At 39.7% G+C, this 559,158-nt stretch overlaps 2 protein-coding genes, 5 long non-coding RNA genes and 1 other non-coding gene across 12 annotated transcripts; 4 read left to right on the forward strand and 4 right to left on the reverse strand.

Annotated features, from left to right (window-relative positions):
* Positions 1-12,736: 12,736 nt before the first annotated feature.
* On the reverse strand, positions 12,737-14,360 carry LOC127472493 (uncharacterized). The gene is made up of 2 exons (XR_007905027.1): positions 14,228-14,360; positions 12,737-13,540 (listed from the first exon to the last, which is right to left on the reverse strand). It is a non-coding gene; the product is annotated as an uncharacterized LOC127472493 (long non-coding RNA).
* A 32,060-nt stretch (positions 14,361-46,420) lies between these two features.
* On the forward strand, positions 46,421-48,829 carry LOC127472495 (uncharacterized). The gene is made up of 2 exons (XR_007905029.1): positions 46,421-47,260; positions 48,084-48,829. It is a non-coding gene; the product is annotated as an uncharacterized LOC127472495 (long non-coding RNA).
* Positions 48,830-66,598: 17,769 nt separating this feature from the next.
* On the forward strand, positions 66,599-68,948 carry LOC127472494 (uncharacterized). Its single transcript, XR_007905028.1, has 3 exons — positions 66,599-66,716; positions 67,076-67,215; positions 68,823-68,948. It is a non-coding gene; the product is annotated as an uncharacterized LOC127472494 (long non-coding RNA).
* Positions 68,949-102,205: 33,257 nt separating this feature from the next.
* On the forward strand, positions 102,206-110,263 carry LOC127472153 (uncharacterized). Its single transcript, XR_007904887.1, has 2 exons — positions 102,206-102,381; positions 109,859-110,263. It is a non-coding gene; the product is annotated as an uncharacterized LOC127472153 (long non-coding RNA).
* Positions 106,455-474,193, reverse strand: PPARGC1A (PPARG coactivator 1 alpha). 4 transcript variants are annotated; one of them, XM_051789837.1, is made up of 13 exons: positions 473,630-474,188; positions 170,875-171,054; positions 139,141-139,335; positions 138,068-138,190; positions 136,974-137,178; positions 132,949-132,994; positions 132,767-132,840; positions 124,096-125,008; positions 123,429-123,533; positions 122,897-123,017; positions 113,677-113,798; positions 113,173-113,324; positions 106,455-110,290 (listed from the first exon to the last, which is right to left on the reverse strand). In XM_051789837.1, exons 1-13 carry the CDS (start codon positions 473,714-473,716, stop codon positions 110,187-110,189), a joined length of 2,427 nt encoding a protein of 808 aa, XP_051645797.1. In that variant the 5' UTR covers positions 473,717-474,188; the 3' UTR covers positions 106,455-110,186. The 4 variants fall into 4 exon arrangements, 3 of the variants coding, with proteins under 3 accessions (XP_051645797.1, XP_051645799.1, XP_051645800.1); XM_051789839.1 differs by lacking the exon at positions 473,630-474,188 and adding an exon at positions 176,079-176,283; XM_051789840.1 differs by lacking the exons at positions 170,875-171,054; positions 473,630-474,188 and having other exon boundaries at positions 139,080-139,283.
* Positions 184,554-216,988, forward strand: LOC127472152 (uncharacterized). Of its 2 annotated transcripts, XR_007904885.1 has the most exons (4): positions 184,554-185,029; positions 185,165-185,264; positions 213,140-213,230; positions 215,380-216,988. It is a non-coding gene; the product is annotated as an uncharacterized LOC127472152 (long non-coding RNA). The 2 variants fall into 2 exon arrangements; XR_007904886.1 differs by lacking the exons at positions 213,140-213,230; positions 215,380-216,988 and adding an exon at positions 192,031-192,178.
* Positions 452,578-452,651, reverse strand: TRNAI-AAU (transfer RNA isoleucine (anticodon AAU)). The gene has a single exon. It is a non-coding gene; the product is annotated as a tRNA-Ile (tRNA).
* A 13,155-nt stretch (positions 474,194-487,348) lies between the features above and the next one.
* Positions 487,349-530,231, reverse strand: DHX15 (DEAH-box helicase 15). Its single transcript, XM_051789841.1, has 14 exons — positions 530,063-530,231; positions 523,927-524,275; positions 519,621-519,814; positions 518,378-518,537; positions 517,783-518,001; positions 507,022-507,189; positions 503,151-503,237; positions 501,455-501,604; positions 501,188-501,296; positions 499,892-500,083; positions 496,741-496,863; positions 494,344-494,534; positions 489,089-489,258; positions 487,349-487,914 (listed from the first exon to the last, which is right to left on the reverse strand). Exons 1-14 carry the CDS (start codon positions 530,128-530,130, stop codon positions 487,797-487,799), a joined length of 2,298 nt encoding a protein of 765 aa, XP_051645801.1. The 5' UTR covers positions 530,131-530,231; the 3' UTR covers positions 487,349-487,796.
* Between the last annotated feature and the right edge of the window lie 28,927 nt (positions 530,232-559,158).

Raw genomic sequence — 559,158 nt, forward strand, 5'->3', positions numbered from 1 at the left:
AATGCGATGATGGCATCACATATATCGCATACAGGCACCCGATTGAGCTGGCATTTCTGCTGCTGGCTGAAGGTGGAAGTTCGCATGTGAATTAATGATGCTACACAAATACTTTTGTTTTAATAAAATTGCTACAGCTGCATAGAGTGTTAGGATGAATTTTTGAAGAATATTCTAGATAAATTACAGTCTGTTATTAATAATTTGTTAGATGTACACTGTATGTAACTGTACACATAGACATTATATTCCTGATGAGCTTTGTATTTTATGACTCTGTTCTTATTGGTAAAATAATACATTTACTTTTCTGATCCTGTACCAAGAGTTTGAGAACTTGCTGGAACTTGCTGGAACTTGAGAGATTATTGAGAATAAGAGGTTTCTTTTTGCATTTGAGCACAAGTTTTCCCTTACATTATATTTTTAACTTTTAAGTGCCTTTTTTTTTTAATTCACTTTAGAAGATGAATTAGTTTCTGGCCAGGAAATATATTTACAGTTGCTAAGCATTTCCCTAACATGTGAAAAAAACCCCTGTTTTGGGTCCATTTAGCTGTCAGTAAGCTCTGATGCTGTCACCAGAATAATATTGATATACTTGTGATATTTATATATTTGAAAAGTATATGTTCTTTGGATTTTGTGGCTTTTTAAAATATGCTTCCCAAGATTAGTTAAGTGGTTTCTGTGATGATATATAATACAATTGATGCTATGAAGTACTTTACCAGGCCCTTTGGGGACTCACAAGGACTTTAAGCACCAGTATTTTCTGACCATGCACTACCTCTGGGCTCACTCCTCTTTTCAAATCAGAAGAGGGAAAACAACCCATACAGAACTTCATGTGCTGGGAATTACATTAAAGCCATGTTCATTGTACTCTTGGAGGCAGAGGTAAAATTTTGTTTGGTGCGTGCAGAGTTAGTTGCCAATTATTTATTTAAAACTTGTAATTAGTGCCAGAGAGGTTTAAGGTCTCAACTACATTCCCTGGCAAAGCAAACACATAAAACAAAATAAGTGTGATTTGAAGTATATTCAGTGCCTTGGAGGGAAATATGCCCTAGTTTAGTCCTCATCTTTGATTCCCAAAGCTGTTCAATTCCAAGAGGAACAGAAGATTGCCCACATATCAGGCTGTTAACTGTCCTTTAGGTATTCAAGTTATTTACTCATGAAAGAATTCATAAATTCCTCATTATTGCCAATATTTTAGGTCCTGTGTTAGATCTAACTCTCCACTGTGATGCAATGGCTTTGACCTGCTGGAAGCCAAATCAACTCCATCAGGTTTCTGGAGCAATGCACTGGAAGATTTGAATTGCTCACAAATATTTCTTTACCCAGAGAGAGTGACCCAAACTCAGCAGTACAGATTAGTTTCAAAAAAATACATACAGTACTTAATTGTTTACTTCTTAACATCCTCTTCATTTTTGTGCAGAGATAACTCAGACAAATCAGGGGTTTCACTAATATTTTCTTCATTCAAAAAACTTCAAGATGGGATTCAAAAAGCATTTTATTAGCTAAATTAGGCTTTGCCAGGGACACATTACTTACAGATTATTCTTCTGCACAGTCAATAATGGGACTTTTATTATGTTCCTTGGGAAACTTTATAACAGGTTAGTGAATTTTATCGTTAACAAACTTGTTCTGCTTGTCAAGATTACTTTTTTCTCTGCATAGCTTCACTCTGTTGCACTTAGTTGTATCTTCCTGCATTTTAGTAAACAATTTTTTCTATGCTTTATAAATATTTCTAAAAAATCACTTAGAAATCCTTTTCAAAATAGTTTAAAATATTTAAATAAAACACATGGGTCTCAAGCACTCATTTTCACATCTCTTAGCCATGTGTTTTCATAAAATTTTCTGTATTAAACAGATCTGCTACTCACTGAATATGTTCTATTCTCCTTTTTAAATTGCTTCATCTTTGCAGATAGAAGACACATTAATTTCAGTTCAGAGCAGTCATCAATAAAAAGTATTATTCTTATGAAGTTCCTTTTATCTGTGTATCCCAGAGTTTATGATAAATATTACACAATCAATTCCTTCTCTGCCTCACTGGCAAAGGTGTGTAATGTTTCACTGGTAAAGCTGGAAAATGAAGCATCCCTTAGGACTACAAGGTTCAGCTCTGACTTGAAGTTCCTCAATTCAAAACTCCTTCAAAATCAGGTCGCATGGTTTTCAAGCTGGATATTAAAAAAATGCAGGCCAAGGAAAAGAAATTTACAATTTAGTTGCATTTATCTTCTTTGATCCCACATATAAAATCAGGTAGGCACATGCTTACACTTAAAAAAGTTTTATAACCCCTTGACTTCAACAGGACATAATCACATAAACATATTCATGAAGTAAAAGTACATTAGAACCATAGAATCATTTAGATTGGAGATGAGCTCTAAGATCATGGAGTCCAGCCACTAAGCCAGCACTGCCAAGCCCCCAACTAAACCATGTCCCTAAGTGCCACATGTACACATCTTTTAAATACCTCCAGAAATGGTGACTCAACCAGCTCCTGATTGCATAGATACCTAGTGTCCTAACTGGGAACATACTTACCAAGTCACACATTACTGCCATTTGAATAAAATTATAACATTGCTAGTTCACAGAAATATTGGTGTCCCTTCTTTTCTGGTATTAGATAGGAATTGGAAGAGACCAAAAACAATGCCCAGAAGACCCATTACAAGTGTGTCTTTTCATTCATGACATCAGTGACCCAGAAGTCTGAAAACAAGCATTTAAAACAAAGTGGTCAAGGTTAACTACATCAATCCTTGGTGAATGACAAGCACTTATTTTAAGAGATATCCCTTAATTCATTTAGGTGTGGTAGGGGTATAACAAGGGCTAAGTAAGCAACATCTGCAAAACTTTGTGGGTGTTGTTTACTTTCACTGTAATTGACTTTTGACAATATAAATAAAAAACACAAAAATGACAAATCATTTTCCTAGTTGTCCTGAAGAATTAAACAACCAAAATGCAAAGTCCTGCCCTGAGCTCACAATTCCTGCAATTGATTCCCCATTCCAACAGAGCCCTGTCTGCAGGGGAGTGGCTAGAGGCCACCTCCTACGTGTTCATTCATTAGGTCACAGGCTCATATGTTGCATGGTTTTGACTGTGGGCCATCCTTAAGAAGCCTTAGCTACACTGTGATGATGACTTGTTCTGAGACATTTGTGACAGAGGCAGGGCTTTACAAGTGAATTCAAGTAACAGCAGTTATGCAGTACATTTAAAACCAGAAGACATTAGAAGATGTGTTTGCAGAAACAGTATAGATATGCTATCAGCTGCTACAGAAATGGAAGAAGACAATTTTGAGACACATTTCCAGAACAGCCGCTAGCATCCTGCACAGTAAACTATTTGTTATCTAAAGATTATTTTGTCCCATGGATTTATCACAGGCTGAATACTGGCTTTAAGGGTATTTAGTGTCTACTGGTCTGTTCCATATACATACAGAGTAGTCAGTGAGCATGTTCCTAAGCAGCATTTAAACATTGTTTATATGTTTTTGACTAAATTACAGCCTGAGTACATGGCTTACAGCCATGACAGCAATCTGAGGAAACAGTCCTTCAACAAATCAAAAAGCAACCTGCTAGCTATCTCATAAAGATAGGGCTACCTGCTCCTTTATTCATTTCATGCCTCTGAAGACACTATTAGAAAAACATTATTCCTCCCTTTTTGTAGATGTGCACAGCAGAAGTCAAACAAGACCTGAGCTAACTTTTTCATTCTTAAACCAACTGAAACACAGAAACAGGCAAAACCTGTTAACGGGCTGGTATCATAAAACCTTCAACTTGACAGGACAACACAAATAACAGGAACCAAAGATGCCGTCTTTAGAAAGCAGATGGAAAAGACTGTCTTTTAAATATGCCTTTACACTTTGTTCACTTCATCTCTTTGTTTTCCTAAATCATATCTGGACATGATTATTTGTTTGTATTATTTGTTCATTTTAATTCTGTATTAACATTGTTAAAATGATCCATTATTATTTTAATAGCTTAACCTTGCAGGTGTTTTAACACATATAACATATAACCTTATTTTTATTGTCTATTTCCTAATTAATAGAAAGTAAAATTACCCTTTCTGGGTAAAAATCTATGTGTACAGTCTTACTGACAATTCATTCCCTTCTGCCACGCAGCAAAACTTCTAATTAACCAGGCCTCTCAGGGGCCTGGTTAACTTCTACTTGCACAGCTATATTGCTGAAAACTGTAATATGGTCAACAACTCCCTAAAAAGAAGAGGCTTTGCACTTTCTAGAATGAGAGAAGAAATGGTTTTGCATGGATCAGTAAAGATAGCAATAATTGCCATAAGGCTTACTGCAATTTATGCAGAGGAAGTCTCTCAATTGCTCATAGTGGACTGTCAGATGTGAGACAGCATGCAAATGGAGCAGATCATAAAAATAATTTCTAGCCTGAATTCTTAGAACGAAAATCTTGAAACCTTCCTTTATTGCTAAGAAAAGTAGGAATAGAGAAAACAATGTGATTGCTGGAAATGTAACAGAAGTGCATATTGTATTATTCATACTCTTTTACAGAGCTACAACAAGCTAAATAATACAGTTTCCCAAGATTTATGCACAGCTATATCTTGGTAGAACAAAAGGTTCATAAATTGCCAGCAGTGTATTAGTCTTCTTTCAGTTTAGGAACAATTAAAGTCTTGGTTGAAAGGGTATATCTTTTCCTGTGGACACTGGTGCCTTAAGCCATGGAAATACAGAAAAGTGTCTGATAGTTTGTTGGGTACTATATAGTTAAAAACTAAATAAAGCATTGTCTGTTTGATTAATTTCAAGACAGCAATGAAAATATGTTAGGAATATTTGGAAAAGTAAAAAATATACTGAAATAATATAGTTTGAACTTTGACAGTTATGGTAGCTGCTATCATATCACTTTTGCAAAGCAGTGAATACTTGCTGACAGGTAATTGTGTAGCTCTTTTACTGTGCACCTCAGCAGAGTATGGTATATATGATATTTAATACAGCGTTTCAAACACTCTCAGTCATTTTGTGTCACCTTCCCAGTGGCATTCAGTTTTCCAAGACATGGTTCACTTAGGTAATTTTGAACAAGTAGAAGTACTGCAGCATATCTTCCCAAAATGGTTACCTCCTACTTGGCACTTGAAAAGATCTTAGAATGTTTTTTAACTACCAATAATTATCTATGTGCATTAGATGTAGGACTGATCTCACCTAAGTTAAATGGTATGAAATCATACAATTTCTGATCTAAACTAGTTAGCTTGTGCAAATATCTTAGGAAAACGTCATCTTTCAAAGAGCATTTCATCCCTCATGCTTAGAGAGTACCTAAAAATGGGTTTGAAGAGGAAAGAAAAACACTAAGGAGTAAGGATTGTGTTGGTGTGAAGTTCTAACATTTCCTGATATTGATCTGTGATAGTTTTACAGCATTTCTGAACATTTTCCTCAGCCACGTTATGAGCTTCTCAGAATCTTACTTAAGTCAAAACAAGAGCCTAATTTCTTTGTGAATGCAGCATAGTCTGCACTCACAAGTCTATAAACTCAGCATCTTGCTTAAGGACTCATGATTTTGAAATGTCAACAATATAAAGGCTGGATGGACCGACTGCAGATATTCTAGACATCTCTAGGAGGACCTCACTGAGATATCTAAACATGATGATAAAAGGCAGGTGTCTCCAGTTCCCCAGGTTCTTATAATGGTCTGCTATTGAGGGTGAATGAGAAAATGCTGACTGTAAAAAAAAAAGAGGAGATCCAAACTGTATACCTGCCAGTGACCTGTCTACCTTTTTTTTTTTAACCTACATTACTGAGTGATAGTAGACATCCCTCTTTCTTTTTTTCTTAGGAAAATACATTGCTGCTTCACCTGTTCCTCATCTTGTTTTACTTTACTTATCTTTAGGAATTATGTCTTGGAGGGATTTTCTGTGTTATTCAGTTCTTGACTGCTGAAGATCAGTGGCTTTAACATTTGCCTGTCAATGGCAGATGTTTTTGTAATCTCATGTTCCGTGCTCAGAGTGCTGGACGTTACAGTCTTGACATTTGGCCTGAGATTGAGGATTTACTATTAGTATTTCCCCAGGAAACTGACACTTGATGGGCAGGTTACATAATCCATGCTTGGATACGTTTCTTAGTGAATTGATCTCCATTTCAAATTGACATGGGCAAAGACACAAATGTAGTAGATCACCATCTATTCCTCACCCATGGTGTATTTTAATAAAATGCAACATGCATCACAGTGTAAGCTATGAAGCATATAAATCTACAACATGCAGTTTGAAACTTGCTTACAAAATACCATGAATGCCTTCCACATTTCCCTAGTGTTTGTTTACTTATGCAGAAAGTCTAGAAAAATATTTTGATGTATTGCATGCCATAATTTTTTACATTACTCAAAATGTTCCAAAAGACTTTTAGTGAAAGTTAACCCACATCAATCATGACCTTGGCATGAAAAATTACTGCCAACCTTTAAATAAAAAAAAAGAGAAGGAACAAGCATTCTAATAGTCCTGGCTGGCACTGAATTGTTGAAAACATTTAAAGTGTTATGCACATATTCTGTCTACACCGGAATAATATAAAAGGAAGCCAATCATTTATTACCTTGGCAAACATAATTAAAGATCTTTTATCTTTTCAACTTATAGGATGCCAGAATGTGCACTGTATATAGTAGAATTATATTTAGTAACCATTGTATTAGTAACTATAGTAACTCTTTCTACTTTAGATTAACATAGATTCCAATGAATTCCCAGGGAGTTTTTCAAAGTTAGTGAAAATATGCATTCAGTCTATGACTTTGCACCATATGTTGTCCCTTCCCTATTGTATTTCCCCTATTGTATTGTTATCCAAACAAAAGGTGATAGTAGACTAAGCAGGTTGACCTGATTTTCTGGTATTCTTCCTATGAAGGAACAACAAGGAACTACATGCCAAGATCTGGTTGTCTCACTGACTCTGAATACAGAAATCTTTTTATCGAGGAAGCACAAACAGCATTGTTTCCAGCTCTGTGCCAAAGATTCGATAGTGTGCCTACCAAAGTGGCATATGTCCTGTAACTTCTCCAAGAAAAGTAAACTTAATCAAAAGTCTAAGACTTACGTCATCGTGTCGAATTCCCTGTAGCTGTTGTTGCCTACAGATCCAGGGAGAAAAAACTCTCAACAGGCCAACTTATTATAGATAAGATAATAGAGAATCTCTTTTAATGAAGGCCTTGTGGCCATGGAATACAAAAGGTGTGTGCCCAAGTACAGAATTCTTACACTTTTATATCTTTACTAATTATCATATCTAATGGGGACATCCAGTCCTAAGACCCCCTTTTCCCTGGTACCACTCTCAGAACTGCCCCTCTGGAGTCCCTCCAGTGGTCTTGGGCCTTCTATCTTGTCTACCATATCTCTTGTTATTCTGGTCCAGGTGCACACCCCAATGGAATCCAACAGAATGTTCTTGCTAAATATCTATTGCCTTGAACAGACAGTTAAAAGATGGTTAAATCAAAGCTTCAGGAATGTGACACACAAACTGTGAGAAAGTCTAGTGGTCTAAAGTGAAGGAAAACTCCAGTAGCATTAAAATCTACAAAAAGCTAAAAATCTTAAAAATTCTAAGGCATCACTTTGGAGAGTTTTGGTCAATCTGATGTACTTGGACACAGAATTAAATATGATTCAAATGAGGAAATACTTCTTTTGTCTGTTATTATGGAAAACTTCAGCCTTGAAATATTTTAGCTGTATATTCTTCTAGACTGTATGCTTTATAAAACCTTGTTATTACAAATCCAGCTTATTTCTAAGCCTTGATCCACAAAGCCTCTTTATGTACAGATTCTGATGTTTTTTTGCAACACATCTAAATCATATAATCTAATTTATTCAAAGTTCTGACTGTGGTTTTCAGTCTCTTACAGCATTTCAACAAGTTGTGCAAACTACAAAATTTTATGAAAATATGGCATTTACCTGAGGATATGAAAACTGCTATTCTGCTCCATCTGACTTGTTATTCTACTCTTGCAATGGTCAGAGTCACCTATAAATGTTCTATCACACTTTTAAATCATGCAGTTCTGTATCTCATAGGAAAATAGATGAAGGCAATTTCCTTCTGCTCACAGTGGTAGCTTTATATGCCTAACTTGAACTCTTACTTTCAATGAACTAGAAGCATTTTAACTGAGCTAGTTAAAAAGCATAGAAATGGCCAGTATTCTTGAAATAGCTACCCCAGGGCAGGAATCAATTGTACTGTTAATTTGAGAAAATCAGTTTCCAGAAAATATGAACAATGATCACAAATAAGAAAATAAATGTAACCAAAAGCTAATGCAATTAATCAAAGAGTTCTTTTCTGTGATGTCTTCTTACTGCCTGAAACAGAAATGTAAATTTAGTATATGTCAGCTGTATTAATGAGAAGCCCAAGATGGAGTTTTTAACTATGAAACTTCAATACAACCAGCAAATTGAAAATGTTAAAGGAAAAAACCTTATAAAGGAGAAGAGGAGATCTGTGTGAACACACATTTCTCCTTGTTTTATTTCTCACCAGCAGTTGCTGGTTCAACTGAATAACAGCTCTTTCCCAGCATTTTAAGGAACTGGTCAGCCTCACAGCCCTATTTGCTGAAGGAAAAGAGAAGACTGGTAGCACAGACACTACCAGTTTTCACTCACTCTTAGGCTTGATCACCTTTGCTTTAAAGAACTTCAAAGCCGCTCATGAGTTTTAGTTTTTTTAATCTGTCTACTTTTTTGGAAGATGTTTGTGCTGGTTTTGATTGGGATTGATATTTTTCCTCATAGAAGCTGGTATGGGGATATGTTTTGCATTTGTACTGAAAACAGTGTTGATAACTCTATAATATATTATTTACATATATATAAAATCTATATCACATATAATATAGAGTTTATATAGGATTGGTTTTTTTTGCTCAGCATTGCTTACACAGACACAAAGCCTTTTTTGCCTCTCACCCCACTCCACCAGCAGGGGGGCTGGGGGAGAGCACAAGGAGCTGGGAGGGGACACAGCCAGAACAGCTGACTACAATTGACACAGGGCACATTCCATACCATAGGGCATCGTGATCTTCATAGAAAGCTGGGCAAAGAAGGAGGAAAGGGGGGACATTCAGAGTGGTGGCATTTCTCTTCTCCAGTCACTGTTCTGAGTGATGGAGCCCTGCTTTCCTGGGATGGCTGAACACCTGCCTGCCTGAGTGAAGGAGTGAATGAATTCCTTGTTTTGCTTTGCTTGTGTGCAGTTTTTGCTTTACCTATTTTCCTGTCCTTATGAGGACATGAGTTTTCTAGCTTTTGCCCTTCCAGTTCTCTCCTTGATCCCACTGGTGGCTGAAGGAGCGAGCAAGTTGGTTTTCAGCTGGGGTTTAACTACGACAGTACTGAAAGAATCTCTTCTCTTCTGCCTGTTTTCAATAATTGCTTTGTAATGGCAAGGAGCACTTCAGGAGAATCTATTGGCCATGTTAGATTATGTCTGACCACTAGACTGATGCTCTGAAGGCTTTAACTCATGGGATCCTGTGCCATAATTTTTCTTCCACTTCATTTACAATATTCTTATTTTTAGAATCAATGTGAGACAGACCCAATTATACTTGAAGTTCAGCAGCATATAATAGGTGTCTGAATTTGACTCTTGAGTTATTTTAATCATCATTTTCACAATTTGACATAATTTACACAATGCTATTTGGTTTTAAACACCTTGGGCTCAAAGTCCCATCTTTTAAAATCATGTATTTTCAAAAAAACCCAAACATAAATTACTTCATTTTATAGTCAAGTACCTCTAATATGTTTATCAAATACAGAGTAACATGTCAGATTGTATTTTTAGTAGCTGTATTATCCATTATTATTTTTTTCTGAATGCTAGGAACAATATTCCAGAGTGAACATGCATTCTTTATATTTGTGGAAATTTGAAAAAGCTGCTGTAAATTTGAGTTTTCCTTTCCTAACTGTATTTTACGTTAATTACTATCTGTGCTTCATTGCATCTCTCTTGGCTTCTGTCCTTCAAGAGTGATTTCCAGTCTCCTTGCAGATGTGCTCCACTTGACTGAGTCGACAACATTCAAATTGCAAATAAGTGGGGACCTGGAATCTTGGTGTTTTTCTGACAAGTTTTTTCATGTGACCTGTTAGCAATGAGTTTGAATTGTTACAGAATTATTTTGCAAACTCCAAGTACCTGTCTGAAACTCAGTCTCCTAAATCTACCAACCTTTGTCTGGGATTTACTAGAAAGAAGCACCTTCATGTATGCAGGGAAGTAAGTATGATGCCATTATAAGATAACTCTGATGGTTTGGACACTGGTTGGATTTATTTTATTGCATATGCATAAAACAGCTGTGCAGTGCAAATACAGTAGGTCTCTCAGAAATCTCTCAGAAATCTGCAGACACCTGGCCATGCTGCAAGCCTGAATGCTACTATGCACACACAGTGGAGCAAGCCAGGTTAGTGGATGTCAAAAATCCCAGATGTGGATTTGTTGACTGATAAGGAATTACAGGCAGACCACAGCCAGACTCGTGTTACTATGTGTGTTTAATAGCAAACAAACTTGCAATGTCATGATATCACATCATGATGTGACAGCATCACGAGTAAAAATAATCCTACAAAACAAAAAGCATATTTGCAGATGGGTTTTCATCTGGAAGAGGATATGTCCCACTCATATGGTAACTCTGTTTAAATAAATAATAAACACATAATTTCACCAACAAAAAGCCTCACCAAAGTATTGATACTTACGGTGAACTCTAGTTAGACAAGATACTGGGAGCTGGGATAACCCAGAGGAATGAAAATGGCCTTGCCAAGTCGTGCTTAACATAAGCCTTACAGGCACGTTTTACAAGAATGTCCATCCTAAAAATGTTTGTAGCTTAGAGCACCTTTGGATAGATGTAACTTTGAAGGTCTTAACTGAGTCATATCTAGAATTATGACTAAAAAGTCCTTCAAGAGACTAAAATTTCACTGCTTCTTTCAAGTACAGATGTGGGAAGGAAAACAACACCAATGTTATCATCACAGAATGTCATGGCAAATTTTGACTTGCATATGTGTATACAACTACTGTATACATATATCCCATTGATGTCAGGAGCATATCAGAGTTGAGACCTGCTGTGCATATCTGACAGGTATTTTTTTTTTTTTGCTGGAAAGATTACATAGTATCTAAAAGATAAAAAATAGGGATGAGATTTGGTCATTGTTCCCAGAGCTGTATAATTAGTCTTAAATGTTCTAGTTACAGTCTTGCTGTGGATTTGCATGTGTAACTCCTAGTGATTAAAGCAAAACATGAAGAGCAGAACTAAGCTTTTGCTCTGTGTGGGAAGCAATATATGAAACTGTGCCCACTGAAATCACTGGGAGTATTTTCTTTTCTTTGCTGGGTCAGGATTTTCTCCCATGTCTGGCTAAGTACTTGATAGATTCATTTTCAGAGACTCTATTCCCTCTCCCTTTTCTCCTGGTTAGATAAGATAAAGTATTTTCAAGAAAAAAGTAAAAAGAGAACTAACCCAAATAAATGCAAAACTTTGATATCCTACTTCTCCCTGGCATAAAAGGAGAAAGAGAGGGTTTATGTTCATACTGTAGTCTTGATTCTAAATCCAATGTAAATATAGAATGAAATGTAAATCCGTTGGTTTTTTGTGTGGTGAATTTTACAACATTTTTATTATTGATTCAGCTGTATGCTGGAAAGTGTCTTTCATTAAAAAATCCATAAGCAGTTGAGGAAGGAGTTGAGGTGATCTCTTTGTGTCTGCTAAAGTTTAAACCCCTCTTGTACATAGCCAGATTAAATCCAGGAGTGGAAAAAGTGACGTATACCATGTCCTTCTCTGATGTCCAAGATTTAATGACATGTTTGCCTTTACACTTGTAACTCCTTGGTTACAATTCAGTTGAGTTTTCTCTCACTGTGTCACTGTCTTAAGTATTTTTCACTTTTCTAATGTCAATAGCTCTTCTGTTGAGAGGACTCAACAGGAAGTGGATGCAGGGAGTATGAGCTCTGATGAGATCCTTTAATCCACCCCTAATCCCACTCAATTAAAACTCCATTGATGACAGAAAAATCATTAAGTGCTGAAGAACAGGAAAATGAGTGAAAACAACCCTGCATGAGAAATTAGATGCACAGCTTTTAACAGGGGTGTCCTGCTCCTTCCCCAGCACACCTCCTTTCTGTGCCATCCCTGGCAAACAAAGCCCTTAACTCTTACAGCTGAGCATGTAAAAATGTATAATGTAGTTGGCAGCTTAAGTAATGCAGCTCTCACTGTTCAGGGAGCGTTATGCATAGAATACATAACATCACACTTCCCGCTGCTGGGGGAGCTGAAGTGATCTGGAGGCTTATGTGAAGGGTTCATTCAGTGACTGGCCTCTTCTATAAACACATAGCCCTAGTAAACTGTGCATCCCTGTTCAACCGATGCACTGCTGCTTACCTGTGTATTTCTGTAATTAATTTTCAGGGATGCAGTTTGCAGAGATAGAAGGAAAACTACAAGCGAAAGTAAGGAGAAAAAAAAAAGAAAAACACCTTCCATCATTCTGTCTATAAATAAGTTTAATAGCATTATTTTCTATTTTCTAATGTAAAAAACAAAGGGTATTTTTTGTTGGATATTTTTACATTTAGCGTGTCCATTTTTCTGCTTTGCATCTTTTGTAATGAAGCAGGAGGAAAAATAAGCCAAGAATGCAACATTTGATGTTATCTTTTCCCTTTGCACAACCCTCTCCTCCAAAACCTTCAGGTGGTTTGTAGGTCGTAGTGAAAGAGGAAGCATAGCAGAGGATGTATGAAGAACTAAGGAGCAGCAGGTCTGAATGACATTTTCCACTGGAAAATCTGGGAACCATATGCTGTAAACCTTGAGTACAGTAATGTGGCTTGAAGCAGCATCAAATCCATTTACTATGCATGAGCCCCCTCTTCCCAGAGTACACGCATGGGTCATGGGGCCAAAAGCAGTACAACAACCAGCTGGACTTCGTTAAAGGTTCTGGTGGTGGCCAGGGGAAAGCCTTTGACAAGTCTTCCTGCAAGTCTATGCTGAGAACCTACAGCATTGCAGTCTTGATTTCTCACGGATTCCCAGTCTTTATTGTCTTCCTTTTTTGGCCTGAAATATCCCTATCTGGAATCTCAGATAATCTCACAGACGTAAGGAGTATATGAGGTAATTCGTAGAAACTTAAGACCCAAATAATTGTAGACTTCTCAGACTTATTTTGTTCCCCTGTGTGATTTTACACTGGAACGATATATGTAGACTTCCATCTTTCTTCATCGCTGCTTAAAAATGGAATGGCCTGGTACTTTTCCAGGCAATCTGTGTGCACCTATAAACTGAAATGCAGCTCATAAACATTAACCATGTTGAAACAATACACTCACTATTTGCAATCACATTATAAACAACTTAGATGTAAGACACAATTTGTAGACATCTGTAATGTCACTGCACAGGGAAACCCAACCTCCACACCTAAACCACAGAGTAATTAGCAGCACATATATATTTTGGCTTGCACATGAGCTTTCAAGTAATATATGTATCATCCCTATGACATTGTTTTTAATAATGTCATTTTCATGAAATAGTGGTGGCATTAAAACCTCTGACCACTTTTACAGTCCTTTAATGCCTCTTCTCCCTATTTCTTTGGCACACACTCTCTGCTGTCTACTTCAAACTGCAGATTGCCAGAACTTCTTTGCTACATGCTTAAGTGCCTTGTTCAACGCCTTGTATTCTGATTCCTATGTAGTGCCCCTAGGGGTTGCAGTAAAAACAATAACTCATGGGTCCTGACCCTTCAGATACTTTCTAGTACAAGTAATACCCACTAAGGCTGGTAAGCACGTCCAAGAGCAGGCTGATGATTTGTGCACTTGGCAAACAGAGGCTCAAGAGATTCTTGAGAGGTTTCATTTGATAAACAGGAGAATGTTGCCGTGCTTGCATTCCCTGACATTTATTTTGATATAACAAAAAGCTTTTGAAAGATAGGCAGTTTCCAAAGATTAAAGTACCTTGCAAGTTGCTTGTAGATCTCCCTTGGACAGCTCAGAGTCATCCCACTTGCTCCTCAGCCTCCAGACCTGTAGTCAGCTGCTGGTCATCAGCTTCAACTGCAAAACTACAGGATCTGCAAATCTTCCACAACTCCTCCAAGTTCTATTCATAGAAATATACTAGGATCTACACTCAGTGGGTCTGGTGCCAGAGATAATTTTAGAGCGGACTTGGCTGGTTTCTTCTGTCTCCTTTTTTGAACTGTTTTGATACAGGTAACATAAGGTCAGAGTCAAGACCTTGTGGAACAATTTCTCTATCATATTACACTGCAAACTTGTTGTTTTTAGCACTTACTCGGTGCTGTTGCAGAGCAGTCCACTAGCAGACACTCTGTGTCAGTTTATTTTGTGTATTGTGAAATAAATAAAAAAAGGCACCTCTGCTGGGTTTTTGCAGGAGAAAAGACTACATAATTTGATTAGCCTATGAATAATGTTCTAGACTCTGATTTATTTTCTTTAACTCAGACAGCAAATTTAGTTACACAGTCCTCCTCAGGAGTTAGAGAACACATATGAGGAACATGACACTCAAACGGGTGCCTGAGGTGTCAGTTCCTTTATCAGCTCTATTACAGATATCCTGGTTCCCCTCCTCTCAGTTTTCCCATCTGTTAGATATGGATGAAGTTCCTCATCAGTTGTATGAAGACACTGAGGTCTATGGGTAGTCAGGCTACTGTGGTCAGATAAACTGTGATCACACTTCACCCTGTAAAAGAGCCATTTGCCTGATGCATGAGGTTATTAGTGTTGATGTGTAGAACACCCACATAATCTACCTTTTGAGTAATACAAATCTAAGTACTCTTCTAGAGTAAGCCTAGATCTCTAAAATAAAATGTGTTCATCTATCCAATATCTGCTGTTCCTAGACACCAGGACCCATTCACTGATTACAGCTCCTTAACCCTGCGTTCCTCTAGGAACACAAATTGCAAATGATGCAGCCACATATGCTGACCATGGTTAAGGACCTCAAGCCTCTAAGCAACACCAAGAAAAACAGAATGGCCTACAGGTTCCTCAATGTCTTTGCCATATGTCATGTGTATGAAGCAAGGTGTTCAATATGCTGCACCAGGGAGCAGTCCAGCAGTGTCTGCAGCACAGGAAAGTTCCAGCCTGTGCCTGTCTGGTACTAAGGGATGCCACCACTACTGCCCAAAGCTGTGTCTCAGCAAGGCAAAAACAAGTTTTCTGTCCTCATTTCCTCACTCCACTAGCCTGCACAGAGAAAATCTTGGCTCTAAGCAGACACCATTTCCCACCAGCTATTGCAGTTGAGGAAAAAGGGATTTCAAAGTGCTTGACTGGGCATGCAGCATGATCCTCTATGTAGCCTTGTGTAATACAGGATAATGGATTGGTGTCTTTCTTCCTGTTGGTCGGGGTTTTTTTAAGCATAGTTTTGCCAGAGTCAGCATTAGTAGCATCAGGCATTTGTGTCCAGCCCAAGCTGGAAAAGCACCTACAAAACTGCTTGCCTGTGGAAAACATGAGTTAAGGGAGAAGAGGTGCACACTTGTGAGATGGGTTGTGCTTCTGAGATGGTAAACCAGTAGGCTGTAAGAAAGCCAGAACAGCAGATAGAAAAATAAAATATTAATCAGAAAGTCAAAATTCAGGTCCTGTCTGGTGATTCCATGGAAGCAAACAGCACCTATTCTGGAAACAGTTGATAAGGCACGTCTTGACTCTATTTGCTGAGCTAGGGAAGACAGCCCAGCACTTGTCACTGATGTGCAGCATAATGACAGGCTACAAAAGTCCCAGGTGCTTTTCTCCCTGTCACTGTAGATATAAGATTGGAAGTGATCTGGACAAAAATTGTGAGATACTACCATTCACATTCAGTGAAATTAAAATAGTTTAAACCATTCCTAAAATACACTCACCTGCTGAGAATAGAAATACTGGGTCACTTTTACCTCTGTTTTGTTCTCATTTCATGCCAAGTTAGCACCACAAAGCTCACAGGCACTGTGCTCACCGAGCAGTAAGGAAATGAATCCACAGCCTTGATCTAGCACTAGCATCATGAGTGAGATGTATTCCTTTATGCCTACCTTGGTTTCAAAACCTTGTTTAACTCAGGTGAAATACAGGACTGTACCAGCGCTCTACTTGTATTTGCTGATTTCCAGCAAAATGGTCTTGTGAAATTTAACTTGAGAAGAAAGCAGAAGCTTTGGAGAAAGGTTCAACTTAAAGTACTGGGAAAGATCTTATTTCTTCAGGTCTACTTGATGAAAAATAAATTCCATTGAAAGTGTGAGTGTTCCTAAGAACTTCTTATATAGAAAATAAATTAATGGATATCATTCAAGAGGTCACTGCCAAATGTCACTAGTCAATGCAAAAACATCCAGAGCAGTTTCTTAGAGACTGCTAGAGAGTTTTCATTCAAATTCCCAGCTCAGTTTTATAGAAAAAAAAAATCACTAAAAATAATTCTTCATTATTGTATAATATCATTATTTTAGAAATATTCATTTTGTTTGGACTTGAAATATCAGGGTTTGGTGACGTAAAAACAAAATACATCAAAGGGCTCTGGATACTCTCTTTGTATACTAATTTGGAAAAGTAATTTTCTTATTTCTTTTTTCTTCTGGAACTCACATTCTTCTGAGAAAACTAATACAAGTCAAAACTTTCTTGCCAAAAGAAACATTTTTTAAAGTATACTCTTAGAAAATAGAGTTTTCATTTTTTTTGAAAAATGTATTTGCTATCAATAGCATTTTAATTATGTCCAGCTATGAGGGGAAAAATTATAAGCATCTTTCCAATATGTAGTCAGATACAAAGACTAAAGGGGGGGAAATTACAAAACCATACATATAAAAAAATATTAAAAAAAAAAGACGAGCTGCATTATTTGTTCTTGTGGATTGTGCAACTTGCCTCTTTATGAGTTGTTGAATGACAACTTAATTTGCAAGTGTGAGAGCAAAGAGAATAATGTGATAATTTATCTCCAAATGAAGATAGAGCAATAGCATACACAAAATTAATCAGCCCTCTTCACAGACTAATTTTTAAAAGTCTTCCAGGAAAAAGTATTTTAGTATTTTTAAAAAAGCATTTGTAGCCATCTGAAAATAATTTCTTGTCCTCTTAACAACCTTCTTACATGGGAAACTAATGCACCACTTGTCACTTGATAGGGCAGTGTATGGGTGTGTTTAAGTTTGAGAGGAGAAGGGCGTGTTTTAATATGCAGGTCTAATGGTGCTATTGGGTTTTTAAGAATCAGAATGATCTAATTGCTTTCTAAAGCGCATCTAAATATCATGGTATTCAGAGACATGTTGTGTCTTGTTAAATTTTTTCAGTAATGTAGAACAAGAACACAATAGCTCCAGTAAATCAAACTGAAATGAGTGATTAAGTACCTGATTTAATACTGTGCATTCATTTTAGTTCAGATGATCCTTGCTTTGTTGTATAATACAATAGCATACAAGACTACATCATTTGCATGCTGCAGCAAGGTACATTATAAAAATGATCTTAAATTATCAAGACCTGAAAGGGAGCAATTGTTAGGAGACAGTGTCCATATATCAAAGACAAGTCTTTAGTGAGTGGGCTTCTCGATTCTTATTTAAGAGCATGTACTTCATTGCCTTAGTAATTCTTACGTTTTTCCTAAAAACCAGTAGCAATTGCATCTCTTCAGGTTTCTAGAGCCTTAGCCACTGCTCCCCCTGCAAACTGTCAGTAACCTCTTACTTAGCAAGTTTTAAATTTTCCTGTGTCTATCTCAAAACTACAGGTGTACTGTATCACATCTTTCCCAAGGATTCAGAGCTAAAAGGAGAATTTCATTCTAAATTACTGCTTTAAAGTACTGTAGATCTACCCATCTCTCTGCAGGGTCTTCCATATCCATTCAAGCCATTATTCCACCCCTCAGGCTTTTATCTTGGCTGGTAGTTGTTCATTGCTCCATCTGAAACCAGCAACTGGCTTTGGAAGCAAGACAAATAGTTCAGAGGAAAACCTAGAGTGTATTAGTTATGTTAAGTATAATTAAAACAAAAATGGCTGATTAGAAAGACAGCTGATGTAGTCTTTCTTAGTGCATTGTGATCATCTCACCATGTGTAGCTTATCCTGTGTTTCTGATCCTGCCTCCCTGTGATCCTGCTGCTACTGCACATGGCTAATATGAGCAAGGCATAACAGCAAAAACAGCAGCAATCAAGAAAAGTTTCAGCATTGTTGAAAGGCACCTGACCTGTGCTTTTTCTAAGCCATCTAAGGCCCTTATACTGTAGATTTCTTCAGCTGCTTCTTGCCTTTACCCAGTGCTGAAAAAGGCCAATGCATCAAAGTCTGTTTTCATTGAGAGTGGAAGGGCTCCTCCTGAAGCCTGAGGGTCCCATCAGTACCTCAAAGAACAGCCACTCAGGTAAGAACTGCTGCCCTTCACCTGCCATCTCAGCGTGATCCTTGAAATGCAACAGAGAGGCAAACGCATTGGGCTGTTAAGCTGAGAAAAGGAAGGGCTGTGCTGATCCAGCCTGAGTGCATGGACAAATAAGGTAGTACATATGTGCCTGTCTCTATGCACAGGAAAAAAAGTCTCAATGAGTGCCACTAATGGGCTATGGTGGCCAGTTGGTTGCAGTACAGGGCATAATATTATAAGCTGGAAATAATGGACAGTTGTGAGGGGTAGATAAACCATGAAAAAGTATTGCAAAGAAAGATATAGGGATATATTGTATGATGCTTATTAGGCTATGTAAATCTTAACTACTCAGTAACAGTTTTATTTAGAGTAGTAACAGATTAGGAGCAAATTCTTATTCATCATTCTCTGCTTATGATCATCCTATTCTCTGTCCTCTCAGTAAAGAAATATTCCAAGAGCATCACAGAAAGGAGAACAATGCTGCATTCACAGAAACATGTGTCATCACACTGGGGGAGAGCATTGCTTCATGCTCTTCATGGATCTGCTTTGTATGAACACAAGGACATTAACAGAAAAACAGTGATGACCTATTTCAACTGTTGACTGTATTATAATAGAGACAACAATCTATACTGACCTCCACAGATCCAACAACTTAAGTTCTAAAACATGAGGCTTCTTTACCCCTGTAACTCTTTAATAGTAAGGCTACAAAACTTATAATGTTATTACTGTTCATATGGATACCTAATCCCTTTTCAGTTCTCCCAGAGGGCTTACTTCAGCCATATCCATAGCAGTGATTTCAGCATTGGCTGAAATCTACACTCTACATAAAAGTACTTCCTCTTCTGTCTGAGTTTTCCAGCATTGATGTTCACTTGGTACCGACCAATTTAAAAATCAGAGGAGGTCTCTGATTTGTGGAGATCTCCAGGTCCTACTGTGTTCAATTGGAGCTATGGAGTGCTGAGCCTACCTGTAAATCAGCCTCTAAGTGTAATGTCCACTGATTGATAAAATATTAAAAGCCTGTAATTAGTGCATAAATTGTAGGAAGTGCTACATTTCCTCCAGTTAAACAACATAAACTTTTGGAATTTATCCATGACTATGCATATCTAGACATCCTTAGATGTTTCTTGCTCTTTATTTTTGTGTAATGAAAATTATTAAAGAAATAATATGTAGCAGTGGATACTATTGAGTCTATTTCATGGAAGCAGCTACATTCCTGCAAAGAAGCAGCCAATTTGGCTGATAGAAAGCTCTCTCATTAGCTTGTTTTCAGTACTTCTTGCTTGAGAAACTTCCTTTGTTCTCATCAATGTGACTTTGAAATGAGACTAAAGGGAAAGAAGCTGGCTGGAACAGAAACTTCTCTTACATACTACTCCAAGTCTTCATAGCAGATTCTTTAAAGAAGACTGCAGGCTTAGAAGTCAACCGTGTCGTTGAATGGTTCCCTATGATGCCAGGTGTCCAAAATATCATAAATTTAAAGATCAGACTTTAAAAATATTTAAGCCTCTAACCCCATTAAAACTGTGATGGATTTTGCCTTAAATTAAGGATTTTACTTCTTTTGTAAAACTTGTCCCATATGACTTTTGCCAAGCTGAGTCTTATTTTGCCACTTTTTAGCCTCTCGAGATTCCATTATCCTAATTTAATAAAACCTGTGAATGCAATCAGCAGGCTATTTTTCTGCACCCACATCTCTAATAAAAAATGTTGTATGAGTTTATATCCAACAAAGATCCTTGTACTACGCTTCTTGTAACCTCCTATATTGTTATCTTTCATAATTTCTCAGAAAAAGGCTGCATTCTTCTCTCTACTGTATATGGAGAACCAAATTGGAGATGCATATATGCCTTAACTGACCTACATTAGGGAGAGAAGTAACAAGAGAGCTAGAACTGGTTTCCTTCTTTTTCTGGCTTTTATAAATAAACCTGTTCTTATTTATATGTGTTTTCCAGCCCTCCTTTTCCTGCACTCAGTTTCCAGTAAACCCACTAGACATCCTTTAGAACCCATCTTTGTTTCTCCTGTTTATATATTAATCATTTTATATGACAATGGGAAATATCTGAGCAACAATAAAAGCTGATTGGAAAGCAGCTATAGTAAGCATAAAGGACCAAATTCTAATCCTGTTATATTAATGAGCTGTATACTCCTGTCCAGCAGGAGTCCCTTTTAACTTGGTATACTAGCTGTAGACTTTAGCAAGAGAATAAATTATGTGAAGTTTCCTCTTGGTTTATGTGAGCCTCTGTGAGTCTAAGTGCAAGCCACCTAGCAAGAGAGAATAATGTCAGAGAGAACTGGCAGCACCTCAAAAGTCTAATTTGAGGTGTGCCTGCTGAAGGCAGAGACAGGCTCCATATCCTATGACAGAACTCCTGGGAATTGAATGGCCCAGGCTAAAGCTGGACAACTCCTCCAACAGTCTCTAAGTAAAACTGAAGGCAACATGACCTGCCTTTCCAAGGACATAGCAGTCCCTGTGTGGAGCTAGGGATATGTCTGGTGGAAGAAAGTCACACCCCAGCAAGGGGTCTGCATCCTTTGTCCTAAACTGTAAGTTAAAACCCATCAGTCATTTTAAATGTGTTATACACATAGCCTACAGCATTAGAATAAACAGTATGATATTGGGGTTGTATTATTTTTCTTTCATCAATACTACAGTGATAGGCTCTGGATAATAACTTAAACTGAGGGAGTTATTCTTTAACCATATTGCAGTGTTTGTCCATACAATACTGCAGCAACATGGCATTTTACAGCAAAACATGAGGGAAAAAATGAACAAATATGGTTGTATCACATTAGAAACAATAGGCTAAATGCCAATCTTCGAGCATTTCTAAGTGATATCCTTGTGTTTATATTATTTGTTCAACCAACATTACTCTGCTTCGTACTAAAATAATAACAAGAACAGAACCGTTTGTTTAGCCCGACTGCTGGAAAAGGAAAATGACGTTGTATGTAGAACTGCAGGAAATTATGTTGACTGATAACAAATATAATTATTTCAGAATTATTATGATTGTGTCACAATCATTCCATGAATGCAAAAGATATTTTTTCTCCACTCCTCCTTTCCCCCCTACAGCACAACTCCTTATCTTCCTTCTTTGTTCCTACCTTCTGCAGCCGTTGCAACACTGGCACTCTGCCCCAGCATGTGAAAGCTATAGTATTGTAGATTATCAGAGTTTTTGCCTGGAATAAGATGGATGCAGAAACACTCTGTTTAACAGAGGTCCCACTTTATTTTTGCCCAGTCTTCTTCCCCCTGTTCTTTGTAGCTTCAGTAGGGTATATTGTGTCACAAGGCAGCATAAAGAGTAGCTGCTTTCTGAGAGGCTGCAGAAACAGTTTAGTTTTAAGAAAACCAACCCTAAAACGCTCATTCACGACAGTGCCACTGTAAAAAGCTTAATAATTTGGGGCTGAGGTCTTAGTTGGTAGGAATAAACAGTTCATAAAATGGATTCTAACAGGAACAGAGTAGAGTAAGGAACAATGATTGGAGAAGGTCCCCAAAGTAAGTGAGATTGGTGAAGACTGTAGCTGCTGATGTACATTATAGAGCAACTGAAGAGAAAGGAGATGGATTGTGAAAATTAGACATAGATGAGGAGCAAAGTAGTAAATTAGAATTGATTGAAAACAGCCTGTTAAATAATATTGGAAAAAGCTACCTAAAAGGAGGGAATAGTTCAGATGCTGAATTCTGGTTTTGCATGAACTAAACCATGGGATGAGAAGCTGTCATCACCTGAGACTGTTCCAGCTGTGTTGGTGGGAACAAAAAGGTGGCAGCCTCTGTTGTTAAAGCCTACAGGCAACTGTATGGAAAGCCTCCAGCCCAGAACATAACAAGATTTTAGCAGCACCTGGACGAACTACCAGAATCTAAGAAATACCCAAAGGTGAAGAAGTATCCAAAAAATACTGCTAAACTTTTGATACATTCATCTGCACTGGCTAAGCAGTAACACACAAGGTAGGTTTACAGAGAATAATTACAGAGTATGTTAAAGCATAGCACCAAATTCCGCATGGATAAGAACATTAGTCAGTGGCAGAGGCCAATGTCTCATGACATGACAGTTCTAGTAGTCCCCAGCCACCCTTTCGTTGGGCTACGAGCCATAGGGGCTGGAGGATAGGAGGTGAATTTGTTTATTCGATTGCTGAGCTGCAGAAGGCTGGCAGTGAGTGAGCTGCTGGCATGGCAGGGCGGTCACTCAGAGCCGTGAAAAGTCCCTCTGAAAAAGGCAGTCTTGACTGCCTCACACAATGTAACCAGTCACATCTCATCAGAGATGTCTAATGTCCTAATGATGTCTGCACTTCTTTTTGACTGTGCGCAAGTGAAAAGACTGTTTCAGACAAGGAGGCTTTGTCCCAGGCACTAACTCTGGACTGAGCCTACTCACACAGGGTTTAAACAAAGTCTGGATAATTGTAGCAAAAGATTGCTGTTTTGAAGAGGGCCGTGTTTATCCTGGGTGCTTGAGTATCACATCTGTGTCTTTTCTTTGGCTGCCAGGATCTGGAAACCCTGGATCATAGCAGCAACTCCTAATCAGGCTTTCCAACTTGGTGAATCTCTGTTTGAGCTAATTCTGTTTTAAGGAGAGTTTCAGACAGAGCATGAGGCACAAATCCGGCCACCACTTCTTTGAGACGCTGTTCTTCATGGAAAAATGCGAATTTCTGTATGTGCCCGGAATGTAGATTTTCTTGGTAATAACTAGCACAGAAGGGCATGTGCTACAAAACTCCCGTGTCTGACCCTTCAGGCTGTCACAGGGAAGGGAAGCAACCACTGTGTGATCCTTCCTTTCGTGCAGCAAACGGACTAGTAGAATACACAGACATCTCTATAGCTTTATTGTATGAATCGATTAGGTCTCTGACCAGGCTTCACATCCATTTCTCCATTTATAATGCTTCAGCTACAAATGTCCTGGCAACCTTCAGCTTTTGCTGTCTTCATAAAGATACATGGCAAATCTACTTTTTTTCTCCCCTGCCTTGGTAAGAGAGTGAAGTCCGCAGTATTGTCCCCACATTGCCCTGCTGCTTTGATTCCTTAGGCTGCATTTTAGAGTATAAATATCTTGCAGCACAGGAGATGAACATGGGATCTCCAGTATGTATAAGCTATCAGAAGTTAAAGAATATGAAACATTCTGAAACAAGTATAGCCTTTTGCTCCAGAAAGTGATGTATTAAAACTATCTTAGCTGCAACTTGACAGAGTAGAAATTGTCAAAGGGTCTTGTATAGGGAAACTGCTTGTAAGCAACATTAAAAGACATGGGTCACTAAATCTTCAAATAACAATGTCTTAAAATAATGAAAGTGGAAAAGAAGAAACTTGAGACATCCAAAACCTGCAAACTTATCTTGGCAGATAAACTACTGTTACTAGCTACCTATTAAGCCAGCTAATGTTTGATTTCACTAACCTTGAGTGAAGGCCTGTGTAAGAGGCACAATCAGACAATAGACATAAAGGAAGAGATAAGGAAAAATGTAGAAAGATTAGTAAGGAGAAAGGCTAGGAGGGGATTTTGTCTGCTAAGAAAAGAATTATGTTCTTAATGGGGACAATCAGACATAAAAGAAAGGACACAACACACTAAAAACAAGAGATCTGAGCTTTACATACTGGACTATGCAAAAGAATTCACTAATACATATTTAAGTACAAATATATATATATATGCATTTTGCAGAGATATGAAAAGCTTTATGCCTTGAATCACATTCTAATCATACTTTCCCTTTCTGAAATCTGCATGCTTTGATGTTGGCAATGGGATAAACTGTTTGTGTTCTATTTATCTATACTGCATAAAACCGTGTTAGATATATATTATGCTACAGCCAAGGCTTTGATACACACGAATATTTCCTCTTTTAAATTATTACCATTCCTTTTTACTCATCAGGAGCTTCATCACAGCTACCTGCCCCTGAGAGACCAGATTTATTCAAAACATCCTTATGCTTTATATTGATGTTCCAGGCAATTCAAAAGGGCTAAAGTGGGACATCTGTCTGTGAGCACCTGGTGATAGTTTGCTGAAAAGAGCAAAGAACATAAAGAACATTATTCTAGACCCCATAAGAAGAGCCAAGTACAGGAGTGGGAAGAGACTGGTTCAGGCTTCCTTTCTCAGCTGTAAAACACACAGAGTAGGCACCTACATCTACATTGCTGGCTAGTAATGAAAGCTGTGGGCTACTGAAGCAGGTTTTGGTGTATCAGCCATCTCTGAAGCAGATTGCAAGCTCAGGCTGTTTCTGGGCTCTTTACAGGAAGCCTAGAGTTAGTATTTCCCACTGCCTGGATATTTCTAAAGACCTAAGGATTTCACTTGTTAGTGGAAAACACCAGGTATTTTGAGTTTTCTGGAATTTTCAGCACCTGAATATGGTCCTATCTGATCAATCCCTGAAGTGCAGAAAGCATAGAGAAGAAAAGAGATAAAACAGTGAATATTTTGCTTGTCCGAATTGCATCAGCCATTGCTGAGACCAGAGAGCTAAAGGAACTACCGGGCCTAAGGACCACTTCATTATATTTCTACTTGTGCACACTGCTATTTTGTGCTACATGTAAAAAACATAAAGTGTTCTTCTGATCTTAGTACATATGTCTGTGTTTATATATTTCTATACATATGTAATATATTATATGCATTTTTTATAATGTATGTAGTAAATATGTAATGTATGCCACATAATAATGTTAGTGTGTGTAAAGACCAAGAACAGTGGTAGTGTTATTAGACTAAGTAGGGGTTGTGGGTTTTTTGTAAGTTTTAGACTAAAGGACTATATGAAGAAAAGACAACTATGAAGTGTCCTAAAGGAGCACACAGTATGTGGGATACTCAGACCAAGCATCATGAGCATAAGCATTTAAGCAGTTAAATTTGTTGGGTTGTTTGGGGGGTTTTTTACAGGTCTTTACAGTCCAAGTGAGTTTTAACCTGGACTGATCTGGTTGAAAACCTAGCATAAGCACCTTGTGTTGACAGAGAGGGAAGAGGGGGTATGGAGTGGGAATGAGCAGTCTAGAGAGGATCTCCTTCCACCAGCTTTGGTGGTTCAAACTGTGTGTGAAATTGCAGTCCCGACAGCAGCAGGCAGCATCTGGGAGTGCCATGCAGACAAGCTTTAAGAAACCACTCCTGTTATTATATTGCTGCATACAACTGAAGCCATATATGCATATCAGGGCGTTATAAATAATGCATTCTTTGAATCTTGTTACCAAAACAAACAGACCATTGTTAAAACACCCTGCCAGCATCTATCTCTTGTTTCCACTAAAAATATTCCTTGAACTTTCACGTTGCAACTGCCAGCCTCATAAAGCAAAAGGCAAAGGTCTCTGATAACTTGTTAAGGAAAAAATTTTAGTGGAAACTTCAGGGTAAAATGTGTTTTAAAATCTCACCTGTACAAATCATCCTTCTCTTGTATTTCAGGGTGTTTTGCTATTAGCCCACTGGCTAATAATAACTTCCTGCATGTTTATTGGAAGATGGATGTGTTTTATTTACCTGTTTAAGTCCCAGAAATCTGCCCTATTTGAACCACATATGAAGATAAAATATATTGGTTGATGAGGTATGAGCGGGTTGCAGCAAGGGCAGTTTGCTGGGATGAGACATTCATTCTTCCTGTAAAGGAATATATCCAGTACCTTCCAAGTTTCCACAGGTGCTTATGTTGTAATGAAGACAGATATTTCAATTTATCCAAGTTTTAAGGAGGGGAAAATAGAAGTATTATGGTTAAAGACCCTTTCTGGAATTTGTATATTAGTTTTGGTCAAAACCCTTAAGTCTTTGCTTAGGGTTAAATCATCATAAATGGATATGCCCATGGAGGAAAAAAAAATAAAAGCTCATTTAAATAGAACATTGGCCACAGAGGACACAGTGGAAAAGTGGGGATGAAGGTAAGAAGACTCATCATCTCTCTTTCCCTTGAAACACAACATGTAGTGAAGCCATGGGTATGGCCACCCAAATTACTGCTGACAGTATCCACTCTGTTGAGAATATTTGGGGATGACAGATGAGGAGTCTCCCCCTTTCTTTTTGCCACCTCTGCAGGTGTACAAGGTCTTCTCCTCTGGTGTGCATTGCTAGCTGCAATTTGAATATGTCCCTACATTACTCACAGGGCCAGAGTCCCCGGATCAGATTCCCCAGACCAGTCATGGCTGCTTTGTTACTGTTTGTTTATACTGCAGTATAAATAGTAGTGCCTCTCTGCTCGAGGTATTTATATGGTCCCTGTCATTGCTGCGCCCGAGTTCCTCCCAGTCTTAAACATGTTTATTCCCACAACAGCACTGTGAGGGCAGTGCTGTTACCCCATTTAGGAGGTAGGAAGTCGGGACAGAGGACAATTAAGGTCTGAATAAAGGCATGCAAACATCTGACTTCCACTGATTCCAGTAGCATTTACACATCTAACCAGAACTTCGTGTCCATGCCTAAACAGTCAGCCCACCACCCTTGGCAAGTGATGGAGCAGGGAATTCAAGTCAGCTCCCACTGTCTACCAGATGTCTTTCTTTTCCGTGAGGAATGTATCTGGTGAAACACGGGAATTACACTGCATAACAAAGACGTTACCTGCCCTGAGGGGTAAATACTGTGGTCCCTTATTGCTGTGTAGTTGATTTTCAGAGATGAAAGTGGAAGAACACTAAGGTAATGTAAAAAAGAAGTAATTGTGGAGTGAAAAGTTAATCACATTCTTCCCACAGTCTCACAAATGTCTTTCTAAAGTTACACCTCCTAGAGGCAACTTTTTCCCTGGAAGGGATCCTGGTAGGAGAGTCACATATGAGTGATGGAGTTTTCCTGCTGTGCTGTGGGGTTTTCTTGCTCAGGACAGTCTGCGGTTTTGAATTTTTCCTACCTAATGATTACAGGATTTGGTCCTTTAATTGGTTTCTGTGTATTAATTGCATCTGAAAAGCTAAGGTATTTATCTTTGTAAAGCAGTTCTGAATGCTGAATAACCAACTATTTTTCATAAGGAGTTTTACTATACAGCCTGAAAGGGAATGCAGATTTATACAATAAATACAACTGCTCCAAAAGAGATTATATTTATCTTCGCAACTGGCAAAGTCTCTCTAGGATTCATCTCCAGTCCCAGTCTATCAGTCAGTGTATCTTTCTTCTAAGGATTAAATGCAATAAAGCATACTCTTTTATAAATTACAAAACTTTTATTTTGTCAGAGACATGAGGAATTCCTTCAAGTGAGATTTTTTTATCCCTTAATGAATCACGTTAACAGTAGTAATATTAATAATTTACTTTATATCCTAATCAAGATCGTATCCAAATTATTAGGCATGTCCTTGAACATAAATAAACAAGGGCAGGGGCAGTTTAGGGTAACAAGGCTAGCACAGTCTCTAGACGCAAATAAATAAATAAATAAAAATCTTACCAAGAAACAGCAGAATCTTAACAATTGCCGAGCCAGCAGGATGGCTGGAATCGTCGGGAGTTCACCCTTTATGGCCCAGGAAAAATACATTGTTAAGCAATTTTGTTGTTCCTACCAGCAGACCTTGAAGTGGAAATTAACGAGTGGTGGTATTCTCTCACACCCAATCCCCTGTACATTTGCATTCATTTGCATATGAATGCCCAGCTAATTGTTTTGAAGTAACAATTAAGAGAACAATAGAGGAAAGAAAAGGGACTCCAGGCAGCAACTGACACCTGGGACTCTGTATTAAGAAAAGCTTTTACATATTTGAATTAAAAATAGACAAAGGAACAGAAACAGGCAGGCATAAAATTCATTACTGAAAGAAAAGTAGCACATCACATCCGTGCACGCTGCCACGCTCCAGAATATGTTTCACACTCATACAGTCAAGAGATGTACAATATACTGGATGGTAGAGGAGATTTTTCCTTCTTGTGTGCATTTTAGAAAAAGGTTGCTTTCTCACGTTCCCAGTGTGCCTAAACCAAAGAGTTTGAGTTCAGAAGGAAAGGAGGTTTTTGCCAATTTGGCGTCAATTTCAATGTGGATTAACCTTTCCTGCGAAGTTCGGATATGCACGGGTGCAGCAGTGCCTTTAAACCATTTGCCTGCGGTTAGACCTGGATCCACTGGAATATGATAGTAGAGGTTTAATTTTTGTTATAAGACCATCGGTGACATCTGAAATTATTACTCAGGCTGCATTTCCAGTAGGGATCCAATTACCCAATTGTTGGTACAATGTGTTTTGTTAGACTCACTCCTCCCTCCTGGTAATGATGATGTAGCTCTTTTTATCTGGAGCAATTGCTGTTCTTAACTGCATTACTGGCAAATGCTTAGGCTCGGCTGTCCCCTCCTGCAAAGAGAAGCGTGGGGTTGGGAAGTAGGCTAGGAATGGAGCTAGGCACAGTTTCGACCCGTAATAACCTCTGCTATTAAAGAGGTTTATTGACTCCAAATTACTGATCGCTAAAAGCACTTTTGTACCCAATAGGATCATCTGAGCCCTCCTGTAGAGAAAAATGCACACAGCAGAAGGAAAGGAAGTTTGAGGCCAGGAGGAAGGCCACATGGGCCAAAGAAGTGGGGAGCGATGGGGCTGGAGAATGGAACATAGCTCTGGGTAAAGAATTTCAGCAGTGGGTTTGCTGAGGGAGACAGACACAAGCAGAAACCTTAAAATTGCTGCAGCCCAGGGGTACTTACACAGGACAGTATTTTCTAACCTAAAACCCTTTTGAAAATATTTTCTTTCACACAGCAAAGGGAACGTAAAATATATACTTTGTACATTTCAGGAAATTAAAAAACAAAACAAAACGAAACAAAACCCCAACAAAACCAAAACCCAAACAGCCCCCTCCCCCCAAAACCAACAACAACAACAACAAGAAAAAAAAACAACCACCACACATAAGTTCAGGAGGAAATCCAAGCTCATAACCACCTATTCCTGATCCAGGTGAGACCATAGTCTGCAAAGGATGCCTAAGAAATACTCTTAGTGCAAAGGTGAAAACTGTAATATGACCATAAATTGCATTTCTTGAAATGCAAAATTACAAGCCCTGGGATAGTTGTCAGCTAATTGATATGCTGCAGGTAACAGCATCTTGGTCCTCTGGTGCTCGTGGGTGGCAAAATGCCCTGAATGTACCACGCCTTTTTAAGTGAAAGATCCTATTATGCAGAGCAATCAAAACTTACTCTCTTCCAATTAAAAAGTTAGTTTTAGATGGAAGGGACATATAATTACAGTAGCAGACTATCTATCTTTTTATTGTCCGTCCTTACATATCTGCAACTTCTGTTTTATTTTGATAAATATGATTGTGATTCAACGTATATTATACAGCTGTATATGTCACACCACACTGAAGTATGTGAATGTAGAGCATTATATTTGAAGATGATCCTAATCATGAAATTAAATATTCATAACATATCCTTCAGTATTGCCATATTCAAGTTGTCTGAATTGCTGGAAAATAAATGTCATATCTATATAGGACTGCAATGGCTTTTCTCTTACGTGATCACAACGATAAGTAAGATAGACCCATAGAAAGACTGATAGAACTTTCACTATAAAGAATTTGAAAATACAGAATAACCCATGTCTACGTTATTTTTTGAAATGCTCTGCAGTAAGGCATTTCTTTCTCTTCCTGTTTTTACTTTTCCTGTTTTCCCATTCTTTTCATGTACTTCCAATACATTAAATAGGATGTTATGGATTGAAAAATAAAGGTCTCTGTTATGGATGAATTATTTTTTTTCATCAAGTTGTCTGAAGGTTAGACAGTCAACACCTACAAATTACACAGATGTGTCATATTCCTAAATGAATTATATTATGCTGGCGCACCTATGAATACTAAAAGAGATCTGCCACAAATCTCAGTACAAAATGCACCCCTCTAATTCACCTGGGAGTATACAAGAACATTCTGCCACTCTAAAAAGCAACAACATGCTGTGGATGATGTTCTCTAGCAATTAGTTGTATTTAGGTTCCATTATTTATCTCTTTGTTGGACTAACAGCTCTCGTTCCAAATTTGCAAATAAAGGATTCATAATTAATTGGTGACATTATTACACTGCTTTCTTATTAAAAGCCATCCACATGTGTGCTGTATGAAGCAAGAAGTGAGGAAGGAACATACTAGCAAGAACAGGGGAGACTCCGCTGCCCAATTTGAAGGCAACTGTTGCCTGAAAATGTAGTGCTAGATGCATGCTTTTAAATGGTCCACCTTAAAATATCATCTATTCTCCTATCAATTTCTGTGAAAGATGAGGTGGGAAGGAGAGAAAGAGTTTCCATCTTATCAGAGCAGCAAATGATATCACATTGTGCAAGGGAACCAATTCTGGAACTGTTGATTGAGGAGCCAAGGCATGTGGCAGGGTGTTGATCGGCCAAGACTGCAATAGGGACATAGGGAAGAAAGTAGCTTAATAACTTCAACAACTATTTTCTTACAAGCCTGGTGAGAGCAGTGGTAGAAAGGGTTCCACCAACACCAAGGACATTGGCCATTGGGATCAATTTAGTGGAGAAAAGATGAGGAATGTTGAGATGTGTGAACTAGCGAGTACAGCACTAGGACACTTCTTCTGACATTATAGAAAGGTAAGATGAAGAACAGGTTGAAAATAAGATTTTAAGAGTATTTACTGGGACAGGTGGATAGTGGAACATTTGGAAGTGGTAGAGTTTTAAGGGTGTTTAGAGGAAGGATTTTGGAAACTGACCAAGACTGATGCTTAGGCAGGTCGGGAGGAATATAAATACAGGTAAAATAGTTATTCAGTGTCTAGCATAGCTGGACCCAAACCTTTAATTGTTACCCTAACATAAACAGTAAGTAGTAATAATAGCTTACCATAGAACTCATCATGCCATAAAATGTTAGTTTTAAACATGTGATGCCATTATAACTGAGGTTTCTTCTAATGCATAGTTATTTCAGAAGAACATAACTTAATTTCCTCATTTTATGTCATTTTAACTTGTTAATTTAGTATTCAGCATGCTACGAAGTGCCCTCCTATTTCATATTTATTTGTGAAAGCTAACCTAGGGTATCACAATTTGTAATTTTGTGGTGGACCCAGTGAAAAGTAGATTCCATTTTCAACATTAAGTTCCAATGGCAGTATGGTAGTAAAATAATTGGAATATATACATGAAAGCTGAAGTACAATGATACCCAGAGGGCCAGTGCTAATGCATATAGTAGTATAGTAGGAATACATAAAGAAAGATTATACACTAGGTAGTCCAAATAGATTCTAGCCAACCTACCATGAACAAGAATCATAATTGCCATAAACCATAGCAAAAAGTGCAGCTAGTCAGAGGTCACTTTGTAGCATGAAGAGGACAAAGATAATGAAATGTGGTCAAATCGTAGAACCCACCCCACAGGGCTTCGATTAGGGCACCTGCTAATTCTTTAATCTTTAATTGTGCATGTGTAAGGTGTATGCCCTGCCAAGACAATTCAAAGTTGCATTTTCTTCTGTGTGAATGTGTGAATCAATATTAGTGATTGAGTAAGACAAGCTCATCTGTTCACTCTGTCTTGAAACATGACTTATGTGGTGAGACTACATCTAGTGGGAGGGCAACTGAAGTGCTTATAGCCAAATGAGTGAGAGCTTGCCAAACAGGTTTTCTGATCTGTAACAAAAGCATCTGGACAAGTGCTAGTGCTAAAATTGTCATTTAGTTTGGGATCAAAGAGGTCTGCATTTACCATAGCTTCTGCTATTTTGTTTGCCTCAACTGAGTTGTTAAGTGAAAATCAGCTGTGTCCATATGTCTTGTTGTAGAGTCATGGAAGCAACAGTTTCGTGTTTTAAGAGAAAAATTTCCAGACACCTGTGGTTTGCTGCTTACACATTTTAAGGAGAAAGGAGGCTATAATGCAAGACTTTAAGAGAGTGGTTTTGTGCCCAAAGTTTATGAAGCTGGTATTTTCAGCTCTTGCTCAAACAGATTTCTGTTCAACACTGTTTATTCCAGCACTTTGTATTCCACAGACAAATATGCAACCATGCAGAGTAAAGGCTTAGCCAGCCTCTGGACTGATCTTGTAATGATTTCATGTTCTCAGATTTTTAAGAAGAAGAACATTTATTTCTTCTTTGCTGATGGATGCTGCTTTGCCAAATTATGCCCTGATTTACAGAGAGAGAACATAGTGGCATTGCCCCAAAACCAAAGAGAAAGGAAAGTTGGACTCAGAAAGTGAGAGTGTATAGACAAGACAAGAACTACAAAAATTCATTAAATATGGTAGGTTAAATGTTAACACAGCATATGAAACTCTCAGTCACTTTATATTTATTGTCAGTTATTTATCCATTCCATTTACATCTGTAAGACCATCCACTTGAATCATGGCACATGGAAGAATCTGTCCTCTGAAGGCATGCTTTCTACTACTGATACTAGTATGGTTTCTTTTTTTGCTTAGAAAAGAAGACATGACTGATGATTGTGAATTAAATGTAACCCAGTGAGTTGTCAGTGACAGATATGCATTACGTGCACTAGTACTAGTCCAGATGTCATTGCTACACTCTACTATTCTCCCTTTAGCAGCTTACAGCCCATAATTAAGGCTTAACTCTCTTTTTAACACTTTCAGATCCCAAAGACCCACATAATAAAGCGAGATATTTGTATAATAAAGTTAGTTATTTGAGAAGAAAGAGGGTGTAATGACACATGTTCATAAGTATGCAATAATTTTGAAAAAATACTATTTCTTAATAAATGGAAACAGTAGCTTTGATGAGTATAACAAAAAATGCCGCCTTCTAAGACATGATAGATTGTCATTTGTTTTCTTTTCAAAATGTTTATGTGGCAAAAATCTAAGAGTAATCTATAGCCACAAGCATTACTTTCTGGTTGCATCTACTTCTGCTCTAACAGATTCTTTTTCACCTTTTTTTTAACCTAGTTTCTTAATTCTATAGTATTTACCCCTATGTTTCCCAAACTGCACACAGCATTCTAACAACATGACTCCCACTGACTTTAATGAATCTTGATGCTGAAGATTATGTAGTTGACTGATGGCTGTAGTCTACATGTACGGTATGCAGTCACAGATCATTACACTGCCTTGTCTCTCTTGTGAGCTGTAAGCAGCAGCTATAGTCTCTAGGCAATCAGCTTAATTTGCAATGGGTTTAACACAAAATATCATGAAACTGAAAGGAAGCATTCTGCTTCCCCACCCCATGCTGCAAGGGGAAAACTTGATTTCATAGTATCTATCAGAACAAAACTACCTTCCCTCAAAAAAAATAGTACTTCTTGTTTGCTTTGATTTGACGAAAAGTGTTTTAGCCAACCCAGCTCCCCAGGTCCCAGTAAATTCCTCTTCCTGTGATTGCGTGTTTACATTTGTCAGGTTAAAAGTTTTCAGTTCCAGTCTAATCCATTGTTGAAGTGTAACGTCTTAAGAGAAAATCTATCAGAGTTGTATGGGTCCTGAAACTTTCCTATGAAAAATGAATAGGAAAGTGATGTCAAATGCTTTGTCTGCCTGCCCCCGCTATTACCTTGGAAGAATGGAAAAGCAACGGGTACATCTGGAAAACAACTCCACATTCTCACACACACAAAAAAAAGCCCAACACGTGGCTCTCCTGGGACTCCGGGATAGCACCATACTAAAGTGATGGTTCTTCCCTTTCTCCTTCATTTTTCTGGCCCAGGTTTTTTTTCTGCCATGTTTTGAAGAGAAAGTCTGGCTGGCAGCAATACTGTTCTCTTGTCTTCTTTGTTCTCCAAAGTAACAGCTCCTGAGAAGGAGAGGCAAAGTTGCAAGTAATGAACGAGAGCTGCGGTCATTTGGAGGGGGTGCATTAAGTGCATAGGATGAAACCAGAATAAGTGTCCTACTTGATTCTGACATGTTTGCCTTGACATGGCTTAGTTACTTCAGTCAAAACACCCAAAGATTTGTATCTTCATCACTAGCCCTTGTTCTCCTGGGGGACTTAAACTTACCAAATGTTTCTGGAAATACAATACAGCAGAGGAGACAGTCTAAGAGGTTCCTGAAGCATGTGGAAGACAACTTCCTGACACAGTTGGTGAGGGAGGAGACAAGGGGAACTGTTGTCCAGAACTGCTGTTTGTGAACAGAGAAGGACTGGTGGGTAATATGATGGTTGGAGACTTCCTTGGGCACAGTGACCACGAAATGATGAAGTTTTTGATTCTCAAATGAGGGAAGAATGGCTGCCTTGGACTTCTGGAGGGCAGACTTTGGCCTGTTTAGGAGCCTGGTCAAGACAATTCATTGAGGAGGCAATTCTGAAGGGCAAAGGGGTCCAGGAAGGCTGGACATTCTTTAAGAAGGAAATCTTGAAGGCACAGGACCAGGATGTCCTAATGTGCTGTTAGATGAGCCAGAGGGGAAAAAGACTGGCCTGGCTAAACAGAGAAATTTGACTGGAGCTTAGAATAAAAAGGAGAGTTTATGACCTTTGGAAGAAGGGGCAGTCAACTCAGGAGGATGAGAATGATGTCATGAGGCTGTGCAGTGAGAAAAATAGAAGGACCAGAGCCCAGCTGGAACTTAGTCTGGCTTTTGCCATAAAATAAAATACAAATTCCTTCTGTAAATACATCAGCAACAAAAGGAGGACTAAGAAGAATCTCCAACCTTTGATGGATGCAGAGGGAAACATGATGACAAAAGATGAGGAAAAGGCTGAGGTACTTAATACCTTCTTTGCCTCAGCCTTTAACAGAAAGATCAGTTGTTCTCTGGGTACCCAGTGCCCCAAGCTGGAAGACAAGGATAGGGAGAAGAACGGAGCCCCCATAATCCAAGGGGAAATGGTCAACAGCCTGCTACACAACTTAGACACACACAGGTCTATGGAGCTGGATGGGAACCATACAATAGTACTGAGGGAGCTGGTAGAAGTGCTCACAGATCCACTTTCCATCATTTATCAACAGTCCTGGTTAACTGGGGAAGTCCCAGTTGATTGGAAGTTAGCAAATGTGATGCCCATCTACAAGAAGGGCCATCGGGGGATCCAGGGAACTACAGGCCTGTCAACCTGACCTTGGTGCCAGGGAAGATTAGACTCAACGATCTAAAAGGACAACCTAATGACTCTGTGATTCTGTGTTTCTTTGGTGCTGTTATTTGAATAGAGAATCAAATTTTTTTAGTTCCCTTCTTTTTGTGCAACTCTTCTCAAATAATTAATCATCTCTTTTAAGATGGTAGTTGAAATCTTTTGCTTCCAATTCATTCTAGACTCACATTAGCTTCACTAGCAGGAATAAACTAGAAGTGTAATAAGAAGGATATTTTCCTTGCACAGCAATATTAACACTGTATGTAATTTTTAAATCAGTGTTCTAAAGAAGTAGGCAAATCAGTGCTATTATTGCTTCTAATGAATGATATGTGAGAAGTATATGTTTCTGTTGTATAAAACAGAAAGATCTGTAATTGGGACATCTTATGAAAGCATTGCAAGAAGGATGTAACTTTGGTTTCTGCCAGTCGAATAGAACCAAAATAATCCAAAATACATTAAAGTGGGTGTATGTGTTATTACTGGACATTAGACAGGAGTTTGCAGAAAAGGACTAATAAACTAATAAAATTCTATGCTGTTTGTAATTTAAAAGGGCAGGGTAGATACAAACATGGTTGTATCCCTTATGTACATAAAATTCTAATTCATCTGTTTTGTGTATAAATAATGACTAATGATCATAATATGCTGATAATGAGAATGTGATTAAACTTTGTTCCTGTGAAGAGTATTATGTAGTTAATCGGACATTATTTAAGCATTAGTGTCTAGGAATATTCACACAAAAAAGTTAATATCTGCAGGCATGTGTAGTTTTGGTGTAGATATGTCCAAGTTTATCACACTTCAGATCACTCTCGTCTTTAGAGTGCATCAGACAGCACTGGGATAGATAAGTGCAATTCCACACACATTACCCACTTTAAGAATGGGGCATGATGCACAGTGTAAGGAACTGGAATTCACATAGAAAGTCTGTGATAGAGTACTGAACTGAAAGCATCTCTCCTGGATCTTTGGCTGAAGCTCTAGTCTTTTTAAGATCCTTTCAGTCTGAGAAATGCCTAGAAATATTTATGAAATTATAACAGTTATAAATCTATATGAGTTTATATCTTGCACAGTGTAATTTTTTCAGCTGTTCTAAAAATTTTCTTGTTTATAGTGATTGAAGAAACATAAGAAGAAAATTCTTACCAATAAGCGAAAGTAGCTGTTAAGATTGATCATGGGCTTGTAAGAAATTGATTAGAAAATGAGTGAGACTGTTTTATCTGATATTCTGTATAATATAGAACTTCTCTGTATTGCCTTTAGGGAAATTATGATGATGATGACAAAGACAAAAACTTCAGCATTGTCTGGAAAGTCTTTCTGTTAAGTTGGTTTAAATGTGTGCTTGGTTCAACTTACCTGCCTTCTGGAGTTGCTTTTCTGGACACCATACCTTCTTCACCTTTTGCCTCTGCGCTCTCAGGGATGTGGTCCTGTCATTTTGTTTTCAGTATCGCCTTTCTATGGTGTTCTGTTGCATCTAGGCAAAAGTCTACCTTGTGCTCAAAAGAAACCTTTCACTGCAGGAAGCAGAGCCAGCACTTCCTTTCAAACCTGATGTATCACTTCCCTGTGTCTGTCACGGCTCTGTTACAGTGGGCTTTGCAAAAGGCCACTTTGCCTCCTCCTGAGGTATCATGTACCTCCAGCTGTTGCATAAATATCTTAGCACCTTAAAGCTGGTGCTTGTTTATAGTTTTATTTATTCTTTCAAATACTTCAGATTCTCCTACAAGACCCATGCTGTATCACTGTGGTGTGTTTTAAGGTTCCACAAGTATCTCAAAGGCATGTGCAGAATGTGAAAACTTAGTGAAACTTTCACAATTTCTCCTTCACATCTGCCAGCCTGGCCATTTTCTTATGTTTCACAGTTCTCACAATCCTGAAAAGGAATATCAGAGTATATGGGAAAAGAAATACGGTGCTCTTCTCACCTTAGTTTGTCTATTTGTTGTTTAATGTTCTGTTGTCAACATTTGTTTCAGTTTGACTTCATGGACCCAGATTGCCTCAACGACTTGAGGCAATCATATCATAAGCTATACTCTTTACATCTAAGAGTCAGTTTTCAGTCCACGTCAGGCCTAGCTTGGTACCTGTATGCCCAAAACAACTGCCAATAGTTGTGCCAAAGATTGTCAAGTAGCTCACTAGCATCAAGCTCACTAGCTTAACATGCCAGAACCCGTTCTTGAAGTTGCAAGCAGTTTAACAATGCATAAATCAGAGTAACATCTCCAATAAGTAGCATTTCTTCCAAGTGCTCTGCTCAGTGGTTTTGGCTCAGAGCACATTCTTGGTTTACCTGAAGTATTTCTAACTTTCTAGTTTTTGGCTGCAAATTCACTCTATGCTAGGTTCAATAAGCACAACAATACCTCTTGTCTGCAGCCTTGTCAGCTTTTCCTTCACTGGCCTCATCACAGCTAACGATACTCTGCATTTCAGTAGTTCTACCTTGACTTCGACCTGCATTTCAGTAGTTCTACCTTGACTTCGACCTCAGGGAGCCAGTCCTTGAAATATGTCCTTAGGTTTAAATTCTTCACAGACCCCAAGATGAACGTGCTGTATTTCTCTTTATTTTGTAAGTCTGTCCTGTGATGACACTATTATCTGTACTGTATCCACCATAGATGGGAAAAATACTATATATGGATAAACTTAATGTGCTCATTGGTCTGTGAACATGTTGACCCCAGAGATGTTACAAATCCACAGGATGTCCCTTAGTGCAGGATTTTGTACTTAGCCTTGTGAGTAGGCTGTAAAAGCAGAGGTAGAAGAACTCCTTTTGACTTTGCAATTGATGGGACTTGTGTGTATTATTCCTTTTAGCAGGTATGTGGGATCTGTTGCATTTTGGATGCACACACCTGATGTAGAATGTACTGAGAATGTGGCCCACCAGTTAAAATATCAGTTCCTTTTACTTCTGTGCTCTTTACCATAAACAGCTTTGTCAGCTGTAGCATTTTTAGTCAGATGAACTGGGCTGCAGATGAGCTCATATGAGATGATGCCAAGCCCCCAGCCCAGGGACAGATCCCAGTCTGGCCATGGGGAGGTGCAGCTCTCGTAGTCCTAAGGTGCTTTCTCATTAGTCTACCTTCTGCACTATTTCTCCTTCCTGACCCACCTCACACATCTCTTAGGGCAAACTGAAACTGAAGCAGAGGGGAATAAGCTCAGAAGGAGGTTTTTACTAAATATAACCAGTCCTTTGTCACATTTCTAAAGTCTGATATTAGCACTTAGATGTGGTGCTGGAGCTGTGCTGCAGTTGGCTCTACAATTCAGCTGTACTGTTGAACAGCAATAGGCTGGTGATTATTTAGTAATCCAACCAATATGGCAGCTATCAGTTGGCAGCCTTCTTCTGCAATGTATTTGTATATTTGAATCAGCATATAACTTGGAATTCGCCAAAGTCACTTTGCAGACAGCCTTCCCTGTATTGGAAATCATTGTTCTCAGTCACTGAGTGCACTGCCATTTTCATTTTCTTCAGTAACAGTGAGATTAAGACATGCTTTTTTTTTCCACTTCTCTTGAGTGACTGCTCATAAGGCTGAGCATTTTTATTTGTGTATTTTGAGTTGCTTCACAGACAATTTGTGCTGCTTTTAGACCACTACACGCTATATCCTTTCTCTTTTTTCTTTTTAAGGTTATTTGAACCTATATGCTTGTTCTGTGCAATCAGCTGTCACTGTTTTGAAGCTGGGCATTTCAGCAGTCCCTGCTTTTTGGAGAAAGTCCTCTAGGATTCAGAACTTATTCATCCACCACTGTGTCCCAAGGTCTCAGCCTGCAGCAGGAGGACCTTCCTTCAGAGAGAAGAGTAGCTCAGTCACAAGACCAGAGTTCTCAGCTCTGCTCTAAAAATGTTTGTCTTCCTTTAGGTCTCTCAGATTCAGGTAAAGGACTTCCTCTATAATGTCACTCCATATAGGAAATACATTACCTACCAAAATTTACCATTGATTTGTTTTTAATGTATTTTTCCAGTGTAACAGTGCTATTTCAACATGCTGGCATCTGGGTAGAGACTCAATTCCCATTTCCAATATTTTCATTCTTGTGCAAGGATTTTGTAGAAAGCAGTGATTTTATGGGAGGACGTTTCTGGTGCTACTTTCATACTGCTTCTTTGGTTTTGTGTTTAGCTCACATTGACCTGCACGCCAGACAGTTTCTTGCTGTGAGACTCAGTGGCCTGACTGTTGCCAACATGTCTCACATACTGCCTGCTGAGTCGAAACATGAGAGGCCTCCATGTTTCCTACCTCACCGTGATAAGTCGTGTCCACAGAGGTGCTGCAAACACAACCAACACTTCAGGCTGGGCTTCCTTGTGACACCCCTAAAATTCCTCACACCAGCTGCTTGAAGTCCTTCCTCCAAAGACTGTGACATTTACCACAGGCAGATGCTGACAAGCAGATTTGTCTGCAATGCTACTCCAAATATAATTATCTTAATCGGGAGATGAGTAACACAGAGCTATCTGACCAAAAAGATTTAGCAGTTTCAAAATGCAAGTACTGAAGTGGAGAAAGTAGAAATCTCTTTCACAACTCTAGCTTCTACAAATTCAGATGAAAAGAGATTTATTTTAGTCACACTCCAAGGAGGTCACAGAATGTGTATATTTGTGTCTATCAGTTTGTGTCTCTCTGCTAATAACTTTGTGACCTCATTAGTTGATTTCATCCAAATTTGACTGAAGGGTACCTTTACCCTTCATTATTGAAAATAATTAAATCTGCATTTTTAAATAATTAATTAATATAATTAGGTGATAATTAATGAAATAATAAATCTGTGAGTTTTATGAAATTGTGTAACCACACAAAGAAAAAAAGCCCATTCCAGCATTCCCCACATGATAAATAAAAATTGCCACATGAGCATGAATATCCTTTATGTACCTTAGACACTGACAAATCTACAAATGAGAAGTACAGTTAATAAATTATAAAGATTTTTTTAAATATATATAATTAATGCAAGATGAGAACTGGTGGGAAAACATGTTTATTGAGTTCCAAGACTCATGGGACTATTTTTTAACATTGTCCTCTTCCTTTCAGTGGACTTTCCAGGTTTGTCTATATGAGGGACTCGTGGACTGCTTGGACAAGTTAACATATTAGTGATCACACACAGCTGTGAATGATCTTGAAAAGACAAGTGCCACCAATAGAGCATGTAAAAACTAATTGCAGATACAGTTGAAGGACTGCTGTGTTATGTCCTGAATTTTCAGTCCACCTTAGAGCATCTGAAAATGGATTCATGTTGTCTGGTTGCCTGACAGAGAGTAGATGCAGTGACATGGGGTATCTTTTTCAGTGCTCTTATACTTCTATTCCCACTGACTGTAACTAACTGACACAAAATCAAAGGGACTTTGTTTATGCCAAAGACTTTTTGTCTACTCAGGCTGTTAAACCATGCTTAATGTCAGCGTACCTTCACTAATCTTTTAACATGATGCCATACTCAAAGGTTACCTTCCTATCAGTATTTACAATGGATAATAATCCTCAGTAACTCAACTCATCATAAAACTGGACTGGGAATGGAACATATTTTAAAACAAAAGTCCTTGCACCTCAAAGAATATTTGGTGATGAGATTCACACTGCCTATTTTGAAGAATGACACTTGGTCAAAACAACGACAAACATAGCCCGCTATTATATTTCTGCAGAACTGCTGGATTTGCTTTGATTTTCCATTCCTTGCCTAAGAATAACATACTGGAGTTTAACCTTCATTGTATGATTATGTCTGTACTTCTCATGGTAATTAAGTGACCTTCCAGAACAGTGAACAAAACTTTCAGGCTGAGAGATTAGTTCTGAGAGGTGTGAACTGTTCTGTTCATCCTTATCGATGTTAGCTCTGAAACCTTACAGATTTCAGTCTCATTAACTATTTAACTGCTGATCACTTTGCGTGAAAAGCTCATTAATGCAATTAAGCCCTAAAACTAGCTTCTCCCAAATGACTGAGTACCCCAGACCCACCAGTTCCCTCTTACCTACAGCATCTATAACATAGTATTTTGCTACCAGAACAGGAATCTGCAGTGTACTGAAGACCAAGACCAAAAATGTGGTCTTCACCAAAATGTGAGAAAAACACATAATAAATATAATTTCCTACTAAAATAAATAAAACTAGGGGCTCTGTCCTGAAATTATTATTCATACTTTCTCAAGTGTAAATGAAAGTATTGTGGAATTTCCAGGCTTACTCCACAGGAACAAAAGAGAAGCCAGATATACTCCAGCACAGCAGGGGTCCAGCTGGAAAAAGCACAGGTTGAGCCCTGATTTTAGCTAAGCAGATTAGCGCCAAGATACAGCCAAATCACTTTTACACTTTATTCTGATTTGCAACTATTCAGAAAAGTAAGATGGTGACTTTGTTCCCCATATTACTGGTGCTGAGCATGTTTAACTCTTGAAAATACTCAGCGCTTCATAGCAGTAGTCTCTGTTGCTTTTTATGCCTCATGTATAAGGGCTTGTCTCCGCTTGTAAATTATGCCAGGGTAAAGTCGAAGAGGAATGTGAAGCATCTGAAATAGCTCCTCATGTAACCCTTCTTGCTCAGTAACACTTTTGCACTGCAGATTAAACAACCGCCAGAGCTATTCCTCAGCTGTGCTGCAGTGTCCGCCTCTCACCCCTCTGATGCCTGAGCCACCCAAGTGCTGAGTGCCCTGGGGCAGATGCCTGCGACTGTCTGAAGTGTTTGGAGGTGCTCTGCCCACCGCCACCCCAGCCAGGAATTTAGGGGGTGTTTTCAGCGGAACAACTTGGCACTAAACACCCAAACATTCCTTCCAGGTTGAGAAGAGAGGGATGTTTCTGGCTGTGATAAGGTCAGGTTAACCAGTTGTCAGGTGGAAAGAACTGGACAGAGAGAACTTGCTGAAATCTAAGCACTGGCTTATGAAATTTCTGCTGGCGCTGCTGGAGCTAGTCAGCATTATATAGACCCTGGATCACCGGGGACTTTACGGTCTGTCTTAGTCTATTTGTGTGCAAACAATAACTTTAGCTGCTACTTTCATGAGCTCTGCTCTTTGCAGGAAACAGTAAACTGTGCCTGAAAATCAGTATGTAAAATCAGTACATTGTAAGGGAAGAGAATAAAAGATGGCCACAGGAAAAAAAAATGACAAAAGGCTGTAGAAGATTAATAAAACTTAACTGGCTTCCAAATAAAAAGAAATAAAATCATTAAAATAAAACTTAACTGAAATGAGTTTTTTAAAAATTTTCATATCTCAGATCTAGGAGGTTGTATTTGCTGACAAGTCTGTAGCTTGTTATTTTTACACTTTCAGGTTTCCATCTCTTTATATCAATCTCGTGAAAGCTTATTAAACCCTTATTTGAATTTTTGTATCTCTTTCTGCCTAAACCTTTACAATGACTCACATAAAAATAAAGTAATTTAAAAAAAATCCATATATAAAAGCTAGAATAGTAGCCCAAGTTTTAGCAATGTATTTTGATTTTATCAGGCCTTACTAAGCAAATGATTGGGAAATAAAGTGCTATTTCTCCCTTGAATATTTAGAGGAAGTCAATATATTTTGTGACTTCTTTGGAGGAAACAGGACTCTACTGACATTCTAGTCTGAGAAGTCTGCTTTGCACTTGGGTTCCTTTGGAGATAAGTTTTTCTAATTAACTATTCCTGCATAACTCAGCTGCTTGTCAAACTTTGTTCTTTTCCAGTCTTCTTCATCAAATCTCAGTGGAACAGATAGTTCATCATCCTTTATGTCCATATTTGTTGTGTTGCACTTAGAGTGAGTAAATGTATTAGCAGGTTTGGTGAAATATGAGTCTGTTCATTCTGTATTATCTGAATGAGGCATATCAGTTCAGCACAGGTAACTTGTTTTCATATGCACATTTTGTAATGAGGAAGGGCTTGAAGAAATTTGGCTTGTTTGCCGTAATAAGGTTGGCTTAGGCAAAGGCACCTCATTTTTTTTGTCCAGTTTTTTTTTTCAATCACTGAATAATTTAGTACTTCACCTGCTGAATGTGCCAAAATACTTCAGTGTTCCTGAGAATAAGACTAAGATTCCGTGGAACTGTTTCTCCATTAAAGAATGATTCCTTTTTTATTTTACTTTCTTTGTTAAAATCATAGCAATGTCAACACTCAGACTTTGTCACTTGTCTAGCAGCGATGGAATGATGCTGTGATATGGAAAAAATCACATTCTTTGGCATATTCTACCAATTCGTGAAAAGTCATCTAAGTTCCATTATCTTAAAGCCAGTTAGTTGGGATAGTAAAATGGGTGAGATGCCAATTGTTTGGGGTGGTCACTGCAGCAATATCCAGTAGCTTTTCTGCTTCCCAAGGATCTAAAAAGTTTTCAATACTAATAAGATTCATAGTTCATGGTGAAAATGCCTATCTCTACTTTTCTTCACAGTCCATCATAAACTCTGTAGGTTTACATTCAACTTTTCTTTGACATTTGGGCTGCTATTCGAACAGGTTTGCAAATTATTATTTGTCATGTCTGGCCACTGTTTCAAACAGCCTTTGCTTGTTCCATATTAGCTTCATAGCATTTTAGCTCTGGACCATCTGAAAACATGACATGGCTGCTTTTATGTGTGACATTATCTGGTGTCTTAAACAAATTAGTTACAGAGTGCTTCAAAGGCAAAGGGACTGTCCTTCCAAAAGGACATACATGAGCATCTGGTTTTGTGAATTTCTTACAAGTTGTCTAATATTTCATCACAGGTTCTTTTTAGCCCCTGCTCTTAAACTGGCATAGAAGTAGCTTGGTTGATGCCGGCTGTCATTTCTAAATTGCTATGAGGTCAAGATTCTCGTGTTCTCTGTCCTGTAAGGCTGTTCTGGATAGAAAATCTACTAACTACATATTGATCATTTTCTTCTAGTATTCATCTAAAATATAACAATGACGCTTCAACAGAAAAAAAACAGAGATGTCTAAAAGCTGTTAGCAGAATTGTGTAGAATAATGTACAGTGGGTATTTTCCACACAGTTTCCTATCTTTGGAAAACAGATTAAAATTTTCTCCATTTAAGAGCAATTGGAAGTAATTCCTTTTTCTATCAAATACATTTGCATGGGTCTGCTATTTGGTGTGACTGTCACAAATTTAGATGATGACAATTTTTACCAGAACACTTTGATTTTTGAAATATCCTGTGTGCACTAAATTACCAGATGATATTGCTTCTTAAGGTTTCTTTAAGATGTATTATTTAAAAAGTGGAAATGAAGATTTACATTTACATTGCTACATTTTCCAGAAATGTTCAATATTGAACCTGATTTTAAAAAATCACAGTTGACTGACATTGGGGTTTTATTGGTAAATTGTCCTTCCAGCTAAACATATTTGTCTGTTGTAGTGTCTCTTGTATTTGAAGTGCTATATTACTAAAAATTAATAATAATGCCTATAGTGATGAAGGAATTTAAGTACTTCTTAAATCACAGCTATTTCTGTCTCACAGCGTCATACAGAATCACATAGAATCACAGAATGGTTGAGGTGGGAAGGCACCTCTGGAGATTATCTAGTCCAACTCCCTGCTCAGACCAAGGTCAAACAGAGAAGGCTTATCAGGACTGTATCCAGTTGAGTTTTGAATATCTCTCTGTGCAACTTCTTTCAGTGTTTGACATTTCTTGCGGTAAAATGATTTCTCCTATGTTTCTCTGGACCCATCAGGGCCCATGGATGTGTGTATGTACAATTTGTTTAAATGCTCTCTTGAACTGAGCCTCCTACACTAAGGGTAAGACTTCCTTACTCCAGACATTCTCCCCAGTCTAATGGACCTGGAATTGCTCAAGGCCAGTCTTCCCAGAAAAGACAGAGGGAAGACAGAGTATCTCAGCCTCCCCTGCCCTGCTAAGTAGTAAGCCTACCTACTCTGCTATGCTCCTTTTGCAGCAGGCAGATCTGTAGAAACCCTTCTTATTACCCTTTGTATCCCTTACCAGATTCAGCTTTGAGTGGGCTTTTGTTTTTCTAACCTCATCCCTGCACACTTGAGCAGTGTGTGTATGTGCCTCTCCAGTGAATTCCCTCAAGGGAGCTGTAGTACATGGGCTGCATATGTATCCTTCTCTGAGACTTAACCAGTCTTTTAAAGTCTGGTTTCCTTGATACACTCAACTCTTGAGACTCCCAGGATATGTCATTTCCAATTACAAAGGAGAAATACTATGATTTCTTTTCAAAGGATGAAAAAGTATGTCTAAACTATTTGAGGGAGTGGGCCACCAAAAAAGTCAAGACATGCTGTGGAAGACAATGTGTCTTCCAGTAAGGTCCAGAGAAATCCACGGTTTCTGCTAAAAATGGTGAGAGCATGGAGAGGTTTATTTCCTTGGAAAATGTGATCACCTCATTCATAATGAAAAACAAGGAGTTTTGAAAAACTGAATTTATTGTGAATGTGATCCCCAGAAATTAAGGACACTAACTGACACCTTCAAGGGACTGGCAACAAAGTGCCATCCTTTCACAATGTTAAGTATAGCCCTTGGACAAGCTGCACTTCTACAGAATGTAAAAGAAGCCTCTTACAATATCTTACTTCTGAAGTCACTTGTTCTTTTCATCTGAAGATGCCACCCTATAAGCTTGGGAAATCCTGTGTCACAAAATAGCTGCGGGTTGGCCAGAGACTGTAAATCATGGTTTGGAATTTGGGATGTTATCCAATATGAATGATACCATTCCTTTTATATAAACAACTCTATTTTTTTCCTGTCCATTATGCTGGTGCTAAATATAACATACTAATGGACTCTGTAGGCTTGCAGTGGGTTTCCTCTTGAGGCTTGATATTTTTTGTATTAATTTATTTTCTGTGTGTTCTCACTCCTATTCCTAGCAGCACAGTATGTTTCCTCACTATAAGAAAGAAAGAAAGAAAGAAAGAAAGAAAGAAAGAAAGAAAGAAAGAAAGAAAGAAAGAAAGAAAGAAAAAGAAAGAAAGAAGGAAAGAAAGAAAGAGAGAAAGAAAGAAAGAAAGAAAGAAAGAAAGAAAGAAAGAAAGAAAGAAAGAAAGAAAGAAAGAGAAAGAAAGAAAAAGATTGAAACCCCCGATTTATCTTCTATTTGAAAAAAACATCTGCAGAACAAAATGAGCCTCTTGATGCCGGAATTGTCATCAATGATGACTTTGACAAAATGAGCAATACATAATTTGCTAGCTCCCTTGCGAAGCTGAAACAGATTGTCAAATAAAACACTGGAGGAGATGCATATGGGGTGAGTAGACCAGCTTTGAATATGAACACATGCAGGTGGTCATTTAGTAGTGGTTCTAAGAGGCAGGACATCCCTAATTTGGAGGGTCATTTGCATTTGGAAATGCTCAGTGATAAATAGTGATGTGTTCCCTATAGTAAAACAGGACTGATACTGCCAAAACTACAGTTATTTCTGTTCCAGGGTAACTTGAACAAACCAGACAGCCCAAGGCAAAGTAGAGAGTGGTTTACACTCCAACAAACCTGCCATTAGTGGTGGATTTGCAGAATACAGATTAGTAAGATTTGAAAAAGTGCTTTCTAAAAAGTAGAAAATTTTAATTTCTTCACTCTGTGGTAAGAAATTATGGATTTTTCATAATACAGGAACAACAGCTGTATGGGCTTAAATGTTGTGTAAAACAGGCAACCTTCAAAAATTTTTTATCACAACCTCTAATTTTGAGTAAAGCCACTACTCTAAATTCTCAAATTGCTCAGACCAGCATCAGCCACTTGACAGAAGATGCAACATGCAAATATATATGTTCCTGTATCTTACTCCTCTTCTTGACTATGTGTCTATGTATCCTGTTAGATCATGAAAGACTATTTTAAGAATATCTTTAAAGAAATTTTGGGCTTATTATGTGTAAATTTATGCTTGTTTGAAGGAGGGTAGCATATGATCATTTTGGCTTACATTCTATTCCATTCATAGTATTTGTCTGTGTCAGCCAAATTAATTGAAATATTTCATTAAGGAATTATTAATCTACCCATCCAGTTTCTCTGAGATGCTGTTCCTGCAAAAACCTTTTCTTTGTTTAAACCCCCACTAGATATTCTGATTGCCTTCAACACCAGTGAGATTAAATGACATTGTGAGCTTTTTGGGACCGAGGACATTCTTTGAGTTTGGACAGAAGATGACATCCGAAGGCCTTACTTCTGACTGGAACCTTCAGATATGAGTATGCTATAAATAACTAATGATGATGTCAGCTTGGGGGCACTTAGCAACGTGTAAGATCATGCAGCTCCTTCAGCAATAGTTCTGTAATCTCAGCCTTTTAGCATATTACCTCTAAAAGAACATAACTTCCTCTGGAAGCTTCATTTCCATTTAACTAACCTTGTCCCTTTTTCAGATGTACTCCTCTTGACATATGTAAAGGAAATACCCCAATGAAAACTTGTTCAGAATCATTAATTACTTTTGATCAGACTCCTTCCTCCATACCTTGGTTAATAGTGTAGATTGAAAAAAATAACAGCCGGATCTGTTATCCCAGCAATTATTGAGAAATGAAAGTGACAATTTGCTTACTTGCCTGAAAGATCAAACAGTAAAACCCTAATTTCAGTCACTTGGCACTGGATTTTATATATTGAAACTGGCAGGCACTTTATGCAATGTCCAAGCAGAAATGACCTCAGGCTTTCATGGACTACAGCACAATATTCTCAGAATCACTCTGCCTACTGACTGCCTGGCTTTTAGAGGACTCCTTTTTTTTTTTTTTTTTGAGTCTGTGTTAACCATACATACATGTGATCAGAAATAAAGTTTGAAACAAAAAAGTGACCTAATGAATCATACATTATACCAGTATAGTGTGCCTTGACACTGAGTGTTTAATAGCTCATCCTTAGAGACAGTGGAAAACTACAGTAATTGAAGAAGGAGGAGTATTTGACTCTTGAGTATGACTTTTTATGAACACTATATAGTTCATAGTACACTAGGGATCTTTTAAATGCAGACCATTGGTGTACAGTAAGTTTACCTCTTTGACAAATTATTATTTTACCACATACTCAGATAGGAAACTTTAACTACTGCATATGAACAAAGACAAAAAGCTTCAGAGCATTCTCATTCCCCTTTTTTGTGTTTCCCACTTTCTTGGATCTATTCTCCATGCTGTCTTTCAGGCCAAAAAAAAGCAAGAAAAAAAAATACTTGAGGACTGGTGCGAGTCAATTCGGTTTGCTAAGATCAGCATCATCAGATTTTCTTCAGTATAACAATGAGGTGGTTGCTTTAGAGATACCTGCCTTTCCTCTACTGATCTGCACTCTGAAGCTGAAACATGGACCACTCAATAGTAAATTAACTAAAGAATTCACTAACTTTATCTACCTATGGGAGAGGTTCTTGGTTTATTGAACCTACATAAATATTGAAACACTTTTGACTGCAGACATCTGTGCATGGCTGTATATGGCTAGCTAAATGCTAAAAATTAGAAATCTTTACCTCAGTAAAAAACAGAAACCTGAATGCATTAAAAAGGTCTTCTGCAGGAAAAGGATCATCATCAAATGCTTAAGTTTTGCACAACACAGCAAAGCTGCATTTTCTTTTAAAACCAAGTGATTCACAAGGCTATATATACACAACTAAAAAAGTTCTCTGAAGATTATATCATATGGAACTTGTAGTACACTCCATTAATTACCCTCTCTGATGAAAGGAAGGGTGAAATTTGTTATAGAATCAGACCACAAGATAGAAAGTCCCAGGCATCCATTATATAATTTAGTCCTGACATAGCACATTAAATTTTGAGAAAGGAAGACCATTTTACTGTAAAGTCAGCAAAATGCCACAGAACTAAAACTCTGCTGCCTGCATACCACTAACCATATCTACAGTGAATAACTACTCTAACGATCACATTGGTATTAATGCTATAAGAATTTTACAGTGGTTTGTGCTTTCACTTCAGCCTCACACAGGCGTTTCCGTTGCTCCAGCAGATATTTTAAGCTTTGACATTTTGGTGAAATATTAAACCTCCTATTTACACCGTTATGCCTTTTCAATCTGCCACCTTGTACACCAAAGGCACACCTATTAAACCAGTGTACCCTTCTGCTAACCATTCCCAAACATGTTTGCCAACCAGGGGAGCAAACACGCAGGGCTAGAGTTTCCAGTAGATGACTGGTGGTGAGGCTGTGGCTTTGAGCTCAGCCCTGAGCTAACAGCACTGCCTGGTCTGGGCAGCAGCCAGGACCTGGGGAGCAGCATGACTCCCGGATTTTAGAAGAGAGTAATTTCTAAACCCCAGAACCGACCACATGGCTTCAGTCAGAAAACAGAAGGGTGAAGCCAAAGTCCTGTCTTTTCCCTGCTTCCAGAGAGAAAAGAAGGGTGAAACTGGCTTGTCTCTAAATGCATGGCAGAACAACATCAAATTCCATATTTGTTACTTATTTCAATGAGAAATTAGGGAACTTTTTGGTTATAGTCCCTGGTGTCAAAGTCCTAGCGCTCAAAAATGGGATCACAAGAGGTGAAGACCTTCCCTGTCTCCTTGCGCAGTCCAAACTAAGGTGCAGCCTGGTGTCAGAAAGGGGAACAATATTTGATTCACTCTGTGCAATTAATTCATTTCTGCAGTGGCGTCTAGTGAGCAGCAGTGGAATGGATTTGATGATTTTTGCCGTGTTTATAAACTGCCCAAGAACGTGCTGGGTGCTTTGGTCACCCTTGAGTTTTAGGACTCACAGCCTTTGCTATCCTAAGGTTGTATTTTTTCCCCTCACAGCTGGCTGCACAGCATGGAGCAGCTCAAACAGGCAGCATTCAGCTGGGTATTTACTTAATTTACTTTTTCATACAACCTCTGATTTTAGTAAAATTATGAATAAATTAGAAAGCTACCACATGGCTTTCCCTCAAGGACAGCACACATTCTCCTACTGTTTCAAATCCAGTGATCTGTTTCTGTGCTAAGGTTCACACTGAGGCATCAGTATCTGACAACTGGTCAGCCCCAAGTTCAAAGATCAAAATGAGACCATGTGTGGGTCAGTTTTGAGAACAAATGCAGTACAGTAATGGGGACAGTATATCCTAAGACAACAAAGAGAATATTTGTTTTCAGTTTGCTATTTGCTGAGTAAGGTTTTATCCAAATCCATTAAAAAGCACAGCTAACAGCACTGCTGTGGCTATGAACACCCCTATGTGATTCTACTTCATTACATGTTAGCCCTAAGAGGCCTCAGTAGACTAAACAAGTACAGCTATACTGGGGGATGAAAGGATCAGAGATCAATTTACAGGAAAAACAAATTCTTGTACCTCCTCCCTCTCAGACGCAGGTGATTAGCCACTGCATGAGGCACTTCAGCTAACATCAGCATCCTGCTACACACCCCACGTAGTACATCCCACAGATTGTAATCTCAACAACTGAAGTTCATGATTTCCCAGCAGCAAAGGCTCCTCTTGCTTTGACTAGTAGATTGGTGATAAAAATATGTTATTTGTTCTGTATCACAGAAAGGTATGATTTGCATTAGCAAAACCCTCCTTAGCTCAAGCATCTACCCCAATAACATCTCAAAATTCACATCAGCCTTTATACAGCTTTCTTCTGCCTTAGTAGGAAGGGAGTCGGATGGCTCAGAACTGACCTTCTTATTCTCATAGAAAGGCACACACCTTAAACCTGTATCACAAGTTTGGAGAGTTTCCTGCTTTTTAAAGAGTTCAGTTTTTCAACATGTTTTTCAACAGACAATGTTTCTTTGTAGTGGCTTTCCTTGTTGTCTATCTAAAAAAGTTGATCTTTTCTGCTTCCACTTGATTTTTTTTTTAATTGTAGAGTCATCCTTGGCAAAAAAAGAAAAGAAAAGAAAGAGTCAGAAAAGAGAGAGATGCCAAATGCTAGTAAGCATTTAGCGGCAGCACTCTCTGCCAACAATAAGGGTATATTTTACTTAAGAGGTCTAGGAGAAAGTTATTTTTGAAATATCCTTTTACAGCACAACCTGCAGTCAAAGCCTTCTGAATTTATCACCTCAATTTTTTTTTTTTACAGAGTTGTTTCTACCTGAAATTCTTAAAAACAGCTGAGTAACAAGTTATCAAGGTTGTTCATGTTAACAACATCGATAAAATTTTTTGAATGGATACTTGCAAGAGATGTATTCAATTTAGCAACTTACATTCAATGTGGAAAAGGTCTATATTACAAACCAGAGTGTTACTTGCATCCTCTCCCCTCATCTGCTACCTTCAGAAGAATAAACTGTGAAAGTGTAAGAAAGGCATACCTTATGCTCAGAATAAATTAGTTCTTCCCTTGGTAATAATCAAGGCTGGTCAGAAGAATATGTCCTATCATCCTTCGATTTCTGGAACTTGCTCAAGAAAATAACCTCACATAATGGCTCCAAAAGCATTACACAAGATTCAGAGAAGTCTTATCAAAACCAGTTGAAGATGTTCTCATGAGGCTTAAAATCTTAGTGCTAGTCCTATTCATTCAAAATCTTGTAACGGAGTTGTCATTGCTTCATACTGGAAATTGAAGTGAGCTTTGGGGCATCTCCCTTAGTCAGTGAATGTGGACAGATTCACAATAGCTGACAGGCTGAAAAATCAGTGTTACTGGTGTATTCCATAAGCACCACACATAGTGGTGATTGACCTACTTCAGTGCTCCTGTGAATATGAATGAAGCATTCTCAAATCCTTAAAATGCTGCCAAACATATCTGTGACAGGATACATCCCTTTCATTCTGTGCCAGGATAGCAACTTCGATCCTCAGGACTCACAAAATAGCCTCTAAGACTTTTATATGCATCCCCATGAGTCAATTTAATCTTGTCTCAACCATTGTGTTTTATCAATATTAATAATTTTTATTTTAAAATATTTACATAATGTCTGGAAATAACAGTAATTACTTTTGAGGGACTACAAGAAATGGGTGAGTATTAAACAGGTTGCAGTGTTTACCTCTAAGTAAATATCCTTTAATAAACGAATGTTATGTTCTAAAACATGGCTACTCTGAAACTTGCTATGAAAATGTGTTAAAATCAGCAGCTTTCTTACATCTGTATCTCAGAGTTGCCCTTTGAAATCATTCCTCATGGGAAACTATTATGTTGTAGAAACCTTCCTGAAAGCTGCTCCCACACAAGCACAAAAGCTAAACACGTTGTGTAACACAACAGTGAAAAGCAGTGACTCCAGCACTCTCCTGTGTGTTGCAGCCCCCTTACGCTCTGTTCTGTGTCATGGTCAGTTACTTGTTGCTGGCATTTCTTGATCCCTTCCTGTTTTCAAGGGAAATACACTTGCAAAAACAACAAACAACCCTATGTGGGACAGCCTTGTTCACCACAGCTACAGCTAACATATCACTCATGTGGGCTGCCTAGCAAACAGGGCCTTGGCTCTGCCTTTGAACATTCAACTTGATCCCAGAAGCAAAGTTATCTTTCTGAAGCAACTATCTTTGCCAGTTTTGTTTGAAAACCTCTGCATGTAGCCTGTGAGACAGAGGGAAAGGGGTCTCGATGTGGGGAGGCTTTTACCATCATAATTCCCGCACTAAAATGCATTAAAAGATTTTTCTAATCAATGACTTATACTAAGCTTCATTTTTGTTTGTTGTCTACTGAAACACAAAAAGTAGAAATATATATTTTTAGTCAAAAAAGGAACTAATTGGCTGCTTTAATGCAAAATCAAACACCTTTTATAATTGCTTTATGTACACATAAAAGTTCCCTGCTGGCTGTGCCAGTAAAGCCTGTATTTTATCTGCATCATCTGCTTCTTTTGAGATCAGAGGATTTCTGACTCAAACCACATACTCTCTTTCTCAATATCTCTGTGTACGTATATTACTATTTCCTCTTTCATATAATCTAACAATCTTCTGAAGATGTTATAATTGTACCTTAAGCATCTACATTATCTGAATGGAAAAACCCTGTAAAAATGGGGGAGGGTGAAAATGTTTTATATTTCAAAACCATGTTTCACAAAGCTTAGTTAATTTATATCTCTGAAGGTTTCTTCTTTCTTGCCTTCCTATATAGGCATCTTACTCTATTTATCACTTGTGAAATAACACAGTGGGTTTCCAATATTGTCTAAATGCTTATTCTTGAACACCATTAGGAGTAAAGAAAGCCTTGCTGTGTATAATGCATTCCTATGACTAACATCTGGAAGGTGAATGCTGTGTGTCTTGCTTATTTGGTATAATCCTAGTTGTAAACATGCTAGATGTACACCTTTATATTTCCTTTCTTGGAAGCGTCAGCTTATGTTTCTTACAACTGAAGAACTGAAACATCATTTGACCCAAGCATCTGTGAAGAGCTGTTCAGACAAAGATTCACAACAAACAGTCATTCAGTACAGTTGAATGAATTATTTTTCCAATTAGACATTTTCTGTTTGACATAAGGAAAACAACAATTTGGCTCTACTTCCTGGTTTCTAGGCTACCATAAGAGCTTAAAATTTGGTGTTCTGTAGAGGATGGTTGTAAGGTGGCAGTGATCACAAGATGGCAGTCACTAAACTGATTTATGGAGTGGCTAGAGATGACTGGAGTTGATCCTAGCAAATGGTATTAGGAGGAAAAGGAGTTTTGCAGTGCACAGCATCAAGTCTTATTAGCTATCCAAGTCCTAGGATCTGTCACATGGAAGCAGGAGTTAGCAAGCTAGGTGGAATATCAAGGCATTGTCCAAGCCTGTAGGGAAGCAATTAGGAAGGCCAAAGCTCAGCTGAAGCTGAAGCTAGTAAGTGATCTGAAAGACAAGAAAGGAAGTTTCTACAGCTTATTATCATAAAAAAGTAAAGCAAAGGAAAACAGGAGCACACTGTGGGGCTGAGGCCTTAATGACAGCAAAAAAGATGAGACAGTGCTTTCTTTGCCTTAGCTTTTACTGATAAAGTGTGCACATACACCTCTTGGTTTTGAAAGCCTTGTGAGAGACCTCAGGAGTGAGGCATTACATGAAATAAAGAAGGGTAGATTTAGCCACCACTTAAGCAAATTGCACATTGATAGGATGGAATGCTGTGGGTGCCAGTGGTGCTGTGGAAGCTGATCAATGTCATTGTAATCTCCACCATCTTCAGAAGGTTGTGGTACTCAGAGGAAGTTCCTGATGTCTGGAATAAGGCCAACACTGCATATCTCTTTCACAAGGGCAGGGAGAATCTGAGGAACAAGGAAGTAGCCATCCTAGCCTCTGTTTCCAGGAAAGCAGTGGGAGCAAAATCTCCTGGAAGCAATATCCAAGCACAAAGAGGAACAGAGGGTGAGAGGGAACAGCCAGCCTGGATTTAGCAAGGGAGGTTCATGCCTGACCAACCCTAAAGGACTAAACGCCCTATATGCAATATTGTGCAGATATGGTCATACTGCTGTGTACTGAGGGTTGAAGCAGTTGACACCGTTTCAGGTAAATGGACAGTGCTCCAGGGTACAGTGTCTATAAAATAGGGAGTGCCCTAGACTTCCTTGACTTGTAGTCAAGTGGAACTCTGAAGGACAGTGATTCTGATCTGTATCTATGGCTAATTGTCTGGCAAACCCTATAAAACAGTGTCTAGAAAATGGTTTAAAATGGGGCTGGTACATGGCTGTGCTTAGTTTAAGTTGGTGTATTTTGTTTCAATAGGAATTGTAAATCGGTTCTCCATCTTTGGTAACTTTATTCCAGTTTTTGTAATGTGGTATGTCGAGGCAAAACAGCAACATCTAAGCACTTCACATATCCCTTCTATACTCAATATGGTTTCCAGTTGTCATCCCCATACGTTTTCAAATGTGTGCAGTAGGCTTCATATTCACAATTGGACTAATTGTTCTGCAGTGAACTTGAAGTGGCTAACCCCAGCCTTGTCATCTGGTGGTGCTACTCAAACAAAGGAGGAAATGTTACACTTTTAAGTAAAATAAAAGGGAAAGGCAGAGCTGGCTGTTCCTTCCCCTACAAAGACTTCCTTTGTTGGTCTTTTCGGCCTGGATGTCTTCAGCTGGTTCATATGCCTTAGCAGATACGCCTAGTTCCTCATTCATACCCTGTTGGTATGACCTGTTCCCCTACCGTCCTGCTGTTGTGAATATATGCTCTGTGAAGACGTACAGCTGTAGAGTTGCTGGAAAGCCTGGAAACACAGTTAGTTTCCACTGGCCTTCGGAAACTTTTTCTTTATTTAATGAAAGTTAAGTACTTTGGCATTTTCAGATTTTTATTCAATATTTTGTAAGTTTTCTTCTCAGTCACTTTCCAGATCTGTTATTGCAAATTTGTAGACCTTGGTTAATCTAAAATGCATTTAGAAAAATATTCAGACGTATCTCAAACAATTCCCAACTTATGAAATGGATTAACTCTATTACACAGTATGAAATCTAACACCTTTCTGGCTCTATAAATGATGAAACAAGAATGTTATTTTTAGTATTTTCATATGGCTGTGCCCAAAATATTCCTGTAGAAATTAGGGAATGGTTTGCAATAATATCAATACTGTAAATGCAATAATACATTATAATCTTCCATTTCTAGATCTTCCTACTTGCCCAGCATCCCACAGCAAATTACAATCGATATAAAGCTAAACTTAGCACTGTTATGTCTGCCAAGTGATGGCCAGATGCGGGGGCAGACCTATCCAATTTAGGGACTCTACAATCTAGTGATACAACTCTCTGTGTGTTCATCCTTTGCATTCCTGCAGGAGCAGCTCAAAACAGAGCTGTCTGCTGACTCAGCCCTGCTCTTGTTTGATGCCAAGAAGAGTTTTGTCACTGATTTCAGAGGAGACATGCTTGAAACTTAACATATGAGGGGAAAAAAAATTCAAGCTTGAGTTTTCTGAGAAACAGCAAAGAAAGTTCTATTCTCAACCCAGATCCAGGATCTTGTTATATGTTAGAAATCCTAGACCAAAAAACTACACAAAAACCACTTGAAATCATTAGGTATATAACCACAAATTCCAAAGGAGATGAAAAATAGGAAGAACTGGCCCCTCTCTGAAGGAATTCCTGTACCAGGATCCAATATGACTAATTTTGCTAATGTCAAGATCTCAGAGAGGTATTTTTCAGGTAACTTAGAAAAACCACTGCCAGTTCATGACCCAAACGAATAAAACCCTGGAAATTTGCTGTTTCCTAATGGATATGCCCTGCAGGCCCTGTCTGTACACTTAACTAGTGCAAATCAGTATAATATTTGAAGCCAATAAGGTCTATAATGATTTATACTAGCTAAGGATTAGGGGTATGATCAGTAGAACCTAAAAGGCATTCATTTTAAAAACGCTGAAAAAAAGATTTAACATTTTGAGTGACTGAAATGGCTTTTCCATTCTTGTGCAAAAGAACTTTAGAACATGGAGAGAGTAACTGGACCCTCCATTACAATATCCCTTACATGAGATTGCAGTGTCATTGTCTATCAGAGGTATCATTGCTACTCCGCTGAAGAAATTCAGGATTCATTCACCTTCAAAAACAACCCTTGCCCAGCAGGATACTTACACTACACTGTGTTTAACTAATTGATTTACTATACAGAAGAAACCAATGCAGTGATTATAAAAAGGGATGTTTTGTATGCTGAGCAGAGCTAGCAAAGGTAAGAAACATGCATTCCTAAATGTCTAAAGGCCCTGAAGAGCTTTATCAGTGAAATCAGTTAAAAAATGACATAGTATATAATTCCTGAAGATGTAAAGCATGCAGTTCTCTTTCCAAGTCAGGCTCATAAAGCATGGAACTGCTAAGTGATATTTCTTCACTGGTTAAAGGACAATGGCATGGGGCTCTCCTATCCTCAGAAGCAAAATAAGAATAGATGTGAGCATAGAAAAGGAGCAAAGCAACTCTCCTGTGTGTTGAACTGTGCCCCAAGCCTATTGACACTACCAGAGGACTACCAAGCACCTGAGCTTATGTGGGAAGGGCAGAGAAGAAGGCTCAGTTCTCAGCACTAAGATTTTGAATTCAGTGAAGAAAAAGGAGTTGGGGCTTATTTTCTCTATCCTGACTTCACAGGTGCATTTATGAACAAAGAGAGGGAAGTATGAAGACAAAATGCATAAATTAATTTAGTAGTGCTTCGAACCAGTTTTTTACAACTAGAAGGAATTTTGCAAAGTCCAATGCAATGACAGCAAACCACTAGAGTAGGACCATGATTTCTCTGTTGGAAAGGGTTGGTTGCCTTCTCATCAACAGATTCAACACCTTGCAATGTTCAGGTCCAGTGTTAACATGAATTGTGAATGAAAATATTGACTTAGCTCCAAAATATTTCCAGTTACATTGGAGAAGGATGTCTTATAGCCACCTGAAGAAATCCTGTGAGAACCAGGAAGCAGTTTTGATAAATTAGCAAAGTCAGTTTTCAGCATTTTTGTTTTAATTTGAAAAAGGTTTGCTGCCATATGCATTTGTACTTTGGCAATGCTTGGTGACAGAACAGAGGCTGTCTTGGCATATCATTTGTAGAAGCAAAATAGATTTGGCTGTCATTTCCATAATAAGCATAATTCATATTGCAGTGTCTAAAAAACATATGGAAAGGGAGAATGCCAATGTGAGATGAATATACCTTAAGAGAGCTTGTAGGAGCCTCCCAATTAAACAGGTACAGGGCCAAATGAAGTTATAATATGTACAACTGATTCCTTCCATTGTAATGACATTTGTTTTGTGTTCTACTAATGAATGGGTTAACTAAGTATGCTACTTTGAATATATAGGGCCCAGTTTATTACCCATGTAATGCAATTAACCTAAGCAATTCATATCAAAGACAGAGCTATAAAAATGAATAGCAGAGGCTTCTGTGCAGATAAGACTTTAGCTTTTATTTATTCCTAGTGTGTGCATGCAGTATTTTGGTTGGAACTCTTAGTGGTTACAGCAGATCTGTCCAGTAGCTATCACTGAGAAAACACCAAACCCAAGTTTATACAACCTGCTTATTAAGGGACCTGATTCTTTATATTACACAATTCAAGTTTGTACTACTTCTAGATAATATGGAGGAAGAATAAAGTGAACAATGTATGAAAGAGTTCTTACCTGCCCACAAAGTACCATGTAGAACAACTTTTGATATAAGCAAGTATATTGTCCCTTTATATTTTTATAGGGGCTTACAAAGAGCCTTAAGACCATCTCATGTCTGGCAGCAGCATGGAGCCAGACTCGTACAAGTTTAGAGTGAAGCAGAACTTATTGCAAAATTCTCTTACACATAGTAGAGAGCCATGTTTTTCTGCCAGTAGAAACAGAACAGTGTGCAAATGAGAATCAAGAAAACACATATAGATATACAATTTCTTCATTGTCTTTTAACTGTTTCTACTTTTTAATCTAACTGCTTTTGCAATGTAGAAGGATTTATAATATAAAGAAATGGGCACAGATGACATTTCATAGCACTGATGTCTGGTATACTAAGATTATTTCAATAAAACGGAATAGCTGGTTTTTGAAAAGCACAGGTAGATAAATAAAATGTGATCCCCATATCCCAATGTCAAAATGTTAGAAATGTTATTCAGCTTTTACATGCAGGCTAGAAATCAAACAAGTTGGACTTGTGCTATAACTGTGCTATAAATTCTTTCATTTTTAAGTTTATACATAGAGCATGATAAGTGTGAGAAATAGTTGAATAGCTGAGAAAAGAAATCACATTTCAAAAGTGTGTGAATTAGGAAACTTGGACCCACTTTCAGAAGTGAGTTAAGCTCTTGGACACTGAGCATCTACCTTCTGTGCAAGCTATTTATATCTTTAAGGGTCTTCAAGCTAGTGTTTCCATTGCTAAAGATACAAAGGAATACTTAGAAGAATATTTAAAATACCTTGGTATGAAAAGTCCTTAACATTGCCAATGTTTAAATGCCTTTAAAGATCTGATTCATGTTGCCCAAGGTCACTTCAGAAGTCATAACAAAACTTTCAGTTATGTAGGGCTTTGTCTATAACAGGTTTTGTAACCTCTAGTTTTCAGCTGTCAGTTCTAGGTTCCTTGTAAAATGTGAAGGAATAAATGCTATGCCAGACTTCTCAGTTTCCATCAGGCTGTCCAAGACTTAGTTTATGTCCAGAAGAAAGTAAAAGTTAAGGTCTAGCTACCTGAGTACCTCAATGTCTAATTCTAGGATGATGGGAGCTGATCATCTCCACTTCCAATCCTCAGATACAAGTCCTTTCTTTGGATTAAGTATCTAATTCCTTTCTACAAATGTAGAGCAACCAATTCAGAACTCTGCTACTAGTGCAAAGAGGCAACCTCACTGTTCTCTCGCTTTCTCTCTCTTACTTAATTAGTGCACCACAGCTGAATGAAACTTTAATAATGACAGTTACAGAAATGAAGAATGTCAGGATAGTCTAGCCAGGCAGAGATGAATAACATTAAAAGTTTTTCAAGACAGCATTATATTAGAAAAAGCAATTTGATTGAACTCAAATTTTCATTCTAAAGTGGAACTAAAATACTGTCCAAATTGTTGATATTTCTCTACAGCAGAAACTGTGGGTTTTGACGAGGATATTAAGACTTTATTTTTAATGTCTGTCCTCTACAAGAACTGTTATATTTTGCAAAAGCATTGTGTAGAAATTGAATAAGAACCAGTCATTGATTTAAAAAGTCACATTCATCCTACCACACCTTAATGGTATTTGAAGGTTTCCATTCAAACTCTGTAAAAACTTTAGTTTCCAGAGATATATTATTTTAGGTCAGAAAAAACAAACAAACCAAAATTCTATCAAATAAGAAAAATAGGTAACTTATTACTGTAACACTTAGAGAACTTATCTAAAAAAACCCAAACTGGATTCTCTAAATCCTTAAAAACAGAAGAACTAGAGAAATGAAAGTAAAGTTTTGAGGATAATACTTTGCAGCATGTTAGACCAAAGGAGCTTTCACTTTGCATAAATATAGTGAAACAGGAGGCCAGGCCCAAAAGAGTTAACTAAGAAATTTGGGCCTGCTAACAAGTTACCAACATCCAAAACGATCTGTGCTCGTTCTGTTCTACTTACTGGACCAAAGCTTAAGAGCATAGTACAAGAACATGTAATAGACTTAGAAGTAATAAATTAGAAATACAGCAGGATCAGGTAGACATTTGAATAGGAGAAATAGGTTTGGAGCCAGGGCCTTTTCCAAGCTTCAGTGAGTGGGTCAAGAACAATGGAAAAGAAGAAGGGTCAAGCTGAGGAAGATGAGTTAGAGACCCCTGCCCTATGGATGAAGATAGGAACGACCCCTCGAAATGGGGAGCCAAGAGAAGCACCGCCCCAAGCTCCGCCTATACTCCGCCTATTATTAATATGTATTGATAGATGTTGTAATAGTTTGAATATGCATTTAATCACATCTGAAAATTGTATAAAAGTACTGATTTTCTGAGGAGCCGGTGAGCAAGTTTGTCCAGCGCGAGCTGGCTTGCTCCCAACGTTGAATAAACAAATACCTTGCTGCTTAAAGATAAAAAGGTCTCTGAGCAGTTTCTTGGACCGGTTTTTCGGATTCAATAGAACACATAAATTTTATACTTGATGTTACAACATTCAGCAAAAGGATTACTCATCATAATCTTGACATAGAATAACAGTGGCAGAAAGAAATAATAAAAACTACCTAAAAGTTTGCTGCAAGTGGATATTCACTTCATAAATGCCACAGATATGAAAACCAGAAGTACCTGCAGAACATTTACAGAGCCCTGCAATGAGAATCGATGCTCTGTTTACTGATCTGGTTTTGTGTATCTACATTGTAAAGAGATGTGCACCACCATCCTTGGTATGCATACTCCTTACTGAGTGGAGAAAAAGCAAATGATACTACCAGTAGGAAGCTTGAAATTCCCTGCTATCAAAATTTCAACTTCACAAAAAATGTAACTCTCATGCCTGCGTATGAAATTAGAATATTTATCCAATTCTAGTAATTTAAAAATCTAAGTCTCCTTTGATGAATGCAAAAAAAATCAATATGACAGGAAATGTAATTCCAACTGGAAACCACAATGACTGGTGTAAGAAAAAGCATTCGTAGTCCATCTATCTGATGAAACATGATCTCCTCTACAAGATATCATTATACTATGTCTAATGACTCTCAGTCTTAGAACTTCTTTAAAAATCTACAAAAGCCAGTTTCCAGTGACCAGCAGGGGACTGACCCCTAGGTGCAAAGTCAGCTCTTCTTCAAATTGCTGTACCTCAAATACCTCAAAATGCGCAGGCAGATATCTACCAGCACCTGTGCCAAATTTCCCTGTTTCCAACAGCAGGCCATTTTGCTCTTTTCCTCCCCTCTTTCTTAGTGCAAGAAGGAGGGACAAATCCAGGAGAGATGAGTTATTTGCAGACCAGTTCTTGTTAGACCTCTTCATTGCAAATTAGTTGTTTTGGTGCAGCCATGCACTGTTAAATAGAACAGGATGGCAGCTTGGGGTTAATCTTCAAACTGAGGTCAATTGCCCTCCTGTGGAGCAACCTGAGGTCAGTCTCAAAAATTACTTTACAATATCTGTACTGGCTTACTCTTTGTACAAGCAAAATTCTTTTTTGCCTCCCAGCCATCCAGTTTATTTTCCTAAAAAAAAAAAAAATCAGATCTTTGATATTTCTCAGAGCCAGTAATATTGTTTCACTTTCATGACCAACACTAATGCTGAGAAAATAAGTTAGATTAGACATAAGTCAATTACAGAAGGGTAAGTTTTAATATTGCCAGTCACAGCAGCCTTCTGGGGTTTTTCCTTAATAAATTAAAAGACTTTCCTTTTCATCTAGAATCATCTTATCACTCATTTCACTATCAGAAAAACACTCTGAAGATAATAAAAAGAGATTCTTTTAAAGGAAAATATATCTAGTTTAATTTCATCTCAGTTTTAAGAGGGAAGATTGTTCTATATTATTAGTTACTTGGGTTCATGTTTTTCCATGCATACACAAGTGATAATAGCAAAATTTATATAAGGTGAATTGCCTGAGAATTGTGATTTCACTTACAATGCTAAACTAAGACTGCCCCAAAATAAAGACTGGTTTTTTTTACAGCTGTGTCTCTTACACTGCTTGTATTTTGTATGATGTTTACTTGAAAACTGCAATTCACACCTGCCCTAACTGCTTACTCCCAGACTCCACACGTTCCTCAGGATTCAAGGACGTTCATCATTTTGACTATGTCACCCATTTGTTCAGCAAGAAATTTACTATCTTCCTTTAACAATCAGGATACCATTTCAGGCTTAACTTTGGATGTTTAAAGCACTTAAGGTGCCAGGTCCAATTTACTTACTGCTAATGATTGATGTCTACTTTCTCTCTTGAATTAAAACTCAGGTCTGGATTACTCCATGCCTTTTCCCACTGCACCCTGTGTGCAGTGTGGATTTGAGCATTTCTCAAATGCAGTAGTATCCCTAAACAGATCCCTAGCTTTTATTGTATTTGTTTCAAATGGAGAAATTCAAAATGTTCTCATCAGCTTCACCATCTCTAAATGTGTGGGTTTCATTTCTCAGCTTCAGTTCATTTTCAAAATATAACAAGGCATTGATTTTGTAAGCCTGTTTTGTAGCAGTTCCCAGATGCTGTAATCAGACGTTCTTCTATCCTATAATCAGAAGAGAGGATATGACCTAATTCAGCTTCTTTGCATTATGCATTATGATACCTGACCACACACCCGAGACTGTTGCCTTCTTTGCAGCAGGATAAGGTATCAGAGCAGTTGTGCAGCTGTGGAGCAGAGTCCTGCCAGCGTGGTACCCAGCTTCCAGCCGAGGGTGCCAAAGGTGGAGGCACCCCGGGGAGTGTGTCACGCAGGGCGAGCACAGCCTGTCTCTCCCCCAGCAGTCACTCAGCTCTGCCATTCTCAGCAAGGGGCAATCCTCGTGTAGTTTCTCTGTCAACCACAGCACTTACCTCTTCCAAGTGCTTTCCCAACGTCTCCCTGAGGTTTCTAAGTCACACAGCATCCTTCAGTGAGGAGCTTTACAGGTCTGTTACCTATGAGTGAAAACATGTCACGACCCCTCGAGCTCTGTACTGGAAGGGAGAGTGAGCAGTCAATTCCCATTGACTTCCCTACAGCATTAATGAACTTCAAAGATTTCTCTTCCCCCCCTTATGTCCTCTCTTTTCCAGTAAGAAGAAAACCACTCTGTTTCATCTTTCCTGGTACAGACACTGCCACAGGTCTCTCATCACTTCCAATTCCCTTCTTCAGATCTTCCTCTGTCCAGCCATACACTTCTGAAACAAGGGAAAAAAGAACAATACACAGTATTCAGCACACAGCTGGACCATAGCTACAGGGCTGCAATGCTACTTTCCTGTTTTGCTTTGCACTCCTTTCCTAATTTCACATGAAGATGCAACTTGTTTTTCTCATAATTGCTGGTGAGTGAGCTGATTTTTTTCTGGAGCTCTCTGTGACAAGACTCAAGGTTTCACTCTTGACACAGGCATATCAGACGAAATTATTTAGTATGTAAATTTAGGATTATTCTTTCCCATCTGCACTACTCTATCTATACTGAATGTTATGAACCATCTTACTTTCTAGTTTCATAAGCCCATTCTGCAATTTTTTGTAGTCAGCCTGGGGTCTGACTCCCTCAGCTCAGACAGTTTGGTCACCTTGCTGTTTTCTGTGCTTTCCAGGTCACTCACAAACCTGTTGCATAGCACAGCTCCTAGAAAAGCCCTTCTTCCATTTTGAAAACCAAACATTTAGTCCTGTCTTCTGTTTGGGTTTCTGTGCCTGGTATTCATCCAAGCTAGGACCTTGTCTCTTATACCATGGCAGTTTCATTTCCTTAAAATTCTATGATGAGGGACTTTGTCAAAAATTTCCTGAAAATTCAGGCTCATCCTTAATGATTTCCTCATTGTCCCCTCAAGACTATTCCATTGTGTGTAAAGGCCAGGACTAGCCTTTGTAGAAACTATGTTTTATCTTTCAGTTTTATCTTATATTTCAGATCAATCTTTCAGATTTATCCAGATTTCCACTAATTCTATCTTTTATCATATCTTCTGTTAATTTACCAAGTGCAGACATGAGGCTCACAGGGTTGGACACCTTCCCTAGAGATGTCTTTAAAATTTTGTGCTGCATTTACCATTCTCCTCTCCTCAGAAGTGAGTGAAACCTTAAGGGAAAGGTGACATACCACCGTCAATAATTCAATTATTTCATCCTTTAATTCTCTTAAGACTTTTGGGTTAGTATCAAACAGTCTCAGTGATTTCTTAGTGTTTATTTTCTCTATTCAATTACTTCTTCCATAGTTTCTTGTTTCAGGCAATCTCTTGCTGAGTCCTCTCAAAGGGTTTGGCGCTCCCCCCAGTCTTCCTACAGTGAGCATCAGAGTGAAACACTTATTTACCATCTCTGCCACAGCCTTGTCCTCACTGAGCTCTCCTCAGATAACCCCATCACCAGCTGACCTGCAGAGCTGGCAGTGTTTCCTTCTGCCCTGCTGGAGGAAGAATTTAGACCTGCCTTGCTGTGTAGTAGTGCATGTTGCCTATAGGACCTATGCATCTTTGCTGTAAAAATTGGTTTCTTGGGCAAAGTTTTCAGGAAGAGAAAGGTGGTCTCAAGTTAAGATGATGGAACAATGATCTGGAAAGCTGAATTTACGTCACTGTCATATGAACTGGGCAAGTGATTTATTAAGTCTTCTGTTTGTGTTATTTGTTCACTCCTGATCTCCCAAGTGACTGATTTGATACCTCTGGTATACAAGTAGTGCAGTGTAATTTTGAATATATAAAGTAACACACCAAAAATTCAGAAGTCATCACCTCAAATCTGACATATTAGAAGACTGGGGTTATTTTCAACTCTCTGTGTCTCAGTTCAGCATTTACAAAATGGAATAATGCTACTTCTCACCTGAGTGGGGTTTTGTGCATATAAATTCATTAAAGTTTTTAAAATGTTCAGGTACTGTAGCAACAGGCACTATGGAAAAACCTGGAACGGACAGAGTAATTATCTTCAAAGCAGGGTTTGGACACTGTGCAGTAAATAAGGCATGGGGGACATATTGGGCAATGGGAAGAGAACTAAAATTGAATATTTACTTTTCAGCTAAGCTCCTTCTGTCCTATGCAGAGACTGAAGCACAAGTAGTTTGAAACAAAATTCAAATGTGACTGTGTAATTAGACAATGTCATAATGCTTGCACCCAGTGGGGCTCATTTAAGGCATACAAGGCAATTCTTAAGGTTTGGCAGAGATACCAGCAATTAAAAATAGGTTTTTACATTAGATAAAAGGTCAGGAAACTGTAATGAAAGCCAGTCCAATTCTCTTCTGCTACTCCACTGAATTGCAATTTGGAGGGGTAATAAATATTGCATACAATTTTCAAAAGTACTTTAGAGATTTGAGAGCCTAAACTCTATGAGTGTCATCACAACCTAAGCTGCTATTACTCCAGCCAGAGGATACTCTGCTCATTCCAGAAATGGAAGCATTAGGATGATATGTCAGTGTGGCACTCCATGCGGAGAGAAAGATCATGAGAGGAAACACGTAATAAATTGGCCTTAGCCAATGTGTTTGGGCTGTCATTGCATACTGTGCCAGCTGAATGTAGACAAGTATGATATTGAGACAAATTTGATTGATATGATTGAGTTTGACAGAATTTGGTGTTTATTTACAGCCAGATTTTGCTAACTTTGCTCAAACTGATTATTGGCTTGCTCCAACAGCTTTCCTGCTGAAATCAGTGGGGTTGCTAAGTGTAAAGGGTTCACAATCTCTCCATTACAGAGGGAGAGAGGGAGAAAGAGGGAGCAAGCATATGGAGGAAGTAGAGGGAAATATATTCTTTAATTGTCATATTTAACTAAGTTGAGAAAATTCTTTTTCTAAAACTGAAAAACAGCTAGAACATTAAATTCCATACAAAAAGACAAAATTATTTTAAAGTCTTATATGAAATATCTATTTATAGGTATGATGCTGTGGTTGACAGTAGAGACTCCATCGATTACCAGAAGGCCTAACTTTCACGCATAAACAACTTAATATACCTTGAAATGATGAACTCAGCTGACCTTGCCAGAATTTCATTATGAAATCCAAGGAAGGCAGGTATTTTGAGACTGTAGGATCCAACAACTTTTCCCAGCAATCTGAGCAACAGATGTAATTTGCATTTTTAAGAAAATTAGCTATAAGTATTAGTTTTCTATTTGTCAGAATTACCCCTATGATTTACTTATTCTTGTTACTGTGTTGTAAATTACTTAATCTTTAAGACTTTAAAAACCCACAACAAATAGAAAATAACTGATCACCATAATAAACATTGTTACAGTGATGGAATCCACACTTTTTTTTCCTATAGAACTGCATTTGTTCTACTAGTATGCATGTATAGCTTTTTTATGGCAGAAACCGATTTGGGCATTCATTATTGACATACACATAATCATTTTAAGTGCAGTTAAGTACACCATCTGGCTTTTCTTTCCATCTATGCCTGTGTAGCCATACACAGTTATCTGCTATTCCAGGAGTGTCTGATGCCTGTTATAGCTGCACCAGTTGCACCACAATCAGCTGAGTAGGCATTTCCCTTATGAACCCTGATTTTCAATGTTTACAACTATTAAGAAATCGCATCAAGCTCAAACATGGCATGCACATTTGCAGACCAGATGTGTTTTTGTTTATCCTTTTATTTTTAAATGCAAAAAATGGCAGGATTTAAAGAGTCCATCCAAATAGTATAACATTTATAATAGGCAAAGCAGATCTGCTCTCAGTTTGGGGATATGGTTGCAAGATATTTGAAAGGGGGTCTTACTGAGCCTTTTGGTCATTATTTGTATCCTCCTCTCCTTAGCTAACTGCTACAAGTACACAGCATGTACTGCAAGTCACATTTAATGAAGGGGCTTAAGCATGTCTATGAAAAACCACCAGTATTTGGTGTAGAGAGAAATTGTTCTGATTTACCCCAGCAGCTAGACAGGCTGGAACCATTAAAATCCCAGTGTAGAAGTTAAAATAGTTTTTATGTGTCTCTCTAAATCTGAGGAACCTAAGGAGAGACAGAGAAGCCCTCCAGAGACAAATTCTGTGAAAGAGTTCAAATTCATAAGAGGATATTAAAATGAAAGAAGGAGAAGAGGGGGGAATAAATTAAAAATATTTTCATTTGAATACATTTTGCCAATTTTTCTGACCATCTGAGCTTTACGTTGGGAAGATCCAGTACAGCAACATCTCTAAACTTGGGACTCTAAACCCACCAAAGGACTATTGAAGGATCCAGAATTATCAGGCATATCCCTACTTCGTCTGCATGCTCTCCAGGCATTTGTTTCCCCAGGTATGCTTGCAAGTGCTTGTCCCGGGACAGTGAATGCCTATCTCTCACCAAACGCTCCACTGCAATTAAAAGCCCCAGCTACACCTCTCCTTAGTAACTCCTATTTGCAAACCGGTCTGCTAGTTAGATCACTCAGTCAGGATCCTGCATACAGTGACTGTTGGGGGACACAGCCCACACCACCTCTGGTAAGTATGCTACAGAGCTTTCAGCCAAACCCTGAAGTTCTAAAAGAATTTCAAGAGGCTTTTTTGCACATTCCCCACTAATTAGAGAGATGTGTGTTTCAGCCATTTCATACTGAGAAAGGTTTTGAGCCTAGGTGTCTCGCTTCCTCAGCGAGTGCTCTGATCTCTAATAGGAATTGAGGAAACCACCACTCCCTGCCTGAACATTAAAAGAGAAGAGAGAGCTGGGTCAATTCTTTGAAGAAATAGTTACAGAAGACTGCTGTTAGGAGAAGGGATTCCAGGTTTATGATCCCCAGTGGAAGAAGGTACTTACCCATTCATCGCTTGGAATGAAGCAGTGGGTATCAGAGGAGGGAAAGGGTCACGCTGCTGGGTGTTACCTCCTTCCTGCCTCAACTTGACACATTCAAGAACAACAAGAAATTTATATCAATATGAGAGGGTTTTAAATTCTATTCAGAAGTCAGGCACTTAGAAGTTAGACTGCTATCATCTATAGGTATTTTTATTATTGTAAATAATTAGTTTTTCAGTTTCCTGCTACTTTCACCTCCTCCCCCTGCTATTCCCTGGCTCCAGTGTGTGTTCTTCTGCATCTTCAGCCAAAGGCTGCAGACCCAGGTGTTGATGTGGTTCCCACAAAGACAGGTCCAATGCTGGGTGATTTGTTGTGTGATTTGTGGGTGGCCAGTAAGCAATATTACATGCCTCACATCTGAGGCAGTGCATTAATGTAAGGTGAAAAAATGTTCTTAAGAACAATTTTCCTGAAAATGTATCTTTAGCAGGGGAAAACATAAGCATGTGATTAATCTTAAACTCATAAGTAGTTCTAATGAAGTCAGTAGGGCTACTCATTGACATGAAATTAATACATAAAGAGTCTTCTTAGGATGAGAGTATGTATAGGAAGAAAATTACTTTCTCATCTCATTCCAGAGGCATCCAGGACCTGTTCTTGCTCTTGTGATGACTTCTTCTCACATCAGCTGTTCAGCCAACCACTTACTGACCAGCTGGTCTGCTCTCTTGTGCTCTCTCTCCACACATACCTTAGGTGGAAAGACGGTCCTTTTTAATTTCCACATTGGTCAGATATTTCTTCTATAAAATGTGTTCTGAGAGATTATTAATAGTCCTTGACACTGACCTGAAAAGAGGTGATGAAAAAGCACCAACCTAGTTTACTCTCGTTAACTTTGAGTTTGGAAGAAAGGGACGAGTGAGTTCAGACTCCAGCGAGCCACTCTCTAGCCTCTTTGCTTTATGTGTCTGGATTCTTTTCATTTTATTTATGGACTAATCTTTATCAATACAGGCATTATTGGCTCCTCAAGGACACAACCATTGTGTGAATTTTAAACAAGTATAAATCCTCTATTTTTCTTTTAGTGTCACTTTACCTTGTTTATTGAAATAGTATATTTCACATTACGTTTTATAGAACATAAGCAATATATAATATAGTTCACATCAATATGTTATTCTAGAAGATACAGTGTGTATTAAAATATATGGCGTGTATTGATTTAGCATCTAGAGACATTGTAGTTTAGATGTGCAGCCTGTAGGTCAGAATGGGAGCTACCAATAACCTCCTTGGTAAATCGACCTCCACAGTATATATCTGACTCATGTAGTCAACAAATGTTATTGTTATTCTGATGATGGTTCTATACCTCATTTATTTAGCAATTTTTTTGGGTGCCCAGAGAAGTACAGGTTAGGAAATCTGTAGCCCACAGTTTAAGAGTGACAGTCACTGTTGCACCAAAAAGTTGTGAGAACATGGTGAATTGGAGGAGACACTACAGTGGGCTTTGGAAAACCTGAGTTAAGATCCTGGCACAGATGTCTTCAATGATTTCATTGAATCTCCTCTCTGCTTCCCTGGCCCTAGGAAAGCATGAAACTCATCTTTGGGTGTTCCACTAGAGAACAAGAAGATTTCTTCTAGCTCCTGTTTCCTTCAACCTTCTACACATTGACACCCATTTCCGCACATCCTCAGAGGCTAAAATTTATTTCAAAGACAGAGGCACTGTAAGGTCATCAAGGAGTTTGAAGCATCATAGCACAAACTCACTCTTCAAGTGCTTTCTGGTGCCTGTTTAATTAACTGTAGTGTTCCTTTATTTACGGAAATGACAGGAGTTTCTTGTGTCAAAAAAGCAGAAAAGATGGGCGTGAGAAATGTGGGCATCCAAAAAGCAGCATTTGCCATTGATTCCATGAGATCATTGATCCTTCACTCACGTCAGACCAGTACTTTATAATATAATATGTGGTGCTTAGGGAAAGAGTGGGAGATGTACAGGAACAAAGTCTCCTCATTGTGTTGCTCAGCACTGAATATGTAAAACAGAGGTTTAAGGAAAACAACAAATGTGGAAATCAGGAAAAACAAAGAAAGTGAGAGCAGACAAAAAGAGTTGAGACAGAAGATTTGAAAAAATCACAGTATCATGAAAGATGGATGGAAATACGGTTTATGGTGTTGCCTGCCTTAAATCTTTCCCATATCACGGCGACTGTTGTAAATCCCATCCTTGGAGCCTAACTGCATCGTTTAGTCTCTAAGGAACAGCGATGCCTATTACCATGAATTCTGCTCCTTCATGCCTGAATTCCGACTGTTGCACAGCAAAGCCTTGCACTTTGTCAAGTAGCAGAGACCTTCCTAATACAGTGAAAAACCTGTACCACAAACCGCATAAGCATTGAAAAATGATCAGCATTGTTAGAAATGTTAGGACATTTCTTGCAATGAAAAAAAATCTGTATTTGTATCCAGATAATATTTGAGTGATCATCAGTTTTGACTGAATTTGCAGAGATAATTTAATTCTGAGTTATATATATATAAAGATTTTCATTGGCAAATTAATAATTTTTTTAAGTTCTTTCATAGTCTATTTAGAAACAATTTTTAAAAAATTATTTTAGAAATGCAGTGTAAAAATTTAACCATACTATGAAAACTGTGTGTGGAAAGGGTACATGTGGACTTTTAGTCACAGCCTGGAAAGTAAGCCAAGATACCTCCCAATTTCTTCTCAGTTGCCAACTATTCCTTAGCTAATTTTCAAAAGTCTTTGCAACATGCAAAATTGTATTATAAAAGTTCACATTTCTGGGCTGCAGCAACATCTCTCCTTGAAAATTACATTACTTATTCATGTCTACCTTTTTACTATAAAGAGAAAAAAGGTATAGTGCCATAACAATATACTTCAGAGAATGAAATTATTTGTTCTTGATATGGAAACAGTGTTTTCTTTTGAACTGGTTTGAGTGAAAAGGTAGCAACATGATTATTTAGCATAGTAAAAAATATCCTATCTATGTTTATCTTCTTTTGAAAACCCTTTATTTTTCAATTCTATGAACAGTTTAAAACTGTTTTAGAAACATAGGTTAATGATTTTTGCAAATAAAATATTATTATGTTGAAACTCACCTACAAATCTCTCTTTATCAGTTTTTGTAGTGCCCCACTTTCCAACCATTTCTTTGTAGGATTAGACTGCAAAATGGATACCATTTGAATACACGAAGAGCATAAATGTTCTCAAGGAAAATGCTGTTCTTCCTGTGGCAAAGACTGTAATGTTTATATATTCCCTAAATTAATATGAATCATTTGGGCCCGTTAAGTTGTACCTCTACTTCATAATTACTGGAACAATTCAAGAGACTAGGAACTGAAGAGGAATCAAGCTGATAATGGAAAAAAACCCAAACAAACCCACAATTTATGGAGAGGTAACAAACAGAATCAAGTGAGCTGTTACTGCTCCATACTATCCTATATTAAAAGTTTCCTAAAACACTGTTCACACTGAGAAGTGATAGCAATTGCTGAAGTTGTATCGCTGTCTCCAGATTTCAGCACTGTTCCCCTGAAAAGGTTATTAGATTTGAAAGTGCATAAGCAGACTAAAAAAAATGAATTCAGTGTCTTTTAAAATAAATAGGAAAGCTTTATCATTATGGTTACAAATGTGTGTAATAGACAAATAGGGCCAAGATGCAGTTGTCCCAGCTTCTACACCTGTATATAACAAGCTTCCAAACTTGATTTACCTGAACTTGGACCTCATATCTAATTCTCCACCAAAAGGTTGTTTTCATATTCAATTTAATTTCAATCGGGTGAGAACATGCACATTTTCTGTGAACGTCAACTTGAATTTCATCATGTTGTTTTCACACATGCACAGGTTTTCAGCTGAGATCACATGGGCACAGTAGCAGATAAACTTAGCCTTGAGATCAACAAGAGAAAATTCATATCAAGTACTACAGGATAGCCAAAGGAGGCCCCTGTCATATTTGTTAATATAATACTTTGTATCAGAAATGTGATCCAAAAGGTACTGTTTGTCCAGCGCAGCCACTTCGGGAGCAGAACTGAACACTCTGCCCCCTGCCCTCAATTGGAAACAGCTCATTTTTCAAATGAATTGCTCTTCCACCATATACATGACGACTGAGACAGAGAGAATGAAATACTCACAGAAATGCAGACAACTCAGGAAAAGTCTTTTTTTTCTTTAAGATCCTACAGTCCATTTTGAAAAGGAGCAAGAAATGTAAACCATGCTACTGTGTGGTTCCTGTGTAAATTAGCTCTACGGGAATCCAAAATAGAGCAGATTTATGCTAACAACAGGCTGAGGGAGATTACTTGCAAACAACAAAGGCAGCCTGGCCAGCAGTTTAGGCCTTCTCTTGTTAAGAAAATTTTCCCATCTGTAACTAAATCAATTAGTTATACCAGTGCAAACCCCTGATAGAGACATGCTGCACCAGCATGAATTGGGGCTTAAAGCCATTTAGGTTAATTCAATAAATCCTTGTCAGCATTGCTTTGAAGCAAAGTATACCATAGAAGCAAAAGTTTATTTGGGGTAAAGAGACTGAGTGACATGTAGGTAGCTATCAAGCTGTCATTCTTCTGGCTACAAGCATGTGCAGCTGAGTGAATATATGTGGCAGGTCTGATTTGGATCTCATCTCAAGCCTGTGTAATGAAGAATGACGCTCTTTCCTTTGCAGCCTTTTCTATTCAATAACTGATCTTTAACTAATTTTTAAAAGCTTTAATCATGAAATGTAACAAGACAATTACACATGCTGACCCTTAACATACTGCACTCCTGGAATAACACCAGACTGTCATCTTCCTCTGCAATTCTCTCCTCCCAGCCCTCCCTTTTTCCAGGTGGTATGGTGGCCAAGCCTACCACTTTCTTTCTCATTAGCAGGAGCAGCAGTGTCCGAGGAAATTGTCTGGGAATGCAATCCCCAGAAATGCTGCATGAGCTAATAGCTTGAGTATTCAGAGATGTGCTCTGGGGAGGTCATCAGTGATGCTGCAAGAAGAAAGAGCAGCTACAACAAGGCCCACTGACTGCCATCTCCCCCTCATTAGTATTGATACTGGTCACTGGCTGGGGCTGGGAAGGAGGCAGCAGGGTGTCAGAATCAGTGCAAGACATCTCATTTTCTCCATGTAAGCTCTTTTGTGCTGCCTTGTCAGTTGTAGAAGAGAGTTTGTTTAGATTGAGTGCTTTTTCAGATTTCCTAAATACTGATGTTCTAGGGAAAAAAAATTAAAAATTAATGAATTATAGAAAATTATTGTGTCATTATTTACCTATGTCACTTATAAACAGCCATATATTAAACATTTCAGCTGTTTCTCACAGTCAGTTCTTGTTCCCTGGACTTCACGTCTGCAGAAAAATATATGTATTTTAAAGCAAAAAAACAGTTCCAAACTTTTAAAGCACAAATGCTCTTGTCAGGTACTTGTTACAGATCAGTCCTCTGCATATTGCCTACAGCAGAACACTTTCTACTGCCCAGGAACATAGGACTGAAAGCCTCCTAAGACGCTCATGTCCCTACCATTACAGGCTTCATATCAAATAACTTTTCGTAGCAAATCAATCTCCACTATGACAGTAATAGTTTTTCCGTTCCACCAGACAGTCAGTTCTAGACTAGAGCTCCCCAATTTACTGATCTGGTGGTGAGAAACCTGATTCTGATTCACAGGGCAAAATATGCCTGTGTTAAATAATTTCTGCTTTGAATTTGTCTGATGTCACAGTAGCATTTTCCAAATGTTTAAGTAGTTTTTCTCTTCATTTTATCTATCCTTTCCCTTGTGCTCGCATACATTTATGGCAATGAAGGCTTTCTGGAGCTCTGTTTTGCTAAGCAAAACTAGCCAGGAAGTTTTTATGTCTTCTACTAAGACAAGAGCTGTGTGCCCCAAAAACGTCTCTTAGTCTTCCCATGCACCTCTTCCACTTTACCTTAGTCTTTCTTGAGCATGTTTTACCAGGACTGTGCACAACACCCACCACAGCGTGTGCTCCATGTATGCACTGGACGTTTTGCACTTACTTCACTTCAAACAGCTTCCAACCTCTTTTTTTTTCCCATTGTGTACTTTGCAGAGTGATCCCATTGTGTGATCCTGTTGCATCAGCAACGAGAGAGAAGGTAGTAATATGTGGCGCAGAGACAGGAATGTGTGCCTTGTGAGATGTGGGAAAAGACTCCCAGAAAGAGGCATTACTGCCAAAAAAAAACACAGAAGGAATTCCATTTTCCTACTCACCTATAGCCAGACAGTAGCCTCAAGCCTTTTCCTTCTCTTCAGCTGTTTCCAAAATATAGGTTACAGTTCTTGGCAGAAATTCTTGTTGGACTGTAACTGCATGACCTTGAACTTTGTACTATTAAATTTCATCCATTTCTTTTTACTTCAATCCTCAGTTATTCAGCTGTTCCACATATATTCATCCTCCTCTACAAAGGCAGTGCCACCTAGGTTTGTGTCACCAGCATAGTTTTTAGTTTGTTCCCACTCTTGATGCTCAGGTTAGAAGTAAAAATACTAAACAAATATACAGCCATTTTTTTCCAGCCATGTAATACTCCAGCAGTAGCCTCACTCCTGCCTACCACTATCTCTTCAACACTTACCAGGTACATGTTCACTTTAGTCAACTTTTTCCCCCTCTTATGTAACTTGCCTCCTTCCCCTACTTTGACTGATTATTAGTCAGTGAGGATGCAGAAAAAAATTAGCTGGATAGCTACCAGCTGTTAGACTGGTCTTAATAATACACATTTTTTTAAAAAATGTTTAAAATAAAAATAATTGAAGGTGAGAAAATAATATAAAGATTTATATCTTTGTAAAGAGTTTAACTGCAGCTTCAGCCAAGGGATATTGTTCCAAATTCATTTGATACTGGTCTTCAATTGAGATTTTTTTTTTCCAGGAAAACTAACAAAGAGTCAGTGTCATCTGCCTGGACTTCAGTTAAAGGACAGCCAGTGAAGACTTATTAGCCTTTGCAGTTTAGGCAGGGAAAGGGCGGAGAGAGTTAGCATAACTTCATACCAGTTAAAAATAACTGTTGGAACTGAGAGTGATGGCTTGGTTGAGTGATGCCATTTGCCAAAGCTTTAAATTACTGTGGAGTTGTTTAAGCATTAGTTAACTGGCTGCCATGAATCCCATGATGGATCTCTTAAGTCAGAGTTAAGGAATGGTTTACCATAGCCTGGTTAATGGTTATACAAGCTGTTCTCCATGTCTGATTGGTTTTTATCTTTCCATTATTGTAATTGTGTGATAATTAACCTAATTCCTTTACTTATCCTTTTTTATTTTGGTGTTTATTTTAAATTTATGTGTTTTGTGATTTTAGAAGTAGCAGATTTTTTCCTGGGAAAAATTCTACTATTACAGAGCATTCCACCATGTCAATCAATTAGCTGTTTCTGCAGAGTTTATATTCTGAATTTTTCGACCCAAAAATAATGTATCCTCAAACTTTTCACTTGAAGAAAGTACAATGACAGAATAGAGACAGTACTTGATTGATTGGATTTACCGAGCAGCAATGAACAGTTAAATACTGTCACTGAATGTTAACTTAAAAGAGAGACCATAACTTCTTGAAAGAAAATCATATTTACTGAGACACTAAGCATTAAAGAAGATTGTATGAGACAACTGGAAATGTTGATAAACACAAAATAAACAAACACCAGTGTAAAAGGTAAGGCATTAAAGATGCTACCAATTCTGTTTGGTATTTTGGTAGTGTTTTGCACTGTCAAGCCCATAACAAGCAACCAGGACCTTTGATCACACTAAAGGTGCTGCACTCTGCACTTGTAATTGGTTTCTTGGGAAGGGACAGAACACGATACCCTCACTGAGCAATAGGAAGCCAGAGACAGAACGGTGGGCTCTGGTTGGAATAAACCAGCCAAAATCACAAACTACTTCAGATCAGTGTTTTACTGCATGAACCCATGAACAAACTCAGAGTTCGTCGTTTAGGAAAAAAAGGAACAAAATAGGGAAAAAAAGATTGTGTCTATATTGCTGAATATATATCTTCACGAACTGACACTGAGATGTATTTCAGAACTAATGTCTAAATATGGGTTCCTGTGACCTTAATAAAGGCAGAAATAGGAAAGTTTTCATGTTTTAAAGTTGTTTCCTAATTTTATGGGAACTATACTTCTGGGAATTTGTCATCCAGAAAGTGAGGTACATTTTCAGATATCCATGGCCAAGAAAATGAGGTCATAAAACAACAGGTGCAGAAAAGGGTTACTGTCATCATCAGGGGAACAGGATAAGACCAGGATGATTCACTCTTATCAGCCTACCAAAGTGAGGGATTTATTTATTTATTTATTTGTGGTAAAGCAACGGCATATAGTAAAAAATTGCATGGAGTTATGAATTAAAAATGTAAATGGAACTTATCCATTTACAAATGGTTGCACCAATCCATCAAGAAAGGAGCTAAAGAGTTTAGACAGTCTCTTATTCCATGAAGAGCAGTTTCACCTGCCATTAGTAGGAGTCAAATTTACTACCATGGGAAGGCAAAAAGAGCAGGACTGTGAACAGAGGTTGATACTCCTATTCATTTGGGGATTTTTAGTGCAAAATTCAGATGAAAAATATGAATAAATGCAAATTTCACCTGGTGTGCATTTTTCCAGGACTGAAATTTCATGCATAAACCCCCTCCTCTTCTGCCCACTGAAAAAAACCAGCAGTGAAGCATTCATCTGGGAGGTCTATGTGCTCCTCCAGCTCAAGGATTTGAGCAGCCATTTGAGTGTTTTATAACAAGCTGCCTATAAGAGATGCTAAGCTATATGGGTCCAGGAGCAGCACCAGCTGTATCATGCAGCTTGCACGGCATGATGATAATCAGACTGCCCCAGAGCTCCCCTGGGAGGCAATACCAACAAGGCAGTTTCACAAGCAGGCTATGAACTATGATGTTGAGCAAGAAAATATTTCAAATACTGGTTACAGAAAGATCACCGAACCTCAGTTCTGACACAGCACGTAGGGGAAATGGCAGCAGTTATGTTTTTGCTATATTGCTGATTACACAGGGTACAGCTCATTGAAATAGTTCTAGACAGTCTCACAACAGAAGAAAGGGGAGTTCCTCCCTAAATAAACACACACACCCTCTTCTTCTGTCTTGATGCTCCTGGATGTGTGTGCCCACCATTTACCATCAGAGCTTATCTGAACAGACTCAGCTCACTGGCTCAAGAAAAAACTAAGTCAGCAGAAATGTAGCTATCTGCCTCTGGTTAGTAGATAAATCCACGCACAGGAAAGGGCAAAACCCATCTAACCTAGTGGGTACAGGAGTAGTGAGTGCAGGCAAGGGACAAGGAGACAGAAGAGAAGGCAGACCAGAGTTCTTTTGTAGCCCTCACTGTTATGCTCACGTCTGTAGGTATCACTGTAAGCTAAAATTATGCTAATGATTTACCCTTGGCTACTGATTTCAGAATTGAAAGATATACTTGGTTCTAGGAAAATCTACCCTAGTAGTAAGTGGAATTTAAGCAATCTTTGGGTCATTAGTTGGATTTTCAAGACTATTTTAAGAGAACCTGTGAGGTCTGTAAATGTCAAGAGCTCCAGACTTCAAAACTCAACAGATCTGAAAGTTGGACATCTGCAGTACAGTTCGTTGCCATATACTACCAAGGGAGAAACAAGTTCTATTTTTAGTTCACCTTGTGCAAGAAGTGAAGTCATTACAAAGATGAAAGAATTGGTCTGTACTAAAATTAGTATGTAAATGAGGCAATGCTTCCTACAAGCTTATCTTTTCCCTTCACACTCATAGCCATGGTCAGTAGCAAACATTTTTCCTGAAAATAGACATGGTATAGACACAATTGTCATTAATGTTCTATGCACTCATCAGGAGGAAAAAGGGGAAAAAATGAACAAAACCCAAGCCCCAAAGTAGTGTACAATGTAAAATACAAATTGCATACCCATTTATTTAAATGAAAGATAAATACATCCATGGCTACGAATAGTCTCTTGCTTTGCAGACCAAGGTCAAAATAAACATCCTGGAGACAAGTAATTCTTTCAGCCATGACAAGGATTTCCCTGGTCTCCAGTGTGCTGTGTCAAAACATGAGTTAAATATCTACATGGTCTCTTATGTTCTTTCTTGTCCCTTCCTACCTGAGGAGTAGCAACATAGCGTTTCCAGCTTCAGTATTTTTTTAGCATTTGGTTGTCCATCTTTAAAAGTGATTGAGCAAATAAAGCATATTTTTAGAGAAAATTATTGTCAGGATGGAGAATAATTGTATTTAGCTTCATCTTGATTATACAAATTAGAATGGTCTTGTTACAAACATCTACTAATAAAACAGGGGTTGGCATAAAAATATTGACGCTTTTGTCTATAGTTCTGATAGCAGTGCCATTATAATAAGAGCCTAGGATACAACACAAAAATGGAAAAGAACATTCAGCATGGACAAATTCTGTTGTGTTGGTTGACTGCTGAATAACTGCTTTAGAGATTGAGAGAACAAGATGGGGCTTTTAAATAGGACAAAGACTTAATTCAATAGAGAAGCAACACAATACAAAAAAATTGGAATTCTATTCACTTACATGCAAGCTATTAAGTGGGTGAAAAACTATTTTTTTTTCCTCTGAGTGACAGCTTTACAGAGAAATTTTGACTTTGCAGTGTTTGTGTAAGTTGCTATCATAGTCTACTTTTTCTTTGAGATTCAGAATTTTGCCCACTTCATTTAGAGAGCAAACAAACCACCTGAAATTGTGAGCTGTTTCGTGCCCAAGCTTTATCTGTCCTCCTCTATTATTCTTTCTGAACTCAGCTGAGTCAAGAAATGAGTCATGGTTGTGTCATATGGCTCAGCTACTTCTGAGGACATTTCATTCTCAGAAAGAAACACAAACTGCCCTTGACATTCATGAGCCAAAGAGAATAGTGAAAGATGAAGGAACTCTTCATCCCACCAGTATTTCACTGAGAAAACTTGCTGGGAAATCAGGATACATCTACCGAAGAACTTCAGTTTTCTCCAGAGTTCTGTATTCCTCTTATGACTTTCTTCTAAATTTGTAATCAAGTATCTTGAATCATTTCTTCCAAAAGTTTGAGCATTCCCATTCTCTGTATTCTGACTCTAGTTATTTAGCAGATTCTGTGTACTAATGAAATCATTGAATTTTGTCTCTGATGTCAACAGTGAAGGAGTCAGGCCTTCAGTGCAGCGAACCACTCTAAATTCACTTCCTTGAGTTGTCACCAGTGCTGATACATATAATGCTGAGCTAGATTATAAGGGATTGAAATAAGTAAGGGGAAGAAATATACAGGAAATTATGTATTTCTAGGACTAGGAAACAGGCAATTTTCATTTTCAATGAGAGCACCAGGAAAGAAATGGATGTTGTCACTGGAATAAATGTAGCACATAGCCCCTCACAATGTTTCAGGTCTTTGTGAGACAGATCTGCATGATCAAATAGAGTACCTTGGTGATTTTCCAGGTATAAACTTATGCCCTTCACACTTGCATTCAAGCTTACATCATTATCAAAAGAGATAAAGCAGCAGCAAAGGAAACAGGATTAACCATGAAAGTCATTAGGTTTTAAATTACTGAAGTAAATAAACTTCCCGCACTGCGACCCAGAATATCTAACTTTTCTTTAAAAACCATAACAGAAAACTTATCAGTCATTTTAATACTTTATTCCATCAGGCCTAGAGTAAACACAAAGTGCAACAGCCTGGTGCCTACAGCTCTGATTCAGAGACTCATATATGTATATATATATATACAGATTTACATTTATATATATAAAAATCTGTACAGATGTCAGTGTCATTGCATTCAAATTGGAGGAGAAGACCAGCAGCCCATTCCACAGGAAAAAGGAGGAATAGCATGCTGCAGTCACTGACTAGAATGGTTGTGGATGAATATACACGCTTGCACTCATGCATTTCTCACCAACAGTCTTACCCCACCACCAATCCCTCACTGTATGACAAGACACACAAGGACTCACATCCAATACACAACTAACACACACCTCTCCCCCTCCCACCCTCCTCATAGAGCCTGGTACATCTGAGTTGATGTTATCAAATAGGTAGTCTCATGTCCTGGGATTCTTGTTCAGAGTTTTAAGGCATAGTGAGGGTGTCCAGCCTTTTCTTTTGTGTCCAGATAACGCATGCAGGTGCTCTCTGGTTTCTGATTCCAGGTGAGTCAGTCTTTTCCTGCAAGAGCATTCCCTGGGCTCAGGAGCATAACATTCATTCTCTCATAGCCACTGCTATATTAGTAAAATGTTACTATATTTCCATTTTTATTTCTATCCCCTGTGGACTTTCAGTTCCCTGCAAGCATATGAAAACATTAAGAATGATAAAGCTTAGTTCTTATATATCATTTCCCATGTTTAAGCATAGAAACTAATGATGCTGTAAGTTCCTACAACAATGCTTTTTAGAGAGTAGTAAGGCAAGAACACCTTATTGGAGAATCAAGAAGGTGTGAAATGACATTTAGTTAAGAGACTGTACTGTAGATTAAAGAGACATTAAATGCTGGTCTTCAGCTAAGAGCAGAATCTAAATTAAAATCCCAAGTTTGCAGGGGAGAAAACAGCACTAATTTGATATATATAAGTGTAACTATAAAACCAATCTACTAGGTACTTAAAGCAACTGCGCAGTTAAGCCAGTAGTTGGAATATGGCAGAAGAGACAAAAGATCTAGCATTTATATTGTGAACTTGGTTAAGAAATGAGCTCAAACATTTTTTTTTGAAGCTCATCTAGTCACTTCACTGGATTCCATCAGGCTGCTGCGATGTACCTACAAGTTGAGTCTCTGGACTTGTAAGCTTTCCTTTGTACCCGGATTGCCTCCAGCCATAATTTGTGGATCTAATTCATTCAGTACTCTTATTAAATACAACATTATGTATTTCTTGCTTTACCTGTAAATAGAAGACAGTCTCTTACAAAAGAGAGTTTCTAAACAGATTAAAAACACCCTTTCCCACACCTCTGTTCTTGAGGGTAATTTCACTGTTAGTCTACTGTCTTCAAGCTACTCTAAGCAAATAGGGAGGGCTCACTACATTATTCTTATGTATTTCACACAGACCAAGAAATATATAGTTTTATTCAGAACATGCAACACCTCCATCTCCACCCTCTGCCTCAGAATCCCAAAGATCTTACTGACCTTTTGAATTCCAGGTTCATCCTGATGGAATGCATTACCCAGCTCAGAGAGAGTCCTTAAAATGCTGTGTTTTATTTATTTCACTTTCTCCAGTGGTCCTGTTAGTTTGACACTCCTTAACTTCCATGTTAAATCTATTCCTATGTGACTTCCTGATTGCCTTATTTTTACTTACCCTGCCTTCATATGGTCTTTTTGTTTGCTTCAAGGGTTTTCTAGCCCTTAAAACTCTAGATTTTCATCCACAGGCAACTAGAGAAAGTTTTTTTGTTGTGATTAATGCATTCCACAGTTTTGGTTGGTGAAGAGCTGTTTTTTATAACAGTTTTAATGCTCTTATTCACTATAAACTCACTATTCTGCCTCCTTAAGCCCAAGGAGGAAGTAGGCAGGGTATCTTAAACAATGGTGTAAATATATAGCAAGATCACAGACCTGAACAGAATTCCTAGACAAATGGTCTAGGGTGCATAGACAAATTCCCAAATGAACATAACATTATTAATCAGCGTGGTCATTCAGAAACCTGAACTGCTCTGTAGTCCTAGGCATTCAATTTTTTTCTCCTACTGGATTTTTGTTCATTGACAACAATGATGATTAATGACCGTCTGGCCAATAGTGTACTTACAGTCCAGAAGATAAAGTGCTACAATATTTAGCAAAAGAGACCAAAACAAAAACACAGACATATGGGTTGTTAAAATGGTATTTTATTCAACAGTTCTGAAACTTTAACAAGAAGTACATCCTCTGATTGTAATGGATAGTCAGATGGTTGAAACAATTAATCTGGGTTTCCTGTATAAAAATGAAAGAGCTTGGTGCAGCACAAATCATTAGAATTTAAAGTAAGTGGAACCTTCTCTGTTCCAGAATTCAAAGGAGGAAGGTGTTTTTCAAGCTGCTAAAATAGCATGGGTTGTTAATACCTCTAAAGACAGTCATCAGACTTCTTTCTACCTTCTGAGCTAAAATACACATATCCCACTTAGATTGAGACAAAGTTTCATGAGTTTCTATTTTTCTGGGAACTTAAGATAACTCTTCTGGAACTCAATTTAATTTTGACATCCTATTCATCTTCCTGCTTATTTCCCATCACTGACCCTGATCTTATTAAAAAAACTCAGAGAATGTCAGCAACTGCGCGGGTTTTGTTGGTTGTTTTTTTTTGACGAGTTACTCTGGAATGTGTTTAATGCCTGAAAATTGTCATTGATTGAAACTAGCAATTCTAAATGAGCAATTGAAAACTAATTTCCCTCTATTATTTATTTCTGTTTCTCCCCAGCCATACATTTGGCACTCCTGGGATGATTTCAAGATGGACAGCCCAATGGCCATTAGGAACACATTTTTCTTTATCTTAGTGCCTGTTTTAGCCTCTTTCAGGTTATCAAATCAGTGGATACTTCTGTCACAACTGGGCCAACTGAAAAGACTGAGCATTGCTTCTGTTCTATGCAATAAGGGCATCACACACAAACATAGAGCTGATCTGTGTATGTGTGTACCTTGGGTTTAATGTTTAATATAAAATCTAGTGAGGAGTGTCAGGATAGAATAAGCTAGATGGAAATGTCTAGACAGTGCTATTTCCCTCAGTAAAGTTATCCACCTTCTAGTGATCTTCAGCTTTGGTTTTTCATGTGTATACCCCCATTAAGAATTCTGGATGATTTCTTTCCAGGAGTTTTTCAGGTGTTTTCTGAACACATGCAAAATTTGGCATCAACAACACTGACCTCCTGTGACAATGAAGTCCACAGTTTGACTGTTCAAAGCATACTGAAATTCCTCCTCTTTTTGTATTTGAGATATCTAAGGCAGTTAGACTTTATGTCCTTTACTTTTGGTATTATAATACTCAGTGAATAATAACTTTTTATCTGTCTTCTCTTTCCATTTATGTTTTCCTCATATCCATCACATCTGTCTCTACTATGTCTCCAGGATGATGTGTTGTTGTCCATTTTAGTAATTTTTCATACAGAAGCTGGTTCACTCATGGTCTTTCCTCTTTCCAGTCTTTTAAATGCTATGATGTACATTTCAAAACTGAAGATAGAGAACTCTATGTAATATTGAAGTTGTGGTCACAGTAGTTTAAACAATGATATAATGAAGTTTACTGCTGCTGTCTTCCTCTTAGTGCTTTCTGCTACTCATCTTATTTGCTTGACCAGTACAGATCATTGAGCCAACATAATGAATATAATGTCTAGATATTTTTTCCGAACACATGCCAAATTGCATTTATAAACTTCAAATATATCTTCCATTTTACTGCTCAGTAGTTTGACTTTGTAGAATCCCTTGGCAACAGTCTGTCATTGTTTTGGTCTTCCTTAAACTGAATAGCTTAAAATCCTCAGCAAATTTAAGTTAATTTTTACTCCTTTTTATGCATATGCTGTGAATCATAGACCATTTTCCCATTTTACCACAGATTCACTTCTGATGTCTACTTGTTTCTTATTTCTCTTTGTTTCTCAGTTTATGGAAGGACTATGAAATACCTGTATATGTAAGGATGGTGTCAGGAAAGTTAAAGCTCACCTGGAGCAAATGCTTACAAGGGACACCAAGGGCAACAAGAAGAGTTCCTAATGCTGCATTCACAGCTAAAATAGTAAATGAGAAAAATGTGAAGTTTCCATTTTTTAAATATCCACTTTCAATTTTCACTTTCTGTTGGATTTTGCTGTTCAAGCAAGCCTTTTGAATACAGATACATCATAAGTTCTGTGCTGCCTTATATGAACCAGATCTTCTAGTAGTACAGAGTTGCTTTTCTCCTCTGGGACTCCTAGCTGTTTCTCCATTAAACAATCATTCATTACATCAAAAAACTTAACCTTGGCATCATATTGTGTCTGTGACATCTTAATTTACATCCTAATTTACAACTGGAGTATCCTATCATAATAGCCTCTTCGATCGTGCTGTTTGTCACAATGAGGTATTATAACTAACCTGAACAGGTGGCTGGTGTCAACAGGCAGTGCAGGCATTTTCTGTGTAGATGTAGAATTAACGTCTGTACAGAATCCATACTATCTGTTGATATTATTCAGTTAAATTATTCAGAAAATTTAACTCTTTGAACGCTATGTCATATGCTGCATCACTACTTACCCTCCAAGAAATGCTTTCATGCAGACTTTTCCCTCTGGCAATACACAGTTAGAGCACAGGTCTTATGAGGAGTGGCTAAGGGAGTTGGGGTTGTTTAGCCTGGAGAAAAGGAGGCTCAGGAGGGACTTTATCTACAGAAAGGAGGTTGTAGCCAGGTGGGGGTTGGTCTCTTCTCCCAGGTAACAATAACAGGACAAGAGGAAATGGCCTCAAGTTGCATGGGGGAGGTTTAGGGCAGTTACTAGGTAAAATTGCTTCACAGAAAGGGTTATCAAGCTTTAGAACAAGCTGCCCAGGGAAGTGGTTGAGTCATCATCTCTGGAGCTATTTAAAAGACGTGTAGATGTGGTACTTGGGGAAAAGTTTAGAGGTGGACTTGGCATTGTCGGGTTTACAGTTGGACTCAATGATCTTAAAGGTCTTTTTCAATCTAAATGAGCCTATGCTATGATTCTATGATTCTAATTGATTATCATTCTTCCATAAAGTTTGTGATATGCTAAATCCATACTTGAAGCCACAGACTCTTATTTTTTTAGGCTTCTAGAATTTTTTAAGTGGTAGCAGTTCTTAGTCCAGTTGCCACTTTTCTGGGTTTATTTAAATAGGAAAAAATTTGGTCACCTGACCTGTTTTGATTTTTTCCAGCTTTTAATATATTCTCTCTTTGAGGTTACAGCATCTCTGTGATTTCAGTTGAAAGGACATATGTTATGATCTTCTACAACTTTTAGAATTTTTTATTCTTTATTTAAAAAAAAAGTCATCTTTCTAATTTTAAATTCCATTTCAGTGTTTCCATTTTGCTTTTAATAAAGTCATTATTGCTTCCAAATTCTTAGCTATTCAGTAGATATGTGCAGAATGACAATATTGTTTACGAAAGGTAAGCCCATATGCTAACATGGTTCCCAATTAGAAAATAAAGAGCAGCTAACTTAGAAACACAGATGCAGAGGAGTAGCCATGTAGTCTCTGCTTTCTTTCATTCAAAGAATCACATGCTGCTAAAAGGAGGTTGAGGACAATAAACAGTCAAAATAGTGGAGAGACAAAGTTAAAAAATAGCAAATTGGTAATACTTACCTGTTAGCTTCATACTGATTCCCTGTAGCTTTTATATAGTCCAAACCCTCAAAAAGGTTTTTCTCCTTAGATAGTCTATCGTTTTTTTTGGCAGGGCAAGAGTGTTTCTTCTCAAGTGCTGGTAGAAATGCGAGCTGTACTATTACAGCCTTATGGTTCTCTTGACTTACGAAACCCAACCAAAATAAAGAAATGTGTCTAAATAACTCCTGAACTCCAATAAAGGTTTGCTATCACTTTATTTCTTACAATATGTAAGAAATGTTTTTGTCTGGACTGCTTTTTCAATCCCAGAGACCCATTATATCCACCTTTGAACAGAATATTTCAGATCTGCATGAATTCCTACATTCCCCTCATAATTTGTACAGACTTTTCTCATAGTATTAGGTAGCAAATGCAAAAGCATCAGAGAGAAGATCTTATTAGGAGCTATACTTTAATCCTTTGTAAATAGTTAACTGCAGAGCTGTGTGTATTATCTTGACAGATACATATACTATGCCTCAAAGCCACCGTTACTTGAAAAATAGCAACATAAATCCATCTCCCTGAATGCTTCCTGTATTATTTACAGCTTAATACAATACCCAAATGCATTCTGTGAAGTAGGTCCATGCTGTAGCTAAGGTTTATTACTACAGACATACCACACAGACATATCCTAGCTATCTTTCAGCTAGGGAAGCTTCAGGAGAAGATATGCGTGCAGGGTTCAAGAAAACAAGTATCTGAGGATGTATTTTGACAGTAAGATGGCACTGATGCAGCTAGACTGCTAGGTAGACTCTGCAGTTTAAGGTAGACTGGAAAGGTCATATCCCAGTGTCAATGCAGATAAACACTAAGAAATGAAAAAAAAAAAAAAGAGGAGAAAGCAAGATTAACTAGTGTGGTGCCTCTTAATCTTTTTTTTTTTTTTCCCATTAGAGATGTATTGATTTTCAGAAACACCTAAGGACTGACTTGCAGTCTGCTAATGATGTCTGCCAACAACCAATGACAAGAATTGCTTGTATGGACCACCAAGAGCTTACAGACCACTGGTTAAATAGCAGCGCACCAATGGTTTACATACTGAATTAGGAATTAGTCTAAGGTCTGGAACTTCATCTTTAGTCAATGCTTTCTGTTCTTCACGTTTATATCCCCTTCAAAGCTGTTAAAGTCAGCTTTTCCAGCTCTTTTATATCCTCTTACTTTTCCCCCTTGCAATGAAAAGATTGGTCCTTTCAGTGTGGGTCACAGATTCTGTGTCCTTGAAGTGACTCACTGCATCAGAAACTTCCTCAGTATTGCCACAAGATGCCAAAAAGAAATCATTCACAAAGGCAAACACAGCATATCACTAAATGAGGAAAGGAGAGGCTGTGGAGGGACATAATATGAAACACCTTAAGGAATGTGTGCACGTACGTAATATCAAGTGTTAAGGGGAGAAGAGGGGCTTCCTGAGCTGTCACATACCAGTCATTCCAATAATCCATTGTTTGGACCTTTTCTTTAAATATTTAGAATATTAACAGCTGAGTCCTTTGGTTCTTTTTGTTGGTGTTTTGGTTGCTTTTGTGTGGGCAAACCCCAAATGTTGTAGCTAAAAAAGTTGCATCACAAAAAGACAGCTGAGGGCAAGTTAGAACAAAGCTGAAAGTACTGGGAAGCTCAAAGGAAGTAATAAAATGGAATATCTTTTTTTTTATATTCACTTGGGGCCAAATAGAATGATATTTTAGACATATAAATTCTTTGTTGAGTCAATGCCTTGATAAAACTAAACTATCTGATGTTTGTATTTCTTCCCAAGCTTGGTATATACCATACTGTCACTTGAAATGTTAACATCAAGGACTTTAAAGGTGGATTGATAGCCAAGGCAGAGACCTCTCTAAAGATTAGTGACCTTTCCTCCAAACCCTCCGTTTCCCAAAATGATCTAGAGCACTGATAAAGGCAGAACTCTTCTTTGGACAAGAGAATTTTGTGAATCAGATCTACAGCAAGTCCTACATCATTTGGAAGTCACTACATAGCCGATGCTATATGACTAGATCCAAGACTAAAATCCATAGATGCCAAAGGGTGCTGGTCAACAGCAAAATTCCTCAAAGGTAAGATGAAATGCTATTGTATTATGCGGACTTGTGACAGAAGTTAGTTTTTCTGATTTTTCAAGGTTTTTTCAAGTATGAATATTTGTCCATAAAGGTTCTATTCTAAGCCCATAAGGTCTCCTAGGTCATAAGCCATGGCTTTCCTTTTGGAAGGAGAAAGAAGAGAAGAAATGCCTGAAATAAATTATAGCATCATTAAAAGGTGTATTTATAAGCTATCATTAATAATTATTATTTTGGTTGTTGGGAGTAAACACTCTTTTAAAAGGCACTAAACCCACCATTACAGGGTGTTATTCTGGTCTGACTTACACTTATTCAACTCCCACTTAACAGAACAAAGTTACTGTCATGTACACCAGAGCAAAAGTGCAACTACCTCTTTATTCCCTAAAAAATCCTCCCTACAGGGAGATACTTGCATAATAAAGCAAATTGGTATGTCCATTTGTGTATGTATCATGGGTGATCTGTTTATCAAGAAATGAAAGAACATTTCCTTCCAATTTCTGCCTTCCTTGTGATTGATATTAATTAGGTTTTCTGCAAAGCACGGCTTATCTTGAACTGAACCCAAAGCACATGAATATGTTTCTGTGCGGTAAGATTTTTTTTCTTGAAATGAAGAATGGGATGAAGATGCTTATCTGAGATCAAACAGGCTTCAGGTAGAGTTTACATCAGCAGCACTTTGAAATTCATTGTTAGAGTATAGTTGGCATCAATAAGGAATGAGAATGGTATCCTGAATTGTGACTGCATTTATTAACTTATTTCCAGCAACTAAAAAGGGAGAGCTGTTGCATACCTCCAGTCATAGTCTTTTCTTCCTGAGATGAAAGAGGCAAGTATAGTTCATAACGAAAATTAATGGAATTCCTGAGAACAGCTAAAAAAAATCACTGTTAAAAATAAAAGCTTGTGAATTTCCTCTGAGGTCTAATGTTAGTACATAGAGTTGAAGTTTGTAGTGTAAGGGCTGAGATTTTTCTCCACTACCCACTGTGCCTCCCGTCTGTATGATATATGGGGATGCTCTGAGCAGCTAGAGCTCAGGAGGTCACCTTGGTTGCACCAGGTCAGATACTGAAAGCCATGCCCATGAATCCCACTGCCAAGCTACCATGTCCCATTTCTCAAAGTGGAGTACCACACTAAGGCTTTTGCAGTATTTTACAGAGCCTGTTTATACCTAATGATATAGCAGAGACTTATTCTGATCTTTACATTTTAGGAGGGTTCTAGGTACTAACCAATATCCTCTGCTGGGGTATTGTGAAATAGATCCAGTGACTTAATTTAATTCTCTCTTTACAGTACACTGATGCAGGCTCTTTTTCCCCTTCAACTTCCCTATAATCCCCTGCTTAGCAGTTCTACAGCTCCCTTCACCCCTCGCTGAGCTTGGTCTGCTGCTCACACAACCTATTCAGCTATCACCCTCTCCTTCCTGTGCTCCAGTGCAAGCCTTGATATTCTCAAATCACCTCTCTGCTAAAGCCCACCACTCACACCATTGGCAAATAGTTTACACTACTCTGTTTTGTACAATTGCAGCTTATCCCAGTAGTGACACATTTAAATCCCAGGACAGTTAAACCCTTCAGTGGTGTGGTCATATATGACATGTAACTAGTTAGATGTATTACCCAGCAAACATTTCTCGTGCTCCAGCATTCAGGGAGGAAAGTTTTTGCTTTTCTTCTTCAGCATCTTTTTTCCTCTTCTCTTTTTAGCAGCATCCATTTATTCCATGTACCAGCACTTCCACCATCACTCTGCCAGTTATGGTAGTTACTAATTTCTTAATAAAAGAGAATAGCTTCAAATTAGGGCTGCCATATGGCTTTTATTACAAGGTTTTTCCTATCCTTTTTTTTTGTTGTACTAAAGAAATGCTGAAGTAAAGAAACAATATGTTTTGGGGGGTTCTTGGTTTTCAGTTCGTTGGTTTTTTTGTTTGATCATAGAGTCCCAGAAAGGGCCACCACACTTTAAAACTGAAAGAAGTGATTTAGTCTCCGTGCTAAATCACTCTTCAACTTCTCCTAAGCAGAGACAGCCAATTGTGCCTAATCGCGTGTGGTAGTTCAACGATATAGACTACTGTTCATTGGGGATTGAGCTGCTCATTTTAGTTAGGACCACAAATTGAACTCAAACTAAGGTCCCAAAGAATAAAGCATGTGTTTTATGCATTAAGCCATTCGTTCTTTCTTACTTGGCCCGTGAAATGAATGAGGGATAGATTATTTTCTGGGTAAATTGGTAGTAAAACCCTGATGCAGACAGTTCCACAATTTGATTGCAGTCTGACTTCCACTTATTGAATATCACATCAGGCAGTGGTTCAAGGGTTTCACATGACAGCTTTAAAATCCGCAAAGTTTTCAGAGGTACTTACTACATTGTGATCAGGTCACAGATCTAAATGTCAGTATTGTATGCCTGATTTGCACATTTCAAAACGATTTAGTAATTTTTTCATTTTATCTGCATGCATGAAGTGATTTGGAATACAGAAACAATTTGGAATCATATTTAGTTTGTAACAGTTCAATTAACTTAAGTGCTGAAACATGCTTCTTTCTTAGTAACTAGTTTAATTGGTTACTATTGCAAGAACAGGTTTTGAAAGAATGCCTAAAAGGCCAGGGGCAAACTACAGCCCACTCTAGAGAATCCATGCTCCTGCATAGGCATGTGTGAAAAAGAAATAGCAAACAGTCTTTGGGGTCACAGTGCAGTGTATGATTGCCACTGGGAAAAGGACATGTAGCCTGAGCAAGAAATGGACCTCGTGGCAACTGCTTTTCTTTGACAAAGTTACTAGCATAACCTCCAGTTCCCTTTGGTTAATTTTATTACTGTTCAATAAGCAAGAATGGTAGAGCGCAGCAAGGTTAGGAAATCTTAATGGTTCATTATATAAATCATATATTTAAACCTTGATCTAAGCAGTAAGTACAAAGATAAGGTAAAATTATATAGGAGTGTAATTTACAGGATGTTAACATGTACCAATGTCAGGAAGTGTTTGTCTAATTAATTTAAGGAGACATCTGCTTTTCTTTTGAAAGTCTGACTTTTATTTTGCTAGAGCTAGAAACCTATTTTTTTAAAAGGATTTGCACTTTGAAGCATTTTTATTGCTTAGGTTTAATAATAAAAAGGACATGACTGTTCAGAGATAGTAAATCACCACGTACATTAATTCTGTTCAGTTACAGAATAATAAGGAAAAAAATTGCATACTTTTGGCACCTCTATACAACTGCAAAGGAGTGCTTGGGATTTTGGTGAGATTTTAAAATTTTATTTCTTTCTCTCACAAACCTGCATCATAGCTTGGTGCAATGAAATAACTAAAGTCTATGCTGGAGTCTGGGCAGAAGAGAGGACTTGGGACTGCATTTCTATGTTTCAGACTCTTTCAGCCACAAGCTTTTTGCTGCAGTAATCCAGCTGCAGTTTGCTCAGTGCTCACATTGCTGCAAGAAAAAAGTGATGTCACAGAATAACAGAACACAGAACATGCTGAGTTGGAAGGGACCTGCAAGGACCATTGAGCCCAACTCCTGGTCCTGCACAGGACCATCCCCAAGAGTCATACCACGTACCTGAGAGTATCATCCAAATGCTTCTTGAACTCTGTCAGGCTTGGTGCTGTGACCACCTCTCTGGGGAGCCTGTTCCAGCACCCAACCACCGTCTGTGTGAAGAACCTTTTCTAGTATCTAACCCAAACCTCCTCAACACAATTTCTTGCCCTTCTTGAAAACTGGGACAATGTTCGCCAGCTTCCAGTCAGCTGAGATCTCTCCAGATTCCCAAGACTGCTCAAAAATCATCAAGAGATGTTTTGCAATGAAATCAGCAGCTCTTTGAGGATTCTTGGATGAATCCCATCAAACTCCATAGATTTGTAGGGATCCAGCTGGAGAGTAGATCCCACACAATTTCAGAGTTAAATGGGAGTTGATCATTCTCGCAGTCATGGTCCTCCAGCTCAAGGCACTCAGACCCCCTTGGTCCATCATCCATGTTGAAGACAGAGGCAAAGAAAGTATTAAACTCCTCTGCCTTCTCTCTGTCCCTATTTGTAAGGTGACCGTCCTCATCCTGTAACGAGCTGATGATATTTCTATACTGCTTATTGCCATTAAGGCCTTTGAAAAAAAAAATCTTTTTCTCATTTCCCAGTTTCAACTCCAGTTGAGCTTTGCCTGCACAAATTTTCTCCCTACAGTGGTAAGCAGCGTCTTTGTATTCTTCCCATGTTCCTTGAACTTGCTTCCACCTTCCACCTTCCTTTTTTTCACTGTTTGCAAGAGAAAATCCCTACTCAGCCAAACCAGCCTCCTGCCTCACCTGTTTGACTTCTCACATTTGGGAATGGCCTGCTCCTGTGCCCTTAGGAGGTGGTCTTTGAAAAGTGACCAGCACTGATGGACCCCAGCACCTGCAAAAACATTTTCCCAGGAGACCTTACTTACTAATTCCCTGAGCAGCCTGAAGTCTGCTCTCCTCATGTCCAGAGTTGAGGTTTTGCTGGTACTTTTCCTCCTGTCAACAGAGATTTTAAACTCGATTCCTGAGTGGTCACTGTAGCCAAGAAGGCCACCAATCTCCACTTTTCTCATGAGACCCACTCTGTTGACAAACAGCAGATCAAGGAGACCATCTTTCCAAGTCAGCTCCCTTAGGAGTTGTCATCCAGGTTTTTTAGGAATCTTCTGGCCCAGGTTGTACCAGTTGTTTGATGCTCCCGGTTAATTTTTGGTAAGTTGAAGTCCCCCATAAGGACAAGGGCAGTTGACTTGGAAATGTCCCTTAGTTCCTCAAAGAATAATTTATTGGTGTCATCATCCTCTGAGATACTGAGAAAGAGGAGAAAGAGTAATGCTCTTCTTTGGGACTCTGCTTACAAAACTAAGCTTCCTTAGCTTCTTTAAGAATGAACAAGCTATTAAGTTGTATTTATTCAGCACATAGAGCACTCATACATATATTTATTAAATAAATGAGCATATGTTCTTCACTTCAGGTAATGACAAATGCAGCTACTTCTAGAGGCCAAGATGAGGTACACCCCAAGAACAGATGTCATTACATCTGATTTCATCCATCCATCCAAATTTTAGGTCTCTAAATCAGCCTGTGTCTTTCCTACATAGTTAATTAAAAGAATTCAACACTTCAAGTGACAACCATTCCCTCTTAAACACTGTTAAAGCTGCATGGGTTTTAAAGGTTGTGTTATGGTACAAAATGTTCACTGGTTGAAGGCAAGTATTGGACACCCAATTGGACTAGTTCTTGTATAGCTAAAACCAGGTGTACTATAGCCAAGGTACAAGCTATTCACTCTGGAAGTGTATAGCCAGACAGTCCTTCAAATAAGAGTATATTTTGATAAAAAAGGAACCAATATTTTTAGCATAATTGGAAGTTCTGTGTACTCTAGTCTTTCAGACAGTATGTTAATAGATGACAATGATGTAACATTGAAAAATGTAATATAATAAGAAGAAATGATGCGGGGTAAACTCAGATTTCTAGAAAATAAACTTGGTAAATCAGGATTATATTATATATATCCTTAATTCACTGCCAAGATTGATAAATTCAATATGTGGGAATTACAGTTTCTTAATTCAAGAAAATGAATTAAGCGACTTTATTGTGAATACGTATTAGATGTAGGTTGCATTTTTATGAACTTAACTGAAACAGGAGCAACATAATTTTAGATATTGCTTTAAAGATTATTTATCTTTTTATTCATTAAAGAAAAAGTCTCATTGAGATAATAGCTGATTCTCAATTTGTCTCCACCAGAATTCCAGTTTTACCACACCAAGTGCTCAAAAACAATTGAAGAAAAAACCCCTTTTTTAAAAAATGAAAGTTTCCTTTTTATTTTTTTTTTTTTTGATCTGGGAGGAGGCGGGTTACAGAAATCTGTCAATGGGCTGCATCAGTTTTGACCATGGGACTGAAAGCAGTGGGGGCTTGTGGTAACTGGAGCTGCAGGGCTGAGTAGGAGCAGAGTTCTATGGGTCCATCAGTGATACAGGGGGGCTTCTTTGGGGGACACTTTGAATAACTGTCAACACAGATATATGCAAATGCACATGCTTACAGTGGAAATTTTTATCCATCAGTGGTATAAGTTCTGTTCCCAGCTTAAGGCACAAAATGAATCCAGAAGTCACAGTGACTTGAATTGGACCAGACTGCAAAATCTGTCTGTTCTCCAGGAAAAACAACCCCACCTGCTCCATCAGGGGCTGTGTTACAAGATGGGTACAAAAGAGGAGCATTAGATGAGAGCAACAAAGTGCCTGTAGGTAAATCTAGGCAAAAACCGGGAGGAATAGGAAGCTCTTGTGACCCCAAAGAAAAGACAAGTGAGGGAGAAATGAGCAGAGGGAGCACTGCAGGTTTCCTCAGCCTATGGTCCAGGAATCTCTTAAGTTACTTTCACCAGATCTGTGAAGGACAATTAAGGAACCTAAGTATGCAAGGACTGGGTTAGGTTTAATGTCAGAGGTGTCCACACCTCCATGGGAAAATGTTGGGGACTGAAAGTTGGCAAAAGCTGAAAAAGCTGATTTTAGTGAATTGTGTTCCAGCAGCCTGTTTTCCCCCATAACTGAACCTCAGTTTTGATTGTGCTCCTTGGCCTAATATTTGGCCTTTGTTTGCTTATGTAAATCAGGATGTTTAGTAAAAATTAGCAGTACTGAAAAACAATTGCCATCCAAATTAAAATTCTGCCTTTCATTTTACACCAAACCTGCTGAGCTTTTTTAGATAAACCCTGAATCAACTTAGCTGTAGTGTTTATGACTAAATGGATTCATTTTTTGGCAAAGTAGTCCTGTTTCTCCAATAGCATAATGCCAGTAGCAATTCATATCTATCAGACCATCCTCAAGGGTCAGCTGGGGTTGTTCCTATGAAAGGTATTAGGCAGCTCCTTCCAGAATTTGTTCTCCTTATTCAAGCTGGGAATATTTGCAGTGTACAGATATATACACACATTTGTACACATATGCATGTGTTTAGATATACCTATGTGTGTATATATATACTTATATACTGTTAGTATGCACCACTAGACCAGTAGTTTTATTTTTATTTACTTTGTTAATTGCCTCCATTTTTATATCTGCATTTTATCTACATATTGTTGGAATGGAGCACTGCATACTAAGGAAAGTACAAAGTGAGGGAAAGTAAAACAATATATGACCACAAAAGGATGTCAAAAATTAATCCAGAAAAGGTTTTTAATTTCAGATATTCAGCCAAATGGGCTGGCTGAGGGCTCTGCTCTGCCCCAATATATGATTACTATGAAGTTTAACAAGGAGTCAGGAAAAGCCCTTTGTTAAATATGCCCTAGGAAAGTATGTTTAAAAAAATATATATAAATGATATCTTTTCAAAGTAATATGATGAAAATGATGATATTGTAACTCTGAAGACTTCTGATGAACATTTTATCCTCAAAGAGCACTTAATTCACAAAGAAACATATCTCTCGCAAAGTAACCCAAAGCCTGGAAAAACAATATGAGCATTTGCAAAGACTTTGTAGTATCACCAGAGATGTCTAAATACGTAGACTGCAAAGCATGAACATCTTTGGAACAAACTTGTCTTTGGGATCTGAGATAAAGCACTTTCACAGAGCCTGGTTTTTCAGTGATTTCATCAAGGAGGTGATTTCATCAAAAGCTAAAGGAAATCTAGTGCAATGCTGAAGTGATAAAAACACAAGGAAGAGATTGTAAAGCCATTGAAGAGTGCAGCAGGGGTATCTTCAAATCTTTAAATACTTTTTCCCTTAATAACAGACAATCAGTAGAACTGAGCAATTATCTCCCTTTACAGATCTGAATAGAAAGATTTATTAAATGGGAGTAGATTTTATTAAATAAATAGGATAGTGCCATATGTTGTAAATACAAAGTCAGATATCAACAGAAATGACATTTTGATACTTACCTCTGAAGAGTCATGGTAGTAACACGCAAAAATGGACTGGGAGTTTTTAGTGCTGAACCCGTATGTGACACAGTGCAAAATTCAGACTTTAGAGTAACTGTTGGTGTGGGTGTCCTGGGTGCCCCTGCAGAAGCCAACATGCTCCCATCATTTTCTGCAAAGCTGTAGTGATTTGAGGTGACCTGGTTGTGCTGAGAAGCCACCTTAGGTGTTGCACCTAAGTGAACTATTTCAGTTTAGAGATGTTTTTGAAAAGTACCAAACTGTGCTGCAATAAATAAACAAACAAACAAAATAAATATTTGTATTCTTCAATACAGGTTGAAACAAATTCTTACAGCGTCATTACTGTGAATTGAGTGTGAACTGAATGGGTTGAATGAGACTGTTTCCTGGTTTATGACCAGGGACTGGAAATGACATTTAAAATATACTGCAGCCAGCTATAAATTTAATCACAGAATGAACTTATGAAAATGGGGGAAAAAACCAAACCCTTGTTCAGTTGGCAGATATGATCCTGTATAAATGGATATAGGGGTTCATAGCAGTTTATTAGCTAAAAATATCTATTACCAGTTCCATATCTTGTAGTGGCTGATACACCATCCCAGATTGTATTGGGTTTGTGTGGTCAGGTTTTGGTAGTGGGGGAAATACAGGGGTGGCTTCAGTGAGAAGCTGCCAGAAGCTTTCCCCGTGTCTGGCAAGCCAGTGCCAGTTGGCTCCAGGATAGACGTGCTGCTGGCCAAGGCCGAGCCAATCAGGAATGATAGTAATGCCTCTGTGATAACATAGTTAAGAAAGAAAAAAGTGATTGAGCAGATGAAATTGCAACCAGAGAAGAGCAGAGTGAGAACATGTGAACAACTCTGCAGACACTGAGGTCAGTGGAGAAGGAGGGGGAGGAGGTGTTCCAGGAGCCAGAGCTGAGGTTCTCCTGTAGCCCGTGGTGCAGCCCATGGTGAAGCAGCTGTACCCCTGCAGCCCATGGAGGTCCACAGGGGTTCAGAGACCCACCTGCAGCCCATGGAGGAGTCCCATGACAGAGCAGGTGGATGTCCAAGGAGGTTGTGACCTGTGGGAGGCCCATGCTGGAGCAGGGTCCTGGCAGGGACCTGCAGAACCATGGAGAAAGGAGCACACACTGGAGCAGGTTTTCGTGTTAGGTCTTGTGGCCCTGTGGTGTGGGGGACCAATAATGGAGCAGCCTGTGCCTGAAGGACTGCACCACATGGAGAAGTGACCCACATGGCAGCAGTTTTGTGAAGAACTGTAGCCCATGGCAGGGACTCACATTGGAGAAGTTCATGAAGGACTGTCTCCCACGAGAGTGGAGACATGCTGGAGCAGGGGAAAGACTCCTCTCCCTGAGCAGCGGCAGGAACAACCTGTGATGAACTGACTGTAAACTCCATTTCCCGTCTCCTCGTGCCCCTGGGGGGTAGGAGGTAGAGCTCGGGAAGGAGGGAGGGGTGGGGAGGAGGTGTTTTTAAGATTTATTTTACTTCTCATTATCCTGCTCTGATTTTGTTAGTAATAAATTTAAACAATATCCCCACTTTGAGCCTGTTTTGCCTGTGACAGTAACCAGTGAATGACCTCCCCTGGTCCTTATCTCAGCTCATGAACCCTTCATTATATTTTCTCTCCCCTGTCCAGTTGCAGAAGGGAGCGATAGAGTGGCTTTGGTGGGTACCTGGCGTTCAGCCAGGGTCAACCCACTGCACAGATTTAAGGAAATGACAATTTCCTTCCTGTTGAAGTAGTCCCTGATAATGCCAGCATCATGTCAAGACCACGACTCTTTGGATCAACAGGTCGGTTTCCATTCCTGGGAAGAAGCAAAGACGGTGTGGAAGTGCTTTGGACCCTACAGTCTTAGGAACTAAGGATACTTGCAGAGCGACCTCAGTAAACGCTAGTTCAGTGTGAGTGAAACACAGGCACTACTGCTTTCCATCTTTTAGCTGTTCATGGGCTTATTGGGTTAAACTCTGAGGGTCTCAGTCTGCCCATTACTAACAGCTTATAGAGCACACAAATCTGTTTCTAAACAACATTTTAAGGAACAACAATTTGTTTTTTAGGTAGCCCTGAATTCAGTTACCATAACTGCAAAACTATAGAAAACTGTTTTGAGTGATTAGAACTGCTCAAATTACCATGAGTTAAGCAGGTACTGCATATTTCCTACCCGTTTACAAACAATACTGTGGACACCAGTGAGCTGCCATGACCACAGAGCAGAAGGTATTCCCTTTGACTACACTTGTGACAGTGATCCTGTCAGGAAGGCTTTTTTGTAATAATGTCAGCCAGGGTGCAAATGGAATCAGAGCTTCTTGCTGGCCTGCAGGAAGCAATTCTCCTGCAACATAAGGATGTAGATATAGCCTATGGCCTTGTTTGAAGAGAGAACTATTATTGAAGTTTATGTTTTATTGCAACAGATGAGTTTCCTGGTGACAAATCCCAGATGAGGGGTCTATATGCACGTACATATTTTATGTATCAGGGTAACTATATGTATATATTCATACACAATCATGTTTATCTGGTTATGTATGCAGGCATGTGCATATGTTGGCTGAAGAACAGGCATGACAAAAAAGGTTTCTGAAGGATAAACATACCTTAAAAGATGAAATGTTAAACAAGTCTTACAGCCATTGTAAAGGAACCAAAGATCCGTATGACTTGCAGTTTGACCAAAGGAATATTTTCATTGGCATTACCTGAACCTGTGTGAGCAAAATAGAACAATGAAAATATTGCTCAATGTTTCTGTCTGCACACAAGAAATAAATACTTCCAAGGACCAAATACTGCCCTTGGCAGTTTATTGTAATAAAGACATTTATTACAAAAGAGGAGAAAGAGAAAACATTTCCTGATCTTCCAAGAAGAGCCACTCTAACAAGACTTGACAATCCACTTTCCCACATTCAGAGGTGCTTGAATTGGCAATATTACCTTTCTGTGGCAAAGGACATAAACTCAGGCACCGACCATACTTCCGTTTCACTATGTTCTCATTATCATCAAAAGCTATGACTGATTTCTCTTGCTACTCCACTAACCAGAATAATAACAGATGGATTTCCATTCTCTCTATTACTCTGCATTTTTCACAGAATTTTGGATTATTAAATCTAACTTTCTTTTTCTCTACCTTAAGATTTTGGAGTACTGAATATATTAATTTCCTGTCTTGTAGGACTGTCCCATGCACATTTTGGCAGAGAAAAAAACCACCAACCCTAAGTCTAAATAGGAATAATGAAATCCCATAATTAACATTTCTATTAGAAATGGAGAAAAGCATCTGTGTGTTAGATGCAATAAACACAAATAAGTCAGAATAATCTCCAGTCTCATATTAAGATGTGAATCATCTATTTATTACTTGGAGTATAAATGTTCCATTGCTATTTGCACAGTGATTAAGAGTAGTTTTCAGAAAATAAATCTGTTTCTTAACAGTGTGAAGAGTGAGACGGATGGAGAATAAATGGGAGTTTAAGGGGATGTTAAAGTTCTCCCATGAGCGTGGATGAGATTTATGTGCAATGTGAATAAAAAATGTATATGACACCACAGGATTCACTTTGTTGTTGGTTCCTATTCCATTTGTCTAGTATAACTGTATTCTTTGCCTCCCAGACATACAGTGAGTCTGGCATTGTTCAGCAAGTGAGGGAAAAAACTGCCAGTGAGCAGCTATTTGTGGCAGCTTAACCTCATCCAATCTCATCAGACCCAACATTGTAGAGCAAGACCAGTGCTATGAGATTTGGAGTAAAAGCATGAATAGCTACCTGCAAAGCTCCTTCTGCTAGGAAGAGACATTGCAGGAGGTTTGCTACCAAGCAGTCTTATTATTGCTATGCCTTTTACATTTTTTAAATGAATATATAGGTTTTTCAATTATATATCAGCTTTCATACAATGTCAACAGCTTAGTAATAGTAAAAGCAAGAGCTGGTGGGATTGTGATATATGTTTGATTTGCCTCTCTGTGCAGCTTCAGAGGTGTGAGGCTTCATGCTCGATGCTTCATGTCCATTTCCTCTCTACTGTCATTAAGGTTTTCACATAAATCTCACTACAGTTGCCCAGTTGCAATTATGCAAAGGTCCAAATCTGAAACTACTGACACCGTATTTTTTAGAGGGATAACATTTGGGTGGCTAGGAAATAATACCAATACTGTCGAGACATCAAAGTGGAGGATTTGACTGGGTTTTCTTCCCCCCACTTCCTGAGGGGATGAGACTCAGGTGCTTCTGCCTCCTGGCTCTGCTGTTTTCATCCTGCTCCCATTGCACACATGATTCTCCCACCTGTGTTGTTTCCTCCTAGCTCCCATTCCCCAGCAGGTAGAAGCCTTCAGCATAGTGTGATCTAGCACACTACAATTTAATTCATGAAATCAAGGGAAAAAGCAGAGGCAGAAACATTCTTCATTATTGCCATCACAGAGCCACCTCAAAGAGATTACAACAAATCAGAGGATCCACACAGGATAGTGCTTCAGTAAATGAGCCTGCACACGATCTACCGCTCAAGGAACTATTTGTGGAAGAAAACTTGCATTTGTTAGCTGCAGAATTATTCCATCTGATGAATCAGTGTAGAACAGCCATTACACAAATGGTGTCCCCCATGGTGCTACGGCCACTCTCACACCAGGGTGCCAGCACACTCTGCTGGGGTCCCGGAAACTCATAAGGGTCTCTTGGTTGCCTTGTGCTCACTGAAAGGGCACGTAGCATTCTAGCATGGTTTGCATAACTGTCATATATTGGAGGGCAAAGTGGTCACTGAGGTCATGACCTTGCTAGTGGGCAAAGCTAAAGGCTGTGGAAATGTTAGGAGAAATACCAGCTATGCTGGTAGCAGCACGGTGCCATTTGCTGGTCTTACCCCCAACAACCTTCTCTAGCTCCATCATTGTATCAGAGACTGCTGTTGATTTGGTCACAGTTTATTTATTGCCACATACATGGAGTAGAAACTTATAACTGATGTGGACTTTGCTTATGTGGTACAAGAAAACACAAGTTTTATAGGGTACCTCATCTTCTACTATAGTGATGCCCTTGTGCTATAACACCGTAACATTTTGTCCTTCTTGAGACAACAGTGGACAAAATGAGCAGGTCAACTAAAAGATGACAAGTAGTTCTGAACACTGTGTCACATAACAGTAGCACAGCAGCACCCAAAGTATGGTTCTAAAACCACACACGTCCCTGGCTGTTCAAATTGTTTCCCCCCTAAGGTTCAGAAAAGCTGTGGCTCTAGGTTTTAGAATGATACTTCTGAATGCCCTTTTTCCTTTGACCACACAATGAAGTACAATATATGGCAAAACTTTGATTCCCTGTTCACCCTTCCTAAGGCAGACACGTAAAAGCACATGCAGGGATGCCCACCCCATGCTGCAGGTGAACTCTTCACCTTGCAGGGAGGAACTGCATCCCAGCTTCCTATCAAGAGTTTGAACAGATGTCAGCAAACCATCCCACTCATACAGCCCTCACGCTGTGGGAGCCAAGTCCCTCCCAGAGTCTGCCAGCAGGTTGTTACAGGGCAACTCTGCGAAGCTGCAGCTGGAGGTTCCTGAAGAAGCCACCACATTATTCTCACCCAAAATGTCAGCATTGCAGAATGAGCAATGGCAGCACTTCAGCAATGCAGTGACGTTCTGTACCCTCTGGCAAACAAGGTACGTAAATAAATGGGTTTCTATCTAAATTCCATTGTGTGCAGATTTGTACCAAAGAATTGTTGTGATGTGCATCATTATGTCTCATTATGTGATTGCAAGTAACCTTTTGTATAGCAGACACAATCCACGTAACATGCTGTGTGACCAGTTTACAAAACCAGGCTCCTTCAGAAGGGCGAGTAATTAATCATTATTCAGCAACAGCACTCACCACTCCATACTGCTGGCAGGAGTGTATAACCCAGGGCATGCTTAGCTAAGACAATAAATTATTCATGCAATGGAAAACTAGGGTTATCTGTGGTACTGTACCAGTAAATGGTTAAAACCAGAAAGGACTCTGTTAGTTTTCAATTGTGTGGCTGATTTTTTTTTTTTTAAATAAATTTACTGCCAACACATTGCATAAACAAGCATGGGCCTGAGTTGCAAATACAGCAGGAAAGAATTAGTTCAAGGCACCAATTGTGCATTTTTCATAATGCCAAAGTCAATAATCCGAGGACAACGAGAAGATCTCTTGAAGGTATAGTGCAGTAACTTTATGGATGCAGTAATTTTATTACTTTATCAAGTACTAATTTAATAGAGAATGAAATGCACATTGTCAAAAATAAACTGTAGCAAATATTTTATTTGATTAAGAGTCCTAACAGCAACTTACATACTCTGCTCTTTAGGACAAATTTTTCTTCACACTTAGCTTTGGCTTTCATTTACATTACATCTGGCGGACAATCTATCATGATGCAAATAAGGCACATGAGATTAGTTACATTTGATCACTGTCCACTATTTGCACAAGTCAGAGTTAATGCAAAAGGCTGACAAGGGTTGGAGTTTCATCACTGATTTTGGAGAGGTTGGAATTGTACCTTTTTTCTGTTCAGTTGCCTTCATCACAGGTCAGTTCAGTTCCTCTCTACTAGCAAATACCACAAGAAAATAGTCAGTATGCAAGCATAAATCCTTCTATCATCCTGTACTTCATCATGCATGCATTCCAAAATGGTACATTTCATCTCACTGTATACCAGATCACTGTATACCACAGATCTCACTGTATACCACACCTGTGTATATAACTTTTTCAACTGAGCCCATTAGTAATTTTTTAAAAAATTATTTCCCTTTATATGGGAGTCTTTTTCTCCCCATTAATTCCACTTGAATTTGGAAGAGCTTAATTCATCACGTCCAGTCACGTCACTAAGGTTATAGATTATTTTTATAAAAGAGAATCAGAAATGCCTTTGCAAAATCATGATTCCAGAAGCATGTTAAAAGGAAGCTGCAATAATTCAGAGGAACCTCAATAGCTAAACATGTTTTGAGGAATATGCTTCCAGCTGTAGAATAAATATTTGTAACTTCACCAAAATTTGTCACTGAAAAAAACAACCCTTCACTTTGCTTTGGGTTCAGAGCCTGCTAAGATTTTGGGTTGAGATTGTTCGACAATAAAAGCATCAGTTGAGGAATGAGCACCAATCAAGTGCAACATTTAAAATTTATACATGTATTCCATTCAGTTTCCGTAATTGCTTTGCACAGACACCAGCCGCTCAGCAGAGCACATCGTGTAGCAAAGCATGAGCTGGCTTTCGCTTTTTCCCAGCAGAGAGGTGTTAGAAGAGCACAGCAATGGGAAGCGCAGAGGACATATTCCCTTCTTCTCATGGAGGATTTCATTTTCTTCTTTGCTGAGAAGACTAGTCTCCTTTGCCCTGAAGTATTAACAAATATACCAGCTCCCAGTGAAGACAGGCTGCCCTACGTCTATCAATAGAATCTATATAGAATCTTTTCCCTTAGGGATTAATTCAACTTTTGATTCAATCTTTCTGAGCTTTAAATTATGATGTTACAAACCTCCAAGGAACTACTGTACTATTTGTGACCTTCTTTATTACTTTCTGCTGTTTGATAAAGTAGAGAAAATTGATTTATAGATTAGTTTGCTTGTGAACATGGAATATCAATGGTGAGAATGTGATTCACGGAAAAGCAGAAGTTGGCACTGGTTAAAGTTTAATATAGCAGTTTATTAATTAATGGTGAAGGACAATAGAATAACTGCACATTAATCTTGAATGAGATTCTGGAAGTGCAACATGAAATAATAGCAATGAATCAAGGCATCTTGCAAGAGTTGGATTTAAAGTTTTCAAAACATTTTCCACAATGAAGAAGTTTGTCCATCACTTCCACTTCTCTAAACCTCCTTCTCTTTCCCTTATGACCTGACAGGAGTTTTTGTGTTTCTGTAAGCATTAAAGGTTAAAGGTAGGAGAGGCAGGAGTTTTCCAAACGGAGACTAAAATTAGGTGTTGGTGTCTGTATTTGGATTCTTAGGCCCCAATCCAGGAGTCTATTTTTATTCAAAGCAGTCAAGCACTTGACTTCAATGGATCTAAAAACACTCATGCTTAAGTGCTTTGCTGAATCAGGACAGACTTAAGCACAAATGTAAATGCTGTGCTGAATTTGGGCTCTAAATATGTGGCTTGATTTTAAAAGTGCTGAGAGCCAGCAGGTCTAATTGAAGACGATGGGAGCTGCGAGATGCTCAGCGTTTCTGAAAATCAGGCCACATTGAGGCACATTGAGGTGCCTGAATCTGATTTCAGGTGCTCAGCTTGCAGCATTCACTGGGGAAAAATGGTGACCCAGGATAACAGGCAATGGAACAGCCTGATTTTATGCAATAAACCTTAATGATGTAAAATGAGGAGATGGAAGGCAGGAAGCAATAGTTTCCTGGAAATCTAATAGAATGCTTTCTTTTTTTTGCAAGCATCAAAGTGCTGTGCAAAAATATGAAATGAATAAACAACTCAAATTAAAAAGCCTAGTAACTGGAGAAATATTGGGCTAAATTCATGCCTTGTGGAACAGCAGCAAGATTGATGAAGTACATCAGGAATGATTTGGCCGACTAAGTTTTGAGCATTAATTTGATCAGGAGCAGTGAGTCAACAACACAAATCCCACACAGTGAGGAACTTTGCTCTACCACCCTTGTGAAAACCAAGCACAACTGCTTGGATTAGTAAACGGTAAAAACGCAAAAGCTAAACATTGCATAAATTAAACACAGTGTTAGGAACAGAGATGAGGTGGAGGCTAGTCATCCTGAGAAAGGCAATTTTTTCAACTGAATTCAGTAGTCCTGTACTAACAGACCACAGTCAGGCTGCCCTCCAACTGTGCAGGCTGCCCTGCGCTGTTCCTCGCACCACTCCCTGGGTACCTGCTGAGGCACACATCAGATGAGAAGGCTGTCACACAGGGTTGTGCTGTAAAACCCCAGAGAAGGCTGTGGACACAACAGGATAGGCCTACAGCCATAAACTGGCTACATGTGAATGAACCCTGGGCACACCAAAGAAAATCAGTTTCTTCCCCTTTTTCAGTGCATGTAAATGATGGGTTGTGAATACCCTTTGGCATCCCCTGGCCTATCTGTTGCCTGCCCAGTGGCAATGCTGGTGTGGAAATACACCATGCTGCACACTGTACTGTCCACAAAGGATTCAGAAGAGCCATGCTTTCCAACTACCTACCTGTCTGGTCCTCCTCGAATGTCTGCTGGGACAGAGAGGCTGGTGAAGGGTTCTCATGATGTGCTTTATCCTAGTACAGATATTTATCACCTCAGGAATGAAGATACCAATCATTTTGCACTTGTCAGATCCTAGTACCTCCACAACTTAGATCTAAATATGACCAGATAGAAAAGCCCTTACATTCCCCACCCCTTCCTAACTCAAACCAGCAACTCAAACTCCACTGAGGATTCTTCAAAGGTTTTCCTACATATTTTATGTTGGTTCTTCAACAGCCTTGGGTACTCATGGCAGAAAGGCATGCAGCATCTTTTTACCATTAAATGTATTTAAAACTGGCAGTTCTGTCCCCTGCCCAAAGTGCAGTAATGCAGGTGTGCTCTGGACTACTATCTCAAATCAATTACAACCACTAGAAAGAGTAATAGAAAATCCAGTACACAACCTGTTGTAGGGGGAAAAAACCTGTCACCTGTGATAAAAAAGAGAAACAGAAATGGATTTGAAACATTTGTTTCCCTTTATTAGCTCAGTGAGGCTGATGTGTACTGCACATCAAAAAAAAGAAAAAAAATCACAGGAATTTTCATACAATGACTTAAACCACAAAAGTACATGTAGAATCGGCAGGTGGAAAATAGCCCAGCTTGGGCTTAACTAGTATCTCACTTTCCCTGTTCAGCATAGTCTAACCAACAGCTTTACATGTTCACCTATACTGTACAAATCTTACAGTAGCTCCATAAGGTCAGTGTTTCACATTATTGAAAATGTCTGTCACATAGGTACAAATTTAGAATCATCACATTATATTACATGGCTATTCTAGGTCATTTATAGATCAGATCTTATACTACAGTGATTGAAGTTCTCATTACAGCCATCAAAAAGGACACATAATCATTACCTACTGTAAGCTTACATCTAAAGGGATGATAAGAAGTTGTGGGCGCTTTGTGATTTTTTTTTTCAACTGACCCAAGTGTTACGCCCCAGAGGCACAAACTTTTCTCTCAGTCCTGCTTTTGGTGATGGCAGCAGAGCTGCTTTTCAGAGTAGTCTAACTCAGGTATTTTTCTTAAACTTTAGGATCCCTCTGTTTGGATTAGTATTTAGATCACTTTCCGTTCTGTAGGAATTACTTTGTTACAGTTCTAGGAAAGACCACAGTTTCTAAGTACCAGTTCTGCTACCTGTATTGTGGATGTGGTACTTACCACAGCATGAAAGCAACAGTACAATCTTCATCTAAAAGACACACAGAGCTATGCTGCAATTTGCCTCCGGTGACAGTGTGGTACATGTGCTAATTTGAAATGTTCTTGGGGAAGAAAAAAAGAAAAGGAAACACCAAGCTGATATTTTGATGGGTTTCCTACCACAGTGTCTACGAAGGATCCAAATAGCTTTATTCAACAATCCTAGCTCTATTAATTTCATATGTAATTTGTAAATCCACAGAGGAAAGCCATCTTCAAGATGAGAATGTTTGCCAGGCCAGTGAAAAAAAAAGAAATTGACTCATCATTATGTCTGGTGAAAAATAAATAATCCCCCCGACAAGCCCCACACCAATTTATTAATGTCAGCAATCAAAGGCAAAAGAGAATGTTTTCAAATTTAATCACAGAAATGTAAAGGCAAAATAGGTAATGGATCTGGTCCTTGAACACATAATATGATATACTAAATACTGATTTCTTAAAAATAATTTATTGCTTTTAATATTTTTCTTTACAACAGAAGATACTCAAAATCCAGAAAGGAAAATTGTAAACGTTTAGTTTGGCATTCACACAAAGTTAAAATACCTGCATTTTTAACCTACAGAGCAACAACAAGAATTATGCAGATTAAAGAATGTTACATTTGTAACACAGAACCTCCAGAAAAGTTCTTTTCTTTTTTTTTGTTTTATTGCTATCTATCTACTGAGAAATAAGAAGCCAAAAAATCAAGCAAGCATCCAACAGGACAGACAGTGGAATCTCTCAGAACACAATATGCTGGTGATAAAATGAATGCAGCCATCAAAATCAACTGCACTGGCATGGGAGTGGAATCAGTTTTCTAAGATTTGGAGTGGGAAAGTAGATTAAATAGTTAGGTGTGCCATACCTTTCAGAGTAGTCATGAATGCCAAACAGTAATAGAATAACAAATCTATACATTCACAAGCAAATATCAAACTTTGCTGATTCAGTGTAGACACTCTGAGTTCAGATGAAATTCTGATGCTCAGAATAGCAGTAGTTTACTCTTGCGGTTCTTTTCTTTCCTGAAGTTTCTATTTAATTTAACAGAAGCAATGTCATCAGCAACAATGTCATGGGCACATCTGAGGCCATGCTAGTGCATAGTAAAAAAAGGAAAAAAAAACCCAAACAACCCACTGCTCCTGCAAAAGCGGAATTGCCAAACGAAGCACTTGCTTACCCCAAACTGACAACCATCATGCATCCTAGGTATAAAATTTCCACTGGCCTTTTTATTCTTTTAGTCATCTCATAATTTATAATAAATAGGATAATTGTAACTGATAAATATGTCTCTTTAGTAAACAAAGGAATGAAGGATTGGTATTTATACAGGATGCGTAACTGTAAAAAATATAGATAAATACCATCATTAAACTGCCAATGAAAAGATTACTGGCTTCAAGAACAGTGTTTAGACACAAAATTATTGTAAAAATCATACTGTACTTAGTACCTCACCACATTTTTATCAAATTAAAATCACAAAAATTAAAACAAAATAGCATTTTAAAAAGATTTTTGACCTCTAGTTTCAAAACTACTGTTGATACATAAAATAAAAACATTTCTTAATGATTATCCATTTGAGAGACTTTACATAAAATTATGATATCTTCTAGAAAAATTTAGATGAGAAAATTTCATTCCCCTAACAAATTCAGTGTATAAAACTGCAAAAGAAAATCAAGCAATGAGAAAAACGTGGAAAACTACTGCAGAAGTGGTTAATACCTTTTGGGCTAGAACAATTCTTGACAAAATTCTTATATAAGCTCACCAAAGAAGGGATGAATTTGTGTAATTGATTTTTGCACTCAGATACACGCGCGCACACATATACACACTCACACCCTCACCCACACGTTTTTCTTTTTTTTTTTACAATCAAATATATATAAGCATAAGTTCAGCTTTCTACATATGTTAGTGTACAATAATTGATTCACTTCCTATAATTACATTTGAATATTCTTGTTTAAGAAAAATTCAGCAGTTTTTGAAAAGAAGGCTGCATTTACAGTGCATAGCTGTAACAAAAAAGAACATCGTCATACAGTATGTACATAAATAAAAATAATCCATTTAACATTTGTAAATACTCAACTACTTTAAAGAATGTAGCAAATAAACTATCTGCGCACACACCCAGATAGTTATATCCAACTCTCATTAATAATGTAACACCACGTCCGCTCATTAGAATAAATCGCTGAACAAGCTGCACATTTGACCATTAACAAGGCTTTGAAAATTTTGCTGTGGAAGATCAATGTTGTAGACATTTACATGGGTGTCAGAATTAAAAGATGAAACTTCAAAATGTTAGGGAAGCTTGAGCCTTTCATTTTCTTTTCTGCAAGGATTAAAAAAGCCCAAAAAAAACAAAACAAAAAAACCCACAAAGAAAACCCCAACCAAAAAAAAAAGAACAATCTTAAAACAAAGCTAAAACAGATTGTAGGCTTCTGGGACCTGTGGTTTCTTCTGGATTGTCATATTATCACTGTGTTTTGAGAAGAAGCTTCTTTAAAAAAAACAAAACAAAAAAGCAGTGTCTGATTCCCAGACATCAGCAGCCATAGTTCTCACATTGGGGGTTTTTTCTGTTTGTTTTTGTTCTTTTTTGTTAAAATGCAATATGTACAGGTTTTGCAGTTCATTGTTGTACGCATATCTCTGTGGAACTGCTGCCATGTCTCGTGATTTGCCTTGAACTCGCAAGGAACGCCCGGCTCCCCCGCCACCGATCACCCGCGAAAGCAAAGCTGACACCCATGGACATGTGTGTGCTTACTGGACAGCCGTCTTGCTCCTCCACTCGTCGAGCAGCTGTGTTCATGTAAACCATGGTTTTGAACAGAGAGTGTAAAGTAGGAGAAATTCCTAAGTACGACTTTTTAGTTGTCCATTATTGAAGGACGTGATGTCCGTGAGGTATTCACCATCCCCTTGTTTTCTTCGGATGACATGCATGTTACCTACGCAGGCTCCGCTGTGCCTCTTTAAGTAAACTATCAAAATCCATGGAGTCATACTTGCTTTTAGTGGAAGCAGGATCAAAATCATCTGAGTTTGAATCTGAAACCCAAAGGACACAAGTTTAGATAATAGGCAAGAACCACTAGCGAATACTTATTTTCTCTGTACATCGTTACACTCAAGGCACTGAAGAAACAATGCACTTACAGCCACAACATTATGGGATGATAAAAGCATAGAAATGATCATCGGAGAAGCTTTATGCATGCACAGAGATTTCTGGTAAGAAGCAGAACTTAACAAAAGCAGTACATATCATAAATACTGGGGGGGAACCATTAATCACATGTACATCTAGAACAGGTTAACTCAAAACGGTTTCCTCAAGGACCTGAACACAACACACTGCTATGTATAGGTCTCGAAGTAGTCCAAATAATCTTGACAGATGCCTTACCCAAAACTCCACCGTTGTCTTGCAATGGCTGTTTCTCAACATGCAATATCCAAAACTTAATTCTCCCGAAAAAGGTAACAGGGGGACGGTTCTGCAGAAAGCCAAGGCAGTCTGCGAGCAGCACACAGAGGACATGGTTGCTTCTGCCTGCCCTGCCTTGGGGTCTTCTGCAAGTCAGTACACCTCCCCGAATCTCCGGTTTTGCTTCCACTCATTTTGTGGGGTTTGCTCGTTCAGAGCTATTCTGGGCAGGGCCTCTGCACAGCTGTACAAGCAGGTGGGCTTTCTGCATCGTATGTGATAAGCCACAGCAGCAATAACAGTCCAGCTCAGGTGATCTGTGATACCTGCTCCAGCTTTGCCAGTTGCTCAGACACAGACATCACTATGTTCCTAGCACAGAGGAGGGACTGTACTTTTGTGGCCACACAGCTCTAGGACTCCAATTATTTGGAGTCAACCCTGCTTAACACTGACTCTCCCCAGTTCCCGTGTCACAATTCCTTTATGAGAGTGCCCTTTTCTTTCCACTTCTTGTGTTGAATTAATCAGAACTCCCCATCTACCACTATAAGACACACTGTGCATTAAATGTTCATTACAAGTTCTGTTAAGACAATAGCTTCTCACAGAGGAGAGGTGTTAAACTTCTGACTACTGTTTTCAAGTGTTTTCTTTCTTCTGTACTCAACCCAAGGCTGATTAATTCTCTCTGTCCCGGTACCAGCTCATGAATTTTAAAGTTCATCCTGCCATTTCCTTATGTTGCTCTATCAGATACTCTGCAAAACGCAGAGAATGCAGTCTGAAGTACAGAAGCTCAAGCTGGCAGCAGGACAAAGTGAAAATAGCCTGCTCACAGACACTTTGGGAATCCCACTCACTATGGAGAGACCTGACAAGGAATACTCCCAATGATGAATAATGTTCAAGAGGGTTCCCTTCAGACAACTTATTTTAAAACCCCAGATTTTCTGAGATACAAAGATGACCTTGGCTTCCATTGCTGAAGATAAGTCAAATCAAGGCAAGACTTAAATCTGGTTCTACTGTTTTTATCAGCCTACATTTCAACAAATGCCTTGCTACCTTTTATATTTTCAACATCAACACTATATCTCTTCAGCAGTCAATTGCCTTTTCTTAGCTTTACATTATCTGTTTAGTCACTGAAGTGAATTATAGCATATTCATTGTGAACAATGTGTATCATCTTTATAATTTATTTTGAAAAGACATCAATTGGTTAGAAAAAATATATCTGTATGCACTTCCTGCATTGTACAAAGCCGAGGGCAGCACATACAAGATTTCATTAGCACTCTGTTACAGGGTTATGAGAGATTTTAATGACTGTGGTCATTTATTCATAAAAAACCCACAATATCTGATTAATACAGATTCAACAGCAAAATGTGCCTTGCTATGTTATTCAGAAAAGAGTATCTCCCATGCCTTTAGTCTATTTATACAGGTATTAGGAAAGATTTAACATTTAATGAATACTTTACATTTTAAAAGGTAATTAAATAAGAGTTGAGTTTATAATATATTATAATATTACAGAGGCTGTTTTGGTAGTCTACGTGGTCTCTTCATGAATATACTTAACATCAGTATTCCTTCTGTAAAACTTTGAACATCTCCAAAAATCCTTGCAAGGGGAAGCATCACACCCTGACCCAGAGCATAGGACAGAACCACATGTTTTTGCCCAGGCAGGACTTGGACAGACCTAGATGTGTTAGCACAGGCAGTATGTACACTTGAGCCTGGAGTTACCACAGCACCTTGGGGTCTGGAGACTGGTATGGATAATACCCCACTTCAGTGCGACCGCAAACACTATGAGATTTGCAAAGCTCTCCACAGGCTGGAGCCTCTTATATCATTACTTGAAATCCCTTCAAGGAGACACTTTCATACATCAATGTTTATGCACAATTTTAGAATCACCAGTTGAGATCAGTGGTTTTTACCACACTAAGGGTCAGATTTGGTCACAAACCCTTCTCACTTTCAAACTTGAGTATCTATGAATTGTGTTTAAGAAGTGCCCTTGGCAAGTTCCACACATCTACCACAGAACTCAAGGCAAAGTAAGAATCATAATGAAGTTTTTGTGGTAAGGTATTTCCTTTGTTCTCTGTTTGTCAATCATATAAATATAAATGAGGTATTGGAACCAAGCAGTTATAGCAATAAATAGCAAAGCACGTGAGAGTTTTCTGTGGTGCTATCATTTCAACAAAGAAATGTATTACTGAATATTGAGCGCTTATTTTTATAATGGTGGAAGTGGGCTTTAAAAGAATTTGCACAGTCTGGAATATGTGAAAAAAGACAGCTCAGATTAGTTAACTTTTAAACTTTTTACAGAAAGTGAAAACCACTTCCTTCAACACCTTCCCCCTCCATCATTTAAATAATATAAGCAGTAAACAAAAAAATAGCGAATCCTAAATTCTCATGAGTTACAAGATTCCAGTTATGTACTTTAATTCACATAGACCAAAATACCTACCTAGGTCTGCATAGTTAGACTTGCAAAATTGCTTGCGTCCACAGAAGTACAGCTCAAAGTCAGGTTCATTTGACCTGCGCAAAGTGTATCCGTTTTCAAGAGCAGCGAAGGCGTCACAAGTATAGCGGTAGGTGATGAAACCATAGCTGTCTCTGAAATTGAAAAATACAGTTGTGAACAAAAGCTGAAAAGAGTTAACACATATTAGTGTAACCCCTTCCTGAAAGCAAACTTGCAGGAGGCCCAGCAGTGGGAATGCCAGAAGTACTGCATCCATTTATCAGCATGATTGTCCTGTCATACAGCTAAATACTTATTTCTGGGACAGGAAATCTCAACTAGCAAGATTAATAAATAAGGATGAAAGAAAATAAATAAGGTTTTGAACTCAGCATGTCATCTGTCACAGCACTTTTATTGGTAACTCCCATACCAGTAATCTTACTGCCATAATTTTTTACATATGGCAGGTCCCAAACAAGAAGTAATCTCAAAAGTTCCTACCCATCATCCCGCAAATTTACTGTGCACTCCTCAATTTCACCAAAAACTTCAAAACGGTCCCTCAGTTCTGTTCGGGTTGTGTCAGGTCTGATTTTACCCAGATAAATCACACGATGTTCCTCCTGTTGATGAAGAGCAACAGGGAAGGCATATTTTTAACAAATGTGTAATAGTCATGAACCTAGACATATATGCATGCAAATACATATAAAGATCTGCAGAGGATGCATAATCATAGAAATAGTCTCTTGTGGAAGACCTACTGCATCTTGCAAGTAAATGAAATAGTTCTCTCCTGGAAAGCATCTAAGGCATTTACATGACACTACCATTTGTTAGGTGGTGTGCTCCTGGAAGGGTTCGCTGCTTGCTGGTACTGTTCTCTGTACACTGACAGATGGTTCCCTTTGTATCCTATTCACCTTCTTCCCTTTCACCCCTTCTACCACTTCCCCTCCAGGACTGCAAACTCTTCCAAACTAGGAGCTCTCTTTCTCTTGCCATCTACACAATATGGAGCAAAACCCATCTTAGTTGCAGAGTAGCATAAAGTAACACAATAACTGCATAAAACTACTATAAACATAACAAAATGTATTACAAACATAACATTATAAACCCAGATGACTCAATAGCTGATTCATCCTGCAATCTCGTTCCACCATAATCCATACCTTAAAACAGAGGGAAAACTTTCAAGGGTTGTCATGTTTTAACCTCAGCCAATAACTAAGTACTACACAGCCACTAGCTAATTCCCCACTCTCTGGTGGGATGGGGAGAAGAATCAGAAAAAAGTAAAACTTGTGTGTTGAGATAAGGTCAGCTTAATAATTGAAACAAAGAAAAATATAATAATAGTAATGAAAAGGAGAGAGATGGAGGAATAAAACCCAAGAGAAAAATGTGCTGCACACTACAGTTGCTCACCCCCCACTGACCAACATCCAGCCCATCCCTGAGCAGTGATCTGCCTTTCCCAGCCAACTCTCCCTGGTTTATATACTGGGAATGATGCCATATGGTATGGAATTTCCCTTCGGCCAATTCAGGTCAGCTGTCCTGGCCATGCTCCCTCCCTGCTTCCTGTGCACCTGCTCACCGGCAGAGCATGGGAAACTGGAAAGTTCTTGATTTAGAGTAAGTACTATGTAGCAGCAATTAAAACATCCATGTGTTATCAACATCACGCTCACGATAAATCCAAAACACAGTCCTGTACCAGCTACTAAGAAGAAAACTAACTCTATCCCAGCCAAAACCAGGATTGGGTCCAAAAGATGACTTTTATTAAAATATTTCTGAGGGGAAGGCAGGACAGTAAAATATACCTTGCAGTCACCATTGCCTGTTGGTTTATTCAGAAAAAACCACACCTGACTCAAGTCCCTGATTTTCACAGGCCAGGTTGTCATTTGCATGTTCTTTCAACCCTTGGAACAAAGCATCAGATCGTTTAAAACAATGGAGTCACAGTCATATCCTTTCTCCCTTAGTGCAAATGCTCAGCAGAATTAGGGAAGGACTAGGAAACCCTGTTAAGAGTCACTTCATGAATTCTAGGATGAACACTTTGCTGAGAGTAGAGCCATTTAGTGAGCTGAAAGAAAAGCAAAAGGCAAAAAGAGATCTCAAAAACACTGACCTAAAGGTAATCAGGGCAAAGAAGCACCAGCTATAGCTGGCCTGGGTGCTCAGCCTTCCTATCTCCGATTGCCTCTGGCCTGAGGAACCCTGGCACTACCAGCCCTACTGCTCCTCCCTTACACACCCGCACATTAGTCCCATAAATCGAACCACCACCACATTCTCAGCTGGTGTAAATCAGTCAGTGGAGCAACGTCAGTTTAAACCATCAGCTTTGGCACCTGAGACTGGTGCAGAATTTAGGTGCCGAATGCCGAAGGAGCTCTACTGACTGCTGAGAATTCATGACTATCGTAACCTGGAGGTGCCTAAAGGCTAATGGCACCTCAACTGTGCAATGCAAAAGGCTCTAGGGACCTAAATATAGACTTGCATTCCTGCTCAGAAACATTCTAGCCTGAAGAGACAGGTAGTTTATAGTGTTACAATTCAGATATAGCACAAAATATATCTTTCCCATGAGTCCCTACTGAGGCATAAAGCACTAGTCATTCTTGGACCATAGGATTGAGATCAGACCAAATACATATAAAAACGAAAATTATCCTGATGTCTCCTCTTTACTTGTTTGAGTACTCATTTGAGATAAAGGGACCATCAGAACTCTTAGTTACGGGTGCCAAAAATCTTGGTTCCCTGCTCCCAGGAGAGCACTTGGCTCCCAGGAACTATTTAATACAAAATAAATAAACAATTCCTGCAGCAGGAAGCTAACACTAATATATCTGTCTCCCAATAGAAACTCTTTCTCACTAGCACACTCAGTCAACTATTTTTGTCGACTCTTTTCCTGGTCTTGCAAATCTCAGCGGCTCATATCCAGAGAAATGGAAGCTCCTGAGAAATGGAAGTTAAAGCTGCAGAAAACAAAGATCCAAGAATCAAATATTCCTACCCAAAAGCCCTGCCCACTAAGGAATGGCACAAGAATCACCTGGGTCCTTTACAGCTCCTTGGTCAGCCTAGCAGAGTCCTTGGTTGTTCTATCAAAGTATATATATATGCTGTCCCTGATCAGTGGAATCAAGTAAGTATATCATTTAATTGCTTGAAACTACTGCCTCTTTTGATTATGTAAGGAACCAAGGTGAGTGCTTTACTAGTCTTCTGTAACCCTACTGGGACAGACAGTTTAATTTTTAAATGTTACGCCTTCTCAAGTGCAGGGTCCAAAAGCTGCCGTATCAATGCAGTTTGGAGAAGTTAGAATGGCTAAAAGAAGGAAGCGTGCACATGGGAGGCCATACATTTAGGGCACAAGGGTACTTTACAGACAGCTGCTGCTTTTTATCTCTGTCTCTACCGTGTCCCAGTCCAGAGCTCTGACCTTCCTGACAAAGGAGTTTGGGTAGGGCTTCTGCAAACCAGGGACTGCAGAGCACAAGCAAGGGAAATCTGCATTTCTTCCATTTTCCCCATTCTAATTCTGCTTACTTTCACTATGGTTGGGTGCCATAAACTTCAAAACCAGGAAAATCTGCATATGCACAGTAATTACTTTTTCAGACTGTTTTACCAAATCAAGGATTTAACCGCACTGAAACACTTGATAAGAAACAATTCCATTGATACTTGCTATTGAACCTAAATGACTGACCAGATGGAGCAGAACATAACACAGCAGACTGTCTAATATACTTTAGCTGAGATAATACATCTCAACTGAAAAAACATAATGTTTCACTCACTGACATGGAGATTGTTATATTACAGTGTGATGGAAACATCTTATTGCACATTCTTCCATAAGTCTGTGTGCATGCCTGTGCAAGTTTTCCTTCTTCTATCCCTCTAATAACCTTTATATCTCTAAAAACCCTTTAAGACAACTGTAATAAACCAAAACTAAAAAAAAAAAAAGAGAAAAAACCTGTTAAAACTACCATTAAGGGAATAAGTTAAACCTGCAAAATTAAGAAAATTCAAATTTAAAGCTGAAATGCAGCAGATGTCTTCCAGTGTGCTCACATGAGAAGATGTATTCAAGTATTTTTTAAGCAGAGTGCCATGATGGAATAACATACCGGAGAACACAGGATCCATACAGCACTGTTTTTGTCTTGGTTAACTTTCATTTATTTAAAGCAGCTATGAAGAATGTATATGTATTCACAGAGATGCCTGTCTTTATTTCCATTAATAATAAGAACTATAGAGGCCTAACAAGATTACAACATACCTCTAAATGTTAAAGACCTTTATTGGATAATAAGTTACATGCATAACCCTATATGTGCATATTAAGTAAACAGCACTTGTTAGAGATGATAGATGAATTGAAAACCTAGAGAACTGTGAAGAACAGCCTTTGCTTACAATTTAATATAGGCAGAGGGAACCCGCAGGAAACTTCAGAAGATACTATTCATATTTCCCTCCCAAAAGTGCAGATGATTTATTTTACATCACAAAATTTAAGCATAGTTCATTGCTTTGATGAGAAAAAAAAAGAAAGAATAGTCCAGTCAACTCCCTCAGGCCCAACATGTCTGTCTTCTTTTGGTTTATCTAAAGTTCTTTCTACATAATCTTGCTCTTTCTTCTTTGTAGTAAAAACATTTTAATAGGAAGATGTGGCAGAAAATCTCAGACTGAAAAGTAGTATTTTAAGTCTCAAATGAAAATACTAAAACATTAGAATACCAAAACTTGAGAAACAGGACTAGGATATACCTTACACATCTAAGGGTTAATAAAGGGACCACTCATCCTCCAAAACATTCACCGATGCTAGGGATCTTTTTTGTCTTGCAAAGGCTTCCTCCAAAACTTTATTTTCTTTGTCCTTCCTTATTAAGTTTTTATTTCATAAGGAACTAACCACAGGTTATTAGATGTATTTAGTTTTCACTTGCCTTTTTGGCTTTTTCCTCCAACAGTTTGCTTTGCCTGCCTGTGGTGCTGCTAAGCAGAGCCCATGGGAACTGAGGGCAGCCACTCTGGAGGTAACACAGCATAGTGCTGCTGTTCCCATTTTCACTACCACTTTTTGTCTGCACATCTAATTCTCCAGGAGCCAGGTAATGCTTTATGTGAAGCTGAGAGAAGAAATCCAGGAGCGTTTTAAAGCTATAGGTTCTGCTATGGGCTTGTCAGAGGCTCTGCTTCTTGCTACAACAGAGGTGGCTGGCTGGATGCAAGCCCCATGCCTGTGTTGCCTTCCATGACATGTGACTTCTCTTCCAGTAGAAAGCCATGAAGACTTTTATCCCTAGAGCTGAGGGCCAAATACCATTTTAAAAATGCAGTGGGAATGTCTGGACAGAGTTCTAAAAATAGAAATGCTATGGATGGAAAAAAGCCATTTAAGCTTAAGATTCTGATTTACTAATAATAGTAAGAAAAATTTTCTTCAGATTCAGTAAAGAATAAGTGTGACCTTTGGGAAGTATGAATGGCAAAAGTAAAAATCACAAAAACTGGAACAAAAAGAGAACAAAACAAAAGATTATCAAGTGCTGCTGTGGGGCTACCTGAGGGCTGAACAGTTCAGCCACACTCCATGGTGACTGCTAGAAAAAAAAAAGATGGACCAGTAAACCTCAAGGTTTAGGTAATCCATTTGATACTTATTCATAAACTCATAGAGCAAAATTAGAGTACCTAGGATCAAGGCCATCAAGATAAGCAAAAACAAATAAATCCAACCTAAATATACGATGTACACTGAATCCTTCATTAGTGGAAATGCACTCCATTATAGGTTTTAGACTTTAGAAAAGGCAAGCACTCATTTATGAAACCACCTTTCTCCTGCCTTCCTGTTTTAGAGCAATTTATTTTCTTTGAAACCATGTGTTTCTTTCCGCTGCAGCGGTCTCACAGTGCATTTATCTTCTTATGTCTGTAAGCTTTCTGGGACTGGGACTCTTGATACTTGTCTCACTGAGGCTGTCAGCATTTAGAAATGAAAAGTAGTAATGTTAATAGTAATTTTCTACTCGAGTATAAAAGCTGATTTTGTTATACCTCTTGGCAGCAGCTGCATGGAGGATGTGACTCTAAGTCAGTACCGTGGCCACAGCAGCAGAGTAGCAGAGATCCACAACACCCAGCTGCTCACCAAACAGTTTAACCTCCCTGCCCTGGTGCACCATGTCAATGAGGAATCATGAACTGGTGACTCCAGAACTGGAATGTGATAACTATTCCTGATGCCACGCTTTGAAAAGTATTTTCTACGTGGTCTAATGAACTGCTGCAGTATAAGCCCCCACAACTCAGAAATTTCCTGGGGTGCATTGGAAGAAAAAAAGGGTCATCAGACCACTTGGCAAATCACTGTGATCTGCCTTGGTTGTGGGTTGGATCCAAGTTTCTACAAAGCATCAAGAAGATTGTCCTGTCCTGCAGTGTTCCTCAAGTTTCATGGTGAATGTGTCTGGTTAGCATTACACACTTAAGCAAGTCTTGTTGGTAGACCATCCTTATTCAGTGAGGACCCATTATAAAACAAAATGGGGACCCTGTGAAATAAATCAAGATCAAACTAAACTATTCTAACATTTCCTCAGTTAGCAAAGGAATCGCAATCAAAAGTATAAATTAATAAATGCATGAATTAATTAATTAATTAATGACAAAAATATTTTTCTTACTCTCTAAATGGAAAATATTTTGTGGGCTCAGCCCATATTTTTCAAGCATGACTGCTCAAAATTAAGACCTCAATCCACAAAAATGGAACTGAATCTCCAGGAACTAGACAGGAGGAAAGAAGAATATCACAGTACCTTTTGAAATCAAATCACCTGTATATAGCAGTAAGTCAAGATAGGAATTCCGGAATCCACACAGGAAAATGCTAGCCTAGGCTTTTAGCTGATCTGAAGCTACTGCAGTGAAGGTGGTGTGTGCAAGACTGAAGGGGCAGTAGTTTTAAACATGCCTGTGCCACATAGCATGAGCACAGGCTTCTAAAACAAGCCTCCTCAGCATTCTGTCAATGTCTGCACACCTGCTTGCACAATCAGAGGGCACTGCTTCTCATATGATTTTGACAGACTAAAATATGTGATTTTTTTTCTCATTTCTTTTTTCTGTTTCCCATGCCTGTTGTCACATGGAGACTAATTTTAGATATTGAGTCAAGGATACCTGATGACTTGTAGCTCAATCACAACTTCTCTTTCTACTGTGCATCATTTCTACAACTGACTTCTGAGATCATAGCAAGGTGCTTCTCAAGAAGAAAAGTCATCAGTCCTGTGTAACAACTGAGGCATTAGTACTACCCAATCTTTGGGGCACTCTTTTAACAGTATCTGGAGGTATGTGGCAATAAATCAGTTCTGGCAGTAAGAGAATTGGCAAGGAACAAAATAAAAAATTCCCCAATACAGAGAGAAAAGAAATCTAAATTTATGGGACTGTAGAAAGAGGAAAGACAGAAGGGAGATTCTTGTGACTGAAGGATAAATGAGTTGAGTCCCTCAAGAAAGAAAAGAGTAATACAAAAGAGAGCCATAAACCAGAAGGAGTAAGAAAAGGAGCAGAGAATGCTAGAAATAATACAAATTTTATCACTTACTTCATGAGATCAGGGCTTCCCTTTCTTTGCTGTCCCCTAATCCCTGCTTATTTGCAGAGGGTATAAACTAGCACGATTCAATACAGATTTTTAAAGTGCTGGTAGAGTTTGGAAAAAGGAGTTAATAGGATTTAATCTACATTTCCTGCAGCTCCTACACAGATGACTGGATTTTAGATTTTTGCCATGTTCTGTTTATTGATATTTATTTTTAGATTTGTTTTATTTATGTCTATTAATAAATAATTCCATTAATTAAGTTAATTATCACGAAAATGTTCGCTATGGAAAGAAAATAAATTCAACCTTGGTTTTGAAATGTCTAAAATTTTTAATGCAGGAAGCTATGATGCAGCATATCTGCAGCTTTTTAAGTTTCCTTTCTTTCCTTTTCTCTTGATTACCTACTTGCCAAATATTTGTTTGTTTTAAACTAAATCAAATTTTCTACCTCCTCAGCAGGATTCATGTTTATTTATATGGGTAAGGTACAGTAATTGAGAAGTAGCAAGATACACCCATGACAGAGGTCTACTTGAATCTCTAATTTGTGTTAGATTTAAGAGAGAACAGCCAGTGTAAGTTATGATTGCTGGAAGGTAGTGTTCACCTCTAAGCAGACGGAAGCCAGATATTTTAAAACTAACTGCAACAATTGACTTAAATATGGCCCTGTCTGAAGCCAAGCAAAATTATTCCATTGCCTTCACTGAGTTTCAGAGCAGCACAGCAGAGAGTGTTATAGCGCTAAATCTTGTGCTTTACAAAATACACCTATCGCCCCCACTTTGTAGATAGGGCATCTGAAGCAGAGTGAAATGATTTGCTGGAGCTCACTAAGAACAACAGCAGCAGAGACAAAAATCAGACCATAAAGGTGTCTGCTCCCTCCCAGAACTTCTCATTGCTGTAGACTACGCCAGTCTCTGTCAGTCTCTACACACGCCCAGTTCTGCAGAAACGCTGCCGAGCATGTGACAAATCACCTTTTGCTACAAAGTCCACTAATGGCACTGGCAAAAAGAACTATTCATTTCGGTGACCTCTGCACAGAGCACTAAGGGAAAATCTGGAAACAAAGATGAATTGTCCCAGTCTGCACCAGTTCATGCAACAGTCATCAGAACAGCAGTGTAGGTACAACTGAATGGAAAGAGTAGGACACAGAAAAGCAAACTGTAACCAAACCTTAGCAACTACAAGAGGAGTCCAGATTCAAAGCAGCTCCCAGTTTAATTTATCAAAATGCAGTTACCAATGGGGAACTAAAAGGGGGTAAAAGCCTCCCGCTCATTTAATAGCCATTCTTCTGTCCTGGTGCTACAACAGCCAAGAGAGTTGCTTAACCCCCTATGGTATTTCCTTCACCTCGGGTATTTCAGTTGTTTCATATATTTCAGTTGTTTCATAGAGAACACTTATGAACAAAATAATTAAATAATACATATTAATTAGGAGAGGGACAGTGTTAAATGACATCTTTAAATTGCATCGTGTCTTTAGACTATTTATTTTGCTAAAAATAACTCAAAATTGAACTGACTCATATATGCTGAAAAAAAATCACAATTAAAGTCATGTGATCCCAATTTTGAGTTCTGTCATCTGCTCTCTCTGTATAGACAATTACAGCCACTATGAGAGTTCAGCAATTGGTAAACTGACTCCTTGCTAGGTTTGGTAGGTGATACATAATATAAAAGGCAGGTCACTGGTAGATCTGTGTAAGAAATAGGCTAGTTCAATTCTACTTGTGTGCTATCTGGGATTAACCCTTTTTCTAGTAAGTTCTCCGTATCTGTTCAATGTGAAAAATTTGGTGAGCTGCAATTTATAGAACCTAAAAAATTAGTACTGTGACATCAAAACAGAAATTGTTATGAAAACACATATTTGCTTAAAACTAGAAATACTAAGAAATACGCATAATCAAATTTTTGTATTTTTATAAAAAGAAAGCAAATAAACTGTGAATTTTAGCATTAGAATCCGTGAAAAGAAACAAATCTATTTCAATATGAAAGTTATCTTCACAGTGCTTACAATTGCTTTCTGCCTTTGTCTCTCCCTTTGTTTGGCCCTTTCAGATTCCCGTTTTTCATACTCTTTGCGGTATTCTTCCCTCTTCAGCTTTTCATGCTGATATTCCTCATAGCTGTCATATCTAGGAAACATAACTTAGTCATTAAATCAAGCATCTGCATTTGTGACTGTAAAATTAAAAATACAGTTTTTGGAAGGCTTTATTATCCTAGGTAATTAGCAACAGGACAAGAGGAAATGGCCTCAAGCTGCACCAGGGGAGGTTCAAGTTGGATATGAGGAAGAATTTCTCCACTGAAAGGGTAATTAGACCTTGGAATGGGCTGCCCAGGAAAGTGTTGGAGACACCATTCCTGAAGTGTTCAAGAAACGACTGAATGTAGCACTCAGTGGTATGATTTAGTTGACATACTGGTCTTCGGTCAAAGATTGGACTCAATAATCTCGGAGGTCTTTTCCAGCCTTAATGGTTCTACGATTATCTCTTGAGAATGAGCTGCAAAGTAAAACAAATGCAGGCCAAAGGCACTACCTGGGTCTGCGACTGTACGGTGATCTGGACCGCGATCTTGCACGTAAGGGAGAACTTCGGCATGCTTGGTGTCTACAGTGGCTGGACTCATAATAGCAACAAGATCTGCAGGAAGAAACACATTCACCTCTGTCATTCCGTTTGAGTCTACTGACACTATTTTCTACCTCTTCCCTGAACTTTACAATTTCTTCTAAGCTACCAGTGGGATTTTCCAGTGACAGTCTGTGATCCCCTAGTCAACTAAGGGGCCTCAAGTGATTTCCTCTCCTCAGCCTTTCTGTAATGTTCCTTATTGAAGCTAATACAGAGCAGTCAGTCAGCCACTGCCAACTTCATCTGATAGAGGCTGCAGCTAGATTGGCACCAGGCAGCTCACAGATAATGGGAAAGGTTAGTTGTGTACATCTCTCATGAGTTGCTCTGCCTCTGATCTGGCTGGCTTCACTCAGAAAGTGTAAACTTGGCAAATTAAAGGATATTGTCAACAAGTGTTTCTGTAGCAAACCCGTAACCTTTAGAGTTAATCAGCTCAGAAGCAATAGTATGAGTTGCACTGGAATAAGTTATTTCTTGCTTTTTTCCTTTCCTTCCTTTTAGTTCCTTTACGTTTTTGCTGTTCTCCTTATTAACTACAATAATCATACATGAATTTGCTATACCATACCTTGAAGAGGATCTACTACAGGGCGACCTTGATCTCGATCGGGAATATGGAGAACGGGAACAAGACCTGCGTTGAGGAAAGGACCTTGATCTAGACCGTGTCCTTTGGGATCTTTGAGAAAATAAGGATTTGGGTGGAGACACTGAATCTCTGCATGGAGAGTTAAAAGAAGAGCAAGAAGGTGATACATCAAATAATGAATAGGCTTGTGTCCCATCCCAAGGGTAGCATAGTTTATCACTTTCATCTTCACTGTCATCAAACAGACCATCCATTGCTAGTCCTGAATTTATAAACATAGGTAGTTTGGAGAATTGTTCGTTACTGTAATCACTGTCCCTTAGTTCTCTGGTCTTATCTGCTTCTTCATCAAAAACAGCTTGGCTGGGGTGACCAAAATGCTTATTCAGTTCAGCCCGAATTTCCTGGTCTTGGAGCTGTTTTCTGTTATTACCATGGGATCCCTGCTTATTTGTCTGTAAAGTCTCTTTCTTGAAATACTGGTCTTGTTCTAAAGAAGAACAAATCTGACACTGCCACCCAGGTGAAGAATCCTTAAATTCTAGTTGTCTTGAGTCCTGAAGTTCCTGGGATATTTTAATGTGTATTTCTGATTTTGAATTCACAGATTGACAGTAGTCATGGTCACCAAACAGCCGCAAACTGGGCCGTTTTGTCTTTCTCTCCTCATGTCCACTGGACAGTACTGTAGTCTTGCTAAGCTGTGCATACAGCTCAGACTGTTCTGGACCCTTCTTGATCGGGTTATTTCCTTGAGAACCAGAAGACTCACTATAGCGGGGCTTTTTTGAAGGTGGTACAACAGTCTTGCATGATGACTTCGGCTTAGGTGAAGTCCTAAAAGGATTATCTTGGTTGGCTTTATGAGGAGGGGTCGTAGGTGGAGTTAGGCCTACGGGGATTAAAAGGAGGAACAGAATGTTTTTAAGCACACACACAGTGTTTATAAAGGTGGCTCATGTGCTTCTTAAAATAGATACAGAGCAAGACTCATTCTATGTCACTTTAAAACCACTACTACTGGGAATAAAAGTATTTAGGGTGTGAGACACCAAAGGTCTGGTAACAACAATAGGAACAATACCAATGCATTGCCATTAATCTTCAGCATCGTTTCTGCCCCTCCCCTCCCTCCATGACATCCACCCCTCTCTCTGTAGATTTTGAAAGAAAAGATTAAGAGAGAAAACCCAAAAGACGTTTTTGTTAAATATGAAGCAGATTTTGATGTAAAAATGAAAAGTCAAAAGACTGGCACCATCAAAAACATAAAGAACTTAGCAGACAAGAATCTGGACAAAAGCAAGACCAAGAGAAATAAATGAGAATTACCAAAGGACGCAGAACTTGAATGTAAGGAAACACAGCCACCTTACAACTGAACAGCAATGACTCTTTGTCTCCACAGTTCATTAACATAGAAAACCGTTACCAATGTATGTATAATACATTCTTATAAGCATAACCTAGTACATTTTGCCTGAAATATGGTTTTGCAACTTAAACCCAAATGTACAATAGTACAACCACAACTGTAATGAACCATTGCATTTAGAACTAAATATTAGTGAGAGTCATGCAGTACAGAGTTCAAAGGAAACAGGTAAGTATTCAAAGACTAAAGATATTGCTAACTATCAGGATTGTTTATATAACAAATAGATTACATCACTGTGGTGAGACAAAATTGCAGGAAGTTCTACAGCCCATTCCAGTAAAGCCTAGGAACTGAAGCAGTACATTCCAGTTATTTGTATAAGGATAGAATAGAACTTCCAATATTTTCTGTAGAAATCATAGAATTTCTTCAGACTTTACAAAAGGATAACCCTGGACACCAGGGCAGAGTAACAGCAAACAGCAGACGCTGTTTAGGAAATAATTTCTCTTCAGGTATTACATTACGTTTGAAAAATTTGCTTCTGTCCAACTGATACTAATGTAATTTAGTAATATATGCTTAAAATTTAACAAATTAGAAGGAGATTAGGGAGTTCTGGATAATCCAGACCATTCTTAAGCATCCCAGAGGCTCACACTATCCAAGATTTCTTCTTCTAGCCCAAGCAATGAGCTTTCCATTACTTCCTTAGCAAGAATGAAAAGAGAGGGCAGACACAGTTACAGGAAATGTGTGTTTCAAACATGCCTATAGAGCTTTGTTTTGTATTTTTAAACATGCAACAGAGCTCAGCAGATCAATGCAAATGGAACATGTTTTATAGCGTTTTGCTGTAAAGAAGGAAAAGCGTCCATCAATGCATAGTGCTCCCTAAGGAGCGTAAATGGAGACTGGGAGTCCCACTGCATTAGCTGCAACGAATTTCTTCCAGAAAATAAGAAGATAGGAGTACTAAGGCATGAATACTTGATGTGAGAGAGATGCTTGATTTTGTCTGAATGTTTGGGAAAAAATGTTTACAAGCTACCCAAGGCTATGTGAAGACTTTGCCTAATGCCACAAAAGTCAAGGAAACTGAGGAAAAGATTATGACACCTAAAACTGTAGTTACCTCAAATTTGAATTTAATAATAAAAAAATTTTGTGCAAAGTCATCCCCATTAAACGATTTCCTCTGAGTCCTCAATTTTTTTTCTTTCTTGCCAAAAATTCACTTGAGACAACCATATGTGTTTCACACCTTATCCACCTCCAGACTGACAAAGATTTTTGACTACCAAATGAATTTTTGGTAAAATGAAGAGAAGAGTCCTCTTCAAAATTCTGCAGTAGTAATTTCCAGGTTAAAACTTCAGGCTCAGATTGAACAAATACTGCAGAAAGCAACTTTATAGATAAAAAGCTTAGAACTGACACTTTTACTTATGAAACTATACAGATCACGAGAACCTCTGGGGTTAGTCACTGTTTTTTTGGATGTACTTTTAAAGAAAGAATGAAGCAAAAATACAATCACTCCACAATGAACATGCATATTTAAGAATTTCATGCAAAGAAACCCCAGAGATAATCCAATATTCAAAATAAAATATTGTTTCAAACCACTTCTTTAAAGCTTGTCCCGGCAGGAAGCAAGCAAAACACAGAGTACAACAATTTCCAGAAATCTGACAAGGAGTCCAACAATCTTCAGAGAAAGGGAAAAAAAAACCCAAATCCTACCAAAAAACCCCTCACAAAAGTACAGACTGAGCTAAATTTACTGGCACTTCTCTTGCTGGCAGAACTGGGCTGGGGACAGCCTAACAAAGGGCTTCCTCGTGGCATTCTGGCTTTTTTCCTGGTTTTCAGCAGAAGCAGGAAGTGCACAGGCAAGTAGAAACAGATAAAAGTTGGAAAATGTTCATTTAACTTTTGAACAAACCTACACTGGGGGATGGAGGAGGGAGCAAAGTTTTGAATTCATGTCACCTCTACGGAGTTCATCTCCAATGTGTCCCATGACCAATCTTCAAACTGTGAATTCTGAGAAAACCAGTTGGCTGCACACTTGTTCATCTTCACTCTAACCCCTGGTAATCTTCACCAAGGGCCATGATCCCACATCAGTGGCATTGCAATATCCTATAACCATTGGATTATTTCACACTCACCGATTTCTCCCCCAATGTGTACATTTTAGCGTTGACAGTACAAGGTATATTCCGTACTCCCTCTTGAACTTAGCAGGTTTTGACAGATTTATAGAAGGACAGATGGCCATTACGGGCTGAAGGCTGACAAGAGGCAGTTCAGAGCATTGTTAACACACTTGCACAAACTCTCAGCAGTGCAGCGCTGTGCAGAATGTAATTCAGACTATAGCTTTTTTATTGCTGCCTATTTTCTTTTGTCAAAAGAGCCTGCTGTGCACAGCAACAAATGGCTGCCATTACCCAGAATGTAATGGGTGTCAGACAAATCACGTAACACAAACAATCAAGAGTATGTAGGTCATATTTCAACAGAGCACAACCTTAGCAATATTTATGATTACTGCATTGAAATGTGCTCTATAATAAACAAGTACCTCTACATCACTCACACTTATGTACTTCTGCACAGCAAATCTGTTAGAAGTGGTACATACTCTACAATCATCCCCCCTAAACAGCCTTTTTTCTTTTTAAAGTAAAAGGCAAGTATTTTTTCATGACATGCTATGAAACCATTTTCTTTGTAGGGACTTTTCCTTAATTGAATAGCTTTGGTAAATGGTACGTTTGCACTTTGCCTTGCTCTGTCTATATACGACGAACTCACTCAGTGATCTTCTGCTTGAAAACAGCATACATCAAACTGTCAGCACTGCTGCCAAAGCAGCACCATCCTCCCCGTGTCTGTGCAGCAAAAGGTGTTTCCATGTGTGCCAACTCTGCCACCTTGGCCACGTGACTTCCTTCCAGGAAAGTCTCTAGGAGAACGAAACTACGTTTGATACATTCCAAAACTGCACTACAAAAACCCCATTAGTAACTCATTTAGCTCAGCTAGGTTGAAAAGCAGAAAATAGGGGAGTGCCTTTGCATTAAACGTGACATCTGGACTTCTTAGGACTGATCTGCAATGCTGTTTTACGCAGACACAGATATTTCTAAATCTCTGCTGTAACTTAGCATCAAATGTTTGATGACATTTGTTGTGCTTTGAGGGAGCTGATAATTAATGTCTTTTGGGGAACGCAGCCCTGGAACCTTTCTACATGTGCACTGGGCTTTTGAGAGGCATTGAAAATGAATTCTTTCATACCTTTTAAGTTTGAAAATGGATTGTCAAGGGAAACATTATTTAAGGTTACTTAAAACACTGAACACAAGATAACAGTTCAATTCGGTAGGAGAAGAGCTTTTGTGAGGCATGAGATTGCAGAAGCCAGGAAAATACAATAAAATTAAATAATCATCATATAATAAAAAACTACATGCTTGTTGAGTATTCAGTTTAATCCTGTTGTCAGTGCTGCACAGAATAAACACAGATGACTGAAAATATCAAATAATTTACTAGAATTTATTACCTCTGGACAACTCTCTATATCTCACATCTCATTTTATCAGAAATCATTCTGAGGCCAAAGAAGTTCTTATATGGCAGATTTTAAGTATTTGTTCTCACAAATAAGAGGTAATACAAATCTAGAGGTGGGCAAATTGCAGGTATTAGTATCCTCAAGGATGCTCATGAATTGCAATTCAAGTCGATTGTGTTCATACAGCCTTTTCTGTCATCTTTTTGGAGAAGTCAAATTTTGCACCCAAGACTGGTGAGGAGTTTTATACTACGATAAATTACAGGGAACTGTGTGCAAATGAGAGACTTTTCACCAAGAGGGCAGAAATAGCCTTTCAGTTACTGATTGAGCCTTAGGCTTGTAAACCAACTCCACGTACTTAAATGGTGGCTTTGAGTATTCAGGAGTGAACAGTTTAAGAAGACACTGAGATAACAGAGAGAGATAAATTAGAAGCCACGCCATCTAACATCTGGTATTCAGAAATTCGGCACAAAGTCTAATACAATCAAAATTTTAAAACAATCATTGAGGAGGTTTTGATTGCCAAGAGAAACACTGCCAACTTCAAGAAGGTGAGTCATCCTCCTAGTTCCTGGGCTTGCAGGTGCCCCCTCAACCTGACTAGTAACAAAGGGCAAAGAGGTCCCACAGAATAATCCCATGTTTCTGGAAAACATTAAAGAGGTTCATGCCCATGGTCTCTTAGCAAGGCACTGACAAAGCAGCTGCCTGTGGAAATAAAGAGAGATGAACCTCTTCTGAGCCTCCTACTCAGAATGAGGTTCCCCTGACACAGGAAGTTCATTCTACTACATTATCATCGCCTAGGACTCCCTCCATATCATGATGTTCTGGTCCATTTTCCCTAGAATAACACTAGAAATCAGCTTCAGGAGTTGGGATTTTAGATAGCAATTGACTTATTCCTGTATCATAGGCCACTCACTTAAAGCATATTCAAAAAATTCCTATGTTTGGTGTGAAAACACTTTAAAAAATATTTGTTCCTTGTAACTTGACAAATCAATGTTTTGACAGTTTTAGGGAGGACAGAATTACATTCATGACTAGTAATGAATCTGCTATAAAGCAAGATATAGCAATAGAACAGTTTCAGTTTGACTTTAGATACATGAATCCAAAATGTGTGTGTGACGAAGATTGATGGCTCATGTGGGAAATGCTTTTATTTATTTATTTTTCTACTCTATAGTTAATTCATCAGTGAGGGAAGTAATGTTGTTTTCAGCAGAGAGATCAAGGGAGCTGCTATTTATATTAAAATACTTTGTGCTTCGATAGTGCAAGCAGTACTGTTAATGGTCTTTTCAATTCAGTAGTGAGATCAAGGCAACTCCTATTTAAATTATAATAAATAGTGCTTGTACAGTGCAAGCTGCCCCATATAAGGACAATGAGCAATGCGGTTATCTGGATATAATTTGGAGTTGCCTGGGTCTCACTAAAGAACTTCAAGGTATTATCAATCACTAATGCCACTATTTTTTTTTTAGTTGTTTTTTTTAACTGAAGTGGGTCCCAGTTCTGCCATGATTTACATATATATGCTATAAATTCTTTGGTACTCCAGGTTGTTTCTCTTATGTACTTTGCTTCTGGCACAAGCAGACTCAGGACATAAGACACTACCGCAATACAAATGATTTAAAAAGTAAGACATGCATCTTTTTATAGATTTATATAAATATAAAAATAAAAATCTATGTGTATGTGTAGGCAGAGATTAACAGAGCTACTAAGTGATCACCTGAAACCTCCTCACCAGGTTGTGAAGACCAGAGCAAGTGCAACATGAAGTCCAAGAGCCACCATCATGTACACTGCTTGGCAACACTGCCCCAGCTCGCTGGCCACATACATTCTACCAACTCTTACTTTTCCTGAATATCATCAGTTTATTTTCTAGCTAACTTCTATTTACTTCCAGAGGGAAAAAAAATCATAGAATCACAGTACAGCATTCCTGTTCACTGGATATGCATCCAGTTGTGCTGTTTTTCACAGCTTCTGATGCTTTTCATAATGCGCCAGTTCTCCTGGTTATATTGTCCAAGGAACTACAAAGCTGTTTTGTTTCCTCCTCTGTGCACAGCTGATGGAGTGGAATGAATTTCGTAATACCAAGACCATTCCCATTGCCATTATGGACGCAATACTAGAGGACTATCCAGGGGTCAGACTGACTCCCAATTTCTGTCTAGTCAGCTGATGGGAAGAGCAGGCTGCTGACTTTTTGGCTGGGAGAAAAAACACTGCTTCCTTCAGTGATTTCAACGGCTGCTTGTACCACTCTGCTGTAGTCACCTCGTCTGCCCCTTCCTGTTGGCAGCACTAAACACTGACTTACCCATGTGCTTACAAATGGGCACCCTGGTGCAGACTTGCTCTCCAGTAATGATAAAAGAGGCTTCTCCATGCTTCTGGCCTACTGATACTGAATAGGATTACCCTCCTGCACACAGTGAATTTTGCCATGTTAGTCATGTTAGTTTTGCAAACAGAAGGTGCATTGGAGGGACGTTTCCTTTTGCCATGAGAAGAATGATTAAGACTGCAGGTTTCCAGGACACAGCAGAGAAAAGTGTGCAGGTTTTAACGCTGAACTAATGAAAAAGTTTCAGAAAAAGTGAAGTGATGGTTGTTGGGAGGTGAAAGCCCAGTATACATACACAAACCCAGCCTGCTGACACTGAATTTAGGGCCATGAAGCTGATTTTTGTTACCCGAAGACATATTTTGCAACGCACCCCTCCCCCCATAATGCTCATATATCATAATGATCATATAATTTACAATCCACTGTTATCCTGAGAGAAACACATTCCAAGAACATCTCTTATTTTTCAATATTACAAAACAGTCTTGGCAACAGCTCAGGTGGAGCTGAATGTGTTCTCTTGTGCTTGACTCTGGACACTTCAGGAAAACAGACGCAAAACAGAGTTCAGAAGAAAGCCATAAAACAGATCTAAGTCTGCAGGAATTGACTTCAGCAGAAAAAAGAGCAGATGAATTAAATGAGTGATTAAATGGATGATGCATGAACTAAACCACTACATGATAAAAAACCTACAAATCTTCAAAAGGTACAAATCCAGGGATCAGAAAGGAGGAAAAGGATAAAGGGAGGTTGTGTGAAGTGTGTTAATGGAAGAAATAAAGAAAAAGGAGGAACACAAAATTAATACCAGTTTTAAAAATTCCCTCTAAGCTATGGAATAGTTTTTCAGTGGTAGAGGAGAAAGCTGTTATTTGTGACATATTAATCTAGAATTGACAAAGCCCTGAAACATGTAGTCATGTACAGCCCTACAGACAGACTGGAGACAGACTGGATGGCATAACTTTTACATCTGTAACATCTATTACACCGTGCTGTGGGGTTTGTCTTTGAAAGATGGTGCTCAGCAGTACACAAATCTATGGGGAAATTGAGAAGTATAACAGATAAATGGTTTCATTCATATTTTCTCAGAAATTATGCTCTCCTGTGTAGTTTTGGAGACATATTTTCAAACACATTTCTTCTCAGGTAACTGTATAAAAAGTCAGTGCGAAACTGAAGTTAATCTACTGGAGACACTGTGAGATCTCAGTGTACCTGTGGTATATTACAGTGAACAAACACACACGAGCCATGCTTAAAGGAAGAGTCAGCACTCTGCATTTCTCACCTGCAGTTCCAGAGAGTTCCACACTTAAGGTTTGTTCAATAGTCTTGTTCTCAAATGGGGAACCCTTGGGATCACTGGAAGACAGGGCACATTTATAAAAACAAGCTGAAATGGAGTTGCTGTAGCCAAAATCTACTGAACCCCCCTCCCTTTTATAAATGTTTGCACTTTTTAGTACTTACTTTGGTGACTCAGGTGTCAATGGAAGTGATAAACTTGTTGGTTTGGCTAAAGGAAAAAAGGAAACAATTATGGCATATTTAAACAGTCTGTAATGAATACTATAAACATTTCTTTTTATTTTGGCACTGGAATCCTGTGGTAGTCAGTTAGGGCTGAACTTTGATATTCAATTGCCATTTTTTATATCTTAGATAGATAAATAAAGAGACTCATCCTGATTCCTTATTACTAGTACCAAAAGGGCACTTAAATTTCAACAATTATTTACATCAATTACTGTACCTCTGAAATGCAGTACACAATCCAAATGCCAAGAACCTTTCAGAAGAAGAGTGGTACATCTTAAAAATCAATGAAGAACTCTACAGGATACACTGTGAAAATGTTATTTCTCTTTGAGTTAATTTAGACTACAGTTCACGTTTTATTTGGAAACAGGAGCAGCAGAATAACTACAAAGTAACAGAACGCTATGAATATTCAGTTAATTTTACTTCTACAATATACAGTTTTATATATAGCACTGAGAATAGGTTGTTTCTGCGAGGCCAGAGTCCAACCAGTTATAGTCCAAATTTCTGAAAATTATCCTGCAAACTATGACAAGCCATGGACATAGTCACAGATGGTTAAAAATGGGGTTGAAGCTCTCAGCACTACAATCCCAACATACGCAAAAAACAAAGCTCTGGCTATAAAAATACAAGTCTTTGTAGCTTTTATTCACGCAAAATTGTATTTTCCTAAAGCAAGCCAAGAATTAGGATATTGTCATGCAACTACAATTCCTTTAATTGCCAGTAAAATGTTTAAAATTAAAAATTATATTACTTGCAAATTTTACTTTTCAGAAGTTAGATAGATGTTTTAAATACAAAGAGCATTGTAGCAAGAACAACAGCAGGGGTTCTCTTCTGCAGATTAATTAAGACAAAATGTTCCCCTTGAACACTCCTGCACTGCAGATCTTTTGTCCAGAATGTCACTACTGCATATTTCATATTCATTCTAGACTTGGAGCTCCCATTAACATGAAAGGATTTTATATGCAAATTGATTACCTTTATAAGCTCTAGAGCATTCCTGAAGTAATAGTACATTTTTTAAAAAAATTAACCCAGTTCTGAAGAGCTGCATATTGTTTCTCCTCCTCCCCGTATGAAAGTTAAAAATGGAAGCTCAAGTGTTCACCTGGGGTTCACCTTCCTCAGAAGTCACTGTCAGGGTATGGAGATGCACCTCAATGAGTTATTTGTTTGATCCATCATGGTCACTGATTTGTGTATAAAACCAGGTGTGATGTTAAAACTGAACGTAACGTGACTCATCTTTGTGCGTAAGGCTCTGGAATAAACTTATATACAAAGGCTTCTTTTTTTTTTTTTGAGGATAAAAATCTACATGCCTTTACCCAGTTTAGGTTTTTTTAAGAAGCTGAATGTGTAAGAGCTATTTAAGCCTCCAAAAGGTCTCATTCTAGCTCTTATAAGCCCCACAGAGTAGTCCCGCATCAGAATATACACATATTAAATTCTGAAGCACTGAGGCACAGTGCAAATCTGTCAGAGATGGGCACAGAACCAAGGCATTATCTCACACTTGCATGTATTAATTTTAGGCAGATATCACTGAGCAATCCCACTGAGAAATTCGCATACCAAAACACCCATTAGTTTTCTTACTGCTAGGCAAGGGTTTGACCAAACACTCTTCCTGTAAAGGATTCATCCTCCCATACAGCTACTGATAGTGTAAATATTTAGCCAAGACACTATCATTTTCCATGGCGCCTGTTTATTAGAGTTCGAAGGTCTACTGTGGTGTGGTTTTTTTCTTATAAAAAGGGTTCACATCAAGTTGCTTATCCCTGTAAATTGAAAACATTCAGGTTCAAAAGAACTAAGTTTCCTCATGGGCAAATTTCAGTGCAAAACCACAGATGATCTTTGGCATGAATGCCTTTGTGGACATTCCCGTGGGTCTGCAATATGCTTGCAACAGTAACCCTAAAGGAAAATAACATTTGACTTATCCTTTGTGAGCTTTTCCTAACTGAAAGAAAATATCAGATCCTGATTATTTTTAAAACAGAAGGAGACAATTTTCTTGTACTTTTGATTATATGTATGAAACCAATAACTGCAGGTCTGCAAATGTCAGTTAAATTTGCAAGGTTGATTCTGCATGAATTGATTGTCCAAGTTGAAAGCTTACATTCTTATATTTGTATTATATGCAAATCCATTGATATTGAAGTTATATATTGGTGTATGAGGCAAATTTGCTGAAAAAACCAACATTTTAGAAGCCTGTAAATTAAAGTGCAGGAATTAAAGAAGAGAGTAATTTCTCTCTACCTGCAATTCCACCTGCAATACTGCTAAAATCACAGTCATCTGTTAAACACTGGTAAGTTAGCTATATGTCCCTTTGGACTTTCCTAACCTCTCCTCCTTTCCACAACTCTGCATCCCCTGACTCTTTGTACTGAATCTACACAGTTGCCTCAGCTGGGGAACAAAAGCAGCTCTGATCTGAACAGAAAGATTTTTTAATCCGTATTTATGTGTGCACACACATCTATATATCTGTATAACACACACGTGTATATAGCATGTTACACATGACATACTTTATCACCTACCACCCTAGCATCCAACAGTGTTAGTAAAGCCCCCTGTAACTTCTGGCAGTTCTGTGTTTCCATAGCACTGCAGCAGTAACAGTCCCAGGTTCTACATGTACAGTTCAGTCTGGATTCTGCTGTGAAGCATGCTGCCAAAGCCATCCAGAAGGAGTGGTAGTTGGCATCAAGAAGCTCTAGGGGCACTTGGTTTTCTTTCTTAGAATTAATATTGTTCAGATAATTTGAGAACATAATGGAGAAATTCTGACACTTAGGATGTCAGAATGTACAGCTGCAAGAACGAGACTCAGTGGCGGGAAGGGAAGATTATTAAGTTTGCTTATACTTTCTAGTGCAGAATGAAAAAGTAGAATTGATGGATGCTAAAAATGCAGATAGGAGGGAGGGGAAAAGAAGAAAAACCATACACAGTTTACAACTGCTGCTTTAAAAATACCAGAACAACATTTAGGGTCATATCCTGATCTCTGTTGCAGCCAGATAACTTCCATTGACTTTAGTGGAGTCATCCAGGATTTGCACTGATGTGACTGAGATAGGCACCCCAGATGCCAGGCCAACATAAACACCTAGATGTATTTTAAAGTAACAGTAACTTTAAAAAAGCTCCCTTTGGGCTCGTAAGCTTTTACAGCTTTCCTTTATCTTGGGAAAACAGACAGGGGAAGAGGGGGAGAGAAAGTGAGAGAGGAGGCTTTAAGTTCTTGCATCTCTGTCATAGACACTACTTGTAATATAGACCAGTTCCTTACGCATCGAGGGATACTAAAAGTCAACACAAGGGTTTAGCTTTGGCCATAAAGAATTCAAAAATGAGAGAGAAAGATCAGGATGGTAGCTAAACTTTCAACTATTTATAAAATAAAGTTACAAACTGGCATTCCAGCTTTAACAGGAATGACACATTTATTGCTTTCTCTGTAGCAGTGAGAGCACTATTTATTGTCTCTTTAGGACTATGCGGCAGGTTAACAATGCCTTCAGTTTTACACTAGCAAAAAAGAAAGAAGCACACTAATGAACTGGCCTGCCCAGCTTGTTTAGGGGTGTAATGATTTCTTAGCGGTACAGTTCTCTGTGAAAAAGTATCTCCAGCTAGCTTGGTATATTACCATGTGGTATTTGTTTAACTTTTTTACCTGAGATTCTTTTTCTGAGCCTGGGGGCAACAAATAAAGGATTAAAATAGTCTAAAAACTAAATCTACCTAACTAATTCTAACTCCATTACACTGTTTTAAAATTGTTTTTACACAGAAGAGATTCTGGATTTACAACACTAAGCCAAAGAACAGAGGTAGTATCAAGGGTATTCCCAACCACAGTATTTCAGCTTCCCTGCTGGTACCAAAGCTGTATTCTGCAGTCCCACACCTACCTTGCAGATGATTTGTCTGAGACTGCAGATGGGGCTTCCTTTTGGAGGTGCATTTCTCTTTGCTGCTGTTCCTGTTCTCTGCTGGTTTGGTCTGAGGAGGGTCATCATTTGTAGTCAGATATTTGAGAAGTTCAGAGCAGGGACGTCTTTGAGGCTTTTGCTGTTGACAAATGCTCTTTGCTTTATTGCTCCATGAATTCTCAGTCTTAAAAACAGGGTATAATAAAATAAAATAAAATAAAATAAAAACTAAAATTAGCGAGCTGAACCTTATCAGAATGGATATAGGTTTTCTGAAGAGATGAGATTTTCAATGAAGTGTTCAGTCTAAGTGTACTAGATCTATGAGCTGTGAATAACTGTTTGCAGAACAAGGAAAGAAAATTACATTTAAAATTCCTAAATGACATTTATGCAGCTTTTTATTTCATTTCTCCTACATTGCAATGTTCCTACTCAGCAACATGTAACTAACAAGACCCTACAGCGCCTTTACTGTGAACAAAAAAATAAGCTGGTTTAAACCTTAATTTGCTGCTGATTGCTTGACCCAGTATTCACAACTCTCTTAAGTACCCCTAAACAGTCCGTTTTCAGTTACAGTGAATGGCAAGACAAACATTGTTTAATACTGCCTGCTAACAGAATTATGTCAGAGCCCCCCATTCTATCCAATTAACGTCTAATATACATTTTTTGCCAAGAATAAAGTGTCATTTGTCTTAGCTCAGACAGCTGGTAAAATGGCAGTCCCGCATCCTGGAGTCACTCATAAACAACACCAACCCATCAGCAAATTTTATCGCGCTCCCTCCTACTCTGTGTATCAATAAAGCAGGCAAGAGTAACAGACGGTGGGACTACAACTGAACTCTGCCAAGAGAAAAAGCATAAATGAAATATTCAGAGCATAAAGGAGCTCAGGTGATTTTCTGGAACCTAGCCTATAATCCATTCACATTTTTTTTAAAGCAGTTACAAGACAGTAGGCAGATTAATGCAATACATTCAGATCTACTGCTTATTTTGTTGCTGAAAGCATAGAAGACCTTGTTACACTTTTTTTTTCCTTATTATAAAGATTAAGTTTGTACCTTAACAACCACAGGGCTTGTTCTGATCCTGTGATTAGTGTTTGCATGGTTTTGTGTGCTGAGACCACTGCATTCATTGTAATTTAGCTGAGTGTTGGCTGGAGCCAGCAAGAGCTTCTTAAGCTACAAACACATCGGGGAAAGGGAAGTGGAAGGAAAAGAGTAAAGTTATGCATCTTTATGGATTAAAATGACTTATCTACATTTTTTGCATAGTTACTTAAAATTAGCTATATCAATTTCAACAATAAACTAGAAAGCAGGACTTGATATTCCTCAAGAGTAAACATTTCAATTTCTTCTGACTTGGCAGCACATTTCTGCTCCCTTTACTGCAGTATACTGCAAGGCAAGCAGAAATGACAGGAATCTTGGATTTCTGAATCCATGGCAAAATGAAATTCTTGGTGATCTGTTTGACAGAAGAGGTTTCTGATCTAGACAGAGACATTAATTTTAACAGACTAATGGATACAGTGTCAAGATGCAGGTATCTGGCTCTGCTCCCAGTGATAAGAGGCTTTCAGCAGAAACAGAATCAGGTCTCGAACTAGATTTACTGAGCAAAATGTGTATAATGTTTCACCCACATCCTCACCCAAGATTCAGTTTTGCCCTGGTTAGCACTAAGTTGGTGCTTACTGGTCAAATCAATGTTAAAGGCACAAAATTAGCCCCGCATTCCACCAGACTCATTGGGCCTTTCTTTACAGATCACCAAAAATGACATCTAAACATACATAACAAAAAGAGCCCCAAGAAATGAAATATAAATTAAGAGCCATTACCCTGGCTTATACCAATAGAATGATAAGCAAAAGTGTCAGCCCCATTAGCACGTCCCAAAAACAATATTTTCAACAGCATTTTAATAGATTGCTATATTAATCATCATAAAGCTATTTGACTATTTGATGGGGGCTTTTTTCCCCCGCTTAATTTTCAGTTCTTTACTTGATTTTCCTCTCCAGTCTAAATGAAAAGTCCAGACCTTACTGTGACTACATCATACCCATGCAGCGGGTAGCCAGAGGCACATCCAATTCCTGTTAAACAGTAGGAAGGGTTCTTACTAGAGACGGCTCTTCTGCCTCCTGAGTTGGAGGGGTGCCGTCGGACATTGGAGAAGGGCTAGCGGCATTTTCGTTGGTCACATCTCCATCTGTCAATGCATCAAATGAAGGCAATCCATCCTCATCCACAGGGATGCTGTCCAGTGTTTCAGTGAGAACAGCTAGCAAGTTTGCTTCGCTCTCTTCATCTATCTTCTGTGGGAGAGGACAAAACAAAAAGAGGAACAAGGTGAGAAGAGAAAAGGAACAAAAACGATGCCTCTGTATGCGAACAAGCAGACAACACTTAGTTAAATCAGCCCTTGAAACAGTAACCTGCAACAGAATCTCAGAAGATGTAATTAGGTGCAATAAAACGATCCATCTCTGTTCCAGAGAAATCACTTTGCACCTGTGGTGTATTGCTAGTTTGCTTTTCTTCCACAATTCTTTTTTTTATCAAGTGTTAACAACGATAAGTAATCACCCAGGGATTGTATTACAGGATATGCCTAAGATACTGACACCTAATGATGGTGTCAGCCCAGGCTGTCTCTTTCTTTCTCTTTTCAACATTGAACACCAGCTAATTGACCTGACAAAACTGCAAGAATCAGACAGCTAGTCAGGAAACCAAAATGAATCACCGGTGAAATATGGAAAACCTTGTTCACACACGAGGTTCAGTGTAAGTGAGAAAGGGTTTCCTTTCCACACTTCTGCAAATCCTTGCTCCAAACCCAAATAAACAGCTTCTCATTCCTGAGTATTCTTGCATAAGAATAGCCAGCAGGACTCATATTATAAATGGCAGGCTGTTTGGGTTTCTTTTAAAGATATGTACTAGGTCAGTTATCTTTGAAGTTGTCCTTCTGAATTACGTCATTTGCGTGCTCAATGTATGCATTTATCTAATTCAGACTGCAATTATAAAAAGTAGATTAATTCCTAATCAGATGTGGCTGTAATGTTAATTTATATCTTATTTCAACAAAAACAGTTCTTTTTGTCAAACTGAGTAAATTTAAGTGCCTTCCAATTTTTTAATGAAATATAGTCCCTGCTGTATATTAAGGTAGAGATTTTTTGAGTACTGAGAAATAGAACTGTGTAAAAATCATTATATTTATTTTTCAGAAAGATTGAAAATCGATCTTGAAAGACCAATTATCTGGGATTCCTAGGCTGATCCTAGTACTATTAAAGTAAATGAAAAGCCTTTCACTGATTCCAGGGATACTAGCTTCAGAGTAGTTCCATCATGCTCCATGTTCACCCCATGAAAGGACTTCAGCTAAGTTCAAATCTCAAAGTTTAGAAGTGAACTTGCAAGACAAATGGCATCAGTAAGACAAACAAGTATGAAAAAAAAAAGAAGTTAGAAAAGGCAACAAAACATTGCCAAGTTACACTACCAAAAAAAAAATTAAAATCATCAAGTGAATCTGGGTATCCCCTTAGCATGACTTTTTTTCAGTAATACTTTTATCTAGCAGACTCCAAACAGAGATGATCATAAACCACACAGATAATTGCTCCTGCCAGGCTTCTCTGCCAAATCACACCTCACGGCTTCTAACATAAAAGCTGTCTTTGAGCTAGAAAGCTAAGGCAGAGCACAAACTGTACTGGTGCTTACAGCATCATCTCCAAGAAACAAATAAATACTCAGGCAAGCTACTGCTAAGGAGAAGCACTTACTTAAAAGGCCAAAAGGCTTTTTGGTCACTGAGAAAAAGTGTCCAAGTTCCAGTATCAGGTGATTTCCACCATACCAAGCAGATGCATGCACAGAGATGTGATTATTCAGAGTGCAGAGGATGGAAATGACAGAGGGGAGCCACCTTGCAAATAAAACTCACATCCAGCTTTTCACAGCCACTTTCTGAGAGGAAAAGAGGAAAATTATGGTGCCCCTTCTAGAATAGTAAGAAAAAGTATTATTGGGCAAAAAAGCATTTTAAGTGCCAGTGTTTCTTCCCAATGGCATTTCAAGCCCCTTGCAGGCAGTGGGATAAATGGTGTGAGAGCCAGCCCTTGGGCCTGGGGTGGCCGTGAGGGAGTCTGGATGCGTGACCCCAAGCCCCACACCAGGAACTTCTTCAGCAAGTGTAGCTGGTGGGGCAGCACTGTTGAGCCCTGCTGAGCCCTGCATCTTAGAAAGCTGACAACTAAGCTGGAAGTGTTACTATTTCTAACAAGGAATGCCTTCTTTAATAATAGCATGCCAGAAGAAATCCTGATATTTGCTGTTAGCTGCTCAGCTCTCATGCTTTAAACAGACATTCAAGTGTGCTGACATTCAAGAACAGAAAGTTGAGTGGACACCGATCCTCATCACAGCAATTTCAATTAGTTTTGTACAAGTTTCAACATTCAAACACCCCAGAGAAAGCAGAGGATGTGACAAAGAGGACTCTGTTAAACAATTAATGTCACTTTCCATTATTGCTTCAGTCCCAATTTACAGAGCAAATAAATCAAAGTCACCACAGATGAAGCACACTAGCTGGCTAACACGTCTATTCACAAACGGCATGGAAGCAGGAACACATTAGTAAAGAAAATGACATTGCTAGATAGCCTTTTAAAGGTTTAACTATGGTATTGCTCCTAATTGTCCTAAATTACTGTTTATAAAGAAACACAACTATCAGATACAGCAGAAATGGTGCTGAAGGGAGATGTGGAGGGAGAGATGGTCAGGTACATCAACAACTGAGCAATAATCACTGAAGCAGCAGCTTTCTCCTTTGCTATTACAGCCTGAGTCCTGGTGTTGACAGCACTGGGGAGAAGCAACTCCATGGCCAAACGCAGGCTCTTTCACAGTTTCAGGACTGTCACTGCAGAAGTTCACATTTCAGACTGGCATCCAACCTGCTCATCACACAGGCACAGTGAGTCAGAAACAGCTGAGCACCTTCCATCTATGCCGAGGTCAGAGGATGCACTGTATGCTCTCTGGGACTCACTGCACCATATCCCTAACTTGAAGCAGGATCTCACTGAAAAGGTTTGCTTCCATCTAAAGGAGTAAATCTTAAGTATTTAGACCACCTAAATGAACTATAGTGTGTAAGTAAAAGGGGTGGAGGATAATCTCAAATGTAAAGCTGCATGGCAAATACATGCAGTTATTAAACTCTTACGAAAACAATTTATAATGACTGTATCTTGCTAACTACTGGCTCTTTTCAATGCAGAAGCAGTTATGAATCACTTCCCAGTCACAGTGGATGAAGTTCTTAACATCGATGGTTGTTAACTCAACATAAACATGTTGGGGTCAGAAGTTTTTTGCTCTCTGTAAATTTTCACCCAGACGAAAGAGGCAAGGAACCCAAGTATGTCACAAAATGCATATGCTTCCATGTTTCTGACATCAAAAATTTCCAGTGTATCCAGAATGCCATTAAGTCTGAAACAAAATAAAATTTGGTATTGGTGTCACTCTGTACTGGCGAATGCAAGAGGGGTAAACTGCCAGAACCCCAACCAATCCTCAAACATGAGTGATCTAGGAGTCTAAAGACCATGAGAAGTTTCTAACTGGGCTATTCTCTGCTTTTACATGCTTTGCTCTAATCCTTTAATATTTCTACAGCACTAAATTCTCTCTCTGAAAACACTTTAATAGTTGTGTAACAATCTAATTGGGTTTCTGCCTTCAGTAAAACGCCTCCAGAGATATTCTGTCTTTGGCCAGTGAAATGAGTTGATAATTTACCCACACAAAGGTATTTAAATCCTCTGCCCCTGATGATTCTTTCTCTTTTGCTTATTCTGACTATTGATGGAGCTGGGTTCACCTTGTGGTTAGCATTTTAATCTGTAATACCTGTTCCTTGTCAGCAATCCATAGAGGCCACAGACGCCAAAGACTGAGCTGTAACAGAGGCTCATCCACCTTGTCTTTCACATGCATCCCTTTAGGGTGCATATAGTGAACAATGTTGTGATTTTTCTTTAAATTTTCTTCCTTTAAAAAAGATCATGCAACATTACGAAACCACTGTCATTACCATCAGATTGGGTTCAAGAACACCTAGGCAAACTTGACATTCACAAGTCCATGAGCCTGATGGGATGCACCCACAAGTGCTGAGAGAGCTGGTAGACACCATAGTGAGGCCACTTACGGTCATCTTTGAGAGGTCATGGTGATCAGGAGAGGTGCCTGAGGACTGGAAGAAAGCAAATGTCACCTCAATCTTCAAAAAGGGCAAGAAGGAGGATGCAGGGACTTACCAGCCAATCAGCCTCACCTCAACCCCTGGAAAGGTGATGCAGCGCCTCATTCTGGAGGCCATCTCTATCCACATGGATGACAAGAAGGTGATCAGAAGTAGTCAACATGGATTCACTAAAGGTAAATCATGCATGATGGATCTGATTGCTTTTATTATGAAACAACTACCTGGATGGATGAGGGGAGAGCAGTGGATGTTGCCTACCTTGACTTCAGGAAGGCTTTTGACACTGTCTCTCACAATATCCACATAGGCAAACTCAGGCAGTGTGGACTGGATGAGTGACAGTGGGATGGACTGAGAACTGGATGAATGGCAGACTCCAGAGCACCGTAATTAGTGGCACAGGGTCTAGGTGGAGGCCTGTCACTAGTGCTGTTCCTCAAGGTTCAATATCGGGCCCAGTACTGTCTAATTTATTCATCAGTGACCTGGATGAAGGGGCAGATGCCTCCTCAGCAAGTTCACTGATCACACAAAGCTGGGAGGAGTGGCCAATATCCCACAGTGCTGTGCAGCCCTTCAGAAGGACCTCGACAGGCTGGAGAGATGGGCAGAGAAGAACTGTCTGAAATTCAACGAAGACTTCTGTAAAGTCCTGCACCTGGGGAAGAGTAACCTCATGCACCGGGACAGGCTGGGGGCTGACCTGATGGAAAGCAGCTCTGTGGAGAAGGACTTGGGGGTCCTGGTGGACAACAAGCTGTCCATGAGTCAGCAGTGTGACCTTGTGTCCAAGATGATCAATGGTATCCTGGGGTACAGTAGGAAGAGCATTGCCAGCAGGTGGAGGGAGGTGATCCTGCCTCTCTACTCAGCCCTAATGAGGTGCACCAGTTCTGAGCTCCTCAATACAAAAGGGATATGGAGCTCCTGGAGCCTGTCCAATGAAGGGCCTGAAGCATCTCTTATGAAGAAAGGCTGAGGGAATTGGGCCTGTTCAGCCTCATGAAGAGACAACTGAGAGGGGACCTCATCAATGTCTATAAGTATCTGAAGGGAAGGTGTCAAGATGATGGAGCCAGGCTCTTCTCAGTGGTGCCAAGCAATAGGACAAGAGGCAAAGGGAAGAAACTGATGCACAGGAAGTTCCATCTGAATATGAGGAAGAAATTCTTTACCGTGTGGGTGACTGCGCACTGGAACAGACTGCCCAGAGAGGTTGTGGAGTTTCCCTCATTGGAGATATTTAAGCACCATCTGGCTGCAATCCTATGCAATGTGATCTACAATGACCCTGCTTGAGCAAGGAGGTTGGACCACATGACACATTGTGGTCCCTTCCAACCTGGCCCATTCTGTGATTCTGTGATCTCTTCTCGAAAACCTTGAAGCCAGCGTGCAGATGTCCTGACTCAGGACTGTAGCTCCTGCCATCATCATGGGTATCCTGACTCACTCCAGAAAAGGGTCAAGCCCATCTTTAAAAAATCTTTTCAAACTGTTAATAGTATCTCCAACATCTTCCCTCTGTTTGACTCCCCTCTGCCTTTCATTTGTGATTAGTACGTGCACAACTTTTGCTAACTGTATCTCAAGGAGTGAAATCAGATAATGAATGATGATGCTCTGAAGTTTCTTTACTGACAATTTGAGTAGTGCAGAGGCCCGTTGTGATTCATACTGAAAGATTGGGGTCTAAACTGCGTTATTAATCCACAGCCCCGAGGAGCTGGGAGCAGTGGCAGCTTGCCACGTCTTCATAAAAAGCCCAGGAAACTTTGGGACAGATCCACAGCTGGTAGAAGCTGTCACTGCTCCAGCAGCCCAGCTTGGTAAGCAATTCAGAGCAGCCAGGTGTACACCAGAACTCACAAGGGATCACCATTTCAACATTATCGACTCATTTCTCCTCAGTAGCCTGTGATCTATTCATAGCACAATTAACAAAGAAAATAAAAGATTTTCCTCCAGCTGAAAATATCTGAGCAATCTAAAAATACTAATACATTATGACACTACTTTCAAACGCACAAAATTGACTTCTGAGTACATCTGGGACTTCCAACAGGATTTAATTCCTTAATGACAAATTTTGGAATATGAAGGTCCTTAAGATTCATACTACTAGGAGAAATGAGGGGTGCAGATTCACCCCTTTTTGCACATAAGGATGCAAAGACACCAAAAAGTTCATCAATACCACCCAGGCCCTGAGCACCTCCTGTCCACAAACAGGTAGGAGTAGGGGCAGATGGTATCTCAGCCCTGGCCCCACAAACCAAGCTTTGCCACATGAGGATAAGCAGCCACAGGCTGGACAGAAGCACAGGGAGGGTAGGAAGTGTGCTGGTATTCCTACTCCTGACAGACAAAAATGAGAACGGAGGTCAAGGATGGTGAAAGGGAAGAATTACAGCCCAAGCTTTCCCTCCTCTGGAGCAGAAGGAGCCAACCTGCCATGGCACTGGCACAGACAGTGCTGTCATGGTGATTTTTCTGCCTCTTCTATGTGCTGTCCAAGGTAACTGCCTCCTTCTCCTCACCTTAGAGCTGGCCATACCCAGCACCAAGCATGAATTAGTGGTCCATGTGGAGAACCACTTGTTCCACCTTACCAGCTCACAACTAGTTAGATGCCACAATATATTTTGAGAAGTATCTCAGCTTTTATTTTACTGTTCAACTGCTTTGCAAATCCTTAGGCATCCTGTGCTGTCTTACAGTAAAAATTCACATGATGCATTTGCATTAGAACGTTTTTCCAAGGTCTGTTAGTCTGGTCCCCAAGAGACACTCCCATAATTGAAATGCTTAAGTCCAGAGCTATCAATTATCTTTAAAAACAAAATGGAGTCCCACTAGGAGAAAATTACAGCCAGGTTTCTTTATATGAAGTAGAAATATGGGGATTAATTATCACCACCCCTGTGCAAATGCCTTTAGGGTATGGAAAGGAAACAAGAGATCTTCTTTTCTTGAAGGAGACAGCTATATTCATACTTTTCACATGCACCTGCAAGCAAATATCACTTGAATCCAGAGTTTGACTTCTGCTTTCAGCAGTCCCACTGCCCAGCATACAGATCATGGATATATCTCACCTGTAGGACCAACCACATCCCCGTATTTATGTAAAAACTTCGCTCCAGCTGGATTCCTGGAGATACTGTACAGATCTGAAGCAATGTGCTCTACCATCCTGCTCTCCTCCCAAACAATGTTAAATAAACAGTGTGATTCTACATAATGCAGGTGTTGCAATGCTTAACTTCCAGAGCTAGGTTCCTGGAGGGGAACAAACCCCCAGCATCACTCCCAGGGACATTATGGCACCACTGGAAGGATGTGCACAAGGTCTGCAGGCTGAAGGAGATGGGAGCACCTGTAGCATCCATTTTCCCCTTCCCTTCTTAACAACATAAGAGTAACAAAAATATTATTATTATTATTATCATCATCATCATATCATCATCTCATCATCATGGCTAGGCTTTGCGAACGAAGATTTGGGAAGGCTCTATCCACATTTGCCACAGGCACGCTGGTGGCTTATGAGGCCAATACGTGACAGACATATCCGATTACATAAGGCACAGCAGAAAGACTCCTTAGATGGTGTATTCTGCAAGACACGGTTCTTTCTGCGTTGCCTTTTTTTCTTGAGAGTGATCCTGCGTGTGTTCTCAAAGGAGACAGCAGCGTTATAGATGGTGTGTCTCCAGACCTCCCGACTGGAGGCCAGAGTAGACCAGTTATGTTGATCAATATGGCCAAGGCTGAGATGTTGTTTCAGGGAGTCCTTGTATCTTTTCTTCGGGGCTCCTCTCATGCGGCAGCCAGTGGCAAGTTCACCATAGAGCAGGATCTTAGGGAGGCAGTGGTCCTTCATCCTGGAGACGTGTCATCATCATAATCGTTAATATTAATATACTCAACATGTTGTTTAATTCTCAAAAAGTTCTTATGTTTAATCTTGGTAACTGAACTCAGGTTGCTTTCTCTCTGAGAGACATGCTCGCCTGACATCGTAAAACTTCTGTCAAGTATTTCGTATCAAAGCATCACAACACAAAACCACAGCACAGGCCATTTGCAAAGAGGTTTTTCTTTAACATCATGCCCTTGATCACCCAAAGTAATACAGCCATAGCTCCTGTGAGATGGACTATCTTTTCAAGTGAAAAATCTAACCTTTCTGCTCTAAGTTAAACATGTCAGTTTAAAAGAGCCTACTAAATATTCGTCTACCACAAAGTCACTTTTTTTATTGCTTCTAACAAGTCGTTGCAGTTCAGAAGTTTCCATTAGAGCCTGGCAATTAAGTTTCTAATAAATTGAAGAGCAACTAATTGACTTACTCATCTCACAAACTTGAGGATCCAGCTAACAACCCATATCTTAAATCTTCTGACCAAAATTCATCCACTTTTTGCAAGACATTGCAATTTCATTTGCGTAAACTGCATCTTTCCCCTCTATCATAGTAATCTTTGATTTTGGGGAAAAAAGAAAAGAAAAAATAATCTGAGAGCAAGCTATTGTGCCACTGACTGTGTTAAGGGGACCAGTGATAAGATATTGCTGGAATCGTAACTCTAACCCAATATTAAAAATTTATGGTAAGTGAAACCACAGAATCTTTGGAAATGCAGTCAATTTGACTCAGTATCAAAAGGTCACTCTATTCAATTTATACTTGATCCTGAGATCAAAATTCTTGATATTGAGAAAACACTTGAAAGCAAATCATCATCAGTTTGGGCCTCAACATTTACTGACTACATAGGCTAATTTGCTGATTATTAAATACTCTACCCATGTTTTGTACTGGGTTAGCTCAATGCGTGTGGGGGGGTTAACTTCAAAGGACTTGACACTGTAAAAGCATTGCCAAACCTCTTAACAGGACCTGCATGCTTGTAATGCTGAGGCACACCATGGACTTACTCATGCTGTCTTGCCCAGTGCCAGGGAAGGCCACCTGATCTTCATGGGTGCAGGGGGAACTGCAGCAGGGGAAGACCTGGCATGTCTCGTCCAGCCCTCAGTGGGTTATATTTGGGCTGAGCTCCCCAGCAAAGCACAAAACTCCGCGTTTCTGGTGTGTAAAAACAAGAGCAGGGAAAGTGCAGAAGTGCAAAGGGAAGGAAGAGCCTGATGAAGAGCCATAGAAAAAAGAAAGGCTGGGAGTTTTACTTCACTGTTCAAGACAGCCAGAGGAGCTACTGTGAAGGTGACGTTTGCTGCCTGCCAGCACTGGTGGGGAAGCATGGGCAAGCAGAGGAGCAGGTGAGCTGCTGCTGGGGAAGGGGGATGTAGGACATTTAGCCTGACCCAGATGAGTAGCTCACTGCCCAGGGTGTGAGGTCAGGCAGGCTGCCCTCCGAGCTCACCACCCAGAAGGTTCCCCCCGGAGCAGCAAACAGCATCTCTTACCCATCCTCCCTTCCCCATTCACAGGCAGTCGTTCATGCACGTAATAAGGTCCTGAGCACCAACCCAGACAGAGATTTTAATTATTATTATGCACCTAAAATATACAGGAAGGTAGAGAGTTATAGTTCTTGGGGTCTCAGTACAGACAAGCTCAAATGGGGAGTGGGTATTGTAGAAAGAGGGAAGAAGGGGAAAGAAGGCTACAGGCTACAGCATAAGGCAGGGAAGACATTTGGGACTGTCCCCATTGCAGAGTTTTCAGTGATAGTGTCAGCAGTATTTCAGTCCAAATAGTCAAGCACTGCTTGCTCAGATTTATTTATTTACTTGATTTATGGTCCATGACCACACTAATCTCTCTATGCACTGACATAAAATTTGTCAACATTCATATACCTTTGTTAGGCAGCATGGCATATCCTGGCGAAAAAAAGGCTACATATATTTTGAAGTGATGATTTCACACATGTAATTGATGTAAAAAACCTGTTTGTCCTCTTGATAATGACAAATATGTCTAAAAACTGCACTTGAATGGTAGTATAGACCCTTCCTTGGCAAACTATGAAGAACAATTTTGTTGCTTTTGTTCATTCTCTATTTCAGTGTTGCATTTGCTTTAGTTTTAATTATATTGCATGTGTCAGGATGTCTATAATCGTCCCTACTTCTGTCTTGAGATTTATGACTCTAAAGAAATGTAAATTTAAGGGTAAAATTATATATAATACAGCAGAGAAGAGTTTACATATATTTTTTTAATTTTGTTCAATTATGCAGAGATTGTTTTTTGTGCAAATGAAATACAAAATTGAAAATTCCTTTTTAATCTGCAAAATAAGGCACTTCTATCTGGTGCTTTTACTACTAGAAAATTGAAATTTAATTTGACCAGGAAATCAGCATTTATAAAATATCAACTTTATTAAATGCTTTTTATGATGTTTTAATTTTTCAGCGTGTTCAGCTTCATCAAATCTACCACCATGCCTGTTGAACATGTATGACAAACACAAGTCATGTCTGACAGGAAGAGAAACACTGATTTTTCTTACAGCTGCAGCATGAATGGGTCATGACAGGATATATCCATCATATATATGCATCATATATATGATGTATATTTTGATATATATATGGATATATACATTATTAATATATCTGCACTTCCCATCATCTTTTACTGTAATTTAACTGGATGGTTGCTATCTGGTCTGAGTTGGCTAAAAAAGTTTAATCAGACGCAACACAAAATCTTGTTTACAAGACTAAAGATGCATTTCCTATGTAGCTATACTGCTGCCTTTAGGTGTCACAGCAATGGCTTAAACATCCTCCTCATATGTACTAGCAGACGTGTTGAGTGACACACATACTATTTAGAGAGGTGGTTTAGCTAGATAAAATAAACCTCAGGTACCTGTACTGTGAGTGTCCTAGGCTGAAACCAACAATGGCTCCTTTATGATGAAGCACCAAGTGAGAATGTGGAGGTGCCACAGTAAGGAAGGTGCTATCAGGTACAGGGTTTAACAGCACAGGTCACAAGTGCATTTTGCCAGGCTTTTCAAGGAGCCTTTACTGTCTCATGAAAATAAAATGGAAGCCTGTCCCAGTAGGCAAGTAAGTCCTCGCCTTAAAAAACAGTGATTGAACAGTACATCCTGTTAAACCCCTACAACCACCTAGAATACTCTTCAGGATGAGGATATGCATCTGCACTTTCCGAAGTGAAACATCTGGATTCGTATATGTCTTATAATATCCTTAACTATGTATTTTCTTGATTTGTCACTCAGTGCTAAGAGTTTAATGTTCTTTTAATGTAATTTTGTGTATGCAAACAGAATTCTAAAGTAGAAATGGTGATTTTAAAATGGAAAACACTTAAAAAAATAAACATCCCAGAAGGTCTATCTGTTGCACGGTCTCCTCTAGAGCATGTGCACCGTTGGTTTGATTCTAAGTTTCCCACAGTTCACTAGTCTTCACAGAGAATGGTGATAAAATGGGGTTGACAATAAAATGTAAAACTAATTTGCTAGTTTACACTAAGGCTACCATGTTCATTTACCCTCAACCAGTCTAGCAGAGTTAGGTAGTGTATGCATATTGTGGTGCACACTACAGCTCCCCCTGCAGTTGCCTCTCTTCTATTTACTTCTTAGTCAAAACTTAATTTACTGCTCATTCTCTGCTCATCTTTTAAAAGTCTCCATATTCCTGATCACCAGCTCTCCATCTGTACGATGTACAAAATTCCAATTTGTTTTGTGAGGCACTGATGTTAAGCAGTCTCTTTTTCATCAGAAACGGTGAAAATCAACCTGGGTATACTTTTTTTAACCTCTTAAAAAATGACAAAGAACAGGCAGTCGAGTCCAGCTGTACTTACCAAAGCACTAAATAACATTAATAATTAGGCCATAAGGTTCTTTAGACAGGGACTGTCTTTTTGTTATGTGTTCACATAACTGCTTTCACAACAGTGTCCCGTTTTACCATTGGGCTTTGAGATGCTGCCAGAGCACCTATAATAAATAATTTGGGGTACTACTATTTAATCCTGCTTGTAACCTAAAGAAAAAGAACTTAGGTCCAGATGTTCAGCTGCTATGAATCAGGGTCTCTCCACAGGTTTTAACAGAGCTATGCAGATTTACACTAGCTAGGGACCTGGTCCTCTGCGCTCTGTGTATGTTGATGCTGAAGCTGAGAGCAGCAGCTCCAGCACTGTGTATCTGTACTGCCCTGTCCCAGGACTAATGGCAGTCCAGCCACAGGTAAGTAAGTGCTGAGCACTATATTGCTATGAGGAAGACACTGAGTTTAAAAGTGGCTTGGGTTCATCTTGCCTACAATGTGGTACATGCTGTGCTCACATTCCCTACTGGAAATACACTGACATTATTTGTTCATGTCAAGTGCATCTTCAATTTAAAAGTTATCCCTGCTGAAGTTAACACGAGTTGTAATTTGAGCCTGTGTAGCTGCTAGATGCATAGCCAAAACCCCATGGGACGTGCCTAACCCCAGGAATAATGAGTAAATTGAAACCATTTGAATACTAAACCAGAGATAGGACCCTGCAGATCACTGGCTTCAGCATAGCCTACGATTTCCTGGCTCAGATGGCCTCCCTTTGTATCGAGGTATTGTCTCCTGCTCTATCAGCATCCAAAATGAGGGGGAAGAAAGAGGGGAAGGGAGCTGTGGATTGGAAACAACCCAAGATGAAAGTGTCTAAGCCTTGCTCAGCTGGCTGAGAGGAGCATGTGGGACTACTCACGTTTAGGTAGCAATTAAATCCTGTTTTGTAAACGTACACAAGGATTACACACACCACCAGGGAGAAAGGAAGGGAAAGGAGTGAGGAAGAGAAGGGGGAAAACAAGAAAATAAATGCACTTGCCCTTCATTTTTCACATGAAGAGGGAGGAAAGGGCACACCACCATATAGTATTTCCAGTAAGAAAGAGTTAGCTAGCTATCTGTAAATGAGTCATACTGCAAAGTCTTATCCACCTGAAGCACCAAACCACCAGTGTGCAAGGAGCACCACAGTGTTTTACAGCTGCATATGGCCTTGCCCCCTGTTTTGATGATAAAGAGTGCCGTAAATCCAAGTACCAGTGGCAAAAGGAGTATAACACTGACTCCAGCTTGGCTTCCCTTGGATTAGAGCAGCACAAACCAAGCATCACCCAGCAAAGCCAATGGAGTTAAACAAGGACAAACAAAGTGTAAATGAGAAGGAAATCAGGTCGTTTATGTCTGCCCTTCCTTCCCCTAGAAAAACCAAATACATTGCTTTTTTCTCAGATGCATCAATAGCAATAGGATAAACTGCCTCAATCAGGTTTGATCATTGACAATGCAGAAATGTTTATTTCCCTTAGGTTGGCTGTATAAAATCTTCCTTTCATTCCTGTGCTTCCACCATTTCCAAACAGCAAAGCCTGACAATTTGGTCTCTGACAAGCAAGCTTAATACTGAGACATTTGGAAAAAAAAATCCATACAAAGAAAGCTCTTAAGACAAGATAGGCTGAGCGTTTGCACCACAAATGGTTTGTTTTAGCTATCTCTTTGCCTCCTGTAAGACGGAAATCAGACAGCTTACTGGCTTAGCTTGTTAGGCCAGGTTAAAGGGATGCAACTCTGAAAGGCTCTTACAGAAGCTTACCCTTGGACTAAAAATAGCAGGCACTAGAGAATTATCTTAAATACTACCAAACTTGTTCTGCACTGTGAATGCAGATAACTGTAATATGTTTCCATTTTTGGTAGTTTTAGAGCTTTTTTAAGTTATGCTCGCTTTAGCTGACTATTTAATTAGTTTCTGATTCTATTTGCCACTTTTTCTCTCAGAGATATAGCCTGAGGGGTACTTTGCCTATGAATCCTTTGTATTTAGCAGTGTTGCTATTGTTAACATCTAATGAGCTGTTGGATTTGCCAAACACTCAGTATAGGTACAAACGCTTCTTTGAAATATAAATGTTTAACACATAGCAAATAGCAAATCAAAAGATGCTCTAACACAGCATCCTCACTCTCTCATTGCATGTCTCATCAAAAGAGAGTAAAAATAAAAATCTACTTTATTACATTTAATTCTGAAATTCCAAAATGCATATCTGAGCAAGACAATTTTAGCTCCCGTCTGTGACTTCAGAAGAAAACTGAATGATTTTTGGTACCATAAGAGGACTCGTGCATATGACTAAAGCTCCACGGTCTGACATAGATCCCTGCCAGCTGAACTGCGGAGCTAGCAGTGTTTTCTCAGGGGTAAAACTGCAAGACCCTACAATGTTTAAGGAAGTCACCTCATCTTTAAAATACATAAACTGGGCTTTTGCGGTTTTTTTGGACTACAAGCAGTTTCTCTTAAAGTACTCTTAAGCAGGATACCTGTTCATCTGCTCCTCACTGAAAACCATCACAAAACATTAAAAAAAAAGAAAAAAAAAAAGAAACTTCAAAGCAAAGCACAAATGTTCTCTGACCTTACACACATTTCACTCGTGCTACAGCCAGTCTGAAAGACATCACCGCAGAAACCGGTCATGCGGTGTAACACCCCTGCTGCTGTTGTTGCCTCAACTCTGCACTTCTGCAGATAACACCATTGTGGGTACTCGTTGTACAAGTTCAGATCAGGAACATCAGAGGATTCCAGCAGCAATGCCTCTGCACACTGATTCCTGCCCACTGCCTTCCACATGATGTCCCCGGTACCACGCCAGTCTTGACATCTGGATGACTGCTGTAACCAGAGTACCAAATAGAAACTGATTCAGGCACATATTTTAGTATGCTTTCCAGTACTTTTTCCTTCCCTGGTTTTACTGCAACTTTTTAGTATTAATCACTTTTAATATAATTTAAAAACCTCACCTGGAGTAAGGCCTTCTGGAGAAAAAACCCATCCATGCAGCTGAACAGGAATGTCTTCCTTTACTGGGCAGATATCACATCCAGCTGCCTTAGAGCTGGCAGAGCCTGTCCTCTCAGACACTATTTTTCTTTGACTTTCTTAAGAGCGATAAATGTGTTCACGCTTAGTGGTAGAATTCCAGATTCCCTCACCCAGTGCCTTTATCAGCTCATGCATAGTGGTATAACCCTTTCACATGTCTTGCAACTGCCATTAAAACCCTCCATATAACTTCATTTGGGAAGTAAGTTTTCTTTTTGAGTCAAGAGCTAAGTTCACAGCCTCTCTGTCAAATAAACAATATGTCTGTTGTCACCTGGCTGCTGAGCAAGCCCTGTCTTTGAAAGTATGCACTTAGTGATTTTAGGCACCTATTCTCAGCCTTTCCTTCCACTGTGACACAGCAAAAATAATGCTTCATCTTCCTTATGATGATTAACGTTACTATCCACCTCCTGCAATTTAAATTCTTCCTGGTTAAGTGATATTCTAGCACTGCCAAGGCAAAAGCCCTATTGCACTGAATGATCTCCAGTCACAACACAAGGGAAAGTGTCTGCAGAAAGTACTCACAGTTCAAGTAGACAAGATTAGGAAAGGAGGATTATAATCCTTGCTTTATAGAAAGGGATTTGATGCTCATAGATTAGTCAACTTCTCCAGGCCAGAGAGTGCTCACAGACATAGTGGAGGGCAGGACTCCAACTAGGAACATCAGCCTCCTCTTCCAAGCAAGGGACAACATTTTACTGACACCAACAGTGCACACATTCCCCATCCCAAAGCACTTTCAAATGAGCTTCTAGTTGTCAGAAGAGGACGGAAAAATGGTTGTCAAAAGTGTTGGAGTCACAGAACATAGCTAAGAGGAAGCTCATTTTGTGCATTCATGGAACTTGGGGATTTTGCCCCTTTTTGTACAGAAAAAGTCACCATCATATTTGCTTACTAGCATTCCAGAATGGAGTTTTCCAGAGAAAGTTAACATAGAGACAGTAGTGAATGGCCACAACAGAACAAGACTGATGTGTGAGATGTAATTCCATACCAGAAAGACACAGGACACCTGTATGATGTAGTAGATGTTAGGGAGAACATCACTGCTAAAGGAAAAGAGGCAATTCTGGGCTACTGAGAAGGAACACAGTCATGACTGAGTTCAAAAGTGAGCATGGAGGCCACCTAGCTTAACACAAAAAGCTGTGCCAATCCCCCAAAACACAGTAGGAAGGGGCTATAAAAGCAACTCAGCAAGTGTCTTGGAAAAACAAAGGATCCACAAAACATATTGCTTGAGTGGGGTCCTCTATTTGAGTAACTTACTTTGGGAATAAAAAAATCCAGAAAACATCCAAAGCTGGTTGGATAAGTCTTTACCCATATAAATAATCACAGATAGGTTTGTCCCAAGGAAATGTAAGAAGGAGAAAGTGAACTGAGAGTTCAGTACAGTTTCATCTCAAAGATTCCCAAATTACTATAAGCAAAGTAGGACAATATTTTACTTTAGAATGTGGATGGCACTTAAAATCAAAAATAATCACAAAAGCAGTCCCTGGTCATCCCTGTCAGGCTGCTATGATGGCAGCTGTACAACACATGGGTTCCAAGGAGCAGAGTCTACAGGAGGGTAGCACACGAGGTGTCTACAATATGTGACCACCTGCCAGACAGAGAGAGTTGAAAAGCTGTTGTGTTGCTGCTCCACTTCTTACCGTAACCTCTTTTCATTCTTTTCTTTGCTAGTGAAGAGATTATGCTTTCTTGCTATAGTAATAGTTCAAGATCAGGGATCTGCTGCTAGGGACCTCCTGAGCTGAAGTGACAGCCTGAGATGTGGCACGTGTTTGAGGACTTTCATATGTAAAAGTGTATCACCCTGCAAAGGTCGGTACAAAGTCTGTAGAAAGTCAGACAGCAGTGAAGAGGGAAGAAAGTGTCTTTGGCACAGGATCAGGGCTAAGATCCTTTCTCAAAGGCATTTATGGGATATCAGGCAGAGTGAACTGGAATTATGATGAGGAATCGTGCCATTAATGCCAGCAACAGATTAAGTGCTGATGATTTTTCTTGTGTATAAGGTGGGAGAAGACAAGTTAGATATTGTGTGTTTATTGAAGCAAGAAGGTTAGAGATAAGACATAATCTAACCAAATCATGGAATGCAATTTGGGAAGACAGTCAAGAGTTATGGAGCCTGAATTAGTGGGTTTGTCTAATATCTCTAGGTACAATTATGCCTTGATGCAAAAAAGTTACTGGATTTAAGAGAAGCAGAACACCAGTCAAGTGGGCCTGATCCTTCATTTGTTGAGTAGCTTTAAGGACCAGAAAGGACACCTGCACATAACCAAATGTAAAAGTATTCACAAAGCAGGAGGAAGATATCTTCAAGAATTTTGCAGTGTACAAACAATGCAACAGGAGATGCATTTCCTTTGCACAGAAAGAATTCAGATGGATTCAAACATTTAAATATTTTCTAGGTTTCCATTCCAAGTCTATGAGCATTTTGACTCCTTTGCTTATATAAGCGTGTTATTATACCATCCTACTGTCCTGTCATCTTTCTCAAACACACACACTTAGTTTGCTAAGGCCTTGTCCATAAGAAACGTTTTGCTTACCAGTTAGCAGTTTCAGAGTTAAAAAAGATTCCATTTTAGAACTGAGCAGAGCACTTTCAATGAAAACTGAAGCCATGAAAAAATTGACCAATTTCTCATTGCAAAGCCTCCCAACAGAACCTCTGCTAACTTGTGCTTGGTTTCCTTATGAAATGCAGAAGTTTGTAATGACATCTGCTTTTCTTTTTTGAGGTCATGTACATACAACTCTTAAATTTGACTCTCTAAGGACGATAGTGATGAGCACTAATGTGGACTATCTCCAAATCCATGCATCTTTGATTCTCACAAAGATTTGAATTTTTTTTTTTTTTTTTTTTTGGAATACACCAACATGGTTAGGGAGGGATTCTAAAGAAATAACAGCACATTATGAGACTTGACTGGAAATGACTAGAGAATATAATGGAGTTCTGGACAATATATTTGAGGGATGTCTTTATAAAAGTTCTTTTAAAGACAGACTTTGGGGAGGAATTGGGAAAACCTAGCCACTCTGTTAAAAGGGAGAGAAGGGCAATGAATTCTACTGTAGGATCTCTTCTTTTGCTGACTCAGTGAAGACATATTTGTCGTTCAAAGACAAATTAGAAAAGGGCATGGAGTGTGCTATATAGATGCTCGGTCTCAGTTATCAGGCAGGTACAGGCAGCTTCCAACACATCTACCTCCAAGTGCATCTGAAAAAAAAAGGCAATCTCTTCTGGTGGATGTGGACAGAACGTCTTTGTCAAAATTTGAGTTTGAGCAAATACTGCAAAGCGGTTTAGCACAGGGAGGATTTGTCCCTGCAGAAATTGACACAAATTCCTTTAGGACAGGGGTGTCTACCCCAAACACATAGCTGGGATTGCCAGCAGATAGAATTAGGAAGACTGGAAGATAACACTGTGGCCTAATGTAAACTCTTAAATCTGCTGTAAACAGAGTGGTAACATTGGCACACAATAAAACTGGTATCTGTCATTGCACTCCCAGAAGCAGGTGTATGGAAGGACAAGAGACATGAGTGATTTTTGTCATCTCTGTGAATCTGACTTGGGGAAAAATCCAAGCTGACAGAAGCTGTGGCAAATAGCTAACATTCTAGTAATGGTGGGCAAGCTGGAGTGATCATGAAGGAGGGAATAATGGGAGATCAAGTGGAAGAGAACAGTTTGCAATTCCTGCTATGTGCATAGTGCAACTTGAAGTAACAGGCAGCATTCCTGGGTGTCTCAAGCTAGACTAATAGGAAAGGCCAGTACCCACAAAAGCAATTTATTAGGGAGTTTTTGACATACCTGTTGGGTCAAGGCACATCTTTAAGAACATATACCCATAATTTTCAAAAACATGGTTTAGGAAATAGGAACTACTACAAGCTTAAGTTTAGGGATATGTCTCTTTCCTTCTTTAGCTTTGGATCTAAAACTCATAAATTTCACAATTCTAATCTTGTGAGAGATCCTGAAAAAGAAAAACCACCTCCGCACAGATGGGGCTGCCCCTAACAAGCTCTCTTGGGTCCAGACGGAGTCCATGGAGAGGCAGTTTAAGTGCATCTGGATGGTGTTCACAGAACTGCAAGTGCCAGGAGAAGGGTATATATCTGGTCCAGCAGATAACTGGCCCTCTGTGGTTTATTACTCTGATCATACTGGACTTGAACTGATTCGGTGACCCTAACACGATTGTAGTCACAGCAGATCACAGATTCCTGGAAATCATTTGTGTCTGTACAGGACACAGCCAAATAATCCTTCCAAACTCAGAGAAGTTGACTAACTCTGCAGGAACCTGTTTGGTACATTACAGTCATCTTTAGACAGAACTCATAGCCCAGTGAGATCTCAACTCACTCTTCCAGATCTACTCCAGTATCCTGCCATCACTTTTTTCCTGTGTTCCTATGGGAGAGGTTCGTTGTCTCTCAGAACACAGCCTAGGAGAAATATCAATGTTTAGTGAAAGCTAATAAATCCATCCACAGTACCCATCAGCACTATGCAAAAGCATACTTATGGCCTTGCAAGAGCTCACCATGATCTGGCTGAAGAGCACTCTATCAGAGCTAATAAACCTTGTCTGACTAGCTACAAAGGGAGCAGAGCATCTGCCAAATGATAGCATTTCATAGCTTCCTAGTCTTCTGTGGTTTTTTGTTTTGTTGAGTTTAAAAAAAAAAATTAATTCAATTTTCTTCTTTTTCTTAGGTCTGGAGATAAATAAGTCTCCATGTTGGGTCATACTACTTAAGGCAGCTTCTCCTTGGGTTTGGTAGTCCTGAATCACATTGACACAACTGCAACGCTGAACTGTGTTGTAGGTTAGAACTTTATTTCCTGGGCTGGGCAAGCTCAGCAGGTCATAACTGCCTCCAGTTGCCTGGGAGAAGACAAGTCTGGCTACACAGCAGTGCCCACGGGTCTTTGAAGGTAAAGTAACTTGAGTTTATCTTCACTCATAAGCCTCAAGGACCAGTTCTTTTCTTCTTTCACTATCTTTGCTCTTTCCTAGGACTTCAAAGTGCACACCATAAAACTGAGATGGGTTGGTCACTGGTACAGACAAAGAGACTATCCCCCTACTACAGGGTTTTTGGGCATTACCACAAGACAAGTAAATAAAGGCAGTGTTTAGTAACTGAAAGAAAAAAAAAAAAAGAGATGGCCCAGCATGACAGCCAAGGAACTGGGCATGTCAGCTACTAAAAGCCACATGGAAGTACTGAAAAGAACTTTAATTCATGGGATGAGATTTTCAGGAGGGTTATGTATCCAGTGACAATGTTTAAAAAGTAAATGCACAAAGAAGTAATGTGCCTCCAGAACTGTAACAAAAAGATTGCACAGAAAGTTATGCATTATGGATGATTTAGCAATATCATAGATAGCACAGGCTCCAGCAAAAAGAGTGAAATCATCCCTATCTTCCCATTTGTCGGCAGAATTTTAACAAGGGGCTCCTGGGAGCTCTTGGGGGCTCCTCCATGGCTCAACAGACAAATTAACTCATCAAAGGGAAGGTAGGGATGATTAACTAACAAGAGCCCCCTCCAGCCCATCACTGGCACATGGTTATTTCACCCAGATGGTGTTCACCTACCTGAAACTGGTAATGACAGTCTTGGATCGGATTTACAGAAAAACAGAGATAATAAGGTGCCGCAAGAGTGACATGATAGGAGTTACTGGTCTGTGATGCTCTAGACTGCGCCAGAGGCAGCAGAGCTGTTTTGTAATATTAGCCTCTGTTTTGTAACATTATCCTCTCTGCCCGAGAGATTTCCTGCTGCAAATGGGAGACTTGGTCTTCAGAGAAGCATCTGACCTGACCCTTTCTGTATGAGAGTGGGATCAACAGCAAAGAAAATGACAAGAGATGGCAACACTCCCATCACACACAAGCAGAAGCACTTTGACACCCTTTCACTGGAAATGGATGAATGTCTCTGCAGTGTTAAGGACTGTGTGATATTTTCTTATGTCTCAGAAAAAAAATCCACAAGTTATTTTGGCTTTTCTCCAGATGCAATTGAAGTGACAATTGCCAATGTTTTGCCTGATATCTTCATACTTATGTGAAGACTGATAGTTGGGCTTTTAAGGACAGTCAATACAGCCAAGAAAATCCACACTGGTTCTTGCAGGAGAAAAAAAGTAAAGCAAACATACAACCAGAAAAAGAATTTAAAAAATGCATATGTTTCCCTCAGAAAGGTAGAAATAAAAGCCTATTGCTCCTTTTGTGCATGCCCAGATGGTCAAATGCCTAACAGGGCACATCCAAGCAGAGGTCAGTAACCATGCACTTAGGTTTTGTTTATTAAAATAATTCTATATGCATCCATTTCAACCTGACGGCTTTACAATTTCACTGGTCCAACAACAAGCCTGTGAAAATGGACAAGCTTGGTACCTGTGGAAGCTAAGATTAGCACAAGTAGGTTTCCTTATTTGAAAATTTGACATGAAAACCAAGGCCAGACTGAGAACACTCTTGACTGGCGCTCAACTTCCTCTGAAAACTAGAATTTGGCAATAAAAAGTGTGCTGGTTTTGGCTGGGGTAGAGTTAGCTTTCTTCACAGTGCTGGTATGGGGCTGTGTTTTGGATTTGTGCTGAACACAGGGTTGATAATATAAAGATGTTTATGTCATTGTTGAGCAGGGCTTACACAGAGCCAAGGCCTTTTCTACTTTCCATACAGCCATGCTGGCAATGACCCTGGGAGTGCATGGAGGTTGGGAGGAGACAAAGCCAGGACAGGTGACCCAAACTGACCAGAGGGATATTCCAGACCATATAACATCATGCTCAGTATATAAAGTTGGGGGGAAGAAGAAGGAAGGAGAGGTTTGCAGTGATGGCATTTGTCTTCCCAAGTCACTGTTACGCGTGATGGGGCCCTGCTCTCCTGGAGATGGCTGAACACCTGCCTGCCCATGGGAAGCAGTGAATTAATTCCTTGTTTTTTCGTTGCTTGTGTGAGTGGCTTTTGCTTTCCTTATTAAACTGTCTTTATCTCAACCCAGGAGTTTTCTGGCTTTTACCCTCCCAGTTTTCTCCCTGTCCTGCTGGTGGGGGAGTAAGCAAGCAGCTGTGTGGGGCTTGGGGGCTGCCTGGGGTCAAACCACTACAATGGGCTTCTTGCTATATACAGCCATGCCTCAAGGAAATTCCATAGCTGCTTAAGACAAGAGTGTAAGATTTCCCAAATGGGATCAGGAACTCATTACCAGTACTAATAAAGTCATTTTAAGGAGAGGAGAACCAGCAGCAGAGGAACACAGGAATAATTCCTCAACTTCCTGCTCCATGTAATCCTGCCTGGTGGGCTTGAACCAAATGATTTCCTGAGACCCCTTCTCACTTCAACCATTCTGTGATTCTGTAAAACCCTTCCATGCTACAAGTTCATTCTTCATCCTTTACCACCCACACTGTCACCAGCACTACCTGGCTGCCCACACCTCAACAAGAAACCTTCCCAAAGTGGACACTAATAGAATTAAGATCCGCTTCCCTGAGTCTCAATACACAGGGCCTGGCAGAGTACAGAACATTATAGCTAGATCCAGCTAGTCAAATGATACATATATAAAAGGAAAAAAAATTCTGAATACTACAAGACTTGTAAAACTCTCATCATACCTGCTTTTTACTTGTGGTCACTGACTGCTCTGTGGAAATGCGCAAGCCTACAGCATTCCCACAGAAGTAAAATTCTCAGTGAGAAGTCTCACTTCCATAACTTTTATTTCCTGCAGTCTCTGATGCAGTTCCTGAATCATTATGTCACTGCTTAAACAGCAACATGGGGAAAAAACAACTGGGTTTTTTGCAAAGGTTTTGGAGTACTTTCAGAATTTTTTGTCCTCCAGGAAAAACTACCATTCTAGAAGAAAATTCCCATTGTTTCTTCTAGCAGGTCGCGTGGAAGCAGAATGTTCCTCTGACCAAACCAATCCTCCAGATAACCATTACTCCACCTTCTTACAAGCAATCTCATGGTGAGAAACTTTTCCACCCAATTTCTCTATTTTCATGCAAGTGCAGCTCCTGTAGGAGAGATCTGCAGTCCCTCAGACCATTTGATGGACTGCCCCTCCAAATCTCTAGATTTAATATCACTGAGCCTTCAAGGAGCAGTTCTGGCAGCAAACAAAACAGAGGTGTAAGAAGTTCTCTCTGTCCATTTGGCACCTCTAACCCTGCAATGTGCTTAGAAGGGATGATCCTCCTGAACTTTTTGTGATGAGCTGGATGGCTGCGAGTTCAGGCAACTCAAAGCTGTCATAAATCAAGAAGTCAACAACACTTGCCTGAGGCTGCCACTGCGGCTCCTCACAGAAAATACTCTGTTCTTCTGATTATCGTCTTAGTGATTAGAAGTATCAATTATGGACCAGCACCCCATTGTTTTACTCACAGTAAAGCACAAAAGCACAGATGTGTGTGAGGAAATGAAAGTATTATTCCAGTGCATCACACAGCTCACGCTTCATGACAACACCAAAATCTCAATAGGTTTTGGGTTTGTGCTTTCATAAACAAAACCCAGTGATTACTGCATATGGTAAAAAGCAAACTCCAATCATGGCCCTTCAGACTCATCACCACTGCAAAGTGCTAATTAATTTCTCAATCATTACGAAGCAAGACTGTTGCTTCATTGTGTCAGAATGGAAAATTCAGCCAAAGCAACCAGCTATGCATTGCAAAGGGGATGATTTCCACCGAGACCTGAACCCAGCCTCCATGGCTGAGTGTGCAAGCACACACAGTCAGAGCTCCATGCCTGCCAATGCTGCAGCCCATCACTTGCAAACACAGGCATTAGGATCCTGTACGCACCTGCACAAAGCTACTGAAATAAAAATCAGACACTGGAGAAAAAGAGGCCTATAAAGCTGGCAGGGGGCATTCCTCCAGAAAGGCTGCAAATTTCCAGAGCATCTGAGTATTAACTTGTAGTACAACAAGAGCTACAAGTGGATAAGTTTTCACAGACACACATACACTCTTCTTTCTATACTTAATCTGTTCATGGGGAAAAAAACAGTCTGACATGATTCAATACCCAAATTTTCTCCCTGCAACAAATATACTCCATGCAATTTCCTCCTCCTGACCTACACATGCACAATAGGTTAGTGGCACCAAGGAGAAAAGAATTCCTAAATGAAGCCTTGTGATCATTTTATCCTTCTGTAATGGCATGGGCCAGAGTTAATGTTAAGTGGGATGGGGCAGCAGTGGAAGAGCATGCCAGGGTTAAGATGGACTGTTTAGCAGCAATTAGCAATGATGCATAGTGCAAAAATAGCAACAATAAAAAAAAAAGGTTACACTAGAAAAAACCCATTAATGGAAATAAATTTAACAATTTGGTCAATCAGCATTTGTCTAAGAAAGGCAAACTTTCTACTGCTGTTGTTAAGTAAATGGACAAGAAAAACCCCAAACAAATTGTATCAGAAATATTTACTTCCCACTATCAATGAGTTTAGGAGTGCTTTTCTAACAAAAGACAGAGCTACCGTCCCACATTTTTGTGACCCTCTCTGCAGTTCCAGGGAGAAAATATTTAGTTCAACATTATGGTAAGCTCGAATACGGCTCTATTTATGTGACAAGTTGACAACATACAATTTCATGCTTGTTGAACTGATCTGTGTTATATATTCACTGCGAATATTATGAAGCCTCACCATTATAAATATGAAACAGTATACACTTATTCAAAATAACTCCAGCAGTAGCAATTTATAGCTCAGTTGTTTGTGTGCTTATGAAGTCCAAATGCCACCTTAAGAAGCTGCATCTCACTAAAACAGATGTGGAATGTGACTGTGACCAAAGTGGATTTAAGATGACCTCTGTGAAAGGAGGCTATTACATTTTTGTTTGTATGGCAGCTGACACCAGTTTGTATTTAGCTATGTAGCCACTGGGAACACAGTGTAACACAGTGTCCTCAAGGGCTGGTTTTAACACAGGCCAAGACATCCGCCTAATGACCTAATTAGCTCACTACTGTTCTGGTGAGTGCTAGTCTTCCCTCTTAGAAAAAGGACAGGTGCTCTACAGAACAGCAGCACAGTGAGTATCTCAAGCTAAAGCTGCTCCAGGTGAAATGACTCCTTAATGGGACTGTGAAGGGGATCAGTTGCATTTTCTTGATTGTGCGCCTGGGGAATGGTCTTGGTGGCCTCATACATCAAACAATAAGCTCTCAAAGCAATTTTTTTTGCTCATTTGGGACTTCTTTCCTGCCTGAAGGTTTCAACCAACATGCCAGGTTCTTGCATTAAAACAGAGATGTGTTTAGACAGTTTGTAGTTTGTCCAAGTGGGAAAGAAAATGGAGCAGCAGCACACCTTGCTAACACTAGATACAGAGCATTTGCATAAACTCTTCCCAATTACATAGCAGCTGGTTCAAGTAAAATAAATTCCACTTACTGCTTGAGCCTTTTTAAATGTCAGCATAGCTAATCATAGATTATAGTTTACATATATCATCCCACAAAGACAAGATGCTATTGTGCTGGTCTTCTATTTAGCAGATGTAGAGACCTAAGTCAGGCCAGAGACACTGGAAAAGGTAATGCAAACAAACACACAAGAAACGTGACATTGCTCCATCAGGAATATAATGCTTTTACCAAGCGTCTGCTATTTTCTTTCCCTGGAACTGAGGGTCTCTTGCCTAGTCTCACAAGTGATTTTTATGATACATTGTTACCTTTTACTGTTCTTATAAAGTTTCCTATCCCAAATCTGCATCTTTAGCCTTTTATGTTTATTGTTGTATTAAACCCACAACGTTGCCTGTTTCCCTACTAAATCTATCCCATAACCACATACTGTACATTCATTTCTCTAGGACCTCAGTTGCTCTTATCTGTTTGCTTTTATGATCTCTTATGAACTGTTAGGAATAGCAATTTGCAGCACTGTTTGTAAAGTCATCTCAGCCTGAACTCAGCCTTCCCCTTTTTTGCCATACAGCAATACTTTCTGCGACGAAATCCCATTTGCCACAGAAGCATTTCATTACAGGATGCATTTTAGAGGGACACAAGTTCCCAAGTACACTACGCGCGCCTATCATGTAAAACACTCAATGCGTATGAATCCAAATTTCAAAAAAACTACTTATTAGAGCAGGAAACTACATGTTGATGTGAGACAGCCCTGTGTTGCTTCCAGATTCACCAATATGCTCTATGTTACTGCCCAGAGCTATTTCGTTTGTGCCCTCTAAGTTCTCAGACAGGCTGCTATGTCGTGCACACAATCTCAGTTCTTTTAAGTGCTTTGACGAGCTTTATTCTGCCATTATGCCATCTAGAACATTAAACACAATGTTTAAGTTCTATGTTAAATCATGATCAGTTCCTATTAAGTGTTTCAAGCTCCTCATTTTTATCAACAGTTACTTTATTAAATCCTTAATAATATAGATGGAATAGTTAGTTAATTTGTGTGTTGAGCCATGGATGTTAATTTGTAAACATAATAACATACTGCAATCATTTGCATAATAGCATTTTAATCTTTTTAGTAAAAGCTGTAATTCCCTACAAAGTACGCTGCAGTAGAAACTAAGTGACTATTGGTAATAATAAAAAAGGCCTTAAAATTCTGATCCTATTATAGTGTTGGAACATACCCAAACTGCTACCATAATCTCTGAAATGTTACTGTTCTCTGATTTAGGTGTCTGTGTCAAGAATAAAAATGAAGTATAACTGGTAGCAGTAGACTATTTCCTAAATGTAATTTAGTATTCACTAAGCACCAGCACTTTGCAAATAGCTCTGAGGCTTTCCTTCAAAGTTCAGAGCTCTAGTTATGCATATTGTGTGAGGTACACCATGCAGCTCACCTCCAGCCTCTGTTGTGCTGAATAGATGGCTATGATAAATCATGCTGATTTGGCACTGAAGGGCATCAGCCATCAAGGATTTGACTACCATGTCTTTTTTTCCCTGAGATTATATCTCCTTGAACTGCCTGCCCTGGGCTACTAGTTTTGGAGAAAATTAAAAAGTGGAAAAAGTGCTAGGGAAGGCCACTACAGAAAGTCTCTACAGGCTCAGTTCTCTGGAAACCCATTAACACCAGTCACAAGACTGGCAAAGAAAACATTGGTGGTTGTTTAAAAGTCAGGCCAAGTCATTTTACACAAGATCTGGTCATTCATTAATCAATCTGGCTGCAAACCTTGAATGAATAACCTGCAATGGTGAAAGAGGCTGGCAGCACCACAGAACATGAAGGAGCTTATAATCTGAACCAATGCCCTGGTGATGTTTAAGGCTCCCCTCAACACTCATCATCTTCCTGACACAAACCCTTCCAAATAAATAAGAAATAATTTATCTCCACGATTTTTCCTGCTGCCAAGAGCAAGACAGTCTGCATTTCATTGTGCATTTCTTTTTCTCCTCACATTCTCATTGCTTGTAATACAAGCATTTTTTGGCAGTCTACATAGTTGTCTTTTTAGGCTTTCCAAATACATGGCACACAGAATGGACTTGAAAAGTAACCTGTGCTACACCCATACAGAACAATTAAAAGCAAACTAATCAAATACAGTGAGCATCTCTCTGGAACACAGAATTATGTAAACAAATTATGTAAATAAATGAAATCTGCAGAAGGGCAAGTAATATGGGTTTTCTGAAGTCTTTTTAAAGGCTAAAAAATGGGTTTTGCCAAGTATAAGATTTATGATTTTACAGAGGTTCATTATACTTTTAACAGGTAGTTAACGGGCTGCATTTTCTCTTAACATCAGTTGAGTTATTTGCAAACAATGCCAACAAAGAGATACACCCACCGTAGATATCTTCTCTCTCCATAATGCTAGGCATGGGTCATAAATAATTTTAAATGTGGCTAATCTTACATGATATGGTATAGTATATGAAGAAGCCTCAAGGGACAACAAAAAATTTTTGTGAACAAAAAGCTTTCTCACTCGTGACACATTAAGTTGTACGTTTGTTCACAATTTCACATAGCATTGGCTTTGAGAATGAAAAACTAACCATTTTGATTTTCTAAAAGTAGCCAAATCAATTTTTTGCAAATACAATTTTTTTAAGTCTAGTTCTTCACAAAAGCAAATCATAAAAGTGAATGGTGCAGTGAACCATCTAAATAACTGGTCTTGGGTGACTTATTAACTATTTACTTGCATAAACTTGTGTCAACAGACAGTACCCTGAGGGGCAAGAACTCCTTCATTTTATCTTTCCAATAGTCAGAGCAACAGGCAAAGAACACTAGGTAAAAAGAATAAGTGATCAAGCTGTGAATAGAAAGAAATCAACTAATTAATAATGAACATAAGTAGAAACATTGATAAGAAGAGCCTCTGTGCTGGGGCAGATAGTCCAGGTTTGATTCAGGACTAGTATCAGTTACACTGGCGTGTGAGCAGAATAATACAGTGATGAATTAGGTGTGTCTGCAAAATACTGGTGTGTTTTAATGCTGGAGTGAAAGCCAGTATCTCATCACACCTAAGCAGATGAGAGCAGGGATTTATACTCAACACTTACGAACTATCTAGACTAATTGGACCTTTATCTCACTTGGCTTCTGGTTGCTACCATAACTATTAATAATTTCTAGTCTGTGAGCCACTGGGAGTGTCTAAGCTTGTGGGTGCTTAGCTCAAGTGAGCTTTCAGGAACATGATTTGCAGTAAGACCAAAAATTCACTTTCTGAAATACAAGTCTTAAAAAAAGTGCACCAGAGACACTCAGGAACTTCATACCATCCCTCACCTAGACAATGCGACATGTACTGCATTACTACCTCAATGAAGACTGTGTTTCAGTCAAGGTTAGGTTTGGCAATTAACACTGTACAGCTTGTGCAAGTAATTCTGCTCTTGTACTTCCCAGTATTTGTTCATCATTCTGGTTCTTTCCCTTCTACTCCAAACAGGCTGTATTTCTATTTTTGTATGACAACACATCATCTGGAAGCTTAAGTTAGATAAAACATACTACTCCCACAATGATAAGAGAGAAAAAAAAGAACCAAAAAAAGGTAAAAAAAGAAATTATTTTCTTTTTAAAAAAGCCAATGAGGATCAATATGGAAAAATCTAGAGATTACCAAATGGAAAACTGCACAAAACTTCCATTCTCTCAGCTAAAACAAATAGTTCCTCACAGACATGTGAGATAAGTCTCTGGAGGAAGAAGACATCTTCTTCTGATCTTGAGCACCCCCAGTCGTCACATTACAGAGCGGCAGAGGCAAGAAATAGTGTAAGGTATCCAGCTGCATGATGGAGAATGGGGACAGGGTTAACATATGAGAGGAGAAAATAACTGTTTCATTCCCATCTTCCGAGGCCAGGCAACCACGAAATGTAAATGCAACACACTATGACGCTGAAAATAGCCTAATTTTGCACTGCAGTATTGTAAAATACCATTAGGGCACGATTTGTGCCTACAGGTAAGTATGGGCCAAGCTGTGAGGTCAGAGACAGCGATGCAGCCTGCAGCAGAAGTCGATTGGTGTGAAGAAATCCAGGCATTCACAAAGAAAACAACAGAATCCGTGTGTTAGGAGAGAAGTAGCATATTTCATTTCCGAACTATTATTTCTGACCTACTACTTGCTGCCTAGGTGCCTTCCCCCAGCTGCATTCCCCATTCTCCTGTTTCTTCACACTGGGGCACCTCATCCTCGACATACCCAAATGTGCCCATGCAAGGTTACCCCTAGTGACCAGTACCTCATGTCACCAACCCCCAAGGTTAACTACAAGCCTATCTGGTTGTCTTGTTGTTTGCAACATGCTTTGATTTTCAGAACAGGAATTATTTCATATAGGAAGTGACAATTCCTATACAGGGCATGTAGGAGAATGGTCACTACCTGTCTGAGACAACTTTGTACTCTGCAGCTGTGGCCATCAGAACAGCCAAGCAACAACACATGGGGCAAGCAACAAGTCTGTGCTCATGTTCTACTGGTTTTATTGGAATGATTTGTGTGCTTAGAATTGGTAAATACTTACTCGTATTACTTATCTGGAACTTACACTTTGAAAGTCTGCATCTTCAACTGATTTTTCCTAAAGGAAAATGCCTCTGCATTTGGTTTTTGATAACTGTGGAAAAATATGTCTCTTCCATTATAAAAAAAGCAAAACCAGTCTGCACCACACTAGCTGCAAGTGTGGTCCCTGCCCCCCTGCCTCTCTGCCACCGACCATCCAAACCTAGTCACCAGCAGGCTGTACCCTGCCTGGGGCAGTACAACTGCAATTCAAGAACAACACGGGGTTTGGAAACTTTGTAAAACAAGGTGCAGAACACTATACAACTAAAGAAAAAAGAGGGCCTAAGCACAAGGCTTTGCAGGCCTATTTTGATTTGAATAAAATTAATTTCAAGTTACTTGGATGTAAATCACAGAAACTGAATAGAGAAGGCCAGTTTCTGCTATCAGTTACACTGGTATAAATCCAGTGCAACTTTATCTGCATCACTGTGGGTGATTTTATTCAGGACATCACCCTAAGTAAGCATCTTATGATGTTGTTTAAGTTAATTTTTTCCAGCCTTTAAACTCCACCACGATAATTCAGGGCTTCCCTGAGCCAGCGGACTAGCTGTACTTCCTGGAGCTGTGGTACCTGCCATGTGAGAGGCAGCACCCGTAGCTTGCTTTTGCACAAGGTCTTCCTGCCAGATAATCAATTTATTGTCCAATTTCCTGGTCAGTGGACGATCTATAGCCTTTCCTATTACCAAAGAGGGAAGGAGGTTAGGGTTTAAGAGGGGCACAGCTGCCAGAAACCATGAGGCGGAGAATTATGAAGGCTTTACACAACAAAAGAAAGAAGACTGGAGACAGAGATAAAGGGACAGTAACCTTCCTCTCATACACCCTGATCCCCAAGGCAGAATTGGAAAAAAAAGATTTAAATCTCTCTAGCACTCTTCAACTTTTACTTTTAGACTGCTCTCCACCAGGAGATCTACGACTTCTCTGCCAAATCCACCCTTTTTCTCTCTTATACAACATCAATGAGGACCTCTCAATTTGTGTGCAAAAGAACCTTGCACAGTAAGGTTCTGAGTGGTAAAAACCTTTACTAGAAATGTTCCAGCTACTCATCAATTAGCTGCTGGGCTGCACTCTGCTTCTTGGCGAGGAATTCAAGTAGAAGACAACAAACAACTTTCGACTTTTGCTTTGTAGCTTACAACTGTGCAACTCCTCACTGTGACACCACAGGGCAGCGTACTCTAGGCACTGTTTAGCTGTTTTCTTTCAAAAATCCGAAGTTCCATTTAAATCCTTTCAGGGCTTCACCCCTCACACCCCTCCAGATCGCAGGTCTAGTTCTGATCGTGCAGGTCAAAGGAACCAATCAGAACCCTTAACACATCACCACATTTATTGTCTCTTAACGGGGGAAAAATTGTAAAACTGTTGTCCACCAGGGTAACAAAAAAAAAATCAGAAAAAAAGCAAGCAAGGACTTTGCAATGTGCACTTGCATCACCTTGCCTTACCTCAAATATATTGGCGGGTTCATTGCTGTACTGATTGGAGATGATCTCTGACTGGTCGCTATACCACTTGAGTCCCCCCAGAAAGCTGTCCGCATCCAGGTCGTTCACATCGAGTTCAGAGAGGTCAAGTTCTGGGAGATCTGGGCAAAGAGGCTGGTCTTCACCAACCAGAGCAGCACACTGCAGGATACAGTAACACAGAAACAGTTTCATTAATTACCAGGAATCTATTAACTTTAATATCATGTGATAAGAATTAAACCTGAATTTAGCTATGGCACAGGGTCTCTAAGATTGACTTTTTTTTCTGGAAAAAAACCACTTAAGTATTTGATCATGGCTAGTACTGTGCAGGTATGCAAAGGGGATGAGGAAACAGTAGGGCATAAGCTGCCTTCTCTGTCACATCTCTGTCCAGGGACAACGACTTTCCTTCTCCCTACACTATTTGATAACAATCGTGTTCAAAGCTTTAAATCCAACAGCAGAGGCCAAAGCATGTCCTTATTCTCCTGCTTCAGAGCAAACCAGTGCAGGTACAAGTTACAGATGAATACCTCTGGGCAAGGTCTGTCACGCATTTCCTGATGCATTCAGGTTAAAGAGGCACAGCCTGTTACAGCCTTCAGCCCTGGGGGCTAGCTCAAGCTGGAGATAGTCACACTTTCACTTCTACAGAACTTTACCACAATCCTTGCAGTCAGTCATGATGGTGGCTACCATATGGGCATAAAAATGCACGGGTTAGTGATGCTGCTGTGCTCTGTTCCCAGTGCATAGACCACAGCCACCCAGTTACATATCAGGGTCCTGGCAACCAAAGTGCAGCTTGAAATATCCTGATATTCTCCTCTGGGTGACAGGCACAGTCAGTTCACACAGCCTTTCACCTGCTTGGCGCAAACACATCTACTATCCTAGACAGTTCCCTAAATGTCCCTAGAGAGAGGATGTAGTGAGAGAATCAAATTGGGTTTTCCTCTTATGGCATCCTCTGATTCAGTAATCCTAAAGTAGAGGGTCTGTGAAACATTTTGATTGAGGCAGTAAACAAAGTCCCACGAATCCTCTTCAGCACTGCAAAATGTTTTGTCTGCACAACTTAGGAAGAGAGTGGGGATAAATTCAAACAAACCTGGAATCCGTATCCTTTCATATGCTAGTATGAAGCTAGATAGCGTATTGACTGACCTACTAAGGATGAAAAAATTAATAACTTTAGCACGGCAGTCGAAATGTCAGAGTATCCACCAAAACCATTTCCTAATTATGGAAAACACGTAGTAACAGTTTGGCAAATAGCTGAGTTCCATATGTCAATGCTGCTCAATTAAGCAATTCCTACTGCACTGTACCATGTATCCTCGTAACTCCCCTCCGAACACCTACATCGATACGTGTATACTGCAAAGCACACGTAACGCTGCGAAGGCACCAGGTGCTGAATGGTTAAAAGCCATCTAAAGTCAACTGAGCCTAAGGACATCCACCCTGAGTATTTCTAGCAATGTGTTAAGGATGGCCAACAGCAGGACCTTCTCGACTCCGGTCAGTTGACTGGGTGGTTTGAATGATTTCCCAACTTCTATTTGGACTGAAGTCAATGCAGAAAGCTCCATTTTCTGAAGGCAGATGTCTGTAGGGCACTAACACAGTGTCCATGGATGTGAATTGCTCAATACCAGTTATGTCACTCTCACAAGGACCGCCTTTCACAAGAATGCAAGTGAGAGCTGCTGAAGGTGCATTTCATTGAGTTTTTTGTCCCTGGGAAGCTCGGAGCGTCTGCAGTGCGCGGGCTGGATGCAGCAGCGCAGCCGTGAGCAAAGATTTTGTCTGTTGGCACAAAGACTTGGTGCAGCTGGTGCGAGCTATAATTTACTAGACAACTTCTACGTCTACCAGGACACTACGAGATAATCACGGAATAGGCCAAGGGGCAAGGAAGCTGAGAGGCTGCAAAACAAAGCTCTGAAATAGCAGTTGTTTTTCTTCCTATTATTTAAGGAGCTGCAGAACTTTAAGAAGTCAAAACCCCACTTAAGTAATCTTAACTGCACACAATTTTTTTACCATTATTTTGGGCATAAGAAAAAAAAAAGAAAAGAATTAGAAGGCTTCCTTTTTTTCGTGCGCGACACAACCTTCTGGCAGCAATCTTATAATACAGAGATGACCTTTTTTGATGCTTGGCCGAAATCTCTGATCTCATTAAAGGATAATCTAGTTTTTGACTGAAAAGGTAGATTCTCAGCATCATTCTCAGGTTTGTGTGGTGGAGGTCAGTAGCTTATAACTGATGCCACAGACTTCTAAAGTATCCTGCTGATCTCTTACTGCTTTCATTTATAAAAATAGCTTCACTCTGTGAACCACCTACTTAAACATGTTTACTTTTGGTAATCTGCATTTTTAAGTTCCTACAGTGGGCTTTTGAAGTAATATAAACAATGGTATTAACAAAAAAAATTCCTGTTCATCACAGCTTTCATTTACCTGTAGTGACTGCAATGTCACCTAAGAAATGTAACTGCTGAAATGAAGTATATATGCCTTGCCAATGTTGACATGATAATAAAATCAATGTTTCTCAATATGACATTATGCTTCTAATCTGAGACACATTAGTAGCAAGTGTTCCTGTTATTAATTTATATTTGGCCTTTGGATGATGCCAGATTTAACACTCCAAGTCCTAAAACTGTCCTCATCTGACACGCTGATATTTACTGTTTGCCTATACATCTGTAACAGGTGCACCTGCATTGCTAACACACATTTTACTGTCTTCCCACAGTTATTTGATATGATAGTTATTCCATAACTATAGCCTTAATTTTACAGTAACATTTAGGATGATAAAGCAGTCACTAAACACAAAAGGCTAATTACTGTGCGTTATTTCACTCCAACAGACCTTTTTTCTCTTAGTTCGGGCGCAAACAATAAATTAGCTCAACTGCACTGATGGTAATGAATCATTATAATTAAGTATAATTCTTCATTAACCTTTTGGATGTTTTTGTGCCTTTGAACGTAAATTTAAAAAAAAAAAAAGAAGACTGGACTTGTGCCATATTAATTATATTAATGAAAATATAATCTGCATTTTATTTTTAACAAGTTTTTCAAAGTGCCAAGGGGATGAACTCAGGAAAGAGAGAGACTTGACAAAATGTGTGTCATGTGGATTCTCTCTATCAATCTTTGCAACCTTACTGTACATCACCTTCATTAAGCTGTGAAGCACTGGGGACGCTGATCAGCTACAGTGATGCAGGCCTTTATTGAGCAACACGCCATCCTGTCATTATGAGAGCAAGAATATAATACATTTTACATTGACAGCAAACATTAATGATTCAAAAAATGAAAGCTGCCTCCAGTACCTGTGCCTGCATTATTTTAGCTCAGTAAAGGTGATCCCCTGAGCCAAAGCAGCACGCAGACACTAGTATTGCTACAGGAAGTGCAACACAGGAGCACACTGGCAAAATCCTACCCACAGTTAATCCATCCACCACACAATTAATATTAAGATCAAACCCTTTTTTCCTTCTTTTTTTTTTTCCTCTGCACTATGAAAAAGTCATTGACATAAATTATCTATTCTGTTACTAGCTTGAAATTACTGCTGGAACTCTAGTGATTAAAATAAATCTTCAGTATTTCCACATAAGCTGGTTCCTCAATCAGCTCCTAGCAGCATTAGGAATAATACATGATGGAAAAATGAAGCTACGGCAGCTGAGACCCATGCTACAAGCCAGACAACAACCCACAGGATACTCCAGCTACTCAGAAACAATTAGGACTTTGGAGCCAGAAAGTCATCCACTTACAGACTTGACTCATAATAGCTACAGGACATATGAATTATCCATATCTATTCCACTTTACCAAGAAATCAAAACAAGATAAGACCAATTACAATATGCAAACAGAAATCAGCAGATACAATGGCAAGTTGCAAATATTTAAAACATGACAAAATGACTTGAGAATCCACATACATGCTCTGCCAGATAGGAAAAATATCCTGGAGAACATGGGAATGTTTTTGCTTTAGATGGGTAGCTCTCTACAGCATGAACATCTTAGTTAAAAAGCATCGCCTGTAACCTGTTTTTCCCTTCCCCATTGCCCGAGGGGACCATTTTAAGCACTTATTCCAAGCCCGAAGCCAGAGGATTAGTTCCTTTGAGTAGGTCTGTATTTGGGATTCCTCTCCATGGGGTCCAAAGAAAGTTTGCCTCGCTTCACAAGTTGCCTGAACTTTCAGGTAATGCTCCATTTTGCCGAATGCGAACATGCAGAAATCCTCAAACCTCACATTATACTCCAGGGATTACCACGGGGCTGCTTGCCTTTTTTTTTTTTATTTTTTCCTTTATGAATTGTAGCCAGCAGAAGCTGTGGATTTGATGTATTGCCGTCTATTTTTACACAAGCAGCAGCAGCAGCGGCGGCAGCAGCAGCAGCAGTTCACACAGTCCTGCATAAACTCTATTCTCATGGTTCATCCTGTTGTCTCTGCTGTACAGTGGGATTTAACCATTTGTTGGACTATTCGAATTGACTGCGAACCCTGCTCTACGGGGCATTAGCTACAGTGTCAGTATTCCAATACCACAAGAAGCAGGGAAACGTCTCCTTCCAGAAATCTCTTTTAAAAAGCATCTAAAGCCAAACAACAGGGTATTCATTCCTGTGTGTATTTTGTATTCTGCCGCTGATAAACAAGGAAAAAACCTTTGACAGAGCACAGTGAAAGAAGCAATTAAAATTTAAAGCCAATGGTTAATTTTAATTACTTTTTTTTTTAAAGAAATGTTACTCTTATTCTAAATAAACATGGCATTTTTCCAACCAGGCCACTAAACGCCACTGGAAATGCCACTTCAGACACCGATTCATATCAATATCTTAGAGCATAAATATTGCATATGACGGGAAAGCGAGCCAGAGGCACATGAAAATAGTTTCCAACTGCAGGAGATAGTATACTGATGACAGGAGCTCAGCTTTGATTTGCTCAAGGCATCGCAGAGTAACCTTAAAATAGCAAACTTACTGGAGTTAAGATAAGATATGGACTTGTTTGCAAAGTACGCTGCCTCGGCCGCCCTGCCAGTCCCCTGGCCAGCCCACCATCCCCGCCACCGCCGGCACCCCACGCGCCACCCACGCCGTGCACCCCTCACCTCGAGATCACTCCATACAGAGTCCTGGTTGCACATGTCCCACGCCATCCAGCTGCGGAGCAACGGCAGGAAAGCTGGCAAACTACAGTCCAGAGGCAGGCAGGCAGGCAGCAGACACTCATGCAGGCAATGAGACCCTCTCTGAGAGTGAATCGAAGGCACCTGTCTTACTACTGTTCCCCGTCACATGACAAAGCTATTAAAAAGTAGGCTGGGCTGTCACTCATCCAGCCTTCTGGTGCCGCTGCTCCAGCCCGTGACGTCAGCCAGGGGCAGACCCAGACTGAAGTGAAGTAAATCTTTGCAAAACCCGCTCAGACCTCGGCGGCCGCAGCACCACGCTGCGATTCAAGGCAGATTTCCACGCCACACCCCTGAAACACTGCTCCTGCTGTAGCACAGTTCCTATCCCTCCCCATCTTCTTTAATTTCTTGGCTTGCTTTCTTTGTCTTCCCCCCACACCCCGGCACACAATAGGCTGAGCTGTGCTTATTATAAAGAAAAAGTGAAGTGACTTCCAGCCGAGCTACAGCCTGCATGCGAGTAGCCCAAGCCCAACCTTTCCAGTGCCTGCACCGGCTCCTCGGCTCTGTTCCCTTTGGAGAGCCTATCCCACAGTTCAGCAAAAGTTACACCACATTCCAACATTTTTTTGCACTCGGAGATTTTGCACCTTGCCAAATGTTTTGGTTAGGTTAATGGTTTCTCAGGGATAATTGCAACTCAAGTTAGTTTTTCCACATCAAATGCATCAGCAACACCCCTCACCCCCACCCCAGCATTTCTCTGGAATGGAGTAAGCATCTATAAAAAACATTCCTACAGTTATCTCACCTGCTCCAAGGGGGGAGCCTGATCCTGTTCCCAGCTAGATTACAGTATTTTTGAGCTGCATTTTAATCACTTCTCTGTCTCAGTATATTCCCCAAGAAACCATAGCTGTTACAAGCAACTGCCTCAATCCTGCCCAGGACCACCCTGACCCACACCCGCCTCTCCCTATAAGCTGCCTCGGAGCATTTCTGTACAAACACCACACCCCGACCCTTCTGACCTGGACTCAGCATTGGTTCATTGAAAATAAATAAATAAAAAAAATCTCTTGTTGTGTGAAAATCCAGACACAGAGTTAAAAGACACGTCTTCTCATCAAAGTCTTTGCCAGACAACAGGGGCTGCTGCAGGTGCAACTGGTTTATGATGCCCCTTTGCACTGCATACACAACAAACTCCATGTACCAAACTGAACTGCAAAACGTTGCCCACAACAGGGAAAGAAAACTCACAAATAAAGGTCATGTTTAACTATCCCCACCTGCCTGCTTATTGTCTTAAGCTCCAGTTTTTTTAATTACCTGGGTGCAAAAAGTCTCGTGAAATGTAAGCACTGGCTCTGTCGTGCTGGGCTACCAGTCAAAGTTACAAAACTATAACTGATCATTCTCCATGTCATGAAATATTCATTTTCATTGTTATTTGCAAACTCGAGTATTCCAAAGGCTAAACGAATTCAATTATTATACAAGAGTATGGCAATTTTGCTGAGAGAAAAAAATAAATAAGAAGTACAATTCTTGAAATAGCCTTTTTCTCACAGACATTGGAAACTTCAGAAATGGTAGGAGGTCTCAGATATATTCTTTGCTTATTTTTGTTCCCTTGTAATTCATTATTGCCAGTCCTGATAAAATGTATATTTTTCCCAGCTTGTGCTTAAGTTGCAAATCACATCACACTGTCATATTTTCACCAAGCACAGATGACAAAAATGGCATTGTTCTTACTTTACTTAATTAAAAAAAAAAAAACACAGCAAAATACCAAATGACTATGGAAAGCCTTTCCTACAAATAATTAAATTAACGGTATTGCTTTGCTCTCATGACGAAAAAAACCTAATTTCCTTCCCAATTATATGCTGATTTAATGATAAAACTGCAGTAAATTATTAAGATCTGTGGCAAAGGTGAGTACCTCTACCCCCCGAACAGTCAACTGTGAAATAATGCTGGGCACCTGCCTGCCTGGAGTGGAGTTGGTTCTTATTAATTATTATCTGTGGATCCATGGCTGGTGGAATATTCTCCTTCAATACCTACTTATAATTGTGTTCATTGACTGTGCCAAATCCATCATCTTTTTTTTTTTTAAGTTTCATTCACACCTTTTATAGAAATGTATTTACACTGGAACATTTCATATTGCTGTTTTGGATATTTTGACCTGCTCATGTTGTTTCTATTTTCTACATTTCCACTTCAATGCTTTCCCTTCAAATTAGCAAGTTAACTGATAAATAAAAACTGTGACCTTAGCGGTGCTCTCACCATACAAGCTTTAGAGATTGAAGAACTTTTTTAGTGCACTGTGGACAGTGCGACCAATAGGTAATAATTAGAGTCCCCCCGAGCTTTTCTATGGCCACATTATAGCTTGAACTTTTCTGGCAGTGCCAGCGTTACCTGGAAGGGATGCCAAGCACGATTCCAACTACAAAAGACTGTGAGATTTCAACAAGGGTTCCCCATTGCTTAGGAAGAATGTTTTTTTTTTTTTAACTGAAGTGTCTAACGCCAGCCATAGTATAAATTTACCCACTAGGATCTTTTTTTCCACGTTTTAATGTGGGTTTTGAGCATAGTGCTTGTGAGAGGAGAAAAGCAAGGAAAGCAGCTGCAGCACTGGTGTAGTTTGGAAATGGCGCAGCCTCCGCATATGTAAATGAAACCTGTGAAACCCGGCCAGCACCTAAGCTGCTTCCTCAAAGGAAACCTTGTCTTCTAAACATTCCCTAGTAGCTTTAGCAATGCTCGTCCCTCTGTTTTGACAACACTAAAGAATTGCACAATCATCTTTTGTGGGGCAATATCTAAGCACACACATAGGATATTTGGTTCCATAACAAACACATACAAAGAAAACCCTCCTTTAGCTGGTAAAGTCTGCGGGTCTGTTGGATCCAATCTGCCCTGTTGAAAAGTCCATCATCAGACAACTTCCTCAATCCTTGTATTTCCTCTGTTTTTAGGTTACTCTGTACTGAGTCTCAGCAATTCCCAAATTTTGCGTTTTCTTCTTTAAGGGTCATAATTTAAGAAAGTTCTGCTAAGCCTTCTAACAGCATTGGGGCACAAATTCGCAAATCGTGATACATTTCCAACAGGACTGGAAGGTATGCCTGCCTGCAACAACAGGCAATGGAAATCAAAGACTGAAGCCTTCAAGCCCTCTGTCCTTGACTTTTTCCTGGATTCAGAATTGATTTTATCTCTTTCTCCTCTTCTTTCACTCACATCTTCTAACTATGGTCATGTTTTTATTCCCTGTAATTTCGGTTTCTTGAAGAAGCTACTGATTTTGGAGCCCTCATGATTTCAAAATCCAAAACTTTATCCCTTCATTATGGCACCAAGGAATAAAGATTTTCTTTTCTTGCTACTTTTCCAGTGGAAAAAGGACAACCAAACTTGTTTATAAAAACAGTGCTGGAGTTTCAGCCAGATGAGGTTTGCAAACCAGTTCTCACATCAGTTCAACCCTTTCTGCTCAACCTTCCAAGAGTGAATGGCCTTACAGCAAAAGATCAGACAATGCTGTCTATAAAAGAGGAATCTGCACTCCAAAGGTGTGTTAGCGTGAATGGTGTTCTATATAAAGTATATGTACCCTATTAATTTTTTATTAGAAATCTTCCTTCTGTGCATCTTAACTCTTATTTTTTGCACAGTACTGTATTTGTTTTCCAGTCCATTCTCTCTGTTCCACTTCTATCCTATTTGTTTGCTCCTTTTTTTTCCCCCTTCTCATCTTCTTTTCCTTATTTATCAAGTTCATCCTACCCAGAATATACCTTCAATAGCATAAGCCAGTGAGTCAAACTCCTTGAACTTCTGGGTTCATTGGTGCAGTAATTCTACGGTGGAATAAAGCAGTGTGCCCTCTGCAGTTATGACCTGAGATTTTTTTTAACAAAGAAAACCCACGATGGTGCTCTGTACCAGCTCTCTGGAAAGCTCAAGAGATCAGGGCCAAATTAATTCCTGGCCCAGCTCCGGGTCACAGGCTGCTGTCTGAGGAGCCGTATATTTGAGAGTCCAAAGTAACTTTCTCCAAATGGTGATGTGTTACTGACATCACTGACACCAGGCTGAATTTTGCCACATCTGCTTCCACAGACTGAGGGTTCAAATAAAGAGCACTGAATGCCAAGGTAAATCACTCGCTTGTTCACATGCAACTGGACCTGACTGTGACTATTTACTATTATTGCAGATTACCAGATTATTGGTGTTAACCAGGCTTGCAGATATGCAACTCTTTGTAACTGGTTGATTGTAGTAAAACCTTCCAGGAGTGCCTAAGTGAAGCAAGAGGAGCACAGGTACCCACTATAAGAAATCTTCTTATAATTTTTCTTATACCTCTCTGAACATTACACTTCACAAGCATACTTCACTTACTTATTACTAAAAACAAGAAAAGCAAACCACTCAAGCTGATTACATAAAAAAAACATTTGCCACTTGTTTCCCCCCAACATTTGGAGCCCATGTTCTACAGGACCCACATTTGCTATGATTTACAGGAAAATCCAGCTTGTCAGGCCTGCTAAAAGCAGCATGAACACTCAGGTGTTACTGTTTCATAGAAAGACTAATCTGTAAAAAAGCATCTGTATTTAAATTTATGGCCCCTATATGTTTGAGAAACAGAGTCGTGTAAACACACCAGTTTCCTGGGGAGGCTTTTATGCTGTTTGAGCACAGACACCAAGGCAAGACAAGGAGATAGATTCCAGTTTTGCACCTTCTTGCAGGTTGGCAGAGCAGGCAGGACCACATCAAAATCACACACCGTTGCAGATCTTCATCATCTCTCCTTTACTCACCTCACTGCTGATATTTCCTTGGAACAAAAGAAATCATAAAGTTCTTTTTATCCCTCTATCCTTCCACATGTTCAAGTCACTGGAAGAGATCAAAACCTGCTCACGTCTGATGTTATCAGACCCAGGGAACTGTTTTCTGGCATTCCTGTTCAGGGGCTGGGAGCATCTGCTCTGCACTCAGAAGTTGTGCCCTTCCTCTCCCACTCCCAGCCTTGCTGGGATGCTCACACCCTTTCTGGGCATGGGCAATTGTCTTCTCCAGCTTTAGCCACAGAGGGCAGAACCCAGAGAAGCTTCAGGGATACACCTCATATGTGTAACTCTATGCAGAGCTCTGGCTCCCCAGCCAGATAATTCTCATTACCCCTATTACCATCCACCTTGCACTATCTTTCCCAGGCACCCAGAGTACTACCCTGGAGCCCTTGTTCCCTGACTCGTTCATCATTAACGCCAATCTAGTTATTACCAACTTTTTCTGAGAGGGATCTGAAGAGCATGAAGAGGATGATCCCATAAACAATCACCATGGACTTGACATCTTAGGGTACAGAAGAGATTCCCTGATGCAATCGTAAGCAATCTGGTGGGAGCCAAGCCCGTTCCAAAGTTACCATCCTTCACTGAGGCAGCCGCCCAGCTGTCACACTGTGCTGGGGGCTTGCTTTGCCACCTGGCCATTCAGTCACCCAGCCTGGAGGGAACTTGTGGTGCCCAGGTTGCCACAGCAGCGCAGGAGAGCACACTCCCTGCCGGATCCACGCCAAGGCTCGCAGTAGCTAGTGGAAGAAAAAACTCTCCTATTTCCATAACACAGCCTATCTCCTCTCTAAAATGGCTTGTAAAGCGATTGCAGTGGAGCGCATGCAAGGCTGCAGCGCAGCACTGGAGAGAACAGCAACCTTTAAATACTCTAAAATCAAATCTTGTTTTACACAAAAACGCTATGGTAAAGTCGACATGAATGAAGCACCTTTGAGTGAAGGAACAGAAGGAAAGGCAGTGGACAGTTTTAGTGCCTCCTAGCAATTTTTTTTAATAAACTTGAGATGACAGACAGCCTTACCAACACATCTCTCATCTTCAAATATGACTTTCTTCAGAGAGAGCTCAGTGGAACTGAGTCAGCCTTTTTTCTTGGGCCTAGCTCTTGGCATTTTTCATACTAAAACAAAATATAATATGGAAATAATTCTGAACCGTAGGCATCTGACGGGATTTCAGTAACATTGGTCAGATTTTCTCTGCAACAATTTTAGGCAAACAAAAAATGAAAATATCACACAAAAGATCTAGAGTTGTTGGTGTGTTTTGATTTTTTTAAAAATATGCTTATGCATCAAGTCACTTTTTATAGAGTTATGCCTGGCTGTGGAGAAGGGCAAGCTTCCGCAGAAACTCCTGTGAGTGGGCAACAGAGCTTCACTTGCGCAGCAGCCAGTGCTCGCTACTTGGCCTCTGAAGGTTCCAGGCTGCAGCAGAGGTCCCCTTCCCCAGCCACCCAGAGCTGCTGCACCCTGTTTTCCTGAGTCAGCCAAGGACAAGCCAAGAGGAGACTGGGTCACCTCATCACAACAGTGAGCGCAAAGCAACAGTTTCACGCAGACAAGGCTTCTGAAGGATCAGCTTCAGCTGACCTCTTAACTAGTAGTTTCTGCCAGACAAAATTGAGCCCTGAAGTTATTTTTAGCCAGAACACTTCATGAATTGCAGTTAACTTGCAATATGCAAACTAGTGACTAGTGCTAGAGGAATCCCTATGGGTTTGTGGTTCCACTCTCTGCTCAAAAGTCCAATTATTCATTTTTCTTAGAGCTGCAATATTAATCTAAAAAAGTTGCACAAATGGCAAGAGATGTCATCCTCCCTCCATCCCCAAATCAGATAACCAAAATAAAGGAAGATAAGCATTTAGCCCAGGGCTTATTAGCTATACAAAGTGCAGCTATAAAACTTTGGAGGCTGACCCTCTCCAGCGACACTTTTGACAAGAAATTTGTCAGTGCTTCCACCTCTGACTCAAGCCCAAACAAGCCTGTGCAGAGATGGAATGGGAGAACTGCTAGACATAGAAAGGTTTGGGTGAGTTACTATTGTATTTTAATTTTATTCTATCCAAATCACTTGCCTATTTATCTGTATGAGAAAATGCAGTAAAACAAAAGAGGGGTTAAAGCAGCTGGAAGGGGTGACTGCTCTAAATACTTTGGAAGGGAATGAAAATCTTTAAATGGATTTAGGCAGGCTTTGAATCAGACCTTATCACAGAAGGTAGGACCAAGGCAGTTCAAAGCAGAAACTCCTCCGCACACTTCCACCCTTTTTTTTTTTTAAAAAAAATTTTGTTCTACTCAGGCTTCTCCAGCTTTCCCCTGTGAATGGAACAGGGATAAAGCACAAAGATTGTGTCAACTACCACCTTTTTTGACATCTTCGTTCCCAAGAAATTTAGTATTTGCTGAACTGGTTAGTTATTCTTTTGGGACACTGGTTAGTTATTATTTTGTAAGTGGTTACCAGTGAAGATTCATGGCTCCTCCCCAAAAGTCTGTACTTTCATTACTTCATGTCTATCAACAAATAAGGCAAGTTTGTTACTTAATGTTTGTCCTTAATGGACCCTACCATCGTAAAATTCCCTGACAATCTGACACAATTAAACATTATTTGTTGTTTCCGCTCTTTTGAGCAGAAGAGCAAGCCAGGGCAATGCATTTAAACAAAAGCATGTAGGATTCACAATGAAATAGAGACTTCACCAGAGTGCACCTTTCCTTTTTGCCCACTGCAGGCTCCTCCTTCCTCTCCGAGGAACAAAGAACCAAGTAAAAATAAGAAACTGTCTGAATGGAGGATTATTTTCATTTATGCTGCAAGTTGCTATGCAAAAAAAAGCTTGGAAAAAAAAAAGTGAACCAACACCAAAGAGCACTTCATCATAATATTATTACCAATTTATTAAACAAAGATTGCATAGACTTGAGAAATGAGTGTGACACATCCCTGGGGGTTTTTTGGAGGTAGACCTCCACCTGTTTCATTCTCACATGCACTCCTGTTTACAGAGACAGGGAAAAATGTTTGCACTTCAGTTCAATGCAACACAATTTTACATTGTTTGCAGTTTTCTTTAAGGCGAGGTAGGAGCATGCACAGCCAGCTGGAGATGTACGTTTTGGGGAGACAGGGCTACCATCTTCCAGGGAGACTGGTGGAAACACATGGCGCTTGTTAATTTATATCCTGGACAATGCTATAAATCGAAGCATTGCTGACAATTCCTGCCCAGTAAACATGCTCAATTTCATCTCCCGTAAAAAGGCAAGCAGGCACTAAATAGCAACACATTTTGATTTTCATTTAGCCACTTTAATGATAGGTGATGTTAGTGGAAAAAGATCATTTATCTTCAGATTTATTTTATATGAGATAAAAAGCCTTGCCAATTTTTTAAAATTCATTTACACAAGTGAATAAATCTTCCCAAACAATAAGTGGGAAAGTCATATTTCTTTAAGTTTGCTAAAATCTGAAAATGCTGATCTTGGAGTGAAATAGACAGCACTGGCATTTTAATCAAGATCATAAAGACTCCCGTTCTAAATAAGAAGCACAGCTATACTTCAGAAAAAAATATCTCCAATTTGGAGGAAAGCCTTTTTTAATGCATTTTGTCAAAAATCTCTGATAAATCAGGAGAGACACATGCAATCTTTATATCTCCTTCATTCTTAGAGCAGTTCCAATGTGAAGGCTACCTAAAAATAGGCCGAACCTAACCTTTCAAATATCTATACTGCTGCATACCAGGAACGCAAGCTTTCAGTGCCTCTCATGGCTTTCAAGAGCCTTGTGCTGTGCCTGTCCTCCTCTAGCACATTATCTCATGTTGCATATTACACCCAAGCATGAGAAAAGCTGCAAGTTACAATGTGCAGTGTGTTGCAATTATGTGATTTGTGTCCCTTCAGAACACACAAGCAGCAAGATCGTCAAAACCAGCCTTCCCTATTGGCTGTTTGATTTTCTGCCACAACAAGGACACCAACAACACTGAACCTAGTAAGTGGGGACGTGAAAATGTAGCTCTGCCCCAGCAGCTCTGCTCAGAAAGCACAAGCTGTCTGGTTTGCAGCACACCACTCTTAAAAATATGAAGGGGCACAATAAGGTCTTTTGTCTTATTGTTTTCTACAGTGCTTGCAGACACACTTCTACCCATCTAAAGAAGAGACTTTCCAACAGTGCACTGAACTCTTGATGACTGATGTAGAATTACAGGACAGCAGAATACATGGTAACTATTTCTTTGCATTACACTTTCTAAATTGTGATTCTGCTTGGCCTTAACGGTATAGATCAGATTCATCCCAAGCACAATCCCAGCAACTTCAGGTCAGTGGTACCTGAAAAATCAATAGCATTTAAGTTATAACATGGGAGATTTTGGCCCAGGCTGTACAAATACTTACTTTTATTGTAGATATTCTTCACTTGGTATTATGCTTCATTGAATGTATTTTGATGTTCTCTAATGCTAAGTACTCTACTTAGCAGGTTCTGAAGCTCCACTAGGAGCTGGAATAGGCAAAATCTGTACTAAACCAGGTCGTGGGGCTGCCCTGGAGGCTCCGAGTGAGTCTGACTTTTGCTTACATGAAACAGAAAATCACCCTTGTACCAGTTGTTAGCTAGCTACTCCTAGCAGGAACAAGCTCATAAGGACTTGCTTTTCTTTGTTTACTGTCATGCTCTGCTCTGACAGAGTCAGAAGTTTGTCAAAGCATTTTACTCTGTCAAAAAATTAACAAAATAACTTATACTGATCAAATAATGGAACAAAGCAGCATCAGACTAAACAAATTCCTTCAAAGAATTTTGGATGGAAGATGTCTTACTGCTGACAGGGAGGCAAGAATAGCAAAGGTATAGGAATAAAAACTACTCAATAAAATATAGATTTCATTATCACCACCTATTCAACTTAATTTTCTTGGCATCCATATCCCTAATGCAGGTTTGTGATAGATCGTACAATCACTTTTTAATTAAGCCCTACTGTGCTTTGTATTAAGAACAAGGCAGTAGACATTATGGCACAATATATCTACCAAAATATTTAATGCTTATCCTTTTCATTTTGGTATTTAAAAGTTGTTCTCTTAGGAGGTGGTATCAGTATTTAACAACATTCTTGACAGTAAGTATAAAAACAAAAAGTTTCATACTTAATCTAGCCATGTCAAAACTGAAACCCCTTAAAATAATTGCTTTCTGAATATATAGTATTTCCACTGCATTATTTTATTATTACTCAGCTTGCAACATCTTAAGATGCAAAACTTGTTCTTTTCCTACATACTGATGAGATAGGAAGTGGCACGAGGATAGAAAACTGACATTTGACCAATACAGTTGAATGGTACACGAAACAGATGTTATCATGTCACAAAAGATATATTTAATGAGAAGTTGTAGAAGACTGGAAGCTTCCTGGGTTGGTAGTATTTTCTTTGAGGTTTAGCTCTCATTCGGTGTATTGCAGCTCTGCAGCCTGTGATGGGGCAGATCCTCTAAAAGAACAGTGCTCTTCTTCCAGTGGAGTACTGGCACTTTTCAGAGGGCAACATTTACTTTAATTACTAAAATGTACCCAATTTTTTCCAAGAAAGAAAAGGTTGTTGTTGCATATATAATATGGTTTCAGTTTTTAATGCCAGAAATGAATCAGTAAACATAGTTCCATTATGGTATACTATTTCTTATTCTGTACCCATAGTAACCAAATTAATTTCAAGGCGCTGCTGGCATTAATTCAATCTGAAGCTCACACTTTGGATTTCACATAGGTGCCTTCATCCTATTCTTCTTCTCAACTAATAAAATGTTAATATATGGCAATATATTTATTTCTGGTTCAGTTCAAGTTGAGGTGTGCAGTACTTTGCAGAAACCTAATTAATATCAATCATATATTACAACATTGTGTGGTTTAGTATACAAAAAAAAATGGTACTAGCACATGAGCATGAAACAGATGACCCAGGACTTCATTTCTAGCTGTAACTTCTCTGTTTCTAGGATAGGGAAGGCCAGTTTCTCCTTACCTTTCAATCTCCATTAAAAAAAAAATCCCTAACATACAGCAAAGAACTACAATAAATATATTACATAAGAAAAAAAAACAAACACAAGAATAAGGAGGTCTTGGAGGATGAGATACCGACAAAACCAGGACACTGCCCCTGTACCACCATGAGTTTGGTGTGCACTGGCAATAAGCTGCTCCCACAGTGACCCAGCAGTGCTGTCTTCAGCAGCACGCACTGATACAGGTTTTTCCACTGGGACCTACCAGCCTTCAGCCAAAAAATCCCATCCAGTTGATAGAAAAAAAGCATCTCCACATCCCAGGAACTGCACTTGAACTACTCAGGAGACATAAGCAGTTCAATAGCTGTGGTGTTGACTAGACCTACTCTAGACCACAGCAAAATGAAATACAGTTATTTTGTCAGAACTTAATTTGGGCAACCTGAGACCCCAGGCACACTACTATTATAAAGTCTCAATATCTGCTCTACTCCCCATAGTTAAAGAGGTTTTGCAGCAACAGTTCATATTTCTTGGAGCCTTTTTTACCCAGCTGCTCCCACTCCCATGTATTCCCAGAAGCTCTAGTGTCCCCAAGTATTTTGGTGCTTTCAAAATGCCCATCTAAGAGAAATTACTGCACTGAATGGTGCCCAGCTTGATCCAACCATGGCCAGAGCAACAGGGCCATATTCTGTCACCCTTATTCACTACATACAACAAGCAGTCCCATGAAAAGGGTGAGCTGGTGTGAAGAGTTAAGGCAAACCTTCTGGATGAGCAGAGGGAGTGTGGGTGAGCTGTGGCTCACCAGGTGAAGATCCTTGCTCTGAAAAGAATCACCATCATATGAGTGCATGGAAGCTCAGGCCTCAAGCCTTGCATGGGTCATAGACCTGTAGCAAAGCTTGGTTTTGGCTTTTGAACATCCCATCTTCTGGCAAAAGTCACAGAGATGTTTGAGCAAGCCCACAGCTTGGTTGCACTGGCAGCCCCATCCATGGACACAGAAGACTCAGCGGATCGCTCCATCAGGCACATCACTCAAGGCTGTAAGCCCAGGCCTTTGCAAATGGACCCATCTCAAACCAACCTGCACACCACAGGACTGCATTAAACACAGAGCCCCTCTGATCATTTCTGGTTCTTGCATCGGGAACTGAGCAGTAAAACTTTCAGGGGCCCTAGTGAGCCCCTGGGCACTCACACAGGGCTCTCTATGGCCTTGAGCCCTGCCTGCATACTGCATCCAAGGGCACAATATAGTCCTTCACTTTTACCAACTGCTATAGAATAAGAATTCCTAGAATGGCCCAAACCAGTTCAAATATGGGTACTTTCAGACTTCTTTTCTATTCCAAATTATGTGCTTTGCCAGCTTCAAAAAAACAGATGGAAAATACATCCCTAAATGTGCACCCTTGTGATCATTCCAAAAGGAAAGCAGCACCAAGTAGCTTAAAACGTTTGCTAGAAAAACTCTTTTCCATATCATGCAAATAGCAGACAAAAATAACTGCTAGGCAATTGATATACATACAAATATTGGTTATTTTAAACAGTAATTTGTTATTGAGGACATCTCACTGAAATATTATAATATTCAATTTCCTCTGCATTTGCATGGAAAAGGAGCTGGAGAGCGCATGATCATTCATTTAACTATTACGTAAATATGTCTATCTAAGATCACACGGCTTTCAAGCCAGAGTTCAAATACATGTTTAATGCATGAGAGTATGATGAAGAAACTTGTGAACTCACAGGTCTCATAGCCCAATCTCAATCAGATACGAGCTTGGTGTAAATATGTACAGTATCGTGTGCTTTCAATAGCACCATGTCTCCAGGCAGCAGCCTGACATCAGCAAAGGAGACAGGTGGTTCCCTTTCCAAGCCGGGAGGGGAGAATAAAAGGAGTTAAGACAGTGTGTAAATATAGCAATATTTTTTCCTCGGTGTTTTGCTACAGTTTTCAACCCTTAATGAATCTTCAGTGCATGAACAATTCTCATAACATCTTTGCTACAAATCAGTGAGTGGATGTCATGTCCTAAGATATTTATAACCTTAAAGGTAGTGGTAAGTGATACTGTTTGGCAGCCTTGGTTTAGAAGTGCTGAAGATACTTGCCTTTTGGTTTCATAAGAAAGGAGCTCCAAAAAGCCACAAAACCTCAGTTTCCTTGCTCTAAATGTATCCCTTTCATATAGCAGGTCACTGTTACTAATAATGCCTGTAAGAATGACAAACAACAGTCAGTCACCGGCACAGAGTACGTCACAACTGCTTTTAGATAGCTCAACTTTGTAAACTCTAACAGTGTGAGATATGCTAAACCCTGCACAATCCACAGTAGTTTGATTTTGAATCTCACATTACAAGAGTTCACACGTACACTAACCTGCATATAGAATAACCCAATTCGGCCTTTCTTTCTATCTGTACATAAATAGATACTTTTTTTTTTACACAGTGACAGCCACTGCCTCTTAAACCATTTTCTTTTGTTGCATTTCCTTAGAAACACAAATCTTGTTCCTTGGCAGCAGTTGCTGTAAGTGCTGTACCACATGCCCAAACTAGTTCTCAGTCACAGCTTTAATTCACAGTAAGTGGCACGAAAGGAGGTCAACACTTCTCAGAAACCACTTTCAGTTCTTTGCTGCTTCAGTATCTATTCTATAAAGCCATCCGCCCTAACAGAAAGAAAGTTGTTTCTTATATTGTGTCCCTTGCTTTTTTATTATTGTCATCTTTATGGAATGGGCTGCAGAATGTATCTGATGGAATAAAAGAAGATTATTCCTGGAACCACATTCCTGGTCTCCCTTTTGCAAGATCCTAAAAATATAAGCAAAAAGAAAATAAAAATTAATACTTTCTGCAACAAAACCAAAACGCTCCTTTCTTTTTCAGTGCAAAAAGACTTTATATAAATGGCATCTTGCAACTCAGTGTCAATCACTGTCTCTTACTTTCAGTTCAATTTACTTGCTTACAGAATGATTGGTTTTTTTTATCAACCCGACCAAGACATCATGGAGCTTGAAAATCAAACAGCCTTCTTTTTGCCATGATGCATCACTGGCAAGAGGAATGTCCTTGCTGACAATATTTTGCTGTCACATTTGCCTCTACAGCTTCACTGCCTTCTCTGTGATCAATGAAAACAGATTTTGACCTCATCTATTTCATTTCAGACCATATTCTGCCCTGAGGCACATGAGTACAACCTATCATAGTTATAGTGGCAATTGGGGCAGAATTTGTTCCTTTCCTGACAATTCAATATGTGATTCATGAACCAGAATTGAATCCAGCTCTCCTTTCCTACAGCTCCTCTGTTTCTTTGGCATTAGCATCAGTAAAAAAAGAAGCAAAGATGAATTTATGTTGGTCATATCAGCAGAACTGCCTGGGTAGTCAATAATCAGACTGTTCGGCAAGATGCTACCTGACCAAAAGTTAGTTACTGTATTTTATTTAAACAGCTTATCCGTACTCTGATTGCTTGCTTGACTTTTCCCTGTGTTTTTTCACTAATGGGATCGTAAGACCTGGAAAAACACCTCCTAGTCTTGAACATTTCTAATTGGCTTAATAAAGCAAACTGAAAAAAACATAATCCTCTCCACAACCATCACCTTAAAAAACATACCCATACTACTAGATGTGTAATACATAGGGTATGCAGCACTAACTGGATGATCAAGTTTCCCATTAATCCCCAAGACAATGAAAATACTTTTGAAAATACAGGCTCCATTTCTATTCATATGACCCAAAGTGCCAACACCTGTATACATTCTTTCATACAGCTCACTGCACAGCTGAGGCGAACACACTTCAGCACACACGGTCCAAAATGGACGCACAGGAATGCCCTCGGATGTGCAGCACTCCACTGACCAGCTTATGCTGTGGGGCACTCCCTCTGCATGACTTACAAAAGGAGGAGGGTCTGCTTGAGACCACCTTTAGAGCGTTGGCGCTTCAGAGCCAATAACAGGAGCTCATTTTGAACCCTGGAGGTTCCCAGTGTCTCCATGTCTCACTCAAGATGACAGGCCTCACATGCATATATTGTATTATAATTTTCTGCAGAACTCAGTTCCCAAGCAGGTTGGAAAGGTTGACATCACTTTGAAAACCACATCTAAGACATGTAATGAACTGCATACAGGAGACTAATCTATAGTAAATTTGATGTACAGTAAAAATAAACTCCTTAATATAACAAAAGCAGTAATCAACATATTGCATATTAGGCCTGCAAAGCACCAATTATCTGATGAAGAGAAGTAATGCGAGATAGTTACAGTTTCATCAGTTATTTAACTATTTACGCCAATGGAAGTCAAGGAAAACAATGCCTACAGAACCACACGTGAAAACTCACATGAAGGATTTCAGCCAAGATTTGAGTTTAGATTTGAACATAAGGAGAAAAAAACTATTCAACAATAAAACAACAAAAATAAAGGTCACAACCTCCAAATCCTGCTGCATCTTGCTACTGTACTGGTTATGAGAATACAATTTTTGGAAGCAAATTATTTTAATTTCCCTTACCATTTAAGAAAAATGCATTCAAAGCAAAACACTGAGCCTGATCCTGCCCTTCTGCAACCCCATCAATAACAGCCTTACCACACACTAGAGTGAAGAAGGATTTATCCTTTCCCATGGGCCATGCTCTGAGTTCTTAATTCAACACTATATTCACCAACTTGTTCAGTGAGATTAGCTGTGGTTTCAAGTGTTATTCACTCAGGCAATGGGTCTACAAACACCCTCTTGCTCTGTACTGCCAGACCAAAGAAGATATGAATAATTTGGGACACATTACCAAAGGCTCAGAGTATCTTCTGTGGGGTTTTCTTTGGAGTGAGAGACCTTCCTGTGTGTGAAAATTGGCCTTGTAATGAAATAAATAGGACTCACTTCTCTTCCTTTCCTTTTTTTAGGTAGCATGACCTAAAAAAGGATTTGCAAACACACTTGGAGAGGAGAGAGAGAGATCTTGTGTCTATTGGATTTTTGTTTATTTTCTGCAGTTATTACAGAGAGTTTCTCAAAATTCTCAAACATCTGTGAATCTTATAAGGTTCATCTTTTCAAAGTGCAATGTGTCTAGTTTAAATTTCTTTTACTTCTTAGTATACTTATTACACTTACTGCAAACTATCCGAATGCCCACACAGTGCTTTAAATGGGGCTGCAAATATCCCTTGGATCACCATCAGCAAAAAGCTTCTCTTCCTAAAGGAAAGTAAAATTCAGCGCGACTTTTGTATTTTGTAAAACTGCAGGAAAACTTCTGCCTTAAGGGCCGAGCCCTGCTCCTTCGGCACTGAACCAGACCAAGAGGGGTCTGTCTGTGTGCCGCACCAGAGTCGTGCTTGGAGGCAGAGCACGACGAGCCTGCCAGAAGTGCTGATTCACTGCAGACACCAAAGAGGCTGCTTAGTAGCTAAGCTGGGGGGCAAAAAGATGGCACAGAGGAGAGGCGTCTTCATCAGTGCAAATAAATAAACAGGAGGGAATGCCAGAGCTGTTGCAGAGACTGGATTCCCCGAGACCTCTGCTTAATACATGCGTGTTAGTTCGCTTATTGGAACAAAACCTGTTAATACAGCTCTAGCCATAGGGGGGGAAATACTTGCAAATGCACAGAAGTCATGTAAATCAGAACTGCTGCTCTATTTTACAAGAAAATTTCTCCATTAATAATTTCATGACTTAGAGCAAATGAGCATGGTTGGAAACAGGGGACCCTGCTGATACTAATCTGAAGGCATAGGATACTTTCGTTTCTCTCTCACATATATACCAGACGTACTCCTTGGCTCAAATCTGGGTGTGGACTAGGTGCTTTTGTGGCTAAAACACCACCTTCTAATTTGGTTAAGTCTACTAGTAACTTTTTTTGGTTTGGAGTCGCAAAATGTTGCATAAACCCTCCAGGATTTTAAAATCCAAATTCTCAGAGCTGTCACATTTATAATTAGAACGATCTGATACGACTGGCATTAGTGTGAGGTAGGAACATATCACAGAGGGCCAAGCAGACAAACTAAAATATTTCTCACCGTTAGAAAGGGAATTCTTCCAAGTAGAAATGTCAGTTGAGTCACAAGGGCTCTGTGCAAAAGTAGCACCTCTTCATCCTCATACCTACTCTTAGAAAGTCCTGCACTGTTGCTTAACTTAGTCCAACAGACCACACCACTTACCAAAGCCCTGACAACAGCCCTGGCTCCCTGTGTTAAATCCAAATTCTCCTCTGAGTAGAAAATTACTTTTCTCTAAGTGCAGGTTGTTTCGGAGCTACCTGTAACGCCCCCAGCCCATACATAAAGACAACATGTTCATATTGCACATAAAAAGAGATGTCCCCACACTGAAAAAAATGAGGTTTGATAAAACACCTTGTCATAGAATCCCTGGATGCAGAGCCAGTTGCAAGTGTAACCTTTTTATGTGCTGCTGAAAGTACTTTTCAAGTTGTTTACCTCCATATTGGAGAAGGAGAAAAAGGAAGTAAGAAAGGAGGGAAGGAGGGAGGGTGCACTATTGTAGCTACTGAATCAGCAAACAAATGAGCGAGAGACAAAATGAGAATGGCTGTAAGGAACCTGGCACCATCAGCATGTTGAGTGAAACAATAAAAAAGAGCCTGGAAGAAAAGAGAAACACTGAATGCAGATACTAATTTTTCCTTTTTTTTTTTTTTTTCTGGAAGAGGATTTATGATGCCAGATTTCAGTTGCCTCTTAATAACAACACCTGGCTAAATACAAATGAAATTAATTTTACAGCTGCAATCTTTCCACATTTTGCACATGGTGATTTGCTGAAAGAAACCCTATCACAAGGTGTCAAAAAGGAACATAAAACATAACATGCAATATTTTTTGAGAGACATCAATTGTAATTATATGAAACCTAACAAAGCTGCTCCAGGGAGAGGTGGATAGAGTTGCACAGCAGAGAGCCTGGCCCACCATGCAGATGGCAAAGCTCTATCCAGGCAAATACAGTGGGAAGGCCACAGGGGCTCACATGTATCAAACAATAACAACAATGTGTCTCTTCCTTCTGCCATCAGGTCACTGAAACCAATGTGAAAGTGGAATGGAGATGAAAATGCTATGGTCAGGTATTAGGTTAGAACTTCCTACATGACATGAAATTACAACCATCATCCCTCATACCTCTTACTTCCACATGACAACCCCCATCCCATATCCTAAACTAAATCACTGGTCTCAAAAGTTTTACTAGCACAGTATGTGTTGTTGCACTCTTCATTGCTATGTATTTAGTTTTTCTTGAAAATCAGTAGAAACTGATCTGTAACATAGACCTGGTATTAAAGCACACTTCTGACTAGCACTGTACCAGTGCTGTGTGGAAAGCAGAGATGGCTCTGCCAAGAAAATATGAAAAATTTCTGAATACTACATCTGAGAAACAAGGTGTGATACTTATTTCAGTGTTAGGACAGGAGTAGTTTACCTGCTCCTTGCTCTCCTTACCCCATGACCAGACTCTGGAAAATATTTCTGTTTCACTGCTTGGGAGAATGAAAGATGGTGCTGTCCTTTAGTCTGTGTACCACACCTACAAAATACATTTCCAGGAAAGTAGTATTTTCTGCGTTGCTTTCTGGTGGTGAGGGTCATATTATTAATGCATTTGGCTCACCTTCCTGCAACCAGGCACGCATACAACAGGAGAGGAGACCTGCAAACTGGTCACAATTGTACTAAGAAGGCATCGGGTCCTTTAAAACACAAAATCCACAATTTCATGAAATGGATCAGTGTTGAACAAAAATCTTCTTTCTCGGAATTAAAATAGGCAAGTTGCTTTCTGGTATTTCACGGGACTCACATATTATCACGAACATGATACATGTTAACTATGTTATAGCACCAAAAGGTCCCTATTTTTTAGATTTTGCTCTTCTTTGAAACTACAAGGCTCTACACTGGCATGAACACATGGAAAGATATTACCCCTGTGAGAAAGCAAAATAGTATACCAGCTTTCCTGGATAAACTATGGGTAAACTATGAAATGTGAACAGATGTCTTTTAAAGTATGAAGAATGACAACCAATTTTAAAAAATATGCTGAAGAAAACTCTTTGTAAGGTTTGGTTTTTTCCTTGCTTTGGTTTTCTGTATTAACACTTGGGCTTGCACTCAATATTAATCCCTCCCATATTTCTCAGCTCTTGTGTAGAAAACACACCACAGTCCTACAGCTGCGGCATTTCGAAGTCTGCACAACATGCTGTACATGCCATTGGTTGACATTTTATTGACAACAAAGGCCCGCAGCACAGCAGTGCTTTTAGAGATGGGATTAACATAATGAACTCTATCTTCATGGCTTTTTCATGGCATTTCTTTATATAAAAGAGTGAAAAAAGACCCAAACCAGAAACAAACATTTTTTTCCTATTCTTTTAGGACACAGTCCCCTCTGAAATAACTGTACACTCCTAAAGGAGAGAAAAGTCTTTAAATAAAGGAACACATTTGTACTTGTAAGAAGAATGTAACTGCTGAAGAACTAGGGGGAAAAAAAAGTACTGACCTTTCTATGAGGCAAGAAGAGCTCAAGTGTGGGGCCTGCACTAGTACAACATTATAGCTGATTGAGTAAACTCCATCATGAGATAGTAACATGAACAATTCCTCGACCTCCTACCACGCAGGGACAGGCTGAAACAATTTTACAGCAATGCAAACCACCAAGGTTTCAAAATTCTTAAAACTACAGGTACAAAATCCAGCAGGTATTGCTTTAAGTCAGTCCCAAGTCAAATGGTCCTCATGCATGAGCAGTACGCACAAACACAGCCACTGAACCCAGCCTAGGTTTGCCAGATGCCCCGCCCATGTTTGCAGGATAGTCTCAAACACAGGAGAGAGAGTAGCACCCTGAGCAGGAATCAGCAATTTTGTCTGCAAAGCTCTGATCCTCCCCTCTTAAAGCTTCAAGAAAACTCTTCAATGAAAAAGTTCTTGGCAGAGTTTTCATCTGTTCTTGGCTGGACTCGCTAGCCAAGTCTGAAGCACACAGAGATCTGGTTTATTTTTGTCCTAGTACATGAGTAAAACCCCACAATATTAATGTTTTTTACAGAATTAAGTGGAGCAATCACACAGACATCAGGCCAGCTTGAATGTAATTGCTAAAAAATGAATTTAGACAATTAGGAATTATGGTTTCTGACTTTTGCAAATTTTCTTTCTTTTCTTTTGGTCTGTCCCTTTCTGAAGTCCTGTATCCCAGCCTTCCTTTTAGTAGTCTTCTACAAACACATGAAAAAACTACCTATGTATCTACATGAGGAACTTTTTCAGCCCCTTTAGTGGGTGACAACAGAAGAACATGGCAATTTGGTATGAACTCAAACTGCAATTTAATCAAATTAATGTTGCAAAGGTGCCTTAATAAGAGATCAAAGTAAAAAAAAACTGTAAAAAAAATCACAGTGGCCACCAATTGCAGCAAAAACCTGTCTGCAGCTGAATTGCCAGCAATAAACGAAAACATTATAACCACTTAGAAATTAAAAGGTGCAAACTAAACATGCAAACTGCTTACAAAAATGGGGCAAATTACCCTGGTCGCTGCGGAAGTAGAGGGTATTCAGCAACTTTCCTAAAAGTTCTGTCAACTTGCAGAATCATAACTCAATTTCTCTAGGAAGTTCTGAGATCCTGAAAACCAAACACATTTGCGGACCATATCCAATCCCTCCACCCTGGTTCACAACCTTTGTTTAAGGAAGACAAGTAATCTGTATTGTGAAAAAAGGCTGTGCTCATTTTCCTAACGTACTTTCCTGTGACTTTCACCCTCAGTTATATAAGAGTGGGAAGCATGGACAATTCATTCTTAATGCTAGCTCAGTCCTGGCCTCTCCTGGGCACTGGCTGAAAATAATACTAAACCATGCTGAATCATTTACAGTAGCTTTATGATGTGGATTATCATTCAGCAAGGACTGACCTGACCTCATCACACTCATTTCATGCAGCAATGCAGACTGGACTCCAACCAGAGTCTAACAAATGCCACCCACACTTGGCACCAACACAAGTCATGCATTCATGTAGAAGGTTCACTCGTAGAATAAAACTGCTTTAAATTTATTCTTGAAGTAAACTTTCAGTAATTGTCATATCCTTGCCTCTTCTGTCAGCATGGGCAGTGCTTTAAAACTGTAAGCTGCTCAGACATATATGCAGTTTTTTGTTTCAAGCAGCTTCCCTGCTCTTATTTTCAGAAGGGTATTAGCCATTATGAGAAAATATTTTGTTAATCAATGCTTCCAGCAGTCACACAGATTTCTAATGCCTCTGCTAAAATAATGGTCCTTTATTCTGCTTCTTCCTCTAGACAGAGATTCTGGTCACAAGGCACGGGAACAATTTACCTCCTCTTAGACATAAGAGATACTGTGCTACAACACAATGCAAAAATGTGAGCTCCTCAGTCATGCAGGACCTGGTCATATGGCTGCCCACTGAATTCCTTCTCTTTCCACCATCATAAAAGGGAGTACAAGATGCTGTTGCCATTTATATTCCACTGATTACACAAGCTATTTTCATGGCAGGACTCTGCTGTTGCATTCCATCTCAGAGGCTGAACAGATTGAGCTTTTTTAGTGGATTCTATTAAAATAGATGTTGGTTCCAATAGGACAAATTCATCAGGTAGGGAGCTTTTACAATGAGTCATTTTAAGGTAATCTTTGTACACATGTTCTTCAAATAGCTTGAACTCTTTGAATGATAAAAGTACACAGAAACAATAGTAGCTGTGAGTGGAGAAGAAATGTTTCAAAAGCTGGTTTTGTTAAATGTTAAACCAGAAAACGAAACTCTGATTTTAGACTGGATTTTTCTATGTGTATTCCCATCCTTACTGATTTCTTTCTAGTATTAAAACTAAGGGAAACAAAGGTTTTAATTGCAGGACACTTTCAGTTTTACTCATGAACTGTCACTATCAATCATTTATGTTTTCTAGTGAACTCCTACACTAAATAAAAAGAGAATATAAGAATAAATCTTTTAAAAGGAATCAATTTGCTGCACATCAATCCCTGCAGGCCATGTGCTCATAAGTCAATAGTTTAAAATGAAAACATCTGATCAAGGTAATACACCTGTTAAAGGAGCATAAAATTCCAAACCCAATGGTAAAATATAAAGATTATGAAGCCTCTTAAAGGAGCCATCAAAGTAAACTATTACACAGATACATCTGCTTCATACCAGCACCTGCTCCATCAGTGCCACTCACAATAAATGAGCATTAGGACAAACATTTCATAGAGCATCTGCAGAAAATAGTTTTTTTCTGAAAGTAATTCAGCTCAAGAAAAGAAAAAAGTAATGATTTAGCACTGCATGCACTTTCTAATAAAGTATCTCCAAGCAAGAAAAATATTAATGGTCTGAGCTCATCACAAATCTGCACATTAGCAATTTATCAGTCATGTTTTACACATGGAGCAACTCCGATACATGATAGGCAGGGTGAAGTGACCAGCATGTTTGAGCGTGTTGAGAGCTGGGCTCAAGCACACTCCAAAGCTCACAGGGAATCAGTACTATCACGGCTACTATGAGTATTACTATTACACAGTTCAACCACTTGTTCTCTTTTTCCTACCTCAGCAGCTCTAACTTTTGCAGTTTTGCTGGAAGAGGAAATAAATCCCCTCAGCAGCACAGGAATCCTTGCACTTTTTCAGTGTGTCATTTCCCCCCCTTCCTTCTCAAGCAATACAAATCCCACATGGAAACTCTCTGCCAACATACTCACTTATGCATGTGCTGGTGGTAGAGCCAAGGGAATTTTTGTTTCTCTTTTGTTTCCCTCCTTTTTTTTTCTTTTAATTTAAACAAAGAGTGTTCATGGCTACATCTGAGGGACTTTTGAGCCCCTTTCCAAAAGCTTATGGACCTTTTGAGTCTCAGTTGTAATTAGTCTCAACCATGTTTTGTAGTGCTTGTGATCCCAGCTGGGTTTGGCCCTGAGTTTAAAATGGAGGGAAGGGCTGGTACCTGGTTTTCCTTCTCCAGACTTTCTCCACCTTTCTCACTTATTTTCTTTTTCTTAGGTTTTGCAGACATGAGAGGAAGAGAAATATAGTTGCATATGCAGGGCCAGGGGAGCAGCACAATTTCTCCCAACACCTGGCTCCCAACCAAACCAGTGGCCAAACCTCCTCTGGCTTCACAGCCCTGGGAAAGGCTTTCACAACGGTGCTAACACAAATTTCACACTCCTGCATCCTCCCTTCGTGCAAAAGAAAGCTGATCCCAATACCTAAACTTTATGTCACCCTGGTCCCTGCCCATGGATGCTGCTGGGGGGCACAGGGTGCCAGCAGGCAGCTCCCAAGGGGGGACAGAGTGCCTCCCACCCAGCAGCACATGGACCCACATGAGGAGCTAAGTGTGAACTAGAGCCCACCAGTGTTTCCCTTTTTGCTCCAGAGGCCACTGGTGTTAACGTTACCCTCCGCACTACCACATGAGTAATGCCACTCATGCGACCAGAATTTCCAGGTGTGGAATTTAAATTCTTTGCACCTTTGACTTACCTCATGAAGGAGAGACGCCATGGCCCGAGCTGCCTCAGCCTGCCAGAGACCACAGTCCTTCACCAGGAACCCAAGCTTTTTCATCTGGGACCCTCAAAAAAGGGCATTTAACACATTTGTCAAAGTGGTTGAACAGTCAGGGCCACTGTCAGGCTTTATATAATGCTGCATTTTTGGCATTGTTTTTGAAATGCCCGGTGCAGGTGTCAGCCTGTTTAAAGGGTACAGTATGTGTGCACACCTCGCCTTCCCCGTCAGCACACGAATTGTTACCTCTCAGAATGTATTGCCTTGGCACTGCTGACATTTATGTAGAACAGTGAGGTCTATTTTGCCAGCTATGACTTCAGCGTCATTCTCAATAACTTTAAAAGATCAACCATAACGAAACAAAAAGGCTTCTGAATTTTATTGGCACATGCTACCACAGGAAATATAAAATACAGGCACCTGTCACAACTGATCCTTCATTTTTTGAAAAAAAAAGGAAGGAGAAAAAAATCAAACAAAATAAAATAAAATTAAAAAAATAGGGGGGGGGAGAAGCAACCATAGCCTGCAGAAGTGCTCTGATCTGTAAGACCACATTAAAACAGAGGAATGATTCAAAAATAGCCTTGTCTGAAACATGGCACCAAAGGTAAGTGCAGTGAAGGAGCACTCCCAGGCAGGGCAGGGCAGGGTAGAGCAGGTGCCTGCTTCGGGCATCACTCACAGGGCGGCAAAGCTGCTCTGGAAAGAAGGGGTTAATATTAGCTGCGTGTTATACTCAGCGATGCCTTAAATAATCATCACATGGCTCCTGTAATCTGTTCCATGCTGTCAGCGCTGGGTTAGTCATAATAATATCAGATAAGAGCTGTTCAAAGTGACATACTAACCAACATGAGAGACACATGACTTTCTGGCTACATGGCTGCCCTTCACCTGAACTTTGGCTTAGATAGTTTTATACCAGCACAAGGTGCACTGACGTCAGAGTGACTTCTCTGCATCGGTGGTGGAAAACCACTGGCACCCCCAAGCACCCCACAGCCCGTCCTCTGCAGACAGGAGGTTCTGCTGCTGGGGCACCCTCTGGGCATCTCCCTCCATTTTTTCTAAGCTGGCTGCAGGGTAAGGGAGGCACTTTTGGCAGGGGGCATGCGGGGTGACTTTTCCTTTTTTTACCACTACTTCCTGCCTCTCCCCTGCCTCCTCTGTTGCAGGTAGCCAAACAGAAGAGCAGAGAGGCTGGGGAGAGGCAAAGCAGGAGGACGAACCCTAGCTGGGGAGCAGGAGGGGGAGCAAAAGCAGGGGAGTGGTACTTGAAGGGGAGGAGGTGCCACAAGGAAAAGCAGCAGCAAGGCTATGAGGATCTGCAGCATGGAGGGCAAAAGTGGGTAAAGAGGGAAAGGAAATATTAGAAATATATATATAGAAATATATATATTAGAAATATTAGAAACAGAGAAATCGGTGCAAGAAATCAAGGTTTAAAAAACAAGGTCAAAACTAGTTGTTGTATGCCTTGAAAGACATCAAAAACAATGAAAATGCAAGAAAATGCAAGACAATGCAAGAGATCCAGCATTCACAAGGTGCCCACGGCCAGACCCAGAGAAAGGAAACAACTTCCTCTGTATCTTATGCACCACAGCTCCTACTCAGCAGCCACGTCAGCCCAGGGGGAGTTAATGTGATCTCCCCAAATAGCTGTCTGCTGTTTTCTTTTTTAGGCTAGAGAGATGCCTTTTTTTGTCTGCGGGTGTAAAGTTTCCTGCACAATCGTGCCTTGGTGTTCCAGAAGGCTAAATAAATACAAATAATTAATAACAGCAAGCCCAATCCAGCAGGAGGCTATGAGCTGGTGCTGAGCAAACCACGGAAATGGTACAAATACCCTGTTTATAGAAAAGGTGAAGGGAAATCTGTTGTGGAGTTACAAGAGGTGTGAAGACATCTTTCCTGACAAGTATTATGTTATCCTGCCAGTGCTCCAGTGGCACAAGACTGCTCGTGTCCTACGGCTCCACTCTCAGGCTCTACTAGGGTGCACCTCAGTAACACTGCAGAGCTCCAGCAGCTGCCAGCCTGGCCACACTGTTCAGAGCAGCTCTCTGGAGAAGGCATGGGGGACAGCTGGACCGCCCAAAAATGAGAAGAGCTGAGCAGGCTAGTGCAGAAGGTCAGCTTGGGAAGAGCACAAAGGGAGGAGAGGGAAATATAGAAAGGAACTGCTGTGTGAAGGAAGGGAATTCAAGGGAAAAAAAGTAAAAAGAGTGAAACAAAAGTAAAAAAAAAAAAAAAAGAAAAAGGCAAGAAAAAGGGGAAACATAGCATTCAAGAGAGGTTAAAAGAAAATGGAAAAACTGTGCCAAAATGTATTTTGCTTTATTTTCCTGAATTATCTCTTCCCTTATAAACTGCAGCACACTCCATCTGTACCTCCTAAACCAGTAAATTTTGCCCCCTGAGGAGGCAGATATGGGTCCTCCTTGAGGAGATCTGGATTTTGAATCTTACTGCTAAGTGTTCAGCAAGTGTTCATCTCTGTTACATTAAAATGCCAATGGCCACCTGACATATTCCCGTATGAGTCCCCACTAAGCCAAAAAGGATGGTGTCATTCTCTTCACTGCACAGAGAACCAAAACCAACCATGCTCTCAAGTCCTTAAATTAAATTGGACAAATCTAGGAACATGAATTTGTTTCCTAAAATTAGGTGGCCTCAGTTCCTGCATTGTTCTTGTGAAGAATCACCTCTAGGATATGGTGGGGAGTCTGCTAGTGTCATCTCAGAAGCTAGCACCCTTGTTTCTACCTAACTGAAGCCTGAGTGTGTTTTCTCTTCTACTAACATGTCAGAACTGATGTTACACAACAGTGAAATGGCTGGAAATGGTTCCCTGCTTTTTTGAGTCCTCTAACCCTAAGCAGGGCTCTGGGATGCACTCACATCTCCATCTATGAGAGGCAGAAGGTATGTTAGTCCTCTTCTCTTACTGAGCTGTGCAGAATTTTGTTCCAAACTATGCCATTTATTATTCATTATTATTTAATGGGACCAAAGAATGCAATATGTGTAACCAAGAAATGTGCCAAGTAATGTTCTTTCCTTTAATGGCTAGATCAAAGGGAACTTTATGAGGCTGGTGCTGGCTAAGTCAGTAGTGGCATTTGCCCCAGATCCTCTGCAGCACACCTTACTCAACCACAGTTTTAAAATCTTTAAAGTCAGAGACCAAAAGGTGTGCTAGGCATCTAAAGTTCACTTGCCTTTATGAGCTTTTTTTCCCTTTTCAAATAAATGTTTTTGGAAGACATTTCTCTAAGCTGACTTGCAGTTAAGTGCTTAACATAGCATCTCGAGTACTCAAAAAGCAAACAGTCCTTGGAGAACACTTTTCCTACTCTTGCTCTAAATGCATGCAGTGGGTGATGGAAAGGCTCTTAGACCTGCCAGAAAAGGGATGATTTTCTGATTTTTCTCTTTTCTCCTTTAGTCACCAGCTGCTTTGTCAACAACTAGATATCCCCCGCTCCCCTCCCTTCCTTGCCCCCAGTAAGATTTGTAAATGTCTCTGGAAAAGTTGTAAAACTAGCTCTAGCAGGATATGCATTCACCCTAATGCTGAAGACTCTCAACTGTGATAATTTAGCAGATCATTAATCCCACTCTCTAAAGGAGGCTGTAAAGCAGAACTAAATATGCAAATCCTCTTGTGCTTTAAACTTGCATCTGTCTGTCCGTCCATCCAACTATCTATCCATTGTAGTGGAATTCTCCTAAGATCACGCTGTATTCTAATCCATTAATGTAGCTCAACTGGAGCATACAAGATTAAATAATAAGAAAAAAAAAAAGATGTAAAAATAACATGGAGGCCTCAGTACAGCGGGCAATCTCCCAGACTTCATCTGCACCACACGTGCAGAAAGGGGTGCGCACAGCATCGGGGGTGAGTAAATGAGCCTTTTATCACCACCCACTGACATTCAAGCACCTATTACTGTAAGGCACAAGTGCAAATGAGGTGGGTGGCCTCTTTCTAGTCCACTTCACTGCACTGCAATGCAATCTGGCATGACCTCCAATTCCTATTCAGGACAGCGAACATTGTGGTATCAGGGGGTTTGGGTATTCTGGCATGGCTGCAGGTGGTATGCTTGCGCAGTAACTACCTGCACAATGCCTGGGGCTAGACACTTTGCTCACATGAGCAATAAACTCCCTCAATCAAATGTAACTAAGTGTATAATTTACTATTTGCAGCTATTCTAGCATGGAACTATTCCTGCTTTAACTTAGATTCTTTTAGGTTTTTCTTCTGGCTTTAAATCAGAATCCTAAATGAACATTTTAAAATGTAATGATCTTTGCTCCTTAAAAATTGCAGTATCAACGTCTATGGGGCACCTTCACAGTGAGCACTGCAGTGACTTTAAAGATGCAGCACAAATCAGACTGCTAACAAATGCAAAGTAACATTGCAGGTGAAAACTCAACAAGCAGTCCTGGACCCTACTATATATATGCAGTATCCAGGTGGAAAGAATGTCCTCCATTTCCTCAGTGGTTCTGGAGAGCAGAATACAGTAAAAAGAATAGGCGAAGCTCTCAGAACCTAACCCAGTGGAAAATATCAGTTCCTGCTTGAACCGTAGGAGCTCTGGAAGGCAAGAGTCGCCTTATTTCTGTTCAGGGGAAAAAGGGGCACTGTGCAGATGGGGAAGACCCAGCTTCAGCAGTTTGTGTCAGGGAATAACAGATTTATTCTTGGTTGGAAAGCCCTGTGGGGAGTTGCAGCAATCTTAAGGCTGGAACTAACACTATCTCTCCAGCAGCCACAGGACTCCACTCCTGTCTGGAAGTGCAGCTGATGCTCCCATATGGGATTTAGCTGCTGGCAGAGAAACTCTCTGATTTGCTACAGAAATCTCCACTCTCATTCCTCAGCCACTTCAGTGTACTGTGCAGAGAGCTACTCATCTAGGGAGACCTAATGGGCTGTGTCTGCCTCTTACACCTTTAAAACCTTCCTATTCCCTCACTGAAAAGCTCATGTCCAGAATATTCCTCTGAGAAGCTTGTGGTCTAAGGGACTACTTGGGCTTACATAAGGTTGTTTTCTGAAGACCACTTCTGCCTCCCCATTGTTCCAGTAGAATCGGCACAGTCCTGTATGGAGCTTTCCACTGGACTTGGCACATCAGAATCCAACAGAGTGAAAGCTGAGAACTGTGGATATACCCTGGTGTCTTGAACACAGCAGAAATTACCCATATGTGCCATGGGGCATTTGGATGTACGTGTAGGCACATGAGAACTTTTATATTTGCTTGTATATACTCATAAACCTGCAAGCACTCCAGAAACCAAGCAACATCATCTGAAATCTCATCTAGACTTTTTCCTTCTCTCTAACCAGCTACAGGCAATTTCCTCTTCCCACTGTTGGTGACAAGATCCCCTGGGTCCAGCTCAGCTATTTGGGTTAGACCAAAAGCACGATTTGCTGTGGCTGCTGGATGGTCTAGTGACCACTGGGTGATGGAAGTAACACAAACCTCGAATCATTTCATGTCAGACATACAGGAGGCCACTGCTTTACTGTTTACCTATAAAGGTAAACAAACAAATGTGGATACCTATTGTTTCTGCTACTGAAACCAGAGATGAAAGCAGTACAAAAATATTGGCCTTTGGCATATTGACACTTCTATCTAGTGAAGCAGGACTTGGCTTTTAGTGGAGATGTTTGATGGGACAGGAGAAGAAAAAACACATAATAAATTTATATATATCTAAAAACATACACAAAAGATGCAGCAAGATTGACAAGTACGAGAAGGAATAGTAGGAGTAAACATAATTAATTTTGAAATTAATTTCAGTATAGAGCTTGACAATAATGCTAAACCAGCTCCTTAACCTCTGCTCCAAACAATGTGGCTATTGTCTCCTGGTAATCCCGGACCTCAGGTCAGGAAGCACTGGATTTTGTCACTCAGCACTGATGTGTGAACTCACAGGGAGTTTTGTGTCTTTACACCTTGTATCTATATATACACAAAGAAAAAAATAGAATTTGTTTACTAAATACTCTGCAGTGGGGGGAAGAGATGGAGAGATAGACAAAGGGTGGAAGGAAGAAGAGAGGGAGAAAGGGAGGAAGAAGGAAGGGAGAAAGGGAGGGAGGGAGGCAGGGAGGAAGGAAGGAAGGGAAAGAGGGAGGGAGGAAGGAAGGAAGAAGGAAAGAAGGAAGGAACCAAAACCAAAATCTGATACTTATGTGTGCATAAGTACCAATTAATTCTACCAATTAAAATGGCAATAGAAATCAAACCAAAGCTGCAAATACTCAATGCCTAAATATTATTGCAGTGTCCCATTGTGCCTGGGCCTATTCCAATATGAAACAGCTCAGAAATTAAAAATAGAAACAATAGGGACTTAAAAAAATTAATCCTCACTCACAATGCACACAAACACATTAAGCTATTTATTTTTATGTTATGTGTCAGCTCTGCATCGAGAGAATTTCACAAATAACTCTGTGTCCCATGCTCTATTACATGCATGGAGTATTCAGAAGAACAAGAGTTTGCTAACCAGACACCATTATAACCACAAGAAATTATAGGGCTTCTTTTTCTGCAATAGTTTAACATGATTTTAATTATATATGAAGAAAAATTTGAATAATTAGCTTTATAAAAAACTGCCATTTGCTTCAGCAAGTGTTTAGCTCTTTTACTCAGAAAATGAATCACATCCATCCAAATTTCAGGCTCACAACAAAGAGCTGCTCAAGAATACAATGCAACCTATTCTGACAGCATCTTCTCATTGCTCATGACAAGTTTACAAAGGCAACAGCAAAAGTAAGGAAGCAGTCTTACTGTCTGCTATCTACAGGGTCATCCCCAAATCCATCTACTTGGTGTTTGTGTGCCACAAGCATTGTATTGAGGAGACATTTTACAGACTTCTACAACATACTGCAGGATGCTTCATGTAGTATGGATTAAGGCAAAGTAGAAGAGCTAATAACTCTGCTCTTACACCACCAGCATAAAACATACCCCTGCAAAGGGAAAGATTAGCATTAATTGCCTGTTGTCAAATTCATAATTTTCCCCAATTTATTAGAAGTTTTGTGCATTGCAGCACCACGAGAACAAGTTTGTGAGTACTGCAATACACCAATCTTTATTCTCCCTTTGGCAAATTAATGCAGATATTTTGCCTTATGATAATTCCTAATTAATAAGAGGGTTAGAAAAAGTCCCGCTATTTGGAACTCCAGTGCTACTGTTATTCATTTGAAATTCAACTCTTAAGTTTTAAAAAAAATAAAATATATGCAGGTCTCTCTTTACCACATCCCATTTACTGCAAGAATGCTTAATATTAGTAAATTGGTCCCTTTGGGAATCTAAATGTAGGCATATATAATAATACACGTTGAAAACCATAATTCTATCATAATCACTTCTCATTCCGGGTTGTTGGTTTTAGGTTTTTTGTTGTGGTTTGGGTTTTTTTGTTTTGGTTTGGTTTTTTTGTTTGTTTGTTTTTTGGCGGGGGGGTGTTGTTCATTCAAAAAGGAGACTTCACACTGAAGAGGTACAGTAAGATTTGGCTATTTACATAAACAGCCTAAGTTTGAAGTGCAAGCTCATTCATGCACAAATAACCCTTTCATATATGAAATTCTTACATGTAAAGGTAGAGAGTTAAATAAACTCTGCACTACAGATTCACTTCAGGTAGTCTGTACAATTTTCTGCATAAAAGACCATCAGGTCAGCCTGAAAACCACTTGTGAATGATTTAAAATATAGGAAAAATAACACAAGCCCGTAGATCAAAGCCCAGGGCTATGTTTTCAAAGGGTGTTTACTGGAGGTGACTTATGTGCACAGTATATTCTTACATCTTCCAGGTTTTTGAATGGTGGTAGGGACAGGCAATTTTAACTCATTCTGAGTCTGCAACTTTAATAAGTGAAAAAAATTGTGAGGCAGACTCCACAGTCAGCAAAAGCTACCCACGTAGCGCACTCCAGTGAGCAGGAAAGGAGGGTATGCGCAGGGGAACAACAACCGCGAAGAGGCTTAACCTGATTTCCTAGTTGGTATTTCCAGCCCTGCTGACGCACGCCCAAGAAGGCTGCTCGCATGCGATCTGCCAAGGTGTCGCTGCAGGGATCTTGGTGCTGGCAGTCCCCTGCCATCCTGCTCCCGCAAACCTTCACGGCAGGAGGGAGCATCTCAAGCCCATGGCCATCAACGGGGTCTGCAAATCACCAATGAAGCAAGAGTGGAGGGGCAGCACCTGGCCTGATGCACTCTTCAGAGGCACTTGGCATTCACATTTTAAAATAGGCAGGTTTTTCACAAAAGAAAAGGAGGAGAGGGGAGAGTATTGTCTTTCTTTAAAAGGGTAGTACATTAGTGACGATATTTTTTCATTAGATCCCCATTTGTCTGGTTGGGGAATTTATGGACTTTTAAAAATAGATTTTGCCAAACAATTGTGTGGGCAACTGCTGACTTGCAGTCTGCAAGATATCTTTCCGTCAGCCTCGGGAAGATTAAAGCAGCTTCTATTTTCATCACAAGGGAGCTAAGGATGTAGGCACAAAGGAGAAATTCACTTTTTGCCCACATCAAGCTGAGCCTCTTGCCAGATGATGCAGCGTTCGCTGCAACAATTGCCAACATAATGTGTTACCTTCTATAGCCCCTTCAGGTTGAAGAATAGCCTTCTACTGCTACACGTAGAGAGCAGGAGTATTTCCCAGTCCCTGGGTCTACTGTTTAACACTAGGACAATTCCTTTCCTAATCCTGCATGCCAAAAAGCTGACAAAACAGTAACACTGGCATACAAAGGAGCAAAATCTCTGTGCATCACACACATTTGAGAAAAGAAATGGAGATGAAAATAAAACATCCTCTGAAAGATCACAGCATTACTTATTCTTGTGTCTTAAGTCCTGATTCTAATCTCACCAGCATGATGCTCAGAGAGAAAAGCAAGCCACAGCCTTTTATGTACCCCTCTTAGATAGATGAGGGGGGAAAGAGCCCTGCCAGCATATCTGTACAAGACAAACCTTGCATTAAATAGGGATACAGGGACTCAGGAACGAGAATGATCTTCTCAGATGTCAAATCCAAGCCCCTGGTGTCCCAGGCTACAATGTGGTGCAGTTCCTCTTGGAAAGTGATCACCAACTCCCATAAGGAAAGTCCCCTGCTACCCTCAGAAGCAGGCTCTTCCAGAACTTCACTCCGTTCATGGTCTGATCTTTCTCCAATTTTCAACCTGCCTTTACTCGTAGCTAGTTTATATCCATTTATTCTTGTGAAAACATTGTTTTGTAGCTTGAACAGTCCTTTCCCTCCCCAGTGTTTATCCCTCTAAAGTATTTATGGTAAGCAATCGGATCCTCTTTCTGCCTTTGTTTTGCTAGGCTATCCAAGCCAAGCTCTTTAAGTCTCCCTCACAAGACAGGCTCTCCATTCCTCTGATCTTCTTGGTACTCATTCTGAACTGAATTTATCATCTGTGCACACAGATGACCTGTTGTACATAGTACTTTTGATGGAGTCACATCATTTAATATGCCATAGAAATAACATAAACAGAACAGATATGAGAGAGAATCTATGGGATGTTCCAGTTATCCTTGGATACACAGACTCATAAATGTACTTGGCACTTACTGACTCAAAGACACAGATATATTAAAATGTAAGTACTTAGACAAACAAAGACAGAAAGATTTTCCTTTGTTTAGCCAGAAAAAAAAAAATTTTTACCCTGAACCTAAATGTAGCTTTGGAGGAAAAAGTTTATTATGGAACCTACTGAACTTAAACCACAGCTGTGCTACCATGAAATACCATCCTCCTGTTTATAACAAGGGAGGGGCCCTGTGCCACAGTTCTTATTTCAAACCCTGATAAACATCTACGTGAAGTGCAAAATGTGAAGGAAAACTTGGGGAGAAGACCAGCATCTTTGCATTCGTAGCATTATTTTCTTCAGCCTGATCTGACCGGTTCTGCTGCTGCCAGAGAAGCAGATACAGAGATCGAAAAGCAAAGCACCTCACCAGCTTTCTGATGAGGCAACTGAACCGCCCTCACTTGCAAGCACATGCAGTGACCCACAAGTACATTTAAGAGCCTATTGCTAAGGGTCCCCAGCACAAAACTAAAGTAAACCAAACCAGGCAGTACTGTATATGTAGCAATTGTGTCAAGGTATGCCAAAAGTCAGCAGGCTTTCAGCAACATCCCACATACGGCTGCAAACACTCATGCCAGTTAATTAGCAGTGGCATTAAACGAGACAAGGGACACTGAGCAGGACATTGGGGTTAACCTTACCCTATGTGATCTGTGCCATATGATCTTTTATTCCATCTGTTATCAACATACTTCAAGAGATTAATTCAATACTCACAATTTTGAATGAGCAGATACCATTTTGTTACTCCGTATCATACTTCACAAGTCTCAAATGTTCAGCATCTGATTGACAGCTTGAAGAGGTGCCACAAGGTTAAATGACAGCCTATCAATTTTTCAAGGGCAAGAAATCCTTTACGAGACATTCAGAGGTTTTTCCTTTTAGCATTTTTCCATTGTTTGCCTAACCTTAACCTCAGGTACACACTGGAGTTTAAGGACATGCTGCTGTAACAGGGATCATCAGTCAACAATGAAAAAAGAATCTCAGAAAGGTGAACCATATGCCCACCCTGAAAACACATACAAATGATGGTAGTCGCAAAAGATATCACTGCAGATTCTGCTTCTATGGCAGAGCCTCTGCCATTAGTTTACACCATGCCCAGTGTTGGCACCTGCTCCTGAACTCAAGCGATAGCCCTCCCATCAGTTCTAGAAGGGACTTAGTTCCACAAGCACCACCCACCACAAAGGCACCTTGCTCCTCTAACCCTGAGATAAAGCTTTATGCCACATCAAGGACAGCATGAGAAAACTGATAGCTTTACTACTCACAACAATGCAAGGGGAAGATGAAGCTGTGAAAATCCCCGAGCTTGAGGAGCCGCTCTACTGGACCGTGAGCGAGGGCAGCCAGACAGAAACATGCAGCCAGGCACATGCAGTGCTGCTTTTCTTTATAGGAGAAGACAAGCGATTTCCTGGCATATGTGCAAATGCCTTGGAAAGTACCGGCAGGCACATATGAACATTGCCTGGTAGCTGGCAATGCCTGTGAGCACGGGACCCCCGCAGTAAGGGAACCTGGATGGTGCCCCTTGGCCTCCCAAGTGACAGTCACTGCTGGCACGCATGTCGAGCACTGCTCCCTGCCTCGTCCTGCCTGGCACCCAGACTGCACAGGATAGGATCTGGACAAACAGCAACAGCAGCTTTTTATCGGCCACTGGAAATAGGGCCAGTTAGTATCACTGAGTCATTAATCTGGTGTTATACTGTAGGTCAAAACGTCCTTCTGTTTAGACCTTATTGTCAAAGTCTTCCGCTTCTTCAGCATCATGATTTACTGTTTGGAGAGATGTAACTTCATGTCACTGTCACTTTTCCTGTTTGTGTTCTGCTCTTTGCCTCTGAGACATCTTGACACACTGATATACAAACCAGAGACGCAGAGGTGGTTGTAAATACTGCACTAGGATCCATTCCTAAAAACTTGTAGAGACTCTAACACAACTAATTGCACATGTGCAAGGAAAAGATTGACTTGAGAAATTCATAAAGAAAAAATATTGCATTAATAAATTAAGAGCTGCAACCTGTCTGAAGTTCAGCTCTATCGACTGCTAGAACATCTGAATGATTGCTATAATTACTGTAGATACCAATGCCACTTTGCAATATGGCCTCTTGTGCTTCTATTGTCTTTCCCATCTTTGCAGCAGTATTATAGCTCCAAATGCAACTGTTGCTGAATTTAAGCCGGAGTGCCTGGAAGGCAAGGGCTGTATTTTATACCACTATGCTTCTGGTGCTTAATTGGGTCCTAAACTAAATATGCTGAATATATACTTAATTAAATGTGCTAAAGAAATATTCTAGGTGCATTTAGAAAAGATTTGTTTGGTCAACTAAGATGTTTTGCAACTGTAATTGCATTATTGTTATTGGCATTTCTAAATCACTCTCTGCATTTCCTTTGGAATAAATGTCTTAGTCGCTCACCACTATAATGTATTTCTGTGCTACAAAACTGGAGGAACACATTATATATTCATGTACACTTGGCTTTAACCACTTACTGTATAACAATGAAGTAAGGATTATTATGCAGTAAGTTTGCTGAACAATCATTCTTTTAAACCATAAATATATTCTGCATATACCACAACATCCACCCAGTAAGAAATTGGGTAAACAGAACTCACTTATATTTTGAAATTGAATGGACAGTTAAAACTGAATTAACTGGGCAAATAATAGCATTTCAAACATGTAAAGTATAGTTCACAAACTGTGGTATAACACAGCCTATTTCTCTTGCAGTACAGGGAAGAGAGAGTTATTAATATCATGCATGTTCCTGACTCATATACATTCATTCAAAACCAGGTTTTGATACTGGTCTTAAATAGCTAAAATTATAAAAAGATAGAAAGTCCCTTTATATTACATTTTCTGAAACATCATCAACACTGAAGCAGAGCAAAGGAAATCCAAATCCATTTTATCAGCTTCTAAATGTAATGTATATTACCTGTGTGATAATATCTTCTGTCACACTATCCAGGACATTTACTTTCTCAAAAAACGACAATCAAAAACAAAACCAAAGAACACAGGACACTAAAAAAGAAAAGGGGTGCTCTTTAGAAAAAACCGACTATACTGAACATGGACAAAGCAAAAAAAGGACAAGTTTAATTTTTTCACTCTAGCAGTTTTTTAGTGTACAGGGATTTTTCACTGTTTCTGTGTATTGCAGTTTTGTTAACAGGCAAGTCCCAGGCATATGCTTGTATAACACAAAACATATTTGGTTTTAGCATTAATAATTCCTTTAATTACTCTTTTATCAATTGTGTCATATTTGCAATCTTCACTTACTACATCTTTCACATTTTATATTTTTTAACCTCTTGAGAACCTCCTCTGCAATATTTTGGAGTATTTCACATGGCATGAAATACAAGCAGCTACAGTATAAAACAGCTGACCAGATTCAAGTTCAGAAGGCAATCCTGCTTGATGTGGTAGATCTCTGGCCACAGATCTGATTTTGTGTGGTGTTTGGGGAAGGGGCACAGGCCATGCCCCAGCCTAGCAAAGCTTTTAAGCACACACTTAACTTTGAGCATATGATTACTTCAAATTACTTCAATAAGATTATTCACACACTTGAATTAAATGCTCTTCTGGATTTCTGCCCTTATGCATGGCACACAATTTATCTCTGCAGGGGCTCCCAAACTGCAGAGGAAATCTGGGAAAGAAGGATAAGGCACCTGTAGGTATTTTCAGGACCTAACACAGCACCCAGGTGAAATAAGGTAAGATCTTTTTTAACATCAGTTGCAAGCAGCAGCTGCTTTCCAGTGCTGAGATGGGTGCCTCTTACGAGAACCAGGGTGGGGGGTTTCTTACAGCCTATTAAAAATGGATTCATAGAAAGTTATCCTTTTGTAGAAATAGAATTATTGATCAGAAAACTCTTTTTTCAACTTACATTTTCTGCAGACAAAAAACATTCTTCTTATGAAGCTCCTCACTTAGTTGTTTGGTACTGGATGTTTTTCAACAATTTTGGGACGTAGAGGAAAACCTTGCTCATGGTCTAGTTTTCAGGAGTATTAAAAAAAAATTTGGTGTTTTTTTTTTCTTAAGACAGAATAACAACTCTATACCATTTCCTGAACAGCTTTTGTTTCCTGATCCCACATAGCAGCTCCATTACACAGCTCCACTTGCCCAGACCTCAGCAGACCACAGGTTGGATGGGTCCAGGCAGAAGAGCTGCCCTTTAAATAGACAGTGCAGCTGCACATAGGTTGTTTGGGGATTTAAGTGTCAACTCCTCTAACTATATTAATGGGAATTTAAAGTGTAAGGGATACCACCAATCCAGAGGGGGGAAAAAAATAAATCTTTGATTTGAGGTTACTTCAGCATCAGGACCAATCCAGAACAACAGCATGTACTTCGTAGCTTTCACAGGTAGAATGAAATATAAGTCTCTTCTATATTAATGTACTTCATATTTCATAATGAGAATTATCATGTTGGAAATAGTTCTGAGAAACAAAGACACGTAGCCAGTGCTGCTCAGAGTAGTTTAAAATCAGACCTTATTTGTCTGTGTCAACATTTAAAAGTAGGGAGTACGAAGGATTTTGTTAATTTTGTATTAATAAAGACCCCAGAACCCTGCAGGGATCTGTAGGCTCCTTCAGTAATTACAGAGTGTGCCAAAAGACCATGTGTTGTATTCCCAACAATGAGACAGAAGCACATAGTTTTGCTGCAGTCTTGGTACTTTCACTATGTGTCACTGTGCATCAGCATTAGCTGAAGAACCGAGAGCATGGCTAACAACAGAGAAAAAAGTAAAAACAATGACATACGATTTTTTCTGAAACATCGCATATCTCTTTTCCATATATTAGGAAAAGGTTATGCTCCTTTCGCTCGTAATTATAAAAAAAGAACGTTAATACCACAAAGGTTCAGCATAAATCAATTTCAAACTGCTAAATTTATTAGGCAGTGCTTGTAATGAATTATCTGGAATGGGAAACAAATCCAAGGCTAGGATTTTTTGCTGATACTTGCTAATTGTATTGAAAAGACTAGATAACATTTATGTTTCTATTAAGAACTGCTAATTTTTTTACACCTTACAACCACGGAAATACATTTTCTTATCTGCAGAGTATACTAAACAAAACTGATTTATACAACTAGAATTGTGTTTAGAATGAATAAAAATTACTTATGATGGCATAAAAATATCAAACTAAATTATACTTAGAATTTTTAAATGTCATGGGGAAGTACTTTAAAGCATAGATTAACAGATGTTACTATTCCTGTTCTTAAAATTATTGTAAGTATTAGTAGCATTATTATTATAATATAAAGAGGGCTGCAAAAAAAATGCAGAAATCCTTGAGGTTGCCTTGTTTAGGGTCTGAACCAATGCCTACTAGAGTTAAAGAAGTCTCAACAAATATTTCAGATATACTATTAAGAATGAACGAAAATATCATGGTGATTTAGTTTCAATTCTGTAATGGCATTTTTAGAAGTACTGATGTATTTCTATCATATGAATATATATATGCATTTCTAGTTCAGAGTTAGATCTTTAATGCAGCAGTCTACAGACAGTCCCTATAATTAACAGATAGTCCAGCACGCTAGTTAGGCTTTCTCATCTGAATTAGATAGAGTCCAAAGAGAGAAAGAAAGAAAGAAGAAAAGAAAGAAAGGAAGAAAGAAAGAGAAAAAGAAAGAAGGAGAAAGAAAGAAAAGAAAGAAGGAAAAAGAAAGAAAGAAATTGAGGAAGAAAATAAATTTTTCTATCTGATGTTTTATTGCAATACTTTCATTCATATGTGGATATTTAAAAATATGTTTTAAAAGTTAGCAGATATTTCTGTTGAAATGCAAACCTATGGGTATTTTCATCTTGACGCACAGGGGTCATGAAGAAATCTCAGGAGCTCTAATGAGAAGATACCTCAAAGGTTTGTTGCAGGGACGTGTCCAAAACCCAAAACTGCTGTAGCTCGTGACCCAACATTGGCAGTATCTGTTGGGCAGACTGACAGGAAGAAAATATGCAATATGAAGAAGTCTTCCTCCACTGTCTTATCAGAGAGGAAAAGTAAATGCCATCATGTTGACTGAAGGGGAGGTATCACACACCATGCAGTCACAGAGAATGAACTCCACAGTGAGCAAGAAGCTCCACTTTTTGACAACGAACAAGGCGGGCAAGTGAGTGGACACCTGGTCATTTAAAATGCAGCAGGATTGGAATGTCAGGCCCATTTGCCAAATTGCTGCTGCTGTTCTGAGCCAGAAGAAGTAAAATGTGTTTCCCTTATACATTTCAGCTGCTGTGCTGTATCAGAAGGCACTCTGGGCTGGAATGTGAAAACAAGCCCCAGTCCTGGATTCTTTTCCCACAGCTCCTACCAGCTTTCACACTGCAAAAACCCATCTGACAAATACTGCCATTAGTGCATTACCTTCAAATTAGGACTAATAAAATCCTGTCCCAGCTTCATATAAACCAAGTGCTTTTTTTTTTTTCAATTGCATAAAGCACAGTGTTAATTCCAGCAATTGCTTGGGCAGATGATAGACTTTGAGGGTACGGTAAGTAATTCCAGCCTGTAAAGCCCACTATGTACTGATAATGGAGAAAAGCAACTCACATGAGCAGTACACATCACCCATACAAGTCACCTGCCTTTTATTCAGCAATTCTTCCAACTATTCCTAAAGTTGGTTGCATGGGCAATGCCTGATAGAGATTTCCCCATTGCCTCTGCACATACAACCTTGTCATTACACTCTCCTTACTCTCCCAATCAGAATCATGGCACGACATTTTGGTGCGCTTTGCATCGTCCGCCCAACACTTGATCTGTCTTGGCTGCTCCCATCTGCTGCAGCACCTCTCACCTGGCCCTACAGCATTGCTTTATGTGCTCTTGGTGCCCCACTCAATCTCAACACAGTTTTTGTAGAGAAAACATCTTTACTATTCAGCTGCATGTCCTACAATTGAATATCCAAATGTGAATATCTAAATGCAATACCTTTCATCAGAGGGAGTTACTCGAAATATTTACACTAATTATGCTTCTGTCTAAATTGGTTACTAGTCTTATAGTTAAACTACCAGAAGGATTTCTAAAACAATTGATTTTTTTGCTGGTTAGTGTTTCTTATCAGACAGATAATGGAAGACAAGAAATAAATAAACTCAGGGAGGTACAATTACATCATCTTACTCTTTCAGCATGATAAACAAAATGGTATTCGCTTCCCTCCCCAGAGTGCTATGAGGCTTATTCCATTAAGGTTTGTCAAGTGCTTGGTTGGAAGACCCTGTGAGTACACGGTGTTATTAGTAAATATTAAATAGAAAACTAGATTCTAATTATCAGGATAAACAGGCTAAGTTCTGCTTGGCTAAATGCACTTGGGAGAGGAACCCAGGACCACCAGCATGCTGTAGTGTTGCACATCCTTATCAGATCCAACTCCTTTTAGCCTCCAAAAGATCAGGTTTGCTCAGGCTCAAACCTACCAGAATGAAAATTTATCACCTCTACTATCCCTTCCTCAACACTGAATAAAAATTGTACTCACACTTTAGGGCGTATTATGCATAGTAGACTGATGCAATTTATTTTTCAGGCATCCCCAAACTTGCTCATCACCCTGTACAGCTGGGACAGAAACAGAGCACACAGGTAAAGCACACAGGGCTCTGCTCCTGCACCTGGTGGGGGTCCCTTCAAGTACAAGGTCAACAGTCTCCTCTGTCACTGGGCTTGTGACTGCCTTGCCCTTACATCCTGGTACCTGAAGGAAATTCCCGTTTCATGGTCTTTCTGCCTTTTGCCACTATGAAGAAAGGAAAAAAAAACACCTCCCTGTAAATGTTTCACCAGAGATAAAAGAGACATATAAAGCACTTGTGCAACACTGCATTAATGAATTGGAATTCAAGATAAAACTGCCCTTAATATCATGTGTGGGTAAAGGTCTAAAATATTTTTGCATTGATCATTCATGATTAAAACTGATGTCAACTGGTAGCTTTGGTAGTGGTTTGTTTTTTTTTTACCTTTGCTGTCAAGTGAAGCCTATGCTGGGCACAACCATCTGGGGCTTTACATCTTCCCAAGCGTGCTGTGCAGTCGGATGGCATCTCTTGTGTAAGAGGCAAAGACTGACAGGGATTCAAAGGAGACAATTGCTGCAGTGAAGAAGCTCCTTTCACATCAGGGGAAAAGGTGGAGATAGATAAAGCTGTGGAAAATAACGCTTCTGGTGGGTAGAACAGGAACCCTAGTGAAGACAGAAGGCCATTCACAAACAGAGCTTTTTTAGGAGCAATCATTTTGCCAGCTTTAAATGTCCTTTAAAATGGGCCAAGTAACCTGTGCCTACTGAACTTCTCCCAAAGACTGCACACAACACGGAGTCTCCAGAGTGTAGCTAAAGCTTTTTAGGTAGTACCTAGTGATGTATTTTGTTTGAAAGGAAAACTACCTTCACTGTGCTCAACGTTAACAACCCGACCACTGCAAAGGTAAGAAGATTTTTCCCACCAGGGGTAGGCTCAGAGATGCTTGAACACATAAATTTTGGACTACAGTGGCCTCTCCCTAGTGGGAACTACTCACTGAAAAGCAACATTTGCAAGACTGATGGTTTGGGTTTTTATACAAAAATCTCCTACTAGAAACTAGATCTTGAAAGACCAGCAAAACAACTGGAAGCAAGAACATTAAGCATGATGGTTTGCAACCCTTCTACCTCTCTACCCTGAAACCTGTAATGACAGGCTGAATTCAAACAAACAAACAAACAAACGAGAATCTGTGAAGACTTAACATCAGAATCCTTCAATAATCTGCACTGAGTGATTCTCAGAATGGAAGACTTTCAGCCACACCCCTTCCCGATTGAGATGGACAGAGGCTGGGCTAGAGCAGCCTTAGCAGGGAAGTCTGCTTTAGGCACACCTGGTAGGGCTGTTGATAACTCTGTAAGACATACACTTCCCCTTTTATTTATGCATGGATCAGCACCAACCCTACCAGCATGCCAAGCTACCTGGATAGCCTGGTTGTAGGAGAGAAATTGCCATGTATGCCCATTGATTATGTTCTCTATTCATATAATAGCTATAGATTCCCTACAGCCTGAAGTGAGCCCTTGTTCTGCAGCTACGACGTGGTTAGGCATAAGCTGAGGCATCCTGAAACGATGGCACCATCCCCTGCTTCTCAGAAACTGCCTTCCAGCACTAAGCAGACTGAATCGGGAGTATGGACTAAATTGGAACCAAGCAATTTTTAATGCGTCTACTTATTGAATTTTTAATTTGCAGATTATTGACTGTATGGACTGTAATGGCTTTGAACAACAGGGTGAGTGTGTATGCCAGACATCTGAAGTAATTCTATGTGAAAAGAGATGGCAAATTGCTGGAGCCTTTAATTACACTATTATTTAATAGTATTAAGGGCGGGCCTGAAAAAAACAGAATACTCTCCCCCTTCACATTTATCTACATCTCAATAAAATGAAATGCCATTTGTGTGAGGCAAAGGGAGCAGTGGCTCTGAATATATGTACTTGTATGTAACATCTCTGAATGGAGTTGGTATGAAAGGGCAGACCATACAGAAGTGATGGTTTCAGTCCATGGGATTTTAACACTTTTTCCTTCTGTGATCCTATAAGCCCTCAACATCAAGCCATTAAATAAAAAGTAATTAGTTTTCTGACCTGCCTTTTTCTATGCATATGAAGACCATAAAAAGAATGATGCTGTCACTGATCCCCACATCTGTCTGCATATTGTATGCTTTATAGATAGAGGGCCTGATGCTGACACAGAAATGGGAACTCCTAGGTTTTTTTGGGCAGGCTCCTGACAGCACATTCAGCACACAAATCCATTCTCAGCAAAGCAGCAGCAGCAGCCATGAGCTGGCCTCTTTACCACAGCCAGCCCATGTTATACCAGGCACTCCTTCCCTCCCTGGCAGCAGGGTACCGCTCTTCTTTTCTTTCCTCATGATTTTATTTGGAAACAAAAAGAAACAACATCCTGTCATCAAACATCAGTAAGGCATAATTATTATAGCTATGTTTTACCTACCACAGTGAACGTTATTACTATGTGAAGATCACAAATATCAAGCCTCCAGGAATGTCACATGAGAATGTCATAAGTAAGCCTACGTCTAAAATAAACACCTAAGAAAGCCCTTCTCAAAATCACTCTGTCTACATACATGCAAATGCTTTTTACTAAGGGCCATTCTTTACACAATTTGAGAAATAACTCGTGGAAAAAGAAGGCTGGATTGTTATTTCAGGGGCAAAGACAGCAATGCACAGAGAGCTAATATTTTGCTTACTTCTCTCAGACTGGTGCTGTTGAAAGGAGCCCTGAATACCGCCAGGCTACAGCTCAGCTGAAACACACTGCAGCTGCTCAGGACATGCTGCCATCAGGAACAGGTCCGAGCCCCAGCTCTTCTCTCTTTCATGTCACCGACTATGAGCCTGACTCGTATTTCTGCTGCCCTTTGCCAACATCTCAGGCAGGGAAATCAAAGCTCAGTGATAAAAAGCACCTTTGCTAAAATTTAAATACACTGTGTCCAGCAAATGAATTTAAGACTAGTAGGTGTTAGTGGCTGCCTTAAATAGATACGTTTTTACTCACTGCTGACCACCTCATGCATTAAGGTCTAGCAGTATTGAAAGAAGACACAGCGAATATATAACCCACTGGAAACGGAAATGGCACGCAGCAGGACAGGGCTTGTCAGTGGTGGGCTGAGCCAGGGAAGGGAATTTTACAAATTCCTTTCAATGTCAGGTCCTTAACTTTGCAGTGGCAGTTCTGTATGCTGAAGTTTTGTTTCATGCCCTATATATATTCCTCTTTCATGGAGAGAAGGCTGGTGACTGTGCTTACTATTCTTGGAGTGCTGTCGTGGATGGGTGGAATACTAAGAGAACCACATCTGAAAATGTACACTCACAACGTCTTATCAGTATTGGACATACATAATTTTTTCTTGCAAAGTTTTTGCTATGAAATTGGTTGTCACAGAAATTCATGTGCTTCTCCTTGCTAGTTTTTTTTTTAAACCCGCTACATTACTATATTTTTTGATGTCCATTTTAATGTTCCTTAAAGATAAAGCCAGCCGTCTATACTAAAATTTCATGCACTCTTTTCTTTGGTTGAACAGAACTGCATTCTCACTACACAGTAGTATTTCACATACATTTCAATAACTTGGTATATACTCCACATGGATGAAAGTACCCACCTGTAAGCATGAAACATTTCTGCCTTAATTGAATGTAAAGGCAACCTTTCCCAACACACATTCTCTCAGGCAAAAGGAAGTGCATGCTCCATCAATGTAAAGCACCACTGTTTAATTTGCTATCATGGATGGTTTAGTTGAATAACTGAAACACTGGTCCTCACTTTGGTCTACCCTTGGAAAACTGAAATCTAACCTTGGAAAACTAAAATCTAAGTCTGAAGAGAGTTTCTCGCAGCAAAAGTTTTTGATAAATTAAAATTTATCAAAATTATAATAACAGCATTTATCTACTTGATACGGAGACTTCACAGAATAGTTTATAGGAACAGAATATATGCAAGTTAGAAGCGTTCATGGATAAACACAAGCTGGCAACTAGCACTGATGGTCCACCAAGTATACTGTTCTTTCAATAATCTCCATTTTCCAGTTGAAGTGTAATTCACTACAGATTTTCAGCCGACTATAAATGAGACAATGGCAGTTATTATTTTGCAGTTTTGTTTGAAAACATGAACTATTATTGACTGCATGTGGAAATGCTGAACAATGAACCAATAACTTCCATTGATAGCATTTTAATTTCTTGAGAAAGGTGCTCAACCAAGCCTTTACGTGCTCCTTGTAAGATTTACATGGAAGTGATTGGAGGGCAGTGCAGAGAACTGCAGCGGATGGCGCAGAGATCTAGAGTAAGCAAAGAAAAAGAAAACACAAAAAAATGTCCTATTTAGTATGCTCATGGTCTGAAAATGAGGATTGTTTCAAATATTGTGCATATTAAAGTTCTTTGTGGAGGCTAGCTGAGATCACACCAGCTTGATAAATCAGGGCCTAGAAAAGATGTACAGGCTTCAGCCACAGAAGAGCAAAATACAGGTGCCTTCCAGAAAAGTTCTAGGGTAAAGGACTTGCAGCAAAACTGGACACCATCAGGTCTCAGGTTGATGATTATGGTGACTAAGATGACAATGATGATGATGATAATAACAGCAGCAGCACCAACAAATTCTTTATTCAAGCATAGATACTAAAGTAACCAAAGTCATCTAACATGTTAAGTAGAAGAGTTGTTTCTTTTAAAGTGAAGAAAGCTACTCTGATTTCAGAAAATAGGTACATTGAACACAGCAGTCAGCAAAAGAAACCAAAGAAGACAGCTGAAGCACAATGAAAAAACACAGTGCTCTATTAATAATGCTTACCTTTAAAGAAGCATGATAGGACGATGGCATTTAATATCAGTGCTTATCAGAAGCATCTCAAGAGATTTCAGCTCTTTTAATGCATGTCTTACAAAAGAAACACCACTAAAGAGTGCTGACTTCAATGTTTTCCTACTGCTAACAGCTGCCTTTCAGGCAAGATCCCATGAAGCTTTCCTCTTCCACATTTAACTGACTGTGGATTTCCACATTTAATTGAATGGGATTCAATAGCAGGAGCAGAGAGAGTTCAAATTGTCCCTTTGGGGATTCGCTCAGCAGAAATTACTCATTCATGCCACGACATTTTGAGGGAATATCATAATGTCGTTTTGGACACAATGTCATAACTTAGAGGAACAGAAGAATAAGATGGAAACATCAATTACGGTAAAAGTAAGGGTCTAAAAATTCGTGGTTTTCCCAGTGTCCTTCCTTTCATAGGGAAGTCCCAGTTCAAAAAGGGCTGCTCTGTATCTGCAGTTGCTCTGTACATTCACCCTAGGGTCACTATCATCACCCGTGACAGGGTCACCTGCAGGTTGTATCCTGCTGACTTGTGTTCATCCCAGCCAGCCCAAAGAGAAGAGAGAGCAGTGCTACAGAGATCAGCATAGTAGGAGAGCGGGATCAGATAGGTCTGGCTCTTTCTCACAGCACAACAGGACTGATATGGATATGGTGGGTATGGTGGTATGATGGTACCATAGGGTGGGACCAGAATGCAAAACATTGCTATACACAGATATGTACATGAATATGTATATGTACACGTGTACGCACGTATGTGAGTGTACAAAGGGTCCAGATAGTTATTTCTGTGTGATTCTATGTCATGTGCTGACACTGAATTACGTTAGCAATACCACTCTACAGCATAACTTTACTTCTTAAAAACATTAAAAACAAATGTGAAAAATAAGGCAGATGCATAACTGTCATGGGAAGGCTTGAAGTTTGAGGCATTTAATATGGGATATGGCATCTCACAGGCAATCCACCAGATCCTGCACATACTGAGTGAGAACAATGGCTCGAAACCCCTTGTAAAAATACCACTTGCACGGCTGATGAGACACAAGCTGGGAGGTAAAACCAGGGAGGAATGTCCTAGCACGTTACAGCTTGATGAGAAAGTTGACTTGACCCCAGTGTGCATGTAGAAGACTATCATAATCCTCTCTTCTTCTGTCTTTAACCTGCTCTCTAACTTAAATGAATTAAATAAAAATGCAAATAAGAATGAATAATTATTTTAATCATGATTAAATAATTAAAATAAATCCATATGTTTTTGTGGTGATCAAACTTCAAGGAACAAGACTTTAAGTTTGCAAAAATATAAATCAGTGCTAAATGAAACCTTTATGTTTGGTACCTGATGTTAAATTACGGATTAATCTTTATATATTATTTCACTTACCATGTAAATTTTTACTTTTCATGTATTACAGCTGCTATGCCAACATCAAAAAGGCACTAAAAAGTTTGCCACAGTGCACTGAATGGCATCCGTTAGAACAATTTCAATAAGTACTTGTAGAAAGGCTCTTTCCAGGTTGGATGGACTGCCCAGACCCAGTGCCACCCACCCTGAGTGCCTCACTGGCAAGCCAAACAGTGGGGACAGCCAAAGGACAATGTGCTCCTGACCTCCATGAGCAGCTCTTTGCAAACACTTAACTGGGAAAGTAAACTTCGACATCGGGGTTTTGTCTTTGCGATACTAAAATTATTCAGTTTTTCAGTTACTGCTGCAACTTCAATTCACTTAGCAGTAGGCTTTTTAGATTACAGTCCATTTATTATCAACATTTTTTTTTGCACAGAAGGTTACAATGGTTTATTAATCCATCAACAGACTCCCTAAAAATATGATCAATGATGCTGTATGAAATGTCATTCTTTATACACTTTAGGAGGTTTGGCAATTAGCACTTCAAAACATTATGACTGTATTGAAGGTTTAAAAAATACTTGCAAAAAAAAAAATACAGAACCATATCCCTGAAGAGTTCTGCTGAATTAGAACAAAACACTGTAAATCTTAGCACCTGACAACACTAGTTTTATGAAATTATTCAAAAAATGCATGTTATTTGAAAAAGTTATATTAAAAAAAAAGTGTTAGAGCTAGGATTTGATTAATGAGGCTGTGTCTAGAGCAAGTCCATACTGCTGCGGTACCTCAGAGTCGTGTTTCAGACGTACCTGAAAGCTGGGAAGGACTGCTATTTTCCAAAGCATCTTTTTAAAAGAAAACAACCTGACAGAGCTGCTTGCTCAACACAGTGTGGCTTTTAACTGGGAGAAGCTACAAAACGCGTTATAGTTCACTTTTCTTGGATGAAGAGAGGCTCTTCAATTATAAAAGTGTAAAAGGGTGAAGACTGAACCATGGCGATGAAAGTCCCATAAATACACATCTCCTCACTCACTGCACGCAGTGTGCAGATACAGCAGCAAGCAAGGTGAGAGAGAGTTAATGCTGTACACCCTCCTGCGCTGCATTCACGTTATTTAAAGGACGGCACACTTTTCTGAGCCTTGTTTTAAGAATACCTCTTACTGTAGCAGTATGTCAAATATTTTGGTTGATATTTAAATAATTAATGAATGCTAAACTCTCCTCTTTTTTTTAATAGAAGAATAAAACCGTCATATTCAGAAGCTGACCTTTTTTTACTCTGCTATACAAACCCATTAACAATACCGAAAAACATATCCCAAACATAAAAAGCTTTGAAATATCAATTTAAAGGCTACTTTCTGCTATATCCTTTATTGTAAATGTTACCAAGAAAAAGGCAGAACCCAAAAATCAATTTTTAATATATTTCTTCCTACCACAGGATATCGGAAACATTAATGGTTTCTACATCTACATGGCTACCTCACAAGCTCTGCTCTTCCCACATTTGCCTTTAAAACATGATTAATGTATGTTTGCATATATATTTAAAGTACTCCTCCATGTATATTAATTAACAATAACACAGTATAAACAACTTTCCCATTGTTTGATTACCCAGAATAACAGCTTGATATTTATACAGCTGCTGCAACTTAGTCAAGAGAAAATGTTGCACATTTTTGATTAGCTAACTGGATTCCAAACAAACCAGGAATCCAGGCAGGAACCAGACTTTTGAAGTTAAGTTTTGAAGACACTGCTGTTTTGCAGAACTGAAGTACCTCTAGTACAGACATTTTTTGAGAAAGTTTTCTGCCTTTAAACTTTCAATGGTCAAGGAATACTGATTAAGTTGTAGAAGTTCTACTGGAAATAGGCATCACAATGAAATTATTTAGCAGTAGCTAAGCTGAAGTGAGTGTGTATGAGTGATGGTTATGAACAGCCTTGTGCAATCTGAGTGTGGAAATGTTCCCTTTATTTTTCTTCTTTCTGTTGCTTCCAAAAAGTCTCCCCTTTCTATCTTAAGTCCATACATACAGACAATTCTGCAAATTGTAACATTCCCTATTTGGAATCAAATTTCATCCTATTGCTCCTAGTCACTCCAGTTTCCAGGCTTTCTTCACCACTGTTGCTCAACCTAATCCACCAGGTTTTTGGAGATGAGGGTGGAAATTTCCTCTATAATCAACAAAGAGAAGTAGATGCCTTTGAAAGCCTGCGCAGAGAGAAATCTGGATTAGGAATCTAATTAATTAGGGATTATGAACTTAAATTACACGAACCTCTCTTTGTTCATAATGTACGTATTTACTTCAGGACGATTGGTTCACTGTGTGCCTAAATCATGAGGATGAGATACAATCTAGATATTTTCCTGAGGTACACATCACAGGTTTCATGAGGAATTTTTCTTCCTCTCTTTCCAGATCATATATTTGTGTATGTTATTATTCTACTAATAAATTAAACCACATGCAAATCAGTAATATCAATCTCAGCCTAAAAGTAGCACACTAGACTGGAAAGCAGAATAAAAGACAACTGGGGAGTATTGAGAGGCTGTGAAGCCACTGCAGAAAATCACTAAACTATGTTTGCTGGGGCTTCAGGTTTTTCTCTTTTATCTACTTTTAAATAGCATCAGCCTTTTCACACTGTCCCTCAATCAGAAATGTTAGTCAATCTACTGGATGGTTTGTGGTGAAGACTGAACCTGGTATTATTGGAATAATCTATGTGAAAATATCACTATTTCAGAAATATACAGAGGTATTGTTACAGTAATACTGCACTATTACAGAATCATTAGAGAAAATTCTCCTGCTGCCTGTAAACACATCATTTAAACTCCACGGTGCTGCACATGAAAAAGCCTCTTCTCCAATCAACTAGAACAGACTTTGTTCCACAAATGTAAACTGGATAAATATTATTCTTAACATATTAAAAGGAATCAATGATAAAACCAACTTTTCATATCACACGAAAGCCATCAATGCATGTCATGTCATTTTAAAGTGATCTTTTAAGTGTTAAACAGCAGAAACCTGAAAGGCCATGAAAAGGTTTTTTTTGTTCCCTTTTAGAGAAGGAAGGGAGTAATCCCAGGGATTTACAACTAATTGTACAATTTCATCACTGAATAATTGCAATAAGTAAAAGTCTATTTAAACTATCTTACATCTGTCAGGTCACTGCTGTCAGCTGCAAACTCCACTCACAGCGTATCCCAATTGCTTTCTAAATACCACTGCATATCACAAATACCATCTCAACACTTTGGTGCATCACAGTAAGTTAAGAATGGACTTGTCCCCAATTTTAATGATAATCACAATGTCATTAAAATGTAGATTTTATTTTTGCCATGATAGCTGTCAAGCTGTAAGCACAGTAATATGCCTGTGGGAAACCCTGTTGAGCCCCTGTAAGAAAGACCTATCTCTGACAGTAAGGAGGGAGCACAGCATTCCTAAAACAATGTGGAAAATGTGAAGTCTCTCAGGAGAAAAAGATTTAATTCACTTTTTCATGTTAGTCGTTGCTACCTATTGATGTCCTAAACCTGCTGCTGAATACTAGGGAATTCAGAGTAAAAAACCATAAGGTAAAGCTTTTACCAGCATGTATCTGAGCATTAATTGAAATGCCTTAAGGCAGAGTAAAACTGCTTCTGAAACATTTACATGAGATGAATAGACCCTGGATAAGGAGAAAAAAAAAAGAGTATTCGCAATAGTTTTCCTTAAAGCTATGCCCATCGGTCTTTATATACAATGACTTTTTGACTTAAATTCTCAGATCTAAAGCCTGTTGTAAAGAACCCCAAAGTCTGAGAAAATATGGCTGGATAAAATACCTCACTATTTAAAGAAAAAAATAGTGCTTATAGGATTGGTCTTTTAATGGCAGGTTTAGTAGAGAGTGGGTTTGGGTTAGTTTTTTTTCTATTGAGGGCTCTCACAGAGTATTTGTCAGGGAGCCTTTGGGGATACGTAATTTAGGTACATCATCCTCTGTGTACAGTACAAACAACACCAAACACACAATTATGACTGAGTCCTAACCTCCTTTCACTTTATCTTCTGAATAATAACCTGTGTCATTACAGAAAACCACTTTTTACTGCAAATGAGGTCGTATGCCAGGACAACTTCCCCTCATCCTATTCCCGCTGCAGTCCTGGTGAGCCACATCAAGTCCCAGGTAACATGTGAGAGACACAGTGTGGAGAGCCTGGCCCCCATGTCCCCATGGGGCACGGGGCAGAGGGCATGCTTCTCAGGAGGGAAGGGTGGTGAGGGACTGGGTGGAAAGCATTAACCCCCACACCCATCCAAGCAGTCTTTGGGGAGGAAATTCTAATTCTGGAGGAATTCTGATTTTTTTCTTTCAGAAGTGATGTCACTCACCAAAGTGGAGTAACTGCTGTCTGCTGGCCCTTGATAATAGGCAGGTTTTGGGACCATCAAGCTTTGGGCAGCTTAACCCAAACCTAGGTTGGTCTCACCCACCTGCTTGTAAAGTTTGCTTTTCCAGCTACTCCCTGTCACTTCTCTTGTGACTAGCATGTGGGACACGTACTCACATGTCCATGGCACAGCTGATGGGAATGGCACTGCCTTGGTGAGGCTTGATGGGGCTGGAAGTTGCAGGGCCAAAACTGATAAAACTCTTTGGGAGCAAACTTCTGACTACTCTTAGACTTTCCACAGGTCCTGGCACCAGGATCCCAGCAGGGTCCCCCACCCCCTGGGGAAAACAAGGTTCTGAAGCTGTAATCTGACTTAAAAGCTCCCAGCAGGGAATTAATTCCCCTCCCAAGCAACATTGTTCAAGAAGCTTGGGATCTGACTCCTGAGGAAGTGTGGCAAATTTCTCCTCTGAATTTGTTGGGATCATCTTTTAACCCTGGCATCTCATCTTGCCTTTTTCGCCTCGATTAAGGAGCTATCTGCTATCGAAGGTATCGTCTTCAGGTAATACCTTGTAGACCATCATCCCATCATCTCACATCCTCCTCTTGGACAAAGTAAGTAGACTGAGCTTCTTAAGTCTGTAATTGTAGGGCCTATTTTCCAGAGATTGAGTGAATTTGCTACTGACTTTAATGCTGTCAGGATTTACTCTCAGAGCCTCAGCTGATGCAACTTCTGTGCTCAGAGGTCAGAAGAAAATGTAACTAAACCATCACTGAGATTTTCTGATTCCAAATATCTCCTGCAAATCTCTCACTGTACACTTAGTATTTTTCAATCTGCTTTAATTAAGGCTTAGCAATCAGAAGAAAAAATCTTTGAAGTTTAACAATTCAATAGTGTGTGAAAATGTTAAATGCTAAGTCCTTTTGTGAAAGCTCTATTCTGTTCTTTAACAGATTTCCAATATATGAAAAAGCTTGTTCAAAGCAGATAAAGAAAAAAAAACTAGTGTTGATAACACCTTGTGGCTAGCATACTCCTTAAATTCAGTTATTTACCAAATGTTATGCTGGTGACAGTGGAGTGCTTGGCAAAACCCGGACAGTAAATCATATAAAATTATACTCCCATGCAACCTTAAATTTTGCATTTTAATTGTCTTTAAACACATCTTGCCAGTGTTATAGCCTAAAATATGCAATATAGCTCTAGATAACAGAAAAACAAACTGAGAGATCAGAAAATAGCAGTAAGAATTATGATTGGATTTGTTTCCTCCCAGTGCAGTGCATTTTATGCCTCTGAAATAGAGTGAGCGAAGTGGAGCCTCCAAGTACTGCTGACTGGACCAGTACTTCAGCTGCTGTCTGGAGTGGGTACCAGCAGGGAAGAACACACAGGAGGCTGTATAACGGGTACCCTCATGGCTGAAGAACTCAAATCAGAGACTTACAGGCATGTGACAAATCAAGCCAAAGATCCTAATATTTAAGAAAACTAGGGCTGCTTTATTTCCCTGAGAGTTGGGCAGAGCTGTAACAACATACTAAGAGCATATGGAAGTACAACACACTAACCATGGGTTGCATTTATAATAGTATTTTTGGACATAAAAGGACTATTTTGTTTCATGTTTTGGTCTACTTTTGTTGGTACTTGTGTAATCATGCCTGGGTCCTCATGAAAGGTATGCTACCCACTGTAGTTCTCACCATTTGAGTGCTCTCACAACTGACTGAACTTGATACCCAGGAAAAAAAGAGCAGTCAGAAACTTCAATACAAATGCTATAATATGTATCCTAATAGCTTTAATGCTGAGAGACTGGTGTTTGGGTTTATTGTTCATAAAATTTGTATTGATAACTACTTAAGCTATATTAATGATTCCCACATATGACTTGCCTAATAATCTATAACAAGTCATGAAATCTACTATTTGTGGTAGGACCCACCCATGAAATCAGGCAACTTTGTCAATGATTTTGTAAGTAATACTATTGTAAATATTGTGGTAAAATACGCAATATAAATGCAAGTGTACCATCATATCCAGCATATGTATTAATGTAACCATTAAATGGAATAGTACTGCCACAATATTAATACATTTTAGATTATAGTAGCAGAACTAATACACATTAGCTTACATCATTTTCCTACAGTAATTACTGGAATACTACATTATCCATAAGAAACTGCCATCTGCCTTCAAGAACCCAATTTATCTGCCCTTTCAGAGCAGCAGGAGACCAGCTGGCCTCTCTGGAGACAGAGCTCCAGCTGAGGAGCAGTAACAGATATTTCAGGAACGGCAGAGGTTCACAGGCCAGTGTTTTGGTGATACCAACTTCTTGGAGCTGTGTAGGTACCACTGACATGGGAAGCTCTTTGGGAAATGTTTGCTGCAGAAGCACCCTCACCTCAGAGCTGTGGATGCCTGGCACTTCTATGTTCTCTACCTTCTATTCTCAGACAAAAAAATCTGATGAAAATGCTGGAGGACAGGACTAGAGGAGTTTTGTTTTGTGATGGTGAGAGGTGAAGGAGTTCTCAGATTAATTTACCAGATTAATGTTGATTCTGATCAATGAAAATGATGAAAGGCCATAAACTCCTCCTGAGATACTCGGGGCTTTTCAGCTTACAGAAAAGGCATAAATACACATTTCACTTATAATGTAAACTGAATATCCTCGTTTGACTAGTTTTAAGGGCTGCCCTAACTCCTGGCCAGAAGCAATCCTTATTCTCTAAGAATTCCTGTTCTCAGGAAAAATGAAATGACAGACTGTTGTCGGATGGGTCAGCCCTTGTGGGACTAAACTGAGCATCTCCAGCCATCAAATGGAGGGTCTTTGTTTCTCACTGCATGAAATGGAGACTGAATCCCACAGAGTGTACAGTCACAATGCTATCAGCTTGCTAATTAAATGGATTTCACAAGTTATCCCAATTGGAAAAGTAACAACTATTTTTCACAAAACTACAGGAAAAATACTCTGTTCAATACAAAAGATTTTCTCCTTGTAGAAAATGGGCAGAACATGGTGAGACACTGGAATGAGCCACATGAAAATCTAGGAAGGTAATACTGGTAAGAAATGTCATAATGGAATGGCTTTCCATTCCAGGATCTCACATTCCCACATGTGATTCCTCTCATTTTTATGTCCCTCATTCGCAAGACATCCAAATCAGTAGCGCAGGACTTTCTAGTGCCTGCAAAATCTTGCATGATATTAAAATGCTAACCGTGTGCAAATACCATTAATTACTAACTGAAGTAATTTTTCTTCCAGGCTCTCAGAAAACCTTTCTAATTCCATTTTCTAGATGAGCACTTCTTAAATGGGCACTGCATATCCACAACAGGAACATGCTGGGGTTGAGGCCAGCTCAAGCATGGGCTGGGCGGAAAGGCTTATGATGGAGAACTTTGCTACATCTATGATTTACCCCTCACGCTGACATGCCCTTCTCCACGTCCAACAGGACCCTGAAACCCATCTCATTCCTTCCTCCTGAAGAGGCAGCTGGCAAAAGCTGGGTTGAGGACAGAGATGCACATGTCATAGAGCTAGTTTGCTCATTCCTTCTCAGTGTTCCCTCCTAACTACAATGGAATGCTTACTGTATCCCAGTCACATCAAAAGGATGCCACTTGGCAGGGAAACTACTGGGAGAAAGTGCAAGGAGATGAATATGAAGAAGTGCCTAGTTTAGAAACACAGTTGCAAAGGCTAGTAAATCCCTCTGAACTCTACTCCATTTCTGCTCTATATTCCAGTGTAAAACTGACTCTCAGAGCAAAGACTGGTTCTCAAAGCAAAGAGCAGAGACAGACAGCATGGCAGGAGAAAGACAGTCAAGCAATGCAACTCTGAACAATATCTGTTCAAAGAGAATTTTGCCCCTGTTACTATCACTGGCAGACCTGTAAAGCACAGGTAAGTCCCAGGATGCAAATTGTGTCCTTCACACCAAGGAACAACTCCCTGGCTGTTACTTAGTTGATAGCAACACATCCTGATATGCAGGGACAGTTGATGTCCCCACTGCTTTGAAGTGCTTATTTGAATCATGGAATCACAAAATATTTTAAGTTGAAAGGGACCCACAAGGACCATCAAAGTCACATTCCTGGCTTTGCACAATACAGGCCCAGGAATCACATCATGTGCCTGAGAGTATTGTCCAAATGCTTCTTGTACTCTGTCAGGCTTGGTGCTGTGACCACTTCCCTGGGGAGCCTGTTCCAGTGCCCAAACACCCTCTGGGTGAAAAACCTTTCTCTAATATCCAACCTAAACCTTCCCTGACACAACTTTAGGCCATTGCCTTCAGGTTCTGTCACTGGTCACCACAGAGAAGAGATCAGTGCCTGTCCCTTCTCTTCCCCTCATGAGGAAGTTGTAACTGCAATGAGGTCTCCCCTCAGTCTCCTCTTCTCCAGGCTGAACAGACCAAGTTACCTCAGTCCCTCCTCATACAGCTTCCCCTCAAGGCCCTTCACCATCTTCATTGCCCTCCTTTGGACACTCTCTAAGAGCTTAATATCTTTCTTATATTGTGGTGCCCAGAATTGCACACAATATTCAAGGTGAGGTCACACCAGTGCAGAGCAGAGCGGGACAATCCCCTCCCTTGACCACCTGGTGATGCTTTGCCTGATGCCCCCCAGGACATGGTTGGCCCTCCTGGCTGCCAGGGCACTGCTGACTCATATTCAACTTGCCATCAACCAGGACCTCCAGGTCCCTTTCCACAGCACTGCTTTCCAGCCTCTCATTCCCCAATCTGTATGAATATCTGGGGTTGCCCCATCCCAGGTTCCAGCAGTTTTCCCGTGTTGAACTTCATATGGCTGGTGATTACCCAGTCCTCTGATTTGTCAAGGTCTCTCTGCAGGGCCTCCCTGCCTTCAAGAAGTCAACAGCTCCTCCCAGTTTTCTGTCATGTGCAAACTTGCTTAGTATCCCTTCCAATCCTGTGTCCAAGTCATTTATGAAGATGTTGAAGAGCACAGGGCCTAAGGTGGAGCCCTGTGGAACCCCACTAGTGACAGGGCAGCAGTGTGATGTTACCCCATTCACTATTACTCTCTGTGCTTGACCTGTGAACCAACTGCTCACCCACTGCATGATGTGTTTATCCAGCTGTGGGCTAGACATTTTGTCCAGAAGGATCCTGTGAGAGACAGCATTGAAACCTTTACTGAAATCCAGAAAGATTATGTCAACTGGCTTCCCTTGATCAGCTAGGTGGGTTACCTTGTCATAAAAGGAAATCAGATTTGACATATTTGAAGATAAGAAACTCCCAAGTGGCCTACACCCCATCACATCCACAGCACACAAAGATCACACTTCTCCACTTCTCTGAAGAGAGAAAAATTCAGAGGAGAGAGAAGGTGGGCCCCTTTAACAGAGAGACATAATTAACCATTCCAACAATTTATCAAGGTTTCTCAGGCATTTCCAACCATGGCAATTTTAAATCAAGGTTGGATGCTTTATTTCTGAAATAAATGCTCTTGTTCAAACAAGAATTATTTCAGGGAAGTTTCATAGTATATGTTGTAAAACGAGGTCAGACTAGATTATCACAGTATTCCTTTCTGGCATTATAATCTATGAATCTATAAAAGAGAAAGGATTTAATTGATGAAGTTTAGCCCCATTAGCCCCTCATTACCAGATGACATTGTCATCATTACTCTCTGACTCCAAATGACTATAGATCCAAATTCAACCTTTTCTCTCCCATTTTATATCTATGATATACACACATGGTTTCAAGGGATTATAAAATCCACCCTTTACCTTTTCCCTGCGTAAGTACATGGAAAACATTACAGATTTCAGAATTAACCTATTTGCAGGGCTCTGACACTTTTTTTTTCCTCAAAAGGAGTGGCTTTTTTCTCAGTAGGTTTTCAAAACAAATGAAAGGAACATTGAATCAGACTGAACAAGGACATCCAAGGATTGCTATGATTGGGGGGGGGTGGTAAATGATGTGCAAAAGCCATGCCCAGGTAGACAACATAAGTTTACTTTTTCTTAGCCCAGTGACAATCTTAAACAGACCCCTCATCTGGATATGGAGATGATGATAACACTGCTATGAGGGAATAATGATTTATGAAAAGTCTTGTTGAAGCCTGGTTTGGGATATCATGTAAATTCTGAGCAGCAATTTTCTTACATACATTTCTACCCCCCCCCTCCCAAGTTTGCAAAAGAAACCAGGAACAATTGAAAGCCTTCAGACATTCCATTAATTTTATAGTTACTCGTATCAAGTCATTCCAATTAATATCTGTGGCATTCACTTTTTAACTACTCCTCCTTTCCAAATTCTGTCCTCAGACAAGAAACAGTACTTAAGAAACTGGACTGTAGTGGAGCAGGTATTTCATCTGGCATCATTACAGGCAACAAAGGAAAACAATCTGTTGAGTTCACTTATGTTTGGATTGGCCTGCTGCTGAAGAACTACTGCAATTTAGGAATATCTGAGACATGTGAACTATATAAACAGAGAAAATGCAGATGAAATAGTGAGTTGACAGAAGTCAAAGGCAAAGCTGGTCATTTTATTTCATTCCAAGCATAGTCTCTCTCCCACCCCATTTCTTCATTTCATAGTGCAATTTTTATTTTTACTAGATAAGAATGATTAAGCACAAATGCACAAATATATTTCTAAAATGTTGAAACAAAGGTTTATGGAGACAATTCCTTCAGGTATAGATGGACCTGTCTTCAACACCTGAAACAAGAGGTTGAACCTTCCTGATGCTCGACAGCAGTCAGCACTGGGTGCCTCATGTCCACTGCTGCCTCAGCAACAGGCAGCTCTACAACAGGGTGCATTCACCAAATGGAGGACACACATCAAAAGCCTTGTCTTTATTTTTCTCTTTTCCAAATTATAAAGGCTCTTTCTCTCTTTCTCAAATGGGCAGCTGAAGAATGAATCCGTGCCCCATTTTCAACAGTTTGCTTCTCAGAAGAACAAAGTAAAGAAAGATATTTATAGCTCAAATCTAAAGTAAACCATACCTGAGAGGCCGGATTAGACAAAAGTCCTTTTTTATCTCAGGTTTTTGCTACAGATTAGGGAAGATTAAGACAGCATCCTGTTCTCACTGTCGTCTGAATGACTGCAGCAAAGTGGAAGTTTTAGCAGACTCCCATTAACATGAAAGGCCAGCAGTGCTTAAAGGTAGGCACAAAAGAAGTTTTTCTACCAGCCTGTGACACTTCCCAAGAGCTGACAACAGAGAGAGTTCAAAACAAGTAGTTTGGGTTAATAGTGTACTTGCATGTAAATACATAAAAGCTTCAGTGCCGTAAAGCTAATTTAAAAAAGGACATTTCTCTTTATAGTTCCCCTGAGTATAATAGAAACTATGATATTCTTTCTACCATAATGTACGTTTCATTAAAGAGCTGGAGCTATAATTGTCTACATCAGTACATGGCAGCAGACTGGATAAATTGTCCACATAAATTGCTTAATACAACTCGGAGCCCCATTCCAGAGAGCTGGTGACTCCTACAACTGCATCAAAGAGTCCTACCTGAGGTTATGCCACTACCTGCAGCTCCACAGAGCATCGGGTGGACCCAGAATGACCCCAAAACCCATAAAACCACCTGGTGCTGAACTCCACAAACACCACATTAAATATTTAAATGCATTCACTCCCTTCCACAATGGTCACGACTATGCGCCAGTAATATTGAAGATTTATCTGAAAGTTATGCATATGAAGTGATATGCAGGCTATTATCATTCTTAATAAATCAATAAAGTCAACTGAAAAATTAAACTGAGCATGTTTGGAACATTTGACAGCAAATAAATTTCGGTCTCTTGAGTGTGTCACTTTCATTGCAATTTACTGCCTAACCTACAAGAGGGTTAAATCAGAAAAGTGAACAGAGCAAGAGAAGAGGTCTCAGAAAAGGAACTACAATGCATCGAATTGCAATTTACCAGTAAATCAGCATGGCAGAAGGAAATGTTTGTCCTAACAGGGCTGTTACATTTTTTTTTAAGCCAGTTTTGTCTTGAACTTCAAGCTAATATTCATTAATGGCAATTTTAGGACTGTACTAAAATATAAAATATACTACAAATGTAGATATGTAATTTCAGTGGTTTAAGGTTTCTGTGCATTATTCCTCATAAAATATGAATGCTCTTATCAACTTAGTAGGTAGGATGCAAAGTATCTCCTTTTAAGCTGAAGAGGAAAGAGGGAAATCTCAGAGACAACATGTAGACTCAGCATTCTCCCGAGTTTTTTTTATCTTAACCACATTTTGACTTTCTACAAGATAGCTTTGCATGAAGGATTTAAGTTTTCCCATTTTTTTCATCCTGCAGCAAAAAAGAGAATAGAATCCTTTAGAACGTTAGGTCTCTGAAATCCTACACGAATACAGCAACGAATAGTGGGCACTCATACACAGCACTTATATAAACATATCTATAAGAATATTATCTCAGATAAATACCTCTGCTGAATACATGAAAGTTTGCTGTTGTTAGTCCACAGTGTTTTAAGCCAGAGAGCTGTAACAAAGTAGGCAGCATATGTACACATTCATATATACCAGGATATTAAATGCTGTTTCGTGAGAGCTTTTATGAGCCTCTGTATTCCCTGACCTCTTTTGTGGAAGTTATCGCTGTATTAGATGTTGTTGAACATACTTGATATGAAAGCATTGTCTGTTTGCTACCAGTATCTAACGAGTATCTCCCCCAGAGTTGCCAGCAAGGTGCTGATTAATTAACTGAAGTAGTGAAGCTGAATCGTACAACAGCTGTTTTGAGAATTGTCATTACCTCAGTCTCTTTCCCCATATATTCACTCCCTCACAGTGCTACCACTAAATTGTAAAATTGGGAAACTTTCCATTGCTCCTACCTTTACTCGTCCACACTCCATACCAAAGGAAAGGGCAGTCGGTCAAGGGTTATTTATAAAAAGAGAAGGGAAGCAAAGAAAGGAGGGAGAAGAAGATGATAAACTTCCTGGAAGTCACAGCTCTGCTGTCACTTGTCAATGGCAGCTGACAATAGATGGTCCTCCAGGCAGAATGTCAGAACAGGAATCACATATATCCTCTGCTGATTGAGAAGTTCAGCAGTCTGACAGCCCTTCCCTGGGACCACTCCGTGTCCCAGGGAGGCAGCTCGGCTCTCCAGGCTGGCAGTGCCACGGATAAGGCCACCTAAGCAGCCACAGCCCACTCCCACGGTGTAATGACACTTGGCAGAGGATCCCAACCTGTGGACCTCAGCTGCCCCGCCAAATAAAGATGATTATTCGGGAGAGTATAATCTGTATTAAGTGGCAGACGGAGGGGTGGGGGAAAGTGTTGATAGGACACGCATTTCTCATTAAAACACACGGGACAGGCTTTCTGCACTTGAGGGAGCTGCAGATTTCAAAGGAGAAGGCGCGATGACTATTTTTTTCATTATAGCCTGAGAGAAATTAATGCAAGGCAAAGTTTGGCATACTCTCTTTGGGCTGATCACCTGATCAACCTGAGTAAGCTCTGCTTATTCCACTTGACATGCTCTGCCGTGACACGCTAGAGATCGAAACGTTAACACCAGCTGCATCTCTAACTGCTACTCTCTGCAATTTAATTTAATATTATGCTTCTTTACATGGGCCTCGCTTTATTATGCTTGAGAATTATGAAGACTGGAAATTACACATGTGATTAAACACCATCTAATCACTCCGTGTACTAAATAAGCCAAAATGCATTGGAAAATAGATCAGGTACAATTTTGGTGTGAAACAAATGAATGCAGGAATGTACCGCATTGATATAGATGAAGCATCTGCCTCGTGATAAAATTAAGTCTTGTGACAGAAATAAATCACTGTAGGGGAGAATGCAAACCATTATCCAATAGGATTTTTTCTTTTCTTCGTATGTGACGGGAGTTATTGGATTCCCTGATGTTAGACAGCCAAGTGCATCCATGATATGATGATAAATCAGGAAGGCTACACGATTTGAAATTTAGCAGCTATTTATTTTTGAGATGTTAAGATAAAGGAAAAACTACTTTGATTTCTGCAAGTAACTATTAAATTGGGAATCTCCTTTTCTGATAATCTGATTCTCTGTTACTCTGTCATACCATCAAACAATGCCAGCAACCAGCAGTGGGTAGAATAGATTTTGGACTAAGATGAATACGGGAACCACTTATCTTTCTTTTTTCTTTTCCAATATTCACAGTTTTATCTAAAGAACACCATTTAAAGGTTACTGTTGACATAAGAATGTACAGTTCTTATTACATTTTCATTTTTGCATGAATATATACTTAAATGGAGGCAAAAAAAAAGGTCTTTGTTGCTACTTTCCACATTTGAATGAAAAAATCCATATGCTATGTTAAAAATACAGAATAAATAATGGAATTTCAGCATGTATAGTGGTTGATAAATGTGATTCACAAAACATACCTTCATGTTTTAATAGCTTTCCATTGTTAGAAGCATGCTATTAATTAGTGGAAAAATGGATTCATCTATCCAGGATGTACTTGTATTTCTTGCTTTTAACCCTTTTTTCACTATCGTGACTTTTGGCTATTACCTCAAAATATATTAGCAAGTGCTGGAAGGGATGTGATCGAGGGAAAATTGCTAAGTAGGATTTCTGTAGGTGCATTCTTAAGCAATCCTGTGGGGAATATCACTTAAACAAAACAAGAATCACGATTACGTAAACTATGATTAAAATGCAAACAAACAGGTGAAGGTAAGGAGTATCAGTAACAGCACTGACAAGCACAGTGCCAATTCAGTTGCCTTTGGTGGAAATACAGCAATAACTTAAACCTGATGGTCTTGCAGGTAGGCAGTGATGTCACCCTTTGGGCACGGTGTCAGATCATGGATGTTACCATGATGGCACTTTCTCCAAGTGGCCTCTCTGCAGCCTGACCCGAGACAAGCTGTACTGGGAGGGAGAGAGGAGGGGGGAAAGCACTGAATGTTGATCACTTGTAATTATGGTAATCTCCATCAGAAGCTTTAACTGCTCTAAACTCTGGTTGTCTTCAGACAGACCTAACTCCATGAGACAACAACATAAAAGCCATTACAAAAACATAAACTGCTCCTGCTGGGCATCAGCTTTAACGAGCCTGCGGCGCACAGACACGGGCACTCCACGCAAGGGAAGGAGATGCCATAACTCTGTTACAACCTGACGGGAGCGATACCATCAGTAAAGCCGGGCTGTGCTGCAACACAGACCGAGCTTAAAATCACAGGCTAACCAGGAGTGTTTCCCCGCAGATGAAGCAAGGAAAAGCCAAGTTATTTCTAATTACCAGTGTTTGGGAAGCACTGTGCTGAGTGGATGGAAGCTACTTATTATCTGACATCTTCTGGCTAACAAGGACATGGTAACTGGCACTTGCTGATGTACCTCTAGGAAGGGAAGGCATCGGAGCAGGCAGCTAAGCATCCTGCAAACAATGTATGTAAAAAACCCCAATGCACACAGTGTTCTGCAAGAGACATGAAGGAGGGAGAGAAGACAGAAGACAAAACTTTGTGGGGCAAATCAAAAAGGCAGTTATTTGGAGCCATGGATCGAGGTGGGCTATGAGACTGAGATAAATAAGTCAGCAACACAATCAACCAGTATTGGACTGCAAGGGTAACATGCCTCCACCAGAAGCACATCAGCCATCCAAGGCTTAGACAGCACAGCAGGAGGTTGGATCCAGGAGGAAAGTTTTTCCCAGATTTCCAGCACTCAGGTAAATTCAGAGTAAGGTAGTGGGTGGGCTATAAGGCTGCTCTGCATCCAGCCTGCCAGGAGACAACTCTAGTCTCCTGGTCAACAACCCCGTACAGTATGGGGTCCTTGGCACCCACTGTTGACAAGAGCAGGCTGTTTAGACCACGTACCACAGCTAAAAGCAGTGATTATTATTTTAAGGAAGAAGTGGACTTTTTCCATCCATGTCTGCAACCTTTTACCTCTTCAGCAATATTTTAGCAGGCAAGTTTGCCAGATGTGCTCAGAAAGAGCAAGTTTCAAATGACTAGAGTGCAGAAGTCTATCCTATTTGTATCACAACAGATGTAAACCTTCCAACAACCTCATCAGGTAACTGTTATTTCTACCCTGAAATAGTGGCCTGCCCCCAACAGACAAGACACTTAAGAGTTTCAATACCAAAGCCAAGAAGAGTTTTGGACCTGAGGAAGCAAGAGCAATGCCTGATGTATCTGTAATTATCTGTCTAAAACACACACAGCTCCCAAAAATACTGTTTGTGTTGTTGCAATACAGATGTTGAAATCAAGTGCTCAAAAAGGCAGGGAACACAGAGCTCAAATAGATTCTTCAACCTTACTTTTGTCTCTGTGCTTATGCTTTTAAATAATTTCTATTTCTTTAATTAAATTAATAAACACCATTAAGAAATCTCAACAGGAAATACCACAGGTTGACACAAGAACATTATTATCATGCAGAGTTTCACACAGAAAAAACACAACAGTGTAATGGGAAACACTGAGATTTTTAACTCATGTTTGCTTAAAACAAAATTATTCCATCTCATGGTGTTTTGTGTGTTTTGATTGTGGTTCTTCAGCTCACTCCACCAACTACCCCTTGCGGTCACCTCTTGTTACTGCACCACCGTGAGCTCCGGTGAGAGCCCCAGCCCAGCCAGCTCCAAGGAGATGGAGTCATGTTGCCATGGAGCCATGCATGGGGTCATGCTGCCATGCCATTCAGCCCCTGGGGTTCCCTCCTACTCTGCCTCCCCTTACCATTGTCAAATTCCCATGAACACAAAGCCAGCTGACTTAGAGTCCTCTCCGAGCCAGAATGGGGGAGGCAGTGTTGACCATTGAAGAGTTCAGACTTCCACATCACTTCCAGACCTGGGCTAGCAGGATATTATAAACACAGACAGCCTACAAGTCCTACACCACCAGAGTAAACCAGTTCCAAGACCTCTCTTACATACACTAAATTTAGGCTTCTAGCTCAGGAGCAAAGATGTGTTTTATTGCAGACTCTTAATTTAGATAGCTTAGAGTAAAGTTCAGCTGGAAGACTGGATGGTGAAATGGGCCATGGTGGAAATTGGTGTGAGATAACCTTTTTTATCCACTATGATCAATATATCAATGGAAAAATCTGAAGAGCAAGAGGAGAGAAGATGAATACATGCATAGCAAATTGCATTTCAAATTATTTCCACAGAAAGTTTAAGACTAAATTTGTTTTAACACTCATCTATAAAATCAGGGCATAAAGCAACCAGTATTTTATCACCAAGAGCATTCAAGTTTGGTTGCCCTTCAGAAATGAGGAAGATCAGACTATAATAGCTTTATATGTGAAAACAGTCTTTGATTGACAGAATCTAATCATTTGAAGGGCAGCAAACCCACATTAGGAAAGCAGAATTCTCTGTTCAAGTTCTGGCTTGCAACATCTATTAGCATCTTAACATTTGCCTGTACGAGTTTTTGCTAACTGAACATATTATTATTCTGTTACTGTGGCAGAAAAATAGCGACCTTTCTTTCCAATGATAAAAATACGTGGGTACTTTTCCTGTAGTTTATATATCTTATACCATAGGTCATTTTTAAAGAGTTTTCTTTTTTAGGTCCCACCATTTATCTTCTCATTCTGAGAAAAAGCTAGTTTGTTTAGCACAACAAGACCTTCACATAACTTTCCGGTATCAATTATTATAGCGACAGAGCAACTCCCGTGTGAAAGGTTTCCTGTAATGTGTCTTGTGCAGACAAATAAACACAGAAAAAAAAAAGACAAAGTACACATAACCTTCTTGCTGTCTATCTTACAAAAAAACCTAAAAGCAAAGAGAATTAATCAGTAGTTTGATCGTAGAAACAAAGCCTTGTACTGGCAACCCAACATTAACATTATAAAACTGCAAACCAAAAACATATGAAACAAGAACCATGACAAAGCATGTTTTTTCAAAATGATTTGGGGTGTGGGATTTTTTCACTAAATGTGTATAATAATAATAAGAGTAAAAGGAACCTATGCAGAATCTTGTGTACACGAAGAGGTGTTGAGACTGTGGAGAGGCTGTTTCTTATGGTGCGTTTTCTGCTGTGGGCTTTGTCCTGATGTCCCCTACAAAGCATAACTGAGTACAAGTGTCTCACCCTGGGAGAACAAAGGATTTAGGTTGACTGCACAGAAATGAAACTCTATTTTAAATCCAACCATTATCCCACAATATCAGCCCTTCCAGGCTGACATGTGCTCTCTACATCAGGATTCATCAAGAAGAAATCAAAGAAAGGTGAGGGCATCTGCCATAGCCCAAGTTGTAGGAAACACAGAGACTCCCACCTCAGGAGAACACCAGAAGATATTATAGACTGGTTTTGTGAAATAGTACTGGGACATTGCAGGTTTGGGACAACAGCTTGAAACCCCAGTGCCACAGAGCCCAGAGGTTACCCAGAAACATAGAGCCCAAGCAACTGTGCTGGCTTTGTGGCATACATTTCATGTGGAACATGCTGCAAACTCTACCTTTTAGAACAATTATTGCCTTTTAAAGGACAATTATGTATTATGTATGATGTATAATTTATTCCGGAGGTTACTGGTTTATAAAAGAGTCGTGGGCAAACTGCCAAGTTATCGTCTGAACTGTAGTTATGAGTAATAACAAGGGTTATAATTTACATTCGTACTCTGGTTTTAAGTTAATGAGCTATCCAGTATGAAACCCAGCACTTGGCTTTTTGTTTCTGTGTCTTCTCATATTCAAGAATACAGTTTAGTTTTATAATTTGCCTCTTAGACACATGGTACCCTGAATACCTTTGACTAAACTGTCAGGGGAGTGACCATTTGCCTGAACAGAGCAGTCACTGTGTGCTTACCCCATGGCTCTTACACACAGAGCTCGACATTTGCACTTGCTCTGGTCAAAGACAAAATACTACCAGGACAACAGGAATATATCTTCTTCATCACAAAAAAAAAAAAAAAATTCTTTCTCTGCAATATATCCACTTCCACTTGTCCCCCAGCCACGAGGACAAGGTGCTTCAATGCAGCATTTCCTCCAGAGTGCTGCTCCTCAAGTAGCCTGGCACCCAGCTGAAGCACTGGGGATGAGCCACATCCTAGTATGAGACTAACAGAAGTGCAACTTTCTGGCCTAGGAGAGAGAATGCCAGTGATGGAGCCATGCTCTCACATGGACTCAATCTTCCCCAGCTGACCAGATAGTTCATTTATATTAGAAACCTGGAGTACAGGTTTTCAAGTTGCGATGAGGGATTGGGTAACACACCTGGTAAGGTGTCTTTTCCTTTTTGGCAACAGAGCAATAAAATAGAGTTGAACACCGAAGAGGAGACTGAAATCAAGGAAGTAACGGATTCACTGAGCTCAACTGAGAAAGAGCTACCAAGATGTCCTGGCAAAAACATTAAGAGACAGAACTGATGGAAAGGACAAGAACAGAAGGGCAGAAAATACATAAAGGCTTGTTGTTAAGAGGGCTACTTTATGTCTGTCACCAGAGAATAATTTATAAATCCTGAGCCAGACTTTGTTGAATGTAAGCCTGGCGGGATCACCAAGCTTAATTTGCCCTTCATACCCATGGCACTGCTAATGGTAGCCCAGTGGTACCTCTGATTCCCATAAGAAACCTGTAATCACTTCCTCTTCCCCTAGAAAAAGTAACAAATTATTAAGTCCTTGGCACATACAAAAGAAGCAATAATTAGATGATGCCATGCCTGGACTTTTCGTCAGTGATCTTCCAGTCATGGTTGTAAAGTGCTACTGTGGAGCCAAGTATTAATTATCTCAAAATTAGTGCTTGGTGATGGACCAAGTCTTTTCTCATCCTAATTCAGTACCTCCAGTATACTGGTATGGAAGAAGTAAGCCCAAAGATCAGTTAAGAAAAGGACAATGGAAGTAAGCATGGCTCAATTTTCACTGGAAGTTTTGCTGGATCACTTGATTTTTGCTTGTTCCCCTCTCTCAGGCCTTGCTTCATCCTCTCAATCGGAGGACTTGGCTGACCTACCTAAGTCAGGATGAGGGAAACTGCGGGATCCCACTAAACCAAGGAGAGCCAGCTGCAGAGTGTGATTCTTTCCAACTGAAGACCTAAAGACAGCTGTGCAAGTACCACATTCTCTCCACTGACTACTCAGGGACATAAAGACTGCTCCATGGTGAGATGGACCCAGGTTTGCCATCTTTCCTTTCAAAACTGTTGAAGTCATCATTTCTAAGCTGGAGGTAAGAGCTGTGTCTCAGCCATTGCTCACATTAAAGCAAGAAAATAACTGTTTCACCAACTATCTCAGGGGAAGAGGCAGATGAACACTGGAAGTGGGATTCACCTCTACACAACAACAGGCTTTCTACTCCAGCTTTCACAGTGCTGTGGCAGCCCTGTGGACCCATGGCAAGCCCAAGAATAATGCTGAGGCAGTAGGAATGCACACCCTTGGCTCAATCCTCCCTTTGTTTTACATTTTCACAACACAAGGTGAAGAGAGGAAGCTGGATGCTTTCTTCTGCAGTGTGTGTGTTCCAGAATAAATCTCTTTCACACTGTTACTGGATTACCCACTGGTCTTTTTGTCTAGCAAAGCTTTATGAGATTTGCTAGTTACTGCTGCTGTATTTCCATGGGACAAAACCTCTTTTAAGCAGCCTTCTAAAAGCAAAGCAGTTATTTTAAAGTCCTATAACCCAGGCATGAGAACAGGGGAAAAAAGGATTTTCCTGAAGAAATGAAGGGTAACAAAACTTCCAGAAGATGAGGTCAAGGGCTTTAGGTTTAAAGCACTCACTAAAAAAGTGTTTTATCCAAAATATTTTTCTCTGCTTGCTAGGTTTTGAACACAGATGCTAAGGCTTTAGAGGTTTCTCAAGACTCTTACTAATACTGCCCCACACAGTCCAACATCATTAAATACCCACCAGAAACCTGGAAAATACTTCCAGACTGGAACCCCAGCTCTTACTCTATGCTTGAAAAACAGTGCAGCAATGAGAGAGATCTACCAAAGAGCTAACACATTCCCTGGCTTCATCACTGCCCTGGGAGATGCAGAGCTTGCCAGACGATGCACCCTGAGGCTATCAGCCTCACAGCTCAGTCCCATTGCACCAGGTCTTAGTCCTGCTCACTGCTGGTGCTGCTGTGGGCATCCTCCAGAGAGCCCCTTACGAGAGGAAGTGATATGCCTGACAATACCCACATGAAAGGTATAGTGGACACAGTACTGGGCTAACATATCTCTCTCTCTAGATGAACCCCAGCTGCTTCAAAGGAAAGGAGGAAACTTCTACATGATGGAAGGACACGATGAAATCTGGGAGCAGAAATGAGAAGGAAATCATGGAGTGAGGGAGGGGAAGGGTGGCCCTGGATTTTGCAAACTGACAGTGTCCAATAGGACTGCAGTTGGTTGCCTCTACAACAGAGAAGCCCTGACGCTACTATCATTTATTTGGTTTCCTGAGTAGTACTTGCTTGAGAAACAGGGTGTCTTAAATAGTTCCCTGATGGTCCTCCCACTCCATGCTGGCTACTGCTGGAGCAGCAGAGAATCCTGCTCTGTATTTCTGATGTTTATTTTTAAAAGATAAGAGAAACAGAAATGCTCAAATTATTTGTTTTGGCAAAAAAGGTTTACTCAGTTGTTAACTGGTGCTTTTTAAACATACACATAGAAAAATTTCTAGATTAGAATGAGATAAATATACACAATCTATATTAAACTCAGCTGCTTAGCTTTTGTTCCTCATCACGCAAGAAGCCTGTATTCACACATACGTGTGCAATACATGACACTGAAAATGAAATAAAAAAATGTGACATAAATTCCTCCCACGATAATTGCATTGTGGGGATGTATTAGAACCCATCTGATCCCCAGTCTGCTTAGCTATAAAAGCAATGCAGTTCATTAGTCACCCTTCTATGCTACTCAAATTACAATATAGGAATTTTTATGTCACTTACATCACTCCTCTTTAGACAGTTTTAGCAGGAGCCCACCTAAATACTAATGTCCTCCAGTGATGCTCTTTATTACCCTAAACCAGCTACTGTGCCTGACTATATCTGACTGTCATCACTCCCAAAAGCAGGGCCAGCTGCAGAGTGATGCCGCTCTTCCAGAAACTCATTTCAAACCACTACAGAACATTTTGCTACTTTTCAGCCTCAGCAGCTCCATAGGACCTTGCCTTTGATTACCCAGGATGTCCAGATCAAGCTCTTTGTTAAGCTCTTACATGACTAGTTTAACTTGGCTTGGGGGTCAAAGAAAGAAGATACTTAGAGAACAGCTTTAAAACCTCACAAGGAAGCAGGTTTGGTTTCTGTAATTAAGAGTCCCTGATACTGCAGCTCAGACTTTGCTGGAAGGAAGAAACACAGCTCAGGGGTAAATGCAGACTTTACATCCAGTCTGTTGGAGCTGCTTAAGCTTTTTGTGACTGATGTTCAGCCTCAGCAAAGATGCCAAGAAACAGAGGTAGCTTTATAGATCACCCCATGGGGTACTGCCCTTTCAGGGGAAGTGTCCTGCGCTTCTCAGAGCAGAGGAAGACGGTAAAGAAAAACACAGGAAGGTGAATGCTTTCTAAGTGATGGTACTGGCATAGTGATTGAAGGAAAGCACTTGCCCTCTGGATCTCAGTGGTACCCACTGAATGCCCTTTGCTGGTGCTGGTATTGCCCACCTATGCCAGCAAGTGCAGCTGCTTCTGAACCTCTGCCTGGTATAAGCCTGGCTGCCTGCTTGCATCTGGGACAAAGATAAAACAAGCTTCCCTGGTCTTCTGGAGTAGCAGCTTGTTCTGCAGTACTTTTAGACTACCCCAATTTCCCTGATTTCAATAATTCTGTGCAATTGAGTTTGAGTTGCTGGGATAAATACCTGAAATTAAACCATTTTCAGGTTCTCTCCCTCCCCATGGCAGTGAGTTCTGTATCCATGCCTCTGTAAGATGTAGAAAAAAAACAAGATTGAGCAAAGTGTTTAAAATGTCACAGGTTACTTTTTTCATATTTCTACACAGATCTGAATGCTTTGCAAGGTGTAACCAGGCTTCTCCCTCACCCCGATTTTTGAAAACTTCAATTTAAAGAGAGGGGAAGGAAATCATGCCTAACGCTGCCCCTAAATGTCAGTCAACCTTAAGACTAGGGAACCAGTCCCTGCTTTTCAAATGTCAGTAAGACTTCTCATAAAAAAAACATGGGTGAGATGTCTTTATAGTTCACATGCTGTATGATCTCATTTTCAAATGTTTCTGATCTTTCCTTTCTTTGCTGGTTTGGCTGTCAGAGTAAACCAACTCACAGTTCCCTCCCATCTGCAGCTCCATCATAAAAACAGTCATGTGCTCCCTGATATCTCGATCTTTTAACACCAGCTTTTTTTCTTCTTCTCCCTTCCCCTCTCATTTTAAACAATACCCTCAAGTTAACTTTAACACGTCAAAAAGAATGCCATAAAAGTAAACAAAAGATCCAGGACTAAAATTGAACATAAAAGTTGTCGCAGATATTGTTTCTTGACAAATAGCCTTTCCAAATATCATAAATCGTCCAAAACATCTTAAACCTTTACTCTACATCACCACGTAGGACTGCAAAGGGAATACAGCCAAGGAACTGCAGGCTAATTGAAAAATCATTCACTTGAGATACAGTAAGTATCGTGCTCCAGTTCTGTGAAAGTATACAGAAACTTGACACAAGTGGCATCCTCCATGAACTAAGCAATTGACTAATCAGCAAACTCAAAAGGAAACCAATCTGTTTTTTCCTCCTTTGCATTGCTGAATTTGCATTTAATAGTTCATCTGAGATTTAAAAAAAAAAAACAACAAAAAACCCAAAAAACCCCAAACCAAACCAAAAAAAAAAACCAAACAAAAAACCCCAACAATACAAAACAACAAAAAACCCCCAAAAAACCACACAAAAAACCCACAAAAAACCCACAAACAGACAAACAAAAAAACCAAAACAAAAAACCCAACCCAAAATGAAACCAAACAAAAAAACAAACAAAAAACCAAACCAACCAAACAAACAAAAAAACCAAAACCACAAAAAAACCCCTTTGAGATACATTGGGGGGCACCAATTCCTTCCCTGCCTCCAAGACTGCTTCTTCTCAAAAAGAAAACTACAGTATTGACTGGTAAAGCTGGTATAAGGACCCAGGAGCTGCTATTTCCAAAGCCCTATTATTCAAAGATCGTTATCAGTTTTCCATTAGCAGGAGTAAGTAAAAGCTTTTCTGTATAACTGACAATGTTATTTTGGGGGAAGGGGAAAGAAGGTTCGATATCGTACTGCAAGAGGTATCCTATCGATCCTGACTTTTTGTAAGATTTTTGTGCTTTTTTTTCTTGAGGCCATTTAGCATTGACTTTGCCTATTATTAATTTTACAGTCAGAAGGAGCTTCTGGATTTTACAGGTTCAGTACAAATGGAAACACCTGTAGAAGTTGTTATTTGGGTGATATTTTTAATATTCTGCACTCTGTCCCCTGAAATCTCATTTAGCAGATTTAGTATATCCCTCTATACTACAAAAATATGTCAGACACATTTCAAGCTCTGTCCTTCCACTGGGCTCATGATGCAGTGAAAACAGGCTGTGATGTCACGATTCCCAAAAGTCTGTTCTGTGTACTAACAGCAGTTACCTTCAGACTCTCCTTTCATGCCTCAGTAACTGAATTTTTCACTGTCACTAGTTGCCTCATCCTTCTACTCCCTTTGAAGCAGTAGGTGAGCACACATACTCTCAGACATGTATTTCTCTGCCTTGTATTGGGATAGTATAAGTGTAATTGTATTCAGAGAAATACATCACACTGTCCATTTTGAAATCCCTTTGTAAATAACATCAGGGATATTGACATCATCTTCAGAAGATCCTTCCATTATCTCTTTTGGATGATCACAGCATGGGTCATCCTCCCTATCTATAGCAACAAGCTGCTAACATGACAAGACAAAATACCACATTTTTGAAGGTTCAGAATCAACTATTGATAAGGTAATTCCACTTAAAGCTCTGTATGCTTTCTGTCTTGCACTTAATATATATATATAGAAATGTACAGCAAACTCTATTAAATAGCCATGAAAAAAAAATCTACTTGGACAACCTCCAGAGAAAGAATACTCAATACAGACACAGCTCAAGTAAACAAACAAAAGAAGCCTCAACAGGAAAATTCTATTAAAAGCACCGATTTACATCACAGAGCATCATACTGCTTTTTTCTCATTTTACAGTTATTAGGTATAGTGAGAGTCAGGAAAAGAGACAGATGAAAAAGGAAGCAGAAAGAAGAACTGGATGGATGAGGGATATGTAACAAACATTAGGGCAAGGAAGAACAACCAGCCAGATGATGGCCACAAACAGACTGCAGGACCTGGGAGGAGGCTTGATTCCAGTTTGAAATCAGCTCTCTTTCCAGGTATATGAATAAAAGCCAGTGAGTTTTTCATAGTGTAAAGCAACAAGGACAGTCCCACAGCTCCCATAAGAGAAAATCCTTACGCAGCTCAGATGTATTTATTGTTTATTTAGGCAATAGAAAGTTTCCCGATTAGAAATGTTTCTAGAGATTCAGCAGTTGCCAGCTCTGTAATTAGCTAGGGTGCTTGAAATACTGCTTTCCAAGCTGTGGTCCACAGATCCCTCTTAATTTCCATTTCTAAGGACTTTAGGAATGATTACTACCAAAGCTGAGACTATTAGTTGTGGTCTTAATGAAGATGTGGTTTCTATGAAGAGGTTAATATATCCAGTAGAAATATTTCACAGGTCTTCATATTAAGGATGGCTAAAGACTATCAAGGTCTAGAATTCACAAATTTGTTTACTCATTCATTTTGACTTGCAAATACTCAAACAAGTCTGTTCAAATGCAGCACCTGAAATTATATTCTCAATTCTCTGGAATATCATTTGTTCAGTAATTTCTTGCTTTTCGTTCTCCATGAGGTATATTTCCTCCCCTTTTCCAGGCCATTACCCTGCAACTCTGCCTGTTGGTGCTCCTGGACTCCAGAGAATTCCCCACATATCACAGGGGTTTCATAGCACCGGCTCTGACATCCCAGGATTTGTTTGCTGTGGCAGAACTGAATGAAGTGTTGGATTAATAAAATAGTAGTTATTATTATAAGTGTTGAATGTTGAAACAACAGCAGCTGGGGCATATTTGGGCCTCTGAAAAAGTTGCAACAGATGTCTACAACTAGACCACCAAAAATACAGGCCATTTTTTAAATAATGAAATCTAGCTTTCTGTGCGCTGCCTTGCATGAGCTAAAAATTCATAAACTTCTGTACCTGTTTCAAAATGCATGGATGGAAAAACAGACACAGGACAAATTTTAAACTGTGTATTTCATGATGAGCAATCATCATCATCCTTCATGGGAGAAACCTTGAGAAACAACAAAAATGGGAAAAGATATCCCAAACTCCAAGCCCTGTTCTAGCTTACCCGGGTCTAACTGTACCAAGGCCCTTAGGATGCATCTTCCCAGCAGGGGACACCTGACTCCCAAGGATAGACAAAAGAATTCATCCCTGCTGTCTCCAGGCTGTCTAGTTCTCATATTCAGCCACTGAGACAAACAGACTGTATTTGTCCTCTTTTTTTTCTTCTGATGTCATTAAAAATGAAGAAAAATCAATACAATTAAATACAAAAATACAGAGAAGGAAATTACAAAATATAATGCTAAATATTTAAATAGACAGTGCTGACCATGAAGATGTTTAAGGTTTTATTATTCCCAGTTGAGAGTGTAAATGGATTGGTTACTTGCACAAGACAAGTAACAAAATGGTCTTAACTCGGCAATGCAAACTGGTAACTACAAATAAAACAAGAACAATAACTCAATCATATCCAGATTCATCCTGATTCATGGTTTTCAAGCTGCAGCAGTTTCCGACCTGAATATCCAGATGGAAATAAGCCACCAAAAATTGTGGCTTATTAAGAAACCATTGTGCTTGGGCAGTCTCTTACCCCAGGTGACCTAAAGGAGTTAAACACACCTGTGCCCCCAGCCTTCCCAGGCAAGTGCTGTAATGGGCTACATGGAGCATAATGCAAGGACAGAGAAACACCACCAAATATTTGTTATGCCTAATATTTATGTACATTTATCTAATCTCCAGTATAATACAGGCTGACAGTATAAACAGGCCAGCTGAAGCTAATCTGTGCATGTTCTTAGTGTATGTAAACAGTCTTTTCCTCGGTTTGTTTCCTTAAAGTATGGAGCCTGCAATTATCCCACACAGCTACAAAGGTAATGACATGCTACCTAATATTTTAATAATGATAAATTCAGTCCTGGTGACAAGGAAGTTTAAACCTGCCAGGCCATAAACTGTAGCATAAGATTTTCCAATAGACCCCAACAGAGATCTTTTGTCCTACAGGTTCACCCCTTTTTAACCCCTCTGCTTGTTCTGTCCCGGCCCCTCTCAAACACAGGATTCCTACTGCAGTTATTTTTTAAATCACTTTCCGAAGACTTCTCTTCGTACTAAATGAGATAAAATAATTCCACTATTAGAAAGACTAAATGTGAAACCTAGGACTTGAGAAGAGAAAAAAACAAAACAAAACCCCCAAAACTAAACCAAGAAGGTACAAGGCACATCTCTGCATTTCATTAACATTAAACTTCAAATAAACATCTGTGAAACTGTTGATACAGTCGATTGCACATCATCATCTTTGTGTCATGGTTAAATCATTGTATTTTGAGAGTACAACAGAAATCTAACTAGAATGGGAGATTCTTAAATTAAACAGCCTTTTCCTTCCACTCCTCTTCTGATAATTTTTCATGTTTTGACAAGAATAAAATGTCACCCAGATTTTCCTGGGACATCTTTTTGTCTGATCTTCTCTGTTTAACTTAAAGTTTGACATGCCTGTAATATCTATTTAAAACTGTCTCTCCCTCAGTCTAATACCTCAGCCTTTAACAGATGGGTATTTTCTCCTGCACATAGTTACAGGCAAAGCAGCTAAGAAAAATACAGTGCAGATGGTATAGGATGAAGTAGTGGTTGAAGCAGTGGTTCAGCAAAAATGAAAAGCAAAACTAACTAGTCACAAAAACACTTTAAAAATATAAAAGGAAGAAAACAAGGAAGACTCGGGATTAGGATGCTTCAGATGACATAAAGAGCTCGCGCTGTTGGTCCAAGCAAAGATTCAACTAGATTTAGCTATTTGGACCATGTCTATATGTTGAAGGTCAATCTGGGTGGTTGGCAATCAGGTCTGAGCTTCATAGCACAGCTCTGGCATGAGCTCTCCAGCTGCAAGCTCACAGCTATTTTGCTGTGCCTTGATGCTCCAAACCTTTGCTCATGGCACATGGAAACACACCTCATTGTTTTCTGTGCCAAGATACAGCAAGATTCCTTTCCCAAATGACTGTGTCAACCATGAAACAACCTGTATGTCGCCCAGAAAAACGGTGGCAGTAGAGTTGGGGGCTTGTTGGTCCTCAAGGGACACGGCTGGCCCCTGCATTGCAAAGCAGGCAGCCTCTGCTCGGAACCCAACCCTCAGCTGGGCATTCACCCTGTGCTTGCACCTGGGCAGACCTCTTCCTGTGAGGGTAGAAAGACAGTAGATTTAAAGACAGAATAGGAGTAAGGATTAACAGAGCAGGGTTAATTAATAAAACCAGAGTGGAGAACCAAGGGCTGCGTAATATTTGCATATAACTAACCTAACACAAATAATTTGGCTTACAAAGGTGGCTACTGGTTCAGTTGCAGTACTATGGAGATGTTGTGGTACATGCAATACCTGTTAGAGTGACAGCCTCCTGAAGGCTTCTCATCTGTGGTCTGTCCTTTTAAATATTCATGGCCTGCTTTCTCCAAACACACATGCTAGTCCAAATAACATTCATGTGATTGATGTAATCTCCAAAATTAAAAGGCATCCATTCACTGTGGCATGTGCTACATCTAACTTTTACCCAGGATGTGTCTACTTGCTCTCACATGAATTTCAGCAGGAGATAAAACTAAAAGCAATAAATAGCTAGAGATGGAATCCTAAAGACGACTGGCAATGCAACATCCTGCCAGGATAGTGACCTTTTATTTTTCTAATGAAAATACAATAAAATGGCACTACAAAAATGTGAAATTGTCACTTTTAAAGCATTAGTATCTCCAGTCTCAATCACTAGGTGTACCACCCAGTGTTTTGTAAATTCACTGGTAGTCATCCCCAGTGCCATTTCAACCCTTACCACGTGGGCTCACAGCTTTCTGGCTCCCTGTGGGAATGGCAGTCCTGAGTCTCACAGCCAAATGTACCTAGGGAACCTATGCAGCACTAATCAGACGTCTCTCCCTGTGCCTGTGAACAATGTCCCTGCTGCAAGGGGGACGTTCAGCCTCATCCCTGTTTTATGCTAAACATCCCTCTGGACGCTTCCACTGAAGGCTGCCTCATTGGTGCTATGGGTACAGTAGGAAATGGACTTAAGACCATATCTTCATTTTATCCAAACTGCTACAAAGCCATTGGGTTGTGGTAACTGATTCAGCTTGAATTCAGTCAAGGAACCTCAAGCGGAAAGTTTGTAGAGCCTGTTGCTGCTCCCCGCACCAACTCCAGCACTAGCTTTCAAGACCTGTATTTCTTGCACAGACCTGAATTTATTTCTTTGTAAATCAACGGCTTTGTGCTTACATAATCACAATAGCAGCACTATCATTATCAAGCTGAATTTCATGTGGTATGCAGCGAATTTAATGGCTGTTTTAATAAACATTACACTGGTTGGAAATTCTATAAAATTAACAATTTTTCAAGTTAAATATCCCTTTCTTATGTGCCAGGCTGCTAAGAGGGGCAAGCACACAGAAGCCTCACTACAGATCTGATTGCCATGAAGGGTCCTTCACTGCCTGCTGGAAAGGCAGGTGAGAACTAATTCAAGATGCAGAGGAAACATTAGCATCCAGAGCTGTGCCTTTCCCTGCGGTGTCCTTCTGTCCCTCCGTCTCTGGGCAGTTTCCTGCATGGAGCAAGCAGTTCTTCACCTCACTAACAATTCCAGCAACAAGGTCAACTGGAAAGGCTAAAACCTGGTGGAAATCCTGAAGCCATACTGCCTCCAAATCACACTGGCTAAATTTAGTGTGAATATTTATTCCAATACAAAGATGAAGAAGCAAAGAATGTGATGCCTTTCTGTTGTGAAGCTTTCCAGGCATTCCTCATCATTAATTTCTGACAGCATTTAAATGTCGTTTCTTCTACTACTAAGTAGTATTATATATGAGGCTTGTTTGATACTTAGAGATTTATAGATTCATGCATAATGACATTTTTTGGAAGGTTTTACAAAACCCTTCATTCCCTCGTCCTAACCAGACCCTTCCCAATAGAACAGATTCAACCTGACTGCCCAACCCATTCTTCATGTTCTAGTCCAAAACTGACAAGACAAATGGAAAAGAGAAGAAAGGATGGTGAAAAAGATCCCTTCTGGACATCTCTGAGAGCACTCTCTCCTGTAGTAAAGTAGAAGAAAGAAAGTAAGACAAGGCAAGCAGCTTTTATCCACTCTTGCAGAAAAATCCTGGCCCACAAGCAGACTGCAATTTACTACTGGAAGAGTTGTCTTCTACTGAACAATTACTGGAGACAGAGTTGCCACATATGATATTTCCCAAAGGACACATTAACCTGTAAAATACAACTGGAGCCAAAAAACCCCAATACTCCAGGTTCCATTTCTCCTTCTTAGATACAAACAGTTTTTATTTACTTTAATAGAAACTGAGCTTAAAAATCAAGAGAGAGATACTAATGTCAAGCAGGAAGTGAATCAGACCCTCAGACTATTCCATTAAACACAAAAACTTAGTAAAATGCTGTAAGAAAACAGCGTACAAAGGACATAAGTATAGCATGTTGGGCTTACATTGAAAGGGAGGCTTGTAAAATAAAACCAGCACTGCACAAAGATCTGATTAGCTCCCTAGCTTCTATTCTTAGACAATGAAGGCACAGATACGGCCAAGGCAACGCATTTCCACCTCTTACAGCCTGAAGACATTGTCTTTTAAATACTGAACTTTGCTATCATCATTCACTGAGGTAACTTTTTATGAATGACTGAAAAAAAGCAAGTAATTCCCGGTTGTGTAGAATTCTTCCGTATTTTCAACTTGAAATGAGCAGTTAACTGTCCATTTCCCCACTTTGTTTCCTACTTTTCTATTTTCTTTAGCACCTTTTTTTGTGATGGAAGGAGAAGGAAAGGCAAATCCCAAAGAGCACAAGCTGAAATACTTCTTTTGGAGTTGGCAATTCAAGGGACTTAACCCTTTAATATTTTAATGAACTAGAAGTTTTGTTACGAGGCTTTAAAAATTTATTTATCAGAACTATCAATTTTCAGGCAGTTGTAGATTAGGAATATGACCTGTGGTTTTCAACTGATACACTCATGATTCAGGTATTATTAGTGGAAGAGGTTGTTAAATCGGTGAGCTGTAAGTACAATTAACAATAAGTGACCAAAAATCTAACTGAAAACAACCCTCTATATTCTCTTTGCACCAGTATTACAACTTCCAGTTTAGCACAGCCAAGGTTTCTGGTGGGTTCTTTTATTCCATGGTCCCTCAGTAAAATTCAATCCTCGCTATACTGCATACCAGGCAAAATCTGTTTGCTGATCTTCAGGGTATTATGCAAAGCATTTGGGGAGAATGACAGGAGAGAGAGACTGAATTTTGAGGCATTTGTTTGATCTATTGCTTTGATGATTTAGGCTGATTTGTATGATGGGTTTGGGTTGTGTGTGCTATGGTTTGCATTTTATGCTGCACTTTTCTATGGCTGGATTCTCAGTGATGTTCAGTGTCCTGCATCTCTCAGTATGACACACGGACTTCAAATGAATGAAAAATCCCAGTATTTAGCACCTGCTCTCTGGCAACTCATACCAGAATTTAAATAAGAACTGCCCTGTTAGAAAATCTGGCTGCATTTGAGGGCACTGACCACTTCAAAATCTTGTCTTAAGCTTGGGTTTATGTGATTTTAAGCATCAAAACAACATTCTGAATACCATCCAGGGAATCCAAAAGAAGACAGAGTAGTTTTCCATACATGCCTGCTATGTGGTCCCAGGAATCACTCTCCTATGAATAGAGAATGAAAAGTCTTGGCCTATCTATTTTAAACAGCTGATAAATAAAGAAGGGGCATAAAAAAAATAGAAATGCTTTCAGGATTGATTCTCTGACTCTCTTGCAAAGAACTTATTTTTCACATTTTTTTTATAGTTTTTTCTTCTTTCCTTCTTTGCATTCTGTTCCTTAACAATAAGTAGGAAGCAAAATGTTCTTCTGGTCAAAAGCTATTGTTAGTAAAAAATTTTACAAATCTAAACAGATGGAATGAAGGAGTCTGCTGTTCTGAGAACTGATTTAGCGCTGGATCACTGAGAAAGAGCATCTCCATTCAAAGAGCGGCACTTCTAAGTCAATGCCAGGCTTCATTACTAAATTCCATGTTTATCTTAAAAGGTTCCCATACAGTCATATTCCAGCAGAAGCACATCCCTCATGCTGCTAAAAGCAGCAAAATAAGAGAAAAATCTGCTAATCACCTGAAAATGAGAGGCATCAATCTATGCAACTTAGTCTACAAGGCTTTTGCAAAAGAAAGCAGTCACCAGAGTAAACATCTGTGATCAAACACTAATTTAGCACCAACAGAAAATTGACTTCAAATCATCTCTTTGTCACTGTAATTGATTAAAAGTCAAATGAAAATTGATAACATGATTTTCTATGTGTGAGCGTGTATGTGGCACAAACTCTCAAGAGCTCTATTGGCTTCATATATTGACTTTTTTCCAAATAAAGCCTCTTAAGAGTACATTAGTCAGGCCACTAATAAACTTAAAATGCAGACTAATTACAACAACACAAGGCATTAAAATGCTCTTGAAACTGTTGAACTTTGGTGCAAAAACTAAATTCTGAAGAGAACTTTGAACTCAAGTAAAACAGAAAAATGCATGAACTATTCCATTATCACTGGAGTTTCTGATGATGAAGGAAGTTGACTGCTTCTCCTTTATTTTAATTTTCATTTAAAACTTTCTCAACATTTTATTAACTCTTCTCCAGTCTCAATGCCACATACTATTGTTCTTTGCTACTCTAAAGGCTTCTTTTTGGTGTAGGTTACAGATGTATGTATCTTTTTTCTTTAACAGATTATTTTCTGCATCACAGAGCAAATGCCACTCTGTATCGACCCTAGAAGAGAATGTAGCCAACAGAGTACTAAAATGTTATTTCACTTACTCTATGGACAGTGATTTCTAATATCACATGTAAATCCACAAAATATGTTCTGCCCCAGAATGTGTGTTTCCTTTGTTATTGCATAGTATTATATTTTCAGTCCAAACTTGACTGAAACTAGGAGCAGAAATGTCTTGCAAAGAGCGTTAATTCTACTAATTCAAACTTCCACCCTCTTCTCTATTGATGGGAATTTGCAGAGGTATGAGAAATGGAGATAAAAGCATATTAGAGATGTTTCATTTATAAAGTAAAGAAAGCAAACTTCATCCCGAATCAAACCATAATGCAAAAAACTCCCCAAAATATTTGTAAATAAACTCTTTAAAATAAACATTTTTGAGACTTTCCAAATACCTTCATTTTACAATCAAGCTCTGTTACATCACCACAGTCATGCCACTGGCCAAGGATCTATGTGTCTATGTGTAGGTCAAACAGAAATCTGTGGCAGAGAGATCCTCTGTCCTTGCCTCAGAAAAGGAGGGAGGACAGCAGAAGGAATAAAACCTCCAACTGCAGATTTGAATTTTGGCTGCTAGCACTGATCAGGAGAGATATGGGGAATCCACAGATGAAAGGGATCCCATACCAGATGGCAGCAGTAAATCAGTAAGCAGTTCAAACAGAAGAAGGAGGCTTTCACAGCTTTTGAGGTAGCCTGGCCAAACTTAGAGGAAACAGAGGTGTGAACAGATAGAGCTAATGTGTTGCTGCTGAGTGCAATGGTCAGCTACAATCTATGAATGATGCTGTCTTTGCAGCAAGACCTATTTTTATTTTAATCCTAAAAAGATGGAAAAAAAAATGATCTGATATCAGAAAGAAACAAAAAAACCAAAACACAAAGACACTGATGATCATTAATGTTGTGGGGTTTTGCATAGTTAAGTTTCCGGCAAAGGCTCTCTGTGTTGATGCAGTGCACAGCAGCAACAGAGATTCAGTCTATCATGAATGCCAACACATTATCACTTAAAACTCTCCTTTACCATGATGCCCAACAAAAAACTGTCAAAGAGTTAAGCTGCTGGTGAACTGGTACTGACATCCATCATGCTTCCCCACGTGTTTATTGCTTCCCCATGTGTTTATAGCTTCCTCATACTTCCATAACCTCCTCTCCACTTCTTGTCTTCTCTTGCTACCTGGGGCAAAGGCTGCCCAAAGGGTCTCTGGGCTTGCAGGAAGGAACACAGAGGCATTCAGTCCCTGCGGTGCCTTGTTATGACCACAGCCCAACTCTTCCACATGAGCTCAAAGAGAACCTCAAAGCAACTGAATGGGTGGGCAGATCAGACCTCTTCCAGCCCCTCTGTCCACCGCTGAGCTCCTGCTACAGCAAGAGTCCTCTGAGCACTACACCACAGCACTGCAAAACTTGCAGCACTTCCACATTTCAGGAGCGGCTCTACGAGGAATCAGATGCAGGGTTTTTTTCAAGTATCCACATATATTAAAAAAAAAAAAAAAGCACAAGCTGAGGGATAGTCAGCTGAATTCAACACTGATTTGGGCTGGATGACTATTTCTACCAAACCTCAACATGCCACCAGAAACCTCCAGAAGGCTTATGAAGGCTGAACAAACTGTTGTGAGTAGGTCAGATATTTTGCATCCTATACAGGTAAGGCTTGATGGAACAAAAATGCAATTCAATTTTAGCATCTTAAAGGTTAGAACACCCATGGTTACAAAGTATATTCCCCTACTTCCAAGTAGGGCTATGAGGAATCTGAGTTTATAGTATGTCCTGGACACTTCATTCCTCACCTCTGCAACCAGCTGCCCTACCCTGTGCTCCCAATACCTGCACAGTAAGAGCATTAGCTGATCATTTCAAAGGTAAAACAGAGTTTGCACATGCAAATGTTATCACCTGCCTATACAAGTACTGCAACCCACACAGACATTTATAATGCCTGTGCCTGCTTTTACATTTGCACTATCGTTTACCGTGGCTCTCAACAATTATTATTCAGCATTTCAAGTGCCATCTGTGCTGCTGGATAAGTAAATGCCTTCAATTATATTGGAAACAGATTTTCTGAAGTTTTACCTTGTACCAGGCAGAGTCAGAATCAGAAAGATGTTCTCTATGGATGCTGACATGTATTTAGCTGTTTTTTCGTAGAGATTGGTGTATTTAAATTTGAAATGTGTATATCTAAGTTACCAAACAGAAAACAGGTACAGATAATGAAGGAAAATCACTGCATCACAAAAAGCACTTGCTCTCTACAGATCAAATTCAAATCCACACACAAGGGAAACATTCACTTGCACAAGGAGTAATTTAGTTTTATAATAGTTAACCGTACCTTGAGACAAAACCCTATTAAATAAGAGAAAATATCCATAAGTTCAGTGTGCAAATGCCTCAACACTCCCTGACATCTACATCAGTCAACATTAAAATGAAAATGTGAACTATAATGACTGATATCCACAAGACACATGAAGCTGACTATTCTAAGATGCTTGGTGACAGTTTAAACTAGTCAAAGTGACACATGGGAACAGGTCCAGACTAACAAGTCTCTGCCCAACGTCTTAGTGTAAATGTCAGCATGGAAGTAGAGTCTGTGAAAAAATATTTTAAAAAGACTTTTTCCCCCTTTAAAAATCAATAATTAACAACTGTTTGCTAATAAGTCATGTTTTTTTTTCAAATGAAATCACTGTTGGTCATAGCCAGCTATTCACTCATTCTTAGAGGGATAAAGCCATACAAGCACATTAAAAAAAACAAAAAAAAAACAAAAAAAACCCAAAACAAACCCAAGTTGCAAACGTAGGTAAATATTGTGCAGTGGGCTTTTAAAACAAAAAAAAAAATAAACTCTAGGGAAAGCACAACTACATAGACATCTCTGGAATATTTCAAGTTACTGAACAGTGACTTGATTATGATAAGAGCAACAAAGTGGGAATTTCCTTCAGTTCATTCTCCTGATTCTGAACTGCATTACTGACTGCAGTGGTATTATTTCTATGACATCAGGTCTGACTGTGTAAGGCACTGCCAAAGTCACTCTGACAAACCCAGCAATAGACTGGGCACCTGAAAAGTTTAGTGAATGAGAAAGGTGGGTTTATGTAGCCCCAGCACCAAAGCCAACAACATCCAATCTAGGACCTGGACAGATCTGATGCTGTCTGGAGCCTGTGAAAGTCTTGAAATAAGAAGTAAACCGAGACAAAAACATTCCAACCGACTGCACATGCCAGGATGCCTTTCCAAGTGGAGATCCACCACTTCCAGTATGTCCCAGCAGCTGCCTCTGCCCCAGGATGGAGGAAAGGAGCAGAGAGGTTGCAGGGAGGCCCCTGGTGTGTCCTCCATTGTCCTTCTCCCCACTCACCTCGAGTCAGAGCTCCAGGCAGTTTAATTACAAACCACACACATGTGCAGTTCTATTAGCCAGCCTAAAGTGCTGGCATTAGATAAGCTTGTACTCTGAATTCAGCCACTATGACACTGCCAACAAGCTCAGAGATTCGGAGCCTCTTTTCTATGCAGGTCCGTTTGGCCTGGAAATAGCATACATATACACTGACTTGAGCTTAACAAAGAATGTTAATTTGGGTCAGTGAACTACCACTAATTGAATTCTAATAGATGTCACCATAACTCAAGTGCACCAGCTCTCTCAAGCAAAATGGCAGCAGACTGAAGCAGGCACTTCTGTATCACCGGGGGAGAGAAAATCTGTCCTTCAACTGCTTGGTCTCTTCCCTTTCCAGTTTTAACTACTGCTCAGACAAAATAAAAAGCAAATGAGATGCTGGCTTGACAGCTCCCTCCAAAGCTCTTCAAAACCACATTTTAGTTTTTAAAGGTGATGCTTGCTCTCTCCAAAGCTGAGCAAACCTTGAGCTACTCCATACACAGGCACAGCTGCAAGGATTTTAAATACAGAACTAATATACTTCAAAAGCAAAACACACTAGTTCCCAGATCCTCCTTCCCAAGATCACTTATTTGAAACTCACTATTTTGAAATCTTTTTGCTCCAAGCCAGCATCCCTATGGTGGCTGGGAGCAGTAACCCCAAAGCAGTTTTTCCAAGACTTGTGGAGCCTGGCAGTGTGGGGATGCCAAGAGGCTGCACATAGACAAACACCCAACCAGGAAGAGGGCTGTATTTAGAAAGAAAACGGGAGTTTATTTTAGCTGAAGTAAGCTTAGTGTGATTCACACTAGCTTAGCCACGGCAAGGCTCCTTCTTACAAGGCTCATCTAAAAGTAAGAGATTTACAGTCAACAGACCATGAGGGTGCTGGTTTGTGCCTCAGTTAGGATGGAGCAGAGAACACAAGGTAAATTTTCCACCAGCTTGCACCCTCTATAGCCACTCATCCCTGTGCAAAATAGATGTGAAACTGCTGCAGAAGAACAATGGTGGCAGTTTGCACAGCCATGAGTAGTGACACAAGGGGCAGGCTGGTGGAAAATCAGTCCCTGTGAATTCCACCCTCTGGGTAGGTCTGTGATAGCAGCTGGCCCCACCAGTGATGCTCGCCAAAAATACTAAGCAACTGCTGGAATCTAAATGTAAAAAAACTCCAAAATTGAGATGCCAACTTAAATTCATTTTGCATGGTCATATGGAACAGACAGTTACATATCCAAGCACTTAGCTGGACCCCATAATAGTCAAGAGTGTAGGAACTTCCCCTTGCCAAATGAGCACAGAAAATATTTGAGAGGCTAGGAGGGGAAGAAGAGAATTTCTGTTTTATTTACTGACCAGAAAATAAAAATCAAAAATAGCAGATTCAAGATATACAGGTTCAAACAGGCATTGCAAAAGTTTTTCAGAAAACTGTATTTTCTCATTGCTCTGCCTTTTAGCCACATGTTGCCATGTGTCATTGCAGAGAGAAACAAAGCAGAAAGGCAAATCTGACAAATGAATTCTCAATTTGGAGTAGTCAGGTAAAAGCACTAAACCTGTATTCAGTGGGACACACACACACACACATGCAGACCACTGTTATAAAAGAAGCCTTCCTGCTAGAATAAAGTTGTATGGGGTTTGCATGGCAAACTTTTGGTAGTGGAGTGGGCTACAGAGTGGGCTGCTCTAAAAAGCTGCCAGAAGTTCACCCCATATCCAACAGAGTCAATGCCAGACACCTCAAAGATGGACCCAACACTGACCAAAGCCGACTCCATCAGCAACAGTGGTAGCACCTTTGAGGTAACAGAGTTACGAAGGGGGTAAAAAATGCTGTGCAACAGCAATGGGAAGACAGGAATGAGAATATGAGAGAGAAACAGATCTCTGAAAGAACAGTGAAGGAGGAGGAGGAGGAGTTGTTCCAGGCACTAGGGCATGGATTCCCCTTTAGACCATGCTGAAGACCATGGAAGTCCACAAAGGTGCAGAGATCCAGCCACAGCCCATGGAGGACCCCAAGCCAGAGTAGGTGGATGCCCAAAGGAGTCTGTGATGTTGTGGAAAGCCCACACTGGAGCAGGCTCCTGGCAGGACCTGTGAACAGTGGAGAGCACAGCTGGTAGGACTGGGGACCCCACGGGGGACCCACACTGGAACATCCTGTTCCTGAAGGACTACATCCTGTGGAAGGGACCCACACTAGAGCAGTTTGTGAAGAACTGCAGTTTGTGAAGTACTTGAAAAAGTTCAGAGGACTGTTTCCCATGGGAGGGATCCCATGTTGGAGTTGGGAAGAGTGTGAGGAGTTCAACCCTGAAGAGGAAGGAGCAGCAGAGAAAAATATCTGATGAACTAACTACAACCTCCATTCCCTGCCCCCCGTGCCACTGTGAGGAGAAGGTAGAGAATGTAGGAGTGAAGCTGACCCCAGGAAGAAGGAAGGGATGGGGGAACATTGGTTTTAAGATTTGGTTTTATTTCTCATTATCCTACTCTGATTTGATTGGTAATAAATTAAGCCAATTTCCCTGACTTGAGTCTGTTTTGTCCATGACAGTAACTGGTGAGTGGCTTCTACCTGTTCTTATCTTGACCCAGGAGCCTCTTGTTGTATTTTCTGTCCCCTGTCCAGCTGAGAAGGGCAGTGATCAAGGGTCTTTGGTGGGCACCTGGCATCCAGCCAGCATCAAACCACAACAAAAGTGATGCCTGAAATGTATCCAAGTCATTCCTAATTAGAGAGCCATCCTTTGATAAGGCACATGCAACTGGTTGTCACCCAGGGAATGATCTGAGGTTGCAGTTTGCCTCCAGTCAAACTTCCGTATCCACGTGAAAATGAATAGCCCTCAACTAACTACAGATAATGTTATATACTTTTTAATAAGCAGGTCATATGTATTTGTCTGTTCCAGTAAAAAACACCCCAGAGCTCTCCCCAGCTGTCTCACACAATGAGTTCTCTTGCAGCCAGTGTTCATTGTGAGTCAGTGGGCTCATCTCTGCATTACTGCAGTAAAGGTAAAGACAGATGTAAAACTGAGATCTTGATCATCTGCAGCTTGGAAAAAAAAAACCAAAAACCTCTGGCAGTTTTCATCAGAGGAACAGTTTTAAGCAGTGCCCTGCTGCACAAATGCTGGCTTCTGTTAACTTTTACTGCCATTTCAAGGGGACCTGTAATATTTTGTCCTGAACTGTTGCACACCACTGCAGAGTTCAGCTGAATAGCTGTCATATTCTGCATGAATACAGGAGGTGTCTCTGTGGAGAATAAAATAATCCTTATGTGTAGTTTCTACATTAATTTATTTAATTTGTAAAGCTCTTTGGGACTCTGTAAGATGAAAGAAGCTACATAAATGTAAAATATATCACCATTATTGCTGTTTTCTAACCAGCATCTTCCATTATGTAGTTGGTATTTTTCTCCCATAGTGTATGACCTTGTATTTTATCTAAATTAAATCTCATCTTGTTAATTTTTGCACAGTTCTTTAAACTCTCAATATCCTTTTGTTATCTCTCTCTCTGCCTTCCACTGTGTTTATGATCCCTCTTAATTTGGCATCATCTGCAAATTGTATTGCTCTATATATTGTTTAGGAAAGTATTAAACAATATTGTGATCAGCACTGACCCTTGTGAAACCTCCCCTGATATTTTTCCTAAATTGACGTTGTAACATTTATAATTAGGTACAAGAGGACACAAGAAATAGTAAAAGGCAGCAATTAAGGAAAGGAAAATATAAGCTATCAGTAAAACTGACATTGAAATCTATGAGAATGTACAACAGTTTCCCACAGGAAGAGTTGAAAATCCCATTATTTACTAAAAAATACATTAATAGTACATAAAACACTAAATAATAATAATAATGCTTAGCACATGGTGTATATACTGCTTGACATGTTCAAACCTATTCACCAAAAATAGCTAGTTTGGGGAAATGGTGAAAATTCTAGAAGACAAAGCACCCAAGAATATTTTCTTTTTCTTCTTGCATATGTAACAGCCTCTCCCCAACCAGCGTGACTCAGGGACAAAGCATTCCTGCAAATAAACCTGTGCTACCAAGGGGATATGCGTATGCCTGAGAAGAGGACGGGATGACCTAGCACTTTTCATTTTCTCTGTTGCTGTACCCTACACATCCCACAATAAACTCTCTGTGGGATAAGCTCTCAGTCACCAAAACCCACCTTTACAAATCCCTGTTCTCCTCAATGTTTTTTTGTTCTTTTTCTTTCTCACTTTTTTTTTTTTTTTTCTGGACACAATAAACATAGAGGGTAATTTCAACCTGCTGGCAAAAGATAGGACTAAATCCCTTGTGAAGTCAGCCTTGAGAATCGACATTTTGAGACTCAACAACTGCCAGGAAGACTCCTCTCAGAAGTGTTAGTTAATCCATTTATTTTCTCCGGCCAGTAAGGAAAGAATGAAAACAGGGCAAGTCTCAAACCTGTGCCGATATTCAGGAGAGAATGCAGGACCAAAACTCTTGGGATGAGGGGACCTCTGAGCCTGCTAATGGATACACTAAACCAACACTTGGTCTTTCCTATCATTTGACTAAACTGATTAAGGGAGACCTTGGACAAAAGGTAACTGATAGGTGCTGGTGAGCACAAAAATTTCTGCTACAGCATCTTCCAGATGTGGATGAGAACTCTTACATCTCAGCCCTTTCACCTGAGACGAAAAGCACAGCCTTCACCCACATGACCCACCAGCCAGTCTGCATATACACTCAGGAGAGACAACCACCCCTTTGAATGAAATTCTCACTACCATATTCTGAATCGGGGAGCAGTTGGAAACAGCAATCCTCCCCTCCAATAAAAGTCTCATTTAGTTAGACAATATTTCAGTTATCCCACTTCCGACTCCATCACAGCTTTTGGCTTGGGAGAGCAAGCAACTAAGATGCTCTACCAACCTATGCATAGTTTAGAATATGATGAAGATTAAGTGTATTACTAGTCTTACCCATCTCCACTGAATTGCTGGTATGCTTTTAAAATTAAGCATATGGCCCATTGTTTGCCACTGCTCTCAGATGCTTGCAAGCTCATAGTCTGAGCACTTACTCTCTTTTGGCAGCCACTTGGTGGCTTGATACCTACGTTGCACCATGTGAAATCAATGGAGTTAATTTCTGGCTCTTACTAGAAAAATCTATTCTACAAATAAGTAAAACTGTAGCAAAAAGTGTTGTGTATTTCCAGTTCTTTCAAAGACTAGTAATAAATATCTGTAAGGCTGGATTTATGCTCTAGGTGTGGTTATGCAGACAGAAATAGGCAGGATACAGGTGGGAACAGAGACCATAGCATGTCAAGAGGGAAAGGGCAAGAGAAGGGAGAGCCTAGCATGGGAGACAGCTATATACTAGTATTGGCTTGGATGATTAAATAACAGAAAGGACTTTGAATACTTCAAGAACTACAAATCTTACATGGAAAAAAAAGAAAAAAAATAATCTGGAGTCACGTTCTTACTCCTACAGCCAGGGAGAATGTGCATGAAGCTCTCCAAAAATGGGCAGAAGAAGGGATGTAAAGGTGGCTGGTCCATGCATCCTGATGGAATAATAAAGTTAGAAAGTGGTGGAACTAGAAGGCACAGACAAAAAGCTGAAAAGATGAACAGCTGAAAAAGAGAAGCATTTTGAGGAACTCCACTAACCTACTCTGTTGCTCAGCACTTCTCATAAATTCTGTCTTTGCTAAAACAGGATTGGCATAAACATATGCTACCCAATCCTAGACAACGACAGGCACACAAGTGAAACCAGAAGAACACCTGTGCTTTCCAAAGCCATGCTACACTTTGATTTTCAGAGAATGAGCTGAGGAATGGAAGACTTCAGTGCTCCGGAAGACTGATATGAACAGCCGCAGCCATTCACCCTCACTGACCTCTCCTGCTGGGGTTCACATGGGGTGAGAAACAGGTCCTGGTCACTGAAGAAAGAGGTCAGTTGTCACGAAATCCTGAAATCTTGCTGTCCTTGCAAGGCTGTAAGGCTAGGCTAGGCATAACAACTGGGTGCAGTGCCTTTTCTGCAACAGAAATCAAGCCAGCAAATTCCAAGTGGTTACACTTCCAGATCTTTTGCAATCCTTACAGTGCTGCCATCTTGTGTAGATGCCACCTGTGCCTCCCCATCTAAACCCCTGCCTTATTTAATTCTGAATAGCTTTCCTATCCAGTCATGTAACAGGCACTGCTAATGTTTCAGAAGTCACTTACTCTGCAAGTCTTCTAAAAAGAAGACATTTTTTCACTTCCATATATTACCTCTGGTTCCCTAAAAATATGTGTGATAAATGCACTGAATTTAAGAATTAATGCCACATTAGAAGGCATTGATTTCCTTTACAGTAAGATGAGCATCTTCAGGAGCTGGATGGAGGTAGCAAACTGAGCAGACACAGCATGATTCTGGCGAGGCGGAGCATTTGGGGAATTGCTACCACAATAGGAAAAATTTGTTTTAATTAGGTTGGTTGGTGGTTCCCAAAGCAACATGCTGTGAGTGGGAAGGAGAAATGAGGATGGGACTGTAAACAGCTTGTTGTGCTCTCAGCATCTGAGTCACAGCACGGAGAGAGAACTTGTGCTCCTGGCTCGGCTGCCAGAAGAGTCTTAGGAGTGTGAGGAGGTGTGAGGGAGGTGATGTGTAGACGTCCTTTCCCTTTTACTTTACTCCTGAATTGCTTCTAAAAGCAGATGAGGTTTTGCTCTCCTGGAAAACAGAAAAGATTCAAGGAAGAAGATAATAAAAAGCAATTAGGGCAGCAAAAATATCCAAGAACAAAACTGACCAAAAATAATAATATTAAAAAGTGAGTGAGAGAGATTTTGTCATTTTGTCTTAGATTATGTTGAGGAGGCTGAACTCAATTTTATTGAGAAATCAATTCTAATTTGGCACTCCACACGCTATCTGGCAGAGGACACAGGTAACATTCTCCATTGAAATCTGCCAGCTAATTTACTTCTGCTGACTTTACACTAGCAAACAGAAGCAGGAAAAAGTCGTGTCGTAGGGATGACATTTCCCACTAAATATCTCATACTAATACTCATTCTGAGTCCTCCTACGCTTGCTTTAGAAACCCATCACCTTGCAAAGGGAGACAACAAGTAATAAAAACCTCCCCTGGAGAAAATGGTCTAAGCACTAGGCTAAAGGTCCAGCACGTATCCTGTTGACTGAGCTTGCATGTTGTAAGTTTAGGTGGAAGGAAGGGCTTGAGGACAGATCAGCTGCTATGGGAGTTCAACATCATCTGTCCTCCAATTAAACTGACCGTGGAAGTCCAGTACCAGCAACTTTTATAGACACTACGTCCTGCTATTGATTGTCAAAAGGCAAAAAAAGCTTTTAAAGGATTGTGAATTATTGACGAAAATGTGTCTGTAGATATTTCAGAAATGTACTGCATAAAATTTATCATGGGTTACGTGTCTGGGAGCACAAAATGTGCCATTTAATGCTATGCTTTACTGACCTTTAAGCAGTGGCAGCTATCCTAACTGTATTCACAGCTTCTGTGTATTCACTCAGCATTTATATAAAATATCATTTATTTTTACGAGGTTTGTGTCACTGAAAATTTTATTTGCACAGAAAACTATTGCTGAGTGGGTTGTTCATAGCATTGTTTCCGAACATCAATATAAGCAAGAGGTGTGATGTTCTCAACCCGCATGGTTAGTAGAATCTCCTTACTTTATTTTCTGAAGTAATGCTTGCATGTGGACAGAATTAAAAAGAAAGGGGAAAAAAAGGAAAATGTTTTTATTCTTTTGATTGCTTATTACCTTTGTCTTTGCTTCTAATGAAACCCAAGCAATCTTACCTGCCTGGCACAATTGCATTTTTTTTTCAGGTAAGGTTTCTGTCTTCAGTTAAGTAATATCCATACAAAAGTCCCAAATTTAGAAGTGCACAATGACTTACATTTCCTCACTCCATTTATAAACCACATTCAGTGTTCCATAAGGACCCGATTTCATCCCCTCCCTCTCAGTAACATTCTTTAAGTCTTTACAAAGATCCATTTTCCCTTTCTTATTCCCAGAAGCCTGCTAAAACTAGGGCAAGATGGCCTAAAATTACTATTTTCCTCAAAGTCCCAGAAAACCTAAGGCCACTGGCACCTCTCCCATCCAGCAGAGCTACAGCTGGACGAGCTGCACAAGTGCAATGCTGGGAGTGCTCAGGCACCCCCTCACCTCCACCTCTGGAGAATCTCTTCCTCATCCGTTCAAGGACATGCTCCCACTTAGTCTCAAGACCTGGTTCATCAGAAAGCTATGGACTTTTGACCCAAGCAGGCATTTCATGCCTCCAGAAACCTGATGCTGTAAAGACTGAACTTTATCTCTGAGAAAAGAAATAGGGGAAAAAAATGAATATAACGACATTGTTCTAAATAATTGATGTTGCAATCTCATGCTATTTCCTTCTGTATTACTGCAATCTTCTTAAAAAGATATTCTCAAGCTGTTTATTATAGCAATAACTATAATTTTTCCTTCTCTTTTAGCAACAGTGCTTCACCCATAATGTCACCTACCGATAATGTATTAAAGATATAAATAAAATAACACAGTATAGGTGGTACAGCAACATACAGGTCGTTAACCAGCCAAACAAAATGTGTTTTAGAGCTGGATTAGCTAGAGCTCAATATTTGAGTGCCTGCTGTCTTTTGATTTATCCATCGTCGGCTTTCTGTCTGTCTCTATCTGTATTTGCTTTGACATTACAACAATGCTGTGAATAAAACCTAAACACATTCACACTTTTCTTTTATTCACCTCACCAGCAGGAATAAAGGAGACAAAACAAACAGCTTTGAATGACCAGAATATAGAAATCCAGTGCACAAATTTAAACACTCTCATCTCTCAGTTTTTGTCATAGCTCTGAAGTTTTTCCAGAAAGCTGTAATTTCCTTAAATATAAAAATCCATTTTAAAAAATTCTCTGTCTCTTCGAGGATGGACTAAAAATAACCCTGAGTGCAATTATTACCCTCTAACCTCTAGTTTCACTTCAACTGCATATGGCACCTCAGGAAAATCGCCAGCAGCAATCAGCGCTGTTATTTGTATTACAGCAGCATCTCTAAACCCTTGCCAAGAGTAAGGTAATTTCTTACATGAGTCTAACACAACACACAGTCCTCATCTCAAAAATTTTAAATAGAAAAGAGATTTTCCTACATATATGAGACAGACAAGGAATGGGTGGGAAGCAGGGAGCTCCACTTGGCATGAAGGGACCTGAAGCACAGTGAAATTCCAGGTGAGACCATACAGAAATCACACTGGGTGTCACAGCTTAATCCCCCCTTCTTGAAAGTACCAGCAGCAGGCCTGTGAAGGCAGGATGTTCTGCACAGCTGAAAGAAGCAGGTCTGGCATAATTACTATAGCTAAATTAGAAGAGGGTGGGTCTAGACTGGACATAAGGAAGAAATGTTTTACGACGGTGGTGAAGCACTGGAACAGGTTGCCCAGCAATGTTGTGGATGCTCCATCACCAGAAGTGTTCAAAGCCAGGTTGGATGGGGCTTTGAGCAACCTGGTCTAGTGAAAGGTGTCCCTGCCCATGATAGTGGGGTTGGACTGGACAGTGTTTAAAGGTCCCCTCCAACTCAAACCATTCCAGGATTCTCAGCAGTGTATCGTCACCTTCACTACAGGCTGCTGATGTGCTCTCTGAGGGAGCCCAGGCTGCAAGGAGAGAGAAGCCAGCGCTCAGCAGCAGGTGGCAGGGCACACTTGCGCCAGGGGTAGGAAGCCTGAGAGGCCGCTGTGCTGCTGAACAGGAAGGGTCTGCAAATCAGCAATCGCAGGGTCTCCTACATCAGAAGAAAAGCCAAGACTTTTCTTGAACATGGCAAAGGATAAACCAAATCTTTCTTTAGGAGCGGCATGAAATAGGCCAAAATCCTGAAAGCTGTCTCCCACATTTTGAGGAGAAGCAGACCTTCAGCATGCCCTTTCCCAACCCTGCTGTCGCACTACTCAGGTGCGTGCAGACCTGCAGAACCAACGCCTTCCAACAAAGTGCCTTTTTTCCCATCACTCCTACAGTTCCTCCCCCCAGATTAAGAGTCATATCTCTCTTGAAATCCATTACGACCATCCCCAGGTCTAAGCTTATCTCCTTGACCTGCTCTAAATAACCACCTATGTTTGTCACTGCCAAGGGCTTTCTCCATCAAGGCAGTTCTGTATTTAAGCCACATTTTCATATGTTTATGCCCACACTTCAACCTAAGCAGGGAAGTAGCCCAGTTCATTAAGATGAGACCATTCACAAGCCCTCCACTTAGCTTATGTGACTAGTATTTGTAGGATCAGCTCCCTGAAATGCTGCAAACGGCACCTCCTTCCCAAGGCAGTGGTGCAGGCAGCCTGGCGATGTTCCCTACCTGGAGACACTACCCCCATTAAATTTTGTATCTGCAATACTGAAGCGTATTTTAAGACAAATGCTGTGCTAATTTGCTGTAGGCACTGAAGACCAACATGCATTTCAGTGGAGGAAGTTATATGTTTTAATTGGTTTATGAAGACAAAGCATATGCCATGACACAGTTAAATGATTAACAGATTCCTACGAATGCCTTTGGCATAGAATATCTATACATTCATTAGCTGGAACAATTCGTCTTCTTGATAAAACTAAAATTAGTTATACAGCAGGTTTACTTTTTATGATTAATAAATGATACAAATCTAAATTATCCATCTGAAATGACTGTTTTCTTAGCTATTAATCTCACATTTATCAGCTTCTATAATTCATGTTATTAGTTGAAAAATCTATTTCCCAAATACTTTTAATTTCCTACAAAAAATCAAAATGTGGAATATGAAGTATCACCTCCTTCATTACATTATTTTGAAATTAATTCTAAATCAGGATATAAAAAGATACAGTATTTGATGACTTTACCATAAAAACCAAATAGATAAAATATACAACTGCACCTACATTATGAGCATCCAAAAAAAAAAGAAATTGCTCAGTAATAAAATAGCTCTAACAAAAGAGGTATCAGCTCATTTGGATTTCCCAGCTCTCTATAGTTATTTTTGCCAAGAAGCAAAATCCATCTCATTTTCCAGAAAACCAGCTTAGGGCAAAGCAGAGCGGATAATATGGTAAAAGTTCAAAAGTACAGCACTGTCTGTGTCCTAGAGACAGGGTTCACACATCACAGGTTTAGCTAGAGGGAAGGGGTTGAGAACAGACCCTTCTGTCAGCTATTTAAAATGTTGAAGATCTCCTGTTCTCCAATTAAAGTGATCAAGGAAGTCTGCAACAGCTTGTGTAGAACAACTGTGCAGCATCCCTATTGAAGACCAAGGGCTGAGTAGGACATCTTAGTTAAGCCATGTAATTCTTGATGTCAACCAATGACTGTTCCTAAATCCAGTAATATTAGAAAAGAGGATTCTTCTCAGAACCAGAAAAGCCAAATTTACTATTTTCTACTATCTGGTAAAACATGTATGGGGAGAAGGAAGGATGAAGTGGAGGCACCTGGAGGAGCCCCCAGCTACTTATCACTTCAGTGGTGGCTGAGTCATGCCAGAGGGCACTGCTTTCCTGAGCCCCAGCCCTGGGCGTGGATGGGGGCTGGGGTCAGCCGACAGCAGCATGCTGGGATCTGCTCGAAGGAGAAGCAGGTGCCAATGGTACCTTGCTGACCATCTGCCCTCCTTCCCAGCTCAGAGTGAGATTCAGGGCTTGTGAAAATCCCCCAGCAGAACAGAAAGGATGAGCCAAGAGCCACAGCAAGACAAGTGCTGAATTCTTTGCCATACAGTCATGGGAGACAGGATTGAGAGAGACGTATGATTCAGCAGTCAGAAGTATTTGGAAAAAACAAAGCAAACACTATTTTTTATAAGAACATGCATGAGTTCCAGAAGTTTCGTGAAATCCAAGCTGCACGTTGGCCAAACATCCCCATCTGAAATATGCTGGAACATATTTTAAAGACAAGTCACATAACTAAAAATGTTTTTTTTTCATTTGAAGATAATTTGTTCACCTCTTTCAAGCATGCCTGGCAGTAGTTTTTTATGCAAGTAAGGGACTAAATTAGCAAAGAGATGTAAACAGGTTAAACTCTGCCTGGGATAACCTAGGAAGAAGGAGGTGAACGTTTTTTCTAAGGCGCCAACTATCTGCCTCCAGAGCTGGAATATAATTGCCCTGAGTCTGACACTAAGCAGACCAGTCACAGTGCAAAGCCTTCAGGGAACATTTAAACTGTGATAACACCAGAGAGGTGGGTACATGATGGCAACCAATGCTTTCATATGAATTAGTAAATATGGTTTATATGTAAAATATTTAAGTCTGAGAAATACTTTCTTAATCCAGATGTTTCCTTAGAGATTTTGAGAGAATAATAAATAGAGAAGTGATTCATACACTACAGTCAAAAATGTTGTTTATTTTTGTCAGTTGTCAAATAAGCCCTTTGCCAAAAATAAAAATTTTTATAATATCTGAGTAAGTAAAGAACAAAACCTCCAGTGGAGTGTAAGGCAGGAAGCCCCCAGGTTTCTATCAGCAAACCAGCAGCTCATTGCTCTGTACAGCTTCCTGAAGACAGGAAGTGGAAAGAGCAGTGCTGATCTCCTCTCCCTGGGATCCAGTGATAGAACATGAGGGATTGGTGCAAAGCTGTGCCAGGGGACATTCTGACTGGACATTAGGAAGCATCTCTTTACCAAGAGGATGGTCAAACCCTGAAACAGTCTTCCTTCAGAGGTGATCAATGTCCCAGGTCTGTCAATGTTTAAGAGGTATTTGGACCATGCTCTTAACAACATGCTTTAACTTTCGGTCAGCTCTGAATTAGTCAGGCAGTTGGACTAGATGATGGTTGTAGTTCCATTTCAACTGACTCTTCCTCTTCCTATCCTCCCCTCCTGTCCCCTCCACTCTGCTCCCATCCTCTTCCATCCTATCCTATTTTTATCAGGCCAGACAGTTAACAAAGGCTTCTCTTAGGCACAGGCCTCTCTTAGGCACAGGCTTAAGTGCTTCATTACACAGGAACGGATTCACTCCTGCCTCCCTAGACTTTGCAGGAACAGAGCTTCCCATCTATAGATTGTTCTGGAAACAGCACTGACCTTAAAGGATGAAAGTATTAAAGGTGGCTCTGAATGCTCATCCTAGTAGTGCAGGGGAGAAACACAAAGCCTGAATTACTGTAGAACCAAACCCAATTACCCGGTGAAAAAAGGTGGCTAGTTAAACAATGTTATTCTCAGACCCAGACGTCTGCACATCACCACACTTCACATCCATACCTCAGGACAGCACAAAATTCTATTAGCAGGTTAAAAAGAAGGTAAGTAGTGTCCTGCCAAAACCAAAATATAGAGTTTATATCATTCATACGAATATATGCATGCACATTTTTAATATAAATATGTCACAGAACAAGTAATCTTTAAATGAAATGTTCTTTTTTACTATCAATGTCTTTAATGTTAGAAAAACATAAACCTAGCTTACAGATAAAACCACATAAACACTTTGGTAGTGGCAATAAATTGAGAATAATTGACCTTGTCCTATCAAAGGATGAGTGTATCTTTAGATCTTAAGTGCTGTGTGAATGGTTATGAACAGGCTTAAAGTACTGAGCAGCAGCAAGCTAAGCACAGCATGCACAGTGCATTTCACAGGGTATTAAATAGTCGAGGTTGGTAGAACCTCTCCCTTGGTTCAGTTTTAAGGCGTTTGATTTCTAAAACTACAGTCCATACAATATCACACATCGGTCCTATCTCTCTTTACACTAATTAGGTATTTTATTATCAAAAAGACACCTCGTGCTATGCTGGTGCATCTATGTCTCTCTTTTTACGGTTACATGCCTGATCCCAGCTTTTAGAAGGACTGACACAGTCTCGTCTCGCGAGGGAATATTCCCCTTCTACTCCACTTGATGAGGAGCATCAAGGAGAGAACATTTCCTCAGGCATGATGAAAATAAGGCAAATAATTTTGTCCTCGCAGTACAGGGCCTAACCCTCAAACCCGAGGATGAACTCATCACTGTCAGCACTCTGAAAAGGGATCAGCACGTCCACCCCTCCCAAAGGCCAGTGCCTAATAGTATTACATGACATAACATGTGACATGGAGGGTCAGAGGTCGCCCATATATCATCACAGATGGTCAAATACCAGCACTGGAGTCTAACAACCCCAAAACATAACTGCACTGTTGTTCATTAACAGCCTCTACCTTAGAAATAAGCCTCATTTTCTCCCAAATACTCCTATAAAACAGTTCCCTACATCCGTATCACACTTTGAAGTATGATGTATATGTATTACATATATGAAATCAAATAAAACAACAGCCAAAACAGCAACCCTAGGCAGAACTGATAAAGAATTTCCAGTTTGATATTAACTGAGTTTTGGCTCAGTTACTCATTATTGCGAAGCCTCCACAATATCTTTTGTCATAGTAACCCCTGGGGATGGAGGGGATGGAGGTCCAGCCAGCCCAGCCACCCCTGGGGAACCTGCTGCCTGACCACAAAGCCTGCAGCCGTGGACCTTAACTATCAAAACTGGCAACAAAATACACTTGTAAAGTTAACAATTAACCCAGTGGTAGATCCTTTTATGATGATTGTCTTGAAAATTCACTACTCAGTAGAACAATAAAAAATAAACAGTTTCAGAAGTTATCAGTCTAAGATAACTGAATTGTCTCCTTTCCTCACTTGTGCAAAAAACCAAACAAAAAAAAACCCAAACCAAAAAACTTCATCAACTTCACTATTTGAAGGAATTCAGTGTTCACAGTACAATGGTGCTATTGGATAGACTGCACCTGAATCTTGCAGTGTTAAGATTTTCCATTACTTTCACATCCAGTATCATGAAGGAACACAGGAAGACCTGTGGAATAATACAAATAGCAGATCATGTTCCATGCCTGGATCACCAGGTGTTTACTAGAGCTGTTTTGGCTGCCACCAACACAGAACAACAGTGCCACCAGCACTGTTATCAGCAGACACAAAAATTTTAAAACTAAATTAATCTGCAGGTTCTTTTCCTTGTGTTTCCATCATCACGGAATGGCATTTATGTCCTTGTGAAACAAGGAAGAAACAATATCCCAAAATTTTGATCTCTTAACATTTTGCATTGTTTTAGTAGATCTGAGAGAGTTAAATACTTTTAAAATTATTGAATAAGGAACTGGAAATTTTAAAAGGTTTAAAGATGACTACTCTAGACAGAACTGGAAATAACATGAAAATTTTACATACTACTTCAGGCAGGGTTTTTTAAATCTTCTGTTCCAAAATGTTCAGTCTTCAGCACTACCACAACATGCCCCCACAGAGACATACCTGCACATATAATCCACATATATATACAGTAATTAGCCAGTGTTCTTCTACAATTAATATTAACTTAATGGGCCACATGATAAAGAGAGGAGAGGTTATTGTGTCTCTTGCATTTTATACTGTGTGTTGCTGTCTCCCAGCCTCGCTAAAGCCTGATAAGCTCTCATTTCAGTCAAATTACTTCTGCTCCCCACAAATGTACATAAGAACTAAAAATTAAATGAAAATGGCAAGACATGTCTCCTTTTATTATTCTGCAGGAAACAATCATCAAACTGCTGAAGGCTCTGACAAAATGCCTGTTTTCCATCACTGCATGCCTATCTTGTTGGAAGATCCCAAATTATTCTGAAATGACTTAAATCATTCTTGCTCTATACCCCTCCCTCTGCAATACAGGCAGTGTATTTCAAGCTATACAGTAACTCAGCACACCAAGGACAAAGCTTAATGCAAGCTTGAGACAGAGGCCATATTCTGATTGAGTCATCAATTAGGAAGAAAATTGTGGCTTTCAAGATCTCAGTATGCCAGCAGAGGGATTCATGGCTCCGACAAGTTGCTCAGATTGGTGCACTGTTCCTTTCTCAGGACATTCTGGATTACTCTTTGCTCTCACTTGCAAAAGAAAAATTCCTTTTTAAACCAGCTGGAGTTACTCTGTCATCTCAGAGAGCACAACTTTCCCTGGATGGGTAAATGTGAAGGAAAATCCATTTGTTTCTATAAATATGCAGGACTTTTTGTCTTTAAATATTGACATCCACACCCTTATAGATTTCTTAACCTTTAGTCTATCAGCACAGTTGTGGTCACCCAAATATGTGCCTGGCCTGTGGTAAAACTGTGCTAGCTTTGTGACAGCTATAGATCTGTCGGATGTCAGAAGCTGTTCCCAAGGAAACATCAGGAAATGGGATTATAGGAGGTTTTGAAAACCTGTTCTGAAGGTCTGCTAAGAGGAGCAAGAAAGCCCACCTTTCTCCATGAAAAATCAAAAATAGATACACAGCAAAGTCTGAGATGATGAGAACAATAGAAGATAAAAAACTGAAGTTCAGTGATAAAAACAGAATTATCATTTTAGCACCACTTTTTTTTTTTTTTACGTAATAGAAAACTGACTCCTTTTGGAGAGAGAATGCAATCCATTTCCATACTGTATATCTCTTTGAAAGAAATACTGTAAGCTTCTTCCTTCTTTCACTAGTAAGCTGATGTTTATTCATGTGCATGGGGCTACCGCACAGACCTCTCACAGCATGATGAGTGTGCTGGCTGAAAGGTAGGATAGATGACGAGTACCGCCAGGATTTTTAAAGCAGGATGCTCAAGCTTGCCTGCTTAACCTATATTTAGCCTGCTAAATAAGTGGCCTGATTTTTTGAAGTGCAAAGTCAGAATTTCCACGTCTCTTGCTACAAGAGGGAGACTCGCACACTGGCCACTCCACCACATTTGCCACGTGGCACCACAGCCTGCCTCCGACCCCAGGACCATCCCACAGGTACCCACCACCATACACTGCAAAGCACAGGTCTCACACGTTGAAGCCCAAGAAAACTGAAATGTCTGTTGGCTTCCCAGGATACTCAGCACTTCGGAAAACCAGGACACTTATTTAGGAGACTAAATATGGATATAAGACCCTAGTGCTAAAAAAAATTGGCCCATTTAAGAAGAAAGGATGTACGCCATCACCTTGGAGCTCCCCAGCAGACAGGACTGAAGAGGAGCTCTGGCTCTGCAGCGCTCACTCTAAAATCAGCTCCTTTTAAGACTGATGCTCTGCCCTACCCTGGGACCTTGCAGTGTGAAGAAATATGGGATGAGTTACAATCAGAGTGAGAACTGGATAACCCTTTCCCAGGAGCTTCTTTGAAAATCTCCTTCAGATGTAACAGGGTTGAAGTCCCCAGAGCAAAACATCTACAACTGCCATCCCCACGCTCCACCTGAAGGGAAGTTCATCGAGATAGCATTTCTGCCCAGGAAGAAGAGAGACATTTGCGCACCCATGCAGGGGTAGCAGGGGACATTGTCTCCTCAGAGATAAGGTTCCACCTTTTGTCCATCTCAGGGCTGTAGGTATGGCACCTACAGCACACGCAAATTCTTCCCTCACTGTGCTGCCACCACTACTGTGTAGCGGTGCAACACTCCCTGACCCAAAAAGGAGGCAGAGCCATCGGACTGGAAATTAATTCTTGCCACGGCATGCTTGGTTTGCAGCCAGGAACTACAGGAAAATTGCTTCCATGTTTTCCCAACTCACTCTTCACTCATCTGACCTGGCAGAAACAGCACAAACCAGGACAGCAGAAGAACACATTTCCAGATCATTTAGTGGGTGTACAAGCTAGCTGCGGATGCACCCACAGCCCCAGCTCTCCTGCTTTTCGCTCATTGCCTTCAGGTCTTCCACTCCTTCACCTACTTGTGGAGCCCAATTCTTTGGGGCAGTGGTGGTCTCCCATGCTGTGCCTGCATTGTAACCACCTGTTCTGCATCACCTCCACACACCTGCTTTCACAGTGATATAGAGAGAAGGGATCGTTTGGCTTTGATATTCATGACATCTGGATTTTATACTTAGTTTTGCCTGTGATATAGATAGATGATCAGAAAGGCACCACGACACAAGCCACAAGCAGTATTACACAGAGTATTACACTCCTCAGAAAAGACATTTGTATTTCCTTCTCCAGAATAAAGTTATGGGAAGGGGACGAAACTAAACCACCTTTTCATCTGGGGAAAGGGAGCATGCCCTTGTAGCATTTAGACTGCTAGAGTAATTCTTACCAAGATGGGACTCTTCCACAGCTTCACCCGACAGGAACAAATCAAATCACCACTTTATCTGAATTTGGTATAATGGCATAGCCAAAATACAGTAATAATTAAGAATGACAACAAAAATAGTAATAATAATCTTTTAAAACTCCTTATAAGAAGCAGTAAGGGGAAAAAAAAGAAATCACTTCGTTACACAACTCTTGAATATTGTTGATTGACTAATTAAAATGCAATAGAGCATAAAAAAGTGCACAGACGATGCTCAGGATGTAATGTAAAGAGCAATCACAACCACTCAGTGGGGCTTAGCAGGTCTGAAACGGTATCTAATTCTGCAAACTCCAGAAAGGTACTGCATAATGTAAACCCTATTGCTCTGCACACTTTAATGAAAACTGCCTCCCTTTGGATTGAATTGCATACACATCTATTGTGAGTCCAGCACGATAAAGAAAACAAGCATTGTGCATTTAAAGATGTTGCCTCATTAAAAGAAGCTAAAAGAAACCCATTGTAACAGTTTCTAAGACAGAATTAAGTAACAGGGTGACAGGTGGTGTATTATTATTTTTAAATGGAATAAACTTGCATATACACAGATACAAGGCACGTATTTCCTTTGATATTACAGCATGCACCTGCAACTTGTTATTGCAAGGACCTTTATTAAGCAAGTGTGCATTTAGTAACGTCTGCAGATTTATAAAACTATTTACTTGTCCTACAATTTGGAATAGACAGCTTTCGAATCTTAGAACTACATCTTCCAAGAAAATAAGAAGATAATGATAACTGCTCTCACAGGAATATGCTTTCAGGCATTGTAACAAATAAACATATATGTTTCACCTATGCTCAGCTTAAAAAGTTCAGAGATTTTTAGCACTGAGATTTAATCCACTTGCAAGCATATGTCTTTTGTATCACTAACCTGCCAGCTAGCTTCCCGTCGCAGCCCTTTTATCCAGTTTTCTTCTAAGTCCTTATTCTCTCTCGTGGATGTTTCATCCATAGCTGATGGAGCTTGCACAAACTCGATTGGCCACTGGCTGTTACACTCTCTTTGTAAGCCTTTACCGAGGCAGCAGCAAGTGCAGTTCGGTGACAGACTGTCATGAAGAAAATGTCACACCACGGGTGGGGGGGAGGCAAGGGGGAGAAGGGATGGGAGGAGAGGGAAAGGGTCGACATGAAGGATCCACACGTGAAAAGATTTGGGGGAGTGTGACCGTGGTCTGACACGTTCCCGCTGGTCCAGCAAATGCATCGCTGCAGCCAGGGAGTTCGCAGGGTAATGACAGAGGGCTGGTGACATTGTGGAACAGCCCTAATTAGATGTAAAGTATAGCAGAACTATAGCTAATACTATCCAAAGCCTTTCCCAAAAGTGTTTTTTTCACATATTGCAATAATTGTCTCATTTGGTGTCACTATAATTAAGACTGCATTGGGGGTGTGGATTCAAGCGAAGGAAATACAAATAGCTGCTGGGTCTGTGTAAAAGAAAATATTTCAGCGTATGTTTGAAAAGTGCTTCCTGAACCGCTCTGCAGCCAATAAACATGAATAATAATACAGGCCATTTTGATAGAAATGGGCTCATTACCATACTGGCTGCTGAGCTCTTCCAGAGCGCAGGTTCAGCAATGCAGAAATGGGTTCAGCAGGACACAAGTATTTCAACCCCAAACCAGAAAAAATTAGTCCCAATGTAAGACATTTAAAAAAATTGCTTGAGCTTGCTCTCTGTGCATTGCACTGAGAGATGTCTGCCACATACCCGGAGCATGGCTAGGCTCTCTTTATGATGTTTTTTATCACTCCTTCACTGAGCACCACCATCTTTCATCTCATCAAGAGATGGCTTAGTCTCTCCATCAATTCCTTAAAACATTGTCTAGTTTTTTTACCAAACAGAAAAAAAAAAAAACCAACTGCAGAGTTTATCCTTCTACCTCATTATAGCATTTATCACAGATTAGCTGAGAAAATTGAGCTCATTGTATTTGAAAATCAAAGTTTCAGTCAGTAGCAAGGAACAAACTCTTGTTTGGAAGTACTGCTTCAGTACAAAATCAAAGTATTAATTTTTAAGCACTCTTTTAGCTGAAACAACTCTTTCCTGTGAAAAAAAAAAACATACTGTGATAGCTTTAGAATTCATGAAGTTTATAACTATTAGGATGAGATTTTTTTGAAGTGTTGACTTTCCACCATTCACACTGTATATTTACTACGCAGACAAAAAAAAAAAAGGATTAATTTTTCGGTTCGTTTTTCTTCCTGAGGATTTGCAGACCCCCAGCCATTCTCCCTGGCCTGAGCCAGACCTCTGCACAGGGCTGCTGAAATACAAACAAAAGCCCCCTCCTTTGCACCTCCCTTCTAGGCTGCTGGAAAACATTTCCACTTTCCTCAGGTTTCACATAGACCTATTGTCACAAATTTTGGGTCTTCCACAGCCTGAAAATGTCCTCGCCATAAGACTAAGTGTGCCGAGCAGTACTCAGCATACATTGCTCCACATTGTGGCAACATCGTGAGCCTCCCTCCTGCAGCTCCGAATTTCTCCTCCGTTGTTTTTTTTTTTTCTCTCCTTTCTCCTTTTAGTTAAACAATCAGAGCTCAGGCAGTGTGAGTCTCTGTGGCACTCAGTGTGACTTTTGGACTTGTGTTACACACCAGGAGCAGGCGTGAACGCCGGCTCCTCTTACATGTATGGATATTTTATTTTTAGACCCAGAAGCGCAAGGTAAAGCAGTACAAATGCCAGAAAGGAGCCAGATGCTTGCACAGACACAGAGGGAGCATCAGGCTGGCAACAAAAGAGATGCAAAGGGACCTTCCGTTCATAAGTTATTCCAATTCTGCTGTCTAAGTGAAAAACATTAATTTTTACTTATTCAAACAGAGGCACGCGGCAAAGATAATCCAAAGTCACTGACCCGGCCTCAGTGGCTAACACCCCGTGCCTAACACTACCCACCCACTGTCCAGCAGCAAAGGACTGCCTGATTCACATTAGCAGGGTGACAAAGGGTCCATGGTACTGCCAATGCCGAAACCTTCCTCCTAGATGACAACAAAATATGGATAACAAATCCTTGAGATGAGATAAACTCACTTTTTAGGAGTGCTGGCATTTGCAAAAGGCAGCATCTAGGCAACAGCTGGTCTGATTTTGGAGGGGTACAATAAAAAAATTTAAAAACAAAGCAGGAGGAATTCTTGTCTTACTCTGCATATGGTACAGACAGATGCAAACCAACATACCGACATATTCATACTGGGTCAGGAGCATAATTCTAAATTTAAGATGGATAGCGTGCAGAAAGGGCTCAGTAATAATTGTAAATATTAGCAATGCTTCCAATCTAAGCTGCTCTGGATTGCAATGAGTTATTTCATGACTTTCCCTTGTCTTTTTCACCACCATGAAATAGCCAAAATTGTACATGACCTGCAAGAATATGAAGACATTTATTGATGGAAATCAAACTTCTTTTTTCACCCACAGTGTCTTTGATATGTTAGAGCCTGAAGCAAAGAAAACATAATAAAAACAATATATAGATGAGAACTTCAATTTTCCCCTACGTGTGAATCTGTCATTTATTTGCTAAGAATCAAATCTAACTCCACATAGTTAAAGAAGCTCCATATATCATTCTCCCTAATCCAGCACTCAGCTCATATGTACCTTGCTTGAAGTTCATACAACATACTTGATTTTACACTACTCTAAACAAAACATCTCCGGATATTACAGCTTTGAATCTAAAAGGCTTTTGCTGCAATTCCATCTCCAATAGTGAGAAATAGTGTGAGAACAGATTTATCAGCACAAGGTAACAGGGATGCTACAGAAGTCCATCCCAAGGATTGGATTCAACTCTAACAATAGGCTAATTTTTTTTTAATATATCCACAATTTATTACTGTGATGCCACTGTATAGCTGCCAGCACTGTGAAGAAACAAAGTGAGAAAAAAAGAAGGGTTTTTTGAATACTGAACTGCTACCCAGAGATATCCTAATTTTTCAAAACACTTGAACTGTGAAATAGGTGCTACTTCTGGGCAAGGACTGGTTTCTTGCGCTTACACAGCTCTTCCATCCTAGCCACCCAAGCACAGTAGTGCTATGTTGGATATGGTCAGGAGGATACATCTCCATCATGGCAGGGTGAGCTGGAGCTCCTCATCAGCCATCTGCTCTGCAGAGGCACAATCAGGAACGACAATGAAGCAGGAAAGGGTTTGGGTGTGTCCTGGTGACCTCAGTACAGAAAGGGTCTTTAGTGGAGCTCTGAACTGCACTCTGAGAAGACTCAGCATCATACTGGATACCAGTAGACTGATACTGTTATTGGAGGGATACAAGGATAAATATAAGCAATTTTCACCATCTCCTTCAAAACCTGTGGTGAGGTCAGCTCAGACACAGCACAACATGGGCCCATCACATTTCAACATACTTCTTTCAAAGTGTTAAGTTCTCCTAACAGTCCTAGATATGCTCACCTTTCATTTCCTTCTCCCTAACATTGCACTCTGATCTCTGTTACTACTTCCACATGAATTTACCCCTGAAGTCCAGTACCTGGTATGCATCACATACCCATCATAGCCTTGCAATAACCTTTATTTCTGAGTTTTCTCATCAGAGGATGATGGTGTGAACTAGCAAACTTACTAAGAGATCCTTGGGATCTCTCAGTGCAGAACATCTTTATGTATTTCTGCCTCTTAGATCGCAAGTCTTTAGCACACAGTGTGTTTTCAGTGCTAAACCCAGGGCTGGCGCCTTAACTCACGAAGGCACAAAACATACCAAAAAGATCCCTCTAGCACTTTCTAAGAGATTTAAGAGGAAGAACTTAGAAATGTCTTTAAATACAATCCAGGATAAGGAGCATTGCATGATAATACACAAAAGGGAAAAATCCTGAAGTACCTCTTACTTTTAAGTATACAGTGGTTACTAAGGGTAAAATTTAAGTTGTCCCTGAACTAAATCCAAGCCACAGCAACATAACTTCCTACACAGTCTATATTAAAGCTATTCACACAGTGTTCTTATTCATCATCCAGGCTCCCTTTTAGGAACCTGCATAATAGTCCAGAGATAGGAAAGAGCAGTCCAGGGGAACTGTTGTCAAACTTGCTGTACTCAGGATATGTCCCAAACAAAATGAGGCAAGGACAGTTTTCAGTGATGACATTCATCTCACCTGAACGTTAAAGCTAAATGCCATCTGTCCATACCTGAGTCAGGTCCCTTTAGTAAAGGAGAGAGAAGGAAGGCACCTATAGAGAGCAGGTCATCTGAATTTAGCCCAGGTACTTATCACAGGCTGACACAAACCACCACCCCATGGACATGCCTTTGTCAACAGTGGGAGGAAGAGAGGGTGACTTTAAGACTTATATACCTAATGTCCAAGTGACCCAGTTGGTACAGAGGAATTCCCTTCCCCTGGGTCCATGCAAAGTCAGTATACTTCTGGACTGAGTTCACAGTCAGCTTGTCTCTCTAAACACCATTCCCACATACTGTGCAGTGCACATGGCCAAAACCAAACCACCCACAGCACAATACTGTGTTTGGGTACCTCCTAAGCACTCAGAGCTCTACAGAGCCTGCTTTCCCCCTTGCCCCTGTTTCAAAGGACTCCAGCATCTTCTCCCATATATCTGAGATCACACAAAGCTCATATCTCATTCCCAAATTTAGAACTTAACTTAGAAGGTACCAGTGAGAAAGGAGACCTAATGTCACTGACCTTCATTGAGACTTGGGCTCATGACATCCCCTGCTCACTTCTGGGACTACAGATTAGACTATCCCCAGTGGAGGTTTCAGATGCCAGTGGAGTCCCTGCATGCTGCTGCAGCCCTGCAGAACTACAGCACCTGGCAAGGTGATGATGTGGCAGATCAGCACATCCATTAGAGAGCATCCAAAGGAGGGCAACAAAGATGGTGAAGGGCCTTGAGAGCAAGCCACATGAGGAGTGGCTGAGGTCACTTGTCTGTTCAGCCTGGAGAAGAGGAGACTGAGGGAAGACCTCATTGCAGTTACAACTTCCTTGTGAGGGGAAGAGAAGGGACAGGCACTGATCTCTTCTTTGTGGTGACCAGTGACAGGACCTGAAGGAATGGTCTGAAGTTGTGTCTGGGGAGGCTTAGGTTGGATATTGGAAAAAGGTTCTTCACCCAGAGGGTGGTTGGGTGCTGGAACAGGCTCCCCAGGGAAGTGGTCACAGCACCAAGCCTGACAGAGTTCAAAAAGTGTTTGCATGATACTCTCACGTACCTGGTGTGACTCTTGGGGATGGTGCTGGGCAGGGCTAAGGGTTGGACTCAATCACCCTTGTGGGTCCCTTCCAACTCAGCATATTCTGTGATTCTGTGAGTTCAGATGTACCTGCTCTCACATGTATTGCTGCATGTGCCGACTAAATTGATTATCTGTTGACAAGCTAAAAATAAAGTTACAGTTAGAGCACCATAACGTGTGACATTCCACAGGCTGAAGCAGAGCTGTATTTTCCCTACCTTAACCTAAATGTCCTTTGAGCAGAGGAGCTTGCTTTGTCTGCTAACCACTCAAGGAGGAGCTTGTTTCTCTGTCTTGCCTATCTTGCAACTTTTAAGCTCCTGCCTGAAAGAATTACTCATTTGTTCGTGCCAGACTGTCATCTCTTTGAAAGCAGCACCACAAGATCTTAACAGACTTGATGTACATGGCTGTTAAATTTATTAGTTAAGAAAAACAGCAAATGACAAGTGAATAAAGCACTCCTTGGGACGTTTGGACTACGGATTTTGTATAAATCAATAGCGAGGGCTATAAAATGTCAGAAAATACCAAATGAGGAGAAAGGAATCAATAGATACCTTCTGAATTAAATGAGTGATGAATATTCTTTACCAACAAAAATAAATTAAACTACAAAACCCACTACATTAAAGCGATATCCAGCCTCTTACTTGAAATCCCAAAGGAAGGCAATTCAGGGTTAAGGCTGAAAACTCTGTCCTTAAACAGTACCACTGAGGAAGACGAGGACAGAAGGGAATAGTAGGAAGAGAATAACTAAATTGCTTTCACACAAGTTGCAAATGAAATACTAACTCAAAAGTGTTCCTCTTCATCCTGAATTCTGTTTGTTTTTCTGGGCTTGAGTCAAAAAGACAGTGGCCATCTTACTGTAATGTGCTTGCACTGCGCTCCAACCTTGTTTTCAATACCCTATTTCTGATATCGATACAATATTATGGTAATATAATACAAATACTAAAATCAGGAATGGTTAATAGTATACTAAATCCCTTATCACCCACTGAGGATGCATTCTGCGTATTCCAGCAGTCTTTCCACCTCCTTGTTAGGACCCCTGTTGGGGCAGTGTCCTGCTCAGTTTAATGAGTTTGTAGATATTTTGCCTTTGTGGTTCTGGATCCCAACTTCTGCAGCATGTTCTGGATTTCAGCTTCTGTAGCATGCTAGGCCAGACGCCCAATGGAAACACTGCTGTATAGTCACCACAGTAGAAGAGAAGACAGAAGACTTGGGTTCACAGTCAAAGTTTTGTCACAGCTGTGGGTCTGCCTTTAATGCAGCATATTATTTCCTCAAGGTACATATTTCTGCTTTTAATGGGACCCAGTTTACAAAAACCCAGTGTCACACGCAGTCACACATAAATCATGACCTGCCATAAATACATTATCTTTTTCTTTTAACAATGAAAATAGTCCATACATGCTAGGATGCATGCAGAAAAATCTGAGATCACATTTAATGGAAATACACTTACACGTCTTCCAACCGCCTGTTGAAGACTATACAGTACTCTTCATTCCACTTTGCAGAAGTAGGTCAAAGAAGGGCAATGAAAATAAAACACAGAAAATCCCTCCTATGAAATGTGAAAAGAAAGGAAAGGGTTCATTTTTTCTTTTTAATTTAAAGAAGAAAAATTATTAGCACAGGAAATAATACAAGTTTCTAGGGAACAGAACGGTAAAAAGGCAGTGGGTCCATTCTTTCTGACTCAAAAGAAGGCAAGGACATACAACAAAAGCCAAAGGTGGCAGATTCAAACCAACAAAATCAAATGTTTTTTGAGAAATATGTAATTAGAGTGGAACTCAGTGCTGAAAGAAGTGCCTGAGGGAAAGAATGTATCAACTTTCTACAAATGTTAGTGAAACTGTAATAGTAAACAATCCAAACTTAATGCAGATACCACTAACAAAGATATGTGCTTCCCAGTATGAGCCAGCCTGGGAAGCTGACGGTTCACTTCAGATGCAGTGCAGGACTGATATGTCTGATCGCCCTGATGCTCACCCAATGCTTCTCCACCCCTGGCTGAAAACAGCAGGTGCAAGCCACTTTGAGGGACCAGGTTCCCTCCACTCTAGATGCACTAGAGAGCTAAAGAGGTGTAGCAATTCCCATGGCCTTACAGATCAACACTGGATCCTGTTGCTTTACCTGGGCAGGCAGCTATTGTTCTTGATGTAAGCTATATTGGGGATGTCTGCTCAGGGTCAGGGCATTCTCAAGGTTGACAACAGTTAAAGCTTTATTGCATTTATAATCCTCAGTACATAGAGACTGAGAGGTAAACATCAGAAATTAATCCCATTCCTCTGTTTGTACCTTTCTCACCTAAACATCCATTTATTATCTGCCAGTTAAATCTTTCCAACGTGCAAGCAAGACAGATGCCAAAATCTCAGGTATGGCCAAAAGAAGCTGAACACGAGTCCATGCAATTGCCTTCAAGTTCATGATCCTTCTCTGGCAGGACTTGGAGGGCCCCCATTAGGAACATCGGAGCTAAGGGAATCAACTCTCCTACTCCAGAGAGCAGAAGGTAACATTTTCAATTTGTGAAGAGAGGAACCCTTCATCATCAGAGAGGAACAGGAGCATGTGCCATATATCACACTGCAGTGGACTGTGGGAGATTTGCCCTTCCTTTGCGTGGGCAGGATGGATCAAAACGAAGATGCTGCCTCATTTCTCAGTAAACCAGAACCAGTACAGGGAATACAAAAGAGGATGTTGGCACCTACTGCTACATTAAGAACGCTTATCAGCATTTCTCATAGGACTTTAGCAAAGCAGATTTGTCATCAAGATTTAGGAGAGGCTGACCAAACGCAGGAGCACTCCACTCCCCACTCCTGCCATCCTAGCACAGCCATGGATTTCAGCTAATGCAGCAAAATGGCCTTAATTTCACTCTGCCCTTTCCTGACCTCTCTAAGGAGATCTGTTCTGGCACTGATAGCATTTCTGGACAATGCTAATACTTCCCATTGTATGGGGTTTGCATGTCAAAGTTTTGGTAGTGGGGAGGCTCTAGGGGTGGCTGCTCTGAAAAGCTGCCAGAAGCTTCCCCCATATCCGACAAAGCCAGTGCCAGCCGGCTCCAGGACAGACACACTGCTGGTCAAGGTTGAGACCATGAACCACGGTGGTAACACCTTTGGGTTAACACAGTTAAGAAGGGGTAAAAACTGCTGTGTAACGGTAGCCAGAGAGAGAATCTGTGAGAAGAACAGCCCTGCAAACACCAAGGTCAGTGAAGAAGGAGGGGGAGGAGTGCTCCAGGCACTGGAGCACAGATTCCCCTGCAGCCTGTGCTGAAGACCATGGTGAAGCAGCTGTGCCCCTGCAGCCCATGGAAGTCCACAGGGGTGCAGAGATTCACCTGCAGACCATGGAGGACCCCACACCAGAGCAGGTAGATGCACCCAAAGGAGTCTGTGACCCTGTGGAAAGCACACACTGGAGCAGGCTCCTGGCAGGACCTGTGAACAGTGGAGAGCATAGCTCACACTGGAGCAGGTTTGCTGGCAGGACTGGGGACCCCATGGGGGACCCACACTGGAGTAACCTTTTCCTGAAGGACTGCACCCAGTGGAAGGGACCCACACTAGAGCAGTTTGTGAAGAACTGCAGCCCAGAACTTGAAGAAGCTCATGGAGGACTGCCTCTCATGGGAGGGACCCCATGCTAGAGCAGGGGAAGAGGAAAAGAGGAAGAACCGGCACAGTGTGATGAACTGACCACAGTCCCTCCATTCCCCATCCCCCTGTGCCACTGAGGAAAGGAGGGTTATACTTTCTTGCCCTGGCCCAGCTGAGGAGGAGGTGATAGAGGAGCTTGGTGGGCACCTGGCATCTAGCCAACCCACCAAGATTATAGCTGGCTTCACACACTCGCTCTGTTAATCTCTTGTGACGCTTATTCCAGTGCTGGACATAAACCAGACCAAATCCTTTGTTGAAGCCTCCTTACTCATCCTAAAGCACCTAGAGGGAGACTTTTGCAGATGATCCCTTAGCAGCTCGAATCAGAGACCTATTTTGCTAAAGCCCTACCTGTTGTTTGTTATTGTAATAAGCCTTCTCAGTGGAAGCCGAACTGAAAGCACGCCAGCTCACTGGTGCTGCTTTGCTATTTCAGGCGGTGTCACGAGCCATACAGTCTGCTGGTATTTGTGCTTCAGTTTCACTGCGTGACTCCAACCACTCAGGATCTTTATGAAAGTAATACATTCCAACCTAATCTACAACTAAATTAATGTCAGAAGTAAGACAGTGCCCCAAGTGATCAATAAGTGGATTTTTCCCTATAGAAATATTAGAAGCAACTCACATCAATAAGTCTCAAATTTATGGGGCAATTCAGTTCTTCCATTTACAGCTTGAATAACTTGCCTTTGTATAAGATATTACATTACTAAATAACATGTGCTAAAAGGAGCTTCTATGTAGCAGTCTCTGACCTGCAGCAGCTGCAGATTTCAGGGGCCATCAGCAGATGTAGTAAGGGACCCAAGAAGTCCACCTCAACCAAGCCCCTTTGAAAACCAGCACAAAATTATTTCTAAGTCCGTTATAGGCAACTAAATGCATTATACTCAGACCCACTTCTGGATTTAAATGCAGAGTGCTGATACTGGGACCTTTGGAAGACAAATGAATGACACTGACTTTGATCTTGCAACCATCTATGTGGTTGTCTTTACAATTATATACCAAAACCATCTTCTTGAATATTATTGTTCTTATCAACAGAATCATATAAAACTAATCTACAAAAAGAATGGTGTCTATAAGAAAAGAATAATTCTCCACTAGGACTAACATGTCTCTCTCGTTTCTAATTTTTATGATTCCATACAAATTAGAAGATCTGACTGCAAGGATCTGCTTAGCTAAAAGGAGAAGACTAAAGGAAAACCCTTTTTTTTCACCCATGATACAATTTTAGGTCATGCAGTTACTAGAGAAAATAAGCTGAAAATGCAATGGTAAACCATTAATTAACAAAAAAACCAACCCAACTCTCTAAATCTCTCTTATGAAGTCACTGCTCACTCTTGCCAATCTAACAAGTATGCTCCCTGGATTTAACAATTAAATAATTATTGGTTGTGGTGAAGAGCAGCAAAGGTTTCTATGCCTGGTGCTCAGTGGAAGCGCACTGGGCTGTCACTCCAAAGGCAACAATTAAACCCAACCCTTTCAAAGGAAGACAACCCCTCATAACCCAACCCAGCAACTGCCATGGGATCCATGGTGAAACCGGCTGGGAGTTTTCCTGGGTGCAAATATAAACTTAGCATCACTGGCCAAGTATTCCAGCTTTATTTTTATCAAATCCACCTATCCTGCTTTATTCTCTGGGGAAGGTTCACTGTTTTCTCCTACATCCCTCTGGAGGGCATCGAGCTTCGTGGGAGTCCCAGTACGGCTATTTTCCCTTCTTCCCCAGATCTTTGGCTGAGCTTAGATTGCTTTAAATTTGAAAATTATTCTTCAAAACAAAAATTACAGTAACTAAGAAAGGTGTTCTTCTCCAACTCAACTATTTTCTGCTTAACAAACCTGAGGAGCTCAGTAAGGTCACCAATGGCTGTTTTTCATTTCCCATTTATAAAAGGGCAATGACTGCTGTGCCGCGTTCAAGGCAGAGCCTTGTCTTTCACACATTCTATTCTTCTCTGTGATTTATTATGCTGCTTTTATTTAGGCATTATAATAAAAAGCAGCCATTCCTGCAAACTAATAATCTTCCATTTCTCCACCCGATCAATGCCGACGTGGTGGAGAACTTCCAAGTGTCTTCAGATTAATTTCTCACATATCATCACAGACGCTTGAGCAACAAATAGCCTGCTCTATTCCTGATAATAGAAGATAAGTAACACTAACAACATACAGAAGGGACGAAGGGAAAACGGTATAAATCTTTCAAGTAATATATTGTATCAAATCTTGAGGCAGGTTTCCTAGTGACAGGTGCAAGTTCTTACAGCCTTTGTGTACGGCTGTAGGAGACACCCTCATTTTGTGAAAAGCGAAGAGAACAAAAATCAAATTCATTGTCATTTTCTTCTCATGTCCTCTATAGAGTGGAACTGGAATGAAATTTGCCTGCTTTTCTTTCCGAAGTAGGCCTCCGTGCAAGTACTGCCAGTACATCTCCATGTGACGCCAGCCCTCAATGTGATGACTATTGTGGAAGTCTCACAGTCTGCCAGGAATTTGGTTGCACTTGAAAATTACTCCTTTTTTACTTATTTGAGGATGCAAATGCCCCAAAAACAAATGCAAAAGGAATCCTGACTTGTCCCTTTTCCTTCCAAAGGGACATTGGGAAATCCAGCTAGCAGTGCAAGCACTTTGACTGGCCTATGTGGTTTCTTTGCTTCCCCCTTTCACAGTAATACATGTAAAAAACAAGTAGCCATGACAGAAGTGTTCTTCTTAATCACATAAAGCTTTCCTAGGCTCATCACAAATGTGTCTGGAGTCTTCTATCTTTAGCATGCCCTACCCTTATATTGTAGTGCCATTAAGAACTATTATTAAAGGCAAGTTTTAAAACAATTATTTTAATGACAGAAGGACAGACTAACATTCTCCACATCAAGGAAGTTACCAGTATCATCCCAAATGGTAGAGGATAAAAATTCTGAAGTCAAAACTACAATACCCACATGGACTTGAGTAAGATTACTTTGATTTCTTAATTTGCCTAAATCAGATGTGCTGCTTACTTGCAGCTAGAGGTAACATGGAGCTGTTTGCCCCCCTGTCCTCCTCCACAGCCATCAGATCTCCTCTTTAACCTTGCAAGTGGATGTCACTAACACTAACTGTCTTCTACCTTAGGCATCGGGGTGGCTCAGATCCCTGGCCTCACACACAGCTTTGCTCTACGAACGTTCTTACAGATTTCTTTTGCTGAAAATGTTTTCAGGACTGTGCCTGGATTTCTTAAATAGCAATACTGCCAGCTCTTTCTAACTTGTTTGTGCATCTTCTGGACACGGTCACCACCCTGTGTGGCTTCGGGAGTGCTGGGAATCCACCAGAACAAGGGTGTGAATGTAAGCACATCTCAAATGAGTGGTAGCAGTGCCTTTAGTAAGGCTTCTTCATTTTGTTTTGTCACAGAAGAGGCAGCATTAGTTAATCTACATGGTAAGCCAGAGCCCACAGAAGGCTAGCAAAGGTGAAAAGATTAAGTATTTGTCATCACCACTGCAACATGGAGAATGTGTGCAGGGTATGGATGGAGGAGGGAGGAGGAGGCTACCTTGTCGGAGCCTCCTCTTCACACAGCACAAGATAGCTGCATTTCAGATGGAAGAAAAAGGACTGAGATTGTTTATTCCACATATTCCACAGTGCCACATGTTCCTCAGACCCATGACTTTAATTCCCTAAAGTGTCAGTACAGCATCATCTGCCTTGATCTTCTTCATCCATGTGAATCTCAGCAGAAAGACATTCATGAAAAAAAGCCAGGGGATACTCATCAATTCCTCAGTTTTATCTACTCTACTCTTCTCATTTCTTTCTTTATTTAAAATACTCTTTTTGTTTTGTCGCAGTGAATTCCACTTGTCCTTACCTTTTAGGCCTGTCCTCTTTTTTTTCTGTACTTTTCCCTGCAAAGGATCGGACTTACAGCGAGAACACAGAGTGAGCTGGGATCACATACATGTGCATGCTGACAGCAGTGGCCTCATTTTGATGAGCAGCACTTTCTGATGGTGTTCTGGGAAGGGCACATCAGCTGTACCTGGGTCCTTGGCACAATGACAGTATCAGACGTAATGAGCCACTTCCTATGCCCTAATGCAAACATCTTCTGCTACTGACCACTAACCTGCTGAACCATTCCCCCAAGTCCATCTTCACAGTTTCTTTTACTTCTTCCTGAGTTCCTTCCAGCTTCCTCATCTCTCTTTATCACTGTAGCAAGATACCCTCCCTCCCTCATCTTCTCCCCAAAACCTTTTAAAAGAAGAAAACTAACAGAAAAAGAAGGTAGTTTTGATCTACTTTCTAAAAATCATACTTTATTTATTTTGCCTGCATGCTTTCCTGCCACCCCCTCCCAATTTGCCTTTTCTATTTAAATAGAATAGTTTTCAGCAGAGACTACTTATGACTTCCTATCACTGCAGGGAATAATTCAATAGGGTCATCATTTCAGATGTAGTTTGTAGGTGCTGCAGTAACATGATACCATGTCCACTGCAACCATATGGAGAAGATAAAAAGGCACAACTACAGTGACTGGGTGGAGAAAGGATGATGAAAAGTTCAACTACTAGGTCTTTATAAATCCTTTGAAAGTAAGAATTTGGCCCACAGAAAAGCCCCGGCATTAGTCATCTGTCAACTGATAAATAACTATGCTTATAATAATTATGTGACTCTATCATAAAGTTATCCCTTTACAGCATCTAAGGGGCTCTAAGGAATGCTACGATGGCATATTGGGGGGAAAAAAAACTACAAGGAGAGCAAGTGTGCAGCATTTGGGGTTCACTAAACTGATCCAGCCTTGTTGGTAAGCTGGTGCATATTCCCAACTTCTACCACAAGCCACATTCATAAACACTATGGATGCCAACACAGATACCGCACATGGAGCAGTGTACGAAGGACTATTAGTAGAAAAATAGATGTTTTATTATTGAAGAGCCCTGCAGGTACTCACATTATAACAACAGGCTGAGCACAGGGAGCCTGAATACCCAGAGCCATCAGTGCAGCTGTGTGCAGCGTTAGCAGTAAGTGGATTTGGCGTAAGAAGTCAAAACAATGTGCGTGGCGAGCAGGTACCGCAGCTGTCAGGAGGCAGCCCGGTGAAGCACCACCGTAAGGAAATTTGTCAGCTGTGCAGCAGTGGTGACAGTGACCAGCAGCAGGAGGGAGCAGACGAGAAGGAGAACTAACTGCTGGCACCTGGTTTGTGCTGGCGGCAGGAGGCTGGCGGGAGAGCTGCAGGAACAGAGCCATTTCATTCTGGGGTTGCTCAAATCTCTGGGACAAAACGGCAGCAGCACCAGCCTGGGGAAGGATACTGCCCACACAGAATGACTTTCTCCCAAGATTGACAATTCAGGGACTCTCCTTTTGTTCTCATTTACTTGCAAATAATGGTTTTCTTGTACGCCTACCAAACAATATTTACGCAGGACTGGATATATAGCTCTCATTAGAGCAAATGCTACTACCTAAATAGGGCAATTTGTGACTCGGTACCTTGAGTTTCACTCATCCCTGGTTTGAAGTGCACTAAAAGCACATTATTACTGCTTAAGATGCAAACTACCATGCTGAAAAATATCACTTTTTACCTTCAGTGAAAGAAGTTAAAAATTAATGGTTAGTTGAAACTAAGGTGAACAGTAAACAGAAACTCCTTGTGACCATGTGCAAGCTATTCCCAATCTATAATGAGGTTATACTTACTACTTAGATTAATTACTCTTTTTCTTCTATCTTAATTTATTTTATGCTTTAGGAAACCTACATGTCCACTAACCACACTGTATGTGATAAAGAAACACAATAAAAGCAATTTCTCTCCTACCCCCCAAAAAACCCATTCTCAGTAATGCACTTTTGAATCCAGCATACCTTCTCCTAATGAGGTTTCAGCATGCCATAAATAACACTAATGAGACTTTGTCTTGCCAATGTAATATATTTCCTTAATATAGCTTTAGATTTTCTTACGTTGCATGGAAAACTAACAGTCACAGAAAGAAATGTCCTCCAATAGCACATTAAAACCAAAAGCACAATTAAATATAAATGAATTCAGTAATTTAATTGCATTATTGTCATTTTTAAAAAATTCAGAAGAAAAGTAATGGTGTAATTTTTTCTACTGGTAAATAATAAAAGTGCTGAGGGAATCAGATAATATTTAAATAAACATTATTGTAACTATATGTGATACAAAGATACCTTTTATTGCCAGGTAAATTCTGTGTTTGCTAATGAAGAGTGAGTTCAAAGCATGTACCTTTGTAAGCTGAGGGATCAGTCCTACAAGTCTCATGCAAGTAGTCCCAGGTAAGTGATGTAAGATTTGACTCTGCTTTTACAGAGGCAATAGTCTAAGTGCCTATTTCCAGCCTCAGAAAGCAGGTACTTTAAATATCATCTGCAAAATGCAGCCTGCTAAGCAGAGGTTTACAGTGAAACAATCTCTTAGGTTGACAAACAGTATATATTTATGCCATCTGCAGCTCCCATCATTCTACAAGCAGGCCAACATTATCTGGGTGGATGTTTTTCCTCTAAAAATAAGAGCTGATGCTTTTTTCCCCTAAAAAAAAAGCCAACAAAACCAAAACAAAAAATAAAACAAAAAACCCACAAGACAAAATGTATTTCTGCAGAAAAATTAAATTTTTATTTGGGGCAGTATAAATTTGAAGCCTATTCTATTTTCAAAGATATATTGATATGTTATGCCTGTCACCTCTGCCACCTGTTTTCCCTCAGAAAGCAATGTAAGACTCCAGCAAAATTTCAGGGGGAGCACGGCAAGGGTTTTACCATTAATTTTCATGAAAATGGGTTAACTAGTAACTCTTTTCTAGGATTCCACCTTTAATGGTTAAATTCAGTAAATATCTTGGACTAGGCTGGGCAACAATGCAGTGACAGATGAAAGAGTAGCAAACTCTGCCAGAGAAACTAAATTACAGTAAAGATGATGTTGCTGATGGTGATACAGGCAAAAGCAGTTATGAGTATAAAAATGGAAATAATCAAATCCTAAGTGGAAGCAACACTCCATTTCCGTAGTCCCTTCAAGTCAGAAGAACAAGATGATCACAGCTTACAACTTCTGAAAGAACTAGCACACCAAATTATAGGCTGGGCATCTGAACAAATGGTTAAATCAGGATGGAACTATATGGCTAAAGATTAGCTGATAAAATGACTTACATACTTCAGAAGGGGAGAGTGATTCATGCAAATATGAGCCTGTTTATCTCATCTTACAACATGTGAGGCTTTAGAACAACTCTTCGATGAGGGAATACCTAAAAGAGGTGTAAACAAATGGCAAATAGCATGAAAATCAATGTGGATTTATCAAGAGCAGACTAAACCAAACTAATAGCTTCCTCTGGTATGATTAACTTTCAAGAGAACATAGTGACCTTATCTCTCTGGACTTCAGCAATGTATCTATTACCTACATGGGAAACCCTTAGTTAAAATGGAGAAGATGAGTTTAAGAGAATAACTATAAGGGAAGCAAGAGACTGATCAAAGAGAAGGGCAAGAAGATTCATACATGGCTCTGGTGAGACCTTTTCTGGAAGCCTGAGCACAGCTCCAACTGCTGGTTCCTGAGAGGTGAATAAACCTCAGTGGGTGCAGAAAAGGAATGTCAGAAGGTTAATATATAGAAAATAACTGTAGTAGAAAGCAGTCAAGTACTACTTCATCTGTAAACAAGAAAGCTTGTTAGCTTCAGAATACAGCATTCTAGAATGCATTTCCAACAAAAACAACACGGGTCAAAAACGTAAATGCTTTTAATATACATTTTGAGCAGCATTATGGAAGAACTATAGAAGAAATTATATGAAGACAGGATTAGAAATAGTAGTGTACTGGATTTAACATTCATATCTGTGTTTCTGTTTCCATGTGGACAAATGACTGGTCTATCACCTATATCCTCTTTTGTACAAATTGTGCATTTTTCTCAAAGTAATGGAATTTTCCTAAGTTAGATTGAGACACACTTAATGTGTGCTGATTCTTCTTTATACCTGAGAGTTTTTCTGCTTTTTTTCTAGCTAAATCTGCTTTTTTTCTAGCTAAATCAGTTGATCTAATAAAAGAGTATTAATCCTTCACACAAATATTGCCTCATTTTTTGGCTTTTCCCAGTTTACTGAAAGTTAAACAACAAAAAGCCAATTGTTAATGGCACACCTATGTGGCCTATTTTGATAGGTATGCATAAAAAAACTCCCACAAACTCTTGTTTTTTGCATGTCTCCTCAAAATTCAGCAAGTTTTATGAAATCACAACGCAATGTGGAGACCTCAAGCCCTGAGGGCTTTGTGCTATGTTTCTTTACCAACTTCCCTTAGTGCCCAGGTTCAGATTACACAGTTATAAACCAACAGTCTTGCCACATAAGTGTCTAAGTCCCACATGTTTTTTCTGAAGAAGGAAAATGACTCCTGACAAAACCAGATCCTTGTGAATGCTTGCTCAACATCGCATTTCAATTCTATAGATGCAGGCAAGAGTCAGGTTATTAGAAAAAATTGCAAAACATGGGTCAAAATAAAGCCATGGTTTTTGCAAAATAACTCCCCTCTCCCCTCAGAAAAATATTAGACCTTCAGCAGACAAAGCTATACAAATTTTATTAACCACATTTTTTCAAGACTCCATAGTTTGATGCCTGTGGGTGCTTCAAGCACAGTAAGGGGGATTTTGTGATCATAAAGTCATAGTAAAATGATAAATTTAACATGTAAAATCAAACAGCAACCTATGAAATCAAGTATGAGAGAGAAGCAAACTCTAAGGGCAGCTAACAGAAATTGCAAAGGGAACAAGGCTGATCAATCAGGATTTCGATTCTAGCTCTAGATAGATAGAGAGATCATTCCCCCATGTCCCTTTCTGGCAGGCAATATTAGCAGAAGTGATGTCAAATATTGTCATTTCATATCCAGACAATTGGTATTACTACCTCATTCTCAAAGTATCATCTTGGAGAGCAATGTCTAGAAATACACTGGGCCACAAATCTGACAGGACATCTCTGAACTTTCCTGCTTAGAGATGCAGCTGCACTTTGTCAAAATATTTTGACTCACTTCCAGTTGGAATCTGACTCAGGATAATGGTCCTTATATTTCACCAAGGTTATTTATGATCCACCCCTCCCCCCCCCCTCCAAGACATTGTCTATGAATTATTTTTTTATTTTTGCATTACTGCTGTATTTCAAAGACCCAGTAACTGCTGAAAAAAGATTAATGAGCCTTACTGTTCACTTCGCTGGAACTGGGTTGCTACTGCTTAGCTATGGCCAGACTCAGGGCACCCCAATAACGACAGCAGCCTGAAAGAAATTACCCTCCACAGAGGATATGGGCATTTAACAAGAAGTCAATGACTGAAACTAGACATTTTATTTTCCTTTTCCAAATACAGCTTTTCTTACACAAGGGCTATGCTGGTATAAAATGTCCATAGGGGAACCCCTTAGCCTGGGGCTCTACACAGCCAAAAATCTTGTGCCAATCTACAAGGTTCTGAGAGCAAAGGGGCACTGAAGATCACAGAAAACCAGAATAAGTGCCGTGTTCCATTGGATTAATGCTTACAATAGTCAAAGCGCTCTAAAGTTAAAAGGTCCTCTTCACACTTTTAAGACTACCCGACTCTTCAGTTGTGCTCGCATGACTGCCTTGGCAAGTTCAAACTAAGCCAGCTTCCACACCACGCTGCTCCAGCAGTATGGGCTGAAGACTAAACAGCAGGCCAAAGCACACAACCCAACATCCACAGCACCTTGGGCTTTCCACCCTGTCTTGGCCATGGTTTTCTGTTAAACCTGCACCTCCCAGGTCTAGTGCCTTGGAGTTTGACCTGTCTTGCACACTGACCCCAGACAAACCGTATATGTAAAAACTGTCAAAAATCTTTTTTTCAATTCAGTGATTGATACTGCTTCAGCAACCACTGACAAGTATGAGGTAGGTAATAAGAGAAGTCCGCCCCCACAAACACACTTTTTCATGTGGCAGATTAAACGCAAGTCCTGCCAACATAATATGTTTTCACTCAGTTTTGTTTCCTAACATGCCAGGAATACTGCCTCCCAACACGGAAAATACCCACTTGGTGTACAAATATCCAAGATGAACAAGAAAGTCATCCTCATCCTGCTCTTGCTAGAACAAATCTCTCGTGTGGCAGCAGTGATGACCTATAAGGAATGTAACCTTCTACAGTCAATGTGTGTCTGTCAGATATTCATTTATGAAGGATTTCATTGCATGCTGCTTTAACTTAAATAGATGCATAGAGTACATATTTTAATTTAACTGTCATATAATCTTTCAGGGTGGTTTTAGTTTAATAACAGAACCATTAGATAATACTTTCTCCAGTAAAGATTATGGCAGATTTATTTCTGCAGCAGTATTTGTGAACATGCCCTCCCTATATTTTTGACCACCAGATATTCCTTTTCCTGAAGGAAAAAAATGTTACAAAATGTTTTCAGAACTGAGAAATTCACCACACACCTTAGCTCATCACTGTAATATCTCTAATACCAATAAGACATTATCTGTGACACTGAACTTAATGTAAAGACAAATGTGATAACACACTATGTTTCTTGTGCCAGGCTCTGGGTAAATTGAGGAGGAGTCCTGTGGATTCACTGAAGAAAGAACAGACAGTGCTGCGCTTCCAGAATTTTAACAACAGCTTTATTCTTCTGGTTTTGCACTCAACCGTCTGTTATTTCAGACAAACATGCAGATTTAAAATTACTTAAACCCTTAAAACAAAATGCTTTAGGAAGCTGAAGGATAAACAACCATATTGAGAAGAGAAATAACCATATTGAGAGAACTAAATGCTGAGAAGAGCAGCTCCAGAGTACAGAACTGAGCTTTGGTTTGGTCATCGGTCACCACAGAATGCAAACACCATCTGAGCAAAGGAAACTGTTTGAATCCATACAAACTTAAGCGAAATCTTGTGAGAATGTTCTTGTGATATTGCTTACATTAAATTTGCTTCCATTTTTCTTGGTAATATCACAAATAAGTCTCTTTCAAGGTACTCAGTAATCCAAGGCAACAGTAGAAATCCTGACAAATAAAGATATGTGGGTAAAAAGGGAATAAAACCAGGTATTTAGAACTTTGCAAAAAAAGTACAGAAAGGTCCTAGCAGTTTCATATAAGCATAATATATACATAACCCACCAAACTGACAGCAGGATTTTCAAGAATTGGCCCAGTTTCTGAGCCACATCTGGTATTCACACTTAAGAAAATTTAAATCAGTGCATCTCCAGTATTTTTGTTAGGTGTGCTCGTGACACGTTGCAAACATGCCCTTATCTGAATGTGAAATGCCTCTTATCCAGTAGACAACATGTATTTTATCATGTTGGATCAGAGCCTGCTCTGTGAAGTTGAACCCCCATTTTGTAAGAGCACATTTCTGCTTGCTACAGATAACAAGAGAGAAATCATGAATTCTGTTTTTTTCTGTGCTCCAGCAAGTAGTTCCATTGCCTCTTAATGGTTCTTGATACAGAAACCAAGAGGCAGGGCTAATGCTTGGGATTTTCCTTATCAAAGGCAAAAAAAGATGGAAAAATTGTAGAAGAGAATCAGGCTGTGGGGACAAGAAAGACTTCTAACCAGAGGCCATTAACCCTCCCAAGGAAAGAAAACGAAGTCATGGGTCCAATGGAGGGGTTGAGTCGTGTCTTTTTAGGATCCTGTACCACTTGAATGAGCTGATAAGAAATTACTTGGCTAAATGTATTTCCTTTTCCTTTTTGCTCATGTTGTCCTTGAAGGGGACCATTGCTCCACAACTGAGGCAGGCAGAGCTAGGGAGGGGGCTCTGGCCACCCAGTTTACAAGAGCTCTTTTGCTTAGGAAGGGGACTAGCAACCACAGTCTAGGATACACCCAAGAGAGTTTCTGCTAGACACAATGACAAAAAAGCACTGAGAATGGAAAACTTACTAAAACTTTCTTTCTGCAATTACTCGATGCAAATTCTTTATGTTCCTACCCTGAAAGTAACAAATTCATCTTCTGGTTTTACTGAACCATTAAATTTTCCTTTGTACTTGATGACACCAAAATTCTTTAGTCCTTCGTGACAACAGTTGGTATCTTAACAGGGAAGAACTTCCAGATCTCTAAATAGTCATCTGTTCAGTGCCAATCAATCAGCTACACATCCACAGGGCTCTAAAACTAACATTTTACAAATTCCAGTTATTAGTACTTGCATTTAGCTTCAGTGTACTCAGAAATAATTAATCTTTTCAACAACACTTTGATTTAAGTATGTTGTATTATTCACCCTATTTTGCAGGCTGGAAATGAAAATGCTATCATCTCCAAGGATGCCACAGGCAAAGCTGGGGATGAAGCTCGAGTAGCTACTCCTCACCCACCCACCATCTCAGTTTTAAAAAACAGAAAAATTTGACTGCCCACTCACTTGAATCTTAAATTTTGCACCCATCCTGCAAGCAACCATATATTATGCAGAGCAGGCAAGAACTGAGCTCCGGACTTTTAATTTTCCTCCATCTAGGGACCAGTCCTGCTTTTTACAATCTCAAGGCAAATCAGAACTGTATCCATTGGAGTCATTAGCATTGCATCAGTCAAACCACCGCCAGCAATATCAAAACTGCAAATTTTGTTCTAATAACAAGGAAACACGAGCATTTTAGAATAGGGCTATTGTTATATGTGGGCAACCAGAGGAAGACTTCCAAGGATTTTTAGTGAAGAAATGTGAGCCAGAGTCAGCCCTTTTCTTGAAAAAAAATAAAAAAAATCTAAGGGTTTAGAAATATAATCAATTCAAATTAGTATTGATTTCTAAATAATGTAGAATTAAGTTAGACATTTACAAACTGTAAATCACTGTTATTTAGTAAGAATCAGCACCATATGTCACATGGCAATAGACAGAAAGGTTGATAGATTGAAGATGAAGAAATGCGCCTCCAGAAAGTTGAGTATGGCACTGCCACTGAACCCAAGTTCATGTCTTACATTTGAAGTAAAAGGATAGGAGAAGAAAGCAAGGTCTAAGCCAAAACAGACTGCTTCCCATAGTCTTCTCTAAGCAAAATCAGAACTATACAAAAAAACAAATAGAAAATCCAGACAAACTCCCAAGCAGTCAGGCAAAGTACTGCAGATTTACTTCAGCTTAATTGAGACCAAAATTTTGCATCATCCTTGTGATGTACTAATACAGGAGTCCCAAGGGAGATGCAGGGAACAATATCTGATCAGGAAATAGTGGTATGGAGCTGTAAATTGGCACACTCCATAGGGCTACACAACCCGCCTGTTAGTAAGTCAAAAGTTAAACAGAGAGCACTAACTCTGAGACATTTATTTTCAAGACAGTGATGTCTCAGATATTCAGAGAAGGCCTCTTACCATGCCTAAATCTAGAGGATTGCAATTATTTTCATTGTTACTCTTTTAATGTACCTCTGTGATGTCTGCTTTTCGAAGCTATTTTCACTTCCTTTTAAAAATTTATGCTAAGAAATACCACTTACAGGCAGCTCTTGTGAAATCATGTATCATGCTGTACAAAGCTTTGGCCAAACACTGGGGGGGATTTAAGGTTCCTCCTGGAACCATCCAAACAGGATATAAAATCCAAGCCACTTCCAAAGTGTCTGCTTTTGTAGAAGAGGAATAAGGAAATCAGCCTTTTGGTTTAAACATGCAACCAAGAATAATGAAACAGAGGCTCTAAGTGTATTGTCAGCAGTTAGATAACACAGTGCTAGGTGCTATACTCTCCACAGAAAAAGATACTCAGGGTTTATAGTGAGTGTGGGAAACTCATTCAAGGCAAGATTTTCAGGAACACCTGAGGAAGGTACCTCCAGTTTTCAAAACAGATCCAATTTTCAGCAGATGTTTTGTTTACCTTTGGGCTAAAACACAGAGAAAAGCTTTTGCAATCACCTGCATGACAGCTTCTTCTGCCCTAGTCTTCCTATCCCTGAACGAAAGCAGGATACCACTATACAGCCATCAACATGTTTAATTCATTCCTACCTGAAAAGGACCTTGGATGTAGGACGTTGGTGAACTACACGGAACCCTCACAAAGCAAGAGGTAAGTGAAGAAACAGAGCTGCTTATGCATTCGTTTCACTGCTTGGAAACTACTGTTAAGGGACAACAGCCATGTCAAACACACATCTAGAGTTGTTACGAAACATCGGGAGGCAAAACTGAGTGCTCACTGTGGGGATTTACATATGTCCCAAATTCCAGCTCAGTGACAGTATCTGCAATCCCAGACTGTGCTGCAGATTCTTCCCACTTCATAAACTCCTGTGGTATATATGCATAGAAATGTGTGCCTGCATATGGATTACATATACGGCCCTGTGCTCAGTTTATGTAAGTAAAAAACAAGCAGAGAAAAATTTGCAGGGGACATACAACCCTTCCCCTGCTGCCTCTCACACAGACTCTCACAGACCAAGGAAGCACTAGGGAAACCAGCACAAAATACATTCAGCCTCTGAGCATTTGGCTACTCTCATCTCTTTCTGGAATTAGAGTTATGACCATCTCAAATATCCAGATGAGAGGCCACGGAAAATGTTTTAAAGAAACATAAAAAGTTATCACTACTTACACATTCCAGACTTCTGTTCAGCTGCAAATACATTAATGCAAGCAAGAAAGAAGAGTGTGATGTGGGAAAGGAGGCTGTCTACAATTTATCACTGCTGTGCAGACATGCCCTGAGAAGAGAGCTGTGCTGAAAACCCAAATATAGGAACATCTATATTAGCAGCAGTTATTTCTGATTTGGTCTGAGGGACTTTCCAAACTCAAGGGGCTCACAATGAAAGACTGGCCAGCCATGAAGAGCCTGCAGTAAAGCTGAAAGGACATGTAAATTGCTCTGATATCCCAACAGACTTCTGCTGTTTCAGGGATGCTATTCTAATCCCAAGAAGCAAGGGAGGAGCCCCATTTTGTGCTTTGCTCACTGATGCACCATGTTCCTATTTGGGCTTTATCAAGGGGGTTTTATCTGTCAAAATTACAGCTGACAATTCAATTTAAGAATGATTGCACAATTGACACAATTGCCTAAAAAAGCTGAGTCTGAACTGGATCCAGTCCTCAGCTGGGGAAAATCAGTGCATCAAAGTAAGTTCCAAGCATGGAATGGGTTAAAAGTCATATAAAAATAAGAGTATATTTTGCATTACATTAGGGCATTAATAAAGAAAGGCATACAAAAATTATAGTTTTCTAAAAGGTCAAAAGACAGCTCTCTGCTCCTTAGAATATATTTTGCACAATATTCAAAAATGATGAATAACTTGGGGAAATAACTCAACCATAATTTTGCAGTGGTATCTTCTTTGATGCCTAAAAAGACAACCTTCAAGCTAGTTGGGAATTAAATATTCAACAGTAAAAAATGAAAAAGCCTGTCAATACTTTCTGATCCAGCTACATGAACAAAAGCTACAGAAACTGGCCCTCTGAAATTGCTGTTTACTCCCACTATTAACTGTTTCACAGTCATCCTTCAAGGTTTTCTTGTGCACAAGTAATTTAAAGCAGTTTTTCTAAAATTAGGTTCTTCTGTCTTGCAATATTCTAACTTTAAATATCTGTATTATATTACATACTTATTATATTACGCATGTATAAAATAAAGCAGGCAAGGAAACTTGCAGTTTTTCAAACCATGTCTTTCGCTGTGTGTTCGACTTTGGTCTCCCATATCTGCTTTACAGGACTTTTCTCCAGCTCTATGACCAACATATTTTTCCCTATCTAGTTTCAGAACCTTTTCCCAACCACGGAGTGTCTCTTCACAGCTGATCACTGGAGCGGCTCCAGCTCCAAGGGCCAACATTCAGTCTTAGAAGTAGAAAGAAGACAGACATACACTTACCACAAGTGAAAAAAAATTCCAAAAGCAAGCTCTAATCTCACTATCTCCAGTTGTTCCCAGTCTGTGGTTTAATTTACTGCTGGGTTAGCAGGGTGTTCCACAATGCCTCTCATAATTACTTTCTCGAGGCTTTAATTCAACTGCAATTACCCACTGCGGAAGCTAAGAGAATTGGATCACAGCTCTGCTAAGATCCAACTAAACCACCCGAGTGAGCAGCTGGCCAGCCCCCAGAGCTGCTTCCCTCGCTAAGGTGAATCCGGATCTTGCTGATCGATGCGGTGAGACTATCTCTTAAGGGACTTTTCTGCCTGACCATCCCAGACACCCCTGAGTCCAAAGAATCTTTTTCGCAAGGAAGGAAATATTTATGTTAGTTTTTCATGTGGACTAAAGAGTTACACTAACAAAGCAACCCGGCAGAGCTCCCTTTCACACCCACAGCTGACCAGCTGGGTTCATGGCTCACAGCTGGCCAAATGATCTAGATAATTAAAGAAGAAAAAAATCCACTCTTTGTTGTTTAGGGATTTCAAGTCTGTTTCATCAAGAACATTATGTCCTTGATCTATCTCTGCTCTTTTTTGACTTTTTTTTTTTTTTTTTTTTAAACTGCCAGATTTAAAGGCCACTATGACTCTGTGGAAACTGCCTATCAACCATCATGGACTATACCTACATAAAACAAATGTCAGGGCAGGAGGCTCTGCAACGAATGCTCAGTAGAGTTCCCTTCACTCAGCAAAGGCCATATACTGTATAGGGCATATATTTATGGGCAGCTCCAAAATGCCCACTATGGGATGGGGGAATTAGCAAAGCAGCAAGTGCACTCTGCATTCAAACAGCACATCACTCTGCCCTGCTCCCCTGGATTACCTTAAGCACGAGGATCGCTGTATCCACACTACACCCTCTAATGGGCTTTCCACACCAACATGTGGGGGCCTGGCCATGCAATCGGACCCACCACAGTCTCCACAGATCCTCACAAATTCAGCAGTGTCAACACCAATGTCTGCTGAACCAGCTACTTATCGGGGAAGGACTGAAAAAGGCAGTGGTACGGATTAATTTATCTCTGCAATCTGCTTTGACTGTCACTTTGCTTAATACCCAGCCCCCTAACAACTTTCAAGACAGGCCCAGGCTTCCTGCATTTCAGAAGGATGCAAGCTTACGGCACAAATACATATTTACTTCATGATTTAGCAAAACCCTCTTCACACATTTTGACTGCAGAACCAATGTCCAACAATGTACGCTCTTGGTGACAAACAAGACAAAACGTGCACACATTAAAAAGAAAAGAGAGATTTCAATTACGGAGTCCTGGGAAGGCGGGAGGAAACTGATTTATTAATTTCAGCGTGAAAAGTGGCTTGTAGTACGATGACTTTGCCAGGACAAAATACCTTGTAGCATATCTCCATAGTTAAATAGTGCAGAATTGTCAAGTAATACAGCGCTGCTAACAATGCTGTCACACAGCCGCTGTTTAGTCAGCAGCTGCACCTGTATGACACTCCACACTTCATGAATGCTTAGGTTCCCAAATGAAATGTGATACCTTGCTAATGTAAAAGACAGCCTAAACCACATTACCCCCCACGCGCATCCTACTGACCTTAAATTCGGTGCCTTTCACGATTAACCTTCTTGCAATTGAAAGATTTACCATAATCCCACTTAGCTATTTTCAAAGTGTACAAACTGTACGTCGGCACTGTTACTGCAGCTGACTGCACAATTTCTTCCAGTTTTCAGAAGGCAAACAATACGGTTTCAGACACACTTGGCTTCCATCTCCACCACTTGACCTCCCTAATTTAGAGCACGAGCCCCCAGTGTGGCAGTGATGCTGTCTTTGTTGAGCTGCTGCTCTGTGATAGCTAATACATGCATACATTACTGCTGACATTTAAAAACATTCCTAACAGTTTGTGTGAGTACATGGTAAACAGATGCTATGGGATTTTTTACCCATTATCAGTCATCTCTGAAGACTGCAGTAAAAGTGACAGGTTGTTTGAGACTCTTCAGTCTAACAGTGAGAGATTTATTTTTAATAGAATATTGATATTATGGCACAAAATGCCATTTGTTGTTTACGTTTTTTTCCCTTCTAGAGCTGCAGTTTAGGGGGGGGGTTAAGCTTTTTCAAGCCTCTGTTATATCTACTACTCTATTTTTTATGAAAAAAGTTAGAGACTTTTATGAACTCTCTGATTAAAGTACCTCCATCTGAATGTAGATTAAAAGTTCCAACACCTGAGAGCATTAAACCAATGAATATTTATATAGAAAAACAGCAGATGAATGCACTTTAAATCTTCAATGGAAGTCTAGTCCTGGGGTTTATCTTATTTTAGGGCTTACTTTTTATTAAAATGAACTCTTGCATATTTACACTACAGAAATAAATGTTATTTGCAAGCACAATACAGTAAGAATCTTACAAATGGATGGCCTTGGTGAAAAGTAAATGTACTCCTCAAACTAATTTACTTCTTTATCAAGTACATATTTAGGAGGATTTTCATCGTATGCTGCTGGCATAGTTTGGTGCAGAGTGGGTGTGTTCCTTTTAACTGGTTCTGATTTCACACTCGTGTAAGTCAAGCAGTGTCCGTGGAGTTACACTAACCACACCAGTGTAAGACACTGCTCTTTTGGCAAAAAGGACCACAAGAAGGACCATTACATATGGCTATCCTTGGACTTCGGCATTTTTGTTACACCACATGCACTTGGATGCTACAACTACAACCAACTCACAATGTACCTCTAAGTTGCCATCCGTCCTGCCAGAAGACAAAGTGAGCAAGAACTAGTCAGTGAACCAGTTTGTCCTAGGACTGTAAGGTCACCCCAAACCCTGCAACCTTCTTTAGCACTGACTCCACACCTGCCTCACTCAACAACTGCAGTGGAAGACAACATTGCCACTGACACAAGTCCCACGACAAGCCAGCGATGTCTACAGAAGGGGTGTAGTAGTGCAAATGAAGGTAAACAGCGACTCCTGTTCTACACAGAAAGAATCTCCCACTCTCTTTGCATCCTTCTAGTGGCAAAAATCCCACTCATAAGATTTGCTCCTCATTTGAATGGGAAGAAATACATGGTTTCAGGGAGCTGCAGCACCACTGGGAATGAAATCTTGATGCAGCCCAAGTATCTTTTAGTAAACCACTCTTTCTCTTCAGATCTTGTGCTTTATAAAAAGATTTGTTGCTCTGTCTCCAAACCTATGCTGTTCTATTTTGGTTTTAAATGTAACCTTAGAAATAAATGTTTACAAATCAGCTCATTGTGTCTTTGTTTTGAAGCTTAAAGCCTCACTTTGATTGCTGCCTTTTTGACATTTTGCATGGGAAATATGTTTGCATGTTCACAGCGCTATTGAAACGGCAATTAGATCACCATATTCCAGCTGTTACAAGGTTTTGTAATGCATTTTCCAATAAACATTTTCAAGAAAACAGAACTATTTTAGTATGTCAAGCAAATACATTGAGATTTTTTTGTTCAGCTTTTTTTCATCTTATGTTTTTCTGCGTGTTACCATACTTTTTTATGTTCTTCTATTTCACTTCTTTTAATGCCACCTAAATAAAAAGGGTCAGGTTTTCAAAAGCAGTGAGTGATTGGAGGAGTTCTGATTTTGGGGGCCTGGGAAGCTGAGCCAAGGCAATTTTCAAAAAATTGAACTTTTTGTCTTATGCTACCAAGCACTGCAACTGCGACTGCTTTTAAAAAACCTGATATTATTTCTCTAATCTTCTTTAAACAGGAACATCTTTACAATTTCCAGGAACTATCTACCTTCCCATTTCCCCCTCTTTCTCAACAATTTTTCCCCTTCAAACATGAAAAAATACATTTCCCTCCCCCACCTGCTATCATGAACTGATTTCCAGCCATGCAACAGAACACGTACATCACATGCCAAGGCAAACACCATCCAGGCACAAGGGGCAAAGACAGCACTACCTGAGCCTCAGGAGCCAAATGGATCAGACAGAGCCTCAGTTGTGAAAACCTTGGTTTTCTTCTCTGAGTAACTCAGTTCATGCAAGTGAATAACCAAATTCATGATATACACCAGGAAGCAGAAGTTGCCTTGGTGGAAGAGAAAGATCTGCAGCCTCTTGCCTTATGTTTAGGTTTAGATAACAATTAAGGATTTTTTTTCTCCTTACTTGGTGTTTAATCTTTCCTGGTAAATACGATTAAAGCCAAGAAATTCTGCTTTGAATTTATCTTTTCTGCTTCCTGACCTCACGTGTCACCTTTTTTGACTTCTCATTTTCTTACAGAAGAATTGTTATGAAGAGTTTTCCTACTTGTTGCTTCTTGCAATAAAAAGAATTTTGTTTTGTCTGTCTAAGGCCAAAGAATTGCAACTGAGATGGCTGATTTATCTTCTGTGTTTTTTGACAGATCACTTAGAATTCGGTGCACCCTACGGAGATCGATACATTGATTCATTTTTTTGGGGGGGGTGTTGTATATCATTATCAGGGTGTAACTGGATTCCTTTTCCATATGGTAAAAATTCTGAAAACTACTGAGAGAAGGAAGGAGGTTTTCTGAGAGATTAGGGAGCTATGGTGGGAAACAATCCTCCTCAGTCAATCCCACTATTTCAGAGTTGGTTGTCAACTATTTGTTTGATGGCAGTTGTAGACAAATGTACACAATGGATCTGTGATTTCTTCTCCTAATTTTAACAATAGGAATAATAATAGGACAATGAAGGCTTGCAAGCCTCTTGGCAGGCTTCCCCTTACCTCCAAGTAACTCCTACACTTGCACAGAGGCTCACAGTGATTCCACCATATAGGAGGCTGGAACATATAACCCAAGGAAGAGCAAAACCTGGGTAGGCACAGGCCAGAGTTTGTGCCTGCCCACTACTTCAAGAGGCTTGCCATTTCTCTGTCCCATTTAATTAGAAGTGCAAATGTACGAGAGCTGCAGCAGAAGAGGTTATTTTAAGTTTCCTTCTCATCTTCGAGGAAAATGAGCCATTATAAATTCTGCAGCTGCCTGTCTATCACTGATGGGACATCACTGAGTTGGGGCCATTTCAACTCCCTCGGGTTTCAAAATAATTATGCATGATTTTGTCACATCAAGATGAGTTTATTTGCAATTCCCATGCGTCATGCATGTCCAACACAACCTTGCAGAGCACTCCAGTGCTGATAACCTGAAAACATTCCTTGTGAAAAGGGTTTCCTCTTCACATATTTCACCCAGTCTGAAACTACTACCTTAGTTGCCAGTTAAACAAAAGTATTGATTTTAAAATTGCTCTTTTAACCTACAAGGTACTACATGGCCTCTGTTCAGTGTCTCTTAACTTTATGTTCTTAGATGTATACTTGAATCTGCTGAGGAAAATCTGCCACTTGTCCTAAGTTTCGCTGGCAAGTGTTAGGAGGTAACAGCTTTTCCTCAGAGGAATTCTGTCTTCCTGGAAAAGCAGGAGGTAACAGTAAAAAAAATTAACGCAGGCTAAGAGTACATTTTTTACATTAGGTTACAAGGCTCTCTTTTTATTGCTCTCTCTTACTGTCTAATGAACTCTGTGACAATTTCTATATTCCAATATTGTTTTATTACCAATTAGTTATGTAAAATACTCAAAGACACACTGTATGAATGACAATATGACCTAGCAAAAGCACAGTAGTGGGGAGCTTTAACTCTTGCATCCTAATTATCTGTATGATGAAAGGAATCAAAATGGCTTCTGTAGCTGCCAGGTACTCCAGGTTGTTTTTTCAATAGCCTGATTATCAGACAAAAAGTCGGAAAAAATCTGAAGAAAAAAAAATGCACAACTGGAAGGTAACCCATATGCCATTTTAACCTCATGGGCACCAATATCTTTCAGCCTTATTAATACAAAAGAGAAGCTACTAAATTATTTAGACCATTTTCTGGTCTAAAGGATTACTTTAGATCTACTGAGACAATAGTTGGTGTCATCTCAACAGCAGCCCATGAATGCTGGGAGCAGAATACAGCATTCTCTTTGTTAAAAAGGGATGAGAAACATGAACTTGCTTATGGAACCCAGACAAAGAGGATCCACATACAATTCAGAGACAGTTAAATTCCTTCCCTCCCATGTCTCACACCTGTACATACTCCTACAATTTTACTTTTATGAGCCATACTATTTAATTTTAAAAACTTGGAGATAGAGATCTATTAGGAAGATATCCATAGAGAAGCTTAAAAACTTAAAACAAGGACCTTGAACTCTGAAAGAAGTTGTCAGGACCAGGTTCTAACAAGGAAGCTGCATCATAAGCCAGGCCAGTCTATAAAAGCCAGCTGATCAATGGTATATATTACCCATTTCACATTATGCAATTGAGAATGAAAATGTGACCCATGGAATTTGCACATCCCTAGTTATTGACGCACTGATTCTTGGAACAACTGTGACAAGAAAACATCATCTGATGACTAATGCAATCTTCTGGAAAGAAAGCAAGCTGCTGCTACTTAACACTCCTTTGTACAGTCTGTCCAGAGCAAGACAGGCTGTTGGGTTTTTTTGGATGTGCCACTACAGGCACTAGAAAATGCTGAACCAGGAAACTGTAAGATAGGTCAAGAGAAAAAAGGCATTAGAGGACCAGAGGAATTTGACAGAAAATACATCCCTTGTTCTTGTGTGCTGCTACATCAACATTACACCAGCAAGGCAGACTCTAAAAGGTGACTGTTTCCTTTCAAAATATTTAAAATGAATATAAGTCTTCTGCAGAGTGAGCTCCAAGGAAAGAACTGATGGGTAGACAGCTACAAGAGAAGAGCAGATGGACTGATAGATGTGAAACAAAGTCGGTTATGAGCAAACACAAAACCAAATTATGTGAACAATTCCAAAGCCTTAAAATGGAGGAGGTGAATCACACAGACCTCACAGCTGTCACAACAAATTAGACTATCCCAAAATCGAGATCATTTGATAGCCAATTACCTGAAATAATGAAAAAGGGATAAGAAGTGAAGTCACCTAGGGGAACAAAACAAAAATCATTTCTAATATCCCTGACACTCCTCTCTTACTGAGATCTCCTCTCCACATTAAGTTCAAGCAATTCATCTTCACTTCAGAAGCTGTGCAGTTTTGACCCTGCCTGCATGCTGATGTCCTGACTGCTGGTACATCTTCCCACTGCCTTGGTCTGCATTCTCTGTCAATGTCCCTTCACGTCTCCCCATTGCACCTTCTTCCCCTCCTTCATGGGCAGCACCCCCCCCCTTTTGTGCCACACTCCTCCCCAAAGTCCTTCCACAAAACACAGTAGGAAGCTTTTTCATAACACACCAGAATAAGACAAAAATACAGAAAAAACCCTGAACCACCTTTAGACCAAATCTTTATCTAACCAGCTAACATCTTGTAAGATAGGGGACAACCTCCTGCTGTGAGGTATCAAGCTTAGCACCTGATAGGATTAGGTCCTTTAACTGAAACTCATCATGTGCTCAGGGATGGGAAAAGGGAGTTTTGAGACCTGAGGGGCTTAAGAATCCGTATGTTTCACTATTATTTCATCAGTACAATATCTTTCAAAACAACATACAAAAAAGCAAATGCTCCAGCCAGATCTGAAACACTCCAAAGAAGAAACAAATGGTTCAATTTAGTACTTTCCTGAAATGACCATTGTACAGAATGAAAAATTCCAACAGAATACTGTTACAAGAAAGCATTTGCCAATAATGCTTCTTACTCACTTGTTTAGAGAAAAAATTGGCTGTTATTAGAAGAGTTTTAGAGACATGTGGAACTGCAGTCATATGGATGCAGAGGCTGGAACCTGGCATTAATTTCAGTTTGCTGGTTTACTGCATCTTGTAAGCATCTACAAGAAAGCTGTATTTCTGCACTCACTATTAGAAAACCTATTACAGAAAAGTCATTTAGGATGAACACCCCGCACTCATAGCCATAGGTGTCTTCTTCAGCTAAATTAAAAACCATAGCCTTGTCAGGTCATAAAAATCATCAAAATTTTAGTTACAAATTACACTACAGTATGTGTCAGCATCTTTTCCATAGATTTAGCATTGTTTGAAGATAAACTGAAACAGATCGGTGCGATACTTAATTGAGCTCTCAACAGCATCACTGATAAAAGAGTATGAGTAGACTTTGGCAGAGACTTTATCTATGGCTACTAAGATGCCATACAGCAACTCTTCTAAACAGAGTGGATCAAATTTTCTCTGGTGCCCTAAGGCATTTTCTATTGCTCTTGCAGCATAAAGAGGCTTAAAGACAGCAGACCTCAACCTCGGGGATGTTTCCCACATACCGAGACTTCTCAGGTAATAAATAGCTGCAGCTTCCTCTGTTCCCCAGCATATTAAGTACATGAAATAAGAACGATGCTTTACTCTGTGTAACTCCTACCAACAGCTCCCAAGGTCAGCACTCAAGCAAAATCAGGCAGTCTGAAGATCTTAGTCTCTGGTCAAACAGAAGAACTACCCCAATTGCAAGAAAATCAGAAACAACTTAAGGGATTATTTGTTGCTGCTGCTGCTTTGCATACAAAGGGATAGACAAACCAAGTAGCAAAGCCAAAGTCACATCCTAAAGCTCTGTTGTTCTGGACAGATTATGTTGCCAGATACTAGTTTGATCCTAGCCCTCTTGAACAGAGTAGGACCATCAAGAAGTGTTCAAGCCTCTAACAGAGGGTGGAAATGACCCCAGTGATGTTACTGCTCTCAGCAGCACAGGAGCTAAACAGGATGATGAATACCTCATTTTTTGCCATAAGATCTGGTATTTTGATTTTTCCAGGATGTATATTAAGGTCATACAATAGATAAAAAATATATTTATGTATTCAATAGAAACATACCTGCATCTAAATCTCTTCCTGCATGTTTACAGAAAATATGTTGGTAAAATATTAGTGTTTAGTTGTAATTCATTGATTCCCTGCAGAATTAATATCTTTCAAGAAAGCCTTTGGAAATGCTGATGACTAGCGACTATTGGTACAAACCAGTTTTACAGATCATGGAAAATCAGTTACTCACAGAAAGCATGACAGATACAGAATATTCTTACTGTAGATGGGAAAAAAATTGTGTGTTATGATCTGTAAATCGATAAATATCCAACAAATCAGCAACACAAACAAGATGAGAGAACTTTATTTCATCTTCAATCAGAAAGTAAAAAATATACTGGGCAAGGTAGCATTGAAATAGTTACTGTGCTAATTTTCTACTCATCTAGTAATACGGATCCTCTACATTTCAATACTTTTTTTTTTCTCCTTTGTGATCATATTTGTATCTGCAGAGCTTTCAATCCCAGGACACAAACTGTGAAATATGTTAAGCTGGTGCTGGTTTTGTTCTTTAATAAAACAGAAAAATGACAATATAATGCTTTAAAAAATCAATATGCTCTTTTGCATTTAAACCACCTTAGGAAAATATTTTAAAACCACAATAACAACAAAAATGGGCTGGATTCATGTGATAGAAAGCAAATGCAGTAGCGTACTAAAGATTTTAGCCATTGCACAGAAAAAAGAAAAATATCCCACTTGCAAAGCAAGAGGATGTGAGCCTTAACACACAGCAGTACTCAGGCAACTGTGCAAGCCTCATTTTTTCAGTGTCCAAAAGCATTTTATAGAAAATAGAAACCCCTTTTTTGCCTATATGCATTGGTATACAGAGTGAGTGACTGTAGAGAAATCATATAGATTATTTTTGTCCCTAATATTTACAAATCGCAGCTCTACATGTTATTCTTTGCAGAAGGATCTCAAAGGTGCTACTTTTGCCCACATGGAGCCCCTAGAACCCTGCAGCAAGCCTGAGTTTTCCATTCTGTATTCATTACTGGTATTGGAACATGGGAACAGAGAGTCAGGGAAAGCAAATTGGGATGGTAGGGTCCTCTGAACTGCCTGGTTCACAATGTGACACTGTATTTACCAGTACCTTTCCTCATCTCAATGTTAAAATTTTTAAGTGTACACAAAAAAGGGCTCTGTAATACCTCAGACCCACACAGGAACAATGACTGAACAGACAACTATGTGCACTGTTTGCTTGGATAACCATCTGTGTTTGGGCTGTGGGAAATCTCATAGCAAACAAAGTGCAGGATGAGTGTGAAATGTCAGTTTTCATGCCTACACACACATACACCCCCCTACATCCAAAAAGCACATGGACAGATTTTTATGCGGTAGGGACAGTAGCACTTCTGCAATTATTAGGATTTTTTTTTTTTCAAATCTACAATTTAACCTTCCTCTAGAGCCATCATCTGTCCCAGCTTCCCCAGGCATGACCTCTTTTTCCACCTAAAGGTTTATTTCCAGGTGAAGAAAGAGGACTTTGGCCAGATGCCTTGGATGTACAAATCTCTACAGCCACAGACGTGGATGTCAGGAAGTCCCAAGCAAATGGTTTCAGAGCATGTGCGGGCCACCTGTATAGCCCCTGTGCCTGTAACTCCATCCAAGAAATGATACACAAAACTAGGGCAAACCCAGCTCCGTTACTCCATAGGAAAAAAAAATATACAAAAAGCAAAATCTATTTGTAGCTGGATCCGTAGCAGCAAAATTCAAAACTTCTGTTGTGTGATATCCATATAAAAAATACAAGTTTGAGGGGAAGAGACAGAAATGCATGCGTAGTTTGCAGATCAGAAGGGACAATACAGGAATCCTCAGCAATCAGATACAGGACACCACATTTATAGCCCTCCCCTGTGACAGCAAACAGCATTGCTTTACTATATGTGGGAACTTCTGCTGCCTTTTGCTGAAACATTTCAATCACTCTTCTAGAGTATGCAATACACACATTCAGACTGAGAAACCCTCCTACTCAGCCACCAGACATCTTCCAGCATTGGGAGGGATACAGATCAGCTATTCCAGTGACAGAAACAATGACAGTATTTTTATCTTTAGTACTTATTTTCAAATTACATTATTATCTTGTCTAGACTGTGCTTTTGCCAAGACAGGTAGGACCAGAAGATCTTTGAGGACCCTTCCAATGTGGTATTCTATGATTAGTAGATACGGGCTACGGTTCTGTGATCTGCTCAGCATCCTAAAAGTAGTGAAAAATCTGAAAGTCTTTACAATTTGGAGCAACATAAAATGATTGATGTGCTTATCAAAACAACCAAATCAAGATTTTACATTTGCTTTCTAGTTGCTCAAATATTTCTACAGACACTACTTAGGAGCCAGCATATGTTTTGAGAAAGTCATTTCCCCACTGTATGCCAGCTTGCATGTATTATGGTTTGTACTTTTCTTTAAAAAGAAATGGGAGACTGCTGAGATATTATTGTACTCCACGTTACCCAGTTACCCTTTTTTAACCAGACACATTTGTCATTCTGTTGGAAAAATTAGTGTTTGATACTTATCATATTCTCACAGACTTCAGTAACTATTACTTTTTAAAAATGCAGGGTAGATGAAGAGCCCTTTTATTATTTATGTTTGCTATGTCTCTTCTCAAGCTTCACCTCTTGCTAAGGGAATAAGATTAGTGGCCATAAGGGCCAAATTTTAGACTGATAAATGCAGTGTTTCCCAAGCCTCTTATATAGCTGGCTACTGGGCCTGCCTGTATAAGCACAGTGGCTATGAACTCTGGTTTGTGAGCTGCTGAGAGAGCAGGAAATTCCTACTGGGACCCCCAGAGCAAATCTCCTTCTGGTATTCTGGCTCGTCCATGCACTCAGCCTGCACAGATCTACCCAGATGATGGTGACAGTACTTGTTCATGTGGGAAGAGCCTGACAGTGGTCCAACAGCCTGCAAGGAGCATTGTTTCACCTGACACAGAGCAAACAAACCACCTGTGCAAGCATGGTGGTGGTTGCCTACAACCATGCTGAAAAAGACTTGATATCCTCCCTCCCAGTGAGTTATGCAGTAGGCAGGGGGGTGAGGGTGCTACTTGTGAGATAAAGCATTTTTCAGTGGAAGGTTCTGATTTGGTCTATTCATTCACATGTTATAGAACACAGACAAACAGAAAGGAAAGTTTATTCATTTCTATTTCGATGCATTGGACTAAGTTCTTGGTTATAAATTTATATCACAGGAATGAAAAATGCCAGGAGGCTATGTAGAAGGATTTAAAAATATTAGATATCACACAAAATATGTCTATTTCAGGAGCGGATGAAAGTAGGAAAGAATTTCCATGGATGTTTACAGGAGAAAGATATGTCCATCATATGCCTGCATATGGTAAGAGCCTGGACTGCAGGTCTCAACCAGAGCTTCCTGGTCTATCACAGTCCCCCTCAACTCTTCCAGCCTGATTCAGGAAGACCAAAACAGAAGTCCAAAGTGCTACACATCATCTAAAATCAATATTTTTTAGGTGTCTTCAGTCAGCTGTAGGACGGGCTGACAGCTGTAAGCATTAGGTGAAGATTTTCCTTTGGGTGGTCACCCAGCTGCCAACACCCCACACTGGCAGAGGTGAAAGGCCCCTGACTCACTTGCTTCCAGTTCATCAAAACATCCATCTGTCAAAAAGTGGCATATTAATTACCATGCTCCTTGTTCAAGGCAAACACTGCAGTCCTTGTCCTCCAAAGTCCGTTCCAATACCCACTCTTGGAGCATATCCCGGTGATTAAGTCAGGAAGTAGGGAAAGCACTGGTGGTGCTACCAAACTTTCATTTGCTACAGACAGAGCAAAGGGGAAACAAAAATTTCCTGCTGAAGTATGCCCCCACAGAAACCCACTCTCCTCTCCACCTCCACATCCAGACTGCTCCAGCCATCCTGAACACACAGTTCCTCTCCCTCCCCCAGAGCAGGCAGCACATCTTCCCCCATCCAGGCACCAGTGCACTCTGTCTGCATCTCCACCTCCTGACAAGGGCAGCCCAGCAAAAACATATGTGCTGCTTCCTACCGGGAGGAAAGGAGGGATCCCTCACAAGTCCCTGGTGGCACTAGCATGTGCCATGTGCACTGCAGAGCTGGGTTATCTCCTTCTCTTGTGTGGCTTTACCCGGAGCACACCACAACTTCCTCACACTTAGCAAGGGACTATCACTACTCTTTGTCACACCCTACAGCCCTTCAGCTGTCTGCCAACTAGAGCCTAATCCCTCCTTGCCCTGTTTTACCCCCCCCAGGGGCATGCTATCTTCTGTGGCTTACTCCATCGAGTTGCCAGCCAGGAAGGGTCACAAAAACACGGCCTGCCTCAACCTGCAGGCTCCTAACTGAATAGCTTTGCAGGGGGCACCGCTAATGACCAGCACAGGGTTTATTGTGGCTGGCCTTGAATGAGCTCAGGAGAAAGGACTCATGAAAAACAGTATCCATCACTCCTGAAAACTACCTGGCACAGTGTGATAAATTCAACTGCCGACCACATGCATTTTCTGCCTTTGAACAAACAGCACACGTCAATTCTCTATAAATTCAAAATGTATATTAGAACAGGGAAACATATTTTAAGTGGGTTTCAATCCTTCCTCTCTCTTTCACCCTAACTGCTGGAGATTAAGCCTGCTACTTCACTATTTCAGTCTTTTGCCAGATAACAAGACATGAAGAGAGTTCATTATCCTTTGTCAACCCTGAGTCACCTGGATGAGACAGGAGGAAACAACCTGTGCCTGAGTTGGGATTTTGAGGGGGAAAGGATGGTGGCAGGGGGAGGGCATATCGGGAAACAGGTTTTTAACTGCACTTCCTGAAAAATCCTGCTGTAGAGAAAATGACTGACGGAGAAAGCAAGACAGTCTGAAAGCAGCCACCACGCTACAACCCACTCAGGGAGCTGAAAAAATAAGTGGCATTTTTGTACTCTGCGTGGCCTAAACAAATAAATTACAGTCTTGATAACCTTTTATTTCAGAGCTGTGCCATTTGTGCTACTCCAGTTGGATTGTGTCATTCCCAGGATAAATCCTCAATTGCAAGGGCTTTAAAATTGAGCTATAAAAATTTCCTCTGGGCAGAAATCTGGCAAAATGCAGCACAATGGAAAAAAAAAGCAAAGGGAATCAGTCTAAAAATAGAAGTCAGTAAAAGAACTTGGGAACCTTTAGGTGGACAACAATTTGTCAAACTTTTCTCCCTTGCACTCTAGTAGGCAAAAGAGAGGGTGGGGGCCACACTGGAGGGACATGACAGCTTACCTGCAGTTTCTGAGAGAAGCACCTTCACTGTCAAGGTTTGGGAAAATGGGACAGTGGCCAAACTGTCAATATGAGTGAGAGAGGTCTCGAAGAGGGAAGGATGAGGCAGGCTGAAATATGTGACATGCTGCTCAGCCCCAGGTGATCAACCTATCCAAAGGCCATCCCAGAAGCTGAGTCACCATCCAAAGCAAACTCAGGCTGCCTAAATCCCACCTACATTCCTACTCCTGTTGTTACCTACTTGCTGCCTTCACATTTGAACCTTGCTATGGTTCTCTCTATCCCTGCTGAGATGCCTTCAGAGACACCCTGCTTGGAAGCACCAGGCATGAGGCTGACTCTGTGCTTTATTACCTCATAAAAGCTAAGTTTCTCTCCATAGCTTAGTTTTTATGTGTAAATTAAAATAACTTTTGTTTAAGTTTGCTGCTACCAAAACAACACAGGCATGGACAGGAGAGCAGATTCGCAATTAGTTAGTCCTCTGAGCGTTCACCCCATGACAGCACATGGGGTAATGACTAAATTATCTGTATTTACAAGAAGAAATAATGCCTCAAATATATCAGAATAGGCTGCAGCACTGAAGAAGAATGGAAATTACAGTGGAAAGTCAAAACAGAAAAAGCCAATCCTGTAAAAGCCCATTCCCCCTGCAAAGTTGGGCAGACAGTCCTTGAAATGGAAAGGCTGCCTGGAAAACATAATGCAGCCCCAGAGCATCTCACATACCACAATACCACACAGTCATGAAGGGGCTGAAGATGACACCTTTCAAGCTTTGATGATATTCCTCCTATTTTTAAAACTGCCAACAGAGCTCAAGTTGGCTTCTGACCTCCAGTCCTCCCATGCTCCCAAGGAACCATCCACAGAGGAGGGACAGACACACTGGCACCAGCTCTGCCTGTATGACAAGGCAGCAAAGCACAGGCCAAACCTGGTGCCATGGCCATCCAAACATGTTGTCAAAGTGTTAGGCTAATTTTCACAATGGCTTCGTAGCACGGTCATAACCTGATGGTAATGCAGCTCCGGGGCAACAAGCAGAGCTGCAGGAGCAGGAGCTTGCTTGAGCGGGTACACCACCTCTGAGCATCCTTTCAGCTTGTTTTGGGGTATTGCGTGAAAAAAAAATAAGGAGCTGAGCTACAGTCAGTGTTTAAAAATAAACAAATTGCCAACATCAAGTCTCTGTAATAGTGCAAGCCCGAGGTAATGCTTTTTATACAGGAGAAAATGACATTGAAATTTAAAACACGTTTGAGTCCTAATAACTTAAGGTGTCATTATTAGCATATGCAAAGAATACGGAACAAACAAACGTATTTTCTTATCTTTGAAGCATTCCTCCAATAATATAATGTTTCATACACGTGAGGAATAACACATTTAGGTGGTGGCCGCCAGAGTTAATGACATCAGGTACTGATGAAACGTCTCAGCATGCCCCAAAGTTATGCAAAATAAAGAACTACTGATTTGAATTGCATCCAACTCTGCAACTCTCTATCTTCAGGGCAATCCAAGAGTAGATTTGTTTGAATGTTTTTCATTAAATGCCATCATGCCATACTAGATAAGAGATTCTATTTGGACTAGCAGCCACTTCCAATTTTCGCCCCAAAATAAAAGAGGGTTTATCAATTCCAATCAGTTTTATCCAGAATTAGTTGTCAAGTTTCAATAGCTGGCATGGATCTGAAAACATAAATTCAGCACCAGTGTCAAATGACTAATACAACCTTCTGGAAGAGGCCTGAATGTATAGTCCTGCTGGGATTGACCAACTGCATTTAAAATATCAGCACTTTTATGTTATAATAGCTCCTATTAACAACAGTTGGCTGACATTAGATATATTCAGGCTAAGCATCAATTAAAAAATTGCTTATCTGTTTGAAAATCTGGAAAGCGGGTATGGGTTCTCACATGGTCAGAGAGTAATACAAACAAAATAATTGCTGTGCTGTCCTGGGACTGCATCATCTTGACTAACAGACACTGCTATTTTTCTGTCTTCTTTAAGACAAGACCTTACATATATATGTGTGTCCCTGTCATGCTGTGCTGCATTTCTTAACCATCATCTTTCATTTTTAAAATAGCATCATTTAGAGGCCCTACAGAAAGCCAGGAGCCCATTCTACTGGGCATTACACAAGCACAATGCAATAAAATGGTTGTCCCATATAGTTTGCAGTGCAAGCAGCCATGAAAGGTATCCTGCAATCATCCTCTTTATGGGAAACTGAGGCACCACTACATTCAGGGTATTGCCCAAGGTCACAAAAACAGCCACTCACATCTCCTGAATCCAGGACCATAAACCTATACTAGTAGTAAATGCTGATATCCAAGAGAACTCATTAAACTCATTAGGGACTCATAAACGAGCTCAAATAAGTGCCAACCAGTTTAAATGTTAAATAGGTCATCGCTAACTCTGATCAAAATGCTTTATTCTTCATTGTATCCGAGAGTGATTTAAATGAGAAATACAGACATATTCCTGGGAGCAAGAACACACGGTTCCCTACTCAGCTGCTCTAATCACTGCCTATCTTTATGCCCTGCTGGCTGGCTGCCCAGCTCTGGCAAAGTTTTGGGCAGCACTTCAGCTCAGAGGGGTGAGAAAGGTGTAGAACTCCTCCTGCTCCCTCCCCACCTGCCCCCTAAAGCCAACCTGCAGCCCACTACCACAGCCATTCCTGAGGGTGGGCATGCTGGTAGAATACCCAAGAAAAAAGGACAACCCAAACCCTTGAACATTTCACCACGGTCAAACCTTCTGATTAGCCACCTACATTGTAGAAGTGGTGATGGGTTTTTTTCAGCTGCTTTCTTTAAGGAAAAAAAAACAGTCCAGGTCAATTTGTCCAAGGATATTGAGGAGGTATTGAGGAGAGTGCAAAGGGCTTTCTTGAGTGGATCAAGACCTTTCCCTTCAATTATCAGTAAATAGTCTGGAATGCAAAATTAAGGAAAAAATTATTCTCCTCTGCATCTCCTATTGCAGTAAGCAGTTGAGTACGCAGATGTGTTTCTTCCCTGGAGGCTGGCAGGTTTTGGTTCCCATTGTCAAGCAATCAGCCTTTCACAGGCAACACCAAGGAAGCCTGTATGCCTGTCAGACATCTCTGGGTTCAATTCCTGGGCCTTAGAGTGTCTACCATCATCAGACCCACTGCAGTCAATGGGAGCCAAGAGCAACAAGGACCTGACACCCCCATCACTTATCCAGGGTCTACGGCAATTCTTCAGGCCAGCTAATGCAGAGTAAAATACTCTCGGAGTCAGCCAGGACAGGTGTCCAAAAATAGCTGTCAACCACTAACCTCAGTTGCACCACTGCCTGTAGGAGCTAAGTTTCTGGTTGTCTGGTCAGATCTCTCATTCACTTCATCATACACATTTCCCATTCATTAATATAACGACAAGCTCCCAGTAATAGGATATTGCCACTAGAAGATGATTTCTTGCTTTCAAAAATAAATATCTCAGTTTCACCTTCACATTGTTTTTATAATAGAATAGGAGATCTTCTTCCTGTCAAGTTTTATTTTCATCCCACTGACATTATTTCTTAATTAAAAGAAAAGATAAGTAGATGGATTCAACCAGGTGCTATGGCTGATACGAAGCACAGTACCTCGGGAAAATAAAAAGAATCAAGTTGCAGAAGAAGGGAGTATGCCTGGCAGTCATTTCGTGTAGCCAGCCACGAACAGTGGTAGGTGGCCTTAACTGGCTCTCCTGGTTGTTTGTTCTGCAGTTTTGCAATGTCTTCCAGCTGTCTTCTCATTTTCTTTATTGTTGTATTTATTTTTTAATGATTCTCCTCTGACGAGTTTCAGCTAAGAGAACAGAGAACCAGCAGCAGCAAAGCATCATCTCCCTCCTCCCCGTGTGCGGGGCAAGTGAGGATTTTGCATTTCATACATCATTTACAGCTTGTGGATGTAAGGCTGCCACCAAGCCCATCGTGGCTTAGACAGCATCCCAGCACCAGAAACCACAGTTGGCAGCCAGGATTCAAAATTTCACTGAAAAAGACTGTGGGGAGAAGTACTTTATAAGGAACTACTGCTTTTGTAAAGACTCAGTCACTGCAGAAATAAAACATTTCAGTTTGTATGAATATTCTCTTTCAAACCAAACAGTCCAATATATGCCAAAATGCTCTGTGTAGAAGATGTAAAATGCATAATGCTTTGATCCCCAAGAAACAACTTCTATTTTGAATATGTTTGAGCTGTACCTCTTCACCCTGGGAAGCAATATAAGCACTGAAGAGTACAGTATCCTTTCAAGACGACTGAAGAAGTATTAGAAACATGCTGCTCAGCTGGAGACAGAGGCCATCAACCAAAGAATAAACTACAAAGTTGAAAAAGTTCTACATTTACAGAGTTTGTTCTAAAGGAGAGACATTAATGAGCAGCTGAAGAATACGAATAGGACAGGGTGAAATTAACTGCTTTTCTTATCTGAATAAAAGAAAGAAGTTCTCTGGTTTCTGAGAGCCAGAGGTTGGGGCACAGACTCCTGGTGCTCATAAGAGTAGGCAGTGGAACAGCCAACTGAAACTCTCACCGTCTGTGAGTTGGCTGAGCTGCTTCATTAGGGAACCAGACTGAAGATGCACTCCAGGAAGAAAAAAATGTGTCAAGTAAGAGGATTTAGGAAAACAAATCTGCTCAGGGACAAGAAGGTAAGGAAAGAAAAAATCCTGTCCAGGAAACCACAACCTTCATGGTACTGGTGCTTATTTTGCTTTAATTCAGGCCACAGAAATGTTTGATCCTCTATACAATCGTAAAGGCTTGAAACGATCTGTCCTGCAAGGCAAATCTACTAAATAATGCAAAGTTCCCAATGGAAAAGAAACCTTCTTCCATCTACAGAGGGATTTTTAAAGGGCTACATCAGAGATCTGAGCTTTTAATTGTATCTTGCATTTAAATTTAATGATAGGTCTATTGTTTTCTTTCAATAAGTTAAGCAAAAAGCCACAATGATTTAAAAGCATTCAGAGTGAATGCAGGGTAACAAGAAAGATATAATTAGAGGCAAAAGCACTTTCAAATTGCATATCCTTAACTACAGCGCCTTAGTGTGTAGACAGGATCTTACCCTCGGATGCTGGGTCACCTATGGTACTAGAAAGAGAGGGATCACTTAGGTTTACAGCTGAAAATGGAGCAGATCAGTGACTCTGTGGGAAACACGCTGCTAGCTGAAGCCAAGAAGCATGCTAAGCACACTTCTTTCAGTACAGCATGAAAGTCACAACCCATAACATAGCTGGAAACAAGGGATGCCATCATTCAGTGACACCAGCACTCGGGATGGAGGCAAAGCCAGTTTGGATGCTAACTGGCATTTCTAGGATGCAAGTGGACACCCACGGGGTGGCCCGGAACAGAGAGGCAGGAGGTAGAGCTGCCCCATCCTAACCTCTCTGTACCCTGGGACAATCAAAGCAGAAGCAGGCAGGCTGACCTCCCGAGTCTGCTCTGTCTGTTAGGGACCCCCAGAGTATGCAGCAGCAAGGCTGGCATTTGTGGCACCCCACCACTGCTGTTAGTCACACCCTGTGTTCTACCAGGTGACACCTGAGCAAACCAGATCAGCATCCCCAGTAATTGGCAGCAGCATAGTCCTCTCCTGGACAAGCAATTCACCACTCCACCATTCTGTCTCACTACTGCCTCCTCTAACATCTGCTCATGGAAAGGAGAGAGGGAAGAGGCAGGATAAAATTATTTCACTTTTTTTTGCTTTTTTCTTCTATGATATGATCAGAAGCAAGGTCATGGTTTGCAAATTGTACATTATTTTTTCCTTCAGTTAGCATATATACCAGTAAGCATGGGAAATCCGTAATCAGGAATAAAAGGGGAATTTAAGAGTTTAAAGAAATAAATTAAGACACTTCAAACCAGTGTTGAAACATGTTTCCCCACGCAGAGTTTGTGTTAGTATCTAATAAAATTTAATATATCCTTAAATTTAAGCACAGAAGACTTCACAGGATAGAAGGAACATACCATTCAAATCATTCATAGTCACAGCTCTTTAATTAACATAACTTCAATCAGACGAAGAAAATCCCATCTTCCTTTTTCCCCTCTCTTTTTACAGTATTTTGTATTTCCTTCTTCCTTGTAGCAAGAAAGTCAGTGACCCTTTTATTTACAATCAGATCCAATTCCATGTTCAAAATCCTACCGTGTCTGAAACAGTGGGCTGTTTAAGAAGAGAGGAGAAGTAGGAAGTAGAAACAGCTCTGTTGCTGTTTCTGAAGAATGTTCATAAAATTATGTATTTGGCAGTCAGAAAAAGAGCTGTGGGGAAATCTGTGCTGGGAGATGAGGAGCAAAAGGAGAAACAAAGGCACTGGGGGCACTGGTGGTCAGGGGAAGAAGCAATGAACAGAGTCAGTGCCTAGTACAAACTGACCGTGGGACCATGTTTTCTGTAGGGTTTTACAGAGAGTCACTGTCCTGGTGTTTGACTGACTCTATATGGGATCTCAGCAATTAATTATAAGGCACAAAATGAAGCAAGAAGACAATTTGTAAAGGTTTCTGTTTGTTAGGTGTGGCATAGGCACTGGACACAGAATCACAGAATCCGCTAAGTCGGAAGAGACCCACATGGATCATTGAGTCCAACCCTTAGCCCTGCACAGGACCATCCCCAAAAGTCTCACCATGTGCCCAAGAGTATTGTCCAAATGCTTCTTGAACTCTGTCAGCCTTGGTGCTGTGACCACTTCCCTTGGGAGCCTGTTCCACTGCCCAACTACCCTCTGGGTGCAGAAACCTTTTTCTAATATCCAACCTAAATCTCCTCTTGAAACAACTTCAGGCCATTCCCTCAGGTTCTGTCACTGGTCACCACAGAGAACAGATCAGTGCCAACAGGCTTCCCAGTGTTGCTTCTTTCACATGGTTTTCTTAAAGCTGCCATCACTGGACTCGAGTTCCTCATCAGAGCCATGCCCTTCCCTTCTCTTCCCTTCCCTTCAGACTTGGGAAGAACTGTGTCCCCAGTCTCTGCCCAGAGAGGAAGGGGCCCACCACTGGCCACCAGCCTGGTTGCAGTGGATGCTTCACAGAGATGGTTGCCAGGATTTAAACACCTCAGCACCATGACTTATATCAGCATGTTTTTGACTCCCAGGACCCAGAGAACCCAGGAGATGACTCAGTAACACTTTCATCTCCAAATCATGTACAGAGATAGAGCACAGAAGGAATGTTTTTTAACGAGCCAGTAATAAACTGGCCACAATCAGAAGAGCAGCTTATTTCAGTTTGTGTGTACATACATAACACATACATACATATATCTGCAGATAAACCCTTAATAAGATCAATACTCCTATTGAGCATATTTTCCTCAGTATGTGCTTAGCCTTTCCAATAAAATTATTCATATAAAGCACATTGAGCAAGACTGTGCACTCAGTATATTATTTTGGATATTCACTACCCCTTCAGACATCCTTCTCCTACCTGGAAGGTCAGGCTACAGCATATCTCTTCATTCCCACATCTAAGTCACCCAATGAGAATCACCTTCTGTGTGAGGAGATGTACATTTATGTTTTGTCACCCTCCAGCTTATGGGAAATGGTTCCGTAAATGTAGCAGGCACGAGGCAATCTGTCCTGAAATGCTCATGTAATTTCCTTGCTCCTTTTTATCTGCAGAAGTGATCAAATGCAAACTAAACTTCTTCTGGTAAATCTCATCCCTCCCTAGGAGTGGAACTCCTTTTCCTTGATTCTTCTTAGATTTGACTAGGAAATATCTGAGGTGTTTGTTTACATAATTTTGTTCTTGTCAGGCAAGGCCAGCCTGCCTATGATGCCAGAGCTCCCGTCTGTCTGCCAGTGTCACTTCTCTTTCACAGACACTTCATCCCATTGGAATCAATAGTTAAGAATCAATAAAATGCAAATGCGGCACTTTACCCTGGCTGCTTCAGACTGCCTTCCTCCAGCTCTGGAAATGCTGCAGCTCTCCCTTCACAGCCTACATACGGCAGTTTAAGGGAGGAGGAAAGAAAGGTCGTGGGTAGCCGATGGGCAAGAAAAGCAGGGGGGCCTGCTCAGCTCCCAGCCAGCGTCAATGGGCAAAGGGTATCTTTTTGGCTGGTACTCTACTGCTTCAGGAACCAGCCATGCACTGCAGTAGCCTCCCAGGGAGCAGCTTTGCCAAACACCAGCAAGAGCAAGGGCACTCTTGATATACTTTTAGAAAAGCAAAACCTGGAAACTGCTTCTCTGAGCTCAGCAGACTTTAACCACTGTCCAGGCCACATGGTTTAAACTAGTCATTGTGTCACCACTGCCATGAGGCTAAAAGTTGTACTCATTCATCACCACATTTTTAACCCCAGCTCCTTCCTCAGTCTCTTTCTGACAGACTGCTGCCTCTGACAGCTTCACCTTCTGCAATTTCCAGACCCCACAAATCATTACTGGCAGAGCAGGTGCTCAGTAAAACAAGCCAGTTGTACAATTCCCTCTCTAAACTGGCCACCCAGCAGTACAGATGCCTAAATAAGCCACTCTTTATGCCTGGGATTTCCACAGAAATCGTTACCCACAAATCACACAGGGGATGAAGGACTGTGGCAGGGGGTCATGGCACGGCTGCAGGTAGCATTTCTTGCCACAAGGCTTATAAATTTGAATACTCCTATTATTCCAGTACTTCCTTAGCTTTAACTTATTCTGATTTATTTCAAACAATAATATAATTTGTATGGGCACGATGCATTTCACTTCACTGAGAAGTTAAGGTCTCCAGAGACTCACACTAAAATCATACTGATATTGTCAGCAATGTAATTGCCACACAGTCTCCACAGACTTCTATTGAAATTGCTTTCCTCTCCTAATCTCAAGTAGTAGGAACAACATCCCAGCAGAGACTCCAAAGACTTGCAATGGAGTCATGTTACATCATAAATGGTCTCATAATGATCCTCTTTAGACATCCTTTGAAACTGCCAAGAGATTGGTGCTGCGCAGTATTTATTTTCCACAACGTTCTACAAAGGACATTAATGTTCTCTCCCTTGAATCCTGGAGCTCACGTCCTATTAAAAAACTTTATGAGCAGTAACTACTGCTTCACTGCAGTCCCCCACAGAGCCCTCAGTATATATACACTACTATTTCACAAACTTCACTACTGAGTTGCAACAAAATTAGGAACCATACCCTGTACCCAGCAGACTAGAGCAGATCCCAATGATCTGTTTTGCTCTGTGAAGTAATGACAAGAAGAGGGGAAAAGGAAAATGTATTCTTTCACCCAGAAAACAGACTATCTACTTGGTAGCCACTTTGGCCCATGCCCTAACAAAAGGTTAGCACACTTGGTGATAAAAGTTGCTGGATTTGTACAGTGGAGGTTGTAAAGGTTATTTACCTCCTTGTTTCCCCTGGTTATATATTGCAGCCAGCAGGACAAGTTCACCTGAAGCAGTGTCATGCTGAGAAAGGGGATTTAAACCCACATGGGTGTAGGAGAAGGCTTGAACTGCAGGATGGAAGACAGATCCTAAATCTGGTCCACCTCTCTCTATCTTTGACACAGCTTCAACTCAGAGAATAAGTAAACAGTTTCTGAGTTTCTGGATAAAGTTCTTTCCCAACAGGCAAGCTGAACATATGCTCAGGTTGCAGCACAAAGCAAATTTTCAAGAAGCTTTTGAAGTCCTTGGTCTCAATGGGGTTTTGAGTGGGAGTATCAGCAAGGTTTTCAATCCTTTACTGGGGTATTTCCTATTTTAGAGAGAGGGACACAAAAGTCACAGAATCATCAGGTTGGAAAAAGACCTTGAGAATCAACAGGTCCAACCATTAACCCAGTATGGCCAAGTCCACCACTAAATGATCTTCCTAAATGCCACATCTTTTGAGTTACTTCCAGGGATGATGACTCAACCACTTTCCTGGACAGCCCGTTCCAATGCTTGATAACCTTCTCATTGAAGAATTTTTTTCCTAGTATCGGATCTAAATCTCCCCTGGAACAACTTGAGGTCGTTTCCTCTCATCCTATCACTTGTTACGCGGGAAAAGAGACTAACCCCCAGCTCACTCCAACCACCTTAGATCACGGATCAAGAAGGACCAGAGGTTATCAGAGGCTTAAGGGACAGAACTCCTAGATTCATCTCTGGTCTCTGCTTGTCCTAGGATTCATGTGGTGCTAGCACTTGGTGGCTTTCAGAAAGCCATCTCAGGTGCCCGACTCCCCTTCTGCAAAAGTATTCAAGGATAACTGCCTGTCACATGTCACATAGGAGATTAAGCTTTAATTGCAAAAAGGAAACTAAGAACACAGAACAAATTATTCTACCTTCTGGGATATCAAACTACTCCTATGCAGCAGAAAATGGAAGAAAAATCCTTTAGTCAATTTATACTTACCCTAGCTATTTTACTCTGGCAGTCATGCGCTGGAAATCTCATATTAATGTTATCTTTAGCCTTTGGCTGCATTTGCCATGATATTAGATGGTACAGAGGCATTTCATACTGAAACAAAGATTTCTCTGAGTTTAAAATAAAGGCTCATCAGCTCCTCGTAAAAAAAACCACTGGTATAAAAGTCTATTGCATCCATGTCACAAACATGAGATACCCTCTGAGTCAAAGGATCTACTGGGAGAGTAGTAACGACAGGATTATTTCTTTTGCTCGCTACATAATAAAAGAAACTTATTAATATATAGCTACATGTAAATGTAAGAAATAATTACTACTAATAACAATTATTCAAGCACTGGGGAGAAATGGATCAATGGTCTTATCCTGGTCTTGTCAACACCTGATCTTTACCATGAAAACTTATGAGCCAATCTACATAGTGAATTAACTGAGTCACAGCTTATACTCATATTCACTAGAGAAAGAGCCCTGATCTGCTGCCATTTCACAGCGCAGATCTTAAAATCAGCAAGCATTTTAGTTTTATGGTTAAGATCTACTGCTCAGCACTGTATGCTTGTATAATACTGAATATTGTAAACTATACTCTGGATTACGCTGGTCCACTGTAGGGTAAAAATAACAGTGGCTACATCTAAAATTTAACATTCATAAGGTTTTAGAACAAGCCAGTCTGAAATAGTAAATTGTTTTTATGCCATGAAATAGTTTGTTGTTTTATTTTTCATTCCTAATCAAAACTGCATCTTTTCTACTCATTAATGAACCCTGCCTAAAGTAGACATTTACATTCAGCCTATTTACCTGATGCATAATGCTTTACGAAAAAGATCAGCTCTAAACAATGCAGCTAGAATTTTATTAGAGACTTTTGGTGCAAATAATAAAATCTTTTACAGCTAATGAACTGCCCAACAAAGCAACTTTGTTACTTAATAAAAACAAATGCTTTTAAAAACAGTCAAGATATTAGAAAAATATGGGTTTCAATAAAGACCTGTTTGTACATTTTATATTAATTGACATATATTACTTTCAGATTTTCTGCAATTCTAATAGCATGGAAATAAGCAGCAGGAATGGGGATTTTCAGGATAACTAATTTATATTAGGATCTTTATATGTATAAGAATAAACAAAGACTTTGTTATTTCATCCAGTAGGACAAACAGATCTGCTAGCAACTCAAAAGATAGATAAGCACCTAGTGATGGACCTACCCTGGTAGCAGTCTCCTGTTAGTATTTAAGGTTTGACCTTTATCTCAACCTTTGAAAGACAATATCAAAAACATAGTCAGAGGGCGAAAACGACAATGTGCTTTCCCAGGTTAAGGCTCTCCACTGATCATTCACATTTGTAACTATAGCACAGTACCAGCAGGTACTGCCACTTTCTTCTCCTATAATCTCCTATACCCACTTGAGAAGCTCTCCTGATCTTTCCACTTACTCCTCTGTTAACAAGATTATGCCGAAGCGCTCTGCTCATGTGCAGGTGTGTGTCTATCTATGTGTGATACACACAATGAAGCTTTTTGGGGTCATGGCCTCTCTGTAAGTACTTTAAGAGATTTATGCTTATAGACCAGTTAATAATAACCCGAAGAGTATGAAGATTTAACTTTCCTTCTAATTCTCTGCAAGAGATTAGACTGAAATCTATTCATCAAAATAGCTGGACAATAAAAGTGAAAGGAGATAGTTTTCACAGTTTCTAGACAGAAAAGACCATGAGATTATGCCACAAGATCTCTGTAACCCCACAGGCTATCACATTTCACACAGATGCTCTACACTCAATCCAAAATTTCAGTTTAATTATACCAATTCTGCTCTCAGATGACCAGAGTTAAACATTCAATAAATAGAAACTAAAGCTCAATCAAATATCAAAGACCTTGCAAACAGGAGGAAATCAGGTTAGAACCTGGCAGCGGAAAATCAACTCAGGAAAGGTGACCACACATTCACATCTGTCTTACAGACTTCTTCCCATCTCCATCCTGGAGAAGAAAGACCGCATCACTCTCTACAACTCCCTACAACTATTTGAAAGGAGGTTGTAGCCAGGTGAGGGTTGGTCTCTTCTCCCAGGCAGCTATCAGTAAGACAAAAGGGCATGGTGTTAAGCTGTGCCAGGGGAGGTTTAGGTTAGATATTAGGAGGAAATTCTTTACAGAGAGGGTAATCAGGCATTGGAATGGGCTGCCCAGGGAAGTGGTGAATTCCCCATCCCTGGAGGTTTTTAACTGAGACTGGATGTGGCACTTAGTGCCATGGTCTAGTAACCATGGCGGTGTTGGATCAAGGGTTGGACTTGATGACCTCAGAGGTCTTTTCCAACCCAGCTGATTCTATGATTCTATGATAAACAAGACGAAGTCAATGTCAGTCAAACACAAACAACACAGCCCCAGAGTGAGCACTGTTACCCCGTTTCAGAGCCCCACTTCCAATACATCAAGCTTTAGAGGTAAACAGTTATTAAAAAGTTAATAAAACCAATTAATTGTGAGGGGGAAAAAAAGGTCCTTCTCCTTGTAGGTGATTGGCTGCAGTTCTGACACAAAAGACTTCATTATAACCATTTTCCTGAGGTGGTACTTCAGAGTGATACATGTGCTGAAATCAGTGAAGGTGTCCCAGTTCTGCCCACAGCATCCAAAAGAAAAAGAGGTGCTCTGAGCACAGAGCTGAAGGAGAACACACACCCGTAGCTCACTGTGGCTCCAAAGGATCACAGGTACTCTCCCACAGGTGAAAGTAACTTCTTCCAAAAGGACTTTGTCTCCAAAAGTACATGCCATGGCAAGCCCTGCACCTCATAGCAAACACGACATTTAACTGCCCTCATCGCTCACAACAAATGTGTATTATTCAAGGTCAAATTTCAAATTCCAGCCACTGAACTTGTTTGTGCTTTTGCAGCCAGACCATAAAGTTCCCACCCCTGATTTCCAGCTAGCATTACTTTCCAGTGCATGCTTCACCATTCTTGTCCCAGCTGTAGGCAAGCTGTTCCTCATCCTTACTTGGAGATTGATTACATGCACATACCTCAAATTTATACACAGCTCACCCTGAAGAGACCAGCAGCTTTGCACAGTCAAGGATTTCAAATCCAGACGTGACTGAGAAGAGGCTAAAGGTGATTTGCAGGGCAAAATCCAGGGTACAACTACCACTGAGTTCTGAAGGGCCAGGATTTATCTGGGCTAGTAGTTTTAATAGAAAACTCTCAAGAGTAGGTATTTCAACCTGTGTCCTGGCAAATTTTCAGATCAGGTAATTATGTTCCGCCCTCTTAAAATTCCTTTGAAGTTTCACTTGCAGAAGTTAACATCCATGTCCGTTCCTGGACCTGCAAAGATGGGAAACTATGAGGGACTATTCCAGAAGCAACAGTACCTTAGGGATGTACAAACTACCTCTCCCCAGACAGATTATGAGGCACTCTGGTGTCAGAGGGAGGAAATGTTAGCTCAGAGACAATGGAAACTGCAGTGATGCTCTTGAAAAGGAAACTGCAATGAGGTTAACAAGAGATCCGTGAACACAACAACAAAATACGGACAAGCAAAATATAAGTTCTTTCCCTGGAAAGACAAGTGTTAATACTTCCTATTAACAAAGCAGAAGTCTAGAGGTTGTTAGTATTTGCACAGTAACCTTCAGAAATCTTCACAAAGAACAGGAGATTAGCAGCACTCATACACGCGTTGCTCCGCTGTAATTCGGCAGCACCTTATGTACTCGTCTATGAAATTACAGCGCTCTGTATGTAAACAATTGATGCTTAAGTGCAGCTCTTTTTCAAGGGCAGTAAAACCTGAGAGTTGTATGATGAGCAAAGTGAGAGACGCAGCAATGTAAAAACATGCAAAGGCTTCACATTGCTTTTTAAGAGTTAGTGTTTATAGTATAAATTTATTGGTGCTTAGTGATGTTTTGAACTGATAAAATATTTCTTTAAGTGCTGCATATTTTTGTTTTAAATACATTTTCTCAGAGTAGTTAAAAAGTATCCTGTAAAGAAAGATGCTCTCCCAGTGCAAAATCAATCATCTTATTTAACACAATCAAGGAATGTCTTTATTAATTATTGCTAATACAGAGCAGATTGCATTTTAATATTTATTTAATATTTTAATATTCATAAATGCTACACTTCTTTGCTGGATCGCCACTAAAAAGTTCCAGAAAAAAAAATTTTTAATGGGGTATATTTTTATGTTATTTCTGGTGTTAAACTTACCTTTAACAAAAAAAAGAAGTCACTTAACTATCATATGTTCAGACCATTCTTAAACTGCCTCTGCAGAGAAAACTGTTCTTGCAGTACAGCAAAATCTCCTGAATGCTTCTGATGATTTTCTCATGTATATCACTTGTCACAGCCTCAGTTTGGCATCAAAGACTGATGACAAGCATGTCCTGAAGACTCCCTCTCCTTCCCCAATGACATAGAGCCTAAACAGTTGTCTTATTATAAACAGCTGTCTCATAGATGGTTAAAGGCGTGAAATTAATACTTTCCCAAAAACACCTAAGCTCTCTTCCCATGCTATGATTCTGCAAGAATGAAGGCTTTTTACTATTGATTGTTTGCTACCTGGAGAAGCCCACCATAGCTTGTTTAAATTAAAACAAAAGAAACAAACAAACAACATCCCCCCCATATAAACCACACAATGTGCCAAATGAAGATTCCCTCAATTTCAACAACTTTGGTCCACACAGTTCCCTAGAGGTTGATTTTTTTTTTCAAGGAGATGTAAAATGTGCCCTTATGCAAGGAAATGATCCACTGCCTATCTGGGAAGACGGAGTTCAGGCAGGTTTGGGGCTCCAGCAAAATCAGATCCAAATGAAACGCTAACTTGGGCAGAGCTCCCATATATGTTTCGAGCTGCTGTTCTACCACCATTTTCATCCTCTGCAGTTGCTTGAGTGTTCTGGTTTGAGATGAGAGTATGAACCTCAAATTCAGAGGAAGAGACAGGAATCACTTTTGGCATTCCATCCCTTTCCTCACCCCTTCTGCTGGGAAGGGAAAAAAAAAAAAAGCAAGTTGATACGAGAATGAATTCTACTTCTGTAGCCAGGATTCAGAATTCATATTTGTCTCTGGAGCTTGATTCACAAAGAAGTATCTTGAAACGAGAAGCCTCCAGTGTACAAGCATTTTAAAAGATGTGCTCAGTAGTTTTATATATATTTTTTTACTGCTGCCTCAGAAGAAACTCCTGCCAAGATAGCACACTTTTTAAGAAAATGCAATAGCTTCTCTGAGTAACTCTCACTCCAGCGATGTCTTCTGCACTCACACCCAACCTTATCCTCCCAAAACAAACAAAAAAAAAGGGCATGCAAGACATTCCTGAGATAACAAAGACCATAAGCAACTCACAGCATAAGTCCCATACAGCAAAATCCAGGTAGCATAAACATGGGTCATACATTTTGAGCCTTGTATAAATTAAGGGGCCAGGAAGAAAAGCAATTCCCTTGAGGGACCGTCAAAAGCACAGGAATGCACCACAACCACTACATGAACTTGCACACCCTGCTCCCTGCTGCACCTCCAAACACTGTCTAAAGACGCGGTACACAAGTCTTGCTCTCCAGAGACGGTCGAGAGAAAGGTCAGCAGCACTCCTGATTTGCACCTGTGATTCAACCCATTACAGCCCAATGCTTCCCACATCTCCATTGCTGTTCACCTGCCATAACACAGCCCATCTTCTTTACAGGGAAAAGAGGAGGATCCTATATTCTTACCCTGCAGTAAGGGCCCCCATTCCCTCTTACCGCCGTGTAATAATGCATCCACCAGAGATGAGACTGCCATTGCCAGTGAGCCATACCTTCCAAACAGAACCTGAAAAAATAAACTTATAATCCCTTCAGGCCTTTTTACATGACTGAGCCACCTTCCTGGTTAGCAAATAAAGATTAAAAGCATTCAGTTCTGCAGGGGTATGCACCAGGAGAAATAAATATGTTACCACTGGAGAAACTCTGCCCCTTACTGAATACTGGAGTCCTATTAGGCTCATTGCTGGCATCCGTGATAAATACAGTGCTCCTAAATTTAAAAGACTCATTTAAAATATTCCTAGACACAGTGACCATTTAACAAGTTTATACTGAATAGCGTAAAAGAAAACAGAACAATTTGGTTTTCAAACACCAGTACTGATACTATTGACATTTAGCTCCCCCCCAGCCTTAACCTTATCTTCTTTGTCCTTGTGTCTCCCATTATTCTTCCTTTCTTTGTTTACTTGATCTTACTTTTCTCATCCTGTCATTTACACAGTAACATTATTTTAACGAGTACATTTGAACAGGAACTACACCAATTACTACATCATCCATTTTTGCTTAGCCTTTATAAAGAAGGAGTGAGGAAGGAAAGGAAAAGATTAAATCAAATGCAATAGTTTCGAGTTCCTTGCAAAGTGCCACTGCATCTCAAGTTAAGCCTGCTCTGCAGTGAATGTATAAAATATATTCAGTGCCGTATAAGTAATGACATATCAATTAACTGTGTCACAAGGTCTAAAAATATGCAAATTACTGTACTTCAATTAGAAAAATCTACATCCTTGGAGAATATTGTAAATCAGGAAATTTGGGAGACATTAAGAGTAATCAGTGAAGGAAAGCATGCACTTTCCCCCGTATCCTATTTTTATACATACATAATGAAATAATTATAGCTACACTGTATTTATGCCTCTGCAAAAATATTAAAATCTTAAGATCTTTACAATGATAAATTTAATCCACGTTACGTTTGCAGACAACATTAATTATATGAAAAAGAAATCTATTATCATTCAATATAACTAAGTTGAAACTAATTTGGACATGTAAATTAGACATACGACTTTTCCATAGTACCAGTATATTAGAAAACAGAATTTCAGGAGAGAGAGATTAATTAAAGAGGTCACACGTATGCAAAAGTCAAGTATATTTCATTTGATTCTATAACAAAAAATACATATAGAGGAAAAAAATGTATATATGCATGTTGAGAAAGAGGGAAAAAAAGATTTTTATATTTTAACAGCAGATCTTCAATTATTATTTGCCTGCTAGGAATGCTACATTGTACCCAAAGCCTATCAGTGCAGAGTGTACACCTGCAAATGCGTATTACAGCGTCAGTTTTCAAAGACTGGGTCATTCACCACTATAGCAGCTGTGGTGATATCTTTTGTTTGAAATTCAATTTGCATCTGTTTCAGAGATGCCATAAGAATGCATATAAAGAGCAGACACATGACTTGGATCTGCAGTGGCTCCATTCCCCACAAACCACTGTAGCCTTCACAGGACTGTACAGACCAGCAGGAGACAATTCCCAGGACTGCTCCAAAAGAGGAGGAAAGGACTGTCCTTGCCTACATGCTGGAGAGCCTATTGAGAAGCATGTTTGTTCTCTCCTGTTCACCACAGAGTTTCTCCATTTCCTGAAAGTGCTGATGGTGACTACCAGGTGATCAGGACCCCCTGAGGCATTCAGTGTCTTTTGGGACAATGCTGAACTCCACCGTGCCTGGGTCACCTCCCAGCAAAGCTGCCATGGTCCACTCCCCAGATGGCAAGTGTTAGGAGGGCAGGCTGGGAGTCTGCTGGAGATGGCTGGGACACGTGTGGAAGATGCAACTAGCCAAGCACATGGGTTCTCTTGCAGTCACAAGCACACAGGGAAAACACACACAAGGGCAGCCAAATTCATGCATGTATCAACTGCAAAGATGAAGGAGTCCAATGTTCCACCATTAAAAGTGTGGGGGCTTAAATACCAAAAATTATGGTCTTGCACGTGCACTTATTTGAGGAATCAGGGGCATCCAATGGCCAGCAAAATTAATCACAGATAAACAGGGAGGATCAGCAGCAGGAAACACACAAGAACAGGACTGAGTCCTTTAAGCACATTTGACCTGGGAGCTGAGGCCACCAAACCCTGGCAAAAGGTGCTCAGAGTACTGCAGTGATCTAGAAGGCCATTTGGGCTTATTCCTAGGGTTCTCTCCAAATCACTCAGGACTCAGTTCTGCTCTTAATGAGGATGACATGTTTCCCCACTGACTTTGAGGAAAACAGGGACCAGCCCTTCAAGAAAGCCATCTTAAACAGCTGCCACTGACCTATGCACAGTGCCACTATTAAAATAGTATCACACACATGCATCTGTCTAACTGGATCAGACTCTTATCAAAATCAGAGCTAAAAATGGATTTTAAAAATGTATATAGGCCAGTTTTACTTAAGCAAAGGAGATTTCCGATAAACATGCAAATAGGAATTTAAACAGCAATTTAAAAACCACGAATTCAATTCTCATTACTTATGCAAACTATCATGGTCTTGTCATGCTTTATTTCTCTGCCTTATCATTTTATCTATGGTATTTCCCCTCTGTCGCTGTATTTTCTTTTTTTCCTGTCATCTACATTTTCTGGACGTGTTTTTAATGTCCTCACCTCCATCTTTTAACCTTTCAGGTAATACAGGATTTACAGCAGCAGACAGAGAACAGGCACTCACATGTAAGTAAAGGCACCTCCTGTAATTCCTGATACATAATTGCAGGAAACAGAAAACTTAAAGATATTATCGGACAAGTAGTTTATCATTTGAACCTAAGGGCATTTATAGACTACAAGCAGAAAACGGACGGATTTACAATTGTATTTCTACATCTTAAAACTTAAAAAGCTGGTAGTCATTATTTATAGGGAATTGCCGTATCTCCTTTTAAAAAATTCTTTTATTTAGTTCAATCTGTGTTAGATTTATTTGCTATACTTCTGTTTGTCATTATAGTTGAGGAAAATACCAGAATATCCATCCTTCCTGAACTGTAGGACAGCTATCAGATAAGGATCAGAACAAATTCTAAAAAAAAACCCTCACGAGTTATGATTAACTCTATGTAAAAAGAGGACAGGCAAGGGGAAAAAATATGAGGAAGAGAAAACCATAATCACCAACTACCATTCCTAGGGGAAGGGGAGGGGAGGAAAAAACCCAAAGAAAAAAAAAGCATAACAAACGAGAGATCGAAGTATGTGCTGTAAATATAGCATACATTTTATTACCGCCTATGTGCTGCTACATCCCAAGACCTTGCAATTTAGTTGCCTATTATTTGCCTTTAAATATTAGCAAAGAGATCTACCATTTTTGAAAGGTAATTATACCGTAATGCAGATGGCAGTAAAACAATTACACAAGATAAGCCCTTGCAATGATCTTTACAAAGCAAACCAAAAGTAGTACTGAATCATAAAAGACCCAACGTGGAGAAGGCTGCATTGCAGCACTACTGCTCTGCTACGAGTTCCCCTGCAAAAGTGGCAGCGCAATATTGCAAACAGCATAAGACGCAGGCACAGTGAAGGTTAAGCACTTCATAAATTTAAAGGATTCCTAATCCCAGACTAATCCTTTACAGTCTCTATTTGGTGTAGATCCCGAAATACTCCAAGTGCTACAGAAACGTTTGTTTGGGTGGTTTTTTCCTCCAGTATAGAGTTTAACTTTTACACCCTCCTGCTATCCACAAGCTCCGTTGGCACACTGCCTTTTTAACAGGATTTTTCCTGCCTCCTGAAAGTTGTTGAGACACAGTGAATGCAACTGCTGAGGAATCATTAATTACTATTAATAGACATCTTGGGAGATGAAATGAACTATAACAAGTAGTTTGTTTGACTGTCACATCAATGCACCTGGTATTTTTATGACTTGTTAGTGACTCAGTGGAGATTTCAGATGGTAAAAGGTGCCTCATCAACCCAAGCTGATTGAGAAGGCCAGTTCCAAATAGATCCTTCTTATTCTAAACCCTGAACAGCCATTCAACAAATCAGGGCACTTGCCAGTGATACACTACAGATAGGAGCTAGGATCAGACATGCACAGAAAAGAGGACACAGAGGAGATAGGATCTGATCTTTGCTATTTTCCAGTGCATAAAATAGCAGCCTGTCATCTACCTTTTGCAGGTCATTTTTATCAGGTTGTAGGCCAAAATGAAATTTGACCTCCATTTTCCAGCTATCCCAGAGATGAAAAATTTAATGCAGACAGTGTAAATGAATAGGACTTTACTAGAGAAAAGTTGAATTGGTGAGAATTATTAGTGGTGAAGTTTCTGCCCCTGTATTTTTCATTTCATTTTTCCCCTACAGCTTTTGTTATCCTTTTCCTGTATTTTTCTTCCTCTTTCACCACAGTCTGACCCCTCTTCCACCTGGAAGGATAACATTTACTGCAGCCATGCCCTGGTCACCACAAGCATTTTTCTCCTTCTGGATATTTAACAGTGCGGGGCAGCAGGGGGGCGAGTCTGTGAACTAGCCCAAAGGAGTCAAAGGGACTACTTTTATGTAGCAAGAGAGGGTAAGCAAGGGTAAAGCCAGCAGATAGTTATGTAGAGCTTTATAGCACCACACTCTTATTATTTCTCGTATTCCTCGAGGGAAAACATGAAAACAAAATGTATGCAAAGTTATGCCCACCAATGACAATCTCCTAAACCCATACTTATCTTTACTGACACGCAGCAACAGGGCTTGGGCTATAACCTCTTCAGAGCAATCTACTTTCCATTACAGGTTAGTAGAGTAAAGGTCCCTGCCCAGAACTGTTGGCTACAACCGTGGTTGAAAAATAAAAACTTCATCAGTTTGCAATAGATTGTTTGAAACCTTGACCAGCCTTCCAACAAAGGCTGTTCCTCTTTGGCAGCAGAGAGAAAGTCTTTAGGCTGACAGTCCTCTCCCATTAATTGCTTTGATGAAGGAAAGAAATGAAGACTAATGGTGGACCTGGTAGACCTCTCCACCTGGCTGCAGTTTCCATGCACAGTCAGCTGTCTTAGAAAATCTTGCAGTTATCTTGGATATCTCTCTCCATGCTATTTGAAAATAGTGACTTACTGCCAATGTAAATCTGATACTCCCTTGCTTAAGAAAATGTGGTTTTATTATTAAAGCAAGATGCCTCACAAGAGAAAATTTAGCACCACAGAGAACAGCAATGGATATATTTCATTATTATCATTGTATACAGGGTGCGCTGGTTGTAAGAGGAACATCTGTGCTCCTAATTTTATTATAACTTTCAGTATTTACGATATCCAGTGAGGCAAGCAGCATGCAGCATGTGTGCATCTGAAAGATGGGGACAAGAATGGATACATGATGTACTCCTGAGACCCAGTTGAAACAGTGCATGGTTCCACCCATTTCTCTGAACCAGAGAAGAAACAGCTACACACAGTGGGGCCATAAAAACACTATGGAAACCACAGCTGAACTCACTGGGCCAGAGACCTTGCATTTCCAACCGTCTTCCCCTTTGGAATTCACTCTGAGTGAGGAGATGAGGTTGAACACAAATACTAAAACTATCAGACTGCAATTCAAAGCTGGCAGTGGATCTTCTACATTACTAAGTGCTGAACAGTGGAATGGCCCCAGGAGTGTAATCCTGAATTAAACTACACGAATTCAAGTACCCATAAGCAAAAGATGTATAACTGAAGCAGAGGGAATTAGGAACTAGTTCCTTCTCTTGAAGAAACCAGATGCTTTACAGGCATATTGTAGTACTTCTCTACCATGGTGACAGATGCCTCAGTGATTCCTATAACTGGTGATAATGACAGTGATAAAGGTATGCTACTTTTATCCCACTGGACTGACAAACATTATCTTTGAATCTCAAAATCTGGAGAAAGAAAAAGTTGGATACTAGCTTTGTGACAAGCAAACATATAAAGGGAAAAGTCCCATGGACCTGCCATCCATGGAAAAAGAACATTTGAAAAAAATTTCTTTTCCACTACTGCAGAAAAATGAGGAGTTATTCTGGGTGGGGAGGAAAAAAACCCTGTAAATACTGTTTTAACAAGTCCTTGTGATTGGCCTGTTTCTCCATGTGCTATTGCAGCAATGCATCATACAGCTGTTTGCATACCCACCAATCTGAAGAAATTCTTCTCCTCTTACACCTCAAAGGAGGCAAGGTAGGTCAGAAAATTTTACATTTTAGATAGTAGTTGGAAAACTTTTTCCCACAAGTACATATACTGCCCTTCATTTATCTGCTAATGAATGCTGCGACGTGTGCTTTGCAGGCATGCTCCTAGCTCCCGTCTAATACTCATCTAAAGGATGCCTGGGAGCTGGGGTAGAAAGAAAGGAGAGGAATGGTTTGCCAGGCTCTTATCTAAATCCTTGCAGCATCTCCTTTAGCCACTGTCAGAGGTTGTCTATTGGGCTAGGCAGCCCATGTATCTGACCTTGTAGATCATTTCTTGTGCTCTTATGTAGCACACAAACCTCCCCAAGGAATCTCCCATTGGGTCTTCTAACAGAAACACTACACTCACAGGACCAGGGCCAAGCCGTTGTCTGCTGCTGCACTGACACCTCTGTGGTGAGGTACACAGGGTTACCCCTGCTGCAGTAAGAGGGTGATTCTGCCAGCGCATGCTCATTCCTTTGGAAAGGGGACAGAACACTGTATGCTGGAGGAGAAAGAAGGGAAAGTCAAGTAATTAAGAGGCATGAAAGGAGATGAGAGAGTCTGTAACTCAAACTGTGCTCTGACCATGCCTTTGCTGCTAGCGAAGGTCCCAAGGTGCTGAGGATGAAGTGGGAACAAGGTTCCCCCTGAGGCACACAGGGTCTCACTCCATGTCTACGAGGCGAATGATCCCTGACCAGCACGGCTGTGTGGGTGAGGGCAGCGGCACAGAGGAGTCATCCAGCCAGAGCTGGGCTTTTGCTGCTGCTGCTACTTCTGCGGGGACAGGCGGGCACTGCTGTAATAAGCTATCTTGTCAAAAAGCACGGTTTTGCCAGGACAAGCTATTTCCAGCAGTCCACCCAGGACTGCTTTGCTGTTGCAGTGTGTGGGTATAGCTGCATCAGCAGCCTGCTCCTAATGGAGACAGAGTTTCAAGGCTGCTTTCCACATGGAAAAGGGCGGAACGGAGGGCAGCCTTCTTGCCGCTTCACCTCCTCCTACTCCCAGAACCAGTAATGCAAAGAAACCAGTTTCCCAGTCATTTTCTGATGTTTCTGGCAGAAACAGGTCATACTAGAGAGGCCATATGGCTGCGTAGACATATGGATCAGGATTTCAGGCGTTCTCTGACACAGAAAGTGAGAGCAAAAAGTGTCAGTACAACATTTAATACATCCATGGAACTGGGTAGTGCAGGATATTGCTCAGGAAAAAAAAACAGTAAGATGGAAAACTGATGTCTTTCAATAAAGACTGATTTGAGGAGAATCACAGAGGGCACATCAAAACTGCAGAGTTGTTTTGCAGCTGCAAGGAAGAAAGATCGGAGAATTACAAAGTTGCTGGCCTTGACCAGTGCTGGTTAAAATCTACCACTGCACAGAAGGCAAGAGACCGTTCCACTGTAAATGTTCCCATTTGTCTATATATTTTGAGACTTTTTCAAGAAAATGCATTCTAGAAAGATGCTCTACTGCAAGCTTTACTAACAGCAGCTCCACAGATCTAAAAAGCTGCATTCAACAGGTGGAAATACAGTATATCCAACACCTTTTTTCATGCAGACTCAACCCTGTCATCTGCCTTATACAGCCTTACAGTCCAACTGCAACAAACCACATGAAGATAAAATTAACCACGATCTTCATATTGTATCATCCATCAGAAGTCTGCTGTCATCACGGAACAGCTGGAAAAATTTGAGGCTAAGCACTTCAGTAACAGACTACAGCCTTGCTTATATCAGGATTTTCCAAATGCAAACTAGATCAAATCCTCCTGATCTGGATATTTAAAAAATATTTCTGAACAGAGAGGCTGAAAATTTAGTTTCCTGTACCCATGGAAAAAAAGTAAAGAGATACTTTATTCCATGTCCCTTACCTTCTGTGCTCTTTATGGAGAAACTTTCCCAACAAGTTGAGACATATTAATCTATAGAAAAAGGAGTATTTTGAGATAGAGAGATAGAAATGGAAAGAAGAGCAGGTTAACACCTCCCTTTAAATTTTTACAGATCATGCAGATGCTAATACCACACTTAAAAATTCCAAGCATTCCTTGTATTAAAAAAAAACACCACACAACATTTTTTTCACCTGACAGTACTTTGCACCTGACAAAAGGCATCAGCTGAATCACTGAAAAACGCTGCCCTGGTGGCACTGAGCTGACTGAGCTGTTCTCTTTCAGGTCAGGCGTGGTGCATGGGGTTCTACTGGCCTCCCAGACAAACCCCACAGATGTTTGCTGTCTGGAACTGGCAACTGTTAAAAAAGACTCATGGGGTCAGGCAAAATCCCCAGGAAATCGTGAGGCTGGCTCCTAGAAGGGCACTAAGACAACTTTATAAGTGTAAAATTGACTAAGATCAAGACTTAGAGAGATACAGCAGAAAACAAGAGACTGATCCTGCTGGGGGCTAAAGTGCCCTCTAAACTTAACAACTTCCAGAGGACTGGCACCTTGCGAGAAGGGCATCACTTCACAAGATCAACCTCCTCAGTAGGATTTGTGGGTGCTACTATTCTTGGCACTCTCATGGCTTCATGTATAATTTTGTGCAAGTACATTAACCTTGTTGTGGCTGAATTCACCCTCTGTGCTTTCCCCTCCCTTCCTCGCAAAGAGCTTTCTGATCTTTGGAAAAGTCAATATGGGTTGTAAGATATCTCCTGATAACTGGATGAAAAACGGAGGGCACAATTCTGCCATCCTTCCTTGTTCCAGCATCCTCGGTGCTCTCAGCTGTGTTAGTAAATGCTCCTGGCCATGATTAAAATGCTATAAGGTAGGACCTTTAGCAGAAGGAAAAAAGGATACTAAATGTCAATGCTAGAAACTCCCCACATTTTAAAGAAGCAAGAAATATTTAAAAATGGAATTATGCATTGAGTACACAATTCTTAAAACTAACTAGAAGTCACATTCCCATTAAAAAACTGCATCACACACACAGAGAAAAAAAAATCGTTCTTTGTTAAAAAGAATGCTCTTCAGGCAATAAAATCAAGCCTCCAACATTAGGCAATGAAAGAATTATGGTTGCTGATGCAAACTTAATTTGGTATCCTTTGCATATACATTATCATACACTCTAATTTTGTTAACATTTTTTTAAGTGCACTTCTCCTTCACAGCACAGGATGGATGGTGTTGAATTAATAAAGCAAGTATTCAATATTTTGTCTTATCATTGTTCAGGGTACGGCCTTACGGCTTGTTTCCTGCTAACTATTCAAATAGTGCTCTGAAGACAAAATTATTAATTTCCTTATGGGCTTTTCTATAGCACTCATCACTAAAATTAGTGAGGGTTTCACAGACACTTCACTAATCTCCACCAAATCCCTGAGAGTTGAGGGAACTATTATTCTGCTTTATACATGGGGAGCTTAGGCACAGACAAATTAAAACCAGATGTACCCACTAATTTAAGAAAGCCAGCCTTAAGATGTCCAGGTCATGATTTTTAAGTCTTTAACATTATGCAGTGCTTTGTATCTTCAAAGCATGAGTCTCACTGCTTTCAGTCACAGCTATGCTCTTCTGCAAAACAGGCCCTAGGGCTGAGGTTGGGCTTCCAGAAAAATTTGAAACATGCAATTAGTGATCATCTTTAAAAAGTCTGATTCAAGGGGCTTAGCATTACCGAGAAAACTGTGACAGAAGGAGAGACAGAATCCAGTTTCAACAGAATTCTGTTCCAGGGGCCCAATAACTAACCAGGCTGACCAGCTGCCATTCACCACCAACCTCCTGTACTTCTTTCAAGAGACAACAACAGTCCCGATCGCAGCAATCCCACCTTATCCACCTACCATTATCTGCACTGCTCAATTCATGATACCTAAATCCTAGGAAACAACACGGCATCATGGGTGCAAGACTATTACAATGTGTAAGGGGCTAATTACTATGGCATTAATAACCTTGATTCTCCTCTTTCTTAATAGTTCAAAAGTTTATTGTTTTATTGCAGATTTTTACATGCATTTTTCTTTATTTCTCCCCCAAAAAGAAGAAGACACCAGAACTGTAGCATAGGGTGGCTATCCTCCCACTTACTCAATGCGGGTTTTAAGTGTTAAGTTCTACCACGTAGATTTGTGCAGCTTGTAGAGTAACTGACAGCAATAATATATTATCCTCACTGATGTGGACAAACACTTGAAAACAGATGACAAATACTCTTACCAGGAGCATTCAGAGGTATTTGGGAACAGCGGAAGATAGATGAGTACAACCTTCCCAGTTTACATTCCTTATGATTCTCAAAGCAATCCCAGTTTCCTTGCTAGGACTAACTACCGTCTTTGTCCTCACTCTCCAACCCCCAATCTTTTTGCATCCAGTTAACCATCTTTTCCCTTCTCCCCTCCCTGACTCATCCTTTTTACCTGACCAGATCCTGCTGCATACTCCCAAGCCACTGTATGATCTCTCTCCTCTCTCCCTTTTAACACTTACCCCAGTCTCAGAATCTACCTGTTGCACCCTCTCATACATCCTTCTGTGCTTTTTACCATGTTCACAGAACCTCCTCCCTCACATCAGGCTCTTGTCCAAATTATCTCTTCCCCTTCTCCAATTTCCTTTTCCAGCCAGTTCCAGTCCTGCATGATCCTATTACAGAAAAGGTAGTACCCCATTCATCTGCACAGCTCTACTGGACTATTAGTTCCAGTTTCATGTGTAACTTTTTCTTTGGATACAGGATTCCCCATTCTCACCAAACACCTCCAATTATTAGTCTTACTCCTACGATTTTTTTTTAGGCTCTTCATCAAGTCAGTCCCAGCATCATCCTCCAACTCCATATTACGTTTTTCTCTTTTTCATTCCAGGTCCATTCTGCCCAAGTCCCTGGCCAACTGACCCATCTTCCTATCTCTTCCTCCACCGATTTACTAAGGTCTAGCTTTCCCCTTTTTTTGCACTTCCATCAGTTTTATTTTCTGCATTTATTTTATTTCTCACACAGCCAACTTGCCCCTTCTCAGCTTTAAAAACTGGGAGCCACCCGCCAGGACTGATTCAGCCCAAACAAATAAGGTCCATCTGAGACTCACGTGCCCTCCCCCAGTTACACATTTGCAACACCTCATGCAGACACACCATGGCTTTACCAAGCCCAGGCATAGGCAGAGAGATTCAATTCTAACATCAAAAAACCCCTAATAAAATCTTAAAAGGATACATCCTGGTCTTTTTCTCCTTTAACATTCAAAAACTGCTTAAAAATGGGCTTGTTTTCACGAGCACAAAAGGAACATCCTTGACAAAGGAGACTACCTCCTTGCCCATTATCAAACCACTGCTCCAAAGGACAAGCTGTTCCAGAAGTCCGAAGTGTTTCTTAAAAAGAGCAGAATAGCATGTTTTTCAGCACTTCAGAAAGTTCCTAACTTTATATAGTATTTGCAAGGAAATTTTGCCAGAAAGTGTTTGGGTAAAGTGGCTGAAACAGTGGAAAAGGGGATCCTTTAGGACATGCTACACAGCCTTAAAAACAACCTGTCCTGTCACATCCTTGCCCTCCTTAGAATAAATCCAATAATTTCTCATTTCAACCAAGAGAAGCAAAGCCGGGAAATAAGCCAGAGACATACTTTGATGCAAACTGGAGAAAGAGCATTCCAGGGTCAGGAGACCTTATTGGACAAAATCTTCTTTTTCCCATTTTCCTGAAGATGTCCCAAAAGTCAGCAATACTAATTCTGCTCATTCTTCATACAGACGCAGGATGAAAGGCATCAGCATTTGTTGTTCTGACTGAAGCAATTAACTAATATTCGGGATCTGACTGTAACTTCCATTCAAAAATATATTGCTTAGGGAATTGCATATGGCTTGAAGGCAATCCTGTTTCATCAAGGGTAGTGTACAAGATACTCCCTAGTAACAACAAACAAGAATTAAACATTTTCCTACTTCTGTAGCCCAAGACCTTCCTCTGGGCCTTCGATCACACTAACAAGTGTTTTGTTTCTGTGGGCTGGGGTTTTTTTAAGCTTTCCCTCAGAATTACATTTCAAATGCTGCTCGGGCTGCCCTGCCTTCCCACTGCTGTCTATTGTTATGCCTGAGCTGCTTTTGTTCATATCTACTCATGCACCTGTAAGCACACACACGTGCCCACTTCTGTCACATCAGACAAGCAAAACAACACACAGCTAGTTTCATTTGCACTTGGTTGCAAACACAATGTATTTTTAAGGAGGTTCTGACTCAGACAATGGTAAGAACCTCCTGAAAACTTTCTTTTTCTTGGCTGAAAACAGGGTCATCACATCTGCCACCTCTCTCTAGGTTTCACCTGGGATAAGCCTGGGATAAAATAACATCAGACTGAGCCCTATTTCAGCCATATAGAACAGAGGTAATTCCAAACAGATAACGGGAAATGTGACTTACCCAAAACAGCCCAAATTTCTTGTCTGATTCCTACCCAAGAGGTTCCTAAGTTGAGCTTACAGACATTTATGCCATAGATACACTACTATGTGCTTGTTTTAGAGACAGTTACACCAAAGGCATGCACTCAAGAAAGAAGAACCAAAATCTGTTTTAGTAACTACTTCCAGTGTTTTGAAGAGCCTTTGAAAAAGAAAAGAAGAAAGAAAAGAAAAAAAAGAAAAGCTCTCTGTTCTATTTAGACCTGTAGATGACAAATATGTTAAATAAGGAAATAAAGCCGTGCTCTGAACAGACTCCCAGCCATTTGGCTGCAGTGACCTGTCTCTGGGTGCCAGCGGCACTCTGGTGGCCCCAGGCAGGAACCTCGACTTTGCTGCAACCGCCAGCCCGGTGCGTGCTCTTGTCACTTGCGTGACTCCAGCCTGCTTAAAAACCAGAGCTATCAAGGATCAGAGGCACAGGAGAAACTGCGGTGACATCGTGGCCTTTTTCTTGACTGCTAGAAGCACAAAAAGGGTCGTGTTTTGTCAGGTCGTGGTATAAAGTCGGAAGGTTAACAAAATAAACAGGGGAGAGGGAGAGCGTGGGCTCAGGTGGACACGTGGAACAGCGACGGTTCCTTCGGAATTTCCTCAACTTAGCACCTCACAGGGAATTTTCATTTCAACAATTTAGTAAATTACAAGTCCTTCTTTGCACAGAGTTAGTCTGTGCTTCAGAGTATCTAGTAGCAGGATAGAGAAAACACTGACATACAGCCTAGAAACTTCATTTTAGTGGATTTGATACCAAGAAAATACAAAATACAGACGTGGAGAGTTATGTGACTGAACATAAAAAGGAGCAGCTCACTGAGCACTGTAGCTATCTAGAAAACACACATAAAAATTCAGAGAAGAACTGAATGAGAAGCAATAGCACAATTTACTTACAATCTGGAATATCAGCAGGATTTTAGTTTGTTGTTTGTGGGTTGCTGGGGTATATGGTACATTACAGTAGAGCATCAGCACTAATTCTACATGGCAGCTCCTCAGAATACCATCTGCTTCCCCGGTAACTGTTAATATAGTTGTAATTATCTACTTCTAAGCACTTTATTGGGAATATCATTTGCAAATTAATCAACTACAGACCGGTAAAACAAATGACATGCTTGTCTGAAAACAACAGCATTATTTCAAATTATTTTCCTAAGGGTTGGGAAATATCAGCCACAACCAAAACTGGAAACAGGGCAAGGAAAGGTCTATATTCAGCTTAAAAACATTGATTCATAAATCTGTGGGTACATGAACAAACAACTGGTCAACAGGAAATCTGCACTGTAAGATGCACCCCCACTTCTGAGTCCCCTTCTCATTGCTCCGTACAATTCGAGTTCTTGCAGGATTTTGCTCTCTCTGTCTTGACATCTTGCTTTGATCCAGGCTACTCCAGCCTCTCTGCCCTTGATCACTTCCCTTCCTATAGTACTTCTGCCACTTTTGCACAGCTCATACTCCTTACTACTGGCTTCTGTGTCACTGCTTGCTTTCTTCGGCAAGGGATTCTTAGTCTTGAGTACCCCAAAGTAAGTTTACACGACACAAGAGTGGATATCATAAGATGATGTCCAGTCTCAAATCTAAGATACAAAGTCAGTGCAGGATTTGCTCCTCCAAATCCCTGTTACATACTCACCAGGTTGCAAAACTGAAGGCCGCCAAATGCCAGTAAAATACCAAGGTAAGCTGCACCTTCTGATAGAATGAAGTAGCTTTAATTACTTGAAAGATGGTTGTATGAGGAATGATGAGATACCACACAAAAGCCGTGTCCCCACCAAAGCTTCCAATAAGCTATTAGGAAAATGAATTTAGAGGAGCAAAATAAGCAACAAGGCTGCTATCAGTTTACTCATGCAGATACCATAAATAGACCTTCTGTGATAATGCTGTTAAGTGAGAGATTTTTAAAATCACTTAACTTGTAATTCTTGAAATATTAGAAGCCTTGCAAAGTTAATACAATATCCTAGCTCAGTGAACAAGCAATATGTAAGGCATGTTGTCCATGGCATCTGTTTGCAATCTCCTTTGTTTGGCAGTAGGTCTAAGTGAAGCGCTGTCTAATGGCAGACAGTGGGGTAAACTGATCGATAATCGTGGAGTGCCATTTCCACATTCATGGTTGAAAGCTCACAAATAAAAGCAAACAGGTTATCTGCCCTCTGATATAAGTGTCCTCAGACCACTGTATTCTAGCATCTCAGCACTTTTCTTATGCTTTTCCCATCAGTGCCTCTATCATCTATTAATGCAACGATCAAGGTTAAAAGCAAAAAGAAAGTACACTGTTTAGGAGAAAAATTAAATTAATTTCTTCAGAGTGATAACTTCTGTGTATTGTTTCAGTATGTGCAGAACCAGCTCCTCAAGCAGAAATCCTGCTTTTTGACTTTAGAAATATGAATCTATTTTATGTTCCTTTGGTTGTACACTATTCAAGGACCCAGACGTAACTTTATTAAATAACAGTTCACAGTAATAAGAGTTTATGTTCTTTAAAAAATTGAAGTCCTTGAACAGAAACCCACTCAAGAATCAAAGCGGCAGACAAACAACTCAGCTGGTAAAACTGCAACTGAGTTTCTCTTCCTTCTCACTGCTGTTCAAGTGAGCAAGAGAGTTGTCACCTATCATCAAGGCTGAATGGCTACTACTAACTGCTACTTTTGTGCATGATGAACCTTTTCTTAAGGGTTACAGATACTTAACTCCAACAGTAGGCATTTCATAGTAACTGTAATGAAATCATATTCTACCTGTGCCAGTCCATTCACAATGAACTGGAACTTTGTATATGATTCATCACCTCAGCTTTTAATATTTCATTAAACTTCATAATATAGTCTGAAAACTGGCATAAAACTCCATCCAAACCCTTCAGATTTTTACATCGTTTTACAGACATATTTACAAAATATATGCATTTCATTTTATTCATAGAAGACAATGTTCTTTCAATAATATACCAAACAAACACCTTCAGGAGAAAACCTAATTGTCTTTTAACAAATCATGCAGCTTCTCTTGTAGATGGCAGGTTTCTGTGAATGTCAGCTAAAGCAAAATTTTTGCCAGATCCATGAATAAAGTTACCATCTGCAAAGAGCAAGCAGTAAAGAATTTTTTTTTCATTAGCAAAAAGGGGTATTTAGAGTATGTGTTCATTAAAGCATATAAAATGTGTCAGTTTTTTGGGAACTCATTGCACTCTTTAGGATAAAACAGCACAGAGTTAGATCTTCATTGTTTTCAAGGGCTTATGTCAGTAGATATCAGTTAATATCCGGCCAATGAACTGTTTTTCACATAGTGCTGAGACTGAAGCTGTAAGTTTTGAGCACAGACTGCTGGAGAATAACATTTGTAAGATAAAGACCTCTGTACAGAAATCTAAATCACATCTTCTGTCCCACTTCCATATGAAATCTTCAGCTCATTATATGAGAATTAGCAACTTCAATGTTATCTTTATTTCTTGCACTAAATATGTTTTTCCAACTATTGTGCATCACAACCTTACTTTCTCTCATCCTAAATGAACTTTGCTGCTTATTAAAGCCTCACTTATCCTCTACTTAGTGCTGCACTGAGGCATTAAACAGCACTGCATGCCAGAGAGCAATTCTTGACCTTCTTTCTCCTATCCAAAGTAGCACAACGGTTAGGAAAACATCTCCCTAGGGAGCCAAAATTTCATACAAACTTGGCAATTCTTTTTCTGATGTATGTATTCATAGGAAGCAGGTCATTTAATAACCTAAATGTGGTTCTCAAGCAACCCAACTTTTAAAATTCTAATTAAAACTTCCAACCTAAATGGGCAACAGAGAGAAAAGGTGTCCCCACTTTCTTATTATTTCCAAAGCATCACTAAAAATAAACAAGCACAAGAAATTGGAAGAAATATGAGAACAACACTGGAGATCTGACACCAGCAGAGGAATTCAGCAGAGGAATCCGGAGCTAAGATAAATGCTCTAACCTTAATGTACCTTCACAGTGCCTAGTCAACTGCAGGGATCTTTGAACAATGAGTGCTTCTGCATAAAAAGTGGACAGAAATACCTTGAGTGGATGCAAGAAGGCAAGTTAAAGCTGCACAGGCAGCCTGAGCTGCCTTTCATCCACTGAACATTTGTCTTTGAGCTCCCTTTCTTCTGCAGGGTTAATTTTGCACGGAATGTAATGGTCTGCTGTGGGAACATCATGGGGTACAGCCCGCAGAAGGAGCTGAGAGGACGGCAGATTGTCTGGTCTGCCTTGGCTGATCCACCTTGTGCCCATTTCCATACCTTTTGCTTGCGAGAAGCACCGTTGTGAATTGTGATTTGCCACACTGACCTCACAGCAGGAGTTTGGGTGGCAGAAAGAGGAACATCGTTTCCAAGCTTAACTTAAATCAGTCCTGAAAAATCCTCCTACTAATTTTCTCTAATATTTCTTTGCTACTAGCAGGGCTTTTCTGCTGCATAGGACATTTCTTGTGTTCTCCTGAGCTTCTGCTCACTTTACAGCAATCCACTGAAGGCCCCCTGAGGTTGCTCTTTGCAAAGCAAGACATATTCTGAGTGGGCACAGACATTTTTGCTAGCTCTCACACTGCATCTTACTCATTTCCTTGCTTCCACTGTGGTTCTAACCTTCTTTCAGATTAAGAGCAATTTACATCTCTTTAACTAGACGTATTGGTGTTATTACCATTGCAGTCCTATTGATTGCAATGCTGCACTTAGCATCACTGTTCCAATTTTATCATCCTTAGTCATTCTTGCATGACTGTGTATTTATGTACGAGTTCTATTATTTAAATTAGCATATAACATTAAAAAGGAAGCATGACAGAATTAAAACACACTGAAAAGCACAAAAGAATGAAGCCAAAATGCTGAAAATAATGCCCTCCTTTTCTTGGATATATCAGCACTCAGTTATTTGGATTTCTCTTACAGGGAATGCTGTTATTGGTTATTTGGAGACATTATAGCCATAAAACAATGTAATCAACCTTGAAAACAGGGAAGTGCTTATTTTTAAGTTTCATATTCTGCTCTACAGTGCAACACAAAAAGGCAAAGGAAATGTTCCAAGTAGATGTAAAGTACTACAAACACTTGTGACAGCCGTTGTTTACCAGTGAAAGACAGAGTAAGACAAACACTGCTGAAAACAAAAAATAGTTGTTTCTACCATATGATTGCAATAACTAAGAAATCATGAACTTACAGTCTGGAAAAATAGTCTAGCACTTCTGTGGACTCTGCAAAGGGAGTAATAATGTATCACAACATCAAGGAGATTCCATCTCCCCTCATATTAGGCATTTCACATACAACATGGGAGAGTAAAGACAATCCTTACTCTGAGCCACAGACCAGAGGTTTCATCCAATACCTGAAGTACATATTTTTCTAAATTTGTGAAGTGTCAGCTAAAGCCTGCCTCCCACCATTACCTCAACTCTTTCTGTCTCCACCATTCCCATTCTTCCTTTTAGAATAAAATTCACACCAAAACTGTACATCACAGAACACTGACTGCACCTTTCCAGGGCCCCCAGTTCTGACATGATTGCTACTACTTTTTAATTGCCCTGCAAAACTGAAGAAAAAGTCCCAAGTTCTCAAAAGTTTATTGACCAGCTTGAATTACAGTACCTGTGTTCTTCTGTAGGCCAGACTTATCTCACTAGAGCTCATGATGAACCAAGCACAGACTAATCCCATTCCTGTAGTGTAACCTAGTACACTCGTAATTCCCTGACTCCATTAAAAATACATACCTGGCTTTCCCCTGAGGCCCACAGTGACTTATCTTAAAACAGTGTTAGTCCGTCTAATGAGAGGCAGAAATACTTTGCCTTTTGAAAAAAAAAATTGATCGAATGTCTTTGAATATTTGATAAGCCAAATAAGAACATGCAGATACGGCACATAAAAATTCAGTAACTGCTTGAATCAATAAGCAGGTCATTCAGTAATTCCACTTTCATTAATTAAGAGAAGGAAGTGTTATTTCTTAAGACAGATGTAAAATGACAGTCACATGTTCTTACTTCCTGTTAGCATGTTGATCGAATCAGGGTAAAAATAGTATGTCTCATCTCTTTTAAACAAACAAAAACCCCACTTACTATCAGTTGGTGGTCTGACAGCATTTTAATTTTAATGAAAAATGTGCTTTCACAGCCAACCACACCAACCAAAGTCAGTCCATGAGTGGTCTCAAGGTTGGTTTTTGCCTTAAAACCCTGCTGTTCCTTTCAGGGTGGATAGTTACAAAGCTTATTCACACTACTGCTTAATGCACTCAGCAGGGATGGGGACCTAACAAATGCTTGGGCTTTCCATTTACAGACAGAAGGAAGACAACAGATTAGCCTTTTTAAGTTTTAATATGGGGTCTTGTGAGCCACCAAGATAGGAGAACTGGAAAGGGAAACTGAGGAGATGCGGAGAAGGTTAACTATCAGTTCCCTGTGTACTTTAAAGTTGTTACCCACTAAGGCCTGACAGTTAACAAAAAGGAATAATGAATATGTATGACTATAGAAGTATAAGAGATCAGACTTTCCTCCTCATGCTGTCCATCACAATTTTCTCTTTCCCAAAGCAGAGTTTTTTCCCAGAACCACAAGGAACCACCACCTCAGCACATTTTCACCGAGCTACAATGAAAAACCTGAACAATCATCCAGTGAATTCCTCAGCCTCTCCCAGCATCTACCGCATCCTTGTAGTGTTCTTCTCCTGAATGAGGGCTAGCAGTGGCTCATGACCCTTGGCATCAAGCTCATCTCAGACTAGGCCCACACTTCTGCAGAGGCAGTTTGTAACTGCCTCTTGGCATGAAGATTTGCGAGCTGCCCACGCCCAAGCACATCCCATCAACAGTTTGCCAGGACTGTGTGTAGAACTGTGCAGAGCAAAGTGGGCCACTGCAACTAATGGAAAAGATAATGCAACACCTTATTTCACCACTGTCAGCTTTGGAGAGAAAGGCTTGTTCTGACAAAAAGACAAAATGTTCCCAGAGCAAAAATGTTTCAGCCCCCACTTAGATCTGTAGACTTACCCTTTGAATTCCCTCCAGGCAAATCAAACCAAACCAAAATAACCCCTAACTCCCCTCAAAAGAAAGGGACTCATATTCCCCTGTTTGGTTTTTTTTTTTTTTAATCAAACAGCTCAACAGGGAGAGCATTTCAAAACAGAGGGGATACACTCAAGACTCGAATTCAAACACATCTAACCTAGATGCTCATGACAGACAAAATCTGTCCTGACATAGGAATGATGGAGGTTCAGCATTTAATAGTTTGGTAAATCAGAAAGACAGAAAAGAGCTGATCCATATTAATCCAATGAATGTCAGGATCAGGATTTAAAACTCAGTCCAGCACATAACTAAAAGGAAATGTAATGGCAGAAGAAGAAATGGAGTATGTTCTGCACAAAGCTAGTACAGGTTAGCACCTTAGCTGTGTAATTCTCCACTGAGCTATTCATACTCTAAGAGATTCATCAAAAATAAAACACAGGAGAACTATAGAGGGTGTTCACTGGATTACGACATAAACAAGACAAGCATCTGCAGGTACAATGCAGGACAAGCTGTCCAGGGCTTGCCTTGATTTTTAAAAGACATTCCATTCATGTCTGCATGACAGACAACAAGGTTAGTTAATAAAAATACATCTCATCATACAGCAGGTCAAAATGACTGATGTATGACAAAACAGATTTGATAAATTGAGTTAGTAATCTTCACAAAGTTATATGGCATTCATAACAACTCAGAATTTATATTTGCACTACCTGATGGAGGGCAGCTGGTACTATTATTATTATTAACAAAATACCAACAACTGATTGAGCCTCCAAGTCAATTCTATTTACAGTTCATCATTCCATTACACCAAAGCAGCACTGGCAGAGAAGCAAGAAAAAGCCTTCATCTTCATAAAGATTATTTTTACATACAAGCATAGACAAACACATTTTTTTAATGAAGGAAGGAGGTACTACAAATTTAAGATGGGACAGCTAAAATGAATTATGTAATTTTACTCTAATTCAAACTGAATATCAAAATATGCACTGTGGAAATACAGTCCAGACAGTGAAGAAAATGGACTCCATGCCATTGCATCCTCATGCAACACAGCAGAGGGTCCCCAGAAGGTTGTTTTCTGGGATATCTGCAGACATCTAACAGCAGAGTGAGAGGTGAACTATTTGTCTATAAAGGTAAGACACTGGGTTTTCTAGCCACAACCTTTTAACATATTAATAAGACAGAAGGTATTAAAGCAGGAGCAAATGTGCAGTGGGATGCAATTCCATAACCTTTCACTAGTTAGTCATATTGCCTGCCATCCAAAATCTTCCCAGAGGAAGGTTAACACTCTTAAGAGTCCAATTAGTTAAGGAAATATGCTTAAATTGTGGGTTGTCACTGAAACAGATACTTTCATTGCATAGGCAGTAGCTAAAAGGGTAGGACTTTTATGCCATATGCATAGCATATACATCTGTTAAGATCTGGTGAAGTACTTGAGTTTTTTTTCTTTTACAAGAATCACAAACCAAAATCCACTAATAAAAGAGTATAGTTTAAAATTTAATATTAATCTTATTCACAACTGTAACTTGGAGGCTCTAACAACTCTTCTTCAGCAGAGAATCAATTCAGGATTTACGCAAGTGATGGTCTTGGCAAACCCTCACAGAGTACAGTGTACTGAAGGTACTCTTCACAGACTATCAGGAGATCATGATGCCCTTGGGAGTCTCTCTAATTAACAATAAACTGCTTTTACAATTGAAAATGCACCCTCAAAGCCTGGTGACACTATGGATACGTCAATTCCTGATCCACATGCTTCATTGTATGCAATGTCTTTGGAAATCAAGGGCAACAACAACCTGGAAAATATTTTTCAACATTTGGACTGTTGCCACCGAATCAATAATGGTGGAACAAAATGAATTACAAGATTCCACAGCTTCAATCACAGAAGAAGTAGAGAGTAAGCCAAAAAGAAAAACCACAACTTACAATGAGAGACTAGTTGGACTGAATTGTACATAAACTTAGATCTAATTAAATGAGACTAAGGACAAAAGGGAGGCAAAATCATTTGATAGCTTGCATGGAATTGGTCAACACAAAAGAGTACTCAGCTCATGAAATATTTAAGTAATTTCTCTTGATCGGGCCAGAGGATTGACATGACCTCCACACATGAAGGACAGACAAGGACAGAAGGAAAGGAGAAGGCTTAACTCTCAAGATTATTATGACTTTCTTGAAAAGTTTTTCCACCGGACTCAGGTTTTCAACACTTCAGAAACACAGGTTCAAAATTACTTAGGAAAGATTCAAACTGGGGGAGGCTGTGAAATACAGATATGTGAGACACGGCAGTTTTCTCAAAAAAGAAATGATGTGCACTGCTTTGATACGTCTGCTCTAAACATTTCTGCCTTGTCAAGCCTCAGCTCCGTCAGCAGCCAGCTCCTCTTACTTGCTCTCCGCTAGCTTCCCCCTTCGGCAACAACAAACGTGGAATAAGCAAGAGCACCGTATCGGGCAGCAGCAGGTTTGGCTGAGGTCAGGGGGGAGCAGCCCAGGTGCTGGAGATCCTCTGGGGAGCAAGAAACTTGTACAGATCACGGTGTTGTCTAGCAGAGAACTAGATATCTTCTTCCTTTTATCACAAATACAGCCTTGAATCATGCAAAACACATTTCCAAAATGGCTGAATCTGTTCTCCAAGTATCTTAAATCAATCTCTAGAACCACAGACTCTCACATTCTACAGTCACCTTTAACATCAGCTATGGGTTTAAAATACTACATTTTTCCAGTGCTCCGTAAAATTTTTTAACTGGTGTTGTTGAGGATATAGTGCTCATTTTATCATTGATGTTGCTTCTGTAAACCAAACCTATGTCTGGAATAAGAAAGTCCAGCATCAGTGCTGAACTGATCCTTCTGGGAACAACGGCTCGTGCTCACACCTGTATGACTGCTGGGTACACTAGAGAACATTCCATTAAACTTTCATGGCTGATGCTTAGGTCAAAGAAACGGCAGTGAGCTACAATATAGTCTGCTGCTTTTCGTAAATGCACTGGGAGCCAGGCAAGTACTCATTAACATTTACAAACTCAGACTCAAAATGCATATAAGTGATGCTGAGATGCTTGAAACACACTTCCAATGACAACGGACAGGGACAGTAATTTTAACCTTGCATTATTGAGTCTTAATTTCCAAACACAATTTGCCATCCTCTGCTTCCATTTCTTCCCTACAAAAAAAATAAACTGTCCAAATAAGGTTGACAGCTTTAAAATCAAAATAGTACCTAGTAGCCTAAACTAAATATGTGACTCTCCAAATATCCTTTACTCTTCTTTCCAGCTGCATTCATTAAAGGATACAACTAGCTCTAATACAGGAAATTATAGACCTTCTGTGAGAAATGTATGTCAGGTGCCAAAAGCATTTAAATTCTATCTTTTTCCAATTCATGAAGCTCATTGTAGCATTGTATTGTTGTATTATTAGATTTATGCATTTAGCAAGCAAGCATATTATAAGAGTGGCTGTAGGTAATTACTCTTTTCTAACAGCAGGAACCACAGTATTGTCCATGCTATGTCATTTTTATGAGAAAAATGATCTGTTTTTTAGAAAAGACTTCGATGTTTATAAATAAACATCCAAACGTTTATTAATAAACCACAGTCCTAACTTATGGAAAGAGCAAGGGAGACAGAAACTGAGAGTGACATAACTCATTCATTACAGTGTATTGATTATCAGATGTCATCCAAAAAAGCTTTGTTCTCATACTGACATCACATTCATTTGGGGATTATGTCTTTGTAGGACATATTTTTAAATGTGATTTTGAAAACCAGGAAGTTCAAAGATAGTTTCTTATTTTTTGTAACTTTTTTATCTATCCTCTCAAAAGGGTCACCATATGTATGGTACGTCCTGTCAGGAAATTACAGCGATGGAACACTTGATTAGCCTAATTACTTAATGGCTGTACCAGTTTGTAAAACTTTCCACATGGAGTCTTGCAGAGAACATTCTCAAAACCAAAATCCTTCCCAGACATCTACCAATGCTCCCTGTTGGAAGTGTCTCTGCACCGGGAATGCTGGCACTCACTAGACAAAGCTCTGAACGTCATAGGTGGCTCTAGTCTTTCTTCAGACCCTCTCATACAGATCAGCAAGAGCCTTCCATATGAAAGGTCTCTGGAATACAACCCTATATGTACTATACAAGCCTAAGTACCTAATCCATCTGCTTCTCACATTCCTGACTCTGCAAACACTATAAAGGTGGTACCATCCATCTACAATGTTGTTTTTACTCACCCTGCAAACAAAGCTAAATAAACTTTATGAGTTAAATGTATTTGGCATGGTATAGCTAGATCCCAGGGAAATTTTTCATAAATTTTCTAGTTTAATTACAAAGTTTAAACCCATTTACTAATCCAATGGCACTTGTGGTATTTGAAACACAGGAAGGGAATTTGTTCAATTATAGACAAAATGATGTCTGTGTCAGTCTAAATATTCAAACCTTTGCTAACATTTCTCATGCAAGAATCTCACTGGACATATGCGGGTTATTCAAACGTGTAAGGATTGAGTGTACCTAGGTTCATCTCTTTAAGACATTACACATTATCAGTTCCACAGAACAGCAGCATAACACAAAATGGTGCAGAACTGCAGCCACGTGGCACTTTATCACTCAGTGCTACAAATATCGAGCTTTACGGAAACTGCTGTATTTCCAATCACCTGACCACAGAACCCAATGAGCAGATCCTGAAGTCTGTAAAGTCTACCGTATCTGCTGGAATGGAAGTCACCACCAACATATGGCATGATTATGAGCATTTTACACAGAAAAATTCCTCAGGAGACAACTGAGCAAATGTTTCTTTTTTCATTTAATTATCTGATCCTCATTTGATTCACTCTGCTGTCACTAGTGAAGAGCAGCATGAACATAAGACAACTCAAAAACTACCCTGTTGGCAAGGCTAAAGAGCAGCAAAAAAAAAAGAGCAAAAAGTTCTGTGTTATGACACTCCATTTTTACAGATGCTGCTGAAACACTTTTGCTAAATACCTGGGCAGTTTATAAATAAACCCTTCCAAAAGCGTACTTTTACACAATCACAAAATAAATTAAACTATCCAAAATTCATGCTGCTAATTAAAATAGTCCCTGTAGGAGGGCAAAGTAGCTACAAGGCTGAGGTAAACATGATGCTTTTTTATTGAACAGCAGCTGATTAATTTTATACCCTATTTACATATATTTGCTAGTATCATCAAAACCTGGTAAAAACCACAGTTTTGTACTCACCACTTAAAGACTCCAACCTGATACTAGTCCATCAGTTTTAGGACATCAGCAAGCTCTCTTGCCTTTATAGAAAGCCAGCAGCATTACACTTCCATTCTCAAAAAAAAAATCTGCCAGCAGAGGAAGCTAGGAACAAGACATACACAGTCCTTTATGTATCTGGATCAGAGGATTTTATGCCATAATATTGGAATTCTGTGAGTTATGAGACATCAGGAAGGGTCTATAAAGGGTAAAATGGACATTATACTACATGGACTCCTAACAGAAAAGTGATTTTCATGAGAGAAATAAACTGATCACTTACCACGGTGCCAGGAGCAAGCTTAAAAGTCACTTTTATTCAGAAATGATCATTTAAATTTTAATAGACGATACAGTTTCATTCCAACCAGTTGTTCAAGATAACTTTTTCTCCTGACAATATGACTTAGAAAAAACTCAATATTTAACATCCAAGTCATCTAAAAAGTTAATCTAAATACACCTGAAGACAAGCGACAATCTAGTCATGGCTGATTACACAACTTGTATCACAGCCTTATGAGTTTATGTGAAGGGGTTAATAGCGGGTCTATTAGCTCCCAGGATGAAGATAGCAACTGGGCAAACTTTCGGGTGTATCCTTGATGATAAGGAAGTCAGTACGCAGCCCTAATGGAGAAAACAAAGGCAGACTGTAAAGCTGGTAGGCCTAGGATGTGGGAACTGCAATAAGGCCTTGAGCTTTGCCAGATGTATCGCCCATAGATCCTAGTCAGTGAAAACGCTGTTGCTTGCTTACCTAAAATAAGGATACTGCTTGCTGCTAGCAAGGGGTATAAAAAAGCAGATGAGAAAATAAAGACAATTCAGACATCTTTTCTGCACATAACTGACTCCTTGTATCTTTATCGGCCGTCCCGACTCTACACTGACATATGGTGACCCTCGACGCGATACTGCATTACTGACCATCGGGCGACGGATGGTGGTGACGGAGCTTGGTGTAGCTGAGAGCAGTGAGGAGACTGCCTGGTCCGGACCTGAGAACTACTGACACCTGGAAAAGGTGAGCTGCCAAGAACAAAGACTGTGATAATGGGGAATCAGATGTCTAAAGAGGAAAAGTTGGTGCTGTCCACTTGGAAGCATTTCCTAAAGCGTAAAGGAGTAACTGTTGAAGATTATGATTTGCAACATTTGCTGCCATGGTGTCAAAAGCAAGGCTTTGAAGCTAACACATCAGTTGCATTTAGAGTAAAGACTTGGGAGAAGGTGGGGGATAAACTATGGAAAGAGGTTTATAAGGGTGCTAGGAGTGCTAAAGAAAAAACTCAGTATTTAACATCCAAGTCACCTAAAAAGTCAATCTAAATACACCTGAAGACAAGCGACAATCTAGTCATGGCTGATTACACAACTTGTATCACAGCCTTATGAGTTTATGGAAGCCCATGGAACTGATTAAGCTTAGCTGGCCTAAAAAATGAGCTACAGATACACAAAGCTCTCTTTTTGGTGCCTTTAGAATAAGAATCAAAGTGAAAAATTAAAACCTGGACCATGCAGACTTCCCCACCTCGCATTGGCAGTCAGCACGCAAGGCACTGGTGCATTTCAAGGTCTTGCAAGTACAAGGGCTCATTAGATACAACATCCTTAATAACGTAGCAGCAAGCCACTCTCAAGATTGTCTTTCACCCTATATTCCATATAGCAATTGAAAGCAGTCAGGATGCCCTTGCTTCCTCTCGGATGAGCAAAACGAATTGAACCCAGGGAAAGCTTCTTCATTGTAGACCCTTGACCATGAAATTCTTTTTACTGATGCAGTTTGTAACCTACAGCTCAGCTTTTCCACAGTTACTTATTTCATTTGCCTTTCTACTCTGGAAAGAAGCATTTCTCTATCAGACTGAAGTCTGGCAGGAAGGTTGCAGTCTGCTCACTGGTCTTTTTTTTTTTAAGAGATGAATGAAGTGCACCAACACTTGGAGCACTGGTGGCTGCTTAGTAAATCATAAAACTGTTGTGCAGGAGAATCTCCATTACCTCTTCATGCCTGCAACGGGCTGCAAGGACTTCACCATTCTTCTTTCTTTTTGCTCACTTACTGACTTATTTACAGAAGTCAGTGGTTTCCTCTCCCTCTCTCTGGGCTGTCCCTTCTTGTGGCTCCACTGGCTGGCAGAGCGCCTGAAGATGCACCTGGCAGTGGTGAGCTGTGGTTGTGACATCACAGCCTCCGCACAGGGTCAGGAACCCAAACAGACTAGTTGGGATGGGCAAACCCCAATATTAGTTTTTGAAGCGCCCAAGTACACTTCCAAGTTTGGAAGAAGCTGTGTGACAACTAAGAGACCAGATACTGAGCTATGGAATTGTGACCTGCAGCCTCTGCTGTTTCTGTGAAACAGAAGAGTAGAGCTCAAAAACACAGGCTCTCCCATACAATTTTTTTACTCTTTGCACCAAGAATTGTACTGGATTTTTGATTTAGGTCTAATGTAAACCTGGAAAACTGACTGCCTTCTTTTTCCATTGAAATGAAATTCACTTTTCCTTCATAAGAATGAATGAATGGTAATTGAGAAATATTGCTTCCGACCCTATAATAAAATGTATGCTTAGCAAAGACTTCAAGTTAAAGCCAAAGATATTTGCACACATGCCAAGAGGACGGTATTCCAAGATGACTCTTTAAAACAGCTGAAGACAGACCTAAGCCAGAAATCTGTACAAAGATAATGTAACACAAAATTCAAAGGTTTTTGTCTCCTGGGTTCAGACCAGGCTTATTTCCACCCACAGCCTGGCCATCTGCACTACCCTCTCTTTCCGTCCCAACACTCATGACACACAGTGTGGCTTTGTCCACTGGTGATCTGTAGCTGGGATGTGAAGACTATCTTTGCAAGTAAAATAAAAGAAAGATCTAATGGCAGGAGGATGAAGCCACACCAAATGAGACTAGATTTTGTGGGTAATTAGCTGCTGGAGCAATAACCACAGGCTGTGGTACACTCCCTGTCATGACCGGTTTCAGTATCAGACATTTTCCCTAAGAGAGAGCCTCTAGCACAACAATGAATTGATTCTGGTGAGCTCAAGTAGTGTGTTTATATTATGGATCAAACCAGATGGCCAACAGTGTCCGTTGCAGACATTACCATCACAGATCTACATGCAACCTTTCCTGTGACCTAACTCCCAATTGCTTGTGCACTTCAAGGAGAGCAAGAACCAGACCTTCAACAAAGAGAAGAGACAACAGTGCCAGAAACCTGCAGCATTTTATCAACGTGAATTTTGCCCTTATCCTTCGCTAAATTCCTTTAACAAGTGGAAGCTCCAGTGGATAAGCTGTGGAGACGATATGACTCCCTGACAAGAGGTCTGATGATGGGTCTTGTGCACCAGGTACACTAACCGACCCAGTAATGCTGAGCCATCTCTGCCAGCCATCCCCATCTCTCCAACTTTCCACAGCCAGGTCCAGATTGCACCTCACTTCCTGATATTTAGTTACATCCTGTCAGCTCTGAAGTGAGGCCGAAGTTCTTCTAAAGAATGAAGAGCAGTTGAAGTCAGAAATAGAAACCTTATAAAGTTCAGCAGCTGGATCACGTTACATGTTACACAGCCCACAAGCCAGCACAAGAGGCTGTTTCAAGTCCGCTTCCCATGGTCATCTCAATCAGCTAAACATTTTTATTCCACTGAGGAGCAAGTAGTGAAGCTCACCAAGGCAATCAAATGATGTTCCACTCTACACTGCAATGGTGGTGCAACCCTCATAAATAAAGCAAGCGGTTTCCTTGCTTCAGGATAGATCACTTAAACAGGACTCACATCACGTGAACAGAGACTGTAGTGTGGTGTGACATGGAGACTACTCATTTCAGGACCTTTTGGAATGTGACATTTCACTACAGTACACTGAGTCCATCTCCTCCCAACACTACATGATCCAACATCTTTTAGCTTTACATCTCCATGCTTCAGCTGCAACAATGGAAACACATAGTAGGGCTGGATTTCAAATTGTGTTAAGGTGGTCTCCCATCTCTGTAAAATTTTCAGTGCATCTTCAGAAACTCTGTTTCACACCCAAGTTTTAACTGTGACCATCTATTCTAGTGGTGCTAACAGGACAAACCACAGTGCAGCATGAGGAGGGTGCTCTGCTGCCCACACCACTTGCACTACTCAGCTCACGCAGGCAAGCCATGAGGCATCTGGAGAAAGGTATACAGCTAACTTCAGAGCATCACAAGGTACTCGACCAAACACAGAAAGAGGTGTTTTAGGGGCAATGTTTGTCAACTTAACTACAGCAGGCAGTGCCTGGCCAGCTGGTCCCAATTGGTCAGCAGTTTGCTACAAGGATACTCCAGGCACACAGCTAGGTGGAAGCATGGCTGGCTCACAGTCCCACATGCTATAAACCAGACAACAGAACATCCCTCAAATCAAAACACACGGTTAAAGCAAATCTGAGAGAGACAGAAGCCATAACCCCCACCAATGTGATCGCAGATTTTGCATAGAAAAGTGTAATTCAAATCTTCTGTGCCTTTTCTCAGCCAAAATTCCTCTAAAATCTTGTAGCCAGAGAACTTGGAGAAGGTATACTGAGTCACAGACAAGCTTTTGGACAAGAAAGAGCACACGTGGAAGGCATGTGTTGTCCGTCTTTCATTTCAGACTGCATTGCACTTGCAACAAACCATTTTAAGGGGGTGTCACTTTACTAGAAATCTATGGGATGGTGATTGCCCCAATTAATCTCCCTGACTCCAGCATAGATTAACTTTTAAGATCAGTTCTCAATATAGGCAATTACAGTTCCCCAATTAGGCAATAACACACAACAGTGCATTTCTGAGCAGTTAGAGCACAGACCAGTATTACAAAGCGCGGTCCTTCAGGACAACCGACTGCAACTGAACTATGAGTACAATTATCTTTTGGTTGGTACTTATTATTGCTCTTATTAAATGGAATTTTTAAATACAGATAAAGAAGCCAGATAAACCTGTACCTTGACCAGACTTTGTGACTCATTCTGAGGAAAGCCCATCATACTCTTATCCGTAACTGCAATGGTGCGAAGATTAATACTTCAGAACCAGAGTTACACCTGAAAAAAGGACTACGACAAGAAGCATATTATTGGTAGACATATACTATCACTGACAGCCAAAAGGAAAGCTCAAACAAATTTTGTAAATCCACTTCATAAAGATGTCAAAAATGTCCAACTTATGTTCCCATACGTCTGAAATCCATTTAGCATTACCTCTATAGTCTGAGTATCACAGCTGTACTTCTAAGTTCTGATACAAAATTTTCTTACCAAAATACATCCCAGTAGTGACCACTGGGATTTAAGTGACCCTTGAGGAATTCAGAGGACAGGATAATAGCTACATTTTCACTCTTCAGGTTTGACAAGAGGCAATCATACAATCACTCACTCCACATCCCCACCGAACCATACCAGTAGGACACAGCCAAGCCACCACACATTTTCTAATCCATCCTAGAGCTTGGTATTTCTGACACTGGACTTCAGAAAGCAACAACTCAAGAAACATGTATGAAATTTGGGGGATTCCCCTAGTAAGAAGATGGGGAAAAAAAAAATATACAGAGATGCCAATTACATGGCTTTCTTTGCTTTTCTGACTTTTTTTTTGTTTTTTTTCTGCAGCTGGTGCAGGAGGCTGCATAACCAGATGCCAGTATTCCATGGTGCTCCAGCAGCCTGATTATCATTCCAAAAACTTCTCTCCTCTTTAGCACTGCATCCTCATATTAAAAATAATGTTCCTGTGCTTAGCCTTCTTATTTTTAGTGTACTAGAAACACATAATCTGTGAGTTGTATGTATATTCAAAAGCACTGTCAAATAAATTATTATTATGGCATGTGTACTTTTCCCTCCTTTTCTGATTTATAATGGATTTTAGCATTGTTAAAACTGCAGTTAGTCCGTCTACAGTCTCATAATTCTTTTCTCAGTCAAATGAAACTACAGTCTTGCAATTTTTAAACCAAATTACTACTAAAATGTGTAGAAATAGGAATTTTAATAAGACTTCTATGTTACAAACATTTTAGCTCAGAAATATTTGGAGTGAGTCTCTGAATAGGATTAGCTTCTGCATATTTTCTTTTAATTTTACATATAAATGAAATACAGGATCTCTAATCATAATTAAATTTGAACTATTCAAGATTATGACTGTGAAAGTACTCTACACGCACATCTACACAGATTACTCAAAAGTCAGTAGATTCTGCAGCCCACAAACAGAACATGCCAACCTCAAAGTCTTCATAGTTCTTCAAACTCTTACTTTCAGAAAAGCTAAAATACAACAAGGCATCTGCTGGGCTAGGGAGAAACTCAGAACACAAGCCCCTGCTTGAAGGCTCAGGATTATGCACTTTGTATGTCAGCAGGTAAATTAAAAGTATGCTGTGTTTTGATGGATTTTAAGATCATTAAATTAATGATGATGATCTGACTGATTAGGATAAGCAAGACCTGGGATTTTTCTTGCATCACTAAGGTCAGTAATAGCCCTGCCATTGATTTTAATGAGATGAGGACTAGGCCACTGATGAACTGCAATAAATGAAGGCAAGCCAAATCAGAGTGGAAAGGGGCAAAAGCACAAGCTTGAGTGGAACAAAGGGATTGGAAGATAAATTGAGAACAAAATCAGAAGCAACATTACTTGTCACCAATGGCTGCCCTGCAGATAGCCAAAATGGCTCTTTATCTCAACCTAGCATTTCATGTTTGACTTTATGTGCATATGGTTGAACACAAAAAGACACATTTTTCATGATGATGCTATGTACCTGATTATTTGGACACTGTATTACAGCTTACATGTCAGAACAGTTTCCAGCAAGTTCTGAGCTTAGCAAAAGACAGATGGCACCAATCTGAACAAACAGCAATGGGAGACAGAAGCTTTGTTTTAACAAAACAAAACATGGTCATAAGATACTTATTCATCCACAAGGTGCATCTTAGGTAACCTCCTACAAAGCTTCCACTGTCTGCAGCAAACAATTTTCACCCAGATTGAGAAATGCCTGTGTAGGAGAATCCTGCCTAGTTCATGATACGTTTGCATCTAATAATAGTTACAGTGTTGAACTATGAGCTTCACCCACAGCAACTTCCATATTGTGACAAGGAAATAAAATTCCTTATTATGGAAATCCTATATTGTATTTAATTATGTAATTATATTTTATTGTATTAGTGAGTGGTTGGGCACAGTAGCAACTACTGGCATTTCTGCAAATTAGGAGCACAAAATTCATTCTTTCCAATAGCTGATTATTTTGTATGATTCTGCGGGGGGCGTTTCCTAGACTATAGAAATTATTCTATTTTTGGCTTATTTATCCTAAATACTCTCCAGCAACAGTGATCCCCTCTCTTGACACCAAAATTCACAAGCACACAAAGAATTTCATCTTAGCAGAGTCATAACCTCTTATTTATGCAAGTGCAGGGTGGTGATGTTTACATCTAAGATGAATTTGACCCACACCAAACTACCACACCTGGGGTTTGGTTTCACTTTTTGCACCAAGTCGAGTGTTCATAGCACTGCAGAGTGCTTGAATTCAGTGCCTGGTCTCAGTGGAAAGTACACAATTTCTAAGCATCAAAGACAAACTTCTGCTGAACAAACTGGTGTTACATCTCCCTGGCCTAGTGGTGGGCAAGTAGCACGCTCCACTGTCCTCCCTTTTAGTCTGGAGCAGGCTTTTCCTGAAACTCCCTGGCTTGAGCTAACACCTGCCAGCTGAGATGACACAGGAATGCAGGCAGAGATGGGCAGTACCTCCTTCTTACCTTACCTGCTGCACACACACAAAGACATAACACTTTCTCCTTTGGCCAGCACAGCCATGATAGAAATGGGAACCTTCCAGCCAGGAACCTTTCAGTAGCAAGGCACATGGAAAAACGGAGATGTTAGGGCTGTTTGACTCCACGAAGGAAAGTGGGAACTAGATCTGTGATGCACAACCTACCGTAAGCATATGCAGCCCCACTTTATGCCACTTAGAGAAACAAAATTCCTCTGACATCATGGACAAGCACGTGCTTCAGGGCTACAGAACAGATACAGAAACATGAATATATTTATATATACAAAGCAAGGTACTAACTTGGTAAAACCAAATAAATACTAAATAATATTTTATTCAATCTCTTTTTTCATGCCTTGGCAAACAGTCTGTGTTATCATGAACTGTAAAAACAAAAAATGAAATGCAAAGCTGTTTACAAGATATAACATGCAGAGTCCTTCCTCTTCCTGAAATTCTTCAAAATGCAAACTGAAGTAGAGGGATGCAGTGAAACAGGGCTTCATAGGAAAAGTGTATTTTCACAGTGAGAGATACTGACCAGCTAAAGAAGATCGTAACCAACATTTTCAGCTTGGAAATGAATGGTATGTTCTTAATGCTACTCATTATGTGCTTCAGTATGGCTAAATAAGCTTATTTCAGACACCCACCATCTCTACCTTAGAGACCTTCCAAACACACTGTGTTTGGCACTGTGCTCATTTGCTACCTGTATCTGGTGAAAACATGGACAAGATTCAAATGCTCAGTATTTTAATAATAAACATTACTTGCCTATCAAATTCATTTCCACAAAAAATAAAATACTATTCATTATTGTGCTTCTCTCTCTCACCTTCTTTCTTCTGGAGTGAGCCTCACAATTAAATTCTTGGGTTCTGTTCACATTCTCACCACTGGCATGGTTATTGAATCACATTTACACTGCTCAAAAAACTCATGTTAATCTGGGCACACTATGTTTATCAGATCAATGCATACAAGTTAAGATTGGGTATGCTTTTCATTATAACAGCCTAAAAATCACTTAAATAACAAAAATAGCAACTTCACTTTACCTACCCTAATACAGATTTCATGCAGCCATAACACACATTTCACTTCAGCTGCAATCTAACAGTGGGTGCCTGCAGTTGCCTTTCTTTATCTACGTGACATGATCGCATAGACAGAAATTACTGGATTAGGAAATATTTCATTCCTGAAATGAAGTTAAAGGGTCAGTGTCTAAAATGAGTCATTAGAGATCTCTACTAGGAGATTAAATATTATCTACCAACTGAAAACTAGTGATATAAAATACGTAATTATTCTGCAGTATGTGATTACAGTCTATTCTTCACATCACTTATTTCAGCTTTGTAAGTGGTACCAACCTTTTTACAAAGTAAAAACTACCAGAAGAGATACCTAAACCAGAAATATGCTACAAGAAGCAAACTCACAGTGGGATTACACTGGGGATTTTCCATCTAGAGGTTTCTGGTGTTGAAAAAGGGAGCATGCAGGGATCTTGTTTAAAACTCTGTGGTTAAAACAAACAAAAAAGATCAGAGAAGTAATAAAGATCTCAGTTCTCCTTTAAAGCAAAGCAAAAGAGCAGTTTCTCTCTAAAAAATTTATGAGGCAGAGGAAAAAAATATTACACAACATGTGACAAGCCTTCCTATAACCATATTTTGACATCATCGTTTCAATTAAATAGTCCCACTAACTCTAAAAAGCATCTTAAAATGTAAAAAGGGGCATTATTTAATGTCGAGCACATAAGAATCCCAGTGGGAAGGACACGGAGCCTGACTGCCTCCTGAAGTGTACTGACTGTGGACAGGCACTACTGATACAATTTCAATGTTCAAAGTTGGAATGGTTTACCCTGTTGTCTCATTACTAACATATGATAGGCAGATGTAGATAGAAAGATGTAACATCAGCTGTTTATATCTCATGTCTCAGGCATTTCACTCATATCTCTGAACAGATTTATTATTTAGTTGCCTGTTAATAAAACCAGCAGCTTTACCAGTCAGTACTTTTTCCCCCAAGCTTTTGAACTCCACTGAGATTTGGAGGCAATTAACATTCACCAGTAACAGAGCAATCAACACAGGGATATCTAATGGGACTGGACAGAATCCAAAAACAGGTATTAGGATAATAGAGAGTCACTGACATAAGGTTATGATGTTAATTTTGGAGGGGAGATCAACAGTGAGTTTTCAATAGCAGTGTCTGTGATTGCTGTCACATTAACATAACATTCTTTTCTATATGGCTGTCTTCTGAATCTGAAATGTGTTTAAAACTGAAAGCAGCTGACAACATGCAGAATTAACTCTCTATTGCCTATTGCTAAAACGCCTGCCCAACTAAATTACTTAAACAATGGTTTCCAAATGTTTTTCTTCAATGAACAAATAAAAATAATAATTTTAAAAATACCAGGAATTACCAGTGGTTGTGTATGGTTCATTTATGACTGCTACATTCAGAGAGAGAGACAGATCTAGTTAAGCCAAACATCTTTAGATTAAAGAGCCAGGGATATTCCTGGAAGCAGCAATCATAAGAGGTATGGCTGCTACCTAATCAGCTCTCTAACTAACCAGGTTTAAGCTGCAGGTTGCATTTTTAGAAAGTTGGTCCCAAAAGGGAATCTGAAACACAGAGGTACACATATCAGCTCCAAGGGCATATAGAAGGCAACCTCAAGTGAGCACTGGAGTGTGACAATCCTCAGAAGACTCATATCAAGCCCATGGGCACAGAATCAAAGAGGAAAGCTGAGGATACACAAAGTCTCATCCCATTCCAAAACTTCCTGAAACAAGGCACAAGGTGGTTGCCTCCATCCACAGCCCAGAAACCTCTCCTGAGCTCAGATTTAAGCATATGTCTGCTGTGACAGTATCGCTGCCAGCAGGCCATAGGTGACACCAGTGATGGATGAGTACTTTCCTTTGGAAGCTGTGTCACCGGGGAGGCAGGCACCCAGGATTTGGAGTGTCAGGAACTGCAATACAAAGGACAGTCTAACTCCATAGTACCATGATTACTCTTAAGGGGCATTCTGGATCTTTCAGATGGGTACTGTTGGGATTAAGTGGTCTTGAAGAGGAGTGAGTGCAGACCTACGCTTCCAGGTTCACTCCGACTGTGTATATGTCACAGAAGTTAAAAGACAAAACCAAGAGGCCAAACCCAGCAGTATTAAACAGAATTGTTATTTTTCACAGATTAGCAGGTCTGAGAAAAAGGCACCATACGAATGTAGCCTCTTCTACAAACATATGGCATTTGCTATCAGCACCATATGTAGCTTCTGTACTTAGCGAAAGAGCATCCATTCTCGTAACATGTATGCTGTATTTATTAAGTTATGCTGTGCCTTCCATAAACATCCAGTGTTTTTACAACGTTATGTTCTCTATACAAAAGCCACTAGAATTTGCCAAGTAAAAGCTAATAAAAGAACGGAAAGGAACTCAGTGTTTGGCTTATAAGGCTCATTTCACTTTATCCTGCATCCAAATGCAGACATCAGGGGTGGGACACATCAGACATTTCACTCTGCCAGCAAACCAAGAGCAGCATATATAAACTAACTAAAATGACAAAAATATTTAGCTTCTCACCATGAAAGGCTGGCACAATAGCATATAAAACATACGGATTACAGAGCTTTATTCTCCTAGTCTGAAGGATCATTTAAAAATTGAAGACATTTACATGGCCTTAGACACACTTCCAATTGAAGGTGTCCATATTTTTACAAAGGCTGATTGTGCAGCCAGTTCACTGAAGGACCAGACTCCTAATGATTAATGATAATGGGAATTAAGATGACTTCTGGTCTTAATTAGAGCTGTGTTTTTATGACGGCCTAAGCTCCACTGAAACTAACAGCCCCACAACTTCCCTCCTTGTTTGAGTATAGTCCATCTCAGCCCTGTAGACACTTCATTGCTATTCCCAACAGGAATCCCCCTGCCTCCTCTCCAGCCCTGCCACCCCACTATAAGCTGGACAAGAGGTGAGGCTTTTGCTCTTCCTGAAGCTCTAGAAACTGCCAGCCAGGATTGTTCTTTCCTTATGTGGAGCCATTTGCTGATCAACAAATACCCAACCTTACTGGCAGGTTTTGGAGACTCCACCAATATCACAGCATCCCCCAGCTTCTTTCTTGGGAAATGGGGTAGTCTGATGCAAAAACACCAGAAAAACTCAGGTGCACAAAGCTGAGTTGTGTTGGGGACCCTTACATATGTGAGGAGGACACCCTTCAGGTCCCACAGCATCCTGTATCCCACTGGTCAGACAGCATGTTCTAGGTCAGACATTTCACACCTCTCATGACAATTTTCACTATCTCACCCATATCTTGTATACTTTATTAAATGTGTCCTTTCTTGAATGAGACTTGAGCAAGAGAAATTGCTCAGATCCCCTTTTACTATCCACTGTTATTCCTATCTCTTTACTGACCTGTATACCATCCAAAATTGGGGTTTAGTATTTCATGCTTCTGTGTTCCTCCTTTCTCCAAAAGGCCATTCCTATACTTGGAATCATTCTTGAATAGCTCTGTTTTGCAGCCACTCTTATGCAAAAACCAGAACATTTAAACATAAATTATTCAAGAAGTGTCCAGAAAATACTGACTATTGTCAGCCTTGGGGAAAAAAAGTCACTTTAAATATACTCTCTCTTAATACTTTTCCACTGGCATCTGCTGCTGGTCTGAGACATGGTACTAGGTTTCAGAGACCTTTGGTTTTGCAGTATTGGCTATTATGTACTTACATTAATCTCAACCACCAGCTTACCCAGTATTGTGTTTTGAGTAGGGACTCAGGCTGCTCCAAGTCAGGCTATTGCACACAGGCTGCTTCCACAGCTCTGGAGGGGGGAATGTGTGATTTTTATTTTGTTCACATGGTAAAAAGTAAAATAACTACTCACTACCTATTTCTCTCTCTCTGCTGCAACAGTTAAATATTTTTCTATGACAGCCACAGAACTAGAAGATTAAAGAGCTAAGTGCAGCCATCCGATTCTTCAGCATGGTCCCGCCACACGTCTCAATCACTGGCTTCCCCCAAAGCCACAGTGGTGGAGATTAAAGTGCTTCTGGTCCATGGTAATCCAATCAGAGCTGGAAGGGCTTTAATCTCTGCCATTCTGTAGACAAAGATTTTGGCAAAATGCCTTCCTTATGGTATTTTGAATTCCACCTGGGTTGCAGTGCAGTCTCACTTTGACAGGGATTTGGGCTCTGTATCACACACCCCCCAGAAGGGTGACAATTCCTGCCTTTTCCCTTAAATTAAAAAAGAAGACACACAACCACATATCCTTCTACATGGACAATAAAGTGTTCCCAAGTTGTATACTGGGAAGCAATGCAAATTCTTCAGACAAAAGAATATTGAGAGAATGCACTTTCTAATATAAACTGGGGACAATGGGATTTTTATTGTTCACAGTCCCAAAGGATGCCATGCTTAGGTCAGTTGTCCCCTCCTGATATAAGGAAGGAAACCACCATAACCCAGCCACATGGAATGAGGCCATTTCTTTAAAATGGGGTGACAACCAATTGAAATTCTGGAGCAAAACCAAGTCTCTCCAGCCCAGGGAATTTGCATTATGCCCACAGGCTAGCACAAGACTGTTCAAATTCTGCCCTGTCATATAGATAGGATATGGCATGATCTTCCTTGAAATGTTAGATTTATGTACATCTGTTTGTGTCAACCACATTACTTATAAGCAGTGAAGGAAATTTTAGCCAGAAAAGCTGACACAGTCATCCTAAAAAAAAAATTAAAAAAAAAAAGTGGGGTTTTTTTCACTCAGATGGGGTTCTGCAGTATTCACTGTTTCACACTTCTTTTTTTTTTTTGGGTGGGAAACCACTGATCAGATAAAGGATTTTCACTGCAACCTTAATACTCACATATTATCACTACCTTCACATATCACTCCCTTGGACTTATGCCTGTTCAGTGAGTAGGAAAGGATCACCATGCCTGCTTCTCACTACAGAAAGAGAAGCACAGAAGGAGCCTGTGGTTTTCATTACAGAGCAGTGGGGAAATCTGGGGAGGGAATCAGGAGGGGGAAAGAAAAAAGAAAAAAAAAATTGAGAGAAAGAGAGATGAAGTAATGTTATTCTAAAGTCAATACATAAATCTTTAGCTGTACAACTCCCACTTGCATTAAAGGCATTTACACAGCTAAAACATCATGCATCAAGTTGACAATATAGCCATAAAGATGTGAAATCCAAAGGGGGGGGGTTTGTTATGGTTTGGGATTTCTTAAATTTATTTATTTGGAAAATAGGTTTTTAAATTTTTATAACAAAAGGTGAAAGTACGAACAACAAGATGATTCCATCAAGCCCACAAAGTTCGGGCCTGGACACCTAAAAGGATTTCTTCCATCTGGCAACTAAGTATGTGTCCCACCTGCTCTCTGACAATGAGCTATTTGCAACATTTAGGCTAAATCTATAGTATTAATCAGGGGTTAAAAAATTCTTAGTCCCAAACCAACCCCCTTCACAAGGAACCTTGACAGCAGGGAGCCTAAGAGAAATAATCTAAGATGCCTTTTTCTACTGACACTTCCTAGTGAGGATACAATAGCTGGAAACTTCCCATGCAGCCCACAGTCTTTACACAAGTGGTACAACCTCCTCAGACCAACTGTCTAAATTTGAGAAGATAGATTTATGTCCCCCAAGCCCAGCCCTGGTGGTAGGTAGGGCCTATAAAGACAGGACAGTGCTGTGCCTAGGCAAGTGGAGCTATAGTTGGGCTACAGAAATCAGAACTGGGATGCTCACTGTGGCTCAGAGGAGCATGACAGCTGGGATGCTTGTTCCCATTGCCCATCTGGCTGACAGTTGATCCCCTGAACGTTGTGCCAAACAGGCTGGCTACTAGCAGAGTGATCCCATCAGAGCAGTAATTATTGAGTAAGACTGAGGAGAACTGGGTGTCATGTTTAACTACAGCACCACTGCTTCACAAGGTGCAGAGGAACATATTGTGCATATGAACACAGGCATGAGGACCTTTATTTCTCTGCAGAAGTGGAAGAGGAGATTTACCTCACCACATTTACTGGGAGCACTGTTACATCACAGGCTTAATATTAGTTAGTAACATGTTGCTTGCACCAAAAGACCAAAACTAAGCTTTGTACTCTCCAAGAAAGCTGGGGCAACCGAAAGTTTCTAGGAAGATTTTAAAATCTGTGGCAGGTTATAATAATTGTCTGCTTTCAAGTTACCAAGTCAAGTTTTTGTTAAGTACCAAAAAGGCAGAAATATTGGTCAGCATTATGCTGGTCAGATCATCTAATGACCCACATAGCATTTGTACTCTTCTCAGCTGCTCTCCTGTCGTGGTTTGAATCTTGTTTTCCCCAGAGGCTAAGAAAAGTGGTAGACCCCAAGGGGTGGAAACCCCTGGAAGTTTTGGAGTTCTGTCCAATGGGCGCTCCTGCAAAAATGTAAACATATCACAAGCTCACCGGAAAAGAAGAGTTGTAGTTTTGTTGTTGGAGAGGTGGCCATGTTGTAGAGCCACGAGGAAGGGGCTCTGAGCCCCTTGGGCCCTCTGGGCCCTCCCAGCCCCTGGCTGGGGGGCTGCAGGGACCTGGAACAGCATAAAGCTGGGCTAGGTGCCTGTAGTTATGCCGGGAGATGTTTTCTCCATGGGCGCAGAGCAGCAGCCGGCACTGACCAGAGAAACGGTGGCAGAGAGCCAGAGATAAGAACCTGAACCAGGGGAGCAGCAGAAGCAACATGCAGCACCGCAGAGAAGACTCCTGGAAAGAGAGCCGAGGAGAAAGAGAGCCAGCAGCCTGAGAGACAGAGTTCTGGGGGTAAGACTGTACCAGCCCCCCAAAACTCCCTTTGAGATCCCTCTGAGGAAAGAGGGAGATGGACTCCTATTTAGGAGAAGAGTTTTAGACATGCAGCACTGGAGAGAGAGAGGAGCTGAGAAGCTCAGAGCGTCCTGGAGCTGGACCGGGACGGCCAGAGGAATGGGGGGGGAGTTGACCTTGGCTCGCCCCCCTTGCACTGCTGCCACGGTGGCAGCCTGAGAGACAGGGCACAGAGGCCCTGCAAGGAGCTGAGTCTCCTGGAGATACCAGACCGTCACGAAGACCCCCCTGTGTCTTCGTGATATGACGTGGTGAAACGACCTTGTCTGGGGTTACGAAGCCCACGGAAGACCCCTCGGTTGGAGGCGATGGGGCCGAGAGAGGCTTGGATACCTCCCTCGTGGATGCTGGCAGAGATCCAGCTATCAGCTGCTGCATGTGGAGAAGAAGACAGACTGCTGCCTCAGAAGATGCTGCTGCTTAAGGACTGGAAGGGATCTGTCCTTCTTTCCCTCCTGGACTTTTATTTGGAGGGGAGAAGAGATCTGATCCACTGTAAATACATATGTCATGGTAGAGATAGTTTGTGATCATGTGTATAAGGTGATATGGTATTTATTTGTACAGTCATTGTAATATATTCCCTTTCCCCTCACTTTGAGTCTGGTGTGTGTTTTGTCTGGAAAAACCCATCTCACATTAAGTTGAGATGTGGGAGGGGGAATGGAGCTAGGGAATTGGATTTGGGGACTATCTCAAACCATGACATCTCCGCTTCTTGATTATCACTGCCATTAACCATTCCAAGAACAACTGCATCAATGAGCACATTTTTCTGATACGCCTCAAATGTCAGGCAGTATTTCCCTCACATCCAAGATCAGCAGATTTAAAAGCAACCAGGCCATGTCTCAATCCCACTGAAGCCGATGGAGTTACACCAGTTTTGAACAACTGAGTCTCTCACCTTAAGTACTTAGACTACAGTGCAAGCCCGTCCCCAAAGCGTAAGAGTCCTCCTATACAATTTTCCTGCTGTCATCCAATGTACTGATACAGGTCTTTCACTGTGACATAAAAATCGACCACATCAGTGAACCAATACTGCTTGCCAAACTTTCAGCAATAATTTGCTCTAATCAATAATTTTCATGTAACATTAACTAGCACCCTTTGCCACTTTTATCTCCACAACTTCCATTATGCAATTTGGCCTATCAATTTACTTTAAAAAGAATGATAATATTTACTATCATGATGAAGAGCTTATTGACAAAGAGGATTTTTCACCTAAGTCAATAAAATACAGATTACTGTTTAAAAATTAAAACTTCAAAGGAATTGCTTAAGAAGCCAAGACTGTAATAGAAACTTATCAAAGCTAAATAAGCAATAAATAAGACAGTATGAAAACTGTCAGAGCAACTTAGCATCCCCATTCTATTTGTGCTTCATTTTATTAGCTAATCAAAGTGTCATATTATTTCTACTGGCATCTATTTACTGCCATGTAATTTTGATAAGGGCACCATCTGTATTTATAAAAGCATTATCTTAATAGCTGTCTAGCAATCTACAAACATAGGTGATATTTAACTTTTCCAAGGGGATCAATTTTAAACCAGGCAAAAGGACTGATATAAGTCAATATGCTCTGCTAACACACCGAGGGCCCTATCTGGATCTCCTGCTGCAGTGTGCCATTATAGCAGTCTTACACTTACACCAAGGAGGTGAATTTGTTTGACATGCTGTGCACTTTTCTTTGCTTTATTAAGATGTACAGCCATGAATTTTGTTTAGCAGGGCTTAGAGCTGCCCAGATTTTAAATCCTGGCAAAAAAAGAAATTGTCACAGAGAACTATTTTGCCACAAAGAAAGTTGGTTTAAGTGAGAGCGCTAATTTGGATTCTCTATGAATCAGGATTTTTCCCCTCCTTAAGGATTCTCTAGATAATTTAAGGTTACAATTTTTTATATGGTAAAAAGAGCTTTGTTCCCACCTTTTGCAGTCTTATCAGTAGAATGAGGACGTCCCAAACGCACCCCAGATCAAGTCTCTCTTATCCCAGAAGTGCCACAACCCCTCAGATGCCTACCTTCTCCTGGCTCCCAGCTCTCACACTTGACAGCAGGGCAACCCAGCTTCACAAAGGAAGAAGTTAAGTAACTTGTAACTAAAATGATGGGACAGGAGATGCTGCTCTGATTCCCTCCTTCCAGAAGAGGACCCAGACCTCAGCTTCCCCAACTTCTGACTGAGTTTCCACACAACAGTACCAATATAGTTTTGAAGGTGCAGTGCATGGTACTTTCTGCTTTGGGTGGCCTCAGAGGAATGTAAGAGTCACATTGTGGGCCACTGTGAACAGCTTTGGTACCTTCAGCCTGACTTTCTGCCATCACAAAGGGGCAACTCCCTGGTCGCTCAGCTCTGCACAGCACCCGGCGACACCAGCTGCAGGCTCATGGTTCCTTTGGCACCTTCCTGATAAGGCACTGCCAGTATTACAGCTCAAAACTCTCTCTGAGCACCTCTTTCAAAAGACTTGGAACTATGGGCAGCAGAGGAACTTAAAACATCTCATTTTTAAGCAGCCACTGAAGCACAGACTTTCTGCTTACATAGAACAAGGCACCTAAACTCTGAAACTCACACAAGATTTAGCTACAGAAGACTCTGGATTTTGCTTGTTCGTTCTAGCTCTAACCTTTCAGTAAATATGACGGTGAAATAGGAATTTCTGCAAGATTAAATCCTTTGGGATCTCAAATAAATACATCATCTAAAAGCACGGTTAGGGGGAAAAGAGAAGGAAAATGCAGTCCATGAACTACATGACAATTATGTGCCAAATATTCTTAGACTGATTTTAGTACAATAATTTCTAATACATTTCAGTGTTAATTGCCATCTCCTATTTGACATAATAATTATACATAACTGAATAACTATAAAATTGCTGCCTTATATTGCAAATTGGTAATTATAGAAGTAAATATTAACAACATGCCATATATAAAATAGTGATTTGTATACTGAAATGAATTAGAAATAATTGCAATATGTGATAATTAAAATTATGCAAACATTAGCTATCTAATTGTTAGGTCAATTTTTCTTTTTTTCATTTAGATTCTCCTTTTAGAGGTCTAGATCATTACCTGAAAATTTTTTAAATGTATAACTCAAAGGTTTTTTTTAAAATCCAAGGGGCAATGAAGACAAGGAACGTATCCTCATTGAGTCCAAATGGGCATTTGAGGCAATGCTCATATACACGGCTATGAAGAGAAAACCTTTAAGGTGATTTCCCCGGACAAAGAGGAATCCACTCCCTGCCCAATCTGCACGATGGGTCAGAACCGTCAGAACCGTTATAGCTCAGAATCTTGTAACCAGAATCAGTCAGCGCAACTTGTAATGACGCCAACTTCAAAGACATCATCTTGCTACTGTGACCTCTTAGGACTTTTGTGAAGAAGGTTACTTGAAAGGGGCCGTGCAACATCCACCTCAGGCTGCAGCTGGCTTCTTGTGGGCCTGTCACCCTTTTACTGTGGCAGGACTTGGGTGCACAATGATGACTGTCCACCTCAGACCCTTACTCTCTTTCCAGGTTCTGTACCTCTTCCTTTTGTTCTGTGGTGTATGTGTCTCTTCCTAAGGCAAGACCTCTCTCTCTCTGTTGATCATCACAACATTTCCAAATACAGGTGTTTAACTTCAGATACAGGGCTTTGAAAACTCTAACCTTAGATTTCAGTTTAGGTGTATGTTTGGTAAAATGGCAACAACTGCAAACTGGAAGGTACCAGATAGAAGTTGGGCCAAAGTTAAAAATTAATACCTACCTAAAAATGACAACTTTCAAATGATGATGGTTATGTCCAGTACTGATAGGTACTGAAGATCTGCAATTCCTAGTACACTGGGAGTTACAAGGACTGTTTAGATTCTAGCTTCCTCACAGGGAAAATAGTACGAAATTCAGAACTGGCAAAAGTTTCCAGCTATTTGCAACTACTTCCTCCACAATTTTGTATCCTGCATCTTTGTCCTCTTCTCCTCTAATGCTCACCTCCTTCCTAACTTCATTTTTGCAGTTACAGAAGCCCTAGAAGAGAAGAGGGATTTGAGACATGAAAGTTGCTGTAGTGTGCAAGCAAGAAACAAATTAGGTTGCTAAAATGATGTGATAACACTACATTTATCTGCTAAAGAACATCTTCAATATTAGTGTAAGACTGGAGCACTAGTCAGAAAACAGTCCAGATACATTATCAGCAACAGAGCAGTGAAAGGGGACAGCCCCTTCATGAAACTGCTTTCTTGGATAAAGGGAGTTATAGTGCTGTAAATCTAACTCACACAAGTGGTCATACAGCCACAGGTATAACACTCATTATTAACTAAGTAAAGACTATGAACCAAATCAATTAAAAACAATTTTTAAAAGAAGGTACGTAATGTAATTGTACCCAGGTACAGCTCTGCTCTAATTTATCTTCTGGCCATTTGCAAGGGATTTTACTTAGATGTTTAACCTAACATTCATTGCAAAGGGTAATTCTCATGAAATTGCTATGGCATCTCCTGTATCACTTAATGCAAACGCTTCAGTGCCTCAGCAATGGAGAGGAGCTTTTTCAATAAAGGCACACATCGCAGTGCAATATGAAGGCCCTCTTTGTTCAAGTTGTTCTAAAAGCAGTAAAATGTTTCACAGTAACGAGACATTCAGACTCTAACATATTTAGATGATAAATCACATTCCGAGCAGCGGATGTACATCACATGTCCATCATGAGGCAAGGAATATGGACTCCAGACATGTTTTGCATATAAAAACCTGTCCAGACTCATGAACTTGCACAGAAACACCAGACAGGAGCATGCCTGCATTATCAACTGATGTGCAGCATTAGGATATGCTTCTGATATTAAAAAAAAACAAAACCAAACTCAAACCACTTATTTTTAGCTCCTGAATTCAGAATTAAGACACTTAAATAAGCAGCCCAGTCATTAACGGTCGTGTAGCTGGCAGTTCTCGTTAACTGTACTATTTGTTTATGTGTACAGAGTGAATCAGCACGTACCAAAGCAAAGAAAGACCACATGTACTATATTTGAGCAGGGGCTAAGCTTTTGCAACCACCTATAAAATCATGGTGGTCAGTCAATGAGAGGGGAATTGCTTCCTCAAGAAGGACGACTGACCCCAAAAAGCAAGGTGAGAGCTGCAGGAAAAAGCCCTCATAGACTGGGATACCTGTAGGATCCCACGACAAAAGACATCCACATTTCTGGGCAGTGGGCAGATGAAATGAAAAGGACCTGTATAGTTAAATGTCAAACCTGAGTCTGCTCTCATTCCTACTTCAAAAATCCTTAGGTCCTATCACATAAGAATTACTTCCAATTCAGACTGATTTTTCCATTTGGCACCACATGGGAATGCAGTAAGATGGGGCTGATAGCTTCCAAGGTTATGAGAGGTATACACACAACCACAGCTGGGGACAAAAGACATGTAGCTTCACTATCAACTCCTCTTCATGGGGAAGACCACAATATTTTTCAGGAAACAAAGGTTTCGCTATTATAATCTGCTGTTCAAACACGTGAAGAGGTTTCCTGAACAATATCACAACATCCCACTTGGTTTGGACTTCCACTCTGGGCTGTTTAGCAGGGGTTGGGAGGAGAAGAGGCACAACATCAACTTTCAGGCCTGGGTACTGATTTGCCTCACTACAGCCCTGATGAAATAGCACTCTGAAATAGCACCTCAGTGACAGGCAGCAGAGGGGGTTTCAAGGCAATCTTGCTGATACCTGCACATACATTTTCTCCATCTGTCAATTTTCTCTGGAGAAGGAGATAGTCTGTTCCCTTGCTCCAGTACTCCTCATTATTAAAAGCAACCAGGGTGGGTTTTGTTTGGTTTGATTTTAATTAAGACCGCTACCAGTAATGCTGTCCATCATCTCAGAAAATGGCTTAGGAGGACATCTACTTCCTTTCACAGTTATTTTTCACCTTTACTCTTTCGCTGAATGTATAAAATATCACAGTGGGTATGGATTCCCATATTTACAGAATACCGATGTAAGCAGCTATAAATCTTTTTATTTAGAAGCTCTCTCTTCAAGTTACCATTACCATCCATCTGACTAATAAATGTACTTATAAATGTGCATGTTTTCACATCTCTCTCACCAGCATGGTGTCACTGTGCTTGCTAATCATGATACAATTATTCAAGACCAGCAAGTCTGTGCATTCTTCCTTGGCACAAAGAGCTCTGTACCTGTTATCCAGTCTGTGGGGGGTTTTTAACCAAAAATGCTCTTAAATTTTTTCATTTTCTTGACACAAGCAAAATGGTTATTTTACAGGGAAGATTAGAACACGTTAATCTGTTTGGTAAAAAATAAACCCCATACACAAACTCATAATATAAATATTACCCTACTAAGGAAAATACATTTATGGTCATGTTTGCATAGTCCAAATACCAACTCATGAGTAATTTGAAATCATTACCAATCCTTAGTTTGTACAATGGAGTAAGTAAAAACGTTAATTTAAATATCTTTCCACACAGAAAAACTCTACTGACATCAGCATATTACCAAAACCAATTTTCTTACATCAACTCACATCTTCCCCTAATTCTGTAGCATAGCTCTTGGGAGTTGCTACAAGGTCTGCGTAAACTGAAAATCTAAATAACATTATGACGGCTGTTACAGAACTAATTTATAATCTAATACCCTAGTTGAATTTAATATCCTACTTATTTATTCAAGCAAAATATCTGGAAAAGATATGTCACATCATAATGTAGTTGTTAGGAAAATGGGAAAAATAAAGAGGAACTTTAAGTTCACATAATAATAATAATAATCAGTAGGGACAGGTACAAGCAGGAACTGTTGCCTGCCCATCACATGAACAAAAGCTATAGTGCCTTAGTAATTGGACTGTTTGTTTCAGAATTGAATTATTACCAAATCTAGTATTTTACATTAGCTGTGAAAGCTGAAAGTGATCCTTCTATTAATGCTATTAGTTCCACAGTACAGCAGCAGGTGGACAAACTGCTGCCTCCTTGTCAGGCACCTTTAAGAACTCCTTTCTTTAACTGAATTGAAGAATTGAACTTTATAGCAGTATTTGTGAACATGCCATTTTAATATAAACACAGTCATACATGCATCGTAACTTTCAAGTTAATGAAAATAGACTACCTCAGTGAATATCAAATTTACCTCTTAATTTGCTTTTTCTAAGCCTTCCAAGTGAATACATCTCTGAAATATAGTTTTGTAAAAATATTTAGAATCACAGCGGGAGAGAAAACAAATAGGTTAAAATCATTCACAAAACATTTTGCTATTGAAGTGTCACTGCTGGATAAGCCCTGTTAGCTATTCTGGCAAAAACAGCAATTTATAAAAACTTAGTAGACCTGAATAGCATATTTATATGCCAGAGCTGAATGCCCAGAAAAAGGAGAGCATCCGTTCTTAGCCAACCTAATACCCACTGTGGAGGCCTGCATAAATCATATTACAGTAAATGCATAACCTATTGCTTGACTTGAGTTGTGCTGCAGTCCAAGCTTTCAGCCTCCACCTGGCAATGAGCACACCAGAGACAGTCACTGACCATCATGCTCCGGTGACTGCCAGGGGGCATCAGTGGCACACACCACAAAAAAAAATTTTATATATATATATGTGTGTGTGTGTGTGTGTGTGTGTGTATACACACATATAGAAACCATAGATATGTTGATTTAACCCTGTTGAGTAATCAAATTCTTTCACTTAGACACACAATTCACTCTAGGTGAAAGTTGTACTGAGGCTGCTATGAGTGTCATTATCTCATGCACACCATTTGTTTCTGTGTGCTTAGGTGCACTCAGTCACAAAGTAGGTGAAATTCCCCTGTTTGGAAGTCCAGGCCACAGAGACAGAAACTGGTCAACTCTGCTACCCTTGATGGTGTCACTGTGTTAGAGGGCACAGGATATGCCTGGTTGAATTTAAAAATCATACCTCACTTGCAATAGTATTTACTCTGAGTAAAAACTCTCGAAAGAAGATGAAAGGCTGCTGTCCAAGATGAGACAGCGACAATTAGGTAAGACTTCTTAACTTTTCTCCAAAAACCTGCAGTTCCTTCTCAGAAATACAAACTCCACAGAATCACTGATTAGGGAGATGCTACCTCCTATTCCCCATGACTATGTCCCTAAGGTTTCTCTTAAAAACTAGCTTATTGTTATCTTCCTTCAGGAGGTCAAAGGTTTGTCCCATACTTGCCCTCCTATGATGTTCCCTCACATCCTCCACCAGCCCCTGAAGGTCACAGGCCCCATGCTGCTGCCTCCTTGAAGCCAGGCAGTAACCAGCCCCATGGCAGCAGGAGCTCCCCTCTGCCTCTCCTGTGCTTGCATACCCTGTGGCAGGTTTTGTGTTAGCTAAGAAAAGAAACAGGAGGCCAAAGAGCTTGGTCTGCAGGAACACAGCAATCACGCAATGGAGGCGAGGGCAAGGGAGCAAAGAAGTCCAACAACCACCACCACTGCTCTTCTCTAATTCAATACCCCAGAGGACTCTTCCCCTGGAGGAGTTGGACTCTGACAGCCTCATCCTCTTCCAATATCTTCTGCACTGCTTCAGAGTCAGCAATGCAAAAAAGAAAAGTCTGTCTAAATACATCCAGGAGAGTAGCAGAGCACTGATAAGGACAGGCTTTGCACTCCTACCATCTCTCAGGGAGGTAACATTGCAACATTCCAAGCGGACTACCCAAAAGTGTTTCTAGACATCTCACTACTTTACCTGCTTTACTCACTCTAAAAATACATATTTGAGGGGGGGGGAGGAATGTAGTGTGAGATTAACTTCTCTTATACTTACTAAAACCCAACATTATGCATGGACTCCATTTGAGTCCAGTTAGCCATATCAGACTTGATGAAAATTCTTTTTCCATCAGCATTATAAAAATAATGCTCAGGTTATTAAATTACTAGACATACTAGAGAAGTACCAAACATATCTGGGGAAATGGGGGTAAAAGCGGAGGGTGGGAAGAGTCTCTTTTTGTTTATTTTGTGTTTCCTTACCATCTTTCTGCTATTTGCATTTCTGAAGTCTACCACAGCAGAAGTAGTCCCGAGCACACGTTAAATAATTATACGGGGAATACCCATAAGCTGCCTTCAGGCAACTTGAACTTCTTTTTTTCACCACAGGTACAGCACAGGAGGGACCCATAAAATGGAAGATCCCCAGCTCTTGGTTCTTCAGGCAAGCAATAAACTTCCCCCGGCCGTGCACAGCATGAAGGCTTCTCTTCTTTCTTTCGACAAAAGGCTAAAACCTGTCTACATTTTTCTCCACTGATCCTTCACTAGGGGAAATGATTTTGGACAGCAGCATGGCCAGCTGCTCTTAATTATAAATCAGGTCTCCAGCATATGTGCTCAGTACAAAGAGCCACTCTAACAGTCGGGGAGATAAAGCTGTACAGGCGAGCCAGCCCTCCCAGGAGCAAACAGTGGCATATGAGTTGAAGGGGTTCAGTTCTGCACCCACAAAGCCAGCCCTTGATGAGCTCAGTTCCTGCACCCTCGTCAGTCCTTCCCACAGGAAATGCTTCCAAATTTAGAACTGCTGGAGGAGAGTTGGGCTCAAAACCTTCACTGCCTTGCCATTTCCTTGCCAGCTTTTTGTTATTTGATTTTAAGACATTCATTAATACCCAGATTTGCCGGGGTTTTTCTTTTAAGCAAAAACAGGCAAATATGGCCCAAGGACCAAATGCACCCCATGAAGTTCTACACTATGGCCTGAGGCCACTCTCTCCTACTCTCTCTCAACTCTTTCAAATATTGAAGGATTGCAGAAAGGCAGGAACCTCAGGAGAACATCTTGCCTAATCCCTTGCACCAACATACCAATCACAGCACTATTTCAGCAGAGAAGCAGCTGGTAATAACAGAGTCCAGGTTTTTCATCCATGGGTGCCTCAGGCACTAATACTCGTGGTTCGGACTCCAGTCAATCAGATTGATTTACAGTAAGTGGTACTGAGGGCCACGGAACTCCCACTGGAGGTAACGGATTGCCTCAAAATCCTACCGCATCTTTAGATTTTTACATGTGGACTTACAAAAGAATTTAGTCAATGAGCTTGAGTTCAAAGCTTAAATCACTTCTATTTTACTTTATGAACATTTTTTGCTTTATGACCATTTTCACTCCTTTTATTTTTCTTCTCCTCCAGTGGCTGATAAGTTTAAAAGTCTGTAACATTTTTAAGAGGAAGATTTTGATACCATCTATTCTACTCTGGTACACCTGTGTCTAAGTTCCAAATATTAGCAGGTATGTTTGTTATCCTTTTTATACCTCGGGATTTTTTTCACCCTCTAGCCTTAGAAGCAGACATGAATGCAAACTTGAGGCACACTTCTTTTTAGCAACATGGCCATGCAATGCCTACAGTCAAAAAAAAAGCATACATTTAGATGAGGAACAAAATAAAGAAGGAAACTGCAGCAAAGAAGAGAGTGTAAGACACAGGAGGAAAGATAGCCAAAGGGAAAAGGGCAGAGAACACCACAAAATGAAGAAAGGATGTGATACTCTTGATACCAAATAAGCATTCACAGCTAAATGGCAAGCAGAAAGCACTGGCTACTGCAGCTGAGGTTCTAGTTTGCTAAGTAGTGTGTTCGCTCCATATGTCAAGCAAGCACCAACCTATGCCATCTGTTTCTTGTGTCTGTGGTAAAGGGAGCCAAAACGTACCTGATTTCTCACACCTGCTCTCAATCCCCTGTCCCTCCCCAGACAGAAAACACCTACAAAGAAAATAAAGCACTTCTCCTCAGGGGACATAAACCTCTGGAGCACGTGTGTGTCTGTGCTTATGTCTTGGGTAGCAAGGGGAAGAGTTCATCCCCCCGAATTGCATAACGTGCCAGAAAAATGTGTGACATCTTCTAATAACTACAGGGCAGATTTTCCAAGTCAGGCATGTGCAACGGGGCTAGCCTAACTTAGGCATGCAAATAGCAGATGTGCATGCACAGATATCTGACCTGCACACGCACACACAGATAATTAGTATTTCAAAACTCTGATGGTACTGGGGCACAGGTTTATCTTCAAAAGTGGACTCTCACTTGTGGAATTTTACATGCTGATAGCATGGAAAAGATGTTCATTTATGTTATTCAGCTACAGTCTGGTATTCAGCTGGAATTCAACACAGCTACCTAAAGCAAAAATGACCTGATCTTTCAGAAGAAGTAGGAGCAATGTATGCTAAGGAAAAGATTTCAATCAATCTCTAGCCACTATATTAACAGCACTGCTGTTTATATGACATCCCACCTAAAAACAGTCTCAAGAATTATTATTTTTAGTATTTGAGAATTAGATCACAAAAGAGGGCAATTTAAATTACACACAAACTGTTTTATGAACATGCAGTGACAAGTAAGATTGCTATACATGGGCAAATATGAGAAGTGAAAGGAAAGAGCATGAAAATAACAGAACTGAGACGCACAGTTGTACAAAGGGTGGATGAGTCCTTACATCTTTGGTCCTGTGATAGTTTGGCTGCCATTGGCTGATCTCACCAGAAACTGAGGAAAGCAAATAATGAAAAAAAAAAAAAAGTAACAATGAAAGGATCCTCAAAGCTGCTGAGAAAGGAATAACAGATTTGGGCTCTGACCTGACAGAGTCATGGAGCCAAGGTCTTTTTGAAAATCTTTATTTAGAAATCTAAAGATGTGACCTGATTTCAAAAAGTACTGAGCACCTAAAAGATCCCACTGACTTCAGCATATCCTTTCAATTGCTACCAATTTCATGAAGCATGTTTGTAACCTATGAGATCAGTGGGATATGTAGGTACTAAATATCTCACAAGATCAAGTCCATCTAGCCAGGAAAAAAAACAATCACTACATGATATACCCTTTGTTTCTCAATGTAGATCAAAATAAAACCAAAATTACAACTTTGCTCAATGAATGGTACTGACTTGTGAAGCTTTGATGCCATCTAATATATGAATAATCAATACATTTACACACACCACATGCATCCCTTAAACTCTCCACAGTAACCTTCATGCACTTTCATTGTTTGAACATTTTCTAAGGTTTTCCTTCATTAATACTGTAGGCTGTTCTGAATCTCAGGACCGCACAGCTCAGGTCAAGAGTTTTGGAACAGATAAATGAATGAGCAAATCCAGTTTGACTGAAATAAGAAAGTTATTTTTTCCCTGAAGGAGAACAATGTGGGCTCTTCTCAGAATCAGAAATATTTTCTGTAAGAATCCTAGACCACTTTTATTCTTTTTTTTGAATGTGTGTACCTATACCATTTAAAACAAACATCCTGGTATATTCATATTCACCAATGGTTGCTGTTCTCAAGGGGAAGAAATCCATTGACAAAGCACTAACAAGATACTGTCATCCCAAAATGCAAGTCAGCTTGAATACTTAAATGGCCTGATACCATCTGACCACTCTGGGATCAGCCTTTTGTATTAAGCTGACACCTGTTACTGAACTTCCCTGTTCTATAAAACCTTTCTAATTCTGCACCACTGATCTGCTACAGAAAAGACTCCTGCCTCTGTCTTAACAAAGCCTTGTGGTGGTGTGCTTCAATTAAAAGTTCGTAACAAATGTAACACTTATTTTAAATGCTGCAAATACTCAAACAACCACAATTAGAATTGAACAGGCTCACCTGTACCCATGGTACATGGATGCCAGGGAGAAGCAGAGCCTCACATCCTGCATGACCAGGCTGAGCTCCAGCCACAACAACGGACGTGGTCACTTTAAGATTACTGTCCACTCTACTACTCCCAAAAGAACAATTTAATTCTAATAATCTTTGATTTATTCTTTCAAATTGCAACTATTATAAATTTTAATGCCTCTCTCTTATTTTGGTCAATTCCCAGATCCCTTCATAGACAAACATTGTAATCTTAAGGTAGTTCTCACTGGAAAGAGCATTTACCACTCTTTTGCCATCTGTTCAAGTCTACCAACACACAGGATATATATTATTCAATGCTGAATTTGCTGACACAATAATCTCCGCAATTTGTAGGAACTTGAGAGAAGACTGAATACATAACCGTACCTTGATATCAAGTCTTGAAGTACAGACACAACTACTGAATGTTGTGCCAGTACAAAGCTTTTTCGCATTCAGACAAATGCAAACTTCTGTCAAATTTCACTGCTAATAATGTTTAGGAATAATTCACATATTTTCAGAGAAAGGTACCTAACTAAGTAAAGATAGTTCTGCTTGCCAGCATCAAACTGTGACACAGGTATTTGAGAGCTGCCCTGTGTACGCTAATGAATGAAATCCCTTTTCATCATTTTGTTTTGCCATGATGTGTTTTCAAATAACAAATGCATTTACAGCCAAATACTATCTACAGCCAACTACTGTCCTTAGCTCTTTGATACAAGCTACCCCTCACTTAAAGGTTGGCAAACTGACATATCTCCTACAATTTTAAAACTCTGTTTTCACACAGACAAAAGAGATTGAGAATTTTTCCTACACTTTTAAAAGCAGCTGGTGAATGACATGCAGTGTACCCTCTCCTGCTACATGGAATCACAGAGTTACGAGCAATGCATTTAGTCAAAAGCATATATTCATTCTTATTTTCCATTATTCTGTAGGCAGAATAGGGTCTCCAGAATTTTCATTAGCATTATCAGCTAAAAATGATGGTACACTGTCAAAGTTTAAATCACATTACTCTAGTATGTTTTTTTTCTTTTTCCCAGTATTCTCTTTTTGCTTATATTCCTGTATTGAAAAATAACTATATTAAATTATATAGTAAAGAAACTATCACGAACGTTTTGCCATTTTCATGGTTTGAGGCACCAGTGGTCTTAAACAAAAATACATGCCTTCAACCAAATCTTTGCTTTCCCAACTGAAAGAAAAATGATTGCTGGCAATACTTACAGTTTTTCTCCTATGAAGACATGTCACTGTAGCCATAGGTGAGGTTTGGCTAACAATATTGTTTGGCAAACAATATTGCATGCGGTTACAATCAAAAGTTTTATATACCCAAACTAACTTCTCTGTACTTTAATTACCTGAGTCCCTCCTGCACATGCAGGACATGGAATTTAAAAATAAATATATCAGTTTTTAAACAGAAAAATTATTAGACTCGGACAATACTCCTGCTCTGTGAAACTCTATGCTGGGCCAATAAACTCCATGTTGTGCCTTGTAAAGCCAGTGTTGAGCTTACAGTAAGTAAACCCTTAATATAAAAAATGTGAAATACATATCAATCCTAGATCCAATTCTTAGCAGCCTACAGTTATTAGGGAAACACCTTCCAAATACATAATTTGGGATTTCAGAAGAAAATTAGGGACATTTTAGCATATGTATTTGATACGGGAATTAGTAGAGAAAGTATTTCAAAAGCACTGTAGACATGGAAAAAAGGGCTGGGTTTGGGATCGAATACATATGATTTGGTTTATAAACCATCAGAAAGTTCACTGAAAAGCATTAAAGAGTTTGAATGCAGCAACTTAGAGTTTCCTGCATTTATATTATTACTCCTAATACTTCCCCACATTTATTTCCATTCCTCTGGACAAATTCTTTAGCTTTCAAAACTATCTAGCTGGAGTACCCAACAGTGATGTCCACAAGAGGCTATTTATTTGTTTGGGGTTTCTGTTGTGGGGTTTTTTAAGGAGTTTTCCACTGCTTAGTTCCTTTTTTCTGCTCTGAAACTCTTGCTGATCTGGATCCAACACTTGGAGAGCACCAGTTTTGCTTTCCAGTCTGAGCACAGTTAAGTGAAGTCTCCCTTTACAAACCTTTTTGTAGCTCAGCACAGCACATCAAAGCTGGAGCAAGAATCCAGCACTACTTTTATGCTGCTGAGCTTACAATAAAAATTTCAGAGAACAAATGTAATGTATGTAGAAACTTCAGGCCCTGTCAGAAGATGGCTTACCACTGTGTTTCAAAGCGTATCTGCACACAATACTCACTGAAACCTCTGCAATAAAATGCATTTATATGTACAAGCATTTACTATTAACAATATCTCTAGTAAACCTTTCCACAAATTTTCCTTCATTTCATGCAGATCCGTGTATGTAGTTTAACAAATGGAAGGGCAGAGGTTTTAATAGGTAAGATATCAGACAGGAATCCCTATCACAAATTTTTTCAACCATGTAAGATGAGGCACTTCCAGGACAACAAAAAAATACAACTTTTGGGAGCCTGCACGTTTATACAGAACCATAGATTCAACCCCCCTGCAATGAGCAGGGACATCTTCAACTAGGTCAGGTTGCTCAAAGCCCCATCCAACCTGATCTGGAATGTTTCCAGGGATGGGGCAACCTGGGCACTCTGGGCAACCTGTTCCAGTGTTTTACCTCACTCATCATAAAAAATTTCTTCCTTACACCTAGTCTCAACATCCCCTCTTTTAGTTTAAAACCATCACCCCTTGTCTTTTTGAAGGGAAGATGCAGGAAGCTGGGAGGACAGCAGCCCCCTCTGCTGTAGTCAGGAATAGTGGTAAGGAGGGAGCATATCCACTCCAACCTCTGAGTCTACTCCCCTCTGCTTCAGTTTCAGTTTGCCCTAAGAGATGTGTGAGGTGGGTCAGGAGGGAGAAACAGTGCAGAAGGCAGACTAATAAGAAAGCACCTTAGGACTAAGAGAGCTGCACCTCCCCATGGCCAGATTGGGATCTATCCCTGGGCTGGGGGCTTGGCATCATCTCACGTGAGCTCATCTGCAGCCCAGTTCATCTGACTCAAAAAATGCTACAGCTGACAAAGCTGTTTATGGTAAACAGCACAGAAGTGAAAGGAACTGATATTTTAACTGGTGGGCCACATTCTCAGTACATTCTACATCAGGTATGTGCATCCAAAATGCAACAGATCCCACATACCTGCTAAAAGGAATAATACACACAAGCCCCATCAATTGCAAAGTCAAAAGGAGTTCTTCTACCTCTGCTTTTACAGCCTACTCACAAGGCTAAGTACAAAATCCTGCACTAAGGGACATCCTGTGGATTTGTAACATCTCTGGGGACAACATATTCACAGGTCAATGAGCACATTAAGGTCATCCATATGTAGGTTTTTTTCCCATCTGTGGTGGATACAGTACAGATAATAATCTCAATTTAATAAGTAAACCAGATATATTTTGAAACTTTATAAATGCCACTCAACCCATGGCACTGATTGAGCCACTTTCACCATGATTAATTCCCTGAAAGCCCAGCACACAAGAGAACACCCAGCAGAGAATCACAGATGTGTGCCAAAAAAGGAGCTTGGAACCCTCCAGGAAGATCTTGAGCCATAACAGGTTTCCAGCGCTATACACTCTACTGCAAGAACTCCTCAAAGATGTCTGTGTACACCACACACACTTCTCTTTGGCTAAGCAGCAATTATCATCATCAGGGAAACCAAGGCCTCTGCCTTCATTGCTTGGGGTACAAAATACATGCACTGTATGTGGTAACTTTAGCTATTTTATATTTATTAAATTTTACTTGAAATGTTTATGTCTCAGAATAAAACCATACCAGCAGTGAGCACATGGATTCAGTAACAGGCTTCTGTTTCTGATGTCCTGAACAAGTCATTGTCCTTTAAAATGGGAATAATTACACTTCCTTCCTTGACAACTGCAATATAAAAATAAAACCATTAGCACACTGACAAGTCAAACTGTACAGTGATGAATAAATACCTGGATAAATAGTAGGATGCTTCCCCCCTTTCACCATTCTTAGATGATGAAGAAAGGTAAGTAAGGAATCTCCCCAGGCTCTCCTTCTACCATTATTTCCTACCACTTCTACCATTAATCTCTGCTCAAAACTAAGTGATTCCAGCTTTTTAATTTTTCTATATTGGAAGTCTTTCCACAGATCTAGTTACTTATAAAACATATTTTCATTTTTGCTATACAGCTATTTTGAAGTACACATTTATGCCTAAAACTTCTGTTTTACACCATTATCAGCACAGATCAGCACGCTTCCTGCAGGAACATACCAATTAAACATAAACAACTGACGAACAGCATACATACACCCTCTGTTTCCTTTTCACATACGGCATTGCTGTGTATTTCACACACAAAGTTTGCCACATAAAGCCTACTCAAATGCCATCCTTCCAGCAAAAGGTTGCTTATTTCACAAAATGCTCTGGTAATTACTTCGGTTTATCTTCCAGCTATAACAAAATTAGTAGAAATTTCTCTCCCAGACTGGATAATCAGAATCTGTCATGTAGGAGAGGTGAGTAAAGGTCAGCACAGACTCATAATTTAGGGTTAAAAAAGAACAAATACTGAAAAGTCTTGCCTGCCAGGGACTGTTCAGTATATACAGATCTGGAGAGAAAAAAAAGTGGCAATCCTCTAAACCTTCAAAGTTTACAAATTCCATTTTGCATTAACTTTAATGTCTTCAGTACAAAACAGTACTGAACATTAAGCTTTTGTGACTGTGAAAAAGCTCTCTGACCCATGTGGCACCCAGGCTGTACCCTGAGTTGGTTATCATCTCTATTTGATAACTAACGTCACAACAGACTCCCTGATTTATGCATGCACACACATACAAATTTATATACACACATGCATATGTGTACCTCTTATGCATACACGTATTTTTGCACATATAAAGAAGTATGCAAGGAAATACCTACTGAAATCTTCACTCCAGGTCTTGAAATATTTAGCCCTTACAGGCTTGGATATCCATCACTTGAAACTGCATATTTACACATTAAATAGTGCAATTAAAAATTGTTTATGAAATAATTGTTCATTAATAAACCAAGGGAAGTCTGAAATTATGATTATTTGAGGCCAACCAATGGACAAGGATGAAATCTGTGGTTTGTGAGTACTCCAGAGCAGCTCAAGGCTGCTTCGAAAATACAGCACATTTCATGCTTCTTATTGAAATACTTTTTTTTCATATTCAATGCAGTAAGTCTCATGCTCAGTTTAATTTGGGGTTTTGTCAATTTAGGGTATCTTATGCACTGTTATTATTTATAGTTTCATCCATTTATTGAATAAATAAATTCAACTTCTACGAAGTTCATATCAGAAATCACTGAGGTTTTCATGAAGTACACTTGGAAAACATATAGATTTTTATTTGAATTAAAACTTAAAAACCTGAAGACAGGAGCTATAAAACTGCTTTTCTATTTTCAGGAACTATTTGTGGATTTTCAAAAATCTGTATCCATTTTCTGTGGTTTTCATCCACACAAATCCCTTAAAATAATCCCAATGAAACAATCCTTCTTGATAGCATGCTACTGATACATATAAGGTCTACTCAGTTTCCATTTCAGAAACCACAGAACCATGTTTCTATTTTCTATTCCTGAATCAACTTAAGACTGAAGACTCATAAAAACCCGACTTCTTAATTTATTCATCAGCTCAAAGAAAAAAAGCTGGTGGTAGAATAATTAATAGTTGTTATATGTGATACACTATAAAAAGCTTGAATTCATGAGTACATAACACTTGAGTATACCAAAAATATGATCTGAATCATACCCCTTCCCAAATGCTGCAATAGGACAGTGCACAAACTACTGTTTTAAAACCTACTAGTTTAAAATACTGTAGAAAGATTGGCATTGGAAGCTCATAAGCCAATATGGGTGGTTAGTGTCCTGCTTCTGGCCCATCTGGAAAGCAGGTTGGATGAATGGAAGTTGGGCTGTGACAGCCATCTTCTTGTTTTGAAGCACCATCTTGTACCATCTGAAATCAATCAATCTTCTGGACTATTCTTCTGCACTTTAGAGAAAATAGACTCCTCCATAAAGTTTGGTTCTGTTGCATAACACTCACTTCAGATTTTTTTCACAGACTCAGTTACAACTCTGGAAGTTACAAGGCAAGTAAATTGTGACCAGCCCTTGACAGTAAAGGTTTCATCACCACAACAGAAAGAACAGACAACTGCCTCTTCAGAAAGTGCTTCACCTTCAGTGTCATCACACTTAAGAGTACCAGTAGGAATGGGAAGACTCTAGCTTCAAAGAGAAACTTCACTTGAGCCAAGAGGCTGCCTAATCATTTTGGGTTAAGCAGAATTCTCAAAAAGCAGCAGGAAAATGGCAGCATAAGGCATGTAACAATATAAAAACCAAGTTGTTACCTATTGCTTTTAACATTAATGATGAAGCAATGGTTTCACAGAATCATAGAATTATTAAGGTTGGAAAAGACCTCTAAGACCATCGAGTCAAACTATTAACCCAGCATCACCATGCTCACTACTAAACCATATCCCCAAGTGCCACATCCACATACCTTTAGAACACTTCCAGATTCCACCACTTCCCTGACAGCCCGTTTCAAAGCCTGATCACCCTTTCGGTGAGAAAAAAATTTTAATACCAAATCTCAACTCCCACCTGGTGCAAATTGAGGGATTTTCCTCTTGTCCTATCACTTGTTACCTGGGAGAAAAGACTGATCCCCTCCTTACTACCATCTCCTTTCAGATAAGTCATAGAGAGCAATAAGGCCCCTCCTGAACCTCCTTTTCTCCAGGCTAAACAACCCCAGCTCCCTCAGCTGCTCCTCATGAGACTTGTGCTCCAGACTCTTCCCCCAGCTTTGCTGCCTCTGTGCTGTTCTCTGAAGATGCATCAGCAGCTCAATATCTTTCTTACTGTGAGGGGTCCAAAACTGAACACAGGATTCGAGGTGCAGCCTCACCAGTGCCAAGTACAGGGGGATGATCACCAGAAAAAAACAGAATTGTATTATGCCATTATGCTCCCATCTTTTCAATCAGGAACAGACAATCTCAGATATAGCTCCACTCACCACCACTCCCTGGGCCATCCAGGGAACAGTGCACCTGTCCAAGCCATGAGCAGCCACATTCCCCAGGAGAATGCCATAAGAAATGGTGTCAAGACTTTATGAAAGTCCAGCCAGACAACATCCACAGCCTTCCCTCATCCACTAACTGGGTCACCTTGTCACAGAAGGAGACCAGGTCGGTCAAGTAGGACCCGCTTTTCATGAACCCATGCTGGTTGGGCCTGATGCTGGGGCTGTCCTCAACATGCTGAGTGATGGTACTTTCCATACAAAGTGAGCAAGATACATGTCATGAAAATAAATTGCAAAAGAAATGTATGAAAATATAATTTTAATTTTATGGCTAAGAAAACTCTTCTAGCTGAAAGGTTAAAAAGTTATTTTGAGGTGGGCAAGGAAAGAGGCACTGCTCATAGAAATTAGCTGCTGCAGAGAGTGTCTAAATGGAAGAATTATCAATCCAGATCATGATGTGGCAGTTTCTAATGAGAAAGGCAGGATGCAAAAATAACATCTCAGTACAACTATTAAGCTGGAATAGATGCTGTTTACTGTATTAATGTTGCCTCTCCTGGTGTAAAAAAACAAAACCAGAATTGTAATAGGCCATCGCGCTCCCATCTTTTCAATTACAGAGATAGAACAATCTCAGATTCCAAAGCTAACTACAAATCAAAATTGTGTTATGTTATCTACTGAGACACAAATGGAAAATAAATACTGTTAACTGTCACTTTCCATTAGGTAACAGAAATTCAATTACATTTCAAACAAGCCTCCATGTCAACAGAATAAATCTGTTTCATAAATGAGCAGGTAACCATTTTTTATTCTAACTTCTCAAAGGGAAAAAATCAATTTTAATCACAATTGTTCATTTTTTCCCATATTAATGTTTTGGAGCGAAGTACATCATCTGACCTAATAAATACTATTGTATAGCACTCAGGTTTAGCAAAAAGGGGAGAGAAATGGTGTTATAAAGAATTATGAAATTCATCTGCTGATACATTGTACTGTTTTGGCACTGAAGACTCATGTTGCCCAACCAACCTATGGACCACCAGCCTTACTAGCCTTCTGACTGCACCTCAAGATCAGAAACCCAAGAAAGCATCAGTAACTACTGCATCAAGAGTTTATCACACTGTATCAGCCACTGTAAAAAGAAATGTGTTTTATCAGGAGCCTTCAAGAGATTGAAGCAAATAGTAAAAAAGCTTTTCAGAAAGAAAGGGCCCCACTGTCCTCTTAGATAGGGACAAAAATATACATGAGCAGGATGAAACATTCTTCAGAAATATAGGACTTACGTGGATTCAACAGTATCTTCTCATTTGAGACACTTCCAGGGCAGGGATAGGAAATGAAGAAATCTGAAATCTATATTTCAAATCCTTTTGTAAATCTTTACAGCAGATCTTGGAAATAACAATCCAGTCTTACTTGCACAAGAGCCCCAGTTTGACAGAAGCCTGCCCTGACGCAGAGCAGAAGGAAGATTTGGCATCGGAGTCTTAAGCACCAGAACCATCTCTCTTTTCTAAACACAAGAGGCTAAAAAAACCAGCTTGATAAAAAGAGCAAGAGCACTGTGACTCCAACTTCACATCTTGTCCTCCCCGTGAAGACAAGAAGAACAAAGCCATCATTGCTTGATGTGGGAAAATACTGGCCCTGCACTGCCCTTCGATTCGGAGGGGAGGCCAGAGCTGCAATTCAAATGTGTTTGGCAGCCAGAGGTGCCCACAAACAGCATCAGTTGCAACAGACACAATGGACATTCTCAGCTACACAACTGCCAACCGGTCCAAGTGTCAAATTAGGTTAGAGAGCAAAGAAAAATATTCAATATTTATTTCTTTCTAAGGAAACTCACTGCAGAGCTCACAGAAGTCACAAAATACGTGTTTCCTGTAACACAGTGGAACTGGTTCAGGAAGTGAGATTAAGCCATTAAGTAGCAGTGGTCAGTGTGTAATTAAATTGGATCCCTCTTGGGGTCATCACATCAAGAGATAGTGCATTAAACTTGAAGGAGACGTTTGTTTTTTTTTTCCTAAATGAGAAAATTAGGTTTAGAGCCTAAAGGGAAGAACTAGGAAACCAAAATCTATAGAAATCTACTAAAAAATACCTTATTAGCATCATGGGAAACTTAGGTATAAATATTTTAAAAGTAAGTAAAAAGTCAAGAACAAAATAGTATCGCTAAATAATAAAGCACAAAAAGAAAAAAAAAGGTAATGAGAAGAGAAGCCAATAGGCAAATCAAAACTTCATCATACGAAGTGTAAAACTTGAGATTACAAGGGTGAACAAAGTCCACAAAACAGTCAACTACACCATACAAGTAAGAGGTTCTGGAAACACAGCTTCCAGAAAGACCTCTGTGCCTATCAGGCCACCTGGGTATCAACAGTTGAGTTAAACAAAGCAATTGACCAGGAAGCTAGAATTTTTCTTGGAATCACTATTCATCGCAATTAATATTACTTGAAATGGGCAACTCTCCATCATATTGGTATTGTCAGAGACAGGATGATTTAGGAGGGTGAAATCTGACAAATTCAACTGTCTACTCTCCTCAGGACCAAGAGCTTTCCTCAGGTGCAAAATCTTTTGCAAATTTGACCCCACTTACAACCCATCTGTCATCATATGACTCTCACAGCAGAAACAGAGACAGTATTTGAAGGTCGAGCTGAAGAAAAAGATCCTGTTTTGAACGTTCCAACATCATATGCTCTGTATACTGCATGGAGTTTGGATTAATTTTTATCATTTCTAAGAACGTAAGAGCAGCTGGGCTGGTGCAGAACCAGGGTGAGCTCTTACCCATTTTTTACTGTGTCCTCAGTGCTTAATATCTAGGGAAACCAGAACTGAGCAAGAAGATATGATACTTCCTCCTTTCAAAAGTCCTCACCCCACTATGACTACTTCCAGTTGATGAAATATTCCGTTCTTGATTCTGTCTGCCTATTTTGTTACTCTCAACAGATCTGTCTTCTAATTACTTGCTCAGTATAACCTTGAACCATTGTAAACCTTTTGTGCCCAAAACCTCATCAAGTTTTCACAACAGATGCTCCCTCAACAATATCTTTAGCCTAGCAGTTTCCAACCCCAAAGGTGGGCTACGAAACACTGAACAAGCGCTGAAACACGCAAGGATCAAGAGATTAGAGCTACTAACACAACTGTATTATTTTTCCAACCTCAAGGATAAAGGTGAGAAGGCGTGCTCACTTCACCTAATTAGAGGTACACAATTTTTACTCTTCAATCACAACGACCATTGGTTATTATCTACAACAGAAGCCATGAGTCACAAAACATATGGAGTGCAGCAGAATTCCTCAGGAGAAGAAAGGTGTCCTCATCCCATCAGGAGTGCCCTGAGAACTCATTCATAACAGTCTGAGCAAAGAAAAGAGAGAGGAAAGGAACATTATACAGACTTTCTAGAAGCTTCTTTGTATTAATTTACTTAGAAAACTTGGACATGCAGTCATGAAAGTAAAATATTCTGGAGGGGTGGGGAAGACCTCCAAAGGAATTCAGAGAACCTAAGATTAGATTTTGGTCTCAAAGGCAACTTCACTTCATTGAGGACACCTTGGAGACCACCCCTGTTAGCTACCATGAGTCTCTGTGAGTATTCACAGTGTGATCCAGTCATTTACAGGTGCATTGCTGCCACAGACTAATTAAATGATTGGAAATAGGAACAAGGAGGAAAAAATAACCAGTGCGGAAAGAAAGCATTTCCAAATGATCAATACTATGAAAGGCACAGTTATTCATATTTACTAATAACTGAAAGCTGACATGCTATAAGTAATAAAAATGCAAAATTTGCTGACTACAGAGAACTATTTAAAGTAGTCAAGACTAGAAAGGATTGTGAGGAACTCCAGAAGGACCTTTAAAAAACTAGGTAATTGGACAACCTGACAGCAGATGAAATTCACTGTGAAAAAAGTGCAGAGTAGGGTACACTAGAAGGAACAAATTTAAAGCCACTTGTACGTACTGATGGGTTCTGAATTAGTTATAACCTCTCAGGAAAAAAGACGCAAGATTCATCACGGGCACTTCAATGAAGACATTTGCTCAATACACATGAGGGGTCAAAAAAAGTGAACAGGATGCCATGATGTATTGAGAAGGGAATACAGAATATGAAAAATATTAATATACTGCCATTTATATTGCCATCACTGTAAATTAATGACATATACTCCCCTTGAATACATTACCTCTGTCAAGAAGGACATGAAAAAATAGTCCAAAGGACATCAAGGATAAAAATCCTCCTGCATCACAGGAGAAGAGGGTCTCTAAAGCAGTTGAAAAACAAAGTTTCCTAGTGGACAGATTATTCCACCGTCAGTAATGTCAGCTTCCATCCTCTGAAGTAGTGTAGAATACCCAACAACAGAAACAAGACACCAGGTCACAAGGACGTGACCTTTGGTCACAGGACAGTGCCTATGCTTTTAATTAGAATGTTTAAAAATAATTACCTAATTTTCAGGGAACACAGTAACAGAGGCAGGTGACTTCGTGACCATGGACACAGGTAAGGCTGACGTACTCCATGCCTTCTTTGCCCCAGTGTTCACCAAAATATCCCCCAGGCCTCAGCACTGAGAAGCAGGGTTGGAAAAGGAGATGACCAGCAGTGGATGAGGACTGACTTGGGTATCTCAGGAGAACTCAGCCCATAGGTGTTCATGGGACCTGGCAGGCTGCATCCAAGGCTGCTCACAGCACTGGCTGCTGCCCTTATAAGGGGTACCTTTGAAAGGAGCAGGACAGGTCCCCAAGAACTGGAAGAAGGCAAATCTTGCACCTGTCTTCAGACAGAACCAGCAGGAACATCCTGAAACTCAACAAAGACAAATGTCCCATCCTGCATTTGGGAAGGAGTACAAAATACAGGCTGGGCCTGACTGGGAAGCAGCCTGGTGGGAAGCCTTAGTGTATACTGAGCTGAACTTGAGCCAGGGGCATGCCTTGGCAGCAAAGGCTAACAGCTTCCTTGGCCTTGTGAATGGGACTATAGCCAGCAGAGAGAAGGAATGATGTCTCTACTCAGCACTCATCAGACCACATCCAGAACACCATGACTGTCACCCACAAATACAAGAAACACATCAATGAACTGAGGCCAGTTTCAGCAGAGTTTCAATACTGGCTGGGGTCTGGAGTACCTGCCCTGTGAGAAGAGGCTGAAGGAACAAGGCATGTTCAGCTTGGAAAACAGACGGTTTTGAGGACATTTACCAACAGTCCCCTATGAGGATGAGGAGGGTCACTGAGGAGATGAAGTCAGGCTCTTCACAGCAGAGCAGGATGGGACAAAAGGCCTAAGGTGAAATAAGAGAGGTTCAAATTGGATATACAGTAAAAAACATTCCCTGTAAGTACAGTCCAGCAATGGAATGGGCTGCCCTGAAAGGTTGTTACATCTGTTGTTCAGAGGCTTTGAAGGTTCAACTGGGTCAGTACTTGAGCAACCTGCACTGACCTGGCCATTCTGTGTAAGGTTGGACAAGAGATCTCCTGAAGACTTTTGCAGACCAAATTACCCTATGATTCTCCACCCTGGAAGTGTTCAGAAAGCAAGCAGATGTGGCACTTGGAGACATGGTTTAGTGGCGAACATGGAAGTGCTGTGTTAACAGCTGGACTCCATCTTGGAGGTCTTTTCCAACCTTAAGTATTGTATGATTCTAAGTAGTTCTTTTTCTATCACTATTACAACATGGTGAAGGAGCATCCAGTACTTGGAAACCCAAGGAAATTACATTTCTATACAGCACCAAACCTTATGGATTTCAAACAACAGTTGCCAGCAGGGCTCTGGACAGGCTATTTCCCCTCCTCAAGTTTCCATCTGTTCTCTTCCATCTACTTCAGTTTTATATGGCCCCCATTAACCACAGCATCTCAACATCATCTTATTTCACTGCATCAGAACCATGATTATCTTTACGATGAAGAAATGAGTAAATTCACTGCCATGTGTTATTGCTTGCTTTCCCTCACTTTTCTTGCTGTGGATCATTAAGTTTTGCATCGTCAAAAGCTTGTACCTTGTATGTGTTCACAACAAACGCTTGTTCATGAACTGGAAATTTTGATATATAGTCAAATAATGCTCTAGGTTACCAAACACAGAATAGAAAAATCATGAAATCCAGAAAACACAAAATTTTATTCACACATTTTCCTTATTTTATTTCATTGCAATGCATTACTTTCTATTAGTGATAGCTTAAAGATGAAATGTCATCTTTATTTTTTAATTTCTTTAGCACTTCAGTGGTTTTCAAGTTTCATCATACACATCAAGACATTGAAAAAGAATGTTTTTTTAACACATTCTCTTTTTTTAAAAACCTAGTATTATTAGAAAAGAAACACTGTTCCACAGAGTATCTCAGCAGTAAACATCTTGCCCCTATTTTACCTTCATTCTTATAAATCACTTTCATTGAAAATTCTAAAGTTCCCACCCATACCAAACAAATTCTGAAAATTAAAATTTGTGACAGAGTGTAAAAATGAGGATTTGTTCTGATTTGTAGCAGTAGTGACCCAGTAACAACAAAGCTGTGCAAGTGCTGTTTCCTAGAAAACAATACTCAGTTGGCACAAAGCTGGCTTTGTTCACCCACATCTTCTCTGCCTTTCCTCCCCTACCAGAGCAGTTCATAAATGAAGGAAAACATTTGGATTACCCACCTATACGTGACCAGTTTGAGATGAGGTCCCAAATCCCCTGAGCACATCAAAAACAGGCCCTTAGGCAGACTTATTTTCAAAAATACTCAGAACTTCTCAGTTTTTTATTAGTGAACATATCTGTTGCCTGTGCTTGACTCAAGAGTATTGGGATCTGCTGCACAACCTGTCCTGTCCTTATCCCCATTTCTGCTACACCACTTCCTAAGCCACTATGCTCCTTTTTGGAAGGCTGAACTAAATATTTACTCCCTTCTCTTTTTTATTCATTTTTGTCCATTTTCTTCTCTATGTTTCGTTGTTCATTCTTTCTTCACTTTGATTTTTTACTTACAATTCTCATTTTAAAAACTTTTCCAACTTCCATTTACTAAAAATATAGGCAATAAATAATGTCATTAACACTGGCACACACAGAATTATCACTTTTTTTCTGGAATTAATGTCCCAGGTATCCTGGTAGGTAAAATTCCACTATGTTGCAATAAGTTTACTTAATGAAGGTTTTCTGAACTGGTATGAGATCTAAAAATTTTATGTTTGCTGTCAGGATTGGGTTTTTTAAAAAGAAATTAGGTATTGAAAAATATCACAAAGGCAAGAGAGTTCACTTTGCAGATGAATCTAGCTTGGGAACCAACATCTGACAGCAATGATGTAAAATTTCTAAATATAAAGAATACATATTGGGGAGGAAAGGGACACTCTCAGTTGACAATCAGTAAAATGACACTACTGACAATGTGAGAGTAAGAAAGACCAAAAGCAGTACAAAAGATGGGAACCAGTGTAATCAAACAGATATCATCAAAGACTTTGAAAAGCAAGACTTTGAAGCTGACAGCATTAAACAAGTCACTCAAATTTTACTTGATTTGTGAATCTACAACTCCTTTTGAATCTGTCCCCTAATACACAGCATTGCTCTGCAATGTTGAACACAGTGATTCCTCAAGGGTTTGACTCCTCTCATATGTATAACCCCAGGCTAATTTTCTAAATGGGTGATACTGGTTTTTTCCCAGTGGAAATCTAGAGCTAATTTCAAACGAGGAATAATTTATGTTAAAATTACTGAACCCATACAATACCAAGCTTGAAGTTCTTAACAATCCTAGAACAAATTGAAGTGCTGCTGAATAAATAAATTATATGCACAAGCACACAAATATGCTAGATATACAGATATGTACACCTTTATGCATACTGATCGTGAGAATGGCACACCAAAATCTTGTATTTGCAATGGGCCTGTTACCTGACCTAATAGCAAAACTGATCTGAAATGGTTAAATCTAGAGATCATAACAGATCAAATTCAGACCTATTTATTTCCTTATTCAAGAATAGAAAGTTCCTACCAATTTTTAGGTCTGACAAATTTAAACAATTAAGGTAGGCATATAATAAGATTTTCAGTTTGAAAACAAAAAATATCAGTTACAAAGAGTATCTTCTTCACCCATAACTTTTTATCAGGTTAAATCAGAAATATTATCCAAAAAATTTTGAAAATTAAAAAGTCAAAAAATAACCTTTAGACTCAGAATTATACCATCTGTTTGGCCTCGAATACTACACTTCTATTGTAAGCAATTGCCAAAAAGCTTGTAAGAGATCAAAACAAAGAAAAAAACTCCAGCACTGAAAAATTTTAGATACTTTATTTTGAAATTTTCTAAGCTAAACATTTCCTTAACTCTTCTGGAACTTTTGAAGTCTAGGTAGATAGATAGTAAAGCCCTAATTTATGGCCTAGCCTTTCTGTGTCACCTACTCGACCTCTTAATCAGAAGAAAAGTTGCATCAAAAACAATGTCATAGAGGGTTAATCAACAATCTAGTGTGTTTTATTTAGTGGTACCCATATAAAAATATACTGACCCTTTTTCCAGTTACAGCTGAGAGAAACAGAAATTTAAATCACAATTACCTCTGTCCATGGGGCTTAATTAAGATTTTTTTTGGTTCCACACTAAAACTAGCATTAGAAGACACAGAGCTGATAATAGCATTTACAGGGGGTTTTGTACTGCTGAGTTGTTATGGCCTACTTAGGGTTGTACAGTTCTCTGTCTGCAGACCTGGACTCATTTCAGTTCTACATACCCAAGCAGACAGAGTAGAAGAAACACAATCCATCTAAGCACCTACATGATACATTTGGTTAAGTCCTGTAACTAAAAGATATAGCAATGGTTTTGCATAGTGCGAATGCCACGAAGTGATATATTTTCCTCCAGTTTAAAGTGGAGAAGAAAATTAATTAAGAAACACTTCAAAATATTGAAACTTGGCTGATATCATAATTATGACAAGTAGACCTGAAATAGTCAAATCTTCCATCTTAAGGAAGCTACTGATTAATTTGGGAAGATGAACACACACATATTTCTCTTCCAAGTGATTTTTGCCATATTCATCATTTACTTTTCTTTATTACATCTTAAAGATAAACATTCTGTGCATTTCTATCAACTACCACGATTCTGAAAGTTATACTCTTTTTGATACATTAATTGACTATCATGAAAAATGAAGCAGAAAATATTATTCATAGAAGTGTTACTCTGCTGCACATCACAACTTCAAAGCATTTCACAGGCATTCCTTACCCTGCACAGCATTCCTGTCAAGCAGATAAATATTGGTTGCCCCATTCTCAGGCAGAAAAGGAGGAACAAAAGAAATAAAGACCTAAACTGCCAAAGGGTTTCATTAAACGAGCTGTTCCAGTGACCGGTTAACACAGCACCTTCCGGGCAGAGGTTTTAGACAGCTTCACAACTCCGTCTGGCATTGTTTTCAACATCTAAAGTTGTCTCTGCAGGTTAGCAACATTATTGGCATCTTGGCTTGAGTCAGCTAACAGAATACAGCAATATTAAAACTTCAAGGCCATCTTGTCCCTAATCCCGCGTAGTGGTCATTATGTCGTTTGTTCCATAGAGCAAAAGATATAAATGACCTCAGACATTCTAGTTAATTATTTATGCACAAGGAGTAGTATCATGATTGGAAATTATGCAGAACAGATTAAATGGACCACATTTTATTATGGAAGAAAATTACAAGCAAGATTTCCAAAACATGGTTATCTAAAAATAGTCTTCCAATTCCTTACTGAGACACCTGACTTTCCAAACTGCCAAGTATGCAGAAGTTTCCCAAATTAAACACCAAATATGAAATTCAGAACTTCTGTCCAGCAGTCTCTATGAAAAGATGCCCTAAGTAATGCTGGGAAGGTAAGAAAAATTTGTAATGAAATCACAAATATCTCAAAAAATACACACTGACATGAACAACTAATCTGCCTTAAAAAACTTGACTGTAAAGACGTTGTTTATATAATTTGGGATGTCGAAAAACATGAATTTGTGTTGGGGCCATGTGCTGTACAACATAGTTTAATTTCTTCTGTCACAAAGAGTATCATTTGCCTGAATTACAGTTGATGGCAGAAGATGTCGGTTCCTATTAACTAAAAAAAGAATTCACGAGCAGATATTACTTGATGCTCACGTATTTCTGTAGGAAAGCTCTTAGCCACCTGGTGCTACGAGTCAGAATTTGTCAACCCAAGGTGTTCATGCAAAAATGTATTAGTGACTAATCACCTGAGACCAGCTAGGGTTAATTTAGCAGAACAGCTTCTAATCTCCACTTCTTTCTTCTCTCTGTGGTAAATGGACCATTAGAGACAGCCCAGTAAAAACATGCTCCCACTTTCTGAAAAAAAATACCTTTTTTTACTGTGTCCATCTATCACAACCTTTTACCTTCCAAGACTGTTATGAAGGCCACATCAGTCATGGAACCATCCTTTGAATGTAAGACAGCATTTCAGTCAAATGCAGCAAGTTTTGGAGAGGCAAACAGCCAAGTAGGAGAATGGGAGATTTACCGAGGAGGTAAAGCAGTAGGGTGAGAAATGACAGAACAGCAGCCATGTTTTAATAGCCATTATGGGGCAATGAGCCTGTCTTAAGAATGGCTTGCAGTATGAGCAAAGAAGAAAGTAGGAAAATGTAAAAAACATGGTTTGGTGGAATAAAAAGAAAATAAATGCCACTGAGTAGCACTCAAAGAAATGAATGTTTATAGGCAATGTGTGGATCCTTGTACCAACATGTTTTGAGCAGTGACTACATCCTACTGGAAAGGTAGGTGAGCTGCTTCTGAGAAACAGTAAGAAAATATCTACAGAATGACTGGGCAAGAAAAGGTGCGCAAATTCTAGGACAAAAAACGAGGAGTCAACTTTTCACCCACAAAGACTGATGGAGATAAATACTGCTGATTTAAAAGGGATAAGGCTGAATGGAAGAATATCCCAAGGGAATATCCATTGCATCTTCTCCAGTGCTGATGATAAGCAACTGGGGATTTGGCTTAGTGGTGAACAAGTCAGTGTTGGGTTAATGGCTGGATTCAATGGTCTTAGAGGTCTTTCCCAACCTTAATGACTGTGATTCTAAGCCCTGAGCCTGAAGCTGCAGAAGACAATGGCAACAGCCTAAGAGCCCATGAACACTTAAAACAGATTTGTCTTAAACAGTGAGGAGGGGACTGTTCTAGATACAAGGTTTTTACACCCACACAGATTATGGGATTATTCCTGCTCTACAAGGACCGTCACTTTACTATCTTGGATCCAGTGTCATGAGTTGTGATTCTCTGCTTTCTGATAATGGGTTTTCAGAGAAGAGATACAATACAAACCTATGTATTCTGAAATGTATTTAAGTACCAGTAAAAAGCTACCGCCATCTAAGACAGCCAAGTACATGAACAGAAAAAATCTGGTTGTAGCCACGAGGGTCCTGGTGCCATTAGAAGAACATCACCACTAACTAACTTGTAAAGGTAGTCCCCTTGGGCGTTTCATTGGATTTTTTTGTTTGTTTTTAATGGACTTTACTACCCAACAGTTCCAAAAATGCAAATCCATACTAATGAATTGTCTTCTTAATGCTTCTTTCATTCAGCCACTGAAAAACAAAGCACATTATTAAAACAAATCACACCAGTAAAAATAAGAAGGGGCTACAGGCTTCTGCTGAAACTCAAAGCTGAACTAAGCTCCCTACTTGGCAGAAATTCATCTTGCTTACCAATTCTTTTATTTATAATGAAAGCAGTTTCGTTATTACACCTTTGCTAAGCATGGTTGTAACTCAACCATCCAAGAATTACCTGGCCTTTTAAAAATCACTTGTTTCATTAGTTAGCCTATTTTTGTTGCCGTTTTAAGAAATTCCCCTCTGTGCTGTAAAAGAAACTCTTTTAAGACAAAGAATCCTTTATAAGGAACAAATTAATTGAAGGGGGAAGGAGAGGCAACCTGACAGCCTCTGTTCACATTCTAAATGTGAAATATGGTTTCTAACATCCTTTCCACTCGTTAAAGTTCTAATACCGTATGAAGATATCCAGTGTCTTCTTTATGAGTCCACCAACAAAATATTCAGGACCAGCACCTTCTTAAGCAACAAATGAAGTGATACACATTTTATTGCAAGAAGAGTAATCTCTGAGAAGCTGCCATCTTTTATTTCATAAAAATGGAAGAGAAGTAATAGTACTTAAGTTGTACGTGTACCACAGCAGTAACCACAGAAACATTCATACATTTGGAAAAACAAAAGTTTGGGGGGTTGTTTAAATAAAACAGCTGGGGATATTGGCCAAGGAACTCTGAATCTAAACCCAAGGGAATATGCACCCCCATGAACTCTGACTTAATTGTATAAAAATGGAGATACCAAATGCAATGTAATTTTGTGCGGAGCACTGTTACGAGGCAGATGCAACATTTACACCCCCCTGAAACCTCCAACATAGTAAAGGAATGTATATCCAATGCTATGAATAGTAAACAATCACTGTAATATTTGGTACCAGTATTATGTGCTGATACTTCTATGCTTTGCTTCTTAAAAGTCACCTTTGAGTATCACTGTATGCTTTTCAGACCTTGTTCACTCTTCCAAGAATACTGATGCTCCTATGCCCAACCTAACCCATGAAGCTGCACCAAGATGGAAGTAGCAGCATTTGTAATGGAGCATGGGAAAGGGTGCCAGGAGTCTTCTTGGAAGGGAGAGTCGCAGCTGCTTGTCTGCTTTAAAACCACTTAGGACGTGGCTGAGCACTTTCAAACTGCTGTTCCTTCTCTTCTGTCAAGGATAAGGAGAACAAAAGGGATTTAATAAAATGAGTTACACAAAACCCTGACCATTCCCACCCTGCATACTGTCTTGCACTACTTTTCAAATCAATATACTACTACCACTCATACTTTGTGCTACCTTGATACTTGGCTTAGTATCAGCACTATGAAAACCCCATGAAGTACTAATCATCGTCACATGAAGCAGAAGCAGCAATACACTAGCTCTGTTTAGGTTCTCTGAAAAAGAGGCATTTCCCCTACAGAAGACATATTTCCTTTAGGAGAATGAAATGGAAAATGGAATCCTGTGCTCTCTGCCTTGGGAAACTGCTACTGGAAAATACTTTTGCCAGCGATAGCTACTCATATCTGACATTCACAGTGAAGAACCATCTAGTTTACATACATTTTTCTAGCACATATTTCCCCTATTTTTCTCACAGGCATGAAATCATGTGGTATCACTGCCAGGCTATGAAAGTGCAACACAATTTTACTTTTTTAATTTTCGTATTTGCATGGCAGTTCAATTCTGAATCACTTACATTGGCCACTGTAAATACAGCTTAGGGCTAACAAGACAGCATGAGTGAAGATTATTATCCCACTTTATCCATAAGCAGATAGTCCAGTGCCAATCTAAGGCCCTACCTTGCATGTTTGACACCTGCATGTGCAAAATTTAGGACCATCCACCATCCAGAAGCACACATGTAATTTTTGGCTGACTGGGGCTAGCACCATTACATTGAAAAGCTGGTCCCAGAGTTCCCCAGAGAAATGCCAAAGACAGTGATTGCAGAGGTGTCTAATTGACAGATACTGTGGAGGAGCAGAGGCAAGTGGTGCTGCATGACAAAATCAAGGCATTATCTTTACTCAGCCTTGCCAAAATGCCTCAGCTCTGAGCTAGGAAAGGATAAGCACATTCAGTCTTGGCTGTCTTCTGACAAGCTTGACAATTAGTGTGCACTGATTATTGTGCATATAGTGAAATGGTTTTACACTGCTATCAAACTGACTATGTTCTTGATACAGGACACTTTAAAATATCATAGTACTTTAATCTATTTGAAAACAGAGGAAGTAAACTGTGATGCTCATCAAAGCAGAGCATTACGCAGCCTTTCAATCTAGAAGTTTCTTACCTGATGGAAAGTCAGGAACGTGAACTTTAATGGACAAAGGAATACATTCAGAGCAAAATTTATATATTCATCTTGCATCCTGTTCATACTGTAAGCAGGTTTGAGAGCACTGAAACACACCCCCTTACACCCATTTACCCCAACCTCTCCTCCATAGGATTCTTTCACCTCAATTTAAACATGACAAAAATGGATCATACTGGCAGCAGATTCAAGGCTTCCTTTCCAAAAGGTACTACAAGATATGCAAAAACAGCCAAACCAGTCCATTTGGCCACATTAACCTGTAACATAAACACAAGCACTCAAGAGTTCTACTCACTAAAGGTTAATTTAATCATAAGCCTAAGTAGTTTTCTAAACTAGGGCCTATGCTGTTTCTTAAAAGTCTGAGACATCCTAGTATCCTAAAACAAATGAGTATTTTTCACTCAGTTGATTTCATGCTGCTAAAAATTCTCTTCAACCAGTAATGAACTAATGCATTAGAATGTGTGCTGCCACACCAACAAAAATGCACCATCATTTCCTTTTAATGGCATATCAAATATTTTGCTTTGTGTAGACATCAAGATTTACAAGGGGTTTTTTAGTTACATTATTAGTAATAGTGCTAAAATCTTAAGAACTAAGAAGCATTATATTTAATTATCCTTCTATAATTACACTGATTAAATACAGCGTAAGGGGCCATAAAGATAGATAAAACATTATGGCTAAAAAACTTTTCAAAAATGACCATAAAATTATTATTAAGCCTGAGGTGGGAAAATTAATATCACAAGCATGATTTTATAGGGTTTTCTTATATCACTTCCCCTTCTTAGAGTATCTCATCTGCAGTGGCAGCAGAATTTCCTCCCAGCAGTAATGGAAATGAGAACTAACTATAAAAAATGTTGCAACTTGAAAGGGAGGTCAGTTTAGACCTCCATACCAAAGAAAAGTATTCGTGTGCTTGATGCTTCAGGCAAATGCCAGTAAAACATATTAAAACACCTCTGAGCTTCAAGCACACTGGCTTACACTTGGGTAGTATTTGTTTTCCTCGTTACCTTTTCCTTTCTTTTCTTTTACAAATACTCTGCATATGCAAGAATCAGTACAATGTAACAATCACAACTGTTTTCTGAGTAATGATCTAAAAAGAGACATCCAAGGATTTTCATACTGGATGACCAATACTATTATCAGGATTAAAGAATCCCAAGAAAAATTCTGACCAAGAACTGACCAAGGCAAAAAGCTAATACTGGAAATCTGCAATGTCTTCAAAAACCGAAAAGACCAGATTATAAGGTTATGATTGAGCACAGGAAAAACAAAACAGCTCTTTCTGACCTACGTATGGGATAAATCATTTCAAGTAATAATTTTCCTGATTCTTTGAATTATATGTTTAATTAATTTTATTACACATAATTACCAAAATGTATCATAATTATCTGACACATTTCAAGAAATATGGTCTCATTTTACTTAATTATATGATTAATTAACTATGGTAAGTAATTGCTAAACTTCAACAAAATCACATTTCTCCTTTTCTTTCAAAATTTGGAAATCATCCTAGAGTGCTCCTGCTTATGACTGCTTCTTGCAAACAGCTCTGTGGTCACCAAACACACATTGGTTCTACAGGAAAGAAGTGCACGACCTCCTGCTTCTATTCCCTTTTACTGTGCTATGTTCAAAATATATTCGCGTTCTCAGTTCTTAAAAATAGCTACAGATTTTTTTTCCATCGTGACTGGCTTTGATACAGACACATCTGGTTGTCTTAAGAACCACCACACACTCTCTGGAAAGTCTGCTATTACATTTCCCAGCCCACTGGCTTGGTTTCAACGCCTGCAGTGCATCGCGAAGACGCTCCTGAAGACAGAGGGTTGGTGCAGCTCCTGACCTGGATCTGGGTTGAAGAGCAGGAACAGCCACAGTGTACCACCACCCTTCCGTACATGTGGGTTGGCAGATAGCACCCATACAAGGCCATTAGAGCAGGAATGAATTAAAGACAACCTGCAATCTCTCAAATTTATCCTAGAGGCCAAATCACTCACCAGGTGCATCACAAAACTGGCACATCAACATCTCTGCTGAGCATCACCATTTCTGTGGCTGCCCTTAGCTGTGAGCCATTACATGAACCAATGTGCAACATTTGGGATGTGCACGTGAAGAGAGCTCAGAAATGCAGATGGGAGGAAAATGACTAAATATTATTAATCAGTGAAAAGCAGTAACAGCACATACTGTATCACAGTCCATGGTAGATATATGTTTTGAGAGTTGTACATCCCAACCAAAACTAGCCAATTAAGAATAACACAGAATGAATTTTTTATAATTCAAGAGATAGTTGATAATATTCCAAGGATAGGTAATTTGTAACATTAAAAAGAGCCTTAACATGTGATATTTCAATACAAATTGATTGCCTATATTTCTGATGCGTTAAGAGAATTATTTTACAAAAATCATTTCATCTCAACTGCAAATGCGATAACACATCCAAACCTCAATCAACAAAACGTATTCCTGCATTTTGAAGAAAGTAACAGGTCATTTATTAGACAGAGCTTTCCCACTTTTCACTAGGTTTATGCCACTATTTAATACCTGGCACACAATCTCCAGATTTCAGTTGCATGCTAGACACTCCTAATCCAACTAGTGCTGCCAAGAATCGAAGCAAAGACTGTCTAATGCAGCAGGATCTTATTATAAGTCAGTCCCAAATGACACTGAAAAAAAAAAATCAATCTTTTTTTATTTTAATCCCCATTTTCCCCTAAATAACAAACTGATTCCTTTACAAACTGATGAGGTGCCTATTCTGCCGGCCACACACTGTAGCTGACTGGTGAGCAAAATTAGCAAATGGGCATGAGGAGCTGAAGTGCCTGGCTGGCTGTGAAGCAAAACAGAAACCAGGGGCTATCCACATCAGTGCCTTGCCAGGTCAGTCACACAGGCTGCTCTGTGTTTAACATTTCCATGTACAAAACTGCCTATCAGCATTTTACTTGGAGACCCAACACAGTTGCTTCTATGTGTTCTTAAAAGTAAGGGCATGTTTCCCAACTTCCCTGATGGATGATTTTTAATAAGGTTCTGAACAAAACCTAGGGAACAAAATGCTTTGATGATAAAGAATAAATTATGGAAGCCAATATAATTGTCAAGCTTATATCAGCCATGGTTAAATATCAAAAAACTGGAAAACAATCAACTTCGCCACAGACCAAGTACAGAAATAGAGAGAGATTGTTCTACACAGCATATCTGTCAGTGTTCTTCACTTATCCTCAAATTGAATCAGCCTCTGGCACCCACGGACAATCATCCTCTTCCATACCTAGAAGTCCCTACTCATATTCCCGGGTACCACAGCATGCCTTTTCTTATTCCTCCACCATCAGAAGCAGCAAATTCTGAAAAGCCATCACATGCAACCCTCTGGAGATGGCTTCATATTGCAAAAGCAAACTCTTCTTCCAAAATTCAGAGACTACAGAACTATGTCTGCTTTGCCAAATGTGTGCCGTGGATCTTCAACAGTTCAAAAGTTCTTCAACATTCACTCACACAAAATCATGATAAGTTACTATTAAAGGTAAGTGTCTTTCCCTTGTGTCGGCAAGCCAGATAGGAGAGCAAGAGGTGTGAACACATCCACCAAATCATCTTGTAGCCAAAGATCCCAAATCCTCTTTTCCGAAAAATGAAAGGCCCCTTCTGGATCTTGGTCTTCTTTTCCTGAGAGCCCTTGTCAACAAAGACAACACATGCTGGTACACTGACCCTCTGCCATATGTGCTCACCCAGCTGAAGAAGAACACCTGGACAGGTAGCTCAGAGAGTGTGAACTATCCCTACTAATCAACTCCATTCAGCACACCTATCTGGCTTGCCGACACAAGGGAAAGACACTTGCCTTTAATAGTAACTTATCTCCTTTCAGTTTGGGTCATCCACCATATTTCTGGATTTACAGTAGCTTGGGAAATCCTCAACAAATGGCTCCTATCTCTGTATAGAGCAACTCTACATCTACAACACAACAAATCAGTCCTATCTCAGACAGGACAGCGAGCCAACCTGAGCATTTTCTCTATGCTCAGCACATCAGACTTCACAAGCATCTGAAATCAGACACAACAGGACATCTGCTAAAGGATGCATCTGACAATGGCATCAGGCTTGCCAATGCTACAAGGCCCACCTAAATACCACCTTGGAATAACCATTTGCAGCCAGGGCAGACAAAGTGTGAAAAACACGTCACCCCATATGGTTCCAGCCTCTCTATTCTGGTAATAGACCTCCCTAAGGTCTAATACTTATTAGACTTCAGCAGCAGTAGCAAACATAAAGCTCAACTTAAGATTTCTCTCCAAATTTAACTGACTTTATGGACTTCTACTCTTGCTTTCTCCCATCCTCTAAAACTAAATAATTTGTTCCTATACATTCTTATGTTCCTTAAGATAGGGGTTTGTGTCTAAATTTCTTATGGAGGGTCCCTAATTTTAGCATTTTTTATTTTATTTTTAGGAGAGTTTGTTGGTTTGGGGGTTGGTGGTTTTTTTTGGGTTGGTGGGTTTTTTGCTTTGGTTTTGGTTTTTTTTTTTAAGAATCCTTCTTTCTTCCATTGCTGCACAACTTTAGGGCATCTAATTCTCTTTCCTAAAATAATCACTTGACATAAATACTTCAAAATGCAATGAGATAAATGTATGTTTCATTACAGTTAGATCACAATGGAACTTCTATAGCAGCATTTGACACAAAATGAACCTTTGTGATTAATGCTAACAAAACATTCCATATAATAATAAGGTGCCATAACGCTTTCAATGTTATTTTAAAGTGTTACTAAACCGTCAATTGCTCTGAAAACACAGTGAGGTCTTGCAGTAGAATTTAGATTTAAACACATACTTTTTATAACATTTAACATATTGCTCTATATGAATCACAGTAAATAAGCCCAATGGGAATGTTTACTGAGACACAAAGAAAGAAGATCTGCAGAAGGAACTAGTTTATTATAAACAATACAAATATTTACTCTATTATTTAATGTGTGCCCAGCATGCCTATCCTTAATGCAGCATTAGCTGACATCAGGCATATGCCATATGCGCAAATAATTAATTCAAATTATGTTTTCTTCCAGTGTGTTCTCAGAAACGAGCTGAATTAATGTAAAGATATATTCAACACCAAATACTGAGATGATCTCTCTATGTAACGATCCAGCCGTGTTTGTCTTTATGAGCACACAGTTTTTAATACTTCACCCTCATTGTTATTCCCTGCCAAGGGCTGATGGTATGCGAAATGCTCCTGAAGTGTTCCTTATGTAATCACCAAGATGACTAACATGGTGACTTGAAAAACTGACTCGGCTAAATATTATTTTTTTTAGAAGACAAGACTTCAAAGACCAAAGTCTTCAGGATACATTCACCTTCTTTAAACTAAAAAAAACCCTCAAGATTAAACATGTTTTCAAAGCATCCAGTAGATTCTCTAAAGCGGTTTCCCACAGTGCAGGGACAGATCAGCTGTCCATATACATTCAGGTGGTGTTCAATGGAGAGACTGGTAGGTTATTTCTAACACAGACAACGCAGCCTGTGAAGATACTCCTGAAAGGAATCACACTGCACCTTTCCACCCTGAGTCACAATACTGTAACGTCCTGTTCTCATGCCATTTCAGATGTGATTTGCTTATGAAAACTATGCTGAGGCACAAAGTGCTACAAGAAAAAGTTACAAGCACTTAACTAATATTGAAAGGCACACGTTTTTGTAATTCCTGTAAAATTTTATTCATATCTTCTCTGAGAGCTACATATTTTCTGTACGGATGGTGCTACTGCCGGCTCTCCACACCTAATGGTTCTCCTTTTCTCATCAGCTTTTCAGCTGATCATGGAAAAGAATTGACTGCTAAAAAAGGAATTTCTCCATCCCAAAATCAGCTTGGAGAAATGCCATATAAAACTGTTGGAAAACAGCTTGCCTTGATCACAATGGCAATCCAAGTAATACTGCAATTCAGTCCACTCAGATTCAAGAAAAGAAAACAGTGAGAAAAAGGTAAAGAGCCTTTGTCTCCCTCAAATTAACTTAATAGACATATTGCCCAAATTTCAGTCCTATTCATCTCCAAACTGTTCATGTTCCCCACGCAACTGGAATCCAATTCAGGTTACATATTCATTCGTTTAAATACCCAAATTTATAATAACAAGTTAATACTCCTAAAGAGAGTGAATCCAACAACATTTCAGTTTCATGAAAAAACTGGGGAGAGGTTCACTCTAGCTCTGTCACATACTTGGCTCTGATCTGGGCCATGAAAGATCTGGAAACAGCACCTTACAGACAGGCACTATTTATTTAGGTACCTTAGTATCCGTAAGCCCTATCTCTCAACTCCTGTGAGGTGCCTAGAAGTGCTCATAGGTGCCTCACTCACACCTTTACCAATCTGGCCTTTAATCTCTCTGTTTCCAGAGACATGCTGGGCTTCTTGGCAACTACTCAAAGATCATCAGTTTGGTGGGGGTCCCTGTGGTTGCCCAGGTACAGCCTGGCACAAAGGAGGCCAGAATTACTAACACACTTTTTGCTGCAAGAAGAGAACAGACTGATGGCAGGGTAGACATCAACTGGATGGTGCAGGAAAGGCCACATTCTACCCTTATTTTGGCATTACAATATGACATACAAAAGGAAAATACAAGAGTTGGTTGCATATAGTTCAGCCAGACAAGGCCTAAACCAGCCATTACAAATGGTGTTAAGATGTCTACAAACATCTGAGTAGCATAAATAGCAATATTTGAGAAATGTGATCATGCCCAAAGCCAGATACAGAAAGAAAAAGTAGACATTTCTTTCTTTACATTTACAACTGTTTTACATTTTAAGCTCCTGGTCGTAGCATGAAAAACTAAATCAAAAGGAAAATCTTGCCTTTTATGACATTGTATATTAAGTGAACAACACAGTATCATGCTTAAATGAAAACCTGTATTAGAAACATACACAGTAGCATGCCAAGACTTACAGCCTTGTTGTCTGCACACAGTTCTAAAGACCAAATATTAACATAAACACTCAGAGGTGTACCTAGTTCCCAGTTTTACCATGCTTAGCCCCAAGGAGACACACTTATCTCTTTATTGTTTGAAAAAGATGCCAAGACTAATCCAGAAAATTTATTTTAGACTCTTAGCTTTATTTTACTCTCAATATAGTAAAAATGACCTTTCATGTGAAACCAAAGGCGCTGGAGGTATTTGCACAAACACGTGAGTTCTTGGTTTTCTTCGTTAGTTTATGTTTTAAACCATTATAAAGTATGTTTTAGTGATCAAACACGGAATACGAGGTAAGAATCCACAAGCACAAGAACCACTTTACACAGCCCATCAGAGCATGAAACTCATTTTGACAGGCCAGACATGATCTAGCCAGCTCCATGATTACAGCAAGACAAGGACTGTGTTTAAGACCAAGGGATACACCGAGGTTTCCAAGGTAAGCCTTTCTCAAAGACAGTAACATGCTTAAGATGACAAGAAGGTAGTTATGTCTAGTTACATCTGCAGGTAGTTCTAACATAAATATGTTAAAGCAAAGAAAGTATTCTATTGCTTTTTTACTAAAATATAGGAACTTTTTGGTATGAAAACTAACAATGACGGTTTTCTTTCACACATGATCAAGCAAAAAGAAGAAATGTATATGACAGCTTTCCTAATCCAGAGTACAAGGGGTTATCATAGACAACAGCAAAGAAAAGTCATGCTGAAACTATGAAAAAATACCTTGATGGTGTCCTTTTAAAGTCATAACTTATTATGGAAAATCAGCATTCACAAGCATAAATTTGTTTCTGTATAATTCACTGCCCAGTGACATTTGATTCCTTCCTAACAAACCTGTATTTAAGAGGAAAGTCATAAAATTGAAACAATGACAATGACTGAGTAATTCATGGCTTGGTGCTCTATTAGCAATTAATAAATTCACCTAGCAATATCCAGAACCCAGTCATCTGCCACTTTTTATTTATTTCATTTCATTTTCCATATCTTGCATATCCTCTGGGGCAATCATGCATAGTGCCTTTACCTTGCTTGCAGGACAATAGTAATTCCTCACTGTACTTCAGTGTTTCAGGCATCATCTTTACTGCATTATTAAATGCACATGAAATAAATACATCTCATAATGTAGTGGAGAGTGTAGTACTTAACAAAGGTTCCTCAACTGTTTCACAAATAGCTATCAGGTTTCTGATGCTTAATGTGTTCATTTATATTTCATAATGTCGGGTGGAATTTGATTTTCTTGGAAGTACTTTGGCCTTAAAAAAGCTCCAAAAGAAGTTCATCAAACCCAAAGGGGAGTTTCTGAATCATATTCATGGCAAGGAGATACACAATAAATGGATCCTGACAACTTCTATCTCTTTTGCCACTTAATGAGCAACCATCTGAGCCAGTAAGAGCCCTGGTGGAAGGTAAAAATATTCCAAAATAAAGAGACTCTTGATGAGGTCACTTTATCATTTGGACCTTTCCTGCCTTCAGAGCAAGTCAAACACCCAACTGATCCAAACTGAAAGCAAGACAGAAGAGAAAATGCCACTTAGGACTTTGCAAGTTGCAGAAAACACACAATACTCTAGCATTTCCTGCATTATGCATTTCTTATTATGATTTATTGTTAAATTCATGTAAGTCTTCAGCAATCAAGGCATTGTCCCAGTAAGAACCATGCATCCACAGCAGTGTCAGCCATAATGTCGTAATGTCCTTCCTCCTTACCTCTCCAGGGGTTCTAAGGGCCGAAAGATACTTCAGCCAGGTTGCCTTCCTAGCATTTAAGGAAAACAAGCAAGATTCTGTTCCTAAGCCACCCCTCCTTCTGTGTCTGCTCCTGTGAGAGAAGGAGCAGTAGTTCTGGACCCAAAGACGAAATAATCCACACAATCTCTATTTCCTCCTAACTCTCTGCAGTCTACACTAATGCATCTGATCTTACAGTTATTGTTTGTTTCCTTTCCACGCATGTCTTAACATTGACAGAAATCATGATGGTGCACAGAAGAGAACTCTAATAGTGAGTATATAGGCTCTGGAACAGTAAAAGCTCATTATTCAAGTAGAAATAAAGACTAATCAAATAAAACAACCAATTCTGGCAACTGGCTGTACCCTAGTATCCACGGGAATGTCCTCACAGAAGGAGCTCACAATTCCCCGCTCATACATCAATGTCACTTCCACAAAAACAGACTAGTTTATCTATGCTGCCAAGTAGAGAATCCCCCACTTGGGTGTTGCAATCTGCCTGACTGTTTTAGGACATTTATGCAACATTACTGACAGTAGCACAATTCCCAAACACTCCAGAGGGGCATTTTCAAGGAGTCGAGGATGGTGTTTTGTTGCAGTATGATTTCACTCAGAAAGTAAAAATCTGCCCCATGGCACACTGCTGTAACTCACAAAAAGTAATTCCAGTCATTAATTGACTGTGCACACAGGTGGCAGATTTCAGTTTAACACCAATGCCCTTCCTATAACAATCCATCGGCTTCCCCCAATTCACTCTCCAGGACTGGCATCACTCAACAGTGTTGCTACTGAGATAAAGTGGGAAGGTAGGAGCCACCTTGTATTTGAGGTGATTATCCCAATTCACACACTTAGCCTTTCTTGAGAAATCTACAAAAGCTTCAATCCTTTGATGAAGCTTCCTTGAAAAAGAGATCAATAATTTGCTATGCTGCAAAATTTAATTCAATTCCTGTTGATAACAAGAAGATACAGGAGGATAATGTTTGATTTTTGTCTGCCACACTTTGTGGGTTTTTTTTATTTAAATCTTCCTACTGGTACTACTTTATTTCACTTTTTCTCCAGCCTTTGCAGCATGATTTCTGGCAATATCTCTCAAGGCAGGCACATACATCTGACATTTTTAATAGGGCAACTGAGAGAAAAGTTTCACTAATACCATTCAGTACTAAATCACAAATCTCCTTTTTTCCTCCTTTCTTTCTTACCTTCATTGGAAACACAGGAAATGAAGTTTTATGCAAATATTTTCATCCACATTGTTTTCTAAAAAGTTACCTTAAACATTATGAGGCACCACTTTAATAAGAAGTATTACCTCAAGTACTTCTCCATTATTTTGCCTGGTAACACATAAAAGGGGGAAATCCATAATTTTAATCAAAGTGAAATCAGTCTCAACCTGGAATTTGCAAAAAGGTGTCTTTTTCAGTGCCTTCAGCTTACTTAAACTCATTGAAATTGCTAGAGTTACAATACATAACTGGTAATGGTATCACTGGATCTGGTAATGGTACAAAACATTACCATTGAACTACAACTTCCAGGCTTGTACTTTTGAATTCTGACATACTGCAATTGAAGGGGCATCAGCAGAAGGTTGACACCAGCTCAACAGTAACCTCAGGAAACTGCAGGCAAATTCAGAAGTTTTAGGGTTGTTTGTTGGGTTTTTTTATATCTCCTCTTTCTACCTCTCGCTTCAGATTTCACATTAGTCTTTCAGTGCTGAAATGTTCATTCTTCTGGTTCAGTTTCTGCTGAAACAATTACTTTATAACTAGTCCTTCACAATAATTTTTCATGATACTCCTCTGCAGGAGGAGGATAACTTTTAATGTCAGTGTGAATATGACTATATATCTGTAGCACTCAATTTATAGCACACATGTGGAAAATCTTGTAAACTGCCCTTCTCTTGATAGACTGTGCAGTAAACTGTACAGTATTTTAATTAATTTCTTAATTACAAACCTAAAGTGTGGTAGTTGAAATCTCACATGCATGCACAGCCGAGATTGTTGCTTTAGCCTGACTAACACAAGGCAGATCAAGGCAGAAATGCTCAAAATATGGAAAACCAGCTGGAAAGACAGATACTGGCTCCTGCCTGCTTTTACTCACTTCCTATTTTTTTTCCTTCTCTGATAATTACCAGATTACTTTTTCCAAGCCTTATGTTTTAACCTTCTAGAAATCTCAGAAGCCTGAAATACTGCAACAGAGGAATTAGTATAAAACCAGGGACATTCAGCTGACTGACTTAGCAGTTGTGTTTCATGCTAAAAGCCTAATCATTTGTGTATTTGCTGTCACTGATTGATCCAGGTAACTGCTGTCACAGGGTAGATGCATGTGAAGACACCCAGGTGCTGTGAGCACCAAGTCATGCAGAAATTCCCATTTCTGTAATGTCACCACAGAGTAAATACAAATTTCTCTCAGATTTTACTCATTCAAGTTTGAGCTCTCATTGTTGATCTTTACTCTTGAAACCTTGCACATTCTTGACTTAAAAACCTAAACCATCTTACAGTGACAAGACTACTCATAAGAACGGCACAGAAGACCAGTCTGTTGCTTCAGGCCAAGTGTCTATCTGATTTTATTTCCAACAGTGGCCAGATGTGTTGGCCCTTCACAAGAATACATGGCCTTTCCTTCCTTCCTCTGGGAGTTTTTAACAGTTGCAGTTCAAAACATTTCCTGAACTTGATGGAGTTGGTTTAATTATTAAATCCCAATGGATCTCCTAAGTTCTCATCCAGTTCTTTCCTGAAAGGTAAGGTATAAAGTATGATTTGGAAGATATTCTTTCAAAATACTTAAGAGTTCTTCCCTGATCTCTTGTGCCTAACAGCTTGGACCTTGGCAAATCTCAAAGTATTTTAGGAGGACAAGAGCCGTGCTTATGCCGGACGTAAGGGCATTCATGTGAGTCACTATGCCAACAGTGGCTCCAAGTGCTGCATTTGCACCTTTCCCAGGTTGTTAGCTGGGATGTTAGCTAAGCATGGGACCAGCACGGAGCTAAACAAAGTTCCATGCCCTCTGCAGCAAACAGAACTGATGGAGCCTGAAGAGCACAGGTAGATCTTCTCATGTTGCAAAGCTGGATTTTAGCATGTAATAATTAGACGTGCCAACCACTGTAATACTGAGGGCTGTGGGAACAGGTCCCAGGTGCAAAGAGCCACTCCTGCTTCTGCTTTTAAGAGTACAGAGGTAGGACTAGGTAATCAGCCTAGTCACTGTGGACTGCACTGTTCACCCCTGCCAGCCTCTGTGTTACCTGCCACTCTCTCCTTGCTGCTAGTCTTGCTAGTCTTCATCCACTTTACTTTTCTCAACCACATTTAAATCATGCACCATACTCTTCCATGGAAGGCCCACTATCTAAGTGGTAGTAGAAAAGATCTGTGACTAGCTTAATACTTCATTTTCAGATGGCTAAAACTAGGTAAGAGTCTGCCACTCCCTTCTACTTCATTAAAGCCCTTAAACCTTTTTATTTTGCTCTTATGTAAAATACAGGGTATGCCTGCTTTTAACAACTTCCAACCAAAAAAAAAGCAGAAGGCACCAAGATTTTGCAGAGGGGCTCTGTACTAGCTAAGGAAGAATCAGATTTCTGCACAGCCATACACCTGAGAGATGACACCAGGCTGGGGCTGTTCCACTCCAGACCCACACAGCACACTCCAGGGCTCGCCCCCAACACACACACTGCAGCAGCAGATAGCAGGGATGTGCAGGTGCCTTACACAGCACAACCACACCTATTTTGCTGCACTCAGAATATTCTCAATCCTACCTTTAAAGTAGGAGCTTTCTGTGTGGCTCTGTCAACAGAAGGTTATTGCCCACACCAAGCAGAGTTTTGTTGGTTTTCCTTTTAAATATACTTACTAGCCAGAGTGCCTCTCAAACTCTAACACTGCCTCACATTTGATGCTAAGTGTAGTGCTGCTGATTGGTACTATAGTTGTATATGCCAGGCATGTTAGATTTTTTAAAAAAAATTTTAAGAAGCTGTAATAATGGTGCAGTCTCCTGAGAATACATTTATTTCTGCAGTATAAAATAAAATTAAATTCTTCAATCTCAAAAACTATTAAAAGGTTGTATTTAAAATGCATGAAGCATTAAAAAGACATCAAAATTAAAATAATCTCATAAATCTCTTCATTTAAAAGACTTATTAGAATACAGATAGAGGCAGAAAACAGCTGCCCTGAAGACTACAGCAGTAAATTATGACTATTTTAACTTTTTTTCATTTTCATCATTGAAATTTTCCTCACAGAATTACTGCAGTAGTATAAAAAGACCAACTGCCCCTATATTTAACATGTGAATAGTAAATTATTTTTCAGTGGACTTCACAACAGATAAGCTGTATACTCTTTCAAATGTCAGCAGACTATGGGATTGGTTCCAGACAAAAGAGGTGTGGAATATTTTCAGAAATCACTACTGCATGCAAAACTATAGAATTAATCAGCAATTCATTCTCTTCAACACAACAGCAGCGGGACACTGCAGCCATTGTGACTCCAGCACTCCAAACTCCTCCCGCACCCTCTTGGTTATTAATTTTTAACAGGATCCTGAAGTTAGATATATTTAAATATTAGCAGGCTGACTTGTGAAATTCCAAGCATGTAACAGCTCCAGGAAGTTTGCTTATTTAGGATGCTACACATCATGTTAAGGGCCTCCACTCAGTCAAGAGTTAGGCTCCTCTTAAAAGCAAAGAGCCTTCCTCTCACTGAGTAGTACTGAGAATGGTGCAAGAAGATTTGAGGGCAAAAGGGGAAGACACACAAGACAGGAAAAGAGATGTTCATTTCATTATCAATCAGTAATATTCAACTTTTTAAAAATGACAGGCAAATTAAATTTTTCAGCATGTGCCCTCACTCCTCAGACCATCATTTGTCAGTTTTGATGATACCAGAGCATTCCTTGAAGTACAATTAAACATTAACACTGATTGCTCCTCAAAGTAGCTCAATCCAGGGGGAAGGCAAAGAAAAACCCGAGGGAAGAAGAGTTCACACTATTTATCCCCCATCTCATCAGTTCTCCAGTAGTATGATCTTGGAACAGCCAGGCTGTTGATATAGCAGATTACAGAAGGAAATGCTAAGGATGCACAAACCTAGGGAAATGAACAACAGCAACAACAAAGCTAGCAAGGGGGAAGGGAGGTGAAGAAGTTAAATCAAGAGGATAAAGAGTGCTCCCACATAGCAATTTGCTCGTTTTGCTTCACTGCAAATTATATCATATGATATTATAAGCCACTTTTCCTGACAGCAATGTGCATTACTGTGCACTGTAACTTCCTTCCTGCTTACAAGAGATAAGATTAGTAAATGTTTGCTTTATTAACAACAAGTTGAAATGCTATTAAACCAACTTAATTGATGGTACAGTTACACGGAGTCTGCTTTTTGTTTATATTTTTCAAAACTTACACCTGCAACAGAAGTTGACTTCTGTCCAAAAAAAGAAAAAAAAAAACAAAAAAACCCCGAACAAAACAAACCAACATAAAACCAACCAACCAACCAAACCAATCAAAAAAAAAAATATTGGTTTTCTAATTCCATGCACTTTCTTCCAACACCAGCACCTGTTTGGATTGTGCAAAGCTCCTGAGCTATAACTCCAACAAGGATAACGGAAGTGTCGAAGGATAAAAACTCCACATATTATATTTACCTCTCTCATTGCTAGATTACCGTTATGTTTGGTCAGTGAGTTTCATCTTTTGGGCTGCAAATAAAGCAAGTAGTCAACCAGAAGGCACAGTTTAAACCCAGTGGGTTAGTGCATCATCAGTAAAAAGCCATTGCTGCCCTTCTTTTACTTTAACCTAAGGTTAGCTTCCTCATGAGTGGCTCTGGATGCTTCTGTAACCTTCTCTGCAAAATGCTTATGCAGAAGAACATTGTGTGTTGTACAGCTGCTTCAGGAAACTGCTGATAATGGCAAGCTTAAACATACATCGCTAAGAACACACCAACTCTCTACTGGAAACCCAGTGACGAGGAACTCTCTATGGGGAACAGAAAAACTCTTAATTTAACTGCCAATATAAACTGTAAAGGATGATGGTGCTGCTCATCTGACAGGGTTCTTGTTCCAGTTTGTTGGTTCCCTCATCCTATGCCTGAACCAAACTAATCATTGTTATTTACAGCAAATAACACACAATTTAAAAGTTAATCTGTTCTTTTAAAAGCTGCAAAGCAAGTCAATTATAAGTGTAATTTCCACTTAATATAAATATACCAGATAAATTGCAAGCCAGATCTTATTTAGTTAGTAATACCTTGACAAGCAACAGTATTATACCCTTAATTTATTATGTCTTCAATTGATCAGTCTCTTACCTGACTGTTATAAGAACATAATGATGTTGTCTAGATTGTCATGTGCCTAAATGAAATTTGGACTTTTCTTAATAAAATCTATCCAAACCTATTTTTTATTTACAGATAATGATCATATGCAGGCTAATACAGCCTGCAGAAAGACAGTAATTATGCTTCCTTACAGAATTTTTTCTTTTAACAACTTTGACATAATAAATTTTGATGTCTGCTGGAACCATATCAAAATTGCAAGCATATGACTGCAGGCTCTATTATGTTAGTCAACATGATGGGGGGGGAGCTGACTGGTTCATAAGAAATTTATTTTGATTACACGATATTATTTTACATTTCAATCACATGGTGACCTGCTTGGTACAGTGTCAGAGTGAAAGATGAGTTTGTATTCGGGGCTTCAAATGTTAGGAGAAAAAAAAAATCACAGCAGTATTTCTTATGACTTATGAGATGAAGCAGCAGAAATCCCTTGATGTAGCAAATTGTAAGTTTGAAGGATTTACACAGCTAGATCCTCTGTAAACCCAGGGTAGCCTCATTCACATCAACAAAAAATACTGCCGAAGAATCTGATGCTCTGTCATCTCATACACTACCAAGCTTCTGCAGAAACTAAACTTCAGTGTTAGCAAAATGCCTCCATCCTTCTTTGTTATGAAGGAGAAAGCCAGAACTGAATACTGATGCCCAATCCTTAGCATACACTAAAAATGAAATATGCTTTTCTTGCGTACCCATGAAACCACCTTTTCATTCACTTGTATACTCAGTTCAGGTGAATGGGAAACCCATTAGAGTTGGAAACCATCATGGTGAGGTGGTGAGGGCAGAGGGAGAGAATTCCTTGGCATAAAGAATTACTTTTCAACTGTACTATAATGTATACGCATACAAAAAAAAATTCTCTCTCTATATAAACACACACATACAGCTAAACACACTCACACATATACACACACTTTTATAAAGATCCAGTGAAGTGCAATCTGTAAGACAGAAGGATGGCAATCCCCACTGTCAGGCTTCTGCTGCAGAAAGACAGAAGCTGTCTGCAAAAGGGAACATGAAGGTGTTTGCTAACATTACACATCCTTTTTGTAAGGCGCAACTGTGCAAACAATTTAAGGTCTGCACACTGTTAAACCCTTATCCCTGAAGATGCTGTGAGAACTCCAATTAATTTTAGATTTCATTTAGTAACTTGAATACATTAGGTAAGCAATCATCACGACATCCTGCAGAGTGCTTCACACAGCTCCGTATCATATAAAGTGAAGGCTCACCCATAGATACAAGGTGCAAGAAACACTCGAGGTAAACCAATCTTCAGCTGCGAATTAGCAGGGTCTGGAGATGCACACCTAGATTTGAAGGCTGCACTCAAGCTCTTGGAGAAAATCAGAGAAATGGGACAGAACAGACCTGTGCTCCCAGTCCAGCCCCACTTTCCCTCCCACTGACTGTGTTTCTTGTGACAGGGGATCACTAAGGCTGCTCGGAGCAGTGTCTGCACACAGTGCTCCTACATGAAGGCAGCAAGTACAGCCACCAATGGTCTCTGTGAGGCACCTGTGACCACCCCTTCAGAGAGAATCCACAGAACGGGTCATTCAGAAGGTAGCACATGTCAGCTATAATCTTCAGGGACTGTGCAGAGGTATGTATTTTCTAGCATATTCTTCTCTTCAAAGGGGTTCTCAACTGCATTGTTTGAAACCCCGGCACACAAAACCAGCTTTTCACATAATATACCACAACCATGTACCACCCAGCCCAGCTGTTAGCATGATTTTTTTACCTCTACTTTTCTGTCGAAGGGGACCTTATACTGCCTGTTGACTTTTCTAATTTTTCTATTTTTAGAATTAATCATACTAGGAAAAACACACTAGAGGGCAAGTCTGGGAAGACAGGAAGACCCCAGATGGTGTTAGTTGTCATAGATTGACTACAGTGCCATGACAACTCACAGCAGCTGAGCTGAGGGCCTGCTCCATTCCATTTCATCATGTTGAATATTATGTTACATTTTAATGCATATTTACTAGACTCACATTTGTCCCCCAGCTTCAGCAGTGAGTTTTGATTTAGCTTAATGCATCTGTGAGACTGAAATTCCTGGTTATCCAAACTCCTAATTATCTTCTGGTTTAGGACACTCTCTTGAGACCCTCAGATAACCACATTTTCCCTGTATAACGCAGCAGTCCTATAACCACATTATAATGCAGTTTTGTCTCACCTATAAAGGTCAGGACCATAATACAATTTAGCAGTGAGGGTAAAATATGATTTACTTCCATCCACAGGCAAGACCAAATCATGTTATAACACTGAGGGTAGGGGAAAAACTATCAGGTTACAGCACAATCCTCCAAAGTCATTTTGCCTGTTACAACCATAAACTCTGCGTTAGCACCTGATAGCAGAGGGAGCACAGTACTTAAGCAGACTACCTCAGTTGCCAGGAAAAATATAACTCTGCACACTGCTAAGGGAATTCATAATTTCTACTGCTGATAGTGCACAGACTGACCAAGACCTCTACAAGCCCCATCTACTGAAATCAATGAAGCCAGAAGAGGCATCAAGGTCACTAATTAATTGTTTGTGTATGACAGTTCATGATCTCATAACTACCAACATAAATATTCATCTTGATCCTGGCCACTCCAACCCAAACCACTGAGACTTCCTACAGAGCATGTGCTGGAAGACCACAGTGGACCTTCCTGGAGCATTCAGCACTTAGGCTTTTAACTGGTAGAAGGTCACGCTGGGCCATGGCCAGATAAGCTTAGGCTCCAGATGCCTTCACTCTGTCTAAGGATCAGACTTTAAACACAAAGAATAGACATCAGTTCCCATGCAGCCTCTCTGCTCTGTCATGCCAAGCAATTCCCAGTTGTGGCCAGGGTCTATTCATACCTACCACTCCTCTTCAAAGACTTTTCAAAGAAATAAGGCAGCAAATTCTGAAATTCGTCTGATGTACTGAATGGTCTTCTGATTGCTTTCACACAGACACAAGCCACGATCTTACCTTCACGGTCACTATGTTAGGCTGCATTCTTGCTGTTATACTTGTTTTTTTAAAAACTATTTAGCTCTGCAGTCAACCTGGTGTGTCAGCTCAGCTGCCTACACAAAGGCATCCCCTATCAGAGAGCATCCCCACAAAGCTAGATCCAACACACTATATCTGGGATGCCTGCACCTGTCTGGGCTAGCAAGCAGAGGCTGTCCTAGCAGGTATCAAATGGCATTAGCCACCTCAGGTCAGGCAACTGAATGATGCCTTGGTGATTTTTTCAAATATTTAGCAGTACAGTTTTAGAATTCTACAAGTCACACTAGAAATTTTAACAGAAGAGGAGACAAACTACATCAATACTTTTAAATGGTACTCCATGCACCTGGGAACAAGGCTGAAGCAAAGACAAATAGATAAATTAAACAGAATTTCAACCTTAGATTTCAAAATGGGAGGAAAATTTCTTTCTCCACCCTAAGACCTCACTACAATATTTCCCTCAATCTTTGAAAAAATGGCTTATATACAGATTCTAAAATACCCAGTACTTAGCTATGGTTAATTATAAAAGTGAATTAAAAATATCAGCCCAAAACCCAGAAACTTGCTCTTGCAGTTGAACCTCAAAGATATGTTTGAATTAGAAGAACACAAGCACGTGGGGAACAGTCCAACTATGTAGGCAACCACTTGCAGTTCAGGAGACTGCAAGTCTACTCTGCTCTAAGTCTGTAACCCCAAGCAAGTCATTTAACTTATCTGTGCCTCAGTTTCCTCATCAGTAAATCACAATACCCACTAAGATTTGCACAGTACACTACGCAATGGCTGGCTACACCACACTTTCAAACCCATCCTGCAAGATCTGCCCAGGCCACAGGGATCTACAATAAGTAGATGTGAACAGGGCTGCTTGGGCTCCTCAAGGTGTGCAAAACAGCTCTTAATTTTCAGTGTTCTAAAAACCTTGTTTGTTCTCTAACAACACTTCTTTGTAGCTGCTTAGTATTTATTCTGAACTACATAAAACAACAAAGAGTCAGAAAGATCTTAACAAAATTCACTTAAGATGTAATTCTAACAAAGTTCTTCCTACATGCAAAAAAGTAACTGACAGTGAATGTTTGGTAACTTTGACATGAAAAAAAAAGGGGAGAGATAAAATGCTTTTATGCAAATTTGATTTCCCTATAATAATCTAGAGCTATTCTGCTAGAAGGAATTATCTCCGCAGGCTGGCAGCTGCAGTAGGCAGTGAATTAAAAATGGCTCTGTATATGGGAAAATCTGTTCTATAATCAGTGCTATTCTTAGAGAGGACATCAATCTCACAAGCTCCCACGATGCTCTCTTCGTGTGAATGACATACCACTATGATGTAGAAACTCCCATTACATCACTGGCATTGATTTCCTGAGCACAAGGAAGACGCCACTAACATGCAGGGAAATTATACAGGAGTGACTGTACGATTTCGTATTTTCCATTTAAAAATCTGCAGCAGTAAGTGACCCTATAAAAAAAATTGAACAATGATTCATGCAACTGGACTTGAACTGCACATTCTCACTGCAAGGCTTCAGTTTCTGCTTGCTGCTTTTATACAATAAGCTCTGTTCCCAGGTCACAAAACATCAAGATAGCAGACATTGCCTGAGTTTTCCTTGAACATTAAAAAGGCAGATGCCAGAAGAAGGCATTTTATGAAGTAAGCGACTGCTGCAGTCCTACACATAAAATGTCACTAATGATGCAGCTGTGTGACCAAAAAAAAACAACAACCAAACAAAAAAACACAAATAAAAAACCAAAACCAAAAACCCAAACCACCAAAGAAACCCACAACATGCATCTATGCCACGTAGATTATATTTCAGCCTTAACTTGAGTTCTGGATGTAAGACCCAGTCTCATTGTCAAATCAAAGGGAGTTATATTGTAAATAAATAACACCTCCTATGCACAAAGCGATTCCCACCTATATCTGACTCTAGTGTTTCTTCAGTAATCGTTGTCCTCATGCTTCACACGTACAGTATTCCTTCTTCTGCTATGTCACATGCACTGTAAACCATCTCAGCTTGAGTGATAGATTTGAAAATTAAACAACCTAGGGGGCTCACTGTTTTTAAAAATCATTTTATATATCATTTTAAAATAAGTTTAGGTAACCTGACATGAATGTTAAGCCACAGGATCTATTAATTCAAGATTTACTCTCCTATATTACAGTTTTCCTGACAAACTGACTTACAGAAATGTATAAACTGCATTGAAAAAAACCAAACACAAAATATATTGAAAAAATGCCATAACTTCTGCAATTCATGGGAGTTCTTCAGATAGTCATATCTTTGGCACTTGTGTGAGGCACAACAGTTTCCAAAACAGATGGTGCCTTTTCTTAAAAGATGAAATTTCCTCAAAGATTGAAGTGAGACAGCACACCTTAACCAGACAAATAAAATTTTCTGTTGCTCATCAGCACTAAAAACGTCTTTAAAAACTATGTTCCACCTTTTCTTACATCATCAGCCTGTGTTTGCATCATCTAAACTCATCACTTTGCTTGCTGAATTGATGTCCTGAGTTATTCCACTGCTTTCATCTGGGGGTTTGTCATCATGACAACCTGGGTTCTCTGCCACTAAAGGCTCATGTTCCTCCACCTCTAACTCTCGGATGCCACAAAGAGGTGGAGTTTCCTGTTGTGTAGGGATAACACTGAATGCATTGCACTTCTCTGGGAACTCCAAGCCTGACAACTCTGTGGGTTTAATCTAAAAAACAGCTGCATCCATTTTGCTCATTTCTCTCCGTGGATAAACTGCAAATTGCATTTGAAAATAAAATAAGTTATTTCTAACCTTTCAGCTGGCAGCCAATATCTTGGTAAAAAAGGATGTAATTTATGACACTGATGATGTGTGGCTGCTTTCCAGAGACTGTAAACCAGTTTTCAGCCTGCTTTAATGCTCATTTAACAATCAAAGAGTTTCACTATTTAAATAAATGTTAAATAAAAAGCAAGTGTTTGAGTGAAGTTGGTCCCTCGATTGCTATCTCACAGCTCAGTAGCTCCTAGCCACTCTTGCAACATGTAAGTATCAGCAGTATTTTATTTCCCATGCTTGGAACACAACACTCCTCTTTCTTTCCTTCTGACCCATAGCTCTCTGAATGGGGAAAAACCCCTTTGTGCAAGAGAGGAAGTGCCGCGTGTCACAGCTAAACTCAGGTCAGCCAAGAAACAGGGAGCAGGACTTGCCCACGTGGAAGACGTGAGAGATTCTGAAGCCAGAATTTGCTGATTCCTAAAAAATCCATTACAGGCTGGAGGAATCCACACAGATATTCCTTTCTACTTTTTCAAAGTCCAGTCATAAATGAAAAGAAAAGCTTTTACAGGATCAATGCTCCTTTAACAACCCTACCCTGACTTACACTACTTAAAATACCTGCAACAAAACTTGTCTATTTACAGAGACAGGGCAGAAAATTTTAACAGCTCTGACCCTATTAAGCTGAAGTCTGCTCTTCACCAGGCTTGGAAGTTGGGGCCCAAAATTGAGATCCAGGGCATACAAAACCCATTCTTTGCTTCTAATATTGCCCCAAACCTACAGCTGTCTAGAGGGATGAGAGAAAGAATCAGGTCATTAAACTGTAACATCTTGCAAAAGGATATACATGATGCCCTTTCCAGATAAAGCATGACTGTGCAACAGTGGCAGCTTATCTGAGGCTTCCAAGTTGTGGGCACCGTAAGCATTTCACCTGTGACTGGTCCGGAGCTCTGTGCTGCTGCACAGGCCACTGAGCAACCAACACCCCTGGCTGGGGAGGGAAATAAGGCTGGGCAAGACTGATGAGGCCAATTTTGCTGGTTCCACTGATAGGCATCTTATGGATCCTGACCAGCCATGTGCAGATTTTAGTAGTGCAGCCCACAGAATGGGCATCCCCTGATCATGCAGGACAGCAGCTGGCCTTACCAGTGGAACAACAACATGGGTGGCCACACCACAATCACCTTTGAGTTTAAATCTCATCCATACTACAGAATTTGTTTCTCTACACATCCTCTGAGAGGAGGCCTAACTAATTTCCAGCTTCTCTTATTACAGCATTTAGTTTTCACATTGAATCCATTCTTCCTCTAACAGTGTCAGCAGCATGCAGGACAGGCCAATCCAACGCCTAGTGGGCCAAAATTCAGTGGTTGATGGATAGTCTCCATATATACAATTTGTATAATAGTAGTACCTTAGAGGCTTAACTTAAAGCGGGTGTGTTGAGCTGATTTAATTGGATACAACATAATACTTTCATTTCTAAATCTGTCTGTGGTGAAAGCAACCCCCCCTTTAGTTTGCAAAGGGATCCCCTTAGTAATCCATTAGCTGTCAAATGGAGACCTGCTGAGCTGCCTACCCTGCACTTTTAATTAACTAACTTGAATCCTTTACTACTTGAAGATGCAGCTCTACACACGACTAACATGACTCTACCACAATCCTGTGACTATCCAGTCTTGTCTGTGATGTTAATGATGAAATGCCTTTTGCTCCTCTGAGCTCTGAAAAGCTGACCTAGCTAAGAGAATTCAATTAGTTGCACCTTTTAGGTCATCACCAGAACTGCTTGCTAAACAAACTCAGTTACCTCTATGCAAGCCCAAAATGGGTTGAATGGATCTGTTTGCTCGACCACCTTAATAACTGGGATAAAATGTTAAAAAGAATAAGCCCAAGTTTCATTTGCCAAATTCAAAAATAAAAAATATTCTTGTAATTGAAGTAGCTGTTGTACACTAGTCACTGGGAAAATAAATAAGAAACTTGGTTCTCTTTATAGAGTATTACTTTTCTGAAGACAAACATCACAAATATGATTGAAATTTTAGCCACATTAGACAAATCATTTTCAGTCTTCTATCCTACCAGAATACTACCTGAAACTTCTACTCAGAGGCACAGGAAAAGTAAAAAGGTCACACACCAGCACACCACCTAAGATTATCAGAAGGTAAAGGAGTAAGACTGATATAAAGCCTTAGATCTCATGTAATAGACAGTCTGCAAAAATTGACCTATTAATTCCTGCACAAAGCCCATACCTTCTAAGCTACTTGCTATGACTTGATTTAAAGATGTCAGCTGACACCAGAGTTGTTATATGATGAAGTAATTAGATTTGATGATAAACTGGTATGTAAAAATACAGCACAAGTAGTTACAGTTTTCTAACTTCAGCTACTGGATGTTAAAAGCTATATTTTTATTTCCAGATAGAAAAACTCCCTCCTAGCAGAAATCCTCTCCTGATGGAAGGAAGGACAGACCTAGAGAAAATACCTTCTAAATATACGGATGGAGAGACATCCACAAAAACACAGGGTTTTGGAAGTTACTGAAGCTATTCTTAAGTTCTTAATTTAACATACGCAGCACTAATGGCCAACTTCTGCACTCACTTTTGTCACTGGTACTTCCCAAATAAATTCTGGTCTAAATGCAGGCATAAAAGCATATTGCACGTGTTGGCCCTATACTGCTTACTTTGGGCAAGTGTACGCTGAAGAGACAAACTACAGCATACCCTGTAGCAGCAACCTTCATCTATGAAGTTCTAGTAAAGTTCTCATTCAGTTCTTTCTTTCAGTGAGCTACAAAATAAAGGCATTCCTTTGCTGATAAATAAAATGGAGATGAGTAATCTGTTTTCTTTCCTGTGTGTTGAGGTTTTGGTGGTTCAAAAATAGCAGACCACAGTTGGCTTACACCAATCCAGCTAAAAATGGTTTGATGTTGCCACTCTCTCAACTATATGCTCAATGTTTAAATGACATGAGAAAGTGCTTAGTAATCCAGCTGCTGTTTGTCTCAAAGTTCATGACTGTATGATCTGAAGCGGCACTATACAAACCAAATTTACAAACCTTTGCCACCTACAGCTACTTTACACTCACAGCCCAAAAAATGCACAGGCGGCCGTTCCACCGTGGAAGAACAGTGACATCTAGTGCCCGGTGCCTCGGCGGGCTCCGCTCGCCAGCTGCGTAGGGACACAGCACACCTGGGCACCAAGTGCCTGTCCTCCAGCACACCACCATGGCCCCAAGCCACTTCTGCTTGTGACATCCTGTGTGCCTCAGTTCGGGGTGAAAGACAGAGAAAGGAGATGTTATCTAGATGCAAACTTCTGCAGGAATCAGGAGCGGCACAGGAAAGGCAGCCTGATGCAAAAACAGGTCTTGGAACTCTGCAATTTACAGGCATCCATCTTTCAACAGTGTAGGGGCATCTGGACAAAATATCTTTAAAAACACAAAGGTTACAAAGGAAGCTTGGTATTTTATATTTGTATGAAGTGCTCAATCTATATTTCTTGTTGGAAATGTCACCAACTTTTGTGACTGAATTACACCTTTGGGCTTTATGGAAGACTGCAGATTGCACCATTGTGTGTACGCTCAGCTCTACAAAATTACAAGACGACAATAATTTGCTGAAAAGTAGAAATCCTTTACATTAAAATAGAGTCTTTCAACAAAATAAAATACCTTGGAATAGGATCTGTACCATACATAATTATGCTATATTAAAAAAAGGTTAAGATATGATATGCAGTCTTTTTAATTAAAGTTTAACATACATTAACATTTCTAGATGAAAACTTGCCATTCTGAGAACAGTTTTAAATTCTGCTTTGATTATTTTTTTCCAGAGCACTGAAGCTATCACATAACTGAATAAAAAGGACTAACAATGTCAGATTCTTTGGTAATTAATTTTGTGTCCTATTGCAGACATATGAAATTCTATCAGCATTATCTTGACAGGCATGTCAACTCTTCTGAAAAATTCCTATCCATTATTTTATAAACTTTATTGCAATTTTGCATTTTTATTAGATATGCAAGCTGTACAATACAAGTTGTACTCTATGAAATTAAACTACTGTAAAGTTAGTTATTAGCACCAGGAAATAACAGCATAACCAGTATAAAAGGAGCATAAACCTCAAGATAATTGGGTCAGATTTTGCACAGTATCTTTATTGCATCAGATCTATAGCACTCTATTGCACAATTGTTACCCTCTTTGCAGCTTTGCAATTCATATTATATGAATTACAAGTGTCTGAGAGAGGTATCATAACTTCTATAATATTGCCAAAAAAAAATGAAAACCGCAAGAAGTAAGAAAAAGAATAAAAACCTCTTATCATTTATAAATGATTAAGTAGGCATTCCTGCTATCCTAATACATGGTACTAGGTATTACAGCAATCTAATCAAAATTGGTCAGCAAGACTGAAGTATATCTTTAGCTTTATCATTACGGTAATGAGAAAATATAATAACTCCTGAAAACCTTGATCTGTTTCTATATACTGCATTTTTTCCCCTTAAAATTGAACAATGTTTCCCCCTCTTTTGTCTCACTAATAACAGCAGAAACATCTCTTCTTTTTGTTTCTTTGTTCTCTACATCAACAAAGATACTGGCAATTAGCAGAGAAGAGAAAGCAAGTGGAATCTTACAGCTGCCAAACTAAAAGCCTATAGATGCACCAACTGATAAAGCTGAGTCAGAATTCATCACGAAAGCGAACATTATTTCTCCTACTAACCTCATATGTGAGAAAATAGTATTTGACAAGTAATCTGAATGACAAACTGATTTCTGTTCTCAGGTACAACATTGTGGATGAGGGAAAAATCTAGACAAATATCTTTGAATGCTTCTCCTAGCATGCTCTCCACGGCATTTTTCCCCATGAAACAACAAAGCACCTAAGCATATGCTTTAGCTTTAGAGGTTTGAGCAGTTAGATGATTTCATTACAGCCATCCCATTTTTAAACCTGTGTTAAATGGCCTTGCCAGAGGATTCCAAAAGAAGAAACAGACCAAGAGAAGAAAAGACCCTGGACAATAAATAACACAAGAAATACCTGGATGTCTCTGGGATTCTTAAGCGGTACCAACGCTATTTCTGTCCAAGCAAATTAAAAGGAAGCAGGGGCTGTATGTGACAAAAGTGATGCTAGAAAAACAGATGGTTTGCACTGCCAGCAGGCAAAGACTACTTTACCCACTGAAGCTACTCTCAAGCCAGAAAAGTACATCTGAAAATAAAAATCAAGACACACTGTCAGTTTTAGCATCTAACCTCATCTCAGTATGTCACAAGCACGAGGGAGAATTGCCATAAAAACATAATTTGAGTATCATCTCTCATCATTCAATACGATTTTTCAACTCTTTCAAAATTGCATTGAAAAATCTATATAATGTGTGCTTAGATTAATGAACTGTTTGAATCTGGATCAATACGCACTCAAAGATTTGAACTGTTGACACCTGCTGAATACAGCTGTAAGAATGCTTCATTCAGCTTATAGCCAATCAGTACTTTGTAACTACAGGGGTTCCACTTAATAAACAAGCAATCTAATATATGACCTCTGTAGATTAATTTCCTGAGAGCAAGTAAATAATCTGGATCCAAAATTTCCATGATTATACATATAATTACAGTATCACTTACCAATTAACACATTGATTTAAACCTTCTTGGGATTATGTACTTAAGTATAAAATAGGTGATTCAACCATCACTCAAATACTAAGCGTCTCTTTAAGATGGCAAAATCATGAGCCACAGAGCACTATGCATCTAATTTCTCTTGTAGAAGAAAAATATGTTATGGTAATAGAGATTATGAGATATATATCATAATTATGTGTACAATGGCTAGCTGGGGCTATTATGAAATAGCTGGACCTACCGATAAACATCATAAAATTGCTCTTCTTTTGTAGTAGGAGCAAAGCCTTTTATATGCTGTAGTTCATCTTAGTCTCCCACTGTCCTTTACTTAATAATAAAGCTGAGTATGTGTTTGGACTTTGGTTTTTTATTTCACATACACTCAGAGCAACCTGGCCATAGTTATCAATTGTCTAGCAGATATATAAACAAACAGGATGGTTTACTGTTAATCTAGGATAGTTTATCGCTACACTTTCAACAAGGGCAATAATTAATGCAGATTTACATTCTACAGAAGTTCTTAACAAAATTGCCTGTTATAAACATTAATATAGCTTTCTATACAGTAGCACTGCAGTACACGAAGACAAATGAAAACCAACTACACAACTCTTGTAGATCTTATTAAGTTAAAATATTAATTCAGGGTGGCAAGTGAAAGCAAGGATGAATATCCAAGAGACTATGCTTGTAAGGTATATTTCCTGTCACATTTTGTTTTTAATATTAAGACCTTTTTATCCACTGTTCAGTTGAGTATCTGTCATTTCACGTGTATACCTTGAGGGGAAAAAGAATTCACATCTGGAAGCAAATCATTATGTTCTTCCATTTTTTCCTTATCTCTTTCTTGTGAGTAATCCTTTCACACAGAAAATCAGAATATATAATAAACAGCCACATTTCAACACATGATATTGCTTGAGGTTTCAAAACTGTACAACAGAGATAAGTAACTTCCAGAAATAAATTTTGAAAATCTGATAAAATTAAATGTACAACATTTAGGAAAAAAGAGTAATAGAACTACAAAAATTAAACAGCAGGCTTAAAATGCTTTACTTTTATACAGATCTTTTGAGACTGTGCACATTTCATATTATAGAACGGTTTGGGCTGGGAGGGACCTTGTAGATCATCTAGTTCTAAACCTCCTGCCATGGGCAGGGGCACCTTCCACTAGACTAGGCTGCTCAAAGCCCCATCCAGTCTATGGATTTCTTGTAGCACCTCTTTAGGCATTGGAAGATGTCTCCCCAGAGCATTCTTTCCTCCAAGCTGAACAACCCCAGCTATATGATATGACTATCACTGAGAATCACAAATACCCGACTGCTAAAAAGAGAAAATAAAAAAATTAGTTTAACTATCTTAAGATACTTCCAAAAAGTGCATCAGTAGTAAGAGCTGTGGCATAATGTAGAATTTCTATTATCCTTGAACTTTTTTGCAACACACACATAAATAATGCACTAGGTATATGTGCACTCTCCTAAAGCATACATGTATACAACAAAGCCATAAAATTGTCCTCTGTGTCAACCACTGTAATCCAGCTTTGAAGGGACTCGGGATGTTGTCAGCAGATATTCAGTAAAACAGGAAAGCAAAACCAGTAAAGAAATAATTCATAGTAGGAATAATATATAGTTTCCTCAGGCATTAACTACCAAATAATGACCAGTAGTGACTTTAAACTATATACTATAGCTTAGGTATGGTATGACGCTCACAGCAGTTCCATAGCTAGTAAGTAAGTGATGCAATCTTGCCATAGACACTCACACTGTTACAAAGCTAGTTTGCACGCATGGATTTCTCCCCCTCTCCTGTGTTATCCCACTAGGTAGCTTTATAATGATCTAAAAAATATAGTCGTGCTGCACTGGAAAAGTCCAATATGCTGACTCAATTTTTAGACAACATACGTTGTACAGATGTTGACATGATCACCTCGCATATCCCTTCAAGAGAGACAATAGCCCCTTATATTGTACACACTCTTTAACATATTTCACCATGTACTATTCTGAAAATTCCTCACTACTGCTTCTCCCAGCTCTACTATCTGTAACTGCAACCACTCAGAAAGGGCACTGTATCTCAGTAAGAATCCAATCCACCTCTGGCAAAAAATGTGAGAAGTTGAATCTTTCCACTGATTGTGAAGGTTAACAGGGCAACACTGAAGTGCCTGGAAAGGCCTTAATTAGATGAACTCTGACAATGAATGAATCTTCTGGCTGCTACTGTAGGAGTCAAAAAGTGTTAAAAGAAACAAACAAACCAAAAATCCCACCACACTAATTTGGACACCGGCCCGAAATCCAAGAGATTCAGATTTAATTCCTAGCTCTACCAGCCTTAGTTCTACATCTACAGCACCGCACCACCCTCTGCAGAGACAAACAGGCTAATTCTAAACTGTAAAATCCTATATATCCACCTGGTGCAATCACTACATTGATGTAATTAAACTGTCTCCATAAGGGAGCACCAGCTCAGACATGTCAGCACACATTTCACTGTGCCATGTGGACATACCCAACTCAGGACATTAATCTATTTTGTCCACACCAATAAAACAGCCACATCGTAAATACACATGCACTGGTGCTTGGGAGGGCCACAGCTAACATGATTTTAAAATACCTATGTAAGCTCTATAGCACAAAATTTGAGTGAAGGCAGAGTAAATGCAAATTCCTAGAAAAACAGATTGTTCAGAGCACAGATTCACAGGATCTGTAAGCACAGCATGGACTTAAGCAGCAAAGCCCAGTGTTGACAACTTAAAATTTAGGATATCAATATACAACTTACTGAAAACACACAATTCAGAACATTTCTCAAACTTCCCAACTTTTCAACCCCCCATAATGGTTAGCAAAGGAAAAGAAAAGGTTCAGTTCTTTTCTTTACCTTTAGGCACAAGTTTCACCCACAAAATAATTATTTATTCTGATAGCTGTCCACCTTAGCCACCCTGCTGAAAGTTTCTAAAAAACAATGACTTCCCTAAAATGAAAGTTCTGGTGCTCACAATACAGCTGTGCCTCAACAGAAGTGCTAAGATCTGGGGAAAGGGACTCAGCTAGCTATCTGCACATTCAGACCAATTTAAAAAAAAGTCTGAATTAGTCACACCCATAAGACCTTTAGTTCTTTTGATACAAATTTGAGGATAGCAGATCAGCCACAAAAGAGACAAATCTTTTGCAATCATCACAACAGACTTCAAGAAAGTAGGGGCAAGTGTTAACCATGCAGTCAGAATCTCTTAACCCTGAGCAAGATGACGACATAAGACACAAGACAGAGGAGACTCCCCACCAACTGCAGCAGGTGCCCTGCATCTCCAGGCATCCCATCTGAACAACATCTTTGATGATAAGGAAGAAAAGAAGTTCACTGAGAAGCAACATACATCTCACATTTTTGTTTACACTTCTAAGACTGTTCTTATTATGACCATTTTGCATTTTCTTGAATGAAGGATACCTTCGACACCTTTACGATCTCAAACTGACAACAGTACAGTTTTGAGTCTGCTAAACCAATACAGACATCATAGACAGCACTCTTTTCACTTTGAAGTCTAAAACACTATGTTGAGGAACAGAGGCTGAGCATTAAAGCAGCAAGGAAGAAGAATCCTTCATATTATTGAAGTTGTAATTTATAACTTCACTCTTCTCTTCAGACAACAGATGCTCTTGTCACCAGGTGCCAAGCAGCATTACCTTGACTGCTCCCATCCTGTCCACAGCATGTAACATTCCAGGAGCAACCCAGTCCTGAAATCAGTGACTGCCTCCTCACTGCTAGGCTCCAACAAGAAGGGTAATACTCCCCTCTAGGGCTTTTGTACATGCTGAGGAAAGCAGGAAATACCTAGTGTGAGTATAAACTGAGATTCAAATGATGTTCAGGTAGTTCTTCAGACAGGTAATGTCTCAAGGCAACAGGGATAAATGACTGGTCAAAAAATTTTTTAAATGAAAACTTAAAATAAGAAAGACTACCAGGCAGAATCTTAGCATGGTTTAGTTTGGAAGGAACCTTAAAGGTCATCTACATCCAAGCAGTCTGCCATGAACAAGGACACCTTCCACTAGAACAAGACGGCTCCAGGCCCATCTATCTGGGGCTTGAACACTTCCAAGGACAGGGCATCCACAACTTCTCTGGGCAACTTGTTCCAGTGCCTCACCACTCTCACAATGAAGAATTTCCACAACACTGTGCAATAGTTACTGAGTGATTCATCCTCCAGTAACTCTCCTTGCTTTACCTACAAATCCTCATTTTCCTGTTCTGGATTATTCCCATGACTTGAGTCTCTAAGGAACAACCAATTTCCCATTTAATTTTCTGAAACAAGACACCAAGTTTCAGTATGTCCTGGTATGATTTGGGATGTAACACCGCCCTCTGTAAACAGGAAGCAATTTCACCAGCCAAGATGATACGCCTCTTCAAAAGCTGAGTAAGCCAGTGGGATACTTCAGATGCAGCCAGAGTAGGAGACAAGTTATCAAAAAGATGTGTTGTATAAAATAAGGAAGCTAAAAAGAAGAATGATTTCAGTAGCAAAGCACATTCTTATGCTTAAGATGGAGCAGACAGCCAATTTGTTCCCTAAAAAACCTACATTAATCTTTTTTGTATATTTGCAAGAAACATGCTCACTCCCACAGCCTTCTTCACAATTATCTTACATTCTCTTCTTAAATGAACTACAGTTATCATCTAAATCTGAGCACACGGTTAACTCCTCAGATGACCCAATTTCTACTGCTGATATTCAAGAAGGTGTTAATTCTTTTCGTTTGGCAAATACCCAGTTCCCAAACAGCTTACTACTGATTTTTATAACACCTCTATTGACAAAACGACACAGAAGCAAGTTAGCTTACATAATGACTCCTCAGCCCACCTAGTTAGCCACCTATCCTCAGCACAGCCTTGATGCACAGCATGGACAGTCACATGCCAATACACTGGAATGCCAGAAATGTTGAGTACATCTCCACTCCAAATGTTACAGTAGTCTCATGGCATTGCTTCTAATTGCAGGTATCGAAATAATTAAAACAGCTTCCTATATATAATATGTAAAATAATAAAAAATATAATTTAATGAGAAAGCTCATCAGAACCTCAGTCTCTTGGAATGGGTTTGCTTTTTATTTTTTATTAAAAGTCTGGCAATAACCTAAATATTAGTCATCTCCCAGTGGGGAGAGACAGGAATTAATTGCTGCTCTGCTACCATGGAATGCATTTTCATAGGACTAGTTTTCACTGCACAGTAGTTTCTCATCAAAAAATCCTCCTGCACGCCAGTCATTGCTACTGGTATCTGCTGTTCCATCCACAGGGGACAGACAGCTCAAAGGACTACTGAGGTCTTTGACTTCCAGGTCAGTAGTTCAACAAACAGGGCCAGGTAGCAAAAAATCACCTTTAAGTAGATCCAATCTATCTTTCAATCCTTGTTTGTTTGGGGTTTTTTGTTTTGGTTGTTTGTTTGGGGGGTTTTTTGTTGTTGTTGTTGTTTGGTTTTGTTGGCTTGTGTTTTTTTTTAATATCATTAGCATTTAGGAGAGAATGGAGGGAGATACCTCCTGTCTTTTGAAACAGAACAAGACTGAATAAAGTGGTTCCCCTAAAACAACTTCAAAACAACATGGAGAAACCACGGTACCACTTCCCCAGCAGATACTGAATGGACGCAGACTTCCTAGGTAATCCCGTGTAGCTCCTATAGGTGTGGAATTATGGGAGGAAGGAAAAAATATATATCTAGAGGATGACATACCATCATCTCCTGTATCAAATTCAGAAGGTTCTATGCTTTTTGTGCCCTCTAGTATAGAGCTTTCTTGGTAATGCACTCTTATGGACAAAATCCTCTCAGATACACAGAAGCTAGGGAAGTGTAAACTAAAGTAACCGTTGCTTCAGCCAGGAGGCTGAACAACTAGAAAATGGCTTAGTGCTGAAATTTTGGACTTGGCATTCAAATACCAAGTCAAAAACTAAAACATTTTAAAATAAGCATCTGAAATTAATGGAGAGTTCCTGTTGTCAATGCCCCAATATTTGGTGTGTTTCTTAAAGCCAGAGCTTTGTAACAAAAAAGTACAGAATCCAGTTTCACAATTAGTTTTTCATTAATCTCAGTTTTTAATTGCCATTGAAATCGCAGTTTTTGAATGCCCCTTACTGCCAACAATCTAATGACCTCTCTTCTTGCAGAAAGACCGAAACAGGTTTTGTAGAAGGACACGTGCTCTTCATACACTAGAGATCTCTGAAGAAATAGCTGCACATGCAGGCACAAGTGATCATTGTAAAAAAGTCTTCTTGAATTCAAAGAAAATTTCCTCATTGACATTGCTCTGGATGAAGACTAGAAGTGTCTTGGGCAGAGGGGTAGTAGGGGTGGTCAGCAGAAATAAGGTTAAAGAAAAGTAAGAGGGTAGTTTTTTCAAAGGAGAGATTCAGTGAAGTCCTGTAGAAACTTATTTTAGATCTATAGCTGTTGCTGTCCAACACACTACCAAATGATCCAGGAAAAGGATGAAATGACCCTTACTTTGAAGTCAAACATCAAGGTTTGTGGATGTCTCCAAGTTATTCAAGAAAGTAAAAAACAAAAACTATTTGACAAGAGTTACCAATGACTAACAATATCATGACAAAATGACAGATGAAATCTGTTCTTAATAACTGCCTAAAACAATTCTACATGACATACACGTGGATGGGATCTGAAATAGCTGACATGACGCATGACAAATTTTAGGGTTATAGTAAAAACCTTATGAAATCTAAGCTCAGTGCTCAGGGCTAGTCAAACACTACTACTAGCAGTATTATATCAACATGAAATAGCTGCTTCTTCTTCCTTTTCCCACTCTACACCCTTTTACTAAGAAAATGCTGCAAATAAGATTAAATTACTCTTTTACAGCAACATTTGCAGTAGTTAGGATGTGACATGATAGAAACAAAGTCATTGTCAGATTTGGTGCAGGTGTCCTTTTCTTTAGCTTACATACAGTATTGCAGCTTTCTTTCTTAAAATCCTTAAGGCAAGATTTTGAAATGACATCACGGGTTGCAAAAGCAGAACAAGCTTCTCATAAATTTCTACTACCCAGGCACTATAATAAGAGCTTTTTTTGCCATCTACCTCATTTCTTTGCCAATGGAATGCAGAATCATCATTAGTCTTTCCAGCATGCAGCCAATTAAGTTCCAGTGAATTGTCTCTTCCAGTTTCAGGTGTGTGCAGATAAGCTGTTTTCCCTTGCAGCTCTCCTAAGGGGCATACTTACCTCTTACTGAACAACTACAATCGGTGCAGATTTTAAGAACTTCTGCCAGAAGATGCACAATATTAGTGCCACTTTAAAGAATGCTATTTAATCACCAGGTATCAGGGCAGTGCAGAGTGTGCTGCACAGAAATTAGCTATTCAAAGACACAGTCATACACTAACATACCCTGATGTAAGCTGACTGTGGTTTTCCTTGAATATGAACTCAGCATCCAAAAGTGCTTCATATCACAGTAAGTCTAGATATTATTGTGGCATATAAGACATATCAGACAGCTTTTGTTGCTCACAAGACATTGAAGGATATTCTCAGAGCACCTGTTGACAGAAGGAATCTTACACACCACCACAGGAAGGGGAGGGGGGTAATAAATACAGATTTGTAAATCAGATTCCAAGATCTTCACACAAGGCTGTATAAACCTTCATTCTGACTCTGCACAGCTACTTGTCTGTTAGGCCTTTGCGACCAGGCACTTCAAAACTCAATACTCTTCCTTCTGTGGTCTTGAAGTTGAAAGTACATCACATTCCACCTGGCTCCTTACTGTCAATGCACCTTCATCTTGCTTCCCTCAGGATCCTATAAGGATAGCACACAGGCAACCCACATATGTATTTCCCAATATTGTATAGTTTCAGTGACAATGAGAAGCTTCTCCTAGTATGTCAGGAATCCAGAAGAGCCTTTCCAATAGTGGCTTATACTCCCAGAAGCTTAATCCTCACGAGAAATAAAGTGAGACTGGGGGAGTGTCCCAAAACTCCTAGTCATTTCTGAGAATATGGCCATTTCTCCAGATATCAGCTTCTCTCTTCACTTTATTCACATATTTTTCATTTATTTGTTCTCCTACTTCTGCTATCCTCTTGTTTATCTAACCTACTTATCTCTTCACCCTTTTTACAAGAGATTCATCTCTTCACACATTTACCCTTTCCTCTGTAACGCCTGGAACACCAAAAAGAAAAGATGGTATTTTGGATTCAAAGGCTTCTTCTTCCACTGTAGTAATGTCCTAGAAGCCATTGTTATGTTGGGCCCAGAGGAGCAAAGGATAAATATTCATACAGTGGTAATTCACACTCCCAGCTCATGAGCTGCACACTATCTTAATCTCAGTGCACTGATGACAGGGGAGACATGTGCTCCCTCTGCTTGAAAGCCTCACGCCACACGTGGGATCCATCTCACAGGCAGAATGCCAGTTGTAATGCCACAGTTATCTTTCCCCTTTAGCTGCAATAGGACAGAGCATATTTAAGTTACTGTGAAGGCTGCAAATGGATACGCTGGTCCAGCAGCACGGTATGCTGGGACTGCACCCCATTTGCTTTTGACCTCTACAGAGATCCCCGGCTGACTCCACTTCCTGCTATTTCAAGCACTGCCACACTTTGCTCTCGCTGCACTTCAAATTTAAAGGGCAGCAGAACACTATAAAGCACAAGGTTATTATCCCTGGGTCGTTGGAAAGCCCAGCAATCTCCAAACAATCACGGGTTCAGGTAATAGAGAGGCCCATTTCTGGAGGCTATAAAAGTATGAAGGAGGGGTCTCCTGAGCCAGCACACAACTCATGGCCAGTTGGTGAGCTCTCCTAGTCACTGACAGACAGATTCCTTCCCTGAGGCCAGCTGGCTCAGAAGGAGCCAACAACGGTGATGCTCTAGGGCTTCAACATGGACAATCATGTAAGAGAGAGATGGAAAAGACCTAGTAGGTCACCAAGTTCATTTATCTGCCAATGTACAGAAAGATTTATGTGCTAAGAGCATAACCGGTGCACCAACACTTGAAGACTTATATTTTCACGTCAAACCTCTGTGATCAGCACTAACACTTGGCTAACTGAGGTATCTGGGCTAGACAGACTCGGATAACCAGGGTCTGACTCATCAGAATATGGAAATAACCATCACCTCCAAATTAATATAGCAATTAGGCACTGCCAATACACCTTTCTTGGTTCAGAAAGAACTTACTCTACAAAGCAGATCCTTAAGAAACTTGAGTGGACTGACCATTTTTAACAAAATAGAAAGTAATCAAAAGACAGAACACTTTCAGAAGCCTCTAGGTTAGTATGCTGCTGAGATCACTACAAAGATTTCATGTTTATGCTCATATAATGTTATGGTCAAGCACTTGTTTGCTCAGATTACAAAGACCTCTACCTATACTTTTTGCCTCTAACGCCTAGGAAAAGGTTGAACTGTTTTCACTGAAACAGTATTTGTCCCTCCTTCAAGCAGACATAGGGTTCAGCCCTTCCTGGCCTGTCTTGCCAGCTGCTGCTCTGCTGGTTCAGTCATCTCTTGAATCAAATAACACTGTTCACAAAACTAAGGAGGTACCTCAGTTATATACACTGAACTTATTCTTCTGCCAGTATATTGTCCTTTGGTATGCAAAAAGGCAACTGATTTTAGGACCAGGGTACATGTTAAAGGGCATGGTGCTGCTCCTATGTTACACAGGCCATGCCTCTAACGGGATATTTGTCACTGACAGACAATTCTGATCCCCCAAATACAGTCCTCCAATATCAACTTTTGCTTTTCTCAGCCTAAGAGGCCAGGCTGTTCTGCCTCTTTAACATGTGCTTTATCACCTATTGTTCTACTGAAAGTTGCTGCCCTACTGCTCCTAAGAACTGCCCATCCACGCACCTACAACACTGCTGTAACAGGCATTCCTTCTGACTTCCTCTTGCATCCCTGTGCTAAAATAACAGCCTCTTCTCACAAGTCACCTATACGCAGGGAAAAAAAAAAAAAGATATGTCTGATTCACAAAAAATGGTGTGTATTAGAGGCAACTCCATGATTTTTGCAAAAGCAATCAAAGGGCCAATGGTAGTGTCAGGTGTCAGCATCAGCAAAAGCAAAAATGTCAAACACCCATCAAAGACTGTTGCTCAAAGAAGAAACATCAGCTGGTTACAGAGAAGCATTACAAACCAACTGGATTATAACATAAGCAAGCTTGCAATTCTGCCCTCTACTACCTCCAGATTCTGTCGCTTTCAGCAGAAAGGCTGACACATCTGCAGTCGGATGCAAAGGTAACACAGGGAATTGTTAAGTACTCTTAGGTGTAGATTCTTTGAAGGAGTACAGGGTGTTCCATGCAAACTACTGCATTTAACAACACAGCAACAGAGATGTATACAGAACTGAGCACTGGCAGTGTGCCTCTACCTTCAGGAACACTACTCAGGCTATACCACGCCTGCCTTCAGCTCCTCCCGCAAAAGACTCAGCAGCTATGGAGCTAATGGATATGTAAAATAAGGAAAAATTACCAAGATTCACTACCCATGCTGCATTCCCCTCTACTGTTCATTGCATTAAGATCACAGGGAGGTTGTAGGACAAGTCCCTGTCATACTATCGTGAGTTGTGCCCTTCCTGCCACTGGTATTATTTGTTCACAGGTTCCACGTGAGGGGAACAATATGCTGTCTGCACATTAAGCTTTCCCTTTTCTTTTTGAAAAAGAAAAAAAAAAGATAGGAAAGGACATGATAAACAGTTTCCCTTCAGCAGTAAACGCTAGTGATGACAACAATGCTAAACAGCAGCAATACCCCTTCTAAAACTACAAGCCTGAACTTAGAAAAGAAAGTCAGTTTTCTTTTTTTTTTTTCAAGTCATTTACCACAACACTTATGATGCAAGTACCCTTTTGTGGAACCACTGATCTTACATAAAAGAAAATACAATGTCATCATCCATCATATTAAAATTTAAAAAAAAAAATCACTTCAAGGTATTTCTTCACTATCCAGAGCTACTAGTTCTTTTTTGAGAAGTTCAGTATAACCTGAGACAAACCTTAAGCTCTTAATGGTATAGAGTGGAATCACTACACCCGTGTAGATCTATACACATATAAAATTATTAAAACTTGCTGTACATCTCTGTCATGGCACTGTCTTTCAAACGTCACAAATCTTCTACTTACATGTTTTCCAGCAATTCCTGAACACTGTAAACTGAATTCTCTCAGTTCACCCAGATCATAAAGAAAGAGTGGTTCTCACTGAAACTTCCTACTTCTAAGCTCCTGATTAGTGTACATGACAAAAAAAAATTAAAAATATGCACTTTGTAGAAGCTATTGTGCCTTCATCTACAGAAACAAGCTGTGCTCAAAAACTGCTTAGCTCACATTATTTTCAAACCACCCACAAGCTCCATGGAATTTGATACAGCAGATATGCATAATACTTGCTGCACTTGAGACTACTATAGGAGATATGTCTGCTGAATCAGCCTTCAAAAGCCAGACTAATCATAAGCCGTGGGTAGCACAGAACTGTTCTCATGAGGGCACAACAAATTAAGTGTGCACAAGAAAGTCTGCTTCACTAATGGATCCAAGGTGTAAGGCTTCGCAAATTCACCAGAAGATGATCCATGTAAGGACAGTGGAAGAACTTCGGGTAGGCAGTTAAGGCAAATCAACTGACAGCAGAATAATCTTCTCAGATGGGCAAGGCACAGGGAGCAGCTGCTCCATCAACCACCCCACTGAACTCATTTCCCAGCAGTGGTTAGAAAAGCAGTTCTGCGAGTCAGAATTTTATAGGCATCAGCAGCAGAAGAAATCTGGCTGTTCCTCTTTCAATAGCAAAACAAGCAGAAGGAAAATGGTACACAGCTACCTTACTGAAATCAAGTATTTGAAGACCTGGATACCCCAGTATCCTTTCTGCCAACTTACCACAAACTACTTCACCTGTCTGTATGGAAGCCCAAATTTCAAATGACTTGGTATGGTGGGAAACATCACAAAGTCAGAAAAAAAGATCTCTCTGTAACTTCAGAGAATATTTCTACCAACTCTTTTAGCATGCAGTCCAATATTGGTAAAATCAGCTCTCATCTCTAATATGCCAGTTATAGTGTGTCTGAAGGCAAACACGCTTACCTGCACAGGAGTGCCCAGTTACTAGTCACTGTAATGAAACTATTTGCCATCATACCAGTAAAGATGAATTTTATGTCACCTTCAGCCATGTAGCAGTAATGCATTTTAACAAGTGCATTAAAATTCAACCACCAGTTGAGGGTCAGTCGCTCTATGGACACATCTCTTCTTTTCTGAAGCTACTAAGGGAGCCCAAACAGCTGTGTAGAGACTCCTGGTTAACATCTCCCAAGATGCATTCCACCTCAAGTAAATACACTTCACCAAATTCGGCTGCCAGGAAAGCTCTCCAACACCACAAACACGTTTTGTCTCACAGGGTATGTTTTACATGCACAGCCAATCCCAATATAACACTTCCATAATGTTCTGGAGAAAAATGGAGACAGTTGCATGTGTGCTTATTGATGTGACATCAGGCTGTAACAAAGAAATCAGGGTTCTATCTCCTTAATAATGTACTGATTCAATTGGTCCTAATGGAAATTAATCATTCAATACTTTGCAAAAGACATAAGCATCTTCTGATACAGACCAAATGAAAGCCATCACAGTTCCCTCTCCTCTGTCAGGCTGCTCCCGCTGCTCCCCAGTCCCACAGAATGCACTAGCAGGCTGCTCCAGTCAGGATGGCAGGCGAAGGCCTCATTCCATAGATGATACACATATATCTACACAAGGAGTTTGCTCCCCCTCTGTCAGGCTTCTGCTGGAGACCTAGGACATTCTATTACTTCGCTGAGAAGGAAAATAAAATTAGATGTTATTCTAATTGAACACCATATTCCACCACTGTACTATTGGTAGGAACCATACAAGCTTTGTGGCCATCACAAAGAACTCACATACAACTGCCACAGGTGCTGTGTTAGGAACAGTACACAGCTGCATTGCTCCAGGGACAGATTGCTTAAGGTTCCAGTAGTTCCGTCCTCTAGACAAAAGAAACATCCATCAATATGAGGAGCAACACTAAAAACTCTTCCTTTATATTATCAGATGCCAGAGCTGGCGAGTCCGTTTTTCTGAGTATCCATATTTGCTCAAGATGGCAGCATGACTTCTCTCCATTCTACTTCTCTATCCTATCATACACACATTTTTTCATGAAAGAAATCCTCTGTTTGCAAAGAGCATGTTACAAGACTACTTTAATTTTTTGTCTCTTTACAGATACACTGAATAGATGGCTTCCCATCATGGCCCTGCATGTTTATTCTAGTAAATTATTCAACTTATTCTGTGTGGGGCAAATTAATTTCTACAGCAATTCAGCTGCTACTCCATCTACAGTATATATACTTGCTGAAACAGATTAACTCTGCCATGCAACATCATCTTTCGTTTTCTTCAGCATCTGCACAGAACTTCTATTCAGATAAACCTATTCTTCTCCCCTTGACTCTCCCTCTCCCACTTCCTGCCACAACTGATGTTTCTTGGACATAATACAGTGCTTATTCTTGGGAGTAAAAAAAAAAATTCCAAAAAGTTGAAAAATTCTGTGAATCTAAAAACCATTTTACATTTTCCAAATGCTCTCCACTTGATTTGCTCATACCTAATTTTCACAGATATTCATTATTTAACTTCCAAATACATGGGTTGCAATACATCAAATCCTAAAAAAGAAGGGATTTGAATGGAACTATTCTACAAGCAGGAAATGAAAAATGAGGTCCAATCTGCAACACTCTATCACTGTCATTTAGTGGGATCTACTTATTGGTACATGGACCAACTGCTTAGCTGCTTGCACTGACCTTCTGAGTGGTAAACAAAGTTACCCAAATGTCACCAGATTATCTGCTGTCAAACACACAACTATATTTTCACCCTTTTGTAACATGAGAATCTCCCAAAATGAACTTGGTTCTTTGCATAACACTACATTGCAAGGTTCACAATGCAGAGTTTACCTGATTTTAACATGAACAAAATTGAGATTTTTGTACCTATTTGGGGGAAGCGGGGCGGGGGGGGAAGATGATGCATGCTGACAGGGTTTTTTTGTATACTATCAGATTACTAGATTGGGATTGCAGGTTTTTTGATTACAGAAGTCTGAAACGGAATCAAATATATTGAATACCTTACCTTGTTACTTGTTTGTATACAAAAACTTTTGGAAAAGTCAGAATGGTTTTATGTTTTCCACACAGCTTATGACCTGAGGTGACCTCCTGGTGCCTGTTTTAATAGAGACTGCTCTTTTGGGAGCCAGAGAGCATTTCTTCAGTACACAACTATTGACATATATGACACCTTCTGTAAAGTTTGACACATTGTTTTAGAACAAGATAGAAGTATAAGTTCAAGTAAAAAACGGATACACTATGCTAAAATCACAATGTTTGAGGAATGCTCTGCTTTAATCATCTAAAGCTAAAGTATGTTGTATAACCACAAAAAAATTATTAGTACAGTGTCGTGGGTTGACCCTGGCCGTATTCTAGGCACTCACTAAAATCACTAAGAGCTGGGAGAAGTCACAGGCAAAACAAAACTCAACATGAGGATAGTACTAAATTTATTACTAACAGAATAAGAGCTAAAGAGGGAGAAATAAAACAGTCTTAAACACACTTTCCAACCACGCCTCCTTCCTTCCATGTTTTCCCTCCTCCCCCTGCATCAGTGCAGGAAAAGAAGTCCACCCATAGGGCAACAGGTCTTCCAAGTCTGCTGTCCTGTGGGTCACCCTTCCATGGACTGCAGGGGGACAACCTGCTTCACCATGGTCTAAAAGTATCCCTTGGCCCGTAGGGGGATCGAACCCACAACCTTGGCGTTATTAGCACCACACTCTAACCAACTGAGCTAACCAGCCACTCCGGATTCAAGGATCTGATCCTGACTCCCTTTCGATCGGCTAAGGGCGGCAGAGGCCATCGCCCGCCCTTTTGGAATGGCGCTCGCCTATCACTTAGGCGACTGACCCATGTTCAACTGCTGTCCACATGGAACCCTGCTCCACTTCGGCCTTCAAACCGCTTGTTTGAATATTTGCTGCCACCACCCGCGGCGGCTCCACCCAGGCCCGCGCCCCAGGCTCGAGGCTCACCGCAGCAGCCCTCCTACTCTCACGGCCTAGCCCCCCAGGCTTCGCACTGCCGGCAACGGGTGTGGGCCCGGCGCTCCAGCACCATCCATTTTCAGAGCTAGCTGATTCGGCAGGTGAGTCGTTACACACTCCTTAGCAGAGTCACTGAAGTAATACTTCTCTAAGAGTACAGAGACCTCAGACTGTTATTTCACCTGTTGTCCTATGACACCTCTCCAATTCTACTTGCCTTACTGAGGTGTTCATTATATTGATACAAGTCTTAGTTGTACCACTGGTACAGGTAGGTGCTGACTTAAGTCTCAGGGCTGTCAGAAGTCTCCTTATGTGTCTTTCCTAAAAGCTTGAGCAGCTCTGACACATTCCCCAAGTAACCCCCCCACGCTAAAGAGAAAACAACTGCTGTAAGCAGCACCAGGTCCTCAAGAGCACAGGTCTCTGTCCTGTCTGCTTGCAGAGCAGGACCAGTACATTAGTAAATACAGAGATTAGAGATCAACATTTCAATGTCTCCTTGCACCTCCCCACCTGCCTGCACTCGCCTATCATATCTTCTATTATATTGGCAGGGTAAGCTCTATCAGGCAGGTACTATCTTTCATTTGGCATTTGTGTATGGCCTATTTTAAGAGGGTGCCCACATATGACTGGGTCTGCTACTTAAGCAAGCAATACCACTAAGCAGAGCTTGTTCTTCCCTGAAGGAAAAAACACTTTCTGCATTCTCCTACTTGAGTTTCCATCCCTGATGGAAAACCAACTCTCATTTATCCTTTAGCTATCAACACCTCAAATCCTTTGTATGTTTCCTTTCCCTTCCTTTTTATCCCCTTCTATATACCATCTGAGTGCCTAATACAAACCAGTACTATACACTCTCCTAATTTGCTCTAGGTTACATATCTGAAGGTGTTTGAAATGCAATAGTGCAGGCATTGTGTAAAGTAGACGTCGGTATTTCCCAAACAACGTCATTCACTGGTTTTCATATTTTTAATACATTTTTCTCCACAGGTACAGCAGGACTCTCTCTCCCAGTGGGAAAATCAGTCCTGCTGTTGGACACCAACAGCAGTTCCAGCATCTAACACTAATAGCATTATCAATTTATGACTTTAGAAGCACTACCAGAATCTAGTAGTAGTGTCTCTTATATTAGAGATGGCCCATTTCTCCATTTTTTTTTACATGGCCCTTTGTGTCTTTTCTTACATCCTTACTAGTGTTTCATGAGAGCACTTATCTCCTCTCACGTAACAAAGCTTTCAAAAGATTCTATTCAGCTACAATTCCCACAGTAAACAAGTTGAAACCAACACAGAAAGCCTATTGTCTGCTCTTCCCCCACCATCTCCCATGAAGATATGCAGTCACCTCTCCCCTGAATAAGGGGTCTCAACCAAGTAAGTCATGGTAACCTGCACTCTCCACCTCAGAGTACACAGCTCTGTAGGGTACTACATAAATCATGCACATACCACTCACACTACAAGGTCCTCTGGGTATCCACTCTTCCTTCCTGCACTCTGACTGACATGCCAAGGGAGGATAAAAAGAGAGAGATTATGATGGCTATGAAAAAAATGAAAGGCTTCATATCCCAAAACAACTGCATCAGAAACAGCACAAGTGAGAAACACACTGAGCTTGTCTGCATCGTAAGACAAGAGATGGAGCACAGTGATGAAAACAGCACCTCTGCTGCAGCCTCAATGGCCTGTAACCATAGCTGCTGCCACTCCCCCACAGCAACACACCAGTAATAAAATATCCAGGTATAGGAGGAAGATAAGAGAGATGGAAGCACCCTCCTTTCGGGTGAGAGGCAAAAGGACCTTTAAAATACTGACAGCTAGGCAAAAAACCACATTTGCTATGGGACCACATCTTGTAACACGGTTTCACACCACCGCGAGCATCCTTACGTCATTCCTCTTGTGTCCTTACACAAGAAGCCACAGCCATCAGGCTGAGCCAGGTAACTGCCAGTCTCAACAGATACTCCAACCAATAAGGGACAGATTTTGATACAGAGTCTGGAAACCTTAAAAATAAATTGCAGCATTTCATTGAAACAGCTCCACAATGCACGGACAAGTGAAGGAACTCTAATTCCCATACAGGCAGTGGGTAGGTCCTCAGCAGAAGTCAGCCATCTCTGCCTACATTAACTGTACTCTGGCCAAATCACCAAATTACAACCTATTTAATAGTTCTGCTAGCTTAAAACAAACTATTTTACTTTTTAACTCTCTAACAATTTTGGCCTTTATTTTAAAATCTGTTACTAAATGAGAAACATTGTAACTATTCCTAATTTTACTCCAAATATTTAAAATTACTGCTCTCCTTAACAGCAGTATTTAGTACAGCAAAAGGGAAAAACTATAAAATCAGTTACAAAAAGAAGTACATATATTCTGTAGACTGGCCAACAGATTTAACTCAGCTATGTTTTATGACTACTTTTACTTCAAGATTTGTGTATATAAGTGGAAATTACTGATGAAAGAATTGCATTTATGTTGCACTGAAGTGAAAGTCATGCCGTGATAAAAATGTGTGTTTATTTATACATCAGAGAAGTAGAATAATACGCTATTACACTGGCAATGTTGGATTCATGTTTTAAATTAGATTTATGATTTTCTTATTTATTAATTTACTTGTTTGGGGTTTTTTAATACAAGTCCTTGACTTAAAAGAGATTGCATTAGTAAGTACAATTCCTAGCAAAATAAGGGTCTAGATTTCACTAATGTGCTTTAGAGACATCAAATTTACTAAACTAAGTGGTCTTGCAAGTGTGTTTTAAATAATTTTGGTTCCATTTTTAATTTCTACAGGAAAACAGTACCAACCTTTAGACACTTTAAAGAAGCCTAGACTTTCTGAAAGTACTACATCTCTATCTACTGCAAATCAGGTCCTTCTTTGAATCTCAAGGCAGGGTGGAAGCATAATAAAAGCACCAAAATAGAGAGACATTTTGAAAATGCTGTCTACCATTTTAGAGGTGCAGAGCGAAGAAACGTAATTAGGGATTAGCTCAGTTGGTCAGAGCATGGTGCTAATAACGCCGAGGTTGTGGGTTTGATCCCTGTACAGGCCATTCACTTAAGAGCTGGACTTGATTATTGTGGGTCCCTTCCAAGTCAGAATATTCTGTATTTCTGTAATATAGTGTTCTTGAGGTCCACGATAAAAATACTGTCCTTCTTTCTTATGTGCAGAGAATTTGCTGACAGAGATATGCGTCTGGTTTTTAAACAATGAAAATGTCTTAAACATATTCCTGTCACTGAAAATCACTTCTTGCAGGAGCCATTGCCAAAATCTACCCACATGTCAAGTGCTGGAAGTAGTAAGGCAGGGGGGAAGAACATAAGAGCACTTGTTATTCTAGAAATAACAAATGGAAATATTTTAAGTCTTTTAAACTGAAACACTTTTACTTCTGTTAATCCAACATGTTCACTTTATAAACAAGACAGAAAACTGAAAAATATGGAAGCATGAGATTTTTGGAATTAAAAATTAAAAAGTAAGATTAGCATCAGAAGAAAAATCATCTGCCAGACTAATCAGAAAATACTACATCTCTCCGCAATATTCCATATAAACACCTGGGTCTGCCGCAAAAAAATCAGTGTACAAGTATGAAAATGTGTATGGAAAAAGTAGACAGAAATAAAGCAATTGAAGCTGGAAATATTAGCACCTCATACTGATGATATAATAAAGCAACAGAGAAGGTAGGCAGAGCAAGGCTAAATTATGAAAGTGCAAACATCTCAGGCCAAAGTTTGAGTAAAAGTGGGTAAAGGACCCGTTTTTTTCTTTGTTCAGTTTTAACTATAAGGGGGGCTCCCCAGTTGTAAAGTTTATTTTGTAACACTTTAGGTAGGTTTGTGCAGAAAAAAGCAAGCAATCCTGAGAAGAAAATATGACAGAACTAAAGCAAGTCCATGATTTGCCAAGGGCAGAGAACATATCAACTTTTATGATTTAGTAAGTCTCATGATGTTAGAGCCTGCCCTGATCCAGAAGCCAAGAAATTATGTGACTTGTCTTTTCTTATTTCCATTTCTAACATTCCTGATCTCATAGAAAATTGAAAAAGCAAACCCAACAGTTCAAAATCTTCAAAGCAAATAAAAAAAGTCTTCAAAAATCTTTAGAGGCATCATGATTTTAAACAAGTCTATTTTAAACCTCTGGCACAGATTTATTAAAAGCCAACCATGGTTTTTATCTGCTTTCTGAATGAATCATGGCTATTTACGAAGACACTGAAAGCTGTTTTGAGTAACAGGAAAAAGAGCCAACAGTGAGGGAGACACAAAAGACCCAACCACCAATGAATCATTTGAAGGTATCCCCAATGCACATAATTACCATGCCCATTAAGCAACAGTCATTGCAATTAAGTATTGTTTGGCTTAAATCAGTTACCTGGAATGTCTTCTGATCAGGCCTGTTCCAATTAAGTGGCACTTACTTATTACCCTAATCATGCAGTATCAGTTCAAAGCAGCACAGTACAGCTTCACCTTGAAAGCAATCAGCCTAACATTTGGCAACCAAAAGCAACAGCCCTTGAGTTTCCAAATAACAGAAAACTTATATGTAAGTATAAAGCATCATTACATTGGCTTCTCTCATTTGCTTTTATTTCTACAATTCTCCTCACTTAATTCTTAAAGCTGCTACCAGCTGAAGAAGATCTGTTTAAAAACAAAAGGGAGATTAAACACATACTAAATGCCACATATTGTGCTACTTCTTAACAGGAAGGTGCTGGGGAGAACAAGAAATACAGGAAGAGCAAGACAATGTTTAACACTTTCACAGAATCACAGAATTGTTTAGGTTGAAAAAGACCTTTAAGATCATCAAGTCTGACTACTAACCCAGCATTGCCAAGCCCACCATTAAACCATGTCCCTAAGCACCACATCTACACATCTTTTAAGTATCTCCAGGCATGCTGACTCAAGCACTTCCCTGGACAGCCTGTTCCAATGGTTGACAACCCTTCCATTTGAGTTTAACTTCTTAAAATGGAAATTTCTGTGTGCTACCCTACCAGAGCACTAGCTACACATGACTCTTTTAAACACATTTTGCCACTCTTTAAGTTAACTCTGAGTTAGATGATTTTATGATGCATACCTCTTCTATTTCAGAGGTCCCTTCCAACCCTAACAATTCTGTGACCTGCACAGTAGAAGAATGAACACTAACATGCTTGCCGACCTGGAGTAACTAATTCACTAGAAGACGGAAGTACAACCTAGCGCTGTTGCCTTTGTAATCTGAGCCAGTTAATTTTAAATCATGTCAAATATTCCTACGCAGCAGTATATATTTTAGAAGAATGTAACTGAAGTCTTACTGAAAGGCACCTTACTTCTCACATCCATGCACCTTCAGAAAACAAGCCTTTGACAGTTGTTACATTAAGTGCCCTGGGCTCAGCTCTAAATACAGTCATCACTGCCAAATCAAAACTCTTGCTGGTCACTGACAGTTTACAGGGAATTATTTCAGGCTGTGTTTTATCTCACATAAGTCTGACACCGATATCAGGACAGCCTGTTACAGTCTTCAGTTTCACCTTATAAAAATCTGCAAGCAAAATATATGCCATCAAATCAGACTGGGGAACAGACGGATGTTATGCATGAAGTTCAGAGCCCTGCACTGTGGAACTATATAAGAGACTGACCATACTAGGTGTGGTTTCAAAAAGTTACACAGCAGGTATTCAGGTCTTCAAAGCCCTGCTTGTGATTTACAAACATCATAAGAATACATTATTAAAAAGAGATATCAGCTACAGTAATCAATTTCTGTGACTACTGGCAATTCTCTGCATAATCCAGCCTAGCAAGGTTTCCATAGCTTTCCCTGCAATGTGGTTACAAGCTGTCTTCACACATTAAATATTAGAGATACACATGTCAAGAGACATTGATTCTTGTTGTTCAAGATTTAGTTGCTCAAAAAGCCCAAAAATTCAGTAATGGCTAAACAATTAGCTGTTGAAAGTCAACCCTCTTTACGATGTCTGAAGCTGAGCCTTCAAAAACCTGATCACTCAAAATCATTACTTCCTTGAAAAGGTGTGGGGGAAAAAATAAAAATCACAACCTCAACACACACCTCCAGAAAGACACATTCATTATCCATAGCTCTGTAGAGGAAAAATCCACATCTATTGAAACCAAGAAGCTCCCATTGTGTTTCCATCTCGAATCTTTCAAAGAAAAAGCATTTAATTCTTACTTACTTAGTACCTCTCCGAATTCAGTGCTTTTACAGCAAACAGGCTGAATTCAGAGAGTCTCTTGAGGCTGCAGCTGACCCAGGCTACCACCCCTATAGACCTCTAGTTGCTCATCATCACTTCTTGACGATCACCCAGCATGACAGCATATCGCTACTGTACTGTACTCAAGCTTTTTCAAAATTAAGGCAGGTTTGCTTGTGGTTGTTAAGATTCGTAACAGTTGAATTTTTGCAATGTTTTTATTAATTTAGGTCATTTTGAAAGAATTAGGTTAGGGAGCAATTTGGTGTGCAGTTAAGCTTGAAAATTGGGATGGAGGGCCTTCTGTCACAAAAACCACACTAACACAAAGGGGCAGTAAAGGTGAACAACTGGCATGGTAACTTCCTCAGCACACCTGACTGCACATTGCACCACACTGAAACCACTACGGGCCATCGCTGATGCTAAAATACATGTACTTGCCTCTTCCTTGCTTGCTTGCTCTTGAGCCTGTTTGGATAAAAAAAGTACTGAGGTGCAGATCAATGAACAGAAAATGTAACATATGTACAGGATGGGAGACTATAACCTGAATAATCATGACTCAGTTAAGACAATAAGTACTGAAGTGCACAAGTTACTCAATGTGAACTCTCATTGTGATACTGCAGCAAAAAGAATTAATTTGAACCTTGAATGTAATGAAGAGAAGTAGGTAAGTAAATTCTTCTCTGTATTACTGATAGCATTGTAGAGACCAATACTGAAATACCATCTCATGCTTCTGGCATCTGATTTTCCTAAATGGAAACCAAAAAACTGGAAGGAAAACAGAGAAGTTATGCAAATGTACTTAAGTCTGCAAAAAAATGTCCTCCAGTAAGAGTCTTAAAGAGGTCACTCTGGTTAGCTTAAAAAAAGAAGACACGTTGGTGTCTTGAGTAAAAATATTTTTCAGAGGTAGAAGCAAAAAGATACCGAAGGGCTTTCCAACCTACTAGGTCAAGTCACAAAGAGAACCTTTGCCTAGAAAATTAATTCTGAACAACTGTACTGAAAAACAGGACTTTCTAAGGAAAGCAAACAATGAATGATTAACCAGTACAGTAAGTAGCAAAAGCTTTACTGAATGCTTGATGCCTTCCTTCAGATAAACACTTAAATTTTGGAAAATATTTTGGTAAAATTCAAACACCAACCATAGTTTTCAATTCAATAGAGAGATAACTGGATAGTAAGTGGGGGCTGAATCATCTGGTCAAACTCTGTGGCTAAATTTGTGGATTTACAAAATTGTATTATTCCTAACACCAAATGTCCTCCATTTCCTCCACACATGCAAATGTGAAACATGCAAATTACAAATACAATCAGTTCTTAAAATGATTCTTGAAAAGACACCTTTAATTTGCTGTATATTTTACTGCTGAGGACAGGACAGCTAAAGAATTTATCACCTTAGTTACCTTGGTTATATCATTTCATTCAGACAGTGTTATCTCCTTGTCTCCCACACAAGAGTCATGCTGTTATCAAAGTCTTTCTCACTAAACAATTATTTCCCTTTATGATTTCTTCTGGTTGGTCAAAGATAAGGGCTTACAGTGAGCTTGATTAGTGTTGCAAACAAATAAGAGTAATACTAGAGCAGATATAACTAAGCTGAAGTAATCAGCACTATTAATAACCTTTTGATTTCTAATCAAATACAGCTTTGACTTTTGCTGCCACTTTGCTTTACATCTTCTAAACTACAAAAGAATTAATACTTTTATAAAATATTCTCAATATGCCAGTCCTTTTATTCTCTTGTTTGCTTTTTGTCTTATACTTAATAATTCTTCACCAAGAAAAAATAAAAACAACACATCTTCTACTAAAAACCAGTTCTACACTTTATATTGCCTTCCCTAGTGACAAGATTTACTCATTATAGTATGAAATTTTACATGTTTTCTTTTTTAATCTAATAACATTCCTGAAGACGGTAAAATCATATTTATTGATACCTGCATGAAAAAAAAACCACAAAGAAACAAAACTAACCAAACACAAACCATAGCTTGAGACATACAACTGTGGCAAAACCCAGTTCATATAGTTAACACCTGGCAAAATTATATCCAAAACCAGGAATCTAACATGTTAAAGCCTTAGAGACCTGCAACTGCAGGTAGCACTGCCACATCCATTCTTCATCCTGGACAACTACTAATCCAAAGGTAGGCAGTCACTCTGCTTAAATAATGGGCAATGCCCCTTACAAAAAACACCTAAAACCACTGTCCCACTTCCTGGACATTTAAAACAGGAGAAGTACATCATCTCCTCATTCTCTGCAAATCCCACGTCAGCAACACACTCTCCTAAACATGCAGAGCCATTCACTGAGGCTCTCTAAGGAGGAATGTATCCAAAGCACCAAGTAAGTCCTACAGTTCAACCTACTCATGGGAGAAGAGGTGGTCAGTCCTTTCATGGATACATGTTTGCGATTCCAAAAAATACAGGTTTTTTATAATGGTCTCTCCATGATCTTTCCAACTATTCATTTTTCCCATGGGAAAAAAATGCAAAATATATGTATAAACAATCTATTTTTTTCCTGTTTGCATTGTTAATTTACAGTTGCAGTAGTCTTAGAAAAGCTGAATGCTGCTCAGTGAGTTAATAGCTCATTTAGACATGAAGGTTTATTGATAATCCTACAGACACTTCTGTACATCTGGGGTTTCAGTGCTCCATGCACTATGCAGCCCCAGCATGTGCCCAGGGACAACATCCTTGCTACAGGATGTTCTAATGAATAGATTTCCAGGACACTTATTTTCAACAAGAATAAAAAAATTAAACAAGTTTGCTTGTTTAATTTTCGACAGTAATTTTTTGTAATTTATAAAACTTATTTTTTTAATTAATTTTAACAGCAATTACTGCTGTTTTGTTTTTTACATCCCTTGCCATTTATTTTATGTAACAAGCAAGAACAAGAAGAGTAAGAAAGATATCACAAAACTAAGAGTTTCTTCACATGAAATGCTCCCTTTTCCACAAAACTGGGTTGTGCCTACCAGCAGACTTAAAAATAGACAGACATCAATGTTAAAGGTACAAATCACTATGCTAAACACAAAAGGGAATAGAATGTTTGAAACATGGCAAATATTTTCCAGTTTTCACCTAGAGAATTCCTTTCAAAGACAGAAGTCAAAGATGAAGAAAACAAAAAATTTAATGAGATGTCTGTGAACTGTTGGCCCAAATGGATCTAAAACGACTGTGAGCTGCCTTACAAAACAGCCAAACAACAATATCAATACACAATATGCACAAAAATTAACTAGTCCTTTTTATTTGCCTTTTATTTTTATAACTTTATTAGTTATCTGTGTAAATAGTAAGTATTTCTTCTTTTCATTTTTATCAGGGTTTTAAAAGTTATTGTGCAATGGAAATGTTCCTTTTGCCATGGATATGCCCAAAATTTTCCTTATGATGCTGTTTGCATTGGTCTGCCCAGATTCACATTCATTAAAAAAATCTACTTCATTTCTAAAGGCATCCTCTAACCCTGCCATAAAAAAAAAAAGAATCAATTCATAAGCCTTCCCTAATTAACTTTACTTCCCAAAAAAGCCACACATCTGTTTTCACAGCTGGAAATGATTCAACCACTCATAACCAGAGAAAAGCCCCAGTGTGTTAAAATATTCTAGCCAAAAACTGACACTCCAGCAAAGATGGCTACTATGCCAGCACAATCTGAGCAGCTGTTAGGACAACCTTTATTTATACTGAAAGGGCATGAGAGATACTGATGCTATTACTACTAAACCAGGAAATCTTATTGGAAAGACACCACTCGTTGAAAATGGACAATGCAAAAGCACAACATGCATTTTACCAATCAAGCAGATTATAATTATGTGAGAACAGTGATGTACAATAATCCACTCTCTACCCACTTTCCTATAACAGATTCCGCAGGGCTCAGCTTCTGGAAAAAAAAATCCTTTGTAAATTATTTTTAATACAACTGTTATTATGAGTGTCAGAAAAATCAATTAACAATGCTGCCCTAACTCTTTAGGAAAAAAAAAAAAGACTTAGATAAATAGAAAAAGATTATGCTCTTTCTTTTGCAGCATTATTTTTATTCTGAAAGTGACATCAAAGAGCCACAATCCCCTCCTTCTCCCCCCCACCCCTCTTTTGGCTTTGACATCACACAGAGAGAAAAGTATTCTTTTCACTGCTTCTTGTACAGCTGGAGCATCCAAGCTCTGCACGTTGTTATCACTTTCTATCCTTGAACATGAATTATTTTAATCCTCCAGCAATTAACAGTCTTTTGGATGAAAATAAAAAAAGGCTAGAAGTGCAACCTTACTTTTGTTTTGCCAATTTATTTGGTCAGTAGTTCATTCAACTCATTGTTTCACATGGCTAAATATTTAAGTGTGTGTATGTCCTACTTACAATCTTTTTTCTTACCATTACATGTTTTCAGCCATATTTTTCCTTTTTTTTTAAACCTTGTTTACCATCCAAGGAGTTTCCTATCCTCAAGTATATTTCATGCATAGCTTTCTGTCACTGCACATAATTTTGCATTTTAGAGTGCTACCTGTTCACAGGTTTTTGCTTGGGAGAAGAGGAATCATCTTTTATACGCAAATCCATTTAACAAACAAAGAGACTGAACTGCCAATGAACAATTGGCAGGTTTCCTTTACCATTACCAGGTCTCCTTGATCTCCTCCTTGCTTTCTTGCTCCCACTGCCATAATTACCATCAATACTTCTAATGCATTGGAAGCATGACCAGTACTTGACAAACAAGATGGAAGAAAAGTTCTCTGTCCTTAAGATACAGCTGTTTAAGGCCACAATTCAATACACCACACATTCATTTTAAACCTGTAAGCAGTTCCCTTGACTTCAATGTTTACAGTTGAGCAATTAAGTGGTCTGCTGGATCAAGGCCTAAGCAAACTATGAGCATAGAGAGGTAGCAGGCAGATATAATAAGCTTCAGGAATAAAAAGTCAAAATTTAGCAGATACTTCAAGTCACAATGTGCTGTCGGACTCAAAAAAAATAATTAAAAAAAAAAGGAAAACAAACGGTTGAAGTGAGTTATCTTGTTGGAGTGAGTTTGTGAATTTTTACAAACCAAATAAACCTCTAACATAGTGAATTGCTCAGTCCAAGAAGCCTGTGATGACTGTGGATATGTTTCATGAAGCCATAAACACCTTTCTAAAATCAAATTCCAGCAGCCCTTCAGGAATCATTACACCAGACGCCCATTCCAAACTTCAAAAAAGTTCACTGCAAATATGCAGTGTCATAACATTCCCCTTCTGCTCCAGCCCAAGACAGTTTGTTCAGAAAGAAAAAAAAAAAAAAGCCAAACAGACAGACTTATAGTCAAAATGAGAAAACAAGTAAATTTTCACAACCAACAGTTGCCTCAAAAATAAAATTATGAGAAAGTTCCATCCTAAACAATCAGCTCCATGCCCTCAAAAGAAAGCTCTAAGGCTGAACACAGCACTGTGAACTGCAAGTTATGCTATTCCCATTCTATCTGGTTTTTTTCCCCCTCAATTACTTCAATGTTTGGTAGACTGGAGCAAATGAGAAAATACATCATTAGTCTTTTTTCAATTATTAGAAGAATAAGAAGCTATTGTTTATCTGATTTACAGACTGATCCAAGTATGGCAGCAGACATCATCCTAAAGAAACAAGCAACAGATTAATAGAGTGAAATGCAGCAGGGTGATGATGGGTTTTGGTCAGTTTGTTCCATAGTTTTCCAAGCACAAAATAAGATTATCCATTTTTAATAATTAGGCAACAATGGCTTTCAAGACAAAATTGATGAAAGCCTACATAATCTTCCTCAGTGGGTTCATGTTTGCTAAGTCAAAGGGGAAAGTGTGGGGATAGCAAAAAAACTGCTTATTGAGAGAAGCAACCCAGCAAGCATCAAATCTAGCATCAGTCATAAACAAAAAGAGGTGGTGGTAACAGTAAACAGGGAACAACTAAATTACACAAAGGCTTTAGAAGGACATTAAGAGGTCTAAAATCTAAGGCATCAAATGAGGCAAAGTATGGACTTTAATTCGTATTTTTACATAAGGGTAAAACACACAGTAGGGGCAATCAAAACAGTACGTACAATAAGGGCTTATACTGCATACAGAATGGATGGATACAATGGGGTTACCAGGGATGACTGTGAGAAAAAGGCTGATGAATTCAGGTTGACAGGAGTAGGTGGTGACTTTACAGTCTGAGTTTTCGGGGATCAGAAATAAACATATATGCAAACCAGTATGTAGAAAATCATCAGAATTTAGACAGCCTCTCTGAAAGGAAGGGGTTGAAAATGATGCTTGGATTATGTCCTTTACTGATATGAAGAAAGCCTGCAATGGGAAGAGAATGAGAGTGATTCTGGACTGTTTCTCACATTCGTTTTGGCTGTGGAGTGGTATTTTTCCAAGCATGAATAACTTTGTATAATACAGAAATATATCGCAGCTACTGACAGTGAAAACTTGTTTTGTGAAATTCAAACTAGTAAACTCATTAAAGTACAAGTTATTATCTTTCCCTACAGTAGAGACTTACAGCATTCACTTATTTAAGCACTTGTAATAACATCTCATCTCTTCTTTATCCTTCTTACAACCAGGACGTAGGTCACGAGTTCGAAGCGGCAGAAAAATTCACATCACCTTCAGCAGGCTTTGGATACAGCCTACAACACATACTCTTCATTCTTCTCTCCTCTACAATTTCAATCCTAATCTACTAATTCCAGAATATTGTGAAGCTCTCTAATCATCATCAGCATGATTTGTGCTCAGTGCTCCCCTTCTGGAATATTTGTACAGGTGAATATACATGAGTAAAGCTTCAAACAAGGACTACAGAGGCAATGTGCAGTTTAAAAAATGTATGTATTGTGTGGTATGTATTTTGTGAGGGGGGTGATTAAATATTCTATAAGCAATTACTAAATTGTCAATAGAATTCAATAAATGTTGTTTAAAAAAAACCCTAATTATTTGTTACAATAACCAGCAACTATTGCCATTTTGTTTGTGAAGGTTTGTAAACTACTTCCATTTGAGAAGTAATTGATTCCATTTTTATCATTTGCTCAAGTTTATGTGGTTGTTCACATCCAAAGAGATGATAACATCTATTTGCAGCAAATTATACATTATAATTCCTCATTCAAAAGCTGTAATGGAAAACAAAATGCTAATTTATGCTGTAAACGGAAGTACAGAATCATAATCACTCATTGTTAACATTAGGAACTAAATTGCTCTTGCAAATAATAAAATGGGTTAAAAATGTGGAGGGTTTTTGCAAGCCGAAGTACCAGTGCCTCTTACTCACTCACGTGTTATATTACAAGTGATCAAACGAACCTTTCCTCTTCATGCCAACACAAACCATCCCTTTTCGAGGGAAAGAATAATGGCCTTATGATTGCAACATAAGGATGAATATCAAGTGACCCATTCTACCCACGAGTCTCCAAACAGCTTCCCAAATATGGCCTTCCACGTGCCCTCTGCTAGGCAAACCTGACTGTATGCAGGGGCTGCCTACACAAGCAAGCAACGTGGAACAGTAAGACTGGAAGAGTCAGACAGCTGGTGCTGAGGATCCGACATCTACACAACACGCTTTGTACCAGGCACTTCAGGGTATGGCTGACTATTTAACTACATCCTAGTCCTGGTCTCATCTCATTAGTTGATAACACATCTCGCAGTCCAGCTTTATCTGAAAGGAATTCCGTTCATTTGCCACAAGATCAACCTACAACACTAACCAAAGCACAGCAGAGTTGGGATGAACACAGCACACTCCTGCCTCCAAAGGAAGTGCTAGCCTAGACACCTGTCATCATTTTGGGTCACAGTGAGTTCATACAGAACTGCAAATACCCAATTTCTCCTTTCAAACTTAGCACCGCAGTGTTACAAGTGCTATATCCAGAGCAAGGCTCGCTCTGCTATTAATCTCTCTTCACCTTAATTTTACCTTTAGAGACAAGGCAGTAATACACAGCTTTGTAGCAGAAGGAGAATCTTTACTGTCACTTGTAGAGAACAGAGGGTCTAAGACAAAAAATATTTCAGAATTATTTGGTTTCTGTCCTTTTTAGCAATTTCACAGTCCTATAAGTTTTAAATGTACACGGAGATTTGCTCACACAGCAAACAGACACATCACAGGAAACTAAAAAAACCACCAACACATTAGGACTGTGCACCTGCTCTTCCACATTTCATTAAGCCCCTACACCTAAACATACATCAGGTTCTCTCCTATGTGCATCCGTTGTGCTGGTATCCCTCAGTGATACCTTCTGGTCATGGCGAGACAAACTGGATCACAAGCATCCACACTGCCTCAGGAAAAAACATTAAAAACCCCATTAACTTTTGGTAAGTCAGATCAGATCATTAAAGTCTAAATTATAAATGCCAGATAATATGTTAAAAAAAAGTATATGTTTGTAAATAAGCTGACATTTGTAAACGAGCCTCTCCTAGATTACATTATTATAGTACATTAGGGCTCAAATCCCTGTAAAAGAGCTGATTTGCCAGCCTTTTTCAGTTATTAGTATTAAAAAAATACAATTATGTTATCAAAAAAAGAAAATTGCCTTTTAGGTGACCAAAAGAAAGTTCCACTGCTTCATGTAGTAAATCATTTTACTGCTGCCCTTTTATATTTAATACCCTTCCGCAGTACACATTTATCTCTACACTAGCAAAGTGTACTCATTGATTTCCTATGGTCTCTCTGGAAGAAGGTTCTGCTTCCCTGATGATGAGTACAAAGGGTGGATGACCCCATTCTCATTCCAATGCAAACCCTGCACTTTTACATTTCTGCTTAGACCACATGAGCATTTGACCAGCTAAGAACTCCCTGCCCTCTTCCTTCAGAACACATTGCTAGAACTACTGACATTTTCTCCTGAACACAACTGTATTTTTGAAAACCCCATCTTATGTATAAAGCACTAAACTGCATTAGTTCATCACAGCCATAACTGTAACTTACAATTTTCACATAAGCTTTTCCTCTAAACTAAGATATGACAATAATATCTTCACCATTTTCTGCATGTGCTTTAAACTTGCATCATTGTGCTCTACTGTACAGACTATTTAGCTGGTTCGCTCTGGGCCAGGAGAAAACGTTTTTTTCCCAGTTTAAACCATGCTTTTTTTGCTAAACGAGCCTGCTGTTGGAATACAGTTTTCAAAGTTACTGTGCTGAATGACCAATTAAGGCATTAATCTCTGAAAGAAAGAGAATCATGTTTAACAATATTTTTTTTAAAGTCTATTACCTGCTTTTATTAAACTACACCTTTCTCATTATGCTATCATTTATCTTCTGCTGGGATGTCAAGAAAATAAGTCTCTTCAGTTTCACTTTCATTTTTACTGCTGTTTTCTCAGCTTTGTGAATGAACACCCCTTGGAAACAGAAAAGTCAGAAAAATTTCAACTCCAAGATTCACTCTTTTTTAAAATTACCACACATTTTCTGTTAATACTAAACCTGGATTGCCTTTTCCTCTTAACTAACTTAGTTTTGACAGCATTCTTTAAATTTGCAGAGATGTTACAGGCTCTGCTAAAATGTCACTGAAGTAGAATGATGCTTTTATTCCATTGGTTTTCACAGCCAAATAACATAAAACTACTGAGTGCTCTCTCATTGAAGAAAAACATCTTCAAAAATCATGAAGTGCACTGTCCAATCTTGTGCAGATGGGTATCTCTCATTCAACATCTCCATACACATTCATACTTAGTACATGCTACATGCATGCAGTGCATTAACATGAATTAATCTACATATTTCCAAACTTGCACAGACTCTGAGTTCTATTATTCAAATTTAAAAAAAAATAAAAATAAATTATAAAATCCAGAAGCCATGGAAACAAAAGTAAATCAAAAAGCCTCAGTGGCTATGGATCAAAAAGAAGTGGTCATTGGACTTACTCTAGTTAAAAGAAGAAAATGCATAAAAACAATATACTACACTCAGTCCAGCTCCCCAAAAATACCAGCAGAAAGCTCTGGCTGCACTGGGGTACTTTTGTCCCTGCAAATGTAAAGAAAAAGAGCCAAGCCACAAGGCTGGCTCTTAGCTTCGTCTTTCACTGACATACTCATACTTCCAGAACATATTTTGTCAAACTATGTTGTATAATGTACTGCCATGTTTGAAAACACAGGACAATGAAATGGTGCCAGGTAATAAGTCCACAGCTGAGTGTTGCAGGGAAAAATCTCTGAAATAATGGCATCAATCAGGCAGCATACACCTCTCGATTTACTTCTATGCTGCAAGGATTTTGAGGTCAAATTAAAATAAGTATCCAGATTTATGTGTTAGTCATAGGATTTCATTCATGAACTACATTCAAATGATTTTCAAGCACTTCCCAACCACACAGATTAGTAACACAATAATGTATCCAATTCTGAACTGGAGAATGAGAAATAATTAATACAAATAATGCTGCCAGTTCAGCATGGACAGGTTATGCCCAAGAATATTACTGCTCTTGCAAGGCTGAATACCCTCTCTGCAGTACTTAGGAATTGCTGCTCTTTACTCATGACTACTAATTAAGAAACAGATGTAAAGAGAATTTCCAGAAGATATACTCAGGAAGGTTCCAGTAAAAATAAACTAATAAACTTTATTTTATAAAGTAAAGAACTAAAGGTAGAATGTTTATTGCTGGTCTAAAAATGCAGATCACAGAATGAATCAACAGGAAATCTGATGGATATTGCTTTACCTCAGGTTTACACACATTGGCAAGACAACACAGGTAAGCTTATGCAACCACAGTTCAAAGATCTCAAGATTTAAGTCTACAAGTTTGTCTAGTCCAGAATTTAGCATAATGGTTAAGTCCCTGTACTGTAATAACTACAAAAAATAGAGAGCAAACTTCAAGAGAATACTCAATATTTTGGAATTATCCTTAGTAATGCAAAGTCTTATTTGTAACTAATACAGAACCTTATATTCTGGAAGACTATCTCAGAAATTGATCCAAAACAGACTTTATAAAGTTTCTAGACACGATTTTTCCAATACAAGCTTTTTTGTGATACACTTTGGATTTCAATATGCAATGGAAAAGTTCCTTCCAAGAATACTGCCAACAAATCACGCATATAAGCTTGTGCTTAAAAATGAACTGCAATAATGCACCAAAAATATAAAAGTTGTAATAAATCTCTCAATCTCCCTGAATTATAAAGCAAACATTCTATCTCTCTTTCAAAGATGCTGGATCATATATTATGCTTCTAGAAGATGTCACTGTTCTCTTTAACCTGACCGGTTCCATTGTTAAGTCTTATTTTGCTTACTTATACTCTTATTAAAGCCTTGAGATGCCAGGAAAAGATTCTTTTTAGTAAGTTATGGCTGAGCCACTATTGATATTATACAAGGGATCCTTTTACCTCGTACTAGATGTTGAGAGTGCATCATATTGATCTAGGAATAAAAAACTATTTTTCCAGTAGTCAACCCATCTTCTCATCTCAGCACTTTGTTTTAAAGTTTTTCTGTTTGCTGCTTTGTTGTAAACAGAGTATGGAAGACAAAATCTATTTTGGCTATGTTGCTATATTTAGCAAGAAGAAACGGTTTACAAGCTTTTTTTTTTTTTTTTGGATGCAATTCAGGTAAAAACAAACAAACACAAATATGGCTGGCTGTCAAATCTAAGCCAACTCTGCCTTTTTAAGTGTTAAAACTTGTGAGGAAAAGCTATTTGCAGCAAAATCCCATATTCATTTTTATTTCATATTCAGACTAACATCTACTGCTAATCCTCAGCTGGTGAATTTGACTGATGTAAATGCTAACGTAATACGCAAAAGATGAAAATAGAAAGGAGCCTTGAGCACCAGAAAGAATATGTGTCTTAAAAATTCTTCTCATCTTCATCCTGGAAAGTCTTGCAAGCTCATCTGTTCCCGTTGTAATGCTATGTAATGATTACACCTTCTTCGAAACGCCTTTCCTAATCATGCATATTTAATTCAACTTTGTGTATATACCCTACAGTTTGTATAGTCCTTCTATAAATAGACCTTCTGCATCCTGAATTATCTCCCGCGTTTTCCCTTAGATACAGTTCAACATTGGTATTTAGAACAGATCAACTCTAGATTTGCCAGCAATTCTTCCTGCTTCCATTGTGATACGGGCTTGCTCTCCTGAAAGGGGATGTAAGGGAACCTATCATTTCACAATGCTATCCTTTCACCGAACTGTATCGCTACAGAATGAAACTAACTTTAGATAAAGGAGCTGGTTTAAACCTGATTTTATTGTCTGTGTTCCTAACCATTTTCTCCCTCTGATGGTTTCAAAGGAGTCTTTCCTATGACTGCCTGCCTTTTGTACCAGGCATGAGCCTTTCTTAAATCTCAGTGACTTGCACGGGCTCGCATTTAGCAGGATGATAACGCACGTTCTGTGCTCACATAAACACCCTGGCACCGGTGTGTACCCTCGGTACGTGCAGAGGAACACACACCCGGCGCGGGCTCGGTCGCACCGGCCACCCCGAGCCGCGGCGAGCGCGGCGCGACCTCCCGCCGCAACCGGCCCCGGGCGGCCGGGCAGCCGAGCGCCGGGGCCGAGAGTCCGGGCAGCCGAGCGCCGGGGCCGAGAGTCCGGGCAGCCGAGCGCCCGGGCAGCCTCGCCGCCCTCCCGGCCCCGCCACGGGCTGCCGGCCCCGCGCACCTGCCGCCCGCCGCCCTGCCGGTGCGGGGCCACTGGCGGCCCCGGACGGCTTCCCCGAGCCAGAGGGGCTCCGGCGCGCCCGGGAGACGGCGGTTCGGCGCTGGCCCTGCGTTTGAGAAGCGCCTGGTCCCCACACGAGCCCCCCAGTCCTTGGCGCACGCCGGCCTGACTTGTTCCCTGCCGGGAAGACTCCCCGGCCGGAGCGGCACACCCGGCAGCTGTGCCCGGCACGGGGCGGGCGCCTGCCGAGATGGGCCCGGCGGGGGTCCGCTCGCTCCCGGGACACAGATATTGGTATTTATTTATTTATTTATTCGGCTGCTTCGGACGAGCCGGTTGCCAGGGCTCCGGAGCCCCACCGACCCCGGCCGCTGCCGAAGGGCGGTCCCGCTCCTCGCCGCTCGGCGTTCGCAACTCCTGGAGCGGGGAGGTACGCGCGGCTTCCCGATACCTCGCCGTGAGGTGCAACCTCAGACCGGCAACTACTAGTTTGGGGGGTTCAGTCCCCTGGACAGCCGAGCCGTGGGCTGCACATCTTCCCCTGAGCTCAGCGGGCTCTGCCCCCGCAGGGACAGAGCGAGGAGGTGACCCCCTCACTCGCCCCCCGGCTCTCCCGCCCCCCCGCGGGCACTGCCGCCCACACAGCCCGGGGCGCCTCTCGCCCGCTCCGCTGCCCGCTTCCATCCGCTGCCCAACTTTTCCTGTCACGCCAGCGCCAGAAACCCCCTTCCCCACGCACGCACGCACACACAAACACCGGTGTAGTTTATAAATGACAGTTGCCTGTAGACTTTCACCAGACAAGCAGCGGGGGCAGCAGACTACAACAGTTATTTAATTAAAGGCGCTTCGGAGGCTCCCAGAATAGCTCTCTACCTCTGAGGCGCGAATTCTGGTTTCCCCCTGCTCTCCCCCACCGCCTCGCCAGCCGCCCCCCGCTGCCCGAGCCCCGGCGCGGGCGGCAGGGACGGACCCGGCCGGCGTTACCCGGCTGCGAGCTCCGCATTGCACAGTCATCAAAGTTAAGTGCGGGAAGGGGGGGTCGAGAGTGAATCAGGAGGAGAGACGGGTGAGCCGAACTATTTCCACCTAGGCAGGAACCGAAATTTTTACGGGGCGGAATGCGTATGCAGCCATTTCCGAGGGAGGGGGACACGGGTGCGGTGGGTCCCTCTCGCTCGCAGCCTGTCACTCGCACCCTGCTCCCTCCGCCCGGCAAACTCGCCCGGCTGCCTCGGTGCTGTCCCTCAGCGCAGCCGAGGGCAGGCTCGGGGCACTCCGCTCGAGTTGCCCGACTGAGCCCCGAGTTGCTCCCGGACATCACGCACCACTCCGTGGGCTACAGCTCCCGCTCCTCAGCTCTCCTCACGCTCCTCTTCCTCACGGGAGGGGCGGGGGCGGAGGGAAGGGGCCCGAAAGACTCAAGGGAAAAGGCTCTTTTCTGTCATTTCTTTTCTCGGCTATTTCAAATCCTCCCGTCCCCACAACACAAATACACGCTAAACAGAAACACTTCCAGACCCTTCCTGCACACACTGGCACCACCTTCGTCTCCTCCGAGCACCCGGGCGGGCGCAGCCGCGGCGAGCGCGCAGCACCGGCCACCTCTTACCTGGTTGTAGGAGGTCTCCCAGGAGGAGGTGTAGTTGTAAAAGAAGGAGGAGAAGCAAGCGTCTTCCGACAGCCCGCAGCCAGCCATCCTCTGGGTGCAAAACCTCTTCGGGAAGGCGCGAGCAGCCCTCGCAAACTCTTGCCTCTTGCGGGGTCGCTGCCGCCGCCGCCGCCGCTGGCGCTGCCCCCGCGGAGTGGTGCTGACAGCTTCGCGCTGGCGGCGGCCGGCGCGGTGCGTGCGGGGCAGCGGGGCTGGAAGGACGGAGGAACGGATGGAGGCGCGGGTACCGCGTGTCTGTGCGTGTGCGAGCGCGGCCGTTCGCGGCGGCACCGAGGGGCCGGGGCCGGTCACGTGCGCGCGCTCACTCCGCCGCCGCCGCCGCCGCCGGGGACGGGCCGCGCTACAGACCCCGGCACTGGATCACCAGCGCCGGGCGCCCTCGCCATCCCCGCCCGCCCGCCCGTCCCCGCTCGGCAGCGCAGCCCCTGCGCACGGGAACGAGGGGGCGCCTGCGGGACCTGCGGCCGCACCGCGGCGGGGAAGGAGCAGGCAAGTGGCGACGCGCGTCCTCCCCCGCCGCGCCGGGGCAGCGCCGCCGCGGGCGGGCCCGCCCTCCCGGCCGCGGCCCGGCCTCCCCGCCCCGCCCCGCGCCCGGCCCCGCCGCGCAGCACCGCGTCGCGCCGCCAAAGTTGCCACTGGGTTCGCAGCGGGGACGGCATGGGCTCGGCCCCGTCGCCGCAGCCCGGCCCGGGCACCCGAGGGGAACGGGGCGGTAAAACCGGCGGGAAACTTGTCTTCAGACCCCCTCAGCGAGCGCCCGTCCTGCCAGGTGCAGTCTGTCCCGCTTGCTCCTCTCGGGGGGTGTTTGCCTCAGCACCCTGTCGGCGAGGAGAGGGAGAAAACCGGACATTTTTTGGTTTTTTTAAGCGTGTCGATGATCGTAGGAGCGGCCCTGGGACCGCACCGGGGCCCAGGGTACCCTCCCGGGGCCCCCGCCGTGAGGGAAGGAACACTTGACCGCCCGTGAGCCGTCGTCACACTGCTCATCGGACACGGCGAGGTCATGCTGAATATAGTGATTTTAAAGTATTTGCCAGGAAATTAGCGGAAATAGATTGGATTACGTTGACCCTGCTCCTTGAGTATTCCTTATTCTGCTTGCAGACCCAGCAGCTTGAGCACGATTCTCTGACAAGGGGGACATGGTCCTCATCAGCTAACACTGATATCACAAAACTCAGCTAATTATAAATGTAAAGCAAATAATGGAGGTTTTTGTTGTTTTTTTTCAGAATAACTGTTCTGTTTCGTAAAGGAATATGTTTTTCATATTTAAAAAATTCTGCGTTTGTTTCCAAAGCATAGCTGAGCGGGGAGGTAGTTTGTTGAGCAGCACCCAGTTGTCATAACAGCCTACAGTCATTGATGGAAAAGACTAGACACAGTTCTGTGGCACAAATGATCAAAGGCCCAGTGAAGCTCCTCACTCCCCCTCACCTGATACTTCAAGAAAGAAAACACTATTTAGTAATAGCCATGGAATCCTCTGGCCACTCCATTTCTTGAGGAAACAACTGTGGCATGAGCGTGGAATACCGTGAAACACACATGAGTGTAGTAGAAACTCAGCATTTTGATGTTGAGTTGACATTGTCCAAAAGGCGGCTAGCCAAGAATTCATCATCCAGAGGAATCTCTGTCCCATATGAGATCACACAGCCTTTCATTCTGTCCTAAACCAGGTAAAAATACAACAGGAAGGATCCCAGCAACAGAATATGGAAACGACATAAAAAACAAGGTTTTCACAGTGTCCACAATAATTTGTTTCTCAAATTGCTTCAGTATTTTCTTTCAGAGACTGTTTAGGCTGCTCATCAGTCACTCCCTAAACTTACATGTTTTTTTTATTTCAGCTTTTCAGACAGCAACAATTAAGGCATAAAATTCCTTGCCACTTCACCATGGTTCTTGAATTTCCTTTTGTCTGAGGGGTCACTGTTCAAAGCATCTTACTTCTAAAATTTTAAGCAACTTGACATTGTATATTTCATCTCCATATTAAGTCTTAGTGCATTCCATTGGGACTGTACTCTAGCATAGCCTGATCTCTGAACTGTTTATTCTGTTCACATAAATTTTGCACTTTCCCTCCCACCCCCCAGTATCTGATGAGTCTATTCACTTCAGTAGGTTTTACCCTACTTCCCTCTCCTCTAGTGACAGATATACTATCTGTGTCTCCCATGCCATGTTGTTTAGAAGTCTTACAACAGATTATGGGTTGTTAACCCATTATGGGTTTTTTCTTTTTCCTTCAAACATTGTCTTTGCTGATAGCTGTGAACTACTCCGAACCTATTCAAGGCCTCTGCAGAGCACACTTTTGCTGGCAGCAAAACAAGATCTGAAAACTTATTTATAGCATTATGTGTTGCTCCTCCAGACCATTTGTAGATGTTTTCAGACAACCAGCCATTACAAGAATAGCTAATAATCTATTTGTCCATCGCATGAGTTAGCACACTAACATCATTGTTACTGCAACAGTGGTGGTGAAGCAAAAAAACTTTGTATGCTGCTTCTATTACTAAAAGTGTGTAACCAAACATAATAAAATCCACAAATAGCTCTTGTCTAATATCCCATCCCAGTGTGCTAATAGCTCCACAGAAAAGATGCTAAGAGTGTATTCAGTTCTGTAGGCAGGAAGGAGTAAAGTGGAGATAAATAAACTCCTGCAAAGGACTTGGAAAAAATGGATTGGTGAGGGGTGGAGGAAACAGCAGAAGCCACAAAATGTTTGAATAACAAAAGTAATCTCAGGATAACCATTAATACTCCATCTGTGCTGAAAAAAAAAGAGGCCTGGTGCAGATGGAACAGAGGAAAATTACTCAAATTTCTTCAGAGACGCATAATACTGTGCAGTTAGGATGTGCCAGAGTACTAGATAAAGGCTGGCAAGGCAGTTAGAAAGGCATCTTATTAAATACAGTCTAGAATTTAATTTGGTTTGCTCTTTGCTTACATGTTTTCAGCTTAAAGATTTTCAAAGTCTATTAAATAAACTACAAACTGTTTTGCGGGGGAGGGGGGGAGGAGGGGAGGTTTTTACCTTCAAACCTGTCTGGTTTGGGAATAAAGTGAATGAGGATGGAGCTTTTAAATGGGGCTGGTTTGTCTTCTCAGAGACAGCATATCTTCATTCCCATGAGGCTGTTGCACTGTGTTGGTTTTGGCTGGGATACAGTTAATTTTCTTCGCATTAGCTGGTATGGGGCTGTGTTTTGGATTTGTGCTGAACACTGTTGATAACACAGGGATGTTTTCATTACTGCTGAGCAGTGCTGACACAGCGATAAGGTTTCTTCTGTCCCTCACCCCACCCCACCAGTAAGTAGGCTGGGGGTGCACAATGAGTTGGGAGGGGACACAGCCAGGAGAGCTGACCCCAGCTGACCTAAGGGGGTCATACCCTGTGGCATCATGCTCAGCAGATACAGCTGGGGGAAGAAGCAAGAAGGGGAGACATTCAGAGTGATGGCATTTGTCTTCCCAAGTCACTCTTACATGTGATGGAGCCCTGCTTTCTTGGGAATGGATGAATGAATACCTGCCTGCCCACGGGAAGTGGTGAATGAATTCCTTGTTTTGCTTTGGCTGCGTGCACAGCCTTTGCTCTACCTGTTAAACTGTCTTTATCTCCACAACCGAGTTTTCTCACTTTCACGATGCTCTTCCCCCATCACACTGGAGGTGAGGAGGGAGCGAGTGGCTGCGAGGACCTTATTGCTGGCTGGGGATAACCACGACAAGCACAGAGAGGAGACTGAGGCCAAGGACTGCTGTTTGAGCCAATAATAGATCTGATTTCACCAAGTGCCAGGTTTTTGCAGAGACTGCTCAAAGAGTAAACCAGTACCCCACTGCTAAAGGCAAAAGCCAGAGCAGCTTTCTTTTCTTTATGCAGTGATCTCTCCTCACAGGGCAGAAGTCTATAATATCAGATATTCCAAAATGTTAGAAGCTGTCCCTGTATCTTATTTGAAGGTAAGAAAAAAAAAAAGAAAAAAGGCTGTTTCTACTTGGCCTATTCGTAAGTGCATAAAAAGTCAATTAAGACAGTTCATAAAAATTGAAGAGGAAAGGCTTTAAAAGTTCACTGATAGGTTTTCTATTAGGCTAATACTTTAAAGCTTCCTTAGCACCTTCCATCATCAAATTCTTTCATTTACCTTTATGAACACCTCTGGAGCTATGTATTACATCTTTTTAATATTTGAGGAGATCAATAGTTTAAGTACCAGACCCTTGAAAAAGTCAAGCAACATTGTTAGACAATGTTTATAAAAGTAATTGGTCCCAGAGGAGCAAAAGCCTACTTAAAGCAAGAATAAGTGGAAATTTCAGAGTTTTTAGGTTTCTATTTAACTTTCAAGATAAGTTGTGTCTATAATACAAAAAAGTAAGATTAGACATAACTGAGAATCAAACTATAAGTGGATGAGAACACAGGAACCATGGTCACCTTTAAAACATCTTTGCAGGGTTCTGAGGGGTTTTTTCCACTGGCTTCTCACTGTATAAAATACAGATGGTTTTTTTCACCTTCACATGGCTACACAGCTTGTAGCATGTGTTCCAAGCTACCTGAGAGACATGGAGCTCCCAGAACAGCTTCCACATGTTGGATTCATCAGCCTCAACCACAGGAGCTACAGGTGCAGATTTTCCAATATTAGCATAACAGATCAAGATTAATCAAAATTCAGCTTTTCTAAAGTATCCTGGAATACCACTCCTAAACTTCAGTTACACAACACCATTTAAAAAACACAAGGTTCTTCTGAATGAAAATTGCATTCAGAAAACTGGATGTTGGTGAGCAAAATACAGAAAATGGACACTTCCTATCCACTGAACTGTGGAATTTATCAGAGCCAGATTTTTTTTGAAGTTCCGTTACATCCAATATACTTCTCTTGATTATACATATCACTGTAATATCTGAAAACTTTCAAACAGAACAGTGCACTAAACTAGGTAACCAACATCTGCTCCTTCTTCCTCTCATCAAAAAGGCAACAGTATTGTGTTGGAGCCTTTGCTGCGAACGGTGAGAGAAGAAATGCTCAAAGAAACAGTCCTTAAAGCAGGAGGTCTTGAGATTCTAGATGATTATTAGTTACTGTTGAAATCTGTTTACCATCTTGTCATTACTGCACAGACAGGTTTTCCCCTTATTTCAAAAAGTTCAGTTACACCCAAGAAATAACTCTCAATGGCTTTGGCACTCCTGGTCTCCATCCCAGAGCTGAGTCCAGGCTGTTAAGAGTCTTCAAGAAGAAAATCAAGACCTGGAACATAACTAATTTTTTCTAAGTTTGCTAGATGGTGAGGATTCCATATGCTGCTGTGCTTCACTCGAAAGCTAAAAAGATAATTGATAGGATAGCAGCTCCAAGAAAAAGAGGACAGTAGAAAAGTATTTTTTGTCAGTGCTGCTATGTGAGACCGTCAGAAATGAGTAACAAGGTTCTCTAAAGCCATCTACATGCAAAGACCAATTGAAAATATACAATCACCAAGAAAACGGTACATTTTTCCATATGTTCTGATCTCACCATCAGTCTATTATTTGTCTTGCCTGAGTTCAGATTCAGTTGCTTACTCTTCATCCATGAGCTAATTCCATCTCAGCAATCTAAGCATTGGGTCATCATGATAATTGAAGTTACGTGAAATAGGCAACTGAATGAAGTAAAGCTGATTATTCAAAAAGAAAGAAAAAAAAATGCCAGGAGTTTTAAAGCTAGATTACATGAATTTTTGCTCATCTCAAAAATGCAGGAAATTATTTTCCTTGAATTCTGCAAGATCAAGTGTGCCACTGATTAAAACTTTGTCTACTGAAGTGGAAGAGCAGAACACTGATGAGTTTGATTGTCCTGCAAGCAAGATATTTTCAATGAGACTGTTAACAAAATGAAGCCACTATGATAATTTAATTCCTAGTTCAGGCCTTCCAGCAGCTTTTCAACATGAGTAATCTCCATCAGTTCAATACCCCCAAAATTATAAAAAACAACCAGTGAATACGTGCCATTCAAATGTCAGCAGGCATGAACTTATGAGGTAGTGCATAACTTTTATAGCCTCACCACCAATTAACAATGTAAATAAATTACTAAAGACCTATCAGATTATAATTTCTTCAAAATAACATTCCTGTGATTATGTTTCTGTGATTATAGTTATGAAGTAACTAATCAGAGATGGGGGGGGAAATCCCAGAATAACCCAAATTAGCAAGAATCAAGATGGTTGGCATGAGTCCCTGCCTCTAGTGTAAAGTATCTTCACATCTGAGAATACCCCCCAGCTATTCTGCCTGCTTCTGGGTACATTTGGCTCGTTAGCAAAATACTGAGTGATACAACAGGAGTAGACTCAGCATTATTTTACCAATCATGGAAAAGATGTCATCTAAGAATGGATGCACTGAAAGGTATGATGAGATCTCTTGTCATCGCTCAGATAATGAAGAAGACAGGAGGCTTCACTGTTCAGCACATTATTCAAAGCTGATTGATAAAGCAGTAGCACCTTCTCATCACAAACTGTATTACAGACATTCAAACAATATTTGGCAACTCCTTTGGCACTGTACGCTGTATCATCTGGGGAGAAATGTGGAGGAGGGAGGAAGACAGACTCCCAGCCACACACTGTACAACTTGGGGGAATTGCATTTAGCTGTCTTGCACAATCCCAAGAAAAACCTTGATCAATACAGAATTCCATTTTTTCACAAGAAATACCACAAAGAGGCAGCAAAGCCCCAGAAATAATTGATAGATATTTCAAAGGGATTTGACAGAACATTAACTTTGGATTTCTTCTGTGACATCATCTTACTTGAGCCAATTAAAAAAAAAAAAAAACCACCTTGCTAGGAGAAAACCTAGGCAGGCATTAGAACCAGACATGGTTTTGCAGCTTGTAAGCACATGTCCTTTCTTTGACATATTGGCCAAAATCAAGGGAAAGATAAATCATTTTGCATAAAGCCAGTTAAAGTGAATGCAATGAAAAGGCAATTACAATGGCTCTGCAATTTTTACTTTTTTTTAATGTTGAAGTTTTGTAAGTAGTAAGAACAAAGATTTGCTGCTGACTTTGTTCCTAATTTAGGAAGTTCTCAGTCTAGAAAATATAGCATTGATAGAGTTGTTTTTATGATCAAATTAGTTTGATCAAGAGACTGCTAAAAAAAGCAAATTAATTTCTGAAACCTCACTGTACCTAATGAGAGATCTAAACATTTGTCTCATATCGAGCCAGTAGACTACAAACGTTTGGATCTTTAAGCTTTACTTGCAAAAATAATATCCATTGCAGGCAATTATAGTGTGAAGAACAAATGTGATTATGAAGGAGATCACAAAGTAGGCCATTACCATTTCATATAATTGAATATTTTCCTATTAACTTTCCCTTCCACAGTTCTCCTCCAGAGGCAAACAGGTTTCTGTAGGCTGCAGAAAAATCAGAACTCTACCACCACTTTACTGTTCAGCTTCGTATTTGACAGTGCTTGAGAATGGAAAGAACAGACATTTGAATAGTGTTCGGATTTACATAGCAGCAAATCCAACAAGGAGCTTTAGAGCAAAAACTCTATCACTGGCTTGCTTATAGAGAGAAACTGTGAATTGTCCACAAATTTACTGAAAATTAAATGTCTGTTTTCAACAAACAGGGTAGATATTCTGGTGAACATCAAGACTGGAATTTTAAATTCTTGCCAGTTCTTATATGATTTCTGCTCTTAATAAAATTGTTTGTTTAAAGTGTGAAGAAGTAGCAGTAATTTGAGTTTTGCTTCTATTATATTGTGTAACACATTGGAACAAAGCTGTCAATGCCCCCTTGGACAGAGAGATGCTCAGAGGAACATGTTGTGACTCACACTGCATCCAACCTGCTGCTGCTGCTCTACAAATTGTTAAGCCTTTCTGAACAAATTGTAAGCCTTTCAGGAAGGTTCACAGGGCATTCATTTCTTTAAAAGAACAATACTATCCCTGTCACAGTACAGGCTTATCAGTTACTTGTTATTCAACATGCAAAATGAAGCAACTTCAAAGATAGCATTCTAAGGTTTGAAAGGTCAAATTTAGTTTGCAAGTCTTTAAAATCGTACATGAATTTTGATAGCAAACACCTGCATTTTCATAAAGCTGAAAAGGTTGATATTTTTGAGGTTAAAACTGGTTACTAATGTAAGCAGAAGTGGTTTGACTACACAGCTGAATATTTAAATGGACAAAGTATTCAGGAAATAGGTCCACCAGCAGCTTTCCACTCTATGGAGCCCGGTAAGTACTCGATGCTCTTAAGTGTTTATTGTTTATGCTGCTAGAAGCAGTGAGGCTGGGAACATTAATGTGATATGCTCACAAAATAAACACTGAATTCAAATGGAAGGCAAGAGGGCTACTTTAGCTGAAAGAATACGACCAACCCAAAATAATACATGTTTAAAGCCACAGGAAATATTTATTATCAACATTAATTTGTGCTATGTTTTATTTTTCTGTACAACAAAACTACTGCATAGCTTTCACAGCTGGAAGAACCACTCAGAGCTGAGATGTACACAAATGAAAATTATTTTATCATCTGTCCAACATACATTCAGTGTTCCTGAGAAACTACCATATTTGAGTTGAAACTGCAAAATCATAACACAGAATTAGTCTTGTTACCACTGCTACAGGAATGTTATTTTACTGCTGTTACCATATTTAGTTTAATCCCTTGATACTGGAAGCTTGGATCTCCTTGATGCCAACCACTTATCTCAAACACATCAGTGCAAATTAGAGGCAGCCCAAGCTTGTCATTCGCAAAAGGAAAAGCAAAGAGAGGGGCAAACACTCTCATAATGGTTTCATTCTGTTTTTAAAGCTGCTCATTTCAAGATCAAAAATATCTCACATTTGTATTACTGGGGAATAACACCCAGTTGTAGGAACAGTTCTAGGAAGCATACATATCCCAAACCAAAGCTACCAGGGTCAGAAGTACTAGTAGAAAAAGGAACCAGGTTGACCAAGTAGATCATTTTTCCCTCTGCTTCACATAAATCTAATGTCACGTACATAGTCATGAAGTTAAATAATTTTAAAAGGTCAACAGAGTACCAGAGTAAGATTATACTTCTAATAGTAAAATATGTTTATGTTTATTATTAAAACCTTCAGCTGTTCTAAAACCAAGATAAATGTCTACTCCTTACAAATTACAGTAAGTGAATAAATCTGTGTACTTTAGAATATAACTCTCTGCTTTCTACTGTCATAGTGTGGTATGGCTTTTTATTGCTATATATTACCAGAAAATGAACTAGAGCAATCTGATTACAAATTAATAATTGTAGCTTGACTGGATGGAAGAAAAACTCTTTGCCCTTTGACTTTTGCTAAGGTATCTTTTCAAATTACATAGTGAAAGCTAATTTCAGCATTTTTGCTTTAATATGGCAAATAATGAGCAGTTCCCAGTATGCACTGTGTAGCAGTGCAGGTTGAAAATCAGATGTCACAAACCAGTGCTGTGTCACAGGCCCTGATGTGAAAAGGGAGGTGGGGATCAGAAATGGTGCCATTGCTCTGTCACAAAAACCTGCCGCAAGCAATACAGAACGTACCAACCCACGCTGGCCCGTGCCAACTGCTCTCCAGCTTCAGTGAATGGGCACAGCACAACAAAGGGAGACACTCCTGTAAACCCTAAAGGAACTTCAGCGCCTGTCTTTTGCACTGCACTACATAGAGATCTCCCAAAAGCAAGAGTGCAGGGGGGGTTATGACATCGGGACATGGCAAAGCATGGAGTCACCACTTTTTCTTTTCTCTGACAAAAATTCTAATTGCTGTTAAATCCCTACGAATCTAAACACAGTATAACTGGTCACTTCTTTATGTCTCCATAATGCTGATACATACCTAAACCACATGTACTCAGCCATTAGTAACTACCTCTGTATCTAACAAACCTAAATACACTTGTTACATCACACCAATTATTAGCCCTTTTACTGCTTTGAGGTATTACACAGCAGCACAATTACGATGGAAGACTCCCCTCTTTTCAAAAAATATACCCCTTTCACTTAGTACTGCTTTTCTATCATCTAACCCATTCTGTATTTTCAGAAGTCCCACACTATAAATAGTTTATTATATACAAACCACATATTTTCCAAAACCACCAGAATGTCTCTGATAAAAAGATCACTGTAAGTAAACAAAGACCTTTCAGACCAATCTAAAGCAGATAACCAGCTAATCCTAAGAAGCCATTACTCAGTACTCCAAAACAAAAATGCTTACACCTGGCTAACAGTCTGGATGCTCTGAAGTGGCATCAGTAGGGCAGGGAACACTGAACAGCAAATGGCTGCAGCTGGTGGGGGCAGCTCTGTGCTTTATCCAGGATCCCTCGCTCCTCAGGCCAGCAGGAAGGGTCTTGTAGTCAGTTGTGGCATTTCACAGGACAAAAAACAGGGGAAGCTGAATTTCTATTTGACACCAGCAAACTTTTGATTTCCAACTCTTCCCCCCATTTACTGCATTGTGCAGTATAAGCAGCCAGAGCTCTGATGATGGGCAGGACTGCAGGTATCTGTAACAGTTTCAGAGAGGCAGTGACCTTCATATGCTCATAGATAAAGCAGCCTTATTCCTACACCTCCTTCTTAGTTTCCTTTTGTTCCTCTGGGCAACCTTTTTTGACAGTTTTCCCATCAGAAAAATGGGAATGAGGTTTTACCTTTCAACAATGAACTCAAGAAAACCCAGGGCTATTCTAAAACCCAAGCTTCTCTGCATGCATCTGCTCCACCCCCGAGACAGCAGCAGCAAAGAAGGTGGCTCCTGATACAAGCTTCCCTTTCAGACCCAGGAAACATTGCTTGAAGAAGCCCTGCTATCCCTGTCACTGCTCCTTCAGAGAGGGCCAGTAACTCCTTAGATACCTGGCTCCCCTCCCACTGCTATAAGGCTCTAAAATTACATCAAAAGTGAGATTTGCAGTAAGTCTAAGGTGTCCACAGTGATTTAAGTGAGCTTGTGTTGTTTCTCCCCGAACCCTTGAACACCCTCAGTTATCTGAGATCAGTACAGGGCACAGAACAACTGCACATGCCTGCACAAAGCCGCTCCCACCCCGGGCCTTAGCGAGGGAATGACTCTGTGTCACACACGCAGTCCCCAGGAGAAAATGCTTTGTCAGTTCTTCGGTAAGGGGAGCGTTTTTCAGAGATACACTAATATGCAAGCACCAAACCCACCAGGTTCCCCAGATGTCTAGGTTTCTGTACATTCCTGAAGCACTAGCCCCCAGATTCCATCAGGGTCCCAGCAGGTAAGCTGTTTCCCATTGCTCGCATTCCCACTGTCAGGAGGGGAGGGGGCACCGGGCCTGCTCTGTCCCCGGTGACAGCTGGGACACCGACAGCCTTCCAATTCAGCCCATGACACCGGTGCCCCCCTGGGCCTTCAGGTGGATTGCACAGGTGTCACTGGCTTAATTGGAAGGTGTCAGGGCTGCACAGCTGCCAGAGGACATGAGTTTGGCCAGTAGTATTTGCATTCCTGGTAGCAAAGACAGAGCAAAGTGAAAGATCCCAGGTCAGCTGTCACAGCCCAAGCTGAGTTTGTGGGTATGACAATTTTAAAAAAGAAAAAAAGGGCCAAAGTCTCTCCTGTGTCAAGTTCTACTCACAGCCATAGCCATCTGCTCCCCCATCCCCAAGGACTCAGGCTATGGCAGCTTATGTCAGCTGGTTCTGGGGTCCCTGAGGGGTTTCATGCAGAGAACTGGCTGTTTGTGGCCCTTGCTAGACCTAGGGAAAGTTGTGCAGAAGCTGGTTCTACACTGTTCAGCTGAAAGCTGCAGACGAATCCTAGAGAAATTCTCTTACCTGGGGAGTGGCCAGTTTTCAGCACTGCACAAAGCAGCCCCCTCACAGTGGGGGATAAGCAAGTCAGGCAAAACCAGGCTGAGTCCTCCTAGAGCAGGAATTTGCAAAACCAACATTTGTATGTTTAGGAATACTAGTATGAAATCCAGTTGCTTAAGAAGTTCAGAATCCCTGTTTTAAATAAAAACTCTTCCATCTGCAGTCAGAAAACTCCATCCAGTTCAACATTTTATGCAGAGTCAACCTCCCTCCTTCCTACTGAAAATGATTTTGTAGGGCAGGAGAGTCCAGATCCATTCCACAATGCCTCAAGTGGGGGAGGTCCTCCACTCCCTCACTGACTTATCAAACTTGAGACAGACTCCCCAAGTCCCACTGCATATTACAAACCCACTCAAATTTTAATCTTCAGACATTTTTTCCTTCACAATTACTGTTTTAGTTGCTAACAAAAAGTTTTCAAAACTTCTCTGTGCCCCATCATATAAAAGGCATTTTAGAAAAAAAAGTTGGAATTTAGGGAAGTCCTCAAATTATTCCATTCCAAGTAATTTTATAGTCCATTGCTAGTATTTAAATAGGATACACCAAATGTCAGTACTTAAGATTTGTCTGAGGTTGGTTACCAGCTCTCCAAACATAACCTGTTTTTACTTCAGCCTTACAGCATGACAGCGCACAGCTCTCTTCCTAGGGGAACCCGTTTTAGCAAGAGCTGATCCAGCTTCTCTTTGCTATAAGGACCAAAGCTCAGTGTATTCCAGGGAGAGGGAAAATCTGAAATCTGATCAAATACATTAAAACACAGAATGACTTGGGTTGACAGGGACCTTAAAGATCCAACCCTCCTGCCATGGGCAGGGACACCTTCCACTAGACCAGGTTGCTCAAAGCCCCATCCAACTGACCTTGAACACTGCAGGGACTGGGCATCCACAACTTCATTGGAAAACCTGTTCCAGCACCTCACCACCTTCACAGTGACGAATTTCTTCCTTATGTCTAATCTTAACCTACCCTCTGCTCGAGTAAAACCATTGCCCCATGTCCTGTCACTACAGGTCCTGGTAAAAAGCCACAACTCATTCTTACAAAACCTCTGTAAGTATTAGAAGTCCACAATAAGGTCTCCTCCTTTTCTTCTCAAGGCTAAATAGTGCCAACTCTCTCAGCCTGTCCTCATAGAGCTCCTCAGGTGCTCCAGCCCTCTGATCAAATTTCACTACAAATTCCTCATGGGATTAGCCTTCCCAAATTAAAAATGCTGTCAAATCATATTTCACCAAAAATCCGTACAAAATTCCAGCGGTGCAGTGTGACCTGACCTACAGTGTCACTTATGCTATTGTTTGTGTTGATCCTAAATGGTCCCTGAACACTGCCCAGCAGGGCAATTCCTAACTCGCCACAGACACTCCACGTTACAGGACACATTACTACAGTTCTGTCCAAGAAATATTTAGGGCTATGTTTGAAGAAAGCATTCTCCTAACACATCTGCATGCATTTCATTTTTCCTAAATAATTTAAACAAGTTTGCAAGGGATCAACATTGTATGCATTATGCTGATGTCATCATCACTGTGCTGCTTAAACATCCGCACTTTTAATATTAAAATATTAAACTACTGCCATGTCAATCAAACAGCAGTTTACTGGGAGACTAAATGGCTTCTCATGTTTCAATCAAAACAATAGAAATACTGACATACTGTGGCACAAAATTAGTATAAATAGACTTTATTGAAGTCAGTACCTTTGTACTGAAGCTGAAGATTGTGTCTACAGAAGCACAAGTTGTAACATTTCACAACTTCTAAAAGGAATGTCAACAATTACAACGATCATGCATACCATGGTCGATAATCACATTTTTAGAAGCATTTTCAACCATTTCTAAAGAAATGCTTAGAACATTGTTATATATAGAACTACTTTCAATAAACTGCAAAACATTGATTAGCTTTTCCAGTATGAGCTACAGTGTCAACACAAAAGGGAGGCATAAATGTTTAATTTATGAAATCAGAATGGAATATTTACTGTAAAGAAAAATTAAAAAGCTTTCAAATAAAGGCCATTATTGAACCAAAGTGAAGAGCACAACTTGAACTTTGAATCCTTTCATCTCTTAAAGCTGTCCTCTGAATAACTTCAGTTCAAAGCATAAATTCAGTACTGTGAGTATTCCTTGGACTGAAGTTTGGCAATGATGCGATCCAACTGTCTCTTTGCTTCGCACTGTGGAAAATTGCTCATGTCATAATATTGAGGGGCAATTTTCACCAGCCTGTCAAAAAAGGAAAAGTTTGTTACTGATACTCAAAACTTTAAGATGCATCTTGGAGAAATTCTACAACAGAAGGAAACAAAGGTTATCCATTATTTTCAGCTCATTCTGCGATTCTAAGATTAACTGAATTTTACACACATGCACACACACCTAAAATCTCAGTGCCATCCTGTGTAAGCGCTCAAGTCCAAAGCAAAAAGCACTCACGAGTCTCACGATATGCCCTGTGCAGCCATGTGCCCCTTACAGACCCTCACTGCTGCTGCAGTACCTGCCACGGTGGCCCACACAGCCAGAGCTGCTGCCTAATGTCCAAGGCCGCCAGCCACAGAAGCCCACCCAAACGTCAGTTTGTGTCCGAGTACAGTTCAGCCTTACCTGCTTTAAGCTGAAAAATACAACTAAGGCCATAGGAACCTGCTTTATGCTATGCAGTGTTTGTTGAGAAAAGAGTTCTAAGGAACCACATTTTTCATTAAGATACTACAAGCTATATATGCTGCATTTTCCAGCTTACAAATCTTTAAACTCTTTCTGCACAACGGTAAAATTTCAGCAACTGAAGAGCCTCCCATATCCCCAAAGCTTACAACTTGGCAGCTTAAGTATAACCTTAAAGACAGGCAAGATACTTCAGATCTCTGCTTGTCTGCAGAGGTTCAGGCCTCTATTTCCTTGATATACACTTGTTGAGGAATAAATATCTTGACAAGGCAATTTGTACCACTATTACCACCTCTTTCTTTAGTATTTTAAGAAAGCACAAAATCCTGTTCAGCTCCTTCTGAAAGAAGCCAGATAAGTGAGGTCCTGGATCTTGAGAACAGAGGCACCTACTGGAATCTCTTAACTCAGGTATGCAAGTGGGTGCTTGGACTTATCCCCAGACATGATCTTTCCAAACAGGCTTACCGAAGTAACTGTTTTTAAGTCAAGCATCTCTCCGTGCACTGCATACAGAGCCCAGGCACCATGAGTTCTAAACACAACTCCCACAACAAAAACCTTTAGTGATCTGCACCATTTCAAGTCCATGCCACTGCCATTCCTCAAACCATTTTAGTAAAACTGGCTTCATGAAGAGTGAAAAGAATTACCTCAAGTTAAGAAAACGAAACAGAAACACAAGAGCTGTACAGTAGATCACAACTGTTGCAAGACTTCAGCTTACCATTCTGGCTTGATGTCTGTACATGTCCGGATGTAGTTCTTCGTTGTAAGGACAAACTCATTATACAGCACCCATTCTGGTTTGTGATCAAGAACAGTGGAGGGATGCAACTGCACCACCTGGTTATCTTTTACAGTTAAGTAATGCCCCGTTCGCTCCAAATGTGCCACCTAAATAAAAAGACATTCTTTCATTACCACAGGCAATTTCTAAATGAAGCAATTTCAAGCTGATTGTTAAGTGTTCTATACAAAACGTACTATCCCAACTTTCAAACCCCTTCTAAATTTGGCACATTACTTGACCACTTGAACTATTCATGTTTTTTTATAGACACAATCAAGATGCCAGATGTTTTTGCTAACTGCCATGGTAAGTGTATATTCTAATATACAATTCAAGCAATGTACAAAAATAGATATCACCCAAAGAGAAAAATCATTATTGGAACAACAGGAATGCAAACACAAGTACTGCAACGGAATTGGACAGGTTTGCAACATCACACAAAGCCAACTGTGGTCTACTACAGACATCTGCTTCAAACATTTAATTTGCAGTAGCCACTGTGGGACCAGTAAGCCACAATGTTGTCCTTTTATGAGAGAGGTCTTGTTACAGCATGAGCTTCAGAGCTGGAAAATGTAGGTTCAGCAACACACTTCTGCTGTGACCTTGGTGAAAATCAATTAACCTGTCTCTGACTAAGCTCCTTGCTCTATGAAAGGGAATAATGCCTACCTTGCCGAGATGCTCCGATACCAAATCTTAATGAGCTTGGTAAAGCAGACAGTTATCCTTAGAAGGATATCCTCTGTACAAACAGCTAATCTAACAGAACAGGTAACTAAAATTAACCCTCTGATACTGGAAATTGAAGATAACCTCTCCACTCATTACACACACACAAATACTGTAGAAAGATTAAACAGGATGGACAATGGCTGAAAGATGTCAAAAAAACACATTTTAGGTCAGATCATCATCAGCTGGTTTCCTTTAATATAGATGCATACTCCCTTGTTTTCTTCCCTTCTTTTTTTAATTCTACGTATAGCTTTTTTTTTTTTTTGCCTAGTCAAAAGTGAATTCCACCTATTAAATTAAAACCTCAGGACTTCTAAAGCAACAGCTACCTGAAATTTTAAGTTAGAATAAGTCCTTAGTAAGGAATTACTTACTTTGAGTGTGCTTCTCTTTTATATATTATGACATTATTATCCAGAATATGTTTTAGGACTAGAACAAAGTATTTCAATATACTGCAAATCTTTTCACCCAAGATTTGAGAGATTACACTTCTACTTTATTTCAAGTCTGGGAAGCCAAGAGAGATTCCTTTAAATGGAGATTAACAGCACACTGTCTTTGACAATTTAGGCTTAATTTCATCCAACTCAATACAATGTTTGCAAAATTAAATAGCAGTATAGTTGCAAAACAGACTAGGCTAGACACTCATCTGTCAGAGACCTAGCACAAAGACAGTACACCATGCTGTAGGATTAGGCTTTTTTTTTTCAAAGGATGTTCTGTTTAAAATCAATTTGATTTTTTAGATCAAAATACACATGCATACAAAAATATCAGAGTGCTTTATCTGTTCTAGTTCTTCCTTGAAAAGGACAGAACAAATCATTTATTTAGGTTTCATTTTAGAAGAGCATGCTGTTAAAATTCAATACAATTTACCTTTAGCATCTCAGTCTCGCTCAGATGTACTGAAGTAGCAAAGTCTTATAATCTACCTTTCCCAAATACATACAATTTCCTTTTCCATGTAACTTATAATGATAGTGTAGTTGTATTTCTTGATTAATCTGTATTATTCTGAACTAAGTAAAAAGATTTCAAAATAACTAATTAAGCCTACTCAAAGAAAAATGCTACAGAAACGTACAAAGACCTCTGAATTTCCAGAGAAGGACAAGAACTGGAATAATACCAATTAAGAAGAAAATGTTTCCTTAGACCATTGATATCAGGGATTAAGCCACCTTTAGGTGGTTACATACTACTGTGACTGACTTGGATCCCAAGCCAACACTGACCCACAGTATTTATCCTACTGAGATGTTTCTAGAAAGTGTGCCTGTTGCCACATGCATCAGTGAAGAATTTCAGGGTCAGTATCAGCAATGCTATGAGAAATACACAGTGAAGCTATGGCTCCACAGCAAGCCATGGTGATGTGCCAGCTGCTGCACTTTCCTGCTCCCTCCTGGCCTGAGCTGTTTCAGCACAGCTGATAGAGCCCATTCTTGCTTCCCATTTGAAGGTGTAAGTGGCCTGCCAGGTCACTGAGCTGAAAGAATTTAGAAAGGCTCAGGCAAGCACCAAGGGTGACATAAGGGAGCGAACACTGACACACGGGAGGCAGCATACATACTTATGCTCCTTTGAAACCCTGGCATAAAACCAATTCCAGTGCCTGCAAATGCAGGGGTAGTTGGACCAGGTGTCCTCCAGAGGGCCCTTCCACCTCAACAATTCTGTGATGTTTTTCACAGTATAAAAAACCCACAATCTTCCACAGAAACCACAGGATGATACAGAGTATGTCTAGTAAATGGGTTCATTTTTTGATGAGCAGTGGTAGTAAGCAAGATACTATGAACACACCTGAACCCCAAGATCATCAAAGAATCTGTCAATAGTTTAAAAGTTTTGTGAATTAGACTACCTAAACATGACTCTAAAAGGATGGCCAAGAGTCAAGCCAGCTCATCTCTGCAACAGATTACTCTGCAGCCCCAGAAAGCCCACCTGGCTGATGACTTAAGGGATAATTATAACGCTTTTATCAACACGACAAACCTAGATGGCAACAGTGGCACATGCCACCACAGGAACATGTTTTAGTTCAAGTTCTTGTCACAATTTTAGTAAAAATTACACATTCTCCCCTCTGAAATTTTAAATATGCTTGTGATTATTTATTATCTATCATGTCATTGAACCTAGAGGCCCAATAAGGGGTCTTTAGTCAAACATGTCTAACACTGTAAATACAAATGCATTTAAAAGGTCAAAAGCAGAAATACTATCACAAGATTCAGGCTTTTTATATTTAAGGTTACAAATTTTGGCAGGTTAGTTTTGACAGACAGTTTAGATGGTTCCTTGTCTGTCTTTCTGACAAAAGAATACTAGCATGCACCAAAGGAGCACTGTCAGTTGCCTGTACTTCTGAAGTTTCTGCTTGCAGTGCACGCAAGAGTGTTTCTGAATCTATTAAAAAGTTTTACACCATTCTTCTGCACTCTTAGAATAAAATGAATACCATTAAATGCACCAGTGGCAAATCATCTGACATCTAATTTTCTGTACAGTATTGGTCAATTAAGTTATCCTCTGCAGTGACAATGATATAACCTGTGTTTGACTAAGCCACATCTTCTAGAAAAGGTTCCAAGTTTGATCTGTATACATTTGTGTCCAAGAACGCCAATGGCATCCCAGGGTACATTAGGAAGAGCATTGCCAGCAGGTCCTGGGAGGTGATCTTGCCTCTCCTATTCAGCCCTAGTGACCTGCATCTGGAGTGCTGTGTCCAGTTCTGGGCTCCCCAGTACAACAGAGACATGGAGCTCCTGGACTGAGTCCATCAGAGGGCAACAAAGATAATTAAGGGACTGGAGCATCTCTCTTACGAGGAAAGGCTGAGGGAGTTGGGCCTGTTCGGCCTCAAGAAGAGACAACTGAGAGGGGACCTCATCAATGTCTGTAAGTATCTGAAGGGAAGGTGTCAAGAAGATGGATCCAGGCTCTTCTCAGTGGTGCCAAGCAATAGCACAAGAGGCAATGAGCAGAAACTGATGCACAGGAAGTTTCACCTGAACAGGAGGAAGAAATTCTTTACTGTGCAGGTGACCAAGCACTGGAACAGACTGCCCAGAGAGGTTGTGGAGTCTCCCTCACTGGAGATATTTAAGCACCATCTGGATGCAAACCTATGCAATGTGCTCTGGGATGACCCTGCTTGTGTTGGAAGGTTGGACCAGATGACCCACTGTGGTCCCTTCCAACCTGACCCATTCCGTGATTTGAAAACATCACAGGACTTGCTTTCACCTTTGAATTTTGATGTAAATTTTCAACTATCAATTCTTCTTCTACCTCCAATACTAGATTGGAAATACAATGATAAAAATCTAAGTTCTTTATGACAACTGGTAAAAAACAAACAAATCACTAAGAGAAAGATAACTCATCTTTAAGATATTTTGTCATTTGCTTCCCTTTTTCTGTTCAATTTAAAGCTTCCTTAGCTTACTTCCTGTACTATAACTTTTTTTGCTTACTCTTTACCACACAGTTACTTCAGCTAAGATTAGTTTTCCATGAATATCATGGATAAGTCACCATTAAGAGGTTACATACTCCCGTGACTTACTTCAATCCTGAGCTAACACTGTGCTACAGTATTTAATCCTATTTAGGTGTTTCTATAAAGTATGCTCAGTTCTCCTACTTCTGTTGCATAAATAATCTACACCTAGTTCTTGAATTTTATTACCAAAGTACGATTATATTAGTTGTACAATTTGCCAATTCCTCTCCCTTCTTAAGACAGGCTGTGTCTGGCACTGAAGTACTGAAAAAGTAGTATTTCTTTCATGTATTTTAATTTCAATGAGTAGCTTCTTAGCAATTTAGCAAGCATCACCCTTGCTCTATTTTACATATATTTTGCATATTCTGATGTGTGATATAGAAACATATTTTAAAAAAATTTTGCACAATGAAAACTGTAAGAAATCTTAGATTTAGCATGAAAGTTTTACAAGACACTTAACTTCTTGTCAATATCTATCTTTCCCAAGTTTTACTATACACAGAATTGTTGACAGTTTTAAACTATTCTACTACTCACTTTGTCTATGGTAAATTCACTGGAATTCAAGTTTACATTTAAATATGAAGGGTAAAGAGATGATTCATCACCAACATCCCATTTATCCATCGCTAACACCAAATTGAAGGCAGGCAAACATACAGTATTTAGTACTGACTATGTAATTAGTACTATTACAACAGTTAATACAGGCCTGTGCTGTCTGACATCAACCACAGGTCTTGGTTAGTGCTACCTGAGTAATAACTAAGCAACCTGACAAAGACAAGGTGGCAATATAGTTAGCCATGTATAATTTAAGTAACATTCATTGAGTTTTGACAAATTATAACAACCATACTAACATTATGAGCCACATAAACACTGAACTAAGTTACCTATGAGAATACACACATACCTGCATGAAATACCCAGTAACTAATGCCTTTCTGATGTTGATGTAATAGTCTCGGCTGGTAAAGTCTGTGCTTCTACGGGGCAAATTAAATCTATCCATGATTCGTGACAGCTGTTGGCGTACATTGTCTGCAGACATCAGGGACCTGTAGTTAATGAAGTTGTCATAACACCACTGAACCGACTCATGATCTGCAACATTAGAAAACATGAATCAAAATTAGAACATGTAAATAAAATAGCAACTAACCAACTGATCAGTCAGATGAACCAGAAAAAAATATCCATAAACCTTTATAGATGACAGCAGCTTTTAGTTTGTTCAGCTGATTTCCTGCATTAGGTAACTTGCCAAAACTGCTTTCTATTCAGGAGGCGTGTGATCAGGACAGAAAAAAAAATCAGTTTTTTTCTCCTCACCAACACAACATACACACAATCACTCATGTTCTGCTGAAATACCACACACCACTAAACTTTGGACATTTCAAAAATCACACCCTGTAAGTAAAAAAATCGTCTTCCAAACCCGCAGTGAAAAACATAACTTTATGTAAGGAACACTGCAATCTTTAACTGTAGCATGCAAACAGGCAAGATGATTGTACATAACTGCTGTATTTTAGAAATGAAATCCCCTTAAATTAAGCATTCAGGTAACAGCTAAAAGCTATACAGACTGTTTTTATGTGATGCACCTCACAGTAGTTTAAGTAAATGTAGGTGGCTGGTAAAATACAGCAACTGTAACACAACTCTGTACTCTCATGTTACCCTTCCTACTGGTGAGGCTCTAAGAAGAAACTGCTAAAACAGCAAGCCTCTGCCATGCTATCAGGATAAATACCTGCATGTTTCACATTCCCTACCAATTCTGTTACTTTTCAAGTAATGCTCTTCTAATCTTTGTCAGTTTAATAATCCAACAAAGCCTGTCTTAACAAGAATTAAAAGTTAAGGTAACTCCTGTACAGAATGAGACTTTTCTTAATTTGCATTGAAAAGAAGGAAAGTTATGTAATTTGAGGTAGGTCCAAGTTCTTTCTGTGTTTTATCTTACAGAATATATGTTAAATCAAGTATGAATGATGAAGCTCTTGTACAGTTAGGATTCTACTGTATAGTGAAGTACCACAGCATGTTACTTTCTGAGCCACCTGAACTGTGCATCATAGATAACCCATAAATATTTTATATTGTTCTAGATACAAATAGTAACAGTATTTTATCGTCTGATTCCAGAAATCAATTCACAATTTCAAATCAAAACTGAACAAAAGATGATTCCCAAAATAATTCCATCCCTCAGTAACCAGAGTATGAAAGCAGCAGCTTCCAGAAACATGCCCACACAGGATGTTTGCAAGACATCTTGGATCCTTGTTAACTAAAAAGCTGACAGAAAAACACAAGCAACACATCTCCAATTTACAGGTGTTTAACAAAAGTTTCTCAGCTATTGTTTTAAACACATGGAATAAATTTGTTGGGACCTTTACTCTGAAGGTATCCTTATTTTGGATTGTCACATGATGACAGTGTTAGAAGGTTTCAATACAAATTTTCTAAATCAAAACTGAAACAGGAAGGAGCACTAAGCTGCAGGGTTTCTACTCAAGGTAAAAACTGTTGCTTTTCTGTTTGCTTACAGGAAAATGCAACTGGAGCATGTAATTTAACCTCGCTGGCAGTTAATAGTAATCTTTTTACTGGCCACCAGCATAAGTCACGTAAAAAAAGTGTGACACTTAGGTAGTCATTTTTTAAGAGAACTAGCTTTACCTGTTCCTTCCTATCTTTTTCAAGCTGCTAAAATATCCTTCAGCTATGCTGTGGAGGACCACACGTTTTCCCTAAATTCCATACACAGAAATGACACAAATTAAATAAATGTATTGCAGGGCTCCAAGTTACTTCTTGTTGATGCATCATCCCTTTGCCTCTCATCTATTCTAAAGCCTTATTACAGAATTCCTAACTATATTAAAAAGTTAGGATTAAAAAGGTTTTGGTTCTAGGAACATATCCTTCTCCAAATTCACAGCATTGAATTCACACCAATTTCTGCACTGCTTTCCCTGATAAATCACTAAGCAATTATGCAGACTTTTTATAATTAATGTCAGATAAACTTCCAATATTTCTTAATTATAGGAACACTTGCTTCCTTCTGTCCAAGGTTACTCGGCATTGATTTAAAAGCCTGGCTTGTCTCCATGCTCATCAGTTCATTACATGATTTCTTGGGTAGTTTTTTGGTTTTATTTGACCCCCAAAGGCAAGTAGAACTTAAATAATAAAACCCAAGCCCAAGCCTTCCAAACTGCCCTTGGAACCCAGGAACGAAAGTTGACAGCACAAAGCATTATAAATAATTTCCCAAAACAGACAGACTTACTTTGCTTGAAAGCATGGTAGACATTCAGCAACGTCAAATGATCTCCATCTATGTGGGCAAACCTCATCTTGGCTTCATCTGCTGCTTTCTTTGCTTCCGTGGGGCGAACAAAACACTGTGGGACTAAACAAGGTTGGTATGGGCCCAACACAAACGCCCATATCGATGAGTCACGCATTCACAGATAGAGGAACAAGGCCTAGCTAGGTCAGTTCACAGAGCATAGGGCAGGGCAGGATGGCCTCCAACTGCATCTTGGACTGTTTACTACCATGATTTGGTACATCAACACCTAACCACATCTGTAAGACAAGAGGGTTTCAAAGCTACAGAGTACCTGATTATTTTAATAGAACTATATGTAGGCATCAAAATCTCTAGTCTGAAGGCCATCAAGATTACCTGCTGGAAGGCTAAACAGATCTTAGTTCAAATCCAGTGCTGATAGCTCTACCAGGAGCTAGTACTCCATGGAATAAAACACTTTAACTGCAAATTGCTTTTTCAGAAAGCCCCTACAGACAGAGTAAAGAAGATAGTTCTGAAACTGTACTGCACAGTACAGTCTAAACAAACATGAGTTTGAATTATCAAAGGTCTGTTACTAGCCAGAACACACTAGTCAAGTCTCTTCCCAGATGGTATTGTTATCAGCACTGGTATACAGAAACATGTGAATGAAGGTATTAATAAGTCTAAAGGTTGTGATGGTAGCGGTAGTGGTGGAAGGTTAAACTGTCCTTTGGCACTACTTCAAATAAAAAACATATTAAAAAAATGCAACATGATGAGCTTTCTCCTATTATTTTGTTCTCTTAAACATATCTGACTCAGTCTGACTTGAGTCCAAAAATCGTTTTTCCACCTCCTTTCCAAATACAGACTAGCAAAGACCACAAATAGCATTGCAGCCAACCTAATTCATGGTCTGTCAACATTCTAGTAAGTTTGTAAGATTGATACTAATTCAGGAGATCTTGAAAGAACTTATAAAAGGGGTCTGTTGGAGCAGGGAGGTTGGACCAGGTGACCCACTGTGATCCCTTCCAACCCTACCCATTCTGTGATTCACTTTACAGAGATCTACAGCGTAAAAAAAATCAGTTGTGTTTAAAGTAGATGTAATTTTTAAGAGGTTAAATTTCAATAAAATTAATGCTAAGATGTTACAAATCCTTTATCTATTTCCATCTGTTTGAGACTACATTAGCTTCCGCATAACTGAAGCCCAGCAATCTCATGAGAACACCTCTTTGCATATGATCTATCAGATGAGGGCTTTTTTGTGGGGTGTTATGTGGTTTTATTTTATTTTATTCTCAAATTTGCATAAAAGCCCCAAAGCACTAAATATGTGAGCTGAATACTGGACGGAACTTGAGAAAAAAATACACACTGCAACAGTGAATCACATGGTAACAAATCAACAAAGACCAATGCATTAAAGAAAATGGAAATGCAGGTGTGAAATAAACACCCTGAATAGTGGGTCCTGCATTTGAAAAAAGAGATAATATAATTTTAATTTCAAACTCAGATTAATAAAAGCAAAATCCAAATTAACTGTCTTAACTGTTTTGAATAAGTAATAGCACTTTCCATACCACAGCAAGACACCAAAGCTCTTATAAAATGAAGTACAATCATTTGATCTGCTCATTTATTCAATGCTATTTTTGCTCCTTTCTGGTACCTAGTTTCCCATTCAGTCCAAACTTAATACATGGATTACTATCCAAAGCCTGACAATCTTTATGAGGACTTTAGGCACCAAAACATATAATCATGCTGCTGGTTTATAAAAAAAGTGCTTGCTTTGGGAAATAGTCCTCACAAATACCAGGATTACGTGAGGGGTTTCTTTAAGAGTAGTATGTTAGTTATAACACGCACATCAACCATCTTCAATCCATGTTTTATTCCCCCCCCACTTATTAATCATTATATTAATTGTGCCTTAAAACAAAAAAAGCTATCATGACCTGGGAAAAGGTAAACTGGAAAAGGAGTAAGGCTAATCAGTTGAAGGTCACTGACAAAAATATTAGACTGACTTGTTCTGTAGTAGATATTGGCAGAAGGGAAGAGAAAGACAGGCACCAACCTACCACCACCTCCGCAATTAAGCCTACCATTTAATTAAAAAAAATATTATGATTCTGCCCTGCCCATCTGCTCTGAGTCTGAACAATCATAACTCTGCAACAAACATTTTATCTTGTTCTTAAAAACTTTCATATATATATACTGTTAGACTAAACTGAAGCAACAGATTTTATACTTAGTCAAAATGTTTTTTTTTCTCTATCCAACCAAGTTAAGTATGTCAGTAGCAAACCTGTGCTGTGGAGAGCACTGGTAAAATAGCACACCCCAAAGACAAAAGAGTACTTAGGAGTAAGAACATCCCCATTTGTTGCTTGTCCTATGACCTATAACTACAAATCAACATCAGTTCTATGTAACTGGGAAATTAAATACAAATTTGTGTGGTAACATTTTCCTCCCCATTAAGCTCTCTCAGCAAGCAGCTCTGCTCTGACACAGAGCTATTCATGTGACACAGCAGCAAAGTACAGCTGTGCACTTAAGTCAATTCTTATAAAGATACATCCTCGCCCCAAGTTTCTTTTTTCCATTTAAAAGTAATGACTGCTCTCCAGTTTTGCCACTTAATGACTGAAAAGTGTACTTCATGTACAAGCTTGTGGTTTAATATAAATTAGACTGTAATCCCTTTGGGAATACTGAGATTTATCAAAGTGCAGGAGAATGCACAATATGTAACAGATGTCACTGCCTTAAACTGAGTGGCTGAACTGACATTTCTGATCCTGCCTATGAGCCTGAGTAGAAATTTCTGTTCCATTACCCTGATTCCCTCCCCCCACCCAACAACTCAAATATATACACTTTTAACTGATATTAGGAGCAAACTCTTTAGCCATTTTATGTGTCTTAATTTCTTAACATTACTACTGATTAGGTTCAAGATCTCTACATAAATCTATAATGACTGAACCCATATATGAAGTTTTAAAAAACAATTCTAATTTTATTAGAAATACATGATTTTTTTTATGTGGAAAACTCAAATTTCCCCCAAACTGAAGATCTGCATTTTGTTTAGTATCTCTTTTCCTGCTATTACCTGACAACATGGCAGTAATAGATAGGACCTCATTAGAACAGTTGTAGTCACAGCTTGCAATAACCATTTTAGCCAGCTGTGGGTCCAATGGAAATTCAGCCATCATGGATCCCAATTCAGTCAAGTCTCCATCATCATTTAAAGCAGCCAGGTAATTTAAAAGCTCTAAGGCTCTCATCAGAGTTTCAGGAGCTGAAAGAAAAAAGTATGTAAGTAGGCACATTAACCAAACTGCTCTGAATCAGCAAAAAATGAGGAAGCACAGACTATCATAAGCTATCTTCTTGGTTTTTTTGTTCTCCATTCACTAGCATCCAAACACAAAACTGCTACCAAATTCACTAACACACACCCAGGTGCGAATGAATATGGGTGTAGGGGAGGAAACAAAATTCATTTAAAAAAGCTTTAATCACAAGTTTTAAATATTTGGAGATTACTGCTTTTCAAAATTCAGACAGCAGTGGCATTGTGATATACTCAGTATCATAGTAACATCACTTCCTCTCCCTGCAGATACCTTTTCCCTTGTTCCATACCAAACAGATCAATACAGCCCTAAAATCTCAGCCATGTCAACTTTAGGTATCTACAGTCTTTCACAAAGCCAGCAAGAATGTTTTCTTAATCCTGCACTTCTCATACAGAGTCTGTATTAACCCACAAAATAAAACAGAAGGAAATTCAAGTATTCAATTATAGAATTTATAGAACTTCTAGAATTCTAGAAAAATAGAACTACTTAAAAGCTTACAGACTATGTTATATTTTTATTTGAGGGGGGGAAAACCAACTAGCTAACATATTTATATATGGCTGATCTACATTTTTAATTAGCAATATAAACCAGTTATTTTGGAAGCATATATGAACATTTAAAGATACACATTAAGAAGATACACATTAACTTTATAGTCTGAGCCAAAATCACGTATTCAGCTTTAACAACACTAGCCAATTTTACACAATTAGAATGTGTAATCAAGGTGATAAGTAAAAGAATTTCAAATAATAGACTTTCTAATGCCCATAATTTTCTCTTATTCTCTGCAGGCAAGGGGCATTCAGTAGATTCCTTGGTTCCATTAAAAGCTTTTACACAGACAGAAATACAAAAAGTTTGTTTTAATATGACACAGAGCACTAAATTTCAGGATAAACAAAAGACATTCCTTACAGACTACAATTAAAAAAAAAAAAAAAAAACAGAAAAAGAAAAGGTAAAAGAATTTATTCCATGTTGTCATTATATAAAATAGTCACAAAAATAAAGATTGGAAAGATGGAAATAGATACCTGGAGGATCCATAAAATCAAAGTGCACCAAATCATCTATACCAAGCTTCTTGAGCTGTAATACTACAGATCCTAAGTTAGATCTCAAAATTTCAGGGTATGTGTTGTCCTGGGGGGGAGGGGAAAAAAAAGACAATTCAAAACGCTTGTTCTTCCAACCCCTTTATAGTCCAGAAGCATTCAAATTCTGATTTTGTTTAACAGCACGGCACTCAACTATCTGAATCAGGTGTGCTTATAAACATAATCTACAAGAAGTAACCTTACCTGCATTTCAGTTTTGTAGGCCTTCTCTGTGTAGAGCCTGAAGCACTTGCCTGGCCGAGTACGGCCAGCACGGCCAGCTCGCTGCTGAGCAGAAGCTTTACTGATCGCAGTCACCAAGAGAGACTCCACTCTGATACGAGGGTTGTACACCTATTTGAAAGTGGAAGCAGAGCAGGAAAGAAGGAAAAGAATAAACAGTTCATGGATAAGACAACTATCTGAAAAAATAAAGGCTGCTTTAAATGTATTGTCAAGCACAGCTTCTGACTAGGAAATCACAAGTTGTATATATCTGAAAGGAGAAAAAAAACTTGCTACAAAATGCTCTGGATCAGTGACAGAGAGCTTCAAATACAACTGTCTAGAGAACAGCATTTTTTATTCATCTGTTAACAGCAACTCCTGCCAGGCTCCCTGTTCTCCTTAAGTGAGTGTATTTTTAGATTAAGATTTTCATGGCAAAAGGAACACGTCCAATTTGTTCTATAGAGTGCAAAACAATCATGTTGCTCAAAAAATTCCATAAAAAAAGTTGTCTTGATGTAATTATGAGATTGAATAATCATGTTCTAGAGATCAGAAAAATCTAACATTAAGGTTGAACAGAACTGTAAAAATGAGGCTGATGACAAAACAAAACTCTATTTCAAGGGTACATGCAGACTGCCACAGTAAAAAATACGTGCTGGTATTTACTGTAAAACTTCCACTGCAGTCACAGATAAAACAGCAGCCCTGCCAAGTCAATAGGGCTCATGGAAAGGAATATACTGTAAAAAAAGGCAGTATCAGACAGTAGTTTCAGTTGAAGATGTTCTTGGTCCCCGTTTTAACACCTTTCTGGTGTAAGTATAAAATCTGTACAAAAACTTTAGTTCTTTCTACAGAAGGTATTCTTCTGGTATAAGAACTACCTGTGAAAAAACCTCAGCCTAAATGGTGATGGAAACTTGTGCATGAAGATGCACTGTTACTGTACTCACATTCTGCTCTATGTCTGCCACATTTTGCCAAAGTTTAAAAGGCTGACAGTGTGTATTGGTGTTAAACAAAAAGTCTAAGAAACCAAGTTGTAAAGAAAGTTACAGTTAGTGAAAAAACTAAATTACGAATATGATATGCATTTTATTCTTTCTTTAGTTATTGGGTTGACTATAGGAAAACTACTTCCGTTCCTCTCAACATCCTATGATGTTCCAAGATCACAGTACGAGCTTGATTACAATCTTCAGGGCTGCAACAGGACATGATAAATACTGATATAAAATAGTATGTATCATTTCTTTCTTCTTATTTTAGTGCTGGAGTTTTCTATTGGAGTGACTTAAAAGAAGAGGAGGCTTCTAGTACCAGTTTTAATTTATTTTCATACAATTTCTTAGTTTTACTTGAGCATTCCCAAACATAGACACAAAGTACAAAACCAACCATCCTAAAGTATTCAGAAAATCCACATTCCAGGCCCAATTCTAAGTTCTCACGTTTCTTTTAATTTTTTAAAATAAAATTCTTCTATCTAAAATTTGCAGACTAAATGAAAACCTGCAAGCTAAAAATAAAACAAAAACTCAACAACCAAGTTTAAGATTTCAAATGGAAAAAAGACCTGGTGTCTACAAAGGGAACAGCTACCTGAGCAAACCAGATTCCAGCATCTTTCCCACTATAAAGAAAAAGAAGACAAAATAGCATTTACCTTCTGTTTTGCAAAGCCAGGATCAATCACAAACACAACACCATCTATTGTTAATGATGTCTCAGCAATGTTAGTGGACACAACCACCTGTCAAGAAAACCCAAAAAACCAAACAATTAAATGAAGTTACTGCATTGTAAACATGAAGAGCTCTGATTTTGTCTCTGCACAAACGAATTTCAGCAAACTTTCCTTCACTGCACCAGTAATGACCAGAGCTGCACTTTAACACTTTCACAGGATGATCTGAAATCAACCCAATGAACTTCTAGTGAAAAGAGCAAATTTTGTCCACTCTTTTTCCTCCACTATGAGTCTATTAACAACATAACAAATGTTAATTTTGAGAAAAAGAAAGAGCAAAAATTTTACTTATGAAACCGCTATTCAAAATTTTTCTCACTTGTCTGATACAAAATGACAAATTACACTGGATCCCTTTAACATCATCTGTTAATTGCAGCTTTTTACCTTTTTTGAAAGCCTGAACAGTACAAACTGGTTAAATAATATTAAATCAGAGGTTATATACAGTACCACCACAGTATTTTCTTTTATTTGATTTGCAATAAAGCAGTTATCAATACATTCCAGCTAAAATCCCGAACAATGTGTATTTAATTTTAACTTTGTCTTTTTCTGTCTCCAGATGTTCAAACACTGTTACAGATCTTTAATGTTACATTCTTAAATTTCTATAAACTTTCTGAAGGTTATGTCTTGTGCAAAAATTAAAGGCGATACCAGAGGCTTAATTTTGCCACTATTTAAATTCTGTGCCCAGAGATGCAGTGTAGCAGTCTATAGATACCATTAGCTCTCATCCCAACAGTAGCTACACTGAATCTCATTATTAGCACATTTAATCAGCTATCTCAGAAAAGACCCAAAACTTGTTCGGCAGTTCATCAAAACTACTTACCTTTCATGTCTTAATTTCAGAGCATTTTGTCATCGCTGTTTTCAGTTGAGCAATTAGAACTGGAGAGGCCCCTGACACTTTGTTCAGTATTACAATGAAGCCAGTGGTTGGACTAGATTGATAATCCCACTGATTTTCCCTCCCGCTGGCTGATCATTTTGCCAGTCAGCTACTTACTACACTCAGCTTGTCTCTTCTTAAGTAGACTTAAGGTTTAAGCTTGCCCAAATACTACCATATATTGAAAGCAATACTTTGGTGGAAAAAACACTGTCAATTTGGAATTACGGTGTTTCACCCTGAAACAATGTGCTACTTAGAATTCCTCAAACAAACAAAAAAAATCCTGTACACATTTCATTCTCATGTAACCTGCACATATTACAGAGATAGATAAAGAAATAAAGGCCACAAACATAAATGCAATTCAGCGCAAAATTGCAATATATTTTCATAAAAGATTTGCAAGCCATAAATATGCAAATTAAACTGACACTTCCACGTTAAAAGGCCAGTCAATCCACATTCAACTTGCTGTTACAGAATATACCTCATCTAAAAGGTTCCAGGTTTTTCTGTATCTGCTAATGTACAGAACTGTCCATACCCAAAATCTTCAAACACCAATTACAGAGAAGTGACAAAAGATTTTGGTCCTGCTTTTAATCACTGACTTCTATTAGGACACTTCAATACCAAGAACTCAACACTGTTAGTATGCTTAGTCCAAAAAGGTACAGCAATTTAACTTGTACCTGAATTTACTTAATTTATACTTGAATCATACGAAGTTTCCAAAGGTAGAATGAAAAAAGTTATCTACACAGTGGATTTTGTTCTATGTACAGATATTATTTGTAAATGTAACTGCTTAATGAAACTAAAATTCATTAATGTAAAAACACAAGGAATTCAAAAAAAAGAAAAAAAAAGTGATGAAATTACACCACAACTTTCAAGCTTAAATCCAAGTACAAAGTTACCTGGAAATCAAACAACTGAAATTAGCGCTAAACTACATAAAATAATAAATTGTACCTAAATAGCTTTAGCTGCAGTTTTGCAGTTACTGAGACAAATTTAAACACCTTATTTTCAATATTAAAATAGATATAGCATCTACATCTAAAAATACATCCATATTGCATATGTATTAAGCAGCAATGCTTAAGACTGCTGAAACAAACTAGAACAGTTTGAAAAGAAGGGATAAGACAGGGAGCTTTTAACATGGGATAAGAATAGAAACGTTCTTTGTTAAGTCATCTTCATATTCCTCCACAGTATCAATTAAATACTCTGATTAACTGTGGTTTTTTATCTCTAATCTTAAGCTTTCTCACAATAATAACTGCTTTTTCCTAGCCCAAAGAGGAACAAAAAAAGCGCTAAGTTATCAAGCTGTGTCACTACTAGCTGTTACCATCACGGCTACTGCAAGATGCCACAAAACTTCCAGTATCTTTCCTTTCACAAAGTTAAAGCTCAGGAGACACTGCAAGCACTTCACTTACATTTTTATGACCATCAGAGCCTTTGAAACAATACACACCACCTGCTAGCTCTCTCTTCAGCAGTTCTAAAACCTAAGTTTGACTCCCACAGGAAACTGGTTTTAAGATACGGAGGCACAGCAACACATGGTTTTTCTTTACAGATCTTGATCACCAAAACCAAATGAAACTAAACCAACATTTTAACAAATTCACAACACAGACACACTTTCACTGATAGCTAGATTTGTTATGAAGATAAAAACTAAAACATGGAAGCCAGAACATTTCAGCCAAAGCAGGCAAAGAGGAAAAGTAACTTCATAGGTCTGAGTCTGCTGCCTATTTATTGTGTCTACAGTTGGTACCCTTTGGGTGTAACAAATTTTCTTGTAGTGAAATAGCTGCTACACCAAGAGTGTCTTCCTCTCAGAGACTGGTACTGGCTCTGACAGTTCAACATAACAAAACCTACACTCTGCACTTGTTATCCTCTTATGCAGAAAACCAAAAACTGCCTATCTTGAAGGGCACAATTTTAAATATGAATGAAAATTTAATGAAATACACAGCCACCACTTGTTCGTTACTTACGAGCAATTTCATTCATTTAAGTCATTTACTAATACAATCTTGATGCAGCATTAGTTTCATGATTTCAGACTGAATGCTTCCTGCAGTCAACTTCAACAGGAAAACGAAGACAATTTCACTAAATTTATTAAGTGATTTACTCTTCCAGAACACTAGAAAGTTGTCACTAGTATTCTACATGCATTCTATTGCACAAAAAAACCAAACAATCAAGGAAGAAACCCTGCCTAGAGCACCTGGTATGATTCAGCTTACACCTTCAAAATCTTAGCTTTGTGACTGCTGGTTTCATAGAGCATTTGTTTAATTTCAGGAAGCTCTGGTACAACTTCTTTCCAATGTTCAGTTTTAGCAAAATAACCGCATAGCTTCTAATGTGCATTATGTGAGCACTGACATTAATTTTATGAAGAACATTCACTGTGCCATTTCAAGTTTTTCAGTTTCTCAATCCATTTTGCCCAATGAAAGAACCTCAATTCCTCATTTACTACTACAGAAAGCACAAACCTCTAACTTCAACATACTTCTTGTAACTTGCACCTTACTCAAAAACCTTAAGAAACAGAGAAAACCTGCCCGACTACCTCCCCTGAAGAGAAGTTCTTTTTTGTTTAAAAAAAAAAAGAGCATGTCTCAAAATAATTACCTATGGAAAAAATCCCATCCCTCCACATAAATCATATTTCTCACAGGAACATAAATCAAACTGTTATTACAACATCCTGGTCTTATATAGATGGAAGACAGAACTTTGATTTGCACTGAGAAACAAATTCCAAGTTATCTATCTTATTTCATTGCCCCCACAACTGTGAGCAGATACTTACAGAACAGAATACTGAAACAGCATAGTATTTACCTTTCTTCCTATTGCTCCATTTTGTTTTTTTGGTGGGGGAGGTTCAAATATCCTTTGCTGTTGCTGTGGAGGAAGGGTGGAATACAATGGAATGATTTTGATGTCACCGACTTCAGGACCTAAATCATCAATTTCTCGTTTTATCCTCTTGCAGGCTTCATCAATCTCCTACAAAACAAAAATATTGTTTAAAAGAGAAGTCCATAAAAAAGGAAGTGCATTTTAGTTTAGAGTGCCTATGACAATTAGATTAAGTCTACACCGTGAAGAACAATTACAATAACTTCTACTTAAAAAATAAAAATAACTTAAAAAAAAAATCATTCAAGGTGCTCACTGAATGTGCAATCAAATTTCCACAATACTTCAAGATGTTTCAGCTTGTATACTCTAATGAACAGCCTAATTTGTATTCAACATCCTTTTTCTTTTAGTCATGTCTCCTAATTAAATTTCTACAAATTGTACTAAAATTGAAATCTCTCACCCTGGAATATCAAACTGCACTCATGACCTTTTCAATTTTCACAATCTGAAAAAAATTGATGTGCAAGATATTTAAAATAAGCCAATTAAGCTTTAATGTCACGTATCACTAATGCAATTATGTGGAAGATTTGCTTCATTGTACCTAATGAGAACAAACACCTTTACAGTATAAACATGGATGCTCAAAACCAAACCTCTTAATTCTGCACTTCAGATTTTACTTTAAAATTAACTGAAATCCCATCTAAGCTTAAGAAAAGACAGTGAAATACCCTGAAGATTAAAGATTTTTCATGCCTTTTTTCCCTTAGTATTTTCTAGCCTATTTTCTGCTTACCATCCAAAACAGTTCACCACAGCCCAATCATTTATAACTCCATTTAGTTTTAAAACAACTATATTTAAGCCAGCTAGGTGACCTATAATTATGGTAAGATTTAATGAAAATTGAAGTGCACAGAAATTCAGGTTAATGAGTAACACCATTCATTAGCTTCAACTTAAAAATCACAACAGAGCCCCCACCAGTATAACTAAGAGACAGTGACCAACTGTTGATCTTCCAGCTGAACTACTGATGGGAGAATAAAGTTATCATGATGAAGCAATAGTAGGCAAAAGCAAAGAAATGGTTACAACATACTCTGAGAAAAGAGGGGAGACCTCCCTTATCACAACTAATTTACTAGCCTGAAGGTGATGTTTAAGACCCTAAAGCAAATACATGGAAATGGTAATCTAAAGGCTCTGTAAAATTACTGCTTCAAACTGTAATTTGAAAAGCAAAAGTAGTCTCCTTTTTAAAAACCATAAATTCAGACAGATCTGCACCAAATCTGGGTCTTTCACTTATTCTTAAAGAGACATTTAAGTTTTCAGCATGACTGCATTGAGTAAGTTTTAAAGCACAGACAATACTTGTTCTGTATTGGTCAGTATATATAATTAATGTAAGCATGGCAAAATGCAGGCTCTTCCTCTCTGGTATCCAAGAGCCCTTTTAAGAGTAAGCCTAATGATTTCTGGCATTGCCTTGCCAATTTGAATGAATTGCAGATATTTACCAAAAACCTTTTCATTTAAAAGGTGCACTTTGCCAACAAATCCAACACATCTTCATAAAAGGCAAGGGGTATACCAGGAACTGAGCTGCAATGTCCATTACTGGTTTACTAACAGAGAATGAATTTCTTTATACAGGTGTCAGTACCCAGTGTTCTCCTGATAAACTCCCTTTTTAAGTTCAGTAATAGCCTCCCAGTGAAAAGGGAGTTAAATACTTAATACAAACAAAAATAGAGCACAGACCTTAGTTCCTGGTCTGAGGGTCACTACACTACTCATGGAATTTGAGCAGATTATACTGTGTAATCGTGAAAGTTGTGATGCTGGACAGGATGCTTCATCTTCAACAGTAATGACTAGAGACTCCAGGACAGGTATATTCTTAAGAGATAGTAAAATACACACAAGCAGTGATAAATGAAAGCACTACACTCTACAGGACACGTGTGTTCAGAGCCACTGATCATCTGTCAGAAGAGATAAAAGTACTGTTTCTCCCTAGAGTTTCCCAATGGAGTTTCAAAGTATCCCCTAAATCAGGATTCATTAAAATACTTTGACATAGAGATGACAAATACAGTCATTACTCTCTACAGATTTGCAAGAAGGATGCAAGTCACCAAGAGCCACTGCCACTCACCTAAAGACAGTAAAAGAGAACTCTTTAATAGCAGTAGTCTTAATTTTAAAAAAGAAGAGTAGTTTCCTTTTATTTACCACTGACATAAACCAGTGTATCTACTTCAGTATATGTACTACCAGTATATTTACTTGGAAGTGGTCAGAGCAACAAACCTGTCAGTTCAAGAAACATTTGGACAAGGTTGGCACAGGGTGTGATCCCTGGGGTTGTCCTGTGAAGGGCCAGGAGTTGGACTTTGATGACCCTAGTGGGTCCCTTCCAATTCAGGATATTCTATGAATCTGACTGTAACCAGAACCACCCAGATGATGACCAAAACTGGTATCCCAGAGCACACAATCTAGAAGGAATACGTGTGGTAAGAGTAGTCTGAAAGTGTTAAGGATTCTTTTAGGTGTTAAAGATTTGTTAGGATCACATGAAGACATTTAAATCCAGAGATATGAGACATATAGTTGAAGGCACAATTCTAAATTTAATCCTCTGAAGATTCAGCAAGTCTAATTCAATGGTCCCAACTAACTCAAATATGAAAAGCTTTTTTTTAAAAAAAGGCAAAACAAAAAAAAAAAAGGAACAAAAAAAAAAATCAAACAAAGAAACCCTCAAAACCCCACCACATACCTTTAAATATTGGCACACTATCTACTCCGAACAAATCCACTACAAAATCCCTTCCTTGAAGAGGGATTATTCCATCAACATGCACAGAAGAGGAAATTTTTCTTCTCAGGTGGAAGAACAGGAAGGTAGAGTGAACATGCCTTGCATGTAGATTATGCCTGAAAAGCTCCTCAAAGTCCTGACTATCCCACTGACTACCTGAGATAGTGGGTACCAGGGTATGGGAAGCAGGAACAGACACAGGATCAAAGAACCCACACTTAGACCCATGACTGACCAGTGCATCAGCCCAAAGACTTGCTTCACAGTTAATCAAAGAAAACAGGCCTAAAATGCACAAAGTGTGAGGCTTAGTTAATACTGAAGATACTCAATTGAACTTGATCCTAGTTCCTCACAAAAAAGATTTCTTAGGACTAATCTTCTCAGTAAAACTGTAGCCAATGAAAATGTCCATCAATGCACTCATTCTAAAAAGAGCTGACTACCAAAAGGTGAACAGTAAACAGACCACAAAAAGGGGAAAGGTTACACTGCTAGCTAAAATGCTCATTTATCTCAAGCTGCAAGTGCCACAACACACACATCTATACTTCACAACACCTAGTCATCAGAATTGTCCTGGTAGCCTTAAGTACTTTAAAACTTCCAAAAACTTCTTGTTGATCCAATCAAAATAAATGTACAGTACACAGACAATAACTACAATTTAGCTGAAGTGCTATGGAAACTAGAATTAAGCAGCAGTTAAGAACTCCACAATAGCACATTCTGAATACTAACATGGACTTCTCAACATTTTTCCATACCATCAACAGCCTAAGTGATTTTCCTTGGAAAAGCTCCAAAGACGGAAAATAATCAGCAAAGAGAAAATATTTCTTTTTGTAGATATACTAGTGATCAAGAAGGTAATGGGGTGGTGAATATTTTTCAACCAGGAAAAACAAAGTGATCTCAACATCCAAATGAGAGTCAACGATTTGTATTTTGTGCCTACAGCTAAACTGAAATAGGTTACAAAAGGGAAAAAGTTGGAACCAGGAAAATAATTTTATTAGGTGACTATTATTAAATCAAATTTAAGCTAATTTCACATAGTGTTCCTTCCAAAAAAATCATGTCATTAAGAAGACTGGTTCTAGAAAAAAACCTGAGCAGGCTGCTTTGTTTCCAAACAACTGGTGGACAACAGGTAATATTTACAATTAGGTTGATTCCATTCAGGAGCTCAAGTATCAGAAAGTAATTCCAAGACACCAAAAAGCTTCAGGATTTTAATGTGAACTTCCATTTCTGTGTGAACTTTCCTGATCTCAGAAAGGCCAAAGTCTGGATAGGAATCAGTGCTTAGCAGTGTCTTGTTTAGAAAACAAAGAACAGAGTGCGCAGTTTTCTTCCACTTTATTACAAACAGAACTGCAGCCATCTATATTTTCACATAACAGTATATAGGTTAATTATGCCTCCTGCATCTGACAGAAATTTTACTCCATCTTAACCTACTTTTCAAAGAAAAGGAAGGCTGATGGCTAGTGCCAAAAAAAAGCAAACCAAACCAAACAAACCAACCAACCAAAAAAACCAAACTCAAAAAACCCCAACAAACTCAACCCTTGGATGCACTAATTTTTATTCCTCTCACTAAAGCTGTGCTTCTGTGCAGCTAAAAATACAACGGTCCACCAGACCAGAAGGAAATTCTTGAGTTTGAAACCTGTTGACAAAAGGAGTCCTGAACTCTTAGAATGCCAGGATTGCTGCTTATATTCCATTATGACATCCTCTGGATAGGGACAGCAGTATACCTGACCATTAGCAGGAATAACAGAAAAAATTACAGGAGCAGTTGCATATATTATTAATTCATCACATCTATAAGAGACAAGTTTGCACTGAAAAAAAATACATGATTCTTATTAGTTCCATTGAATGGTAGTAAAAAAACCCTAAACACAAACATAAAAAGGAACTAGAAAGACAAGCAGCAGTGTAGTTCACAGAATCACAGAACACGAGGTTGGAAGGGACCTCAAGATGATGTGATCCAACCTCTCCTGGGTGTCCTAGGTTTGCCCACAGGGGGTGGAGCTCAGAGCCATGTGGGCATGCCTGGGTTGCTATTCCATACCACTCATGTCATAGCAGGAAAGGGGGAAGGGGGGCATGGTTTCAGGGGAAAGAAAAAGGCAAGTACACCCCAAAGGTCACCATTTTGTTCCCTCTCTTCCTTGGGGAAGCTGCAAGTTGTGGCAATGCTGTCAGCTCTCACTGACCAGCGCTTCAGACTCTGCCCCTCCATCGCCCATTTCTTCCTGTTCCTTGGATAATGCAGCTCCAGGAAGTCAGTGCAGCTGGGATACAGCTCTGGGAAAAGTGGCAAACGCAGCAAGGATGTGGCTCCAAAAAGCAGCAGTGAGGCAAGTGGTGCAGTCTGGGAATGCAGCAGCAGCGAGCCTGAGCACAGCCCAGATGAACTGAGCAGTTCAGGACTGGAGCAGCAGCGAGCCTGAGCCCAGCTCAGGAGAGCCATCCAGGAACAGAGGGGTGGCGAGCCCAAGCCCGGTGGTCCAGAAAAGCGGGTGGTACAACATGGATGATCCAGCTTTTTGGGGGTTTGTCTGTCACTGTTATGTTGTCTCAGCCTCAGGAAGCACCAGCTGCGGAGTGTCCTCCATGTCGTCTTTGTCTCAGGCATAGCCACCACAGGAAGGTCCCCCATCTTGTTTTCCTCTTGACAGCCACATGTTACTGAGTCGAGGTGGTGAACACCTTTTGTGTGTAAAGCACCTTCTCCTTTTCATGCTTTTGTTATCAATACTGCTGCTTTTACTGTTTCTTATTTCATTGCTGTTTGCTTTCAGTATATCTCAACCCACAGTCTCTGCCTTTGTCCCTCCTGCATTAGACAGGGGCTAGGAGGGAAGGGGAGTGGCTTATTTGGAGGTTAATTCCCAGCTGATGTTAAACCGCCACACTTGGCAAAAGCACAGCCTACACAAGATGGCTCAGAACCCTATGCAGCCAAATCCCACGTGACCAATGCTGTGGAATCCACCATCTCCCCTTTGAGATTATTCCAGTGCCTGATTATTCTCATTGTGAAAAATTTTCCTCTTGTGTCTAATCACAAGCTCCTTAGGAGTAAGTTTTATTCATTACCCCTCAACTTTCCATGCGACTCTTTGTAAAAACAGAGTCTCCATCTACATTGTAGCCATCCTTTAAATGGCTACATGGTGGTAAGTCTCCCCTAAGCCTTCTTTTCTCAAGGCCAAAAAAGCCCAGTTCTCTCAGCATTTCCCAGTCTTTTGAACATCTCTGTGGCCTTAAGTTACTGAGTTACATTATTCTTGCAAAGGTAACAATCCAAAACCTGAATTTCCTTCCGTTTTGTTTGTGTGCAAGACTCAACAGTGGTGCCACAGAGGAGGCTTCAAATCACACCGATAATAAAACAGCAGTTACCAAATGACAGACTGTGAATTATCCTGAGCCAAAGCTCTTGAGTGCTGGCATTCATTCTGGCTCACAGGCCAAAGCAGTACACACAAACAGCCAGTTAACTTGCTTGTCAGTCTCCATCTTTAGATCTTAACTTCTCATCTTTACAGAAACCATTTCTACAAAGAGATGGTAACTAGTGATGTCATTTTAAGCAGAGTTAATGGAACAATTCACGTATTTGGCATGTAAAACAGAATGCAATGATTTTGTAAACATGGTCCTCGGTAACATTATTTCAGAAACCTTTTTTTCAGCTGACCCTCTATTTGGTACACTTAAAGAATCTCATGGAATAAGCAAAACTTCAAGACTGCTCCAATTAAAACATACCATAAGCTCTTTTAAACAGCACATCAGCTGCTACACTACGCAGAGTTAGATTTAGCTTCACCCTGGATAAATGAGTCAAGTAGATATAACTGTAAAACCCTGAAGGAAACTAATGCCTAAAAAGTCTAAGGCAATTTTACCTTGTGTAAAATGAGTACACAAGGGAAACAAATGCATAGACAAAAATTATTTCACAAACCAGAAGTATCTGGCAGACACCTTAGCTCGCCCCCTTCTCTTTTGGCTTTTATCACAGGCAGGGCACAGCTAGACACAGCTGGCTTGGATGCCATGAACCTTCTAGAAATGCCTTCTGTGTCCTTAAACCTGTACAGAACTTCCCTAATTTTCCTTTCTTCCTCTGGGAATGAAAGCAGACTGCTACAAGCTAAAACGAGGACAGAGCAGTAAAAAGAACTGGCACCAAGAGCTGCATCACTTCGGGAGAGATCTCTGAACACAAATTTAGAGAAACAAAACTCTGTAAAGTTATGCACTCAGACAAAAAAAGTAATACACGGAAAAAGCCAACATTTGACCATAACTACAACTGCTCTGTCAAGTCAACACTGAGCTTGCCTCAGCATAATGCCTATATTCAGGATCATTTGAAATATCTGACATCATCTCAAATGAACGAAGAGCAAAAAATCTTCCTCCCATTAGCACTTGAACAAAATTCGTATCATTACTCTTCTTTCAGTTTATGCCACCCAATTCAATACTTTCTATGTGAGGCTAAACAAGACAACTCGTTAAGCCTAGTACACAGACTGGTTTAACCTCACCCAGTCACTACCACTGAGACTAAAAGAGTTGTCAATTTTTACTTCAATTTCCTCGTAAGAAATCCTCCGTTTTCTTTCAGTTCCACAGTTTAACCAGTCTTACTGTGATAAAAAAAAATTGTGCCTATAAAATAAACCCCTTTAATTAACTCTCTCCTATGCCAACATCAATTTTATCAATATCACTTTAAGCCTTTGTAGAACACTGAACTTTGCAGCAACATTTTTCACTATATTTATCTACCATCAAAAACAACACTGCTGATCCATATTTCAAGTCTCCAGATGCAGCCTGGATTCTCCTTCCTAAATGTGTAATGATGCATTTGGCTTTGTAAAGAAAAGGGTATCAGAGTGACAGAGAACACAACTGGCATTTGTAAGTGCCTATGTTAACAAAACATCTAAGACATATATATACAGTTTCTGTGTCATTATTTCTGCCACCCCCATTCCACAAGTTTTGTCTGTAAGGATGTTACAGCTACTCCCAGATTACTGATCTTAATGGAGTATAAAATCTAATAGTGTTTTAGCAGAACTCCAGCAGACAATAAACCAGCTGCCTCTCAGATCTGCAGGTGAGCCAGTCTTGAGACACTTGAAGTCAACCTTAAATGTGTATCTACACAACTAGACTACCAAATTTGTAATCTCAATGACTGAGAACAAGTTTGACAGCACCTATTGTCTAAGAAAGACATGTTGACTGAAATGTAATTATGCTTTTCCCTTGCGAACAGAAATCCATGTCAGTGTCCAATTTTGCCTGTGACTGACATCAGACAACCTAGCTTACAGCTACCCAGGTTATACATTTTTTGAATATTGGCATGAAACATGAACATTATTTCCATATTCTGGAATCTTCCTGATAGACCAGGGTGTTTTTTCGTTTGGTTTTAAGATGAACAGATGAGCTTTCTTCCGTACAGGGACTGTAGGACAAGTCCTGTTTCAAAATGTTTATTCCTAATAAATTTGGGGTTTAAACATCCTCTTTTGTTATTAATGGACTGAAAAGCAATTCATGCAACATAATCACATACTTTTCCCCCTTTCAGGATTCAGGAAGTTTTTATTGAATACTTATTTCTGCACCATTAACAACAATTTTATCTTCATCCAGTAACAGGCCTATACAATTAAGATTCCTTTAGTTTCCAAATGTATTTAAGCTTCTTTTAATTTTTTGGGCATGACAACACAGATCTTTTACTCTGTTCATGTTGTTTTCAAGAATCCAAAAGAACTACACAGCATTTCTGCCTAGCATAAATAAATTTCCAGCTACTAAACCTCCTGAACCCAAAGCATACAGTGGTAATGGTACCTAGAGCACACTTCCCAGTCCCTCAGAGTACAGTAGGTCCCATCACTTCAGATTCAACAGTGACACATCTGCAGACTTCTATGAGGCTCAGCAGAGGTCCCAAAATGTCATTAATCAAAATGGTTAAAACACTTCAAAGCTTCTCTACGGAAGCTAAATCAGACTTCAATTTCATGCTAACCACCTAAATTCAGAGTAGCCTGAGGCAGAGCCAACTCCAGTGGCCCTGGACAGCACCATCGACTGAAACGTGGACTGTGGAACTGCAGACTCCAGAGCAGAGGATGGTATCTTATCAGTGCAAGTTTTAAGTGATTCAGTGATACAACATGGTCAATATATTTATGCATAATTTTATATACACACACACACATATATACATATATATATGAGCATGTACTATGTGCAGGATTTTATTTAACATTTGTTTATAATACATTGTGTCCTGCAGATTAACTCAGAGGAAATCAAAGAACCTGTTCACACAAAACAACAGACTAAGTCTGTAGCACGGGCAGGTACTAGCCCTTCAGTGTGGAGCCATGCTGCAACTGTTGCAACAGGTTATTTAGAGTAATACACAGCAAGTGATGTAGCAAGGACATAATTTATAAATCAGAAGGACAAGTATTTGTGCCTCATGAAAGGTTAAAGACCAGCCTGATTCAGCATCCTGGTAAGAAAACAAAATCTGCTGAAACAGCTGGTCAGCAGTGTTCCTTTCTATTGCCACCAATTCATCCACCCATTTGCAACAGCTGTTTCATTAATTCACACATTTACTTGCCTGACTAGTCTGAACTACAAAGTCAAGCTAAAACCAAGCAGGTAGACTTCAAAAACCACAACTGTTGAACAGTTTCCCTACCTGTACTTTAACTCACAGCAATAATCCAAAGGACAAATTTATAGGCCAGAGTATTTGCTTTTACAGGGACCACCATTGCCTTGTTTTTTCAAGGGAGGAGATGATCTGCCAGAAGATACTTTAATCAAATGTCTTAAGAGGCAACACATCTTTATATCTGACAAACCTACTCAAGAAGCCTGGATATCTCTAGCATCACAAGTTATTTGTACCACTTTCCTCCCTTGGCATAGTTAAAATTGTGTATGGTTAGATGAAAGACACTGAATTGTACCACATCCTTTGAAAAGAGAATGAGTTGGAAAAAGATTTTTGCTAGCTGCCTTTCTTTCCCTACTTAAAACAAACTTTATGTTGACAAAGTCCAGCAAACTTTCACAATGCAAACTTTTCATATGGGTTTTTTACCTCTTCTCCATCTCAGTCTACTAATTAAGATACTCAAAAGAGCTTCAAAGCAACAGAGTAGGACTAAAAAAAATACCCCAGTTCATTTCAAGTAAAGTATTTAAGATGGCCAGAAAATTCTCATTTCCTGATGTAGCTTAGCTTAAATGCTTTTATACAATCCTCTTTTGCAAGGCACCAAGTCCATTTCTGAGACATAACTCCCTGAATTTGTGGTACATAAAGTCTACAGCCTAATACTCAAAGCTATTATTAAAAAAAACAAACAAACAAACAAACAAAAAAACCCCCTAAGCATGCTTATTAAAACTTATACTGATAGCTAAGTAGCAGAACCAAAGGGTTATTCTTCAGGTAAGTTGTACAATATACATCCAGAAGTGCAGAGAACTACCTTTTCAGTAAAAGCCAAAGATGCTATCAGGTACCCAGAAGTTTTGAGTTCACATCAGCACAAACCTTGGGATCACACTACAGGTTTCTGAAGTACATGAGTTAAGGGGAATTTTCATTTTAGAGAGGGCTGGCATAGCATATGTATATTACAGACATGTACAATGTCAAAGGACCCAGAGTGTATGGCAGGGGAAAATATCTCAGGTCATTTAAATGATAAACTACAAAAGGAAACTAAAAATCTCAGTCTACGCAAGACACTTAAAAGAGTTATTGTATAGAACAATGGATAAAAATGGGAAGAAAGTACCTCTTGTCCAGTAAGAAAGAGTAACAGATCTCCCTCTTCTTCTTCACACATGTGAATTTGGATCACTGTTCGAATGGCAGCCTCAAGGTAGTCCCTTTCTGGTTCTGGAGTATAGAATATCTCCACGGGATGGGTGCGACCCGGGATAGTTAGAAGAGGACAGTTATCAAAATAGATCTGAAACTTGCCAGCATCTAAAGTAGCACTCATAACTATAACCTGTAGGTTTGGAGGACAAAAAAAAAAAAAGTTATTCAAGAGGTTAACAAGAATTTGTGAAATGTCACATGTGCAATATGTAATTGTAAGAAAGTAATCAACTGTTAAGCATGTTTTTATCACCTGAATACAGCACCCTTGTTACAAAGGTCCAAAAAAATTCTTAGTCCAATCCATAAGGTTAAGCTACAATTACATTGTTCGTAGTAACTTCAGTACAAACCACATTATGAATTTCCTAAGGTTATCCTTCCAATGTAGATTATCATAGATCAAAAAACAATTATAAAAATCAGCTAATGGTAAGCACACAGACACTTTATTTAATATGCCTGAAACTAGAAAGGAGATGCTTTTGGACTTCATCATTACTGACCTTCAAATCAGATCTTTGTCTTACAACTTCCTTCAGAACTCCCATCAAGATATCCGTAGCCAGTGTTCTCTCATGGGCCTCATCAAGAATTATAACACCATAGCGCTCCAGCAAAGGATCATTCATTGCTTCACGAAGTAACATACCATCAGTCATATATCTGAACACAAAGAGAAACAATTTCAACATGCATTTTGTTTAGTAAGGCTGATACAGAATCCTTACAAATTAAAAGCAGAAACATCAGTAAACTATTTCCAACAAGGTAACAAGGCCATTTTAAGATTTCAAACAGAAATTACTTTAGAGTATAAGTGAAATCTGGGATTAAGGGGGGAAAACTTAAAAAAAAGAGGGGGAAACAAACTTCAGGAACATTTATAACTAGTTTGTAGACTATTACTGGCAGACTTCCACACCTACAATCAGAGACAGGAAAAGGAGGAAAACATCCTCTGAAATCCTAGAAATACTGTTTCTGCAAGAGTTGCTACTCTTTTCTGTTTGCAGATCATCCATTCACTTTTTGCTTTTCTGTCTCGGTTTAATTTCTTTTTACACATTAACTTTATTCTCTACCCTTCAACTACCTGTATAACAAAAGTGAATACCTCTTTTATAGAAAAAGCATTAATCCTTGAACTACACTACGTGGTGCTTTTAAGTGAGCATTTTGAATGTAAACTGCAAATGACATATTAAGTGCACCTGGTTCCAGCGACACAGCACAGGAATCTAGAGCAGCTGATAACTAAAATGCTATGGATTATGTGTCCCACAGCCAGTTTTGACACTCTGGATAGTTCTCCTTACTGAAATAAACTACTGAACTTCACCAGAAGTACCCTGAGTAGAAGATACCACAGACAAACAACTGAATGTATAATAACAAAGAGAAACTGCATGCTGAAGGGCTTTATTCTGAATAGCACCTTAATTATAAAATACTTCTTCAGATCACCTTCTTCTTTATGGATCATTCAAAATTAATTTCCATAGAGTGCAGTGATTTCTTTATAAGGAATTAATAATTTCCAACTCTACTCAAGCCTCACACCTCAGGTTTCTCTCAGCTCATGCTATGGGTTCCAGTCTCTCTTCCCCACTCACACAGAAAGTACCTATTCATAGACTCACTCCCTTATTACTCCTTTCATACCGTTGCTCACACCTTTCACTACCCTGCAATTCTTTCACCTCTGAGTATAATGTTATAGCTTTACCTGAGAGTTGCCATACTTACTTCAAAATGGTTTTTGCGCTACTGCAATCTTCAAATCGAATGGAGTAACCGACCTCCTGCCCCAGCATGACATCCATCTCATCAGCAACCCGCTGGGCCACGCTCATCGCGGCCACTCGCCTGGGCTGGGTACAGGCCACTCCCCTCTTCGGGCCAGGCAACGAGCGCATGTAGTCAACACACCACTGGGGGATCTGTCAAGGACAACATTCAGTCATAAACACACTTCAAGTGGTCAGATATAATCTACAACCTTTGTACAGGATCAAGAGTTGGTTAGAATTCCATGGAGATGCCAACTGCGTGCACAAAAAGATGCAAGTAGGAGAGCAGATAGACTAATTAGTTTGACCTAATGTCACTAAATAAAGCCCACTCACATTAAACGTGCATAACTATCTTTGAAGTCATCAGGGAAATACACGGGTTCACAGTACATTTAAACACTGATAGATTGGTACCTTATACAGACACTTAGCAGCAGCCAACATGCTCCAAAGCAACCAAAACTAAAGCTAACACACTCAAAAATTGAGATCCATAGCACAGTTTGTTGTTAAAGTTTTACAGTAAGCACACCATGTTTTGTGTCTTTAAAACGTAATGCTTATTAATATATTTTAACAAAAATAACGGTTTTAGTGATATATAAAAATTGTCCAACCCAGGAGGCACGAAGATAAAATGAACAAATAATTATATTCATTAGGTTAATTACTGTTCTTTTGAAATTTCATCAACCGGATATGAAACTCCTATGCTTTCCTTCCTATATTAGCACTCGTTTTATTTGTCAGTCAGCAGTTTTCTGTAAGAATCACCCACAGTAAGAAGTTTTATTCAGAAGAACTCCTAAGGTCAGTAACAGTTTGATGAAGACAGAATATTCTCAACATGTTCTTAGCGTGACACCTTATGAGAAGACATCTCCAGACACTACTAGTTCCAAGTCTACAAACAAGAAGAATCCACTCCTTCTTAGCAATTACTTTTCAAGTTTTCTTAAAAGCTCACAGAGGAACAGAAAACATAGCACTTATACATTGTACCAATGAGGAGTAACAGGAAAAGCAGTATAATTTGAATGAGGAAACTTTTTTCTCAAATATTGTATTTTCACAGCAAAATGGACATAAGTGAATGCCAAAATATACCCAAAAGCAGACAAGAGTGTTCTAATGATGTTTTTAATGAAGAATATACTTCCACTATAAACACAGGAAAAATAAAGCAAAGAGAAACAAAATATGACAGGAGACTATTGGACTGCTGTGAACAACTCAAATTTCTGAAAACCCTATTCAAAACTAAAAATAATAGCAGTTCTTGAACACTAACAGCAGTAACATAAAACCCATGTGACATATACATGGCTCCTTTAACATGCAGTGTAGAGAAAGCAGTTTGCTTCCCAAGTCACTAGTAACAGCTCAACTTTAAGCATATTAGGTGAAGCTTCTTGACTTTAAACAGAGCAAGACTAGAAATAAGTTTTAAACAAGCAGGTCTGTCAGGTCACTGCAGAATGAAATAAAAGCAATTTAAAAGTGGTTTTCCAGTAAACAGCAAAACCTTCAGCACTGGTGTCAAATGAAAGAAAAGGGCTACAGAGACTTCACTGTGCTAAGCTGATTTAGACAACCACCCAAATACTTTCCCTGTCCAGCTTTCAAAGACATACAAATACTGGGAAAAAGGACTGTGCCATACTGCATTTTGTACTTCAGGCATGTCTGGAAATATCCTGAGCACTTCATATCAACCAGTTCTTATGAAACCTAATGTACAGTAGACTCAATGCCACTGACACAAAAAACCTATACAATTACCAAAACCCTCGACTTTCCCTAAAAAAAAAAAAAAGTCATTTTACCAATATCAAAAGCATGATGACCAGCTTTAGTTAGCATCATTTAATCACAAGGACCTTCTCAATTAAGAGAGATTTTAAAATATAACTTTCAAGTGAGAAAAGTTTCGTCTTCTGTTGTTTCCGTTGTCTAAGCCAAGCACTTCCAAGCCTGGGTGCTCTACAAGACTAAAGGAAAATGTGCATATAATCACAGAACCGTTTGGGTTGGAAGGGACCTTAAACATGATCTGGTTCCAACCCTTCTGTCATGGGCAGGGATGCTACTCACCAGACCAGGTTGCTCAAAGCCCCATCCAACCTGGCCTTGAACACTTCCAGGGCTAAGGCATTCACAACTTTTCCAGGCAACCTGTTCCAGCATCTCACCACCCTCACAATGAAGAATTCCCTCATAACATCAAATCTAAACCTCCCCTCTTTCAGTTTAAAACTAATTTTACCATGTCTTATGTATATTTGTCCATGTAAAAAATTACTCTCCATGTTTTCTTCAAACTCCCTCCAGGTATTGAAAGACCATGAGGCCTCCCCAGAACCTTCTCTCTGCCAAGCTGAACTAGCCCAACTTTTTCAGCCTATTTTCATAGCAGTGGTGCAGATAATAATCAGGGAAGGGACTTGACAGGCAGCAGCTCGCTATCAAGATTATCTACTACTATATAGCCTTCTACTATCACCATGGAAGGAAAGATAGTAATTTTGGAAATAATTATTTTTCAAATTATGCTTGCTTTTATTGGTATGAAATTGTCATTAACAACTCATGTACACCTGCAAGTTTGAGCATAAGAGTGTTTCTTAACCAGAGAACATTATTTAGCTTGCTCTGATCAATGAATCTAAGGAGAAGAAACCCACATCCCAAGGAGTTTTGAGACAACACTCGATAACAAAAAGGATGTGACACTCACATGCAAAATAAGGTTTTCATTAAGTGGCAGTGATATGTTCCTATAGAGACACTCTCAATTGTTTCAAAATGTATCTGCCAGTTCACAGAGAGAATTCAGAGGAAGCAGGGAAGCTTTCAAGACAGCTCATGCACTTTTGGGAGCTTAAATTCCACTTTTAGGAAAGATGTCTTAGGTTTCTTAAGTCCTTTCAGAAAGCAAGGGTTAAAGTAGCAGGATAATTCAGGAAAACCTTTATACCTTTGGAACGACATGACAGTAAGATGCATTTGAAGTATAAGTCATAGATATTAAGAACACATAACCCTTAGATCTTCAAATTTTCAGATCATGCAACAAGTAACCTTGTTTTCATATAGATAAGCACCTTTTAACATAAATATTCATAATACTGCATCTTCCAAAAAACCACATAATCAAACCTTTCTGAAGAATTCTGTAAAACCCCAGTCTCAGCTTACACACTTTAAAAAACAAATATAAATAACATCATATTACCTTCTAAACAAGACACCAGTTCCTAAAATGTGCAATTTTAGATATTTCAGGCACAGCTGTGAAAGGTATCCAATGTACTAATACCTCCTTCACATTTTCTTGACATCCAAAATTTTATGACTAAAAATATTCTTAGTCTTCAAGACTTACTGTAAGTTAGCTATAATCCATTTTATAAAGACTAAAATATCCTTCAGTTTTTATTTTCTGTCTAGATAAAGGGAATTTATCAGATTACAGAACAAAGAGCTTTTTTACATTACTCTTCAACACAGACTTTAAACAGCAAATCAGAGGATAAAGTTTTGAACAAGTCTATCATGCTATAAATACGTAGATATCCCTTGTTATCTTAGGTCCTCCCTGTTTAGTGACCCAAAATTCTTCTTAAGGATTGAAGAGGCTCTGCAGATCTGTTATCACTATTTTTGGTGCTGAGAAAGACTTTAAAAGCCATTAATCCACACAAAAAGTGATTTTTAACTATAGCACTGAAAAGCTCTATGACCTCTGAGAAATTTCAGTACCAAGGAAACACAAGTCTTTACCTCTCAAGTTTGAATATCACCAAAACATATGATGCAATCAGATGTCAAAACTGTATCTGACATTTCAACTCCTTTAAAGTTTATATCTGCAGCAGTAAGCTTCCTAAAACACTAAAAGTTCATACTTTGCAGCTGCTATCTACACAAACAGCCAAATAAACTATTTGGAACCACCACTTCATTTTTGTGGATTAGTACTTCTGTCACACCATTAAACCTCTTATCTCCCTCTACCAAACAGAAATAGGGCCAGGGAACAGTACTGCATTTCAAAGGGTGGAAGATGCTCTAAGATTCCTCTCACTTTCACATTCATTAAAGCAAATAAAACATTCACCAAATTAGTTTTGCTTACAGTTTGAGAGGTATTCTTACACAGTGAATTTCAAGAAATCAAAGCAAGTTTCGTGCACACACACACCTAGCAACAGTCTAAATCTTTTAAAAAATGCAATATCATATAAATAAGAACTCACCTGTGTTGTTTTACCAGACCCAGTCTCTCCGACCAGCACAAATGACTGATGCCTAATCAAAATATCTGTGAATCTTTCTTTATATTCCCACACAGGAAGTTGTAGCCTTTTTTTCAGGATGTCATAATATCGTGGTGTATGTGGTAGATTTGTGAAAGGGTTAATACTGTGTGGAATCATTGCTGGTTTTATAGCTGGTAACCCAGCAGCCCCATAATATGTAGAGTTGGATGTAGGTCGAAGATCCTTTTCCTTGTCCCTTTCTCTGTCACGATCTCTATCTCTGTCACGATCCCTGTCGCGATCTTTGGACCGGTCATCACGGTCCCTGTCCCGGTCCCGATCTTTCCTGAAATGAGTTAAGAGACACAGCAGAAAATGAGACACGTGAATATTTAAATGCAGAGGAGGAATTTAAATACAACACAACTCTAAAGGTATCCAGTACAAAGTGGATACAAATCAAATCTTTTAAAAAGCCTTGCAGGTAGCTACCTAGAACAACAAGCACCAAAGAGTAACAACAGTATGATGCACACTCAACACAAGATATATACAGATATACATTAGACATACTCATTGTACCCAAACACTACCACAGTTCCTCTCATTACAGGCAAGAAGGAAGAAAGCCATCACATGGAGAGAGGATCATTTTAACCCTCTTCATTTAATAACTATAAAGAATCAGCTGTGCATTCTAGACTTCCCAGTTCTTCCCATCCTTACTTGCTGCTGCAGAAAAATAAGATTACACTTCATAGTCTTTCTGCCTACCTACCCAAGGTATTATGCTCACCCACAAAAAATTAACTCAAGATAATAAGCAAGCCATGGAAGAGAAGCTTGATTTTAATATCCCACAATTACTTTGTAGCTTTTTTTTTTCTTTCAAGTCTTACAATACAATTCTGACTCAACCAACTTTGATATACAGGTTGCTGAGTCTGGAACTTAGACTTAAAATCAGCCACTACAGTTCATGGGATCAGATTCATTTAGATTGGAAATGACCCTCAAGATCACAGAGTCCAACTGTTACACTAACACTGCCAAGTTGTGTAGTATCTTCTCCATTATCACCTCCTACCACACATTTAAACAGCTTTTATGTATTCCTATTTGTTCCAAATATTAAGTAAAAGAAGTCACTGCACTTGCAAAACAAAGACAGTATTATTTTCAATCTCTGGCCACAGTCTTAGTGAGAGTTTCTCATTTTGCAAGTCCATGTACTTGTTCTTGCACATAATCTCACTCTTCCTACAAACACACACTCACAAAAAAAATCCCTTGTTTGACCCAAAAAACTACAGCCACGTGCTTTAATAAAAATTCCTAATTTAAGACTTTGAAACAAGCCCTGCTTTACAAAATCATCCCATCACATTTTAAACTATCGTGAGTTAAAGGATTAGTGGCATCTTTGCCTGCAAAACTGAGGATGCCCTCAGCTTGGGCTCCTTTTGTGCACTAGCTGAAATCCTATCAAAAAGGCAAAACAACAAACTAAGTCAAACCAGCTTTATAGTAAATGCACACATAAACATTTCCAGGAGTATGCAGAAAAAACCAAACCTCTCATCCTTTACCAACACTCAGGCATGCCTGAAAGTAGAGAGCTTGTCCAAAGAAAACTGTTGGCCAACACTCCTCTCCATGGCTTTTTTTGTTTAAAGCATGCAGTTGGCATTCAAATATAACTGTTGAAATAATACACAAATTCCTACCTACAGAGAAGATACAGTAACCAAGATTATATTAGTACTGATTCTATACATTTTAATTCAAAATGTGCTGTGCATTGGAAACAATAACCACTACTCTTTTTAAATGTAACGAATGCAGGTTTTATTTTTTTTCCTCAATACTTCAACATATTATGGCCACAGAAGCCATCAAAATACAATTTTTTAAAGACCATTTCTTTTAACACAGACCCTTTGAAAATAAAGGATTACAAAACACTCTGATTACTGTCCCTTAACTCACTTGCATATAGATTTTCCTGAAGTTCTGGACACTGAATTATCTAAAAATGAAGACCCTTTTAGAGCATTTACTTGAATCTGAGATACCCTCGCTTCAACAGTATTCTAGCACAGTCAAATATCATACAAGCCAGAATCTCTTCTCACTGTAAAATAGCAGGCAAATATTGCAGAACAATAGGTTCATACTCTCCCTACGAAAAAGTTACCACTGTTATAAAGTGATGGAACTAGGTTCCATTATGCTACTCTTAGTAACATGTATCACACAGGAACAAAGCTTGGGACTTGCAAGTGAGCTATTTACCATCAGATTTTCAAATGTCTGCAGGTACTGGGATAAACATGTGCATGGTCAGACAGTAAGAAAAGTAAATAAAGGTATAAAAGCAATTAAGAACAGTGTAGTTAGGGTAAAATGCAACAACACACTCCTTTGAAGGTAGACTAAGACACATTACTTACAGTTTTTGATTTGGGTTTTTTTGCATGTGTGTTTCTGAAAGATTTTTATCCTTCACTGCTATCTAGTCAAAGTATAAAAAACCCCCACACCAACAAAAACCATTTACTTAGACAGTATGATGTCAAAAGCTCCTGCATTGCAGACCACCAAGTGCACCTTCAGATATGCTTCAGCCCCACATGAAGCAGCACTACTGCTAAAATGAACAGATCCACAATATTGCCAACCCTTCCCATGTGTTGGCTCAAGCATTTCACTGCCCTTGTGAACAACAAGCCCCTCCACCAGTGTCAATTCTAACTCGATCAGGTCTTGTAGCACTGTTATCTCCTGTACTGGTAGCTATTTCTATGGGCTTAAAACAAACAAAAATACAACCTCGAGAACAAAACAGTGGATTAAATGGACTACAAATACAATCCAGCATGGAATGTCCCATTAATCCCCCATTTCTCAGTTTCTTCACTGAACTCTTACAGCTATTTAATTGCTCAAACAGAAAGGGAACCTATCAAGCTCTATCTCCACTTCAGAAGTAAAAAACTAATTATGTGTTAATAAAGAGAATTGAGTCTTTTTCCTATTAAAAAAACAAAAGAGAAACAGGGGGAACCAGATCCCAGCATAGAAACAACACAACAAACAACATGCCTTCAAAATTACTCTCTAACACTCATTTTATAGCAACATTTTTTTCCCTAAAACTATTTCCCAGTCTCCCATTATTACTGAAACTTAGCAGACACAGACTCCCTTGGTCAACAAGAGAAAAGAGGAATGACAGTTATGATGCCATATGAATTCCCTAAAATTTATAAAAATATAACTTGGCAGTTTTTAATTTATAAACTGCCACATTTTAGTTACGTCTCATTATTGCACAGGGAAAACTGAACTCCAACACGGAAACTAACAGTAAAATAATTATAATTTAAACATTTGAGTTGTGCCTGAATGCCATAACAGCCTCCAGACTCAGAAAGTGGCTCCGGTTTTTTTGCTCTGCTTTTAAGTGAAAAAGTCTGGTCTGCTATCTGCCTTTATTTCCTTCCATTCACTCATATATAATATATGCACACATGAATACAAAAGAAACACTGTAGCAGTCACTAAATCAGAGGATAAAAAGCATATAAAAACTAAAAATGGAAACAAAGGGCTCAAGGTAAACAACTGATCATCACGGTGAAAGTCTAAACACATCTAACAGAGCATCAGTGTTATCTCTCCATTACTAAACTCGGCAACAGTTGACGCAAAAAGGCAATGCAGCTAAAGGAGAGTTTCTGTTCCATACATTAAAAAATCAAAGTACAATTAGTCTGAACGATACATCCCACTAAATAACTCTGCTGTTACACAAGAACTGAAGTATATTTGCAAAAAAATTAGCATATTTTAAAATAGTATGTATGTAATTCACACACTGTAACCAAAAATCTTCTGTACAATTTCCATTTTTCCAAGAAATTTTTTACTTCACAGATGGTACTTCAAGTCCAAAGAAACCAGATGTCGTAGGATGCTTAAGGTTACACCAACAATTACAAACCTGTTGGCCTGGCACTGCTGCCATATAGAGCCACACAGCAATAGAGTCGTTCATTAAAAAGGGACTAAAACAATAGAGACTACCTTGATACAACCTTTATATTTAATCACATGGTCCAGTTTCAATGCAAGATAAACTACTATTCTGAATGTGAAGTGGTAACCATACAAGGAGCTAATTCAGTTTAGCCCAGCTCCAAAACCACCTAAATTACATGAAGGCACTCTCCACACAGAGGAGGACATGTACACACACGCTGTTAACAAGGCCCTGTGCATCTTCCTTACAGGTCTGCACAAGCTGCAAAACCAAATTACCCTAAAATAAACCAACCATGTAACTTTAGTATGCCTCGTGCTACATGAATTAAGATTTCAAGCACTGTAAGAAATAATCATGGTCAGTAATTTTGCTCATAGTGAGTTGTACTCAGTCCTATGCCATTTAATGCTTTTACTGGCAGAGGAGGAGAGGACAAAGAAGGGGCACAGGACCAGCACTTCTACAAGCTTTTAGGTGCCATAAAGGTCAAAGTTTTCTGGTTTAAAAATGCTACCACTAGTGGGAACTCATAGGATACACAACGTGGTAAGACTAACAGTTCAGTACAACATCTGATAATCAGTAAAAACAATGATAAATAAAACCATACCAAAACTATAAAACCCACGAACACACAGACAAGGAAATACTGACCTATGGTTATCTTGACAACCAGACATAACAGTCGCACCACACTTAAATAATGCCCGGGTTTGACACAACCACTTGAAAATTTTACAAAAATCTCTACAAACAGAAAAGCTGCACATGCATAACTTTTCTGTAGACTCAGAGCAGCTATTTCAACCTCTGGCAAATCATACAAAATCGCATCAAAGAAGACAAATAGCTCACTCCACTTATTCTGAAATACATGATTATGGTGACCCTACGTAGAGGAAACAGCCGATCAATAATAAATTTTGTTCAGCTGAGAAAAATGCATCCAACTCTACGGGCTAAGCCTACAAGCTCAGCTTAAAAAAATGAAAAGGCAAGTTTTGCAAAGACTGCTTATCAGTGAACATAAACTGCTACACCAGACTGCAAGCTTTCAGAACAAGCTCAAGTATTTTTCTTAGACAAATACTCTAGCCCAAAACAACACCGTTGGACTCTAGTAATTGTTTAACTCTGCGAAGAATTCTGTGCTCCTTCAAGAAGGCCAAACTAGATAAACACTGTATATTTTTGTACTCCTTAAGACCTCAGAAATTTAAAGACCCGCCCCTGTTCCCTCCCCCTCCCGCCCAATTAGAGGATAAAAAAATATGCAGAGAAGGCTCTAAAGCAACTGTGAATAAAAGCACAGTACCAGTGCATTGTCTGTGTTCTTGCAATTTCATTGACCTTAACGAAAACGTGCTGAAGCGCGTCCAGTACAGTCCTAAAACTTTAACCTTCGCGAAACTAAGGAAGAAAAATCCCTCCCTTACCCCTATCGTAAAACCCACCTCACCACCGATTTTTACTTCAAGCCAAACACATCCCCGACGGTGACTGAGTGTAAGATGCTAACAAAGGAATACCGCTCCTACCAGGTCACACGGGCTGGACAAACCTCGTGCTCATCTCTAGGCCCAAGTTTGCCAGGCCTCTCAAGGCAAAGAGGGGAAGAAGTAAACAAACATAAAAGGAAGGGGGGGGGCAACAGACACGTAAAGGCGGCGAAGCGCCTCAGACAAAGCCCGGCGCGGGGGCGCGGGACCCACATCGCGCCGCCCCCGCCGCGGGCGCCTGGCCCGGCCCAGCCCAGCCCACCCGCCCAGGCGGCCGGGCCCGCGCCCGCCTCCCTTCCCCCGCCTGGCACCGCCGCAAGAGGCCCTCCCGCCGCTCCCGCCACCATCCGCCCCCCCCGCGGGCCCGGACGATGCCAGGCCGGGCCCGGCGCTCCGGGAGCCGCGGCGCTAGGGGCCCGCCCGCACGGGGGCCTCTCCCCGCCCCGCACAGCGGCCGTCCTGCGCCCCGGGAAGCCCCAGCCGCGGAGGGGCGGCCAGAGTCGGGGATGGGGCGCGGATGACGAGTGGGCCGCCGCCATCCGCCCCCCACCGGCCCCTCCCCGCCGCGGGTCTCGCCGCCCCTCACCCGTCGGTGGTGCGTTTCTTGCTGGAGCTGTAGTCGTCCCCCAGGTCGAGGCGGTGGCGCTTGGACATGGCGGCGGTCGGGTGGTCGGTCCGGGCGCTCCGCGGTCCCTCCCCGAGCGGCGGCGGCGAGGCACGGCCGACAAAATGGCGGCCGGAAGGAAGCGCCGTGGCCGCGCGAGACGGTGGCGCGCGCGCGGAGGGGCCTGTTGGCGAAAGCCTCCCGACGGCGCGCGCCCGACGGCGCCGCCCCGCCCCGCCCCGCGCGCTCCCGCAGCGGCGCGAGGACACCCCGCTGGTTTCCTGGGAAAGGCCCCGTCGCAGGATCGTAGGGTCATAGCATCGGCGAGGTGGGAAGAGACCTTTAAGCTCAGTCCAACCATCAACGCAGCACTACCAGCGTAACCGCTAAACCACTAAGCCATATCACCAGCGCCAGATCCACACACCTCTTGAACACCTCCAGGATGGTGACTCCACCAGCTACCTGGGCCACCTATTCCAATGCCTGACCACCCTAACAGTAAAAAATTTTCTTGTATCTAATCTGAGTCTCCCCTGTCTTAAGGCCATTTCCTCTGGTCCTCTCACTGCAGGCACACTTGGTAGGACCGGCCCTGACTTCACCACAGCCTCCTTTTCAGGTGACTGTAGAGAGCGATGAGGTCACCCTTGAGCTTCCCCTTCCTCAGACTAAACAAACCCAGCTCCCTCAGCCGTTCCTCATGAGACACGTTTTCCAGAACTGTGACGAACCTTATGCCCTTCGCTGGACATGCTCCAGCACCTCAATGTCCTTTTTAAAGCGAGGGACCCAAAACTGAATGTAGTACTGTAGTACCCAGCCTCACCAATGCTGGGTACAGAGGGAAAACAGCCTCTCCACAGCCCATCCTGAGTGGAGGACCGGAATTTCCACAGAGGGGGTTGAGCCAGGATAACTCATGAAAAACTTCTGTTCTAGGCCATTAGAGACTTCCCTGGCAACGCTCGCCTTGTGTGCGGAAAAAAGGCAACCTTTTACAAGTCAGCTGTGGCAAAAGCAGTGCTAGAAAACCAGGCACATTAAAGCTACACACTGTAGAAGCACATACAGCCTTTACCCAAATGTCAACAAGAAGTGTTCATGGCAGTGTATTTCAGGATGAGAAAATTTAGCTGTCTCTCAAAGACCCAGAAACACACCGATGTTTACCATTTCAGCACAAGGGAAGCCTGAGTTCATAAATAACACAAACTCCAGCAGATTTGTTCAGTCCTACTGCATCCCAGTCTTCTCAGCGTGAGCATGCCTACAATAGCATTTAGTAATACAGTTCCTGAAGTGAAACAAGACACGAGTTCAAGCGCCATTTCCTCATGGCAGTTAGGTTCTGCTTGAATAGTTACAGCAGTAATTAGTTACTTTTCACACTTCCAACCAGCTTTAACTGCCAGCAGAAGTCTGCAAGCTTAAGTGTGGTCCAGAAGAGTTGGTCCTTAGGGTTGTTTCTTGTGCCCCAGAGCTGTTCCCCATCTCCTGCCACTCCCAGCACCTTTTAAGAATTGGGTTAACCATCCACACAAGAAGCATTTGTCCTGTGACTGAAGGCACAGATGCGCCTGGGCAGGAGAAGATGAAGTCAGGCAGATAATGAGATGCTTCTAATGGCCATGCCTTCAGGTCAGAAGCACACTTAGTGCTCACTGAGCAACTTCTGCTCCCACACAATTTCATTCAGACATTTCTGCTCCCTCTAAGTGTCAGCAGCTGCCTCGCTTTCCAGTGCAGTCACTTGATACTTCAGCACAGCTCATAAAACCCATCTCTAAGAGCTTCCAGAAAAGCAAGAGGCACTGTTCTTGATACTTCTGACAGCTATTTTGAGAATATCAGCCACTGGACATTCCGTTCTCTATTCCTATCCTCTCCATTCCCCGTCTATGTCATGGTCCTTCAGCACCCCTCTAGCGATTTAAATTCATACCATAGACAAGTAATTTTAAGATAGAAATTAAAAGCACTACCATCATATTGGTAACTCTCTTCAACTAGGTGCATTCATTGAAAAACATGCACATTGCAAGCCTTGCTCCCTGTCCCTCTTCACAATCCTTCTGCCAGAGATTACCACAAACTTTGCTCAGCTACTTGAATGAGTGCTCACTCCTGCTATCTGACTGTCAGAGCAAGGGTGCATTCACATAAATGACTCAGTTAACTAGCATGAAAGTGGTCAGGAAGGATCATCTAGTAACAGTGACCTGTTCCACAAGTACAGCCAGCTCAGCAAGTGGGTGTTTGTCCATAGCTTCATGTTCCAAAGATTTGATGGAATTGAGTATAAGTCCTAAAATATTTCATGTAGACAAGTCTGTAGATTATGTTCTTCAATAGAAGAACATTTTTGCCCCTAATTTTGGATAATATAACAAAATGGCACCCACAGCTCCACTGAAGTTCTAGACACTAGTATAATAAAAATAACATTTTTCTGCTTAGAGGTATCAACCAAAATAAATATTCCTGGAAACTGGATTTCGAGGTTTTCTTGTGAAGCTGGAAGTAGTTTTTCAATTTATATTACAAAAACCACTGGAATATCTATGTCAGAGATTTCCAGAGAATAAGTGTTACGGAGTGACTATCTCTATCCCAAATATCAAGCTTAGTTTTTGTGATGCTGTGATAGTGTGCACAAACCTGTGTTGGCTGAATACAGCTGAGGGAAGACTTCCTAGACATCTTCCCAAGTGGATTTTAAATTATGTCTGTCTTAAAAGAAAGCAAATGATCACTGAAATAGAGTACTGGAGTAGCACACATTTAGGAGGGGAAAAAAAATACTGGCTAGGTCTCCTTCGAAAGTAGGAAAACAGGGGAAGAAGATAAAAGCATTAGTTGGGATGAGAAGCTACTACTGGGCTCTTTAGAGACGACCTAAGTGTCCAACAATGGGAGCTTGGCGAACTCTGCAGCTCTGTTACAGATCTTTCTTGCTCCTCCCTATGCAGAGCAGCGTAAAGGTACTTATGGTCTTACTCTAGGTTACCTCATGGCCAACATCAGGCAAATTTCTGCTTTAGGAGGTAGGAAGAAAGGAGCAGGTGTCTCAGCTGGTATGAAATCTTAGGCTAGAGCTCAGCAACAAATGCAAAAAAAGAGGGAAAAAGATTTTATGCTAGTTGGGGTGAGCAGCTACTTGCACGCTATGCCCCAGACTGATATCCCACAAACCAGTTCAGTCTGTTAACAACTGTTAACTTTGCAAACTCTTGAACTCATCCTCCACCCAACCATGCTTTGAGCCATATGACTGCATAATATCTGATCTGGTCCCACCCCAAAGGGTTTACAATGTAAGACCTTCATCCTGCAAGCACACACATGCCTTATTTTACTAATGCAAGTAATCCTTTTAACTTCAAAGGGATTAACAAGGAAACAGTAGGAAAACTAAGCATGTATGTAAGTGTTCACAGAATCACAGCCTAAATATAAGATGAGGCAAGAGAAAAAAAGATTGGTAAGCACAAATTGACATAATGACAAAGTGATAAGCATTACGTCAAAAGCCTAAAGGATGAAAGGAATGTGTAAAATAGGGCATATTTAAGCATATTTTCTGCCTTTTCCAAGGCATTTGTTAAATAAGAGGTTTTTATTCCCCTCCCCAAGTCTTTTATATCCATCTATAAAAATGAAAATCTTAGGCTAAGGAAACACAAGACATTTGTATGAGCTGCTGTTTGACTATCTACTCTTCTACTCTCCATTTCTTACCCTAGTTTTAAATTCACTGGTATCAAAATCCTCTTATCCAATTTCCGATGAATATTTCTTCACATTTGTTATGGGCATAATATTTAATATGCTATTTGAGTTGAAAGGAGCGTTAACATTTAAAACTGAAACAATGGCTTAGGAGAATAGCATCGTGTCTATTTTTTTTCCTGATTGTGCATTGCCTTCTCCCCTGAAGAATAAACATGGGTCTCAGGCAAGCTGTAGTTCAAATACCCTGGAACTTCCACCCTGGATCGGATGAGGTTTCTGACAGAGAAGCATAGTGTCACAGTTTAGGTTATTATTGCCCAAGACTAATTGCTTCACGCCTTTTCTAGAGATTACCAAGTCTATAAAGTGCATGAGACCTATCCAGTGTAGCATCTTAGTCAAAACACACCTTCTTCACTGGCTTAAGCTAAAACAGGGGATGTTTATGGTGAAGTGACACCATAAACCTCTGCTGCGATGGAAGCCATAAGAATGAGCAGGGTGGTAAGACAGACAGATAGGAGAGGTTAAATCTGCTAAAGCTTATGTGTTAGAACACTAAAACCTCTGTAGTACATATTTTTTTTATGGCTGGCTGGCTTGCAGTAGACCCTAAGCTACAGCCTATATATGCTCCCAATGCTACAGCCACACTTCTTCTGCCAATTTTTTTTTTTTTTTGTAGTTTGTTTTTTAAAAACAAGTCTAACTCCTATTTTGTATAAATCTACAAAACATTATATGAAAAATTTCCTGCAAATGAATTCAAATATTAAAATTAAGCTTTTATGATAATTATAACTGCAATCACTGTTTTAAAATTGTATATATGTATATAAAAATGGGTAATGCCCTTTGAGAATTATTCAGGAGCCTTAGGTGCAAATGCTTGTCATAGACAAGCTCTCATTCTATCCTTCCCCATCAACCCCATGTGAATAAATGGATATTATCCTCATGTTCTGTCATATCATCAGAGAAAGAATCCTTTAGACAAGAACCCACAATCAGAGCATGTAAAAATGTCAGACTTTCACATCTTTTAAATTTAAAAATATGAAGATGAATACATGAACTGATCTCAATTTCTTCAGTGAAGAAAAGAGACAGCTTCTCTGTAATTACAGAAGCTAAACTTTGCAACACTTCAAGTATATATAAATCAGCGCTTTAAATTGCTCTGGGAAGTACACTGTAGGAAGCCAGCATGGCAACAGCACTATTGCCATGACAGCAAACTTTATCAGCCATACAGACACCCATCTGAATTTTGTGAATGGTTATTAAATGTTATCCCTTACAGAACACACCACCATGACTGAGTCTGCGGGTCAGAAAGGTCTAAATAACTTCAGTAAAGTTTCATAAAGAAGAAAAAAAAGAGAGAGAGAAAGAGAGAGGAGAGAGATTGCAGCTTTTATATCTACTACAACATTAACCAGAATAAAAAAATCACTTTTTAAAACAAACCCCACTCTCTAGAAGGAAATACATTGTTGTAGACAACCAGCTGCTATTCTGAGCCCCACAGTCACCTGCTAAGGCCTTATGATCACCTTTAATCCCCTCAGAGAAACTCTGCAAGAGCAGGTATTCATTATGTGCTTTGAACAGAAATGGAAGAAATTGTGTAAATCAAACCATCACCCCCAAGTAAATTAAGTCATATGTCTAATTTACATGAATTATACACAGAATTCACACATTGTTCTCATAACTTCTAGGTCTTCATGGTTGAAGTGGCATTCGGAAACATCTGAAACTAAGGGCTAATATGTTGTAAGTGAAGGCAGTTATCTTTTAAGCTCCTTACAATCTAACTGCTCTCTATCGCAAGTCTGAAATCTTGTGAGAAGCTCTTTAAATATAATGTGTTTTTAGGAAGTAGTAGCTATTTCGTAGAGAACTGTTTAAAGCCAGAGAAGACCACAATTTCAAGCCTGTTGTTTGATCTTGTGCTAGAATATTGGAAGAAGAGCCAATGCAAGTTTTTCTGTTGGCACTTATTTTGAAAAGATCTAATTATTTCTTGAATTTTCTTTACAAATTTTTTTACATCATCAGAAAGAAAAAGATGTACTACATTGGTCTACATTTTTCATTTCTTTTGTGTTGAGTACAATAATCTCTTATTCACTATTGCATTAGCTCCTTAAGAATCTTTTTTTAAGTTCTGTCTTTAATACCATCTATGGAACATTCATATTCATGCCTAAAATTAGGCAAGCTGGAACTATCAGTGGTACATCTTCACTCTGAGTATCTGCTACATTACTAGGAAATTTATTTACTTAGTTTCTGCTATCTACATAGAGTGTTCCTAGTTTCAACAAGCTAAGATTACAAAAGGCTAACAAGCAGTGAGACAGGTGATCTAATAACCTGTAACTCATGGGCTACTAACATCTAAAGTGGTAAATACTAATCCTTACCTTCATAATAAGTTCCAGATTAAATTACAAAATATAGCCATAGAAAAGTAAGCACACTAAAAATCCATCATATCCTGAAACTAGTCAGTAACAAACCATAAAGATTAATAATCATACCTTGACCAGGTGGGCCCAATTTTTTAACAAATGGCCTTACTTATTCTTTCCCCAGATGATCAAGTCTTTTTCTTCCAACTATATTAAAAGTCCATTTGCAGAAAAATTATCACAGCTGATGAAAACACTGGAAGTGCACTTAAACCTCTGCAGCTGTGTAACCTTCCTCTTAACATCTTCTTATCATAAAGCCTCAGCCTTGCAGAAGTGAGGTTATTTTGTTATTCTTCTACCTGTGGCTCCCAGCTGAGAATAACACCCTTAGTATAATCTGAAAACCATTATAAGTATCGTCAAAGAGCTGAAAGAAGACATTGGTTAAGTTTGGGGATTTTGGGGGATGTGGGTTTAATAAACTGATGCATTGTGAATGTACTAATGTCTGCTCTAATGAGGAAGACTGTTCTCAAAGGGGAAGGAGAAGGTGCTGCTCCTTCTTATAAACACAACGAATACAATGCTCTCATGAGTGACCTTCTTTGTAGAGACAGAGCAACTTGGGCCTCAGCTGAAAACACAGGGAATGCTATACCTGCAGCATTTTTAAAAATTACAACAGTCATACCTAGCTTTATATAAGAATTGTCTTATGTGCTACTAGGCTTGTTTTTGTAATTAGAGTAGTAGTGACCTTGTCTTCTACATAATTCTGCCTTTGCAAAGGTGAACCATATGTATGACCTTTTCTTGTCTTGTAACTGGGCCTGCACATAGGATAGCTGATCTATACATGTGCAGGTTGGATTTATTAAATAAGTGCTACTTTCTGCCCAGATCTGGAAAGTACCAGGAAAGAGGATGGTGAGGAATATGCTATTGCCATAGCCTTGCTCAGACTCTTTGGGCCTGCACAAGATAACTTGTTCTGAAGGCAGCACCTTGCTTTCAGACTTCATTTTCTTGGGCTCTATCTTACATCATCAGTGAATATTTCCTTATTGTAGGAGAGGCCTCCTGGAAAGACAATGGCTGGGACTTGTCTATGCTTGTCGGGTGTTATTCAGACCACAAGGCCAACATAAAGCAATGCTGGTTCAAACTTGTTTTTGCCTTCTATGTATGTGAAAACCAGTTAGTTTCGTGTATAGCGTATAGTATTTTCATGTACTATATGAATGTGAAACACCACTGTTATAGCAGTACTATACTGTAATACTACTGTAATAAGAGGAGAAGCAGAATTAAGGGTATCACAGATAAAGAAGTGCTTTCTTCTGCAATTTAAACACTTTCTTTGAAGCACCTTCTGTCTGTGCAGTGGTACATGCAATATGTAACACACAGCCCAATCTTATGTTATATTTAACATGCAACAAATAGTTAATGAGTAAATGAGGCTTTTCAAGATTGTGCTGCAGGACTAAGCAGTCCCTGACCTTCCTTATGCTGATGGCTCAGTCTCATCTCTGCAGTACCCTCTCCCTCACTATGGCATAGTTATTTGGGTAATCATGCAGCACATCAGGCTGTGAAACAGATATGTCTTAAAAAGCAACCTAGCAACAACAATGTAAAGAGAGTTTCTCAGCCTATTTGGTTTCCTAACAAGGAAAACAGATGGAATAGCATGGGGACACAGACAAGCAAATGAAGATAGGACACTGTCAACTGCCAGATCACCTGAAAAAGTCTATGACATAGCAGTCTGATACTGCTCATAGTGAATAAAGTTCAGTGCTTGAATATGTCTTTGAACAATCAAGACCAAAGATTTTAATATGCATTTTTACACACCAGATGACTGATCCTAAATTAAAGTGACATCTTGATTGATTTGGATATATTTACATGAATAATATTGGCTGCTCTTAGAAACACTTATTCAGCATTTTTTCCAGAAATATTCAGATATTTGACATTAGCTTTACTTTTTCATAGATTCCAGTGGAAATTAATTAATACCTTGGAGCAAATTTATACTGGAGAATCCTAGAGAATTTTCTTTCCTTTAAGAGAAGGCAGTGCTGCTTAGCACCTTGTATGGGAGAGTGATGAGGTAAGGACTGCATCTTCGGTACAAATATTCTATGAAAAGCATTCATATTCTAAGAAAAGAGTGTAGTATCCTACAGTGAAGCATGTTGATCTGTGGGAACAGTAAAGTAGGAAGAAACATTTCAAGTCCTTAGCTGAAACACTGTGGACCTTGTAGAGGATTATAAATCAAATGAGATTGTCATGTACTCGTCTTTTTAACAGTGTATCTGTTCGGACACTCAAAAATAAACCTAAGATAACAGAACAAGAACAAGACTTTCCATTGATAGATATTCATACAACAGGAAGTTCTAATACCCCTCCTACCCATCCTTTAACTCTAAAGTTCTCCCATAGGTGGAGTTTTTATAAGCTCTTTAATCTACTTTTGTCAAATAAACGGTGTTAACAAAGAGCTGATTTTTGCACTGGTTTAAGTTAACCTTTCTGGACAGAAATGACATAGGGAGCACTTACATAAATTGCTTTCTTAGAAGATTAGGGTAGCAGGAAAGTATTAACAGTCCAGCAGAGGGACATTGCTAGGAAGCTGAGGGTAATAATGTCTTCTAATCCCCAGGGTGGATCTAGGAGAGGTTTGCTGCTTTGTGCTTTGAGAACACCACTGCACAATAACCAGTATGGGTTCTGCAGGTGGTCTGTTTTAGCTTTGTTTGTAACGACATCATCTCTCATCTCTATTCTGATTGAGAGAAAATGTCACCGCAGGCTAATGCCATAGTGATTAATACTATTGAATTAAAATGTTCTCAGTAGCTAATACTAAGAAATAGCTGAAAGACATGTTCATAATCTCCTATATCTTAACAACAAATCATTTTCTATGCTAACTCTACAATAGTTAAGATTGAGATTGGTGTCACTGCTTTCAAAAACCTCTGCTGACTTAATCCAAAAAATGAGCTGTTTCATAGAGTCAGTATGCAAAATCCTAATTTATTTCAGCATGAAGTTTTTGAGATGTAGTTTGTCCTATGCACACTTGCGTTCACAAAATCATCTAATTCTGCTCATACCTATCATCTGGATGCTCCCCAGAGGAATACCACTTCTTTAGGTTTATCTCAGTTCCAACACTGTGTTCTCTCAGGGGAAAGGGAAAAGAACAGGATGTATAAAAGACGAGAAAGCCAAGGGAAAAAACAGTAGTGCTAAAGGGACAGAAGAACATAAGAGATGACAGGTACAAGAGGAAGAGAAGCAGAAACAGAAGAAAGATGAAGGGAAGTTCAGCCTTCTGAATAGAGCCTCTTCTCAGAATTTCTGAAGGGATACAGATTTAAAGTGAAGATGAAGAGTTATGGAAAGTAAGACTGAAAGACAAATCACTTCAGGAAAAGGAAAGCTATCACCTTCTTTTGGCTTAAAGCCCCCATCAAGCATTTAATGTGCAAGCTCGTGTGTCTTCACCAGCACACTGGTATGAAATTGCAAACCTCAGACCCTTTTCTTACCCATTTTTCCTCTGTTATCCTAATGTTCTAAAATACATACAGCTAGTGGCTGAATGACCTGCCTGTCCTCAGAAGTCAGCCTCTGTGCTGCACACAGGCACATGCTTGCATAGGCTGTGTAGGTACACCCACAAAACATTTACTTTCAATTGCAAGTGATTTGCAAGTTACCAGTGTTGAGAAATCAACTCTAAACGACAAAGGAGGGAGAAGCAGAGCTAATATTTCATTGGAGGAAAGAGAAAAATATAGAACAAATTAAGACAGAAAGTCGCAGGCAAAACTTCAGTCAGGGAAAGTGCAAAGTGGCCATATGTTCTAGGTACAATGTCACAGATCTCCCAGGAGATGAGCCCAGATGCTATGTAGAATGCAACTGTGACTTTGTCATTGAGGCAGGTGAGAATAAGAAAGAAAGAAGAAATAGGGAGAGAAATTCCTAGTCTTAAATGCCACCTAAATCTAATTACCCTAAACCGAGGCAAGGTCAGAACTAAGCGTTAGCCTAAACTCTGACCTTGCTGTTGTTCAGAGAATGCAGCTTTCTGAGTTTCCTAGTATTTTCTTTCAAGACGTCTGTGATGCAACACATCCCAGTCTGCAATGATGCTGCTCTTAGTGCCTCTTCCTTCCTGCCCATTTCTCAATGTGGTGTGTACCACACATGGCTACCAGCACTGGGCTGCTGTGTTGTATTTTTTATTTCTTCTATCAGATGTCATCTCAATTCAAATAGATCTGCTGCTGTTGTCAGCAGCTCCATAAACCAGGTCTGTGCTGGAATATTACAAGGACTTCTGATTTTGAAGGGGACGTGAATAGGGATTTCTCTATCTGTCTTGTGCTTTTGACACTAAGGCTCTCTCCCAATGTGCATTCTGTATTTCTGAATAGGTCTTCAGTGAGAGAAATATGTTTAAAAAATGATTAAATTTAGCTCTTGCAATTAACATTACAAACTTCCCCCTGCCCCCAAATTCCCCAAAGCTTCAGTTCTTTCCCATCCCCATTGAAGAACTTATTGAGGTAAACAAAACAAAAGACTTAATGTTTGTGCAATATTTATTTGAGAGGTGCTCAAATGGTGGTGCCTTAGCCTGCAATTTGACTTTGTTACCTTCTTTTCTTACCCTGGAGAAGGAATATGGACAGCATATTCATGCTACCAGATAAACTTCCTACAGGAATAATCTTCCTGAAATGTGTAAGCAGCCCCAGTACAGTCAAGAAGCAAAGGCAACACTGTACTAAAAGTTATGTATTCCACCATAGTTCTCTAAGAACTAAAGGTCTTCATGTTTCAAAGTCCTGATATAGGAAAACTACTGCAAGAACTCAGTAGCCAACAGTATTAAATAGTACTAGTTTTTCTAAGTCAGCTGTGAAGAGTGTGATTCACTCAGACACTGTCAGTGGGGTGTGCTGGCCAGGGCTTATCCGAGACTCTGTGTCCAGTTTTGAAGGGGATGTGGAGAAACTGGAGAGGGTCCATCTGAGGGCCACCAAGAGAGTTGTGGCATCAAGGAGGATGGTTAGTCGTTAGCAATGAAGGAGGTGGGCTTGTTCAGTCTGGCAAAGAAGAGCTGAGCAGAAATCTGTTATCAGCCTACAACACTTGAAGGGGAGTAACAAAGGTAATGAAGCAAAACTGTACTCCATATCAACAGACAGTGAACAACAGGTCTCAGCAAGGGAGGTTTGGACTTGCTAGGAGGACAATGAAGCACTGGAGCAGGTTCATACCATTATTTCAACAGGGAGACTGCAAAATTTCCATCCTTGGGGCTTTTCAAGACTTACATGGATAAAGCCACAGCTAAGCTAATCTAGCACTGGCAAGAGTCCCAAGTCACTCAGGAAGTTAGACCAGATGATCTCTGAAGGTCCTTTCTGACCAGTATTTTTATGACTGTGAACTGAAAATAAAACATAAGACCAGTTCAGTCATTGAAAAGTGAATTAAGCAACATCATCAAATTATTGTTTGGCTGGTGTCGCTGACATTTAAGGCAAAGTAACTATATTTGAATTACATAATTCAGAATCTTCAAGGACAGTCTCAGTAAGAGTTCTAGTAATGTAAGGTACATGGATTTTAAATCATATTACCCTTTCAACTCTAGAAATATAAATTGCTGTGGAGTACTGGTGGATAACTAACATTCGAGATGTCCAGGGCAAGTTTCATTTATACAGGAACTGCACTATTTCTTAGATTTGTCATGCTTGCATTTTTTCTTAAAGCTAAATTCACTTTTAAATAAAGGCACCAAACAGACTGAAAAATTTATCTCCCTCTAAAAACAAGGCTTTCCAAAGAAATTCTCCAAAAGTGAATAGAAAGGAAAAAGCAGCCAAGGAAATAAAAAGGAAAACACTGATTAAGGAGATTTGTTTGTTCTGTGGTGTGATCAAACAGGCCAGCACCACAGGCAGTGGTAAAAGAAGGCAAAGCGCTGCACAGACTGTTATATTCATGTGCTTAAAATTCACAGGTGTGAATGAGAGTGCTAGAATAATTTGATCCACACCATCTGGCAGATATAAGAAGTAAGAATATGTAGTGGGCGAGAGGGCATGAGGAAATTTTCTGCATTTCTATAGCATCTAGAGATAGTGTATTGGAGTTTGCAACCTATGTTCAATACATTAAGGGCACAGGTAAGCTGTAAACAATCCAACAAATGCTAATTTTAAAAACATTTAAAAACAAACTTACTACATTAGTATAATCCCACTCTTTGCACTTTATATTTGGACTCAGAATATAACACAAGCCATGAAATGCAATGAAACAAATCAGTACAAATATTACTCACTGGTCAGTATGAATTGTACAATGTCATTCATTCCCAAAACAGAGAGTATGACTGTTGTAACTCTCAGATAAACCTCTTAGCTTCACTTATAAGTTCAGGTTTAAAAAACTTCTGCTTACAACAGTGGAAACCTCCGTCATGGTTCAATAAGGGAAACATCACAGAAGCAAATATTACTAGTAGATTCAAGCTGCTGTGGGATAGAGATATGTAGAATGAACATGTATATCTGAAGGAAATATGAAAGCCAATTTTCTAAACCTGTTTTCTAAATTAGCCATTTTCTAAATTTGTTTCGATGTTGTCTCTACAGAGACCATACTATTCTAATACACTTTGCTTTCATAGTTTAGTACACAGGTTATGTAGCTTTTTCTAATTTTGGTTAAGGACCAAACTTGCTTTCAGCCAAAATGATGGCTGTTTAACAAAAGTCTACAATTTATCCCTCAGTTATTTTTTTTACACTGTAGAAACCATGGTATTTCTATATTTTTCATTATAATGATTTTATGACTACATGGAAGTTTATTCCCATAGAATAGAATGTCAGTTATGAGAGTGAGCAGTTCCCAAAGTTCGCCCTGTCCTTTTGTTACCAAGGAATTCTTAGAGATCACAGGGGCTCATATTGCTTATGGATATGTACCTGTTGTTCTCAGATTCATGCTTAAAAACCTATAGCTAATAAGATAGAGAGCAGTAGCTGAGTAACTGTTTTCTCTAATGTGAAATGTCTGTGGTGGTGATAACCTGACAGATGGGTTCAAGAGGATTCAGCTGGGAGAGTTTTGGATGTTCCTGGTCTGCCAGCTTTTCCATTCTGTCTGGGAGGCTGCTTATATCCTGTGGGAGGCCTCTGTGTGCCCCTGTCACTCCTCTGCCCCATGTGTACTGTAGCTGCAATTTTGACTATGGCACAAACACACATCCCGTCCTACTGTCTCTGCCCTTGGAAGTGTAACTACAGAAGAGTGTGGAGAGTAACAGTCTCAAATGACTAAAGCTAAGTATCCTGAATCCCTTACCAGACAGCTTTAAGAATTCCATCTTCCATAAATACAAAAATTTTGACGAATAAAATACATTAGTTCACTCATTGTATCAATACGAGCTTATTGGCTGAGCTGTGTTTGTGGGAGCTTATGCTGCCACATTACAGTGCCTGAGAAAGAGTTAACCCTTCTGCACATCTCAGTCCCCAGGGTGGTACTGCACTACACAGCTTAGATGACCAGAGTGTTTCCGCTTCTCCAGGCTTTTGTGAAGGGTATTTAATTACAGCGATACTGCTGTTCCAGTGCTATTACAGCATTGCAAGGCAGTCATAAAGGCTGAGAAAGCATTCTGCTTCTAAGCTTCTGTTGTTAAGTGGCTTATAAAGTTTCCAAAATGTGACCTTTAGAGCTGAAATTTATTATACTTGCATTCTACCCAAGACAAATTTAATTAGGCAGTTTAAAGAAAACCTGTTTACCAAATTTTGAGTCATCTAAGTGGTAAAGAAATATTTTTCAGTTGTTAAAATAATTCTTCAAATGCAGGAAAAAATACCAAAATTTTTTTCTCACTTTAGGCATGACACATGCTGAAGACTAATCTCATTTCATGCAACCCCTTTTCAGATTTCTCTGTGTCACTTGCAGACAGTTTTCGCTCTCAGAACAGTCTCTGATGGTAATTTCCACGTTTTCTCTTACTGTCTCAAGTCAATGGCTGCATCTTTACTCTTGCTAGAGCTATGGCAACAGCAAGTGGTCGCCAATTAGCATTCTTACAGTGAATAGCATTCACTTCAGCTTAGGTTGTGGAGGATTGTCAACATCTTTGCAGGGTCAGCCTGTTTGTTCTTTTTAGAAAGCTGGCATAAGTTTTTTCTCTGAAATTCTAGTGGTGAGTAAACGCCCCTGTAAAATTTAGATCAAGACAGTCATGCAGGAAACTAGTAATTCACCTAACTATGCTGTGACTTTCATCACCGATCAAGAAAAATAAAGGGCTCATGGCTTTTTTATAACATTTTACTGGCTTGTGTCAAAAGTGTACTGATATGGATTTGTGCATTTATCCAGTAGGAGCACTATTGCCTTCAAAGAATGGGAATAAGGAAGGAAAATGGCACTGGGAAGAGACTGACTCTGCAGTGTCACAAGCTGTGGCTAGCTAGACACTTGGGATGATGAACCAAAAGGCAGACAGAGAACAGGGAGCAGTAGCTCCCGATGGTTTGACCGTGACAGGGCTGTGCAGATGAGCCTAAACATCGCCTCTACTGATGGATAGAAAGCCAGGGATAACAAGGAGATTTATAGGAGTGGGGTGGCTGGTAACAGATGTCCTGGAGATGAGGAACCCTGAGACATTCCTGACTGTGGAGTCAGGATGAAACCTAGTCACTTACTGTATTTTAATCTGCAATTGTTATTAATAGTTTCTAGGCTAATATACATATTTTCATCAGTCTTACTAAAGAAAAACCTACGGCCTTAAGAGCCTACTATGGCAAGACTTATTACATTGGCTTCTAAAATGTGGCTTCTATCACACTGCTGAGCATCTGGGGACTGATGTACAACTATTGCAGAAGAAACACACTTCTGTGGGATCAGATACAGTAGCAATTTTGTACAGTCCCTCTATGAAAGCAAATGCCAACTAGTAGATAGGCCAGCCAGAATTCTAAGACAACTGCTGGATATCTGTACATCATGGAATAGAGTGGGGTTTGGAAAAACAAAGAAACAAGGTAGGTGTAGTTCAAAAAAGGGAATAAGAAAGCCAAGGAAAGAAAAAAGAAAGAATGATAAAGGATAAAGATTTTTCTATTAAGGAAAAAAAGGAGAATGGAGAAGGCCAAAAAGAGACAAAAGAAACATTGAAGATGACAAAGTGGGTCAGGGAAAGATGTAGAACCTCAGGTTGCTGTGTTTTGTTTAGCTCTGTATGTGTGTGTTATGCAAAGAGACTGGTTTGCATATATAAGAATAATTACAAATATCACTTTAAAAAATAAATTAGTATTGATTAGAAGTATTAGATCATAGCTTTTTTCAATTAAATAATTTATCTTCAAGACAAGTTTTCCACAGATACAACTATGTCTGTATCGTACCAGCCCAGTCTGAGAAGGGTGTGTCTTCTGGAGACAACTGATTTGGCTTCCAAGACTGATGCAATTTGCTGCCTCTCTGACGAGCTTGCAAATTATTCCATACTATGATAATAACATGATTTAGGGGCTCAAATATTTCAAATACAGGGTTTCGTGGATGGGTCTAATGGCTTATGTGCACACAAACATTACTCCAGGACAAGGTAAGATACAAGCTTAAATAAGGAACAGCTCTTCTATGATAATACTTGGCGTAAAAACACCATCTGTAGCTGAAGCAACTCATTTTCCAAGTCATAGTTTAACGTGCTTGCAGTGTGCTCAGTGTAATAATACCTACACTGGTCTCTTCACACAGAAGCTCTTAGAGATTAAATTTTTATCATTGTTCAATTGAGCTGGTTTTAGCTGGTGACCTTATACATGGGAAGATCAGTGTCTAAAATGTCACATCTGCCTCAGCATATATTCCTGGACCTGCCTGGTAGTATTGTTTCAAACATGCATAGTTAGTCCATGAGTAAAGAGAGTAGGGAGGACCAGAAAACTGGTATCAATTGAGGGAGCAGATGATGTGCAGTAGAGGAGGAGATGCGAGTAGCAGCTCTCAGCAGTTTCCCTACTGAAGGTTTGCATGATTTTCAATCGTACCAAATTATAAGGTAGGTTTTGAAACTCATGTGTTAAATAAATGGAGATAAATAAATGTCTTATTTCACACAGAAAGCACATCTGGATTCCAGATATTTAAAGAAAAAATAGGAAGTGGTAGAGTACATAAGTTACATGGTGATTGCTTGGTATCTGGACTCTAACTACAGGAGATTAAGAAAATGAGCAGTTAAGGATGACACACGCTGTATGAACTTCTGGTAACAGCACAGTAAGGTAACATATAAACAACTGTCTTGACAGCCCCTGCTGAGGCTTCATATTGAAGGCCATTGCATGCTTTGCCCCAAACTTTATATTTGGATTTATTGGGTTTCCTGGAATTTTAGCACTATTAGCACAGGTCTTTGATCTTTGGAACTATCTATAATATATTTAAAAATAATTGAGTTCTTTTTTGTTTAATTTAATAACCAACATGCATAAGGATTCAAGGTTGGCCTTTGGACTACTTTCAGAAGGTATTTTTAAGGACAGAAGAGGTATTTATCCATTTAACATAACATACCAACTAAGTATGGTTGCAGTATTCACAGTTAACTGGTAGATTTGAAAGCATTTCATGTTATACAAGTATGTCATCCAATTTCTTTCAAACAGAAGCCCCTCAAAATTAAATAATGCTTTGTCTTTCCTCATAATTATTAACAAATTTACTAACTTTAGCTAGTTACAATCTTTTAGCGTTGCTGGGACTTCTGCCATTATTTACTATACTTTATAAAAATTATCATTCACTGTAATGGATTTTTTCCTTGTCTCTTTCTTCTCTTGTTAATTTATGTGCTTGTAACATTCAGTCTATTTGTATCACCACTTCCCATTTGTTATGACTCCCAATGTAATTTATTATACATGCAATTAATATGCATGATTTTTAATTGCTAAATTTATTTAATCACTGAATCAGGATGGCTTTTAGCCAAATATTTTCTTGATTGTGAAATTAATTTCTTTGATCCAATCCTGAAATATAAACATGCATCTAGAAGGACAATAAAGAAAACCTCATTTACCAAAAATGTTACAAATATTTTATCCAAGATTAAATATAAGAAAAATATATTTGCCTGTTTTGTATAATGTATCCAAATCCTGTTGCATCAGAATGCTACATTTAGAGAAATAAATTTATGGGTGAAAATATTTAATTTCATGTTCAATACAGTTTGTATTTCTCTAAATGTAAAATATGAAAGCAAGTATTAAGAATCATTAGTGGTATGTGATAATTAAAGTCTATATGTAACTGAGGATTTCTTATCTGCAAGTTTACTGTAGAGAGCTCATTGGATTTCTAAACCCAATCATTGGGGACTGGACAAATGGTATTTACACACTTTTAATTATCCAGTGAGATTAGTGTTTGCGGTCTGTGTAGGTAGGTCACAAACATAGCAATGAAAATTAATTGTGCTACAGAATAGCAATGATTCATGTATTTTCTAGCCATAATTCTAGTAGTATTTTAAAGGTAAGCCTCCTTAAATAATTTATTTTTGATAAGATCTATTAAAAACATTAGAAGAATACTTTAAAAGCAGAACAAAACACCACTCTCATTGGAAGTAATTTCTCTCTGCATTTATCCACTGTTACTTTGCAGTACAATTACTTCCATTTTCAGAGATATGCAGAGTCAGCACCCCATCACTTGTGTTGTCTGTCAAAAATGTATGTCCCAACTGAATTTTGTTCTTTTTTAAATATAACAAATGGGAAGAGATGGTGTGTCACCAAGAAAAGAGCCTGTGTTTTAAATCAGCTGTGATGCCAATTTCAATAGAAATATGCTGGACTTGACCACATTTGTGTCTACACACATGTAAGTGTTTTTCACCACGCTTCATAATTCATTACTTTGTGATGTTCTTGGTCTTAGACACTCCTTATAGCAGTGCTGGCACAACACAATGCTCTGCAAATGTCAGCAAAGGCTCCTGCCATATGCTGTAGCTGCTTAGTTTTTTCTTTATTTACCCCATAAACATTAGTCTCAAAATCTCACAATTTTAAGGCATTACCAGCCTCTGTGGGTTAATTCTTTCATTATATCCATTCGTTTTAGTTATTACATTAGTTCCATTTCTGCAGTCATAGTTACACTAGTGTATCAGCATTTCCCACTTCAGTTGTTTTCAGTGCATAAAAAATTAGTCATAAATACTGTTTCATGATCAAATTTGGCATAACTTGCTTTACAGGTCAAGCAAACACATTTTTCTTTCACAGATTAAAAGCAAAATCTGTTTGATAATATTCAAGCCATTTCATTAGTTGAAAAACATTTGGGTTTATTAATTTGGAAACACCATGCCAAGCTCTGCTGTTATTTATACCACTGTTAATCCAGAGTAACTAAACTGTATGTTCAGCAGATTAGTCTGAATTTATACCCATTTTTATAAAAACAGTCAAAAACCAACCCCTTTTAACTTAAATAAACAATGAGTAGGGAAAGAAAAAATGAAATTAAATAAAAGAAACAGACTGATTAGAAGAAAAATTTGCCTGCTTCATTGTATGGTCAAAATTATTTGGTGTATAACACTTTGGGATTGTGATACTTGCCCCACGAAGGAAGATGATTGCAAATGCCATTCTCACTGATAGTTCTATATTTCCAGTTCAGCTGGGGATTTAATTTATTTGTATTTGAATTTACTGAATAGCAAGAGGAAACTGATGTCCTGAGGATCGAAGTTGCCTTTCCTGAGTAAATACTTACCTCTTTCACATAGGGAAGCAGTGGTTAACATAGTTTCTGCACTATGTCCAGTCACAAACCATTTAGATCACCACAAAATCTTGAAGATAAATTTTAGCTTACTTTGATCCAGGTTGTGTATCTTAAACTTTCTGAATAAGGTGGATCAGACACATCGTGTTGGAATAGCTCCTCTGTAGGTTCTTAATGTTGCAAATCCTGAAGAGCTGTCTGTTCCCAGGGAGGTCTCAGACTATTGCACATTACTCAGAGGATTTCAGGATTCCACAGCTGTATAAATCCTTTAATTAAAATTCCTCTAAGGTAGGCTATGGCAGTCTTGATATAGGTGGGTGGATTAAATGTTTTTTCTATCTCCTAAAACCCAACAGCTTTGCCAGGTGACAGTAGCCACCTCCGCTACTGAGCTGCCTTTCTTGGCACCTTTTGGAATTCTGCATAATAATATATCTTTCTGACAAGGATATACCTGCTGCCTTCTGTTTGATGGCTTCTGTTTGATGGCTTCTGTTTGATGGATTCCTTCTCCAAAATCCAGCAAGGAAACCCTTCCATCCCAAATGAAGATCAATCGCACTGCACTCGAAGTTTTGATAAATACTTTGATCATCCAATAATGACTAATTGGTTTAGGAGAGCACAGTAATTCTGATGACACTCATTTATCAAACAAGAGAGAAGAGAAACTTGGGCCTTTACAGCGAAGTCAGCCATCCTGTTTTAGCAACTGCGTTTTATTTTATATAATATAGGTCAGCAAAGAGAGCCTCTCCTACCTTCTTCAAGTTAATAGGTAAGCCTCTCTGAAGCCTAAGAATGAGCCCAGTGTGAATGTTTCCGCAAATTATGCTCTTTGTCTACACAGTCTCTGTCCTTACCCAGTTCGTTTGATGTCTGAAGGAAATTATCAATAGACATTAATAAGAAATGGGCAAAGTACATTGTCAGTTATAGAAGTGATTTCCACATCTGCAAAGGGTGACCTTCTCCGGCTTTTTACTGTATTCTGAAGCCCACCTGGCTAAAATAGCTGTGAGTACTTCATGTTATGCCCATGAGAAGATGAATCTTGATATGTGGAATACAAAGCCAGGGGCTGCACTTCTCTCACATGCTGAAATTATTGTGTCTCAGGGATGGGCCCTCTCACCAGCTGCCCCTGACTCTGCAGGACCTTCTGCTGAAAATGTAGAACCTACCTCCTGCTCTGGCTAGTTTTGCCACAAAGTGCAGGTCACTTTTCAGCTGCAGTATCCAGGCTGACCTGCGGGTGGAAGTCCTGCAGAAGGATAGGAGAGGCACAGTGGCAAGTTTCTGAAACACTGAAAATCCAAGAATATTACCAAGACCCAAATATAGTGTCATTCTGGAGGATGTTTGGAGGGACTATCTTGCTGTCCTTTTCCAGTGACAGTGACCTCTTCTAGTGGTAGCTGTGCTTCTGCCCTCTCTCAAGGTGTCAGTGAACTAGAGAGTGACTGAGCATCAGCTGCACTCTGTGGGCTGCGGAAAACATCTGGTACAACTCCCTCCCTTGGATGTGTGCAGTGGTGGCTGAAATTAATACATCAGTCCATAAGCTACTGCTTTATTTCATGGTATGGGAGCTAAGGAGCAAATCACTACCTATTCTGTCATATCTGTGTAGCAGAAGGCATTGCAGACAGTGAGGAGATAATCTTTTAATTACCACAGACAAACTGAGAAGGACTGGAGTATCAGAACCCTTGGACATACAAGGCAATGAGTGAGGGTCTCTTTGATCAGCTCACTGTCTGATTTCATGCTGCCTCCTTGCACATCTCTATGTACATTCCAATCAGGAAGTGACTTAGCTGAGACCTACAAAATTTCGTGCCACACATAGGTAAAATATTCTCAATGTTAGTGTGATAACTAGAAGTTGTAAGCCTCAGAGAAAAACCTACATTGCTTTGCAGGGAGAAAAGATTGCACCTGACCTCTTTCTTTGCATAGAAAGTGCCCCTAGAGCCAGCTGGCCATAGTATCCAATATTCCATCTTCATCTAAGCAACCTCCATGGAGTTTTGAACTGCCACCTGCACTTAGAAAAACTAAGTCAGAATTCAGGTGCTGTGGATTGTTGTCACCCTGGAGATCAGAAGCCTAGAAGAGAGTCTATAGTACTAGGATCTATAAGTAAGGATCCTTTAAAGCTGTATGCATACATCATGTGCAAGGCTATCTTTGTTACATCTTGGCAATAGACTGGGCACTATACTTCAGGCATTAGCTGATGTGAACTTAACTTGTCCCAAGACAGTTCTCAAATCAAGCTCTATAGACATAGGTGTATAACTCAGTTGTTACCTTTAGCACAGGGGAGCTGATGATACTGATGAACACATTCAGATTTCAAGACTTGGGTTTTACCTTCTAAAGTTGCTGATTATTGTTCTGGCTTGTCTTCATGTCATTAAGAGTACTGTTCCTCAGAGAGCAATCTATGACAGCCCCAATCTCATCCTTGTTAAAAAAAAGATGATACAGGAAGTATAGTGGGGAAAAAAGAAGGAAAAAAAATGCATGCATGAATATTCCTGTTATAATTCCTATATAATTTCCATCATAACAATAGATAAGTAAATAGATAATACTGATTGACCTAACAAGCCAACAACTCTAATGGATTCTTGTTAGAGTGGCAATAGCCTTACCTGCTGTCTCAGAGCAACCACAGAGCTGAGTGGCTGTTGCCTTCTTTGCCCGCCCTATTCTCTGGACAGAGAGAGAGACACACCCGGCTCTTAGTTAGGCCAGTGTAATGATTCCTGGTAAGCTAGACATCAGGGCTAAAGAAAACAGTTAAAGATTTGGATGAGAACATGGTGTGAGGGCTGTTTCTTAGCCTCTCCCCTTGCATGCAAACACCAGTTTTACCTTGTAAATAACAACTTTTACATAGGATGGTTACCACACACTTAAGTGATTAATTCAGTATCAGAAACTGGTTTTACTTTTGGAAAGTCTCATTACATTGTGGCTTCCCTATGTTTTCTTAAAGGCTGAAAACCTCCTCTTGAACACAGTCAAGGCTGTACTGAGCCAGACTTCAAGTCAAACCAGTCAGCATCCTCCACTGATAATGGCCAGTAGCATATGAGTAAGGGGAAATTGCCAGAACAGAACAAACACATCATCAAACGTTCCTGAGAATACTCTCAAAGCCTTCTGCAGTCAACAGCCTGTTTCCTGAGACACCCATAGAGCTTACATTCTCCACATTTTATTTTATCACGCACCATTGGAATCATGTTCACAACATGATCTGATGCAATCTCACGTAGCTGGCAGTGTGATCTTCTCTGTGCAGCATACACTCCCCAGACCACAAGGAGTTTGTGTTTCTTTTGTTTTGTTCTCCTTGCCAGCAAGCTTTTATGAAATGGCTTTTTTCTTATGGGTATAGCTATGGGTAGAAGGGCAGTGCTTAGCACTGTGGGTACCCACAGTCTGCTCATAATCATTCAGCCCCTTGCATAACCAGAGTTTACATTTCAAAGATTTCTCTTTGTAATGCTTATTTTTGCCCAGATATTGCATGTTTCTATAGGTCTAAGACTGTCTAATGCCATCGTCTACTGTGACAGTCTATTTCTTTTCCAAACATGCAGCTGGTATAATGACAGGCTCTGCTAGCTTTTTCAAAAGACTATTTCCATGGTTTGGCTCTCTGATGGATGGAAGTAAAGGCCTTGGAAGCAAATTTGCAAGGTGTGCTCCCATGCCAAGTTCTGCCTCATTGTCTTATAGACACAGCTAAAGACACATATACAGTAACTCTGGATTTTATTATTTCAGGAAGTTGCAACACTCGGAATCATATCTCTTGAAAGGCCAGGCATCCTATCACTCATTGTTTTCTACCTGTTCTGCATCTACTCCTACTCCCACCTGTAACATCTTATACAAATAAAGAATAGAAAAATAAAATACAGGAAGATATATTACACTTCAAAATACTTCATTTTTTTTAAAAAAAACTCTGTAATATGCCATCTCCAGACATCTTCAATGCTGATCCTTATCAGCAACATTAACCATAGGTAAAACATTGCTATACCTACACAAAAAAAAACCCCCAACAAACAAACAAAAACACTAGAAAAAGCAGCTCAGTATTGTGGTGTAGAAATCAGCAGCTTATTTTTTTTTTGGCTCAGAGTAGATTAGGAAGAAAAGTCACATAACCAAGGTATGCCTCAGTTTCCCATTCTGCAAAATGTGACTTGCAGAACTGAGCTCTACTTGAAAAGTAAATTATAAGTTTGAGTAACCCATGCAGAGTAATTTATGGATATTAATATGTAAAAGGAAAACTGGGTGCCAGCACTACATAATCTACATTGTTATTAACATTATGCTTCTATTTAGTAGAAGAACACCTCTGTCACACCCAGCAGTATATAAATGCATAATTAAAAGACAGTCCAAGCCTTTCCAGAGCTGTTGCTCACAGTTAGTTAGAGTAAGGAGTAAAGAATGGTGTTCCTTGGTCCTCTCTGCCACCGGCTTCTACTGGACTGGATGACAGGCTTTTCCATGAAAGCTGTTCTCTGTTCCTACTACAGTTCTGAATATATTTTGCCACGACTATAGTTATTCAACAGACCAATTCTTAAGGTTCCTGTGACCCAGCTATAATGGTAAAATGTTCACTGCTCTGCTTACCAAGGGAATACGCCAGAAGTCAATCTGCAGGATGCAAAGGTTTGTTTTGAATAAGAGCCTGGATGGGTGCAGTTTGAGGCAGCTAAGGCAAAAGTAAACTGCCTCTGCTCTGTATTCTGATATGGAAAAGTTTAGGAAAAGAGAGTGATACACAGGAGAGAGCTATGATAAATTATCTTTAAGTTTGTATTCTCACTGCATTCTGCATAGCCCTCAGGAGCACAAGTTAATGTTCCACTAAGATGAAAAAGAGAGAGAGTTTTGGGAGCTGGTGCCACCTATATACACACTGAATATCAATGTCATTTATTTCACCTGACATGCTTACACAAATATGTTAAACTTCAAGAAAATTAGCTTTTCATCTTACTCTAGAAAACCGAATTTAAGCTTTAGAAAGAAACCACAGAGCAATTCTTCATTTAGAAAGTTAGCTGCTTTCTAAAATAAGGTGCTTCTGAGAACAGATGCATTGATCAAAGTTATTTTGATCAGGGGACAAAAGGCTTTGGGTTTGGCATGGGTTTTCTGTTTATGGTTGTTCTTTTGGTTTTTTTCTTAGTTTGTTTTTTATCCTTCTCCATCCTCACCCTCTCACCCTCCCACATAGTTTTTTTGGTTTGGTTTTGAGTTGATTTTTTTTTTTAGTGCTGCAGATAGCAGATACTCCCCACCTTTTTCTTTTGAACATGAACATCAGGATGAGCCCAATGCTGCTGTGACAGTGCTGCTCAGCCTGGTTCCACAAGCAACACCAGACACTGGCTCTCCAGGTCCTGCCTGCCTTGTCTTCCCCCTTCCAGGACAGTTGCTAAAAGTAGCACTGAGGATTTGCAACATGGGGTTTAGGTCTCATACCTGGACTACTGTTTTAACTGGAAGTAGTATCAGGTCCTTAATTCTTCTGGAACTGGTCTCTGGTTTCCAGTCCACAAAAATCAGCAAAGGGTCGGTGCCTTGCATTCCTCACTAGCCTTGGTTGTGTGATTTACAAACGAAGCCCCAGCAGCCTTAGTTCCTGTGCCATCCCATCCCCATCTAGCTGACACGTTTAAATTTGAGCACTTTTGTTCTCAGAAGCAGGTGAGATGCAAGAAATAGTCACATTACAACCACCTTTCAAATAACTGGAGAAATCTGCCTCTCTCTCCCTCTCACACAAACATGTTCTATGAAAGTAAATTCTGCAATTATCTGCCTAAATCCTGTAATCCCACCTGTCGTGCTTTGAATCCCGGCACATGGTTCGGTCCTTGTGGTCTGTGCCTGCACCTCCACTCCACCATACTGGTGGCTCACCCTGGCAGGGGTGTGAGGGCACAAGGATGAATCCCGCTCCTCTGGCTGCCAGGGCTGCCAAGCACCACGTGGTTTGCAGCAAGGGGAGATTTCTGTACAGGTACAGCCTGTAAAGATCCCAGAGAGCTGTTGCCTGGCACCGTAGGCCATAGTAAGGGAGCAGTTCTACTTTTGAGAAACACGCAGTTTGGTCCTCAAATGGACATTTTGTCCCAAGCTCCCATTGTTCAGGAACAGAAATAGGATCAAAACCCTCTGGTAGGGACAGCTGTTAGTTCGATGTTGTTTGGCACAGCTGGCATCATGGCATTGGGATGCATAACCATCCTGAAAATCAAAGCAGACCTTCCCTGGACATGATGGAGGGCAGTTGATCTGCCCTCTGCCTTCAGACACGAAGCAGTTAATAAAAAGTGTCCATAATGAGACTTCATATTAGCTCTCAATTTAGGTGAACCAGGAGCATTCACACCTCTCTCAGTGCTATTATTTCAGCCTTGCTGGCTGGCAGACTCCACAAGACAGCAATGTATCCTTGTCAGAGGGACCAGCTGTCCCTGCTTAGGTGAAACAGTCCCTTTTTTGTCATTCTGTCCCATTAAAATAATTCATCAACTCTGATGCATTTTAGTAGGGGCTAATGGTGCGACCCTGTTTTCCCTTCAAATGTCCCTATTAATTACCTCTACATAATTTCGTCTGTGTTATATGGTAAAATATTTTGCAACTTTTATTTTTCTTAATTCTTGAAAATTGAGAGTAAAACAGTTGAAAAAAAATCCACAATAAATAACACTGTTTCTAACACAAACCCTTTCTAGGGGTGGTAAATCACCTTTGAATTATTTTGTCTCTCTAAATACATTGCAGTTAATTGCTTTTTGGGCAGATGTCTGTCACCACCCTCTTCTGAATGGAGTCCAAACAATCCACTCATATATCACAGACCCCTTGTTGGGAGCACCCCATCTCCAGTTTTTTGGACAGCAGGTAAAGAGACAAAAAAGGAAGATTAGGAATCAATAACTTTAAAAATAATCCTGTTGAGTTGAATACTGCATGTTGAAAATATTGTAAGGTATAGAATAAAGCTCTGTAGGTATTACGTGGAAGGGAACACAGTCATATCAGAACAGATAAAATGGAAGATTAGACAAAATTTTCAGATCACTGAAATAGTTTTTTGTAGAAGTTAGTGAGCTAAATTTGAAGGGACAAATTCTTTTCTGTGTTCATCTGGGAGAGATCCACAACAAAGAAATCTCCACTTGTTGCTTTGAACACCACACAAGCTACTTCCAAGGTTTGTGGTTACCTCATGCAAAGTGGCTGTCACAAAGCACAGGCTGGATCTAGCCCCTTAGATCAGAGTAGCATCTTTAACTATTGTCATGAAAGAAAAGGCATGGCTTAAAAATCCATTTGATATTTAAATATATCCCCATGTAGACAAGTAACATGAATAGCACACATTGTATTTGTTGCTAGGAAGATCTGGAACAATTTTTTTTAACCTTTTCAGGATTTCATATGATGGGGTGAAATGGAGTCATGCAATGGTTGTTAGGGGCAGGGTCAGCCACACAGCTTTGTGGCTGTTCCTTCTGCCATGACCCAGTTACGTGCATCCCATCAGGCTAAACTGTCATAGGATACACGTATCCCCTACGCGTCAGACGAGTCAGAAAAGGCAGCAGGTATTTTCAGTCCTCATTACTAGACTTCCTATCACTAATATGAGGATGAATGAAATGAAAGTCAAGGAAATCAATATGAAGAAGTGTCATGGTTAGATACTTATATTGCTCTCCTCTTCCCACTCTCTTCTCTTGGAAAGTACCTTTTTTAAATATAAGGCCCTGAAAGGTATGACCTGTGGGACATTTCCATTGTGTCAGGTGTTTCAAGTAGATACACATCAATAGAAGGAAGCACAATGGATTCCTTAATCCAGCCAGCATTAATCTCTGTTCGGCAAGCACTGCAGGTCTCTGTGGCATTCCTGTGGATAAAACAGGAGCTTCAAGCCACATAAGACTCACAAAGACTGAGCTTGCTTTAACTGAATACCAAGGTTTCCCTCAAACCATCTTTCCTCATAAGGCACCACTTCCCTGCCTCCAGCAGAGAGGATGCCGAATGGGACAGACGTGCCTGGGTTTGTAGCTGATTTCTCACATCCCATATGTTTCTCAGCAAGACAGAAGAACTGGCTCATCATTCAGAACATTGAAAGATGCTCAGATTCATCAGTCAGCTCTTCATGCTAAGGGGGTTCAGCTCTAGGCCTGATTCTCTTGCTTCTTTCAAGACAATTATTCTCTCTTTAATTCCTTTAAATTCAAATGAGTGAGTCCAGTCAGCTTGATAACAATAATATATCTACACCTATGAGAGGAGTCTGAAATTTACTTTTTGTGTGACCCCTTGTGCCTCTTACTTATGAGTGTCTAATGCCAAGAAACTCTGGTGTGAAAATACTCAAATAAGATGCAGGCTCAGGGAACAAGAGCCTGGTTTTCACTCAGTAGATAAATAGTCACTGAGGCTCAGTCAAACTAAAGGCATAGCTAAAGCACCTCAAGTGATAAAAAAATCATTGGGATTATACAAAAGAAGTTGAAAAGTGAGGTGGACTTTCTGAAGTGAATCACATATACAGGCTGAGTGAAGTAAGGAATTTTTCCTGGCATATTTCCTGTTTGTCTCCAAGTTGCTTCTTCTTGGAAATTATACACGTAAATGTGCATGTCTAGTTATGTAAGCATAGATGTATGCAAATATATTATATATGACTTGGATTTATTTTCCTTTACCACAGTTTTTGTTATTGATGAGTATGAAGCATTTTTCTGTGCTTTATATTTCCAAAACCCCAAAGGACTTTTGAAGACCTATATTCATACCAGGGACACTGACTTTGCTCTCAATGAAACGAGAACTTTCCTCATTGTCCTCTAGGAAAACTGGCATTTTGCTTGGTGATATTTAACTCATACACAGCCTTGGCTATTCTAATTTTTAAATTTAATTTATTTCCTTACAGGGAAGGTAATAATACCACTGGGGGCCAGAGATTTTCTACGGTTTTAGTGAAATGCCACAGAGTCTTTAACTTCCACCTGAAGAGCCACCAGAGACAAACAGAAAGGACCTTGGGTTTAATGTCTCATCTAAAGGATATTCTAATATGTTGGCCTCATTATTCACAGCAGAAAAGGCCTTTGTCATGGTCAGATGGCTTTAATGTGTTTCGTATGCTACATAAATTCAAACTTGATGGCTCATTTATTTGTTGGATTGCAGCGTTATTCAACCTAAATGAAGCCTTGGTATTTACTAATAATTTGGGCTCTGGCTGTCGTTTACTTAAGCAAGCAGTGTCCACTCTCTCCTTCGTTGCCTGTATTAAGTTTGGACTCTACTAATTCAAAGAATATTACAGAGAGGGACAAAAAGTTGCTAAGAAAATAGCTTTTCATTTGTGGACAATTATTTTCCTAAGCCTTGAAAGATTAGTATTCCAGTATTGCAATTTCTGACATCAATTTTGTCAGGGTCAGAAACAACTTCTCAGATTCATTTAAGCTTCAAAGTACCCCCATGAGAAAGTGAGTCATCATTATCCACATTTTGAAGAAGGGCAAATTGGAGGTAAGAGGAGGCTAGATGGCTTATTCCATGTCAAGAGAAAGAGAGTGACTAAAATACTTCCAGAATCCAAATCTGTCTTTTAATCTTAGGACCACATTTCTTGTTGTGATGCAACAATGGTCTTTGATGAAGCTAAATACAGCAATTATCAAACTATGTGGTCACACCATGCCAGAAATGTTCAGAACATCAAGATTCTCTCCTATTTTCTAAAAAATGAGACTACAAGACTATAATGAGGAACTATGTAACTATGTGATTACATATAGTGTGCATCCTCTGTTCTACCTTATAGAGAGATTTACCTTTTGACTTGATGTTTTTTTCATAGTGGAATTCTAGCTGACCTCTCCCAAAGCTACTTTA

Source organism: Manacus candei, unplaced genomic scaffold (genome assembly GCF_025592945.1).
Source record: "Manacus candei isolate 608988 ecotype Guabito, Panama unplaced genomic scaffold, ASM2559294v1 h1tg000028l, whole genome shotgun sequence".
Lineage (NCBI taxonomy): Eukaryota > Metazoa > Chordata > Aves > Passeriformes > Pipridae > Manacus > Manacus candei.

Bases quoted from the DNA above. Each gene is read 5' to 3' on its own strand.
- PPARGC1A (XM_051789837.1), bottom strand. From the start codon at position 473,716: ATGGCTGGCTGCGGGCTGTCGGAAGACGCTTGCTTCTCCTCCTTCTTT. The intron at 139,336-170,874 runs GTAAGGCAAGGT...CCTCTCCCACAG, and splicing joins AACCCGCCAATATATTTGAG to AAGATAGATGAAGAGAGCGA. The intron at 123,018-123,428 runs GTAGTGCCTTTG...TATGTTTCCTAG, and splicing joins CCGTACAGTCGCAGACCCAG to ATATGACAGCTATGAGGAAT.
- DHX15 (XM_051789841.1), bottom strand. From the start codon at position 530,130: ATGTCCAAGCGCCACCGCCTCGACCTGGGGGACGACTACAGCTCCAGC. The intron at 507,190-517,782 runs GTACTTTCTTCC...TTTGTTTTGTAG, and splicing joins TCTTTCTTACTGGACAAGAG to GAGATTGATGAAGCCTGCAA. The intron at 487,915-489,088 runs GTAAGCTGAAGT...CTTTTTTGACAG, and splicing joins ACAGACATCAAGCCAGAATG to GCTGGTGAAAATTGCCCCTC.